General features: G+C 30.0%; 16 protein-coding genes across 21 annotated transcripts; 6 read left to right on the top strand and 10 right to left on the bottom strand.

The window, feature by feature from the left end:
- Positions 1 to 17,402: 17,402 nt before the first annotated feature.
- On the bottom strand, positions 17,403 to 91,073 carry LOC135953707 (uncharacterized). Its single transcript, XM_065503684.1, has 7 exons — positions 90,894 to 91,073; positions 41,083 to 41,268; positions 26,599 to 27,041; positions 21,412 to 22,386; positions 20,900 to 21,287; positions 17,963 to 18,165; positions 17,403 to 17,874 (listed from the first exon to the last, which is right to left on the bottom strand). Exons 2-7 carry the CDS (start codon positions 41,140 to 41,142, stop codon positions 17,406 to 17,408), a joined length of 2,538 nt encoding a protein of 845 aa, XP_065359756.1. The 5' UTR covers positions 41,143 to 41,268; positions 90,894 to 91,073; the 3' UTR covers positions 17,403 to 17,405.
- LOC135954157 (putative nuclease HARBI1) lies at positions 45,965 to 47,460 on the top strand. Its single transcript, XM_065504231.1, has 4 exons — positions 45,965 to 46,121; positions 46,198 to 46,636; positions 46,829 to 46,973; positions 47,038 to 47,460. Exons 1-4 carry the CDS (start codon positions 46,009 to 46,011, stop codon positions 47,430 to 47,432), a joined length of 1,092 nt encoding a protein of 363 aa, XP_065360303.1. The 5' UTR covers positions 45,965 to 46,008; the 3' UTR covers positions 47,433 to 47,460.
- On the bottom strand, positions 47,627 to 48,460 carry LOC135955356 (uncharacterized). Its single transcript, XM_065505709.1, has one exon. It carries the CDS (start codon positions 48,458 to 48,460, stop codon positions 47,627 to 47,629), a length of 834 nt encoding a protein of 277 aa, XP_065361781.1.
- Positions 91,074 to 98,407: 7,334 nt separating the features above from the next.
- LOC135953730 (uncharacterized) lies at positions 98,408 to 130,621 on the bottom strand. Of its 4 annotated transcripts, none has more exons than XM_065503711.1 (7): positions 130,495 to 130,621; positions 102,684 to 103,029; positions 102,479 to 102,582; positions 101,054 to 101,183; positions 100,747 to 100,963; positions 100,541 to 100,677; positions 98,408 to 99,287 (listed from the first exon to the last, which is right to left on the bottom strand). In XM_065503711.1, exons 2-7 carry the CDS (start codon positions 102,924 to 102,926, stop codon positions 98,640 to 98,642), a joined length of 1,479 nt encoding a protein of 492 aa, XP_065359783.1. In that variant the 5' UTR covers positions 102,927 to 103,029; positions 130,495 to 130,621; the 3' UTR covers positions 98,408 to 98,639. The 4 variants fall into 4 exon arrangements, with proteins under 4 accessions (XP_065359783.1, XP_065359780.1, XP_065359784.1 ...); XM_065503708.1 differs by lacking the exon at positions 130,495 to 130,621 and adding an exon at positions 125,066 to 125,338; XM_065503712.1 differs by lacking the exon at positions 130,495 to 130,621 and adding an exon at positions 125,066 to 125,338 and having other exon boundaries at positions 98,408 to 99,284.
- A 4,241-nt stretch (positions 130,622 to 134,862) lies between these two features.
- On the bottom strand, positions 134,863 to 141,685 carry LOC135955355 (uncharacterized). The gene is made up of 11 exons (XM_065505708.1): positions 141,592 to 141,685; positions 141,241 to 141,536; positions 140,857 to 141,168; positions 139,113 to 139,500; positions 138,266 to 139,039; positions 138,009 to 138,197; positions 137,547 to 137,708; positions 137,179 to 137,487; positions 135,464 to 136,259; positions 135,252 to 135,403; positions 134,863 to 135,171 (listed from the first exon to the last, which is right to left on the bottom strand). Exons 1-11 carry the CDS (start codon positions 141,683 to 141,685, stop codon positions 134,939 to 134,941), a joined length of 3,705 nt encoding a protein of 1,234 aa, XP_065361780.1. The 3' UTR covers positions 134,863 to 134,938.
- Positions 141,686 to 145,508: 3,823 nt separating this feature from the next.
- Positions 145,509 to 168,143, bottom strand: LOC135954837 (clavesin-1). Its single transcript, XM_065505077.1, has 3 exons — positions 167,794 to 168,143; positions 146,508 to 147,247; positions 145,509 to 146,402 (listed from the first exon to the last, which is right to left on the bottom strand). Coding segments are annotated over exons 1-3 (996 nt in total). The 5' UTR covers positions 167,795 to 168,143; the 3' UTR covers positions 145,509 to 146,147.
- Positions 168,144 to 180,614: 12,471 nt separating this feature from the next.
- Positions 180,615 to 189,967, bottom strand: LOC135954292 (aldo-keto reductase family 1 member B1-like). 2 transcript variants are annotated; one of them, XM_065504398.1, is made up of 6 exons: positions 189,743 to 189,967; positions 189,419 to 189,636; positions 181,764 to 181,931; positions 181,532 to 181,704; positions 181,120 to 181,462; positions 180,615 to 181,042 (listed from the first exon to the last, which is right to left on the bottom strand). In XM_065504398.1, exons 1-6 carry the CDS (start codon positions 189,933 to 189,935, stop codon positions 180,845 to 180,847), a joined length of 1,293 nt encoding a protein of 430 aa, XP_065360470.1. In that variant the 5' UTR covers positions 189,936 to 189,967; the 3' UTR covers positions 180,615 to 180,844. The 2 variants fall into 2 exon arrangements, with proteins under 2 accessions (XP_065360470.1, XP_065360472.1); XM_065504400.1 differs by lacking the exons at positions 180,615 to 181,042; positions 181,120 to 181,462; positions 181,532 to 181,704; positions 181,764 to 181,931 and adding exons at positions 182,210 to 182,457; positions 182,528 to 182,870; positions 182,934 to 183,271.
- Positions 189,968 to 192,695: 2,728 nt separating this feature from the next.
- LOC135954805 (1,5-anhydro-D-fructose reductase-like) lies at positions 192,696 to 198,666 on the bottom strand. Its single transcript, XM_065505038.1, has 6 exons — positions 198,553 to 198,666; positions 198,297 to 198,401; positions 193,799 to 193,966; positions 193,485 to 193,657; positions 193,084 to 193,426; positions 192,696 to 193,022 (listed from the first exon to the last, which is right to left on the bottom strand). The coding sequence occupies exons 2-6, from the start codon at positions 198,381 to 198,383 to the stop codon at positions 192,831 to 192,833; spliced, it is 963 nt and encodes a 320-aa protein (XP_065361110.1). The 5' UTR covers positions 198,384 to 198,401; positions 198,553 to 198,666; the 3' UTR covers positions 192,696 to 192,830.
- Positions 198,667 to 233,838: 35,172 nt separating this feature from the next.
- Positions 233,839 to 401,514, top strand: Pxn (Peroxidasin). Its single transcript, XM_065506165.1, has 9 exons — positions 233,839 to 234,631; positions 339,108 to 339,323; positions 339,686 to 339,757; positions 343,043 to 343,284; positions 355,644 to 356,447; positions 372,679 to 372,882; positions 373,201 to 373,376; positions 373,568 to 373,749; positions 398,528 to 401,514. Exons 1-9 carry the CDS (start codon positions 234,456 to 234,458, stop codon positions 401,145 to 401,147), a joined length of 4,692 nt encoding a protein of 1,563 aa, XP_065362237.1. The 5' UTR covers positions 233,839 to 234,455; the 3' UTR covers positions 401,148 to 401,514.
- Positions 401,230 to 404,421, bottom strand: LOC135955800 (acyl-coenzyme A thioesterase 13). Its single transcript, XM_065506166.1, has 2 exons — positions 404,269 to 404,421; positions 401,230 to 401,910 (listed from the first exon to the last, which is right to left on the bottom strand). The coding sequence occupies exons 1-2, from the start codon at positions 404,356 to 404,358 to the stop codon at positions 401,569 to 401,571; spliced, it is 432 nt and encodes a 143-aa protein (XP_065362238.1). The 5' UTR covers positions 404,359 to 404,421; the 3' UTR covers positions 401,230 to 401,568.
- A 1,210-nt stretch (positions 404,422 to 405,631) lies between these two features.
- Positions 405,632 to 410,652, top strand: pav (pavarotti). The gene is made up of 6 exons (XM_065505020.1): positions 405,632 to 405,791; positions 405,857 to 406,615; positions 406,675 to 407,212; positions 407,267 to 407,588; positions 407,647 to 408,200; positions 409,564 to 410,652. The coding sequence occupies exons 1-6, from the start codon at positions 405,781 to 405,783 to the stop codon at positions 410,047 to 410,049; spliced, it is 2,670 nt and encodes an 889-aa protein (XP_065361092.1). The 5' UTR covers positions 405,632 to 405,780; the 3' UTR covers positions 410,050 to 410,652.
- A 2,748-nt stretch (positions 410,653 to 413,400) lies between these two features.
- Positions 413,401 to 439,313, bottom strand: ago (archipelago). Its single transcript, XM_065506444.1, has 7 exons — positions 439,031 to 439,313; positions 419,947 to 423,642; positions 419,701 to 419,882; positions 419,403 to 419,628; positions 419,127 to 419,337; positions 418,878 to 419,049; positions 413,401 to 418,596 (listed from the first exon to the last, which is right to left on the bottom strand). Exons 2-7 carry the CDS (start codon positions 423,508 to 423,510, stop codon positions 418,485 to 418,487), a joined length of 4,467 nt encoding a protein of 1,488 aa, XP_065362516.1. The 5' UTR covers positions 423,511 to 423,642; positions 439,031 to 439,313; the 3' UTR covers positions 413,401 to 418,484.
- A 2,083-nt stretch (positions 439,314 to 441,396) lies between these two features.
- On the top strand, positions 441,397 to 445,521 carry LOC135954232 (solute carrier family 66 member 3). Its single transcript, XM_065504312.1, has 5 exons — positions 441,397 to 441,515; positions 441,590 to 441,754; positions 442,101 to 442,360; positions 445,030 to 445,150; positions 445,229 to 445,521. The coding sequence occupies exons 2-5, from the start codon at positions 441,595 to 441,597 to the stop codon at positions 445,360 to 445,362; spliced, it is 675 nt and encodes a 224-aa protein (XP_065360384.1). The 5' UTR covers positions 441,397 to 441,515; positions 441,590 to 441,594; the 3' UTR covers positions 445,363 to 445,521.
- Positions 445,522 to 448,914: 3,393 nt separating this feature from the next.
- On the bottom strand, positions 448,915 to 467,313 carry Sqor (Sulfide quinone oxidoreductase). Its single transcript, XM_065503469.1, has 7 exons — positions 466,995 to 467,313; positions 450,493 to 450,598; positions 450,202 to 450,426; positions 449,940 to 450,140; positions 449,667 to 449,876; positions 449,416 to 449,602; positions 448,915 to 449,343 (listed from the first exon to the last, which is right to left on the bottom strand). The coding sequence occupies exons 1-7, from the start codon at positions 467,123 to 467,125 to the stop codon at positions 449,030 to 449,032; spliced, it is 1,374 nt and encodes a 457-aa protein (XP_065359541.1). The 5' UTR covers positions 467,126 to 467,313; the 3' UTR covers positions 448,915 to 449,029.
- A 24,788-nt stretch (positions 467,314 to 492,101) lies between these two features.
- ImpL2 (Ecdysone-inducible gene L2) lies at positions 492,102 to 557,930 on the top strand. 2 transcript variants are annotated; one of them, XM_065504265.1, is made up of 4 exons: positions 492,102 to 492,237; positions 554,690 to 555,007; positions 556,973 to 557,467; positions 557,545 to 557,930. In XM_065504265.1, exons 1-4 carry the CDS (start codon positions 492,229 to 492,231, stop codon positions 557,557 to 557,559), a joined length of 837 nt encoding a protein of 278 aa, XP_065360337.1. In that variant the 5' UTR covers positions 492,102 to 492,228; the 3' UTR covers positions 557,560 to 557,930. The 2 variants fall into 2 exon arrangements, with proteins under 2 accessions (XP_065360337.1, XP_065360338.1); XM_065504266.1 differs by lacking the exon at positions 492,102 to 492,237 and adding an exon at positions 549,331 to 549,582.
- On the top strand, positions 548,626 to 549,182 carry LOC135954189 (uncharacterized). Its single transcript, XM_065504267.1, has one exon. The coding sequence runs from the start codon at positions 548,907 to 548,909 to the stop codon at positions 549,003 to 549,005; it is 99 nt and encodes a 32-aa protein (XP_065360339.1). The 5' UTR covers positions 548,626 to 548,906; the 3' UTR covers positions 549,006 to 549,182.
- Positions 557,931 to 569,093: the final 11,163 nt, after the last annotated feature.

Raw genomic sequence — 569,093 nt, 5'->3', positions numbered from 1 at the left:
AATAAAGTGTAACACAGGAAAAAGAAATTCATAATTGGAATGAATTTTTTAATAAATATTATTAATCGAACATGAATTTTTTCCAAACTTTTTTCATTCAGAATAAGAACATGTTCATAAATATTATTAATTTGTACATGAAGGAAATTTTTAATTTTTTACACAAATTTGTTGCTATTTTATAATAAATTGCATTATGTAGTTCAAATATTTTTGTATAATATCCCAATATTGGCCAATATTTCTAAATGTATAGAAAAGTCTGAAACGTATACATATTTTCTCATTGTATAGCTGAAAATCATAAAAAAATTAAATATTTTCCAAGAAAAATTTCAAACATTTTTGAATAACATTAAAATATACTAGAAAATTTAAATAATTTTGTTCAAGCCTTCTAGATTTTATTTGAAAACAAAAAATAGGGAAAAAAATTCTGTGAAGTTACGCAATAAATGCCCTACACTTTTTCTTCAAATCGTTGGGCAGTTGCTTTTGTTCCATTGGATCATTTTCGTAGATTTTTGTAGCAATTATGCCGCGAACGATTCAGAGACACTTCATTAAATTTAAACATTAAATATATTATAAACTTCACCGTTAAGGATTTATACATTAATTTAATTTTCTTTAATTAAACACCGTCTAATAGGCCAATTGGCTTTGTTCATGAAGTTTTATTTTATTTAGCAATGTAATTATTAAATGTCCCGTTAATAATATTCGAGCGGTTGTACCTATGTGAAACACATTACATTTTTAATTCCATGAAAATTATTGGCATTTTATGGCTTATATTCCACGTATTCCTTTTAAAGTAATAATATAACAGGTAATATTACTAAATGTTGTAAAATTTTCCAAAACAACATTGAAAAACCCATTGGTGTACTTTCGTATTTTTATTTTGACCTACTATATAATATAAATATAAATTTCAGTTGTATTTTTATAGTCAACTAGCTTGACTCGGTGCGCTTCGCTAGCCCTGTCGTAGTAAAAAAATATATAGCCTATTGACGCTTCCCAGTAAGGATCTATCTACGTTCCAACTTTCAATAAAATCGGTTCAGCCGTTTAGGCGTGATGCTCAAACAAATAAACAAACCAACAAACTTACAAAGACATTTATATATTAATATAGATTTTTTCTTATTGCACACAATAAATACTACAAGTGAATTGAAATCATCTCATACAAAAAAGGCATCATACATGATTTAAATGACTTGAAATTATTTTCCATGTCATCCATGCATCTGTTAATTTTTTTAATGTTGTGTGTGTTATGATGTTGTTAAAATGATGCTGCGTTTGTTTTTTGTTTTGATATACATTGCCTTTGCGTGTTGCTGTTAAGTAGGTAAAAGAACATAACATGACATGACAAAAGCATCATGTGGCAATTGTCTTCGTGTTAAACAATGCAGCTTGTGCAGGTCTTTAACAGACATTGATAGCAGACTACCGCGTGACTTGAGGAGAAAATGAAAAAAAGTGAATTTCTTGTGATCATTAGCTTTATTTTTTGCAGAAAAACTAAGGCTAAGCTTGATAAATATTATGGGAACTCTGCATCATCAATTTCAATGGTAAAAAAGTGGTATACTGAATTTAGTTGTGGCCTTAGAAGCCAAACGATCTGGACGCTCAGTTGAAGTCTTTATAGCCGAAACAATTGAACAAAAAATTCACGATATGGTGTTGGCCGATCGGAAATTGAAAGTGCGAGAGATTATGAGAAAGCTTTCCGCAAGATGGGTGCCGCGTTTGTTCACAATCGGGTGCACACATGTGCAGTTTCCATGACAAAAATCCATGAATTAGGTTACGAATTGCTCCCTCATCCGCCCTATTCTCCGGATTTAGCATCGAATGAATATTTCTTGTTTTCAAACTTGAAGAAATGGCTCGGCGGAAAGAATCATCTCACAAACAATACCTATTTCGATGACCTCAACAAATCATATTTTTTGGAAGGGATAACAAACTTGGAGATACGTCGTACAAAGTCTATAGAGCTCAAAGGAGACTATGTTGAAAAATAAAAATTTTTTTATCCAAAAACCTGGGGCCAATTCGTGATCGAATGAGCTATTGTAAATTTCTTGCTCGATATCGAATGCCATAAGAAAATTACGATCAATTTTACTCGATATCGAATGCGGTAATTCGGACCCTGAGAATAATTCATAAAGTCACGGACTTATTTACACAATCTCGTACTTTTAATAAGGCCATTCATGGGACAATTGCATTGCATCGTAATGGCTTTAGAAACGGTAACAGTTAAAGTTGGTGTAGCAATCGGATAAATCGTGCAAGCCTGTGTAGTTGCCTCTAACTTTCCGAAATCAAAGGAATTCAGTGATCGCCATTTCAATATCTGAGTATTCACTAAGGACAATCGGTCGACTTTGGGTGGGATGACATCCTGGATATCCTTGCGATAACATTAGAGATTCGTCTGGATGTGTCGAGGAAGCAGATCATGCACAAGAATTTGGAACTGTCAAGTCATCAACACAACGTAGCAGTTAAGGTTGGTGTAGCAACCGGGTGAATCGAGCATGCCTGTGTAGTTGAATCTAACTTTCCGAAATCAAAGGAATTCAGTGATCGCCATTTCAATATCTGAGTATTCACTAAGGACAATCGGTCGACTTTGGGTGGGATGACATCCTGGATATCCTTGCGATAACATTAGAGATTCGTCTGGATGTGTCGAGGAAGCAGATCCTGCACAAGAATTTGGAACTGTCAAGTCATCAACACCACGTAGCAGTTAAGGTTGGTGTTACAACCGGGTGAATCGAGCATGGATATCCTTGCGATTACATTGGAGATTCGTCTGGATGTGTCGGAGAAGCAGATCCTGCTTCAGAATTTGGAACTGTGGAGTAATCAACACCACGTTGCAGTTAAGGTTGGTGTAGCAATCGGGTGAATCGTGCATGCCTGTGTAGTTGCATCTAACTTTCCGAAATCAAAGGACTTTCAATATCTGAGTATTCACTAAGGACAATCGGTCGTCTTCGGGTGGGATGGCGTCCTGGATATCCTTGTGATAGCATTGGAGATTCGTTTGGATGTATGGGGGAAGCAGATCCTGCACAAGAATTTGGAACTGTCGAGTCATCAACACCACGTATGCAAATCATTTTGACACAACCGGTTGAGAAACGTTAGGAGACTTATCCATTAGATGTCGCTGAAATTGAACGACCGAAAGCCTTGAATTACGCTACAATCGTCTCTGTAGGCTGTTGATGTTCTAGATTGACGGTAATTGGTTTTCTACGTTTTATATTGTTAATAAAGCTGACACAGAGTGTTGTTCCGGATTCTAGAACCATGGAGTAAGTTATTTTGACAGCATTTTTTTGCCGTGAATTTGGATAGTTTTCTGTGTATTAAGTAATATAAACTGTTAGGAGTCCTAGACAATTTATAGCGTATACATATATAATCAGTAGGATTACATTATTGACCGTGTTAATTCATAGTTTTAGAGATAATTAAATAAATTGAAAGGGTAAAATTTCCGTCATTTACATGACAAAACTAAAAGTTGTAAATTGTACCAAATTACTCTTCCTTTTACAGTTTCTCCTTTTTTTTTAAAAAAAATAAACTTTTCATTTTCATAACACTACTATTTTCTTTTTATAGCAAAAGCATTATATTAAAAACACTTAGAGAACTCAACGAAAAAATTTTAAAATTTAAAGATGCTCGTTTCTAAAATTATAACCCACAAGTGTTTAATTGCTTTTGGCTTTCTTCATCGCTATGTTGCTGTCTATGTTCCAGCCATTGCCCCTCTTTAACTCTAGGGAATCATAAATATAAAGGCATTAAAGTAGTATGTACAAGTAAAATAAAAATAAAGGCAAAGAGGTAATTGTTTTTAACATCTGAAACATAAACTGTGACCCCATCATCAGCGTCATTATGAGTTTTTTTAATTAAATTATGTGTTTTGGGGTATTTTGCGCTATTTTCAGTGTATTCTTAGATCTTGGCGTCAAATTGTTGGACGACACAAAATAACACAACTCTATAAATTATGAAACAAGAAAAACTCTTCAACAGCAAAGAGTTCTGCCCGTGATGGGAGCTATAAGTAGTAAAATGAAAATATTGAGAAAAATGTACAACAAAAATTAAATCATTTTTATATGTTTCAAAAAAGTCAGACAGAATTGGGGGAAAATACCCCTTTTTTGTGTGTTTGATCAAGATTCGAGAGTGTGTGGAAAGCAGGTGTGCTTTTCATATGAGTTATATTTTCTTACTTTAACACACGTTCTTATGCTGTGTTTTTAGGTGATCATTTGAAAATGAAAGTAAAACAAAATTGAAAACATTTTTTTTATATTTTTTTTTCTGTTTCCACTCAATTCTTAATAGTTTCCTGATGCTGTTAAGTGTTTAATGATCTTGAAAATATAAATAAAACTGAAAAGGAAACAACTAGCAGAAAAAGTGTTATAAATATAAATTATATTCATTCCATTTGTGTTTGACGTTGTTGTTGTTTTTGGTCTGTTCATTCTGTGCTCATTCATTGTTTTGATTTATGAAATATTCATAATTCTTCGAAACTTTAATAATTCTTTCAATTTATGTTTTTCCTCTCACCCTCACTATAAACGTCTAGTGTTTTGATAAATAAGTTTTCATAATATTATGATTTTTACTAAATATTTGTTTTTAGTCATATTTTTATTTTTAAGCGGGCTGTCTGCCCTATTCTAGAGGTGTTAGTACTTTAGGTTAGATATGAAATATGTCTTTAATAAGGACACATAGTCTCCCAACGTTTCACCAACTTGTTATCCTTTCCAAAAAATAAGATTTGCCGAGGTCATCAAAATAGTTATTTTTTGTGAGATAATTTCTTCGTTGGAGTCAAATCTCTTTCCGGCGAGTGATTTTTTCAGGTTTCGAACAAATTACCAAGCAAGAACACCAACAGCCTGCAGAGACGATTGTAGCGACATACAAGACATTCGGTCGTTGAATTTCAGCGACACCTAATGGCGAAGTCTCCTAACGTTTTGCAACAGGTTGTTGCGAACATACGTGGTGTTGATGATTAGACAGTTCCAAATTATAATGCAGGATCTCCTTCCCCGACACATACAGACGGATCTCCGAAGCTAGCGCAAGAACATCCAGGACGCCAATCCACCCGAAGTCGAACGATTGTCCGTAGCGAATACTCAGAAATTGAAATGGCGATCACTGAAGCCCTTTGATTTCGGAAAGTTAGAAACAACAGCACATGTATGCACAATTCATCCTTGTCTAGTTGAGATCCGGCTGCTATAGCAACCTTAACTGCTACCGTTTCCAAAGCCATCACGATACAATGCAATTGTCCCATCCAACAAAAGAGCAATTGACGAGCATAAATAGCACGAATGGTCCTATTAAAAGTACGAGGTCGGTTCAATAAGTCCGGTTTTTGGATAAAAAATCATTTTATTTTGCAACATAGTCTCCTTTAAGCTCTATACACTTTGATCAACGTGTCTCCAATTTTTTGTTATTTTTTGCGAGATGATTTCATCATTGGAGTTAAATCTCTTTCCACAGAGACATTTCTTCAGGTTTGGAAAAAAGACATAAACTCGGTGCTAAATCCGCAGAATAGGGCGGATGAAAGAGCATTTCGCAGCCAAATTCATGGATTTTTTCCATGGAAACTGCACATGTGTGCAGCCTTTTGTGCAACCGATTGTGAGCAAATGCTGCAGCCATCTTGAGGAAAGCTTTCTCATAACCAAGTGATCATTCAAAATTGAAACCACTGGCCAATCTCCGATCGGCCAACACAATATCGTGATTCTTTTCAATTGCTTGTACGGCCACAACGGTATTCAGTAAACCACTTTTTTACCATTGAAATTGATGGTGCAGACTTCCCAAAGTATTTATAAAGCTTAGCATTTATATGAGTGTTGTTTTTCAGCAAAAATTATGCTTAATGATCAGACATAATTCACGTTTTTCCAATTTCTCCTCAAGTCAAACTAAATGACGCAGCTTGTTCAGATAGGAGTCAACAGAAAGATGGCTGTTGACAGGAGCAGTGTTACCCTTTTAGTTAAGGGCCGGGAAATTCAAAAATTCGTGGACTTATTGAACCATCTGGACCTTTTTCACCAGGATGCAAGGCTGCACACATGTGCAGTTTCCAATGGTAAAAACCCTATTCCCCGGATTTATCCCCAAGTGACCATTTCTTGTTTACAAACCTGAAGAAATGGCTCGATGGAAAGATAATTGACTCCAACGATAAAATCATTTCATAAAAAAAATACCTATTTTAATGACCTTCAAAAATCTTATTTTTGGAAGAGTTAAAAAAAAAATTGGAGAAACTTTGAACAATTCTGTGCAGTTTCTTCAAAGGTCTGCTTCCTTTGAAATCTTCTTTAACACAGAGCTGTCATGTTTCTTTGGGATATGTTTGTTAATGTTCGAAGCTTCTAATAGTGGATTCAACGAGATAAACGCAACGGATGCAATCCAAGGAGATGAATTCGTTGGCTCTATAAGTTAGGACTAGCTACAGAGTATAATCCGATGAGATAAATGCTTCGGAACTCGTCGGCTATGGACTAATAGTGGGTAATGGATGCAATCCGAGGAGATAAATTATTCAGCTCTCATCGGCTAACTAAAACTTTTTTACTAATACTAGCAAACGAGTATAATCCGACGAAATAAATACTTCGGCTCTCGTCGGCTATACTATAACTTATTGACCATGACTAGTTAATGAGTACAATCCGACGAGATAAATGCTTCGACTCTCGGTCGAAAGTACGACCGAGAGTCGATTTCGAAAGTACGAAATAAGAATTATGGCCTCGTCTAATTATGCTTTGTTACCCGGGAGCAAAGTATAAGTAGATCGCGACATCAATTCTTGCTTTTTTTCACGTTGATGGATTGACTTTTGTAACTGCACGTTACACACAGAGAAAAAATATAATTGGGCATGGTTACTGTAACCATTTAAATAGTGTTACAAGATTTTTAACTATATTATAGTCACAGTAACTATTTACATGATTGTGGTAACCATAATATGGTTAATTTATGATTCACATTATTGTATCATCCATATATATGGTTACAGTAAACAAATATATGTTTGTGGCAACCATATTTATGATGAATAATTTTATCATAATATGTTGTTCTCAGATTATGATAAGCCTTAAGCCGAGAGCAATATAATATGATAAGTTCTTCATCATATGAATGGTTGTCACAAAAATATATATGTTTACTGTAACCATATATATGGTTGATACAATCATGTTAATCGTAAATTAATCATATTATGGTTACCACAATCATGTAAATGGTTACTGTGACTATAATATTGTTAAAAAAAACTTGTAACAATATTGAAATGGTTACAGTAACCATGCCCAACTATAATTTTTCTCTGCGTGTACATTTTCAAACTTTAAAAATATTTCAGTATTTTTGTAGAAAATTCTTATTCTTATAATTGTCCTATGGTATTCGATAATCTACATGCATAGTATAGGGTACTTAGCTAGATTCTATAAGTAAATAAATGTCTTAAAATGTTCACTAAATATATATTCTAAAAATATAATTTGTCTTTAGGAATTTCCCTTAAAAACAAAATATAAAAATCAATACGAAAAATATTTTCAAAATTTCTTAAGAATTTGATGACTGTTGTCTTTTTTTCTACGAGGCTTTTAATAAGTTCTCTAGTTTTTTTACTAAAAAAAAGAGGGGGAAATTCCAAGCGATTATTTAAATAAACTAAATTTGTTTGGATTTTTTAACAAAAATAAAATATACAGTTTTTTACCTTGTGTCTAGTTTTAGTTTTTTTTTAATAAAAGAAACTTAAAAAAGTTTGTGTTTTTTTATTTGCTAATTTATGTTTGGTTTCATATAATTTTATTGTTATTTTAATGCCTGTTTTACATTATTTTTTCAAATTGTTTAAATAAAATATTAAGATTTATTTGAATTTTTTATATAATTTATGTTTATTTACACACTTTGTTTTAAATTAAAAATATAATAAAATAAAATAGGAAAACAAAAAATAAGTTTTAACTTAAAATTAAAAACAGTAATTTACAGTAGAATTTACAAGAGATTTTAGTAACATTTAATATACGTTTTATGGGAGCAGGGGATTAGTTCCAGTTAATTCGATTATAAATAATTAAGTTTTAATTTTTAATACTAATTAGTTTAATAGAAATATTTAAGAATTTGTTTGTTATTTTAAATAAAGTTCAGTTTTTGTATTAGTAGTTATAGTTAATAGCTGTTAGTTTAACTGTACCAGTTTAACAGTTAGGTTAAAAGTGAGTTTAACTAACTTTCTGTTGATCTCAAAATTGGTTTAGCAAGTTTTCTAGTAAATTTTATTTAAATTTCTGAATAAAATTAAAAATAAGTTCTCATTATGTTCAAAACTCTATAGATTTCATTAAACTCAATTATTAAAATTAATTTTAATAATTGATTTATTGATTTAAATTTTTTAAAAATATAAATTTTAAAGATTTAAATTTTATTTATAGAATATCGGTAACGTTTAGAGGTAAGGGTATTTACGAGTATATCGGTAGCGGTAATTGCAGTTATTTCTTTAACGGTAGTTAAAATGAAAGGGTATTTTAGGGATAACGATATGAAGGCAACCTTGTGAATTTTATTCCAAAATGCTTTTGAATTTTGAAAATTTTCCGTGAAAAGAAATATTTTAAAATAATTACTTTTTATTCTCAATAAATTAAATACAATTGATAATTGTTTTTATTAACAATCTTTCCAGTATGTTTGCTATTACCAGTAAAAATTCATATTTGCATTAATATTTTTCTAATTACTCTTTCTACTTTCAGATGCATGTAATTTTCCAAAAAGAAAAAAGGTAATTGTTGCAATATTTTATTATATTTTAAAAATTTTAAGTAAAAACAAGTAAGAAAGTATGGTCGGTCAAGCCCGACCATATAATACCCTACACTAAGTAAAAGAGCAAAAACATTTTTCTTTTAAAATTTCAATAATTTATATTTTTGAGTGATTTTCGGAAGTGGGCCTTATATGGGGGCTATGACCAATTATGGACCGATCACCATGAAATTAGGTCGTGTTATTTATGTGTATATTAAAGTTAACTATATTGAATTTTGTGTGTTTACCAACATTTTTAAGCGATTTATGCACGTTAAAGTGATTTTCGGAAGCAGGTCTATATGGGAGCTATGACTAATTATGGACCGATCGTAACAAAATTTGGTGACATGAATTTTGTGTATATAAAACTTATTTGGAGCGGAATTTGTGGAGATACTTATATAAATTAAACATTTATGACCGATAAAGTCCAATTTCGGGAGGACATTTGTATGGGGGCTAGGTGAAATAATGGACAGATTTCAGCCAGTTTCAATAAGCTTCGTCCTTGGGCCGATAAAATAATATGTATCAAATTTCATCGCAATATCTTCAAAATTGCGACCTGTACTCTGCGCACAAGGTTTACATGGACAGCCAGCCAGCCGACCAGACGGACGGACGGACGGACGGACGGACTCAGAAGGTATAACAATATAACCACAGATGGTTAAATTTAACACACTGAAAAACCACCGCCTTTTAAACTTGACATCTTAGTGAAGAACGTTTTGAAAGCTTAACTTCTCTATTGCAGTTTTTGAAATGTTATACAAAGGCTAAGACAAAAGAAAAATAATAGTTTAAGTTTAAATTAGGTTTAACCAACCAACAATGCTTTAATTTGTTAGCTTGATATATCCAACCTTTTTTTGTTGATTGCATTGACATATTTTTTGAGGAGTTTAGTTTAGTTTGGAAGGGAGACCATAAAGTCCATTATGATTCCCTTCAAGACTCAAATAAAATGAAAAAGTTGCCATTTCTGAAAAAGAAAAGAAAGAAAAAATCCAAATCTGCATAAAGAGTGAAAAGTGGTTACAGATTTGAATTCACTGTAGAATATCCTTTAAATAGTCAACCTATTCCCCTGATAAAACCTAGTATGTTAGAGTAAGTTCAGGTAATGTGGTATACCTATTTTTTATTTGACTATAATTTTTAGAATCTTAATTCGATTGGAACAGTTTTCAGCTGGTGTTTTACTACAAGTGTTAGGTTTACATCCATGAAAGTAAAAAAGTCTTTTAAGTTCAAGTTTCAGAGAAATTTGGGAAAAAGAGAAAACACCCATAAACAAGCCATTGAAAAAATTGGCGGGTAATGTGGTACAACATGTTCTTTTAATATTGTATACCAAACCGAGTTGCGTTTTATTTAAATCATCTTTAATGGATGCGGTTAAAGTTGGCGGTTGACCAAGCTTACCAGAAGCTCCTCAATACATTATTCGCTTCGTAGGAGACATTGAATGACTGATGCGAAACAAATTTTCATTTGTTGTTTCTAATAGCTCATTTTCATACTTCACATTTCGTTGGCATATTATTTGCTTGAAATTCTTTAGCTATACCACATTAGCCGACCACGTGGTTTATTGAAATTATTATAAAATTAAACATATACACTAAATTGTTACATATGTTCTTCAATAGCAAAATATTCCCATTTGACTTTAAAATTAAATTAATGAAGTTTAAAACACGAAAAAAATTTATTTTTAACAGACCACAAAAAAAAGTCTACCATAAGATAATGCTGATTTTTTACAATTGACTATTAACATGACCTGCAAAAATGAAGTACACTCACCCAATGTGAATTTTCTGAGATCATAAAACTCTTCAGCTTGGTACCGCTACTCCTATGCTCTTTGTTTTAGAGAAAAGCAGCTATACCACATTACCCGCCTATACCACATTACCCGAACTTACTCTACTCAATTTTCAGCCAGCAACACTGGCTAGTTCATCTAGAAATCTGTTACCTAGACATTTAAATCTATGACTCTCGGGCAGTTTGCACATAATGTGCTCTACAAAAATCCCATATGCTATTATCCCATTTACCTATATAGGCCCAATTGAGTAGAGACCGGTTATCACTCCTACTAGAATTTTGAGACTTCACCTATCCAAGCCAATTCTTGTTTTGGTTTCCTTTGCATCCAGTTTTGGCCAAAAGGCCTTGAACACTTGACAATCCGTCCTACTATTCCAGGAGTGGTGGTGGAGTCTCGGAATCTTTCAAATATTGGCCTGTAGTAGTGAAAAATAGGAAGTTTTATGGTACCATGGTCTAGATCCGAACCATGTCTGGCCAGTTCATCTGCTACCTCATTACCCAGTATGTTCCAGTGCCCTATTACCCAACACAATCTGATTGAGTAGACTGGTACACTACCCATAACTCTTCAAGAGCTCTCCTGCAGTCTTCCACTATCGTTGTCGACCCCCTGTACCAGAGTCCATCTTGGATCCATCAGTGAAAACTGCACCCTCTTCGAACTGCTGATCGGATCCAATCCATTCATTCCTACTGGGGAACTCTACTGTGGGAGAGACACCGAAGTTAAATGTCGCGGCCATATGATCAGAGATTCCCGTGGGAATAATGTCCTGACCTATAAGACCTTCCTGATACTATATCCTAGTGTGACCTACTCGCAATGGTTTCACTAACGAAAACTCAAATTGCCCAACTAATTTGAAGACTTTGATAGTTTAGGAAATGTTAAGGCTCTAGGTCAGTGGTCGGCAAAACCAAAACATGCAACGTTGTATTACAGAGTGGCATAAAATTTACTTCCTGATCTCGTTTTTGATTCACATTTGATTATTTTAACTTCTCTAGATACATTCTGTTATAGTCGACTTCAAATTGGTTTTGAGTTCTTTTACTTCAGCGACATAATGCCAAATCTGGTTCGAAAAATTTTGGGACTTTGTTCTGTCTTAAGAAGAGCAGTATGTATTTCCTTTTGAAGACGCCCTTTAATATAATTATTCGAGTTTATTAAGCTCGATGTTAGATATTATTGTCTTCTATCGTCGAAGCTACAAATAGCTTTCAAAACTAGAAACTTTTGGGGAAAATTTCGATCAAGACTACTGACTAACTAGTACCTAAAAATACTGAAGCAACGAAACGTCTATTAAAACGTAAGATTTGTAGTATTTGATATTTTTATTTGGAACTTGTTGGGAACTTGAAATATTTTTTTGTTGCCCGGTATCGGTTAGAACCCTTTCACATTTTTAGTTGCGCAAGTCTCTTGTGTTTGTAGATGTTAGAGGTAATGTCGTGTTAACGAGAAGAAAATTTTGCATGCTGTTTTGTTGTTGGGCAAGAGACTTGCGCAACTAAATTGCCTAGTATGAAAGTGGTCTAAGCGGCATATAATAAAATTTACATAGAAACGTTATTGAGAGACAAAAAAAACTAAGTCTGTTGTCAAAAACTTAAGTTTTCTAACAAAAACATACATGCAAATAAATGTATTTCGTTGTTGTGTCAGCCATAAAATTTGGGAGAGAGTATTTCTACTCTCAGCTTACTCTCAGTTGCGCCTCTAGTTCTACCCTATGGCCTCTAGTTATTTCGCGAACGAATAAAATTGAGCGTTTAAGCTAGATTTGTACTGTCTTTAAAATGTCGGTTAGTTTTACAGAACAAGCATTAAACCCCTACTGAAACTTGGTTTTTATACCCTACACCACCATAGTGGGGAGGGTATTATGCGTTTGTGCAGATGTTTGTAACGCCCAAAAATATTAGTCTAACACCCACCTTAAAGTATACCGATCGACTTAGAATCACTTTCTGAGTCGATTAAGCGATGTCCGTCCGTCCGTCCGTCCGTCTGGTTGGCTGGCTGGCTGGCTGGCTGTCCATGTAAACCTTGTGCGCAGAGTACAGGTCGCAATTTTGAAGATATTTCGATCAAATTTGGTACACATTATTTTTTCGGCTCAAGGACCAAGCCTATTGAAACTGGCTAAAATCGGTCCACTATTTCACCTAGCCCCCATACGAATGTCCTCCCGAAATTGGACTTTATCGGTCATAAATGTTTAATTTATATATGTATCTCCACAAATTCCACTCCAAATAAGTTTTATATTCACAAAATTCATGTCACCAAATTTTGTTACGATCGGTCCATAATTAGTCATAGCTCCCATATAGACCCGCTTCCGAAAATCACTTTAACGTGCATAAATCGCTTAAAAATGTTGGTAAACACACAAAATTCTACATAGTTAACTTTAATATAGAAATAAATCACATGACCTAATTTCATGATGATCGGTCCATAATTGGTCATATCCCCCATATAACCCCACTTCCGAAAATCAGTCAGAAATATAAATTATTGAAATTTTAAAAGAAAAATTTTTTTGCTCTTTTACTTAGTGTAGGGTATTATATGGTCGGGCTTGGCCGACCATACTTTCTTACTTGTTATACTAAAGAGAAGTTTACAAACTTACCAGTATTAAAACCAGTGGTTTATGCTTTAGTGCTTAAATCAGTTACAAGTTTAAATTTTCAAAACAATTGCATCCATAGCTAATGTTTTGATAAGTTTATTTCAAAATTTAATTATTTTTTAATGGTTTTAACCAAACAACTACAAAAACAACCACATAATAACATCATAGTTAGCTAAACCCAAGAAATCTATAGTTAACTAAACATATTGTAGCTCAGTTTAAACCTAAATAATAACTGCGATAATTATTATTCGCAACGATCATTTTTATTGATTAATTATTGTATTTATTTATTATTTTAATTTTTAATTCCTTGAATTATTAAAAAAAAAGAAAAATTATAAAGAAAATATTCACAGCCTCTTCAGCATTATTATTAAAATTACGATTATTGTTATTATTAAATATTAAAAATATATTGCAAAAATTCTTATATTTATGTTAAAATCTTACAAAAACATTTTGATAAATTACATATAGTATTTGCGTTAATAAACGATAAAAGTTATTACTTAAATTACGAAATTGCCTTAAAAGGCCAATAAACTTATAACAAAAAAAATCTGAATATTTACGTGCAAAATTCAAATCAAACATTTTAACAAACAAAAAATCGCTCAATGTTAAACTAAATTATCATATAAAATATTAAAAAATATTACATTATTACTTTTTTTTTTTATAAAAACTACAACAACAGAAAAACAACTTTAAATGACTTATGATTAAATGCATACAAAGTAATTTATCAAATTGGAACGATCGACGACATTAATGGCAAAAATTAACAAAAAAGAAAAAAAAATACTATAAAACTAAATTTAATTTTAAATTAAACTCAAATAGTGGCAATAGTTGCAGTTATAAAAGTACTTGATAAATTATTTTTATGTAGACTAAAGGTACATTCAGATTAGGGAAATATTTGAAGAAATAAGGTTTATTTGTTAGATCTTTTTCACTTTAGATCTTTTTTACAAATACATATTTCTTTGTACGTTTATTTTGTCTTATATTTGAACAATCTGAACGTACCTTAACAGCAGTGTGAAAGGAATATAATAATGCATAAATTATTGCTTCATCATTTGACAATAATTTGGAAGTTTTGAATGGATTCGATAAGCTGCAGATGTAAATTAATTTGTAGAAGTTTTTATAGACAAATTTGCCCAATTCACAATAAGAGTCGTAGCGTTGTATCGTTGTATGTCGTAATTTTTTTTTATTAATAATTTGTTGTGAAAAATTTAGTTTGAAAAATATTTTTGACAAACAACATACAACGAACCGACACCGATTGTGAATAGGACAATTTATTTCAAAATTAACAGAATAATATGACTTAAATCTTTTGAACGAGGCTTTTGTTTTTAATAATTTATATGTTATTTTGAAGAGTCGACATCTGTCATTTATTCTCACTTAGTTATTGAACATGATAGTGTAAACAACAAAGCTTTTTTGGCTTTCAAAATGTCGAATTTTGTGCCACCAATGCGTCATATGCGGGAAGTTTTTCTTTACTTCTTTAATTGGAAAAAAGTGCCCGATTGCTCACCGAAACTTATGATGAATGTGTTTCATCGGTTTCAGCGTGCGAGAGATGGTTTGTGCAGTTCAGAAGTGGAGATTTTTACACGGAAGACAAAGATCGCTCTGGCCAGCCAAAATAGTTTGAAGACGAAGGAGGAATTGGAGACATTACTCTATGCAGATTGTTGTTAAACTCAACAAGAGCTTGCAAAATCATTGGGAGCTACTCAAGCAGCAATTTCAAAACGTTTGCGACCATCAGGATTCATCCAAAACAAGTAAAATTGGGTATCATACGAATTGAAGCCGAGAGACCTTGAAAGACGATTTTACATGTCCGAAATGATGCTTGAACGCTCATTACTTGCTATGAAAACTATATCCATTACGATAAACTGAAGTGTTAGATATCGTATGTGAAGCCCGGCCAACCAGCCTAATCGATACCAAAGCCAAATATCCATGGCGCTATTTGGTGGGAGCAAATTGTCCTACATATTATGAGCTGCAAAAATTTTACCAGACCTTCACAGGGAACCTGTACCGAACGCAACCGATTTGTTTGAAGCGAGCTTTGGCCGAAAAACTCCCAGAATATGCGGCCAGACATGAAACCGTAATATTCTATCATAACAACTTTAGGCCACATGTTGCAATACCTGTTAAAAAGAATTTAGTATGAAGTGGTTGGGAAGTTTTGCCTAATCCGCCATATAGTCCAGGCATTCTCCGTACGAATACCATTTCGATCGATGTAGAACACTATCTCTGGGATAAGCTTCATTTTGGAATAGACTATCCGAAATTGGCTTGATTTGTTCTTGGCCTCAGAAGATGAGCAGTTCTTTTGGCTCGAAATCCATATGTTGCCAGAAAGATGGGAAAATGTCATAGCTAACAATAGCCAATACTTTGAATAAATTTACATGAGGAGCCGCAGAACAAAAGGTACTTTTTCGAATTTTATTACAAATTGATTTTTTGGTACTTTTATAATATTTGGGTTGAAATCTTCTAGAAAAAATCAATTTACCAAAATTTTTAAAATTTCAATAACAAAAAATTCACTTCACAAATGTTTCAAAATAAAAGCTATAAATTTAAAAGAATATCGCATTTTTATACCCTTCACCTTCGTGAGAAGGGAATATATAAGTTTGTAATTTCTACATTTTTCATTTCCGACCCTATAAATTATATATATTCTAGATACTTATAGATAGCGAAGTCGATTAAGCTATGTCCGTATGTCTGCCTGTCCGTCCGTCTGTCTGTTGAAATCAATTTTCTGAAGACCCCTGATATCTTCGGGATCCAAATCTTCAATAATTATGTCGACATGCTTTCGAGAAGTTTGCTATTTAAAATCAGCAAAATCGGTCCACAAATGGCTGAGATATAAGCAAAAAAAACCAGGACAACCTCGATTTTTGGCCTATATCTGGATTACTAAGTCATAATATAGACAATATGGATATCTAATGATAGATATTTTAAAGACCTTTGCAACGATGTGTATAAGACCATAGTAAGTTGGACCTACAATGGGTCAAAATCGGAAAAAAAAAATTTTAACATGAATTTTTTTTCACCAAAAAAAAAAAAATTTTAAATTTAAAAAAAAAATTTTAATTTTAAAATTTAAAAACAATTCGAAAAGTTTTTTTTTCAAAAAATTAATTTCACCTAAAAAAAAAAAATTTGTTCACCTAAAAATATTTAAATTTTTTATTTTGAAGTATAATTTGGTGAAGGGTATATAAGATTCGGCACAGCCGAATATAGCTCTCCTACTTGTTAAATTTGAAAATATGTAAACTAAACAGAGAGTTCTTCTGGTTAAGTTCATAATTGGTGTTAATTTAGGGAGTTTAGCAGTTTATTTTATTAAAAAACTAAGCCCTATTTTATAAATATCTGATTATAGTTTTTTGTTGTCTGTCAAAACAACTTCTGTATAAAAAAACTGTCTGACTCTGTTACGCTAAACATAACCAGAAATTGTAAAAATGGGGTAATAATGTCATTTATAAAATTCCCTTTTATCTACAAAAAACCCCATTAATAATAATCTCCTCAAATTCACTTTCTTATACAATTCGTTTGTGGTTTGCCGCTTAACGCCCTCATTGCAATTTATATACACATCATTTTTCATTCACTCACTGCTAAAACATATTTCTCAGTTTTTCTTTTATAACATTTTCTACCATAAAAAAAGGACAAAAAAGAAACAAAAACTACTAAAAATAATAATAAATCATCTAAATACTACTTACTACACTTACACAAAACGTACTACTACGAATTTGACTACGAGTATTGTTAGTTAATGATTTATTTCCCACATTTTGTTGGTTTACGTTGTCGTTTTTTTTTTTTTACTTCTTAGGTCGAACGTTGATGCATTTTACAATTGCCATTGCAATTAATGACCGACCATACCCAGTCAACATAGTTGGGTACTTTGGCATAAATACCAAATTTATTACGTTTCGCACAGCCATCACCGAACGATGTTATGCCAAATATGGTCCAGGGATGATTGGGTTTTGTGGTGTCGCGACATAGTAGAGGACCTCCTGAATCACCGGCACATGTGTCGATGCGTCCTCGTTTGTGGCCCGCACAAAACATATTCTTCGTTATTGTGTAATCATGATACACCGAACGACAATTGTCCATGGGTATGATGGGCACCTCGGCCTGATGCAGCACACTAGTGCCTGCTATATCACGATTGCGCCGTTTACCCCAACCTATGACCGTGCAATCCATATTCTTGGGCAAAGGTTGATAGGGCCGTGGCAGGCAAGAGAAACCTATCCATGTAGTACCGTTAATGGGTTTGGGAAGTCTGGAATGATAATAAGTGTAAAATAGATTTTTTAGTTAAAGTAGTTTAAACTCAGTTCAAAAGTTTGTTTGGTTGGTTCTTTACTTACTTTAATAGGGCCACATCACTGTCCACCGTTTTCTTGTCAAAATTGGGATGTTTGAAACTTTTCAGCACTTTTACTTGCATCTCAGTGCCATCTTCATAGTCTAAATTATGTTCTCCTATGCGCACATACAATACTTTGCGCACACAATGAGCTGCCGTCAACACCCATTGGGGTGCTATTAAAGTACCGCCACAAAAGGCTTCCTGTAGATAGAAAATATAATTTTTGGTAAAATATTTTCCATCCAATAAAAGAGTTTCATTGAGGAACTGAATTGTTGTCATGTTGTCATTGGGTATATGACTTAAAAATGAGGTATTTACAATATATGAAAGATTTCCAACTCTTCAGCTCAGAAAATGGCTAGATTTTGAATTAAAAATGGCTAAATCCCAAAAATAACTGAATACAAATTCATAAATACTTTTCTTGCCCCCATTACCACGAAGTCTGGTTATGTTACTGACAGTTTTCAAAAATAACTTTTACCGACTTCGTGTTAATGGGGTTTAGCAGATTAACCCCCATTTTCTCAATCTCCGGTTATCGTTTTTCGTAACGATATACTTCCAATTAATAGAATTTTTGTATGAGAACTGTCAGTATATCGTCACTATAAAAAGTAAACAGAGATTGAGAAAATGGGGATAAAGATTGTAATATCAATATTTTTTTTTCCTTTTTGATAAATTAAACAAATTTCTGGTCACTTACAATCAAAATCGGATCCATTGAAGAAATGCAAAATTGATTTTTGAATATGCCTGATGTGTTTGCTTTGGAAACAATTTCGAAGCCTGTTTTCATAAAACCAATAATATTCTCATCAAATTATCAACAGACGAATTTGTTTAAAAAGACTGTTTCTTTGTCATTTTATAAAAAAATACTGTTTTATTTTTAAAAAATTTCAAAAATGTTCAAGAAAAGTATTAAATAAAAAGGCTAGGACAAAATAAAATGGCTAGATCTTCCGGCTAGATTAAAACTAGCTATTTTTTATGGCTAAATGAAAATAAAATCGCTAGATCTAGCCGGAAAATGGCTAAATTGGCAACCTTGAATATATGGCGTATCTTTTGAACGCGGCTTTTGTTTTTAATATCTTATATGTCATTTTGAAGGGTACATATCTGACATTTCTTCTCACTTAGTTATAGACCATTATAGTGTAAACAACAATGTTTTTTTCTGCTTCGAAAAGGTCGAATTTTGTGCGGTTTTGCTTTACTTCTTTAATTTGAAAAAGAGCCGCTGAAGCACTCCGATTATTCACCAAAGATATTATGGTGAATGTGTTCCATCGGCTTCAACGTGCGAGAGATGGTTTGTGCGGTTTAGAAGTGGTGATTTTGTCACGGAAGACAAAGATCGCTCAGGCCAGCCAAAAAAGTTTGAAGATCAAGAATTGGAGGCATTATTCCATGAAAATTATTGTAAAACTCAATAAGAGTGCAAAATCATAGGGAGCTACTCAAGCAGCAGCAGGATTCATCCAAACGCATGAAAATCGTTATCGAAATATGAGTTAAAGCCGAGAGACATTCGATTTTGCATGTCCGAAATTCTGCTTGAACGTTATAATAGACAATAATTTTTGCACCGATTCATTACTTGCGATGAAAAATGGATCCATTACGAAGCGTAAGATATCGTATATGAAGCCGAATCGACACCAAGGCCAAATATCCATAACGCTAAGGTAATGATCTGTATTTGATGGGACCAAAGGGGTCATATCCGCTGAAATCAGGGAACCTGTACCGAACGCAACTGATTCGTTTGAAACGAACATTAGCAGAAAAACTCCCGGAATAAGTGGCCAGACATGAAACCGTAATATTCAATCATGAAATTGTTCGGCCACATTTAGCAATACCTGTTAGAAAGAAGTGGTTGGGAGGTTTTGCCTCACCTGATTTATAGTCCATACCTTGCCCCATTCGACTACTGTTTGTTTCAATAGATGCAGAAAGCTCTCTCTGGAATATACTTCACTTCAGAACAGAGTAGCCGAAATTGGCATGATTCGTTCTTGGTCTCAAAAGATGAGCAGAATGATGGGAAAAGGTCATAGTTAACAATGGCCAATACTTTGAATAAATTTATATTGTACAAATGTTTCAAAATAAAAGAAAAAAATTTTAAAAAATTTCGCTTTATTAAGTTATACACCCAATACATGATTGAGGATGCTCTTCAATTGTGCGATAAATCTAATGATATATATCACGCACAATAGATCACGCAGAGTGGGTATCACAACACTCAACCTTGTTCTGGAGCGAAAGACGACCACGATTGAAATAAAAAACTAGGGAAATACAATAATGATTCATAGACTTGGGTAGTTCTAGAAGGAACTAGTTCAATTGAACGATTCCCTTGATTGAGCTAAATGAACTATGAAATGATTCATCCTCAATAGTATCGAATTGATCAGTAAAAATCGTAAAGATTCCCAAAGAAATCATCGAGCGTAATACGAATTTAATCGTATTCGTGCCTTAAAGATTAGTTCGGTCACAACAATTTTGTACGAGTATTCACGAAATTCATAATAGAGTAAAAGAGGACGACGGTTGATTTCGGAAAACTAGCGAAACATGGTATCCTAAATGTAGATCTCGCAATATCTGCTGCCGCTCACAATTAATGTTCTCTGGCACAACAATTTTGTAAACCTATCGAAACATAATAGCTCGGCTTAGTGATTTATCATCGAAGCTTGATCGACACACTGTTGTTGGGTTCATCCAAATCGAAAATTACAATAAAAATATTTACACAAACATTTAAAAACAACATAACTCAAAACCAGGGACCGAAAATAACAAGTCCATAAATCCAAATCTTAGAAATCCATTGTTATTTTTCGTTGTAAACAATAAATCACTATTGTTTGGTTTCTCCCATATTTATTTCAAGAAAACTCACCTTATATCGATTAAATATCGCCACTTGCCACGGCCATTCACCCTTGCGTGCCGCCTTGCCACCAATAATTTTCAGCATATTATACATGTTACGTTTATTGCTACGTATCGGTGCAATGCCACATTTCAATTTCATCGGTGTGTATTCAGGTCCACGATAACCCTTGCCATTCATAATAAAATCACTAAGGGTACCGCCTATAGAATTGGAGAGAGTGCCACCATCATCGCTTATGTCACGGCGACGTGTGGCCACCGGTCTCATGTCGTAGGACGGAGACTTTTGTACCTGTGCCTGCAGCCATTGTTGGCAAAAGCTTCCTTCGGTATAGCAGTAGGCAATTTCACGTAAAACCTCGCGGCCACACTGCTCGCGAACGCGACATTTTCTGGGGAGATGGAAAGAACAAAGAGGCAAAAGGTTATTTTCTGTATTTAGTATCAAGGAAAGAATGCTTATTTAGGTTGTTTTAGCCAAACATTGTGATTTAGTTTAGAAACTCTAATACTCACTTATATCTTCTCGTTGTACACTTCGGCGAACATTTCGTCCATCTGCTCCATTTGGAATATATGCGTCTATGTTTTGGTATTAAATGCTCTGGTGTTGCTCGCTCTTTTGAGGGTGTTAAATTCGAAGAATTTCCCGCATCCTCATCCACCGGATCCTCATACGAGACATCACCATATTGATGTTCGGCACGACTTATATCGATATCGAAATCTTCATATTGAAATACATCACCCTCAATGGCACCATCATCGTATACGCCCACAGCACCCTTCAAATTTCGTCTTGAATTATGCCTGCCCTGACGATGACCTCTAGATCTCTTCTTTTCCCTCTGTCTCATGGAACGTAGCTGATTGGCTGAAGTAGAAGGTAGAAATTTCTGATTTTGAATTGATCTCACTTCACTACTAGAGGGATCTAAGAGCTCGGTTGATGTGGCCAAACCCAAATCTCTGAGATCATCTTGTTGCTGTTCTTTAGATGTCAGGCCACCAGCTACTTCACCATACTCCAAATAATCCTCAAATTCATTCAATTGAGGCTTCCGTTTATGGTGATGTTTTCTTTTTCTCTTAGTCTTTACAATATAAAAGTCTGTCTCGTCATTGTCTTCATCATCGTAATCATCACTGGTGTCATCTTTGAAATGCGATGTTGCATGATGATCTTCGTCGTCTTCATCTAAATCGTGTGGATGAATTGTAACAGGATGATGTATGTTGTTCAACTCAGTGGGTAGTACAATTTCTGGTGTGGGATGTTGTTGTTGATCATGATGATGGTGAGATTCTGGCTGTGTGATTGCACTTGTTGCTGAAACTGGTGCAGTGGCGGCTGCTGCAGCCGCATTGATAACAATTGTTGGTGTTCCACTGTTGACTTGTTGTGATTGTTGTTGCTGCTGCTGCTGTTGTTGCTGTTGGACTGCATGTGGCGGTAGACTGCTTGACGTTGCTGGCCAAGCGGGATGACATCTACAAATGTAAAAGGATTACAATGTTGAGACAAATTTACTACATATTTCGAGATTTATAGATGTTGCAAACGAATGAATGTTTGCATTTCCAAACATTAAAAATTGTGGGTGGTAAGCTATGCTGTAGTTTAGCATTAATTTGGGTCACATTTGTATTAATATCATTTTTATTTCTTCTCTGTTTCTTGTCCACATTCTATGACATTTAAATTATGATTTTATTATTTGACTCGAGTGTGAACTTTAATAAAGTGGACAAAATCACAGCCAATTGCTGCCGTGACAAGTGGTCGTGGTCTTGTTATAGCAATACCACCACCACACATCTAATCAGCCATAAATTATAATTTATTGCTGCATTCTAGAGATAAATTGTTTGTTGCACAAAGACGATAAGACAAATGTGTTTGTTTTCTTTCTCTAAAATTAGAGGAGATCATCATGCAGCCGACTAATTGTTGGGAGATTAATGTGTCTCCTTAGATCGTGCGGAATGTGTGTCTTGTGAAATGCGATTTACTGACCTTTTTAATAAAATTAGTTTAGGGTAATAAGAGAAATTTGTTTAGGATTGGGATTAGGAGTATTAAACATTTAAATTGAGGAGATATTAATAATCTTGCGACATTTTTTGTGAAAATCAAACACTGAATACACTAGATATACATAATTATTTGCAAGTTACAGTAATGGCTATGTGACTAGTTATTTTATCATATTCATGTCCTAGTCAGAAGTCAACAGGTTAAATATAGTAAAACTCCGGATTACAAAAGGACACTTAGTGACAATTCACTCTCAATTGTCAATTCAATGACTATATGTTAAAGTGAAGTACATAAAATGACAATTGGATTCATGCTAGATTACCTGGGATCTATTTGCACTACAATCCAAAAATATATAAATTAGAGTAGTAGTAGTCAATGATCGACTCGGTTGGATCAATAGAATTTGAAAAAAGTCAATTACAGTCCTTCGAAAGACATCAGAAGAGCGAGACTAATCATGGATTTATTGCTATATATTGCGTGTATGACTTAAAAATCCAGCATTTTTTCAAATTTTTCGCTTTTATTTTGAAAGATTTGTACAATATAAACTAATTCAAATTATTGGTCATTGTTAGCTATGACCTTTTCCCATCTTTCTGGCAACATATAGAATTCGAGCCAATAGAACTGCTCAACTTTTGAGTCCAAGAACGAATCATGCCAATATCGGATACTCTGTTCCAAAGTGAAGCGTATCCCAAAGAGAATGTTTTGCATCGATCGACACAAATAGCAAGGTCTGGACTATTACGGTTTCATATTCTTCATATTGTGGGCGTTTTTCGCCCAATGCTCGCTTCAAACGAATCAGTTGCGTTCGGTATAGGTTCCCTGTGATGGTCTGGTCATATTTCAGTAGCTCATAACATATAGGACACTTTTGGTCCCACCAAATACAGAGCATTTCCTTAGCGCCATGGATATTTGGTTTTGGTGTCGATTCGGCTAGCATTCAAGCATCATTTCGGACATGCAAAATCGCCTTTCAACGTCTCTCGGCTTCAATTCGTTTGGTACCCAATTTTGCTGCTTTTGGATGAACCTGCTACTTGCAAACGTTTTGAAATTACTGATTGAGTTGTTCCCAATGATTTTGCAAGTTCTTGTTGAGTTTGAGAACAATATTCATGGAGTAATGCCTCCAAAACTTGGTTAAACTTGTTATATCAGCGGATAGCGGTCGAATGGGGAATTTCACAAAAATCTTTCAATATCAGTTGTCTTGTCTGGGACATTATGGAACATTATTGTTAGAAAGGTCTCATGTACTGCTACACAAAGTCCTTGGCCGTCATTTACTCAAAGACAAATTTCATAAAGGTCTTCCAAAATCTATTGACGTGACTGAAAACATTGATCCAGTATAAAAATTCGCATTTCAAGATCATCGTGGGACACTATAATTATTAGAAATCCCCATGAAGCGCTATTCAAAGTCCTGGTACGAAAGCAATTGTCTTGCTCAGTTAAGAGATAAAAAACATTGTCCGGAGCTCTTAAGAACTTTCCGAAATACTTGGCACTGCAAGACTGCAATTAAACTGAATCACACGCGGCAAACTCAGCACTGTTTTTACTGAATCCACAATATGCAGTAAACAGTACTGTACACTTCCAAAATCGCTGTTATCTGGGACATTCAGCGACAGAGTCTGCTGGTGCCCAAATAAATCCCCCCATTGGCCAACCATTTTCGGTTCTGCCCAAAAACAAATCCTTTTTCTAGCAAATACTATCAGAATTCCGAAGACGTGCTAAATTTACTGGCAAATAACTGTCTTGTTTTTGTACAATCTATTGAGTGCATGACTTAAGTATTAGGGATTTTTTAAAATTTTTAGCTTTTATTTTGAAACATTTGTACAATAGAAATTTATTCAAAGTATTGACCATTGTTAGCTTTGACCTTTTCCCATCTTTCTGGCAACATATAGATTCCGAGCCAAAAGAACTGCTCATCTGCTGAGGCCAAGAACAAATCAAGCCAATTTCGGATACTCTCTTCCAAAATGAAGCTTATCCCAGAGAGAGTGTTCTACATCGATCGAAATAAATATTAGTTGGACGAGGAACGTCTGGACTATATGGCGGGTGAGGCAAAACTTCCCAACCACGTCATACTAAATACTTTTTAACAGGTATTGCAACATGTGGCCCAGCGTTGTTATGATAGAATATTACGGTTTCATGTCTGTCCTCATATTCTGGTCGTTTTTCGGACAATGCTCGTTTCAAACGAATCAGTTGCGTGTTCGGTACAGGTTCCATGTGATGGTTTGCCTTGATTTCAGAAATTTTTGGTCTCAACAAATACAGAGCATTACCTTAGCGCCATGGATATTTGGTTTTGGTGTCGATTCGGCAGGTTGGCCGGGCTTCACATACGATCTCTTACGCTTCGGGTTATCGTAATGGATCCATTTACATCCATTTCATCGCATGTAATGATTCGGTGCAAAAATGATTTTCTTTTGTAGAGTTCAAAAAACATTTCGGTCATGCAAAATCGTCTTCCGAGGTCTCTTGGCTTCCATTCGTTTGGTACCCAATTTCTCTGCTTCTAGATGAATTCTGTAAACGTTTTGAAATTGCTGCTTGAATAGCTCCCAACCATTTTGCAAGCTCTGGTTGAGTTTGACAAAAATCTTCATGGAGTAATGACTCCAATTCTAGGTCGTCAACATTTTTTGGCTAGCCAGGGCAATCTTTGTCTTCAGTATCAAAATAACCGCTTCTGAACCGAACAAACCATCTCTCGCACGTTGAAACCAACTGAACACATTCACCATAAGTTTTGGTGAGCAATCGGTGTGCTTCAGAGGCACTTCCCGCCCATTACGCTTTATTGGCACAAAATTCGACATTTTCGAAGCAAAAAAACTTTGTTGTTTAGACTATAAAGTTCAATAGCAAAGTGAGAAGATATGTACCCTTCAAAATGACATATAAGTTGTTAAAAACAAAAACCTTGTTCAAAAGATACGCCATCTATTTTTAAGTCATAAACCCAATATATTGTACAAGGTATTTTATTATCAATTATTTTATTCTCAGTTGAGAGTTTTTAAAGTAAATTCTTATTTCAAATTTCCAACTTTCCCTTTCTAATAGCTAAAGTTAATTAAAAATTCTGGTGGTCATTGTTCCATTTCATTAATTTTGTTTAAACTAAATTTTACACTTCACTGATGTATGACACAATTTTCAAACTTTATGTGGCACATTTAATTAATGCAATGCCAATGCCCTTCTTTTGTAATGCCCTACACCAAGAGAAGTCATATGTTAAGTTTGTTTGATTTTCAAATGGAAATGAGTTTAAAAAAGTTAATAATTTTCCGTCGTCATATACGACTCGTTTAACATAACATGTCATGTCTTTCAAAAGATTAAATGCTAAAGGTCACGTCATTGTTCGGTATCTACTCTGGTATTTAATTTCAAGAAAATCTAGATAAAATAATTTCAGATATAAACTGGTTTTTAAAGGCTTCAAAAATCGTTAGAGGAGAGAGAACTAAGTCTTTTTCCACATTTTAAGCGGGAAATATGTATCATACCTTTAAAAATTTAGGGTACTAACCCTGTCGACCTTTAATCGCTTAATGTGCAGTAACATTTGTATTAATTATCAACACAATCGAAAATTTACTTACCGCCAACATTTGCGTTCCTCTATATGTTTAATATGACCGCATTTCCGTTTCGTTTTGCAATAACGTTCTCTGCGTTGTAAACACTCCGGCGAACAGGGTGACCAAGCTGTCCAAGGGGTATACTGGGCATGCGAATGGTGATGATGGTGATGACGACGCGGCACCCATCTATTATGTGGACGATGATGATGCAGACGATAGTGACGACGTTCAGCTCTTTGGCCATTTCTCTGCCAATGCTGATGATATTGACGCTGTTGTGATGGCGGTAGAGGCGGGCCAAACTGTTGACTGTGTCTTTTATGTAGATGATGGTGATAAAAAGGGTGTGCACTTGAAGAACTTACGGCTGCTAATGGTGGCGGTGACGGTGATGGTAAATGACCTATTGAAGCATTAACTTCCGTTTGTAAATGCTGTTTAGCCAATTGTACATGACTATTCTGTAAGAGAGAAAAAAGAGAAATGTTTTTTATTTTTTTAAATTTAAAATTTACTTAGTTTTTTTTTAACATGATTTATGAATCACGTTTCTTTTATTTTGCTTTCCGTCTATCAAACATATTTGTTTTGATATGATACGATTTGGAATAAGTTACAATAATATGTTTCCTATAAGTGGTTTTATTGTGAACTTTATGTAGGTACCATGTTGTTGTTTTGGTTCACCATCCCATTCCTTTCAGTGTGTCTTGGGTTGCTGTGTTTTTCTTCTTGTTTATTTATTTGTTTGTTTTGTTTTTCTCTTTTTGCCATTTCATTGTCTTGTGGTTTTTTGGCGGTGTCGTAAAGATGTCAATGTTATTTTTAACATGTTAAATGTATATTTTTTCTAGTTTTTTTTTCTGTTTTTGTATTTATATATTGTATATTTTTTTATTTCTTGTGTGTGATTTGTTTATATCAAGTCATGTCGTACCAGAGTGATATGATACCTTTAGTCTATGAATTTAATGGATGAATTCCCTGTTATTCTGCACAGTGTTATGGTTTGTGGTAAACATTTGTTGTACTGCTTCAAAATTAGAACAAGGAAATTAGAGCAATGATATTAAACTATTATAAGTATCGGTATCAATTTCAATATTTCGTAAAATATACTTTATATTTTAGGTTCTCATAGAAGCTTAGGCTTGTTGAGGCTTGTAGACCTAGGGCTTAGGTTCGTTCATTATTTGAAATTCTCATCGAATCATATAGAATATTCTGTGTTATAAATATATCGAATCGTTGATTCATTGGAATTCTCATGGAATCATAATATTCTCTTTAAAATACAAGTCGAATATTTTTTTTTTGGGAATATTTCGTGGAAGTTTGGACTAAACGACAGGGAACAATTATTGTTCCCTCCCGTAATCCGGCTATCCAGGAAATCTTTAATAAGCGAGACGACATGAGTTCGAAATATTTGGAATTCTCATCGAATTATTGAGAGCATGATTAGAAATTGCGGGATTTATTATGGATGGTGTGTCTTTTGAACTCGGGTTTTATTTCTAATAACTCATACGTCATTTTGAAGGGTAAATATCAGTCATTTATTCTCACTTAGTTATTGAACAGTATAGTGTAAACAACAAAGTTTTTTTTGCTTAGAAAATTTCGAATTTTATACCAACAAACCGTCATATGCGGGAAGTTTTGCTTTATTTCTTTAATTTTAAAAACAGTGTCGCTGAAGCCACACCGTTGTTAGCCAAAGCTTATGGTGAATGTATTTCATTGATTTCAACGTGCGAGAGATGGTTTGTGCGATTCAAAAGATTTTAACATAGAAGACAAAGATCGCCCATGCCAGCCAAAAAATTTTGACAACCAAGAATTGTAGGTAATTTCAAAACGTTTGCGATCAGCAGAATTCATTCAAAAACAGGGAATTTGGATACCATATATGCCAGAATATGTGGCCAGACATGAAACCCTAATATGCCATCATGATAACGCTCGGCAACATGTTGCAATACCTGTTAAAAAGTATTTAGAATGAAGTGGTTGGGAAGTTTTGCCTCAACCGATTTATAGTCCAGACCGTTTGACACGGAAAACAAAGATCGCCCAGGCCAGCCAAAGTTTGAAGACCCAGAATTGGAGGCATTAATCCATGAAGATTGTTGTTAAACTCAATAAGAGCTTTGGAAAATCTTTGTTGAACAGCAGTATTCATCCAAAAGCAGGGAAATTGGGTACCATACGTATTGAAGTCGAGAGACCTTGAAAGACGATTTTGCATGTCCGAAATTATACTTTAGCGCTATAAAATAAAAACATTTTTGCACCGAATCATTACTTGCGATGCATTACGATAACCCGAAGCGTAAGAGATCGTATGTGAAGCCCGGCCAACTAGCCGAATCGATACCAAAGCCAAATATCCATGGCGCTAAGGTAATGCTCCATATTTGGTGGGAACAAAAGGCTTCTATCTATTATGATCTGCTGAAATTTGACCAGACCATCACAGGGAACTTTTACCGAATGCAACTGATTCGTTTGAAGTAAATATTTGCCGGAAAAACCCCAGAATATTCGACCAGCCATGAAACCGTAATATTTCATCATGACAACGCTCGGCCACATGTTGCAATAACTGTTAAAAACTATTTAGAATGAAGTGGTGGGGAAGTTTTGCCAGACCTTTCTCTGTCCTACTATTATTTGTTTCGACAACAGAGAAAGAAAGTTCATAAAATGTTATTATAATCCATATTTCACTGCTTTACAATACTCTTAGTGTAATTTTTAGTTTATAATATTCTCACTTAAATTTTAAGGATCCATCCCAGCTAGGGTTTTTAATTTCCGAACCTTTTTTGATTTCCGGGAATCGGTAAAATTTTTCTCTACATTCCCGGGTACTGTAAACTATAAAATTCATATACAAACTTAGTGTTATAATCATTATATATAGAACTTCGTAGTAATTAATTCAATTTGAGCTTAATTCACTAAAATCTTAATCCGTAATTAAAAAATGTCAACCTTTCATTCATTCCCAATATCTAATTCTTTAGCTTCCTTCAAAAGTTTCATTTAAATTGAATTAATTTTGAAGTTAATTGATAACAGAATTTATTCAAACTTTGAATGATTAAATTTTTGTTGATTCAAATCTACTACAAATTGAGTTAAAATGTTTTTTCTTCATTCAGTTTTATTTAACTTTTAATTATTTTCAAAATGAATTGAAAAAAAAATCTTAATCCTTTTAGTAAAATGAATGAATTCAATACATTTAACTGAATAGTTAAGAGATAAAATTTATGTTGATCTCAAAAATTTCCAAATTATTGGATTCGAAAGTGAATTTTTATAATACAACATCTGCAAAACGCACTCATTATAAAGCTGACTTTGTTACCAAGGACCATTGATGGACTTCCTTTCAAGGCCAAAATCAATTCTATACTTGAAAATACCAAATGGTGTGCCGCGATCAAAAGTAGGGGCCTTTGTTCTACTATTGATTTCTGGAATAATTCGCACCTGTCAATCTTGGCATTGAAGATTATTCAACTTTATTTCTAGATCGTGCAGTTTTCCATATGCTTTTTTAAATGTTCATTCGAAAAACCCCAAAAAAATAATAAGTGGTCTATTATTGTCGAGATATAAACGAAAAATTGTAAAAAAAAACTTTTCACTTTTTTTAAAAAAAAAATAGAGTTCTATCTTGTTTTCTTTGCAATTTCGTCAGTTTTTAATTCCCGGGAATCCCGACTAAAAATCCCGGGAATCGGGTAGTGAAAAAAAAACCCTACTCCCAGCAGTTCACTTGACTAACTCGAATTGATATATATTGGGTCATTTGATGTGTTATTTTTAGAGCAGAGGGAAGTCAATTGATTACCAGGTAATCTAGCGTGAACACAATTGTCACTTAAGTGTCTCTAAGTAATCTAGAGTGTAGTCACTTTAAACATTTATTTTGTACTGCACTTTTTCGTGAGTAATTAATTTGAAGAAATTGTGTTTATATCATTCTCATATGGTTTATTTTCTTTTTGCTTATGTTTACTGACATCCCATGTAACATAGTGGCAATTGTCACTTTAGTGCCTCTTAGTAACCTAGAGAGTAGTCACTTCAAACATTTATTTTGTACTGCACTTTAGAAAGTATTTCTTTTACTCACCTATTGAAGAGTTGTTTGTTTACAAGTAATCAGTTATTGGACTATTTATAATACATATGTCTGTTTTAAACTAACTAGTTATATAGCTGAAAAAGTAACCAGTTAGGTAGCTAGTGAGATAATGGACGCTATGTAGCCAGTATGTGAATTCAATGCGTTGACTATTTTGGAACAGCTATCAGACGGTGAAAAACAGTTAATTGACTCCATGCTTAGGACATGCTCGTCTTAAAATAACTAGTCACGTAGCTAGTTATGTAAAGAGTTCGTGAGAGTTTTCTTGAACTGCTTGGAACTTTTTGGATGACTCTGGTTTAGAAGTTTCTTAAGTCAATTGTTTTTTATTCGTGGATGTTGATGGCATTGCTTTGCTGGGCATGTTTGAAGAGCATTGCATGTCTTGACATGTTTTTATGTGACACTTGTCGCCGTGATAAACAATTCATCATTTCCAATCCTTTTTTTATTAAATTTCTTACATATTTTTGAATTTGGGGTCGAATGAATATACATACCTACATATGTATGTATGTTTTTCTCTAATAGAAATTGTTTCCTCCGCAAATTATTACAAAAACTTCTCAAATCGTTACACTGTGCTTTACTTAAATTATACTCATATTGTGTTGTCTTGTTAAAGTTTTTATCTTGAAAAACATAAATCTTTATATGGACTCTGGTTGCTGTAGCAGCTCTTCAAGTGCTAATGAACTTTTCCACTTTAAAGATGAACCTCTATACATTTCACCGTTTATTTTTTATTTGTTCTTCATCTCCTGCTTTCATGATTATGCCCAGTTTGTGTTAGACTTTTACATTGTGTCAAACGACAAATGATCTTTAAATTTGTCAAAGTTTAGACAAAACGAAGAAATTGCCATTAAACTATTGATCTTCTTGGGAAATTAGTATTACAAAACGAAACTAAAGAAAAATTATTTTTATTACAAAATCGTATTCTTTTTTATTTTCGTGAAATACTCAAATGCATTAATTTTCTTACAAAAAAAAAAAATTAAAGGAAAGTCTGTTTGAGGAAAGAAAAAGTGGGTCTTAGTTTATTTTTGTTATGATTTCTTATGAGTTTTTCTAGTTTTTGCAGTGAGGCAAGGCAGACAGTTTAATTTGGTGTGATGCTTTTTTAAGATCTTTAAAAAAAATTTTTAGTAGTTTATGTTTTGTATTTAGCCAAGTTAATTTTTTAATTCCAATAAAAATAGTTTATATTAAAACAGCTGGAAATTGTACTTCTTCCCTTTAAAGTAGATATGCCTATTTGATTGTCAAAACTATTATTTTTTGCCGGGAATATTACCTGTCAAACCTTTCAATAATCGAAAATATCCTCTGTAGTTTCCATGAACTTAATCAAGAATATTTGATTTTTTCCATTTGATTGCGACCAAATTGGAAACAAAAATCACAATAAATAGATGGTCAGATGACAACAGAAAGAGAAAGTGCGTAACATGTTATTCTAATCCATATTCCATGCTCCCGTTATGCCAATCACTGGTGTCACAAACGCCAACAAAACTCTCAACAAAAAGAATAAGATGAAATTATTCTCGCGAATAAGATGGAAATTCGGAATTATATTTTAGTATTCCTTTTAACGTATGGAAACCCTTTAATTTAGTATAAAATAAAATAGGGTACCTTGTCAAAATTCAATTTTTTTTTTCTTATTCATTTCTTTCACTGATGTTTCTTCCATCTGTTTATAATTTTAGTTCAAATCATAACAAAACTGTCTATTTACAAAATCTATTTTTATTTTTTCATTTGCAAAACAAACATGCCTGTCTTGGAACTGTTTCCCCATTTTGGCATTACACTCTAGTTTAGTTTGGTTTTGTTTTTTTGCCCATATTTATTATTTTTAAACTCTTGCAACAATGAAGCAGTAGCGCAACACTCTATGGGATTTTCAAGTAATTGGTTCCTCATTTCTTATCTATGGGCATTTAGAAAATGTTTACATTAATTAGCTGGGTGTCAAGTGGAATTTTTGGCAAAAGACTACGAATCTGAAGCTAATAGACTTTGTGGTTGAACCTAATAAACACTGTAGACAAGACATTTGATTATGTTAAGTGTTTTTTTTTTTTTTGTTGGTTGAAGTTTTTGTGCTGTCTGTCATTTTTGAAAATTCAACTTGAAATTGATGTATAAAGACTGGTTAGCGAGGGACGGTTTTTTGAAAAATTAATATGAAATTTAAAAAGTCAAGAAAGAATTTGGAGGCTTTTGACAATATGATTTAAAACAAATCAGTAGAGCGTCGAATACTTCAGTTAAAAATGCTGTATAAAAGCTTATTGTTCGAAGTCACTGAAATAAATCTTAAATCGTGTAAAGTTCTGAAAGTTCCAAGTCGCAAGGCCATAAAGTCGATCAAGCTAAAATAATATCAAATGAAATTTAAGTTAAATATGATTATGGCAATGGAACCTATATTATTGGTCAATTTACAAGGTCTCTTATCATGTCATATTGTCATAATGTCCTAATATTTCACAATGTTTTTTATTGTTTTTCAAGTAAAAAATGTCCTAAAATAATATATGTGATATCGTAACCAACCAGTAGAGAGAGACCTTCGCCGAATGAATAAGTGTCGGTTAAGCCGAGCTGCCGTGTCGAGATATATTAAGACATTATGGCGATATGACTGATAAGAGACCTTGTGAATTGACCATATATATAAAAGTATATATATTCAGGATTGTTATATAGAGCGGAGTTGATATAGTCATGTCCGTCTGTCTGTCTTATCCTGACATAGAATTTCTATAGTCCCCAAATAACTGACACACATGATTCATACATCAACATATCCGCTTTAGAACCGGTTCGGTTGTTATTTAAAATCGGCACACAAATGGCTGAGATATAAGGAAAAAACCAGGACAACCTCGATTTTTGACCCATTTCTGATCTATATCTGGATTACCACGTGATTAATGTAGACAATATGGATATATAATAATAGATATTTCAATATCTTTGCAGCTACGTATATTACGCCATAGTAAGTCGGACCTTTAATGGGTCAAAATCAGGAAAAATATTTTTAACCCAGAGTTTTTTTCACTCAAACATTTTTTTTGTTATAAAATTCTTTTCACTTATAAATTTAAAACAAAAATAAGAAACTAAAAAAAATGTCAAAATTTTATAATTTTATAATTTTGTTCACCTAAAAATATTTAAAATTTGTATTTTAAAGTAAAAATTAGTGAAAGGCATATACGATTAGGTACAGGCGAATATAGCTCTCGTACTTGTTTATTACTGCTTCAAAGCAACGATGCATTAAACAAATTAAAGAGTCATCGTCTCCTTTGATATATTTTGCCATTCCTTTATAACAGCATCGATAAAACTTCCTTCGTTATATAATTTTGAGTCCGTATTTTACGATCTACAATTTCACATAGGTTTTCTATGGACTTGACATCTGGAGATTGAGCAGATCACTTAAATACATATTCGTCATTAGATTGTAACCATTCGGTTAAAAACCTAGAGGTGTGTTTTGGGGTAATTTTGCTCAGCGTATGGCTACATAAAATCGTTTGAAATTGATCTGTATACGATTTCAGTCATAGTATCGTTTCCCAGCAGTTCTAGGAGACTGTCCCGAACTAGTGATGTTACCTATCATTTATGGTGACAACGAGTTATATAACTAGCTACCTGTCTAGTCATTTTAAAACGTGCATGTTCTAAGCATAGACTGTCCGATTGCTGGTCCAAAGTAGTCAACGCTTTGGATTCACATACCAGTTTCATAGAGTCGGTTACCTAGCTACTAGCTACCTAACTGGTTATTTGATCATTTACTGGTACTAATCGAACTCAAATAGTCCGTTAAAAAGACATCTTGCAGAGAGTTCAATAACCAATTGCTTGTGAACAAACTACTTTCTAAAGCGTACAAAATAAAAGCTTAAAGTGGCTATACTCTAGACACTTAAGTGACAAATGTCTTCACACTAGATTACCTGTATAAAATGTATAAAATAACCAATTGACTTTTATATGCTCTACAAAGACCACATATGTACTAGGGTTCGAACAATCGAACAATCGACTATTTCCTGAAAAAAGTCGAAAAGTCGAAATCGACTTTTTGGTCGGAAAAAAAGTCGAATAGTCGATAAAAAATCGAATAATCGATAAAAGTCGACTTTTTAGGTTGTAAAAAGAATATTTAATTTCAACATTATACTAAAACTATTGCAATTTTATTTTATTTTTATTGCTAAACTTTACAAAAAGCGCATCAATAAATGTAGAAACTATGTAGTTTTTGCAAGAAATGGTAAAAAGTTGAAAAAAGTCGAAAATAGTTGGAAAGTCGAAAAGTCGATTTACTAAAAAGTCGAAAGTTCGAAAAGTCGACTTTTTAAAAAACGAAAAAGTCGAAAGTTCGAAAAGTCGACTTTTTAAAAAACGGAAAAAGTCGAAAGGTCTAGATACAAAAATTAGAGTCAAGTCAAGTGATCAGACATTAGTGACAATTGCTGTCTCTATATATGAATTGGACTCATATCCTGCCCCACATTATAATATTGCCTGCGCCTAACTTATTTGTGTACTTGTGGTTCAGTATTCTCTTCGGCCATTGTACAAAGGTTCTCCCAAGACTGCCTCTTAAATCATCCGTAGAGAGAACATACTAAGAAATAAGAGTACTTTTGTATCGACCACTTTGAATGTTGGTTCAAACTGTTATTCAAATAAATATATTCATATGAATTCCAAGCCAAAATGTGATGATCTGGCCAGATTTCAGCATCTCATAATAGATAGGAACCTTTTGCTCCCACCAAATACAGAGCATTACCATAGCGCAATGGATATTTGGCTTTGATCTCCATTCGGCTGGTTGGCTGGGCTTCACATCTGATCTCTTACGCTTTGGGTTATCGTAATGGATCCATTTTGCATCGCTAGTAATGATTCGGTGCAAAAATAATTTTCTTTTATAGCGTTCAAGCAGCATTTCAGACATGCAAAATCGTCTTTCGAGGTCTTCAATTCGTATGGTATCCAACTTCCATGCGTTTGGATGAATTCAGCTGCTCGTAAACGCTTTGAAAATGCTTGAGTAGGCCCCAATGATTTTGCAAGCATTTGTTATGTTTGACAACAATCTTTGTGAAGTAATGGCTCCAATTCTTGGTTTTCATACTTTTTTGGCTGGCCTGGGCGATCTTTGCCTTCAGTTTCAAATTCACAACTTCTGAACCGAACAAATCATCTCTCTCACATTGAAATCAATGGAACACATTCACATAACATTCACAAGCTTTGGTGAGCAATCGGTGTACTTCAGCTACACTTTTTTTTAAATTTAAGAAGTAAAGCAAAACTTCCCGCATTGACGCTTTGTTGGTACAAAATTCGACATTTAAGAAGCAAAATAATATGTTGTTTTTGTACTATAATGTTCAATAACTAAGAGAGCATAAATGACAGATATGTGCCCTTCAAAATTACATATAAGTTATTAAAAACCGCGTTCAAAACATACGCCTCTATTGTAAATATCGCATTTTTAAGGCATACACCCAATAAATATGATTATGTTGTATCATAATATTATTAATTTGGTTCATGATTGCTTTGAATCATAATATAATTACTTTAGAACACATTATGATCATGTATGACAATGATATTACGACTATATTTGATCATACTATAACATTTTTTGATACTGATCAAGATCATAATATGTTTGGACTACAATTATAAATTTTATCACATGTTGCTCTTAGACTATGTTTAGCTCAACCATGTTTTTTCTCTGCGTGTAGAGGACGTTGTGAAGGGCACTTATTAGGAATTATAAGAATCTGAAATATTAGTAGGATAGAAGGGGGATCATTCGCCATAGGTGCACATCTGCCAACACTGAATAACTTAAAAACAAAGTAATCGATTTTATTACATCTGCCCCACCCCTTTGGCGTATTTATCCCATGGGTTTGGTGGTCTCGCCGTTTTTGGTCAGTCTAGAAATTTTAAAAAAAATATGTATATTAAGATGAGATAGGCAAGATTGAAATGATCAAAACTAAAGCCAACATATCTAAGTATCCGAAACGAAAACAAAAATTAAGAATATGTGTTGTGGTTTTAATTTGAGATCGCCTCAAAAAAAAAAGTGGCGTATGGTTCCCCTTCTACCCTAATTTGTGGACATCAAATTAGAATATTGCTGTCAGATCAAGCACATGCTGCATGCATAGCACATTTTGTTTGGATCAATATTTGCTTTAAACTAGAATCTCCCTAAAATGACTAATTTCAATCTAATTTTATAATGGAACTAAACAATTATACCAATCAATTATAAAACGGAACAAACGAAAAAAAAACAACTCTTTACTTGAGAGTGAGATTTTTCCTAAAAATAAAATTTCAATACAAAATGACGTAGTAATTTAGTGGTGGCTGACTGACTGACTAATTGAAAAGTTATTTGACTTCAATTATTGTCACATTCTATTTAATTACAATAGTTTTAAATAAAGTTTAAATCATACTATCATCATCATCCAATCAGCAGCAAGCCACTAACCTTCAAATTGAAGGCAATTATTTCCGCATGATTTCATGAGAATTTCAAATATTTCAAGTTCAATTACAAACAAAAATTCAGAAAAAAGCAATAGTTTTTTTTTCACTAAATAAAGCTTAAAATTAAACAAATATTTAGTTTAAATAAAGTTAAATTGAACAAATATCCCATCGTATTTATTTACATGTGTACAATACAAGTTTTTATAATGTAAATATTTTTGACAGATTTTAGTTTTTGAATGATGACAGGCAGTGTGACACTTTTTTTTTTTTTTTTTTTTGGAAGTTTTCATGCAAAATATGTTGTTGGTTGTGTTTTTGTTGCCGTATGGGCTACATTTAAATATTGTAATTTTTGTTGTTGAGACATGTGTCAAAAATTTAAATGATGTTGTTGTGAGACTTTTTCCATTTTGGTTAAAACAGAACACAGCACTCTCTGGACTGGACCACAGACGTACATATGAATTTTTAAATGCAACTGCATGCAATAAACAGGAGTTTATACAAATAGGTTTCTAGTAATTGCTTAGTTTAAGTTATTCGATTACTTAAGTAACCAGAAAATAGCGCAAAAATTAAGTTTATCTTCTTAATTGAAATTTGTAATTTCTTTAAAACAAGTTTTCACTAAATGTTAAAATAAAATTGAACCAACCATTTTTTGGCTAATTTAAATATAATTTATGATTTAAGTAGGATAGTTAGTATCTCTACATCTTATGGTATTAAATAGATTTTTAATATTAGGAGTATGACTTAAAAATGCCGGATTTACTATAAATGGCGTATCTTTTGGACGCGGTTTTTTGTTATTTTGAAGGGTACACATCTGTTTGTGTAAAGAAAACCCTTTTATTTTTGTTTCGAAAATTTCGAATTTTGTGCCAACAAAGCGTCACACGCGGGAAGTTTTGATTTACTTCTTTAATTTGAAAAAAAAGTGCCTCTGAAGCACACCGATTGCTCACCAAAGCTTATGGTGAATGTGTTTCATCGGTATCAACGTGCGAGAGATGGTTTGTGCGGTTCAGAGCTGCTGATTTTGACACGGAAGACAAAGATCGCCCAAACCCGCCAAAAAAGTTTGAAGACCAATAATTGTAGGCATTATTCCATGAAGATTGTTGTCAAACTAAATAAGAGCTGGCAAAATCATTTAGAGCTACTCAAGCAGCAATTTCAAAACGATTGTGAGCAGCAGGATTCATCCAAAAGCAGGGAAATTGAGAATGTTTGAATACTATAAGAGAAAAGCATTTTTGCAACGAATCATTACTTGCGATGCAAAATAGATCCACTACGATAACCCGAAGTGTAAGAGATCGTATTTGAAGCCCGGCCAACCAGCCGAATCCACACCAAAACCAAATATACGTGGCGCTAAGGTAATGCTCTGTATTTGGTGGGAGCAAAAGGGTCATATCTATTACTTGTACCGAACTCAACTGATTCGTTTAAAGCGATCATTAGCCGAAAAACGCCCAGAATATGTGGCCTGACATGAAACAGTAAAATTCCATCATGACTACGATCGGCCACATGTGCAATATCTGTTAAAAATTCTTTAGAAAGTGGTTGGGAAGGTTGCTTCGAGGGGCGAGTCCAGAACTCGCCCCTCCGACTACTAGTTGTTTCGATCAATGTAGAACGCTCTCTCTGGTATACGCTTCACTTTGGAACAGAGTATCTGATATGGGTTGATATGATTCGTTCTTGGCCTTAAAAGATGAACAGTTCATTTTTGCAACGAAATATTACTTGCGATGAAAAATAGATCCATTACGATAATCCGAAGCGTAAGAGATCGTATGTGAAGCCCAGCCAACCAGCCGAATCTAAACCAAAGTCAAATATCCATGGCTCTAAGTTAATTTTCTGTATTTGGTGGAGGAAAAAGGGTCATATCTATTATTAGCTGCTGAAATCTGGCCAGACCATAACAGGGAACTTGAACCGAACACAATTGATTCGTTTTAAGCGAGCATTTCCCGAAAAACGCCCAGAATATGCGGCCCAGTAATATTCCATCATAACTACGCCCGGCCACATGTTGCAATATCTGTTGAAAACTATTTAGAAATAAAGTGGTAGGGAAGTTTTGCTTCACCCGCCTTCCCTAGCTTTCCCCCTCCGACTACGATTTGTTTCGATCGATATAGAACGCTCTCTCTGGCATACGCTTCACTCCAGAACTGAGCATCCGAAATTGTCTTGATTCGTTCTTGGCCTCAAAAGATGAGCAGTTCTTTTGGCTCAGAATCCATATGTTGAATGAAAGATGGAAAAAGGTCATAGCTAAAAATACTTTGAATAAATTTATATAGTAAAAATGTTTCAAAATAAATGCTAAAAATTTTAAAGAAATTCCGCATTTTTAAGTCATACACCCAATAGGAAATGTTTACTAAAACCATTTTACTGAATTTTTTTAATTTAGTTAATGTTTCGATTATTATTTATTCATTAAATTAACGAAACAGCATCGTTGAGTTCCTTTCAAATTGTATTAGTGAAATATTTCGTTAATAAAATCTTCTTTTTGTGTCATTGAAGATTCATTATAACGCTGATATAATGAAGTTAAATTGAAACAAAATAAATGAAAATCATACATTATCTTCTTATCTAAAGAATGATGAACTAAATCAATTAAATAATTTTATCGCTTTATATTAGGGATTAAAAAATATGCCTGAAACTAAATGCAAAATTATTCATTAATTTAATGAATATTTACATTGTTAGCTAACTCTTGAAGAATATTCTCATAAAAAATTAGTAAATTTGTGACATTATTTATTCGATTACTAGAAAAACCAAAATTCAAGCACTGTTTCAATTTGTTGTCATTTAGTTTTCTTTATTTTAAAAAGATTTGTTAAAAGAAAAATGTTGTACAGACAGTTGAAATCTTTATCCAATAAATTGTTCAAAAGATTAGCAAAATTATACTTCAAATATTGTCTTCAAATATGTTCGTTCGCATAAGTAAAAGAACACACATTTTTACTTTGGACGATTTTAGCAAAATTAATGTCTAGATGCAACAGATGATGTTGACGACAAAGATGAGACAGACATACGGTACAAGGAAAAAGTTCATTAGTTAAAGAACAACATCAAGCAGCAGACAGTAGAAGTTTAAAACGATTTAATGCATCATGTATTAAAGTGTTTATTCTTTTTTTAGGTTTTAAAGTGAAATACAAATGTTTTTTCTTTTTTTTTTTGGGAAGATTTTGAAACAATAATGATGTGTTTTCTAGTGGCGGGTAAAGTTTTTGGTGTCTGTTTTGGCGGGGATTGGTATTATGTATTGACAGTATTACGAAGACTTTTAAGTCTTAAATACTTAGTAAATGGTGTTTAAATAATTGTGAAATTAGACAATATTGTTTAACGTGTCTGGTCATTTCATAACTGAGTTGTTATAATGCTTCTTCTTCCTGCAACCGCCATTCACTTGAAACTGCAATTCACTGGAAACTGACATTCACTTAAAACTAATACTCTTGCTACGTAACAACAACATTATTGTAAGATCATACGATATTAACACTTAACAGCGACTTTGAATTGAACTATTGTTTCCTTAATAGATCTTTTTTTTGCTTAAATCATTTTTCTAAGAAATGCAATTAACTACCTTGAACTTATAATTCATTTAAAGAAACTTTAGCAATTGAATAATAATAATATTTGATTTATGATTTAATTAGATTAAAAAAAGAATTATTTCGACTTACCTCAGATAATTTGAATATTTGCATTAAAGCCAATAACTTCAATAAAAACTGCCAGTTCATGTTATAATACTGTTTGACTGACGCCAATCAATCAAGTTTAAACAATTAACTTTTTATAACACTTTTTTTTATTAAAACCAACCAGTCAAAAGCCATAACCAAAATCGAAGTAATTAAGATGCAGATCTATAAAGGAATTGAGAAATAAATTAATAAAAATTGCTTTAATATATAAATTAAACAGAATTTTTAACTTAATTAAAGGATATTTAAAATAATACAAAACTAAACAAATCATTAGTGAATATTAAAACATCTTCTCTGTTACTTTTTATATATGGGGCATTTCATGTCAAGTGAACCAACTTTTGAAATCGATGTCTTCCGATCGGGATGAAATTTGCACCAAGGTTAGCTCTATTGGATAGTAACTCAGACACAATTTCACAAAGTCAACAAAGTTTTTGATTTTGCAAAAAAAGTCAAACATTTTATGTTTTGAGTTACAAAATATTTATTTTGATAGATATCCCACTCGCATCCCACTAAGCGACCAAGTAGGTGTTCAAGGAAAATATCTAAACTTTATTTTAAGAAAAAAAAAAAAAAAAAAAATCAAAAAAGTTTTTGATTTCGGAAAAAAAATATTAAAAATTTTTTATTTTTTTTTTTAAATATTTTTTTTTCGAAAGATCGAAGAAATAGCTATCTATACTATTTGGGACACATTTTGCTAAGAACAATAGGTAATAAGTTACATGGATAAGAAAAAACCCCTGTTTGACCAAATTGTCAAAATTTTACCCCCTATAACTCAGAGAGTTCTCGACCGATGTTGTTGAAAAATTGTGTCTGAGTTACTATCCAATAGAGCTAACCTTGGTGCAAATTTCATCCCGATCGGAAGACATCAATTTCAAAAGTTGGTTCACTTGACATGAAATGCCCCATATTTATATTGAATTATACAAATTTAGTACTCTACAAGCTAAATGATATTGAAATTAAGTTGTCCTTTATTTCTTGTTATTTTTTAAATTGAAATTCAATTCGTTTTATTTTTTTCTTTTGGTATCAAACAAAAAACCACCCAACTCTTTAGCTTTAATAATTAAACTGAACTGAATTACACTTTTTTTGTATGATCCCACAAAAAAACGCACTTTTTTTCAACAAACAAAAAATGATCATTTAATCAAATTTGTGTATTTTGAAATACAAAAAAAAGTATTAAATGCAGATTTCAATTTCATTCAAATTGTTTCATTCTTTTGATGTTGATAATTAGTAAAACAAAAAAGAAACGCACACAGTATTCATTCATTAATTAAAATTATATTTAAGTATTTAGATACAAGAAAAAAAATCATTTTAATAATTGTTTGAAATAAACATGTTTAAGAAGTAAGTGATCACTGATCATGATGATCATGATGTTTGAGCACAAAAATTGTTGTATGACTGATGATGAAGTGATCTCTCAGCATCTGTATTTAATAATATCAAACATTAATGCAATACACCCACTGTAAACGTACTTATACCTAAAACTTACACATGTTTTAAATAAATTTATGCAATATTTTTTTATTTTACCTAAAATAATTACACTAAAACTTATTTTAAAGTTATATTAAAGTGCCAAACATATTTAAATCAATTTTTTGCTTTGGCACAAATTCGCTTATTACGAAACTATTCTTTTGTTTTGAAGTAAAATTAGTGTGGGAAATGCCATTCATTATAATTAGAATGATATTAAACAGATCAGTTTCAACATACGCTAAAATAAATTTAAAATTATGTTTTGTTTTTCATTAATAAACATTTTGTTTATATAGTTTAGTTTTCAACTCAAATATGTACTTCCAGTTTTCATATTTCAATTAAATTACAAACATTTTCATTTAAATTTCTTTCTTAAATTGAATTAAACATTTAAGGGTGAACGATGAACAATAAATTTAACATCTTAGCCGCCCAATCCGATTCAGTAATCTTCATCTTTAGCTATAATTGAATCGTTTATTTCAAAAACCTGTTAAGCAACAAATTAATGATTTTGAGTAAGTCAAAGAAAACTTCTTAGCAACCTAAAAAATGTTTTTTTAAAATTGATATTATTGCTATGAAACCAAAAACTTTTTTTTATCTATATTAACATTTAAGCAATAATATAAAGTTTGGACCTGACTGATTTCTGAAACAAGCAACCATCACTATTATAAATTTCATACGAAATATTCTAATTTTATTAGGAACTTCAAAAGTAATATGACAAATGAACTTTTTAAAGAGTTTAACATCATTTTCATCATAACATATTCTACCTTAGCTCTACCTTAGCGCCATGGATATTTGGCGTCGATTCAGCTGGTTGGCCGGGCTTCACATACGATCTCTTACGCTTCGAGTTATCGTAATAGACCCACTTTTCATCGCATATAATGATTCGTTGCAAAAATGATTTTCTTTTATAGCAGTCAAACGGCATTTCAGGCATACACGTCTTCCAAGTTCTCTCAGTTTCAATTCGTACACACACGCAGAGAAAAAATATAATTGGGCATGGTTACTGTAACCATTTAAATAGTGTTACAAGATTTTTAACTATATTATAGTCACAGTAACCATTTACATGATTGTGGTAACCATACTATGGTTATTTATGATTCACATGATTGTATCAACCATATATATGGTTACAGTAAACAAATATATGTTTGTGGCAACCATATATATGATGAATAATTTTATCATAATATGTTGTTCTCAGATTATGATAAGCCTTAAGCCGAGAGCAACATAATATGATAAGTCCTTCATCATATGAATGGTTGTCACAAACATATATTTGTTTACTGTAACCATATATATGGTTGCTACAATCATGTGAATCGTAAATTAACCATATTATGGTTACCACACTCATGTAAATGGTTACTGTGACCATAATATAGTTAAAAAACATATAACAATATTGAAATGGTTACAGTAACCATGCCCAACCATATTTTTTCTCTGCGTGCAGAGAAAACAGATTCGTAATAGCAACCGAATTTGTTGCCAAACGAATGATTCTGCCGTAGTGAACGAATTTTACGGTTGTGGCTAAAAAATTTGGGAAATGATAACAAAAGTTTGGTGGCTTCAACCGAAATTCTTCTTTATCAACTGACTTTCTGTTGATACCTCCGAAAAATTCTATGTGTGCAACCGAATCATTCGATTGGCAACAAATTCGGTTGCTACTACGAATCTGTTTTCTCTGTATATCGTAAACAACTTCATTGCTTTTGAATGAATCCAGCTGCTTGCAAACGTTTTAAAATTGCTGATAGAGTAGCTACCTATGATTTTGCAAGCTCTTGTTGAATTTGACAACAATCTTCATAGAATAATGCCTTCAATACTGGTCTTCAAACTTTTTTGGCTGGCCTGTGCGATCTTTGACTTCCGTGTCGAAATCACCACTTCTGAAGTGCACAAACCATCTGTCGCATGTTGAATCCGTGCCGAGTGAGCAATCGGCATTTTTTATACCCTTCACCTTCGTGAGAAGGGTATATATAAGTTTGTCATTCCGTTTGTAATTTCTACATTTTTCATTTCCGACCCTATAAAGTATATATATTCTGGATCCTTATAGATAGCGGAGTCGATTAAGCCATGTCCGTCTGTCTGTTGAAATCAATTTTCTGAAGACCCCAGATATCTTCGGGATCCAAATCTTCAATAATTCTGTCAGACATGCTTTCGAGAATTTTGCTATTTAAAATCAGCAAAATCGGTCCACAAATGGCTGAGATATGAGGAAAAAACCAAGACAACCTCGATTTTTGACCTATTTCTGACCTATATCTGGATTACTAAGACATTAATATAGACAATATGGATATCTAATGATAGATATCCATATTCAAAGACATTTGCAACGACGTATATAAGACCATAGTAAGTTGGACCTACAATGGGTCAAAATCGGAAACAAAAATTTTTAACCCGAATTTTTGTTTTCACAAAAAAAAAAATGGAAAAACAAAAAAATTTTAAAATTTAAATTTAAAAAAAAAAAATTTTAAATAACAATCGAAAATAATTTTTTTCCAAAAAATGAAAAAAACAACTGGAAAAAAAATTAAATTTTGTTTACCTAAAAATATTTAAAATTTTGAAGTATAATTTGGTGAAGGGTATATAAGATTCGGCACAGCCGAATATAGCACTCTTACTTGTTTTTAATTAAAGAAGTAAAGCAAAACTTCCCGCATAAAGCAAAACTTCCCGTTGGCACAAACTTCGACATTTTCGAAGCAAAAAAAAAACTTTGTCAAGAGTTATACGGGAATTTGTTGTTTACACTAATATGTTCAATGACTATGTGAGAATAAATGACAATAAAAAATGATATATAAGTTATTAAAAACAAAAAATATGTGTTCATCTATTGTAAATCCCGAATTTTTAAGTCGTACACCCAATACTATGGATAGCAAATTTTGTCGATAATTTTCTATGGATAGCAAATGGTGTTGAAAATTTAGTATGACAAAGGAATTTTCTGGAAAATTTAATAAAAATAGCAAATTTGCAAATTTCTTGACAACTTAGTGCTGGGGGGTTACTGTGTAATTCGATTCGAAAATGAAAATCTTTCGAATGGCATATTCGATACGAAAATTAAATTGTACTGTCTAACACTTTCGAATACCTTGCAGCGAAGTATTAATATGTATGCGGGTAAAAGTAACAAATATTTGGGAGCACTTGATCTTAAATGTCAAAATTAACCAAGATAAAACTTGACAGCACTTTTTACGTGACAAATTTAAAAAAAATATTCTGTAGTAAAAACGTTTAAATAAATTAAAACTTTTTATTTTGTATTAAAAACGTATAAATAGAAGGGTTTAAATATACCATAAAATGGATTGTGTTTATCTGTGGATGGATGACAGTGACGACGATGCTCTACCAGAAAGAGTCCAACGGAAATTGATAAGAGACAATTGCAACATATTGGCTCTTAATGAAAAAAAGTAAGTAAATATTATGCACATATTCTAAGAAATTATAAGAATTACATAAATTCATATATATATGTATATATCTTAGCTTTATTAAAAATTTTAGACTCAACAAAGATGCCTTTCTGTATGTCTTTAATTCCATTGAGGACCACTTAAGTTCTCCTCAAAGGTCCACAGCGATTCCACCTTTGCTGAAATTAGCCGCTACACTAAAATTTTTAGGCCAAGGTGGATACCAACATCAAATTGGCCAAGATCGTCTCCTAGGAATATCACAACAGTCAATTTCTAGTTGTATTGCAGAAGTGTGTCAAGCGATAGAAGATATTCTCTGTCCAAAACACATCATTTTTGAAATGACAGATGAAAGAAAACGGGATGCCAAATTACATTTCTATAATAAGTGTGGAATACCAGGCGTTATAGGTGCAGTTGATGGTACTCACATACAAATTATTAAACCAACTATTGATGAACATTTGTATTTAGGAAGAAAATTAAAGCACAGCATTAATGCAATGGTTGTAAGTTATAATGTACATAAATATATATTATTAATATATATTATTTGCTATATAAACATAATTTATATATTATAAATGTTAAACATACATATCGTTAGGTTCTATGGAAAACCATGCTCCTGTAAAATTAAAAAACTTTATACATGGGTTTTCATTAATGGTAATAATATATGTATATGTAAATTATTTTAGGTTTGTGATCATCAAATGTATATAAGGGCTGTTAATGGACGTTTTGGTGGTGCAAATCATGATTCCCATATTTGGAGTTTATGCAATGAGAGGCAATTTTTAATAGAAAAGTATCAAAATGGTGATACAGAAACAAGAATTCTTGGTAAGATAAAAGTTTTGATTATTTGTGGTGTAAGTTTTAACAACTCAAGCATTTCACAACACAGGCGATTCAGGATATCCACTTGAGCCATGGATTTTAACACCATACAGAAATGTTTCTGAAAATTCAACAGAGTCGGTATTTAACGAACAACATTCGAAAGGGAGATCTATCATTGAAAGGACTTTCGGAATTTTAAAAGGAAGATTTCGTTGTTTATTGGCAGCAAGAGAATTACATTATACACCAGGGAAGGCTGTTCAAATTCTTAATGTATGTTGCGCTTTGCATAACATATGTTTGGATTTTAAAGTGGACACTCCAAGTATTGAAAGGGATTATGAAAATGAAAGTGCTCAACCAAGCAATATAAGTCATAATGAAGACAATCTAAATTATTCCAATTTAGCTAAAAGTATTAGAAATACAATAAGAAACAATTTGCAACGAAACCAATAAAAACAAGATTTACGTATATACATTCATATTTACAGTTGTATTTTATTTAAAAAAAAAACTAAAAAATTCATTAAGGTAAGTTAAAACTAAAATTCATGTTGTAAAGGAAATTAACTTCAATTCAAAATAAAAATAAAATAAAAAAGAAAAATTAAAAATAGATTTACATATGTACATAATTAGATAAAAAAAACTTATTTAGACATTTTATTATATTTTGCAGATTCTAAATCAAACATTTGTTTTTTTAATTCAAGGTGAACTATTTTCCTCTTGGTTTTTTCCAATTCAATTTTCTTTTTGAATTCAAACTTTTCTTTTGCAAGCTTCAGCTTGCGTTCTTCTATGTCACATTTTCTCTTTGAATATCTTTTAATGTCAGCTATATCCAGTCTGATTTCTTCTAGAAATTTATTATTATTTTGTTGGTTGATATCAATATCCTTTAAAACTTTCAACGAATTTTCTTGGAAAGCTATTTGATTTTCAACTTGTTTTTTTATCAAGCTTTCTTTGCTGCTTAAACGTTCATTTCTTCTAGGTCTATGGGAAGTATTAACATTTAAATTTTCGACGTTATGCTCCTCCGTCTCAATTGAATCATCCATTACATGAACATTTTCTTCCACATTATCATTTTCAGCAATAATTTCGGCTAGGCTTGTTGATGGCCCAGTGTTTGTTGGTGTTGACGCACCAAAATCTTTTCTTCCATTCATACCATGGACGGATACATTTATAGCAAGGAGATCACAAACTTCCTGTTCTTGTGGTGTAAGTGCGCAGTAACTACTAGGTCCTCCGCCGGTTCCAGAAATGCCGATTTTGTTACGCTTGCACTTGACCTTTATATGGTTTTTGTAGTCTGCCCACACTTTTTTCCATCCATTTGTATCGCGTGTAGGAAAACATGCAGAATTCAGTGCTTGCGTTAATCTTTCCCATAAATGCCGTGATTTGCTTCTTGCTTCTGGGGAGTTAATGTGTCCTTTAGCCAGTTCGGGATGTTCCACCATAAACTCAACCATTAACTCAAATTGTTTGGATTTTGTATGCGACTTTGTTTTTTGAGCATTCCTTGGAAGTAATACAAGTAAAATAAAATTTAATAACATTTTTGATGATTTTTATAAAAAAAAATACTTACATTTTTTATTTTTGTACACTTTCACTAACAAAATGTCTTTCGAATGAAATACGAACAGTTGTAACGTTTTTGGCATTCGTATTCGTATTACACAGTTGCATTTCCGAAAGGGATATTCACGAATACGAAAAGGGAAAAAAAATGTACGAACGTTCGGAAATAAATTTGCGATAATCGTATTACACAGTTTGTTTTGTTCGAATTCGTACAATTTTTGTTTCGAATCGAATTACACAGTAACCCCCCTGGTTCACACACGTCAAGTTTACTTGAACAAGTCTTGAGTTAATAGAACAGAGAGGAGGAAAATCTTTTCAATGAAGTGTGTGAACCAGCACTTACTATATATATCAAATTTTTTGAACATTTACTACCCCATCAGCATTTTTACTGGAATTCAGCCTTGAATTATAGTCAAGCAATTGAATTACAGTTGTACTACACTTTATTTCAATAGCATTTTCCAGTAAAAAGGAAACATAAATTCAAGCCATATGTTTTTAATTTTTTCAAATATTTTTTGCATTCAAGTCAAATTCCAACAAAATACTCAAGTGCTTGAATTTGTGGGGCTTTGGTGCTTATTGGGTTTAGATAGCAAATTTCTAGATAATTTACTATAAATAGAAAATTCCTCGAAAATGTACTTATTTTTTTTGAAAATTTACTATAGTTAGAAGGCAAATTTATTATAAATAACATATTCAATTATAAGATTATGAGAATCTGGTGGTACACCCTGTTCTATTTAGTAAGTTAAGACGCTATATTTTATATAAAACATAATAAACTATTTTCAAATGAATTTATTATTATTTTTTTTATTTTACGTACTTGCAGCATTGAATAGTTGTAGTCTTTAGATAAAATTAAAATGTTTTATTCGTATTATTTATCTTGAAATTAATGAATGAAAAAATACAAATATTGTATATAAATTGAAAGTAATTGAAAACGCACAATTGCGTCAAATTAAATGAATAATTTTTCAAAAAATTTTAAATAAATCATAAACAAATTTGTTTTCCCCCTAAGAATTCATATTTTCAATATTTTAAGGAGAGACCTGCAACAAGCAAACCATTTAATGTAGCTGAGGTATAATAGTTGTATATTAAAATGTCTAGCAAATATTATTCAAGTAGTTTTTCAGCTTCCTAAATTTGTTGGTAGAATTTCTATTTTTTGTGTATTTTCTAACTAAATATAAATATGTATTCTGTGTTGGCTACAAGTGAATATGAAGCCTATGCTGATTTCAACAACAAACATGCTGTAATAATTTCTTTGAAAAACTAAATTTTAAATACGAAAATAATTATCGCATTTTTTTGTATGTTTTTTATTTTATTTTTTTTGCTGTATGTAGCAAGAATAAAGTACTATTGGGTACATGATGTACTCTCATGTCTAGGTGGGTGCAATTGCTTCTTGTATTTGAGTTTCTATTTTTTTTTTGTTCTTTTCGAAAATTCTAATTTTAACCCAAAATAATTTATTTGTATTTATGCTGAAGTTTTTAGTTCATCTTAAGTTCTTTTTTCATTTTTATTGTAATTGTAGCTTGTGCCTCAAATTGTTGCAATAATACGAAACAAATTACTCGAGCAGCTGTAATAATTGATATATAATTTCCTCGTTACAATCAATTAATTTTCTGTAGTTTCCCCCTTGATTTATTAGAGTTTTTTAATGAATTTTTATTTACAATTTCGTGTTTTTTATTTAGGTTGATATTATTTTCAAGATTTCAAAATTTATAATTAAAATATATGCTTTAAAACAACTAAATGGTTAAGAGCAATATTGTTTTTCAGTTGTGCTTACACAATTTTCGTTAAGTTAACTAAAAACTTGGCGTTCAAGCTACTAAGCGATTTTTAAACTAAAATTGATATGATTGAAACTTGTTAAAAGTATTCCACCACTTCTTAAGTTATTTAACAATACTTCAAAAGATTTGATTTATAAATGATCTCTGCATACCCACTATATTTTTAAACAATAGGTTTATTATCATAAAATCACGCCAAATAAAATGTCGTTGTTGGCTTAAATTGTAAATTATTGTTATTTAATATTTGTTTGTGTGAAAACAAACAAATGTTAGAAAATTTTTATTGCTTGTACTCCCCACCAGACGGAAGTTGATTATTAATTGTAGCCAAATTCAATACAAATATCAAAATATGTATTCCAAATTAGCATATTACACGATATTTGTTGGTCAAATAATACTCATGTATAACTAGCTATGGAAAATGAACTCTATTAACATTAATTATATACATACTAGTACAAAAAACAACAATATTTTCAAACTTGTCTCATTAACTATTATTTGATTTAACCATATTTGTTGTATGTTCGTTCGAATAAATGTAAATTTTTTCAAACAATTTACTACCAACGATTTAGACAAGATCTCTGTTAAATGATAAATTCAATATACAATAATTTTCTAACAAAAACCTACAATAATTTTTCTTAATTTGTTTATTGTAGTCGTACGAATATATTTAAACATTTACTATGATTTTTATCTCTAGTTACTACTCCTCTACAGCAGTTGACAGTTGTTGTTTGTTGGCCGGATGGTTGGTGGTGGTGCTGGGCTATTAATTTAAATTGATAAATTTAAAAATCGTTAAATGCTTGTTTTAAATTGAGCTTCTCTCAATGTATACGAGCAGTAATTATGCAAATTTATTTACACTTTAAAGGTGTTATTATCAATGGATTAATGAATTAACTTTGTATGAAATGGATTTTTAATGAAATACGAATATTTCATTAGTATTTCTCGGAGCTTGATAAACGATTTGATTTGAAAATCATTTATGTGTGAGCGTGTCGTAGTTGTGTTTAATTTGAATATATTTTCAATTTTGTTTTATCAATTACAAAATTAATGACAATATTAAAATGCTAAATAATTAGTACAAAGCCAATGATTTTGGTCGAATTGAAGAATTTTTAAATTTTCTGGAAAATAGCTATTTTGGAAATTTTTCTAGTCAATTTTGGAAAAATTTGCTATTTCTAGTCGATTTTCGAGAAATTTCCTATTTTTTAGTAAATTTCCGAGAACTTTGCTATTTCCTTTTTCTATTTCTAGTAAATTTTCGTGAACTTAGCTATTTTTGAGAAATTAGCTATTTTTAGTAAATTTTTGAGAACATTGCTATTTCTAGTCGATTTTCGAGAACTTTGCAATTTCTATTAAATTTTCAAGAGCTTTGCTATTTTTGAGAAATTTGCTATTTCTAGTAAATAGTTTCTTGAAATATTTCCCGTAAAATGTCAAGAAATCTGTTGTCGATTTTCGAGAAATTTCCTATTTTTTAGTAAATTTTCAAGAACTTTGCTATTTCCATTTTCTAGTAAATTTTCGTGAACTTTAATATTTTTGAGAAATTAGCCATTTTTAGTAAATTTTTAAGAAGTTTGCTATTTTTAGTAAATTTTTGAGAAATTTGTTATTTCTATTAAATTTTCGAAAACTTAGCTATTTTTGAGAAATTTGCTATTTCTAGTAAATGTTTGAGAACATTGCTATTTCTAGTAAATTTTTGAGAACTTTGCTATTTCTATTACGTTTTACTTGATTTTCATATAAAAAATCGATTTTTGGTTGATAATTTAAGTGATCACAGATGATCGTCCTTTTTCTATTTGGACCGCTATTTACAGACTTATAGCCATTTTTATGTTTACTTGATTTTCAAAATATAAGTGATCACAGATGATCGTCCTTTTTCTATTTGGACCACTATTCACCGACTTATAGCCATTTTTATGCTTACTTGATTTTCATATAAAAATTCGATTTATGGTTGAAAATATAAGTGATCGCAGATGATCATCGTTTTTCTGTTTGAACCACTATTTACAGACTTATAGCCACTTTTATGTTTTACTTGATTTTCATATAAAAAATCGATTTTTGGTTGCAAATATAAGTGATCACAGATGATCTTCCTTTTTCCATTTGGACCTCTATTTACCGACTTATAGCCATTTTTATGTTTTACTTGATTTTCATATAAAAAATCGATTTATGGTTGAAAATGTAGGTGATCACAGATGATCGTCCGTTTTCCATTTGTACCACTATTTGCCAACTTATAGCCAATTTTATGTTTTACTTGATTTTCATATAAAAAACGAATTTTAGTTGAAAATATAAGTGATCACAGATGATCGTCCTTTTTCTATTTGGACCACTATTTACAGACTTATAGCCACTTTTATGCTTTACTTGATTCTCATATAAAAAATCGATTTTTGGTTGAAAATATAAGTGATCACAGATGATCGTCCTTTTTCCATTTGGACCTCTATTTACTGACTTATAGCCATTTTTATGCTTTACTTGATTTTCATATAAAAAATCGATTTTCGGTTGAAAATTTAAGTGATCACAGATGATCGTCCTTTTTCCATTTGGACCTCTATTTACTGACTTATAGCCATTTTTATGCTTTACTTGATTTTCATATAAAAAATCGATTTTTGGTTGAAAATATAAGTGATCGCAGATGATCATAGCTTTTCTGTTTGAACCACTATTTACCGACTTATAGCCACTTTTATGTTTTACTTGATTTTCATATAAAAATCGATTTTTGGTTGAAAATATAAGTGATCACAGATGATCGTCCTTTTTCTATTTGGACCACTATTTACCGACTTATAGCCATTTTTATGTTTTACTTGATTTTCATATAAAAAATCGATTTTTGGTTGAAAATTTAAGTGATCACAGATGATCGTCTTTTTTCCATTTGGACCACTATTTACCGACATATAGCCATTTTTATGTTTTATTGGATTTTCATATAAAATATAGATTTTTGGTTGAAAATATAAGTGATCACAGATGACCTTCCTTTTTCCATTTGGACCTCTATCTACTGACTTATTTTTATGTTTACTTGATTTTCATATAAAAAATCGATTTTCGGTTGAAAATTTAAGTGATCACAGATGATCGTCCTTTTTCTATTTGGACCACTATTTACAGACTTATAGCCACTTTTATGTTTTACTTGATTTTCATATAAAAAATCGATTTTTGGTTGAAAATATAAGTGATCGCAGATGATCATCGTTTTTCTGTTTGAACCACTATTTACAGACTTATAGCCACTTTTATGTTTTACTTGTTTTCATATAAAAAATCGATTTTTGGTTGAAAATTTAAGTGATCACAGATGATCTTCCTTTTGCCATTTGGACCTATATTTACTGACTTATAGCCATTTTTATGTTTTACTTGATTTTCATATAAAAAAATCGATTTTTGGTTGGAAATGTAAGTCACATATGATCGTCCTTTTTCCATTTGGACCTCTATTTACTAACTTATAGCCATTTTTGTTTTACTTGATTTTCATATAAAAAATGGATTTTTGGTTGAAAATATAAGTGATCACAGATGATCGTCCTTTTTCTATTTGGACCACTATTTACCGACTTATAGCCATTTTTATGTTTTACTTGATTTTCATATAAAAAATCGATTTTTGGTTGAAAATATAAGTGATCACAGATGATCTTCCTTTTTCCATTTGGACCTCTATTTACTAACTTATAACCATTTTTATGTTTACTTGATTTTCAATAAAAAATCGATTTTTGGTTGAAAATATAAGTGATCACAGATGATCTTCCTTTTTCCATTTGGACCTCTATTTACTGACTTATAGCCATTTTTATGTTTTACTTGATTTTCATATAAAAAATCGATTTTTGGTTTAAAATATAAGTGATCACAGATGATCGTCCTTTTTCTATTTGGACCACTATTTACCGACTTATAGCCATTTTTATGTTTTACTTGATTTTCATATAAAAAATCGATTTTTGGTTGAAAATTTAAGTGATCACAGATGATCGTCTTTTTTCCATTTGGACCACTATTTACCGACTTATAGCCATTTTTATGTTTTATTGGATTTTCATATTAAATATAGATTTTTCAATTTTAAAGAGCTTTGCTATTTTTGAGAAATTAGCTGTTTCTAGTATATCTTGCGATATTTCCCGTAAAATTTCAGGAAATCTGTTGTCGAAATTTTCGAGAACTTTGCTATTTTTGACAAATTTGCTATTTCTAGTAAATTTTGGAGAACTTTTCTATTTCTAGTAAATTTTGGAGAAATTAGCTATTTCTTGAAATATTTCCCGTAAAATGTCAAGAAATATGATATTTCTAGCAAATTTTTGAGAAATTTGCTAGTTCTAGTAAATTTTCGAGAACTTTGCTATTTTTAGTAAATTTTTGAGAAAATTGCTATTTCTAGTCGATTATCGAGAAATTTGCTATTTTTATTAAATTTCGAAATTTTTCCAGTAAATTTTCGCGAACTTTGATAAATTTGCTATTTGATAAATTTGCTATTTAGAAATGTTCATGAACTTTGCTATTTCTAGAAAATTTTCGAGAACTAGTTTTGAGAAATTTGTTATTTTTGAGAACTTTGCTACTTTTGAGAAATTTGCTATTTCTAGTAAATTTTCTATTTTCAGAAAAAAATTCAATAAAACAGTTATTTCTAGTAAAATTTCCTATTTTTATTTGTTATTTTTAGTAAATTTTCTCGATTTTTGCTATTTATATTTATAGTACTTATTATCGTTAGTTGCTATTTAAAATAAATTGTGTTGTTGTTATTTATAATATATTTTCTAGATTTATCTTTGCACAATGATGAATAATCCAAATTACTTGTCCAACAAATCTATAACAAATCATTTGCCAAAGCCCTGAAAATCTCAACAATTTATAGTAAATATTTGTCACTTTGTTAACATAGTTTAAAAGAAATCAAATTTCAACATTAAAATTTATTAACCACATGATTTCATGGCGATTTTTAGAGAAACTTTTTTGTATAAACTACTGTATTTGCCAAAAAAAAAGAAAGAAAAATCCCAATATTGAACATAAATTATATTTATTATATTTTATACAAATTTTAAATTTACGAGAAATTTACTATTTCAAGCATGTTGCTATTTGTAGTAAATATACCATAAATTAGCTATTTCTAGTAAATTTGTTTGTTATTTGCTATTTCCAGTAAAATTTCAAGAAATCAGCAATTTCTAGTAAATTTCAGAAAAATCTGCTATTTCTAGCTTATTTTTTACAAATTTGCTATTTGCTTTATATCAAGTTGCTATTTGTAGTAAATTTTCGAGAAATTTTAATAATATTTCGTAGCTGGAGACAAACAAATCACAAATCTGTATGATTCAAATGTTTGTAAAATTATCTCTAAAACCTTTTATTATGAGAATAGTAATATTTCATAAACTTCCTTCTATTTTTTTTTTTGGTATTAAAGTCCATTAACTAAATTTATTATTTCATTTGAAAATGATTTAAAAATAAATGTGTTTTTATGAAAGTGAAAAAAGAAATATTGCGTCAATAGCTAATATTTCATTATGAATGAGTAAGGGGTCAACATAATTTCTTTCTATGAATCTGCAAGATATTTTTGATTTTCCCCAAAAAAAAAAACTCAAAAAAAATACAATTTATAAACAATTCATTAATTTAATTTTTATGAGTTTTTGTTTTTCATCTGCCAACTAAGTCAGTCAGCACAGTCAATTTAGCATAAAAACTATTATAATAAAATAAAAAAACGCTTGCAATAAAACAAACAAGCGTTTGAATGAAATATAAATCTACATGAATTTCTAATAAAATAAAATTAGGATTATTAAAATACATATGAAAAGAAAAAAAAAACACCTACCCAAAGCAAAAAAACTACAACTATTTCTCTTGATGATCAGCAGAATTTCTATCATTCAGATGTCTTATGGCCTGTTAGTGTATAATGAACCCTCGCATTAAACTGAATAACCACCCACCACAGAAAGATGCCAAAAATCATATGGAATAGACAATGATTTTTTTTGTTTCGTTTGTTTTCCTCAAAAATACAATAACAATTTTTATTAAAATTATATTTTTTTGTTTAATATGTTTGTATGAACGAAATATAGAAAACATGATAAATTGGTATTTAAACACATCGTTAGGGATTTTCACAGTCAACGAAACATATGTAACAATGATGTTTGGATATATATTAAGACTTTGTGATGAGCTACGAGTTGAGATGATTCGGCAACTGATCATAGCGAATACAATTCGTGATCTGATCTCGCCAGCATAGTTCATTAAATAGTGATTGAAAAAACTACGTAAGAGATTTTGTTCGTCCACAGCCGAACATTTGTTTAAATTTAAAAAAGGTTTATTGTTCTATAATATAATATTTTGCAAACCCTTGATATAATTAGCGAATCTATGATAACGAAGATGTTATTGTCACAAACTCAGCAAAGCACATTCGCGATCCATTCTCGATAATTTTCTTTCTTTGTTGACTTGCTTCGTGAAAGCCGAACATTGTTTGTCGAAATTAACACATATAAGTATATTTAAATCTATAAACCTTGACCTAATGTAGGGTATTTAAATTATATTCATTAAATTTAATGTAAATTTAAAATTTGTTTTATTAAAATGGAGTCTGGTTCCGTTCCGGTGGTAGGTGTTTCAAATATTTGTACACACATTTCTTTTATATTCTTATAATTTATGATGATTACAAAATCTGTATAAAATATAAATATAATTTATATTCAATTTTGGGATTTGTTTTTGGACATTGATGGATCAATATTTAATTTTTCTATTTTTTTTTTTTGGCAAATACAGTAGTTTATATACAAATGTTTCTCTAAAAATTGCCATGAAATTGTGGGGATAATAAATTTAAATGTTGAAATTTGATTTCTTTTAAACTATGTTAACAAAGTGACCAAAAATATTTACTATAAATTGTTCAGATTTTCAGGGCTTTAGCAAATGATTTGTTAAAGATTTGTTGGACAAGTAATTTGGCAGATTTAAAGGGGTTAATGAGGTTTTATGTATTATTCATCATTGTGCAAAGATGAAATTTAGAAAATATATTATAAATAGCAGCTAGCTAGAATATTTACTATAATTTCCTATAAAAAGCTAATATCTAGAAAATTTACTATAAATAGCAAATTTCTAGAAAATTCACCATAAATAGCAAATTTCTAGAAAATTCAATCTAAATAGCAAATTCCTCAATAATTTACTATAAATAGAAAATTTTACTAAAAAAGAAAATTCACCAAAATTAACTACAAATAGCAAATTTCTCAAAAATTCACCATAAATAGCAAATTTCTCGAAAATTTTCTATAAATACCAAATTTCTCGATAATTCACTATAAATAGCAAATTTCTCAAAAATTCACTAAATAGAAATTTTCTCGAAAATTCACTGTAAATTACAATATCTCGAAAATGTACTATAAATAGTAAATTACTCAAAAATTCACTCTAAATAGCAAATTTCTGAAAAATTCACCATAATTAGCAAATTTCTCGAAAATTTTCTATAAATAGCAAATTTCTCAAAAATCCACTATAAATAGAAAATTTCTCAAAAATTCACTAAATAGAAATTTTCTCAAAAATTCACTATAAATAGCAATATCTAGAAAATTTACTATAAATAGTAAATTTGCTATTTATAGTGATAAATAGCAAATTTGTCGATAATTCTCTATAAATAGCAAATTTCTCCAAAATTTACTATAAATATCAAATTTCCCAAAAATTCACTAGATAGCTATTTTCTCGAAACTTAACTATAAATAGCATATTTCTCAAAAATGCTCACTATAAATAGCAAATTTCTCAATAATTCACAATAAACAGCAATTTTCTCGAAAATTTACTTTAAATAGCAATTTTCTCAAAAATTTACTATAAATAGCAAGTTTTAAAAATTTACTATAAATAGGAAATTTTTCGAAAATTCACTATAAATAGCAAATTTCTCGAAAATTTTCTATAAATAGCTAATTTTTTCAAAAATCCACTATAAATAGAAAATTTCTCAAAAATTCACTAAATAGAAATTTTCTCAAAAATTCACTATAAATAGCAATATCTATAGCAATTACTATAAATAGTAAATTTGCTATTTATAGTGATAAATAGCAAATTTGTCGATAATTCTCTATAAATAGCAAATTTCCAAAAAATTCACTAGATAGCTATTTTCTCAAAACTTTACTATAAATAGCATATTTCTCAAAAATGCTCACTATAAATAGCAAATTTCTCAATAATTTACTATAAATAGCAATTTTCTCGAAAATTTACTATAAATAGCAATTTTCTCGAAAATTTACTATAAATAGCAAAAATCTCGAAAATTTACTATAAATAGCAAATTTCTCCAAAATTTACTATAAATATCAAGTTTCTAAAAAATTCACTATATAGCAAATTTCTCAAAAATTCACTATAAATAGCAAAATTTTTCAAAACTTCACTATAAATAAAAAATTTCTCGAAAATTCACTAAATAGCTATTTTCTCGAAAATTTACTATAAATAGCAACCTGCTGAATTAATGTAAATAGCAACTTGCTCGAGAATTTTCTATAAATAAAAACGTAACTATAAATAGCAAATTTCTCAAAATTACTATAAATAGGTACTTTCTTGAAAATTTATTATAAATAGCTGATTTCTCGAAAATTCACATTAATATTAAATTCCTCGAAAATTTACTATAAATAGCAACTTGCTGTTTATTTAGCAAGTTTTACTGTAAATAGCAATTTATTTAAAAATTTATTATAAATAGCAACGTGGACGAATATTTATTATAGATTCAAAATTTACTTTAAATAGAAACCTGCTCAATTAATGAAAATAGCAACTTGGTCTAGTATTTACTATTAATAAAAACTTTCTCGAATATATTCTCTAAATTTCTCTAATTTACTATATAGCAAACCTAGCAATTTTCTACATATAGCAAACTTGTGAAACATTTATCATAAATAGCAATTGCGTTGCAAATATTCTATAAATAGCATATTTCTAGAAAGTTTTGTATAAATATCAAATTTCTTAAAAAATTCTAAACAACAATTTTATTTATAGTTCTGTATTATTTAATTCTAATCTTAGTCAATAGCACAATTTTAAATTCAAATTTCAACTCATTGTCACAGAAGCTTATTTAGTAAAATAAAAAAAAACACTCCAAAAAACTAAATGACTTCTTATCAGAGATTTAACCATAAACCGATACAACAGAACAACTTAATAAAGCTTTTTGTTTTTGTATCACATTTAACTTTAAGTCTCAATTATTGTTGTTTCAAATTCATGTTGTAGTTGTTTTGGCTATCGAATTTGTTTGATCAGCGAGAAAACACTTGAATGAGAATTACAACCATGACATGATCACTGCATGTTTAGCTGACTGACTTAATGACTAAGTGACACACACAGTAGTTGTACGAAATTCTAACAATCGATCGATCAATTGATCGTTTTGGTTAAATTGTTTTGGTTTTTTTTTTTCTATTAAATGGTTGTATAAATAGCAAAATAAAATAGGTGTGTTATAGATAGATATGTGTTTGCTTCTCATAAACAAAGTCGAGAGAGTTTCCTTAAACTCTTAAATGGCAACAGTTCTACTAGTATCACAAATGTGAAGGGAAACAGATCGGGTATGAGTTTTGGGTTGCCTGTTTAGTATGTTTATAATGTGTGTTAATGACATTGCACTTTATTCGCTGTGGAATTTTGTTAAAGTTTAAGAGAGTATATAAACAATCACATCGGTATTTATTTTATTGTTAAAATTAGTGTTTTTTTAACAGCTTTTCGTATTATCGTATTAGCGTTCTATTCAATTGCTTAAATTTTAAGTGGGTGTTGGGTGTAGTTTTTATTGTATTTTAGCTTAAAGTGATTGCCTGAATTCGAAATGATAATGTGACAAAATTTATAAAATAATGTTGGTTAAAACCGAAATCTATAAAACATAAAATTGTTTTTAATTTAGAAATCTATTCAGAGAATCGAACAATGGAATTTATGCCTTTGTTATCAACATGACCCGACCAACTTTGGAGCTGTGCCCAATAGACCCCATTCCCCATACGAAAAAATGCAAAATCAAATCAGAAACACCTCAGCTCTCGCTGTGTAAAATTTCACAAAGACATCTTCATCTATCTACCGAATAATTTACAAAATAGGTCTTATTTGTACCAACTAAAGCTTAAATCGTGTATCGTTGTATAGAGTAACTAAAGCTTCAACCGTAGGTCATTCTGTAGACTAACTAATGCTTTACTCGTAGGTCACTATGTAGACTAACTGAAGCTTCAATCGTAGGTCATTATGTAGATCAACTAAAGCTTCAATCGTAGGTCATTATGTATACCAAATAAAGCTTCAATCGAAGGTCATTATGTAGACTAATTAAAGCTTTAATCGTAGGACATTTGTAGAATAAATAAAGCTTCAGTCGTAGGTCACGATGTAGACCAACTAAAGCTTCAATCGTAGGTCATTATGTAGACCAACTAAAGCTTCAATCGTAGGTCATTATGTATGCTAAATAAAGCTTCAATCGAAGGTTATTATGTAGACTAATTAAAGCTTTAATCGTAGGACATTTTGTAGAATAAATAAAGCTTCAGTCGTAGGTCACGATGTAGACCAACTAAAGCTTCAGTCGTAGGTCATTATGTAGACCAACTAAAGCTTCAATCGTAGGTCACGATGTAGACCAACTAAAGCTTCAATCGTAGGTCATTATGTAGATCGACTAAAACTTCAATCTTAGGTCGCGATATAGACCAACTAAAGCTTCAATCGTAGGTCGTTATGTAGACCAACTAAAGCTTCAATCGTAGGTCATTATTTAGATCAACTATAGCTTCAATCGTAGGTCACGATGTAGACCAACTAAAGCTTCAATCGTAGGTCATTATGTAGATCAACTAAAGCTTCAATCGTAGACCATTATGTAGATCATCTAAAGCTTCAATCGTAGGTCATTATGTAGACTAACTAAATCTAAATGGTCTTAAACTGTATGGTATCGCCATGAGCCAGTATTTCCGAAGAAAAAGGCAATATTTTCAAGCGTTTTAAGAACCCAAACTGATATTTTTTGTTTCCCAAAATGATTAATTCTATCAGTCCCTTCCCAATAATGTTAAACCTTTTTCTTCATGTAATATTTACAAAATTAAGACAACAACCACTAACAATGTCAACTAAAACCCCCAATGTAATTGTTAAAACCATAAAAATTAACACCAAAAACAAAAAACGAAAACAAAAACATTTAAGAAGTTCTGGTAATCGCATCAGTCTTTACAGATCTCACATTACACCAGAGGCCTCGTGATAAATGTGATGGCTGTGATGAGCCATGATGTGATGACGATGATGATTGTGGTGGGAAATTTAATAGTTGTTCAATGTTGTTGTAGTTATAACATACGTTTTGTTTTTATTGTTTAATGTTTTGACAAAAAGCTGTTTACAAAAAAAAATGAGAAATTTAAACAAAACTTGTGATTAAAATAAAAACAATAAAACAGAAACTAAAACCACAAAATTCCTAATAAAACTGATATTAATCTGTTGTAATATGTTTATTAAAAAAACAAACAAACAAAACAAAAGTCGTTAAATTTTCAAAACCATAAAATAAACAAGAGTTCAAAACTACAACATTAATAATATTTATAACATTAACTACGTTGACAATAATCCCTTTAAATAATAATACAAATTAATAAATTAAATGCATTTAACCTTGAGATGTTCAATTTAACAAATTAATCGATTACAGCTGTCATATTCGAATAATTGAATTGAATAACTGCTCAAATGTTTAAAGTTACAACTACAAAAAGGCAACATCTGAGTCTAAATGAAGCTGTAATTTTGAGCACAACACAAGACTCACAGCATCATCAGTCATGTCATTAAAAATATTAAAAGATTTGTCATGTTTATGGGAAAAAATTTACAACAACTACTAAAAATTTCTAGAGTTTTTCTATAAAAAAGCGCCGATTGCATGAACAATCAAATGTTCGATCTATTGCTGGCTGTTGGTTGGTTGGTTGTTTGGTTTCGACCTGCTCGTCTCTCTTTCTCGCTCTTTCTTACACCATCTGTTGGTAATTTATAGAATTTATCTGTAAATTTCAATGACACATGTGTCACAGATCGCACTGATCACATTTGTCTATGCTCCAGCTACTGTTTAGGTTAAATGCTGTTGTATTTTAAGATTTCAATGATGCATCACATCGATTTCATTTCATTATGGTTTCAGCACATACTACATATATTCGACAATGTGGCAGGCTTTTTAGGCAGCAGTTGCGACAATTGTTGTATGTGTGTAAGAGGAGTCTATAAATTGTTTGTTTTCTTAAAATAAATGTTATAGTTTGGTACAAATTTATTATTCAGAGTAATAAAATATCCATACATAAAGAAAACTTTGAAAGAAATTTCATTATTTTGCTGATAAATATAATGAAATCCACATTTTAACATATATAAGATAAAAATTTAAAAAAAATTGTTGGTAAAAAATTTCGAGTTAAACTTTTCTGATTTTGACCTATTGTCGATCCAAATTTCTCTGACGTTATATAAGTCCTTTGAATGGTATTTGAAATGATTTTCATTTAATATCCATATTGTCTATGTAAAATAGTAACATGATTAGGTCATTATATAGACTAACAAAAGCTTCAATCGTATGACATTATGTAGTCTATCTAAAGCATGAATCGTAGGTCATTATGTAAGCTTCAATCGAAGGTCATTATGTATACTAATTAAAGCTTCAATCGTAGGACATTATATAGACTAATTAATGCTTCAATCGTAGGTCACAATGTAGACCAACTGAAGCTTTAATCGTAGGTCATTATGTAGACCAACTAAAGCTTCAATCGTAGGCCATTATATAGACTAATTAAAGCTTCAATCGTAGGTAACGATGTAGACCAACTGAAGCTTTAATCGTAGGTCATTATGTAGACCAACTAAAGCTTCAATCGTAGGCCTTTATGTAGACTAATTAAAGCTTCAATCTTAGGTCACGATGTAGACCAACTGAAGCTTTAATCGTAGGTCATTATATAGATCAACTAAAGCTTCAATCGTAGGTCATAATGTAGATCAAATAAAGACTCAATCGTAGGTCATTATGTAGATCAACTAAAGTTTCAATATTAAGTCATTATGTAGATCATCTAAAGCTTTAATCGTAGGTAACGATGTAGACCAACTAAAGACTCAATCGTTGGTATTTATGTAGACTAACTAAATCTTCAATCGTTGGTCATTATAAAGCATGAATCGTAGGTCATTATGTAGATCAACTAAAGCTTCAATCGTAGGTGATTATCTAGACCAACTAAAGCTTCAATCGTAGGTCGTTATGTATATCAACTAAAGTTCAATATATATGAACTTTGTTGCTCAATAAAACTGAATATAAAAATTGAAATTTTTAAAAACAAATGCATATTTTGCCCTTAAGAGAATATTTTTACTTTTAGAGCATATTCGGGCCTTGCAGAGCATAATTTCTTTAAAAATGCGGGATGTTTTCAAATTTTTAGCTTTTATTTTGAAACATTTGTACAATATAAATTTATTCAAAGTATTGGCCTTTGTTAGCTATGACTTTTTCCCATTTTTCTGGCCACATATGGATTCCGAGCCAAAAGAAGTGTTCATCTGTTGAAGCCAAGAAAGAATATCGGATACTCTGTTCCAAAGTGAAGCATATCCCACAGAGAGCGTTTCGCATCAATCGAAACAATAGTCCAAAACGGGCGGGGCACGGTCTGGACTATAAAGCGGGTGAGCCAATACTTCCCAACTTCATTCTAAATACTTTTTAACAGGTATTTCAATATGTGGACGAGTGTTGATAGGCAACACTCGTCCCTGGGCATTTTTGGCCAATTGTCGCTTCAAACGAATCAGTTACGTTCGGTACAGGTTCCCTGTGATGGTCTGGTCAGATTTCAGTAGCACATAATAGATAGGACCCTTTAGCTCCCACCAAATACATATAATTACCTTAGCGCCATGGATATTTGTGTCCATTCGGCTGATTGGCCGGGCTTCACGTACAATCTCTTACGCTTCGGGTTATCGTAATGGATCCATTCTTCATCGCAAGTAATGATTCGTCCCAAAAATTATTATCTTCTATAGCGTTCAAACATAATTTCCGACATGCAAAATCGTCCTTCCAGGTTTATCGGCTTCAATTTCCCTGCTTTTGGATGAATCCTGCTGCTTGCAAACGTTTTGAAATTGCTGATTGAGTAGCTCCCAATGATTTTGCAAGCTCTTGTTGAGTTTTACAACAATCTTCATGGAATAATGACTCCAATTCTTGGTCTTCAAACTTTTTTGGTTGGCCTGGGCGATCTTTGTCTTCCGTGTCAGAATCACCACCAAACCATCTCTCGCACATTAAAACCGATGGAAGCAATCGATGTGCTTCAGCGGTAATTTTTTTCAAATTCTAGAAGCAAAACAAAACTTCCAGAATATGCCACAAAAAGTTGCCACAAAATTCGGCATTTTCAAAGCAAAAAAAAACCGTTGCTGTTTAAACTATAATGTTCAATAACTAAGTGAGAATAAATTACAGATAAGAACACTTCAAAATGACATAAGTTATTAAAAATAAAAACCGCGTTCAAAAGATATGCCAACTATTCTAAATCCAGCATTTTTAAGTCATACACCCATAGTAATTTGAGAATACAAATATAAACTTATTTACAAATATCCCCTGTAAAAAGAACTCGTCTCAGTTTAATTTTTCCAACAGTCATAGAGTCATTTGTTTACATAGAAATATTATTTGTTTTATCGACAAGTGTAATTAAGGATTTTATAAAATTATTTCCTGAATTATAAACCTTCTACAGTTTTGTTCTGTCAACAATCAGCTGTCACATAAAAATTCATATTTAAACAGTTTGCACAAATGTTAATGATAGAGCAATAACAAAAACACAAAGAATAAATAAACCTTGTTGTTTATTTTTTTTTTTATTATTTATTTTTAACTAATAAACTACGCTACTGTTATATAAATACATGATAGTCGTTTGATCATTGCAGTTGCGAAAATTAAAAAAAAAAAAAAATAAGCTTTTAAGCTGGTCACACTTTTTTCGAGCAGCAGTATATAGAGCAGTGGTCGGCTCTTATAATCACCAGGGGATGTACATGATTGATTATTTATTTGTAAACAATGTCAATGAAGTTCCAAAATAATATTACATAAATAAAAAAAACAATCACAATAATTAGCAGGTCAGATTACAACATAGGAATAATCCATACGATCTTTATGCCGACTACTGATATAGGGTAATACAATTAATGGTTCATATAAATAAAATAGATTTCTAGGATATGATAAAATAGATTGAAATATATAGAGGCTGATACATAGCTGACTAATCAAGTCTTAAGAAGGGTATATGAAATATCTAAAAACCTATTTTCAATTATTTGTTCTTCAATATAAAACTAAACTACAGAACAACTTAATGTGACTCATGTGTATAAATATTTCAGACAGTAAATAATACCTGTTTCATTTTACGATCATCTCTTATTTATTTTTATTTTTTTTTTTGTAAAAATTTTCTACAGTAGCACTGTGTCTGTATGCCAATAACACCTTTAATTTGCTACCGAAGTAATTTTGAATTTAAGTTTTTAACAGCATCCTATAAAAATGCGATTAAAATCATAACTTCATCTACAAAAAAAGCAAAATATAATAATAATAAAAACGAAAAAGCAAAAACTGAACAAACAATTACAATAAACCATAAAATTAAATGTTGAAAACGTAGATTTTTGTTGTATGATAATTTTAACAAACAATAACAGCCACAATAATAAACCACAACACAACAATCTTGAACAAAAAAAAGTCTGCTGTCTAGAGTCTAGACTGCGACTGTTTGGACCGATCGTTACCCTTGTATGGTGTGGCAGTGCACGTTGTTGCATGCACTGCCTGTGCTACACATCCTTGCCATACACAGTACAACATTTTTCAGTTCATTGCTTTGGGACTCAATTCTGACAATTGTACGTGAAAGTAGACCCAAAAATAAGAACTTCTGCATCATTAGTTTTGTCAAGTTGGCTGCCGTATTAATTTAATGGCCATACGATTTTTTTTCCTCAAGGTGGATTTTTATCACTTTTTCTATATTTTAGCACGGTTATATCTCGTATACCGTACGGAATATCTCTTTTGTGGCTGAAGCAAAGTTGTAGATATTGAATAGTAGAACATAGCTACCCGAAAAAGATGCATCCAGTGCCTTATAAATCGCAAAAATGCTTATTTTTTAACCATTTTTTCACCTTTTTTGCTCAATAACTGGATTACAAATCCAATTATGGATTGATCACCATGCAATTAGGTCGTGTGATTTGTGTCTATATAAAAGTTATTTATCATGAATTTTGTATGTATACCATAATTTTTTACAGATTTATGCACTTTAAAGTGATTTTCGGAAGCGTGTCTTATATGAGAGCTATGACTAATTATGGACCGATCATAAACAAATTCGGTACATATAATTTGTTCGGCCCAAGGACGAAAACAGTTGAAATTGGCTGAAATCGGTTCATTATTTCACCTAGCCCCCATACAAATGTCCTCCCGAAATTGGACTTTATCGGTCATAAATGTTTAATTTATATATGTATATACACAAATTTCGCTCCAAATAAGTTTTATATATACAAAATTCATGTCAAAAAATTTTATTATGATCGGTCCATAATTATTCATAGCTCCCATATAAGACCAGTTTCCAAAAATCACTTTAAAGTGAATAAATCTGTTAAAAATTATGGTATACATACAAAATTCATGATAAATAACTTTTATATAGACACAAATCACACGACCTAATTTCATTGTGATCAGTCCATAATTGGATTTGTAATCCAGCTATTGAGCCAAAAAAGTTGAAAAATTGGTAAAAAATTTAAAAAATGGGCATTTTTGAGATTTTTAAGGCACTGGATGCACCTTTTTCGGGTAGGTATGTTCCATATTTTTTTTACTATTAAATATCTACAACTTTGCTTCAGCCACAAAAGAGATATTCCGTACGGTATACGAGATATAACCGTGCTAAAATATAGAAAAAGTGATAAAAATCCACCTTGAGGAAAAAAAATCGTATGGCCATTAAATTAATACGGCAGCCAACTTGACAAAACTAATGATGCAGAAGTTCTTATTTTTGGGGCTACTTTCACGTGCAATTGTCAGAATTGAGTCCCAAAATCATGTGTTGTACTGTGATATTAAGAATAAAACGCGAGCTACAATTTCATAAATAAATAAATTGTTTGTTTTTCTTATGTTGTTGTCTTGGTTGTCCTAAAAGACTAAATAAAAATGTAAACAATTTAAGGCTGCAAGCTAAGAGCTCAATTACAATTGAAGCTGCAGGCGAACTGAATTTTGAGAGTTTTTTTTAGAAATAATTAAATTTTGATAATTTTTTTTACAATAATAAGACATTTTTAATTTTATCTAACATAAAATAATTATACAAATTACAGTGGGACTAATTAAAACAAGTAAGAGAGATATATTCGGCTGTGCCGAATCTTATATACTTAAAAATATATTTTTTTTAAATATTTTTATTTAAACAAAATCAAAAATTTTTTAAAATTTTTTTTTCCAAATTGTTTTTTATTTTTTTTAAAAAAAAGTTTTTTAAAATTTTTTTTTTTAAATTTCTTATTATTTTTTGGAAAAAGAATTTATGACAAAAAAAAAATTTTTGATGAAAAAAAAATTCGAGTTAAAAAATATTTTTTTCCGATTTACTATGGTCTTATATACGTCGTTGCAAAGGTCTTTGAAATATCTATCATTAGATATCCATATTGTCTATATTAATGACTTAGTAATCCAGATATAGGTCAAAAATCGAGGTTGTCCTAGTTTTTTCCTTATATCTCAGCCATTTGTAGACCGATTTTCTCGATTTTAAATAGCGACCGAGCCGGAAGAATTTCGGAGATATTGATGTATGAATCGTGTATGTAAGTTATTTGGGGGCTTCGGAAAGTTGATTTCAACACACAGACGGGCATGGCTATATCGATTCCGCTATCTATAACGATCCAGAATATACATATATACTTTATGGGATCGCAAATGAAAAATGTGGAAATTACAAACGGAATGACAAACTTATATATACCCTCGCCACTCATGGTGAAAGGTATAAAAAAATTACAAGTTGGGCGACAAAGTATAAGCCAAGTCAAAGACAAAGTTGTCGACGATACAGTCCTATAAAAATGTTAAACTGTATTAAGATCGGTTGACGATTGAAATGTCGATCTTGAATTGTCGCTTATTGCAGACATAGTCGCCATTATAATAATTGAAATACAAACAATATGTGTTCTATTAACTCTTTTGGCGACAAGATTGTCGCTCATCCTGTCGCCAAGTCAAAGACAATGAATTTAACTCATTAGTTGGCAAGCTAACCAATTTAGGACTATATAAATGTTGAACTATATATTAAACTTTGTTGACGATGACATAAATTTTCGCTCATACGATCATTGGGAATGAAATTAACGATATTGTCGCCCAAGCAATTACATGATATTATCGACCAAACAATCGTTGATAATATTGGGTTGCAATGAGGGATTTACAATAACTTATATGTAATTTTGAAGGGTACATATCTGTCATTTATTCTCACTTAGTTATTGAATATTATAGTGTAAACAATAAAGTTTTTTTTTTGCTTCGAAAATGTCGAATTTTGTACCACCAAAGCGTTATATGCGGGAAGTTTTGCTTTACTTCTTTAATTTGAAAAAAGTGCCCCTGAAGCACACCGATTGGTCAGCAAAGATTATGGTGATTGTGTTTTATCGGTTTCAACGTGCGGGAGATGGTTTGTTCGCTTCTGAAGTGGTTATTTTGATATGGAAAACAAAGATTGCCCAGGCCAGCCAAAAAAGTTTGAAGACCAAAAATTGGAGGCACTACTCCATGAAGATTGTTGCAAAATCATTGGGAGCTACTCAATCAGCAATTTAAAAACGTTTGCGAACAGCAGGATTTATCCAAAAGCAGAGAAATTGGGTAGCTACCATATGGATTGAAGCCGAGAGACCTTGAAAGAGACCTTGTTCGAAATGATGCTTGACCGCTATAAAAGAAAATCATTGTTGCAACGAATCATGACTTGCGATGAAAAATTGACCCGTTACGATAACCCGAAGCGTAAGAGATCGTATGTGAAGCCCGACCTAAGTCAAATATTAATGGCGCTAAGGTAGTGCTCTGTGTTTGGTGGGAGCAAAAGGCTCCTATCCATTATGAACTGCTGAAATCTGGCCAGACCATCACAGGGAATGAATCGAGCATTGACCGGAAAACGGCTAGACATGAAACCGTAATATTTCATCATGACAACGCTGGGCCACATGTTGCAATACCTGTTAAAAACTATTTAGGAAGAAGTGGTTGGGATGTTTTGTCTCTCCCGCCAGACCTTACCCCATCAGACTACTTTTTGTTTTGATCGATGCAGAACGCTTTCTGTGGGAGACGCTTCACCTTGGAACAGAGTATCCGATATTGGCTGGATTCGTTCTTGGCCTTAAAAGATGAGCAACAAAGTCAAAGACAAAGTTGTCTTCATTTGTTGACAAGTTAAGCGACATCGTCCGCAAACCTCCATTCATTCTCCTACTCTATTCCTTATGTTTTCAAAACGACCTTCTACGCCAAACTTCCAACATTATCAATTCTTTTGCAGCTGACAACATTTGCCATTCATATTCATTCAGTTATAGACCAAGCCAGACGGAGACTGGGGCAATGCGGCAAAACATGAATAATTCCCATAATCGGGACCTCTGAATGGGGTCGTGAAAATAGGTTCACTTTCAACGCTCGCAAGACTCAATATTGCATGTTGACACAAAAACGAACGACAGATCATGTCTATTCATCTATAAATATTGTGGAATAAGACTCTCTTCATGTTCTGAGCAAGAGAATACAATGTGATGTCCGCTGGTATAAACTCATTTTTCAAGTGGCGAAAGAAGCATTCAAGTGTCTCGGTTTTCTGAAACGGTGTCGGAATTACTTCCTTACTTACTTACTACTGATCTCCTCACTATTTACACCACCAAATGAAATACAACTCCCATGAATGGGCTTCTCGACCGCGTACAGGAGAGAGCGAAGGTGATTATTATTGGGAAACTTGTTCCTGATACCCGCACATTTTTACGTAAAACACGTTTTCCATCAAGAACACATCACTTTCTATTCGATTGGCCAGTGGACCACACAACAAACTACATGGAAAATTCGTTCTGTAGCCGTACTGTCCGTATGTGGAACAATCTTCCCGCTGAAGTCTAATTTTCAATCTTGGAAAGTTCCAATCGAATGTTCTCTTTCCTCACTCCCATAATCTATTTTCCTAGTTCATCCCCGGAGTGCTGGTTTTAGATAAATATTGATCTGTATTAAAATCTGTTGACGACTAGCGTTGTGGATCTTGTATTTTCGCTAACACAATTGTTGTGAACGAGGAAAAATCAGGAAGAGCCTCAAAAGTGAGTAAACACCAGTGAATTTTTTGATTTTTTTAAGATCATGAAAATCATTTTTGTCCAACTTAAATATTTTTTTCAGAAACGAATCCTTTATTCAGCCCAATCTCCAAGAAACCGATTGGATTTTGTCGCTCAAATAATCGTTGACTATATCACGAGGAGAATAATGTTTACGACGAATATAAATACATATAAAGGAACTGGTAATTTTTACAATAATAACGACATGTTGAGCGTTATTCTTGCTCTTGCTATCTTGCGCTAATTTCTCAATACTTGTTCAAAAACTTCGTAAACGATTTTCTCCCGTTTTTCCTATTTATATCTTTCTCCTATCTACATGATTTATATTTGGTCAATTCACAAGGTCTCTTATCAGTCATATTGTCATAATGTCTTAATATATATCGACTCGGCAGCTCGGCTTAACCCACACTTAGGCATTCGGCGAAGGTCTCTACTGGTTGGTTACGACAACACAATAAACATAGCATACAGAGTATTATTATTTTATGACACTTTTTACTTGAAAAACAATAAAAACCATTGTGAAATATTAGGACAATATGACATGATAAGAGACCTTGTGAATTGACTTATTGTCTTTTTTTATGAAATACGAATATGGGGAACTGAGAATCCCTGTATCAATATTATATGACATCGGGACTTATTTTTTTTTTTGAAGACGTCGTTGTTAACACTGTTACTGTTACGAGTTTTTATTGGGACTGGAGATAGACTTGTGAAACCAACTGCATGGTGAATCTGCCTACGCAGCTCTCGCGACTTTTAACGCATTTCCAGGTCTTGCTCAGACAATTTGCAGTGGCCGATTTGACCGCTTCATACTTCTTTCATTGGAGCTTTTTGAAGTCATGGCTCTATGTAAACAATTCATAGATGAAACCATAAAACCTCTCTTCTTAAAAACACAGTCTATAAATATGATAGTGAGTCATGGCTTATATGAGTATCATTATTTAAAAGCTTTTCAAATACTACCACTTTTCCGCACTACGCTTAGCGCTTTCATTGTAATTTTGTTTAAAAAAAAACTTTTTTTTAAACAAGAGGAACTTTAATAAAGTTTTGCAAGAAAATAAAGTTTTGAAACAAAAACTACATCAAATAGCCGGAGTTAGTTGGCTGACTGGTTCATTGACTACTTGGACAACTGCAACAAATACTTGTGTACTACTTAAAAATTAACTTAATTTAATGATGCAAAAAATGCTCTTTTGTTTTTTTTTTCTCCAGTTTTCTGCTCCTTATGTCCAACTGGACAACGCACTTTATAAAGACAATAATAATGTAAGAAAAAGAACACACAAATAACAAAAGTTTTAATGAGGCTTTAACAATATTGTTTTTTTTTTTTTTTTGAGTCTCATTCATAATGAATGTTTTATTACAAACTTTAAAACAAAGGGCATAAAACAGGGAATTGAGTGCCAGCAGTTGAGCTGTGAATTCTTTTTTCTTCTTCTTTGATATCAAAACTGTTGCAGAAGTTTTGTTTATGTTTATGGTTAATTTTTTGTTGATGATGATATTTCCATGAAATTTCATAAGCAGATGAATTTTATATACAGACCAGTTTTTATGGCTTATATTTGTTTGGTTGCTGTCTGTCTACTGCGTGACTAATTTTTAACAAACAATCATCTTTTTGCATCCATCAAAGAAATTGATTCTATCGAAATGTGTTCTTTATGAAAACAGAAGGACCTGATTTGCAGGGAGGTTGGAAATATTAAGGTTTATTTTAATGGCCTATTCCAAAAACTGGTTTAGATTCGCATGATTTTTTTCTATTTTTATACCATTCACCATGAGTGGCAAAGTATATATAAGTTTGTCATTCCGTTTGTAATTTCTACATTTTTCATTTGCGACCCCACAAATATATATATATTCTGGATCGTTATAGCCATGTCCGTCAGACGTCTGTATGTTGAAATCAACTTTTCGTAGCCCCCAAATAACTTGCATACATGATTCATACATCAAAATATCCGCTATAGACCCGGCTCGGTTTATATTGAAAATCGGCCCACAATTGGCTGAGATATAAGGAAAAAACCCGGATAACCTTGATTTTTTATCTACTTTTGATCTATATAAATGTAGAGTCACACATGGCAAATATTTGCTCAAAAAAGCGTAACCACTTTTTTCAGGACAAATTTGTTTGACGTGTTTACTCTTACAAGAGTTTTGTGAGCTCAAACAGCATCAAATAAAATAAAACAAATTTTTTTGTTTTGAATCATCCTAAGTAAAATACGTTTTTGAAATAAATAAAACAATTCAAATGTATTTTATTTAATAGTTACGTATTTTTCGTCAAATATTTGTCATGTGAGGCCCTACCATAAATCATTAATATAGACAAAATTTATATTCATTATTTTTCCAAGACCTTTGCATCGGCGTATATAAGTCCATAGTAATTCGGACCAACAATGGGTCAAAATCGGAAAAAATATTTTTTAACCCGAATTTTTTTTTTCACCAAATATGCTACTGGACATTTTTAAATATTAAAATTTTTAGCTTTTATTTTCCTTTCTGGCAACATATGGATTCTGCAGCAAAATAACTGCTCATCTTTTGAGGCCAAGATCGAGAGAGCGATCTGCATCGATCGAAACAAATAATAGTTGGACGGGGCAAAGTCTGGACTAAAAGGCGGGTGAGGCAAAACTTAACAACCACTTCTTTCGAAATAGTTTTTAACAGGTATTGCAACATGTGGCCTAGCGTTGTCAATGCTCGCTTCAAATGAATCTGTTGCGTTCGGTAGAGGTTTCCTGTGATCGTCTTGCCAGATTTCAACAGCTCGTAACAGATATGACCCTTTTGGTGCCACCAAATACAGAGCATTACCATAGCGCCATGCATCTTTTGCTTTGTTGTCGATTCGGCTGGTTAGCCGGTCTTCACATACGATCTCTTACACTTCGGGTTATCGTAATGGCAGCATTTCAGACATACAATATCGTGTTTCAAGTTGTCTCAATTCGTTGTTGTTACTATTTTTTACTAAAACTGTTTTTCCTTTTTCCGTTTTTTAAATAAAAATTCTTTATATAAAACCTTTTTTATACTGAAAACCATTTTTTATACTTTTTTATCGCTTTATTTATTTAATGAATCTGACTTTTATAGACCTTACAATAAGTATTTAAATCTTATAACTAAAATTAAAACTATTTGCTCTTCAACAAGAGAGCCTTCATGGTTAACTGACACTCATCTTAGCGGGGTGGTAGATAGTTGTCTTGCAAGCGTATGGTTTTGCAGCTTTACAATATATTTCTCACGGGCTTTCTTAAACTCTTCCTTTACCAATGTCACTTCTAAGTCCCTGTGGATGTTTTCCTTTCTTATATACCATGGTGCTACCGTCATGGTCCTAAGAATTTTAGAATGGGCCCTCTGTATAAGATCAATACTGGTGTTGCTAGCCATTCCCCATAATTGAATTCCATATGTCCAAATTGGTTTTAAAACGGTCTTATACAGGATGACTTTATATTCAAGGCTTAATTTTGATTGGTCACTGATTAACCAATGAAAGGTAGATGCTTTTAACTTCATGTGAAGTCTCTTGGTTTCTATGTGACGGTTCCAAATAAGCCGTCTATCTAGATGAATACCAAGGTAGGTGACATAATCAGACTGCGGTATATTAACGTTGTTGAGTGTGACAGGTGGGCAATTTCATATCCTTAGAGCGAACGTAACATGTTTACTAAAAACCGATTTGTATAATAAAACGCATTTTCTAGACCAAAATTGGTTTTTATTCTAAATCCCTTTTCTAGACTAAAAACAGTTTTCTGGATTAAACAGTTTTTATACAAAAATCAGTTTTCTGGACTAAAAACCGTGTACGAGAATGAAAACCGTTTTCTATACTCAAAATTCGTTTTTATACCGAAGACCAGCTTTTTATTTAAACACCATTTTGTATACATCAATTCTAAAAAACGTTCGAAAAATATTTTTTTTACTAAAGAAAATGTTTTTTTTTAGTTTTTTTTTAAACTAAAGATATTCGACTCAGCCGATAATAGAATTTAATTATAAATTTTCACAATGCACAAATCATAGGAAAGTTCCTTAATAAGTGCTTCGCAAAATAACCCTTTTTTTGTACCCAAAATACCCCTGACTTTGTACAGCATTGACACATTTCATTACATTAATGCAATAAAATACTCCAATAATACATTCCATTTCAAATTGAATTCTTTTTTATTTTCATTCCTTTTGTTGCTGCGGTTGATGTGTTTTGTTGCATCCATTAAAGATCTTTCTTCTTCTTTTCTTGCATTTATTTGAGACATTTATGGTAATAACAGCATTTTATATTTGAGGTTAAAGATATGTTTTCTTTTTCCCGTTCTTTTGTCATCACCATCATCAGTCGGTGACATTTTTGTTGCTTATGGTCTCAGAAAACATGACAAGATTTTGTTTAAATTGATTTTTCTCCAGAGAAATGAGTGATATGGCATTTAAAAGCAGTTGTATACATAATAGTCCAATGAAATAAGCTATTTACTGTGGTATTAAAGTTAGTGAATTGAATATTGGCTTAGGACTAGGGTTTGATTTTTTAATTAGAGTTCACATTATTATTGGAAATCAAATATTGAAATATTGGAGGTCAAAGGTCAGAAACATTAGTTTATTGCATAAATATAGCTAATAACCTCCTGCTTATTCAGAAGTCACTACAAAATGTGCCGAGCACGATCTAATACACATCGGTTGAAGCACGGATCTCTTACTATAGAGGCAATCTAAACTTTAGATTCTAAACTTTAGGAAGTTTTTGAATTTTTTTTTTTTTAATTTCTATCCATTACTGGTATTATAAGTGAGTAAACTTACTAATGTTTGCCTTACTTTAGAATCTAAAGTAAGGCAAACATTAGTTTGTTTACTCACTTGCAATTTATCTATGGAAACACCTATACCAGTAATGGATAGAAATTTAGAGAAAAAAAAAACTAAAAACTTCCTGTGCTAGTGGTTCGTCAACTATTTAAGCCCACTTTAAATAAACTAAGCAAAATAAACAAAAATTACAACAACACAAATTATGAATAGTCAAATTAGATAAATAAAGCAACCTACTGCCACTTATAATACGACTGACTCCAACTGCCAACTACCAATTTTCGGAATTAACTTTAAACCGTTTTAAAACAGTTATAATGCAATAATTTTAGGCTGATCTTTTTTTTTGTTATATTGAGAATTAACGATTTTTATGTTATTGTTTTTATTTCTGTTGTTGTATTCTGACAACAACAAATTTGTTATTGGAGATGAAAAACACAAACAAAATTTACATTTTAACATTAAAACTGAACGGAGTGTGAACGTTTAAGAAGAATCGAATGAAATAAAATACTGTAACGTCAACGACAGCGACAACGTCGAAGTCGACACCTACACTTACTTTGGTTTAAATCCAAAAAATACTCGAAACCTCAACCACGCGAATGTTAAGGTGCATCTTTGTTTTTGTTTTTTCATCTGTATTTGGTTACAAACATTTAACTCTAACGTTGACAAAAAAATTGAAAATGGAAACGTAACGATATAAGAAACTAGTTGAATCTAAAACCCACTTGAAAACTAAAATAAACCAACATGAAAAAAACGCAAAATTTTTGCCAGACAGTCTGGTGACCACTAACTTAGTTTTTTTTCTGTTAGCTTTTTTTTGCAGATTACACTCGAAAGTAAAAGTTGATTGAAAGAGAATAAGTTGGAATAATAAATCATGATAACTTAAATAAGATATTTATATCCTAAACATTCTTGGCAAACTTGCTATTGTGGAACAAATTTCGTGTAGGGATATGAGATTTTCTTTGTCATATCGAGCCCTTAGCGCCAAATTATCGTAAGCGACAAAACACAAATTTTACAGGAGAAGGTTTTTTCGTTTATTTTGAAATTTATACATAGAATTAAAAATGTTATGATGCGATATAATATAATTTCGTTCAAACTACTTGTCTATTTTTAAAAAATATTTATAACCTTTGACAATTAAAAATTCATGGAATGAATACTTTATTGAAAAATATGACAAAAAATGTTTTTTATTGAATTTTCGCATAGATAAAAATTTTTCGAATTGAAATGAAATTGTTATTTATGAATAGTTTTTAATGAAATTTCACAGTTATGTAAAATTTTCTATTCAAAATGGAAAAATAAAAACGAATTTTAAAATTTATTATCAGCAATCCCGCAATTCCCAAAAAAGTGTTGAAAAATTCCAAAAATGGAAATTTTTTGTTTTTTGGCTATAATATCCATAACAGGGTCGGAGTTATCGGAATCCTTTACAAAATAATTAAAAGCATATTGGGCCATCCAAAATCGTTTATTATATTTTGATATCGAATATCGAATTTTTGCCCTAAAGTTTAATTTTAAATAAAAAATAGGTGTTTTTTTAATGGACCTGGTCCCTTCGGTAACAAAAATTTTTAATTTTTTTTTCATTTAAAATATTTTATGAAAACTTAGCTTTCAGAAAGTATAAATTCCTTATACATCCTCTTAGAAATTTTTTGTGCTAACTTAAAAAGAAAAACAATTCTTTTTTCCCAAAAAATTTGCGAAAAATTGGCTTTTTAAAATTTTTTAAATTCAAATGCATATAACTTTGGACTTAGTCATTATTTTTAAACAGTTCTTTTTCTGTTTGACACATACATATGTTGTATGTTCTTCATTGTTAGTCCAATGAAGAAAAACTGGAGAAAATCGTAAAATATTTGGATACGCTGTTATCAAAAAACTGGAGTAGATTGGGTAAAAATATTGAACATTTAATTTTCAAATGCGAATATCTCCTAAGCTATAAGAGGTAATTGATAGCTACGACTAGGCCTAGCGCTCGATGAAAAGATTTTATATATGTAATTTTTTTGAAATCGGAACACAAACGAAGAAATAGGATTGTTTTAAAAATGTAACATACCCGAGGTGTCCTACTTTGAGGACCATTGGTCGCGCCCCTGGTGGGCCCATGAGGTCCACATTCAGAACTTAAACTCTACGGCACTTCTTCTTTGCGCATGTGAAATTTCATTCAAACCAATCTAACCGTTTAGAAGTTACAGATTTATTTCCTTATTTTTTTTTTCTATACCACTATGTGTCGCTTACGATAAAATTCGTTTACTGTAAAATATAAACATTGACTTACAATAAAATCTTACCCCCTATAATTTTGAAGTTATTAACAAATTTTGATATTCTGAGAACGCTAAAACATCAGTCGGTCCATAAAATTTTAATTTTTGCAATAAAAAAAAAATTTTGAAAATGTGGCTAAGGGCTCGAATTTTAAAATATTTCAGAAATTTTATGGAAATAGAAGATTTATAATAACTTAAATTTTATTATAGATAATGTGGGCTAAAGTCATGTATTTAAAGAAACAAAAATCGTGGTTTAATAGGATGGTAATATTGAATCACTACTGGTGAAAATCTCTGCATTAGTATTATCTTTGTACTAAAGTTCTTTCTTAGTATTTTAACTGGAATTCACTCAAACCCAGATAAAAATCTTGGTTCAATCAGCCGTTGATATTGATTCAATACTAGTGAGTTGAGATCTTCTTGTGCCAAGATTTTAAAAATATCTGTACGAGCAGTTTCTTCGTATTAAAGTTTCTCCTTCTTCCCGAAACAGTAAAAGTTTTAAACATAAAGAAAATATACATAGAGTAGAAACTAGAAAAAAATCCAAACAAAAAAATTACTCAAAATAAGGACTGAGACCGAAAAATTTTTAACATACATATATGTTAATAAAAATGAAACCAGTTTTAAATCTTTTTTTATTTGATTGAAATTATTTTTACAATTTAAAAACAATTTTTATAGATCTAATCACTAATGATGAAATTTTGAACCTTTTTCGAACACCCTTCCATTATGGTTTTTGTAGTACTTTATGTCACTTTGTTCGAACAGGTTGTCCATCTCCGTTTAAGATCTATCACACTTTTGGACACCTTTTTTATACCCTTCACCTTCGTGATAAGGGTATATATAAGTTTGTCATTCCGTTTGTAATTTCTACATTTTTCATTTCCGACCCTATAAAGTATATATATTCTGTATCCTTATAGATAGCGGATTCGATTAAGCCATGTCCGCCTGTCTGTTGAAATCAATTTTCTGAAGACCCCAGATATCTTCGGGATCCAAATCTTCAATAATTCTGTCAGACATGCTTTCGAGAATTTTGCTATTTAACATCAGCAAAATCGGTCCACAAATGGCTGAGATATGAGGAAAAAACCAAGACAACCTCGATTTTTGACCTATATCTGGATTACTAAGACAATATATAGACAATATGGATATCTAATGATAGATATTTCAAAGAAATTTGCAACGACGTATATACGACCATAGTAAGATGGACCTACAATGGGTCAAAATCGGGAAAAAAATTTTAACCCGAATTTTTTTTTTCACAAAAAAAAATTGAAAAAACGAAAAAAAAAAATTTTTAAATTTAAAAAAAAAATTTTAAATTAAAAAAAAAAAAATTTTAAAATTTAAAATAATCGAAAAAATTTTTTTTACAAAAAATGGAAAAAAAAAATTAAATTTTGTTTACCTAAAAATATTTAAAATTTTGAAGTATAATTTGGTGAAGGGTATATAAGATTCGGCACAGCCGAATATAGCACTCTTACTTGTTGTGCTCTTCAATTTCCTTTTAAAAAGATCCCATATCTCTCCACTGGCCTCAGCTCCAGGCAGTTTGGAGGAATTGCCTCTCTTGGTACAAATACCACATTATTGTGGTATTTGTCTTTTCCATACGTACATTTCGCCATCCATTATGCAGCAGGTATATTTTTTGTATAAAATTTGACTTCAATTTCCGTGCTCTGCCTTTGGCCTCAAAATTTTTTGGGTTTTGTTGAAAATATTTAATAATTTTAGTACGTACTCTTTTCTGGCCACTCATTTTAATCAGATTAACAACAAATGAACATAATTGACATTAAAAATAATAACTGACATGCTTTACATCAAAAAAAAAAAAAATCAAAGAATACTTGGGTTAAAAGTTTTAATGAAAAACGTGTGTTAAGAATTTTACGATCTCAGTCCTTAAACACGCATACGAGTGTTGTTTTAGTTTTTACATAGTTTTTTACTAATACATTCTCATCACTTAGGGTTTTAAACTGAGTTGGGTCTAGAGTGTCCAAAAAAAGGAAAATTTAAGAAACCGGTTTCCGGTTTAACCGAAAAAGTATGTTTTCGAAAAAACCGGTTTTGATTATTGTCTTTAAAAAAAATGGTGAACCGGTTTCGGTTTTTGTCTTCAACCGGTTTATAATAAATTTTTATTTAATATGAAAAAGGAATACCTAAATTTTTATTTTTGGACGCTAATAAAAAATGTGTTAAGAATTGTGTACTAAATCTTCTGAAATTTTGTATTTATGAATTCTTAAGGATCTATCTTTATGCAATTGCTATAATTTTCTATAAAATAAATCAATATTTTTAATAATGTTATCAAAGTCTTTCATAAATATTTTTGAATGAGCATTCATTAAAACCGGTTAACCGGTTTTCCAAAAAACCGAAAACTTAAAAATACCGAAACCGATGGAGTTTACAAAGATGAAAAAACCGGTTTTCGGTTTTGGATACTCTAATTGGGTCTTTGGCAGGAGAGTTTCCGACCTATGTTTTCAGACCAATCGTTAAGAATATAGAAGCTAATATTTTGTATTCAATTTCGAAAGTTTTAAGAAAATACCGACTATCAGGTGCGCGTAGCACAGTTGGGTCGATTGAAAAATAATGTATGAACGATTTGTAGAGGACCGCTGAATAACGAAACTTAAATAATGCAAAATATATTGGGTGTATGACTTAAGAATGCGGGATTTACAGTAGATGGCGTATTATTTAACAAGGAAAACAAATATCGTCCACGTCAGCGAAAAAAAGTTCGAAGACCAAGAATTGGAGGCATTACTCCATGAAGATTGTTATAAAACTCAACAAGAGCTTGCAAAATTATGCCTGAAGGCTATAAAATAAATTACATGCGATAAAAAATGGATCCATTACGATAACCCGAAGATCAAGTAATCTTATGTGAAGACCGACCAACCTGTCGAATCGATACCAAAGCCAAATATCCATAGTACTAAGGTAATGTTCTGTATTTGGTGGGAGCAAGAGGGTCCTATCTATTATGATATGCTGAAATCTGCGATTGACAAATTGGCTTGAATCGTTCTTAACCTCAAAAGATGAGCAGTTCTTTTGGCTCGGTCTAACATCTAACAATAACCAATACTTTGAGTAAATTTATATTGTAAAAATACTTCAAAATAAAAGCTAATAAAAACATTTAAAAAATTACGCATTTTGCCAATAGTTTATGAAATTTTGAAGGAGAAAAATGTTTAGAATTTCAAACTCAAATCAAAGAAAAGAAACCTGTTTGGCCAAAATGTCAAATTTTGAAATTTTGTCAAAAATTGAATTACTATCCAGTAGGACTAATCTTGGTGCATTCATCGCGATCGGAAGACATCGATTTCACTTGACATGAAATCCCCCATATAGTATATTATTATACTATTTAAGAGATCCGACTAAGTTAAATCTGAAATGCAAACTTTTTCAAATCAGATCGTAATTGGTCTGTGTCAACTGATTTTCTGATTATATTATCGAAAAAATCGAATCATTCGATTGACAACAAATCATAACGAATCTGTTCAGAATAGTTATTACTGTAACTTTAAGAAGAAAACTTATAAAAAATTCCCTGTGGTGAAAAAGTAGCTTAAATGTTTAGTTCTAAGGATTTTTTTTAATAGTCTTTATTTACAATCTATCCTATTATTAAGGATAATAAGCAAATTTGATACAATAATATTTAAAAAGTAATTGTTGATCTCTAGTGAGAACAACAACATTTATACAATACATTTTATTTTTCTCATTTATTTTGAAAGTTCTAAGGAGTTTTAAATTATAGGAGCAAGATTTCATTTCTTGAAAATCTTCAAAAATATCTTTCTACCAACTCATTTTCTTTGAGTGTGTTTCAAAATAAATTCGCTAACAAGCATAAATAATGACTAAAAAACCCCAATATTATATATTTTTTTTGTATTATTATTGATTTCTTACTTAAGAACGGAAGTTTTATGACTTCAAGCGTTGGTTTGAATGACAACAAAATCTTAAAACTACAAAAAAGTAGTTTTAAAATAGAGTTTTTTTACGACTCTAGTATGAATGAGTAGTAAAACTAAAAAGCTAAATAGTTGTTACACATAAATGTCAAATGAATTTTATGAATGAATTTCTGAATTGCTGTTTTCTAACATTTCATTCATAAGTAACAAAATAAAAACAAAAAATAATGAATGAAAATTTTTTTTTTTTTAATTTTTGATAGTTTCAGCAATTTTTTATGGTGGCTTATAAAATCGTATAAAGGCGGCTTTTTTTTGGTGTATATAAGTATTTGAACTAAAGCTAATGTGTTTTTAAACATTTGAATTAAATTATTATTTGTTTGCCGTAACTAATTGTTTTAAGGCTGGGAGTTTATTTGATGATCAGTTTTATTTTTAAACTAAAGTGTTTATTGTTTAATTGTTTAGTTTTTTTTCTTTGTTTTTGTTAAGTAAAAAATAATTGTTTTAAAAGCAAAATTATGTAAAATTGAAATTAAAAAAAAAAAATTACTGAAATGTTTAAAACATATGTGTGGGTTTGTTTTATTTTCTAATTTGAAATTATTTTTATTTTGTTTGTTTTCTTAGTTGTTATATGATGTCATCATTAATTGGAGAGTGATTAACTTACAAATGTGATCTGCCGTCGTCTGTCCAGTTTACATGACAAGCATGTAAAGTTGTAAAGTTGTAAATAGTTAAACTGACGTAGTTATGAAAAATGTTGAAAATTGTGGATTTACAGGCTGTTAAATTAGACTTATTTAATTAAGCATTTGTTGTTTAGAAATTCATTTAAATTTTAGTAGGAGACATAGGTTTGTGTAATTATTTTAATTTTATGTTGACATCTTATTAAAAAGTCGTTAAAATTTGTTTTAAAAAAAGTAAACATTTAAGTTTATGTTGGAATTTGTAAGGCAGAGTTGCAATCTATTTGATTTGAAATTAAGTAGGCGTGGTTGTTTGTTACTTTTCATTTCATAAAATCTTTGAGAGCAACATTCTAAAAAATGGGAGTAGAGTTTTTCATCAGTGTGTATAAGTTTTGGCGATTTCTGTCTCCAAAACAGGGACATTTCTTGGGTAATCTACCAAATAATTCCATCCATGAAGAATGCTTGTGATCAGAAGCGACTTTACAATACAAGAGAATGACGCTACTAAGTGTCATTGCTTATGTTCAAGAGAAGGATATAACTAATATAAATAATCGTTAAAATTTATATTAAAAGTATGCACGTTTTAAGGTTTTATTGGGTGTATGACTTAAAAATGCGGAATTTACAATGGATGGAGTATCTTTTGAAACCGGGTTTTTGGTTTTAATAACATATATGTCTTTTTGAAGGGTAGATATCTGTCATTTATTCTCACTTAATTATTGAACATTATAGTGTAAAAAAAAATGTTTTTTTGCTTCGAAAATTTCTAATTTTGTACCAACAACACGCCACTGAAGCACACCGATTGGTCACCGAAGTTTATGGTGAATGTGTTTCGCCGGTTTCATAGTGCGAGAGAAGTCTTGGAGTTGGCGATCTTGACACGGAAGACAAAGATCGAACAGGTCAGCCAAAAAAGTTTGAAGAATCGGAGGCATTACTTCATGAAGATTGTTGTCAAACTCAACAAGAGCTTGCAAAATCATTGGGAGCTACTGGAGCAGTAATTTCCAAACGTTTGAAACTGAGGGACCTTGAAAGACGATTTTGCATATTCGAAATGATGCTTGAAGGCTATAAACGAAAATAATTTTTCCACCAAATCATTAGTTATGATGAAAAATGTGTCCATATGATAACCCGAATCGTAAGAGATCGTATGTGAAGCCTGGCCAACCAGCCGAATCAACGCCAAAGCCAAATACCCATGGCAGATCGACGCAGAACGCTCTCTCTGGGATACGCTTCACTTTGGAACACAGTATCCGATATTGGCTTGATTCGTTTTTGGCCTCAAAAGATGAGCAGTTCTTTTGGCTCGTAATCCATATGCTGCCAGGAAGATAGGAAAACATCATAGCTAACAATGGCCAATACTTTGAATAAATTTACATTGTACAAATGTTTCAAAACAAACGCTAAAAATTTTAAAAAATTCCGCATTGATAAAATGTATATCTCTGATCCAGCAATACTGATGTAAAGATACAAATAAATTGATAATTTTAGCCGTATTCCTCTTGTGCGCATCACTGACTGCACTCTAGGTCAGAATACGAACACAAAGGAAATAATTTTGTGAAGAGAAACATCAACGATTATTTTTTAAACAAGTAAGAAAGTATGGTCGGTCAAGCCCGACCATATAATACCCTACACTAAGTAAAAGAGCAAAACAAATTTTTCTTTTAAAATTTCAATAATTTATATTTTTGAGTGATTTTCGGAAGTGGGCCTTATATGGGACCGATCACCATAAAATTAGGTCGTGTGATTTATGTCTCTATGAAAGTTTACTATGTTGAATTTTGTGTGTTTACCAACATTTTTAAGCGATTTATGCACGTTAAAGTGATTTTCGGAAGCGGGTCTATATGGGAGCTATTACTAATTATGGACCGATCGTAACAAAATTTGTTGACATGAATTTTGTGTATATAAAACTTATTTGGAGCGGAATTTGTGGAGATACATATATAAATTAAACATTTATGACCGATAAAGTCCAATTTCGGGAGGACATTTGTATGGGGGCTAGGTGAAATAATGGACCGATATCAGCCAGTTTCAATAGGCAATAGGCCTTGAGCCGAAAAAATAATATGTATCAAATTTCATCGAAATATCTTCAAAATTGCGACCTGTACTCTGCGCACAAGGTTTACATGGACAGCCAGCCAGCCAACCAGATGGACGGACGGACATCGCTTAATCGACTCAGAAAGTGATTCTAAGTCGATCGGTATACTTTAAGGTGGGTGTTAGGCTAATATTTTTGGGCGTTACAAACATCTGCACAAACGCATAATACCCTCCCCACTATGGTGGTGTAGGGTATAAAAAGGAAGTTCTTAAATGTTCAAGTACTTCTAAAATGAAAAGATAACCCAATGTTCTTAAATTTAAATGAATTTAAAGTTTTTTGACTTTAAATTCGTTTTATATGTTATTTTGTTTAACGTTAGCATTTTCTATTTTATTACATTTTTTTCCGCATACTTTATAACAGAAGATTTTAAAATTTTAGTTTTTGAGAGCCTCTGATTGCTAGCCTCACAATTTTACTATTTACTACTTTTATTTTGAAAATGGGTTTCACTTATTTGTATTTATGACTTTGATCTTTAAAAATGTGGAATGTTGACTTTGACCTCTCCCCATTAATAAACGGTAAATCACAAAAAAAAACAATATTTCAAATCATAGATGTCTAGATTTCAAAACCTCTGGTTTTGCTGGGGTTATTTTTGAGGGTAGAAACAATCTTAAAGAAAACATTTTTATAATTTTTTATTTTTTTTCTAATTTTGAATTTATTTATTTCTTTTTCAGTTGGATCAAAATCAAGTTAAGGGCGAAATATGGTATAATAGAAAAGTAAGTACAAAATTTAAATAAATTTTAAAACTTCCTTTATTATTAAAACAAAATTTTATACAAATTTAAAAACAAAATTTTTATTTATTTAACAACAATTTAAACTATTAAAATCACCCATATTTCATTATTACTTCTCCTCATGCAAACACCCATATTTTATATTATCTTCAGCTACTTGTCTAAATTTATGAAGATGTATTTTATTTTCCTTATCCATTTTTTTCTCCAAAAATAAAATAAAAAAGCTTAATTTAAATTAATTTCTAAAATACCTACATATCAATTTCGAAAATGGTATTAAAAAGATAAATCTCGATTTTAGTTAATTAAAAATTCATTCATTTAGTTTATATTTGATATTTTTTTTCCACCAACCAACCAACAACCTACTAAAGTTTTGTATCTTTTTTTGTCACATTTAACAAATAACGTTGAATGTGTGGAAGATGTACAGTGAAATTTTCCTGATGCAAAACACACGTTGAATCTTGTGTTGCCACAATGTATTTTTAAGTCAATAAGAAAATGTATATTCAACATTTTTAATGGCACAAGTAGTTGTGTTAAAAAGTTAAAAAAAAAATCAAATAAGATTTATAATTTACTCCTTCATATGAGTGTTAAACAACGCCAGTAAATACAACACAAAAAAAAATAATAATAAAAAACAAATAAGAAGAAGTACCAGTAAATAAATATTTACACAGCTACTGTTTGTACATTTATTACATGTTATAATAATAAATAAATCTAAATACAAAAAAAAATATGGGTTTGGCAAAGTTGTTTCTGGTAATTCCCTACACTAATTTGTGGTTTTTATTAAAATTTCGTGTGGTATATTATATTTAGAATTAATTAATTTTAAAGATTAAAAAAATACTTGTTTTGGGAAATTTAAAGGTTCTGTTTACTTATTTCCATATGCAGCCCATCAACGTTAACCCTTTAAACAAAGGGGTCAAAGTCAAATTTTTGCATATAACAAGGGACCAAATTAATACGTATTTATTAACGGCTTTTGATGAAATTTTAGAAAAATCATTTCACATAGGATTACAAATTATATAGGAAACTAAAATTATGAAAATGAACCCTTTTAATTTGGACGAGTTTGCAATTCATGTGGCTCCCGTAAGAACCATCCTTTGATCCAGATAAATTTGATTATAAACATCAGCGACAATTCCCTCAGACAATTCAGATCATGACATCTTAGTCTGCCAAACTATAAGAGTCTGTGCTTCTACACATTCCGGGGCAATTACATAGAAGATGTTGACCTATTCTTTCTCCTCTTTATCCAAACAAGTTCTCTAGTAGTTATTACGTGGGTAAGCCAATCATACAGAGTTCAGAAAGTATTCTTATAACAAGTATTATCATATCTAGAGTGTCAAAAAACCGGCAAATTTAAACACCCGGTTTAACCGAAAAGGTGTGCTTTTGAAAAAACCGGTTTTGATTTTTATCTTTTAAAAAAACGGATTATCCGGTTTCGGTTTTTGTCTTCAATAAAACCGATTAATTTTTAATCAATATGAAAAATACTCTAATTTAAAATTTTTGAATTCTTAGGGCAATTATTTTATATATTTTATTGTCAAATGCTACAATTTTCTATAAAATAAATCAATATTTTTAAAAATTGTATCAAAATTTTCCAAAAATATGTTTAAATGAGCTTTTGAAAATATATTTCATTAAAACCGATTAACCGTCTTACAAAAACCGGTTTTTCAAAAAACCGTAATGGTGAAGAAAAGCGAAACCGGTCGAGTTTACAAATATGAAAAAACCGGTTGGCCGGTTTCGTTTTTGGATACTCTAATTATGTCCCTACTAAGAGCCATTGATTGTTGTTGTAACAGGTCTACTATCTTCTAAAGTTCTTTACTAGAGAAAAAACTACCGGTTTCGCTGAGTTTACTATCCTTGGCCGAATGAGAGGACGTTTTTGTGCAAATATCCAATTGTTGTGAGAACAAACAAAAGAGTCTTTGTACTTTCCCTTGCCAGAAATGTTTAGAGCATTCTGGATATTCGAATGTCGTTCACAACACTGATTCTTTCAAGGAGAAGCCGTTTATTGCACATTCGTCAGCATTTTCATTCCCCCTGATGCGTTCATGTCACACGGCACATCATATCTCGTTTTGAAATCCAGTAAATATTTCGACATCACCACGATGGAACTTAGATCCTTGATTACGGCAAGATTGTCTTGGTAGATTTCAACGACGACTCTTGATTGAATTTCTGTAAATTTTTACAGTCGAAGGTAAATTTCAGCGCGGAAAATGGTTTAAATATGGGGCAGTCAGAGAGATACTTTATGCTCAATTTCATCAGAGAATATTCCTAATCAAGTTTCCGTCATTCAGCGATCATTTTAGATTGAGAGTGCATAATCCCGAAGGACAGATTTTGTAGTTCAGTGTTTTCTAGTGCATTCTGTCAATTATTATTTAATTCCCACCCCCATATTGGCTTGCCCAAGGTCCGTAAGATGGTGAAGTGTCCAGTACAGTTATGCTAGAGCCAACTTAGCGGAAGTGTTTCTGGTGAAAATATCAAGCTGTAGTATATTCATAATTTGCTCCAGATTGGACCTTATGGAATATTTCTTAGAATTTTTATCAAAATTCGCCATGAGAGTTCATTTTTTATTCTACCTAAGTGTATGAATTAAAAATCTGGGATTTCTCTGTTCCAAAGTGAAGCGTATCCCAGAGATAGCGTTCCGCATCGATTGAAACAAATAGTAGTCGGACGGTGCACAGTCTGGACTATAAAGCGGTTGAGGCAAAACTTCGCAACTACTCATTCTAAATAGTTTTTAGCAGGTATTGCAACATGTGGCCGAGCGTTGTCATGATGGAATATTACAGTTTCATGTCCTGGCGTTTTTCGACCAATATGCTCGCTTGAAACGAATCAGTTGCGTTGGATACAGGTTCCATATTATGGTCTGGTGAGATTTCAGCAGCTCATAATATATAGGACCCTTTTGCTTCCACCAAAAACTAGAAAATTACCTTAGCGCCATAGATATTTGGCTTTGGTGTCGAATTGCTGCTTGAGTAGTTCCAAATGATTTTGCACACTCTTATTGAGTTAGACAACAATCTTCATAGAGTAATGCCTCCAATTCTTCGCCTTCTTTCGCTTCCCTGGGCGATATTTGTCTACCGTGTCAAAATCACCACTTCTGAACCGCACAAATCATCTCTCGCACGTTGAAACCGATGATACACATTTACCACAAGCTTTGGTGAGCAATCGGTATGCTTCAGCGGCACTTTTTTTTCAAAATTAAAGAAGTAAAGCAAAACTTCCCGCATATGACGCTTTGTTCGCACAAAATTCCACATTTTCGAAGCAAAAAAAAACTTTGTTGTTTACACTATAATGTTCAATAACTAAGTGAGAATAAATGACAGATATGTAACCTTCAAAATGACGTATAAGTTATTAGAAACAAAAACCGCATTCAAAAGATAAACCATCTACCGGGAATTGCACAACAAATATCGGGAATTAAACAACAAATGTTCAATTCCCGGGAACGATATAAAAATTCATAAGAGTTTTGATTGCTACAAGACTGTCCACGTAGATATCAATGGTCGACGACTCTATATTGAATTCCTGCTTAGAAAACGTTGCTGATATTGGGTAGATGATCAATTTTATCACAGAAAATTCCTAAATTGTCTTTGAACCATCAATATGGATTGTGATCGCATAATCCCGAAGAACAGAATTTTCTTGTCAGTCTTCTCTGATCGGTATTTTCATCAATATTCGGTATGTGCAAACATTATCCAATTTCCGTTTCAGTCCTCCTGACTCTTTGAGTCTTACAAACGAATTAACTGAATTATTTCTAATGATATAGATCTAATCGCCCCAGTGAGAAGGTGTGTTTTAGTCTCATCCAAGTACACCATAGGTAAGGATAGGTCTAAAAACCTCTGAGTATATCCATATACGGTTTGAGACCATAATATTTTCTCAAAGGACTTCCTATAAGTGTGAAAAGGCCTTTCGGCTAAGCTTCTCAGTATTTACACGAGAGCTTTGAGCATAAATCTAAAACAACATATTTCGGTTCTTTTGAGAATTCCAAAGTAATGGTATCCAACTGAGGAGGCCCGCTAGAATTTTGTATTTTCTGTTAGTACCACATCAAAGGCTTAATTTTAACTAAAATTAAATCTTAAAGTTTAATCAAAATTCGCTATGAATGGTTATGGCAATTTACATCTAATGTCTAATCTCTTTATAATGCAAAGAGAAGTCAATGAGTTACTTTATACATCAGAAGTAAAGTGCAACTAGATCATATACATTTGTAATGCAAAGAGATGTCAATTGGTTACTTTATAGATCCCTGGTAAACTAGCGTGTAGTTATTTTAACCTTTATACTGGAGTGAACTTTACAAAGTAATTATTTTACGCACCAGAAGTAAGCTATTGGAGAATTTAGACTTTGTAAACTATGTAGGTTCAATTGGCTCCTGCCTATGATACATTAGGCACTTATTCATTTTTAAAATTATACGTTGAAATAAATAACCAATTTTTATATTCTTAGACCCATTTTCTCAATCAATGTTTATCGTTTTTCGTTACGATATTCTTCCAATTATATTGTCACAATAAAAAAAAATCATAGATTTAAAAAATGGTACTTTAAAATATTAACAAATTTCGAATATTATTTATTACCTTATTCCTAACAAAGATTGTTTAATCATTTGTAGGGTATCTTTAAAATTATTTAATACTAAAAATAAATAATAAATAAAATAAAGTGAACTGAACTGAACTGAAATACGCACCCACTTTTTATTTGCTATAAATACATAATACTCGACGCATTTACTCTGCATTAATATTTTGATTTACTTTTATGTACGTGGAACATTTAAAACGTGTGGCATATACATGCAATTCTTTTATTTTTAATTTTATAAATAAGAATTATGTAGAGAAGACAACAATAAACTTGTCATTCATCAATCAACACTTTAACCGTAAAATGGATTTTTTTTATTTATTTTATGTTCTCTTTAGTGAAAAACTAAAGGTAATTGATGAATTGAAAGATAAAAGAAATTTTGATTTTCAATAAATTTTTGAAAACATTTTTTTTAAAAAAATTCAATATTTTTTTGCTTTGAATTTGTTTCCAGTTTTGTATTGTTTTATTTACTGTATTTTAAAATTTTGTTATTACTTTTTGGTTATTGTACTGTAATATTTAAATTTTAATATCCAATTTCTAATATTTTCTTGAAATGTTGTTATATTTAACATAAATTATCTAAGTTTGTAAAAAGTTTAAAACTATGCAACGATTTTTTAAAACCTCTTTTTTAAAACACTTTTTAAATTTGATTATTTTTGATTAAAAAAAATTAATATTCTTACTTTGTATTTAATATTTTGCAATTCTGGAATTTGACAAAATAAGTTTTACATTCCAAAAAAGTTTTTTTTTTTTCAATTTCTACCAAAATGGTTTTAAATGTAAATGTAAATGCAATTTACAAAATTGTAAATTGCAGTATTTTGATTAATTAAATTTCACAATTAAATAAATTTTGAATACGTTCTTTTCTTTAAATTTATTGGTTTTCAATATCGACTTATCTAAATTAAACTTTTCCACTTTTAGTTCAATATTTTTTATTTTCAATTAATTTTCTTTTAATTAATTTCTTTTTTCACTTTTAACTTCTCATTTTTTAAATTTATAATTTAAATGCCATCATTTGAATTTCAAATTCCAAACTAACACCTTTAATTAAAATGTTACGGTTTTCTTATTTGTTTATTATATTAAACGCACTTTGCACATCAGTCGTCACTTCGTTTAGCATATAATTTATGATTTAATATTTATTTTTTTAATTTATTTCAATATTTTTGTGGTTTGATTTAATATTTTGATAAATAAATTTCATATATTAACGCAGTCATTTGAAATCGTATTTAGTCTAGTCGTATTTATACGCGTGTTTATTTCATCGAGGCGATGACCGTTCGTTCACAAAACACAACCGTTTACGTCCACTGTGTCTAAAGAACTGGTGTGTGAGCGTGAATGATGGCGTTTTGTTGTGCTCATGCAACTGATTTTCATTTCATTCAACGATCAACAACCGCAATCGATGTGGCCAATGTAGTGGTTTTGGTGTTTTAAATTAAGGTGTATTCCAATTGGAAAATATGTTAAGTTTTTATTAAAAATTTTCGAGTTCTTTAGAGAAAGTGATATATTTGAATAATATCTTATAAGTGTATGTATATGTTGTTGATTTGCACACATAATCAGGTTTATGTGGCTCCTTGTTCTAATCCCTGGCCTATGTTTCTACATAATATACTCAAATAGGTTGTTATGAACTCTAATTCGAGCATTCATATTACTTAAGACATCATTTCGATAAATAATCGTTCAGGTTCAATGTAATTTTCCTTTATTGGTTGTCCAATATTGGTTGTATGACTGAAAAAGACGGTATTTACAATAAATGACGTATCTTTCGATCGCGGTTTTTGTTTTTAAAAACCTATATGTAATTTTGAAAGGTACATATCTTTTATTAATTCTCACTTAGTGAAAACTACAGAGTTTTTTTGCTTCGAAAATGTAAAATTTTGTGCCAAAGCGTTATATGCGGGAAGTTTTGCTTTACTTCTTTAATTTAAACAAGTAAGACAGCTATATACGTACCGAATCTGTACCGAATCTTATATACCCTTCACCAAATTATACTTCAAAATAAAAATTTTAAATATTTTTAGGTAAACAAACATTTTTTTTGCAGTTTTTTAATTTTTTGGAAATTTTTTTTTTTTAATTTTTTAAATTTAAAATTTTTTTTTTTTTAAATTTAAACATTTTTTTTTAATATTTAGCGAAAAAAACTTTTGGTGAAAAAAAAATCGGGTTAAAAAATATTTTTCCGATTTTGACCTATTGTAGGTCCAACCTACTATGGTTTTAGGGTCTTTGAAATATCTATTATTAGATATCCATATTGTCTATATTAATGACTTAGTAATCCAGATATAGGTCAAATATTGAGGTTGTCCTGGTTTTTTCCTCAATCATGTCTGACAGAATTATTGAAGATTTGGATCCTGAAGATATCTGGGGTCTTCAGAAAATTGGTTTCAACAGTCAGACAGACAGACAGACAGACAGACATAAGTATCCAGAATATATATAATTTATAGGGTCGGAAATGAAAAATGTAGAAATTACAAACGAAATGACAAACTTATATATACCCTTCTCACGAAGGTGAAGGGTATAAAAACAGTGCCGCTGAAGCACACCGATTGCTCATCAAAGCTTATGGTGAATGTGTTTTATCGGTTTCAACGTGCGAGATATGTTTTTTGCGGTTCAGAAGTGGTGATTTTGATACGGAAGTCAAAGATCGCTCAGGCCAGCCAAAAAAGTTCGAAGTCCAAGAATTGGAGTCATTACTTCATGAAGATTGTTATCAAACTCAACAAGAGCTTGCAAAATTATTGGAAGCTACTCAAGCAGTAATTTCAAAACATTTGAGAGCAGCAGGATTTATCCAAAAGCAAGGTAATTGAGTACCAATCGAATTGAAGCTGAAAGACCTTGAAAGACGATTTTGCATGTCGAAAACAATTTTTGCTCCGAATCATTACTTGCTCTGAAAACTGTATCCATTATGATAACCCGAACCATAAGAGATCGTATATGAAGCCTAGACACACAAGCAGAATCGACACCAAAGCCAAATATCCATGGCGCAAAAGTAATCCTCTGTTTTTGGTGGGAGCTAAAGGGTCCTATCTATTATGAGCTATTTCAATACCTATTAAAAAGTATTTAGAATAAACAGGTTGGAAAGTTTTACTTCACCTGATTTATAGTCCAGATTATTCCCCGTCCATTCCCAGACCATTGGCCTCAGAAGATGAGCAGTTCTTTTGGCTTGGAATCCATACGTTGGCAGAAAGATGATAAAAGGTCATAGCTAACAAAGGCCAATACTTTGAATAAATTTATATTTTACAAATGTTTCAAATTAAAGGCTCAACATTTAAAAAAAAATCCCGCATTTGTAAGCCATACACCCAATAATAAGTATAAAACCGGCCTCGACAATATGGAGTCTACAATTAATGTGACTCCCATGAAACCCATCCAGTGCCCTTGACGAATCTGATTAGATCAATTAGTGGCATATGTCTGAGACAATATAGATAATTACATTTTAGTCTGCCAAGATTTTTGGTAGAGTAGTTCGCCGTAGTAACTTCTGTGTTCTAATTTTTCCTTCTCTTTATTTAAACAATGTCTGCAGTGTAGTTATGTAAATATACCTACTACAAGTCTAATAAACTAAATACTCAGTGTCTTACTTATTTCCCTTGTCAGGGATAGTCAGCGCATTTAGGATAATCTATAAGTGACAGTAGTAGGCCACCGGTGCATCGACTCTTCAATCTTGTTCAATATCGCAACCAAAGGGATGAGAATATCTCTTCGCGACACAGATTCGTCCAAGGGGGTGACCCATTTTAGCTCGACATAGTGGTGTCTAAGCTGGTTTATGGATTCCAGACAGTCCAATAGATATTTCTACTTTAGCACTTTGAAACGAAGAGTCTTGATTTCTGCTAGACTGCCCACGCATATACCAAAGTTCTAGGACTGAATTCCTGTAAAATGTTCGCAAAAATTTCCGCTTGGAAAACGGTACAAATATTGAGCAGTTTGGGAGATCCCGTTTCCGCTTTTGAACCATCAATGTAGACTAAGATCGCATAGGATAGATTCTTAAAAGTTCTGTTAAAATTCGGCGTTAGTCCTCCCATCTCTTTGAGTCGACTTAGCAGAAGTGTATAAACTTAGCAGAAGAGATTATAAACTAAAGTACCCCAAGATTTTATGTCCGAATTGCCAATTTTTGTATTTTATATCTCGTTAGAACGATAATTGACATTACGACTCTTTTAAATTAAAATGTAAAAGTAATTATTTAATGGCAACATTTCTGCATAAACTGAAAAATAATACATTACAAATGGAAAAAATAATTTTGTCTTCTACCTGCAACATGTCATATCATGTCAGGGAAATACTGGAAAAACTGAATTTTCTACTTTTATTTCTAAAGAAAACACACTTCTAATTTAATTTACATTTGACAACACTTCCAGAAATCCAAAACAAACAAACAACAACAAGATTTACCCCCATGATCACAGTGATACTCAATGTTTGTTCATCGTAATCCATACATTTCAATACTTACATCCAGACAAACAAATAAAACCACAAACAACAAAACAAATAAATACATCACTCACTCTTTGGTTGCCTACAATTTGTTTTGTTTACAATTCTCTCAGAGCTGCACGCACATCCTAACAAATTCAAATGTGTCTCCTCACACCCATGGGAGCCAAAAAAGAACCCCACATTTATTGCACTCTCACACACAGAGAGCTCTAGTAACATTTTGTTGGGGTATTACAATGTATTAGTTGTTGTTGTTGGTTTAATGAAGGTGCAAAAACAAATGAGTATTGGGCATGTAAACAATGTAAACTCAGCAAAGCAACATGTTGCTAAACATTTTGTGTTTCAGTTTTTAAGGAAATTTTAGGTGTTTATTAAAATAAATTGAATGAAAATGATTTCAATAATTTTATAAGTTTTTGAATTCTATTTGTATTTAATTATATTTAAATAGTGTAATTTCCATTAATTATTATTATTATAATTATTTAAAAGGTTTCGATTACAAAGTTTATATAATTTTCTTGAAATTAACACTTTGTTGTTTTGCATTATCACTATTATTTTAATGGTTATTTTTCCATGTTGTCTTTTTAAGTTTATGTACAATACAATTGCTAATTGCTGGTGTCTGGCAATTTTTTTTAACATTGAAAAAACTGCATTTAATTAAAAATATTGTTGCATTTCAATTCAAATCGATTTGATTGTTTATTTACATATATTCAAATACTCACAGTGTCTGCTGGGTAAATTGCTGTACACACGTATGTAAGTGATGTAAACAACACAAATGGGAGTACTAAATTACTAATTAAGTCATATCTATGAAGTGCTATTTGTTAAATGTATCTTAATCTGAAAAGATGTTTGCTATAACAAAAAATTTGCTATCTTTTTCAACAAATTTTTGGATCTTTAGTATCACAATTTATTGTTTCATTCCTAAAATATTTTAAAAGTCCCCTCCCTGTTGCCTGGAAGTGCATAAGAAATTAATTTATCAATACAGAATAAAAAAAAGCAAATAAATAATTTCGTTAACTTACAATTTACTAGCTATTGACATTTATTGTGCTTAATGAATAGAATCATTTCAATTCAATTTCCATTTCAAACTCATGCACTTGTCGTACTAAAAAAAGACGTCGTCTACTTGAGTTTTGCAAAAGCAAAATAAGAAAAGAAAAAAATACATCTTTATCAAGATCATTTTATTGTTTTAGGTCTTGATGTGGCGTCAAGTATTACACTGAAAACCTATTTAGTAATATATATATTCATATAGATTGTGTATTTGCTTGCATACAAAACGTATAAACGTACATTTTAATAGTGTAAATTGATAAGTCAAGGGTAGATGATGATGAAGTCTATAATTGAAAAAGTTACAGATACAAATTGATAGTAATTAAGCATAAATATTTAAAGAAATTAATAAACTTACTTCATTTATAAAGATATTATTGATGGATTTATAACTAAAGCTTTACCAATGATTATAAACATTTAACTGCAACATGTTGCTAAAGATTTTTGTTAAAGGGTTTTTGTCTACGCTTTAAATTAATTGTGGTTCTCTTAACATACAGTCCCTGCTTAAAAGCAATCGTGGTTCTATTTTTAAACAGTCTCTGCTTTAAATCAGTCGTGGATCTTTTACGAACCACGACTCTAAACGTGGCTCCATTTAGTACAGAAATCGAACTATTCATGAGGTTCCTTTTAGTACTGAAATCGATCCATGACCGTGACTCAATTCAGCACAGAAATGGTTCCGTTTAATACTGAAATCGAACTACAATCATGGCTCTTTTAGTACAGAAATCTAATTATAATCGTGGCTCTATTTAGTACTGAAATCGGAATACAATCGAAGCTCTATTCAGTACAGAAATCAAACTATAATAGTGGTTCCATTTAGTTCAGAAATCAAACTTCAATCGTGGCTCTATTTAGTACAGAAATCGAACTTCAATCGTGGCTCTATTTAGTACAGAAATCGAACTATAATCGTGACTTAATTCAGCACAGGAATCTAAATATAAACATGGTTCCGTTTAGTACTGAAATTGAACTACAATCGTGGCTCTTTTAGTACAGAATTCTAATTATAATCTTGGCTCTATTTAGTGCTGAAATCGGACTGCAATCGAAGCTCCATTAGTACAGCTCTATTTAGTACAGAAATCAAACTATAATCGAGGTTCTATTTAGTACAGAAATGGAACAGAATTCGAACTATAATCCTGGTTCTATTTAGTTCAGAAATCGAACTTCAATCGTTGCTCTATTTAGTACGGGAATCGAACTATAATCTGGTTCTATTTAGTACAGAAATCGAACTTCAATCATGGTTCCATTTAGTACAGAAATCGTACTTCAATCGTTGTACAGAAATCGAACTATAATCTTGGTTCCACTTAGTTCATAAATCGAACTTCAATCGTGGTTCCATTAAGTACAGAAATCATACTTAAATCGTTGTTCATTTAGTACAGATATCGAACTATAATCGTGGTTCCATTTAGTTCATAAATCGAACTTCAATCGTGGTTCCATTTAGTACAGAAATCGTACATCAATCGTTGTTCCATTTAGTACAAAAATCGTAATTAAATCGTTGTTCCATTTAGTACAGAAGTCGAACTATAATCGTGGTTCCATTTAGTTCATAAATCGAACTTCAATCGTGGTTCCATTTAGTACAGAAATCGTACTTCAATCGTTGTTCCATTTAGTACAGAAGTCGTGGTTCCATTTAGTACCGAAATCGAACTTCAATCATGGCTCTATTTAGTACGAGAATCGGACTATAATCGTGGTTCCATTTAGTTCAGAAATTGAACTATAATCGTGGTTTAAGAAGGGGAACTTCAATCGTGGCTCTATTTAGTACAAAAATCGAATTTCAGTCATTGCAGAAATTGTCTCTTTTATTATACAATCCATAATTTAAAGCAATCGTGGCTCTTTTATTATACAATCCCCGGTTATGCAATCCCCGATTTTGTTTCATAATTTATTATTAATATATATAAAAGAAAACAAATATTTTTGGTTCACTGATTTAGATTTATTTAAAATAAATTAAATTTAATATAAATTTCTTACCAAACAAATGGTTTTACTAATAAAATACTTTTCATTGCTTTTCTTTTTTCTTCGAATTCGAATTCGTTAACAATTAAAATTAAACAAAAATATATTAAAATAAAGAAGATACATACATATGTTTATAAATAATGAAAACAATAAAAATTTTACAAAATTAAATGACATTTCCCTATTGATAAGAATGCCACATGGCAACACGCTCATTTAAAGCTGTCTCTCTGAGCGTTGCCATATGCTCAGCACCAGTGTCAGAAATGGATGAACCAGCACACGGTCCACCCACTACAACTGTGCCTAATACTAGTTTCTTTGCCATTTTTGTCTTAGTGGCCAGGGTGGTTTTTATTAAAATATTATCTAAATGATCTAAACTCTGTAGCGGTATCGTAATGGTGGGCTCAACACTGCCCACCTCCCATTTGGTGGAGAGTGAGGGGTAAAAATTGCTAGATTTCCAGGAATCTATATAAATGCCATGTTCAAATACAGTGGTCTTAACATAAACACTGCCTGCGGTGGCCTCTAGCTCGTCCTTGACCTTATTCGAGCACCTCATGCGCGCTGTGGTGATTTTAAGCGCCAATCCATGTGAGGTCTTGGTGTTGACATTTCGTATGCCCATTTTACGTTTCATTTCGGAAGTCATACGATTCCAGGATTGCGCTGATTTGCCCTCTTTGCCATTTGAAAGACTGAGTGTGGAAGACTCCATATTTAAAGTGCTGCCATTTTCTTGATGGGTGGGATCGATGGGTTCACTGCAATCTTGTATTTGCAGTATAAGTTCAACAACACCTTTCGTAGAGTTGGCCAACTGCTGAGAAGAAAAAGAAAAAGTTGTGAATATTAAATAGTTTTAAGGTTTTGTGAAAACTATTGTAAAAAATTGTTTTTAAAACGCTTGGTTTAACAATTTAATTTAGTTTTATTTCATACTTTAACAGTTAAATAAACACAGAGCATAATTATGAAAATACACATTTTATCTAGCTTGACCTTTAGTAATTGAATCTTTAGGTTTGTTTACATTTTTATTGTTTATGTAATAAGAAACTTTCACTAAATAATGTTTTTGTTGCTGCTTTAACAACTTTACAGGTGAATGGGTTGATTTCTTTAATTTATGAAAATATTATAAAGAAAACATTTCATATTAGCACTCTATTTTGCTGAGAAATCGAACTGCAATCGTGGCTCTATTTAGTACAGAAATCGAATTGCAATCGGGTCTATATTAAGCACTGAACTCAACTGAGATCATGGCTCTATTTAGTGCAAAAATCGAACTTAAATCGTGGCTCTATTTAGTACAGAAATCGAACCATAATCTTGGCTCTATCTAGTACAGAAATCGAACTTCAATCGTGGCTCTATTTATTACATAAATTGAACCATAATCTTTCCTCTATTTAGTACAGAAATCGAACTTCAATCGTGGCTTTATTTAGTACAGAAATCGAACCATAATTTTGGCACTATTTAGTACAGAAATCGAACTTCAATCGTGACTCTATTTAGTACATAAATTGAACCATAACTTGGCTCTATTTAGTACAGAAATGGAACTTAAATCGTGGCTCTATTTAGTACAGAAATCGAACCTTAATCTTGGCTCTATTTAGTAAAGAAATCGAAATTCAATCGTGGCTCTATTTAGTACAGAAATCGAGCCATAATATTGGCTCTATTTAGTACAGAAATCGAACTTCAATCGTGACTCTATTTAGTACAGAAATCGAACTTCAATCGCGGCTCTATTTAGTACAGAAATAGAACTTCAATCGTGGCTCTGTTTAGTATAGAAATCGAACCATAATCTTGGCTCTATTTAGTACAGAAATCGAACTTCAATCGTGGCTCTATTTAGTACAAAAATCGAACCATAATCTTTGCTCTATTTAGTACAGAAATCGAACTTCAATAGTGGCTCTATTTAATACACAAATCGAACCATAATCTTGGCTCTATTTAGTACAGAAATCGAACTTCAATCGCGGCTCTATTTAGTACAGAAAACTCAAGGATGAGGTTTCAGATAAGATCTGCATAACTTTCAAATAAGTTACTTACATTATTATTGCTGTCATTAGATGGCTTCTTCACCGTAGTGTTTATATCCTTTATAGGCATCCAAAGTTCTTCTGTGGCAAACATGCCACGCGAGTTTGGTTTAAAAAGTTTCGGCTGCAAATAACAAGTCACAGAACCTAAAACAAACAATTTTAAATCATGTTATTAAAAGCTATTCAAAATGCTCTCCGAAATTCACTACTTACCTAAATTTCTTCTCGATTCACTAATTGTCAGTGGCGGTATGGAATCTCTAGGATTAGCATCTTGAGATTTACGTTTAGTTTTCTTATCCTGCTCTTTGGTTTTATTCTCCTTGTCATCGTTGTTGGGTTTTTCGGGAGTAGTTTCAAACATATTTTGCATTATATTTGAACTTTTATCTTTTAGGGAACGATACGTTTTGCTAAAACGATTAAATGACTGAAATTGCAAGTGATTGTTTTAGAAAATATGTATATAATTTGCAAATGTTTTTTAAGTTTGTTTTATTTGTTTTTTATTGTAACCTACCGTTGGCGGTAATTCCAATAATGCATAAACTGTAAAAACCACAAATTGTCCAGCAAATAGTTCTTCAGGCGTAAATTCGTTAACTGCTGCAGATTTGCTGCCACGACGTGATGAATGTTTCAATGAGGGTCTATATGTTGCATGAACAAAAAAATGAAATTGATTGTTAGTTAATAAAAACAAACTGTTGACTGATTTGATTATTTAATAAATATTTTGTGAGATTAAGTTGTTGATAAGTTGTTGATTAAGTTGAGATAAAATGTTGTAATTCAAATTTGAAAATATTTTAACTTTCGTACTGTATTGCGACTTTATTTAGTACAGAAATTAATATGGCATTTAACTGCAATCACGACTTTTTTAGCACAGAATTCGAACTGGCCGTATTTAGTACTGAAGCAGAACTTCATTTAAAAGAGAAACCGGAATGCAATTGGGGACTTATTTAGTACTGAAGCAGAACTACAATCGAGACTGTATTCATCAGAGAAATCGAATTGAAGCGGGCCTTATTTGGTACAGAATCAGGACTACTGAATTCGAACTGCAATCTTGATTCTATTTATTATAGAATTCGAACTGTAATCGTGGTATTACTTAGTACAGAATTCGATCTGCAATCGTGGCTCTACTTAGTACAACAATCATAGTTCTATTCAGTACAGAATTAGTACTGCGATCATGACTCTACTTAGTACAACAATCATAGTTCTATTTAGTACAGAATTAGTACTGCGATCATGGTTCTACTTAGTACAACAATCATAGTTCTATTTAGTACAGAATTAGTACTTCTACTTGCAACCGAAATCGAACTGAAATTGAGTCTCTATTTAGTACAGAAAGCGTACAGCAGTTGTGCACTTTCAGTACAGAAATCCAACTCAATCATCATGACTCTATTTAGTACAAAAATCGAACTGCAATCGTGGCTATATTTAGCACAGAAATCGAACTGAAATCATATAGTACAGATTTTTAACTGCAATCGCGTCTTATTTAGTACAGAAATAGAAGTATAATCGGTAAGTGGTTGAATTAGAGCTCCAGTTATAGTCTCAAATATTAATTAATCGCAGGTCTTTTTGGAGGCCCTCTTCATAATCGTAGTTATGCATCAACTACATCTATTTTTATAGATCTTCCTGTTTCAAACTATGCATCCATTATGTTTATATTTGAAGTTTCAATTGATCAACAATCGAGCATATATTTGAAGTTATAATTGAACAATATAATTTTTAGTTTCAACGTTAATTCACATTTAACATCAAACGTATTTCAATTGTTGGTTGCAATTAATCATTAGTTTCAGTGGAGAAAACAGGTGAACTGTTTGGTATCAATTCTTCTCATGTTGAAAAATCGTTTCGTATTTATTATTTTGTATTATTTATCCTGAAATTATTAACAACCACTTACTTGATAGCTGGTGCCAATGGGAATTTAAATGTTTCATTAAATTTTGGCCATGAATTTGTTTGAATGCTGCTGTCCAAACGTTTATGGCCAGGGAAAAGCTTTACCTGCAAATGAAATCAAAAAGCATAACATAACATCAATAAGGTGTTTGTCTTAGCTAAAAGCTAAAAGCTTTATTTTGTAAATAAACAGCTATGCCACCTACCTTGATCAAATAACCCTGGACAATTTTGAAACCAAATAAAGCCGGCAGATGGCGGGCTGCTATTAAATTTACATGTAGCTCGGGTATAACGGTTTTGGCACCATTATGTTCACTGGCATTGGTCTCTATAGAGATTTGAAAGCCAATTTCTGGCTCTAAATTTTCCGATTGACGTTTCGAGCCTGCAGAACCATTTTGAGATCCAGGTAAAATGGATTTCAATTTATTCATAGAAAATGACATAATGCATAGAGATGTGTGTATAATGAGCGGTGTGGGTGGAGGTGATGCTAGTCAAATATGTTTATTAGAAAAAGAAAAGTCACGTACAACTACATTTATGGAGCTGAAAAAAAAAATTAAATGAAATAATTCTCATTAATTAACATATTTGTTCCAAAGTTCTTTTGTTTTATGGCATGCATGTGCTTGTCATCATCTACAATGTCAATTTAATTAATAATTTTGTTATTATTTAATTAGCAACATTAAGTAAAATGTTTTTTTTTATAAAAGTTATAATTATTTAAATGTTTGTGTGAATAAAGATTTGTTTCTATTTAAAGTGGGGGTTTTCTCTGAATTTGTTATTTCTTAATCTCAAGTATAAATACATACATAGTTTGTGTATAACGTTGACATTTGTTTGGTTGTTTGTGTATTTAATTATTCTATATATTAATACATACATATGTACATACAATTTTTCAAATTTTAAATGCAAATATTAACGCTTACTGGAATTTGTATTAAGAAAAAGCACAACAATTAATGTATGAGAGATGCCAGATCAAGTATTTCGCGGATACAGGGGATGACAAAATGGCCATTTCCCCCCAAAACCGAAAAGTTTTAATATAAACAAGTAAGAGAGCTATATTCGGCTGTGCCGAATCTTATACACCCTTCACCAAATTATACTTCAAAATACAAATTTTAAATATTTTTAGGTAAACAACAAAATTATTTTTTTTTCCAACGTTGTTTTTTTAATTTTTAGGAAAAAAAAATTTTCGAATTTTTATTTTAAATTTTTTTTAATTTAAAATTTTTTTTTTTAAATTTAAAAAAAAAAAAATTTTTTTTGGTAAAAAAAATCGGTGTAAAAAATATTTCTTCCGATTTTGACCCATTGTAGGTCTAACTTACTTATATACGTCGTTGCAAAGGTCTTTCAAATATCTATCATTAGATATCCATATTGTCTATATTAATGACTTAGTAATCCAGATATAGGTCAAAAATAGTTAAAAAATCGAGGTTGTCCTGGTTTTTTCATCATATCTTTAAATAGGAAACTTCTCGAAAGCATGTCTAGCTGAATTATTGAAGATCTTCAGAAAATTTATTTCAACAGACAGACAGACGGACATGGCTTAATCGACTCCGCTATCTATAAGGATCCAGAATATATATACTTTATAGGGTCGGAAAATTATATTGTGGAAATTACAAACGGGATGACAAACTGATAACTACAGTGGTTGACAAAACAATGGAAACTTTTCCAAATATTCCATATGTAGCCCAAAGTTTAAAATATTTTTTTTTAGTATTTTACTTGTATAGTTTTATTTATATAAATTAACTGAAAAACAAACAACATAATTAATTATATTCTGAAAATAGGGAACAAAATTAAAAATATTCACTATTTCGCTACTGACAAAACAATGGAAACTTTTAAACATCTGCAAGAAAGAATTGTAAAACGAAAATAATATTTAAAACAAGTAAGAGTGCTATATTCGGCTGTGCCGAATCTTATATACCCTTCACCAAATTATACTTCAAAATTTTAAATATTTTTAGGTAAACAAAATTTAATTTTTATCAGTTGTTTTTTTAATTTTTTGGAAAAAAAAATTTTTCGATTGTTATTTTAAATTTTTTTTTTTTAAATTTTAAAATTTTTTTTTTTTAAATTTAAAATTTTTTTTTTTTTAAATTTAAAATTTTTTTTTTTTTGTTTTTTCAATTTTTTTTTTTGAAAAAAAAATTCGGGTTAAAATTTTTTTTCTCCCGATTTTGACCCATTGTAGGCCCAACTTACTATGGTCTTATATACGTCGTTGCAAATGTCTTTGAAATATCTATCATTAGATATCCATATTGTCTATATTAATGTCTTAGTAATCCAGATATAGGTAAAAAATAGGTCAAAAATCGAGGTTGTCTTGGTTTTTTCCTCATATCTCAGCCATTTGTGGACCGATTTTGCTGATTTTAAATAGCAAAATTCTCGAAAGCATGTCTGACAGAATTATTGAAGATTTGGATCCCGAAGATATCTGGGGTCTTCAGAAAACTGATTTCAACAGACAGACAGACGGACAGACAGACAGACAGACGGACATGGCTTAATCGACTCCGCTATCTATAAGGATCCAGAATATATATACTTTATAGGGTCGGAAATGAAAAATGTAGAAATTACAAACGGAATGACAAACTTATATATACCCTTCTCACGAAGGTGAAGGGTATAAAAACGATGTAAAAAGCATCCTGTTTACAGTTATTTTATTTTTAAATTCTGGTAATTTTTCACAATTTCTTTTTCTAAGTTTTTCGCATAATTGCTTTTTTTCAAAGTTAACGAAAATGGCTAAAGTTAAGATTTGTGAAGACTTAAAAAATAAAATAATTAACGATTTAAAAGCTGGTTTAAAACAAAAAAGTATCTGTGACAAATATTCAATAAATAAATCAGCAGTTTCAAAAATTATAAAGAAATTCCGTGAGACCGGTTATGTAAAAACTCAACATTTAGGTGGAAGACAAGATAATTTAATAGCGAGAGAGTTCAAGAAATTCCCAAAAATAACTCCTCGAGAGGTTGTTAATAGCCTAAAATTAGAAATAAGTACCCGTCATGTGAAAAAACCACTCATTTCTAAAAAGATCCGTTCTGCTTGTCTACAATTTGCCAGGGATCATTTGAACTGGTCGATACAGAAATGGAATACTGTCCTCTTTACCGACGAATCCAAATACAATTTAAGAGGCAGTGATGGGAGAACATTTGTAAGACAACCAAAGGGAAAATGATTAGATCCAAAGTACACAAATAAGACTATAAAGTTTGGCGGTGGCAATATTTTGGTATGGGGATGTTTTTCAGGGCAAGGTATGGGCCCAATTCATATTATAAAAGATACCATGACAGGTATAGGATACAAAACCATATTAAACGATGTTATGTATCCATACGCTGAGGAAAATATGCCCCTAGTTTGGAGATTCCAACACGACAACGACCCGAAACACACCTCTAGGGTTGTAACCGAGTGGTTACAATCCAACGAGGTACGTGTTTTGAAGTGGCCTGCCCAATCGCCAGATCTCAATCCGATAGAAAATCTATGGGAAATTGTAGATCGTAAAATAAGGACCAAAAATTACACCATGAAGGAAGATTTATCGGAGGCGGTTATAAGGGAATGGTAAAATATTTCAAAGGAGACCATTGACTCTTTAATTGGTTCAATGCATCGTCGATGTGTAGCAGTTATAAAAAAATAAGGGATACCCAACAAAATATTGAGTTATTGCAAAGTTTAGACCATATTTGTTAAAATAATACCTAAGTTTCAATTGTTTTGTCAATGCCGTAACAAAGAAATCTTTTAATTTTGTTTTCTCATTTTTAGAATTTAATTAATTATGTTGTTTGTTTTTCAGTTAATTTATATAAATAAAACTATACAAGTAAAATACTAAAAAAAAAATATTTTAAACTAAGCTAAAATTATTGCGATTTGTAAGCCGAGTAAACCTAAGCACAATCCTAGTAGTTATAGACCTATAAGTTTATTAAGTAACTTAGGAAAATTATACGAAAAGGTTATTCAAAATCGTATCTGGAGTTTTATTGAAAATACGTCAATAATAGCTAAACAGCAATTTGGGTTCAAAAAACAACACAGTGCAGTACACCAAGTTAATCGCATTACAAACATAATAAAGTCTAATAAACGAAAGAAACAATCTACAGGTCTGATAATTTTAGACATAGAAAAAGCATTTGATACTGTTTGGCACAACGGATTAATATATAAATTGCTCCAGGCTAATATTCCTAAATATTTGTGCATGATTATAGCTGATTTTCTTACGGAAAGAACATTTGTAGTTGCTGTGAATAGTACATTATCCTCCCCCAAATTAATCACAGCAGGCTTATCACAAGGTTCAATATTATCTCCTATATTGTACTCAATTTATACTTCAGATTTTTCTCCACCCTCGTACTTGAATGTTGCATACTATGCAGATGATACCGCCCTCATAACGTCTAGCAAACTCACGAAGGCACTACTAACTAAAATGGAAAAAGGATTTGATGCTTTTAGAAAATATTTTTATAAGTGGAAAATAAAAATAAATCCTAATAAAACACAGGCAATTATATTTCCCTACAACAATTCTCCCAAAAGACTACCAAACCGTCAGTTACGATTTCAAAATGAGAGCCTTATTATTCAAAATGATGTTAAATATCTTGGCATGTGCCTCGACAAGAAACTTAATTTTGTAAAACACATCGAAGAAATTTGCAAAAAATCTCTTAAAACTATCAGAGCTTTGTTGCCAATACTAAGTAACCGCTCAACACTTAACGCAAAAAACAAAAATTTAATATTTAAAAGTGTGATTAGACCAACCTTGACATATGCAAGTCCCATTTGGTATAAAGCTGCAAAAACTCATCTCAGAAAACTTCAGATAATTCAAAACAAATGTCTAAAGATCATAAATAACAAACATTGGAGATACTCTACGCAACTTCTTCACATCGAAACGGGTTATGAACTAATTGTTGATTTCATAAAAAGACTAAACAGTAAATATTATACAAACATAGCAAATTCTTCTTATCAACTGATAAGGGAATGTAGAGAATCGGCTTGAGTGCACCTTAAAACATAATTCACCAAATCGAAAATGATATGTATATAATTTATTATCTTATGATAATTCTATTGTATACATATATATTTTCTAAATATATTTGTAATTTTTTATCATATAAAGGTTTTCCTATTTTTCCTTTAAGTAATGTTATAAAGTAGAAAATAACTGTTAAGATCAACCAAAAATATAATTCGTTGTAGTATATAAATAAAATCTCGAAAATTGTAAATATATATATAAATAAAACTGTAAATAAAGATGATGATTTAAAAAAAAAAATTATGTCCTTTGTTTTTTGTTAAATTAATAAAAATACTACATAAATGTTAAAATTTTTTAAAAAATTATTTCAGATTTTAGGCCACTAATGAAATATTTGGAAAAGTTTTCATTGTTTTGTCAACCACTGTATATACCCTTCTCACGAAGGTAAAGGGTATAAAAAAAGAAAAAAGGATCAGCGCCTGAGTAGGGCTGATCTATGAATTGATCTTAAACTATTGAATTTTTTAAAACAAACAAAATGTAATATATTCTAGGTCTTCACTACTTTATTAAATTATTTATTTCTTACTAGATTCGAAATGAATTTTCATTAATCTGGCCACAATAACGACATTTAAGTTTAATTATCACTCTCCCTTTAGCTCGTTATCGCACAACAAGCTCTCTGTCTCTTATCAATTTATTTACATTACTCGATAATTTGTTGATTAAAGTTCATGTAAAGTATATAAAAAAAACTCACATAATAAGCTGTTAATATATTCCCTTTACTCTGTTTGCTCTCTCCCTGAAACTATTTAAATACTCATTGTTAATTTCATGATTAAAGTTCATGTGTCTCGAGATCTGTTAATGAATAATACAAAAAGAAAAAAAAAACTTAAAATGAACTAAATTTTATTTAGCTGTTAAATTAACACCTCGATCCTCTCTCTTTTTCCCTTTCCAAAACCTAAACTCGCTAACAAAAGTTTTTCTCATTGATTAAGTAAATTTTTTGTGCAGGTTTCTTAAAAACAAAAAAAATACTTCATTATTTGACCTTAATAGTTGTTGTACAATGAACTATATTCAATAGATTTCAGTTGTTTTAAAAGTGGATGGATGCTGTCTTTTTGCAACACTAAAGTGCATATTGCATTTTTGTAGCGTTATTTGTCTTCTTGCATGTACGTCAGTCTGTCCCGCGCACGCTTTGTAGTGTCTCATGTTTTAAGGTGTGCTCTGTTGGATGACGGAGATGGTGATGATGAGGATGATGATTGTGTTGCTGTTGATTTGTTATGATCATTTGTTACGTCTTCTCTAAGTTATTTTGTTGTTGCTTTTTATTATTTTCTACTTCATACATACATACATACATACATACATACATATTTCTTATTGAGGTTCATTGCACATGTCATGAGAGAACAATTAGATACAGGGTATAGAAAGAACACAATGATAGCCACAAGCAGCAGTAAAAGTAGAAAACCGAAAAGTTTTCATATAAAAAAGAAGAAAATGTAGACCAAATGTTGATTAAAGAACATTTTTGAACTGGATCTGCACCTGATTGGGTGTATGACTTAAAAATGCGAGATTTTTTTTTAAATTTTTAGCTATTATTTTGAAGAATTTTTTGTACAGCATAAATTTATTCAAAGTATTGGCCATTGTTAGCTATGACCTTTTCCCATCTTTTTTGCAACATATGGATTCCGAGCCAAATGAACTGCTCATCTTTTGAGGACAAGAACGAATCAAGCAAATCGGATACTCTGTACAGAAGTGAAGAGTATACCAGAGAGAGCGTGCTGCATCGATCAAAACTAACAGTATTCGAGTTTAAGTTATTAAAATGGGCCATACAAATGTTCCAGGGGCGATATGGGGGCTTAAAGTAGGGTACCTTCGACATGTAAAATTTTTAAACACGTGCCATTTTTTGTTTCCCATCCGATTTAAAAGATTTTAATATTTTTGAAAACTTGCTTGCGTGTGCTATTTATCTCTTCTAATTTTCGAGTTATAGGCATTTAAAAATCTAAATTTTAAAATTTGGCCATACCTTGGCTCGCTCTATTAAAAATATAGGGCGTAATTTTGGACCGAATGGACTCGATTTTATGTATGTTAGACAACTAAATTAGTAATAATATACAAAAGATTTGATTTGAATATCTAATATAGATCCAAAAATAAACGATTTTCAATTTAAATATTAAAAAAATAGTAGATTTTTGCTGTTTTTTGGGAGAAAAGGTGACTTAACTCTTTTTTTATTAAAAAAAAAAATACTTTCTTTAAGAACATAAAACAGTTTAATGTTTTTCTGTAAGGTATCTTTACAGAGAACATTTTGATATAAAAATCATGTCCTATTCTTCGAATATTTCGCCCCTACGCCCTTTGGAATTTGACCTATTTTTTTATCAAATTGTAATTTGTACCAACATTTTAATAGGATTGCAACTATAAGGAACAATTTGATCCACATTTATTCCGAATTAATTTTTATACCCTACACCACCATAGTGGGAAGGGTATTATGCGTTTGTAGATGTTTGTAACGCCCAAAAACATTAGTCTAACACCCACCTTAAAATATACCGATCGACTTGTAATCACTTTCTGAGTCGATTAAACGATGTCCGTCCGTCTGGCTGGTTGTCTGTCCATGTAAACCTTATGCGCAAAGTACAGGTCGCAATTTTGAAGATATTTTGATCAAATTTGGTACATATTATTTTTTCGGCACAATGACCAAGCCTATTGAAACTGGCTGAAATCGGTCCATTATTTCACCTAACCCCCATACAAATGTCCTTCCGAAATTGGACTTTATCGGTCATAAATGTTTAATTTATATATGTATCTACACAAATTTCGCTCCAAATAAGTTTCATATATACAAAATTCATGTCACCAAATTTTGTTACGATCGGTCCATAATTAGTTATAGCTCTCATATAGACCCGCTTCAAAAAATAACTTTAACGTGCATAAATCTCTTAAAAATTTTGGTATACACACAAAAGTCAACATAATTTCATGGTGATCGGAGCATAATTGGTCATAATTCCCATATAAGGCCCACTTCCGAAAATCACTCAAAAATATAAATTATTGATATTTTAAAAGAAAAATGTTTTTGCTCTTTTACTTAGTGTAGGGTATTATATGGTCGGGCTTGACCGACCATACTTTCTTACTTGTTTTTTGTTTAGATAAATTAATGTTTGGTCTCACAAAAAAAAATTCATGTCAATATCTCAATTAGATTCAAAAATGTAAGTCCCCGTCTTTCAAAAATATTACACTTTTTCATATATTAATGTGACATACAGGTATGTTCTGCAAATCACATTTTATAAAAGTGGTTTGAAATCACATAAAAGGTGTTCTGAGCACATAATTTTGTGATTTTAAAACGTTCAACAAAGTCACTAATGTTTTCAAGTCACTTGGTTATTTCTGCGGCTATTGCATGGAAAATATTAAAATAAATTATTTAAATAAATTAAACAATATGTTCTTTATTAATTTTCTTATAGAATTAATTATTTTATTAAAAAAACACTTAAAATTTAATAAAAATCTAGAGACACCTTTTCTGCTGTAAAAAGTTTATTTGCTTTTGTGATTTCTTTTGTGGTTTCAGGTTTGTTTTCAGTTGTCAGCTGTTTATGATTTTCGAAAATACATGGAAGCTGGCCAGACTAAAATTTTTTAATGTTTGTCTAAAATATGTTCAATATCTTTAAATTAATTATAGAATTCGTCATAAAATTTGTAATATTTGTTAGATTATATTATAAGTTATCAATATGCGCCATAGTTTATGCAAAATTTTTATAAAATGTAATTCCATTCTTTTTAATTCCATTAAAGATATAACAGAAGCTCCAGGCTTTTTTTATTTTCACTTTAATATTTCTACAAAATTATTTGCAAAACAAAACATTTAAAATAAACGAATCAGCTGTTTTCTTGTGCTTTCGAAAATTTAAAATCACACCGAAAAATACAATAACAGTGTGATTTACAGAACTGGCACAAATCACACGTGTGATTTTAAAACGGTATGTGATTTGAAATCACGTGGATTACAGAACATACCTGATAACCAGGGAAACCGCAAATATGCTCTAAAAAAAGCGCTTTAAATATGCAGTAAAAACTTCAAAATATGCTCTTAAAATTTAAAAAATATGCTCTTAAAAAACAAACTTTTACATAATTTTTAACCAAAAAATATACTTTTATTTAAAAAAATCAATACAATTAATTTCTAAAAAGGTAAGGTAACATAAAATAAACAAAAATAACATGAACTAAAACAAGTATAACAAAAAATAAATACAACATAAAAACTATAGGAACTTAAGCTATGATGATATTTATATATGATGATATTTTATATAAATATAAAGTCACTTCTTCAATTAAGGTTATTATTGCAATAAATTACAAAATATTTACTTAAATTTTCAAATAAAAATCGTTGTCTATTGGATCTGAAAACATTTTTATACATAGAAAATGTTCTTTCGACATCAACTGATGTTTTAGGAGCAAATTTAAAAGACAATATTTCTTTAACACTGAGAACGGTAAAGTTTGAATTAGAACTAAATTTTGATATTTAGATGGCGCTATTATTAAAATAGTGCTTATTTTATATTAAAACAAGTAAGAGAGCTATATTCGGCTGTGCTGAATCTTATATACCCTTCACCAAATTATACTTCAAAATAAAAAATTTTAATATTTTTAGGTGAACAAAAATTTTTTTTTTCAGTTGTTTAATTTTTTGGAAAAAATTTTTCGAATTGTTTTTTTAAAAGTGTTTTTTTTTACTTTTTTTAAATTTAATTTTTTTTTAAATTTTAATAACAAAATTTTTTGGTGAAAACCTATTTATTTTTCAATTTTGAATTTTAAACAAAGGAAGTAAAAAGCTGTACACAATGGCGAAAAATAAGTAAGACAAAATTTGTTTTTGATAAAGTCAAAATATGCTATTAAACAGTAAAATATGCTCTAAAAACGCAAAAATATGACATAAATATGCTTTTAAAACAAATATATGCAAAAATATGCATTTAAGGATAAAATATGCAAAAATATGCACTAACAAATCGATGCCAAAATTCTTAAATAGTTCTGAAACGTGTAAATATCTTATCCATGTGCTCATTAGACTCATCAGAAAAAACATGCATTTGCATATTTTGGTTTCCCTGCTGATAACTAATATCTTTAACTCTAGTGTAAATCAAATACTGTTTTTTCTACTTTAAAGTTTTTTAGGATAAATTTTACTAACCATGACTAATAGCAGCTTTATATTCATGATTCAATAATTCTTACTTAATCACTGATTAATTATCTTTCAGTATACACTTATCCATTTATCAATTCAAGGGATGCTAAGTACTAACTTATAGTGAACTTTGAGAAATTCTTAGGGAGAAGGGGGAACCAATACAAAATTTGTCTCTTTATTGCTTGCTCAGGTTTAGGAATCGGTTCTAGCTCTAACATTTCATACCAAGTTGTCCAGCGATGTTCTAGGAGGGGCTAAATTTTCTCTCATTTAGCATTCAGAGTCAAGTCACAGAGCTCTTGTTCTGTTTAGGATATTATAATTTTTTTCACAACTTTGATTAAAATTATATTTGTACCAGATTTGTTTAAAATTCATTAAAACATGGACAACATTGGACCGGTGAAGTGATAAATTTATTCTCTTTTCACATGCCACGAGACTAGTGAAATAAATTTCCCGATGTAATGTTACAGTTCACGAATCGCATCACAGTGAAGATTCATTTGTCGTTCAAATGTTGGACCTTCATCTCTAGGTTCAGTTAGTTTATTTTGAATACAGTTTGTGTTATAATTAGAAAAACTAATGAACCAGTATTTTAAATTCAATATTTTTTACTTGTCGCCCAACGTTCCCATTGTGTTTTCCAACCCACTCATGCTGTGTGTTTTCATTTTATGATTTCGATGCTATTTCAAACGTCATACATAAATTATTTCAATAATTTTTATCTTCCTCTTCTACTCTAGCCAATTATTTATTAAACAAAGATGAGTTATTTTTGTTTTTCCTACATACCACAACTACTGTCGTGGGTATAACAAATATTTTTACTCATTTTTGGATTTAACTATGTGACGATTGTGTTTCAGGCGGATTATTGTTTGAAAGAAACTAATTCATGATGACATACATACGCGAGAACAAAGTTTCAATTACATCAATAAAATAAAAAAAAACTATAATTTCATAGACTCAATTCTGTCAGAATAGATCTCTGGTTTATTATATATACGAGTATAGTTTAATTATAAAATTCCATTTGGAAACTGAAATAAAAATTTTAGCTTTCTGGCTAATTGGCGCTATGTATGTGCAACATGCATGTAATTTATTTTATAATCATAAATATTTTATAATCATAAATATATTTTTGTTTTAAAAGTAGAAGATATTGATCTATTATAAATGTTCTTACACAAACTACAGCAGTTTGGGAGTCTATTCAGTTTATCATACCGTTTGTGACAGCTTCAATAAATATTGGTGCATTATTAACAGGAAGTAATTTTCCGCACGCAAGTTTGTGTAATTTCAACAAATTTTATTTGAGTCAATTTAGGAAATCCGTCAGTCCGTGATTCGATTGAAATAGGGCTTTCGAAGCCCCCAGATATTCTGTGGACCTGTGTGTCGAGATGGTATTGAAAATCACCTAAATCAGTCCATAAAGGCGGAGAAGTAACTTTGGAAATGTTTTTGGATCAAACAATTTTATGGAAAATATATTTTACAGCTATTTTATTACTCGATTAACCGAGTAATAAAAACCGGTTAACTCAAAATCAACATTGTAAATTAAACAGTTCACAAAAACCGACATTGTGTCAGACAATTTATATAAAATTTGTTCATTGAACACGTCCAAACTGTTAAGCCATGATTCACCTATGATGGTGTTTTCTTATAAATGATCCTCCCCGCACCATTACCTGCTGTAGGGCACTCATTATTATTTAACTCGTGATTTATTATTTTTATGTGTTTCCACCTTAGAATACTTTATAAACTTTAAAGTAACAAAAAAAAAAAACGTTTAACTGAGTTTTTTCAATTAGCACTTGATTTATTTATACATATGTATGTACATTTATTTATGTAGATACAAAACTACTTAAAAATTTTGTAATTGTAATCAAATAACAATAAACTACTTTAACTCGGTGAGTAAATAAATTTTGTTTGAAACTAATAATTTATAGTTGTTTTGAAGGAGAGCTAAAAAAGAAAGAGAGGCCTTACAGTCAGAGTATAATGTAATATTGGAATTATACAAAACTAAGCTTCAATTGTTAATGTTTTTATTGATTACACTTTAAAAGGTATTGACCAATTAGCTGTTTTTGGTAGAATTTTGAACTTTTGTTATGGCTTGTTTTTTGTTTAATATAAATAGCCGATGATTCATTAATATTATTAAATATTTATGACTTGAAAATGTTTTACAATAATTTTACTAATTTTAATCACTCAGTTTCCATTGAAAAATTTAAAATGTAAAACAAGTTTGTATGACAATTTGGCACGATTGACATTTTTATTTATTCATTTATTTTTTTTTTATATTGTTTCCAAAAAAAAATGGTTTCCGTTTTCAAGATTATATACGTTGCAACATTTCAGACCAGGTTAGAAAATTTAGCTCACCAGACGTTTGCCCATAAAAAATTCGATGGATAACCCTCTGCATATACATAACAAATAATTACACTATGTTCGAATTAAAAACTTTTTTGAAACTAAATTTATTTCAACAAAAGTTTTTCGCGATGCGACTTTGTTGCTCTGCGCTTTTGTACATTTTATCGGCCACTTACAATTTGACCCAGCCTAATATACATATATCGATTAAGAATCAATAAATACTAGAAAAATGTTAGTTGTTTTGGCTTTTAACTATAAAGTTCCGTCATAATTATTTTTTAAACAACTTAGGTTAGCACCACTGGATTCAGTGTACTTGGCTTTTATCATGACAATATGGTAAATACTATTTAACACTTTTATTCTGTCACTTTCAAAATCTCAACAATATAACTTACTTTATCATTTCGATCTTAGGAATTTCGAATACCATTAAGTTTATCATTCCTACAAAGTGAAAGATTTTAGAAAATACTAAAATGTATCCCTTTTCTTTGTTAGTGCACATTGAGAATCTCCTCATTGAAAAACCTCATTTCATTAATTTATACAAATCAAAAAAAACCAATTCCAATTTCGTTGTGAAGCGCACACCAGAGAGAGGATTCTGCATCAATCGATACACATAGTAGTCGGATGGGACATGGTCTGGACTATAAAGCGGCTGAGGCAAAACTTCCCAATCACTTCATTCCCAATACTTTCTAACAGGTATTGCAAAATGTGTCCGAGCGTTGTCATGATGAAATATTACGGTTTCATGTTTGACCGTTTTTCGGCCAATGCTCGCTTCAAACGAATCAGTTGCGTTCGGTACAGGTTCTGTGTGATGGTCTGGTCAGATTTCAGCAGATTATAATAAATTTATGACACTTTTGCTCCCAACTATACCTTAGCTCCATGGATACGGCTGGTTGGCCAGGCTTCATGTACGATCTCTAAAGCTTCGGGTTATCGTAATGGATCCATTTCTCATCGCAAGTAATGTCGGTGCAAAAATAGTTTACTTTTATATCATTTCGGACATGTAAAATCGTCATTCAAGGTCTATCGACTTCAATTCGTATGGTACCCAATTTCCCTGCTTTTGGATAAAGCCTGCTGCTTGCAAACGTTTTGAAATTTCAGCTAGAGTAGCTCCCAATGATAAACTTAAAATTGCCTTATATGGTGTGAGACCCTGCAGACTCCATTACATCCAGGAAAATGCACCGTTTGGTGTGGTTTACACACTGTTGGCATCATCGCACCTAATTTCTTCACAAATGAAGCCGGAGCTCGCGTCACGGTCAATGGAGAATGTTATCGCACCATGATAAATATTTTGTTTGTTTTAAAATATGGATGACATTGATTTAGAAGAGATGTGGTTTCAACAGGAAGGCATAGCGTGTCATACGTCGACCGTAACCATCGATTTATTGAAATCAAAATTTGGCAATGATTTGATTTCGAAAATTGAAACTGCCAATTGTCCTCCAAGGTCGTGCGATTTGACACCTCTCGATTATTTCCTGTGTGGCCACTTGAAGTCACTGGTATATGCAGATAAACCAGCAACAATTGGAGGGCAACATTGTTCGTGTTATTCGGACATACAAGAACAGCCTTGTATTGATCTTTCGAAGAATTATTTTTTTTTATTAAAATTTACTTATTTTTATATTTTATAATTTCAAGTTCTGGTAAATTTTATTTTGTTTGGAAACTGCAATTATGGAATATAGTTTTCAGCAAAAGTTTCCATTGTACAAATACTTTGGTCTCGAGTACTTTATGAAGTTGCTTCACTTATGGTGAATGGTATAAAAAGTACCATCAAAAGAAAGAAATGTACCATTATATGACCCTTTTATGTAGGTTCATTGATTAATTTGGATTAATCTAAAGTTACCATTAAGTTTTATAGAGGTAGTAGTCGAAATTTCACGTGTATAACTTTAATCAGTCTTTAATAATATTTTTTAATATAAATACTATTTTAAATCCATATTAGTAACGTCTGGCTTAGTGTTATCAATTTCGAATCAGTCTTGACATATTTCAAAAGCTGTTAACAAGAAAAACGTACAAAATATAATTGCAACTTGACATCACTCCTTATAAAAACAATTCAATTCAACTCTCTCTCTCCCCTCATAATAGAACAATCAAAAGTAATATTTAGGAATGCTTTTTGTATCTTCAAAATACACTTGTAAAACAATCTATAAAATAATAAACAAAAAAATGTAGGTTGTAGTATTTATAATTATTTCTTTTGTTGTGGTCGTCGCATATATTAAATACTCGGCAGTTCATGGAACTAGTTCCGCATTAAAAATCAAATTGAGATATGTTGATGCCTTAATAGAGATAATTCATACACAGAAAAAACTTTTCTAAAACAGTTTCAATTCAAATATTTATCACAATTTTCATTATTGGTTGAACTTTAATAAAAAAAAGTTATTGAAAATACCTTTTTTGGAACTAAAAACACAAAACTTCAATAAAATGTGTTTTTAATTACGATAAATGTATTTTCAAATACTTTTTTTACTTAAAGTTCAACCAATAACGAAAATTGTATATTCAATTATCAAAATTATCAAATTCAAAATTAATTTTTTTCTGTGTATTAGAAATTTGTATTTTTAAAAATTGTTTTTTAAAAATATTTGTTCGATTTTCTAGTGATACATGTTGAATTTTGATGTGCCAGTAATAATGCCCAATGAAACTTTGTTAATAGCCATACACTACCTTATAACATACCAGTGGACACAAAAGTAACTAGTGTTTTGTATTGATAGAATTGCAACTTGTGCAAAATTAAAACTTTGAAAACTGCAGGGTAATTTTAAAAATATTTAAACTAAATTCAAAACAAACAAGTAAGAGTGCTATATTCGGCTATGCCGAATCTTATATACCCTTCACCTTTGTTGTGGATGCATTATTATTTTTTATAATTAGTATATATGTATGTACATTGCCCACTTTCAGCGTACAGCATCCTAAATTTATCAAGAACACAAAAAACAACAACAACGCCAAACGAAACAAAACACCAAAAGAAAAAACAAAATACGCAAGCCAATGAAACCAACACACATCCAAACATACGTTTAATTGTATAAAAAACAACAACAACGCCAAAAGAAACAAAACACAAAAAAAAAACAAAATACGCAAAGCCTGCACATCCAAGCCTACGTTTTGTTGCTTTTTTGTAAAAAAAAACCAACACACAACCAAACAACCGTTTAGTTGTATAAAAAACAACAACAACGCCAAAAGAAACAAAACACAAAAAAAAACAAAATACACAAAACTTGCACATCCAAACATACGTTTTGTTGTTTTTTTGTCAAAGCATGCAATACATTGTGTTTTTTGATGAAATTTTCAGAGGTTGTCTCGGATTTTTGCTCATATCTCCGTTATTTATGGACGGATTTTGCTGATTTTAAATAGCAAAATTCTCGAAAGTATGTCTGACAGAATTGTTGAAGATTTGGATCCCGGAGATATCTGGGGCCTTCAGAAAATTGATTTCAACAGACAGACAGACGGACAGACAGACAGACAGACGGACATGGCTTAATCGACTCCGCTATCTATAAGGATCCAGAATATATATACTTTATAGGGTCGGAAATGAAAAATGTAGAAATTACAAACGGAATGACAAACTTATATATACCCTTCTCACGAAGCTGAAGGGTATAAAAAGGGAAAATCACTTGCGGTTCTACATTAAAAATAAAATTACAACAAACCTACATAAATATTCATATAATTACTCTACAAATAAACAAAGTAAACTCAAAAACTATCAGCAATGAAAGCAATTTCTCAGTGCAAGCTTAAAATTTCTATAACTTAATAGTAATAAAAGCAACTAAACAAAAAACTAAGACTTAAACTAAATACTACTTCTGTACTAGTCATAAAATAAGCACAGTGGGTTAACTACAGTACTTGCAATTAAAAAGATATATTCTAAAACAGAAACAAGTTTCATTTTCATTTTTAAACAAATTTTAAATAGTTATTTTTTATGATTACTTTCAAGAATTTCACAGCTTTGCCTTCACAAGAGGAAAAGCAGATATTATATGGTAATGATTTTGCTTTTACATATTTAGAAATGCTCAGTTTGTTGTTTTTATTATTTTTTATTAAAGACTGTAAATGACAAATTTATTACTTAAAACACTTGGGGAAATGTTGACCTTAATTTGCGGCATTAAGTTGTAAAACAAAACGAAAAATAAAAGTGAAAATGATAAGAATATTGTGTAAAGTACCCTACAATTAAATTTAATGACATAAAGTTTTAAATAATTTAGGTTTGGCTTGAAAAAGCTTAATTTATTGTTTAAGAAAAGTTTTAAGTCATGTTTAATAAAAGTTTGAGAAATGCAAAGGCTTTGGGTACAAATATGATAAGTCACATAATTTTGAATTAATGAAAACTTCAATGATACAATAAGGAGTTAATTCTCAAAGGAATGTACTAAATTTGAAGTATTCAATTAAATGGTTAAGTGATTAAATTCAATTTTAAGTCATGTTTAATAAAAGTTTAAGAAATGGAAAGGCTTAATGCACAAATATGATAAGCCACATGTTTTCAAAAACTTTAGAATTATTTTAGCTCCTTTCAAATTATATTTTTATTTAAAACATTCCAAAATTTGAATTTGTTTTTTTTTCAAATTTTAATTTTATGACTTATCATGTTTTTTACTTTAATTTCTTGAATTACTATTAAAATTATACAATTTTATCGCTCATTTTTATTTAGCTGTGTATATTCTTTTCAATTTAAAACAATTAAATGTAAATATAAATGCACAATTGTGTACATTTCAATTTTAATTTATTTCAATAATTCTTGTTATTGAAAAATTTCATTTACATTGCAATTGCACCTGATCAAAAACTCATTGGTCCGACTAAATTCCTTTAAACCAATTGTATGTATATATAAGTGCTAAAATAACATTTAAATTATAATTTTAAATTCGATATCACAATGTGAACGACCCAGGCGATTTTATACAAAATTTAAAAATGCAATTGAAAAGTGAGACACATAAACTGTATTAAGTATAAATGTTCATTTCAAACAATTTTTATTTGTGTTAGTTAATATACAATTAGCCTAACTACAAAAGCTGATAATTCATAGATTTAAATAATAATACATTTAAAATTCGTATCATAAAACAAATTTGAAACAGAATTTAAAATTTGAAAATAAAATAAAACATCCTTAAAATTTAAAAAAAAGCTAAAATTTAATTTTAATTTCGCTCTAAAATTTGTTTTATGGTACGAAATTTAAAAAAATAGTTAGTCGCCTTTAATGATTTAAACTCGACTTTTGTAGTTAGGCTGCTTAACTTTAAAACTTCTTTTGTGGTTAGGCTTAAGGTGCCAGAAACCGAAAATACTAAATAATTTATTAATTACGAAAGTCTGACATTTCAAATAAAATCTTTAACGATAAATTGAAGTGTTTACACACCTTAACACAATTGTTTAAGATTGTTTTATTTAATACTAATTAATATGACGCATTCGTTTTAAAATACAGATTTTTTTTGCTTTGTCGGCTACAAATTTACAGTATATAGCACTAAAGCTGTTTAAAACCCATCTGAAATACAGATTGAAGTCATCTTAGTGCCTTAATTTACCTTATTGACATTCGCTGTGCATATGAGATGTACAATTATTCTATAGTTGAAATTAATAGTCGACTATTCGACTTACTTAGATTTTTAAATAGTCGACCTTTAGACTTTTATAATTTGTTTTATCGTCGACTTTTCCGCATATAATTAGGATTATATTGTTGAAATAAATAGTATTCTTTTCGATTTTTGAATAGTCCTTTCGACCTATTGGACTTTTAGGCTTTTTATAGTTTACTTTTTATAATTTTTTGAAAAGTCGACTTTTGTAAATTTATGAAAAGCCGACTTTTCTTCTTTCGACTTTTTTTTAGATTTTTTAATAGTCGACTTTTGCTAATTTATGAAAAGTCGACTATTAGTCTATTTTAATATTGTCAGATTTATTAATAAACCATTTTTTTAATTTATGTCTGATAACTTAATCGTTTCAACGACTGTTTTCAGAAAAAAGTTGACTGTTCGATTTATAGTTGAAAGTTGAAATTTGTTTTTTCTATTTCTGAATAGTCCTTTCGACTTTAATACATTTTTGAACAACCGACTTTTTGACTTTTGCTAATTTCTAAAAAATTGACTCATGGACTTTTTTCGACAAAAATACCGATTTCCAATTTTTTCAGCAAAAAGTCGATTCTTTGATTTATAGAAATTAAATCGAATTTTCGACAAATCTACTTCTTTCAGTCTTTACAGCTTTTGTTAAATTATAAAAAATCTACTTTCTAAATTTTTAATAGTTTTTTTTTAATTTTTGAATAGTTAATTTTGTAATTCATTTTTATAAATAAGTTTTTAAATTTTTCGACTTTTGCTAATTTATCCTATTCTAATGTAGAAATATATGTTGCCATTTTATTAATGAGAAAAAAATTGTACAGCAAAAATAAAAATCGAGTTCTTTTAGTAAGTCGTCTCTTCGACTTTTGTTAAATTAAAAAAAATCGAAGTTTTCACTTTTTGGACTTTATGAATTTTTTAGATATTCGATAGCTTTTTTCGATTTTTCGTTTTTTTGGTATAATCGTAATCGATTCTTAGAGTTTTTTCCAAAAAAAGTCAATTGTAAGATTTATAGAAAACAAAATTCGACTTCTCGACTTTTTCTGTTAGTAGATTTTTCGTAAAAAAATAGCTTTCAGTATAAACCAAGGTTGGCTACTTGTTTTCAGCAAATTTGGTGATTAAATTTTAAGAAGTTAAAATGTAATAATTAAAGTCAGACCAAAACCAACGTTACCGAAATAATACAAATTGTGGAATCTGTAGCCAACCTTGATAAAAACAATTATGAAAAACAAAAATTACATTTTTATAATTTTAAATTAGAATAACGGCAACGGTAAACAATTAACCCTCTAACAAAGCGTCATATGCGCGAAGTTTTGCTTTACTTTTTTAATTAAAAAAAAGTGCCGCCGAAGCACACCGATTGCTCACCAAAGTGTTCCATCGGTTTCAACGTGCGAGTTGTTCATAAATGGTGATTCTGACACAGAAGACAAAGATCGCTCAGGCCAGCCAAAAAGGTTTGAAGACCAAAAATTGGAGGCATTACTCCATGAAGATTTTTGTCAAACTCAACAAGCAGCAATTTCAAAACCTTTGCGAGCTGCAGAATTTATCCAAAAGCATGGAAATTGGATACCATACGAAAGAAAATCATTTTTGCACCGAATCATTACTTGCGATGAAAAATTCTTTCATTTGTGAAGAGATCATATGTGAAGCCCGGCCAAACAGCCGAACCGACACCAAATCCAAATATCTATGGCGCTACGGTAATTCTCTGCAATTGATGGGAGCAAAAGGGTACTGCTGAAATCTGACTAGACCATCACAGAGAACCTGTACCGGCTAAAAAAGTCCAGAATATGCGGCCAGACATGAAACCATGAATTCCTTCATGACAACGCTCGGCCACTTGTTGCAATACCTTTTAAAATCTATTTAGAACTAGTTGATCGCCCGGTAGCATTTACTAATATTAGTTCAAGTTTCTCCAACCCATCGCACACCAACCCAACGCACACCAGCCTGTTCTTATTTATTTGCAACTAAAATATCTAAATTTGTACTGCATACTTTAGGGAGCTTTTTTATTACAGTTGGCTGGACTCATAAAAAAAAGAATTTCCGAGTTTTACCCAGAATTTGAAAAAATTCCTAATTTTTAAGTCATAAACCCAATAAGATTTCAGCGAATTAATCTTACATTTAATTAATTAATTCGAAGCTCTGGCTGGTAATTATTTTTTTACAGATTATAGGGAAATTTCAAACTCGTGATTTCAAGTTAATTATAAATGAAGAATACCTGGCATTGAATTCTCTATAAAATTTCTGATTTAGCATAAATTTACTTAATTTCAGCAGTTACTTATGGGGAATTCTTTGACTTTTCTATATTTCTTATATTTAAGAAGGCTTCAGCTAGACTCTAAAGATTTTTTCCAACTTATATTAAAAACACTCAATGCACAACTTTATAGGATACCGGTGGCCTTATATGTAACTAGTGTTTTGTATAACTAGATTATGGCAAGTGCTAAATTGATACTTTAAAATTTGTTAACTGATTTTAAAAATATGTAAAATAAATTCGAAACAAATAAGGCAAAATCACTTGCGGCTATACAAAACAATTTTAGTTTAGCTGGAAATTAATTTTATTACAAATTAAAATTACAAACATTTCAAAGCTGTGATATAAGACTAGAAATCTCTGATTTGCATACTCTATACAATTTCTGATTTAGCATCTCTTTTTCCCCATCTTGCTAAAGTCACAATAATTAAAATTTGTTTTGAAATTTCTTTAATTTATGCAATTAATTGTTGGTTGCAAATAAATAAATTTAAATACATTTGTTATTTTCAAGATTATTTCAAGTACTAAACATGGCTGTATATAATTATTTAAAAATAAAATAAAAAAAAATATGTCTGTACTATTAAATCATGGAATTTATTAATCACACTTGAATTGTTTATAAGATTTATTTAATTAATGTTTGTTTTTTATTCATTAATACACTTTTTTTTATACATTTGTTGTCATTCATTTTTAGAAATCTTATTAAATATTGTTATTGTTGTTTTTTGTTTGTTTTTTAATATTCAATATTAAAATTTTTTATTTACGATTAATCATTCACTGATGATTCAGATTCAATACTTAAGAAATCATTAATTTTTTAAGTTAAAAAAAAATCTTTTAAAATAATAAATTAAGCAATTTTATGGTGTCTTCAAAATGTTTAAAAAAGAAATCCCATTAAATCTTTTTCACATCTGCTTAAACTCAACGACATTATGTCAAGTGTCCATTGAAACACAAAAGAGGATGAAATGAAAAGAAATAATTTACTGTAGACACAAAAGAAATCTGTAGTTAAAGAATTAACTGCACTATTTAAGACGGAATATTGATTGTTGCAACGTGAGTGCGTCTTGCGATTAATGCTGCAATTGATGCACATGCACTTTAATATGACACGCATTAAGAATGCCCCACAAATCACACAATCAACCAACCAACCAACAGCAACTTTATGCGTATTACTTGCTGCAAGTAGTAGTATGTAGTAGTAGATCGATCCCATAAATGGAGAAAAACACCAGCCGTATCTCTACTATTTGTCTGGTTATCTCTCTGGGCTCAAATGAAATAAATAATAGCTGATTGTTTTTATTTATTTAATTTTTTTTTTGTTAATTTGTTGTTGCTTTTATTAGTATTAAACTTTATTTATTGTGAGATTATCAAACACTTTTCTTATATTGTATATTTATTTATATACTTAGTACATAATCACTTGTGGGATCTTGTTTTTCTATTAAAATTTAAAACTAACAAGATTACGAATTAAAAACCGCAAAAATATTTGCTTTCATATTTAAACAAATGTATGTAAATATTAAAAAATATTCATAATAATTTAAAACGGAAGTTTTCTTTTTTTTTAATTAACAAATTTGTTTTTTTTTAAATTTTCACAATTATGTTTTTCATATTTATTTCTTACATTTTTTATTTTTTCCTTTTAAATACAAGTATTTCTTTTACTACTACACTCTGTGTTTACACTGTTTGCATATTAAAATTACGTTTTTCGGTTACTTTTCTTTCGTTTCCTATTAGCGCGTAAGAATGGCACACGCTTCTTGTCAGTTCTATGAGTAAACGTATGGATCCTCGATTTTATTTACGAGTGAGCAGGTTGTTTTTCGAAAGCTTTGCGTAACGTTGTGCGGTGGTGATCAGTAAAGCGTCAAACCGTAACTAAGAATCTTAAGTAACAACCGCAGAAACTTAAAGTAAAATGAAAAAAAAACAACAAATTAAAGCTCTTCGTTTGTGAGTGAGAGTAATATAACATTTATCAGTACAGTGGGTCGAAGAAAACGGAGAATGATAAGAAAAAATTCTTAGTTTCGTAATAGAATTTATATTTGCTCAATCAACAAATGGAAAACTAAGCAAATAGTTGGGCATGGTTGTCCAGATAATAACCTACATACAATTACACTACTAAGGCTGTCAAACAATTCGTTCGGAATGATATCGGATATAGACCCGGCTCGGTTGCTATTTAAAATCGGCTGAGATATGTATAAGGAAACCGGACAACCTCAATTTCTTATCTATATCTGGATTACTAAGTCAATTTCAGCAGCTCATAATAAATAGGACCCTTTAGGAACTTAGCGCCATGGATATTTAGCTTTGGTGTCGATCAGGCTGGTTGGCCGGGCTTCACATACGATATCATATGCTTCGGGTTATCCAATGTTCATCGCAAGTAATGATTCGCTGCAAAAGTGAATTTCTTTTATAGCATTCAAACACCATTTCAGACATACAAAATCGTGTTTCAAGGTCTCCGAGCTTTCAATTCGTATAGTACACAATTTCCCTGCTTTTGGATGAATCCTACTGCTTGAAAACATTTTGAAATTACTGATTGAATAGCTCCCAATTATTTTGCATGCTCTTGTTGAGTTTGACAACAATCTTTGTGGAGTAATGCCTCCAATTCTTTGTCGTCAAACCTTTTTTGGCTGGCCTGGGCCATCTTTGTCTTCCGCGTCAAAATCACCACCTCTGAACCGAACAAACCATCTCTCGCACATTGAAATCGGTGGAATACTTTCACCATATGCTGATTTTCAGCTGATCATAATAGATAGGACTCTTTTGGTTCTACCAAATACACAGCATTACTTTAACGCCATAGATATTTGGCTTCAGGCTTCACATACGATATCTTTCTCTTCGGGTTATCGTATAGATCCATTTTTCATCGCAAGTAATGATTCGGTGCAAAACTGATTTTCTTTTATAGTGTTCAAGCAGCATTTCAAATATACAAAATCGTTTTTTAAGGTCGATCAGCTTCAATTCGTATGGTATCCAATTTCTGTTTTTGGATGAATCCTGCCTCTCATAAACCTTTTGCAATTGCTGCTTGAGTAGCTCCCAAGGAGTTTGACATTTTTAAGTCATATACCCAATAAATTATACACTCAGGGAAAAACTGCAACTTAAAAACAAGAACGCGTCATTATTCATTATAATAGAAAAACCATATTGAAATACGATAAATCAATAATTTTCAACTTTAAATTAATGTTGTTCCATATTGAAATAAAAATATTCAACATTACATTAAGACTTTCATTAATGTTTCTTATTGATTCAATATGTTTGTTATTGATGTTAAGTTGTTTTTTCTCTGGGTGTACAGAATCGGTACAATATTAGAATAGCTCCAATGGAAATTAACCTTCGTCCAACAAATTATAATTGTTTTAATCAAGTTAGCTTTTAAAAATATGTCAGATATTATCTTTTCTAAATCATCAAATCGGTCAAAATGGTCACAGAAAAAAATTACGTGAAAAATATTTAAAAATTTTTAAATTTTTTTCAAAAAAATAGCAAAAGTCACACTGTTACCAAAGCCATTAAATATGCAACTCTTTCGAAGAATCTTTGGTGCTCAGAAAGTTGCAGATCGCAATGAAGCAAAAGAAATTTTTTTTTGTTCACTCTTTATATTTATTATGATACATATTAAAACAATAAAATTTTAATTATATTTAAAATTTATATTTAGTCCCACTGTGACGAACATTTAAATTTGTTGATTTGCACTCACGACCGGCTCTCTTCTATATTCTACACAAAATTGTAGTACAATTTTCAATTTACGTAGACTGGAAGTGTTTGTTGTGAGTATTGAAAATTAACAACAAAATAATGCTAAAGAACAGCTACAGCAACAACAACCATACGATACGATAAAGAAGACATGCACATTTATTATTTCAATCGACCAGATGATTGACTGACTAACTCACTCACTCTACTCTTGAACAAACAAACTGACAAACATATAAACATATAAATCTGTATATATTTACGAATATGTTTTTTTCATATCGCTTAAATTGAGTTAATCGAAGAAAACTGACTGATTTATAAGAACACACATTACAGCAATAGCAACAACAACAACAATAGTAGAAGCTTTATTTTGTTCACACTTGAACTAACTCTCCAAAACAAATGCAAACTGCAATTACACACACCACAGCACATACATTTCTATCTGTACATTTATTACAACAACACTTTTTTTTTATAAACATCATTATTAATACATAATAATGTATTGTTGCTATTGTTGTTATTGTTAGATGTGGTGTTGTTGTAACACTAATCATTATTACACTATATGCCGTTATTGGACGATGTTGAAACATCAAAGACTTGCTGTTGTTTTAGGGTGAAGAGGCGGCGGGCAGTGCGGACTGGACTGACTGCTGTAATGTAAAGTTTGTATTAAATTTTTGGCGATTTGTATGAGTATAATGATTGAATTTTGTTAAAGAGAATTTAATGATTGTTTTTGAGAGTTTATAACAATTTAATGGCTGAATTTTAATTTAAGAAGTTTTTTTCTTCAAGAACGAATTTTATTAAAACTTCGTGACTGTTTTGTTTAAAACAATCACTTTCAGAAAATTAATATAAACTACGGAAAGAAGTGTATAAGTGTAAATACCCTTTGCAGAAATCTATTATTTGACATTAAATTTTTCATTAACATTAAACAAGCAAGAGTTTCGTCGAAAACTTTATTCATCAAAAAATTTTCTATAAAATCTAAAATTGCAGAAAGTTTTAGAAATGTGTTTGATAATACGAGGGCGGATAGACTAGGCGATAGTGTGCTGAAGTACCAATCTGGGGGTTGCGGGTTCAATTCCCGCCGGAAACTCTGGGTGTATCTGCAGACAAGCAAAACCCTTCGCAGCTTGTTTTTTTTTAAAAAAAAATAATCCTTGACTTTTGGAATGAATCACAGGTTTTTGTATAACAAATCATTTTAATTTGCAACACAGTTTCCTTTTAGCTCTTTACTGTTTGACCAACATTTCTCCAATTTTTTTATGCCTATCAAGAAATAAGATTAATCAAAATAGGCATATGATGACCGATTTACCCCGAGAAACCTTTTTGACTTTGGCCTCTGGTGTATTGTGGTAAATCCACGTTTTGTCCACAGTTACGAAACGCGACACCCAGCTTTCGCATTCCCAGCTGATCATTCAAAATTGAAACCACTGTGCCATATGAGATGACTATGGCTTCCACAATCTCTCGCACTTTCAATCACCATATCGTGATTTGTTTCAATAGTTTCGGGTGTAGATACCTCAACTGGGCGTCCAGGACGTTCGAAATTCACTAAACCACGTTTTTACCATCGAAATTGATGGTGCCTTTATTTGAGTGAAGTATTTTTTTTTCCGCAAAACAACTTTTATTTAGAAACTGTTGTACAATGAGGGTATTCATTTCAAAACAATGGAAAATTACACTTTGATTTTTTTACACTTTTACACAACAAATACAAGAACAAAAAATTCAAAAAATTTATTTTTTTTGTGGAATTTAGTTCATGCTTTTGTTGTGTAAACGTGTAAAAAAATCAGAGTGTAATTTTTCCTTTTTGGAAATGAATACCCTTAATATAAATTCAAAGTATTGGGAAAAAATCATACCATCTTTCTGGCAACATATGAATACCGAGCCAAAAGAAGTGCTTATCTTATGAGGCCAAGAACGAATCAAGCTAATTTCGGATGCTCTGTTCTGAAGTGAAGCGTATCCCAGAGAAAGCGTTTTGCATCGATCGAAACAAATAGTAGTCGGTCGGGGCAAGGTCTGGACTATAAAGCGGATGGGGCTAAACTTCCAAACCAATTCTTTCTAAATAGTTTTTAACAGGTAGTGCAACGCCTAGCGTTGCCATGATGGAATATTTCGATTTCATGTCTGATAGCATATTCTGGACGTTTTTTGGCCAATGCTCGCTTCAAACGAATCAGTTGCGTTCGGTACAGGTTCCCTGTGATGGCCAGATTTTAGCAGCCCATAATAAATAGGACCGACCCACTTAATACAGTGCTTTACCTTAGCGCCATGGATAATTGGATCGATTCGGCTTATGAACCTCACAAACCATCTTGCGCACATTGAAACCGATGGAACACATTCACCATAAGCTTTGGTAAGCAATCGGCGTGCTTCAGCGAGACTTTTTTTCAAATTAAAGAAGTAAAGCAAAACTTCCCGCATGTGACGATTTGTAGGCAAAAAATTCAACATTTTCGAAGCAAAAATACAACCAATATTAGTTCCTTACGAAGGAAGCAAGGAATAATAGCGATTTGTCAGGCAAAAAAAAAAAACAAATTGAACATTTTCTCAATTTTGAAATTTAAAATTGCTACAAGATTTTGCTTTGAAAATAGTTTCATATGAATTGTATAAGATACTGTGAAAAATAGGTCCATTATATGGTGAAAATTTTAATGCGTTTAACTCTCTAACTATAAGCGAAAAGTAGCTCACACATGCATGTTTTTGTAGGCCTAATCGTGGGCTTTAAGAATATGTTAAAATCTTTATTAAACAAACCACAATAATTCTGAAACATTTAAAAATGTTGAATGTCAGCGCCATTCCTTAGAGGTGGGCTCCGTCTTTAAAATGTAATCTCGAATATGCCTCTGCTACGGCTATACGAAATTTCATGTTTCATAAGTTAAGCTAGTTAGAAATGACAAATTTTTTTTTCCAAAATATTTTGTTTCAAACCCACTGTGCACTGGATAAAACGAATTTATTACAAAATCGCAGACAAACAAATTACCGAAAAACTTTATTTCTACTTTATTTAATCAAAAAGCAACAGAAAGACAAAAAGTGAATTGTCAGTCAAAAAAAAAAAAAAAATTATTAATTTAAAAAACCAAAAAATAAAAAAAATCACTAAATTACTGATTGCGTTTGCTAAAGCCACCACAAATCGCTTAAATTATTGCTAGTTTTTTTTTTATAATTTTTGTTAATTTTAGTTTTTTTTATAAACATACTTACATATTAAGAAATATTTGCAATATTGTTTATACTGTTAATTACTTTAATTGTAGAAATAATTAACAATTTACATGCTTTATAAAAAAGTTATTATTAAAAGTTAAAGACGTTGTTTTTATACTAATTTGCTCTGATTTTACGTTTGTTACTTCTCACTTCTAAACGTTTCACTTTAAAACTGTTTGAAAAACAAATTATAAATTAATGTTTAACTTGAAATTATTGTTATTATTTTATTTTTAAATTACTCGCAATAAATGTACATAGGTACTTCAGAATATACTCACTCTTATTACAATTCACTGCTCTGTGTGTTTTTAACGGGTTTGTTTGTTTTACCTCGCCTTTGCCACCCATTAGATCAGTGGTCGGCTTTCGTAGCCACCAGGGGCCGAACGCTTCAACAGATGTAAATGTGAATGTAAAATTATTAAATATGAAACAAAATCTAGGTTGTGCATCTAAAATATTATCGGACATTTTGTTTTAGACAACTTTACGATACAAAATTCTAATTTGGCATGTTCACTTTGTGCCTACCACTGCATTAGACAGACGTTCAGTTTTGTTTTGTTTTTGGAATTGCAATTAACTTGAGGTTCTTTCTTATCTTTGGAAAAATTGTTTAAAAAAATAAATATTTTTTTTTAAAAACTGATAAGATAAAGTTTGAAATTCTGGTAATGTACTTTTCGTATGTAATATAGAGTGTAGTTTGTTTGTAGTCTGCATAAAGGTTTAGTCATTGTTTTGGAATTATTTTTAAATTCTGGTTAAATTTACACATACTTTCTTATGTAATTGTATATTATCCACTATGATTGATGGTGGTAGACATGTAACGATCATATCATTCGTAACATCTAGAATTTTTTGTCTAAATACTTACAAAAATAGTTATATGGGAAATTGGTTATTCGATCCCTACACAACTTAATGAGAAAGTCAAGTCTTTATCAGTTTTATATGAAACGGTCTCCTAAGATTTCCATTTGGCTTAATGAAGTGTATAACAAAGGCGGCTAAAACCTAAATTTATTAATATAGTTTCATTTCTAAATTTGTACTAAACTAACCACTACTCACCTGTGGTCTGCGGTCTATAAATGTATCTACATACATAGTAAGCATGTATTTTATTTCTATATACAATTATGTTCATGTACGTACTGCAGTACATGAACGTCAGTAACCCATTTTTAAAAAAAATTAATTGTTATTTTTGTTTATTTCTTCTTCACACTTATAAACAAATTAGAATTGATAAATATATTTAGTTGGATTTGATTGTAGTTTTTTTTTGTTTTAAAGTTATGACTACATAGTCAGTTACTAGGGTATTCAATCGATTAACCGTTAATCGGTTAACCGATTAATTTTTGACGGTTAACTGTTCGAATAATTTAAAATTGCCGATTTTCGAATAACAAATAAAACGATTAATTTGTGTCGATTAACCGATTAACCGAAATTGCTTTTTTTGCACTTTAACATATTTTTTTGTATTTATTTTTCCGTATCAATGAAGAAACAAATTTCAATTAATTAATTTACATGTATTTGAAACTTTGATTGTATTTACATGTATATACGAAATTTTTTTGGAAAAGAGTATTTTATCAGAACTTTGCGAAACTATTAAATGTATTCAATATCTAACACAATCCAAAAAGGATTCCAATGGTATAACTAAAAAAAGAACTGATATATTGGATATTCTTTATCATGATTTCGATTTCTTCAACAATACATCAGCGAGAGAATTTTTTCCAAGTCAAGTTTTATTAAATCTAAAGAAAAAATAGTTTTAAAGGAAATCATTTAAATTATATTGTTTTTTTAAATGATTATTTCTGAAGTTTTCAATAAAACCCTAAAAAAACTCACATGTGTATACAAAAAGGATCTCAAATACCATATTTGCTATTTTTTGGATGAATTGTTTTGTTTTGTTTTTTATGTATTTGTACACAAAATTCGTTGTTGTATTTTCAATTTAAAATTAAAATAAAAATTATTCGGTTAATCGAATAATTTTAAATTAACCGATTATTAACCGAATAAATCTAAACCCCGATTAATTGTTTGCTCGATTAACCGATTAAACCAGAAACCCGATTAATTGAATACCCTATCAGTTACTCAATAGAAAAGTAAAACGATCAATGGAAATGCGATCAGTTGAAAGGGTGAATAAGTGTATTTGTGTAGTTATAACACAGAATTAGGGTGGTTCTCTAAAATCTCTGACCAAATGTTGGTTTATAGCAGGGAAATTCAATAAAAAAAAGTTAGACGTTAATAACTTTGTAAATAAACTCTAACTTGTGAAAACGTTCTCAACTTGTGATCACAAATACTTGTCAAATATTTATATGTAGTTGGGTGTACGACTTAAAAATTCGGGATTTACAATAGATGGCGTATCTTTTTATACCCTTCCTTCACCTTCGTGAGTTTGTCATTCCGTTTTTAATTTCCACAATATAATTTTCCGACCCTATAAAGAATATATATTCTGGATCCTTATAGATAGCGGAGTAGATTAAGCCATGTCCATCTGTCTGTTGAAATCAATTTTCTGAAGACCCCAGATTCTTCGGGATCCAAATCTTCAATAATTTTGGCAGATATGGTTTCGAGAAGTTTCCTATTTAAAATCAGCAAAATCGGTCACAAATGTCTCGATTTGTTACCTATATTTGGATTACTAAGTCATTAATAAGACAATATGGATATCTAATGATAGATATTTGCATCGACGTATATAAGACCATAGTAAGTAGGACCTACAATGGTTAACATTTTAAATAACAATTCGAAAACATTTTTTTCCAAAAAATCAAAAAAAAAAAAAAATTAATTTTGTTTATCTAAAAATATTTAAAATTTGTATTTTGAAGTATTATTTGGTGAAGGGTATATAAGATTCGGCACAGCCGAATATAGCTCTCTTACTTAATGCAGTTTTTTTTAATAACTTTAATGTCATTTTGAAGGCTACATATCTGCCATTTATTCTCACTTGGTTATAGAACATTATAGTGTAAACAACAAAGTTTTTTTGCTTCGAAAATGTCGAATTTTGTACCAACAAAGCGTCATATGCGGGAAGTTTTGCTTTACTTCTTTAATAAAAAAAGTGCCGATTGTACCGATGTGTTTCATCGGTGATTGTTTGTGCTGATTTTAACACGGAAGACAAAGATCGCCCAGGCCTTCCTAAAAAGTTTGAAGACCAAGATTGTTGTAAAACTACTAAAGCTGCAATTTCAAAACGTTTTGCCATGTAAAATGGAACCATTACGATAACCCTAAGCATAAGAGATCGTATGTGAAATCCGGTCAACCAACCGAATCGACAACAAAGCCAAATATCCGTTGCGCTTAGGTAATGCTCTATATTTGGTGGGAGCAAAAGCATCCTATCTATTTGACCAGACCATCTCAGGGAACCTGTACCGAACGCAACTGATTCGTTAGAAGGTAACATTGGCCGAAAAACGACCAGAATATGCGTGCAGTCATGAAACCGTAATATTCCATCATGACAACGCTCGGCCACATGTTGCAATACCTGCTAAAAAGTATTTAGAATGAAGTGGTTGGGAAGTTTTGACACACCCGTTTTATAGTCCAAACCGTGATCTATCCGACTACTATATGTTTTGATCGATGCTGTACGATCTCTCCTCACATTGGAACAGAGTGATTAATTTTTGGCCTCAATACTTTGAATAAATTTATATTGTACAAAAGTTTAAAAAATTGTATGTCTTGAGTTACAAAACATTTATTTTTATTTATATCACACTCAAATTCCAAAAAGCTCTTAAAGGAAGAGACCTAAGCTTTCTTTTGAGCAAAAACTGGGCACATTTTGAAAAAAAAATTTTGATTTTGGAAAAAAAATTTAAAAAATTTTTTCGAAAGTTTGAACTATTTGGGACACATTTTGCTAAGGTCAATAGATAATAATAGGTAATAAATTTTGACCCCCTCTAACTCAGAGAGTTCTTGACCAATCTGTGTTTGAATTGCTATAAAATAGGACTTGACAAATATTCATCATAACAATAAATGACATTTGTTGTCATGACAAAGTTGTCTAAGCAAAAGCACTAATAATTTTATCATAACGAAGCAATAATACAAATAAATGGAGACTATACCTGATAATTTATAATTTAGACAACCATTTTGAAGTATATCATGATAAAAATTTAGAAAATCAGTTTAAAAAAACATTTATTTAATTCTAGGCTTTCATATGAAATCACTGTCTATTAAAATTCTCACTTGTTTTTTATTTATTAATTTTTTTGATTTATTATAAACATTATTATATTCATAAACATTAAAAAAGAATTTCCAATTTAAAAACACTTAATTTTTATTTAATTACACTTTCTCTCTATCTCACTTATTCTACTATTTATTATCATCATTTTGATTGAGATTCTTCAACAATGACATTTTCAACAAGATCACTGAACTTGACATGATGATTCTCCTCATTATGATTATTACACTCCATACAATCTACAGCATTATCAAATCCATGAGAACATTCTGCAGAGATTTGTTGTTGACCATTTCCATTAGAGCTGGATGAAGTCTTTGTATCAGATTTAGTATTCAGTGTGGGTTTGTAACAAAAGTGCCAGACAATAAAGACTAATAAAAGAAATTAAATATTTTGGGCGAACAATTAGGATCATAAAGAAAGAAAGAAAAGAATAAATACTAATACTTACTTAGGGAAGCTGCACTAATCAGTGAGAGTAGAATTGTGACAATTAAATAACCCAGATTAGAGTTGTCATGTTTTGTTTTGGAATGCAAAGCTGCCTGTTCATAAGATTCCATATTTACTATATTAACCTCGGGATTTTTTACCAGGATTTGTCTGAAATGTTTAAAATTTTGGTGTTAAAAGGGAATTAGTTTATTTGAAATATTAATTTACTCTTGCAGATCTTTGTAAGGCACCAGCTGATGCCTGTGGTAGCCATAAATCCAGGCTTTACAGCTTATACTTTGATTAGTAAACGATCTCTGTTTTGTTACTTGAGGCACATAGGACATTTTGATAACATTTATCTTGAAACCAGTTTGTTGACTTAATTCATGTTCCAATTCTTTTTTTGTTTTAGTAGAATTCTCTTTCAGTGTTACCAAACTATAAAAGTCTGGACTCAAAGCTTTTACCACTACCACCGTACCGGACATTAAACCTTCACCATACTGATCAGTAGCCAATACAATTAATTCCGTTTGTTGATCTTTGCTTAGAACTTTATCCTTGGGATATATTTTACCCGTTTTTGGTTCAATGTCAAAATAAGCATTATATCTCATGCTAAATTTGATTTTAGCATTAAAATCCAAATCTTTATCAAAAACCTGTATTTTGGTTAAATATTCGGGATAAATATCCAAAGCAGCATTACCCGATGGGTAACCCAAATAAAGTGGTAATCCTATGAATTCTGGAGGATTATCGTTAATATCATCGATTTTTATATAAAGCCACATTATGTCGGGGGAATAGGGTATGTCGTCGGTTAATGTTATTTGTGTAGCACGATTTTCCATGGGTTTTGGTATATCTATTGTAAGGTTTCCTTGTTCAATTTCTGTGTCACATTTTAATCTTAGTTTAACCATAACTTGTGGTTCGGTCATATTTTGGAAAATCTCATCTTCTCTATCGATTGCAATGGCATCTAACATATTGAAAATGTAGTTGACATGAACATATTCTGCAAGAAGGGAGAAAAGTAAATACACCATATAAACCCAAACATTTACCATAGAGCAGTGGTCGACTTTCATAGCCGACCGCGATCAACTTTTCAAATATTCACAACACGTTAAAATTATAACACTAAGAGAGCCATATTCGGCTGTGTCGAGTCTTATATACCCTTTACCAAATTATACTTTAAAATAATTTTTTTTTTCATTTTTTTTAAAAAAGTTTTTTCAAATTTCTTTTTAATTTAAAAAAAAAAATTTGGAAAAAAAATTCGGGTTAAAAATATTTTCCCGATTTTGACCCATTGTAGGTCCAACTTACTATAGCCTTATATATCGTTGCAATGGACTTTGAAATATCTATCATTAGATATCCATATTGTCTATATTAATGACTTAGATCAAAAATAGGCCAAAAATCGAGGTTGTCCCGGTTTTTTCCTTATATATCAGCCATTTGTGGGCCGATTTTGTCGATTTTAAATAGCAACCGAGCCGGTTGCCATTAATACATCAATATATATATTGATACATCAATATATCGGAAACACTCCTGCTCGGTTGCTATTTAAAATCGAAAATTACTGAGATATAAAGAAAAAACGAGACAACCTCGATTTTTGGACTATTTTTGATCTATATCTATATATCTAATGATAGATATTTCAAATTCCATTGCAACGATGTATATAAAGCTATAGTAAGTTGGTCCTACAAAGGGTCAAAATCGGGAAAAATATTTTTTTCACTTATAAATTTAAAAAAAAAATTTTAAAAAATAATTTTGAAAACCTATTTTTTTTCAAATTTTTAAAAACAAATTTTTTTTAAAAATTTTTAAAAACAATTTTGAAATTATTTTTTTAAGTTTTTTTAAAGTATAATTTGGTGAAGAGTATACTTGTTTTATTATTGCTTACTCACCCTTATCATTTGGCCACATATCCACAATATGAAAGCTGCAATTCTCATTAAATTTCAGATCCATAAGACCATGAAAAGGCTTCTCTTCATCCACATGACGTATCATTAAAGTTTTCTCCACCACAACTCCTTCAAACAACTTACACTCTTCTTTTGGTTGCACCTTTAAAAGAGCTTTGACGACTGCTCGCTCACGAGTCTCCATATTTTCGGCCGTTATATTAAAGAGATAATTTCCTTCTTCAATGATGCCATACAGACCTATCTCTCCCGTAAAGGGATTTATAGAAAGTCTTTGGGCCAATAGATCTACAATAATTTAAATAATTTATTTTTAAAGTCATGGGAAGGAATAAAATGAAACTTACCATTTTGTACGTTTAAAACGTAATGGAAAGTGACGTTTCTATCGTTACTATAGGCATTTACTATTCCCAAAATACCGGTTTGATTGGTGTAGGCGGTAAATACATAGTTGCTGCTAGAAAACTGTGGTGGATCGGGTAGAGGTGTAACGGGTGTGGGACATACTAGAATTAAATATGAAATATTATTAAAACAATTGAAAAGTGTGTCCAAATCAGAGGTCGGTATTCATAACAACTAGGGGCGGAACATTATCGGTTATTTACAAGTAATTTCATAAGGAAACAAAAATCACAATAAATAACTTGTCATTACAACAGTGAGAGAAAGTGAATTACATGGTATGATAATATATATTCTCTTTATGCTGAACACTGATCCAAAAATGTTACCCTGTAATAGGGCAAATTTTTCAAATCAAAAAAGCAAACACCATAAATAAACTTCCTATTGTTAAACCTTACCTTTTATTGGCAGTTCAATGAAAACCATTAAAGTATCATTGAATCCATCTGGTGCCGTTAACAAAGCTTGTAAAGACAAATTAAGATATTGTTTGGACTCCAAAATATTAGCAGATAAAGGAGTTTTAAGCTTAATATCTATGGAATGATTTGTCAAATTTTCCATAACATCAAAATGCAAAGAATGATCTAAAAAATAAACCATAAGTTTGTTAAATAAATTCTTAAAAATAAATAATTCAGAAGATTTAAAATACCTCCTCTTAAACGAAATTTTAAATCATTAAATTTTTCCCAAAACTCAGTAGCCACAAAAATAGTTTCCATAGAAAGATTTTGCGTAGAATTATTAATTAAAATTCTGCCCTTTACTAAAGGAGTTAAGAATATCTTACTATTTCCCTGCTTAATAAGCTGAGGCACATTTATCACCAAACTGGCAAAAGTTTCGCGATCATTATGCGTCGCCTGCAAGATCAATAAATACGATTTATTCAATTGAACTTCTTGTGGCGGTAAAAGATTCAAAATCGTTTTAATTTGTAAATTCGTTTCATTTTGCATTATATAAAACCAATGGCTGTCATTGCCACTCAAATTGTACTCAATTTCTTGGGTATTTTTGACATCTGTTTGTAAAACTATTGTTTCCAAATCCAATTCATATGTTTCATTTAGTTGACCCACATATAGAGGCTTTTCAAATTGAAACATCTGTTGTGGCGTTTCGTTTTTTATTTGCGGCAATTTTATGACGATATGCGTCATGGCAGATAAATTTTCCCATGACGCCTGTAATGTCAGCTTTAAATAGCCCAAGTCATCAATGCCTTGCCAAGTAAAATTGTTATTTAATTGCAGTTGTATGCTAAAGTTTTGTATAGACATGTGGAAAAAATCGTGTAAAGTTTGAAGGTTAAATTGCATATCTGGTTGGTATGTATAGGGATTGAAAATTATGGGTGTTATATGTAATTCACCCAATTCATCTATGTCACCTTCGTAGTAGGAGCTAACGAAATGGAAAAAGTCTGTAAAATAGAAAGAGGTGAATTAATATTTATTATATAGACTACAAAGTATTAATATCAAACTTAAACTTACTTTTAAAATCCGCCAATTCCACCATTACATTCGCCTTTTCCACTTCTGCTAGATTTTTGTGCTCAGCTTTCAATTCTATTTCCCAAGTTCTGTGCTTTAGTATGTCACTTCTATTTAAATTGTTTGGATTCCATGTGATCTCTATTAAACCAGTTTTATTATCACTTAAATTAAAACCCTGAATATTAATTCCCTGCAGGGAAAATTCAACCTCTGGTGTATAGGTACCATTAGCAAGTTGTATTAGAATGGGTTCCATGGTAAAGTCAAGGTTTATTAAACCTTTATAGAGCTTTTGAGCAAATTTAGGTTTAGGTGGCAAACTACGATTGGGATCAGAACGTATTATTACGGATGCCTTGGAACTTTTAGGAGGATCTCCATTGTCCTAAGGAAAGAAAAAAAATATTTGTCAAATACCTGTCATTATTGTTATACCTTCTTAGGAGACTTTAAACTATGGTTGGGGATTGTTGATATTTTTATACCATCCATTTCGTTTGTATTTTTTTTTTTTAAATTTGAAACTTGAAATTTTCAACTTTTAACCATAATAAGTTTTGCCTCGTGTGGACAGTTGCGTAACATTGACAATGGGTGTCTAAACGAGACAATTTTATGTGCGAACAAGAAATTGTTCGCTGAGAGATCAAATTGATGGCTTGACAATTCGAGGGGTTAACGCTAACAGTTTTAGCAAACATACAAACAAATATTTCAAAAATATTTTTATTGAAATTGACCAAAATTTCGGATTTACCTCATATGTTAAATAACAATATAACACCACTATGTGATAGCAGACCAAAAAACGACCCGTGTCTCCCAGTTTTGCACAAAGTTATGCAGTTTTGGGTCCTCGGTGTCATTTTTGCAAAAAAGTGATCATTTTCTCAGGCTCATATCTTACAAACAGTTCAGAATTTTGATTTACTCTCTGAGGAAAAATTGTAGCCCTTGTCATAAAGAACAAAAGTTGTGAACATATAAAATCAAAAAAACTTTATCTTCAAAATAAAAATCGCAAAAAACTTTAAAAAATTTAATTTTTTTACCTTTTTTCCCCTGTTCAGGTTCATAGGTAGCAAACCGTTCAAAATTCAAGGAAACAATCAACTACAAAAATATACTTAAGATCTCAATAAACAACTTTCTAGAACATATGAACTTCCTACAAATAATTCTTATCAACGTTTTGGTAGGTCAGTATAAGTTAGTAAGAAAAAACTAAAGGAATTAAGTATTTTGGGCCATAAACTATTAAATTATTATAAACTAAAGCATACTTTTAGGCAGCTTTAAAAAAATGTTTTTCTAAATTTATTTTAAATTTTTTTAAGTTTTTTTGCGATTTTGATCTTGAAGATGAAGTTTTTTTTATTTAATATGTTCACAATTTTTGTTCTTTATGACAAGGGCTTCAACTTTGCCTCAGAGAGTAAATTAAAATTCCGAACTGTTTGCAAGATATGAGCCTTAGAAAATTATCACTTTATTGCAAAAATGACACCGAGGCCGCAAATCTGCCGCAAAGTGCATGACTTTGGGCAAAACTGGGAGACACGGATCTTTTTTTTGTTTTGGTCTTTTATCACGTAGTGGGGTCCGTATATGGTTATATTTTTTCGTGTTGCACTGTGTAATTGTATTTTGAAAACAAAACACCTATTTTGAATAATTAAAATTGGTTTCCACTTGTTTTTTTTTAACAAAAATATACAATATCCTGGAATATTTCACTCACCGTTGCAACAATTTCAAACTGCAATGCTTGCGGCAATTCCAACAAAATCTTTTCCAAAGTTAAATTAGCAAAATAGGTCTTCTTATCAGCACTCGTTACATTCTTAGTGCCAACTCTAATGTGATGCTGTGATGAATCATTCGATGTAAATGCAATTTGATTGTGTGTCAGATCATCATCTTTGGCTGTTATCTCTAGAAAAGCGGTCAAATCAAAACCAGCAAATATGGGTGTGGGTATAATCAATTCATAAGTTGCCTTAGAAAACAAGGGACTAAAATAGTTGCCCTCTTTAAGAGGTTGAAAGAAAATCTAATTTGTAAATAGAGAATAGAGAAAACATGTTATCAAGAAAGATGATGCAATTTTTTTCAAACAACTTACCACAACTCTCTCTTTGCCCATGCCACAACCTAAATTAATTTTCAAAGAAATTCTATTAGCCGTTTGTTCTTTGGCATAATTTTCGAAATTTTCGGTGGTGAAAAGTATTAAATTTTTGGTACCATACGTATTGTTCGTCTCCAAACGGGCATCAATGTAATTAAGCTCAAATTCATTATTGGTGGTTGATAGAATCTCATTAATTGTAACATTTTCATAAGTTTTTATTATGCCAGGCATAGTTAAATCTATGGGTTCATTAAATATAGAGGTTACCAATTCCTCATTTGTGCAATCTATTTAAAATACATGATTAAAATTAAGCAGATTTTAATATTATTTCGAATTTACCTATTATTTCAGTGTTTTGCCCTAAACACTTTAAAATTATAGTGGCTCCATATAAAAACCACAAAATTAGTTTAATAATTTTATTGCTTTTCATTTTGGAAAAATTTATATTTTTTTGTTCTTTGATTTAAAAACTTCTTTTCCTTAATATATTCGAACTTTGAATGATTTTTTCTTTAGTGGAGGTAAATAATTTTTCTTATTTTTTCTTTTAATTGAGATAAAATACCAGATAATTGATATTTTTATCTTAAAATTAGAAAACATTATTGATAACATTTTGTTTTTTTTGATACAATTAATTATTATCAAGTTTATATATTTATTTTGTAAATACCAATATATGTATTTCGAATATTTAGTTCATGTTTTAAATTAGAAAGCTACTAATTGTTGTTTAAAATTTTAAAATTATTAATCATTGGAACGGAGAGGAAAATTTCGGCCATAAAATTAATTTTTGAACCTTTTGTTTTCTGAATTCAATACTAATTTCACGCATAAACCGAAGCAACTTCCATCCTCCTCATTCGAACCAACATCAATTAATACTTACCTACATCAGTGGTCAAAATCCTACACAAACTCTTCTCAATACAAAGTTATGTTTACAATGATTAAGAATGAACTTAGGTATTATAATTTCCAGTTTACTGATGGGTCAAAAACCGATATATCAACAATATACCTCTGTATTATCACAGAAAACAAAATAATTAAAATTTTAAATCTTCCTACTCATAGTTCAATATATTCTGCCGAACTTATAGCCATTCATGAAGCAATTTCATATGTTAAAGGAAAAACTGGGAAGTTAGCAATCTGTTCAGATTCCCTCTCTTCATTAAGGTCAATACGGAACATATCAACCAATGAACACTACATTTCGAATATAAGGAATTTCCGTAAAGACTTTTATTCAGTAGTGAACTAGAAATACTCAACTTCATCGTGGTCTAGAACTATTAATCCTGAACAGAAAACAATTTACGACTTCCTAAACTATAACATGTAATTTATTGATTTAGTGATGTCCAATTTCATGTGAGACCATTTGAAAGACCGGGTAAAGAAGCCACAAACAACTGATGTGAAAGATGCTTTGCAAAATGTGGTTCAAAATATTGTGGAAACAGCGAACGTCTGCCCAACATCATAATCACCCCTAACGGCAATAACATGTGAAATTTTGTTCCCATGAAATATTCATTTCCCTCGAAGGGAAAATTGCTATCGGGAATATCACGATGAACTTTACATTCACAATAGTTGATTTTGTTCGTAACAGCTGTTTATTGTTTACAAAATTCCATCTAAAAATTTCACAACAAGGGGAATTTTTTCACGTGAACAAAGTTGATGATCGAAAAAAGGAAAACGGAAAATATTTCATGTGAAATATTGATTCGCGATAGGGGTGATTATATTATTAATTTCCATATTTCTGCATTACATTGGTATTAATAAAACTCAATTTGTCAATAATAAGAGTATTTTTAAGCCAATATAATTTATAACCTCAAATTTGGCACCCTTTTGTGTAGATTTTTTAATAAATTAATGAATTTATCAAACATTTATAAATTTAAATTCCTAAAAAGTCTATCGTGGTTGCCATAGAATCCAATCGTTGTCGGAATCGGTTTTGAAAACGACACAAAAAGTACATTGGATCTAGAATTAAATTCTTTATCGATTAAACAAAAATTACTTTGGATTTCATAAGTAAAATGTACCTTTTTTGTCGTTTTCAAAACCGATTTCGACAATGATTGGATTCTATGACAACACCGTTTAACTTTATTAAACCAAATCTATATATGTATCTCTTTTAAACTGTTATAGACGCACATATTTGGGAAATTGAGCCATTTTTTTTTTTTTTGGTTAAAAATCGTTTAACCAGTCTTGATGAACAGCTCTTCAGTCATTGTGAACCTTTGATGATCATAAATCTAGCTGATAATAAAATCAAAGCATTTCCATTAAATCTCCAGCGGAAACATATTATTTTGCAGGAGCTGGACATGTCGCGCAAAGAAATACAAATGTTGAAAACGTGCAGTGTTTTGAAATTGTATAAATTGATTGTTTTGGATTTTTCATCGAATGCGTCTGAAAATTTTTTTACGCTTTGTAAAATTCAGTTTTGGTTTTGAACTGTAATTTGTTAAAAACTGTTGCAGAAATGTCTAAATAAATTAAATATGGAATTACCTTTCGATCGGAATAAAAAACTGTGACCCTTAAATTAATTTCTTTTATATTATTGTTGAAATATCAGTATTATTGGCATCTAATGGCTTCCAAGTATTTTAACTTAGAGCGCAAAGTTCGCTAAGTCCGTTTTAAAAAAAATTGCAGGACAGACCAAAATCTTTCAAGAATCATTTGTTTTAAATATTTGTTTCAATTTGTCAATAAAGCAGTTTCCCTTTTTGATACACAGTTTTAACGAAACAAGTCCCTTTTTAGAACTATTATAAACCTAATTTTTTTCAATTCCTTTTTATTTTTCTTATTTTCTTTTAAATCTAGATTCACAACAGAGCCTTTGGTGGGTTGATAAATTTGAAGAAGAAATTATACGGCTAACATGTTTTTATTCGTTTAAAAGGCCTGTCGACGCCATTATGTAAGGAATATAACATCTTTCAAAAGTCAACCGCGGATTCGCTGAAAGACGCGCATACGAAATATATAATTTTCCTTACCTCTGGCGCATAATTCAGGCTGGATTTGACAGATGGCATGGGTTATGTTGACTTTGATGGCTGCTGTGGTTTCACACGATCTCACCAGGCCACGTTCACATCATCTGTACGAGAGATGACCATGCCCTCAAATCGATATTGCAGAATGTCCAATGTATTCGTTGATGATCCAGAAATGTAGCTTCAAAAGTATGGACGCTATCAAATTTCGGAAGTTCCTATTGGAAGACCATTTATAAGTAAACTGAAAAAAACTAATGAAAAAAAAAACAATTTTTGTTTGGATTTTGAGCTATTAATTGAATGTTCGAGCTGCATGCAGATAAGTATCAGATGAATAAAAAATTATTATCCCAATTAAAAATTTGTCATTTTATTTATTCAGCATTAGTTGTATATTTTCAGTAAATCTGTAGAGAAATTACAATGTAAGTACTAAAGACATTTATATAGAATGCAAGACATTTGAAAACTCGTTTTATGTACAAAAACCCATATCAAAATTTTTGAAATAAATTAATAATCAAAAATTTTTAGTTCAACTCGTAACAAAAATTTTCATTAAAACCTCTAAATTATGAATTTCCCAAAAAATCACTAAAAATTAAACAACCACTCATTATTTTTATTATTGTAGTTTTCTACAGAAAACCCACTTAAATACCCTTAAAGTTAGTGAGTTACATGCAACAATTATTTAGATGTTTGGTGATAAACATCTAAATATTTGCAATAGGCAACACTAAATAATTTACCACTTGGTCATCTTAATTGCACAAATTCTTAAAAATCCTCTAAAGTACCAGGTTAGCAGAATTGTGTAGCAAGTTGGTGTAATTTTAAAATATTTTTAGTTAAGCCCCAAAGTATGCTGCAAAATTTCGTTATTTATAGTTCAACAACCGGGTGACTACATAAATGTTTAAAAGTGATTTCAACTAAGCCTTAAAGTATGCTTTAGTTTTCCGGAACGAATTATAGAAATATGAAAAATCGTACTTGCTGCTTAATACTGGAAGCCGGGTATTTCAGTGAATTTTGAAATTTTGTGCATTTTGTTAAGGTGACCAGGTGGAAATTGTTTGTAATTTAGAAAACAAGGGAATTTAATGGAATTAAATGAAATTCCTTGGATTTATATATACTTTAGTGGAAAAAAATCAGATTGTTAATCATTTTAACCAATTTAAACAAATTTAAAAGTTTTTTTTAATTATATATTACATTTATTTGTGGGTTTTTGTATATTTTTTTTTAAAAAAAGTCAAATTTAATAACTAAACTACACATTCACAAGTAGACAAAAAAATTACATGACAATATAATAAAACATATATGTAAATAGTTTATATATAATGTATATAAAAAAAGAATAATAATGATAATAATAAATACAACAGCAGTTTAAGTTAGAATTTCTTTGTCCGCTCTACATGTTGTTGAAAAGAATAATGTAGAATATTATACATGGATATGCATTTTTAAAAATGTGTGTTTTGTATCATAAAATGTTTGTATATGCAGTAAATAAATAGTAAGTATGTAATACCGTTGGGAATTTAACCTACCTAGTTTTTTACAAATACATTTTAATCATCAAAATGATGAAGATGATGAACAGCATCATCATCATCATCGTAATCAGTATACAATTTCAAATACATAACGTTTCATATACATATTTTTCATTAATAATAGACATTTAAAAAAAACTTAAAAATACCAAAAATTAAAAAAAAATAAACAATAGTTAAACTAAATACTAAACATTAAAAAGTAAAAGAACATGAGAAGATTTTCTTTAAGGATTTGTTGTCGCATATTGCTGGGGAAGCCATTCATTTAATCTACTTCTAGTTTTCTAAAACTACCCACTACGCCGGCATCAATGTCACCAATATCATTGCCTGCAAAGTTGGCGGCATCTTTTGTCACTTCAATTTGCATGTCATCTAGAGCCAAGATGGCAGCACGTTTCTGTTGCAATTTCACTTTGAATTCTTTAATCATATCGGCCAAGGGTACAGTGCCACCATATTCTTTGGGTAAAATGGCAGGATCGATTTTGGTCTTAAGGGCTTCAACATTTTTGTGGACCTGGAAGTGGAAGAATGAATTAAGATTAGTTGTTGTAGACATAAATAGTAAATATTTGAAATGAATTTAACGCACAATATCTTATTCATTCACTTGTATACTTACAATAATACGCTTCTTCAATTTATCGCTCAACATGGAAACGGCCAACTCAATAATTCTGTTGGCATAGTGGGGAATATTAATGAAATGGGTTTCCTTGTGTCTCATTGGTGTCGAATTCTGTATACACTTAATGATACTCCTCAAATCTGTCAACGACCACAAACTCACAAAACCCATATTCATGCCACTCTCATCATTCACATACACATAGCCGGCCACCTGTGATTCCTCATCGTCCAGCAAAGCTTCACAGATCAACGAATGTATGCGGGCCATTTGTACTGAGGTGAATTTGTAAGGATCAAATTTAGCGGCCACAGAGAATATCACTTGACGTCCATGTTCATCACGTTGGGGCAAAGGTACCAAATAGCCGTTTTCGAAAATTTCATTTATAGCTGGATCTTCAATATCGAGTTTCTTGAACCATTGTGGAAAGAGTTGTCGTATGGTCAAGTAACGTTCCAACATTTCACAGGCGGCTGGTACGGAGAATTTCTTGGTGCGCAAAAATCTCAACAGGAAAATGGTGTCTGTACGACATTTCTTAATGTGTGGATGTTTGCCGATCCATTCGCGAAATTGTGCCAATGCCTGTTTGCGTATGTTTTCATCTTCGTGCAGCTCTTCTTTGGCTACCTTTTTGAGGTCGGCTGGCAGGGAGCAGACATAAGGATCGTAATCATCAGCATTGCTGGGACCGTTTAATTTTGGCTGTTGCATCATTTCAGTTTCCAACACTAGAAGTAGAAGAGAAAATGGAAACAAAAAATATTAATGAATTTATGATTTTTTTTTTTAACTGGAAGGACTTTCGAATAAAAAATTCGAACATCTTCATGTTTAAATTAGGAAGTTAGAAAAATTTTAAATTCGTTTGTGATATCGAAAGCATTTCGCACTCGTTCAACAATACTGTATTAACTCAAAATTTAAAAAATTTCAGTAGAGGGAAAAAACTGTTTGTGGTTACATTTTAAGAGAATTTGAAAATCCGAGTACATCATAGTAAGCAAATTGCATTTGAAAATATATTTACATTGTTTTTCTTTAAAATTTTGGCAATTATTGCAAAATAAATAGATTTTTTGAGTTAATATCATTTTTCTGAAACTTCTCGATATATTTTTGTATTATTTTATCAACAAAACAGTGTTAACTCAAAATACAACCAAATTTATATTAAACAATTTGATTATTTTTAACTTGAATAAAGGCTCAATTCAAAATAATATTTTTTTATGAAAATATACGATGTTTTTCTATTTAATACCTTTTTGTTGATACAAAGGTAGTCACTAATTATCAAGAAAATGGTCTCAAATTTGGTTTTCGAGATGAAAGAGTAATCGGAATACGTTGAAATTTTTACAGTAGATAGATATTGATGTTGTTAGTTGATTACTTGCAAAAAGTGAAATTTTAAAAATTTTGAGTTAATGCACTATTGTTGAACGAGTGCGATTTGAAAAATTAGTTATTTAATAATATATGTTTACTAATGCATATTTTCTGTATGGATTTGACTCATTTTCAAATATTTCGAAATATTTTTAAACCAAAAAAACCCTAAACGCCCACTTTTGTTAATCGAAAATACTTTAAAACTTATTTTAAAATCGTTTATTGTATTTCCAACAATCAATACAGGTCAAATGATAATTTTCAGCACACAATACAATCAAATAAAACATGTTTGTGCTAATTTAGTTTTATATCTTTTATTCATAGATTTAAAATTTTTTATTGAAATTTGGTTTTTGTAATGGGGTCAAATTTATGTGGTTTTGATGGAAATTACAAACTGCTAATTATGTATATAGAAATTTTGTGAAATCTAACAAATATGGAAGGTGAGTTATATTTTTTTTACTAAGAGTGATTTCTTGGAACCATATTTTATGAATTAGTCAAAAAATGGTTCATAATTTTTTGCCCGAATAGAGCTGAATAGCTGACAAGAGAACAAAATAACAACTTTTAAAGTTGTCAATGCTATTAAATATCCAATTTTTTACACGTTCAGCGTATGTACTCAAACTCCATAGTTCATTAGCCGCTCAATTAAACTGGATTTTTTATTTGTGTTCAACTAAAGCTTCTTCATTTTTATTTTTGTCCCAAGATTAAATGATAAACAAACTAAAAAACCCCACCATCAAAGCACAGCACTTGCATTCAAATGTAAATCAAATGGTCAATAAACTTTATTATCACATCAGTTGATGGTGGGATTTTTTCATCGATACAATTCAATTATAATAATTTCATTCATATAAATTCAATGATTACAAGTTCAATGTCAGGGTGAAGTGAAGATGTTCGAACAAATTTGGTTATGAATGATTACAGCTACATGGTTAGAGCAAAAATAGAAGAAATAGAGGGCAAATTAAGGCATTCTATAACACAGGTCAACAGCAAAAAAGGCTTGAATAGCCACTATATAGATTTGATGCACCATGTCTATAGAGATTTTCTTTTCCCGCACTTTTTCATTTCCCGGGAAATCGGGATTCATTTTGAATTTTCTCGGGATCCCGGGAATTTCCGCCTAGAACAAATTATTTAATTTTAAGAATGTAGACTTTGTTAAAAATCTAAACAATGTGATTCGTTTTAAAATGTAATTGGATACAAATAAAAAATACAACAAAAATTTAATAGAAAGAGGTAAACTGACACGATTTCTAATTTTGGTTATATACAAACTTGTCACAAAATTCAATTCCACGGAAGGTGGTTAATAACCACTGGTTATATTCCAAAAATTTTAGTTTTATTCTTTATGAAAAAGCCAAATACTAAAAGAACTACACTTTCGATCGGATTGAGTTCCGTGACAGCGATGAACATTCATGAGTTTTTGGAATATTTTGAATAATGAACTTGTTATTGATCTATTTGGGTTGAATCTTGTATGAATCTTCTGCATTTGTTTTGAAGCTTTAAGCTTCTTTTAGAGAAAATCAAGTTCAATAAAATCACATAAAACTAAGGAAAATAATAAAAAAACCTCTCCATAGAATAGAAAAATTTTACCATTTTTGTACTTAGACATGTTTTTCAAAATTTTCAATCCCGAAATCCCGGGAAATCGTGCGAAAATTCCCGGGATTTCGGGATTGAAAATTTTGAAAAACATGGCTAAGTACAAAAATGGTAAAATTTTTCTATTCTATGGAGATGTTTTTTTAAAAAAAAATGTTTAAGTAAAATTATAAATTTGTTTGGACATTTCTCCACATAATTAATGATAACTCCAAAAAGGGTTCTTCTGATGATATTAAAATAAATGTAGAAAAATTGTAATTTACATAACCTTTAAACAGTTTATATATTGCATTTTAATCGGCTCAGTAGTTTCGGAGTTATAGTAACAAATTGAAGTTTAAAATATATTTTTTATGTGAAAATAGCTAATTTTTTTGTTTTAAAAAAATCATGAAAAATCGTAAACTTCAAAAAATTTTAAAATTTATTGTTTTATCGCAAAGCCACATGTAATAGGAACAAAATGAGATATTGATCATACAAATTAGTGGATTCTTTTCAAATTTATTCACAATTAAGTGAATTCGCTCATTTTCACAAAATTTTAGTTTTTAGTTTGTTATACATAAAATTGAGTAGTTAATGTTTTTCTTTTGAATGATTGAATTTCGAAAACATTTTCCCCATGCTATGGACAAATTTTAACATATATATTATGTTTCAATTGGCTCAGTAGTTTCGAAGTTATAATAACAAATTGAAGCAAAAAATATATTTTTTACGTGAAAATAGCAAATTTTTTGGTTTTAAAAAAATCATGAAAAATCGAAAAAGGCAGAAATTGTTCAGATTTATTGGTTTATTGCAAAGCCACATGTAATAGGAACAAAATGAGATATTGATCATTAAAATTAATGAATTATTTTCAAACTTATTCACAATAAGGTGAATTCGCTCATTTTCACAAAATTTTAGTTTATTGTTTGACATACATAAAATTGAGTAGTTAATTCTTCTTTCGATTGATTGAATTTTGAAAACATTTTCCCCATGCTATGTACAAATTTTCACATATATATTGCATTTCAATCGGCTCAGTAGTTTAGGAGTTATAATAACAAATTTAAGCAAAAAATATATTTTTTATGTGCAAATAGCAAATTTTTTGATTTTAAAAAAATCACGAAAAATCGAAATCGTCAAAAATTTTTCAAATTTATTGCTTTATCACAAAGCCACATGTAATAGGAATAAAATGAAATATTGATCATAAAAATGTATGAATTATTTTCGAATTTATTCACAATTAAGTGAATTCGCTCATTTTCAAAAAATTTTAGTTTTTTGTTTTATATACATAAAATTGAGTGGTTAATGTTCTTCTTTCGATTAATTGAATTTTTAAAACATTTTTCAAATGCTATGTACAAGTTTTTACATATATATTGCATTTCAATAGGCTCAGTAGTTTCGGAGTTATAATAACAAATTGAAGTAAAAAATTAATTTTTTTACTTCAATTTGGTTTTAATCATGAAAAGTCGAAAACGGCAAAAATTTTTCAGATTTATTACTTTATCGCAAAGCCACATATAAAGCAACAAAATGAGATATCGATCATAAAAATCGATTGATTCTTTTCGAATTTATTTACAATTAAGTGAATTCGCTCATTTTCACAAAATTTTAGTTTTTTCTTTGTTATACATAAAATTGAGTAGTTAATGTTCTTCTTTCGATTGATTGAATTTTTAAAACATTTTCCACAGGGAACCTTTGATCTAGTGGGATAAAATTTTCTCCAAATATTCAGACTTACTCATGTCAGTTGGTCCAACCAAAAAATAGTTACTGCCAATAGCTAACTTATGTGATTAAAAATGAATAAAAATATATGAAGAACTTTGTTGGGACATTTACATGGTTATAAATTCAATAATAACATATTTAAGATGTAAAAGTTTAAAAACATCATCCAACTCGAAAAGAATCATACGAAAAAAGAGAAATCTCTTTCAAAGAATATCCACAAATTAAATTTTTTTATTTAAAAAAACATCTTAAAATTTTACAGAATTTTAATTTGACCTTTATATCTTTGCCATCACAATGATAATATCATTAATTAACATATTTTATTTAAACAAACTCTGTAACACAAAGATATAGAAAAATCAAGGTTAAGTAATGTAAAAAAAAATAAACCAAACCCATTTAACTTAATAAAAAACTAACACTCTTTCACATACAAACAACACATCATTAAATTTAGCATTTATTTTGGAATAAATTTATGTTAAACAACTACCAACAAAAAACCTAAATAAACCAAAACGATCGTGATCGAGTGAGTGATATCAAATAATGAAAAAGGAAAAAATGATATGAAATGCATGAGACAGCAGACGAGACGAAAGTAAATGTTTATATATTTAATATTCTGTAATTTCCTGACCTTCACACAATTTTTTTTCGATCATTTTTGGTTTTGGATTGGTTAAATTTTTTTGGTGGTTTTTACTTATTTAGGCTAAAACACTCGGTATAGATGTATGTATTTTGCTGTTATTTTTGAAATCTTCCACCATAAACGCAAAAAAAACACATGTTGTTAAGTTGGTTATTGTATTTTCAAGCCAATTTAAGTTGAACAATACAATAAGAGAAATAAAAAATAGTAGTAGTAGCAACACATGTTACATCATTTTCAGGTCTTAACAACAAGCTTAAGACACCAAGTCGTAGTATGAGTATTTGAGTGATCGTGCTATGAGTCTGAGTTTTAAATTATTGTTTAATATATTGTATAAAGAAGAAGATGAAGAAAAAAAAAACTCCATTAAAAATGAACGCATAATATTGTGTATGTTTTTTTTTTGCGATTATAGTGTTTACAATTATTCGGTTTATGATGTAAACGAAAATACTTATAAAATATATACCAATTACAACATTTTGTATTTTTACAATTACATTAATGAAATAATAATGGTTTATGTTTAAATTTAATGCAAAGCTAGGAAATTAAATGAAGTTTTATTTAAAAAAACTAAAGATAATTAATTTAAACTTGCCGTACTTCACTTAAAAGTTCCATCATATAACATCATTAACTAGTTCAAATGTATTCGGGGCAACATGTTTATATATTTTGCACAATTTTCACGATGTCTGGTTATTTGTTAATCTAAAGTTAAAATAATTTTTGTAAGAAAACTAGGCATTATGAAATGGATTTATGGATTTATACAAATTTGAAGGAAAGTATTCCAAATATTTAATAGAAGTTACAAAGCTAACAAACTTTTATTGGTTAAAAATTTGAGCTTTATGAATCATCTCTCATATCTCGAACTTTTACGGATTTACTTTACATGTAAAAGCGGATAAAACGAGTTTTATGTTTCTCAAAATATCTCTTGATTTCTCAGGTATCAGGTATTTCTCATACGCATTCAGTATATTTTTTCTTCACTGGTTTAGATGCTCTGGCTGTCAAAGTCACTAGTATTTATTACTACAATAGGTGTGTTCGCGTACTTTCCAGTAAAAAATATCCAGTAACTTTATTTTAGAGAGTAAAAATAAATTATTCTCAATCTGAAAAATTGCAACAAAAAAAGTACGCGAACAACAATTTGTAAAAATAAGTTGTATTTTATTATAAATCAATTCAAAACGTTTGTTTTGTGTTATTTTACATCTTTTCTTTGCAAACTTGTAAATTGTATTAATTTTCAACATTTTAGTTTTGATTATAATTGCAACCATATGTTTTAAACGTATTTTTATGATGATATTTTTTACTGGACAAAAAACTTTTACACTCTCTTGCTCTCTCGTTACAAGTTTTTAAAAGTAAACGAACGGAATCCCGTAACTTCCAGTGATAATATGTACAAATTATTACAAATTATCAAGTACGCGAACACTACTAATACAACAAGCTTTAAAGCTAGAAAAAGCTCATTCAGACTTTGACGGCTCCAGCCAACATAAACAAAAAAATTGCATATGGTAGAATCGCTCTCACCGAACTGTTACTGTTACAGGAGTTTCTTAAGGCCCCCTTTTTTTCTACTGCTCCATTTTTAATTTATTTTTATGTATTTATTCCAGCCAATGGAACACAATTTAAATGTATCTTTTGATATAGAAAAATCTAGTTTCAAACTATTATTTATCTTATTAAAAGTACTTAAAGCATGTAAAATTGGATAATTTTCCTTAAACTTCTAACTTATTCTTTGTTTTGTAGATCAAAGCAATATTTATAGCAAAGAGCCAAACATCTCTGAAGGGTTGGTTTCAATTCTCTCAATACTCAATGTTGTATATGAAGACACAAACAAGAGACGTAAGATATTGCTTCATCTGTACTTATGGTAAATATTAAGGCATCAGAAGCTCTTGATGTTCTGGACCTGATAGTTCAGTGATAGAAGCATTAAAGTTCCTAGGTTTTTTAAACGGTGTAAGAGATAATTCAATGCATCTGATCTGCTTACATCTGATCAGAAGGTTTTTATTAATTTGTTTTCGGGACCTATCAACTGGCCGCCTAGATCGTGTAATATCACACCCCTATATTTGTTTGGGGTTATATGAAGTCGAAAGTCTTCATCAATAGACCAGAAAGAGTGATCGAAATCCCACATATCCGACCGAAAACGCTAAACAATTCTCATAGTATATTTTGGACATGAGATTAAATAATTCACTGAAGGATCAACGTAATTGTTATTATTTCCCACAGTTCATTCGTTAATATGGAATGGAATGTGTTACCCACATATTTCTACGTAATATTGCAATAACTCATCCATTTCAGACCGATTGGATTGTAGAGCTCGGGGAAAATACGTTCTCCTGAAGTCTTTGTTTCAATATAATTGAAATCAAAGGTCCACCGACACTACTTTCTATATTCTTCTTTCCATAACCTATTTTCCTAGTTCCAGCGCAATATACTGCATTAGTAGGAGTTTTCCGCTGAGTGCTGGTTCAAGAAAAGTTTTAATTACTTTCATATTTATTTTGGAAATTAAGTCACAAGTTTATGGTCAGTTTAAATCTATATATATAAAAATGAAATGGTCCATGTATGTAATGGCATCACGTGAGATTCGAAATTTTCCGGAGATGGTTTGTAAAGAAAAAAAATTCAAAAATTCCGGGTAAAACTCGGAAATTTTGTTTTGAGTCCAGTCAACAGTAATAAAAAAGCTCCCTAAAGTATGTAGTACAAATTTATATATTTTATTTGCAAATAAATAAGAACAGGTATGTGGGTTGGAGAAGCTTGAAGAACTAACATTAGTAAATGCTACCGGGCGAAGCCGGGGCAGTCAACTAGTTAGGATTATAAAAATCGATTCCAATGCAGTAATACCAAGAAATGTTTCAATATTACAAAGGTTAAATTGGAATAAATTGGTTAAATTTACACTGAAGTAACAACTGTCGAAATTTGTATTTTTTTTAAAACTAAAGACCTTTCTAAATAGCAAAGTTGTGAGTTATTGGAGTATTTTGTTTCTTTAGTGTATAAAAGCATAAATATGTAATGGTTCATTCTCATAATTTTGGACGAAATAGCAACAATGCGCCGATCAATCCGATATGACTTTCGGTTTTGTTTCATGGAATCTGAAATCCCGGCATTCAGCAATTGTTCATAGAACGGTCCATCCGGAAAGTTTTTAAAATTGTTCGTTGTACGAATGAAACATTGCCCTCAAAATAACAAATTGATGAAAAAATCCTGGTTCCGAATTACTGGAATCGTGATCGAATGAGCATTCCTATTGAAAACATTAAAATTAATATTAAACGTCGATACAGAATCTCAAAAAAGGAAATTACGATCAGTTCTACTCGATCACGAATGTGGTAATTCGGACACAGGGCCATTCAATCACACAAAATTTCACTTTTCAACATCTCAAGAAACGTTTGACATTTATAACGTGTGTTTTGGTAGTACATAATTTGCATTGCTATACAAAGAAAATACTTATTGATCCTTTATCATATCAGTGACTCTTCCGATCCCTACCGAGTCAGCAGCTATCACTTTTTGTATTGAATTTTATAAGGCAGAAAACCGAATGTTCCGAAAAATATTGCCTAATCATTCAATTATATATACTTGTTTTAAGTTTTGTTTCTAAATATATTTGTAATGTCATCATTTTGTTTGAGGTACCGATAAATATAGTTTGAAGTAAAGAAGCAATAAAACGAAAGTACGTAAGAAATCGAATAAGTTCTGTCGCATATTGTAGTTAATACAATAGTTAAACATTTATCTTGAAAATTCAATTAAAAATTTAATAATCATTTATTCGAATAAATACCAACACTTATTTTTCAGTAAACGCAATTAAATAATCATGTCTCTGGATTTTCTTAAAAAGTTACACACCACAATAAATAATATCACTAGGCGGTACCAGTCTTAAATCATAAATAAATTCAAAACTAGTTATGAATATTTATTTATTTATTTGTTATTTGTTTAAATCATGAGAGTTTGAGTCTGTGCGCGTCTCGAGTAAATAATTAAAAGTCGTGTATATTAATATTTATTTTAGAAATATTTAACAAAAATATTCATTTAATTTGAGATTTTTACTAGCTTAAAGAATTTTTTCATGTCAAGATTTATAACTGCGAGGGACTCTTTTAAGTAATGAAAAATGTATGACCCAGTAAACAATGATTTCAAAAATAGGCTGAAAAATATGGTTAAAATTATCAGTGTTTAAAAAGCTACGATAACTAACAAATTTTTAACTGTTGCTACAACTACTGCTTCAAAAAAGTGTATGTACTGCTACCTTCAAAATATAAAACTCTTAACAGAGCAGTAGTAATAAAACATGAATTGTAAATGGAGTAGTAGCATAAAAATACAAATCATTGCTACTGCTCTATATCGAGTTTTAATTTTTAAGGTAGCAGTAAAGTAGCAGTTGATGCAGCAGTTAAGGTAGCAATAAAAGTAGTCAAAAAAGAAAATCTTCAGTCATAACACCAAAATTGACAGAATTAAACACTGTGTGTTGTTTTTGTTTTGAGAGAGTTTGAAAGAATTATTCGTTTTTATTCGTCTCAGATGTTCGTGTTGCTAACAGAAAGATCGTGTTTTCTGTGTGTATAACAAAACTTTTGTTTACAACACGACCAACTTACACAAATATAAATTCACAACAACAACACATAATATACTTATTTGGCTGAAGATTTTTATTTTTGACTTATTTTATTGCTACCTCAACTGTTACTTAGCTGCTACTTAACTGCTACTTCTTCTACTAAATCAACTGCTACTTCTATTACTACTAAATTTTAAAAGTAGCAGAATTAGTAAAAAACTAATGACTGCTACATCAAAACTTTTTCTTTTTTAAGGTAGCAATAGAAAATAAATTACTCTGCTACTTTTAATTATTGCTTTTATTAGTACTACTACAACTAATGCTACCAAAATGTGAAGGTAGCAGTAGTAATTATTGACTCCGAGTTTTTATTAATTTTTTAACTAGACTACTTGTGTTTTTTCGTTGCTACTGCTACTTGTAGTCTAGTTTTTTAAACACTGAAAATTATCACAAAATGTCCTGCGATATTGACTTGTTTAGATTTGATCGTAATGGTACTCAACAGTTTCTGATTAGGAGGAAATTTTTACTGGTAAAATCTATAATATCTCAAATTTCACGTATCTGTGAACTTTTGGCAAAACAACTTAAGTGGAATTTTGGAATTTTGCAGGAGATCGTAAAAACTGATCGATTATTATTTTATTATTTATCCTTAAAGAATTTCGAAGGCTTTGTATAATTCGTTGAGAGCTTTCAAAATTCTTTAAGGACAAATAATAAAATAATTATCGATCAATTCAACAGTATATACGATCTCCTACAAATTTTTAAAAATTCCACTTAAGTTATTTTGTCAAAAGTCCACAGATATGATTTTAAACTTTTATGAAATTGTGTTTTCTCAAACCTTAATTTCACAGAGAAAATTATGTTTTCTCAATTTGATAATAATCTCATTCTCAAATCTAAAGACTAGTCTGACTGAATCAATTATACAAAAAACACAAAGTTAAATGTTGAAAAATATTAGGTTTCTCAAACCTAAACCGAGGGTTAAATATTTCCGTAATGATCCTTAGTAGTTACTGATTAAGAGCAAATTTGTACTGGAAAAAGCAATATTAACTGGCCCTCGTATTTTATATTTCTTATAAATAAAACCAATTTATTTATTATTATAAACAAATCCATTTGTAACGCATGAGTTATTTTTTTTTATCAAGTTAAATAAAAAAGTAATTGCAACAATTAATTGCATTAAATGGATGGAACTTTAAACTCCAAACATAATGGATATTTAATAATGAAGAATTAATACAAAGTCTATTTAAATAGTCACGATTAAAAAAAAGACTCATTTGAAGTGTTTAATTGCACTGTGACCTGCTTAAATGTGGGTTAACAAAATAATTAACACATATTTACTCACAATAGAAATTTAGTTATTTTATATTTTTTTTTACAACATTCCAAAGATTTGTTAATTAATTATAAGGTTCGTGAGAATGGTATGCAAAAACCATTCATAAAAATATAATAAATTTTGCAACAAGAAAACGCAATATTTGAAGGGCTGTATTAAACAGATATTTCATAATAATTTAAGCAATCATTTCAAATAGGTAATAGGAAAAATCCATTATAATTATGTATAAATCAGATATTTAGTTTAGTTTAAGAGTACATTTTATGAACTTTCCAAGCAAACCCTTTTTATATTATAAAAAGAATAAAACATGCTTTAAAAAACGCAATATTTGAAGGTCTGATAGAAACAGACATTTAAAAATAAATTAAGTAAATATTTTAATTTTAAGTAGGAAAATTCCATTAATTGTTTTAAAGAATATTTAGCTTTATTTGCACAAATTTATATTCAAATTATTTTTAATCCAAAGCAGCAATTAGAAAGTCTTTGTGTTTAAGCTTAAATTAAATAAACTTTACTAACTGAAGTTTAAATAGCTATAACTTTAACTATAAAATTTTGTCAACTAAATTTAACGAAGTTTTGACTTTAAATTCAGTTTTAATAGCTTAACTAACTGAAAGGTTTTGTCAATTTCATATAGAATCATTTTATGTTTGATTTTTGACCAGTAACTTTGGTTTTATATAAAAGAGTTTAATCTCTATTTCATCTCTTATAGTTTAAACTATTGTATTAGCTTATGTTTAATAGCTATTTATAAATAATGTATAATAATGCTTGTATTTGGAAATTTTGTTCAAAATTTAGTTTTAACCTTAAACTTGAATTGAAAACTCATATACATAAACAAATATAATAATATACATATGTCAACAAATTCCAAATAGACATTTCAACATCTTCCGTATTACACGGATATTAATGTTCAAATTCAAAATAGCTCAAGTACATATCTACTGAAATAAAGATTGATCGAATTGAAAACTAAGGCACGTTTTTTTATACAAACAAATAAATAAATACGTAGACGCTTGAACCTTAAATGCAATAAGCCACAAAACAATACTATTTAAATACGTACAAATATTAATGTAAATCAATTATTTGTCACCATACGTATGTATGTATATAAATATATTAACTGTATTTTGTTTTTAAGGTTTAAGTTTAATCAAATAAACAAAAAATTTAGCTTTAAAATCATTCATTGTTCGTCACCAAGTCTCCCAAATGAAGAGCGTATTTTAAAAAAAAATTTCGTCTATTAGCGGTAGACTAAAGTTAAAGTGCATGATAATTGCTATATTTTGTATGCCAGCAAAACGAATTTTAAATATTGACATTTTAGTGAAAAAAAAAACAGTTTCTCAAATACGTAAATAAATCTAAAAACTCGTCACGTTCAGGGTAAAAACTGTTTATGGCAAAGAAACTTAAAAAAATTCTCAAAAAACAAAAACAATGCATTTAGAACTTATTACAAAAAATTTAAGTGCATTTTTAATAATTAATAATAAATTATAAAAGCACACAAAAATAATCAGCTCCATTCCTTTTGAGTAGTTAATAGTGCCCAGCATTCCAATAATGAGATACAATATTTCGAATATATAAACACTAAATTTAATTAAATGGACCTTTGTCACCTGCTCAATCAAATGATAGCAGAACATAATTAGAGAAGTGATTAAGAAAAATGCTATTCATGTCTCAAGCCACAACAAACACAAATTCAAACATTTGATATTTAAAGTTGATCAATCTCAATCATTCTCAAACCTAAAGATAATTCTGAATAAAACAATTCGCAAAATACACATTTCTCAAACTTTTTTGGTAAATATTTGCAATCTACCTTTGGTCTCAAATAATTCTCAAAGTTAAAATTAAACTTGAATTTAAGGAAAAACTTGTGAAAAATGTGGTTTTCTACATATTTTATTTCCAATTTGCATTTGAAAGACATTTGTGAAAACAAAAGAGATAAACTCTCCTTTTAGTTGAAAATTTTTAAATCGTTCTCAAACGTTTGAAATCAAATCATTCTCAAACGTTTGAAATCAAATCATTCTCAAACGTTTGAAATCAAATCATTCTCCAATTCATATAAAAACTGAATGTTTTGTTCGGTATCAAAATAGTACTCAAATAGTACTTTTTCACCCTGAGAGTACTAATATTTTAAATTGTTTGCATATTATTCAGTAGAAACAACTGTTATACAGGCAGTTTTTATTAGAAAATATTGTTATACAAAAACATTTTTCTGTATAACAGTTTAAATTTTCTGTAAAAAAAACTTTATACAGACAATATTCTACAGAATAACTGTTATACACAACATTTTTATAGATCAATAGAAAAACTGTTATATAGTCAATTTTACATAAACAAAAACTGTTATACATACAAATGTTTCTATAGAGAACTGTTATACACTAAATTTTTTATAGAAAAACTGTTATACACACAATTTTCTATAGAAAAAACTGTTATACATACAATTATCTATAGAAAACAATGCTTATTTGCAATGACTCTCTTCTTGCTGTTATGCAGACAATTTTTTCTATAGAAAAACTGTCATATACTAATTTATAGATAGAAAAACTGTTATACAGAATATTTTCTATAGAACAGACAAATTTTTCTATAGAAAAACTGTCATATACTAAATTATCGATAGAAAAACTGTTATACAGAATATTTTCTATAGAAAAAATAGTTATACAGACAATTTTCTTTAGAAAACCATGCCTTTTTGCAATGACTCTCTTCTTGCTGTTATGCAGACAATTGTTTCTATAGAAAAACTGTCATATACTAAATTATCGATAGAAAAACTGTTATACGGAATATTTTCAATAGAAAAAACTGTTATACATGCTATTTTCTATAGCAAAAGCAGATTCTTTGCAATGACTCTCTCTTTTCGATAGCAAAACTGTTATACAGACTAAGTTCTGTAAGAAAAACTGTAATACAGACAATTTTCTATAGAAAAAACTGTTATATATGCAATTTCTATAGAATAACCTATTTCTTTCCAATGACTCCCTTCTTGCTGTTATACAGAAAAATGTTTCTATAGAAAAACTGTTATACAAAAAATTATCGATAGAAAAACTGTTATACAGATTAATTTCTGTAGGAAAAACTGTTATACGTGCAATTTTCTATAAAATAACCTGCTTATATGCAATTACTCTCTTCTTGCTGATATCGAACAGCAAATCACGATCGTAATATTTAGGTATTTATCAAATTATTCTGAAATGTTTGACATTTGTGAAAGATTTTGGATTCAAATCATTTTCAGTTTGGTTATTTTTTTTAATTACAAGTTTATATTAAAAAATATCTAAAAATTACAACTATAAATACATGTGAAGTAATTGAAATTGTTTGTTTTTATATTTTGAGTATGAAGTAATATTTTGAAAAACTTCAGCAGTATTGGTAGAACATCAAGGAAATTTGAAGTACATTCCAAGAAGGGAAAACTACAATAACACAGAACTAGTTACGTGACTGGTTCTAAATTTATGTGAAAGATACCAGGGGCCAAATTACCGCATTCGTAATCGAGTGATCTATCGTATCGAAAAATGATTTCGATATCGAAATTATGTTGTAATATACTAAATTTCTTGCACGATATTGAATGCCATAATCTCAAATAAGAAAATTACGATAAATTTTACTCGATATCGAATGCGGTAACCGGAAATTTTCACCGTTTAGACCCCTTACAACTGAAAACTAAACTAACCCAAGCGAACTTATCATGTTTCGAACAATTAGATTTAAATTGAGACATTATTAGTCAAACAGATTAGTTAATTGGTATATCTCATTTGAACTAGTTATGGATTTATAAATCTATGATCACCTAAAAATAAAAACTACTAATTTTATTTTTTGCAATCATGGGATACTTTCCCATTTCTTTTAGAATAGCTCTGCGAATAAATAAATAATATTAATTATGTTATTTAGAAAGAAATACATTTCTCTCATTTATCATTATAATAACAAAAAAAAACTAAGAAAAAAGATTCTATTTCTAAATAGAAATAGAAAATAAAACAACAAAGAAATGTCATTATTTATTTAGACATTTTGAGAAACGTTCGCCTAAAGACATCGAACTCACTCATCTTTAACAACATACATATTTATTTGTTAGCGTTTTTTTTATAAAACCACATATTGCAAAAATATTGCTTAAATTATTATTATTTTTCATTATTGTGTTCAAATATGTTTTATAGTTGCTATTTTGTATTTTCGTATTTTAATATTTTAACCTTGATTATGGTTTTTATTGGTATTTATACCTATGAGTAGAGTATTTTTTTTTAAATGTTAATGTGTTTACATGACCAAATACTAACGCAACAAATAAAAAAACTAAAAGAAGTCAATATTAAATTAAATTTAAAAAAAAAAATACGATATTATGATTGCATCACTTTGTTTAACTTGGCATATTAATGAAGTCTTTAAAAAAAATAAATTGTACGTCTGCAGGTATTTTGATATTCAACTAAAATTCAAGTGTCTTTATTGTTGTTGTTTTTTATATAAAAGGGTTTCGAATATTTATTTAATTCATTTTGTTTTGTTTAGTAAATTTGTAAAGAATTGTTATCTATTGTTGATGATTTTTGTTAAAGAATTTTTGAAATTTATTTGACAGTCTTCAGGGTCTTGAATGAATTTATAATTTTATAAGAAATTAAAATAAAAATGTCCTCCAAAAAATATCCAAAGAAGGTTAATATTTGTTAAAATGCTGAATTTAAAAGAATTAAAACATTACAAAAGACATGATACTTTGAAAAATAGCAGAATACACTGAATTATATGGCCATTTGTTTGAAAAGAAAGCATTTATCCATTTAAATCTTATTATTGAGAAATAGAATTCGAGAATTTTTTACAGAACTTAATATTATTTCTTTTAATGTTGAATTAGTTGATAAATACATGTTTTTTCGCAGTTTTTTTTACAAACTATTTATTTTATACAAAATAAAAAAAAATTGTTGGGCTCGAGTCTAGTTATAAAATAAATATTATCATTATTATTTTCGATATTTAAATCAGTCAAAACAAAAATAATTCCATTCAACTATAATTATATTTTCGAATATTTATTTTGTATACGTTTTATCAATCGAAAACGTGTGGAAATTAAATTTAGTTATTGTTAGGTTGTAAATCGATTTTAAATTCATTTCACGTTCAAGTAATACTTAAAACTTACTTCATCCATTTCGAAATCATATTTGAAAAACTAAATTTCGAAATTTCAATTGTTAGTTTTATTATCAAGGTAAATAGATATAAAGCAAAAAGTATTTCATTAATATATGTACGTGTAATCGTATAATAAAATTAATTCGAAATTGGAGTTTTGAAGTAAGAAGAGAATGAAAAAAGTCGTGTCATTGAAAAGGGAAATTCGATTGGAATGAAAACATTTTGGAAATACAAGATATTAGTATAACATTCGAACGATTTTCTTTTCGAAACAAATTACAAAATAACTCCCCCAGAACGCTTTGATGTAAGAGGAAAATCGGAACTTTTTTAAAAATAAATAAAATTTCGAAATTAGATTTCGAAATTTTCGAAATCTAAAAATCAAATTTTCGAAATTAAAAAAATACATTTTCGAAATTTAAATTAAATACACTCACGAAATTAAAACAAAAAAATTAAATTACCCAAATTTAAAAATGGAATAATTTCGAAATTGAAAGAAATAATTATTGAAATTTGAAAAATAAATTAATTTTGAAATTAAAAATAGATTTTTCAAATTTAAAAAAATAATTTTCGAAATTAAAAAAAAAATACATTTTCGAATCTAAAAAAAAATCTTTCTAATAAAGAAATTTTAACTAAAAAAACGTTTTTAAATCTAAAAATAAAAAACACTAAATTTTTAAATTTCGAAATTAAACAATTTTAAATAACCAAATTTAAAAAATAAAAATTATTTTAAAAAATAAAATAATTTTTCAAATTTAAAAAAATAATTTTCGAAATTAAGAAATAAATTTTCTAAATTAAAAAAAAAAATACATTTTCGAATCTAAAAAAAAATGTTTCTAAATAAAGAAATTTTAAATTACCAAAATTTAAAAAAAACAAAGAATTTCAAAATTCGAAAAATAAATTAATTTTGAAAATAAAATTTAATTTAAATACATTTTCGAATCTAAAAAAATTTCGACATTTAACTTAAAAAACATACGTTTTAAAATCTAAAAATAAATTTTTTTTTTTGGAAATTTGAAAAAAATTGAAATTAAAAAACACAAAATTTTTAAATTTCGAAATTTTAAAAAATAGAAATTAATTTTCAAAATTGAAATGTATAATTTTTTGAAATTTAAAAAAAACACATTTTCGAAATTAAGAAAAAATTGAATAGATACGAAGTTTAAAAAACAAAAAAATTCGAAATTTTAAAATAGCATTTAAGTGATTTTCATGCTATTGGCACTAGGTAATTTAACTTTTAGAACACATTTATAATAAAAAATAATGTTTTAAATATCATGTTTAATGTTTATTTAATTCAAAATAGCAATGAACTTCTTTTTTCGAGACCCCGACATTCGATTGCATTGGATTCTATCTGTTATTGCAGCAAATTGCCTTCAAAGTGAAATACTAAAAAAAGAGCTTCTTGAAACAAAACAAATTTAACGATAACATTTCTAAACATCTTTAATTGATTTGAAATTCATTAACTTCTTAAAGATTTTTTCATGTTCATGCTTCGTAATTTAAAAAAAAAATTAAAATATATTTTTAAAATTTGTATTCTTAGAACAAAAATAGATTGGCAAATCAAGTTTTAAATACCATGTTCAATGTTTCAATCTTTATTTAATTAAAAACTTGCAATGACCCTAATTTTTTTCAAGACCTCGACAATCGATTGCATTGGATTCTATCAATGATTGCAGCAAACTAACTGCCTTCATATTGAACTACTAAAAAAAAGAGTTTCTTGAAACAGTGATTGCAGCAAATTGCCTTCAAAATAAAATATTAAAGAAGTGTTTCTTAAAACAAAATTAACGATAACTTTTTTTAAACATCTTAAAATGATTTAAAATTCATTAACTTGTTTAAAGGTTTTTTTCTCGTGTTTCTACATTCTAAGGCTTTTAGAAACTGGGTTAATTTAAGATTTTATATTATTTAATTAGTTATGAAAAGGTCAAAATGAAACATTGATTATAAGGAAATTATAGCTTATGGCATAAGACTTTCAAGGATTTATTAATTGAACATTTGTGTTACAAATCTAACATGTATTTTCTTATTTCTCAATCGAGAGCTTATTAACGCCCTTCTTATACTTATTTTATTACCATTTTAGTAATCAAAAAATGTTTAAACAAAATAAGAATATCTTAAAATTAATTTATTATGTAAATTAAAAAAATCTATGGGACATAAATAAATTAAGTTTTAATATATGTATTTATATGAAATATCAATAAAAATTTCACAGAATTATTCATTAAGAAGAAAGAGTTTAATAAATTCACCTAAAAAAGAATAAATCTAAAGGTAGGTTTACATTATTGAAATATTTAACGTTTAATACTATTATGTTGGCCATTGTTTGCTCTTACAAAAGCCATGTAAGATCAAACAAAACATTTACTATAAATAATATTAACGTTTATTTGGTAAAATATTTAATGAATGTAGTCAAGTTGTTTTGTGTTTTTTGTTTTCTGGGATTAACGATAAAAATGTAATGAATATTTCATAAACTGAAAGTCTCCGATTCTAAAGAAAACCTTTTCGAAATAAAATGTCTACTTTCGAAATATAATTCGAACGATTTTGTTTTTGAAACAAACTACAAAATAAGCCCTTGGATTAAAGAGGAGGATTTAAAAAAAATCGTTTTTTTTAAGTTTAAATAAATAAATTTTCGATATTTAAAAAATACATTTTTGGAATTTAAGAAAATAAATTTTAATATTATTTAAATATATCGATTTTTATTCGGTCTTTAAAATGAATATTATTAATTATTTCGATTTATTCAAAATTTGTTTGATATTAAAAATAATAAATTTTAAAAATTAAATTTTTCGAAATTAAATTTTTGACATTTAAGATTTGAGTAAAAAATCAAATTGTTTTGATTTTTGTTTGTGCAAAATGCGAAATTAAATTTTCGAAATTAAAGATTTTAAAAGTTTGAGCTGCTTTGTAGACTTGAGTAAAAATTCAAATTATTTTCATTTTTGAAATTACAAGACATTTTCGTTAAGAAAAGTGTAAAAATCATAGGAAAATAGCCTATAAAAAATCTTATTCAAAAACGATTGTGCGCATATCTGTGTATAAATTCCTAAACTTGGTTCCAAAAGTGTAGGTTAAAATTAGCGCAGTTCAATAGAAAATAGTTTAGAGTAACAATACAATAACAAAATAAACCCAACGAATTTTTATATGCACTTTTCCAACTAATGAAAAGAACAGAGCTTAAGAAGCTGCTTCTACAAATTAAACTTGTGCAAAAATTACTGGCTGCTTGTGTGTCGCACAAATAATGGCTTGATCTAACTTGTGCAAGTAATTTATATTGTCTATTTGGACTATTAAAATCAAAATTACATGTTAAAGTGACTGGCCTCTTTAAAATAAAGTGAACCAACAGACAACTGCCGACGAACCAGTCACGTAACTAGTTCGTTGTCACTTTCCTTTCTCTAGCATAACTTGCACGTTCACCTACAAAATAATGTTTATTTGATCTTATGTGATTTATTTTAGAATGATATTCAACTATGATTTATTCTAAATAAAGTCAAGCTTAATTAAAATAAATATTTTATCAAAGGAAATGAAAATATAGCAATTGTGGGAATATTTAGGAACTCTTTCATATAAGGTGTTTCAAGTTGAACCGGTCGTTTACCCCAAAGTACCAGTTAGGTAACTAGTTTATTTGATCATACATGGACTTATTTAAAAATATCTGAATAAATTAAATATTGTTTAAAATCTTGTTTCAAATAGAAATACTCATTCGTTATGTTGAATAAGTACATTCACTATTTAGCTAAATTATATAGTAATTCAAAATTATTATTACAATAACAAATTTCTATAACTTCTTTTTTTATTAATTTTCAAACGAAATCGTAAACCAATCACCTGGTCAGTACTTTCATTTCATGGCATTTAACAAGTTAAGTGTAATGGAAAAGCCATCATTAATGAATTGAAGCGGAAAATGAGTGGGAGGTATATTTGTTACCATATTGCAGCAACCACAAACAAATAGATGAAAAAATTATAAAAAAAATATCCGCCAAAGAAAGAAGGAAAGAAAAATACATATTTAAATTTTGCAATTCAGTGACTCAAAGAAAGAAGAAAAGTGGTAGACTTAAGATTTCCTGTTTATTTGGACAGAAAAAAAGCAACACAATTGCAAAATAAAAAAACTCCACACAACAGACACAAGAAAATTCATAAAAGTGAAAGTAAATTTAAGATGAAAAGCGCCAACTTTAAACTAAAAAAAAAAAAACATTTTGCACTATTTCGAGCTAAAAAATACTCAACACACAATTGTTCTTCATTTTATAGCATACAAAAGAAATTTAATTTAAATATCTTTTATTATGTTACTACATATATTTTGTAATTTCTATATTTTTTTTGTTTAAATATTGTTAACACCAAAACTCACTTTTATATATTTTATGTAACTTTTATTATATTTTTTTTGTGCTATTATTACTTCAACACTGAATGTGTTAATTGTATTACGTTTGTTTCTTTTTTTTATATATATATATTGTTATTATTTGGCTAAGTAACTCTTATTTAAAACTTGAGTTACTTTTTTTTTGTTTTTCTTTATTTTTTAAAATATATTTTTTTATTACTTTTTCTCCACTTTTATTTAAAGCTTGTTAATTTGTTGAAGTTTCTAGCCAAACTAAATGATTTTAGGTAAATGAATAAATATTTAAAAAAAAAAATCTACTTCAACTCAGCCATCCCATCAGCAGCACTCTTTAACAACAGCGCCACACTGAAATACAGGCTTAAATAATAAAAAAAAATATATAAAAATAAAAAAAACACACTGTTAACAACACTCATGTATTTTTACAGTGTATAGAAAAACTACACTTCAAAAAACACTCAACTATCAGGTATATATATAAAAATGTGTACGTGAGTATATGTGAGAATGAGTGTTAACTTAAATCTTAACAAAAAGAGCATTTGTATTTTAATGTTAACAAAGAGTGCTTGTATTTATGAGTGACTAAAACAAATACTGGAGTTTTTAATACAAACATTAATAATTATTTTTTTAATTTCTTAAAATAAAAATCCTAAAGGAATTAAAATTATAAACCACGTAGTAGCTTTATATTTTCAGATCTCTACTAACGACAATATTTGTTCTAAATAAGTTAAGGGTGCACAGTGCCACGAATTATATGATAAAGTAGAAAGTACAACATAAAATATAAAGATTTCTTTAACATTTGTTTGCTTTTTAATATTGCTGGATTTACAATAGATGGCGAATCTTCTGAACGCAGTTTTTGTATTTAATAACTTATATATCATTTTGAAGAGTACATATTTGTCATTTATTCTCACTTGTTGTTAAACATTATAATATAAACAACAAAGTTTTTTTTGCTTCGAAAATATCGAATTTTGTATCAATGAATCGTCATATGCGGGAAGTTTTGCTTTACTTCTTTAATTTTAAAAATTAGCTTATGATGAATGTGTTCTATCGGTTTCAACGATGTTTGAGAGATGTTTTGTGCGGTTCAGAAGTAGTGATTTTGAAACGAAAGACAAAGATCGCTCAGACCAGACAAAAAAGTTTGAAGGCCAAGAATTGGAGGCATTACGCAAATTATTGGGAGCTATTCAAGCAGCAATTTCAAAAAGATTGCGAGCAGCAGGATTCATCCATATGCAGGGAAATTGGGTACCATACGGATTGAAGCAAAGGGACCTTTTGAATGTCCGAAATAATGCTTAAAGACTATAAAAAATGAATCATTACTTGCGATGAAAATTGGATGCATTACGATAACACGAAGCATTAGAGATCGTATGTGTTTAAGGTAATTCTCTATTTATTTGGAGGGGGCAAAAGGGTCCTATCTATTATGAGCTGTTGAAGTCTGACCATACCATCACAGGGAACCTATACCGAACGCAATAGATTCCTTTGAAGCGAGCTTTGGCCTAAAAATGCCCAGAATATGCGCCCAGACATGAAACCGTAATAACGCTCGGAAACGTGTTGCAATACCTGTTAAAAAGTATTTATAATGAAGCGCTTTATAATTCAGACCGTACCCCGTCCGACTACTATCAGCCCAATCATGAATAAAAAATCCGCGAAGTTTTTTCCATTTTCCCATTTTTAACACTGAATTTGAATAAGAAAAGTGGGAAAAGGGAAAAAACTCCCGCGGATTTTTTATTCATGATTGGGCTGTATTTGTTTCGATCGAAGTAGAACGCTCTCTGCGATACGTTCACCTTTGGCCTCAAAAGATGAGCAGTTCTTTTGGTTTAGAATCCATATGTTGCCAGAAAGATGGGAAAAGTTCATAGCTAACATTGACCAATAATTTGAATAAATTTATATTGTTAAAATGTTTCAAAATAAAGGCTAAACATTTCAGAAAAATCCCGCAATTTTAAGTCATACACCCAATAAATAGATGAAATATCATCTTAAATGTTTACAAAATCATGTTACAGGGTGTTTTTATAGAGGCGAAAACTTTAAATTGAAATAAAACAGAGAAAAACCTTGTTAATATCCAACCAGTTGGTTTCATTAATTAGATCATTTTGTGGTTATAATGTTTAAATATGATTTAGGGCCTACACTCTTCCCTGTAAATCAGGCTGTATTCTGACAATAACTCGATATTAATCAAGAGAAATTATTACTCTAGGTAATAGTAGTAAATTTATTAAATACTTTGGAAATATCTGGAGTGACCACTTTACTTACGCCAAAATGATGATGGGAATGACTATCGTCTCAGTGGACAAAATATTGTCTACTTAGCGACAACTGTATTAACCAGAAGTTTTTTCTTCAGGAAAAATGTATCAGTGGAACAGCACTCCTGCGAAATACATCTGGTCGCTTTTAAACTGTTAGATTCCAGTTATTTAACAAGTTGCTAGTTTACCATAGATAGATATATAGATTTGAAGGGGTGTGTACTATAAAAATAACACTTCCACTCGGAGACCCAAAAAATCCATTGGAAAGAAAAAAAGAAAGAAGTCAGGCGATATAAGTCCCCGCCCATACTATGAAACATTTGAAATGAAAAAGGTACTTCAGATGTTTCGTGTACATACATGCAGTTTTTGTTGAGTATCTCATCCTCATTTATTCGTTCTTTACAGAAATGTCAAAAACTGAAAAACAAAAATCTCACGAACAGAGAATTTGTAAATGTTTTTAAGCAAATATTTCACAGTGTGGAACGGGACTAAAGAGAAATAAAGTGAAAACCCCAATCCAAAGAAAACGACAGGAAATAAGTACAGACTGGGATTCTCACAGTCCCGTTACCTGATAAAGCATAATAGATTTTCTAGGTCTTTATTACACTCATCTACAACATAAGCTCTTGCTCCAGTGGCAGATTCTATTTTGGACCCATCAGTGAAAACTGCAGCGACTTAAAACAGCTGTTCAGATGCAACCCACTCTCCCTACTTGGAAACACAATTGCCGGTGAAATACCGAAGTCTAAAGTCGATAGAATATGGTACGAAATCTGAGTATGGACACTAGCCCGACCAATGCGAATGGAAGCACATCTCTGAACTTTACTGAGTATCTTCCTATAACTATTTTCTCAATGCCTTTCATCAAACCGTTACTCTCCAAAACTTAGGAAAGTGACGAACAATTCCAACAACCATTTTGATGAGGAAATAGGTCCGTACTGGTGAAATATGCCATATAAGTTTGTAGAACCAACATAAAGTTACGTTTAAGATTACAAAGTTCGGAGAACGAAACGAGGTGAAAATGGTACAATGATCCAAATTGCCGAGATATCCAAAAATATTAACTTCATTGTATGTTGTATAAACGAGTATATGTTGAAATATCATTCGAATGAATAATTGTTCATCTTAACATAATCCAAATCCAATATTTTACTGCCAATGAAAGTTTAAAATTTAGCAGACAAAATCTACTTAAGTAATAGCAAAAAAGTCTGCGAGCGTAGTATTTTTTAATAGTTTATTAAACTTTTATTATTATTTTTTTATTGCACCTGCAATAATTTATTGTCACTCAATCTATCAGTAGCAAAATGTATAACATTTTAATACACTTTGAGGTTTTTATGTGTGAGTGTAAGTAAGTCCACGACTTTCAGGTCAACTACTACCGTGTGTCTAACACGTAACTTCCCTACAACGTCATTTTTATTTTCTTTTCTTGTAGTTTTCTCTTGTATGTTTTGGCCCCTTCAAATGCTGACTCTGTGTAAAAAAAAATAGTTTAGACTACATCAGAAATAGAAACAACAAAACTTAGTCATACAGGCCAATTTGGAATGAATATGTTTATGTTGAAGAAATTGTTGTTGCTGTTATAGAGCAGAGTATTATTAGCCTTTGGGAATTACAACATTTGGTTTGGTTGGCTTGACTTGACTTGGTTCAGTTAAAAATGTTGTTGTCTTTAATTTAAATTTTTGTTGGTTTGTAATTATTTTATGCTTTTTAAAAATAGTAAATGTGAGAGTAATTTTGTTTTTCCTCCATTGACATGAAATGTTTAAAAATACCTATACCAACCATATTTATGTTAATGATTGGTAGTAGATAGAGGTAGTGGTAGATAGGTGGAATTATTAACTATTTTTAAATATATTTGTATATTGTAAATGAATTAGTGGAGGTGGGGAGTTTTTATTGCAATTACCAGTATATTTCATTTGATTTCTTTTTTTTTATAAATATTTTTGGGGGAATTTAATTTTTTTTTATTTTTCAGATGGGGAAATTGATAACAGTTTTAATAATTTATAAACATTTGAGTTTAAAAATCCATTTAAGTTTTATAATTTATTACGACTTAAATGTTTAATTTCATTTTAGTATTTAAAATGTAATTATTCTTGGATTTCATAAATAAGTATAATATAATCAATATTTAAATGGTTTAATTTATTTATTTGTAAATAATTATAATTATTATACAGTTCAGTGATTAGCAGTGTTTTCTAGTTATACACGGGAATCTATATCAAAAATATGAATAAAGAATCACGCCATAAAAGCTTAAATACAGGGATGGCAAATTTGAGCGTTATGAACTGTGTTTGCTATCAAATGATGAAATGTCAAGAATTGAGTTGCCACCCACTCCTAAACTATCATATACTCCTGAACTGCAATTTTTACTACCAAAATGGTAAAAATCACTTCGTAAAATTCGAATAGTTTTTTGAAAGACCGGGTTTATGTGAACAAACCACAAACTACTGATACATACTATGAAAAGTGAAATTCAGCGCTGAGTTGACGAATGATTAACGAAGTGGGTTGTCAACATAGTGGACGGATGTCTGCCGATATGCTAGAGGTGGACAGAGGTGAATTTGCCAAAAAAATTTTGCTTTTAAGCCAAATTTCACAATATTTACAAAGATTACTACTTATGTTTTAGTAAAAATCTAAATATTTATGATAGAAAATGGCTGTAGTGTTTTTAATAGTCTACTTTAAATAATTCTTTTTAAATAATTTTTTCCACATCGAGGAAAATAACTCCAAAACGCAAGCCTCAAACGCTTCTTGAGTCCTAGAAACACGTGAACTGTCAAATTTGCTTTGATGAGGAGGGATATAAGGAAGACATTTGATTTTGCCAAATCAGGGATATGAAGCAGATGACCCATCCGGGTTTGAGTATTTTTAGCCTTTGGAGCAAATCAGGGATATATTATTTCCTACAAATCGTCGATCGCTGTTTCTGTTCGAATCACATTTAGAAGATACAATTTTTTAGCAAAAGTAAAATTGTGGACTTAATTCAAATTTCCAAGCATTATTAAATGCCTGAATTTCTCTATATGTTCCAAGATGTTTTCTGTAACAACAAACTATTTCGGACGATTTACACGAAATTCATTATCAAACATTACGAAAACCATGAAAGGGATCAGATTGAAAATTACCGGTGTTTGCAAATACAGTGAGACCTCGATTATCCGTAATGGTCGGGACCGGGAGCATTCTGGATAATCAATTTTCCCGGTTAATTGAGTACCAGTTTTAAGTAGTTTTTTAATACATATAGTTTTTCGATAATGACATTTACGGCTCTATATTGCACCCTGATCCATCAGTTGGATCAATATCGTCCAATTTGGTGGACAAACTTTCACAATAACGTTTTCAGCATTAAGGCAAACTGCTCTCAGGTAAACAATTTCAAAAATTGTTTGTTTAATTTCCATTATCTCATTGGTGAGTTTTTTCATTGATATGAATTCATTTAATTTTTCCACGAAAATTGTAGCAGCTATATAATCAGCTGCATATTTTTCTCCTGCTGCATTAAGTTTGTGAATACAATGTCGCTTTTTTATTTAATTTTGAGTGAAATATTTTAGCCTTTTCTTCGCTGTTAATCCAGAAATTGGAGTTCCTTTAAATCTTTCCTTCCGGAACCATTCATAAACAGCAAAATCTACTTTTTTATATGCTACCGAATGATCGTATGCAATAGAGGGAATTCCCTTTTTTCGTTTTATTCACATTGTTCAAATTGATTGTTCAAAAATAATCGAAAAAAATTGTGCTTATAATCCCGGATAATAGAGGTAATTACGGTTAATCGATGCAAAAAAAATTAAATCGATACAAAAATATTTAAATTTTCTTTCCCGGTTAATTGATGTTGCCGGTTAATCGAATCACGGATAATCGAGGCCTCACTGTATCGTAATATTGTTTCGAATAAGACTGTCTAGCCCTGGAAATTGACGAGGTAACTGGTTAGCGGATGAATTGACCAGACAGTGAACGACGATTAGATGATAGACCACTCTCTGTGATATCCTGTGGTTCCTAAAAGCTACAAAAGTCCACAACGAATACTCTCCATTCGGTCGTTTTTGTGTTTAATTTCTCTCCATATTAGGCCTCTTTGATTTGTTTCAAATTCCAGTTGGGTATTACCAAAGGGGGTTCCAATCTATTGCGGCATTTGTTGTGTCGTGGTATGTGTGACCAATCCAAAGCCATTTATGATTAAGAATCTCGATGTGGATTGGGAGTTATAGATCGGTATTGGAAATTGTGTTAGTTTATGAATAGCTTAGAATCCTACGCAGGCAACGGATGATGAATACATGGATTCCTAGTTCCTAGATTCACAGGCATAAAAGAGAACTGGTTTCACGCAGGAATTGAAAATACTGTTCTTTAAACAGTCGAGTTCAGGTCGTAAGAAACCAAATGCCTGGTTATATTTTGATATTCGGTTTTGATACATTACTGCTGCCTCCACTTTTTGTTAGAATGCTGCCGAGGTAACAGAATATACTAACTTCCTTCCAGCTCAACGTTTTGTATTTTAAATTCAGTGATGTTAGAAGCGTTGCAGTGAACAACATTTATGTTTGTCCTTAAGCAGACTTTTAAAGATTTGATCTAAATGGTCTTAGGACATTTCCTCTTGTTCAGCAAGAACTGTATGATGTTATCAGAGCAATATACAAGACACTGGCAGGATGAATCTACTTATTTAATTCAGTCGCAAACAGATAAGGTTAATAGTTTCAACTATTACAGAATATTCCATCATTAGAGCACATGCTATGAGACTGGTTAAACGATTATTGTAGAATTTGTCATAACAAGGAAGAGGAGAAGACTGTGTCACACTTATTCTATTATTGCTCTTTCTTGGTCAATATGAGAAAGCGTACACTTGGCGCCCCCTTGCGCTCGTGCTAAGAGAATCTGTCGAGAATGATTCTTAGAAACATCTACTTATTCATCAGATAAACAGCTTGGAAGACTGTGTCACACTTATTTTGTAATTGTCCGGTCTTGGTCAATATGAGGGAGCGTATACTTGGCGTTCCTTTTACTCGTGTTTACAGGAGCTGTCGAGGATGAATCTTAGATACATCTACTTCTTCATCAGAGAATCTGTTTTGTCCACTATGTAAACAACGAATGTCGACTGAGAAACTCTTTAGGTATCACAGTGGGATCAGTTTTTTTTTGTTGGACTCAATTGAACTGATTGAAAAGTGGCTGCCCACGATACCTAACCTAAGTGATGAGCCATACTCACATTGGCCAACATGAGAGTGCGAATACTAGGAGCCCTCTATCGGCCCAATTATGAATACAAAATTCGGCGGGAGTTTTTTCCCATTGAATTTGAATAGGTAAAATGGGAAAAAATTCGCGGGGAATTTTTATTCATAATTGGGCTTTATATATAATGTTTGGAAATCTTAATTCATCCAACTTCATTTAGTTGGCAAGGCAATTAATCAACACTGTTATGGACTTAATTAAATCATAGTCCAGTTAAATTGTTTTTCAAACATGAAAATTTCATTCATATTTGACATGTTCACTATTGGACATAACCTAGAAATCAATATATATCAACTCCGTCCGTTTGAGTCACGATATGACCTAAACAAGACGACTTAGGGGGTTGTAAAAATAGGACCTTAACCCTAAAATAAAACACAGAGGTATTACTGTCGTAAATTTTATGTAATTTTTAGAAATCTATAGCCAAAAATGAACAATATCGGATGAAAAAAAATAATGTTTTACCGCTTTTAAAATGCAACTTGTAAGTCATTATAAATAATCCATTCTTTTATAAAGAGCCCACCTTATGTTTTAAAATTTGTATCATTTAGAGGTTAAAAGAAAACACAAACAAAGAAGTCATCTTAATGACCTTACAGCAACCAATTAATAAGTTGTTATAGAATTTTTAAAACTACAGTATAACAAGTTTTTACAACAAATTTATAAATAAACAAAATACTTGTAAAATAAACAAAACAACAATAAATAAATAAACCAAAAAATATTTAAAAAAAACCCAACTAACCAGTCTGTAATATATTTAGTTACAGTTAAGTTTAAATTTAAGTTCAAAATTCTTTGAACGAAAATGCACACCATAACTCAGCTTTATTAATAATTTTACAGATCAAGAGAAAAATAAAACAAAAAAAAATTAACTCAAACAAGCGCCAATTAAAAAGTCAACACAAAAAACCTTTATGTTAACACTCATACATTTACACAAACTTAAAATTGAATGAAATAAAAAATAAAAAACCAACGATCATGGCCTTCAAAAGTTTGTAAAAAAGCCATAGACTGGAGTGTTGGTTTTGGTTTCACTAAGAAACCTAAAATATAAAAAAATCAAAGAAGAAAACAAAAATTGTGCAAGTGCACATGCGCATGCGTACAAACACGCCACTGTTTTGAGTCATAAAATTCATACAAAGTACACTCATCCAACAAAAACAACAGCAACATATTGCAAGCTTAAAACTATAGACTTACAGACGGATGGATGAACGGACGGACAGGCGGACGGGCAAAATAACAACGTGGGTTTATTTAGCGACGAATTGATTTTTATTTCAAATTTATTTACAACTTCCAAAATAAAAACAATTTTCAAAACAGCAACTGAAACTTTTTAAATGACCTCCTGAGCGGTCACTAGTCTTTTTTTTTCTAGTACATATTTAAAATTATTGATGTATGATACGATACGGGCAGTCGTTATTACTATGAAAGTACGGGTTTAAATTCGTTTAGTAACAATTTATTTTATGGAAAACAACAAAAAAAATAATGTTGATTTTTTTTGTTGCTATTTTTTAAACTGTTGCAATATTACGTTGTTATTATTTTTTGTAAATTTGTAATAAAAACTATTTGTTGTATGATATAAACATAATTACAGTTGCTTGTAATTTACAACAAAAAAAAAACAAATTAAAATGTTCGAGATAGAACAAGAAGTAAGTTTTTATAAAATCGCTTAATATTTAATAACTTCTAAAAATGTCTCAATCTATATTCTAGAAATGTATTAAATAAAAGATTTTATCACTCTAGAATCGCCAGTTTATTACATTATAGTGCAAAGGCGCTAAGTCCATTTTTAATGAACAAAAATATATTTTGAATTCTTCTAAATCTCACAAATAGAACTATCAAAGGTTCGAAAGAATTAATTCTTTATTAAAATTTTATTTGATCTCTCAGGCAGTGAAGTGAAACTAAACCGTATGCAAAATAAGTCTATTTAAAAACAAGTAAGAGGATCTATATTCGGCTGTGCCGAATCTTATATACCCTTCACCAACTTATACTTCAAAATAAAAATTTTAAATATTTTTAGGTTTTTTATTTTTTTTGCAGTTTTTTAATTTTTTGGAAAACAAATTTTTTTTGAAATTTTTAAAATTAAAATTTTTTTTTTTAAATTTTAAAATTTTTTTTTTGTTTTATCAATTTTTTTTAATATTTAGCGAAAAAAACTTTTGGTGAAAAAAAAAATCGGGTAAAAAAATGTTTCCGATTTTGACCCATTGTAGGTCCAACTTATTATGGTCTTATACGTCCTTTCAAAGGTCTTTGAAATATCTATCATTAGATATCCATATTGTCTATATTGAAGAATTTTTTTTTTACCAAAAAAAAAATTTAAAAAACAAAAAATTTTTTTTTAAAATTTAAAAAAAAAAAATTAAATAACAATTCGAAAAAAAAAATGTTCCAAACAAAATTTTTTTGTTTACCTAAAAATATTTAAAATTTGTATTTTGATGTATAATTTGTTGAAGATTCGGCACAGCCGAATATAGCTCTGTTACTTGTTTTTTTTTAAGAAAGTATTATTGAAATGATGGTGAATGTAATATTGAAAATGTTTTCGACAGTGACATTGATGAAATAGACTAAAAACATGATCTTAAAATGGATATACGTGATATTATCAAAAGTGGCTTTTATTAAAAAAAAAAATGTAATTATTCGAATAATAGGATTAATTTGAAACATGCTAACGAATTATTCGAACAGATTGAATTCTATCATTCGATTTTTTTCTTTGTTCGAATAAATCGATTAAGAGAATTCAATTTGTTCGAATAATTCGATTACAAATTTTAAAAGCCACTGTGTATCATCTGAATGCCCTAGGAAATTGTCATATATGCAGTGAACACATTCGACATTTATCAATCATCGTCGATTTTGTTTTCTATGTATGAGATACCGCGGTTTCGGTTGAAATTGTTGTGTGAAATATTAATAAAAAAGGAACGCAAAAACGATCCAATATTCTTAAAACGATAATGACGTGCGAATTGTTTTTCAATTCTGTTCTATTTTGCGACTTTACAATTTAAATTCATTTAAACAATACTGAGCCGCATGTCATACGCAATAAGAAACCAATCAATTACAGCATGAGTTACTGGTCGTGTAAATTCTCATTTTGATGGTTATAATTGGCCGCTTTGAAATAATCCTTCAGAAATATTCCACAAACATACACTCACTATATATTGGTAGATATTGTTCAAAGATAATCGGTTTCTTAAATTAGTTTATTTTGTTAAGATTTTTGTATAAAGATTACAATCAATATTTTATATTTTAAATAATTTATTATGAATTTCATGAAAAGTGAGTGCCATTCATTGTGTTAAAAGTAGAGCCATAATAAAAGACGTTCATCGCACAATAAAGTTAATAAAGTGCATACCAATAAACAAAACAATTGATTTTTTATGTTCTTACGGAAGTTTTGCACATTTTATGGAATATTTTTTTCTTCTTTTAAAGTATTGCATGAAAATTACGTGAAGAATATAAAAGTGATAAATGTGTGGCAATATTTAAAAAAAAAATTAAAATGCCCTTCAATATTACAAAGTATGGGTGACGCACAGTGGTATGAAATAAATCTGTAACTTCTAAACCCTTAGTCCAATTTAAACGAAATTTCACATGCGCAAATTCATGGAATACTTTTTTGAAAAATATGACAAAAAATATTTTTTAATGAGTTTTGAAACAGATACAAATTTTTCAATTTTTCAATTTGAATTAAAATTTTTATTTATGAATATTTTGTAATGAAATTTTACACTTATATAGATTTTTTTATTGAAAATGGAAAAATGAAAACAAATTCCGAAAATGGGATTTTTTCGTTTTTTGGCTATAATATCCATACTAGGGGAATGTAACCCTTTACAAAATAATTAAGAACATATTGGGTCATCTAAAATAAATTATTATAATTTGATATCGACTATGCGATTTGAGAATTTTTGCTCTAAAGTTGAATTTTACATAAAAAATAGGCATTTTTTGAATGGACCTGGTCCCCTCGGTATCAAAAATTATAATATTTTTTTTCATTTAAAATATTTGATGTAAAGTTAGCTTTTCAAAACGTACAAATTATACATCCTCTTAGAAATTTAAACTTAAACTTAAAAAGAATAAAAGTACTTTTTTCCCCAAAAAGTAGCGAAAAATCGCTTTTTTATTTTTTTAAATTCAAATGCATGTAACTTTGGGCTCAGTCATGATTTTTAACTAATTCTTTCTTTATTTGATATATACATCTGTTGTTAATCCTATAAAAAAAAGTGGAGAAAATCGGGAAATATTTGGAAATCGGGAAATATTATGGTGGGTAAAAATGTTGAAAATTTAATTTTCAAATGCGAATATCTCATAAGCTATAAAAGATAATTGATAGCTACGATGAGATTTTATGTAGTGCTCGATGAGAAGATTCTATATATGTATGTTTTTTAAAATCGGAACGAAGAAATAGGATAATTTTTAAAATTGAACATACCCGAGGTGTCCTACTTTAGGGACCGCTGGTCCCGCTCGTGCTGGGGTCATGAGGTTCAAATTCAAAACTTAAACTCGACAACACTTCCTCTTTGCGCATTCATTCAAATTGGACTAAGGGTTTAGAAGTTACAGATTTATTTCCATCTTTTTTTTTCTCATACCACTGTGTGGCGTTTAATTTCACTACTTTACAAGGTTATTCTTGATGATGCGAAACATATTTGGGTTTGTTATTTTAAAACGCCTAACTTCGAAGAAAAAATCAAACACGTCCAACTTTTGATATTTCTATTAAGAAAATACTAAAAACTACATTAGAATTAGAACAATTAAAAATAAACCGTGTCTTCTAAATAGTGATATGATGGTCCCAAAAACTTTGATAATTTCGGACAAATGCGCCAATCGTCTCTTCTAAACTACTGGTCAGACAGCAAAATTATGTACAAAAATTATGTGCTTTCAGAAAATTATATTTGTGACCACCCTACAGGACTGAAAGTTTACCTCCTCTAGTTTGAAAAACTTTGTGGAGTTAGTAACTTGTGCAAATACAAAGAGATATTAAATGAATTTTCGTTATACTTTAGAAGATATTTAAGTTGAAATTTTTATTGATTTTCGCAAATATCTTTTGTAATAGTTGTTCATTAATGTTTCTAAAAACATATTCTTATTTCTAATATACTCCAAATTAATAATAACAAATTAAACTTTTATTAACTAGACATATAACGTATGTCAAATACGTTTTATTTTGCAAATTTTATTTACAAATTCAAATAATCTCCATAAAGTTTGCTTTAAAATTCAATGTTAAAGGGAAAATATTTATGATTTTGGGCTTTAACTAAATTGAAAGGCACCAAACGTTCACCGGTATGGAAGGTATCCATAACGGCAATATCTTCGGCAGACAATTTGAAATCAAAAATATTGAAATTCTCGGCAATACGCTGGGGATTGGAGGACTTGGGAATTGGTATGACGCCAATATCGACCTGATAACAATACAAAAAAAAAGAAAGAAAGACAATTACAGAAATTATAAAGAAATCTAAAACCACAATGTACTAACCAAATAACGCAAAACAATTTGAGCTGGGGTCTTTTTATATTTCTCAGCCAAGGCCTTAGTTTTTGCAGAGAAATAGAATTCTGGTTTATTGTCCGCTGGTTTAGGACGTCCCAGGGGCGAGTAAGCGGTCAAAGTAATATCACGTTCTTTACAGAACTGAGTCAATTTACGTTGATTCAAAGCAGGCGAACATTCAACTTGGTTGGTAACTGGTTTTATTTCACAATTATCCAAAATACGTTGCAATTGTTGGCTATTGAAATTGGAAACACCAATGCTACGCACTAGACCCAATTTAACCAATTTTTCCATGGCCTTGTAGGTATCCAAATAATCAACATCGCTGCAATGGGGGAATTCAAACAGTTGATAAAAAAAAAACAGTAAGAATCAAAGAAGGGTCTTTGCCTACCTCAATTGTAAAGTGCCAGCCTCATCTTTGGGCAATAAAGATTCTTCGTTAACGAATTTATAGCCTACCGGCAGATGCATTAAATACAGATCTATATAATCCAAACCCAATAATTGCAATTGTTTGCGACAGGCCCCCTCCACACGTTCGGGTTCGTGGTGTATATTCCATAACTGGAATTTTCATGGCCATAATTTAGGTTAGGTTAATAAATATTTAAATATTGACTTACCTTGGTGACTAAAAAGATTTCCTCTCTTTTAACTACACCCTCAGCTATTTTATCCTTAATAGCTTTGCCAATTTCAGCTTCATTTTGATAGAAATAGGCCGTATCTATATGACGATAACCCACATCTATGGCATGCTTAACAGCAATTTCACCTTCGTTGTTTTTGGACTGGAAATATATAAAAGAAAATATAAAAATTATTATTCGGTAATTGTGCGTACGATAAACATCGAAGTCGTAAAGCTTTCTTCTTTTATCACCTTACAAGGGATGGGGTATGCTCGCATGTTAACTGTTTGGGATTTTGATGCTAGCTAATACAATATTAGCTAAATATCCCACTAAATTTAGCAATAGCTGAGAATTCGTACAAAATTCAGTTGATTTCGTAATAAATCATAATCACTTGTAATAAATAATTTTTCTTTTAAATTGTTTTGTTAATTTTTAGCAAAATTTATTTACAAAAATTCCACTTAAAACTACACAGTCTCTTGATAACAAATCAGTCTTCATTAAAAGGCCAATATTGATGAAATTTTGCCATTTCATTGCGCCATAAACGTAGGCCTGTATCAAAACTATTCATGATAGCAATTTCTGCTGATGAAAGATGAAAATCAAAAATATTTATATTTTCTAAAAGTCTTTCTGGGCGTGAAGATTTTGGTATGGGAACCGTGCCAATATCAATCTGTAAAAAAAAAAACAAATTATTAGTAACTATTTAAAATTATCATTTAAACTTAATTTGTGTAACCCACCAAATATCTTAAAACAATTTGAGCTTTAGTTTTTCCATATTTTTCAGCAATTTTCTTTAGATCTTCTGATTCATAAAACAAGGGTAAAGGTTTAGAGGGCTTTGGCCGTGCCAAGGGAGAATAGGCGGTAACATAAATATCATGCTGTTTACAAAATGTTCTCATATTGTGTTGATTTAAAGCTGGATGCAATTCCACTTGATTTGTTACGGGTTTAATTTGGCAATTATCTAGAATCCTTTGCATTTGTTGAGTATTAAAATTGGATAAACCCAAACTACGCACCCAACCCAAAGCAACTAATTCCTCCATGGCTTTATAAGTGTCCACATAATCAATATCACTTATGGTTAAACAAGAATTAAATTGTTAATACATTTCAGGATTTAATCTAAATTTAACTTACTTGGTTTGTAATTTATCCTCTTTATGAGGCATTAGTGCCTCATCATCTTCATATTTATAGCCTATGGGTGAATGCATCAAATATAAATCGATATATTGTACGTTTAAAGCTTCCATTTGTTTTTTACAGGCATATTTTACCATCTTTGATTCATGGTAAGTACACCATAATTTTGTTACCAAGAATAACTCTTCACGTTTTATAGTATTTTCTTCAAATGTTTCCTTTAGTATTTTACCGATTAACATTTCATTACGATACAAATAGGCGGTATCAATGTGACGATAACCGATTTTAAGAGCCTCTCTTATGGCATTTTCACATTTTTGTTTTTTAAGCTTAAATATATAGAGGGGATTAATATAATGATGTAGAAAAATGAAATAAAATTGGACCCGATAGTAAAATAAACAACAAAACGTTAAGGATCATATTATTAAAGGACTAGCAAAGCCAAGAAAAATTTAATTTTTCAATAAAAATATCAATATTTACCCACGGAAGTTGTTTACATTAAAAATTAAGCAAATCAAAAACAATTATCTTATATGCCCTTCACCAAAGTATACTTTAAAATAAACATTAATAATAATTTTTGGTGATAAAAAATTTCGATAAAAATTGAGGTTGTCCCGGTTTTTTCCATATATCTCAGCCATTTTTGGGCCGATTTTATGGCCCAAACTTATATATACCCTTGCCTCATAGCGAAGGGTATAAACATATGTTCTTAAAAAATCTTATTCATCTTTGGAAAGGTCTTTGAAATGTCTATTATTAGATATACACATTGTTAATGTTAATGATATCCAGAATCCAGATATGGATCGAAAACTTCCGAATTCAAATAGCAAATGAACCAATATATTTGGCCAAAAAATCAGTATTTGGCATAGTCAAACCGCAGCAATCCCAAAATTTTCAAATGTCTATTAATTTCCTAAATATAATTAGTTTAGTTTTAGGCTCCACAATCTTTTTTTTTTTATCTTGAACGTGACTGATGTCAGAAATGATTGGCTTCTTTTGCCACACAAGAAACGTCTTGGGGAATTTTGTTTGTTGTTCTTGTCCATCAGCCACATAAAAATCTTGACCCGGGAGTTGTGAAAAGTCTGCCAGTACATACGATTTATCATCCATCACAAAACAAGTGTATTTTTTTTATAAAATTTTACATAAATTTTTCGCTCGTTCTTTTGTAAAATGTTTCTCAATACAATATTTTATTAAAACGAATAGTAGTATTTTTATTGAAATTAAATTCTTGAATGAGGAAAATATTGAAAAGTAATTGACAAAACAAATTTATAAATTTCAGTGAATATATGATTTTATACAAATTATTTAAATAAATTAAAAAAACATATCATTTCCTCCTCGTCTATTTAAAACATGGTAACTAAGGAGAATAACGATCAGGTTTCTTTTTAGTTCGACTCGATCTGCGTGGTTGTGGTTCTGCTATTGCTAATGGAGTTTCAGGATTTGATATTGCTAATGGCTGTTCATTCATTGAGACTCTAGGACAATTAACTGATTCACTTGTAGTTTGGCTATTTCCATTGATTGGTTGTAAACTGTCAAGCGTTTGCGAATTTAGTTGTGAGGGTTGATCTGATTCTAATAAAGACAGAGCTAATTGAGATACATTTTTAAAATTAGAGTTGTTTAGTGATTTATTATTCCTAATTTGATTAATATGACGTTTCCAAATTTTGTTGCCAATTTGAATTAGAAACATCATACTTCCAAGAGATTTTATTATTTTTCCAGGTACCCATTTATCCCCTTCCGAAAAGTTTCGACATAAGACATTATCATTAATTTGAATATGAGGTTTTATTTTATTCGAGCATGGGTTGTGAGTATTAGTAGGGCTTAAGAGAGAGAGTAACGTTCGATGTTGTCGACCATGTAAAAGTTCTGCGGGAGATTTCCCACATGAGTTTGGACTAGTTCTATATGTTGTTAAATAAGCAAGCACTGATGCTTGTAAGCTAGAACCATCTGTTAATTGTTTTTTAATAGAAGTTTTAAATGTACGTACAAACCTTTCTGCATTACCATTCGAAGAAGGATGAAAATGTGCTGTTGTAAGATGTTGAATACCATGTATTTCACAGAACACTTTAAAATCATTTGACGTAAATTGAGTTCCGTTATCAGTAACAATTGTCTCTGGTAATCCTTCAATTGAAAATACGTTTTGTAATGCTTTGATGGTAGATATTGTAGTACTGTTCTCCATTTTTATAACATATGGGAATTGAGAAAAAGAATCCACTATTATTAGCCACATGTATTTTTCAAATGGACCTGCATAGTCCAAATGCACACGTTGCCATGGTGATGTAGCTTTTGGCCACGGAGAAAACTGCTTTGGTGGATTTGTTGAGTGTGAATAGCAAGCTTGGCATGATGAAACAATTTCAGCTATATCATCATCAATTTTTGGCCACCAACAATAACGTCGTGCAATTTGTTTCATTCTAACTATTCCCCAATGACCTTGATGTAAAAGTTGCAATATACGTTTTCTTAAACGTTTAGGAATCACAACACGATTAAAATTGTTTTGTAGTATTATAACATCGCCATTAAATGTCAAACTATGGCGGTGACGGTGGAATGGTATCAATTCTTCGGAAACCGACTTATCTTTGTCTGGCCAACCATTTTTAATAAAATTTAACACTTTTGATAGGTTATTGTCTTCTTTTGAAAATTTTGCAATTGTTTTAAAATTAATAGGAAAGTTGTTAAATTGTTCATCAATGTTAATTTCATTAACTTCTATACATTTGTCAAACTCAACATCTTCTTTATGTGGTAATCTGGACAATGCGTCAGCATTTCCATGACATCTTGTGTTTTTATACTTTATAGTATATACGTAACCAGACAATATTAATGCCCAACGTTGTAGTCTGTTGACAGATGTTACCGAAATTCCCTTTTCTGGATTAAAAATCGAAACCAAAGGTTTGTGATCGGTAAACAATGTAAACTTCCGTCCATATAAGTAATCGTGGAACTTCTTTACACCAAAAATAATAGACAACGCTTCCTTCTCTATTTGACTATAGTTTCTCTGACTATCATTTAACGTTTTTGATGCAAATGCAATTGGACGTTCTGATCCATCTGGATATATATGAGATATAACAGCGCCAACGCCGTATGAAGAAGCATCAGTCGCCAGAACTATGGGTAGTGCTTCATCAAAGTGAGCTAACTGAGTCATTTCAATCAACTGACGTTTAAGCTCTTGAAAAGAATTCTCTTGTTCTTCTCCCCAGAAAAAACTTTGATTTTTCTTTCTTAATAGATTTAGTGGACCGCAAATTGTCGAAAAGTTTTTAATAAATGAACTGTAATAGTTCACTTTGCCTAAAAATGACTGTAGCTCTGCAAGGTTTCTTGGTTGAGGCAAATTTCTAATGGCTTCTGTTCTATTTTCGGATTGTTGAATTCCCGAAGAGCTAATTATGTGACCAAGATATTCTATTTTGGGTTGCATGAATGAGCATTTGTTAAAATTGCATCGAAAACCAGATTCATACAAACGAGTTAAAAGAAGTTTAAGATTATTAATATGTTCTTCGTCATTTGACCCGGTACATATTATATCGTCTAAATAATTAACACAGCCTGGAATGCCGGAAATAGTTTGTTCAATTAATCTCTGAAAAATGGCTGGTGCACTGGCTACTCCAAATGGTAACCGTTGGTACTGGTATAAACCCAATGGAGTATTTACTACTAGTAGGTGCTTAGATTCTTCATCAACTTCAATTTGCAAATACGCATCAGAAAGATCAATCTTTGAAAATAACTTTCCATTCTTTAGTTTATGAAATAAGTCTCGAATTCTTGGAATAGGATATTGCTCAACATCCATTTGAGGATTTATCGTCACTTTGAAATCAGCGCAAATACGGATCTTGTTATTTGGCTTGGGAACTATTACAAGAGGAGAAGCCCACTGACTAAACTTTACTGGTTTCCAAATACCTAATTTGGTTAATCTTTCAGCCTCTTCTTTGAAAATATCAGATATAGCATATGGAATAGGTCTAGGTTTGAAAAACTTTGGTCTAACATCTGATTTCATATAAATATGAGCTTGCATTACATTACAACGACCCAATTCGTTGGAAAATAAGTCTTTAAATTCATCACAAATTTCTTTAATTTTGTAATTTTCTTCAATTCGAAAAATTTGTACCGATTTAAATTCGTCATACCAATTCAAACCAAATATATTGTTGCAATGTTCGGAATTAGCAACAATAACATCTAAAACCTTCGTTTCATCACGAATTTTCACGTATAATTTACATGACCCTAATACTGGGATCTCTGATTTACCGTAAGCGTATAATTTAATAGTGGATGGAGTTAAATGTACATTTTTCAATAATTTATACGTATTTAAACCAATAATGGAACGACCAGCTCCTGTATCAAATTGAAATTGTACTAACTGATTATTTAACTCAATATCGATTAACATCTTATTACCACATCTTTTTATAATATCATATATTACATTACAATTTGTTACCTCAGAATCAACAGTTTCATCAATTATAACATTCGTATTACTATTTGGAATGGACTTACATACTGATGCAATGTGTCCTTTACGTTTGCATTTGAAACATTGTGCCTTGAGGAATTTACAGTCATTCTTCTCATGTGTAATGAAACATTTGCTGCATGCTGGCAGTGGTTTCTTTTGATTTTTCTCTTGATTGTTTTGTTGAGTTTTATGATGCTGACTTAATGATGGCTTAACTGCATAAATTTCGTTATCCAAATGATTTTTATTTTGCAATTTGTAGCACCTCTTGAAGTGAAGGATCATCCTTGTGTAATGCGGCAGTGCGTACAGGTTCATCCGGAGTATATAAAATAACAATATCTCTTATTAATTGATCCACATATTCACAATTACAATTGTTGTTTTTACAAATAAAGTTGCACTCTCTTGCCTTACCTCTTAATTCCATAACCCACTGGTTGTACGTTTCACCCTCACGCTTTTCTCTTTTATAAAACTCATACCTACTTTTAATGATATGAATCTTGCTTTTGTAATGATCGTCTAAATTAGAGATTAAATCAGTATATGATGCATTTTGAAGAATATGTTTTCCAATCAATTTTTGAAGTAGATGAAATGTCTTATCACCGACCCACGAAAGGAAAAATGAGCGCTTCTTATCGTTGTCTTCTACGCCGTATGCTTTAAAATGCTCTTCAAGTTGTCTTTTATACGTATCAAAATCATTTTTTTCATCATCAAAATTGTGAAATTTTGCGACTGCCATAGAACCCGATGCTAAACTGGAAACTGGACTATCAGTACGATTCAAGAATCTCTCAAAAAATTGGTGTTGTTCAGCTATCATTCGTTGAGCCCATTGCTGTTGCATTGTAAGGACTTCTGAAAGTATGCTCTCCATATTTTAGCAATAAAAATCCTCGTCGCCAATAAAATGTTTCTCAATATGATGATGAAAAAAATGATTGACTTGAATGCAAATGTAATTATGTTTTAAACTTGAAAAATTAAATTTTTTTCAAACAAAAATAATATGTCTTGAATTTATGTTTAAAAAAAGCGTAATATAACTGTAATTCAAGGCTTGAATTGCATTTGCTTTCAACTTGAATTCCAGTAAAAATTGCTTATTGGGAAAATATAGATTTTTATAAAAAAGATCTTAACTTATTAAAGTTTAATAAAAAGTTCAAATGAAATACAATAACTATCTATAAATTTACGAAATTAAAAAAAAAATTAAAATTTTACAAAAAATCTAAAATTTAAAAAAAATTAAAAATTTTGCTACAATACAACAATTTTAGCAAAATTTAACAATTTATTATATTTCAATTCTTAACTTAACTTTGATAAATCTCTACTTCTAATACAGTTGAAATTGTTTGTCTCTCAACAAATCTTTAAAAAACAACAAAAACTAATAACCAAATAATGTAAACAAGATGATTTTAAAATAAAGTGATTTATTTTGTATAACAAAATAATATAAATCACATTATGGATATTTTGATTGTCCTGAGATGCTAGCTAACAATTTCCCCATTTACATTAAAATTTTCGTGGATGTAGCAACTCTTTTCCCAGCAGTAATTTCCAAACTACATAAAAAAGCTTTATGTTAAATTTACACAAACAGTGCCGCAATAACACAACTGTTAACTTAACATTTTAAATGCCGGCATTTATTTTACACGCATTATGTTTTCATCTCATATTCTTTTGATAAACATGTTTATTTTTTACTACTTTTTTTTAGATATGATACACAAAACTATCTAGAACTATAAAAAGCAAACAATAAATGTTTTCTTTTGCTTATCTAACACTTCTAATATGTACAATACATAAGTATATAATCCTTTTATTAATTTTTAACAAGATATAAAATATACTTGAAAAGAAAACTTACCTCGTAAGTACCCAAACCAAAAATGGGCATTTCGTAGCCATTATTTAATTTCACAGTGGGTGCTAAAATAGGAGCCATTTTATTGCTGAATTTTCGACAATTCCTCTTAATTAAATCACTGAAAAATCTAGGCACTTCAAAATTATCTCCACTTGATTTATTAAAATTTATAGAATAATCACGAAACTGTCGACAGCCGTTGTCTAGCAAATGAACATCTACAATGAAAGACAATTAACAGAATACTAAAAAAAGCTCTTTTAGTTTGACAAATAAAAAACAAACAAAAAACTACAACAACAATAAACAATTACGGAAACTTACCAAATGTGCAATTTGTTTGTGTAACTTGTTCTTTTTTGAACAACGATGACAGTGGGATTGAATTGTTGCTGGAATTTGTTGATTTTAATAAACAACTAAATTGTTTAATATTCTGTTGAAATTCCACAATTTGTTGTGGTTTGTGTGGCAGACACAGACGATGATTGCAGTTTTTAAGGAGGATGGAGTGCATTCCGTAACAATTGTTATAATTGACTACTAACAATTGCAATGAAAAACTCACAGCTGTTTTAATGCAATGTTTAGTTTGTTTTTGTTTCAAACAATGAGAGCTTTTTTATTTTAAGCTCTCTACAGTAGGTGTGTTTAGTTTAAGACTATTTTAAGCACATTTTTGAATGCCCTTCAGGTCAAAAAAGTTATGGTATTGAAAACAAGTAAGAAAGTTATATTCGGCTGTGACAAATTTTATATAAACTTTACCAAAGTTCAATTTAAGATAAAGATCTATTTTGAAAAAAAATGTTTGATGAAAAATAATTTTTAATGAATTTTTTTATTAAATACAAATATTTTTCTCGATTTGAAACCATTGTCTTCCCGAATTTTTATGACGTTATATAAATTGTTGAAAAAGGGTCTTTGATATCCATATTCTCTATGTATGTATATGATTTAATAATCGAGATATAAGTGGAAAAAATACAGACGGACATGGCTATATCGACTCCGATATCTTTTTTCAGTTTTTAAGGACGTATCCTTATGAGTGCTAACATGGTTTTAGGATGTTAATTGGTACTGTTGCTTAGTAATTTTTATAGTTTTAGACTCTTTTCAAGCTATTTTTATTAAATTTTAGCAATTTACGTTTTTTTGAAAAAAGCACGATTTGTGCCAGAAGTCGGTACCCTTTCTCCTAAGATCGACATTTTATGATCCAATTGCCGGCATTGCATTATTTATTAAGAATAGAATAAAATCTTAAGTTATTTTGTATTTAAAATCTCAGTCATTTAAATACTAATAAAAAACAAAAATTAGTGCATTTGAGGTGAAATCACTGTGACAAATATCATATGATATATATTACACCCTACATTTTTCAGACCATTATCCTCAGTGTCTTGTAAATCTTCTTTACAAGTCCACAAACTTGTTTTATCTTCCTTTTTATACCCTTCACTTTCGTGAGAAGGGTATATACATATAAGTTTGTCATTCCGTTTGTAATTTTTACAATATAATTTTCCGACCTATAAAGTATAAATATTCTTCTGACAGCGCCATGTCCGTCTATCTGTCTGTCTGTTGAAATCAATTTTCTGAATACCCCAGATATCTTCGGGATCCGAATCTTAAATTATTCTGTCAGACAAGCTTTCGAGAAGTTTCCTATTTAAAATCAGCAAAATCGGTCCACAAATGGCTGAGATATGAAGAAAAAACCAGAACAACCTCGATTTTTTACCTATATCTGGATTACTAAGTCATTAATATAGACAATATGGATATCTAATGATAGTTATTTCAAAGACCTTTGCAACGACGTATATAAGACCATAATAAGTTGGACCTACAATGGGTCAAAATCGGAAAAAATATTTTTTAAGCCGATTTTTTTTTTCACAAAAAAAAAAATTAAAAAAACCAAAATTTTGTTTTAAAATTTTAAAAAAATTTTTTTCCAAAAAATGAAAAAAACAACTTTGGGAAAAAAATTAATTTTGTTTACCTAAAAATATTTAAAATTTGTATTTTGAAATGTTTTCCAAATGTAGGTGAAATGGAGTCGGTTTTCATTACCGAAGCGCCTAAGAAATTTTTAACTAATCGTGTTGTGCTTGGAGTATGACAGAACCCCTCCTCAATAACTGTGAACGTGCCTGATTATGGTGACATCGCTCAAAATTGAAATAGTTTGCTAATTTCTTTTTAAGTTCCTGATCTCTTCAATAAATTAGGAGCTATTCGGTTAATTATTTCAATGGGTAGATCCAAATCAGTTTCTTTAAGTATCTCATTTTCAGCCTGATCACTAATAACTCCAATTTGATTTTTGACACATTTAGTGTAATCAACGTTGTCAGTAATAAAACGGCTTTCGAAACTAATTTTTAATGGTATCTTCCTTGTTTATTTTGAGAAAACCGTTTCAAAAATGATCACCCCTATCGGCAATAACATGTGAAATTTAGTTCCCATGAAATATCCATTTCCCTCGAAGGGAAAATTGCTATCGTGAAATTCCCCATGAACTTTTCATTCACAATAGTTGATTTTGTTCGTAACAGCTGTTTATTGTTTACAAAATTCCATCTAAAAATTCCACAACATGGGGAATTTTTTCACGTGAACAAAGTCGATGAACGAAAAAAGGAAAAGGGAACACATTTCATGTGAAATATTGATTCGCGATAGGGGTGGATATCTTTTCTTTCCGGGTCAACCATTTAAAAATTATGTCCTCACTTTTTAACCTCACCATTATCTTAGGAACTTCAGGAATACGGTTGTTTAATCTGTCCTGTATGGTTGTACGCGGAACACCATATTTTATACTGGCACCTAATACCGAAATCGTCCCTTCTCTTATTTCGCAAAGAATTTTTTCTTTAGGATATTGGTTCATGGTTTGTCCATGGCGTGTCCATATTTGGAATTCTAAAATATTAGGAAAAATAATCCCTACTGAATCTCAAAATATTACTCAGTTTTACGATCTCCAGCTGCCGAATTCAGGATAAATTATCTAAGGATAACTTATCGGTAACAGTAATCAAGCTGTAAGGCTAGTTTAGGGGTATCGGTAACTTAGCGGTAACGGTAGCATAACTTTAAATATATTTAAGCTTTTATAGACAATTTCTAATCAATTACTAGGTACTTATCTAAATTGTACAAATTAAATTGACTTAAGTATTTATAGACAATTTCTAATCAGATACTAGGTACATACTTATCAAAATTGTACATAGTATTAAAAAAAAAGTTTAGCAAATAATGTTTTTATTTTAAAGCACATTTAAAGCTGTATAACAATTGAATTTTAAAATTACATATTTTTAATATAAAATATATGGCTATATAGTACTATACATCTCATTAATTTTGTAAGCCTTCCAAATTAATATTCAATATTAAATGGATAATGAATGCTCTTTTTGGCATGATCCATGGGTATCAAACGATCACCGGTATTGTAAGTATCCATGATCTTATGATCTTCAGGAGATAATTTGAAATCAAAAACATTGAAATTTTCAATTAAACGTTTCTTATTAACAGATTTGGGAATGGGGACGGCACCATTTTCAATCTGAAATTTAAAATTGTAAAATTAATATTTTACTACGTAATACTTTTATTTAAGAACTTACCAAATATCTTAAAACCACCTGGGCTGCAGATTTCTTATATTTATTACCAATTGCCTTAACTTGGTCATCAAACAGATAAACGGGTATTTTTTTAGCCGGCTCAGGTCTACCCAAAGGACAGTAGGCGGTCACCACAATATCATGCTTTTTGCACAAAGCTATCAAACGTTTTTGATTCAAACCAGGATGACATTCAATTTGATTGTGTATGGGCTTAATTTTACAATTGGCCAACAGACGGGCCAATTGTTCTGAATTGAAGTTGGAAACACCAATACTTTTAATTAAACCCTTTTCCACCAAAGCCTCCATAGCCTTCCAAGTGTCCAAATAATCAACATCACTTTAAACAACAGACAATTTCAGCTAAAATTAAACAAAATATAAAAGTATAATTATACCTTAATTCAACTTCTCCTTTGGCATTGGTGGGCATCATAACATCATCGCCTCTATGGACATACGAGTAGGGCCAGTGCATTAAATAACAGTCAATGTAGTCGAGACCAAAGTTGGCTAAACTTTTGCGACAGGCGTATTCAACACGTTCGGGTTCATGAAAATGACACCACAACTGCAAATTAATTACAAATACATATATTTTAACTTAAATTTTTATTTCGTTTTTATTTTTTCGTGCTGCAGTAACTAAAAAAAAACTTTTTATTTTTTTGTTTAGTTGCTGCTGAAAGTTTTCCTTTTCAATGATTATTACCTTAGAAACGATAAAAACATCCTCGCGTTTTATAACACCCTCAGCTATTTTATCTCTTACAGCTTTGCCCACCTCATGTTCGTTTTCATAGAAGTACGCTGTATCTATGTGACGATATCCTGCATCAATGGCATCGCCCACAGCACGTTCACAATCGCCACCCAGTGACTTTAAGGTTTCAAAGGATGCAGTCACACACAAGCACGCACATTCAGTTAACACGGTAATTGTTGGCAAAAATTATTTAGAAATTTTGTTTTGAAAACAAAACAAAAATAATGGTGAATGGGATAGAAAAGAAAAATGTACAAAAAAGTTTGAGTGAAATAAATGTTTAAATAAACTTTTCAAATAAAATGCAAGTGTGAGTGAGCATTTATAATGTAGTTGTTGTTGTTTAAAAATGTCTTAAATATTTCATGCAAAATAATTATGTAAAAGTCAAAATTATGTAAAATTAAAATTTTTTCCGAATCGAAATTAAGTTCTCAATTCAAATCCATAGAACAAATATACATAGAGCGGAAAGTAGAAAAAATCTCAAACAAAAAAATTACTCAAAAAAGTTACATATAAGAGTGTTGTTTTTGTTTTCACATAGTTTTTTTTACTAATACATTCTCACCACTTAGGTTTTTGACAACTGAGTTAGGTCTTTGACAGCAGTGTTTCCGCTCTATGTGTTCTCTATGTTCAAATCCTTTACAAAATAACGTAATTAAATTTTTTGAGTGATTACATTTTTGTACCCTTCATTCCGTTTGTAATTTCTACATTTTTCATTAGCGACCACACAGAGTATATGTATATGTATATTCTGGATCGGTATAACAATAACCTCTAAATAACTTACATACATACATGATTAATATGTAGATGTAGAATACAGACCTACATATGTATTTACTTTCAAGATTTTATGATTTGAAATTGTTAATAATTTTCACATTTTTTATTTGCGGACCCTTAAAGTAATGGCCCTTAAAATAATGCCGATTCTTAAAAATAAAATTAAAAAAAAAACTTAAATTTTTTTTTATTTTTTTGTGAGTAAATTTTATTTTAATTTTTTTTTAAATTTTTAGTGATAAAAATTTTATGAAAAAAAAAATTTGGTGAAAAAAATTTCGGGTTAAAAAATATTTTTCCCGATTTTGACTCATTGTAGGTTCGGTTGCTATTCAAAATCGACCCAGAAATGGCCGGAAAAAACCAGTACAATCTAGATTTTAACCTATTTTTGATCTATATCTGGATTACTAAGGCATTAAAATAGACAATACGGAGATATAATGATAGATATTTCAAAGACCATTCAACAACATACATATATAACGCCATAGTAAAACGAACCTACAATGAGTCAAAATCGGGAAAAATATTTTTTTACCCGAACTTTTTTTCTCCAATTTTTTTTTTCACTAAAAATTAAAATAAAATTTATTCACAAAAAATAAAAACAAAATTTAAGTTTTTTTTTAATTTTGTTTTTAAGAATCGGCATTGCCATTACTTTAAGGGCCCGCAAATGAAAAATGTGAAAATTATTAACAATTTCAAATCATAAAATCTTGAAAGTAAATACATAGGTCTGTATTCTCAATCTATATCTAGGGCCAACATTTTGATTTAACTGAAAGGGTATTACATTATCATACCCTTCATTTGAAAATTTTCAATTAATGATAGCTACATAGCTTATTTATTTGCCGGCTTTTTGTTTGTAAATGTTAATAAAAATGACAATTGAAACACGAAACATCTGATAATTAATTATTGTTGTATAATTGTAAATAAGTACACATCAAATCAAATGAAACTATAACAGAGATATAACCTGGGGGAAGTACTTAGACAATATTTTTTTGTACGTACGTATTTCTATGAAAAAGTACACTTTATTAAATAGTACTATTAATCAGAGCTTCGAATAAATTCAATTTAAGAATTAAGTACGAGTCAAGGCGAATTTATACAAGGTGGAGTCAGTCAAACAGCTGATATTTTTTTTTCGCTTTTCGGTTCTAACAACAGTCAAAGCTTGTTTTTATATTTAAATATCTACATATTCTAAACTTATTAACAAAATATTTATTGCTTACATAAATAAGTAAAGCCCACACTATTGAATTATCTACACTATATTAAGTTTAAATACTTATTTGTTTAATTTTTCATTTTGGTTTTTACATTTGTTAAGACCAATCGTTGTTTTTGTAGAACTGACACCACCTTGTATGAATTCGCCTTGGTACGAGTGCTATTTTCGGTTGTGGCAAATCTTCACTTCAAATCAACACTTCATCCTTTTAGGTGACAAAAAATGTTTGGTAAAATTGTTGATAAAAAATGTTGGTGAAAAATCGATGCGAATTTTAAATAGCGAAGTTGGACTGCAGCTGATTTATTGATGTTTCAATCATGTTTGTAAGTTATTTGAGGGCTTCGGAAAGTTGATTTCAACATACAGACGGACGTGGCTATATCTTTTCTGCTATCTACAACAATCCAGAATATATATATTTTATGCGATAGCAAATAAAAAACGTGGAAATTTCAAACTGAATGAAAAATTAAATTTTTTTTTTTTTTAAATTTTGAAAAAGATTTTTTTTTTAAATTTATTTTAAAGTATAATTTTGTGAAGGTTATATAATATTCGGTACAGCCGAATATAGCTATCTTAATTGTTTTTTTATACCTTTCACCTTCGTGAGAAGGGTATATATAAGTTTGTCATTCGGTTTTTAATTTCCACAATATAATTTTTGTCTGACTGTCCGTCTGTCTGTTGAAATCAACTTTCCGAAGTCCCCAATTAACTTACATACACGATTCATACATCAATATCTTCGAAATTCTTCCAGCTCGGTTGCTATTGAAAATCGGAAAAAACCAGGACAACCTCAATTTTTGACCTATATCTGGATTACTAAGTCATACAATATAGACAATATGTATATCTAATGATAGATATTTCAAAGACCTTTGCACCGACGTATATAAGACCATAGTAAGTTGGACCTGCATTGGGTCAAATTTGAAAAAAATATTTTTTAACCCGAATTTTTTTTTTCACCAAGTTTTCTTTTAAAAAAATATTTAAAAAAAAAGTTTTCCAAAAAATTAAAAAAACGTTGAAAAAAAAAGTTTTCCAAAAAATTCAAAAACTTTGAAAAAAAAAGTTTTGTTTGCCTAAAAATATTTAAAATTTTTATTTTGAAGTATAATTTAGTTTTTTGCATTAATTTAGATTAAGTTCGATTTTTAGTACTAGCTTTATTAGTTCCGGAGATATAGAGATGCCAATTTTACCCGGTTTAACCCATTTTTAACCCCTTAAAATTCATATTTCCAAAAATCCCTTCTTAATGGATCTACACATCGTGTGAGGTACCTACATATAAAATTTCAAGACATACAAATTTTCAAAAGTTCAAATTTGGGAAAAATGTTTGTGTGGACAAATTCGAAAATCGGCTTACGAATGTACTGAATGGCCCTAATGTAGTATTTTAGGTGTCTAAAACCATCTTCAAAAAATTTCCGTTCAATGAAACCGGTTTGGAGCTAATCGGTTTGATGGTTTCAGGGTCTATATCAGACATAGGTAGAAACATTTTTTGTATTTTTCACCCCTTTTGGGGAAACAAATGTTTGGGAAAAAAACAATTTTCGTGGAAAAATTAAATGAATTCATATCAATGGAAAAAACTCACCAATGAGATAATGGAGATTAAACAGACATTTTTTGAAATTGTTTACCTGAGAGCAGTTTGCCTTATTGCTGAAAATGGTATTGTGAAAGTTTGTCCACCAAATTGGACGATATTGATCCAACTGATGGATCAGGGTGCAATATACCCTGCCGTAAATGTCATTATCGAAAAACAATATGTATTAAAAACCACTTAAATTGGTACTCAATTAACCGGGAAAATTGATTATCCAGAATGCTCCCGGTCCCGACCATTACGGATAATCGAGGTCTCCCTGTATTGACATAATGATAATGTTTGTAAGTTATTTGAGGTCCTCGGAAATCATTCATTGTTGAATTGATTCACAATGGAATTACTTCATAATAAATTTAATTCAACCATTGAAAGATACATTTTTTTAATTTAAATCCAAATTGAATGTAAATATTTTTTCTTCATTCAATTTCTTGTTATCTTTAATCATTAACAAATTAATGGTACATTAAACGCACCAAAAAGTACTTTTAAATATTGTTTAGTATACAATCAAATTTCAATTGACCATCTTTGCCTTAAAACAACAACAACAACCACATAATCTTAACAACACACTGTTGTTGTACATACTAGTAATCTTCTCAAGGAGATAAGACGGGAGGAAAAAGCCATCACATTGACAATAAAATGTATGGTAATGATATCAAGTTGTGAATATTAAATTACAAATGTATTCTAAATTGAAAACTAAACTAAATTTCATAAAATAAGTAACAATGTGTACTTATAATTCAACTTACCGTGTAGGTGCCCAACCCAATTGCTTGCATTTTAGTGCCATTATTGTGTGTCACGTAGGGAACTTTAACAGATGAAGAGGAGCTCATGTTTTAAACAAGATTAAACTGTCGGAATAAATTGTTAAAGTTTTATTAGTTCGTTGTTTGCTTATAATTCCGCTGCCACCACTCCGAGCCCTTAAACAATTGTAACAATAAATTTGTTTTCCCCGTTTTGCAACAGACAATTAAAGTTCAAACTATTTTATTCATTCACCTTTAGTTTGTGTAACTTTTCTATTCCTTTGCGCCACAAAACTTGTTTGAAATTTAAGCAATAAACGGCGATAGAGATGATGATTCGTTTCCAAACAACTGTTGATTACTGTAGTCAATTCCTAAAGTTCTATTCTATTTTGTTCTTTCTTCCTACTATTCATCTCGATATTTTCTTTTGTTGTTTTAGTCGTATAAAAAAAGCTTTATTTAGTTATTGCTACATGGAAAGCTTTTAGTTTCATTAAATTAATAGAAGATTAAAAAGTTAGGGTTTATAACGATTCATTAAACACTCTACCATATTAGTGGTTCAAAATATATAATTCGAAGAGTAATAATATAAAGATTAATGTACATATAATCATAAGTGATAATATTAAGCACCTGATTCAGTAAATTTCTATGTCTTTGATCAAATAATACAACTTCCAGAATCTTTGCAAACAATTTATCAATAGACATATAGATAAGATTTGTAGTACTTTCCATTCAATCTATATAAATAAAAATCAAATGTCGTTCGTTGGTAATTGCATCAGTAGAGAACGGCTGGACCGATTTAGACAATTTTTTTTTTTTAAATGTTGGTCATAGCCCAACTTAGGTTTTTACGGAATGATAAATTGACCACACCCACTTTTTTCGATTTATCTTTTTTTTTATTTTTTTATTTATCGTAAAACGGCTACCAGTACCCCTGGACCGATTTAACTAATTTTTTTAATGTTCGCAATACATAGTCCGCAAAAGTTTTTACATAAATAAAAATTGTCCCCGTCCACTAATACGCCCACTTATTAAATACATCGGTCTGTGATCAATCATTCGATTACTTATATAAAAACTCACAATAGCTTAAATCGATAATAACCTGGCCAATAAGCGTTTAATCAAGAAAAGGAGATCGATCTGTGATCACTCATATTTCATACGAAAAATCGATTTTTTATATAAAAACTCAAAATATCTAAATTCGCTAATAAGTTGGCCAATAAGCGTTTAATCAAGAAAAAGATCTCGATCTGTGATCACTTATATTTCTGACCAAAATTCGATTTTTTATATAAAAATTGAAAATATCTAAATTCGCTAATAACTTGGCCAATAAGCGTTTAATCAAGAAAAGGACCTCGATCTGTGATCACTTACAAAAATCGATTTTTATATAAAAACTCAAAATATCTAAATTTGCTAATAACTTGGCCAATAAGCGCTTAATCAAGAAAAGGAGCTCGATCTGTGATCACTCATATTTCTGACCAAAAATTGATTTTTTATATAAAAACTCACAATATCTAAATTGGCTAATAAATTGGCCAATAAGCGTTTAATGAAGAAAAGGAGCTCGATCTGTGATCACTCATTTTTCCGACCAAAATTAGATTTCTTATATAAAAACTGAAAATATGTAAATTCGCTAATAACTTGGCCAATAAGCGTTTAATGAAGAAAAGGAGCTCGATCTGTGATCACTCATTTTTCCGACCAAAATTCAATTACTTATATAAAAACTCAAAATATGTACATTGATTTACATGTATTCTGTTTTTTTTTCGAAATAGCGCAGGTGTTTTAATTCATCCTCGTCTGCCTGGTTATTGTATTGTCAACTAAGCTAAGGAAAACGCTAACCTTTTGGCGAAAATGTGTTCATCAAATTCCTTTATTCCGGACTGTAATTAATCGGTGCCTATGAGGACTCGGGCAGTCAAGAATTTTTTATACGGACTCAAGGTTCGTATTGTAATTCTGTATTTGTTCTAAAAAAAAATGTTCCTCGTCGCGGACTGGAACATTTTCTACCTTTCATAACAGTCTGGAATAATTATCGTCCAATCGAAATTTGTGATGCGCTCTCGAAGCATATGGAGAACATGCTGAACTATAGTATGTCAATTATTTAGAATCGAATACACATTTGGCTTCCGCAGTGGTCGTTCTACTGGAAACCTAATGACTTTTCTTTCAGAACAGTGGTGTCGACCAATATACCGCGGTGAACCACATATGAGAGAACAAGGTAGTCCCACTTTACATTTGAAAATTATTTGGCAGGGTGTGAAATTATGGACTAGTTTCGAAACTGATCTCGTTTTATTTCAAGTTTCCTTCATCGTCTTACTATAGCGATGGAGTTTCTTCCCAGATCTTTATATTGAGCTCGGACAACCCCAGGAATCTGTTTTTTCTCCTTCCCTATTTTACAACTAAAAAATGCATGATTTTTTTTTAAATGTTTAGCATTTATTTTTAAAACATTTGTACAATATAAATTTATTCAAAGTATTGTCCATTATTATCAATGAACTTTTGCCATCTTTCTGGCAACATATGGATTCCGAGCCAAAAGAACTGCTGATCTTTTGAGGCCAAGAACAAATCAAGCCAATTTCAGATACTCTGTTCCAAAGTTAAGCGTATACCGGAGAGAGCGTTCTGCATCGATCGAAACAAATAGTAGTTGGTCGGGGTAAGGTCAGGACTATAAAGCGGGTGAGGCGAAACTTCCCAACCACTTCATTATAAATAGTTTTAAACAGGTATTGCAACATGTATCCTCGTGTTGTCATGATGGAATATTACGGTTTTAAGGCTGGTATATATTTCAGCAAATGCTCCCTTCAAACGAATCAGTTGCGTTCGGTAACTGGTTCCATGTCTGCCCAGATTTCAGCAGCTCATAATAGATAGGTCACCTTTGCTCTCATCAAATACACAGCATTACCTTTGCGTCATTGGTATTTGGCTTTGGTGTCAATTCGGCTGGATGAGGGGCTTCTCCTACGATCTTTTCATTGCAAGTAATAATTCGGTGCAAATATTATTTTCTTTTATAGCGTTCAAGCATCATTTTGAAAATGCAAAATAGTCTTTCAAGGTCTCTAGGCTTCAATTCCACTGCTTTTGGATGAATCCTGCTGCTCTCAATCGTTTTGAAATTGCTGCTTGAGTAGCTCCCAATGATTTTGCTAAGCTCTTGTTGAGTTTGAAAATAATCTTCATGAAGTAATGCCGTCAATTCTTAGCATTCAAACTTTTTTGGCTGGCCTGGGGGGTATTTGTCACGACTTCTGAACCGCACAAACCATCTCTCGCACGTTGAAACCGATGGAACAGCTTCGGACCAAATGTGAAGGAATTTTTTTAATATTTTTTTAAAGTTTACCCCAGAACCCCAATTAAAGCTATATTTTTGATCCAACCTCCCACAGCATAATTTTTCAATATTTTTAAATTTCACAGTAATATACATTTAATTACCTTTCCCTTTTCATTATTAAGGCTAATAATGACTGCGGAATTTTATAAGAACTTAATTATCTGCAACTGGTTAGAAAGACAATTCAGTGTATTTTGCGATTCCGTTGAAATTGATTCGGAAATTGATTATTTAATAATAAAATGCTTAAGAAACTGTATTGTATATCTATAACTCCTGTAAATGTTCCCTTGTTAAATTCATTCTATAAATTCCTGCCACAAATTGTTTCACTTTGAATTATTTATTTGATCCATAAAGTTAAGAAAACGGAAATGTGTTTTAAATTAATATGCACGTTTAAAAAACATACTACTATTCGTACATCCATATAAAAAGAAAACTATGTATAAAGCTGTCATAGACTTGTAACAAAGTGTTAAAAAGGCAACAAAATGCTTTAGATCATTGCTGATATGCGCTCTTTCTGTCTATAATTTATTTATACATGTTTATTGTTGCACTTTTAGCAATTTTTCTTAGAAAAAAAAAAACCAACACCCGCCTCAAAGTATGCAACACTTTTATGTTGTATAAATGTATGTTGTACACGCATAGACACACACACACACATATCGACATTTCTTTTCGATTAACACAAACGTGTCGTTCCGATTTTATTTTCTTTTTTTACAATAACAAAAACATTAATTTCCGTTATGTTTACGCTATAAATCATGCCAACTACTTTGTGTCTGTGAGTAAGTAAGTGTGTGTGCAGTTTTTTTCGTATTTTTTTTTTGTTTGCCTGCAACACAACAATTGATTTCCGTTATAGAGTCAGTAAGTACACTTGCATACATATTGAAAAATCCTTTAACAGTTGTACACAAACACTTACATACACTAACTCATAGATACACCTACGCACACACATAAAATATTCATACGCAATCAACACATTGCAATAGTGTTTGGATGTGTGTCGGTATTTTTTTATTTTTTTTTTTATAGCGACAGTAATTTCAATTCAAAAAAGGATATAAAAAGAGCTTCTATGTGGATAAAGAAAAATGTGAAAAAATAATAGAGGGAGTGAGACAGAGTACAAACAAATGCAAAAAAAGTGCGCCAACAAAATAAACCAACACGTATGCGTTTATTACAATAAACGCTTAAAGTAATAGATGCATGTGTTTGTATGCAACATCATACGAGTACAAAAGAATGGCCCACTAAAAAAAAATAGCGACTCAACAATAGAAACTTGTGTGGATGTAAGTCTTCAACAATATAACAAAGTGTTGATATTCATATGAATATGTATGTATTTATATATTTGACTGTTTGCGTGGGGGTACATACATACATACATACGTGTGAAAAAGTGTTTGCATAAGTCTGCATGTTTGTATATAAGTGTTGAAATGTTTCTAAATATCCAACTACACATTCTTGTTTGATGGCATTTGAACTATTGCTCTAACATTTTGCTTCAAAATTTTGATAAATTTCTAAAGAACAATATTTGAACTTTAGGTCTGGCGAATTCATATTTATCATGAAAATTTGGGATTTTTTCAAATGTTTAGCTTTTATTTTGCAATATTTTTTTTATTCAAATATAAATTTATTCAAAGTATTGGCCATTGTTAACTATGAACTTTTCCCATCTTTCAGGCAACATATGAATTCCGAGCCAAAAGAACTGCTCATTTCTGAGGCCAATAATGAATCAAGCCAATATCTGATACTCTGTTCCAAAGTGAAGCGTATCACAGAGAGAGCGTTCTGCATCGATCGAAACAAATAAGAGCTGGACGGCGAACAGTCTGGACTATAAAACGGGTGAGGAGCAACTTCCCAACAACTTCATTCTAAATACTTTTTAACAGGTATTACTTTTAGCATGTGGCCTAGCTTTGTCATGATTGAATATTTCGATTTCATTCCTGGCCGCATATTCTGGGCGTTTTTCGACCAATGCACAGTGGTTCCGCCCATAGGCCAAAAATAAATAAAACGGTCACAAAATATTTAGACAAAATCCAAAAAAATTGTCTCTTAAATATCCAATCCTTTTAATGGCAAACCGGGTTTTACTGTAAATCTAACGGGACTTTTTAAAAATAAAATTGAAAGCATGAGCAAATATTCATTTGCAAAGCGCAGCTGAACGCTGGAAGAATAATTCATAGCAAAAGTGCACTTCAAAACGGTCTTGCAATTGCTGTAGTCTACAAAATTAAATTATTTTCAAAGGATTTTGAAGCTAAAGGTATTTATTTTATCTTTAGAAAATAATAAAAACTAACTTGTGTTGTAATTCTTGTGAAATAAATGTTTTAGTTAACCTATATGTTTGTTACTTTTTTGTAAAACTTCATGATGTTTACTTAAAGTTTTAGTTGTGTTCCCCCAAGATTCCCCCATAGGTTTCTTTTTCATTGTATTAATCTGATTCTTAAGATAAAGAAATTGCTCAAGTTAGTTGCGGAAATTTGCGGATGGGCGTGTAATCTGTAATATACTAACCCGCCACACAGAGGGATGGCTTCATACATTTGTTTGCAAAAATTATAAGGAGTGGTTGTAGAGCGCTGAAATTTGGCACAGATAATTATATGGACCAAACTAAGAAACAAATAAAATTTTATCAAAATCGACCACGCCCAACGCCCACTGCCCATACAATCCAAATAGATTTGTTCGCATAAAATTTTTCCTATTCAAGTAAAAGTCTAGAAATTTGGTACATATATTTTCTGAAACAAAAGATGAACGTATGCTAAGTTTTATTAAAATCGGCCATGCCCACCGCATACCGCCCATGCAATCCAAGCAAAAATTATAAGGGGTGGTCTAGAGCATTGAAATTTGGCACCGAGAATTATATGGACTAAATTAAAAAAAAATTAAATTTTATCAAAAAAATCCACTCCCACTACCCATATAATCCAAATTGATTTTTTCGCATAAAATTGTTTATATCCCAGCAAAAGTCTAGAAATTTGGTACATAAGAATTTTTTGGATATTTCGTTTATTATTCGACAAAAAATGTTAAGTTTTCATCCTGTTCCGAAAACTATTCTTTTTTTTTAATCGAAACAAGACACTCCCATCTTTCATTTTATTAAAAAAAGAGCTTGGGGAAAGTGGGGCTACATTTTTTTCTCCATGGAAAATCAAAAATACAATAATAATTAGAGTCTTATAGATTTGGGCATATCTTCTTAACGGTTTATGGTTTCCCCATATTTTTTTTTTATTGATGTTGAAATGTTATATTTTTCAAATATGTTAAAGGTAAATGGTATTATTAGGAAAATTATACCACTGAATTGCGTGAAAATTTAAGTAAATTTTTGCTTAACACCCTTGCATGGACTTTAGTTCAATTTTCTAAAAATAAAATAAATTTTTTCTTAAAACTATAAGTGTACATTTCATCTATAAACATTTCTCTACATAATTGAATCATTTGATTGTTGAAATTAAGTGTTTGAAAAATTTACTTTTTGACACCAAAATCCCTCTGTGCACCGTCTTATTTTTGCATCGGTACATAAAAATCTGATCCATGGAGCTGAGGTAAGCAAGCATGTAGTAGTGTGAATTATCGGAGGAAGCAGCTGAAGCGAAAAATAAGCATATAAAACAGTTTAGATTGAAACATACCCTAAAAATTTCGTGCAATGATATAAATACAGAACTTTTAAATAGCCTGTTTTAAGTTCAGATCCATTTATTTCTGGAGGACAAACTTACCAACAAAGAAAACAAGTAGTTTAAGTCAAGGAGTTTTAAATTTGATTAATATTTGATATATGTATATTAATGTCTTATTTTACCTTACTACCTTATATTACTTAGTAATACCTCATATTGCATTATATAACTTTGTATAACTTTTTAATTTAGTTTTTTTTTCAGTGTATAATTCAAATGAATTAAAATGGAATAAAAATTTACTTAAATTGTTTAAAACAAACGAATTTTCATACTGAAATATTTTATTTCAAAAATTCATAAAACAAATCTAAAAGCCAATTAACCCTTGAAAGATCAAAGGGCTACTGTGGTTACAGTTGTTAATATTTTTTCTTAAAAATTTGCAAACTTTAAGTTCTTCGGGCATGCTATGAGGTGACAAATTTTGAAGATCCTAACTTTTTTAGTTTTGGAGATATTGATTATTGACCGCTTGTTCATATAAGGGAAACCACTGTGCAATGCTCGCTTCAAGAGATTTCAGCACAGTGGAAATAAATCTGGCATTTCTATGCGGCTGGTCCGATCAGAATAAAATTTTACGTGGGCGTAGCCAAGGAGAATTCCAGTTCATGTTATTAAAATGGAACCTACAAACGCTCCAGGGGTGACGCTATGGGGGCTCAAAGTAGGGTACCTTTGACATGTACAATTTTTCAACACGTCGCATTTTTTCTTCCCATCCGATTTCAAAGATTTTTGGAAATCGCTCGGCTAGGCCTTGTAAAAACATGCTTACTTGTGCTATTTATCTCTTATAACACTAGTTTACAAGGTTTTTGCTCATGAATTGAAACATATGGGGATTTGTGTATTTAGGTATTCTAAATTCGGAAAAAATGTTAAAAAAAATCCTGGACGTCAAACTTTTGAGATATTTATTAAAAATGAAACATATAAAAATTTACATTAAATTAGTACAAAAAAATTAAAAGTGAAGTGTTTTAGTCCTCTTTTTATAATTGTTTTCATTTGTCTTCCTCACGATACTCCAACAGTAGTCTCCTAGCATATTCTGATCCCAAAAACCTTGATAATTCCTCTCGAAAAACTTCAAATCTTTTTGGAAACGCTCTCCATGTTCGTCACTCATGTGTCAGGGGTTTTCCGGGAAAAATCCAAATGAGAATGTTAAAGTGAATTTTGAGCGATATATTTACACCCATCAGTTCAAAATTATGTAATAAATTCGCAACAATATCTCTGTAATTTTGACTTTTCTTATTCCCCAAAAATTCTTAAACAAAAAGTTTAAAAGAATTCCATGCTGCATTTTCAACATCGATTAATAGACACTCAAATTTGGTATCAACCTAAATTTTTCATATTTGAGGACCCGCAAATATCCCTTCTTTTAGTTTAGCCTCAGAAAGACTCGGGAACACGCTGTATAAATATTGAAATGTTGGTTTTGTCTTATCTAAAGCTTTTACGAAATTTTTTAATATAAATAAGCATTTTGCAGTGTTTATGTCATAGGAAAACCTCGATTTGACTGAATAATTTTTCCGCAAATAAAACAAAAATGGTCTGGGTTTATTTTACAGTTTCTAGAAGACATTTTAAAATAGTTTTTACTTTAGGGTTTTGTATTTAATAGCGATTTATTAAAGTTTATCTACAGGAACGATGTACTTTTATACAGTATTTATTTTTTCCGCGTTCATTTTTTTTGGAATGTGTCAAAAGAATACAACACTGAAAGTATCTAGTAGCTTCGCCAGAGTATTGAGTACCCAAAAACTATATAAATATTTAATTACTACAATTCGGTACACTACAGTATGCATTAGTAGTACTCAGGGCAGGTGAAAAATAAAAACCCATATATCTCAAAATGTTGACGTATAGGTGGGAAACAAAAAATGGTCAATTAACTAGCGTTCCTAGCTCTTCTCAAAAATACAAGTTTCATTCCACGAGCAAACAAAAATGTTTGATTTGTAAACTAGTGTAATTATAGGCATTTCAAAATTTAAAATTTTGCCATAACTTGGCCCTCTTTTTTAAAAATATAGGGCGTACTTTTGGACCGAATGAAGTCGAATTTTTTTGTTAGTTAGACAACTAAATTAGCAATAATATACAAAAGATTTCAGAGCAATATCAATTATGAATCCAAAAATATATGATTTTCAATTTAATATTCAAAAAATAGTAAATTTTTTGGGCGAAAAGGTGACATAACTCTTTTTTATACGCTACACCACCATACTGGGGAGGGTAAAATGTGTGTAAAATATTAGCCTAACACCTACCTTAAAGTATACCGATCGATTTAGAATCACTTTTTCAGTCGATTAAACGATGTCCGTCCATCTAGCTGTCTGGTCGGCTGGCTGGCTGTCCGTGTAAAATTGTGCGCAGAGCGCAGGACGCAATTTTGAAGATATTTGGATAAAATTTGGAACACATAATTTTTTCGGCCCAAGGACCAAGCCTATTGAAACTGGCTGAAATCGGTCCATTATTTCACCTAGCCCCCATACAAATTTACTCCCTAAATTGGACTTTATCGGTCATAAATGTTTAATTTATACATGTATCTACACAAAATTCGCTCCAAATAAATTTTATATATACACAATTTATGTCGCCAAATTTTGTTATGATGAATTACTCATAGCTCGCATATAGACCCGCTTCCGAAAACCACTTTAACATGCATAGATCTCTTAAAAATGTTGGTATGCACACAAAATTCCACATAAATGACTTTCATATGGACATAAATCACACGACCTAATTTCATTGTGATCGTTCCATAACTGGTCATAGCTCCCATATAAGACCCACTTTCGAAATTCACTCACGAATTTAAAAGAAAAATGTTTTTGGTCATTTACTTAGAAACCATTATGTGTTCCCTATTTATCCCCAAAGAATTTTCCCAGCCCAGAAGGAAATGTGGACCCCATGGACAAAATTGTAACAAAATACCATTTTTGGAATTAAAGGATTCCCTTTGACCTTTTGACAAGTTTTTTAACACTTTGTTATTTAGAATAACAAATTTAAATAACGTTTAAAAAAATTTCATTGAGTTTTGTTAATCAATAAAGATTTTATTACATATTAAATATTTATTGAGATTCTAAAACTAAAATTTCTATCAAAATTTTAATAGGAATGCAAATATTAGGAACAATTTGATTCACATTTATTTGAAACTATTTTTTTTTTGTTTAGATAAATTAGTTTCAAAAATATGATACTTTAAAACATCGACCTTCAAAAATATTGCACTTCATACCATATTTCGTAACAATATTCAAATATAACGATTTTAAGGGCTGATTTAAAAGTAGCATAATGCTTTCAAATAACAGTGCTGTAATAGCAAACTGTAACATATCTGTACTACATTATTAAATAAAAGCTTTCAGTTGACCATTGATCGTAAGTTGGCAACGATGTTTGAATTCGAATATTCAGTTAAAGAACATTGTAGAAAGTACACCACAGATGGCGTATGATCTAGAATATTCGAACTTTGACAGTTCAAGAGCAATCTAGAGTGCAGATGTCAGTGTTATAAATAGTGGCAGAGGTTGCAGTCGTTAGTGAGTTTTATCAGAGACGCTATTTGAATAAACATCAACTGAGTGCCTTAAAGTGTGCTGTATTTTTCAAGTGAATTCATATACATTATAAAGTGTCTGTATTTCTGAGAATTTATAAACGTGTATAAAAAAAAACATTGAGTGACTATTTTACAGAGACCAAAAATAACTGTTATTTAATTTTTTGAGACTGAAAAAGTTAGGCATACATCAATAAATAATTTTTACGTTTTCAAATAAGAGTTATTCATAATAAATATTTTTTTTCGTTGCTCATAACTTTTATTTTTGATTTATATTTTTTTACGTTGCATAATAAGTGTTATTCATAATATATATTTTTGACGTTATTCATAACTTTTATTTTCGATTTATATTTTTTTTCGTAGCTCATAACTTTTATTTTCGATTTGAATGTTTTTAAGTTACCTAATAAGAGTTATTCTAAAGAATATATTTTTTTCGTTGCTCATAACTCAAAAGAAGTTTCTTTCGTCACCTTGCTTGTATTTTATCAGTACATACATTGTATTTAGCCTTTAAATAAGCTTGGTATGAGGTGGATTGTTTTTACTGTGTGTTTTTTAATTATGAAGAATATTGTTTCACAATCAATGTTTTAGCAAACGCATTGTCCGCCAAGTTGCACCTTTTCTCAGTCAACAAAATACGCAAAGCAGAAGCAGCTCTTTCAACAGAAAGCCGTTTAGCCGGCAGTGCATAGACAATATGAACCTATTTATTTAAAAATTACAAAAGTATACTTTTTCTCTTCCCAATATTGCAACAAATCGGCTTCTACGTCCAGTCTCACAGGTTTAAAGCTCTCTATTTCAGCTATAGCTGCTAATAACTCTCCCGATTTATTGCCTTTGTCATCTTCTGAAGATAAATTCACTTCAAGTTCTCTAATTTATGTTCCGAATAACGAAGACGTATTTAGATTCGTCGATTCGTCAATCAGAAAATCTGATATTGGTTGAAGTGGAGATACTTCAGGTGAAGTTATATCGAAAATAAAAGTTTTGAGTAACGAAAAAAAATATTTATTATGAATAACTCTTATTACACAGAAAGAATTGAATTTCTGATTCAATCAAGAAATTCACCCAATCAGACAAAATATTGTTTGAATTAGGACCTATCATCAAATTTGTAAATTCAAACACAAAATTTTGCAAAAATTTAATTGAAAAAAAACTATATTTTTTCAATTAAAAAAATATGCTATTGAATAAAAATGTTGTTTGAATTTACACACAATTTCAAACAAATATTTGTTTAAATCAGACAAAAATTTCACTGATTCTGGTTTTCTGGAATTTCTTAATTTTACTGATTCAGTGAAAAGTTTGTCTGTTTCAAATAAAATTTTAAACAAAATTGGTATATTTACTTGCTTGTGTAGTTGTTTTATCCGAAGTGTTGTATTAAAATAAAAACCAAACAAAAACATTAATAGAATCTATAAAAATATTAATAGAAAATAAAATTAGTTTCAGACAGGCGATTGTTTGAAAATATTTTAGCAATAATTCTTTCTGTGTAGGCAACGTAAAAAAATATAAATCGAAAATAAAAGTTATGAGTAACGTAAAAAAATATTTATTATGAATAACTCTTATAAGGCAACGTAAAAACATAAAAATCAAAAATAAAAGTTATGAGCAACGAAAAAAAATATTTATTATGAATAACACTTATTGAAAAGCAAAACTTATTTTCATTGAGAATAACTATTATTTAAAGAAACAAAAATTTATTTCTACAATATAACAGTTATGGCTAAATTTTTTTAGATATTTCTTATAACAGTTATGTCTCTGCTATTTAATTCTGTTGTTGTATATTTTAAATAAATAAAGAGTTGTTACAATTTTCAAACTACTAAACGGCTTTTATTTGCAATCAAAAGTATCCGGTTTATTTAAAGGAAATAAACCAAACGTTTTAAAAAGGTTAAAACGTAACAATATAAATTTTCTTAATATTTTATTCTACAACAAGACATTGGTTGTGACTTAGTCACATTAAGAAAATTTATAAAAAAATTTTTGGTATGAAAAAGTGCAATATTTCTGAAGGACGGGGTTTTAAAGTGGCATATTTTTGAATCTTATTGAGATGTATTTTTTTTGTAAGACCAACAATTAACTGATCTAAACAAAAAAAATATAATTATTTGAATTTGTTAGAACTTTAGAAATATAAATCTATCTCAAAACTAAAGTTATATGGAATTTAAGTAAATGCAATGAACTCAGTTCAAAAACCACAACATTTTGAGTTATGCCTGTCTTCGCTGCAATGATAGATTTATATTTTATGTTCCCTATTATAACTAAGTAATATTTATATTGAAAAGAAATATGTATGTAATTTTTATTGCACTTTTTCATGTTGTGTTTCTTTTTTTTCATCTGTTAATATCATATTGATAGTTTTTAAATTTGATTCCGTTTTTCTTATCATCATGTAGCAATTTACAAACATTTTTGGTAAGTCGTTATGCAACACACACACACTCATGCATGGCCACCATCACTCACACGTACACACACACACAGTGTCTCTCTTTAAGTGAAGACCAATTTTATGAACCATATACTATGTATACATACGACTTCTTTTTTTTTAACAAAAACCTTTCTTCACACCACACAATATTTATAAAATAGAATAGACAATTTTTACCAAAAAATATTTTTTGTATGTTATAAAATTCCGGCAGTTTTAAAGGTTAACTTGCCACAAATTATATATCGCTCGTTAGACATCGCCGATCTTACTACAACGTTAATTTTTGCAGTTTATGCTAATTGGTATCCTTGGCATTAGCTTTCGCCAACAAAATCCCCAGTGACAACTAAATCAAAAAGTCTTTCTTGTACATCAAATGAGGCTATCAGTGCATAAGTGGTGTAACCCCAAACCATTTATTACACTATTTTTGCTACATTACTTTGTTATATTATGCTCTGTGCAAACACGATTTTTTGCAGCTCCATCTGTTTTGAATACCAAGAGATAGCTTACCCTTCTTTTGTATTGATATTGGTAATATAAGAACTGTATGTTAATGTAAGGACCAGAACAGCAAACAAAAAAAATTGTGGGTTACACCACTTTTGCGCTGATGGCCTCATATATATAAACAAGTAAATCTGTTCCCATCAAAATCATACAAAGGTTTTCGACATAAAAAATATTTTATCAGTTGCTTAGGGGAGCAGAGTCTTGAGGACTTAAATTCGCACGTTAGAAGCCTTCTAGTAGAATGATGGGTAAATAATGTCGGTTTTATGTAGTTAACAAATTCCTCAACACGGAACTAGTTCCATGGATAGCAGGGATCTAATTCTTTAGCAAAGTGTATGAGAATGTGTGCAAGTATTTGTACCATGAACAGTTTTGTTGTTATTTCCGCATGTCTGTAAGAGTAAGTATGTGTGTCTCTATGTGTAAGCTTTGAAATTCAAGTTCGATAAATGTGAGAGCCCGTACATATATTTAAAGTATAAGCAATTTTTTTTAGAATCATGCATTAAAAATGAACACATATTGGTTGGGTGTAAAACAATTTTCCCCATTGTTGATATATTTTCTTAATTTCTTTCAGACAAGAAAGATCAAAGGCTGCAAATTCGAAATGAAAATTGATCGATTTTACTAGGATCGGTATTAAGAAAACATGGAATATGGATTATAATAACATGTTATTAGCTTTCTTGCTCTGCTGATCAGCTCTTAATTGAGATTTGTTTTTCTTATTTGAAGATGTTTATGAACTTTGTTTGCCGACCACTGATTTAAATATATCGTCACCTAAAATGCAAAACAACGTATTATCAAAAAATTCATATACGATTCACTGCATCATATTACATATTTGTGCAAAATTTTTAACTTTTAATATCAAAAATAACCAAGTTGTAACCAAAATTCAAAATAAAGTATCACCAAGTACATGATTTTGTGAAACAAAATAACGTAACTTTGAGTAATTAATTAATTTTTATTTAAAACTAGTTGACCGCCCGGCTTCGCCCTGTAGCATTTACTAATATTAGTTCTTCAAGTTTCTCCAACCTGCATACGCCTGTTCTTATTTATTTGCAAATAAAATTTATAAATTTGTACTGCATACTTTAGGGAGATGTTTTATTACAGTTGACTGGACACAAAAAGAAAATTCCGAGTTTTACCCGGAATTTTTGAATTTTTTTTCTTTACAAACCATCTCTTGAAAATTTCGAAACGAATAAAAAAAAAATCAGCCAAATCGATTTAGCCGTTCTCACGTGATGTCATTATATACATGGACCATTTCATTTTTATATATATAGATAAAAAAAACATATTTTTATTTAAGTTTTTAATTTTTCATACAAATTTATATTGATGATACTTTTTTTTAACGAAAAAACTATTTTTTTTTTATAAAATTTAATTCTAGTTATTTCAAGTAGTTTTCATTTTATACCGTTTTTTCTCCTATAAACTTATTAATAATGATGTTACGTTATTTTGCATTTTAGATGACGATATATATTTTTTCAGATTTACAAAGATTAACTCAATAACAGACTATTAATTAACTAAATTGTATACCCTTCACCGTAAGTGGTAAGTATATATCGTTCGTCTCATGTTAACGAATAAAAGTTATTCTAAATTATTAGATAAAAATTTGTTACTCATTCGATTAAAATTTACATATTATTTTTTTTTAAAAGGCTTATAGAGATATAATTGATATAATTTTATTACATAAATTCTTAGAAAAAATTTTAACGAATAAAATTTATTCGAATAATTTTAGCCGATTATTCGTCCCATAGTGCTAAAATCAAAATTTAAAATTCAATGAGAATAAAAAATTATTCGAAAAAATGTGTCGCTTATTCGATTACAAAAGTGCGGGATTTTTTGGAATGTTTAGCTTTTATTTTGAAACATTTGTACAATATAAATTTATTCAAAGTATTGGCCATTGTTAGCTATGACCTTTTCCAATCTTTCTGTCAACATATGGATTCCGAGCCAAAAGAACTGCCCTTCTTTTAAGGCCAATAACGAATCAAACCAAGGAATCGAACAATTTCTGTTTGTCTATTAATTTCACAATTGTAAAATGTATAGGCAAGTTCAAAAGAGAATGAGAAAAATGTCTGCCTTTCAATTTCTGCATTGTGAAAGGGGGCTAATGGATCCAGTTTTCATCGCAAATAATGATTCGGTGCAAAACTAATTTTCATTTATAGCGTTCAAACATCATTTCGAAAATGCAAAATCTATTTCAAGGTCTCTCTGCTTCAATTCGTATGGTACCCAACTTCCCTGATTTTGAATGAATCCTGCTGCGTGCAAACGTTATGAAGTTGCTGCTTGAGTAGCTCCCAATAATTTTGCAAGCTCTTGCTGAGTTTGACTACAATATTCATGGAGTAATGCCTCCAATTCTTAGTCTTCAAACTTTTTTTCTTTGTTTTCCGTGTCAAAATCACCACTTCTGAACCGAACAATCCATCTCTCGCACATTGAAACCGATGGAACACATTCAAAATAAGCTTTGGTGAGCAATCGGTGTGCTTCAGCGGCACTTTTATTTTTCAAATTAAAGAACTAAAGCAAAACTTCCTGCAGATGATGCTTTGCTGATACAAATAGCTAAGTTAGAATAAGTGACATTTAAGTTATTAAAAACATATATCGCGTTAAAAATATACGTCATCTATTTTAAATCCCGTATTTTTAAGTTATGCACACAATATGTTTTTAACTTCTCCTGTAAATTTTAAATTATTTGAGTTAGGGTATTTCTACAGGAAACCAACGATATATAAGTTTGTATATTTTGGTCTTCTAAAAATGTCTGCATAAATCTTGTTAAGTTTGGTCGTATATTTTGGATGTTGTGACCCGATAGACTAGACGATAATGTGCTGGGCTATCAATCTGAGGATTGCGGGTTCGATTCCCGCTACAGACTCTGGGTGTATCTGAAGACAAGCAAAAAGCTTCACAGTTTGTGTTTTACACAGACTCTGTAAGTTCCCAAAGAGAATATCCGACAAGAGGGTGAATAACTGTCGTCCAAATAGACTTCAATAATGGTGGTACCCACTTGACCACTATTATCTTCAAAAAGTTATGTAAAACATTTTAACAAATTATGTCATTTCATTTTAAAAATAACTTCCTTTTGCCCCCAACTAACGAAAGTATACAAATTTATCTTTATTTCCTCAATGTGAAAGCAATGAAAATTCTTGTGTTTTTCCGTATCCCATACATGTTTTACGACTGTATTGGAGATGGAAGCTGGAACAGGCGAATACAAATATATTCGTTTGCTGTGTTTTTTTTTAACGTAAATATTGTTGAAGTTTTTCTATTACAATATTTCGAACATCAGCAGTAATATTTTACAATTCAAAGTTGCATTTCTTTTTCTTTCTACTTTCCAATATATGCACATTTTATTAACCCAATAAGAGCAGAATGATATTTAAATTTTTGAAAGAATAAGAATAATCAAGTTTAAGTTTAGTGTTAAAGAAATTGTAAACTAGATCAAGGGATAACAAGATTTTTGCTTTCAAAATTGTTGTCACATTTATCTCAAAGGAACTTTATTTATCAAATTTTGATATCTTATGAAAGATCTTTTAATATGGAGATCAAAAAATGCACCAGTAAGTTCAATCATATACGATTTTAAAAGAATATTTAATGCCAAAAAACCACACCTCCAATGTTTCTAACAACATTTTAAGATCTCAATGGGTTAATGTTTCAAGTTTATTTGGAGTATTTTCTTTGGGAATACATTTTGCTGTACAACAATTACATTTGTGGCAAACAGAAGAGTAAAATGTAATAATTTTAAGGTAAAAATACAAGAATATTTTCCAAAAAGTAGAGATACAAACTAAAAAAGAATCCGTTTAAAGTTATTTTAAACTTATTCAGGTTTTTTTTTTCTTTTAGTATGAAATACTTATTTATATACATTCCTAAGTACAAAACTACATATGTAATCGCACAGGTATGTATGTTAGTCTATATATATCGGTAACAAGTTAAGAATACTAATGTTTTCATTTGAGAATAACCCTGCAGCTTTTTTCCATTAACGAACCATTGCACATAGGTCTCCAAGACCCATTTTTTTGACCAAAACTCAAAACTTTTTTTCCTATATTTATTGTTGGAATATTGTAGCAAACAGTTCAGAAAAACAAAAAAAATAATTTGCTTTTGCAAACTTCAATTAACCGTTATTCTATGAAGTGAGAAAGTTCAATGTTTTAAGTGCAGTGGTAAACTGAAACACATGGTGTAATTTTTTGTTTTCTTTGAGTCACATGTTACACGAAATTAAAAACTTTTTAAATCAGTTAGTTATGGATATTAATGACGATGGTAAGTATTTAAATTTTTAATAGTGAAATGTTCAATAAAAATTATGGTAATAAGAAATTACATAAAAAACTTTCATAACCTAAAAATCAGTGATTTTAACTTTTTATAAAAAAAATAGTATATAACTTACATAATTTCAACCGATTTCAACGAACCGAAAACGCACAAAATTACAGTAATATTTTCTGCTTACGAATCATCAATAACTTTCTGCTGGTTTTTGCTTAATTTGAAGAAATCAATTTTTGTTTCAGGAAACTTTTGCTTCAAAAATTATGATTTACTCAGAGTTTAGCAGAGTGGAAGTCAAAAACAAGAAAAAAAATAAATTATTAAAAATTTAATAAAATTTATGTTTTTTTTTTGTTATTAATTGTATCTTTTATTTGAATTCCTGTATATAAGTGAATATTTTAGTTTTGGCCAAAAACAATGGTTCGCCAGACCTATGTGCATTGTTTAACCACTAAACTACTTGCTAGGAGTTTAGCTGGCGAATTTAACACGCGCATGTCGTTGCATGAAAGTGCATGATCTGGGCATAATAATCGACATATAGGCAAAAATTGATTTCCTATATTGTATTTGACCTTCAATATCTCGAGCACATGCATAACGGTGACGTCTGCTCCTTATTTAAAATATAAAGACGAATGGATGCTTATTTGACTGAAGTAATACTTCAGTTATTCGATTAAGTGTCGAATATTGTATATCATCAGATTGCATCTATAAGTTGTTATCCACAATTAGGCATGGCCAATTTAATATTTTGAATTCAAAACAAAGGGGTACTTTTTATACCCTCCACCATGAGCGGCAAGGGTATAAGTTTGTCATTCCTTTTGTAATTTCAACATTTTTAATTTGCGACCCCACAAAGTATATATATTCTGGATCCTTATAGATAGCGAAGTCGATAATAGCCATCGACAAAATCGATATATAAATGGCTGAGATATAACCGGGATAACCTCGATTTTTGGCCTATTTTTGATCTATATGTGGATTACTAAGTCATTAATATAGACAATATGGATATCCAATGATAGATATTTGAAAGTCAATTGCAATTTGCAACGATGTATATAAGGCTATAGTAATATAGAATTTTTTTCACGAACAAATTTTTTTTGTCATAATTTTTTTTTTCAATAAATTTAAAAAAAAAAAAATTGGAAAAATGTTTTTTCCAAAAAATATCAGAAATAAAAAAAAAATTAATTTTTGTTTACATAAAAATATTTAAAAAATTCATTTTAATAATTTGGTGATAGCTTTGATATAGAAAAAGCATAAAATTCATTAATAGGGGTTTCCGTATGACATTCCGAATTTAAACATTATTGATTTGAAACTTTGAATTTCTGCTAAGGGTTCCAAACATAGAGAAAACACATAGAGCGGAAACTCTCCTGTCAAAGACCTAACTCAGTTGTCAAAAACCTAAGTGGTGATAATGTATTAGTAAAAAAACCTATGTAAAAACAAAAACAACACTCGTATGTGTAACTTTTTTGAGTAATTTTTTTGTTTGAGTTTTTTTCGAGTTTCCGCTCTATGTTCTCTAGGGTTCCAAAATCCAACAAAAATTTCCAAAGGATCTCGGACAACATGAATGTACAATAGGGTGATCGATTCTTCGACATTTTTTAGAAACCGGTTTTCGGTTTCTTCGAAAAATTGCAATTTAATATAAACCGGTTTCGGTTTTTTAATAATAAACAGGTTTTTTGACAAAATATTAAAACGCCTAAAAATAAGAAGAATAAAAGTTTTATTTATGAAAATAATAGTTATTAAAAACAGTTCATGAAAAAACATAACAGAACAAAAAAGAGATCATATAATTATGATAAAGAATATACATGTATTTTAATAACAAAAAATAAGCCGTTTTAAAACGCTTAAATACTTTTTAATTCTAATTTTGATTACTTCTTTTAACGTTGACAAGGCCTTCGAGTCAAATTTGACCCATTTTGAAATTAAAATTGAATTTTTTCTAAAAGTTAATCTCTTAGGAATAATACACAGTTTAAATGCTTTGGAGTATATGGATTTTTTTCTTTTGGGTTTATAAAGCTAAACAAATGAGCTTTCACTCAGTCTACTTGCAGGACATTGCAAAGCATTGAGTAAGTTTTCAAGTTTTCTAGATCGCTTGTGACATTTGTCTAAATATATAAAGTCTTATCAAATAGTTGGAGTATTTGTTTTAAAAAAGTTTTATGGATTTTTAATATTTTTTAAAGTTAAAGTTAAAGCCGGTTTCTTCGATATTCGAAATGTGAGCTTTTCCAAAAAACCGAAACCGACTTAACCAAAAAAACCGGTTATTAAAAACCGTGCCGATCACCCTAATGTACAAGCATATACTTTGAGTGTACATTTTACGTGTGTTTTGTTTTTGTTACAATGACAAAACACATATAAAATTTACACGCTTTTAAGCACAAATTCGAAAATAATCCATAGATTTTTATGGTCGATATCTCATTTTGTTGCTATTATATGTGGGTTTGCGATAAAGCAATAAATCTGAACAATTTCTGCCGTTTTGGATTTTTCATGATTTTTTTAAAACAAAAAAATTTGCTATTTTCACGTAAAAAATATATTTTTTGCTTTTCAAAAAAGTTTCTATTGTATTTTCACTAAATGAATTTTATTACATATTGTAATTATTCCTGTAACACATTTGAATTAGATCTATATAAGTTGGGATAAAAGTTGACCAATTGTTTGTTTTAAAAATGCAGGGAAATTTTCATTTACACAAATACACCTGGTACAAATAGGAGTCCATTTGGAATGTGTGTTAAGTTTTAGATTAAATTAACAACATAAAGTTAAAAGTTATGATATATTAGGTCTGATTAAAGTAGAATATATAAATACTGTACAAACGTGTTAAAATTGACTTGGAAAGAAATTTTAATTTAATAAAAATTCAGCAAATTGGTTATATACATTATTTTTAAAAAGTTCTCTTTCGAAACGAATAACGACTTTTTTTCTATATTTAACTTAGAATTAACATTGGAACATTGAATACACCGGAATTCCCGGGAATAAACAGATTTTTATATACATTTTTCATTTGCGACCCCACAAAGTATATATATTCGGGATCGTTATAGATAGCGAAGTTGATATAGCCATGTGCGTCTGTCCGTCTGTCTGTCCGTCTGTATGTTGAAATAAACTTTTCGTAGCCCCCAAATAACTTCATACATGATTCATACATCAATATATCGGGAATTCTTCCGGCTCGGTTGCTATTTAAAAGCGTCAAAATTAGTCCATTAATGGCTGAGATATAAGGAAAAATCCAGGATAACCTCGATTTTTGGCCTATTTTTGATCAGTATCTGGATTACTAAGTCATTAATATAGACAATATGGATATCCAATGATAGATAGAGAAGTTGGACCTACAATGGATCAAAATCGGGAAAAATTGTTTTTTACCCGTATTTTTTTTCACCAAAAAAATATTTGTCATAATTTTTTTTTCAATAAATTTAAAAAATTTTTAAAAATTAAAAAAAATTTGGAACAAACTTTTTTAAAATAAATTAAAAAAAAAATTTCGAAAATAAAAAAAAAATTTTAATAAATTTAAAAAAAAAATGGAAATAACTTTTTTAAAATAAATTAAGAAAAATATTAATTTAGTTTATATGCGACACAGCCGAATATAGTTTTACTTGTTTAATAATGAAATGAAAAAAGTCAGTGCCCATTTTTGGCCAATATTTTCATCTTTAAACATGGATTGGATTAAATCGTAAATAATAATAATTTTCAGTTTGTGCTGAATATATTACTAGAGCTATCTTAACAATATATGAATTTTGATCTCAGTTGAATAACTGAGAAGCGTTCAGAAATAATATATATTAATTAGCATATTCAGAAAAGCTTCTGATATTAAACAAGTTTAGTTTAACTTTAAATTAGAAAATTTCTAACAAACAATAAAATTTATACAACAATTACATTTTAACACCAGCCATAATAATATTGCAAATTCATTCAAGGTTATTTGCTATTTTGTGCTATTTCTATTCAAATTCAAGAATTACTTGAAAGAAATTGCGGTTTAGTTTAAAGCGTTTTTAGTTTATTTCACATCCTTTTTGAGGTTGCAAGCAGTGATATAAACTCATAATAACCATAGAGTTAAATCTAAATGTCAGAAACACTTAGAATGAAATGTACATACATATGTAAATATTTATGTATATATGAATTAAAAGAATTAATTCTTAATTGAAATTTGATATTTTAACAATTTCAATAAAGCATTAAATACTTCAAACTTATTGAATTCATTTCTTTAAGAACTCAATATTTATAGAATTAATTCCTTATTGAATCTTTTAAATTGTCTTTAATTCAAATACTTTACAATTTTTAATCATTAATTTTTTCTGAAATTCAAATCTATTACAAATTTGCTTAAGAAAATATGATTTAAGTAAATTTTGAAAATGTTTGCAAACAAAACAAAATTGTATGAAAAAATATTTTCCTACAATTTCGATTGGATTTGAATTAACAAAAATTTAATGATTCAATGCTTGAATAAATAAACATATGAAGATTGGAAACTCTACTGTCAAAGACCTAACTCAATTGTCAAAAACCTAACTGCTGAGAATGTATTGGTAAAAAAAACTATGTGAAAATAAAAACAACACTTGTATGTGCGATTATTTTGAGAAATTTTTTTGTTTGATTGTTTTTTTCCGCTCTATGTGTAATTCTCTATGAATGAATATTATGAATTAGTTCAACATAAAGAATAAAAGAATTCTATTAAAATAAAAACATTCGAATGAAGCTAAAGAATTATAGTTTATTGGTAATGGAATGAATTGTAGACATTTGTAATTCTGAATTAAGTTTTAGTGAATGAATTAATTAATTCGTAGCTCTGTTATGAATATATACAAATATGGAAAATATCTTATAAAAACTTTGTGTGTGAATGTGTATGACATAATACTATTGTACAATACAATAGTCGTACAATCTTTCTACATTATAAAATAAAGACCCACAATTATCGCAACCCAATTGTTTTAAGAAGCATACAAAAACCAAAAATATTAAATATGTGTTTCCAAAAAAAAATTAAAAAAAAAAATACGGAATAAATATATTTCTTATGAAATTTATGTGCATGTTGGCACAGTGTTGCGATTTCATAGAGTTTATTTTAGATTTTTAATTCTGTAAATATGAATCTGCCTAAATGGATTTGTGAGCTTTGTTGATCAAAATATTGGTGACAAATTAATATAAAATTTGTCATATATCAAAAAGAAATTTGTTCAAATCGCTCCATGATTTAATTTAGTCCCGTTACTTACTTCAATTTATATAATTGTACAGCTCATATATATCATAAATATTCTTGAAAAGTTTTATTAAAATCGAACTAACCGTTTAGAAATTGTTCATTTATTTCTGTTTTTAAATTCAACCACTGTGAACAGTAGGACAGAATCAAAATATTGGAAATACATTTGCCAGTTTCACTGTACAACACAAAAAAATGTGTTCAGCAAATTTATGTAAAATGTTACGGAGAATATTTTTGTAGAATATGTTAACCCGCTCAAGACATGGGTCTTTTTTGTCCTTCTTTTAAAAAAGAGCAAAAACAATATTAAAACAGGGATTTAAGGGGTTAAAATGTTCCGCAGAAATATTATCCCTGAATACACCAAAACGGAAAATTCAATCAGAAATAAGACACAACAAAAGAGAGGTTAAACTCTCTTTTGTTGGGTCTTATTTCCGATTGAATTTCCGTTTGGGTGTTTCGCATTTATTAAGAATTTTATTTGAAAAATTTAGTATCAAACAAAAAATAGTTCAAATTTAACTACACGTCACTAATATCTCTATTATTTTACTTGTAGGTTTATTTTTGTAAAACCAAAAATTACCTTATCTAAACAAAATCAGATAAGAATAAATGTGGATCAAATTGTTCCTACTATTTGCAGTACATATCAAAATTATGATAAAAATTTTAGTTTTGGAAACCTTTATTTATAAACAAAACTCAATGAAATTTTCAACGTTTTAAAAATTTGTCATTCGAAATAACAAAGTGTAAAAAATCTTGCCAAAAGGAATCCCGCAATTCCTAAAAACTGGAGATAAAATCCAAAAATTGTATTTTTTACAATTTTGTCCCTAGGCTTGGAAAATACTTTGGGGATAAGTAGGGAACACATCAAGGTTTCTAAGCTGACTTCAGCTTTGGGATTCTAATCACATTTTGCCCAAAGTTAAAATATTGTTTAAAAAAAATGGATCAAATTCTGAAGGGTGTAGGGGCGACATTTGCTAAAAATAGGACATTTTTTTATACCAAAATCTTCTTCGTAAAGATGGCTTACAGAAAAACATAAAGTAGTTATATGTTCTTAAAGGAAGTTTTGTTTTAATAAAAAATGACGTTTTTGCCCAAAAAACAGCATAAATCTACTATGTTTTGAATTTTTATATTGAAAGTCGTTTATTTTTAGATCCATAATTGATATTGATTAGAGGGTGCTGTGGCTTAATTGGTTAGCGCGTTTGATCATTAAGCATGATATGGTATTTGTGGCCTGGGTTCGATTCCCAGCCGCTGCCAATCAACAACATCAGTTTATAATAATTATTAGTTTACTAATAACTAATATTTATCACAGCGCACTCCTTCGGTGGTATAACACTAAAACGCCACCGAAGTAAAATAATTAAATAAAGGTTGTTGGCTTGACCAATGCGCCATCTCACCACCACAGGCGCTGCAACCTGCACTAATAATAAACATAACGCGCAATTGCAGAGTTGTCAATTAAAAAGCTTTTCTTCTCCTTTCACCACCTTTTCTTCTACGCTCTATCCCCTTTCCAAAGAAAGTAACACAATTATATATAGGCATATTAATTGCCTGAGTGTTACTTCTCTTTTTTAAAAAAAAAAAAATCCATAATTGATATTACTCTGAAATCTTTCGTATATTAATACTAATTTAGATGTCTTACTATCAAAAAAAAATTCAAGTCAATTAGGTCCATAAGTACGCCTTATATTTTTAAAAAGGCGAGCCAAGGTATGGCAAAATTTTTAAATTTCAAATAGCTATTACTCGGAAATTATAAGAGATAAATAGCTCACGCAAGCATGTTTTTTCAAGACCTAAAAATCTTTGAAATCGGAAACAAAAAATGGCACCTGTATAAAAGTGTTACATGTTGAAGGTACCCTACTATGAGCCCCCATAGCACAGCCCCTGGTGCTTTTGTAGAGCCCATTTTTATAACTTAAACTCGAATACTCCTTGGCTACGCTAGCGTCAAACTTTATACCGATCGGACCAGCTGTTTAGAAATACCAGATTTATTTCCAAAAAATTTTGATTCTACACCACTGTGCAGCACCTCCGAGCGAAAGTTCTTAACGCTCCCGGGCAGAAAAAGCTTTTAGTCATTCGTTAAAAGAATAAAGGATAATGCTAGTTTGTCATTTCTTACTCTTTTAAGGGATGGCCAATCATTCACTGAACCGGTTGATGAAGCGAAAGTGGTGGCTCTAGATATTTCTAAGGCGTTTGATAGGGTGTGACATGGTGAGCTTCTATCAAAATTTATTGCTTTTCGCACTTGTTGAAGATGGAATCTCATCAAACGATTTGAAGATCAATTTAGGGGTACAGCAAGGCTCCGTCCTTTCTCCTACAACGTCAAACATCCAACCCTATCTATTCTTTTTCAGATGACAGCAACATTTGCCATTCAGATTCATTCAATTATAGACCAAGCCTTTCGAAGATTGGGGCAATGAGGCAAAACATGAATGTTAAGCTTAACCAATGTCTGACAATCTCTTAATGGGGTGGTGCTAATAGAGATGACTTTAATATACGTAAGACTGAATATTGTATGTTAACACACGACAGATCATATAACCGACCTAAAATGGAATACAACTCTCATGTATAGGCCTGTGCTTCGATGTCTGTTTTGGAGTTACTTATCTGTGACAGTAAGGTATCCAGCTCTATTGACTCACTGGAACATTGTCGCAACTGTTCTACCGATACTACATTAGAACGTACTCTGCAAAAATCAGGTAACTTGTTCCCAAAACCCGTAGTTTTTTACGCAATACATGTTCTTCGACAAAGGCTCATCCATTTATAGTCGACTGCACAGTGGATCGCACAACGCATTGCAGAGAAAATTCGTTATTTAACCGTATAGTCCATATGTTGAATAATCTTCTGCTGAATGGAAAAAAATAGCTTCGAAATAGTATGTTCTACTTCGCTAATATTTCCTGTCGAGTTCTATATTTTGTCACGTTCTGCATCCCATGTTTATTGCTAAAATGTACATTGAAAACAACAAAACCAGCCTTTTGCACTAAACATAGCGCTACTAAAAAGCTAACAAAAAATGGAAACATGAAAAACATTTGTTTTTTTTCATTTCAAAAGAATGTGAATGTCGCGTTCTGGATCATGAAAATGCCCATATCAATGTATAGGAAATTGCACCCTCTCTCCAAAAATATATTAACAAATTTAACAAGATTTGTTTTCAATAGATAAAAATACAGGCGAAGCACTGTGCTCCATAAGATATCCACAATAGTCGCAAGCTACTTTCAGTTCTTATATCGTTCTTGTTACTATTGCTGTAGTCGTCGTTGTTGTTGTTGTCGTTTTTATTTTCGTATCAAGGAAAATAAATAAAAATTATAAAAAAAAACTGTTGCTGATATAAAAATCTACAAACATACTTACTTACTTACATCCATAGAGAGAATGAAGAAATAAAAATTCTACTTCTAGTCATTCGTTTGGTTCTGGAGTAGTAAGTATTTGTGGGCATATTGTGTTGCTGTTATCAAACATTTGCATCCGGTTGTTCGATAGCAAGCATGTTGCATGCAACACTAGCAAATGGCCAGCCAACAATATAAAAAAAACAACATCATTATGATGTTTGGCTGCTACTTTAGTTATGAGGGGGCTGATGGCTTCGATAATAATGAGTGTCACGATAATGAAGATGTTGATGTGTGCGATTACAAACAAAACGACTGCAGACGAAGATGCAATCTGTGGACTGTAGTACAACTGAAAACCCCCTCAAACACACACCGACATCTGTGTGCAACGCGTTGAACAACTACGAAAAGAAGAAGAAACAAAAACATTTTTATGGAAATTTCGCATGCATGTCAGATTTATATAGTTGGTCGTCGAGAACGGTTTGAAAACAACGGTGTGTGTTCATAAAAAAAAATATTAAATAAAATTAATTTTAAAATAAAAATAAAAATGATTTCAATACAAACAGATTTAAAAATTTTTTAAAACACATGCCCAATATTTGCCAAAAATATAATTTTTTGCGATAAAAAAAAAAAATAAATCCTACAAAATAAACAAAAATTTTTGTATATACATAATTTAGAAATTTAAAAAAAACAACGCCAAATTTTTGTTTATATTTTGTAGTTTGGATAATAATGTGCATTTTGATACCCTGCCTAGTAACATAAATAAATCGCTTTTATTAAAGTTGATGTCTAAAACTTTGTTTTTATCGTGGTATAAGAAAACATTAATAACAAAAAAAAAAAACAAAAAACAAGAGCAGAAAAAATAACAACAACCAAAAAATTATAAATTTAATATTCACAACTTTAAAGGAATGAAATCTTTTAAAAATAATTTAAAACGATGATAAAAACTAAAATATTGGTTTTATCTTCAGCATAATAAAACATAAATGAATAATAAAGAGCAGTTCTGAATAAATTACATTAATTGAAAATGCTAAAAACGCTCAAAATCAAAGTTATGACTATATCTGACGCTTAACGAATCCTAGCGCAATCATTGCATAGCCGATTTAAAAATTTTTAAAAATGTGTATCAAAAGTAAAACAAAAGGGGTTTAAAATTTATCTTTTTAATCATAGATACAAATTTGTTTTACATTTTTTTAAATAAAATATTTAACTTTGTGACAATTAATTTCAATATTCTGAAATCCTGATTTATAACGAATAAAAAAATCATCAATATTTCAATAAAATTTATTGTAAAAAGTCAATGTTGTGTTATCTTATGTGATAAATTGAATTGATGTCTAAAATAATCTGTTAAATGAAGTTCATTGAAGTTCAATATGCAACCCTTTAGTGCATATTGTTGCCAATTGTCAACATTCCAGTTCCACTTAATTTTATACGAATATAAGCTTGATACTAATTCAGATTCTAATTCAGAAAAATCAAATGGAGTACGAAAAGTTTCAGCTAACGAAATTCTAAATCAAACTTAAGCTAAAGGAAATATAATAAATAAAAATCAATTAAATATTTCATACATTATAGAAAAATAAAAGTAAAAATCATGCATTTAAGGGTTAAAAGTATTTGTTTAGGACATACCCAAGGATGGCTAGCGTTACCCCTAAAACACCCATTCAGCTCAATTGCTGTTATCAAAATAACTTCAATTACCGTTAACGATATAATCGTAAATACCGTTACCTCTAAATACCGTTACAGATAATCTATAAATAGTTTAAATTATAAAACAACTAATTTTGTTTAAATAATTAAGTTTATTAAAATCTTTTAAATTGAAAATATCTACAGCATTTCCAATTGTATTTCAGAAATTTCCAATTAAATTTCAGAATTTTCCATTTGTTAATAGAACTTTCTAATTGTATTTCAGAATTTTCCAATTGTATTTCAGAAAATTCTAAATACAAATAGAAAATTCTGAAATACAAATAGGAATTTCTGAAGTACAATTGGAAAATTCTGAGAAACAATTAGAAAATTCTGAAATACAATTAGAAAGTTCTGAAATATAATTGGAAATTTCGGAAATATAATTGGAAACTTCTGAAATACAGATGGAAATGGTGTAGTACTAACTACCTTTGTCAACTAATTTTTAGTTTTTGTAAATTTTAATAGTTTAATTCTGGATGAAATTATCGTTACCGAAAAATCAAATCAGCGTTTCCATTACCTTTTTACCGTTTCAAAGCGGTCGCCAACCTTGGGAACACTGTTGCCAGATAGTTTTGGTATAAAATCGTCAAAATTGAACTAAAAAATTGTCAAAATCGGCAAAATATTTTTGAAATTGTTAAAAAATCGGAAAATATTAAAATACGTACTTTTTTCTTGCGAAATTTTAGAAAAAACTAACAATCCAATAAAGAATTCACATATTAAAAGAATTAATAAATAAATATTATATAAAATAGGTGTTATATAATAAGAATTATTTAATATTTGTATAAAAAAATTAAAAACTTGCACACTCATCACCATGAGTGGTAAGGGTATATATAAGTTATTATTTTCCACATTTTTTATTTACGATCCTTATAAATAGAGTAGTCGATATTTCGATGTTCGTCTGTCTGTCTGTTGAAATAAACTTCCCGAAGGCTCTCAATAACTTACAAACATGAATGGTACATAGCTAATTATAATCTGGAAGATCGGCTTACAAAAGGCTGAAAGATTTGCAAAAAGCTACGACTTACATATATCGCGAGTACAAAAACAGTTTAGAAACGTTTAGGACGTATACGAAATTCGGACCAACAATGTTTCAATTTCGGGAAAATCAAGTATCAGACTTAATTAACTTTAATAATTCTTTAGTATAGGTTTATAGAAATCTTTCAAGTAGCTGTTATACACATTGGCGGACGACTAAAATTAAAAACGACTAAAAACTAATTTTTTCAAAAATCTTAACAAACATTTTACATTTTGATTAATTAAATTATTAAAATCAAGTAATTTAAGCTCTTTAAATTTGGATTCTGTTTTTATATATAATCTTCATTCTTACAAAAACAATTACGGTTCAATTTGTATTCATTCTAGTTGTTAATTAAAATATTTGGGGTATTCACACGATCTAATATTTGGTCATATTGTCATAATGTCCTAATATATTATGATAGTTTAAACAAATTTTTGTTGTGTTTCAAACAAAATAGTTCTAAACTAATAACACTATTTGAACTATGTCAAAAAATAATACTTTTTTTGTTTAAAACACTACAACAACTATTATAATATATTAGGACATTATGACAGTCATATTGCAGACCATGTGAATAGCAGACCAAGTGAATACCCCAATTATATGAAAACCTTGATGTAAATATAAACTTTTCATAAAATCGTCATTTTGAGTACTAAAATCGGCAAATCGCACTTTGCCAATTTTCCGATAAATCGGCAAATCTTGCAACAGTGCTTGGGAATAATATTATAAACTATTAATCTTATTTCTTTGGGATATTATCTCCAAGTTTTTGTTTATTTATATAAACAATTTTATTTTAATTTAAACTTGAAAATAAATTTATTAGAGTACATATTCGAATAATCAACAATTACTTTCAATATAAATTGAAAAATTTTATTCATTCGAATAAAAAAAATTGTTTTCCTCGATTACATAGGTCAACAGCAAAAAAGGCTTGACTAACAGATTTGATGGCTACCTAAGTACAAAACTGTTCAAATTTTTCAATTCTATGAGTAGATTTTTATTAAAAAAATTTTAAGTAAAATTATAAATTTTGTTAGAAGTTTCTCCACATAATTAATAATAACTCAAGAATGGTTAGTCCAATGTTATTAAAATAAACTTAGAAAAGTTGAGATTTACATAACCTTTAATTCGTTTATATATTGCGTTTCAATCGGCTCAGTATTTTCGGACTAATAATAACAAATTGAATCAAAAAATATATTTTTTATGTGAAAATAGCTATTTTTTGGGTTAAAAAAACTCACGTAAAATCGAAAACGGCAGAAATTGTTCAGGTTTATTACTTTGTTGCAAAGCCGCATATAATAAAAACAAAATGAGATATCGAAGATAAAAATCGATTGATTCTTTTCGAATTTATTCACAATTAAGTGAATTCGCTCATTTTCACAAAATTTTAGTTTTTTTGTTTGATATACATAAAATTGAGTAGTTAATGTTCTTCTTTCGATTGTTTAAATTTTGAAAACATTTTCCCCAAGTAATGCACAAATTTTCACATATATATTGCGTTTCAATCGGCTCAGTAGTTTTGGAGTTATAATAACAAATTGAAGCAAAAAATAAATTTTTTACGTGAAAATTCAAATTTTCGTTTTAAAAAAATCATAAAAAAATCGAAAACTGCAGAAATTGTTTATATTTCTTGCTTTATCGCAAAGCCACGTGTAATAGGAACAAAATGAGATATCGATCATAAAAATCGATGGATTATTTTTGAATTTATTCACAATTAAGTGAATTCACTCATTTTCAGAAAATTATAGTATGTGCTTACAAGCGTGTACTTTGAGTGTAAATTTTACATGTGTTTTGTTTTTGTTAAAATAACAAAAATTGTAATTTCTTTAAAGATTCTGAATTATTATGAAGTCTATATAGCCTATGTCCATTTGTATGTTGAAATCAACATTCCGTAGCCCCCAAATAAATGATTCTTACATCAATATATACACTATAGACCCGGTGCGGTTGCCATTTAAAATCGGCTCACAAATATCTCAGATATAAGTAAAAAACCAGGACAACCTCGATTACTAACTCATTAATATAGACAATATGGATATCTATTGATAGATATTTTAAAGGCCTTTAGTACGACGTATACAACGCCATAGTAAGTCGAACCTAAATTGGGTCAAAATCGGGAAAAATATTTTTTGACCCGATTTTTTTCAATTCTGTTGTTTATTATTCTGGCAGTGATGGCAAGCAAAGATCGTGCAATTAGAAATTTTCTTGAGAGTTTTTCTGAAGTCGCACCTTCCCAGATATAGCCGAATTTGTAATTTATGTTATTTGTAATCTGATTACACCGATCCGCTTTTATTGGAAAACCATTTTGCACTGCTTATACATACAGATTAGTTTGTTATACCCTGCATCACAATAGTGAGGAGGATATATTGCATTAATGCTGATGTTTGTAACGCCCAAAATATTACATCAACACCCACCATAAAGTATCGACTAAGATTTCGGTAAAATTTGGCACAGCCGTTTTCGAAACTGGTTGAAAATCCTCTCGAAATAGGAAGTTTTTGACATAAATGTCTGATTTATATAGGTATACAAATTCCTCCACAAATAAGTTTTATATATCGTCAACTAAAATGCCAAATAACGTAACATAACTTTTCATAATATTATAGGTGAAGCATAAAACGATATAAAATGAAAAGTACTTGAGGTATTGAAACAAAATTTTCAGATCCGAATTGCTATGAAACGAAAAATAAAATTTATAAAAAAAACAAGTAAGAGTGCTATATTCGGCTGTGCCGAATCTTATATACGCTTCACCAAGTTATACTTCACAATTTTAAAATTTTTAAATAAACACAATTTAATTTTTTTTCCAGTTGTTTTTTTAATTTTTTGGAAAAATTTTTTTTTCGATTGTTATTTTAAATTTTAAAATTTTTTTTGTTTTTTAAATTTTTTTTGTGAAAAAAAAAATTCGGGTTAAACATTTTTTTTTCCGATTTTGATCCATTGTAGGTCCAACTTACTATGGTCTTATATACGTCGTTGCAAATGTCTTTGAAATATCTATCATTAGATATCCATATTGTCTATATTAATGTCTTAGTAATCCAGATATAGGTCAAAAATCGAGGTTGTCTTGGTTTTTTCCTCATATCTCAGCCATTTGTGGACCGATTTTGCTGATTTTAAATAGCAAAATTCTCGAAAGCATGTCTGACAGAATTATTGAAGATTTGGGGTCTTCAGAAAATTGATTTCAACAGACAGACGGACAGACAGACGGACATGGCTTAATCGACTCCGCTATCTATAAGGATCCAGAATATATATACTTTATGGGGTCGGAAATGAAAAATGTAGAAATTACAAACGGAATGACAAACTTATATACACTCAGGTCTCGTTTTATGCGATAGATGCGTTCCAAAAAAAATCGCATAAATTGAATTCGCATAAAACGATACTATAGCTTCATATAAAAACAAATGATTCGTTCCAAAATTCTGAAAAACCGCATAAATTCAAATTTTAATTAAAAAACCAAAGCAAAATCGCATAAAAAAATCAACAAAAATATAATTATTTCATTTATTTAAACAGTAAAAACAAAAACCCTTTAAAAAAAATAAACAAAAATATAATATTAATTCATTAATTATAGAAAAAACAGAAAATGATCCAAGAATTAAGCAAAAACATTTTTATGCAAATTCTGTAAATATGTATGATCAATCTGAATGACTGAATAATTGTCGGCATCGCTTAGGAATTGGTTCAACGTCACTTTCATCACTAGATGATATAATCATATTGTCATCATATTGTAAAATATCATTTTCATCAGTAGAACTTAAAAAAAAACATCTAAAATTTTAAAATCTATTAAAATTCCAAAAAAATCGTTAATTTAAAAACCGCATAAATTTGAATCCGCATAAAAAAAATCCGCACAAAACGAGACCTGAGTGTATACCCTTCTCACGAAGGTGAAGGGTATAATTATTGCAGATATTGAAACAACATTTTCAAATCCGAATTGCAATGTAACGAAAAATAATATTTATAAAAAAATAACACTTTGTGCTATGTACCTTACGTTATTTTGAATTGTTGTTTTCTAAAACCAAAATAACGTATCAAGCAGTTATTGACATTTTTTAATTTCTTAAGTTTTTTATTTTAATTATTATCAACTACTTATTTAAACTAAAACAAAAACATCATTAAATTTTCATGAACCCTGCAAAAAACAACAACCTAAAATAACATAAAATACAATTTATTTATTAACTACTCAAAACGTATACGTTATTTTGTTTAAGAAAATCATTCACTTGATAATACGTTTTTTGAAATTTTGTACACTTATGTAATATGATGTAGTGAATCGTAATCAATAATATAATCTAAATCGAATTTTTTTGAGATATGTTGTTTTGCATTTTAGGTGACGATATCTATAAATGGCCATAGCTCCTATACAACGACCACATCCGAAAATTAAACATGAAAAAAATATGGAAATTTTAAAAGAAAAGTAATTTGCTCATATACTCAGTGTAGGTTATTGCTTTCTTACTTGTTTTAAGGTAATGGAAGTGAAAATATTCGTACTGATGTTTTTAACGCAGAAACAAAATGGGCAATATCTTGGAATACCACTTGACTTAGAATCACTTTCGGTATTCCGATATCCGTCTGCTCAATCTAAACTTTATAATCAAAAATCCTTCAGTTTTTTCTTTTGAACTTAGGTCAAAATCTATGCACAGAGAAAACCGAATTTGTTGACAATCAAATGATTCTGCCTTAGTGAGCGAATTTCACAGTTAAGGCTACACAAAGAAAGGGTGACAAACGTTTGGTAGCTTCAACCGAAATTATTCATTATCAACTGACTTTCTGTTCATAGAACTGAAAAATGCTATGGGTGCAACCGATTCAATTGGAAACAAATTTAGTTGCAACTACGTATCTGTTTTCTCTATGTAGAAATGGCTCACAATCGGTCTTATGATTTCATCTAACATAGTCATGCAAATATATTCCCGGAATTTGATATCATGTCTAAATTAAATTATATAATTTACAGAAGTTATTCTTTTATGCGATAAACCGATCCTCATAGAATTTGATTGTTATTCGAAATAAAACTTATTCGTGTAAAATTGTGAGAAATTAAAGTGGTTTTTTCAAGTAGGACTCATGTAGGAACTATGTGCTGGTTCACACACGTCAAGTTTACTTGAGTTTATAGCAGAGAGAAGAAGAAAAATCTTTCCAATCTCCTCTCCTCTCTCATCTACAAACTCAGGTCTTCCTCAAGTAAACTTGACGTGTGTCAACCAGCGCTATGGTTGAGTATAATTTCTGTTTATTAAGAACTTTTTTTGGTATTTAAGAGATTTATGAACATTTTTCGTGGGAAACATCATTTACTTATAAAGTTGGTCGATCGTTAAACCGAAGGTCTGTTGTCGAGTGTCAAGCTTTAAGGCCGCCATGAGACCATACTATTAATGCATTAAGAATTCATTCCTTTAAAGTTCTTTGTATGTTGATATCAAAATATTCTACACACAAAAACTGAGTTGTGGTTTATTTTTTGTAAAAGTATTCAAATTTCAAAAATATTAAAAAAGTTTAATGGTTTTTATGTTCTAAAATTAAAATTTAGTTGTGGTGCGTAAGTCATACAATACGGGTTGCAAGTCGCGGAATAAATAAAACCAACTTTTAAAAAATATAAAAAAACCTTAAGGAAAACAAACAAACATCAAGAACAATCAACAACAATATGTGTGATGAGATGATAAATAAATGCATCACAGTGGCGACATTAATTAAAAGTGATTTAATTTAAAACGGCAGAAAAACAACAGCGAGTAAACTCTTCAAAAACATAGTTGCTGTTTTTTTTTTGTATAATAAATATTTAAAATACTTAAAATAAAGTGCAAAAAATACTACTTATATTCTACTGACTGACTGTCTGTCTGAGCATTATTTTCAATTAAGAAGAAAAGTGCATAAAGTTCAAAGCGCACACAGTATAAAATAAAAGCAGAAATTTCTTTTTTGCAAAAGTTTCTCTTTAATATTTTGGCAAAAACTATATAAAAAAAATAAAGTAAAAAACAACTACGTATACGTGTCCATTAGAGTTTTTCCGCGAGTGCAAGTTTTTCATCTGGCCCGTTATAGTATGTGCTAAAAGTTAGTCAACACCTTTTTGGCGAAAAACTAAAATAAAAAAAAAAAAACACAAGAAATTTTGTTGTTTAAAAACAGGCGCTGCTGCACAACAGAAGAAAAATGTCTCGCAACATTATCGTGCAATTGTTTGCCAGCTTGTGGTTGTTGTCTGTGTTGACAGCTCCCTCGTTGGCTGTTTATTGCCCCACAGGTTGCAACTGTTTTCAACGTACTGTTCGCTGTTTGCGTACACATTTAACTGCCATACCAAAAGTACCACAAGATACCACAGTTCTGTAAGTATTTCTTTTCCGCCTTTTTTTCTTTTTGTTTCATTCACTTCACATTCATTCAGATTTGCCTTTTTTTTTGTTTGTTGTTTTGTGCATTTTTTTCCCACCCCAAAACATTCATTCATTCTACTAGATAGAATTTTTGTTTGTAAACTTTTTGTTTTTATCTATTACTCTGAAAATATTTTAAGTTTTTTGTTTTTTTTTCATCCAGGTTCTTTTATTTTCGCTAAGGTTCATCTCATGTTCATGTTTTTAAGTTTTTTGTTTTTATTTTCAAATGTGGTTTAAAGTTTTATTTTTTTTTGTGCAACAAAAATTCACATTCTCTCAGAAAATCTTCCATTAACATTTTATTATTTAAGAATTGTTTGTGTAGAAATTGTCACTTTAACATCTGTTGTTAATAGTTTATAGTTTTATAAAACAGTTTATAAAAATTCCAGTAAATATGTATGTGAAAAATGTTGTTTTAAATTGAAGAAAAAAACTTTTTGATTTTAAGTTTTATTGAAGAAAGTGTGTAAAGAGTGTTTTTATTTAGAAACTTTAAATTGGCAGCACTGCTTTTTGTGACAGCTGATTTGAGAGTAATCGCTTGTTTTTTTGAGGTTAGTTTGGTTTGGCAATTAATCATGAATAGACTCATGCCTGAGCAACATTAGAACTAATTATTAACGCATAATCAACATATTTTCGACTGCTCAAACAGAATTCCGGCGGGACATTTGTATGAGCGTCCGATATTGCCCAATTTCAATACCAAAGAAACCTTATCAACAGAGTATTTCAGCTAGCTAGCTCCTTTCGTTAGGGCCATATTGTGTTTTCAACAGACTGACGGACGGACATATTTAGATCGCCATAGAATCTTATGAGGACCCAGGCTATACATATATACTTTTTGGATGTACGACCAATATTTCAATATGTTACAAACGAAATGACAAAAACAAAAATATACCCTCCATCTTTTTTGATGGTGGTTACAAAAATGTGTCCAAATTTTGAATAGAGTCCTTCGCCGGTCCTTCCAAATTTAAATCATTTTATGGGTAATCCCTAATTTTATATGCCCTAATATGTTTTGAATATGTCATGTAAGGCTTTAATCAGTTTCTCCACATAATTTATAATATCTCAAAAAGGGTTAGTCCGATAATGGTTCACGTCAAGTGAACCAACTTTTAAAATCGATGTCTTCCGATCGGGATTTACACCAAGGTTAGACCTATTGGATAGTAATTCAGACACGATTTTCAACAAGATCGGTCCAGAACTCTTTGACATTTTGGCCAAACATGTGATTTTTCTCATCCATGTAACTTATTACCTATTGTTCTTAGCAAAATGTGTTCGAAAAAAATATTTTAAAAAAAATAAAAAATTTTTAATATTTTTTTCCGAAATCAAAAACTTTTTTAACTTTTTTCTCAAAATGGGCCCTTTTTTTCTTAAAATAAAGCTTAGATATTTTCCTTGAAGACCTATTTGGTCGCTTAGTGGGATGCGAGTTTGATATCTATCAAAAAAAAGTTTTGTAACTCAAAACATGCAATTTTTGACTTTTTTTGCAAAATCAAAAACTTTGTTGACTTTTTTTATCTTTCAAAATAAATGTTTTGTAACTCAAAACATGCTATTTTTCAGTTTTTTTTTTCAAAATCGAACTTTTTTTCCAAAATGTGCCCTTTTTTAAAATTTTTTTGCTCAAAAGTAAGCTTGGGTCTAGTCCTTTAAGATCTATTTGGTCGCTTAGTGGGATGCGAGTGGGATATATAGCAAAATAAATGTTCTAACACAAAAATTGTATGTCTTGACTTACAAAATAATTATTTTGATAGATATTCCACTCGCATCCTACTAAGCGACCAAATAGATCTTAAAGGACTAGACCCAAGCTTACTTTTGAGCAAAAAAAAATTTAAAAGGGCCCCTTTTGAAAAAAAGTTCTATTTTACACTTATATAGATTTTTTTATTGAAAATGGAAAAAAAAACAAATTTTGAAATTTGTAATTTGTAATCAGGAATCCCGCAATTCCCAAAAAAGTATTGAAAAATTCCAAAAATGGTATTTTCTCTTTTTTTGGTTATAATATCCATACTAGGGGCGGGGTTATCGGAACCCTTTACAAAATAATTAAGAACATATTGGGCCATCTAAAATAGATTATTATAATTTGATATCGACTATAAGAATATTTGCTCTAAAGTTGAATTTTACATAAAAAATAGGCATTTTTTGAATGGACCTGGTCGCCTCGGTATCAAAAATTATAATTTTTTTTTATTTAAAATATTTGACATAAAGCTAGCTTTTCAAGAAGTAGAAATTCATTATACATCCTTTTAGAAATATTTTAGATAACTTAATAAGAATAAAAGTACTTTTTTCCCTAAAAAATATCGAAAATCGCCTTTTTTATTTTTTTAAATTCAAATGCATGTAACTCTGGACTCAGCCGTGATTTTTAACCAATTCTTTCTTTATTTGATATATACATCTGTTGTTAATCCTATAAAAGAAAAGTGGAGAAAATCAGGAAATATTTGGAACAGCGGTCATCAAAAAACTGGAGTAGGGTGGGTAAAAATGTTGAAAATTTAATTTTCAAATGCGAATATCTCCTAAGCTATAAAAGATAATTGATAGCTACGACGAGGTTTTATGTAGTGCTCGATGAGAAGATTCTATTCAGAATCAGAATCGAAATATTTTGGAAATAAATCTGCCATTTCTAACTGACTGATTTTTGACGATTTATCGTCACTAAAAATACAATATAAAAATCATGTAGATTTTTTATCAAAATTATTTGAGCATTTTGCTTATGTGTAACTGTTTGGAAAACCAAATCACTTGATTTCGTTAAACTCAAGCAATATATTCGTTCATATGTGAATAAACTTAAAGTCTATAATTTAAACTTATCATGCTTAATCCTTATGTACTTTCACCTACAAGTGTGTACATTAGGGCTATAACTTTTTTTTACATTTTACATCCACAAAACGCGGTGAAGTTTGGAGATAATAATAAGAGGGTATAATGCGTTTGTGCAGATGTTTGTAACGCCTAAAAATATTGATGTAACACCCACCTTAAAGTATACCGATCGGCTTAGAATCACTTTCTGGGTCACTTTTCCAGCCGTCCGTCTGGTTGGCTGTCCATGTAAACCTTGTGCGCAAAGTACAGGTCGCAATCTTGAAGATATTTCAATCAAATTTGTTAAATACAATTTTTTCTGACAAAGGACCAAGCCTATTGAAACAGGCTGAAATCGGTCCATTATTTCACCTAACCCCCATACAAATGTCCTCCCGAAATTGGACTTTATTGGTCATAAATGTTTAATTTATATATGTATCTCCACAAATTTCGGTCCAAATAGGTTTTTTATATAAAAAATTCATGTCACCAAATTTTGCTATGATCAGTCCATAATTAGTCATAGCTCCCATATAGACCCGCTTCCAAAAATCACTTTAACATGCATAAATCTCTTAAAAATGTTGGTATACACACAATATTCACCATAAATAGCTTTCATATAGACATAAATCACACGACCTAATTTAATGGTGATCCGTTCATAATTGGTTATAGCTCCCATATAAGGCCCACTTCCGAAAATCACTCACGAATAAAATTATTGAAATTTTAAAAGAAAAATGTTGTTGCTCATGTATCAAGCCCGACCATACTTTCTTACTTGTTTATTTTTTTTTATACAAAAAATGCAAATAGTTTTTGTTTTGTATATATATCAAAAATTTGTGGTAACGGGAAAGAATCCGCTGTTTTACTATAAAAAAATAAAGAAAAGTAATAAAAATTTGAGAAAATTTTTACTTTAAAAAATCATTTTTGTGGGTGAGGTTTTTATTCCAATATGACCCGAAAAAAATGTTATTGTAAATAACACAACATTTGCCATCGCATGGTGCTAGGGCCAAAATTTGGTTATAGCCCTAATGTACATTCATATACATATTTAAATACTATACATTAATACGTAACTACAGGTATTAATATTAAATATGTACACTTATAGGTTAAGTTAATATTTGATTTATGTTATTTTGTAAACTTATTAACACATTTCATAAGCTTGTTTAAGGAATAATATTTCGTAAATGTTTCAGTAATTATTATAAATTATGTTTAAATGTTATCTTGTTGAATTTTAGATAAAATGTATGACAAAGTCTGTTCACAAAAAGTAGGCCAAACCAGACTCAATTAAATCTATATACATACATATATAAAAATGAAATGGTCCATGTATGTAATGCCATCACGTGATAACGGCTGGAGCGATTTGGCTGATTTTTTTATTCGATTCGAAATTTTCAGGAGATGGTTTGTAATGAAAAAAATTCCGGGTAAAACTCGGAAATTTTTTTTGAGTCCTGTCAACTTTACTAAAAAAAGCCCCCTAAAGTATGCAGTACAAATTTAGATATTTTATTTGAAAATAAATAAGAACAGGCAGGTGTATGTGGGTTGGAGAACTTGAAGAACTAACATTAGTAAATAGGTACCGGGCGAAGCCGGGTCGGTCAACTAGTTTTTTTATAAAAATCTTTTCATTTTTCTAAATCAAAGTTTTAAACAGAAAAAGAAAATGTTCTATTGATCAGATTGAAATAATTATTTATATATAGTTTTTCTTTAAATTGCAATTACCTTAAGCTACGTATACACGATTGTCAGATTGTCAGATAAATGCTCAGAAAATGGTTAACACAACCATGAGAACTTATGATGAAACATATGGGTGTTAACCATTTATTGAACATTTTCTGACAACTTTGTAAGAATATGACAACCGTGTATTAGAGACCTTAGTTTTAACACGGTTATCGTAATAAAATATAAGAAATTGCTGCTGGCTCTATTTATGTATGTTTAATTTGCTTTTAATCACTACATATATTAAGTATGAATACAATATATTTAAGTAGTGAAATATGTAGTTAATTTTATTCATTGTCTTTTATGTGTATCCGACTGTGTATATGAGTGAATAATTTAAAGTAACTTTAATACAAATATCAGTATTTGGGTCAATAAACAATAAAAGTTTTTAAAATGATATAATACATATTTATTATTCTGATGTATTGCACATGCATATATGTATACTTTATACACTAATGGATATTTACTACTTAAATACCGATACAAACATATATGTGTATATATAATATATACAATATATTAATCGTTAAATAATTTATTAACAAACCATATAATTATTAACGTGCGTTGCTTGATAAATCGTTTAAAATTTAAAAAATAATATCGATCTGAATGTTTTTAAGGATATTCAAAATAAGCATTTATACTGGAATTCCAGCTAAAAGCAAGTGTAATTCAAGCCTTGAATTATAATCAAGCAATTGAATTACAGTTGTATTACACTTTATTTCAATAGCATTCTCCAGTAAAAAGGAAACATAAGTTAAAGCCATGTGTTATTTCTTTGACAAATATTTAATTTAAATGCGAATATCTCCTAAGCTATAAAAGATAATTGATAGCTACGACGAGGTTTTATTTAGTGCTCGATGAGAAGATTGTATATTTGTAAGTTTTTTGAAATCGGAACACAAACGAAGAAATATAATCATTTTTAAAATTGAACATAGCCGAGGTGTCCTACTTTAGGGACCCCTGGTCCCGCTCGTGGTGGGGTCATGAGGTCCGAGTTCAAAACTTAAACTCGACAACACTTCCTCTTTGCGCATGTGAAATTTCGTTTTAATTGGACTAAGGGTTTAGAAGTTACAGATTTATTTCCCTCTTTTTTTTTCTCATACCACTGTGGCGCCATTTTATTATTCAAGACATTTAGCTAAGACACAATGAGGAACCTAGCAGAGACACAGTATAGTATTATATTCCAATAATAATTTTACATTCTTAACAATATGACCACGTTAATATACATTAAGCTTTAACTTCTTGACGTTAATGAAAATACAATGGTGTATATATTATATCCTTTTATTGTTTATACAATTTATAGTTATGGCACAACATTGTCGGAATTGCTATTGTTCAATTTTAATACAAAGTTAATAATAGTTTTAAATTAGCACATGGGGAAAGTTTTAAATTAAGTCAAATAAAGAAACTTAAATATGAATTTTAACTATAATAATATCTACATTTAATTTGAAACATATATAAATATTTAATAGAAATGTATGTTAATAAAGACCTCATAGGGATGATCCATAACAAAGAGGAAAGCAGTGGGATTTGTGATATGGAAATTTACCACAGTTAATATGTATTGTAAGACTTAATAAAATCATATGGTAATAATCAAAGTGGATATCAATTTTAGTTTTGAAGTTATGAACCAATATGTGTTAAGAGTATTTTGGTACAAAACTCCCAAACTAGCACTAGAGGAAGTAAGATAATTGTCTCCTAAATTGAAAAAAATAGAATGTGTACTATTCAATAAAAGATTTGTTCGTTAACATATCACAATAAAATTTGTTGCGTCAGTGAACTTTTTGTTAGCAAATGCAATGGTGAAAACATATTATTACGTTTTTACCTTTTAAAAACGGTGGTTTATTTCCTTTAAATAATCTTCTATATATATAGCAAGTAAGAAAGTATGGTCGGTCAAGCCCGACCATATAATACCCTACACCAAGTAAATGAGTAAAAATATTTTTCTTTTAAAATATAAATAATTTATATTCGTGAGTGATTTTCGGAAGTGGGCCTTATATGGGAGCTATGACCAATTATGGACCGATCACCATAAAATAAGGTCGTATGTTTTATGTCTATATGAAAGTTATTTATGTTGAATTTTGTGTATATACCAACATTTTTAAGTGATTTAAGCACGTTAAAGTGATTTTCGGAATGGGAGCTATGACTAATTATGGACCGATCGAATGGACCAATTTCAGCCAGTTTCAATAGGCTTCGTCCTTGGGCCGAAAAAATTGTATGTACCAAATTATATCGAAATATCTTCAAAATTGCGACCTGTACTCTGCTCACAAGGTTTACATGGACAGCCAGCCCACCAGCCAGACGGACGGACATCATTTAATCGACTCAGAAAGTGATTCTAAGTCGATCGGTATACTTTAAGGTGGGTGTTAGACCAATACTTTTGGGCGTTACACACATCTGCACAAACGCATAATACCCTCCCCACTATGATGGTGTAGGGTATAAAAACGAAATGGTGCATGTATGTAATGGCATCACGTGAGAACGCCTGGAGCGATTTGGCTGATTTTTTTTAATACGATTCTAAATTTTCAGGAGATGGTTTGTGAAGAAAAAAATTCAAAAAATCAGGGTAAAACTCGGAAATGTTTTTTTGAGTCCAGTCAACTGTAATAAAAAAAGCTCCCTAAAGTATGCAGTACAAATTTAGATATTTTATTTGCAAATAAATAATAACAGGCAGGAGTATGCGGGTTGGAGAAACTTAAAGAACTAACATTAGTAAATGCTACCGGGCGAAGACGGGACGGTAAACTAGTTTAATATAAAAGTAGTTTAGTAGTTTAAAATTGTAACAACTCTTTATTCATATTTACACAACAACACTTTAAATATTCGCTATTGATCAATTAACAAGGTCTCTTATCATGTCATATTGTCATAATGTCCTAATATTTCACAATGGTTTTTCTTGTTTTTCAAGCAAAAATTACCTAAAATAATACTACTCTGTATGCTATGATTATTGTGTTATCGTAACCAACCAGCAGAGACCTGCGCCGAATGCCTAAGAGTCGTTTAAGCCGAGCTGACGAGTCGTGATATATTAGGACATTATGACAATATGACTGATAAGAGACCTTGTGAATTGACCATATGTGTTATTATATAAATACACGTTTATAATTCAAAACTTATATAGCACACTGTTAGGCATTTAATTTATCTTTACTTAATGATGCTTCAAATTAGACTGAGTGGTTGATGTTCTCACGGCCAACTTATATACAATGCATCAACGTCTAGAACTTTCCAGCTCCATCTATCGATGCTTCTTGAAAGCTCTAGTTCATTGTTAACCAAACTCTCACAACAATAGATTTGCTTCGTATTCTAGTGTTACGATGTGTGTACTCTGAACCAAATTTCTTATGAAAATATCCTTCACTGGCAACACTTGTAAATAACTCATGTTCGTTTTTTAATTTCGGTTTCACATATAAGAAACTCACACATAGACGGTGCCCGCGGGTGTACTGTTGGAGACCAATGCTCTAGTTCTACAATGATCAACTCAAAGCTTTTATTCTATGTTGTATGTTCCACAGCTATTAACAGGTCCACAGTTATATTAAGCGCTGTTAATTGTCCACAATTAGAAGTTTCCAGAAAAAGGTTAAGAAACATGATGCAACTTTAAAGCAGCCTTTAAAATCGTTCTAGTTTCGATTGCTGCCAATGATTCTGGTCTGTTTCTCTACAACTGGATAGATCGTTCATTATTTCGCAAAGTTGTTTTGACAAATAATATATATTTGTTAATTAAAAATACTTTTTTTCTCATCCAATAAAACACTTGATGCTATGATGATATTATAATGTCTACGTAAATAAGTACATATGTTTAATTATGATTTCAATGCAAATAAAAGATAAATTTTCATCAACGCCATTCATTGAATGATAAAAAATCTTAAACAAATAATTAATATATTGTATTTTGTGTGTTACATTATAATTAAAATTTATATGAAATAATATGATGCAACAATTAAACTGTGCTTTAAAATTAAAATAAAAATGCAAAGAACTAGCCAACAGACTTAGGGCCATTATTACAACTTGTCTATAAGTTGGAAATAGTAAAAGTTAACTTTAGGTAATAGAAAAAGGTACCCTTAACCCTCCGACGGTTGAGTAGTTTTTGCTCTTATACGAAGTACAAGGTCCACAGCATTTTTTAAACATTTTTTTTCTTTTGATTTATTATTATTTACTAATTATACATGTATAATGAATGTTAGAAAAAAAATCTCCTTTTATATATAACATTATTCATTTTTTATGAGTTTTATATGAAAAAAGCCTAAAAAACTATTGTTGAAATTTCAGTACAAGGTCCCTTTTCACACGTTCCCGTACTAAACACATTTAAATCTCAATAGAAACCTAACTATTGGTCGGATTTAAACGATTCTAGATACAATTTCCTTGGAATACATGGTACGGGTATACTTCCCATGGACCATCAAGGAGTAATTTCAGTTTGAAAATGAAAAAGGTCCCCAGTAACCTTTTCATCTTTTCTGATTTAAATCTCAATAGAAACTAAACTATTGGTCGGATCGCTTTGATTTTTTTTAAACGATTCTAGATAAATTTTCCTTGGAATACATGTGGATATACTGGACCATCAAGGAGTTAACTTTAACCAACCCGCCGGAGGGTTAAAGTTAACTTTTACTATTTCGAACTTATAGGCAAGTTGTAATAATGGCCCTTAGTGTATGAACTAGTTCGATTGAGAAATTACAGCGTTATAAACTGTTAAGTAAACTAAAATAGCTTCAACTTCTTTAAAATTTCAAGAACAAAGTTATAAAGGACTCAGCCTAATCTCATTTAAATCATTGGTGGTTAGTAATCTAACCACCATATTACTTACGTTATTTATCAAAGAGTATAGTGTAAAATAAAACTTTGTTACACAAGCCAATCAAACAAACACCAAATAACAAAGTAACACCGAATTTAATGAACAATAAACACTCTGACTTTTTTTATTGAATGCGGGAAAACCCCTTAGAAAAACTGCGGTTTACAATATTTTCAAATTAATATATTAATCTAACCAGAGCAACCTGACGGCAAAGTTTTGCAAAAAAAAACTTAAACGATGACTTAAAAAAAATGTAATTGTTTAGCAAAATGCCAATAGATGTTAATACAAATTTTTTTAAAGACTCTAGAAAAGGTGGTTAGAAAAGTGACCACTAAACATGAATGAGTTAAATGGCTTACTGTTGTAACTTGATAAGTCACCCATATTAGAAAACTGATTTGATTTACTTTTGATTTTATGTTAATTTTATTACTATATGCCTTGGCCACATCCACCACAAATATAATTTGAATTTTCGTTTTTTTTAATATTTAGATTCGAGTTACTGCGGTAAGCCCTTTAGCTGTAGTACCTACCCTGTCTTTAAACAATTTACAAATTATTAGTTATATTTTTATTTATAATAATAATTACACAAACTATGTATTTAAAATGTTTCATTTAAATATAATCCCGGGTAATAAATTTCAATAATAATTAAATAAATTAATTTGCCCATTGTCCTGGCAATTATTATTGTGATTATTACTTTATATTTATAATTAATTAAAATATGTTTAAAAATTCAAGTGCGTAATGGTAAAAGTGGGAAATAGTTAATAATGTTAAGGATGTCCCTTGTATGAATTTCAGAGATTTATTGTAATAAAAAAAGGAATTTTTATTTTATAGGAGAAATAGAAATAGCTAATAAAATTTGTCATTCATATTTCATCTCATTAAATGTGCTGAGCAACAGGAGCAGGTATTAATGAGAAGTTCTTGAAAACTATTTCACTACAAAATGTGAGTTAAATTGATAATGTTTACGGTTATACACTCTGCAGTCCAGAAGAATGCTTCAGGCGGTTCATAGCGAGCCATAAAATGTATTTTTCTTTATCTTTTAATTTCCAGACCTTTTTTCTAATTTGTGTTCTTTTCAGACATAAGATTGGCATAACTGTTAAAGGATAAGATAGAAACTTTTTCAGAATGTACATTTGTTAACAAAAAATTTGCCCTTTGCCCTATTTTTGCCATTTTTTTGTTGTTATTTTCTGGAAAAAATTTGTCATTTAACAATTTAATAGTTTTTTTCTGAACAATTTCATTTGTTGATAAAAATGTTGACATTTTACTGCACTGTGCGCTATTTTGTGGAAAAAATTAGTCATTTAACAATTTAATGTCTCAGATAATACATTTTTTTTTAAAAAAGTGTTCATTTGTTGAAAAAAAAAATTGCACTTTTTCTGCCCTTTGCCATTTTTTGAGTTCTGTTGACAAAAAAAATTGCACTTTCTCTGCCCTTAGCCATTTTTTGAGTTCTTGTCTGGAGAAAAATATTCATTTAACAATTTAATGTCTCAGATAATACATTTTTTTTAAAAAAAATTTTCATTTGTTGAAAAAAAAAAATTACACTTTTTCTGCCCTTTGCCATTTTTTGAGTTCTTGTCTGGAAAAAATTAACCACTTAACAATTTAATGTCAAGGATAATATGTTTTTTTTTAATAAAAATGTTCAATTGTAGACAAAAAAGTTGACATTTTCTGCCCTCTGCCATATTTTGTGTTATTTTCTGGAAAATCTTAGTCATTTAACAATTTAATGTCACGGATAATAAGTTTTTTTCTAAAATTGTTTATTTATTGACAAAAATATTGCCATTTGTCATTTAACAATTTAATGTCAAGGAGAATGCTTTTTTTAAAAATGCTCATTTGGTTATAAAAATGTTGCTCTTTTTCTGCCCTATTTTGTGTTTTTTTTTTCTGTAAAAAAGAAGTCATTTAAAAATTTATTGTACAAGAAACACTCTCTGAGTTCCGAGAAATCTGTATCGGGTATTTTGGAAAATTAGGAAAATTAGGAACCCAACCACATAACGTTTTCTTCTGGCAAAATGTTGCCCTTTTTTAACAATTTAATGTGCAAGAAACATAAATTGTCAGCTCATTTGAACTATCTATTAAAAAATAAACTTACAGCATACCCTTTTTCATATGCATCAGGCACAAAAAATTTAATTGCACTTTACAATTATCATCATTCCATTACAGCAGCCAATTCATTTGAAATAAAATTTTTTAAAACTATTTAAATACCAAATTAAAGCCTGAAAAATGGCGAAATAAATTTAATGAATTCATTTGAATGAAATGATTTAAAAGCTGTTGTTGTAAAATGTTTCAGTGAAAAGGGATTTTCATGGAATTAAAAACGAAATAAAAGGGGGGAGCTATAAATAAGTGAGAAGCCATTAATGATAAAAAGCATACTTATAAAATATAGTAGCTGGGTAGCAGTTGGGGTTCTAGAAATTGGCTTTTTGCTAATATAAAACGAATAATCGATTACGTTATGCCAAAAAAGTCGTAAGGTCGACTAAATGAATAGAGTTATAAAATAATCGGTAAAAAATAAGCAATATATGTACCTACTAAAAAAAGTCATAAAGTCCACTTTTTTATTGTAAACATTTTAAAAACTACATTGTTCTCATCAATAAATTTGACAATAGAATAAAAACTGTTAAGAAAAACATTGCCAACAGTCGACTATTAAAAAAATGAAAAAAGTCGAAAAGTCGACTTTTTATTTTAACTAAAACTCTAATAAGAAGCAAATAGAAATAGTGTTGAATTTACTTTAAATTCATTAGTTTATTTTCTTAAATTATAACTTCAATTTAGTATTTCCATCAAGTTAAAAATTCAACCTTAACACCTTTACCACACTTTGCACCACATTTGTATCAGTGTGATGATGATTTTGATTTTTTGTGTGTTTTTTTTTTTTGATATTTTGGACAAGTTTAACTTTAACATTATTTCATACATGTTTCATATTTACTTTTAATTAGTAAATTGTTATATTTAACTTTTAATTAACAAATTGGTAAATTTTTCTGTTTATTTTGCCTTGTACTATTAAGTGGACGAAGAGGAGTGTATGTATTCATGTGTGTGTTTTTAACTGAAAAGTTCAAATAATTTGCTGTGAATTCCTGGAAAAACTAACAATTTAATCAGATTATACTTATGTAGGTTTTTACTCAAAAAATAAATATGGAATTGAAAATTTTGTTTAAAAAGTTAACAACATCATTTAATATTGCTGGTAAAAATGTTATATAAAAAGTTATTATATTTACTTAAAATAAGCTAAAGTTTTTACATTAGTGTTTAATAATTTAAGTATTATGTTTAAATAACAAGCTAAATGAAATATTAGAATTATATAATACTTAAGTTTTAAACAATACACACTGGGGCTTATAAAAGGAAATTCTACTGTGTTAATACCAAATACTATATTTGGAATATAAGGAGAGGGGTTAAGATTTCAAAATACTTATTTTAAAAAGTGGCTTAAAAACACACAACTATCTCTATTTTGCTTCACATTGTTGTATTTGGTAATGCCGTGTCGGTAATGCAGTGACGGCAAAATTCAGCATATTTCCTATATATTGTTTGTTTTGAATTTGAATAGTGGAAAAGGAAAGATAAACACATTATATATCAAATTGTAGGAAATTGTGTTTTCTTTTTAAAACTTTATAAAAAAAACAAGTAAGAGAGCTATATTCGGCTGTGCCGAATCATATAAACCCTTCACCAAATTATACTTACAAATATTTTTTTTAATTATTTTTATTTAAACAAAATTAATTTTTTTTTTAAAAATTGTTTTTAAATTTTTTTTTTAAATTGTTTTAAAAATGTTTTTTTTAATTGTTTTTCCAAATTATTTTTCCAAATATATTTTTTTAATTTTTAAAAGTTTTTTTGGAAAAAAGAATTTATGAAAAAAATAATTTATGAAAAAAAAAATCGTGTTAAAAAATATTTTTCCCGATTTTGACCCATTATAGGTCCAACTTACTATAGCTTTATATGCATCGTTGCAATGGACTTTGAAATATCTATCATTAGATATCCATACTGTCTATATTAATGACTTAGTAATCCAGATATAGATCAAAAATAGGGCAAAAATCAAGGTCCCGGTTTTTTCTTTATATCTCAGCCATTTGTGGGCTGATTTTGTCGGCAACCGAGCAGGAAGAATTCCCGACATATTGATGTATGAATCATGTATGTAAGTTATTTGGGGGCTACGGAAAGTTGATTTCAATATACAGACGGACATGGCTATATCGACTTTGCTATCTGTAACGATCCAGAATATATATACTTTGTGGGGTCGCAAATTAAAAATGTGGAAATTACAAATGGATTAACAAACTTATATATACCCTTGCCACTCATGGTGAAGGGTATAATTAGCATTTTTTATTATGTGAAAAATAGTTCAAAATTTTATACTGGAGAAAATGTTATTTGTTATTGAAAATCCTATAATTCCCAAAAACTTTTCAGAAATCCCAATTGTTTTTAATGACTTACTAGCATAACCCGGTGCACTTCGCTACCCCTACCCTAGTAAAATTAAAAAAAATATGAATGGAAATGCGAAAATAACACATACAAAATTTGAGAATCTCTGAATTACAAGTGAACTGAACTGATAGTCGAAAATAACTAACTAATTTTGTATGGGAGATACCAAACTCGTTTTTAGCTAACCTCCTTAGAATGGTAATAAATTGATTGATACAGAGTTTAAATTCTTTTAGAATTATAGTTCTCCAGATGTTCAAAATTAATTATTTACTTTGCGCCATAACCACTAATGCAATCCCGACAATTTTCAGCCAATCTGTGTCAAATGGTAAGAGAGCAAAAATTATACAAAGTGGGAGGTGACTCACATCCTTTTCCGACCTCTCCCATTTTGGGTGATATGCCCTCTAATCTAATTCCGTCTATATTCAGCTAAACCCCGCACAGTAATAAGAAATTAATTCGCTAAAAGTTTAAACACTTTTACAATTATAGTTCTACAGATATTCGAAATTAATTATATACTTTGTATAGGTTGTGCCACGCCCACTATTCCAATCCCGAACAATTTCAGCGAAACTATGAAAATTTATAAAAGAGCCATTTAGACTAAGTTTGAAGAATCTTGCAATTATATTTCCAAAAAAATATTTAGAAATATCTATTTACTTTGTATGGGAGGCGACTCAACATTTTTTCCGACCCGTCCCATTTTTCATTAAACTTCATGCAGTGATAAACCGTTGAAAATCGTCACAATTATAAAATAACTATTTACTTATCTACAATTACATATTTACCCCCATAAAACAAATTTTGTTTTATAAACCTTTGATAAATTTAAAAATTGTTTATGCATATGGGAGTTAGAAAATAAAAAAACACCTTCAAAATATATTTATTAACCTTCGCTTTACCAATACCCACCCGGGTGACCACATCGATTTTATTGGTTTAATATTTTTTTTAATTTTGTTTCGATTTAAATGAAATTTGTACTCACTGAACAAATTCTAGAGTTCTATAGAATTTAATAGAACCATTTTAAACTTTTTATAAAGTTTTTTCAATTTTTTAAAATTTTGTTCGTCGCATATATTTATAGAAGGGTAGTGTCACCCGGGTGGGTATTGGTAAACCATGTACATAAAAAACCTTTGGTAAAGCGAAGGTTAAAGCGAATTTAAATTACTAAATTCTTCTTCTTCTTTGTTTTCTATAACAACTCTCACTTAAAACTGAGCGAATTCAATACTGTTTAATTGCTTCTCCTATTTATTTACAACAACAAATTGAACAAACATGCATTGCTTTGTTTACATTTTAGCTTAAGGTTCACATGTACACGTTTTTGCATATGTGTTAGTAACATCTTTAAACGCTTATAACTCCTTAAAAACTGAACAGATTTCAATAAAATATATAGTCTGCACTTCTGTGAATAAATCCCTTTAAAATGGTATATTTCTTGCCCAAATTAAATGTATAATGTGAGAGTAAAAGGGGTCTAAAGAAATCGACTTGCCTATTAATATTATGATGATGAATATGTCATTTTGAAGGGTACATATCTGTCATTTATTCTCACTTAGTTACTGAAAATGATGGGTTTTTTTTTGCGTCGAAAATGTCGAATTTTGAGCCAACAAAGCGTTATATGCGGGAAGTTTTGCTTTACTTCTTTAATCTTAAAAAAATGTGCCTTTGAAGCACACCGATTGCTCACCAAGCCTTATGGTGAAACTGTTTCAACGTGCAAGAGATGGTTTGTGCCTTTCAGAAGTGGAGATTTTGACACGGAAGATGAAAATCAAGTCAGTCAAAAAAGTTTGAAGATTAAGAATTAGATGCATTACTCCATGAAGATTGTTGTAAAACTCAACAAGAGTTAGCAAAGTCATTGATAGCAGCAATTTCAAAACTCTGCAAGGCTTCATCCAAAAGCAGAAAAATTGGATGCCATACAAATTGAAGTCAAGAGACCTTGAAAGCCGATTTTACATGTCCGAAATTATGCTTGAACGCTATAAAAGAAAATCATTTTTGCACCGAATCATTACTTGCGATGAAAAATGAATCCATTACGATAAAGCGAAGCGTAAGAGATCGTATGTGAAGCCCAGCCAAACAGCCGAATCGATACCAAAGCCAAATATCCATGTCACTAGGTAATTCTCTGTATTTGGTGGGAGCAAAAGCATCCAATATATACATGGAACCTGTACCGAACGCAACTGATTCGTTTAAAGCGAGCATTGGCCAAAAAACGACAGAATATGCGGCCTGAAACCGTAACAATACTTGTTAAAAACTCAGCCGCCTTATAGTCCGGACCCTTCCCCGTCCGAAATACTATTTCTTTCGATCAGAAACTCAGAACGCTCTCTCTGGGATACTCTTCACTTCAATACAGAGTAGCAGAAATTGGCTTGATTCGTTATTGGGTTCAAAAGATGAGCAGTTCTTTTGGCTCGGATTCCATATGTTACCAGAAGTCAATAATTTAAATAGATTTATATTGTTATAAATATATTGTTGCTAACAATTTGAAAGAAGCCCTCATTTTTATTCGCCATGAGTGGCAAGGGTATATATAAGTTTGTCATTCCGTTTGTACTACATTTTTCATTTGCGACCCCACAAAGTATACATATATATTCTGGATCGTTATAGATAGCGAAGTCGATATAGCCATGTCCGTCTGTCCGTCTGTATTTTGAAATCAACTTTCCGTAGCCCCTAAATAACTTACATACATGATACATTAATATGTCGGGAATTCTTCCGGTTCGGTTGATATTTAAAATCTGCCTACAAATGGCTGAGATATAAGGAAAAAACCGGGAAAAGCTCGATTTTTGGACTATTTTTGATCTATATCTGGATTGCTAAGTCATTAATATAGACAATATGGATATCTAATGATAGATATTTTAAAGTCCATTGCAACGATGTATATAAAGCTATTATAGTAAGTTGGACCTACAATGGATTAAATTTAACCAGAATTTTTTTTCTTCAAAAATTTTTTTGTCATAAATTATTTTTCCAAAAAAAAAAAAATTTAGAAAAAACTTTTCTAAAAAAGATTTAAAAACAATTTCGAAAAAAAAAATTTCCAAAAAAAAATTTTAATTTTGTTAACATAAAAATATTAAAAAAAAAAAAAAATTAATTATAATTTGGTGAAGGGTATTCGGCACAGCCGAATGAGTATAGCTCTCTTACTTATTATAAATGTTTTTGTCTGAAACTTTGCGGACATGAAGAATTTATTGTTCAAAATGTTATATTGAAAAAATATTTGTTAAAATAGTGTACCGAAGTTAAATTACAAGAAAGAGACGGTCAAGAAGTTACATGACCGGAAAGTTTCATAATTGAAAATTGTCCTCATCACTTAAGATGATTTTGTTGAAAAATTAGTTTTTTTCGTTCAGTTTTTCAAAAAGTCAATTCTCTCTCAAACGATCCCTGTGTCCAAAGAATTCTATGCTACAAATTTTCCATGTGTATACAAAATAAATGTCAGAGGATAACAGCTCAATTCTTTACATTTCCTCAACATTTATACTCCCTTAACTACTATAATATTATAATTAATTAATATTTTAATAAACTTAAGTACTTAATATTGATATAATCATAAAAAAGATTTGTTTATTATAAATCAATTAAAGTAATTAACATAAAAAAGAGTAATAAAATAATATAATTGTGAAAAAATTGTTATGATTAAAAAAAATGTATTTATGTTTTTTTATAGCCTAACAAATCATAGTTTTAAATATAAAAAAAAACATTTAATTTAATATAATTTAGTTGTATTGTTTTAATATTTCATTATAATTTGAAACAAAAAACAAGTATGAGAGCTATATTCGGCTGTGCCGAATCTTATATACCTTTCCAAATTTTTTTGAATGACAAACTTATTATACCCTTCTCACGAAGGTGAAAAGTATAATAACAAGTCAGGATGTAGTATTCGACTGTACCGAATTTTATGTACTTTCACTACACCATTTTCAATTGTATTTCAGAAATTGACAATTGAATTTCAGAAATTTCTAATTATATTTCAGAAAATTCCAATTGAAATACAATTAGAAATTTCTGAAATTCAATTGGAAAATTCTGAAATACAATTAGAAATTTCTGAAATATAAATGGAAAATTCTGAAATAAAATTGGAATATTCTGAAATTCAATTAGAAAATTCTGAAATATAATTGGAAATTTCTGAAATATAAATGGAAAATATTGAAATTCAATTGGAATTTTCTGAAATATAATTAGAAATTTCTGAAATAAAATTGGAAATGGTGTAGTATCAGTCAATCATTCAAAAATTATGGAAAATCTGGAAAATCGCTTATAACTCCGTCATTTGTGAATGGATTCTGTTGATATATTTTTATACCCACCATCTAAGACGTTCTTGCTATGTCAGTCCGTCGATCTATCTTTTAAAAACACGATAGAACCCAAACGCAATGAACTAGTTTGCTGAAATGTTCTATAAATACTCTATCTTGGTATTTGAAATGGGCAATATCAGTCCATGATATCTTTTATAATCCAAAAATCGACCACGATTGGCATCCTGAATATTATAGTTAGGGATGCTTAAATCTGGAAAATTGCATTTTTCCAACCGGTCTGCACAACAATATTCCTGCACCTTTAAACAATAAAATTCTAACACAATAAACCTAATTAAACAGTTATGAAACTAAACATCATAAATAAAGTTTTCAACATTTTCCACAACTTAAATTTCCTTACATTTTTTCTTCTCTCTTATATGTATTTAGACTAGTATTAATCTTTAAATTGGCCTTTTTTTATTTGGGAGGGGGGATGTTTAAATTTCAACATTTATTGCATTTGCTGTACAAACATGCTCGTGCATAGCAGAAATACATAAATATGCTTTTAAATAATCTATGATTGTTTGGGGAATAGTTGAGTTTACCAAAAATAGAAAAAAATGGAAAGTTATAATAGAAAAAAAAAGAAGGAATTTATTGTAGTTTTACTTTATTTGAAATATATATGTATGTATGTATATTTTACTACACTTTTTAATCTAAAACATAAAAAAAAAAAATTTATATATTTCACTGACATCAGTTTATGCTGAGCACCATAAATAACTTTATTATCTAGTTCTTTTTTTCATTATTGCTTTTTTTCGATTTATTTGCATTACAATTTGGTAGTTTTGTATTTGTAGTTGTTTTTTTTTTATTTAAACTTTACAAACATTTTTCAAATACCCATTAAATATTAATATCTTATGAACTTTATTTAAACGAGCGATTCATTAAAAACCAAAATACTTAATAATTCAAAGCATTTTAACAAAGGAATGAAAGGTTTAAAAACATGCATATTTCAATTTAAAAAATCATTCAAACTTAATAGGTTTTATAAAAAAGCATTTGATTAAATGTATTTTTGGGAGATTAAGGAAGATTATGTTGGAAATTTTTAAATATTTAAAAAGGTTTTTTTTTTGAGATTATTCTGCCCGGTAGGAAATTTTACTTTTTTCTATAAAAATTCTAATAAAAATTGAGTTTCATTTCACATCACTTAAGGAAAAAACTGTTATTGTGCACTTCGTAAAATGCGCTTCTTGGATGTCATAATGTAATGGAATAAATGGTGAATTTTAAGCCAGAAAAATAACGATGATTTAAACAAATCAAACATAAAATTTGCATAAAATTGGGAACTTTCCATACAAAAATTAAATGTATGTATTTTAAAAGATAACAATCCATATTCTATAATGTTAAAATCATTTTCTTCATGTACTTTTCCCTGTCGACACGAGAGGGCGTTAAACTCAAGTTAGAACCAGGAACCGTAAATAACGATTATCCAAAATATTTTAAATGAAAAAAATCTCTATGTTAGAGTCAACGAAGACCTCTTTCAGAATCTATGGTGATATTAAACAAATGATCTCAACTCTACAGTTAACTGTTGTTTTTCAATGTAAAAATAAAAGTTCGCATGAAACTCTTAAAAAAAGAGTTTTAAATAGCCGTCATCAAAAGAACTCATTTGAGGAGTTTTATTTCCCGTTAGAAAAAAAACTCATTTGAGGAGTTTTATTTTTCCCGTAAGAATATAAGTTTTAGTTTTCTGGAGTTTTATTTTTTCCATCATAAAATAAAAGTCATTTGAGGAGTTTTATTTCCCGTTAGAAAAAAAACTCATTTGAGGAGTTTTATTTTTCCCGTTAGAAAATAAGTTTTAGTTTTCCGGAGTTTTATTTTTTCCGTCATAAAATAAAAGTCATTTGAGGAGTTTTATTTTTCTCATCAGAAAATAAAACTCTTTTCGTTTATTTTCTACTATTTTTCAGTATCTTTCATTATTGATATAATGTTTGTAGTAATTTATTTGTTTAAGAAACAACAATTTGATAATAGGAATCAAACAATAATAAATTAAAATCCCACTTGATTTTATTTTAATGACAATTTATTCCAATGCAATGCAAGGTGCTTTACAAATTTTAAAGATCTGACCAGCGGCAGGTGTCAATTTCATAAAACGTCTATTTAAAGTTCTTTTTTTAAGAGTTTCATGCCTTTATTCAACTTTTATTTTGAATAAAACTCCTTAAATGAGTTTTTTTTTTCTGACGGAAAAAATAAAACTCCTCAAATGAGTTTTTTTTATGACGTCTATTTAAAACACTTTCTTTAAGAGTTTCATGCTTATTTCATGCACTTTTATTTTTCTGACGGAAAAAATAAAACTCCTAAATGAGTTTTTTTCTGACGGAAAAAATAAAACTCCTCAAATGAGTTTTTTTTATGACGTCTATTTAAAACACTTTCTTTAAGAGTTTCATGCGAAGTTTTATTTTTATGACGGAAAAAATAAAACTCCTCAAATGAGTTTTTTCTTCTAACAGGAAAAATAAAACTCCTCAAATGAGTTTTTTTATGACGAACTTTTATTTTTACATTGATAATAACTGCTTCAGATGGATTTTTATTTTTAAAGGCACAAAATATCTGTTATAAATTAACTTTTTTGATATCACCTATAACTGTTACGGTCCCTAGTTAGAACAAATGTTCGCACAACGTTTTTCGAACAAGAACATGACAGCGACAACTCTTGTCCACACAAGACAAATTCATGTGAGGACAAGAAACTGTTCGCTAAGTGAACAAATTGATGGTTCGTCATTTGAAACCCTGCGTCTTGACAAGCCATCAATTTGTGTACTTATCGGACAATTTCTTGTCCAGACATGAATTAGGCTAGTGTGCACAGGAACATAGCATTGAGAAAAGGTGTCCGAACAAGACAGATTTATGACCGCACACAAAATTGTTCTCTGAATGAACAAATTGATGGCTAGTCAAGGGAAGGGAGTGGAGCTTTAGAACAAATGCTGGTGATAATAATCTTTAAAGATTCCATAACCATAAATTATTCTTTAACTTCATACAGCTTTATTATCGTTTAGATAAAAATATTTGTTTTTTCAAATTTAATTTTCAGCATTTTCTTAAATGCTTTTAATTTAAGCAATTTTTATCTTTCACGCAACATCTTTGCATTCTTATTTAAACGCATTACACATTTATTTATTTTTAAAACATTACATATTTTGAAATTTATACTCATATTGCCATGATTTATTTAAATTGAAAAGTATTTTGTTTATTTATTTTATTATTTTTTGTTTATTTGTAGTTTTTAAACATTATTCAAGCTAAATTTCATTAAATGTATTTTGTACACAATTTCTTTAGAAATGCAAACATGTATGCATAAGCATTAGGGTGCCGCTAAAACTCTTAACTAAAACTAAATTTTAATTTAATCAAAATAATGAGTTAATCTTTGGTGTGCAGCAAAAAAAAAAATCTTAAAAAAAATATTGATATCAGAAATTTGAAATCATCTTATTCAATACATTAATGTTATCCTTTGTTTTCAAACAAATTTTATCTTAGTTCTGGGTTCTATTTCTAAAAGGTGCCATCCTATTGTGCAAATGCTAAGACAAATTATATTATTTTTTCTAAATACATAGACAGAAAGAAAGATATTAGCAGTTTATTTTAAAATAAAATTTTGTGATTTTCACTGCGTTTAAATTTGATAATATGAAATTATAGAAGCACACACATGGGAATCAAATGTGCAAAATAAAGTTTTCTTTTTTTTTTGGAAGACACATGTTGAAAGTTTTTGATTAAATTAGAGATGATGTCATAGAAATATATTTGTTTTTATTTTTAGTTTTACACTTGAGAAGATTTTTTCAAATGATTATTATATCGTTGTTTGCTAAAAAAAAGGCCTTTGTGTCAAAAGAAGTTAAAAATTTATATTCAGATATTTCAATATATTCCCAAATATATCTACCGATTTTGAAGCCAACACAAATAATCGCTCTATGGTGTTCATAATTTGTTAAAAACATTTAGAACTTTTTGCAGGCCCAAGTGTTTTTAACATATTTCATTTCAATTTAATTAAAATTTCATATCATGCATATCATTTACTGATATGTTAAAAGTGACATAATTATTTAAATACATAAACTGATATTGAATGACCTTTTTCTATTTTTTAATCTATCTATCTATATATATATATATATAAAAATGAAATGGTCCATGTATGTAATGACATCACGTGATAACGGCTGGAGCGATTTAGCTGATTTTTTTTTATTCGATTCAAAATTTTCAGGAGATTAAAAAATGACGGCTAAAACCGGCTTTTTTGAGTCCAGTCAACTGTAATAAAAAAGCCCCTAAAGTATGCAGTACACATTTAGATATTTTATTTGCAAATAAATAAGAACAGGCAGGGTTGGAGAAACTTGACGAACTAACATTAGTATATGCTACCGGGCGAAACCGGGGGCGGTCAACTAGAAGTTTATAAAACTCGACCTTTCGCCTTTCATAAATTTTTGAATAATAGATTTTTAACCTATCGCCTTTTTTGCATTTATTTTGAAACATTGTACAATTTAAATCTATTCAAAATAATGGTCATTTGCTATGACATTTTTCCCATCTTTCTGGCAACATATAGAGACATATCTAGACTCTGTTCCAAAGTGAAGCTTATATCATAGAGAGCGTTATGCAACAATCGAAACCAATATTAGTCAGACGGGGCAAGGTATGGACTATAAAGCAAGTGAGGCAACTTCCCAACCACTTCATCTATATATATAAAAATGAAATGGTCCATGTATGTAATGGCATAACGTGAGAACGGCTGGAGCGATTTGGCTGATTTTTTTTTATTCGATTCGAAATTTTCAGGAGATGGTTTGTAAAGCAAAAAAAATAAAAACATTCCGGGTAAAACTCGGAATTTTTTTTCAGTCCAGTCAACTGTAATAAAAAATACCCCCTAAAGTATGCAGTACAAATTTATATATTTTATTTGCAAATAAATTAGAACCGGCAGGTGTATGTGTGTTTGAGAAACTTGAAGAACTAACATTAGTAAATAGCTACCGGGCGAACTAGTTATAAATACTTTTTTACAGATATTGCAACATGTGGCTGTGCGTTGTCGTTATGGAATATTACGATTTCATGTCAGACCACATATTCTGGGCGTTTTTCGGCCAATGATCACTTCAAACGAATAAGTTTTGTTGGGTACAGGTTTCCTGTGATGCACAGTGGGGCAGAATCAAAATATTTTGGAAACAAATCTGGCATTTCTAAGCGGCTGGTCCGATCGGGAAAAAATTTGACGTGGGCGTAGACAAGGAGTATTCGAGTTTAAGTTATTAAAATGCAACCTACAAATGATCCAGGGGCGGCGCTATGTAGGCTCAAAGTAGGGTACCTTCGACAAATTCTTAAACACGTGCAATTTTTTTGTTTCCCATTCGATCAAAGATTTTTATATTTTTGGAAAGCGCTCGGCTAGGTCTTGACAAAAATGCTTGCGTGTGTTATTTATCACAAACTTGCCATAACTTGGTCCGCTTTTTTAAAAATATAGGGCGTACTTTTGGACCGAATGAACTTGAATTTTTTTCTTAGTTAGGCAAATAAATTATCAATAATAAACAAACGATTACAGAACAATATCAATTATGCATGTAAAAATAGATGTTTTCAATTTAAAAATTAAAAAAATAGAAAATTTTTGATGTTTTTTGGCCGAAAACTCTTGACTTAACTCTTTTTTTATTAAAAAAAACTTTCTTTAAGAACATATAACAATTTTATGTTTTTCTGTAAGGTATCTTTACGAAGAACATTTTGGTATAAAAGATATGTCCTATTTTTCGAATTCGCCCTTCAGAATTTGACCTATTTTTTATCAAAATTTCAACTTTCTAAAATCCCAAAGCTGGGATAAGAAAACGGAAAACAGAAAACAGTATTTCCCAGGCCCAAAGGAAATATGGATCCTATGGGCCAAAATTATAAAAAATACTATTTTTGGGATTTTCGTTTCATTTTCCTTTACGAATTGTGGTGTTCCCTTTGATTTTTTGACAAGTGTTTTTACACTTTGTTATTTAGAAATACAAATATAAAAAACGTTGAAAACATCATTGAGTTTTGTTAATAAATGAAGATTTAAAACTAAAATTTGTATCAAAATTTTAATAGGATTACAAATCTTAGGAACAATTTGATCCACATTTATTCCGAACTATTTTTTTTTATTTAGATAATTTAATGTTTGGTCTTACAAATAAAATTTCAAGTCAATATCTCAGTTAGATTCAAAAATATTCCACTATAAAACTCCGTCCTTCAAAAATATTGCAAGGAATAAACGGATGGGAAACAAAAAAATGGCACGTGTTTAAAAATTGTACATGTCGAAGGCACCCTACTTTGAGCCAGCATAGCATAGCATAGGACCCATTTTAATAATTTAATCTCGTATACTCCATGGCTATGCCCACGTCAAATTTTATCTCGAATTTTATCCAGCCGTTTAGAAATGCCAGATTTATTTCCAAAAAATTTTGATTCTGCCCCAATATGTGATGATCTGTCAGATTTCAGCTTCAATTCGTTTGGTATCCTATTTCCCTGCTTTTGGATGAATAATTCTGCTCGCAAAGGTTTTGAAGCTGCTGCTTCTGTAGCTCCCAATGATTTGGAAAAATTTATAACAAAAAATTCTTTTTTTTTTTAAAAAAATTGGACTAGAAATATTTTGCTCGATTTAGATCCATTGTAGGTCTAACTTACTTTCTATTATTGGATATCCTATTGTCTATATTAATGACTTAGTAATCCAGATATAGATCCAAAATAGGTAAAAAAAATCGAGGTAGTCCTGGTTTTTCCTCATATCTCAGCGATTTGTGGGCCGATTGTCTCGAGCCGGGAGAATTTCTGATATACTGATGTATGAATCATGTATGTAAGTTATTTGGGGGCTACAGAAAGTTGATTTTAACATACAGACAGGCAGCCGGACATGGCTATATCGACTCCGATCCAGAATATATATACTTTGTGGGGTCGCTTATGAAAAATTTATGTATTACATGGTGAAGGGTATAAAAACAGCATTAAACGAGTTTAAAATATTGAAAATAAATTTGTTTTGACTCCTGTAACATTTCTGAAAATGGATTTAGCTAGTTTGCACACCAAGCTAACGATTTGTAATAATTCAAAAAATACATTGAAAAAGTAATTTATACACTTAACAGACTGGAATGCTTTCCCTGTATTTCATTTATTTTCATGTTTCCTTTTTTAACATATTTCCCCCCCATTTTAAAATCTTTCTTTGACGTCATCTTATTTTTATGCATCTGGCGAACTTGAAAATGAAGAAAAAAAACATTTAAAATTGCATTTTATATGAATTGTTAAATTACATTGAAATCATGTTAACAAGATTTATCTCTCATTTATCAAACAAAACTGAGAGTGAGCGATGAGTGAATGGGGGCGTTGCAAAAATATTCCCCTTCCTTCCTCCTACCCTATTCTCAGCATTTATTTAAGTGTAAAGTAAATTTTGCATGCACAAGCTCAGGCATCAAAAAATGTGGTTTTTCAGCTTCATTATGATCATAATTATTTCAACCGCCAACAGCTTCCCATTCTTAATTCTCCATCACTAGCAATTGTTACACGCTGTCCAGGTTCAGTTATATACATTCATACTATAATTTTAGTTGTAGTAAATTTTGGTGTTGATACGTTTTTACAGTAGATGTGTCAGTGTCAGTTATGTATTTTACATTCACTTAAATACACTTACTCTCTTATACAAAAATGTGAAATATTTTAGTTTTGTTTTTTTTTTTCGTTTAATTTAAATGAAATTATTTGTATCCAGGAAAAGCATTTTTGGCATGCCTTCAACTATATTAACTTTAAACACTACTCGTAGATACTAGTAATACTTAGTAGAGTACTTGTGTTTTATGGGGCATTCCATATTGAAAATGCAATTTAAGGTTTCGATTTCAAAATATTTGTGCAATAATGTATCAGTAAACTGGGGGTTGCTGGTTTATTATAGAAAATAGTTGGATAGGAGCGGTACGGTTCAGCATGTTAACAGTATTTTTGATATGGAATACCCCACAACATTTTATGTACAATCTATCTTGAGATGCTCCCAAAGTGGAGCACCTCAGGTATATACAAAATTTAAAACGATTCCAATATATATTTTTTTAATCCTCATTCGAAAGATTGAAACTAATAGTAAATGTCTATCTTATATTTACCGAGATTTTTGCATTTGAAAAATATTCCAGGATATTTACTAATTTGTACAAATTTGTATACCCTATACCAGGGTATTATGCCTGTAACGCCCAAAAATAAATAAATCTAGCACCCAGGTTATAGTATCTATACCAATCGACTAAGAATCACTTTCTGAGTCAACGACCATAAATCTCTTAATAATGTTGGCATGCAAAGAAAATTTAACATATAGAAATAAATTATACGACATTGATGACGATCGGTACATAATTGGTCATAGCAACCATATAAGACGCACTTCCGAAAATCAAGTTATAAGTTTTTTTTTTGAGAATGAGTGCCATGACTGGCAAGGGTATATATAAGTTTGCCATTCTGTTTGTAATTTCAACATTTTTCATTTCCGACCCCACAAAGTATATATATTCAGGATCGTTATAAATAGCGGAGTCGATAGAGCCATGTCCGTCCTTCCGCCTGTATGTTGAAATCAACTTTCCGTAACGCCCAAATAACTTATATACACGGTTCATACATCAGTATATTCGCTATAGACCCGGTTCGGTTGATATTTAAAAACGAGAAAATTGGCTCACAAATGGCTGAGATATAACTACCAGGATAACCGATTTTTGATCTATATCTGGATTACTAAGTTATTAATATAGACAATATGGATATCTAATGATAGACATTTGAAAGTCCTTTGCAAAGACGAATATAACGCCAGTAAGCTGGATATACAATGGATTAAAATCGGGAAAAATTTTAACCGAAATTTTTTTTCACCCAAAAATTTTTTTTCACTAATAAATAAAAAAAAAAAATATAAAAACAAATTAAAAAACAAAATTTGGAAAAAAGATCCAATGACTGAAATATCATATTAATTTTTGTTTAATAATTTTTTTATTGAATAAAAGACGAAATGCGCAAGATAGGATTGGATTTTAGACCTATGGTTTCTTGCTATACGATTTTTTTACTTTCAAATCGTCCATACAAATCGACCGGGCCAAATATACATACCACTCGCATCCCACTAAGCGACCAAAATCGTCTTAAGAAAAAGAAATAAAAAAGGGCCCATTTTTAAATAAAGTTCGATTTTGCAAAAAAAAAATGTCTTGAGTTACAAAATATTTATTCGGTCAAGCCCGACCATATAATACCCTACACTAAGTAAAAGAGCAAAAACATTTTTCTTTTAAAATTTCAATAATTTATATTTTTGAGTGATTTTCGGAAGTGGGCCTTATATGGGGGCTATGACCAATTATGGACCGATCACCATGAAATTAGGTCGTGTGATTTATGTCTACATGAAAGTTGAATTTTGTGAGTATACCAAAATTTTTTAGCGATTTATGCACGTTAAAGTGATTTTCGGAAGCGGGTCTATATGGGAGCTATGACTAATTATGGATCGATCGTAACAAAATTTGGTGACATGAATTTTGTGTATATAAAACTTATTTGAAGCGGAATTTGTGGAGATACATATATAAATTAAATATTTATGACCGATAAAGTCCAATTTCGGGAGGACATTTGTATGGGGGCTAGGCGAAATAATGGACCGATTTCAGCCATTTTCAATAAGCTTGGTCCTTGAGCCGAAAAAATAATATGTACCAAATCTCATCGAAATATCTTCAAAATTGCGACTTGTACTCTGCGCACAAGGTTTACATGGACAGCCAGCCAGCCAACCAGACGGACGGACGGGCATCGTTTAATCGTCTCAGAAAGTGATTCTAAGTCGATCGGTATACTTTAAGGTGGGTGTTAGACTAATATTTTTGGGCGTTACAAACATCTGCACAAACGCATTATACCCTCCCCACTATGGTGCTGTAGGATATAAAGAGTTAAGTCACCTTTTCGCCCAAAAAACAGCAAAAATCTACTATTTTTTGAATTTTTAAATTGGCTAATTTATTTGTCTAACTGACAAAAACCATTCAAGTCCATTAGGTCCAAAAGTACGCCCTATATTTTAAAAATTTATGGCAAAATTTTATAATTTCAAATTTGAAATGCCTATAACTCGGAAACTATAAGAGATAAATATCATATTTTTTCAAGACCTAGACGAGCGCTTTCCAAAAATAAATCGGATGGGAAACAAACAAATAGCACATGTTTAAAAATTTTACATGTCAAAGGTACCCTACTTTGAGCCACCATAGCGCTGCCCGTGGTGCATTTGTAGGACCCATTTTAATAACTTAAACACAAATACTCCTTGGCTACGTTCACGTCAAACATAGACGCTCCGCAAAATCGTTTCAATTTAAATTGTAAGCAAACGCATCACCCATTTTGCGGAAAGCTTTAACAAAACCATTAAAAATTTTAACTACTGAGCCATGTGAGATGCCTATGGCTTCCACAAGCTCTCGCATTTTCAATCTCCTGTCGCCCAACACCAAATCATTTTCAATTGTTTCGGGTGTAGAGACCTTAACTGGGCATCTTGTGATTGTACGTACACAACGAAATTCAGGAAATCACGTTTTTTACCATTGAAATTGATTATGCAGAGTTATCATAGTATTTATAAAGCGAAATTCACTTTTTTCCATTTTCTACTCAAGTTACGTGGTAGTCTGTTACCAATGGCTGTCAAACACAAACTAACTGACACTGCTTGTTCAAATTTTGACAGTAGTCAACTGACAGATGCTTGTTGACATTAGCTGTGTTGCTATTTCAGTTAAGAGGCGGGAAATTCAAAAAGTCACAGATTTAGTAACCCACCCTCGTATTTAGTTGAGTTTAGAAAAAACAAGCCATATAATTTGGGTAATTTGATGTCCATTTTAAACTCGTATCATTTTGTCTAATGCTGCCACTTTTGTGGCAGCATACTTAGTATGTAAAGTATAGCAAAATCCCTATAGTATGTCAGTAGCACAATTTCATTATCAAATACTCCCTCTTTCATGTAATTGCTGCAGAAACTTACAGAATTTTATTTACTCTTATACAAAAAAAAATAAAAAATAAAAAAAGTTTTAAAAAACATTTCAATATTTTTGTCTACTGTCTGTTAAATATGCGCCAACCATGAAATGTGTTCCAAATTGTAAATGTACACACAAGTGAAAAGAATTTTAGTACTCGTAGTTACTATAGCTAGTTGTATGTAGAATTTTGCTGCAATTACTTGCAAACATTGTAATGTTTCATAATGAAATGTTTCTTTTATGGCATTTTATATAAATTGGAATTTGCTTTAATTTTTATTTTTTGTATTTTTTTATTTTTCTGCTTTACATTGCGTTGGCTTGTGTATGTAATTAAATATGTTTTTTTTTCTTTCTTTAAATATTCAAATTTCATTTAATTACAGCTGCAATCATATGGAAAATTTTTCCTGGAAACTGTTGTATTTACAGCAAAATATTCTTGTGAATTTATTTTAAAAAAAAACTTGATGTTACGAAATTTGAAAAAAAAAATAATAAGAATTAATGAATAAACTATGTATGTATAATTAAATTAATTATAATTGAGAAATGTTGGTTAATTATGAAAAGGATACTTTAATTATTTAAAACATTACTGTATATATCATTCCTTTTTAAACAGCCAATACATTGATAATAAAGTAATACAAAAGTGTCAATTCAGACGTGTAAATCGTTATATAAAATGAAAAATACCGCACAGTGGGGTCGATCGAAACAAGAATGGTAATAAAACTTGAATGGTAACAAGAATGGTAACAAAATTTTAATTAAAATTATAAATTTTGTTAGACGTTTCTTTACATAATTAAGGATAACTCAAAAAGTTTTAGTCCGATGTTATTAAAATAAACTTAGAAAAGTTGAGATTTACATAACCTTAATCTGTTTATAAATTTCGTTTCAATCGGCTCTGCAGTTTCGAAGTTATAATAACAAATTAAAGAAAAAAATATAATTTTTACGTGAAAATTAATTTTTTTTTTTTTTTAAAAAAATCATGAAAAATCGAAAACGGCAGAAATTGTTCAGATTTATTTCTTTATCGCAAAGCCATATGTAATAGGAACAAAGTGAGATATCGATCATAAAAATCGATTGATTCTTTTCGAATTTATTCCCAATTAAGTGAATTCGCTTATTTTCACAAAATTTAACTTTTTTGTTTGATATACATAAAATTGAGTAGTTAAGTTTATCTTTCGATTGATTGAATTTTGAAAACATTTTCCCCAATGCTATGTTCAAATTTTCACACATATATTGCGTTTCAATCGGCTCAGTAGTTTCGGAGTTATAATAACAAATTTAAGCAAAAAATATAATTTTTAAGTGAAAATAAAAATTTTTTGTTTTAAAAAAAAATCATGAAAAATCGAAAACGGCAGAAATTGTTTAGATTTATTGCTTTATCGCAAAGCCACATGTAATAGGAATAAAATAAGATATCGATCATAAAAATCTATGGATTCTTTTCGAATTTATTCACAATTAAGTGAATTCGCTCATTTTCACATTCTTAAAATCTGTATATATTTCTGAAAAGAAGACACAATTTGCTACACGTTGATTTATAATATGTATATCTTATCTTTTATACTACTCAAATTTATGGATTCAAAATCAATAACAAAAAGAAAATATGTAGAATCTTGCCGTCACTGCATTGCCGACTACTGCATTACCAAACATCAGAGAAAACTACAAGATATAGCTAATTCCTGCGAGTTATATATTTTAAAGCCATGGGGCCTTGAGACTCCAACCTCCTCCCTTGCTGTTTATAGTTCAATTTAAAATTCAACTATACGAAACAGAAAACAGTTTTTTCATCTTTGTAAATTCGACCAATTTCGGTTTTCTTTATCTTTTCGGTTTTTTGACAAACCGGTTTTCGTAAGACGGTTAACAGGTTATAATGAAATAAATTCTCTAAAGCTTTTAACATATTTATGAAAAACTTTGATACAATTTTTAAAAATATTGGTGTATTTTATAGAAATTTTCAGCATTTGACAATATTTTGTAAAAGATATAAAATAATTGCATAATGATACAGACTTTAGAATTCATAAATGTAAAATTTCCGAGGATTTAATACACAATTCTTAATATTGTTACGATTTTACATTTTAAAAACGATGGTTTATTTCCTTTAAATAAACCGGATACTTTTAATTACAAATAAAAGCAGTTTAGTAGTTTAAAATTTGTAACAACTGTTTATTTATACAAATGTACACAACAACAGTTTAAATAGTGTGTGAATTATAAACCTACATACGTTTATAATTCACACACTTAAATTACACTTTATAATGTACAAGATTGCAGTTGATGTTAACTCTAACAGCGCCTATGATAAACAGACAGACGACTACAACCTCTGCCACTATTTATACAGCGCTATCTTCTTTCGAGTAGCCTCATGAATGATCTTAGAGGACAAAACTAGAATGTTCGAATTCTAGAGATTTTTAATGTAAATACCCAGCAGTTTGAAAAGTGCCAATTGGAAACCTTTCACTAGCTATATTACTACTTGTACAACTAACTAGTTCGATGTGGCTGCTAAAGTGGTAGTTAAATGGTTATCATTTGCACTACATTTCACCAGCATATTCAGTAATAAACAATAGTCAGATATTAGTCCTTAGTTTTTGAAAATAAATTCAAGAAAAATAAAATCTTCTAAAATGTACCACTTCGATGGCCACATGTAATGCTGAATGTGGCCGTTTGTGTTTTCATTCTCAGTGATGATGTAGAAAATGCAAAAATAGAGAGTAGACTCACATGTTATTCTTAATAACAATTAGAGAGCAGTACAAATAAGAGCTCAGTGGTTTAGTGGTTAGAGCATTTGACTAGAAAACGAGAGGTTATGTGCAGGGCTGCCAGATGAATTTGGGAAAAAATCGTCAATATCTCGATAAAAAAGAAAAAAGTCGTCATTTCGAAATCGTCAAAAAATCGGAAAATTAAAAAGGTCAAGATTTCTAACAGGAATTTTAAATTTCTATTTCTATGAACGAAAACATCACATTTATCAAAAAGCATTTCTTAAAATTGAAGTTTATAAATAAGGGATCACTAAAATAAAAAAGTAAAGCTCAATTTTATTATAATATAAGGTTTCATTCCGAAGTCTTTTTTTAATTTTAAATAAAACACATAAAATATAATTTAATGTCTAAATCTTTATTATGACCCGAAAGAACTTTTTAAAGATATTTTCATTAAAATATGGCACCACCCTATAGGTGGTCCATTCGGAAGGTAATAATGCCTGAGATTAAAGCATAAATTCAATAAATTTTGTCAAAATAGAAAAAGTTGCTTAGAATTATTCCTTTTTATTTCAGTAATTTATTTACAAAAATTGATTTAAAATCTAAAAATTTTAATTGACCAACAAAATGAGAAAATTCTTTAACTATTTCATAAAATAGTACCATATTTTCATAATGCAGAAAATCGTCATTTTCAAGAAAGAAATCGTCAAATCGTCAAATCGTCAAATTGCTATTTTTGAAACAAAAAATCGTCAAAATGACGATAAATCGTCAAATCTGGCAGCTATGGTTATGTGTTCAACCCCGCTATCAGAAAAATTTATTTTTTCTTTTTTTCTCAAATGCTGGAGTATTTTCACTATTGAATTTAATAGTGAAGTGTTATGCAGAGTGTGCCAATCGGCCACCTGCAATGACATCCCCGAGTTAAATTCACCAGTCAATAACATTGCGAGTTGCGAGTGGGTTGAAAATTCACTAGTAGTAGTTCTTAGTGGCCAACGAATTCGATTAGCGGAACTAGTGCAATGAACTGCAGGGTATTAGCAGCTTAAACACTTAGTATGCAGGTGGTCGATTTTGACACAATGTATCTCACTTTGTACATTTACATTTTCTTAGCTTCCTCTACAATTTGTTCGTATATAATTTTGCAATCGGGCAGGTAGTTTACAAGATACAGATACCAATATTTTTTTCATTCAAATTCACTCTCCTTTGAATTTGAAAAAAACCAGAGACCAAAAGTGACTCGTACATTTATTTAAATTACCAAAAAATAAATCACTCAAAATAAAAGATTTTTGTGATTTTTTGTAAAATTATCTATTTTATATGATAAATAATCGCTGAAATTAAAGTGGACCCCTTATTCTATGTCTGAATGTTTCATTTAACTAGAAACTAGTTTTCTGCTCAAATTTACCAACTAAAAGCATATAAATATTTTATGACTTGTTAGTTTTACTCGGTTGACAAAATATTTAATACCTGTATATTTAGAGGCTCCCGTGGTTAATAACTTTTCAATTAAAACAATGAAATTTTATGCTCTATATTGGAAATATCATGGTCATACACACGTTTTGTACCACATGTGTTATGGATGGCTATTTGTGTGTAAATATAAAATAACCAATTTAACGATTACTTTCCACACACAGTGAAATCCATTTGTGTTATGCATGCTAAAACATGCATGAGCAGTAGGGGGCATCCAGTTTAAAATGCAAATCAAGTTAGAATTATGATGCCGCTTCAATTGTAAAGCATTTTGTATGAATTAAATCTAATAACTGCAAATAAATCACAAAAAAATCTAAAATATTTTTGAAAAATCTTTAAAATTAAAATTGTTTGGAAATTTTATTTATTTGAATTACTGAGAATTTAAATGTTATTTGCAAGCTAAACTTTAGTTTTATTAAGCAAAATCAACACCTTCTTTGCATCCACCCTAATGCATTTATGTCTATAGAGAGAAGAGACAAATGTCAGCATAAAACATGTTGGTTTAATGGACTTTTGACACAATTGTTACTCTCATTGACAATAACAGCAGAAGCAATAGCCAATCACTGTCAGAAATCATTAAATTATATTATGACAAACATAAAACAAATTTTGAAAGATGATCCCAGCATGTGTGTTTAGAATACATGAAATATGTAAAATATAAAAATTAAATTAACATATAACAAAAACAAGGTAGATTTTTGGAAGTTTGACAAAATTTCCAAAAAAAATTAAAAAAAAATCTGAAAATGTTACATTATTGCCAGCAAAAACTTACATTGTCCAGTAAAGAGTTAAAATTCTCAATTCTGGCAATTCATACATTCACAACTACATTTTAAATCACTACTTTATCACAATGCTTATAAATAAGGCATTACTTTAATATCATTAAAAGCAGTTACAGGTAATGACTTAAATAACAAATTGATAATACTGTGTCATGGAAATATAACCAAAAGACCCAGTTTTGCCCAAAGTCATGCACTTTTAATTAATTTAGGCAGCTTTAAAAAAATTTATTTCTAAATTTATTTCGAATTTTTTAAAGGTTTTCTTTACGATTTTGATATTGAACATGAAGTTTTTATGATTTTATATGTTCACATTTTTTGTTCTTTATGACAAGGATTGCAATTTTGCCTCAGAGAGTAAATCCAAATACCGAACTGTTTGCAAGATATGAGCCTGAGAAAATGATAATTTTTTGCAAAAATTACACCGAGGGCCCAAATCTTTGGGGGCCCATAAAAAAGGTGCATGACTTTGGGCAAAACTGGCAGACAAGGGTCTTTTGTTTTTGGTCGTTATCAGTAAAATTATAATGTGCTCATACAAATGACTAAAAAGCAAGCAGTTATATAACAGATAATAAATAAGTCATTATACGACTACTTCTAAGCATTTGCTATTGGGTGTATGACTTACAAATGCGGTATTTACATTAGATGGCGTATCTTTTGAATGCGGTCTTTGTTTTTAATAGCTTATTTGTCATTTTGAAGGGTACATATCTATCATTTATTCTCACTTAGTTATTGAACATTATAGTGTAAACAACAAAGTTTTATTTGCTTCGAAAATGTTGAATTTTGTACCAACAAAGCTTTGAACAAGTAAGAGAGCTATTCGGCTGTTCCGAATCTTATATATCCTTCACCAAATTTGAAATATTTTTAGGTGAAAAAAATTAAAAAAAAACGTATTAGTGAGATACAAGTAAGAGAGCTATATTCGGCTGTGCCGAATCTTATATACCCTTCAACAAATTATACTTCAAAATAAATATATTAAATATTTTTAGGTAAACAAAATTTATTTTTTAATTTTTAGGAAAAAAAAAATTTCGAATTGAAAATTTTTTTTTTTTAAATATTTAGCGAAAAAAAACTTTTGGTGCAAAAAAAATCGGGTTAAAAATATTTCCGATTTTGACCCATTGTAGGTCCAACTTACTATGGTCTTATATACGTCATTGCAAAGGTCTTTGAAATATCTATCATTAGATATCCATATTGTCTGTATTAATGACTTAGTAATCCAGATATAGGTCAAAAATAGGACAAAAATCGAGGTTGTCCTGGATTTTTCCTCATATCTCAGCCATTTGTGGACCGATTTTGCTGATTTTAAATAGCAAACTTCTCGAAAGCATGTCTGACAGAATTATTGACGCTTTGGATCCCGAAGATATCTGGGGTCTTCAGAAAATTGATTTCAACAGACAGACGAACAGATAGACAGTCGGACATGGATTAATCGACTCCGTTATCTATAAGGATTCAGAATATATATACTTTATAGGGTCGGAAATGAAAAATGTAGAAATTACAAACGGAATGACAAACTTATGTATACCCTTCTCACGAAGGTGAAGGTTATAAAAATATATGGCTACAATATTCTTCAAATTTTTTTTTTAATTTTAAAAAAAAAAAATATTTTTGGAATTTTATTAGTGAAACAAATTTTATGACAAAAAGTTTTTATTCGTGAAAAAAAAAATCGGATTAAAAAAATATGTCTCCCGATTTTGACCCATTGTAGATCCGACTTACTATGGCCGTATATACGTCGTTGCAAAGGTCTTTGAAATATCTCTCATTAAATATCCATATGGAATATATTATTGACTTAGAAATCCAGATATAGATCAAGAATAGTTGACAAATTCTGGTTGTCCTGGTCTCAGCCATTTGTGGGTCGATTTTCTCGATTTTAAATGATGTATGAATCATGTATGTTAGATATTTGGGGTCTAAGGAAAGTTGAAAATGTAGAAATTACAAACTTATAAATACCCTTGCCACTCATGTGGAAGAGTATATAGAAAAAGTGCCGCTGAATCACAGCAATTGCTCTCCAAAGTTAATGGTGAATATGTTCCATCGGTTTCAACATGCTAGAGATTGTTTGTGTTGTTCAGAAGAGGTGATTTTGACACGCAAGGCAAAGATCTCTCATTCTAGGAAAAAAAGTTTAAGAACCAAGAATTTCCAATTATTCCATGAAGATTGATGTAAAACCCAACCAGACTTTGTAAAATCACCCAAAGCAGGAAAATTGAAAAAGGATTTTACATGTCCGAAATGATGCTTGAACGCTAAAAAAGAAAATCATTTTTACATCGAATCATTACTTGCGATGAAAAATGGATCCATTACAATAACCCGAAGCATAAGATATTGTATGTGAAACTCGGTAAACCAGCCGAATCGACACCAAAGCCAAATATCCATGGTGCTAAGGTAATGCTTTGTATTTGGCGAGACCAAAAGGGACCTATCTGAACAGACCATCGCATATTCGTACCAAAAACACACGAATATGCGGCCGGATATGAAACCGTAATATTCCATCATTAAAACGATCGGTCACATGTTGTAATACTTGTTAAAAAGTATTTACAATGAAGTGGTTGGGAAGTTTTGCCTCATCCGCTTTATAATCCAGACGGTGCCTATTTGACATCTATTTGTTTCGATCGAAGCAGAACGCTTCTCTCTGGGATACGCTTCACTTTGGAAAAGAGTATCCGATATTGGCTTGATTCGTTCTTGGCCTCAAAAGTTGAGCAGTTCTTTTGGCGCGCAATCCATATGTTGCCAGAAAGATGGGAAAAGGTTATAGCTAACTATGGCCAATACTTTGAATAAATTTATATTGTACAAATGTTTCAAATGAAAGGTACAAATTTTAAAAAATCTCACATTTTTAAGTCATACACCCAAAAGTTATTGAGTAATTTCAATTAATTACCAAGTTTTAGCTGGGTTCAAATAATATAAGGAGTACTACTAGCTTTCAAACAACTTTCCTAGCCCAAGTGATCATATCAGATGACTACTAAAGGATATTATATTGAATTATTAAAATTTTCTTCTAAATTCAACTTGTTCTCTGTACAATTAGCATACAGCCCTTAACTATAAGTGGTTGTTTCCCTGTTGTTACGCACTATAATGCTACTCGTTATTATAATCGAGTTATTGTAAATAAATCTATACTTTTTTTTCCATATTTTTTTGTTACTATTATTGTAATATTGCAGAGAATATTACTAGTCTACATGAAAATCCTTGTAAGTAAACCTCAAATAAGAAAATCTTATTATTATCATAAAAAAAAAGTTTTTTTCATTCACTCTTATGCAAGTATAAAAACCTTTTGTTAAGTTAAAAAAACAATTTGTATCTTTTACTTTTTTTTAGTTTAAAAGTAATAATATAACAAAATAATAATGGTAGAGCAAAAATAAAGTAAAACAAACCAAAGAATATGATTGAAATAAAATTTATCTTGTGCATATCATCATCATCATAAGAACTACTTTTCATGTACTCTCAATATGCACATTAAAATAAGAATACAAAAATAATTGTAAATGCAGGAGTTGTAGGAGAACAAAGAATATTCAATCAATTGTTGGATGAGGGATGAGTAATTTCGTAGGAGGATTATGGACAGTCATTTTTAAACAAACACAAACTGCAAATACACCCAGATTCTTTGGCGGGAAATGAACCCGCAACCCTCAGATTGATATTCCAGTAGATTATTGTCTAGACTATCGCTGCTTCCAATGAACCCAAATATGTTGAACACATCTTCTGTGAATTCACTCACGAATTGTATTTATCAACATTGGTGAGTTAAATAGTTGATGTTTGCCATTGATCTTGGACACTAAGATTGCTGATGCACAGTGGGATCGATCAGTTAACCCCACTGTGTAACAGAAAAATTATTATTATTCAAATTTTCGAAATCCATTTGAAGTCCTTCAAATAACTTCAGTAAGGTGCCGGTGATATCTATCTCCTTGACAGACGCCATTTTATTATCTAAGACATTTAGCTAAGACACAATACACAAGTAAGCGAAGACACTATACAGTGTTGCTTAAAGTTCTTAAAGACACATTACAAAATAAACTCAACAGTTTCGATTATTCATTGATTTCAGAACGTTTGAAATTACCATTTATTGCCCTACACCAATAATAATACAGCAAACTCTCTATTGCAAGTTAAAAAGAAACATTATAACAACAGCAGCAAAACAACAACAACAACAACAAGAAACCTACACATCATTGTGTTTTAATCATCAACAAAATAAAAAGTTCAAGTGTAAAACAAAAGTGGAAAATGAAAAGATTACAGAAAATTGTTGCAATAAAAACAACAGCAACATATTGTTATAAAAAAGGAAATTATTACGAATATAAGGGCAACTTATGTTGAACATATCGAAGCTCAGATATTAACAAATAGTCAAACATAGAAGATGTGGGTTTTTTCTTCATACTATCACACTTGTAAATATAGTATTTTTACAAAACTTGCCTACTTTTAACATAAATTCATGCAGATGTAAACAAATGCTGAAAAAGACAATAGAAACAAGCTACTTTTGTTGCATAGACAACTCATATTTATATTAGGAAGGACTTAAAAAAAAACTTGTCAATACAAAACTACGAAAAAATATGACTTGCAATTACCTTTTATACGATACTGCCCATGCTGTAATCTAATCCAATTTATTTCAAAAATATTTATGCCTCCTGGCCAATATCTTAAGCGGAGTCTTCAGATATCCAACTCAATACCCATTTTCCTGGCTACATGAACGTGACTGATGGTGAATTGTTCTACAGTGAACCACATTTCAAAATCAATTGATTATGTTTCCATTAATTCTAAGGACAGAATTTCATAGACTATTAAGAAAGGTTTTCCTTATAAATCACAGGGACCTGATGGCATTCTACTGCAGACTGCATTACCTACTTCCATAGAATAAATAAACTCAGCCTCTCTCTCAACATTATTCCGTTTAGTTGTAGAAGAGTAAAGGTTTTTTTCTTCCAGTTAATGACAAAAGAAATCTGGAGAATGCGAAATATTTCTTCTTAAAACCTAGGAAAGCATAGGGTTCTTCGCAACTCGCGAGTTGTCAACATGCTTATCTAAGAGGTCCATCAACGAAGACTGTTTTTTGGGGATTTCACTTGAATTTAAATTCAAGTGTCTCTCTTACAAGCTCAAGCTAACAATCACGATCAAAGGCGTCTGCTTAGCTTGAGGTTGTAAGGAGTGATCATTTAAATTTAAACAATATACGATGACATCTGCCCTAGATATATAACGAGCCTTCACTCTATCTGATCTCCTCACTATTTACACCACCTATATCCGACCGAAAATGGAATACAACTCCCATGTATGAGCCGTAGCTTCAAAGTCTATTTTGTAGCTGCTCGACCGCGTACAGGAGAGGGCGAAAGTGAGTATTGGTGATATGGGTAGGGTATCCAACTCTATTGTATACCCTACTGAAACCCTACTGAAACGAACAGTGAAACCCAGCCCGCTGTAGCGTTCTATCGGTACTACAATGGAATGTGTTCTGATGAAATTAGGAAACTGTTCCTGATACCCACAGATTTTTACGTAATACACGTTTTTCATCAAGAACACATACCATTGTGGTCGATTGGCCAGTGGACCGCACAACACACTACAGGGAAAATTCGTTATTTAGCCGTACTGTACGTATGAGGAACAAACTTCCCGCTGAAGTATTTCAATATAGGAAAGATCAAATCGAATGTCCCCAAACACTACTCCCTCTTTGTTCCCTCCCATAACCTATTTTCTTAGTTCCAAAACAATGCTTTGCATGAGTGCTGGTCCGTGAACCTATTTTCCTAGTTCCAACACAATGCTTTGCATGAATAGGGGTCATACCCTGAGCGCTGGTCCCAGAAGAAGAAAAAAAAGATAACAACTATCGCAATTCAAAGAAGATTTATACCAGCAGCTGGATAGTGACAATAGTGTTGAAAACGAGAGTTATCAAGTCTTAGTAATAGTAAGCAAATCAATCCTTGTTGATTTGGACAATAAGCTAATGAAGACTAACTATAACTTATGTGGACGATGTATTATTAGTACAAGTTCTGTTAACCACAAATACCAAGATACCAAACCGTTGCCGGACTACGATGTTTTGCTATCAGACAGTTCGAAATATCTAAGTCTTATTCTGGACTCAAAATAATCATACAACACAAGGAGAACCATAAACTCAAACAATAATACGTCTAATATTGACTTATTGATCTCTAATTGGATAGAACCCAACAGCAAACAAATATATTTTGAAATAAATGTACAGAAATGTACAGATTTGCATGCATCAGAATCATTCAGAGCCTTAGTCCTTCAGTGGCTCTGAACACTATGAGCATCTTTTCTGTGAATTTCAGGTTCTACCTTTGTTAAGACATAAACTTCTGAGCGAACATATGCTGAACGACCTTTCTGAGGTATCGATAACAAGACTGAGTGATGTTATTGGATACCTGAATATGGCACATTTTACTAGAGTCTAGTCTTAATATAGTTCATAGATCGCATTGAGCAGAGAGGTCTTATTAAAACCGAGTTATATCGATTCTACTTGGTTACTACCATGTAAACCAACCAATACCCAAATATTTAAGTACATTGATTTCTTACACATCAATTCGTAACTTTTTACTTTTGATTCCTTCATCATAGAATATTAATAGTTTTTCTTCAATACAAATATGAGAAAAATTAGAACAGAGCTATTTCGTTATTAGCCTTTGTTATTTACTATATTATTTTTTTTAAGGAGCCATCCTTATGTACATATTTATAGGTATAGAGTAGTAGATAGAGTCTTACAGAGACTACAAATGTAAATAAATATTGTACAATATGATTATGTTTCTATGTATGTACAGAATGTACTTAAAAGTACATACGTCTATACAATTGTATTAAGAATTAACCCTTGATATGGGTTTTACCATTCTTGCGACTTAAAATTACTCAAAGCAAATTGATGATATCTAAGAGCATAAAGTCCCGTAAATAGTCCCATAAATATCCAGGACAGCATAGTAAACATTTTCGCCTGACTGAGCCCAGATAAATCAGCGCATTGGCGAATGAATTCCGATTCAAGAATTAATCCATCCTATAGCGTACACTCGCGAACTGCAAAGGTCCTATGAAGTCGCGCAATGCCCCTCTGTTATTCATGGGTTACACTGAGTTAGTTTAGACATGTAATGCTTATTATGACGACGCTCGACCTTATCTCATAAGAAAGTAATGCTCTAAGCGCATCCTAGATATCTGACATCACAAATCTCCTTAAACCCTTTAATCTCTTCCTCAAAAACCTCAACAACACAAATGAGAAACAGCTTTGTGAAAATTTAAACTATAAATACCGCCACTTGTATTACCCTTTAACCAAACCTAAGCAATATTTTCATCCCTTAAAACCTGCTCCAAACACTGATTTATTTCAGGTATCAGGTAGAATTGCGTCTAAAATTGTTTGAAAATACCGATGTTCTCCGAGAACTATGTGATTTTGTTTTTGATAAAAACCTGGTTATTATCAAGTCTAAATTTCGAAATATTGCTCATATTATGAATTCTACAAAACAGCACAGAAAAAAACACAAGTTTCTTACCTTGGATCTTTTTGAACAAACACCATTGGACATTTCCATTTTTTTTTTTTTTTTAAATTTGGAAAAACTCGCGATTTTATTCACGAGTTTTTCGAAATTAGTATTAGAATTAAAACGGAATTGTCCAAATGAATCAAAAGAGTTTGTGTATACCGAATATGATTAAAATCAGAAGATGCAAGACCAATTTGTTTGTGATGGCTGAGCCAATTTCTAATATAATAAAAGAACTTTAAATCAGTCGGGAATTGCAGTGTCAACTATAGATGAGTTAGAACTAATAATAAGTTATCAGGAAGCTTATGATTGTGGCAGATTGTACTTTCGTTGACAATCTTTGGCCGAATATGATTCGGCTCGTTCCGGAACGGAGATCCAATTGTCATGGGAAGGTTGATGGTAAAGGACATAGGTTAAATTAAGTACCAGAATCAGTATCTACTTTAAAGTTACTATTTCCACATGACTTGAACCAATCAACAGGCAATGTGAAATTTCTGCACAACTATAATAGAAATATAAAAGTTATGTAGAGAATGAAGTGGGTTAAAATATACCCGCATAACCAAAGACAACCGATAAAATACATGTGTTTTTAATGTAAATAAAAATGTAACCTGATGTAACATGTTTGCAAACAGGCACAAACTTGCTCAAACTCAATACTACACAGCCCAGCAGTTAAACAAGTAGTCCATGTATTCCTTCTCTTGGCAGACTCCACTTTATATATTTTGGGTCATTGTAGTACAGAAAGAAGACAATTAGTTACTTTATACATCCCATGTAATCTAGCGTGAAGACAATCGCCACTTAAGTGTCTCTAAGTATTATAGAGTGTAGTCACTTTAAACGTTTCTTTTGTAGTGGACTTTTTTTCATACTACAAATTTTCTTAACATTTTTTTAAACAAAAAGTCAACGCATTGCAATGGTTCTGACTCAGTCACATTAAAATATGAAAAAGAGCAATATTTTTGAAGGACGGAGATTTAAAGTGACATATTTTTGAATCTAATTGAGATATTGACTTTAAAATTTTTTTTAAGACCAAAAATTAACTTATCTAAACAAAAAAAAATAATTCGGAATAAATCAAATTTGTCCTAATATTTGTAATCCTATGACAATTTTTATAAAATTTTAGTTTTAGAAACTCAATAAATAGGTAATATGTAATAAAATCTTTATTTATTAACAAAACTCAATGAAATTTTCAAAATTTTTTAACTTTCTTATTCTAAATAACAACGTTTAAAAAAAACTTGTAAAAAGCTCAAAGATAATCCCGCAATTCCTAAAAATTTAAGCAAAAATCCCAAAAATGTAATTTTTTAAAATTTTGCACATTTCCTTTGGGCCTGGGAAAATACTTTGGTGATAAATAGGAAACACATCAGGGTTTCCAAAGCTGATATCTATTTTCTAATCCCAGCTTTGGGATTTTAGAAGATGTGGTCCAAAGTTGAAATGTTGATAAAAAAAAAAATTGGTCAAATTCCGAAGGGCGTAGGGGCGACATATTTGAAAAATAAGACATGTTTTTTATACCAAAATGTTCTCCATAAAGATAACTTACAGAAAAACATAAAATTGTTATGTGTTCTTAAAGAAATTTTTTTTTTAATAAAAAAAGAGTTAAGTCACCTTTTCGACCAAAAAACAGCAAAAATCTACTATTTTTTAATTTTTAAATTGAAAAACGTTTATTTTTGGATTCATAATTGATATTGCTCTGAAATCTTTTGCATATTATTGGAAATTTAGTTGTCTAACTAACAAAAAAAAATCGAGTCCATTCAGTCCAAAAGTACGGGCTATATTTTAAAAAAAGCGGATCAAGGTATGGCAAAATTTTAAAATTTAAATTTTGAAATGCCTATATCTCGGAAATTATAAGAGATAAATAGCACAAATATAAAAATCTTTGAAATCGGATGGGAAACCAAAAAATGGCACATGTTTAAAAATTTTACATGACGAAGGTAGCCTACTTTGGGCTCCCATAGCGCCGCCCCTGGAGTATTTGTAATAACAAAAACTCGAATACTCCTTGTCTACTCCCACGTCAGATTTTATCCCGATCGGACCAGCCGTTTAGAAATGACAGATTTATTTCCAAAAAAAATTTGATTCTGTCACACTGTGGCCTGGTCTAAGAGATGTCTCTTTAACTGACTATTTTTGAGGTCAATTGATGTTAAAATAACTACTTATGTAGCTAATCAAATAAGCAGCTAGGTAGCTAGTAATGTAACTAACTCTATGTAACCGGTATGGGAATATAATGCGTTGACTACATTGGACTAGCTACCAGGCAGTCTCATTGTAATCAGAAAGGGGACATGCACGTGTTAAAATAATTAGTCACGTAGCTAGTTATACAAGGTGGTGCGAAAGTAATGCTCCTATCAGAAAATGCTATAAATTTTGCGATTGGCCCGTAATGTCAGTTCTGTTTTGACATTTGTGTAGTAAACACAAGCGAAATACACATTAATAAACAATGTTACGCTACACTGCTCCACAACGCGGAATATTGCTGACTATTTATTTGGCCAATAATCGGTCGGTGACTTTGGCAAAATATAATCATGAGTGATGAGGCTCATTTCCATCTTAGCGGGTACGTAAATAAGTTAAATTTACGCTTCTGGGGCACTGAAAATCCGCGTGTAACCCACGAAGAGCCTTACACCTGCTCAAAGTCACTGTATGGTGTGCTGTTTTCGCTGGAGTAGTCATCGGACATTTTTTCTTCGAAGACGTCGCGGGCCAAACGGTTACTGTGAATGGTGAGCGCTACAGAGCAATGATCAACGAGTTCTTTTTGCCGCAACTTGATGAATTGGGATTGGTAAACATGTGGTTCCAACAGGACGGTGCAACGGCACACACTGCACGTGCCACAACCGATATGCTGAAGGATGCATTTCCCGGGCGCCTAATCTCCCGTTTTGGCGATTTGAACTGGCCAGCAAGATCGCCTGATTTGACCGCTCCAGACTTCTTTTTGTGGGGCTTTTTGAAGTCGCGGGTTTATGTCAACAAGCCTTAGACTCTTGCAGCTCTTAAAGACAATATCCGTCAAGAATGTGAGGATCTATCGCCGGAAGTTTTGGCCAAAGTGATGGAAAATGCCATAATAAGAGCTCAAATGACAATCAACTGTGGCGGCGGCCATTTACATGACATCATATTCTCGACTTGATGTAAAAAAAATTAAAAGACCAAATAAAAATAATCCACAAGAAGAATCAAAGTTTTTCAATTTTTTTTTTAATTCCAGCCAAAAAACATCGGAAGTTTACTTTTGCGCCACCTTGTATAATTAGCTCGAGACAGTCTCCTGGAACTGCTGGGAAATGTTTGTTTGTGAATGTGTGAATTCAATAAAAATTCTCTCTCTCTCTTTACACACCCACATACACACAAGCACACCCGAAATAAAATTTGAAATTATGAATTTTTGTACATCAAAGCGTATGAGTTTTAAGTAAAAAATAAAATTCAAAGGAAAAATAAAAATACCAAAAGAAGTAGAATACATATTTATCATACGCATCGATGGTTCGGTTCAATTCGATTTTATATGAAATTTCCAAAAAAAACAAAAACAACAAAAATGATTTCTTTTGTTTTCTATTGTAATTGTTGTTAGCAGTAGTTTGTAACTGAAAGAAAAATTGTATGTGCCATAACTGTATTTTATTACTGACATTTGTGCCCTGCAAATGTTTATTTATGCTACAGAAAATAATTTTCAACAATATTTTTAATGAAATGAAATTTTTCACATACATTTCAGTTTGGAAATTTCATATAGTTGGTTGCTTTTTCCCAAAATTAATACATATTGCAAGAAGGAAAAAGAAAAGTTATAGAAAATCTATAATTTTATTAAACGTATGCACACATGTACTTGAAATTTATTGCATTTCAATTTAAAATAGAAATTTCATTTAAACATTTTTGGTAATTTATTATTGGGTATTTGTTTTACAACAATTTTTATAAGAAAACATTTCTAAATTTTGAAAAATATAGAACAAATTAATAAAACTCATATTCACTTGCCTTAAATTAATAACTCTTTTTCGTTCATGTTGCAACCAAAACAAAATTTCCTTATATTTTACTCAGTTTTGCAAAGTTTCAATTTAGAAAATTCATATTTAGAATTTTCCTCTTTTTTTAACCCTCTTTGGTTGCCATAAGCTTTTAAATCTATTTTCCGTTTGTTACACAAACTCACACTGAATAGTTTTTCGTGCATTTAGGTCATCATTGTTTGTATGAACCGTTTTTTTAAACCCCTTTTTTTCAACCGGCAACATTCAAAAATAGAAAGAAAACTAGTTTTTTATTTGAGTGCATGCACATGCATGTAAATATCGGTGCGGGCATGTGAGCGTAAAACAATATTTGTGTAAAGCCCAATCAAAAACCACTTAAAACAATGGGAATATTTAAATTTATGTAAAAAAAGAGGTGAAAAGAGTTAGAACAAATCAAAAATACACTATGAGAGAGTTTACTAAGACCTATTGTTTCTAATTTAAAAGATAAAATTATTTCAAATTTGCTCTTCGTGATGGTTTCTTGTAGAAATAGCACTTGACTGTGAGTATTTATATCATGCTTGCTCACTAGGGTGGCCTTAGTTTGGATATGCCATGCTCCCAAGATTTAAAATTATTTTTCATCATATAAGATTTTGTTCATGTTCTAATGTCGCGTTCATGTACTAAAATTAGCTTTCTAATCAAGGGCTGACAATTTTAATTCAAATCAAGATTTAGTGGCTTAAACTAAAAACTAGTTACTGCATATTATAATCACACCAAATATTTTAATTAGTTTTTCAAAGTGTATCGCTATCGTAATCTTTTAAAATTCAGTCTTTCAAAAATATTGCACAATTTCAGATTTTTTTATACCCTTCACCTTTGTGAGAAGGGTATATGTATATAAGTTTGTCATTCTACATTTCTACATTTTTCATTTCCGACCCTATAAAGTATATATATTCTGGATCCTTATAGATAGCGGAGTCGATTAAGCCATGTCCGTCTGTCTGTCCGTCTGTCTGTTGAAATCTATTTTCTGAAGACCCCAGATATCTTCGGGATCCAAATTTTCAATAATTCTGTCAGACATGCTTTCGAGAAGTTTGCTATTTAAAATCAGCAAAATCGGTCCACAAATAGCTGAGATACGGGGAAAAAACCAGGACAACCTCGATTTTTGAAATATTTTTTACCTATATCTGGATTACTAAGACATTAACATAGACAATATGGATATCTAATGATAGATATTTCGAAGACATTTGCAACGACGTATATAAGACCATAGTAAGTTGGACCTACAAGGACCTACAAAATTTTAAACCCGAATTTTTTTTTTTTCACCAAAACAAAAAAATTTAAAATAACAATTAGAAAATTTTTTTCAAAAAAATTAAAAAAACAACTTTGGAAAAAAAATAAATTTTTTTTACTTAAAAATATTTAAAATTTTTATTTTGTAGTATAACTTGGTGAAGGGTATATAAGATTCGGCACGGCCGAATATAGCACTCTTACTTGTTTTTTTTATAAATTTTCTTAATATTTTATTCAAAAACAATTCACTGGTTCTGACTTAGTCACATTTTATACTAAAATATGAAAAAGTGAAATTTTTTTGGAGGACTAAGTTTTAAAAGTGGCATATTTTTGAAACTAATTGAGATATTGACTTGAAATTTTTTTATAAGACCAAAAATTAACTTAACAAAACAAAATTTAGTTCGAAATAAATGTGGATCAAATTGGTCCTAATATTTGCTATCATATTAAAATTTTCATAAAAATTTTAGTTTTAGAAACTCAATAAATATGTAATATGTAATAAAACCTTTATTTATTAACAAAACTCAATGAAATTTTCCACGTTTTTTAACTTTGTTATTCTAAATAACAACGTTTAAAAACAACTTGTCAAAAGGTCAAAGATAATCCCGGAAATTCCTAAAAATTGGAGCGAAAATCCCAAAAATGGTATTTTTTACAATTTTGCCCATAGGGTCCACATTTCCTAAGGGGCTGGGAAAATACTTTGGGGATAACTAGGGAACACATCAAGGTTTCCAAAGCTGCTTTCTGTTTTCCGATCCCAACTTTGGGATTTTAGAACATGTGGCCCAAATTTAAAATTTTGATAAAAAATAGGTCAATTTTCAAAGGGCGTAAGGACGACATATTCGAAAAATGGAACGTATTTTTTATACCAAACTGTTCTCCTTAAAGATACCTTACAGAAAAACATAAAATTGTTATATATTCTTAAAGAAAGTTTTTTTTTAATAAAAAAGAGAGTTAAGTCACCTTTTCGACCAAAAAAAAAGCAAAAATCTACTATTTTTTTAATTTTGAAATTGAAAATCGTTTATTTTTGGATTCATAATTGATATTGCTATGAAATCTTTTGTATATTATTGGTTATTTAGTTGTCTAACTAACAAACAAATTCGACTCCATTCGGTCTAAAAGTACGGGCTATATTTTTAAAAAAGCGGACCAAGATATGGCCAAATTTTAAAATTTAAATTTTGAAATGCCTATAACTCGGAAATTATAAGAGATAAATAGCACAAATATAAAAATCTTTGCAATCGGATGGGAAACAAAAAAATGGAAGATGTTTAAAATTTTACATGTCGAAGGTACCCTAATTTGAGCTCCCCTGGAGCATTTTAAAAACTTAAACACGAATACTCCTTGGCCACGTCAAATTTTATTCTGATCGGACCCGCTGTGCAAGCCGATATTGGATGGGTTATAGGGCATGCTGAGTACATTACAAATTGTGTCAAAAAATTTCAGAAACACCCTCAAATTCAGAAGTTATTCTGAAACAAATTTTCAGTGATGTTCGTCATCTTATCGATCTGTAACTCAGTCAGTTTTTGTCCGACTTTAAATTTATTAACGGGTTTGGAAAGAAAACTGATTATGTTTTAAAATGACGTGCATTTTTTTACACATTTGTAAGTTATAAGTATTGTTTTTGTTAAGAATATCTAAAAGCAAAACAAAATTTATCAACTTTTTTGAGTTTAGTCGCTTTTCGAAGCTTATACAAATTTATACCAATGTATAACGGAAATTTAGTTCTTTATTATTCAAATCGGATAAAAATTGTAAAAGTTATCCAATTATTATTAAATCCTTTTTTCGTATTTTCTCCCCCAGCCCATATGAATAAAAAAAAAACAAAAAACTATACAAAAAAAATATTTGTAAAATTTTTAATTTACAAGGTAAATTTTGTCGAACTTTTTTCGAAAAAGTTTAATAACTTTTGCAAATATAAACCGATTTTAACAAATAATGTCTCGTTTTTGTCTACATAAAATTGTCTTTAAAATTCTGTGCAAAAAGAAATATGGTTTCATAGAAAAAAATGAGACAGCAATTGTTGAATTTGAAAAATTACGAAAAAAAAAATAAGAATGCAATCGAAACTTTTTTATAAAAACATACACAATTTCTTGTAATACAGATTTTATGCATACATTTTATGAAAGCATAATTCTTTACCTATCCATAGTTGTTTAAAATTTTTAAATCGGTCTAAAAATGTGTGAGTTAAAGGTACTACAGTCCTACGACCTACCCTAAAACAGTTTTTTCAAAATAACTCAAAATTTTGAAAACGGTTTAAGTATGTCCTCACCTAGGCCTACAACCTCCATTAGGTCGCTTTTCAAGTTCTGACAAAAAGTGTCATTTTGTACAATAACTAAGTGAGAATAAATGATAGATATGTAACCTTCAAAATGACATATGAGCAATTCCATGTCATCGTACGTGACATTTGTACGCCTATAGAGTGGAATAGATTTTGCAAAAATAAGAGTATCTGAAAAATAATTTGATCGTTATGTTCCATTTAAAAATAAATAATAAGTTCTTTCGAAACATTGCTGTCAGAAATATCGAGCGAAATAAGGGTATATCGTACGTGACATAAAACGTAAGTAATTTTGAGGTACATGTAGAAATATGCGAAAATTTGAGAATCGTGATATTTTTCCTTTACAATCAATCATATTTAAATAAAAACAATCTTTGAATGAATTAATAATAAATAAAAATTAATATCGTACGTGACATACCGTATGTTTTCTATTAATTTCTTACACTAAACCAAATATTTTTCCTTTACAATCTGTCATATCTAAATAAAAACAATAATTGGATGATTTTATAATAAATAAAATTTAATATCGTACGTGATATACCGTACGTGACAGATTTTTCTCTTATAATAAAACAATATATATTCTGTAAATATATGTATACAAAAAGAAAAAAAACAAGTAAGAGAGCTATATTCGGCTGTGCCGAATCTTATATACTCTTCACCAAATTATTCTTTAAAATAAATTTGTTTAAATATTTTTAGGAAAACAAAATTTATTTTTTTTTTTAATTGTTTTTCAAATTTTTTTTTCCAAATTTTTATAAAATTATTTTTTTTTTTTTTTTGAAAAAAAAATTTATGACAAAAAAATTTTTTGATAAAAAAAAAATTCGGGTTAAAAAATATTTTTCCCGATTTTGACCCATTGTACGTCCAACTTACTATAGCCTTATCTACATCGTTGCAATGGACTTTGAAATATCTATCATTAGATATCCATATTGTCTATATTAATGACTTAGTAATCCAGATATAGATCAAAAATAGGTCAAAAATCGAGGTTGTCCCGGTTTTTTTGCTCATATCTCCGTTATTTATGGACCGATTTTGCTGATTTTAAATAGCAAACTTCTCGAAAGCATGTCTGACAGAATTATTGAAGATTTGGATCCCGAAGATATCTGGGATCTTCAGAAAATTGATTTCAACAGACAGACGGACATGGCTTAATCGACTCCGCTATCTATAAGGATCCAGAATATATATACTTTATAGGATCGGAAATGAAAAATGTAGAAATTACAAACGGAATGACAAACTTATATAAACCCTTCTCACGAAGGTGAAGGGTATAATAATATAAAATATATATTCGGTTTCAATAAACAATTTGATAATAGGAAAAAACCAATCAGAGTCAAATTCATTTCATACCAAATGCTAATTGGGAGCTTAGTTTTCGCCGCAATCTTAGCCTAAAACATTCCAATTAAATTAAATATAGTCAGCTTAAAGTATTGCTTTTGCCCTTAAAAGGTTGTAATAAGCTCTAATACCTTCACATAGCAAAATTTTGGAGTTTTCTCCTATTCATCTTCAAAAAAAGTTTCAAGGGTTTTTGTGTTTTCAGTCGTGGTTCTCATTCTCGTGGAATTGCCCATATAAATTATTAAAAATAAAAACCGTGTTCAACAGATACGTCATCTATTGTAAATCCCACATTTTTATGTCATTTAACAAATTGACTGCCAAGGCACTTTCACCAAATAAAATGCTGGGGGCCACAGCATTTTCTTTGCGTAATCTCTTCGAAAACGTCAATATTGGAATTTAGGCTACTGTCAGTAATATTTACTGCTAAGAAACCGATTTTTTTATAAATAAGAGGGTCTTACGAAATGGCGAAAAGGATTTTTTTATGGGATACTGAGTTAGAAAAAATACTCAGTACAAGTTCAGAAAGTGATGTAGAATGTGAAGATTACAGTTTTGATGAGGAACTTCCAGACAACATCGAAAAAATTCTTAAAATCCAGCACTATTGTCTGAGAGAGCACTGGCTAGAGAGAATAAAAGTCGTGTCAGACATATGTGTCCGACGTGGCGTAAACCGCATAGTGCAGTGTCACACATATGTGTCCGACGTGGCAGTCAATGTGTTAAAAAAGATCCCTATGAAAAATTATGCAGTCGAAATCGAGTTCTATTTTTTGTAGCATTCTTGATCCTTACATTTTGCTACTAAAATGATTTAAAAAATGCCAACAAAAACTTAAATGATTAAGATTTCTTTATGGTTTGCACTTCAAAAATAAAATTTCGCGTTCGTGACAGTGGAAATGTTCATATATTTTGGAGACCAACAGCATAATCCAAAGCTTAATTTTGACTAAATGGCTTTTTAATAAGTCAAGTAAACCTTTCTGGACTTGATGATTGAGTCCATGTGGTATGGAATTCGTAGTGTAGTTGTGATTGGACCAGATTTGCTTGATGAAAATTAATGTCATGTTAAATTTTTTTTTGGCCAGAATTGCTTATTCAGTTTTTTGTTTAAATACCACATTGTTATGTCCCTGCTGGAAAATCCTATATTATTTACCTTAATGTAATTTAAAAGTTGTTTGCCTAGTGAAAATCCCCAGTACATAGTGTGAAACATAATAAACATAAAGTGTTAAACAAATTATTTTCTCTGCACTGCTATTGACATGATGTTCGAATTGGCTGCCAAATTTTAATTTGCAAAATATTTAAACAATTTTCAAACAGGGATTATTGGCAGATCTTAACACCTGTTTTTAACGAAATTTGTTAAATTCATTTCAGGCAGTTTGCTGTTGCAAATACAAATCATACATGTGCAGTTAAATAGCTATATAAAATGTTTGTTTTTACTTTAACTAACCAACTAACGTGGCATGCCACTACCGCCACCACCACCACTTACTGAGTGACTGACTGCCTAGTTGCTGCTGATATTGTATGTCTTGTTCTGTTGTATAATAAATGTTTCTTTGTTGAAACATGTTGGCGCTTAAGGATTTCATGCATCAATGGAGTGGTGAGTGAGTGAGTGAGTGAGTGAGTGCATGGCTGGCTGACTCTATACTTATGTATATGAGTTTGGTGAAATATGAATGTTTTAGTGTGCACTTAGGAAATTGTATACAATCAGTGCTTAAAAACATTATGAACTGTGTTGTAGGTACATAGTTAGTTGTAGGTACAATAGTGTTGTAACCCAGCAAACTTTGCATTTGGGTGCAAATATTTTAAAATATTAAAAATAAGCATATAAAGGCTATCTGTATAGTTTAATACACATTTTATGAATCAAGCTTAAAGTTTTTTTTATAAATTTTTATTTTTGTAAACTTTTGTGTTTGCTGGGTTATATGCGTATAAGAGAAAGTTAATATGGTGTGCGTGTATACTCAACATTTCCTATTACGGTTTATGCAAACATAAACTAGGATTTGTAGTAGGATGGCCCCTGAAAGTTAAGTTTAACAGGTACCTTTTGGCCACCGAATTGTTTCCAATCGAGTGATGGAAAATTAAATGATTATGGCAGCAATATTTCAGAAGGGATAATAGCAATTTTGTTGCTAGAACGGAAACCTCTTTAAATACAATCGATTCTTTTTTACACTAGATCAATATTGCCTAGGATTCAGGGATGAAAACTTAAATTTGTGTTCGGCATCAAATATAATATTCAAACAGTCGTAGTACTTTTATCAATCTTAGAGTACTGAAATTGTAGATTTTGCCTGTTATACTGAAGATGTTCTAAAGAAAATACTATTATTTACAAGATTTTCTATAGAAAATACTTTGTTTTGTATTTTCAGACCATCATACCGAATCTAAAATACTTAAAATTATTTGCAAATATTAAATGAGTCTTAAGAGTGCTACGGTACTTTACAATATGAAATAGTACCCAAAAAAGTACGGATCCCTGCTGGGACTGTAATCTTAGCTTAAGCCTAACTTTCATATTAGTGGGATTTTAGTGGTAATGGTGCCATCCTAATATTTACATGTAACTATATATTTATGTGTGTTGTAGTGTAGTGTTGTTGCCATGGTTGAGTGTAAATGTAAGAAAACACAGAGTAAGAGAAATTCTACACTTGCATGAATATCCCGAATAAAATTTATTTACATATGAACCATGTAAAATTCATACATACAAACTATAGGGTGGCTCTTATTTTGGAACTTTTAGGTCTAAAATTTCTATTCGTTAATTTGAAATCGAATAACCTTTAGAGGTTTCACATTTTATTTGAAGTTGAAAAAACAAGGAAGTGGACTATATTCGACTGTGCCGTAACTAATATAATTAGGGTTGCCAGCTGGGCTGGACTTGGCTGGATTGTCCAGCTTTTTTGATGCCTGTCCAGTTTCAAGCTAAAATTTTATTTGTCCAGCAAAATAGAAATTTTCGATAATAATATCCATAAATGAAAATTTACTTACTTTAATTAGTACACAGTAATAACTTATGCAAACAAGTGCATGTATTTTTTTAAGAAGGGACAAAATAAATGACAAACAGTTTTATGGGAACACGTGTCATATGGAATTTCTGATTATGATGTCAATGAAGAAGTAAACGTGAAGGATTATCAGAAGCATATTTATATTTTATGCAAAACATAATGCTGGTGTCTACAGCTCTTGAGAATGACACTTGTACAGTTTTAGAGTTGCACGATATAATGACCGTACTTAAATGTAGAATACATAACACATTTTTTGGCAACAAAGTTAACACCATTTTGAAAAAAAAAAATCGCCTAACTTTTAAAACGGAACTTTTTAATGACTCCTCTTTTTTAAAAAATAACATTTTTAAATTTATAAAATGTCCTAGTTTCTTGGGAAGATTTACAAAAGCCTGAAATATCTGAAGAAATATATAACGATGAACTATGTATCGATTAGTACTGCCTTCGTCAAGCTTATAAACAAATACCAAGAGATTTGTGAAATGATATGGTTATATTTTGTTTACCAAAGGTGAAAGGAATGAATTAGAGAATTTTAGAAATGTGAATGAGTTTTTCCTGTTTTAAACAATCTCTATACTAAAGAAAAAAACCGTTTGTCATTTTACCTGATTAGAGCCAGAATATTTAAATAAATAAAATTACCTTAAATATAAAAAAATCAGCCGAATTTTTCTATTATCCACAAAAAAAACAATAAACTGGAAAAGCGACCAAGTGGGGTTTTCAAAGATTTTTAAACACCCTCAAAATTTTGAGTTATTTTGAAACAATTCACACATTCAGTTACGGAAAAGCAAAGAATTAACCTTTCGTAAATATATGCATAAAATTTATAACTTACAAATTTATCAAAAAATGCGTGATAAAAGTTCTTTCTAAACCCAGTTAAACAATTCAAATCGGACAAAAAGTGACTGAAAACTGACTGACTCACTAAAAATGTTTTTATACCCTTCACCTTCGTGAGGAGGGTATATATAAGTTTGTCATTCCGTTTGTAATTGCTACATTTTTCATTTCCGACCCTATGAAGTATATATATTCTGGATCCTTATAGATAGCGGAGTCGATTAAGCCATGTCCGCCTGTCTGTCTGTTGAAATCAATTTTCTGAAGACCCTAGATATCATCGGGATCCAAATCTTCAATAATTCTGTCAGACATGCTTTCGAGAAGTTTGCTATTTAAAATCAGCAAAATCGGTCCATAAATAACGGAGATATGAGCAAAAAACCGGCACAACGTCGATTTTTGACCTATTTTTGATCTATATCTGGATTACTAAGTCATTATGGATTACTAAGTCATATTAGACAATATGGATATCTAATGATAGACATTTCAAAGTCCATTGCAACGATGTTGATAAGGCTATAGTAAGTTGGACCTACAATGGGTCAAAATCGGGAAAAATATTTTTTAACCCGAATTTTTTTTCATAAAAAATTTTTTTTGAATTTTGAAAAACCATTAAAAAAAAATAAATTTTGTTTACCTAAAAATATTTAAAAAAATTAATTTTAAAGTATAATTTGGTGAAGGCTATATAAGATTCGGCACAGCCGAATATAGCTCTCTTACTTGTTTTAGAATAACTTTTGAATTTGAGAGTGTTTCTGAAATTCGTTTACACAATTTTTATGTACTCAACAAGACCTACAGTGAGCCTCAAAAGTGAGTAAACAGCAGCGAATTTTTTGATTTTTTAAGATCATGAAAATCATTATAATCCGACTTAAATCTATATTTTTCACAACCAAAGATATTATTCAAGCCAATCTCTATCAAACCGAAACTTTAAAATTTTAATCATGGATAAATTTTATCATTATCTTAAAAAATATCCAATAATTTTTGGTGTATACTCACTTTTGCGGCTCACTGTATATCCACACTAGGTCGTTTTACAAGTTTTTTTTTACTGTAGCACCGTGTACAATGGATATAAATATATTTAAAAAAATATTTACACAAAAACCAATATTTTCTCAGTCATATTTTTAATGTCCAGTTATTTTGATTTGTCCAGCTTTTTAAAACACAATGTCCAGCTTTTTGCGAATCTAAATCTGTCATCCCTAAATATAACCCTCACGAAAGTATACTTCAAGATAAAGATTGAAAACAATTAACAAAAAAAATCGTTAAAAAAATGTTGGTAAACAAATTGGGTTAACAAATATTTTTCCCGATATTGGCCCTTTGTCGGTATAAATGTAAATCCTTAGATATCCATATTGTATATTTTAATGACTTAGTTATCTTGATATAAATCAAAAAATTAAAATATCGAGGCAGTTATATCTCAGCCATTTGTAGGCCAATTTCCTCGAATTTGAAGAGCAACTTACGCGGGAATATAGAGGACATATTGATGAATCAATCATGTATGGAAGTTATTTGGGTGCTTCGGAAAGATGATTTCAACATATAGGCGGACAGACGGACGGACATGGCTATATCGACTCTGCTATCTATAAAGATCCAGAATATATAAATTGGTGGTATTATAAACGATTTTGCAGCATAAGCGTGTTTCACCGTCTTCACGGTAAAAGTTAAGTCTACGGTTTTGTCTCACATACATTTTTCCATCAGATTGAAACAAGATTCATCGCTCTATAAAGATCCAGAATATATAAATTGGTGGCCTTATAATTATAAACGATTTTGCAGCATATGCGTGTTTCACCGTCTTCACAGTGAAAGTTAAGTCTACGGTTTTGTCTCACATACGTTTTTCCACCAGATTGAAACAAGATTCCTCGCTCTAGAGAACTCTATTCCAGTACCGCTTTTTAATATTTTTTGAGACACGGAGTACCGACTCTTGGGAGAGCCGTCTCATTTTCCCTGTGGATATTTCTTCGTATATTTGCAAATAATATACGCGTATATTGCAGTTTGAAAACAAGAATTGGAGGCAATACTCAATGAAGATTGTTTTCAAACTCAACAAGATCTTACAAACTCATTGGGAGCTGCTCAATCAGCAATTTCAAAACGTTTGCAAGCAGCAGGATTCACCCAAAAGCATTTAAATTGTGTACCACACGAATTGAATCTGAGAGACCTATAAAATAAAATCATTTTTGCACCGAATCATTACGAGCTGTTGAAATCTGGCCGAACGCAACTGGTTCGTTGAAGCAAGACTTCGGCGAAAATCGCCTAGAATATGCGGCCAGACATGATCCGTCCGTCTGACTACTATTTGTTTAGACCGATGCAAAGTGTCATATTTTTCCATTTAGAGGGACTATTAAAGGTAAAGCTACGAATTTTTGAACTAGTTATTATCATAAAAATACGCATTGTTTTTGAAAAAATTTTCGAAATCGGACAACTGCAACAATCACGCATTTACAAGGGGAAAAAAATGCAATTTTTTCAGTTTTTGTAAAAATTTTGCCATTAAGTAATTACTTTTGCAATTTAGTTTAAAGGAATTGAAATGTGTACATAATTGTTGATCTAATAAGATATAATAGACAAAAATCGGTTAAAAAATTTTAAAGTTTTTAAAAAATCCCCAGGCCATTAACTTGTCTCAAGAACAAGAAATGTAGAAACAAAATACATATTTTGAGAAATATTAAAATAATAGCTTATTTTTACTTATAATATATCCATTTTTACTTGTATAAGAGTTTTTGTCTTCGTAGGATATCGTTAACCTATTCACAGGTATGATCATAAAGGGAATTATTGATAATATAATGAGGAACAAAACTATAAAAAAATATGCCAATACCTCCTAAAATTTTTTCGTACCAGCGCGCTGGCGATTGCTGCAGCGATTTAAAATTTTGCGATTTTCAGGAAAAACTAATTTGATGACATATTTTGGCAAATGATACGAATATCGTTACTGTTATGAATTTTAAGTAAAATAAGGTCCACCTTAATACACATGTATTGTTGTTATTTATAGTGTTGTTGTTGCTGTTGTTGTTGTTAATATTACTTGATGCATTCTATACATTTGTATATGAAAATGTTGGTATAAACAATATGTAGGATAACAAGAGTTTATGTTTATCCTTGTTTCAACTCTTTGTAAATTACCTGGCTTTTTGCTACCGAAAACCTCCATCCAATTAGAGTTTATTCTATATATTGTAGTATGTTGTTATTGCTGTTGTTTTTTTCATTTCATTTTATTTTGTTATGTTTTTTTTGTTTTTTTTATTGTTTATGGCTTTGTTTACACTTAGTTAACTGAAACAAATGAAATATTTTTTTTCTTCTTCTTAATAATACAGTGTAAACAATATGTCTGGCTGTCCTGTGCCTGACATTTTTTGCAAAACACATATGTAAAATATTTAATGGGTCTTGGTGACAATGCAAAGGGAATTTTTAAAGAATATAAAATTTTAGTTTTAGTTTTGATGAGAGTGGTCAAGAGGACATAAAATAGATTGAAACGAGGTGCAGCAATTTGAAAATTTTGAGTGTGAATTCTGTATTTTTGGAAATTTTATATAGAAAAACTTAAGCAGCAGTATTGCGATTCTACCGATTTTTTAAGTTGTCAGCGGTGTTCGTTTAATGAAAATTTTTAAATATTTTTAGGTGAAAAGAAATAAAAAAAATCAATTTAAATAAAAAAACAAGTAAAAGAGCTATATTCGGCTGTGCCGAATCTTATATAACCTTCACCAAATTATACTTTAAAATAAATTTGTTTAATTTTTTTAAGAAAAAAACTTTAATTTTTTTTAAATTGTTTTTCAAATTTTTTTTTTTAAAAAAATTTTTTACAAATTTTTTTAATTTTTTTTTTTTTGAAAAAAAAATTTATGACAAAAAAAAATTTTTCATGAAAAAAAAATTCGAGTTAAAAAATATTTTTCCCGATTTTGACCCATTGTAAGTCCAACTTACTATAGCCTTATATACATCGTTGCAATGGACTTTGAAATAAATATCTATCATGAGATATCCATATTTTCTATATTAATGACTTAGTAATCCAGATATAGATCAAAAATAGGTCAAAAATCGAGGTTGTCCCAGTTTTTTGCTCATATCTCCGTTATTTATGGACCGATTTTGCTGATTTTAAATAGCAAACTTCTCGAAAGCATGTCTAACAGAATTATTGAAGATTTGGATCCCGAAGATATCTGGGGTCTTCAGAAAATTGATTTCAACAGACGGACAGACAGACGGACATGGCTTAATCGACTCCGCTGTCTATAAGGATCCAGAATATATATACTTTATAGGGTCGGAAATGAAAAATTTAGAAATTACAAAAGGAATGACAAACTTATATATAACCTTCTCACGAAGATGAAGGGTATAACAAATAAGAGAGCAATATTCGGCTGTGCCGAATCTTATACCAAATTATACTTTAAAATAAAATTTTTAAATATTTTCAGGTAAACAAAATTTTAAAAAGTTTTTTTTTCAACATTTTTTTTTCGAATTTAATTTGGATTTTTTTTTAATTTTTTCAAAATTTTTTTTATTTTATTGTTAAAAAAAATTCGGGTTAAAAAATAATTTTCCCGATTTTGACCCATTGTATGTCCAACTTACTATAGCCTTATCAACATCGTTGCAATGGAATTTGAAATATCTATCATTAGATATCCATATTGTCTATATTAATGACTTAGTAATCCAGATATGGATACAAAATAAGTCAAAAATCTAGGTTGTCCTGGTTTTCCCTTATATCTCAGCCATTTGTGGGACGATTTTCTCGATTTTAAATAGCAATCGAACCAGGTCTGTAGAGTCTACATACAGACGAACAGATGGAAATGGCTATATCGACTCCGCTATACTTTGTGGGGTCGCAACTGAAAAATGTAGAAATTACAAATGGAATGACAAACTTATATATACCCTTGCCACTCATTGTGAAGGGTAACAAAATATGATATTTTGAAAAACAAAAAATATTTGTTTTGTTTTTATTTCGACCTAGAACTGGTTTATTTATTTTCTTATAGACAATCTGTCAAAATTCCCAGCTGCCCTGTCAATCAATTTCTGATTGACAGTCATACGAAGAATATTTTTGTATTGCAAACGCGAAATACACAGCATTTAAATGCAAATATTTGGTTGTGTAAAATGAAAAGAATTTATATTTTCTGTTTTCGAGTGCAAAAATAATATTTTAAGATAGAAAATAAGTGTAACAAACATATTATAATTAAGAAAAAAATGTCATTAAGCTTATGATATAAATGTCTTTAAGCTGTATCCATAATTAGTTTTTAAATTTATTACAGTTTTATAAAACAAATTCTTTATGGACAATTTGGTTTATAAAATTAAAAATTGATTATGAATAAGGGGGTGTATCAGTATCTATAAATCAATTTATAAGATCCCTGGACATTTTGATAAATTATTTTAAATGTACTAAGGACAATTTACCCCTCTTACCACCAGTAACACGAAGTCTGGTTATGTTTTAACTAATAGTTATACTGACAGTTTTCATACAAAAATATTTTTAACCGACTGTATAACTATTAGTTAAGGCCTAACCAGACTTCGTGTTAATGGGGGTTAGACTAACAAATATATTGTTACGAAATTGCTCTATCAATTTGAATTTAATGCCGGATTTCAACATCCACCATCTTTTGTATATATTGTCATAAGTGGAGACCTCTACTTATCAGTACAGTGCTACCATCATTAACATTAAAGCTGCTAAATGCTTTAGAAATAGAACATTCTAGTTTTGTCCATTAGATAATTTATGAAACTACTAGAAGATGACATTGTGTTTATAATTAGTAACAGCAAGTTGCCGTGAGGGAGTATATTGAAGACGCTGTTAGACTTAACATCAACTGCATTACCAGTGTATTCTTGTAAATTATATAGTGTGTGAATCCGGTTTATTTCAAGGAAATAAACAAACGTTTTTAAAAGGTAAATACCTAACAATATATAGTGAAATAAACGCAACAGTATTTGTCACATTTGGATCATTTGACACACATGTGTCAAATTGGTTACTTTATACATTCCAGGTAATCTAGTATTGACTCAATTGCCACTCTAGTGTCTCTAAGTAATCTAGGATGTAGTCACTTTAAAACTTTTTTGGTATTGTACTTTAGAAAGTGGTTAATTTACCCAGCAAAAGTAATCAATTGGAGAGCCAATTTTAAGTGTCCCTTTGTAATCTACATACAGACTCTAGCTTTTGAAACACTAACATCTACTGCCATTTTTTCCTTTTTAAAGTATTACAAATTTAATTTTATTTAAAATATTTGTATAATTCCTATTATTTCTCCACCCTAATATTCATAACTGCATATCTGCTTGTAAAAATATATAAATAATTTTTTTTTTATATGGCGTAAACATGAATTGTTTTAAATAACATGAATGAATAAGTAATTTCAAAATTATTCACATGTAAATATTCATATGTTTTTTATGTTATGTTGTTTTTATTTTTATTTAAATTTTAATAAAGAATATCAAAATGCATACTGCTAATCACCCTGGATCACATGACATTCATGTATAGAATAGAGTAGACTTAAGCTTAGCAATTTAATTCCATTTAGTAAAGTTTTTATTTAAAAATTTTTTTTTAATAAAAAATTACAATAATCCTTTTAGCAGGAAATGTTATTTAAAAAGTTTTACGGTTGTTAACATAAATATAAGTATTTTTAGTTGTGGGGAACGAATATTAAATAAAATATAGTAAATATATATAGTAGATATATAATGTAATAATATAATACTTGTCTGATGTAAAAGTATGATGAAGAATTCATTATAATATGTTGCTCTTAGATTATGATATGATAATTTAATAAAATAACCTTAATTTGAAAGAAACATAATGTACAGTTATGATGTAATTCTTCATTATGAATATAATTGCAAAAATTATATAATTGATTGCTATAAACATATATATGATTTCTGTAGCATACTATGGTTAAGGCAATCATATAAATGATTACAGTGGCCATAATATTGTTGAATAACTTTAAATCATGTATGAAAAATACCTGTGATCATATCACAATCTAGTTTTTTCTGTGGGTGCTCAGTAAAACTGGAACGTCTAAACATCAGTAGTAATTTTTGAACCGATTTCTTAATAATTTTATCTCTAAAATTATAGAGTGTCTGTATCCGTCAGCAGCTCTGCATTGACTACAGAAGTCCATGTACCCTTTTAGACAGTAATTTTCACTAATGTCTAATTATATGGCTGTATGTTCTCTTTGTAATGCAAAGATATGTCAACTGTTTACCTTAAACATCCCAGGTAATCTAGCATGAAGTCAATCCACACTTTAGTGTCTCTAAGTAATCTAGAGTGTAGTCATTTAAACTTTTTTTATTGCTCTTTAGAAAGAAGGTAATCTAATACATTCCAGATTATCTAGCCTAAAGTCAATCGTCACTTTAGTGCCTCTAAGTTATCTAGAGAGTAGTCACTATAAACTTTTTATATTGCCCTTTAGAAAGTAGTTAATTTATCCACCAGAAGTATTCTGTTGAAGAGTCAATAGTCACTAAGTATGAATTTTGTAATGCAGAAAGCAATTTTATGCTCTTTATACATTCCAGGTAATATATCGTGAAGTCATTTGTCACTTTAGTGTCTCTAAGTAATATAGAGAGTAGTCAATATAAACTTTTAATATTGCTCTTTAGAAAGCAGTTAATTTTCCCACCAGAACTATTCTATTGCCGAGTCAATAGTCACTAAGTAAGCTTTTTGTAATGCAGAGAGCAATTGACTGCTTTTTATACATCCCAGGTAATCCAGCGTGAAGTCAATCGCCACTTTAGTGTATCTAAGTAATCTAGAGTATAGTAACTTTACAATTTTGTTATTCCTCATTAGAAAGTTGTTAATATATCCACCAGAAGTATTGTATTGAGTCAATAGTCACTATGTATGCTTTTTGTAATGGAGGGAGCAGTTCACTGCTCCTTATACATCCCAGGTAATCTAGCGTGAAGTCAATCGTCACTTAAGTGTCTCTAAGTAATCTAGAGAGTAGTCTGTTTAAACCCATTATATTGCTCTTTAGAAAGTAGTTAATTTACTCACCAGAACTATTTCATTGTAGAGTCACAAAGTGTGAATTTTGTAATGCAGAGAGTAATTTTTTAAGTAAAAAAAAAAAGTATGTTCTTTATACATCCCAGGTAATCTAGCGTGAAGTCAATTGTCACTTTAGTGTCTCTAAGTAATCTAGAGAGTAATCACATTAAACATTTTATATTGCTCTTTAGAAAGCAGTTAATTTTCCCACCAGAACTATTCCGTTGAAGAGTCAATCGTCACTTTATTGTCTCTAAGTAATCTAAAGTGTAGTCACTTTCAACTTTTTTTATTTCTCATTAGAAAGTAGTTAATTTATCCACCAGAAGTATTATATTTAAGAGTCAATAGTCAATAAGAGTGATTTTTGTAATCAAGAGAGCATTTGGCTACTCTTTTGTCATCCTAAGTAATCTAGCGTAAAGTCATTGCCACTTTAGTGTCTCTAAGTAATCTATAGAGTAGTCAGTTTAAACTTTTTTATATTGATCTTTAGAAAGTAGATAATATCCCCACAAGCAGTAGTCTATTGAGAAATTAACTGCAATTTATACATCCCAGGTAATCTAGCGTGAAGTCAATCGCCAGTTTAGTGTCTCTAAGTAATCTAGAGATTAATCACATTAAACTTTTTTGTATTGCTCTTTAAAAAGTAGTTAATTTTTCCACCAGAAGTATTCTATTGAAGAGTCAATAGTCACTAAGAGTGCTTTTTGTAATGCAGAGACCTTTTGACATCCTAAGTAATCTAGCGTGAAGTTATTCGCCACTTTAGTGTCTCAAAGTAATCTAGAACGTAGTCACTTCAAAATTTTTTATATTGCTCTTTAGAAAGTAGATAATTTCCCCACCAGCATTAGTCTATTGAGTCAATTGTCACTAAAGTTGCCTTTTGTAATGCTAGTGTTGGCCCATAGCTAATTCGGTAACTAGTTGTGACCCCAATGCTAGATAAATTCAATAGTATGGGATTTGCCAGAACTTATTTGGTACTTGTTACACTTTGGTTTTATATATTACTCATTTCTTTTTTACTTTAAAATTCTTTACTAAAATAGCTTCTTGTGAGTTTGCAAATATTTGGTTGTTTTTTTTAATATTCCATATTTCTACTGCCGCCCCCCTACAATTGAACTACATAACTAAAAGTGACTTTTCCTTAAGGCTCACAAGTAAATGCTTAAATCAACAGAAAAACTTTCGACAATTTTCGGTCATTTTCACCAAATACCCCAAAATGTAGAGCACATTTTTCATACTCAGAAATGAAATTCTGTTTTCTGCAATTTTTTGCGGCTGTGAGATGCTGAATTTTTTTTTTTTTTTTTTGTGTTGCTGGAAAAGTTAGCATGTCTTTGATTTTTGTTGTTCTTTCTGTCTTTATGGCCATAATGGTCTTAAAGGAATTAAAATAATTGTATAGAGTTTCAAAAAAATAAAAATAAAGCAATTTACATAATCTTAAAATAAAATAACAAAGGATAAAGTAAATGACCGAAAATATAATATTTTGGGTGGGGGCGACAAAAAGAGATTTTTATTTTAGGAAATGTTGTAATTGTCCATTTAGTTTTACTAATTACAAATTTCTTTTGTTAATTTCTTCAACAATTACTTAGCAGTTTCATCAGGCTGCGAAAGATTAATATTTGAAATATAAATTTAAGGCGGAGAAGTAATATCTTCTCAAAACATTTTGCTAAGACACAGTAACGGAAAGTTCACTGAACCCTGCCTACAAATAAGCTAGCTTTATGCTGACCAAATAGCACTTTATTTGTATTGTAATATTTATATAGCTGCAGCTTATAATAACAAATATACTGCAGATTTAGTTTATAAACGTTTCGTTTTATATACTTTTCTAGTTCATCTTAAAATGACACATTTTAGTTGATTTCTATTTTCTGTAGACAAAATTTCAATTTTCTTATTTCAAGTGGATTTTATTTCATATTCGTTTTGTTTGTTTCTTTTTCTCTGGACTGTCTATTTGTACGAGTATTTATGTAGATTTCCGGTTGAGCGAAAATATTTTGACAATTTTACCAACATGTTTTAGTGTATAGAAGTAAGAGTACACTGACTTATATTAAAAAATCTACATACAAATACATATAACCAGCATATTTACAAGTAGTAACCCAGCAGTTCTACATTGACTACCCTTTTAGACAGTAATTTTTACTGATTATTACTTGGCTGTCATGAAAATACTCTTTGTAATGCAAAGAGAAGTTGATTGATTACTTTAAACATCCCTGGTAATCTAGCGTGAAGTCAATTGCCTCTTTAGTATCTCAAAGTAATCTAAAGTGTAGTCATTTGTATAAAAAGTTAATATATCCATTTGAGACAATAATTTTCACTTGGCTTATTCCAATTTTTATATTTTAGCATAATTTTTTTTTCTTCATGGACCAGTACTCAAGGGATGACCCCTACTCAAGCAAAGCATTGTGTTGGAACTATGAAAATAGGTTATGGAAAGGAGGAAAGAGAGAGTAGTGTTTGTGGACATTCGATTTGAACTTTCCTACATTGAAAACGACAGGAAGGTCTTCAGCGGAAAGTTTGTTCCACATACGGACAGTATGGCTAAAAAACGAATACTCCGCGTAATGTGTGGTGCGGTCCACAGAGGGATGGCTTCATATTTTTGTGCAAATATTATAAGGAGTGGTCGTAGAGCATTAAAATTTGGCACTGAAATTTTATCAACATCGACCATACCCAACGCCCAGTGCCCATACAATCCAAATCGATTTTTTCGCATAAAATTTTTCCTATCCAAGTAAAACTCTATAAATTTGGTACATACATTTTCTAAAACAAAAGAAGAACGCATGTCGAGTTCCAATAAAATTGGCCAAGCCCACCGCCCATGATACCCATACATCGATAAGAATTTTTTTGATATTTCGTTTATTATTCGGCAAAAAATTTTAAGTTTTCATCCTGTTCCGAAAACTTCCGAGAACTAATTTTTTTTTAATCAATACAAGACACTCCCACCTTTCCTGTTATTAAAACAACAGCTTGGGGGAAAGTGGGGCTATATTAATTCTTCCATGGAGTTGGATACCCAACTGTCGCCACTAATCACCTTCGCCCTCTCCTGTATGCAGTCGAGATGCTCCAAAATTGACTTTGAATCACCGGCCCATACATGGGAGTTGTATTCCATTTTCAGTCGGATATAGGTAGTGTAAATAGTGAGGAGATCAGATGGAGTGAAGTAATTCCTACACCGTTTCTGAATACCGAGACACTTGAATGCTTTTTTCGACACTTGAAAAATGTGCCGACATCACATTGTATTCTCATGCCCAGAACATCAAGATGAAGCCACATGGTCTGTGTCTTGTGAACGTTGAAAGCGGCCCTATTCGCACGACCCCATTCAGAGATTGTCACAAGATCCCGATTAAGGGAATCGTTAAGGTTTTGAATGAATATGAATGGCAATTGTTGCTGTCATCTGCAAAATAATAGATAGTGTTGGAAGTTCGACGTAGAATAGAGGAGAATGAAGTCGTTTAATAAGATCCCATCTATAACAACTCGTATAGTGCGATCTCTGAGAAAGCTCGATATAAATCGAGTGAAGTTAATACCGACTCCAAAAGCCACACTCTAACGAATGGCTTGGAAATATCTAGAGCCACCACTTTACTTTCCCTAAAACGGTGAATGGAACGACACGATTTTCCGATATGAAGGCTAGCCAGTCTCCCGGTAGAGCATCCTCTATGAAAGCTAGAGTATCCAAAACCGAAACCGAAAACTGGTCAACCGGTTTTTTCATCTTTGTAAACTCCATCGGTTTCGGTTATTTTAACTTTTCGGTTTTTTGACAAACCGGTTTTTGTAAGACGGTTATCCGGTTTTCATTCAAACATATTTATGAAAAACTTTGATACCATTTGACAATATTTCGTAAAAGATATAAATAATTGTATAAAGATAGAGCCTCAATAATTCAAAAATGCAAAATTTCCGAAGATTTAGTACACAATTCTTAACACATTTCCAATTAGCGTCCACAAATATAAATAAATTTAAGGAGACTTTTTCATATTAAATTAAATTTTAACATAAACCGGTTAACCGGTTTTTTTGAAGACAAACCGTTTAACCGGTTTTTTAAAAGACAATAATCAAAACCGGTTTTCTCAAAAACACACTTTTGCGGTTAAACCGGAAACCGGGTTTTCAAATTTGCCGGTTTTTTGGACACTTTAATGAAAGCCATACTGGCGATCGTTAAGTAAATTATTGGACTTGAAATATTTAACCAGATGGTAGTTTACCATACTCTCTGTAACTTTGGGAAGTGCAAAACAAATTCCCACTGGCTACTGGTCATTTTTAGGGTTATTAGCATATACCTTTTTAGGAATTGGCATTACATTAGCAACCATCCAATATACAGAAAGCAATTGAGCAGACCTGGTGTGATTTTTGTTTTTTAACTACGTATTTTACAGTATGATGAATCCAATAGTAGGCGAGGCCCATGAATTTTTTCATATCGCTACCCGATTTTGCTAGTGTTTCAGTAAAATAATAATCTGTTATTACTTAGCTGCAATATTGGTTGCTGGCTTTCTGAATAAGTAAAGTTTTTGCTGTGAGTTCTCTGAAAATGAGTCAACTGCTAAGAATATACAATTGTCTCATTGTAGCTGATATTTTGTTATTTGAGTACTAGGAACTTTGGTTATTCTAGTAGAGTCTAATTGAAATTTCTGTAGAGTCAATTGACAGAACTTCTGCATTGGGTACTAAAGATGTCTGTGAAATCCCTTTATACTGTATTTTCACTAATGTCTAATTAATTGGCTGACTTCAATTTATATAATTTTGGGCAATCTAACACGTATGTTCTGTTTGTAATGCAAACAGAAGCCAATTGGTTACTTTATATATCCCAGGTAATCTAGCATGAAGTCAATTATCGCTTTAGTGTCTCTAAGTAATCAAGACTGTAATGACTTTAATTATTTTTTGTATTTTGTACTTTAGCAGCAGTAATCTATTGAAGAGACAATTGTCACTAAGTTTAATTTTTTAATACGGCGTTTAGTCTTCAAATAACTACTCAAATTACAAATTCTTTAAACAGAGGTGATCCTAATGCTAGATAAAGTCACTAGTTCGTAAGAGTTACCCAGTATTGTTGGGTATATACAAAAAACACACATAAAACTGAGCAAAACAGCCTAATAAAATGCTAAGCTCTGACATTTGTTGTCAGTGTGGTGGTACAGTGGAGCGTAAGGCAAAATAAATGGTAATAAATTTATACACAAGGTCAGGGTTTTAGGACTCTCAAATGATGTTAAAATGTGATAATTCATATCTAAGTCATTTGAAGAAAAAAAATATTGTTCTGCGCTCTTCATCGACGTTTCGCAAGCCTTCGACCAAGTATGGCACGAAGGATTATCGATTAATATAAAACAATATTTACCAGTGAACACACACAAGCTTCTAGAAAGTTATTTAAGTCATCGAAAGTTCGTTCTTAAAGAGGGAGACTTCATAAGTTCACCACAGCCTATTGAAGCAGGCGTACCCCAAGTAAGTATACTGGTTCCCTTCCTATATTTGCTATATACTTGTGATATGCCTACAAACAGTCGAACCCACATATCAACTTTTGCTGATGACACAGCTATACTAGCCATTCATGAAAACCCCCAAGAAGCATCTGTACTTTTACAAAACCATATACTCGACATAGAAAGGTGGTTAAAACAATGGAGAATAAAAGTAAACGAGCAAAAATGTATACATCTCACTTTCACATTGCGTAGAGAATCGTGACCTCCAATCCTAATAAATAATCATATAATACCTCAACAAACTTAAGTTAAATATCTAGTTCTGCATCTAGACCGACGTCTTACCTGAAAAAAGCATATAGATACGAAATTGACTCAAATGAAGTTAAAATTACTACAAATTTACTGGCTAATTGGTACAAACTCGAGATTGAGTTTAGATTGCAAACTTTTGCTGTACAGCTCAATAATAAAACCCATATGGTGCTATGGAATTCAATTATGGGGCACGGCCTCAGCTTTTAATATTGAAAAAATTCAAAGATTCCAAAATAAAATATTAAGAATGATAACAGCAGCGCCTTGGTATGTGAGAAATATTAACATTCATAAGGACCTAGGTGTCTTCCTGGTGAAAAATTAAATAAAAAAACAAACGGAGTCATATTTGAAAAAAGTTAGAAGTTCACCCTAACCCACTTGCACTAACATTAATGACTACATCCGACTAAGAAGAAGGAATCCAACAGACCTGCGCTGATGATAGGATCTATAAATTAAACATAATTTTTCGTCCAACTGTGGTGGGACGTAAATAAAAATTAATATTTAGATTTAAGATTTGAACAAATTGTTGATAGTTCACATTATTTTGTGAAGATACAATAAATAAAATATGAAAAAAAAGGAAGAAAAAGGTCAAGGTTTTAGGACTCTCAAATGATGTTAAAATGTGATAATTTTGAAGATAGATTTTGAAACTCTATTATTTATAACAATTTTAAAAAATCATTTTCTTATAAAACAATGACTTACCTTTAATATGTTCCGAAGATGCAATTCATTTAATCTGAAATTAAATAGAAAATAAAGAAATTATTAAAAATTATGTTAAAATTTTCTCTTAAAAAGCAAAGCTAAAAATTCTAATAAATTTTCTTTATTATTCCCACAATCTGACCACACTGTTTTCAATATATTTCACCAAAGTTAACAAAAAATCACTTCAAACCTGATATTTTCAGTTTTGTTTGAATTTATTGCTCTGGCACAGCGGGCAAATACCATGAAATTTAAGCTTTTTATGCCAACAACAAATCATCCACCGCCACCACTACTGCTTATTTAGTAAAGACAGCCACAGACACACCTACATACAGAGCAATGAAAAATTCCTAGTTAATATATTTTATTTTTTATATTTTCTCACCCTGCATACTTCATATTGTATTTTTATTGTTATATTATTTCGCAGCAATATATAGAGACTCCAACTGTTTTCAATGAATTGAAATTTCTTTGGAAAATGTGGATTTAAATTAAAAGACAAAAAAATTGTTGTTGTTTTAAACTTAAAAACAAACAAAAAAAAATTCCAGCAGAATCGAAAGCATCCAAAATACAGAAAAAAAGGAAATTCAACTGTGAAATAAAAATAAGAACCGTCCAATATGAATAAAAGTCCTGGTTTTTGTTGTCGAATACTAAAAATATAGTATATGTGAGGGTACACACTCAAAGTGCATTAAATAGTAGGGGAATGTTTAGGAAACTTGAGAACTTTTTTTTGTAAAACTAATGAGGGAAATCGAAAATGTTGGAGAATCCTTGAAATTGAATTATTTTGTGTTTCGAAATTAAAAATATCGTCTTCGAATCTTTGAGGATCCAATGAAGTCGGAGCAGTCCATTTATTAGTATTACACAGAGAAAACAGATTCGTAATAGCAACCGAATTTGTTGCCAATCGAATGATTCGGATGCACACATAGAATTTTTCGGTTTTAACAACAGAAAGTTTGTTGATAAAGAAGAATTTAGGTTTAAGCAACCGAAAAAACAAACACAAACTGCGAAGCGTTTTGCTTGTCTGCAGATACACCCAGAGTCTCTGGCGGGAATAGAACCCGCAACCCTCAGATTAATAGTTCAGCACACTATCGACTGGTCTATCGAGGCACACAATACCCCTTCTAAAATTTTGTAGCCACATCTGTAAAATTCGGTTACTACGGTAGAATCATTCGATTGGCAACAAATTCGGTTGCTATCACGAATCAGTTTTCTCTGTGTATTATTAATAATTCCTTTAGTTCCTATAAGGAGCATAGGGCCTCAACAAAAGATTTCCAATCGTTTCAGTTTAATGCTGGGTTCTTAATTTCATTCCAGCTTTTTCCTGCTCGCGAAGCCTCTTCTTATTGCGGGATACATCTCCGGTTGGTCTTCGTAATGCGTGGCCAATCCATCGCCATTTTCGTCTCAAACTTCGGAATGTTTTTGACTTTGATGTGTGGCTGTCCACAGGTGTGTGTTCGTTTTCCTATAACAGCTATAACAAACGAATTGAAAATTGATTGCCACACTGTGGTTAGTTGACCGAAAGCTTGTCGAGCTCTCATTCTGCGATTTGTAACATCATCAGAAGTGCATCCAGTTGATGTTATGATGCTACTCAAGTAGCAAAAGTGGTACACGTTCTGTAGTTGGATGTTTAGGATAGAGAATGGCCGGTTGAATATTGCATTTACTCGCATTACCTTTGTCTTATTTATTCTATGTCCTGCCTTCATTCGTCTCCATCATTTGAAGGCTGTACCACTGCTGTTGCCCGTTGCATTTCTCAAGACAATGTCCAGTACTACCAAGGCACTTTCAGCAAATAAGGTGCTGGGGGCCACATTATTTTCTTTGCGTAATCTCTTCGAAAACGTCAATATTGGAATTTAGGTTACTGTCAGTAATATTTACTGCTTAGAAACAGATTTTTTTTTTATAAATAAGAGGGTCTTACGAAATGGCGAAAAGGAATTTTTTATGGGATACTGAGTTAGAAAAAATACTCAGTACAAGTTCAGAAAGTGATGAAGAATGTGAAGATTACAGTTTTGATGAGGAACTTCCAGACAACATCGAAAAAATTCTTAAAATACAGCACTATTGTGTGACATGGCTAGAGAGAATAAAAGTCGTGTCGACATATGAGTCCGACGTGGCGTAAAGCGCATAGTGCAGTGTCACACATATGTGTCCGACGTGGCAGTCAATGTGTTAAAGAGTAACGGCGACTAGATGCAGCCTTTTCGTACTCCAACATTAACAGAAACCTTATCGCTAATTGAGTTGCGGTGAAGTATACGACAATTTGAGTTACTGTATAGCTCTTGGATAATCCCGATTATTTTCCTGGGTACGCTTTTACATGCGAGTGCTTTCCAAATGGTAGTGTGGACAAGTCTGTTGAACTCCTTTTTAAAGTCGATGAAGACCAGGTAAAGGGGGATCTCCATTCCAATGATTGCTCAATTATTATACGGATTCTGTTTATGTGGTCTACACAGGATTTTTGAGCTCTGAATCCAGGCTGTTCGCAACGAAACTCCTTTCGAGGAAGTTAGCAAGTTTCATGTTGATAATGTTTGCGATTAGCTTATTTATCATGCTTAGGAGAGTGATCCCCCTCCAGTTTTTGGACTCCGTGAGATCACCCTTCTTAGGAATGTTGATGATCAGTTCGTCGGAAAGTTCATTATCATCCCAGAGTCCTTGCACCACATTCTGAAGCAGGAATGCACTTGTTTGGGGGTCTGATTTAGCAGCTTTGGGTTGATGTTGTCAGGTCCTGGAGCCTTGTTGTGTCTAAGGGCGCAAATAGCGTTTGCTATTTCGGTTATAGTTGGCGGGGGGGATTGTAGTTATGACATCCCTTTCCATGTGCCGAGAGCAGTTACATAATGGTTGGGGTATGTGCAAGTCCATTAACAACATGTTGGAGTAGTGGTGAACCCAGGCTGCTTTCCGTGGTGATGAGATGTCCATTGTTGTTTCGTAACGGTTCTGAGGAATTGAAGTTTTTATTAGTGAGCTAAGTCGCGGGTTCTTCCTGATTCGTCTCCCGTTTGTGCTTCTGTTGCCAGGTCTTTCGTCCATTTCCGCTTGTCTCTGCGATCGCTGCGCTTCACTTCTTTATCGACAGAAGTTTAGTTGTCCTGAAGCCTGGATTTCTCCATACTTGTTCTGGCAACGTTTAGTTGGGTCTTTATCTTCTTTCTCGTTGTTATGAGATTCCACGTATCATCGGATGTCCACTGTTTTCATTCATGAATTTTGTATCCAATATGGTTTGCTACTGCATCACATATGACCTCCCTAACATTCTCAAATTCAGCTAAGAAAGTTTGATTGGTTTTAGCTGAATTGTTCAAGGCATGTGTATAAGCGGTTTTGATACGTATAAGCGGTTTGGCCTCAACTCTTAATTTAATGGTTCCCCGGCGCCACCCGGAAACCCTCTAAACTCTCCACTCGGAACCGCTGATTGTTCGCGACTGCCATGGCAGCTGCTCCTCATATATACGGAACTTTCCACTATCAACAACCTGTGGACGCGCCCGATAGCCTTCGGCTATGCTTCTTTAGGTCGTGGAATGAGCTCACTTAAAAAGACCATACATCTCATTTTCGTGCATTGGTAAATCCATTCCCGACGGCGGAAAGTCCATTTTAAGGAGCTAATTAATATCCAACTAGACACTTACATATTAACATTACTTGTTATATAGCCTGCCAAGTAATCAGTTAGGTAGTTAGTAAAGAAAATGGTTATGTTTTATTTCTGGGGATCAAGTCCATGCCATTATTCCCTTCCCTATTTGTTTTATACATATGTACATATGTACTATACTAAATGTATATATATATGTACGAGAGTATATAATTGAGTCAGTATAGTGAATAAATGGAAATAAGTCTACATTACAAATGGTTGGATTTTTTATGAGCTTAATTCATTGTATGCCATTTGACCATATGATTCTGTTTTATTTTTTTTTTACCCTTTCCACATCTCCTTGCGCCACTCTACTCTACTATTTATTCTGTTGTTATTTCGAATTGCAAATAAACAAAAAAGTTTCAAGGGTAAAAATACATACTATGTATACAACACTCGGGTAAAGTATATTAATACGTTGTATACTCGAAATGTTGTGTATAGTACACATATGTATGTATACACAATTGTAGTTAGTAGTTAACGTTGTTGTGTTGCATTTGTCTTTTTTTTTTTGTTTTGTTTTGTCCTTTTTGTTGACATTTATACAACATCACTTTGATTTTTCGTTTTTTTTTCCAAATATTGGTTGGTGAAACAAGTAATTGGGATAATTGCTGAGTGTGAGAAATTAACTGCAATTATTTACTCGTTGTAAAAGAGATTTTACTTGGTAACAAATGTAATGGCACTTAATTTACTAATTTAAAGTTATTTTTGCAATTAGTAGAACTTTTTCTGGTTTCCAATAGCTTTCCAATACGTGTAGTTTTATATTGCTTTAGTATTAAGGCTTTCTATTTCTCCAATTTAATTTTCTATAGATAAGGCAGTTCATAAAGGACTGTCAATTCCATAAATATTATTAATTTCCTTGTCATTTCTATAATTTTGGCATTGGAGGTATACAATTCTCTACAACTTATCTCTGTTCCTTTTCTCCAAGAGTAATTATTGTACACTGTCAAGTTATCACAGACACCATCGTAGTCATCGAAAGTAGGTTACCTACTTATATCGTCGTATGTTCAGATTTGATCACAGTAATCTGACTAAGCTTCACACATTCCTGGTGAACCATTTCGTACTCGATAACACGAAGTCAGTAAGGTAGTGTCAACTATGAAAAGCCATATCACACTGACAATTATTCCCCTACTTCCTGAGACCCAAACGATACTTTGGTTAAACTAAGATGTTTTCTCTTGAACGTACATTTTAGTACGGGGCTTCGACCATTCACGACAATAGTAGAGACGACATTCAATACCACCCAGTTCGCAACTTCCATAAACGCCAGAATTTTAGATCCCAATACCAACTTGGTTAATGTCACTCCTTCTACCAGGATTACTATTTCGACAATCATACTAGACGTAGAATATAGGAGTTCATGAATCACTAAAAGCTAAATAGGATTTACCTTCCATTCGAAACCTTCAGTACCAAAAGTCTGGCAAATTTCACCTAATTCTGAATTGACCTCAGTTTTCTGGATAACATGACCTATTTCGTACTTACCAACTCTTCAGTCCTACGCCGAAACCTAAGTTTCCAAGAAAATAGTTGATCACGTAAGTTGGTGGTCAGTATGAAAAGCTGTTCCCCCTGACATTCATTATGCTTAGCCCCATGATCCATAGTGATCTTTATGTTTAACTGTCTCTTTCCTCGTTGATAGATGAATTGGATTCATGGGCTATTTTCGTGATGTAACGGCATTTCGTTCATTCACGTCAAAAGTATGACGACACTCAACCTCAGTCAGTTTGCTACTTCCATAATCGATGGAATATCTGTCTTCTTGAGATTGAAATTCCTGCAAACCATACGATCGTTCAAATTGGATCCATCATTGTAAATGTTAGTCAGAACAAATTTCAACACACCTAGATGTGATATAGCAAGTATTCAATGCACTCCAAATTCTCTTATATTTCCACTTCCTCGTCTTAATGGTGTAGATTTGTCATATCCGATAACGCAAACTAGCTGGGAGTTATCCTGGATTCAAAGCTATCCTAGCATCATAACAGGCGTAATTGTATAAAGCCACTGCGGTCATTTATTCTCGTATGAGGGCTATAGGAAGAGTCTGGAGTATCACAAAAGCCTTTTGGACATGGTGAGCTTGACCTCATACCAATGTATGATACCCTTGTCTGGTGTATGACTCTTGACAAATTCACGGTGAGCTTGACTTCAATACTAATGTATGGTGCCCCTGTCTGGTGTATGGCTCTTGGCAAATTCACTCACCGTAGATCATTTAAAAGGATTATAAGTGCCTTCCTCGGCTTTTGAAAATGTTGAGCTTGACTAATGTATATTGTCCTTGTCTGGTGTATGGCTCTTGGCAAATTCACTCACCTTAGATCATTTGAAAGGATTATAAATACCTCGACACTGATGATAACAGGAACAATTCGCGCCACACCATATAAGGCACTGTTTGTCATGCTAAATTGGAACTTCGGTCATGCAACCATATTGGGCCGTCTGGAATTACTCCCGGACAACATTGATTACTAGAACTCCAAGACCCTTCTTCGTCAGGGTGTTGATCACGGATGGAAGGTTCGAGATCTTCAGTAAGGTCTCGAAATCTGATTGTGAATATTCGGATTTATACTGACAGTCAGTTCGTACTGAATTCTATTGCAGGTGTCTACACGACATCTGGTGCTAAAATTCCGGGTATCTCTGAACGAAATGGAGGTTTCATAGGCCAAGAGTCTCACTCTTAGGCAATAATGTTGATCGATTGGTTGGTATACCGCTCTCTTCGGACGAACCTTGGGTCAAGACAATTGCGCGAAACAAAATGGAGGATTCTTAGGCCAAGATAGGAGCCTCACTCTTAGAGGATGAGGTTGATCGTACCGATCTTATCGTGACAACGATGAGTCAAGATAATTGCGCGCGAAACAGATGGTCGCTTGAGAACACATATGCGACGACAAGCTCCTTATTGACCAAATATGACTATCGCCGAACCACAACACTGATAAACATTCAATGTGATTGACTACGGAATGTCGTTACAGTACACTGCCAGACCGGTGTACATGCTAGGAGATTGAATCTTCCATATTATGACTTCTGTAGGAGTTTCCATGATCAAGGAGAGGATGAGATTGTGAAGCATCTCCTCTGCCACTGCTCTGATTGACAGAAGATTGGAATGTCTCGGCTTCTGACGGACGTTAAAAGGTTGGATGTCTTCATGCAACAAAATGATTTGGTTAAAAACTCAAACTGATCAGTTATGGGGAACTATTTTCCTTCATACCCAAATTTTACAGGAGAAGGTTTTTTCGATTATTTTGAAATTTATCCATAGAATTTCGTAATTTCGTTCAAGCTATTTGTCTATTTTTCAAAAATATTTATAACTTCTGACAATTTAAAATTAATGGAATACTTTATTGAAAAATATGACAAAAAATATTTTTTATTGAATTTTTGCATAGATAAAAATTTTTCGAATTGAAATAAAATTGTTATTTATGAATAGTTTTTAATGAAATTTCACAGTTATGTAAAATTTAAAATGGAAAAATAAATACGAATTTTGAAATTTATTATCAGCAATCCCGCAATTCCCAAAAAAGTGTTGAAAAACCCCAAAAATGGAAATTTTTAGTTTTTTGGCTATAATATCCATACCAGGGTCGGAGTTATCGGAATACTTTACAAAATAATTAAAAGCATATTGGGCCATCTAAAATCGGAATTTTTGCCCTAAAGTTTAATTTTACATACAAAAATAGGTGTTTTTTTGAATGGACCTGGTCCCCTCGGTAACAAAAATTTTTAATTTTTTTTTCATTTAAAATATTTTATGAAAACTTAGCTTTCAGAAAGTATAAATTCCTTATACATCCTCTTACAAATTTTTTGCGATAACTTAAAAAGAAAAAAAGTTTTTTTTCCCCAAAAAATTAGCGAAAAATCGGCTTTTCAAAAATTTTTAAATTCAAATGCATATAAGGAGTGAGATCGAAAAATTCTTAACATACATATATGTTTATAAAAAAGAAACCACTAAACTTACAGCTTTAATTTTTTTTTATTTGATTGAAATTATTATTACAATTTACAAAAAAAATTATTTTTATAGTTTTAATCACTAGTGATGAAATTTTGAACCTTTTTCGGAAACCCTTCCATTAACGTTTTTATAGTGCTTTCTGTCACTTTGCTCGAACATGTAGTCCATCTCCGTTTAAAATCTACCACACTTTTGGACACCTTTTTTGTACTCTTCAATTCTCTTTTAACAAGAGCCCAATATCTCTCCACTGGCCTTAGCTCCGGGCAGTTTGGAGGATTTGCCTCTCTTGGTACAAATACCACATTATTGTTCTTGTACCACTCAAGGGCTTGTTTGCCATAGTGACAGGATGCCAAGTCAGGCCAAAAATAAGTGGACACATTATGAAGTCTTATGAATGGAAGCAGCCTTTTTTGTAAACATTCCTTGATGTAAATTTCGGTATTTATAGAGCCCGTTGTAACAAATGAGTGGCTTCTTTTGCCGCAACTGCATATTGCTTGCCATACCAAGAACTTTCTGGGAAATTTTGTCTGCTTTTGGGTCCTAAACTTTTCTTCAACATTCCCTCGAGCATCAGCAACATAAAATTTTTGACCTGGAAGTTGCGAAAAATCTGCCAGAACATACGTTTCGTCATCCATTATGCAGCAAGAATATTTTTTTATAAAACTTGACTTCAATTTCCGTGCTCTGTTTTTGGCCTCTAAATTTTTAGTAGCGTTCCTGTCAGGAACTTTTTGAGCCTTGTATGTTTTTAAACCTGCATTAGCTTTAACTTTTCGTACCAAATAGTCCGAGCACTGAGCTAACCGGGCTGCTTTCCTACCGGATGTGTTGGGAGCTCTTTTGAAAATGCGTTCTATTTTTTTGGCTTTAGAAACATCATGTGGACCATTCCTTCTACCTGAACCAGGTTTTCTATCAACTGACAAGTTCTCCCGGTACTGTTTAATAACATTGGAAACAGTTTGACGGCAGACCTTTGTATGCTTGGCCAACTTTTTGTAAGACCAAGTTGGGTTTTGTTGAAAATATTTAATAATTTCAGTACGCACTTTTTTCTGGTCACTCATTTTAATCAGATTAACAAAAAAATTAATATAATTGACATTACACATAATAACTGACATGTTTTTCAAAGGTAACTTGATCAAAAAAAAATTCAAATAATACTTGGGTTAAAAAATGTAATGAAAAACGTGTGTTAAGAATTTTTCGATCTCACTCCTTAACTTTGGACTTAGGCATTATTTTTAAACAGTTCTTTTCTTATTTGACACATACGTATGTTGTTAGTCCAATGAAGGAAAACTGGAGAAAATCGGAAAATATTTGGATACGCTGTTATCAAAAAACTGGAGTAGGTTGGGTAAAAATGTTGAAAATTTAATTTTCAAATGCGAATATCTCATAAGCTATAATAGACAATTGATAGCTACGACTAGGTCTTTTGTAGCACTCGATGAAAAGATTTTATGTGTGTAATTTTTTTGAAATCGGAACACAAACGAAGAAATAGGATCATTTTAAAATGTAATATAACCGAGGTGTCCTACTTTGAGGACCCTTGGTGGGCCCATGAGGTCCAAATTCAGAAATTAAACTCAAGAACACTTCTTCTTTGCGAATGTGAAATTTCATTGAAACCAATTTAACCATTTAGAAGTTACAGATTTATTTCCCTCTTTTTTTTCAATACCACTATGTGTCGCTTACGATAAAATCTTACCCCCTATAATTTCGAAGTTATTAACAATTTTGATATTCTGAGAACGCTAAAACATCAGTCGGTCCATAAAATTTAAATTTTTGCAATAAAAATTTTTTTTGAAAATGTCGCTTACGATAATTTGGCGCTAAGGGCTCGATATAATCTACCTTCCATTCTAAAACTTCATAACAAGATGACTGGCGAATTTCTTCTAGTTCTGAACTATTCTCCAGTTGGCGCTGCTATTCCTATCCTGAATGGGACATACACTTTATATTAATTTAAGACTGAATATGGTTCGATTGTGGTTGCTACAATTGTAGAGCGAAGAACACTATTTACACACATCATCGCCATGCTTTTTGTAGAATTTCCAGATAAGTCCGAAGTCAATTTATTTTACTTCATCATGAAAAGAACGAGTTCTATATTGTTGAAATTAGTAACAAGCTGATACTGATCCACAATCCTTCCTGGAATTTTAAGATGATAGACTTATATGTTTAAAAAGGGAAAACGATGTAGAATGTTAGTTAAAGGAATAACGAAATAAATAACAGCAGGAAGGCTGAAGGACCTATCTGAAAATGAGATACCAAAAGGAAGTCTTAATAATAACTGATTTCAGGACAGCCTTCACATCGATACAAAACATGATGAGTTATTAGTTATTCAAAGTGAAGTATTTTTCACTGTTACACTCCTAAACCTTAAACATAAATAATATTTATAAAAATTTGATAAATTGAAAATAATTTATTATTAAAGCTGTAAATCTTTAACCAACATATTTTTTAATTATTATTACGAAAAAAAAACACCACAAAATATTTCTAAAAATATCCACAACTATTTTCCAATAAAAACTCATTAAAATTTGAAGGGATTTGTAAAGTTTTATTTCTATTTTCCAAAGCTAAAACATATTTAGTTTAGTTTATTTTTTGAGCGCGGTCTGTGTCATCGTTGCAGCATGTTGGTTAAAATGTGTCATGTGTTGTTTTTTTATAAATAACCAAGTTTTTGAGACAACATTGTATGCATCATGTTGTTAATATTGTTGCCACCGTTAGTGGCAAATAATGATGCCATTGTTGGTGTTTTGTTTTCATACACTTTTCTTTTCATTTTTTTTTTTTTGTTTTGTTTAACAACTGCCACTACGGCAACAGGAATACAGCAACTGCAGAAGAGACTCTGGATGATGGCAAGAATGATGATAATGTTAGAGTTGCAACTACTCACAAGTGTCTGTAGTAGCTGTATGTGTGGCACTATACTGTATATTCTTGTTGTTGCATAATAAAAGTGCCACACAAAAAATAACCCACTCCAAAAAGAAACTAAAAATAGGACTCGCATATATTTTAATAGTTCAGTTGCAAACAGCTATTAATGCAACGAACACTTTCACATTGACACAATGTTTTCATATTCATATTGGTCATACTCATGGATGCATGTTGCAACTATGTATGTCTGTTGAGTCTAGGTATGTGTTTAAAAAAAAAAAGACAAAAAGAAACACCAGCAGCAAAATATTGTATGATTGTGTGGTTTTGTATCTCTATGTCAGACTATTGTTGATGGTGTTACTGATTTTGATGTTAATGTTGGCTGTTCTGTTCTTGTTGTGGCATGATTGTAACATGATGTAAGGAATGTTTTCATTAATAGGAATTTCTATTTAATTTTCAGCATATTTAAAATGTGTTTATTTTTGGCATAACAGAAATTCAAACTGTTAAAACATATGTGCTTAATTAGAAAAACTTTTAATGAATTTAATATTATTTTGCAGTAACATAAAAAAATTGTCAAGAGGAAAATGAGATTTATTTTGGCATACACAAATTTATTCGAATAATTTGTTGAACTTTATTTATCCTATAAAGTTGAAAACTACTTTAATTTGTGTAACTAGCTAAAAATATCACATTTTATTTAAAATTCAAAGCGAATAAAAAATTATTCGAATAAAATTAAAACAATATTAATTTATTACTTAATAAATTGAATTTGGAAAAAATTGTTAACGAATAAAATTTATTCGAATAAATTCTGTCGATTAATCAGGCTATATTTATTATTATTAGTGGGCAAAAAAAATATGACATCATATGGAAAATTCATAACGAATAAAAAATTATTCGAATAAAATTTGTAACTTATTCGTTTAAAAAAAATTTTTTTTTGTAATTCCCAAAACGATATGATTGATACATTTTACATACAAATGAATTTTAAATAAAAAAGGTAACGAATAAAATTTATTCGAATAATGTTTGGCGATTAATCACACCATAATGCTAAAATAAAACTATGTTTATTTGAAATATAAATTCATAGTAAAAAAAATAATTATTCGAATAAAATTTATTAATTATCCGTTTAAAAAATATGATTGGTTGACATAATTTACTTTGTCGCAGAGTCGCGATAAGAATCAAGACCTAAAAAAGAAATAAAAATAGACAAATATTGATCAGTTATAAAGAAGGCGATGTCAGTAGTAGAAAAATTCAGAAGAAAGTGGAATTTGGAAACAAGATTTCATAAAAAAATTGCTCAAGCTTTTAATAAATTTCTTTGAATTTTTAAAAGCTATTTTGTATATTTTTTTCTTTAACAAAAACCAATGTTAACCGACTTTTCTTATTTCAATCTTGAAAAGTATATGACATTTTGTGAATTAAAAGTTTCTCGGAGCGTATGATTACTATTTCGACTCAATAACACTTATACGCCTAGAGTTCTACATATTAAATTGTATTTATTTGTAGCTGATTAAAATGTTTTATTTAAATCTTTTTTAATTAATATTTAATTTTCTTTCTTGTGTTTTTTATTTTAATTAAAGAGACACAGAAACACACAGGTTACAACAAGGAGTAATACATCTTACATCTTATGGAAAATTCAAATCGAATAAAAAATTATTCGAATAAAATTTTTAACTTATTCGTTTAAAAAATAACAAGTAGTAATACATCTTACATATTATAGATAATTCAAATCGAATAAAAAATTATTCGAATAAAATTTTTAATTATTCGTTAAAAAAATAATTTTTTTTGTAATTCATAAATATTCTTAAATTGATACAATATTTGTTAATACATAATAATTGAATTTTTTAGGTAACGAATAAAATTTATTCGAATAATTTCGGTCAATTAATCATCCCATATTTATTATTATTTATTTGATTTGTGGGAAAAGATTAAAAATATTAAGTTTTGTGGAAAATTCAAATCGAATAAAAAGTTATTCGAATAAAATTTGTTCATTATTCCTTTAAAAAATACTTTTTTTTAAAGCGATATGTTTGATACAATTATTTTTTTACATACTAATTGAATTTTAAATAAAGTAGGCGAAATTTTGGCGATTACACAAACCATAATGCTAAGACTACTTTTATTTGTGAAAATAACTGAAAATATCAAGTTTCATATTAAATTCATAGTGAAAAAAAGTATTCGAATAAAATTTTTTACTTATTCGTTTAAAAAATACAATTTCTTGTAATTGTTTAAGCGAAATGATTGATAAAATATTTTTTATACATAGTAATTGAATTTGTAATAAAGTAGGCAACGAATAAAATTTATTCGAATAATTTTTGGAGCTTACTCTCTCCATAATGATAAAATTACTTTTTTTCTTGTGAAAATAACTGAAAATATAAAGTTTTATTCATATTCATAGTAAAAAAAATAATTATTCGAATAAAATTTGCTAATTAATCGTTTAAAAAATACTTGTATTTAAAAATCTTAAAGCAATATGATTGATACAATTAATTTTATTACATTATAATTTGGATTTCAAAAAAAAACTTTAAACGAATAAAATGTATTCCAATAATTTCTAACGATTAATCATCTCATATTTACTATTATTTATTTGATTTGTGGGAAAAGACTAAAAGTATTAAATCTTATGGAAAATTCAAATCGAATAAAAAATTATTCGAATAAAATTTGTTAATTATTCGTTTAAAAATACTTGTTTTTAATAATCTTAATGCGATATGTTTGATACAGTTAATTTTATTACATTATAAATTGGTTTTATAAAGAAAACTTTTAACGAATACAATTTATTCGAATAATTTCTGTAAATTAATCATACCATATTTATTATTATTTATTTGATTTGATTTGGGAGAAAAGACTAAAAATATTAAATCTCATGGAAAATTCAAATCGAATAAAATTTGTTAATTATTCGAATAAAATTTGTTAATTATTCGAATAAAATTTGTTAATTATTCGTTTAAAAATACTTGTTTTTAATAATCTTAATGCGATATGTTTGATACAGTTAATTTTATTACATTATAAATTGATTTTATAAAGAAAACTTTTAACGAATAAAATTTATACGAATTATTTTTGGCGATTAATCATTCCGTATTTATTGCTATTTATTTTATTTGTGGGAAAAAACCAAAAATATTACAACTTATCAAAATTCAACTCGAATAAAAAATTATTCGAATAAAATTTGTTAATTATTGGTTTAAAAATACTTGTTTTTAATAATCTTAATGCGATATGTTTGATACAGTTAATTTTATTACATTAGAAATTGGTTTTATAATGAAAACTTTTAACGAATACAATTTATTCGAATAATTTCTAACGATTAATCATCCCATATTTACTATTATTTATTTGATTTGTGGGAAAAGACTAAAAATATTCGAATAAAATGTGTTAAATATTAGATTAAATCTTAAAGCGATATGGTTGATACAATTAATTCTATTACTATTATAATTGGAATTTAAAAAAACTGCTAACGAATAAAATTTATTCGAATAATTTTTGGCGATTATTTGTCACATAATTCTAAAAACTTGAAGTTCAAAGCGAATAAAAAATTCTTCGAATAAAATTTGTTAATTATTCGTTTAAACAATAAGATTTTTTATAATTCTTAAAGCCATATTTTATACTAAAAATATCTAACGAATAAAAATTATTCGAATAAAATTTGTTAATTATTCGTTTAAATTTTTTTTTGTAATTCTTAAATCCAATTTATTTTACATACTAATTGAATTTTAAATAATGTAGGTAACGGATAAAATTTATTCGAATATTTTTTGGCGATTATTCACACCATAATACTAAAACTACTTTTATTTGTGAAAAGAACTGAAAATATCAAGTTATATTTAAAATTCATATTGAAAAAAAAAATTATTCGAATAAAATTTGTTAATTATTCGTTTAAAAAATACATTTTTGTATAAATCTTAAAGCGATATTTTTGATACAATTAATTTTATTACACTATAAATTTGATTTATAAAGAAAACTTTTAACGAATAAAATTTATTCGAATTATTTTTGGCGATTATTTGTCACATGATTCTAAAAACTACTTTTATTTGTGAAAAAATCTAAAAATATCTCATTTTATTTAAAATTCAAAGCGAATAAAAAATTATTCGAATAACATTTTTTATTTATTCGTTTAAAAAATAAATTTTTTTGTAATTCTTAAATATTCTTAAATTGATACAATATTTGTTAATACATAATAATTGAATTTTTTAGGTTACGAATAAAATTTATTCGAATAATTTCGGTCAATTAATCATCCCATATTTATTATTATTTATTTGATTTGTGGGAAAAGATTAAAAATATTAAGTTTTGTGGAAAATTCAAATCGAATAAAAAGTTATTCGAATAAAAAATACTTTTTAATAAATCTTAAAGCGATATGTTTGATACAATTCATTTTGTTACATACTAATTGAATTTAAAATAAAGCAGGCGAAATTTTGGCGATTACACAAACCATAATGCTAAAACTACTTTTATTTGTGAAAATAACTGAAAATATCAAGTTTCATATTAAATTCATAGTGAATAAAAATATTCGAATAAAATTGTTTACTTATTCGTTTAAAAAATACAATTTCTCCTAATTGTTAAAGCGATATGATTGATAAAATATTTTTTATACATAGTAATTGAATTTGTAATAAAGTAGGTAACGAATAAAATTTATTCGAATAATTTTTGGCGCTTACTCTCTCCATAATGCTAAAATTACTTTTATTTATGAAAATAACTGAAAATATAAAGTTTTATTCATATTCATAGTAAAAAAAAAATAATTATTCGAATAAAATTTGTTAATTAATCGTTTAAAAAATACTTGTATTTAAAAATCTTAAAGCAATATAATTGATACAATTAATTTTATTACATTATAAATTGGATTTCAAAAAAAAACTTTAAACGAATAAAATTTATTCCAATAATTTCTAACGATTAATCCCATATTTTATTTGATTTGTGGGAAAAGACTAAAAATATTAAATCTTATGGAAAATTCAAATCGAATAAAAAATTATTCGAATAAAATTTGTTAATTATTCGTTTAAAAATACTTGTTTTTAATAATCTTAATGCGATATGTTTGATACAGTTAATTTTATTACATTATAAATTGGTTTTATAAATAATACTTTTAACGAATAAAATTTATTCGAATAATTTCTAACGATTAATCATCCCATATTTACTATCATTTATTTGATTTGTGGGAAAAGACTAAAAATATGAAGTCTCATGGAAAATTCAAATCGAATAAAAAATTATTCGATTAAAATGTGTTAAATATTAGTTTAAAAAATATTTTTTTTATAAATCTTAAAGCGATATGGTGGATGCAAATAATTTTATTTCATTATAAATAGGATTTAAAAAAAACTGTTGACAAATAAAATTTATTCGAATTATTTTTGGCGATTAATCATTCCGTATTTATTGCTATTTATTTTATTTGTGGGAAAAAACCAAAAATATTACAACTTATGCAAAATTCAACTCGAATAAAAAATTATTCGAATAAAATTTGTTAATTATTCGTTTAAAAATACTTGTTTTTAATAATCTTAATGCGATATGTTTGATACAGTCAATTTTATTATATTATAAATTGGTTTTATAAAGAAAACTTTTAACGAATACAATTTATTCGAATAAATCGAATCCCATATTTATTATTATTTATTTGATTTGTGGGAAAATACTAAAAATAAAGTCTCATGGAAAATTCAAATCGAATAAAAATTATTCGAATAAAATGTGTTAAATATTAGATTAAATCTTAAAGCGATATGATTCATACAATTAATTTAATTACTATTATAACTGGGATTTAAAAAAACTGCTAACGAATAAAATTTATTCGAATAATTTTTAACGATTTTTTGTCACATAATTCTAAAAACCACTTTTTTGTGGAAAGAACTAAATAGATCTCATTTTACTTGAAGTTCAAAGGGAATAAAAAATTCTTCGAATAAAATTTGTTAATTATTCGTTTAAATAATAAGATTTTTTATAATTCTTAAAGCCATATTTTATACTAAAAATATCTAACGAATAAAAATTATTCGAATAAAATTTGTTAATTATTCGTTTAAATATTTTTTTGTAATTCTTAAAGCGCTATGATTGATACAATTTATTTTACAAACTAATTGAATTTTAAATAATGTAGGTAACGAATAAAATTTATTCGAATATTTTTTGGCGATTATTCACACCATAATGCTAAAACTACTTTTATTTGTGTAAAGAACTGAAAATATCAAGTTATATTTAAAATTCATATTGAAAAAAAAAATTATTCGAATAAAATTTGTTAATTATTCGTTTAAAAAATACATTTTTTTATAAATCTTAAAGCGATATTTTTGATACAATTAATTTTATTACATTATAAATTTGATTTATAAAGAAAACTTTTAACGAATAAAATTTATTCGAATTATTTTTGGCGATTATTTGTCACATGATTCTAAAAACTACTTTTATTTGTGAAAAAATCAAAAAATATCTCATTTTATTTAAAATTCAAAGCGAATAAAAAATTATTCGAATAAAATTTTTTATTTATTCGATTAAACAATAACATTTTTTAGAATTTTTAAAGCAATATGATTTATTTTATTATATTTTAAAATTTTTTAAAATGGATTTAATAAAATATTTAACGAATAAATTTTATTCGAATAATCTTTTGTTAAACTATTAAAATGACTTTAAATGAAGCCAATTTTTTATTTGAATAATAAATTAACTCTTTAAAACTTCTGCTTTACAAAGACTATACACATGTGTATCTATAACCATGAATGTATCTGTGTGTGTTTGTATAATGTTGTTGTGTGTCTTGTGGATAAAATAATGTGCAACTGAATGGTTTTGTATGGCATAAATCACTAGATACTGGCTGGCTGGCTTGCTGTTGTTTTTAGTGGCTTACATACATTGTTGTTGTGTTTGTAGCTATTACTGCTGTTGCAATTATTTTTGTTGTTATCCTTGTTGTAGTTGTTCATATTCCTTGCTGGTTTGTTTGTTACAATATTTTTATTTTCACTTTATTTTTTTTTTGTTCTTCGTCTTTCCAGTATTAAAGTTGATGTTAAAATTGTGGCTTATGTTTCATGTTGGCTTCTTGTAAAATGATTTCTTTTCTTTTTTGTTTTTGCGGAGCTTGTGTTGCAAAACTTTTCTGTACTTTGTCTTTAACTTTTCATGACCTGTACATCCATCCATTTGTACATGCAGCCACTTGACTTAAAGCTTAAGATGCATAAAAGATGCTACAGCATGTATTCATTCTACTACTTAAATGTATGTATTTATGTAGGAAGAAAAGATTATGAAGATTCAGCAAGACAACACATTTAAACAATTTTAAATATGTATAAGAATTTACGACAGCTAGGAAGGGGGTTTTTGCATACAAAAAACTCCATTTAGTTTTCCAAAAATATTAAAATTTATAAATCATTCTTTTTATGTATCTATGAAATAAATGAGGCTTCTAAAATAATACTACTAGCTATTAATAATTCCACTAAATTGTATATTATCCCAAGTAATTATGAAAAAAACCTTTTCCCCTAACCGTATGTATATTTTGAGTAAACAGCCACTCTGAGTGGCCAGTTTATTCTGTTGTGTTGTTTCGCTGGAAAAAAAGGTCCTTTTTGCAAGTGTAGTGTTTGTTTGTTTGTTTCCTGTTTGTTTCTAGTGTTTCCTTTGCTTTTCTTACACTTGAAATTTTAATACTTGCTATTTTTTTTATATACTGCTTTTTCTCTTGTTTTTTAATTCTTTTTTTTAAGACTCTAAGTTTCTCGTTTGCAGTTAAAGGAAAATGTTGTTGTGCCAAAGGATTATAAAATATTCCGTCTTTATAATGAAACGAAATGTAGGTATAATTTCTATTTAAAAATAAAAAACAACAAGAGAGAAAAAAATCTACATAATATTTGCATAATGCAAGGATTTTGTAGAATTCATTGTTGTAAACTATGTGTTTCTGTGTCTCTTTAATTAAAATAACAAACACAAGAAAGAAAATTAAATATTAATTAAAAAAGATTTAAATAAAACATTTTAATCAGCTACAAATAAATACAGTTTAATATGTATGGATTCAAGGCGTATAAGTATAAGTTATTGAGTCGAAATAGTAATCATACGCTCCGAGAAACTTTTAATTCACAATATGTCAAATACTTTTAATGAAAATCATTATTTTTTGATAAAAAAAAGTATACAAAATAGCTTTTAAAAATGCTAAGAAATTAATTAAAAGCTATAGCACTTTTTTACGAAATCTGGATTACAAATTCCACTTTCTTATGAATTCTTCTATAGTTGACATCGCCTTCTTTAAAGTTCCATTTATAACTGATCAATACCTATTTTGCTATTACTATTTCTTTTCTAGTTTTTGATCATTTTCGCGATGCACCACAAAATAAATTGTGTCAACCAATCATAAAAAATCGTATTTTTGAGCGTATAAGTAACACATTTTAATCGAATAATATTTTATTCGCTTTCAATATAATGTGATTTTCTTTTGAAATGTAATATTTAGCATAATCGCCAGAAATTATTCGTATACATTTTATTCGTTAAGTAAGAAACAAAAAAAAATTATTCGAATAATTTTTTATTCGCTTTAAAGTTTAAAGTAAATGAGATATTTTTAGTTCTTGCCACAAATAAATGATGTTTTTAACATTATGAGATGAATAATCGTTAAAAATTATTCGAATACATTTTATTCGTTAACAATTTTTTTTTTTAAATAAATTAATCGTGTAGTAAAATAAATTATATCAACCATATCGCAATATAATGTGATTTTCTTTTTAAATGTAGTATTTAGCATAATCGCCAGAAATTATTCGTATACATTTTATTCGTTAAATATATTTTTTTTACTTATTGCAAAAAACTTGGCCTCAAATGTTACAAAACTCCTTTTTATGTAGAAATAAATAAAAATATGACATTTCCTTAAAAATTAAAGACGAATAAAAAAAAATTATTCCAATAAAATTTATTAATTTTTCGTTTAATAAACACAATATTTAAAAATTTACGTTAATTTGTAAAAATAAGTAAGAATATCACATTATACTTAAAATTCAAAGCGAATAAAAAATTATTCGAATAATTTTTTTTTACTTATTTCACAAATTTCACAAACAAAAACTACTTTTTTTAGAAATAAGTAAAAATACGGCATTTCCTTAAAAATTAAAAACGAATAAAAAATGATTCGAATAAATTTTATCAATTATTCGTTTAAAGGGATTTGACATTTATAAATTGTATTAATCAAATCCCTTTAAGAATTTGAAAAATATTTTGTTTATTAAACGAATAATTAATAAATTTTATTCGAATAATTTTTTATTCGTTTTTAATTTTTAAGGAAATGCCGTATTTTTACTTATTTCTAAAAAAAGTAGTTTTTGTTTGTGAAATTTGTGAAATAAGTAAAAAAAAAATTATTCGAATAATTTTTTATTCGCCTTGAATTTTAAGTATAATGTGCTATTGTTACTTATTTTTACAAATTAAAGTAATTTTTAAATAATGTGTTTGTTACACGAATAATTAATAATTTTTATTCGAATAATTAATAAATTTTATTCGAATAATTTTTTTAAAAAAGGAGTTTTGTAACACATTTGTGGCCAAGATTTTTGCAATAAGTAAAAAAATATATTTAACGAATAAAATGTATACGAATAATTTCTGGCGATTATTCATCTCATAATGTTAAAAACTTCATTTATTTGGAAATGTAGTATTTTTACTTATTTCTACAAAAAAAAGTATTTTTTACCAATTGTGTAAAAAAATTGATTCAAATAATTTTTTATTCGCTTTGAATTTTAAGTATAATGTGATATTCTTACTTATTTTTACAAACAAAAGTCAGTTTTAGCATTATGGAATGGAAATCGTCAGAAATTATTCGAATAAATTTTATTCGTTAACAATTTTTTTTAATTCATTTTATCACTTTAAGAATTTAAAAAAAAAATATTTTTTAAACGAATAATTAATAAATTTTATTCGAATAATTTTTTTATTCGTTTTTAAATTTTAAGGAAATGTCGTATTTATAATTTCTCTTTTCACTTAAAAGTAATTTTTAGCATTATGGAATGGATAATCGGCAGAAAATTATTCGTATAACTTTTATTCGTTAACTGTTTTTTTTAATTCTAATTATCATGTAATATAATAAATTTTATCAATTAAATCGTTTTATGAATTTAGAAAAACATTGAGTTTATTAAACGAATAATTAATAAATTTTATTCGAATAATTATGTATTCGTTTTAAATGTTTAAATTTCTACAAAGAAGTAGTTTTTGTGGACAAATAATAACCAAAAATTATATATTTTAAACCAATAAGTAAAAAAAATTATTCGAATAATTTTTTATTCGCTTTGAATTTTAAGTATGAATATGTAATACGATATTCTTACTTATTTCAACAAAATAATGTAATTCTTAACATTATGGAATGAACAATCGCCAGAAATTATTGGTATAAATTAAACGAATAATTCAAAAATTTGATTCGAATAATTTTTTATTCGTTTAAAATTTTTGATGAAATGTTATTTCTATAAAAAAAGTAGTTTTTGTACCATTTATGGACATATAGTAACCAAAAAATTTTATATTTTAAACGAATAAGTAAAACAAAAATATTCGAGTAAATTTTTATTCGCTTTGTATTTTAAATATAATATGATATTTTTTCTTATTTGCGCAAATAAAGGTATTTTAATCAATATTATCTTTAAGAATTATTAAAAATTTTATGTTTTAAACAAATAAGTAACAAATTTTATTCGAATAATATTTTATTCGTTTTTATTTTTAAATGTTGTATATTTACTTATTTTTTACAACTTTGTTATGTAATAACATAATATTATATGAATCATATTACTTTAAAATTAAAAAAATCGTTTGCCTTAAACGAATAAGTAACAAATTTTATTCGAATAATTTTTTATTCGTTTTGAATTTAAAAAAAAAAATATTTTTACTTCACTCAAGAAATTACTTATTACTTCTTTCAACAAAGAAAATTAATTTCTAGCTTAATAAAATGAATAATCGTCGAAAATTATTCGAAAAAATTTTATTCGTTCAGAACTTTTCGTAAAATTTACTTTGTTGTGTAATTAGATAATATTATATGAATCATAGCACTTTAAGAATTTAAAAAAATCATATTTTTTAAACGAATAATTAACAAATTTTATTCGAATAATTTTGTATTCGTTTTCAACTCTAAAGAACGTGCAATATTATTACTTTTTTCAAAAAAGAAAATAAATTTCTAGCATAATAACACGAATAATAGTTGAAAATTATTCGAATAAATTTTATTCGTTCAGAATTTTTCGAAAAATTTACTTTGTTATGTAATAAGATAATATAATATGAATCATATCACTTTAAACATTTTAAAAATTCATATTTTTTAAACGAATAAGTAACAACTTTTATTCGAATAATTTTATATTCGCTTTGAATTTCAAAAAAAAAATATACATATATTTTTACTTCATTCAAGAAATTACTTGTTACTTATTTCAAAAAAGAAATTTTTACTTATTTTTTACAACTTTTGCGTTACAGCTTACCAGAACTTTCAAACTTTCTTTCAATAGACAAACCTTTATTAATGTTTTTGAATAGGTTCTGAAAATACATATTTAAGATTAAATTAGAACTTTTCTAAATTCAACCTTTTATACTTCCACTTATAATTGACACAAAATGACATAAAAATCTAATTTATGAATATGAAGTTGCTTTGTAAAATGTGTTATTTTCACTAAATTTGGTTCATACAAAACCATTTTCATAATTAAAACTAATTTGAATGTTTATCTAAAGTTTTACCTTTTATTAAATAAAAATACTAAACTTTTATTTTATTAAAAAAATAATATGTGTTAAATAAACACGTAATTTAAAAAAAACGCACATAGTAGAAGCAATTAACATGAATATGAATTTAATTAAAGACACATTAGAAAAAAAAATAATATTATTCTATTCTAACAACTCATTTGGAAAGCAAGTCGGTACGGTAGTATTTATTTTATTATAAAAAAACCTAAATTGAAATATAAACAGGGTATTTATTTAATCAATAACATAATGATTTAAATGTCAAAATTTCTGCTGTCATACTATGGCGATGAAATTGTATACATTCAAAATTTAAAACAAAACATTTTTTAACATTAATAGAAATTTAATAAAAAAATAACGATTATCAAAAAATAACGATATCAATAATATTCTAAACAAGAATTCTAAAAAAAAAATTATTCGAATAATTTTTTATTCGTTTTGAATTTTAAAGTAAATGCGATATATTTATTACTTTTACAGAGAAAAGTAATTTACAGTATTATGGGACGAATAATCGCTAAAAATTATTCGAATAAATTTTATTCGTTAAACATTTTTCAATTTATCATGTAATAAAATAAATTTTATCAATCAAATCGTATTAAAAAATATAAAAAAACGAAAATAGTTTGTAAACGAATAAGTATGATTAAATTACAATTCTAAGTTGCAACACCCTGTACTCTATTAGATATTTGTGTTGCATACAATTTAATTTTCCATTTTGTGGTAATTATTATGTATGTAGCATTTAAATTTTATTTTTTTCCGTTTTCTCTCTCGATTCCATTTGTTTTCCACTCACACTAGTATCATTTGATGGCACTATCAGTGCATGTGACTCAAAATGTTGCATGAGGGTTTATTCATGTGTGGTTTGAGAGAACAACCAAAAAAAAAACGAGAATTAAAAACAAAATACCATTATTTCATTGATATTGTTGCTGTTGCTGTGAATCTAATTTGTACAAATGTTTGTTTAAAAACCGCAAATCATTTGTTTTCGTACAACACACAAATCCACAACAATTTATACCAAAAAAAAAAAGACAAATAAGCACACAGACATACAGGTGTGGGTGCAGGTAATGAATTTAAATAGAATTTTAAGGATTTTGTTTGTCTCTTTTTGCGACATTTTCAAACAAATAAAAGTATTGCCTACTTTTTTTGGCATAAAAGTGTTAAAAAAGCTATGGTTAACTTAAAAATGTAAAAAAAACAAGACAACAACTTCATGTGGTTTACGAATAAGTAACCAATTTTATACGAATGAATTTTTATTCGCTTTGAATTTTAATATTTTTGCTTCTGTAAAGAAAGAAATGTAATTTATGATATTATAGGATGAATAATCATTATAAATTATTCGAATAAACATTAGAAATTATTCGAATAAATTATTCGTTCAAAATTTTTAGAAAAAATTACTTTGTCATATAATAAAATTATATTGATTCAATCATAAAAGAAAATCATGTTTCTTAAACGAATAAGTCACTTATTTTATTCGAATAATTTTTCATTCGTTTTGAATTGTAAACAAAGTGCAATATTTTTACTTTTTTTAACAAAGAAAATTAATTTCTAGATCAATAAGATGTATAATAGCCGAAAATTATTCGAATAAATTTTATTCGTTCAGAATTTTTCGAAAAATTTACTTTGTTATGTAAAAAGATAATATTATATGAATCATATCACTTTAAGAATTTAAAAAATTATATTATTTAAACGAATACGTAACAAATTTTATTCGAATAATTTCTTATTCGTTTTTAATTCTAAAGAAAATAAAATATTTTTACTACTTTCAACAAAGAAAATTAATTTCTAGCATAATAATACGAATAATCGCCGAAAATTATTCGAATAAATTTTATTCGTTCAGAATTTTTCGAAAAATTTACTTTTTTATGTTAAAAGATAATATTCTATGAATCATATCACTTTCAAATTAAAAAAAATTGTATTTCTTAATCGAATAGTAACACATTTTATAGTAACACATTTTATTCGAATAATTTTTGATTCGTTTTGAATTTCAAAAGAAAATAGTTTTACTTCATTCAAGAAATTACTTTTTACTTCTTCCAAAAAAGAAAATTAATTTCTAGCTTAATAAAACGAATAATCGTCGAAAATTATTCGAATAAATTATATTCGTTCAGAATTTTTCGAAAAATTTACTTTTTTATGTAATAAGATAATTATAATATTATCACTTTAAGAATTAAAAAAATCGTATTTCTTAAACGAATAAGTAACACATTTTATTCGTTTTGAATTTCCAAAAAAATATTTTTACTTCATTCAAGAAATTAATTATTACTTCTTCCAACAACGAAAATTAATTTCTAGATATATAGTATATATAGATAATCGCCGAAAATTATTCGAATAAATTTTATTCGTTCAGAATTTTTCGAAAAATTTACTTTGTTATGTAAATAATTTAAAAAAATCGTATTTTTTAAACAAATAACTAACACATTTTATTCGAATAATTTTTTATTCGTTTTCAATTCTAAAGAAAGTGCAATATTATAACTTTTTTCAAAAAAGAAAATAAGTTTGTAGCAAAATAACACGAATAATCATCGAAAATTATTCGAATAAATTTTATTCGTTCAGAATTTTTCGAAAAATTTGCTTTGTTATGTAATAAAATAATGTTACATGAATCCTATCACTTTAAGAATTTAAGAAAATCATATTTTTTGAACGATTAAATGACAAATTCTATTGGAATAATTTTTTATTCGTTTTGAATTTCAAAAAATAAATATTTTTACTTCATTCAAGAAATTACTTATTACTACTTTCAACAAAGAATATAAATTTCTGGCTTAATAATACGAATAATCGTTCAAAATTATTTGAATAAATTTTATTCGTTTCGAGTTTTTCGAAAAATTTACTTTTATATGCAATAAGATAATATTATATGAATCATATCACTTAAAGAATTAAAAAAACACCTATTTTTAAGCGAATGAGTAACAAATTTTATTCGAATAATTTTTTATTCGTTTTGAATTTCAAAAAATAATATTTTTACTTCATTTAACAAATTACTTATTACTTATTTCAACAAAGAAAATTAATTTCTATCTTAATAACACGAATATTCGTGGAAAATTATTCGAATAATTTTATTCGTTCAGAATTTTGCGAAAAATTTACTTTTTTATGTAATAACATAATATTATGTGAATCATATCTCTTTATTAATTAAAAAAAATCATATTTTTCAAGCGAATAATTAACAAATTTTATTCGAATAATTTTTTATCCACTTTAAATTTTTACTTCATTCAAGAAATTACTTCTTTCAACAAAGAAAATTAATTTCTAGCTTAATAAGACGAATAATCGACGCAAATTATTCGAATAAATTTTATTCGTTCAAAATTTTTCACAAAAAATACTTAGTCATATAATAAAATTACATTGTATTGAATCATGTCGTTTAAACAAGTAAAAAAATCATGTTTCTTTAACGAATAAGTCACTTATTTTATTCGAATAATTTTTTATTCGTTATGAATTCTAAAGAAAATTCCATATTTTTACTTCTTTCAACAAAGAAAATTTAAATTCTATTATAATAATTCGAATAATCGCCAAAAATTATTCGAATAAATTATATTCGTTCAGAAGTTTTCGAAAAATTTACTTTTTTATGTTAAAAAATAATATTATATGAATCATATCACTTTAAAATTAAAAAAAATCGTATTTCTTAAACGAATAAGTTTTAAATTTTATTCGAATAATTTTGTATTCGTTTTGAATTTAAAAAAAAATATATATTTTTACCTAATTCAAGAAATTATTCTTTCAACAAAGAATATTAACTTCAAGAACCAATAAGACGATTAATCGCCGAAAATTATTCGACTAAATTGTATTCGTTTAGTGCTGTTTGGACTCATCTGAGAATCTTCCATAGATTCTGAGATGACTCTGGTTATTAAATGACTCTAAGAAATCCAATAAGACGATTAATCGCCGTAATTATTCGAATAAATTGTATTCGTTTAGTGCTGTTTGGACTCATCTGAGATTCTTCCATAGATTCTGAGATGACTCTAGTTATTAAATGACTCTAAGAAATATAGGCCCCTATTACCGTTTACAACAGTTGTATTTTAGAGTTGTATTTTTTAAAATGCGACCATGATTTACATTTGCATTTTAAAAAATACAACACTAAAATACAACTGTTGCAAACGGTAATCGGGGCCATAATGAATTTTTCTAAAATAGTTTTATTTTAAAAGTTTTTTTCAGATTTTAACAAAACTACAAAAACGATCCTCGCTCTTAAAGTTTAATTTTCACTCTCCGCATTTGCATATTTTCGAAAGCACATACAAGCACTTAGTCGATGTCTCAACCACAAGAGCCCTTCTCTTGGAAAACACTTTTAAAAAATTGTACACACTTGTTACGATCCATATTGCATTTATCCACATAACTTTACACACACACATACTCCAATAAACTAACATTCTAAATGTGGCAAGTGTTTATCTGTTTAACGTGCAACCAAATATGCACTCGTATACTCGTGTATACAGAAAAAAAAAGGTAAATTTAAGCTTGCGTCACATAAAACGTGTTTCAAATGTCGACAACGTGGATAATGTTTTGCTGCTTGAAATGTGTGCAAAAGAAAAATAAAAAAAATAGGCAAGGATGGATGTAATCAGAGGTAGTGCTGAGGTGGTGGTAATGATGATGGCAGCTGCTGTACATATTTAGGTATAAAGGCAAGTTTGCCTATAAGCTTTTAGCCTGGCTAAAAGAAATGTTCTTCTTACGTGGCTGTGTTTAAATGTGTGTGCATTACTCACACCGCCGCCACCACACCACCACCAGCAGCATCAACATTACCACTAGTGATACCACAATGCAGAAATAATAACCTGTGGCAAAGACGGGTTTCTCTTTGCATCCTTTACTCTTTCTCTTTGTTTTTGTGTGTGTTATATATTTCTATGTACCTCTTTAAGTTTTAGGGGTGTGTAAGTGTTCCCAGCAGTTTTACAAGAAGTCAATGAATTCCTCCCTAGTAAGTAATTTTCCCTAATGTCTGATCACTTGGCTGACACCAGTTTTTGGGTCATTTGACAGGTATGAACTTCTTGTAGAGCACAATAAGTGAATTACTTTATATTTTCCAGGTAATCTGGCATGAAGTCAATTGTCACTTTAGTGTCTCTAAGTAATCTAGAGTGTAGTCACTTAAAACTTTTTATTGTACTACACTTTAGATAGTTGTTATTTTACTCACCAGAAGAAATCTATTGAAGAGTCAATTGCCACTTAGTGTCTCTTTGTAATCTGAAGTGTAGTGTGTTTAAATTTTTGGTTTTCATATCACTTGAGAGATAAGCCAATTTAGCATTTAAAGTATTATCATTGTACTGTCCCTAGTTAGACCTATTTGTAGTCATTTCAAAATCTTATTCGGGACAGTCACCCAGATCTGTTGGGTTTATGTTTATGCTGGTCTAGGTGTGTTAGTTTTCATGGATGTGTGTAAAATACACATGCATACTCACTCTATTTAGTTTATTAATATGTGTTGTTTAGCTGTTGGTGTTTTAAAGCTGTTTTTTACGAGTAATTGATGTTAGTGGCTGCGTGCCTGCCTGCCTGTTTGCCCGCCAGGCTGAAGGTTTTCTTTGGCGCTTCTCTTTGAAACCAACCATGCATTGAGTAACACACAAAAAGTAAAATTAAAAAATAGTTATGCATATAAACTACTCTTACCTTACCACACGGAAGTATTTTGCTGCATATATGTACCTGTATTTCTTTGCAATATTATTTATTTTAAATTTATTAGCTGAAAGTAGGTTAGATGCCCTTTTTTACATCTTTTGAAAAGCATTTCAATCATTGTGCATGTATTTCTGCGGCTGTTCAATACAGAGAATTTTGTATTTCAATGATTGTTAAAGAAAACGAAATCGATATGAAGTAAAAACATTTCATCATTGAGTAAGAGGTTTAGTAAACATAAGTTAAAAGGAAAGGTATTTATAAAAACGAAACTTAAGTCGTTATTTAATGGAATTGCATTAAATTTACAGGTTTAAATGTCCTGCAATAAACTTGTAAAAGTTTAAAAAGAATACAATTTGATCGAATAATTTCTATCGATGTAAAAATACTACATATTCTTAAAATTTCCAAGCGAATCAAAATTCATTCGGATAAAATTTGTTACAGTTTTGAAAAAAAAAAGTATTCTAAAACGTCATATGGTAAATTTTCATACAAAATTTTAACGAATAAAGTTTATTCGAATATTTTTGTGAGATTATTAGTCCCATAATACCATAAAATACTTTTATTTGCTGAATGAAGTAACACTATGAAATCTTCTTTAAAACTTAAAACGAATAAAAAATTGTTCGAATAAAATTTATTACTTATTTATTTAAAATGAATATTTTTGGGCGATTTTTAGTCCCATAATACCATAAAATACATTACTTTGCTGAAAGAAGTGAAACTAAAAAAATTTCTTTAAAACCCAAAACGAATAAAAAATTATTCGAATAAAATTTATTACTTATTTATTAAAAATTATAATTTTTTAATTCTTAAAGCGATATAAATATTTTATTATATTAAATACTTTTTTTATAGTAAATTTAAAAAAAAAAAAATTAAACGAATAAAATTTATTCGAATAATTTCTAGCCCTAATTCAAATTATTGTGCTAAACTATTTTTATTGGTTGCAGAAGAACAAATATTAAAATTCTTTGAATCTGCAAAACGAATAAAAAATTATTCGAATAAAATTTGTTAATTTTTCGTTTAAGAAATAGGATTTTTAAAAATTATTTAATTTCATTACCCGATAAAGTAAATTAAAAAAAAAATTTTGAACGAATAAAAAATTATTCGAATAAAATTTATTACTTATTTATTTAAAATTGTGATTTTTTTAATTCTTAAAGCGATATAAATATTTTATTATATTAAATACTTTTTTTATAGTAAATTTTTAGAAAAAAAATTAAACGAATAAAATTTATTCGAATAATTTCTAGCCCTAATTCAAATTATTGAGCTATAAACTATATTTATTGGTTGAAAGAAGAACAAATATTAAAATTCTTTGAATCTGCAAAACGAATAAATAAATTATTCGAATAAAATTTGTCAATTATTCGTTTAAGAAATAGGTTTTTTAAAAATTATTTATTTTCATTACCCGATAAAGTAAATTAAAAAAAAAATGTTGAACGAATAAAAAATTATTCGAATATGTTGAACGAATAAAAAATTATTCGAATAAAATTTATTACTTATTTATTTAAAATTAAGATTTTTTAAATTCTTAAAGCGATAAAAATATGTTATTATATTAAATTCTTTATTTTAGTAAATTTTTAGAAAAAAATTAAACGAATAAAATTTATTCGAATAATTTCTAGCCCTAATTCAAATTATTGTGCTATAAACTATTTTATTGGTAGCAAGAAGAACAATTTTTATCGATTATTTATCCACTAATGCTTATAGTAATTGTGTTTGTTGAATGAAGTGAAAATAAAAAATGTTCATTAAAGTTAAAAACGAATAAAAAATTATTCGAATAAAATTTTTTACTTATACTTATTAGTTTAGTGATAGAATTTTACTTAGTTATATGCCAAAGTAGATTTTTTGGAAAATTTTTGAACGAATAAACTTTATTCGAATAATTTTTGTGCGATTAAATTTCCTATTATGCTAGAAACTGCTTGTCTTTGTTGAAAAAAATACAAACATTACTTTTCTTATAAACTTTAAAAACGAATAAAAAATTATTCGAATAAAATTTGTTACTTATTCGTTTAAGAAATAGTTTTTTAATAAATTTTTTTATTCATAAAGCTGTATGATTGATACAATTTAATTTTATTACATGATAAATACTTTTTTAATTTTTTTAAAATTTTAACGAATACAAATTATTCGAATAAATTGTATCGATTATTTCTGCACTAATGCTATAAACTAATTGTCTTTGTTGAATGAAGTGAAAATAAAAAAAAATCTTTAAAGTTAAAAACGAATAAAAAAATTATTCGAATAAAATTTGTTTTTTTTATATTTATTAGTTAGAAACGTAAGATTTTTTATATACTTAATATAGCTTCAGTGATAGAATATTATTTAGTTTATGCCAAAGTAAATTTTTGGAAAATTTTTAACGAATAAAATTTATTCGAATAATTTTTGTGCGATTAAATTTCTTATTAAGCTAGAAACTACTTGTCTTTGTTGAAAGAAATACTAACATTACGTTTCTTATAAACTTTAAAAACGAATAAAAAATTATTCGAATAAAATTTTTTACTTATTCGTTTAAGAATTAGTTTTTTAATACATTTTTTTATTCATAAAGCTGTATGATTGATACAATTTAATTTTATTACATGATAAATTATTTTTTTAATTTTTTAAAATTTTAACGAATACAAATTATTCGAATAAATTTTATCGATTATGTGTTCAACAATGCTATAAACTGATAGTCTTTGTTGAATGAAGTGAAAATAAAAAAAAATTTAAATTTAAATTCAAATTTAAAAACGAATAAAAAAATTATTCGAATAAAATTTGTTTTTTATATTTATTAGTTTGAAACGTAAGATTTTTTTTAAATACTTAATATAGCTTTAGTGATAGAATATTATTTAGTATATGCCAAAGTAAATTTTTGGGAAATTTTTAACGAATAAAATTTATTCGAATAATTTTTGTGCGATTAAATTTCGTATTATGCTAGAAACTACTTGTTTTTGTTGAAAGAAATCCTAACATTACGTTTCTTATAAACTTTAAAAACGAATAAAAAATTATTCGAATAAAATTTGTTACACAATTTTATTTAAAAAAAAAATTAAATTTAAAAAAAATATTGAACGAATACAAACTATGCGAATAAATTTTATCGATTATTTGTCCATTAATGCTATAAACTAACTGTATTTGTTGAATGAAGTGAAAATAATAAATTTTCTTACTCGAATACATTTTTAACGAATAAAATTTGTTCGAATAATTTTCGTGCAACTAAACTTCTTATCATGCTAGAAACTATTTGCATTTGTTGAAAGAGTAAAAAAATGGATTTTCTTTAGAATTCAAAACGAATAAAAAGTTATTCGAATAAAATGTGTGACTTATTCGTTTAAGAAATGTGATTTTTTATATTTTTTTTAAACGATATGATTCATACAATGTAATTTTATTGTATGACAAAGTAATTTTTTGTAATAATTCTGAACGATTAAATATAACCGAATAATTTCTGTTTATTCGAATAATTTTTTCCAAAACTGGAAATCTATTAGATGTATGACTTGAAAATGCTGAATTTTTTGAAATTTTTAGCTTTTATTTTGAAGCATTTGTACAATATAAATTTATTCAAAGAATTGGCCATCTTTCTGGAAAATAATTTCTGGCGAGCCAAAAGAACTGCTCATCTTTTGAGTCCAAAAACTAATCAAGCCAATATCGGATGGTTTACGTGGTAGTTCACTACGTGCGAACAATCAAGTAGAGTCGAAGCGACCCCGTTTTGATGCAATATCGGATAGTCTGTTTCAAAGTGAAGCGTATCCCAGAGAGAACGTTCTGCATCGATCGAAACAAATAGTAGTTGGACGGGGCACAGTCTGGACTATAAGGCGGTTGAGGCAAAACTTTTTAACCACTTCATTCTAAATAGATTTTAACAGGTATTGCAATATGTGGCCCAGCGTTTTCATGGTGGAATATTACGGTTTCATGTCTGACCGCATATTCTGGGCATTTTTAGGCCAATACTCGCTTCAATCGAATCAGTTGCATTCGGTACAAGTTCCCTGTGATGGTCTGGTCAGATTTTAGCAGCTCATAACAGATAGGAACCTTTTGCTCCCACCAAATACAGAGCATTACCTTAGCGCCATGGATATTTGGTTTTTGTGTCGATTCGGCTGATTGGCCGGATTTCACATTAGATATCTAACGATTCGTTTTATCGTAATGAGTATATGATCCGTAGCAAAAATTTTTTAGCGTTCAAGCATCATTTCGGATATTCAAAATCGTCTTTCAAGGTCTCTCATATTCAATTCGTATGTTACCCAACTTATCTGTTTTTGTATGAATCCTGCTGCTCGCAGGATAGCTGCTTGAGTAGCTCTAAATGATTTCGCAAGCTGCTGTTGAGTTTTACAACAATCTTCATGGAGTAATGCCTCCAAATACGTTTTTGGCTGGCCTGAGCGATCTTTGTCTTCCATGTCAAAATCACCACTTCTGAACCGCACAAACTATCTCTTGCACATTGAAAGCGATGGAGCACATTCACCATATGCTTTGGTGAGCAATCGGTGTGCTTCAGCGGCACTGTTATTCAAATTAAAAAAGTAAAGTAAAACTTCCCGCATATGACGCTTCGTTGACACAAAATTCAACATTTTCGAAGAAAAAGAAACTCTGTTGTTTACACTATAATGTTCAATATCTAAGTGACAGATTTATACCCTTCAAAATGACATATAAATTATTAAAAACAAAAAAAAGATACGCCATCTATTGTAAATCTCGAATTTCAAATTCTTAAATATTAAATAAATACTTAAACAGGGTATATACGCTTCGACTTGGCAGCAAAATTAATACTCTTCTGTACCTTTCAAAACCACAGCAACTTTTTTTTTCTTTTCCATCAAACCCAGGAAATAGAACAGTTTCATTTTAAAAGCATCTTTATTGCATTAGTCTTACAACACCCTTCCTCCTCCCATCAACTAATTTCCATCTATAACCAAAGCAACATACTTGGTGTCTGTTCTGCACTTGATTTTATCATTAGTATCAACAGTTACTTATTTGCATTAACAATTTTCTATCTCTCTAACATTCTTTTTATCTGCAATTTTTTTTTTACTCACTTTTTTTTCTATCTCTCTATTTCTAGTGATTTTCGTTTCAATCATTTTGAGGAAATACCAACAAATGCATTTGAAGGATTAACACAGGTGACTACGTTGTTTCTGAATGAGAATGAGATTTCCTACATACAAGAGGGAGCTTTTGATGGTTTGGTCTCATTGCGGTTCTTGTATTTGAACTATAATCGCATTAGTAAGTTGCCAAAGAGTATCTTTCAAAAGTTGCAGCAGCTGGAGGGAATGTAAGTAATGAAACGTAATGTTAATCATAACAACTTAATTAAAGCAAACTAAAAACAAACTGACACTTACTAATTTCCAAAGGTATGTGAAACTTAAAAAAATTCACTAGTTTTTTGGAAATGGAAATGGTGTAATTTGTAGTTTGGTATTGTCTTGTCTAATTGCTCGACCAAAAAAGAGATTGAAAAGTGAAATGCAAATACATTGTGATTGAAAATTCACAACTTCTAATAAAAGCACGTTTTCATTTCAATGATTTTTCATTATTATTGTTGTATGTATGTGGATATATTCCTTTTCATTTAATTTCTTACTCTGTTTTTCTATTCCATCTATCCCCCCAAAAAAAATACTATTACAGATACCTGGAAAACAATGATATTTGGCAAATTGATGCAGATACCTTCGCCAGTCTACCACGTTTAAATCGAATGTAAGTATCGTATTACATACAAGGCAAATGTACATAAAGAAGTATAGACTTACTGAAATCATATCGAGTACATACGAGTATTACTATATTCAAACATCCTTAGCAATATCATACCTGAAAGTGTATTAAAGTTTTTAAAGCAGAAATTTAGTTTATTTAAGAAATTCATTTTAACATTCTAGGCAACAGCTTTAAAAAAATTCAATTTGTAAAGTGCAAAATCTTTGAAAAATAATGTTATCTTCAATTATTTATATACAATAGGTGTATTTTTAGGTAATTTAGGAAGCTCTATTATGCTAATATGATCATTGATTATTTATAACAAGGTCATTTGTTAAGTTTTACCTTCGGCATAGATTTTATTTTATTTTAAAATTTTTAGTAAAAACAAACAAAATTATTAAAACTAATTTTTTAGTTTAAAAATGGCTCAGTTTTTTTTCACTGCCTTACAGTAAGTAATAAAGAAATTTTGAGATTTAAAACACAATTAAATAATAAATAACATAGTCAAAAATAGAACTTCTTCTGGAAGCTCTTAAGACAAAATTTATTCATTTTCCCATCTTTCGGACAACAAATGGATTTCAAGCCAAAATAACTGCTCATCTTTTGAGGCCAATATCGGATTCTCTGTTCCAAAGTGAAGCGTATCCCAGAGAGAACGTTCTGATTCTGATAGGACCCTTTTTATTCCACCAAATACAGAGCATTACCTTAGCGCCATGGATATTTGGCTTTGGTGTCGATTTGGCTGGTTGTCCCGGCTTTACGTACGATCTATTTTTCATCGCAAGTAATGATTCGGTGCAAAAATTATTTTCTTTTATAGTGTTAAAGCATAATTTTGGACATGTAAAACCGTCTTTTAAGGTCTCTCAGCTTCAATTCGTTTGGTAGCCAATTTCCTTGCTTTTAGATGAATCCTGCTTGAGTAGCTCCCAATGATTTTGCAAACTCTTGTTGAGTTATACAACAATCTTCATGGAGTAATGCCAACAATTCTTGGTCTTCAAACCTTTTTAGCTAGCCTGGGTGATCTTTGTCTTCCGTGTCAAGATCTCTAGCACGTAGAAACCGAAGAAACACATTCACTATAAGCTTTGGTGAGCAATCGTTGTGCTTCAGCAGGACAGCATTAAAGCAAAACTTCACGCATATGACGCAAAAAAAAATCCTTAAAAAATCCTTAAGCAGATATCTACCCTTCAAAATGACATATAAAAAGATACGCAATCTATTGTAAATGTCGCATTTTTAAGTCATACACCCAATATTTACATTTCTCTGATAGATAACTTTATAGGAAATATTGAAAATAAAAAATAATCAAAAATTATTTATTACTGCGAGGACAAGAGCCCTCCAAATCAGACCCATTTTTGATGTAAATTTAAAATTTAAGCCAAATTTTTAGTCATAGTGGTTCAAATGGAAAATGCCGATCATCTGTGATCACCTACATTTTCAACCGAAAAACGATTTTTTATATGAAAATCAAGTAAAACATAAAAACGGCTATAAGTCGGTAAATAGTGGTCCAAATGAAAAAAGGACGATCATCTGTGATCACCTATATTTTCAACCAAAAATCGATTTTTTTATAAGAAAATCAAGTAAAACATAATAATGGCTATAAGTCGGTAAATAGTGGTCCAAATAGAAAAAGGACGATCATCTGTGATCACTTATATTTTCAACCACAAATCAATTTTTTATATGAAAATCAAGTAAAGCATAAAAATGGCTATAAGAGGTAAATAGTGGTCCAAATGGAAAATGGACGATCATCTGTGATCACTTATATTTTCAACCGAAAAATTATTTTTTATATGAAAATCCAATAAAACATAAAAATGGCTATAAGTCAGTAAATAGAGGTCCAAATGGAAAAAGGACGATAATCTGTGATCACTTATATTTTCAAGCAAAAATCGAATTTTTATATTACAATCTAGTAAAACATAAAAATGGCTATAAGTCGGTAAATAGTGGTCCAAATGGTAAACGGACGATCATCTGTGATCACCTATATTTTCAACCAAAAATCGATTTTTTATATGAAAATCAAGTAAAACATAAAAGTGGCTATAAATCGGTAAATTGTGGTCCAAATGGAAAAAGAACGATCATCTGAGATCACTTATAATTTCAACCAAAAATAGATTTTTTATATGAAAATTAAATAAAACATAAAAATGGCTATAAGTCGGTCAATAGAGCTCCAAACGGAAAAAGGATGATCATCTGTGATCACTTATATTTTCAACCAAAAATCGATTTTTTATATGAAAATCAAGTAAAACATAAAAGTGGCTATAAGTCGGTAAATAGTGGTCCAAATGAAAAAAGGACGATCATCTGTGACAACTTATATTTTCAACCGAAAAACGATTTTTTATATGAAAATCAAGTAAAACATAAAAATGGCTATAAGTCAGTAAATAGAGGTCCAAATGGAAAATGGACGATCATCTGTGATCACTTACATTTCGAACCAAAAATCGATTTTTTATATAAAAATCAAGTAAAACATAAAAATGGCTATAAGTCGGTAAATAGAGGTCCAAATGGAAAAAAGACGATCATCTGTGATCACTTAAATATAAAATTTAATCCAAATTTTCCCTAGTTACATAGCTGGAATCAAAAAATTACAAAATATGTTTTGAATTATAATTTTTAAATTTTATTCATATAATGAATATATTTTTGGGAAACGCTTTACAATCAAGAGGTGTATTGAAGTTGATCCACGATTTACCCTGGCTTCCATATAAATGTCCTGCCAGAGTAGAGTTTTAATTGTTAGAAATATAAATATCGTAAATACATTGACAACCATATAAATTCAATAGTACATAATTGTCTCTAAATTCCAAAAGCCTATGCCGAAAAAATAAAGTAGATATGTTAATATAATCCAATTAACAAATGCTGTGAGGATCAGTTCTTAATTGGCCTAGGACCCATATAAAAAAACACTATTCTAAAATTTCTTTAAAGCTTATAATCATATTATAGTCAGCCCTATTATCTCGGTTACTGGTTTATCACTGCCATAATAAATAAAGGCATCGTAAAATTCGTCTTGTATCTAGTCTAGTATTACTCGTAACAACATAAAACTCAGTACTAATTGCATTTTCTCAGTATGTCCTACATATATTTTCAGTATGTCATTTTGTTTTCTAATTCTTGTCTTTTTTTCTCTCTATTTTTTTTTTCACTTTTTTTTATGTTGAAACAAATGCTTGTGCCTCCTTCTTCTGCACCATTTAGTTTTCTTTTCAATAATAAACTCACTAATCTGCCACCAGATGCATTTACACGTTTGCCAAGCTTGAAACGCCTACGACTGGATGGCAATCCCATCGATTGTAATTGTGGTATTTACTCATTGTGGCGCCACTATCAACAGCATCCCCAACGAAAACTCATCACCATTGCCCTGACTTGTGAGACGCCAGCAACATTGTATCGTCATGGATTTGCGAGTCTACAGGAATATCATTTTCATTGCAGTAAGTGATAGTATTAAAACTAGATATATCTCTGTGTGTTTGTGTAAAAGTATCTATGATACAAACTACTACTACTACTACTTTAAGCCATTTTGTATGTGTATGTATGTATGTATGTATGTAAGGATATGTATTGTATTTCGAGCGTAAACAGTTGAAAATCCAATTTAAACTGTGGGAAATTACTGAGCAATGACTAAATGCATAACTATCTATCTAGCTTGAATAACTGAAATATAGTTATTGTTTCCTTATTTTTTTTTATTTTCTACTTTTTGTTTATTTGTTACTTTCATTTTTTTTCATTGCTATTTTTATTATTAACAAAAAAAACTACAAGAAAATCATACACTAAAATTATATAGGGGAAGAGAAAAGCAAAAAAAAAATAAATAAATTGTGGAAGGAAATTGTTTTGTTGGATAAAGTTTCATAAAGTGGGATACTTTAATTTTTGATATGATATACTTATGTATATGTCAATAGTTTAATGAATTTCAAAGCTGTACTAAGCTAACTAAAAAAAACATTAGAGAAAAAAAATATAACCAGCAAAATAAGAACTTAAAAAAAAGTAAAGGAAAACACAAAATTGGCTATAAGTCGGTAAATAGTGGTCCAAATAAAATAGGACGATCATCTGTGAAAATCAACTAAAACATAAAAGTGGATATAATAAGTCTGTAAATAGAGGTCCAAATGGAAAAAGGATGATCATCTGTGATCACTTATATTTTCAATCAAAAATCGATATTTTATATGAAAATCCAATAAAAAATAAAAATGGCTATAAGTCAGTAAATAGAGGTCCAAATGGAAAAAGGACGATCATCTGTAATCACTTAAATTTTCAACCAAAAATCGATTTTTTATATGAAAATCAAGTAAAACATAAAAATGGCTATTAGTCGGTAAATAGTGGTCCAAATGGAAAAAGGACGATCATCTGTGATCACTTATATTTTCAACCAAAAATCGATTTTTTATATGAGTCAGTAAATAGAGGTCCAAATGGAAAAAGGACGATCATCTGTGATCATTTATATTTTCAACCAAAAATCGATTTTTTTTATATGAAAATCAAGTAGAACAAATAGAAATAGGACGATCATCTGTGATCACTTAAATTTTCAACCGAAAATCGATTTTTTATATGAAAATCAAGTAAAACATAAAAATGGTTATAAGTCGGTAAATAATGGTCCAAATGGAAAAAGGACGATCATCTGTAATCATTTAAATTTTCAACCAAAAATCGATTTTTTATATGAAAATTAAGTAAAACATAAAAATGGCTATAAGTCAGTAAATAGAGGTCCAAATGGAAAAAGGACGATCATCTGTGATCATTTATATTTTCAACCAAAAATCGATTTTTTATATGAAAATCAAGTAAAACATAAAAATGGCTATAAGTCGGTAAATAATGGTCCAAATGGAAAAAGGACGATCATCTGTGATCACTTAAATTTTAAACCAAAAATCGATTTTTTATATGAAAATCCAATAAAACATAAAAATGGCTATAAGTCAGTAAATAGAGGTCCAAATGGAAAAAGGACGATCATTTGTGATCATTTATATTTTCAACCAAAAATCGATTTTTTATATGAAAATCAAGTAAAACATAAAAATGGCTATAAGTCAGTAAATAGAGGTCCAAATGGAAAAAGGACGATCATCTGTGATCACTTATATTTTCAACCAAAAATCGATTTTTTATATGAAAATCCAAGTAAAACATAAAAATGGCTATAAGTCAGTAAATAGAGGTCCAAATGGAAAAAGGACGACCATCTGTGATCACTTATATTTTCAACCAAAAATGGATTTTTTATATGAAAATCCAATAAAACATAAAAATGGCTATAAGTCAGTAAATAGAGATCCAAATGGAAAAAGGACGATCATCTGTGATCACTTATATTTTCTACCAAAAATCGATTTTATATATGAAAATCAAGTAAAACATAAAAATGGCTATAAGTCGGTAAATAATGGTCCAAATGGAAAAAGGACGATCATCTGTGATCACTTAAATTTTCAACCAAACATCGATTTTTTATATGAAAATCAAGTAAAATTTAAAAATGGCTATAAGTCGGTAAATAGAGGTCCAAATGGAAAAAGGATGATCATCTGTGATTACTTATATTTTCAATCAAAAATCGATATTTTATATGAAAATCCAATAAAACATAAAAATGGCTATAAGTCAGTAAATAGAGGTCCAAATGGAAAAAGGACGATCATCTGTAATCACTTAAATTTTCAACCAAAAATCGATTTTTTATATGAAAATCAAGTAAAACATAAAAATGGCTATAAGTCGGTAAATAGTGGTCCAAATGGAAAAAGGACGATCATCTTGTGATCACTTATATTTTCAACCAAAAATCGATTTTTTTTATATGAAAATCAAGTAGAACAAATAGAAATAGGACGATCATCTGTGATCACTTAAATTTTCAACCGAAAATCGATTTTTTATATGAAAATCAAGTAAAACATAAAAATGGCTATAAGTCGGTAAATAATGGTCCAAATGGAAAAAGGACGATCACCTGTGATCACTTAAATTTTCAACCAAACATCGATTTTTTATATGAAAATCAAGTAAAACATAAAAATGGCTATAAGTCGGTAAATAATGGTCCAAATGGAAAAAGGACGATCATCTGTGATCACTTAAATTTTCAACCAAACATCGATTTTTTATATGAAAATCAAGTAAAATTTAAAAATGGCTATAAGTCGGTAAATAGAGGTCCAAATGGAAAAAGGACGATCACCTGTGATCACTTAAATTTTCAACCAAACATCGATTTTTTATATGAAAATCAAGTAAAACATAAAAATGGCTATAAGTCGGTAAATAGAGGTCCAAATGGAAAAAGGACGATCATCTGTGATCACTTAAATTTTCAACCAAACATCGATTTTTTATATGAAAATCAACTAAAAAAAAAAATGTCTATAAGTCGGTAAATAGTGGTCCAAATGGAAAAAGAACGATCATCTGTGATCATTTAAATTTTCAATCAAAAATCGATATTTTATATGAAAATCCAATAAAACATAAAAATGGCTATAAGTCAGTAAATAGAGGTCCAAATGGAAAAAGGACGATCATCTGTGATCACTTATATTTTCAACCAAAAATCGATTTTTTATATGAAAATCCAGTAAAACATAAAAGTGTGTAAGCGCAAAAGTCTGCAACACTGGTCAAATATGCAAATTATAGAAAAAGGAAAAGAAGTAAAAGAAAAGAATCAAAAAGGGACAGTTGATGCTGAGCAAATAACTTAGATAGACGTGCGGTCTTAATAAAATGAACTATTAAACAACTAAATGATCTAATAAATTAAATAAGTGAATTATATTGAACAAATGAAATAAATAAAATAATTAAATAAAATGAATTAAAATAAATCGTAGTATCGTAAATTTATTCTTTTGCTTATAGTTCAGAAGTGGGATAAACGCTCGCCAAATGCGTGTTTAAAAAAACAAGTGCCAAATATAAAAAAAATATGTGTATAAAAAAAAATAATACCGTTTGAAACAAATTCTAGCTTACATGCGTTTGTAACTGCAGTCGAGATTAATGATCATTATTAGTATTGATGATGAAGTTTGCGTGTGCGTGACGGTGAAAACGAAACTAATGATCATTGAAAGCGCAGAAGTGTTTGTTGTTCTCGACATTCTTGAAAAAGTCTCTTAAGTAGGAACGTAACGAAAACTACACAAGTACTTACATGTAAAGAGAAATCGAAATAAAACACCAAAGATAAAAGTTTAGTGAGAACGGAGTGTGATACAAAATGTAAATCGAGTAAAGAAGAGAATCGGAGTATGTGAATAAAATCAAACAAACAAAAAAACAAGAGTATAACTAAAAACAATTTTGAATAACATTTAACGAAAAACGATAATCAAAACAAAGGCTAATGTAAGTAGAACAGTGTCATCAAACAACGTAAATGCGAACGAAATAAATAACGATTTAAATATTAATTGAACGTGTAATAATTAATATTTCTCTCACGTTAACGTATTGAGTGTTGATTAAACGGTTAATAATAGTTCGAATTAAAAAAACTGTCTAACGCAATTAATCGTCAACACATCTGTAGATATGCCACTAATATCAGACTTAAAGGTTATTGATCTTAGAGATCTTCTGCGAGAACGAGATTTGTCAACGAATGGTAGCAAAGCCGAATTAATAGAACGCCTTATAGCAGCTGAAGGTACCGAAGAAATTGAGTTAGATGAGTCACGGTCAGACGAAAGTATGCGAGCACAAATCGACGATTTACGCAGTATGATAGAAAACGTAATGACTATCGTACAACGACAAACAAATCAGAACGCTCAACCCTCGACCTCATCGGAAACACGGAACGAGGTCCATGAACATCAATCGAGATCACCAGTATTAAATCGAGAGTCTCGTCAACGAAATGTATACAGCGTAAAGGAAATATCCGATACCCTCCCAGAATACGACCCAACAAAGGATTCAATATTTAGTGTTGAACAATTCATTGATAGAGTTGAGAAGTCTATGCGCGCGTATGATTGGGATGAACGATGTTTGATGCTGGCGATATACAGTAAGTTGAAAGGTCCCGCTAGGTTATGGCTGGACGCATCGGCAGACCTCTTTGTAACATGGCCTGATTTTGCAACCGCATTAAAACAGGAGTTTAGTACTGTCCCAGATGAGGCTGACATACACTTTAAGATGTCGAACGCTACGCGGAAAAATGAAGAGTCCATAAACGAATACTGTTTCAGAATGAGCGCCTTAGGAAGACGACATGGTTTGAGTGAGTCTGCTATCATCAAGTACACTCGAGAGGGGCTGAAGCATCGTGAGTTGCAGGTAGCGATTGCTACAGTTCGGTTCAAATCAATGAAAGAAATGCGCGAAGCCTTAGATGAATATTTTACGAACATAGCAGGTTCATCCAGCAGTAGAACAATGACGGCACCAAAACGCATGGATAACAACAATAAAAACGTGAACAAAACACCAGACAGCGGAGCCAAGCCAAAAACCGAACGCAAATCAATCGTGTGTTTTAATTGTTCAGAGCCAGGCCATATATCCAGTGCATGCCCTAAACCACAGCGACGTAAAAGATGTAAAGATTGCCAGAGAGTTCATCCGAGGGGTTCCCCCGAAAATTGTGGCAAGTCCGACGTGCGAAATACGAATAGCGTGAGGAAATATTGTGCTGATAAAAAGTGAGAGTCAACGGAGTAGAAATGTGTGCATTAATCGACACTGGCAGTGAATGCAGTATGATTCAAAAATCGAGAGCTGCTAAAATCGATAACGATAGAAAAACGTGTAGTGTACGCATTAATGGAGTAGGTGGCGGTACTCGTGTTCTTAATGAAATGATAAACGTTGAAATTACTGTTGATGAAGTAGAACTTTCGGTTGATTTGTACGTTGCGGATGACGACACATTTTCAACAGACGTAATAATCGGTAATGACATTTTCGCAAACAATAGTGTACGCCTCATTTGTAAAGAAAACGGTCAGCGCTTTGAATATTTAAGTGTAGATAATACTGAAATGAATGAGTTACCGTGTAACAAAATAACGGAGATTAAATACGGTGAAATCGATAAAACAACACAATCCCGTTTATTCAAACTGATTGACGAATATCGTGATGTTTTTGGCAAAGAACTAAGTGAAATCGGGTTAACGAGTGCCGTGCGAATGAAAATTAAATTATTAACAAATGAGCCAATTGTAACGAAACCGTATCGACTTCCTGAGATGAAAAAAGAATCGGTAAGACAATTAATAAATGAACTTTTAACGAACGATATTATCATAAAATCAACGTCGGAATACGCAAGTCCCATCGTACTCGTAAAAAAGAAAAACGGTGACGATCGTTTATGCATTGACTATCGACGTTTAAACCAAATTACGGTTAATGAGATTTTCCCCACTCCAAACATCGAGGAGCGTTTACAGGAAGTGATGAAATTTACCTACTTCTCGGTCTTGGATTTGAACAGCGGATACTATCAAATACCGATAGAAGAAAGCAGCCAGAAGTTTACCGCCTTTGTGACGCCCGACGGAATGTATGAGTTTAAACGGATGCCGTTTGGACTCAAAAACGCGCCAGCGGTTTTTCAACGATTGATGGCATTGATAAGGGAGAGAACTCAAGAGGGCGACATCATTCACTATATGGATGACATTGTTGTCGGTAGCAACGAAATTAACGAAATGTTCGAGAAATTACGACGTGTCTTCAATATATTACGTGAACTAAACATAACGGTCAACGTCAGAAAATGCGAGTTTTTAAAACAAACCATTGAGTTCTTGGGACATAAAATTCATAGTGGTAGTATGAACCCGGGTACAGCGAAGACAAACGCAATCTTAGAATTCCCGACACCATCAAATGTGCGAGAAGTACGACAATTCTTAGGGTTGAGCGGGTATTTCCGAAAATTCGTACCAGGCTACGCTTTGATATCCGAACCGTTACGAAATTTATTAAAAAAGGATATACAGTTCCAGTGGAAGGACGAGCAAAATGAGGCTTTTCAAACACTAAAAACCAGGCTTACTACAAGTCCAGTAATAGTGGGTTATAGAAACACTGCGGAGCACCAAATACATACGGACGCAAGTTCAATAGGCCTAGCCGGCGCACTTTTACAAAGTGAGAATGATGGATGGAAACCTGTAGCCTTTTTCAGTAGATCAACCACTGACGATGAACGCAACTATCACAGCTATGAGTTGGAAGCTTTGGCGGTTGTCGAAACTCTTGAGCGCTTTCGATACTACGTGTACGGGAAAAAGATAACTGTCATCACCGATTGTAACGCTCTTAAAACGGCTATGCAGAAAAAGGAACTAATTCCTAGGATAGCAAGGTGGTGGTTGCGAATTCAGGACTTTGACCTTAATATTGAGCACCGATCTGGCTTACGAATGCAGCATGTCGACGCTCTAAGTCGAGCACCATGCGAAGAATCACGCAATTTAGAACCGGCATCGTTACGGATTGCAAAAACGACTGTTAATGAAGGCGATTTTTTATTTTCAATGCAACTGCAAGATGAGCAAATCCGTCAAATTATCGAAAAGATGAAGTCTGGTAATAAAGAAATGTGTAAGGACTACTTAATCAAAAACGGTAGATTATTCCGCAAAGTCAATGATAATTGCCTTTGGGTGGTCCCAAAAGCTCTACGATGGCGCGTAATTCAAGGACAGCACGACAACGCAGGTCACCTAGGAATGGATAAAACATTAACTGGTCTTCAAAAACATTTTTGGTTCCCTCGAATGCGAAACGCTGTAAAATCACACATCAAAGCGTGCGTAGAATGTGCATATAATAAATACCCGGGTGGAAAGAACGAAGGCGAATACCACTACGAGAAAATAACCCCCGTTCCATTTCATACCGTGCATATGGACCACCTAGGACCGTTCCCAAAAACATCTAGACGTAACGAACACATACTGGTCATTGTGGATGCATTCACAAAATTCACCCTAATAAAAGCAGTAAAAAGTACAGCAAGCAAACACGTTATTAGCATCCTCAACGAAATCAGCGAATACTTCGGTGTTCCAACACGAATCATTACCGACCGTGGAACGGCATTTACGTCGCATGACTTTGAACGATACTGCCAAAACAATGATATAAAACATGTACTAAATGCCGTCCGAACACCACGAGCCAACGGACATGCTGAACGAACCAACCGTACGATTTTAGGAATGCTTCGACCGTCTGCAAAAGAAGACAAACGTTGGGATGAACAATTACGACGAATACAGTGGTCACTTAACACCATGGTTAATAAGACGACAGGTAAAACACCCCAAGAACTCTTATTCGGTTTCGAGCCAAGAGACATTCTTCAAAATAAACTTGTTCTTGCCCTGCACAACAGTGAAGTAATAGACGACAAAACGTTGCAAGAATTGCGTGCCGAAACAGCTGACAAGATTGACATCCAACGCGAAGTAGCCAAGCAACGTTATGACCTACAACACGCTCGACCCAAACAATTCAACGTTGGTGATTTGGTGCTAGCGGAAAATGAGGCAACAGCGACGGGTACATCAAGGAAGTTGGAGCCTGTCTACAAGGGCCCATTCATTGTAACAAAGGTTCTCGATAAGGACCGATACGTCATCGAAGATTTACCCGGTTCTAGCCGTACACAGCGCCATTACACGTCGATATATGCTTCTGACAAAATCAAGCCATGGTGCACTCTACCACCATTCGGAGACGAGTCGTCGAGTGATGAAGCCGAGAAGGAAGACACTGACGAGAGCAGACCAGCTAACAATCGAGGTCGATTGTATTGAGAGGATGGCCGACTGTAAGCGCAAAAGTCTGCAACACTGGTCAAATATGCAAATTATAGAAAAAGGAAAAGAAGTAAAAGAAAAGAATCAAAAAGGGACAGTTGATGCTGAGCAAATAACTTAGATAGACGTGCGGTCTTAATAAAATGAACTATTAAACAACTAAATGATCTAATAAATTAAATAAGTGAATTATATTGAACAAATGAAATAAATAAAATAATTAAATAAAATGAATTAAAATAAATCGTAGTATCGTAAATTTATTCTTTTGCTTATAAGTGGATAAGTCCGTAAATAGAGGTCCAAATGGAAAAAGGACGATCATCTGTGATCACTTAAATTTTCAACCAAAAATCGATTTTTTATATGAAAATCAAGTAAAACAAAAAAATGGCTATAAGTCGGTAAATAGTGGTTCAAATAGAAAAACAATGATCATCTGTGATCACTTAAATTTTCAATAAAAAAATCGATATTTTATATGAAAATCCAATAAAACATAAAAATGCCTATAAGTCAGTAAATAGAGGTCCAAATGGAAAAAGGACAATCATCTGTGATCACTTATATTTCCAACCAAAAATCGATGTTTTATAAGTCGGTAAAAGTAGTCCAAATGGAAAAAGGACGATCATCTGTGATCACTTAAATTTTAAACCAAAAATCTATTTTTTATATGAAATAGTGGTCAAAATAGAAAAAGGACGATCATCTGTGATCATTTAAATTTTCAACCAAAAATCGATATTTTATATGAGAATCCAATAAAACATAAAAATGGCTATAAGTCAGTAAATAGAGGTCCAAATGGAAAAAGGACGATCATCTGTGATCACTTAAATTTCAACCAAAAATCGATTTTTTATATGAAAATCAAGTAAAACATAAAAATGGCTATAAGTCGGTAAATAGAGGTCCAAATGTAAAAAGGACGATCATCTGTGATCACTTATATTTTCAACCAAAAATCGATTTTTTATATGAAAATCCAATAAAACATAAAAATGGCTATAAGTCGGTAAATAGAGGTCCAAACGGAAAAAGGACGATCATCTGTGATCACTTAAATTTTAAACCAAAAATCAATTTTTTATATGAAAATCAAGTAAAACATAAAAATGGCTATATGTCAGTAAACAGAGGTCCAAATGGAAAAAGGACGATCATCTGTGATCACTTATATTTTCAACCAAAAATCGATTTTTTATATGAAAATCAAATAAAACATAAAATGGCTATAAGTCAGTAAATAGAGGTCCAAATGGAAAATGGACGATCATCTGTGATCACTTATATTTTCAACCAAAAATCGATTTTTTATATGAAAATCAAGTAAAACATAAAAATGGCTATAAGTCGGTAAAAGTAGTCCAAATGAAAAAAGGACGATCATCTGTGATCAATTAAATTTTCAACCAAAAATCGCTTTTTTATATGAAAATCCAATAAAACATAAAAATGGCTATAAGTCAGTAAATAGAGGTCCAAATGGAAAAAGGACGATCATCTGTGATCACTTAAATTTTCAACCACAAATCGATTTTTATATGAAAATCAAGTAAAACATAAAAATGGCTATAAGTCAGTAAATATAGGTCCAAATGGAAAAAGGACGATCATCTGTGATCACTTAAATTTTCAATCAAAAATCGATATTTTATATGAAAATCCAATAAAACATAAAAATGGCTATAAGTCAGTAAATATAGGTCCAAATGGAAAAAGGACGATCATCTGTGATCACTTTTATTTTCAACCAAAAATCGATTTTTTATATGAAAATCAAGTAAAACATAAAAATGGCTATAAGTCGGTAAAAGTAGTCAAAATGGAAAAAGGACGATCATCTGTGATCACTTATATTTACAACCAAAAATCTATTTTTTATATGAAAATCAAGTAAAACATAAAAATGGCTATAAGTCAGTAAATATAGGTCCAAATGGAAAAAGGACGATCATCTGTGATCACTTAAATTTTCAATCAAAAATCGATATTTTATATGAAAATCCAATAAAACATAAAAATGGCTATAAGTCAGTAAATATAGGTCCAAATGGAAAAAGGACGATCATCTGTGATCACTTAAATTTTCAACCAAAAATCCATATTTTATATGAAAATCAAGTAAAACATAAAAATGGCTATAAGTCAGTAAATAGAGGTCCAAATGGAAAAAGGACGATCATCTGTGATCACTTATATTTTCAACTAAAAATCGATTTTTATATGAAAATCAAGTAAAACATAAAAATGGCTATAAGTCGGTAAATATTGGTTAAAATAGAAAAAGGACGATCATCTGTGATCACATATATTCCCAACCAAAAATCAATTTTTTTATGAAAATCAAGTAAAACATAAAAGTGGCTATAAGTCAGTAAATAGTGGTCCAAATGGAAAAAGGACGATCATCTGTGATCACATAAATTTTTAACCAAAAATCTATCAATTAACATCAAAATGGCTATAAGTCAGTAAATAGAGGTCCAAATGGAAAAAGGACGATCATCTGTGATCACTTAAATTTTCAACCAAAAATCCATATTTTATATGAAAATCAAGTAAAACATAAAAATGGCTATAAGTCAGTAAATAGAGGTCCAAATGGAAAAAGGACGATCATCTGTGATCACTTATATTTTCAACTAAAAATCGATTTTTATATGAAAATCAAGTAAAACATAAAAATGGCTATAAGTCGGTAAATAGTGGTCCAAATGGAAAAAGGACGATCATCTGTGATCACTTAAATTTTCAACCAAAAATCGATTTTTTATATGAAAATCAAGTAAAACTTAAAAATGGCTATAAGTCGGTAAATAGTGGTCCAAATGGAAAAAGGACGATCATCCGTGATCACTTAAATTTTCAACCAAAAATCGATATTTTATTGAAAAATCAAGTAAAACGTAAAAGTGGCTATATGTCGGTAAATAGCGGTCCAAATGGAAAAAGGACGATCATCTGTGATCACTTAAATTTTCAACCAAAAATCGATTTTTTATATGAAAATCCAGTAAATCATAAAAGTGGCTATAAGTCAGTAAATAGTGGTCCAAATAGAAAAGGACGATCATTTGTGTTCACTTATACTTTCAACCAAAAATCGATTTTTTATGTCGGTAAATAGTCCTTAAAATGGAAGAATCACTCAGTAACGTTACTCATTTATATACTTATATAGAATCCTGCGGTTTGCAACTCCTTCCAAATGTCATCCAAAATCATTTGCAACATTAAATATTATTCATTTCAATCGAATTTTATGCAACATAACCTCAAAGGTTTAATATCAAAATACGTATTCTTTCTATTGTTTGTCACAACTTTTTTGTTCCACCAAAAAAAGTCAATTAAAAACGAACAATATGCTTGCACTTGCAGCAGCATATTGTTTAGATAACATTTTTAATAAATTCTTTTGTGCGAAACAATCGCATAAACAAATCAAAAAAACATTCAAGCGAAATACAAATAAATGCAAATGCTTCACGTTACAGTTAATAAAACATGAGTTTTACAGACGAATGTAAACATTTTGTTTTATGTCCTTTATCTAATGAAACGAATCATTGATTATTTTTTTTGGTGAGAAAGTAATAACCAAGCGAAAATTTGAAATATTCGAAAACGATTATTAAAAATCATCAGAGGTTTACAACAGGAATTTTGTGTATACAAAGTTGGGATATGGGGATAATACATCACTTAGTAAGGAGAGGTCATTACCGACAAGACTATAACTAACTTGTATCAATTATAGCTTTTACTAAACCAGACTTCTCTATGTTAATTCAATTACAACTATTTTAATTTCAAAAGAAAAAAATTTCTTCAATATACAACACATACATGAGCATATAAAAATTCCCTAAAACTTTTATCATACTTTTAATTTGAGTTTATGAATACCTACCTACACTAACACATTTTATTTGTTTGCATCGATATTACAGCAAAACCTGAAATAGTGGAGGCACCACATGACATGCATTTAACAACAGGTGAAACAGTTGAGTTGCCCTGTCGCATGGTGGGTGATCCGGAGCCTGAAATAATTTGGATGCAAAACACAAATGAAGTTTCAACAGACTATTCACCTAAAATGCAAATATTGTCCTCAGGCACGCTCAAAATAAATGCGGTAGACTCAAATGATATTGGTATTTATGAGTGCATTGGACGCAATGAAGTTGGTGAGACACGTACACAGCCCATACGGATGATGGTCGAACAAAGCACCAGCCCAAACACATATCCAAACAATAACAATCGTTATGCTACAACACATGGGGAGTATAATGGTAACAATGATAATAATCAACTGTGGAATGTTCATCTAAACCAAAATAACAGACAGAATACCGAATTAATTCGTAACATTGACAACAGAAACAGCATTCACAGTAATAGACAAGTGCCTGCTGCATCTGCACCGGCCCCATACACAGCCTCACCATTGCATCCTGGAAATAGTCTGCTGCAGCCACCCACTTTTGTGTACACACCCTCAGATCGTATTGTGGCCCTGAATGGTGATGCTGTACGTTTGGATTGTATGGCAACGGGCAACCCAACACCTGACATCCAATGGTATTTCAACGGTCGCTTGGTTGCACAATCCACTGATGCACTACGCATTCAAACAAATGGCAGTTTAGTTATTGTCCAGCCTACATTATTGCTGGCAGGTGTATATCGTTGTGAGGCCACAAATCATTTAGGTACCGTGCAGTCTAGCGCCAATATCGAAGTAAAAGGTAAGTGAAACAAGGCTAAATAAATAGTCCAGGGATGGCTGGCAGCCAGGCAGGCAGTATTACGAAAGAGTGCTGTGTAATGTAATATGTATTCAAAGGATATTTTAAAGAATTTTTAACATAATTTTGTGGTTTTGAAAATTTTATTTAAATGAGTAAAATACGTATTTAATTAGCTCTAAGGGAAATAAACAAAATGGACCTATTTTTATATCAACTATCTTCCTTTAACCTTGTCTAATTAAAATAAAATTCACTATTTAAGTAGGCTATTTATTATTTATTTTGCACGACCAACACTCAAGCTTTATTATAACCTGAAAGAGCAATATATTGACATTTACTCTTTAAAGGCAATTTCAATTTAAATGTCAGCCGCAACCAATCGGAAGGACAAAATTTCTATAAAAACATTTCTCACAGAACATTGATTTTCCTATTATACAATCCCGAATGACAACCCCTCGTTCCCACGAAGTTGTAGACTATCAATAGTCCTCTATAAAACAGCTCGTGACTAGAATTTGCAGCTCCGGCCCACATACGGGAATTATATTCTATTTTTGATCGAATGAAGGGTTCAAAAGAAGTATGTCTCACAATACCTCAGGAAAACCAAGCATCTAAATGTTTATTTCGCAAAATCAAACATGTGACATTTCCAACGAACTTCACACTGTATACCAAGTTTTGACTTTAAAACCATCTGGATACTGTCGTCTCAATTTAGCAAGTCCTCCATATTTTTTCTTGAGAGTCTATAATTTGAAGTGATTGTTAATAAATCGCTCATGAAGATTAATATAAAAAAGGAAGGGCTTGGAAACTTCAGAACTCAATATAAAGTCGACGAAGGAAACTTGAAATAAAACGATAAAATTCAATGACACCAAACGAAATCATCCAAACTTTAGGCATGTCCAGTACGACTCTTCCTCATGCGAAAAGAGAAGCCATTAGGTATCCAGTAAAGCGACCACTGCGAAATATATATTATCTATCATTGACAGGAATATAGTTCAACATGCTCTCCATAATTACTAAAAAAAATAGCAATTGAGCGGTAATTATCCGGATAGATGAGGTCGCCTTTTTGGGAACCTAGCAACAATGAGCTAATCTGCCAGATCGATATAAAAGGTAGACAAGTTTTCTAAATGGAATGCCAACGAATACTTTTGTTCCAAAAAGTTCATAATGTCATCCGAACCACTCCAAACTGCTCGAGTTCTGAAGACTATTTTAAGCTTAATACAAGAAACATTAGGTATTGCGGGCACTGATTAATTGCTCTCGAGAATATAGAAATGTCATGAACAAATGTCCGCCAAAAGGTTTGCTCCTTTGACAATACAATATTCCCTCAGAAGCGGAGAAACTGCAGTACCGGTACTGTTTCGAAGCCTCTTGATAAAGCGATTTTCCGAGAGGAATGTCAGTTATAATGTCCCTCCAGAAAACCGTTTTTTTGGTTAACGAAATCGCTTTTGTGCCGAAAGATAACATTGCAGCTAATTGTCCAAATGCGTTCAATATTGGCCAATTATAAAAATATACTTTAAAGAAGACAGGAGTTACAGTATCAACTTTAGTGTAACCTTAATCTACTTATAAATTACTTAAATCCGCGAATTTATTCAGCAATTCAATGATATTAAACGATGAAACGGTGAAGCTCAGTCATCCGTTTCAATGATGTGGGTAGTGCTAGTGAAACGGTTGAAACGATGAATCCCTAGTATGATGGAGAATACATTTGAACCTACACGCAGAGAAAAAATATAGTTGGACATGGTTACTGTAACCATTTCAATATTGTTACAAGTTTTTTAACTATATTATAGTAACAGTAACCATTTACATGATTGTGGTAACCATAATATGATTAATTTATGATTCACATGATTGTATCAACCATATATATGGTTACAGTAAACAAATATATGTTTGTGACAACCATTCATATGATGAAGGACTTATCATATTATGTAGCTCTCGGCTTAAGGCTTATCATAATCTGAGAACAACATATTATGATAAAATTATTCATCATAAATATGGTTGTCACAAACATATACTTGTTTACTGTAACCATATATATGGTTGATACAATCATGTGAATCATAAATTAACCATATTATGGTTACCACAATCATATAAATGGTTACTGTGACTATAGTATTGTTAAAAAACTTGTAACACTATTTAAATGGTTACAGTAACCATGTCCAACTATATTTTTTCTCTGCGTGTAGGCTTAGTTAGCAAAGAAAGAGAAAAAAAATCTAGCAAGATATTTGTTTGCTTGGTTCAATATCCATATACTTCCAACTACAAGAGGAGGTCCTGCTAGAGGAGTGTCTACTTATTTTACGAGAATATACTCTGTATTTAGGTTACGAATAACTCTATTTAATAAAAGTTTTTACAATTGCAATAAAATAATTAATTCTTAAAGAAATCATGAGGAATGAATATTTTCGTGACTTCCACTACTGTTAGTTTGAGTGTGAAAGGATCGTTAGTTCTTACAAGTCAAAAATTCTGGCAATTTTAGTTCGTTTGATTCAATATCCGACTACTCTAGCTACAAACAAATACAAGAGAAGGTTTTGCACTCAGAGTATTTGCTCGTTGTAAGATCTCTACAACCATAATAACGATTCGGGAGCTCTTGAATTCGGTTGGGATTTAGGAATGTTCTTACAATTGGAAAAACAAAAATAATTCTCGACGAAATCAAGAAGAATTCGTATGTTCGTGATTTTGTCTACGATTAATTACTGTATCGGTAGTTCTTACAAGTCAAAAATTCTGTTAGGATACCTAGGAAAAGTGCGTTTGGTTCAGTATCTAACTACTTCTAGTTACGAACAAATGCAAGAGGAGGTTTTTCCACACAGAGTATCTAGTCGTTGTATGATCTCACAACCATAATAAAGATTCGGGAGCTCTTGAATTCGGTTACGATTTAGGAAGTCGGAAGTGCTTACAATCGGAAAAATAATTCTCAACGAAATCAAGAAGAATTCGTATGTTCGTGATTTCCGCTATAACTAACTACTGAGATAATAGAAAGTGCTTACAAGTCAAAAAGTCTGGTATGATATATGATAAATTGTTAGGTTGGTTCAATATACGACTGGCCAAAGAGAATCTACTAATTTAAAGATCTCTACAACCACAAGGATTCGAGAGCTCTTGAATTCGACTTCGAATAAATGTGGTTACTGCAATTATAAGAAGAATTAGGAAGTTCTTACAAATGGAAAAACAAAACATAATTTTCAACAAAATCAAGAAGAATTCGTAAGTTCGTGATTTCGAACACGACCAACTACTGTTAGTAAGAATGTAAGAGAATCGTGAGTTCTTAATTAGAGTTAAGAAGAATCCGTATGCTCTTAAACTGAGCAACGATGAATGTAAAAAACCTCGGAAGTTCTTACACTTAGCTAATCTACAATAGTTCTATGCTATGGTCTACATTTAGTATTAGCTGCGATACTTGTTCAATTAATGAGCTGGTAATGGGTTAAATTGGGTTTTAACCCATTACCTACGGCTATACCAGCTCTCGAATATCACAAAACTGTGACTACTCCTCCTATAACATAAAAATTAACCAAACGAGTACTATATGGCAACAATATTCATTATTTATAACGTCTATGCCAATTTTTGCGTTCCTATATTTTCACATTTAAATTTTTTCCCCTAAATTTTTAAAAATATAAAAAAAAACTTTGTCTCCCCTGTTTAAAGTAAATAATATCTCGTGATTCTTTGTAAATTTAAGAATTAAATCAACACAAATTAAATCTTTTCATCATCGTTGCGACAAAGATTACAACTCCAAGGTTATTTCATAGCTTCAAATAGTATTTCTAAATAACAATTTATTTTATCAAACAAATAAGAATAGAATAGATAAAAGTACTTTCAAAGCTCTGCCATAGGCATTTTAACAAAAAAATAAAAACTAAATTCACAGACAGACATAGATACAAAAAAGACACCTAAAGTGTAGAAGATTGAAGGCATTAAAAAAATATATTTATGCATTTGCGACTGACTGCATGTGTTGTGCAGTTTATGTTTGACATTCTGTCAAAAACACAAACACAATAAATAAATGATGAATGTATACAGTACAATAAGGTGGCATCTGCAATAGAAATTTAAGGGATCTTTACTAGGCTTTGAAATTTGAGTTTTAGAGCTAAATAGAGGTTTTCGAATAATATTTCCCAGCTTTATTTATGATAAACATGGATTGAGTTGGTCTTAAACATGATTACCGGAAATAAAATTCAATTTTTAAAAAAATGTTTTCCTTTAGGCTTTTTTCAATTTGAAAATAGCTGCCATCCTATTAAGCAGACATAACAGATCTATTTTTTTTTAATGCAAAATACAAATATTCGTACAATCAATGTGATGTGATGGATGGATATGTTATGAATATAAATTTCATAATAAATTAAAACATATGCTAAAACTACGATGCCATATACATACAATTTCATTTAAATCCCTTCAAAAATAATAATCCAAGAGGCAACAGCAAATGCTCCAGAGGGAGACCGATAGAGTAACACATACTCAGACAAATTTCCATTTGCATAAATTTATTTTAATGAAACAGACATGTTCAAATCAGTGACAGTATGTTCGATTAGAAATGCAGTTGAATATTGAGGAGATTAAAAAAAAAAGTAAACTAAATAACAGTTAATACAATACTAAGAGTAACAATTGGCTGAAAATGTGGTCATTTGAAATATATATTATTAAAGATTAATTAAAAAAGTTAAAATGTTATCAATAATAATAACTAAATTTGGCTGGATGTACCACACAGATTAAGGTGCAACCACATACAATATTTTCGCATCAACTCCGACTATATCAATGTTGGATGACAGTGAAATGATTGAATGCTGGACCTTCTTCTTTTCTAGTTACTGAAAGAGAATCCCAACCAACCCAAAAAATATAGTTGTGCATGTTTACTGTAACCATTTCAATATTGTTACAATTTTTTTAACAATATTTTAGTCACAGTAACTATTTTCATAATTTACGATTAACATGATTGTATCAACCATATATATGGTTACAGTAAACTATTATATGTTTGTGACAACCATTTATATGATGAATCATTATATCATAATATGTTGTTCTCAGATTATGATATCCATTAGCCGAAAGCAACATAATATGGTAAGTCCTTCATCATATAAATGGTGCACCTGGTCATTCCTACGGAGATTGGTCCGCCCCTTTTCTGCGTTGCCCATCGTTGGGTTCCTCATTGCATGAATTAAGAGCTGGAGAGTCATTCTCCATTCGCCAAACGTGTCTGAGCCAACGAATTCGTTGGATTTTAATGCGCTTCACTACATCTAGTCGGCGTAAAGCTCGTGCAGCTCTTTGTTCGTTCTAATTCTGAATCCAACATCAACGCGGATAGGGCCGCAAATCTTACGGAGAATTTTCTGATATTCTCTGATTGATATTTTCATACTCCATGTTTCAGCACCACAGAGCAGGACAGGTAAAATGAGCGATTTGTACTGTTGCCTACTAAGCCCAAAGTGACATCTATTGGCAAGAGTTATTCTCCGCTTGATTTCTAGGCCGAGTTGGATGTTATTAGTAACACTGGCACCTAAATAAACGAAGTCTTTAACAACCTCAAAGTTGTAGTCTCCCAAAGATTTGCATTGTTCGATACGCTACGACGTTTTACTACTCGAAATAAAGTACATACTTCGTTTTATTTTCGTTCAGTTTTAGACCCATATTATTTGACAGATTTTCGAGTTCTGCAAAGTCTCTGTTTACTGCTCGTGTGTGGCGACCAATGATGTCGATGCAGCATGATATTTTTATTGTAGATAATATCAGTGGTTTTAATTTTTGTTTCTTAAAATATCTTTTCCATTACGGTTTTAAAGGGGTCGCAGAGGTTTGCTCCTACTTTGACGGCAGGAATGCCAAGCTCAGCCATGGCTATCGAACGCAGCTTTATAGTCGACGAATAGGTGGTGGGCGGGGGTGTCTATTTGTTTTTCTTTGGTCTTTTCCAAGGTTGGCGTAGTGTGAATATCTTGTCTATGGTGGACTTATCAGGTCTAAAACCACACTGATACTTTCCTATCAGGTTGTTAGTGTATGGCTTCAATAGCTCACATATTACGCTAGAAAGCATCTTTTATGCAATGAAGAGGAGACTTATATCTCGGTAGTTGGTGCAAAGGGTAGGGTCCTTTTTTGTGAATAGGGCAGAGTACATTGAGTTTCCATTCATCTGGCATGCATTCTTGATACAATATTTTGCACAAGAGTTGGTGCATACGGCTTTGCAGGTAAGCCATCGGCTTTATTATTCTTCAACCGGACTATAGCTGTTTGTACCTTAATATAATCGGGAGGTGTAATTTACAACTGGGTCGCAGCATTCATTTCGATTTGCGTAGCAGCTGGCTAGAGGGTTGCTCGGTATGCAGAATTTTTCTCTGCTGTGGCATCGCGACACTCCTGGTCGTACCACTGGTTCCTTCGAGGTCGATCGTACCCGAGTCTTCCATCTATCACAACGTGATCAATTTGGTTTCTCGTGTTCTGATCTGGGAATATCGAAGTAGCCTTGTGGATATTAAAATTCTGAAATATAGTACTACTTAACACTATGTTACGAGCCGCTGCGAAGTCAATTAATCGCATTCCGTTGTCGGAGGTGTTATCATAGAGACTAAACTTACCGACTGTAGGTCCAAAGACGTTCTCCTTCCCAATTTTGGCATTGAAATCGCCAAGGGCAATTTTAATGTCATTTTTCGGACAGTGATCGTAGAGTTCTTCAAGACGATCATAAAAACTGTATTTAACCCCTTCGTCTTTTGCACAAATGTTTACTAATCATCCATAAATTTTATAGTTACCAAAAGTATTAAGGGGGCATTCGCTAAGATTCCTAATTATTTAAAATGCCTTTGGATGCTGCGATCAGTCGTTTATTTGTTCAGTAACACATAAAATGGAGTTTGAACAAAATTATGTGTTGATGGAAATATGTACATAAGTTTTTTGGTCAAACAACCAAACATGAGAATTTAGCAATGCATGTTTCCAAAAGAACAAAACATTCTTTTTTCACTAAAGTAACATTATTAGTTTGAATTATTAATATAAGGATATTGGCCAACTAGATGAAAAACTGTTTCCTTATCGACAGCTGCAACAATATACTTCCTTTCAACAATCTATGCTCACAAATCTGAACCCTGCAGGTGTATATTTTATGTCATCTGGTAGCAGGCTGCATCTTTTGATAGGACCACAGCACACAATGATATTGAGATACCGGATCAAGTTTAAATGTTAGTGAGCTGAGCACTATATCTAACCACTCACATTGAGGTATTTCATAAAGTTACATGGACTGGATCTCGATACCTCATATAGATCGTTTAGTATATGATCGTCTAGAAATCGATGTATTATCATATTGAGTGCAGCACATTCTCAGAGAAGATATTTCCTTCTTTCTATGGTCCTAATAAATGTTGAAAGTAAGTTCAAGTTTGATCCGCTAAGCCTTCCGATAACATCAAAATGTTCTTCCGTTTTCTCTTAAAGAGTTGTTTTATGTTTTCTCATAGTATTCGAGCCACATTTTCCAGACAACCTAATATCTGCATCAATTATTGTTAATCCTCTGAAAATAGTGTCTAAAATAATTAAAGCATATACTGTTCTGTCGGTTCATCTACACAGAGAAAACTGTTTTGGTTGTGATAACCGAATTTGTAGCTAGTCGAATCATTCAGTCTTAATAACCGAATTTTTATGTTGTGGCTAACAAATTTTAGTTCGAGGGACACAAATTTCGAATATTTCAATCGTAGTTCTTATTTCTCAACTGACTTTCTTTTGCTAGAACCGAAAAAAATCTGTGAATATAATCGAATCATTCGATTGGCTGCAAATTTTGTCATCACAACGAAAATCAGGGACTCCAACTACGATGATGTAGGATAGAAGAACATCTCATCTTTATACTGGCTGACTAGGATAGGTGTAGTACAGGGTTTGAGTGATACAAGAGCTGCCTGACTATCGACAACAATGCCAGTGTTTCCACGAATAATCCTGTCATATACACAGAGAAAACGGATAAGTATTAGCAACCGAATTTGTTGCCAATCCAATGATTCTACCTAAGTAACCGAATTTTACAGTTGTAGCTACAATATTTTAGAAGCGGTAACAAAATGTTGGTTGCTTCAACCGAAATTCTTCTTTATCAACTGACTTTCTGTTGATGGAACCGAATAATTCTATGTCTGCAACCGAATCATTCGATTGGCAACAAATTCGGTTGCTATCACGAATCTGTTTTCTCTGTGTAGTAATTAACATGACTCCATAATGTCTGGGAGACTAAGAAATTATACCAAATTCCTAATAGTCCAGAGTTTAGATCAGTATATTCCTTACACAGAGAAATTTGTTGCCAATCGAATGATTCTGCCTTAGTGTCCGAATTTCACAGTTGTGGCTACACAATTTTAGAAGTGGTAACAAAAGTTTGGTTGGTTCAAGAACGAGGTGAGCAATCATAAGGGTCTAGACGGGATAGGAATTATTGATCAAGTTATTGGTTATTTTTTTACAAGACTTTCCACAGCCGAAGTCCTTTACAGTTGAGTGGATTTGCCTCACGTGGTACAAAATTGACATTATTGTTTGAAGGGCCTTTTTCCCATAGCGGAACTTCAACCCAGCATTAGCTTTGGCTCTTTGGCGCACAAAAGAATCAGAGCATTTAATTTTACGAGCTGCTTTTTTGATAGAAGTGTTCGGTGCTCTTAGAAAGTATTTGTTCAACTTCTTTTTCCTTACCAATATCTGTTAGACCTTTTTTTTCTTCCTTATCCAGGTTTCCTTTCATTGTTCAAGTCTTCCTTATACTGTTTAATGGCTTTGGAAGCAGTGTGACGATGAATTTTCAGATCTTTTGCTATTTTTTTGAAAGTCCATATTGGATTTTTTGAAATGATTTAAAAATTTATCACGTATTGGCAACTGAGGACAGATGCCCATTTCAGAACGAACGAGGTCAGCAATCTTAAATATCCTTTTCTGTCCATATGTCATTGATCTCTAGCATCCAGATGAAGCTAGTCTCGCCAAACTGTAGCTATTAAATTGGGATTGAGTATAGAAAGGCACCTGTAATCCTTAAATTAATATCTCTAATCAAGTTAATAGCTAAAAACTATACAATTTCTTCATTAACGTTGTAAGTGTCTTTATCATAACCCCATTATTTCTAACTTAACTTTCCTGCGGCTCTGTTAAAACATTAAACAAATTAAAAACAAAAAAAAAACTTTAAATAATGCGTAAATTATGCATCATTTAATTGACTTGTAACAATGTTGCGGTTTTGTTGGTTTTATTGAAATTTCGAAAATTCAATTTGCAATAAGGTTTTTTTTTTCTCTCCACTGACCATCAAATAAATTAATGCACTCACGTTTAGAATGTTTTTCATTTAAATTTATCATGATCTGAATTTAATTATAAATATTTTGACAGATTGTGTGAATTGTATGTATAATCTAATTCCACTTGTGTATTAAGAGTAGGAGTTTGTTTTTAATTGGTAACGAAGGATAAAAGTAAAAAGGTTTGAATAGTTAGTCTAGCAAAAGAGGTGATTAAGTTGTTACAAAAATAATATAACGATGGTCACATGCTGGCATTTTGAAACTGACAATTATTTTCCATGATAATGATGCCATAGTAGTTCTGCATTATAAAGATATTGTTTGGCTTTATTATTTCGCATTCCTGGTGATTCCCTATTTCCAGCTCACAATTATGATAATTTTAGCATGAATAATGTTACTTAAGTGACAATAGAAAGTTTTGTTCCTCTAGAAACATGGATTGCTGGTTTATCTTGTTAAGATATCAGAGTCCATTTCCAAAAAAACATTTCAAATCATTAGGCATGAATGGAATCTTCACGAATATTCCACCAAGACTTTTGGTAACTATGACATTCACAGACAGATTGGTAAACATGCAGATAGACAGGGAGTATTTCAGTACATAGGAAATAAGTGAATTAAATAGTAATTCTTAGTCACAAATTTAAAAGTTTCCCTCAAAGCTAGTTTAAACCAATTGTGTTGTCCCTTATAATTATTTCGCCTATTGTAATTTTTTTACAATTTGCTTTCAATTATTTTTATTAAATTCCAATAATTTGAGTGCCTTAACAAGTGTCCATTAAATAGAAAAAAAAACACTGTTCAGCTGTCTATTAAAGTGTCCGAAATTGAAAAGGTTCTATCGAGTTTACTGCTCATTTCCATTTGAATTTACGTATTTGGATGGCGTGAGTGCCTGTTTAGGCGGATGTTAATTCTAACAAAGAATGTGAATGGCTGATGTTTGTCTTTAACAAACAGATTATTTCGCACAGACACTCACTGATTCAGTTATACCACTGAATTCACTTAAATACAAACATTACTTTCATATAAACACGTTGTGTATATTTTGCATAAGTACGTGCTGTCAATTAAGAGATTTGAAAGAAGGTTTTCATTGTGTTGGATTAAATTAGTTTATATGGGAGCCAACCCCCTGGTTAATGTACCAGCTAAAGAGATATTCCCAATAAGTAAATAACTACGGAATGCTCCCTTTCATTGGAAGTTAAATGGTGGCTATAGGTATTACTAAAGCGTTTGAAAGAATCTGGTATGATATGCTTTTATTAAAACTTATTGATTTTGCTCTAGCCATACAATTTCTTATTTTTACTACTTTAATAAGCTTTTTCACAAAAATAAAAAAAAAAAATATTTTACTGCCTCGCGATCAAATTAGAGCGTGAAGAAAATGAAAATGTTTTGAAAAAAGTGCGAACGACCGTGACACAGTCATTTTCCAACTGATTTTCAAAAAGTCTCTTCTGTTTGAAAGGTAAAACATACATATATTGGGTGAATGACTTAAAAATTTGGGATTTCCAATAGATGGCGTATCTTTTGAACGCTGTTTTAGTTTTTAATAACTTATTTGTAATTTATTCTCACTTAGTTATCGAACATTATAGTGTAAACAATTAAGTCTTTTTTTGATTCGAAAATGTCGAATTTTGTACCAACAAAGCTTCATATGCGGGAAGTTTTTCTTTACTTCTTAAAATTTAAAAAAAAGTGCCGCTGAAGCACACCGATTGCCCACCAAAATGAATGTGTTTCATCGGTTTCATCGTACGGGAGATGGTTTGTTGGCTTCAGAAGTGGTGATTTTGACACGTAAGACAAATATCGCCCAGGCAAGCCAAAAAAGTTTGAAGACCAAGAATTGGAGGTATTATTCCATGAAGATTGTTGTAAAACTCAAAAGAGCTTGAAAAATCATTGGGAGCTACTCAATCAGCAAATGCAAAACGCAGCAGGATTCATCCAAAATCAGGGAAACTGAAGCTGAGAGACCTTGAAAGACGATGTTAAATGTCCGCAATGATGCTTGATGAGAAATGGATCCATTACGATAATCCGAAGAGTAAGATATCGTTCCAGCCGAATCGACACCAAAGCCAAATATTCGTGGCGCTAAGGTAATACTCTGTATTTGGTGGGAGCAAAAGGGTCCTATCTATTAAGATGCTGATTAAATCTGACCAGACCATTACCTGTACCGAACGCAACTGATTCATTTGAAGCGAGAATTCACCGAAAAATGCCCAGAATATGCGGTCAGATATGAAACCGTAATATTCAATCATGACAGCACACGGCTACATGTTGCAATACCTGTTAAAAACTATTTAGAATGCAGTGGTTGAGAAGTTTTGCCCCATCCGCTTTATAGTCCAGACCTTGTCCCGTCCGACTACTATTTGTTGCGATTGAAGAAGAACACTCTATCTGGGAAACTCTTCACTTCAAAAAAGAGTATCCGAAGGTGGATTTGTTCTTGGCCTCAAGATGAGCAGTTTTTTACAATAGGAAGAACAAGTAATAACAAATAATTCTTTGCGAAACATATGATTTCTGCTATGTTAGTATGAGTATGAGAGCATCGGTAGTTCATACAAGTCAAAAATTCTAGTAAGGTATATAAGGAATAGTTCGTTTAGTACAAAATCCGACTACTTCTAGCTACGAGAGGAGGTTTTGCACACGGAGAATCTACTCGTTGTATGATCTTACAAACACAATATCAATTTGGGAGCTCTTGAATTCGGTTACGGTTTAGGATTTCGGAAGTTCGAATTCAAAAATAATTCGTTAGTACGAGTACGAGTGTGAGAGAATCGAAAGTTCAAAAACAGAGACTATTTGTGAAAAAATTCAGTCAGCTACCACCTTTAGCTTGTGCCCTATCGTCTTTTCAACAGACAGACGGACGGATATAGATCGTTTTAGAATTTTATGAGGACCCAGAATACTTTTTGGTTCAACGACCAATGTTTCAATATGTTATGGTGGATATAAAAAGAACCTAACAAAATGATCAATAAAAACCATAAGTATTTCCGAACTCTACGGAACCCAATAAAATAGAATTAATTAATTTTTGGTGTAAAACAGTGTAACCATTGTTAAATTATTAATCTCAACTCAACAGAAATATTACAAAAAATAAACTATTGTACAAACTTTCCATAAACTAGAAATAATTAAACCTTCATATTTCATTCACTAAAGAATTTATTTTATTCTTATCCTTTGAAATCTTTATAAACTTTTTTTTATTCAGTTTTCCTTTTAACTTTTCAAAAAAAGAAAAATTAAATGTTATCATTTGTACAAAAGTTTTTTTTTTACTTAAACTGCTATAAAATATGCAAAATTGTTTGTTATCTTTGAAAATTATTAGCTAATGGACTTCCATTAGTTAATTGAAATCTAAACAGTTTTAAAATATTATAATATACATTTTAAGGTCTGTTGTCAACTCATTAAAACTGGCAATTGGTTGCACACTTCCACGCATTCAGATACATTTACATAGTATCTACGTATACGCAGAAAAGTGCACGTCATTTTCATTTGTCAATTTAACGCCATTAAATAAATACTTAACCTCACAATTACTATAGACGTAAGAAATACGAGGACAATCTAGAAGTATTTCCCAGAACCTTAGATGACGTAGTTTGCAAGTTTTTCTAGTTAAATTTTATATTTAGAAAATACATAAAATGTGCTATTACGCTAAAAAGTATGTGCCTTAATATCGTACATAAAAAATATTTTTATGTTGTAGTATTTCACTTCTTTTCGAAATTTGTAGTTTTTTTACTACTTTATAAAATAGTAGTGTTTTTACTACTGTTAAAAAAAGTAGTATTTCTACTGTTTTTACTTTTTTTAAATAAAAGTAGTATTTCTACTCTTTTTAAAAAAAAAGTAGTATTTCTACTCCTTTTTTAGAAAAATTAGTACTTTGACTACTTTTTTTAAAAAAGTAGTATTTTTACTCCTTTTTTAAAAAAGTGGTATATTTCAACTCTTTTTTTAAAAAAAGTAATATTTCTACTCCTTATTTCAAAAAGTAGTATATTTCTACTGCTTTTTTTTAAAAAAAAGTAGTATTTCTACTCCTTTTTTGAAAAAGTAGTATTTCTACTCATTTTTTAAAAAAGTAGTATTTCTGCTCCTTTTTTTAAAAAAAAGTAGTATTTCTACTCTTTTTTAAAAAAGTAGTATTTCTACTGTTTTTACTTTTTTTTAAATAAAAGTAATATTTCTACTCTTTTTTAAAAAAAGTAGTATTTCTACTCCTTTTTTAAAAAAGTAGTATTTCGACTACTTTTTTTAAAAAAGTAATACTTTTACTCCTTTTTTTAAAAAAAGTAGTATTTCTACTCCTTTTTTTAAAAAAAAGTACTATATTTCTACTCTTTTTTAAAAAAGTAGTATTTCTACTCCTTTTTTAAAAAAAAGTAATATTTCCACTCCTTATTTCAAAAAGTAGTATATTTCTACTGCTTTTTTAAAAAAAAAAAGTATTTCTACTCCTTTTTTTTAAAAAGTAGTATTTCTACTCCTTTTTTAAAAAAAGTAGTCTTTCTACGCCTTTTTTCCAAAAAATATTATTTTAAAAAAGTTGTATTTCTACTCCTTTTTTCAAAAAAAATATTATTTCTACTCCTTTTTTTAAAGTAGTATTTCTACTCCTTTTTTTAAAGTAGTATTTCTAATCCTTTTTTTTAAGTAGTATTTCTACGCCTTTTTTAAAGTAGTATTTCTACTCCTTATTTTTAAAGAAGTATTTCACTCCTTTTTTAAAGTAGCATTTCTACTCCTTTTTTTAAAAAAAATATTATTTCTACTCATTTTTTTTAAGTAGTATTTCTACTCCTTTTTTTAAAAAAGTAGTCTTTCTACTCCTTTTTTCAAAAAAAATATTATTTCTACTCCTTTTTTCAAAAAAAATATTATTTCTACTCATTTTTTTTAAAGTAGTATTTCTACTCCTTTTTTTAAGAAGTATTTCTACTCCTTTTTTAAAGTAGTATTTCTACTACTTTTTTAAAAAAAGTAGTCTTTCTACTCCTTATTTTTAAAGTAGCATTTCTACTCCTTTTTTTAAAAAAGTAGTCTTTCTACTATTTTTTTCAAAAAAAATATTATTTCTACTCCTTTTTTTAAAGTAGTATTTCTACTCCTTTTTTTTAAAGAAGTATTTCTACTCCTTTTTTAAAGTAGTATTTCTACTACTTTTTTAAAAAAGTAGTCTTTCTACTCCTTATTTTTAAAGTAGCATTTCTACTCCTTTTTTTAAAAAAGTAGTCTTTCTACTATTTTTTTCAAAAAAAATATTATTTCTACTCCTTTTTTTAAGTAGTATTTCTAGTCCTTTTTTTTAAAAAAAGTAGTATTTTTAAAAATTGCAGATATATGTACTATTTTTTAAAAAAGCATTTCACTACTTTTTTGCCCACTTATTTTTTGGAAAAATTCAGATTATGTTGGATTTTTTGTGCTAGCTGTATTAGTTCCGGAGATGTAGAGGATCTAATGTAGTGTTTTAGGTGTCTAAAACTATCTCCACAAAATTTTCTTTCCAATGAAGCCGGTTTGGAGCTAATCGGTTGGATGGTTTCAGAGTCTATAACGGACATAGGTAGAAACATTTTTTGTGTTTTATATACATATATACATAGATTATTCACAGAAAATGATGCTGTAAAAATGAAAGATACTCGCAGTTTTATTTACGGGGAATGGTATGCTGTTATTTCGGTAACAGTATTTTAATGATAACAGTAATTTCCATGTGTCCTCAATTATTCAAATTGAAAATAGAATAATGGTAACGATAATTTAGAGGTAACGAGAGCATAGCGGTTACGGTATCCAACCTTGATTTTGAGCATTGTGGGATGGTGTCAGAAACGGATTAAGAAATTAGACTATTTGAAGCGGTATTTGAACTATATATGTATATAATGTTACGAAATTGAACTATTAATTTGAATTTAGCGGTTTTAAAACGGGTTTCCACATCCACCAGCTTTCTATGTATTGTTATAAGTTGATAGTTGTCAGCACATTGGTGCCAACGTTAACTGTTAAAGCTGCTATTATTAAGTCTGATGAAACCTCTAGAAGTAGAAAATTCTAGTTTTGTCCGTTAGATAACTCATGAAACTTCTAGAAGATGGCACTGTGTAAATAAATAGGTACAGCAAGTTGCAGTCAGTCAGTTTATCATAGGCGCTTTTAAAATTATTATATATTCTTGGACATTATAAAGTGTGTAATACAAGTGTGTTTATTACTGTTGTGTAGATTTAAATAAATAAAGAATTGTTACAATTTTAAACTACTAAAAATATTTCATTTGCATCAAATGGAAATGAACTACCATTTTTAAAAGGTAAAAACGTGACAATATGTATATTGCAACGATTCTTTGAAATAACTTTTCAATCCGGCCTTTATATAAACATTGACAATGGACGATATACATACAAGTTCATGTAGGCGAACGTGCAACATGGATATGTAAATGAAAATGAAATATTTAACAATACACCCATAATTGTTTACAGACGCAATTACTTTGTTTTAATGAATCTGAAAGTTTTTATTTTTTTTTGCTTGTACTCTGCCTGACAGCCGCTCATATCATCTCACACCTATGAATAATATTTTTTTGTATTGTCATTTTACAGAATTACCTGAAATACTGATGGCGCCACAAAATCAAACAATTAAAGTTGGTAAAAGCTTTGTATTGGAATGTGATGCGGACGGTAATCCGATACCAACCATAACGTGGCAATTTAATGGTGAAGCAATTGCGGCCAACGAGCATCTGGTATTGGAAAATGAAAACACGGAATTGATAGTAAATAAAGCTCAGGAATCTGATACAGGTAAAAATAACTAAAATGAAATGTAACGAAATCAAAATCAAACAAACCAGTCAGTGAGCCAGCCAGGCTGGTTGGCTAGCTGGCAGCCATTCATTCATTCACCCAGTGGCATACAGCATATTTAATAAGGAAACCAACCAGCAGAAATAAAATCGAAATTGAATGAGAATATTAAATGAATAAATATTGCCCGTGAAAAAACGTTTGCTTAAAAAAAATAAAAACGAGTACAAAAAATAAATGTATAAACTAAAATTTCTTTTCATTAAAAATTTCCTCTTTTTTACTCTTTTGATTTCATCTTGTTTTACTTTATAGGCATCTACACCTGCATTGCAGAAAATGAAAATGGTCATGCCATAGCCGCAGCCACCATTACAGTGGAAAGAACACGCAGTGCACCACATTTGATTATAGAGCCCTACGATCTGGAGGCTTTCACCGGCACATCCATCGAGTTGCCCTGTAAGGCAGACGAAACCGAGGACATACAGGTGAGTGATTGACAGGTTTTAAATGTTTATTAAAAAGGGGCAAAGTATAAAAGAAATATGTAGAATGTAATCTTGATTTAATTTATTTTGTCTTTCTTTAATGTAATAAGTAATATGTATATGGGAAATGTGAGATGACATTAAAACTGATGTGTTTACATGTATTTTGTGTCTTTAATTTCATGTCAAAGATAACTTGGCGCAAGGATGGTCGTGTTATTGATCCAAAGGTTTTGCACACAGATAAATATGAAGTTATAGCCACTGGCAGTTTGTTTATTAAGAATGTTACTATATTGGATAATGGTCGTTACGAGTGTTCGATTAAAAATGAATTTGGACGTGCTACTGCCTCAGCGTTGATAACGATAAGGTAAGAAAGAATGTTTTGATTTTTGTAATAAAGTTCAACATTTTAACAATCAACAACAACTAGTTACAAAATTCCATTACGATCGAAAGTGAAAGGTCATTGGTTATCTGAGGTCTTCGGAATGTTGATTACAATCGATAGAGGGACATCTTTAAATCCACTTACCACCTCCCCTCCTTTATAGGGATTTAGTATTTGAGTTTGACCTATAGAGGCAACATATCGTACATTGCCGTTTTTAATTTAAACAAGTAAGAGAGCTATATTCGTCTGTGCCGAATCTTATATACCCTTCACCAAATTATACTTCAAAATAAAAATTTTAAATATTTTTAGGTAAACAAAATTTAAATTTTTTTCCAGTTGTTTTTTCGAAATTGTTTTTTTTAAATTTTAAATTTTATAATTTTTTTTTTAATTTAAAAAAAAATTTTTTTTTAATATTTAGTGAAAAAAAATTTTGGTGAAAAAAAAAATTCGGGTTAAAAAATATTTTTTCCGATTTTGACCCATTGTAGGTCCAACTTACTATGGTCTTATATACGTCGTTGCACAGGTCTTTGAAATATCTATCATTTGATATCCATATTGACTATAATAATGATTTAGTAATCCAGATATGGGTCAAAAATAGGTCAAAAATCGAGGTTGTTCTGGTTTTTTCCTTATATCTCAGCCATTTGTGGACCGATTTTCTCGATAACAACCGAGCCGGAAGAATTTCGGAGATATTAATGTATCATTCGTGTGTGTAAGTTATTTGGGTCTTCAGAAAGTTGACTTCAACTCACAGACGGACAGACGGACATGGCTATATCGACTCCGCTATCTATAACGATTCAGAATATATATACTTTATGGGGTCGCAAATGAAAAATGTAGAAATTACAAACGGAATGACAAACTTATATATACCCTTGCCACTCATGGTGAAGGGTATAAAAAGCTAAGAGTGCAATATTTGGCTGAACCGATTCTTATATTACCTTCAAATGAGAATAATTTAACCCTTTCACGACCACGGGGTCAACGGTGTCCCAACACAAAAATATTGAATAACTAAATGACGAAAAAAAACAATGGTTTCCTTTTTAATTTTAATTAGTTCGTAAACATGTCTCTTATTAATGTGTTCAGATTAAAACAAGTTCGGTTACAGCATTTATTCTTTACTGTCTTTGAAAATTTACAGTTTTATCGGCACTGTGTTCAAGAAATGTTAAAAAATTAGGCTTATGGTCGTGAAATTGTTAAAAGAAAGCTATGTAAGGTTAAGTTGAGCAAATGTTCGGTTAAATGGTCCCTACCCGTTTCAGGACATTGGTACAGCTAATGTTCCAGCGTTTCGTCCACCTCTTTGCACGTTCTACAAATCGTATCGTTGAATATACCAATACGAGCCAGATGAGACTTCAACTCTGTATATCCTGCCTAGTGTTAGTCTATTTATGTTCAGAATCTGCCTTGTATTCACTTGGTTTGGATTTCCCTATTGAATGTCGGTCGTTCTGCCGACTGAGGAGTTCCGGTAGCTTCTGACATGTTCCTTCTAAGGTGGGAAAGGTTTGATATTTTCCAGGGTAATGGCATCCACACATGATTCCCGATGGCCTTAATATATTCGCAAGAACCTTGGAGTAAATTCATTTAATGTACTTTAAAAGAGAGATATTTGCTTGAGTTCTCTTGGTTTGGGTTTCCACGGTCGATCATTTTGCCGGCTGTAGAGTTCTGCCAGTTTCTGACATGTTCATTTATTGTCCACTAATGTTGTCGTAACCAACCAGCAGAGACCTGCGCCGAACGCCTAAGAGTCGGTTAAGCCGAGCCGATGAGTCGTGAAATATTAGGACATTATGACAATATGACATGTGAATTTACCAATTGTATTGTGTTTTTTTTATAGAAGCTGTCAACTTAAAATGTAATTAAAACAGAGAAAATCATTTTTATTGGGTATAGATATAACTTAAAAATGCCATTGTTAGCTTTTTTCCCTTTTGTAACCTTTTCCCATCTTTCTTGCCACATATGAATTCCGCGCCAAAAAAACTGCTCATCTGTTGAGGCCAATAACGAATCAAGCAATTTCGGATACTCTGTTCTGAAGTGAAGTGTATCACAGAGAAAGCGTTCTGCATTGATCAAAACAAGGTCTAGACTATAAAGCGGGTCAGCCAAACCTTCGCAACCACTTCTTTCTAAATAGTTTTTAACAGGTATTGTAACATTTGGCCGAGCGTTGTTATGATGGAATATTACGGTTTCAAGTGTGGCCGTATATTCTTTGCGATTTTCGGCAAACGCTCGCTTCAAACAAATCAATTGCATTCGGTACAGCTGATGGTCTGGCCAGCTTTCAGTAGCTTATAATACATAGGACTTTTTTGGTCTCACCAAATAGTGAGAATTACCTTATCTCCATGGATATTTGGATGATGTCGATTCTGCTGGTTATCTGGGCTTCAAATACGATCTCCTTCGCTTGAGATTATTGTAATAGATCCTGTTTTCATCACAAGTAATGATTCGGTGCCTACATTATTTTCTTTTATAGCGCTCAAGCAAATATTTCGGACATATAAAAATGGTTTTGGCTCTCGGCTTCACTTCGTATGAAGGATTCATTTCCCAGCTTTTGGATGAATCCTGCTGCTCGTAAGCGTTTTTATATTGCTGCTTGAGTTGCTCCCATTCATTTTTCAAGCTCTTGTTGAGTTTCACAATAATCTTCATGGAGTAATGCCCCCAATTCTTGGTCTTCATACTTTTTTGGCTGGCCTGGGGGATATTTGTCTTCCGTGTCAAAATCAACACTTCTGAACGGCACAAACCGTGTTTCGCACATTGAAACTGATTGAGCAGAAATTAGGTTTCTATAGTTGAAAAAAAGTCGACTTTTAAATAAAGTCGCACTTTCGATTTTTTTCAATATTCGACTTTTCGTCCTATTTTAATGGACGAGAAAATATTTAAAATTTTTAAAAATAAAATAAATCGATTTTTATAGATTATTCCACTTATTATATTTAGTCGTCTTTTCGACTTTTTTTGGATAATATAATCGATCGTTCGACTTTTTGTCATACCGTTTGTAATTTCCACATTTTTCATTTCCGACCCTATAAAGTATATATATTCTGGATCCTTATAGATAGCGGAGTCGATTAAGCCATGTCCGTCTATCTGTTGAAATCAATTTTCTGAAGACCCCAGATATCTTCGGGATCCAAATCTTCAATGTCAGACATGCTTTCGAGAAGTTTGCTATTTAAAATCAGCACAATCGGTCCATAAATAACGGAGATATTAGCAAAAAACCGGGACAACCTCGATTTTTGACCTATTTTTGATCTATATCTGGATTACTAAGTCATTAATATAGACAATATGGATATCTAATGATAGATATTTCAAAGTCCATTGCAACGATGTAGATAAGGCTATAGTAAGTTGGACCTACAATGGGTCAAACTCGGGAAAAATATTTTTTATCCCGAATTTTTTTTCATCAAAAATTTTTTTTTCTTACATTTTTTTTTACTAAAAAAAAATTTAAAAAAATTTGGAAAAAACTTTTTTTTAAAAAAAATTAAAAAAAAATTTGAAAAACAATTAAAAAAATTAAATTTTGTTTCCTAAAAATATTTAAAAAAATTTATTTTAAAGTATAATTTGGTGAAGGGTATATAAGATTCGGCACAGCCGAATATAGCTCTCTTACTTGTTATTATTAAAATAGGGAGAAAACAGAATAATTTCGCGATCAAATTTGTTACGTCACACAGTGGCGCCATTTGAATTTTTTTGTTCCAAAAATCGTAACTTTTGAACCAAATGAGAAAATCAAAAAATTTAAAAGGCAGATGATAAATAATTGATCGGTCTATGAAATTAGTATTTAAAAATGGTTCTACACCTTTCAGGTGCCTACTTATGGGTCAGCAAAGTTGAAATTTGTGAAAAAATCTATTTTATGGGAAGTAAAATAAAATATTTTTTAAAAGTTTTGATTTTTTGTGTTTCTTTTCCAGAAAAGATTACAATTTTTTTTTCGAAAACTGTTTTTTTAAAGGAATAATCAAAGAACTTATTTTGAAAATTTGTCAAATATAGAAATTGATAGTTTTTTTTTATTTTCCATCAAAGTTGAGAAATATTGAAAAAATTATAGTTGGTAAATATGGTCTGGAACCATGTCTTTTTTAAAAATTTTACCTCTAGCAAAAAATGGAGCAGAGACGGGCAGCTGGAAAAATGGCAAATATAGAATTTGATAGTTTTTTTTATTTTTCATCAAAGTTGAGAAATATTGAAAAAATGGATAGTTGGTAAATATCGATTTACCTGGACAAATACAAAGCAAACAGTACAATTCTTTTTTATTCTTTTCTTAATAAATAGATCTATCAATAGAATCAAAAATAATGACGATCCGTTACATAGTTTTCGACATATTGTATCTGAAAGCGGACTAAATTGGTCTGTTTTTTGAAAACTGAAAATCAGTCAACTTTGAAGGGCTATATCTTCTGAACCATAAATCTGATTGTAATAAGATTACAATTTACTGTAAAATAGGTTTATTCAATATTTTTTAGGAGCACATGAAATTTTTGATTTTTGCAACCTCACTTGTTCTACGGTCGCACAAAGAAGTTGTCGCTTTTTATACCCTACACCACCATAGTGGGGAGGGTATAATGCGTTTGTGCAGATGTTTGTAACGCCCAAAAATATTGGCCTACCGATCGACTTAGAATCACTTTCTGAGTCGATTAAACGATGTCCGTCCGTCTGGTTGGCTGGCTGGCTGGCTGGTTGGTTGGTTGGTTGGTTGGCTGTCCATGTAAACCTTGTGCGCAAAGTACAGGTCGCAGTACATACCAGTTTTTCGGCCCAAGGACCAAGCCTATTGAAACTGGCTGAAATCGGTCCATTATTTCACCTAGCCCCCATACAAATGTCCTCCCGAAATTGGACTTTATCGGTCATAAATGATTAATTTATATATGTATCTCCACAAATTTCGCTCCAAATAAGTTTTATATATACGAAATTCATGTCACAAAATTTTGTTACAATCGGTCCATAATTAGTCATAGCTCCCATATATCTCCAAAAATCACTTTAACGTACATAAATCTCTTAAAATAACATTCATATAGACACAAATCACACGACCTAATTTTATGGTGATCGGTCCATAATTGGTCATTGGTCCCATATAAGGCCCACTTCCGAAAATCACTCACGAATATAAATTATTGATATTTTAAAAGAAAAAAGTTTATGCTCATTTACTTGGTGTAGGGTATTATATGGTCGTACTTTTTTATGTTTATTATTGCTTTAAACACAAGTTTTAAAATTTAAATTCCATTTCCTTATATCTACTAATTGTTGTTTTTGCAGTAATTATAATGCACTTAAAATCCATGTAAACATTTATTTACATGGATTTTAATATATGTATGTCTCGTGAAGACACGTGTCTGTTTTAAAATGCTAACTATGTTTTCCTTTACTTAACTGTACAAGTTCCAACAATTTAAATTTGATTGCTGTTTATTTTTGATTTAACCTTCAACCCACATTCATTAGTTTTCATTAAATTTCTTACCAACATTTCGTTACTATATAAACTTTCTTATTGAAAACAAATATTAATTGTACATTTAAAAAAAAAGAAAGAAAAACTGAAGAGCATCCAATTAAAAATGGAATAGAACATCATTAAAGTGCATACCTGTAAAGAGAGAAAAAAACCTAATTAAAAATGAAGTTCAATATTAAGAAATACTATAATAATTTGCACAAAAATATGCCTATTATAAAATATCAACAAAATGACAGCAGCTTATAGACTTAGAAATAAAACAAATCTTAATATCCTTAATATCCTTTAAGGATTTGTACGCAAAAAAAAAGTTAGATAACGAATGAGACCATAATTCTTGCACTGGTTGTACACAAACTTTCTTAATTAATTGTGTAAATAGTTTTGTGTAAAACTATAACAGTTTGCATATTAAATGTAATTTAAATACACAAACAACTAGACCAAGAAACGACCCCAAGACAACTAATAATTTCTTGCCTTCAGCCATCCTCTTTTATTTGGGCAATTGCTTAAAGGCTACAAAAGCCACAGCAACACAGCAGACAAGTTAACAAAATACAAAAAGTGATAACTTTTTTTGCTCAACTCACTGCTACGATGACATTCGAACTAGTAGAAGAAAAAAACAGAGCACAACACAAAAAACACCACTAAACTAAGAAAAACTGCAGATTTTCCCATTTGTGGAAAATTGCAAACTAAAGAGGTTTTTTTCTTCTTTCTTCCTCCTTTTTTTTTGAATTCTGTGCATTAACAAAAGAAACATGAACACAGTCGTATAGAACAAAAAAAATTTAAATTTTCCGTTTGAACAACAACAGAGAAATTATAAAAAGCATGATTATGCGGTAAAAGCCCCTATAAAAATGCAAGTGTCGGTTTTGCGCACATGAGATTTAACGCAGACTGTGTGTGGACTGTTAAACATGTAAAACACAAAAAGATTTTCATTTTAAATGAGAAGAGGATATTCCTAATGCTAATGTCCTTGTTTCTACCATAGTAATGCAATAGGTTTTTTATTTCTGTAATAATGTAGTAAACATCAGAATATGGCATTCTATACTTAATTAATCAAAGCATTTAAATAAGTAATAATTTAATTCAATACAAGAAAACATTTCAACAGTTTACCCACTGATTTAAACGTTCAATTACCAATCCAAATGTATACTGGAGCGTATAAGTAATTCATTTGAATTACAAATTAATCATACGCACAGGTCATACCCACAAATTTCTGTGTTTTTCAGTCTTATAGATGTAAAGACTAACCCCCATATGCATAAACAGTTTATAAATTTATCAAAGGTTTATCAAACAATATTTCCATACAAAATTTATTTTATAAACCTTTGATAAATTTATAAACTGTTTGTGCATATCGAGCCCTTAGCGCCAAATTATCGTAAGCGACATTTTTAAAATTTTTGTTTTATTGCAGAAATTAAAATTTTATGGACCGACTGATGTTTTAGCGTTCTCAGAATATCAAAATTGTTAATAACATCAAAAATATAGGGGGTAAGATTTTATCGTAAGTCAATGTTTATATTTTACAGTAAACAAATTTTATCGTAAGCGACACACAGTGGTATAGAAAACAAGTAAGAGTGCTATATTCGGCTGTGACGAATCTTATATACCCTTCACGAAATTATACTTCAAAATTTTAAATATTTTTAGGTAAAAAATTTAATTTTTTTTCCAGTTGTTTTTTTCATTTTTTCGGAAAAAAATGTTTCGATTGTTATTAAAAATTTTTTTTTTTAAATTTTAAAAATTTTTTTTTTGTTTTTTTTCAATTTTTTTTTTTGAAAAAAAAATCGGGTTAAAATTTTTTTTTCCGATTTTGACCCATTGTAGGTCCAACTTACTATGGTCTTATATACGTCGTTGCAAATGTCTTTGAAATATCTAACATTAGATATCCATATTGTCTATATTAATGTCTTAGTAATCCAGATATAGGTCAAAAATAGTTCAAAAATCGAGGTTGTCTTGGTTTTTTCCTCATATCTCAGCCATTTGTGGACCGATTTTGCTGATTTTAAATAGCAAAATTCTCGAAAGCATTTCTGAAAGAATTATTGAAGATTTGGATCCCGAAGATATCTGGGGTCTTCAGAAAATTGATTTCAACAGACAGACAGGCGGACATGGCTTAATCGACTCCGCTATCTATAAGGATCCAGAATATATATACTTTATAGGGTCGGAAATGAAAAATGTAGAAATTACAAACGGAATGACAAACTTATATATACCCTTCTCACGAAGGTGAAGGGTATAAAAAGAGGGAAATAAATCTGTAACTTCTAAATGGTTAGATTGGTTTGAATGAAATTTCACGTGCGCAAAGAAGAAGTGTTGTCGAGTTTAAGATACCTCGGGTATGTTACATTTTTCAAACGATATTATTTCTTGGTTTGAGTTCCGATTTCAAAAACATTATACATGTTGAATTTTCTCATCGAGCACTACAAAAAACCTTGTCGTTTTGAATAGCGCATTTGAAAATTAAATGTTCAACATTTTTACCCACCCTACTCCAGTTTTTTGATAACAGCGTATCCAAATATTTCCCGATTTTCTCCAGAATTGTTTAAGAATAATGACTAAGTCCAAAGTTATATGCATTTAAATTTAAAAAATTTAAAAAAAGCAATTTTTCGCTATTTTTTGGGAAAAATAACTTTTTTTCTTTTAAAGTTATCGCAAAAAATTTCTAAGAGGATGTATAAGGAATTTCTACTTTCTGAAAGCTTAGTTTTTATAAAATATTTTAAAGGAAAACCAATTTCAAAATTGTTGTTACCGAGGGGACCAGGTCCTTTCAAAAAACACCTATTTTTTATGTAAAATAAAAATTTAGAGAAAAAATTCTCAAATCGCGTATCCGATATCAAAATATAGTATCCGATTATAGGTGGCTCAATATGTTTCTAATTATTTTGTAAAGGGTCCCGATAACCCCGACCCTGGTATGAATATTATAGCCAAAAAACTAAAAAATACCATTTTTGGAATTTTTCAACACTTTTTTGGGAATTACAGGATTTCTGATAATAAATTTCAAAATTCGTTTTTATTTTTCCATTTTAAATAGAAAAATCTACATAATTGTGAAATTTCATTAAAAACTATTTATAAATAAAAATTTAATTTCAATACGAAAAATTTTTATCTATTCAAAAATTCAATAAGAAAAATTTTTTTGTCATATTTTTCTATAAAGTATTCCATGAATTTTTAATTGTCAAATGTTATAAATATTTGTGAAAAATAGACAAATAGCTTGAACGAAATTATATTATATCGCATCATAACATTTTTAATTCTATGTATAAAATTTGTGTTTTGTCGCTTACGATAATTTGGCGCTAAGGGCTCGATATGGGGGTAATAAAACAAGTAAGAGAGCTATATTCTGCTGTGCCGAAAAATACAAATTTTAAATATTTTTAGGTAAACAAAATTTATTTTTTTTCCAAAGTTGTTTTCATTTCTTTTAAATTTTAAAAAAAAAAATTTTGTTTGGTGAAAAAAAATTCGGGTTAAAAAATTACATAGTAAGTATTATATACGTCCTTGCAAAGGTCTTTGAAATATCTATCATTATATATCCATATTGTCTATATTAATGACTTGGTAATCCAGATATAGCTCAAAAATAGGTCAAAAATCGAGGTTGTCCTGGTTTTTTCCTCATATCTCAGCCATTTGTGGACCGATTTTGCTGATTTTAAATAGGAAACTTCTCGAAAGCATGTCTGACAGAATTTTTGAATATTTGGATCACGAAGATATCTGGGGTCTTCAGAAAATTGATTTCAACAGAAAGACGGACTTTATAGGGTCGGAAAATTATATTGTGGAAATTACAAATACCTTTTTATACCTTCTCACGAAGGAAGTCTTTTGATCTGATATATGACTGGACACAGATCGACATACTTTTCTCAATTGAACGTTTATTTACAAAGTTATATTTATATTGTTACGTTTTTACCTTTTAAAAACGGTGTTTTATTTCCTTTAAATTAACAGGAAACTTTTGATTGCAAATAAAAGCATTTTTGTAGTTTTAAATTTTAACAACTCTTTAATTGTTCAAATTTACGCAACAACAGTTTAAATAGTAACTATAGCGGAGTTCACTATTAAGTGGGAATGGTCTAGCATCATTACAAATGCAAAATTTTACCGTTATCCAATAACAAAATACACAACAAAACCTTTACAATTTTGCATTTGCAATAATGCAAGACCATTCGCACGTAATAGTGAACTCCGCTTATGTGTTTTTAAACAAATACACGTTTCTAATTCACTATACAAGACAGTTGATGTTGACTCTAAAAGCGCCTATGATAAACTAACTACCGACTGCAAACGCTTCCACTATTTATACAGCGCCATCTTCCTTCTAGTAGCTTCATGAATTTTAGAACTTTTAGCAGCTTCTATGTTAATGTTAGCAGCTTAATTGATAATAACTTCTTGCTATCAACATTATTGATAAGTAATAGATTCTTGTTTATAAACATGATGAATATTGCAGCCAATCATTACAGACAGTTAAATTCGCTAATGTAAATTTGTAACAATATTTTTTGAGTTCACCATATAAAAATAAATTTTTGGTCCGAAATTATCGAAATAAATGTAATACGAAATCGACTGATCGATCGAAAGATTTTTTTTTAGTATTTCATATAACAAATCATTAAATACTTTCTCCATATAAAAAATTTATTTCTGGTGTGAAATTTAATTGTTTTTTTTTCATGTAAAGAATCGATTTTAAATCAAAAATAGGAATTAAACATTTTTTAATTTTATTTTTTGTTAATTTTTCATATACAAATTTTTGGTAAGAAATTTAAGTGATCAAAGATCGATCGAAAGTTATGGTGTGTATGATTTAAAAATGCGGGATTTACATTAAACGCTTATTTATTAAAGACAATTTATAATTTTCTTATAAAAAAAATCGATTTTTTGGTCAGAAATTTTAGTGATCACTAATCGGACTCCTTTTGACATTTTACAAAGTTATTGATTATTTAAGATTTTCATATAAAAAATCGATTTTTGGTTTGTGATCGAGCTCCTTTTCTCAATTTAGAAAATTATTAAGGTTTTAATATTTTTTAATTTTTTCATAAAAAAAAAGATTTTTGATTAGAAATTTGAGAGATTGCAAATCGTGCTGCTTTAATCAGTTAAAGGCTTATTTAGAAAACTATTGACGATTTAAGGTTTTTTGAGATTTTCGTGTCAATCGATGTTTTGGTCTCAGATCGGGATCCTGTTCTCCATCCTTTCTCCTCTCCTCAATTAAATGCTTATTTAAAAAGTTATTGAGAACCTAAGATTTTTTGTGTTTTTTCATATAAAAATTTGATTTTTGCTCAGAAATTTGAGTGAACACAGAACGAGCTAATTTTAGTCGATGATCACAGATCGAGCAAATTTTCTCGATTAAAAGTTAAAAAAAATTAAAAATTAAAATATTTTTCATATAAAAATTGGGTCAGTAATCACAAATCAAGTTTCTTTTCTCGATTTATTTTTGAAATTGATCATAGATCGAGCTCCTTTGCTTTAGAAAAATATTGACGATTTATGGTTTTTTAATTGTTCATATAAAACATAAAATTTTAGTCAGAAATTAAAATGAATGTAGATCGAGCTCCTTGTCTCAATAAAATACTTATTCAAACAAATATTGACGAGATCAGTTATTGAAGATTTACGATTTTTTGAGTTTTTCAAACAAAAATTTTGATTTTTGGACAGAAATTCAAATGATCACAAATCGAGCTCCTTTTATCAATTAAACGCTTTATTTTTGAAGATTTCTTATAAAAAAATCGAATTTTTGGTGAGAAATTTGAGTGATCATAAATCGGTATCCGTTTCTCATTTTACTAATTTATTGACGATTTAAGATTTTCCTAGTTTTTCATATAAAAATTCGATTTTAGATTTGTGATCACAGATTGAGCTCCTTTTCTCGATTTATTTTTGAATTTTTTATGCAAAAATTTCCTTTGTTTAGATGTATGACTGATCACAGATCGAGCTCCTTGCTCATTTTATTAATTTGTTAACGATTTAAGATTTTCTGAGTTTTTCATATAAAAAATCGATTTTAGGTTTGTGATCACAGATCGAGCTCCTTTTCTCGATTTATTTTCGAATTTTTTATACAAAAATTTTCTTTTGGTCAGATGTATGACTGATCACAGATCGAGCTCCTGCTAGAAATAAATATTGATGATTTATGTTTTTTTTTAATTGTTCATATAACATAGAATTTTATTCAGAAATTTAAATGAATGCAGATTGAGCTCCTTGTCTTAATTAAATGCTGACTCCAATAAATATTGACGATTTAAAATCTTAAATCTATCAAAAATCGATTTTTTGGTCAGTGATCATAGAAAACAAGAAAACGATCACTAATCGATCACTTAAATTTCTGACCAAAAAAATGTTTGATTAGTGATCATTTTTGTCTATAAAACGCTTATGTACAAAGCTATTGACAAATTTTCATAATTTGTCACTTAATTTGCCACTTGAAAACCAATACCTTGTGTAATAAACCACATTATCTTGCTGTAAAGACAAAATTAAAGTAAAAAAAAAATATTTTTAAACTGTTTTTGTATGCATACGATTTTAAAGCAGCTTTTTGTAAATGTAGAATAAAAGGAAATATTAATGAATAAAGGAAAAACAATAAAACCTTGTTCGGAAAAAAGTTGTGAAAAACAAAAGATAAAAATTTAATTAACCGCACACGGCAAAAAGTGTTAAAATGTGGAATTGTAGGTTTTGCTGCTGCTATTTTTATGGCGGTAATGCATAACCACAGTCAAGGAATTGCACAAAAAAATCACATAACTATAAAAACATTACCACAAGCTCATATTATATAAACATACATACTTATACAATACAGCAATCCAAAGACCAGGAACAACTTTTTTCCTGAAAGTGAACGTTAAGCACACTATCAAAAAAAAAACATCGAAAAAACTGGTAAATGCGGCTAAAATCTCTTCTAATATTGTGCGACTTACAAACAGTCATATTAATGCTTCACATGCATTAAAGTTCTTTTTTGTTGGTTTCCTTTTTGTCTTTGGTTTTTTTTTTTTTTTGAAATTTTGCCATAATTTAAAAATACATTATGGGTTCTATTGCTCTAACAAAAAAAAAAAAAAAGAAATGGCAACTTTTCTCATTACGATCGTTTGTAATGCGTTGCATGGTTATTGAGCGTACCTTTAGGTTACTGCATAATGCACAATTATTGTATGTTGCACGAATATGTTAAAGTACTTGGATATGTGCACAAGTATGGTGGCATCCTGCATACCACCACCTTCGTTATAATCGTCTCTGTTTGGGAAAGTACTATGTGGCTGCTGGTATTGTTTTGGGATTTGAGTGTATTGTATATTTAGTTTTTTAGTTTTTCATTTATGCTGTTGCAACTGTTGTTATTATGCTAAAATTATGTGTATCCTTTATTTAAGTACTATACAAGTTGCAACAAAAAGTCAACGACAACGATTTATAATTTATATTGAAAGTTTTTCATTAGCAGGTGTGTAGGTACTTGAAATTTATATTTAGAAGGGGTTTTATTTTGATTAATTAGAGCACATTAATTTAGGCTTTTTCTTTAATGTCAAGAAGCATCATAGAAATGTCTACAATTACGTAAAAAGACTTATTAACAAGTTAAGATTTTTTGATTTTTTCAGAAAGACTAGGCTCACACAGATCAAGTTCACTTGTACAAGTCTTGAATATATAGAAGGGAGTGCAGAGGAGAATGAAAATATCTTCCTCTCCCTTCTACAAACTCAAAACATGCGCAATTAAAAAATGTAAAAAAACATTTTTTTTTGGAAATATGAGTGATCAGAGATTCAAAGTATTTGGAAAGTTATTGAAAATTTAATTTTTTTTATATAAAAAATCGATTTTTGATACGAAATTTGAGTGATCACTGATCGAGCTCCTTTTCTCGATTTAAGATATTTTGAGTATTTCATGTCAAAACTCTACTGTCAGGAATTTAAGTGATCACAAATAAATCTAAATTTTTAATGATTGCCGATTCAAGATTATTTATTTTTTATCTCTAAATTCTATTTTTAGTCAAAGTTAAAAACCAACTTCCGATAATAAATATGAGTGATCACAGATGGAAAGTATTGTTACGAAATTGTACTTGAATTCAAATATAACGATTTTAAGGGCTGATTTAAAAGTAGCATAATGCTTTCAAATAACAGTGCTGTAATAGCAAACTGTAACATATCTGTGGGCATTATTAAATAAAAGCTTTCAGTTGACCATTGATCGTAAGTTGGCAACGCTGTATTCGAATTCGAATATTCAGTTAAAGAACATTGTAGAAAGTACACCACAGATGGCGTATGTAATAGTAAGATCTAGAATATTCGAATTTTGACAGTTAAAGAACAATCTAGAGTGCAGATGACAGTGTTATAAATAGTGGCAGAGGTTGCAGTCGTGAGTTGAGTTTATCAGAGACGCATTTCGAATAAACATCAACTGAGTGCCTTAAAGTGTGTTGTGTTTTTCAAATAAATTCGTGTACATTATAAATTGTGACTGTATTTCTGCGAATTTACAAACGCGTATAAAAAACATTGAGTCACTATTTTATTCTGTTGTTGTACATTTGAATAAATAAAGAGTTGTTACCATTTTCAAACTAATAAACGGCTTTTATTTGCAATCAAAAGTATCCGGTTTATTTAAATGAAATAAAACAGCGTTTTGAAAAGGTTAAAACGTAACAGTATTTAGAAAGTTTTTCTTTATAAAATAGATTTTTGATCAGAAATTTGAATGATTTAGGATTTTTGAATTTTTCATATCGAATGTTCATTTTCCCAATTACACATTTATTTACAAAGTTATTCATGATTTAAGATTTTTTAATTTTTTCAATCAATGGATTATTGCTCAGTGATCCCAGATCTAGCTCTTTTTTTCTTGTTAAACGCTTATTTACAAATTTATTAACGATTTAAAATGTTTGGTCAGACAACTAAGTGATCAAAATTCATGCTCCTTTTCTCGACATTAGAAAGTTATTGATGATTTATTTTTTTAAGTTTTTCGATTTCGATTTTTGTCAGAAGATTGAGAAGTTTCTCCCTATACAAAGTTAATAACAATTACAATTTTATGTTTGTTCAGAAATTCAAGTGATTACAGATCAAGCTCCTTTTCTCGATTAAAAACTTTTTTACAAATTTATTGACGATTTAAGATTTTTTTTATTTTCATATTTGTTAGTTCGCAAAGGTACAAAAGAAATGCCAATATATTCAAAATTATCCGAATTGAGGTGTGATTAGGAAATTTGGATGTTAAACTTCATGACTGTTTGAACCTTATGATTGAAAACAAACCTGGGATCGATAAAACAAAAGGGATATACTCGAAGACAAAAAGTAAGTTGATGTTGAGAAGTAAACCACACTTTGCTGGACATACAGCGAATGTTGTGATTATAACTTTCAAAGTTCAAACAATTCGCAGTTATGAATACTACGTAGAAGATAAGATTAAAACAGATATGGTCCTCAAAAAACATATTGAGTGTATGTCTTAAAAATGCGGGATTTACAATAGATGGCGTATCTTTTGAAGCCCACCGATTGCTCACAAAAGCTTATGGCGAATGTGTTTCATCTGTTCAACGTGCGAGAGATGGTTTGTGCGTTTCAGAAGTGGTGATTTTGACACGGAAGTCAAATATCGGCCAGGCCAGCCAAAAAAGTTTCTAGACCAAGAATTGGAGGCATTACTCCATGAAGATGGTTGTTAAACTCAACTAGAGCTTGCAAAATCATTGGGAGCTACTCAATCAGCAATTTTAAAACGTTTGCGACCAGCAGGATTCATCAAAAAGTAGAGAAATTGGGTATCATACGAATTGAAGCAGAGAGACCTTGAAAGACAATTGAGCATGTCCTAAATGTAATTTTCGCACCGAATCTTTACCCGAAGATTAAAGATCGTACGTGCAGCCCGCCTAACCAGCCGAATCAACACCAGAGCCAAATATCTATGGCGCTAAGGTAATTCTCTGTATTTGGTGGAAGCAAAAGGGTCCTATCTATTATGAGCTGCTGTAATCTGAACAGAGGAAACCTGTAACGAATGCAACTGATTCGTTTCAGTTCGAAAAAAAGCCCAGAATATGCGGCCAGACATAAAACCGTAATGTTAACGTTTGGCCACATTTTTCAATATCTGTTAAAAAGTATTTAGAATGAAGTGGTTTGGAAGTTTTGCCTCACCCGCTTTATAGTCCAGACCTTGCCCCGTCCGAATAACATTTGTTTCGATCAATGAAGAACGCTTTCTCTCTCTGGGATACGCTTCACTTTGGAACAGAGTATCCGAAATTGGATTGATTCGTTCTTGGTTTCAAAAGCTGAGCAGTTCTTTTGGCTTGCCAAAGGTCATAGCTAACAATGGCCAATACTTTGAATAAATTAGTATTGTACAAATGTTTAAAGTCATACACACAATAAAAAACCCACTTTTGATCAGAAATATGATTTTTCACAAACATTTTTTTCACACAAATTTTTGTTTCAAAATTTTATACTTTGGTGAATGTATATAAAATCCGTTATTTGTTTTTAACAAACATTTTTCATTTAAAAATATTTCACCAAAATTTTGGTTTCTACAGATTTGGCAGAGCTGAATAAATATATAATTCTTATGTCTAAATTTGAATATGGTCCAGATCATATTTAGTATTTAATTATTTGGCACGTATAATATATCTTTATATTAGAAATTCCAAATATTGAAAAATTTGACATTTAACCTTCACGATTTAAGTTTTAACTTTTTCCAATTTCTAGTAAAACTTTCAGAGTATATTTAGAATTATCTGGAATACAATATTCTGAATAGGTTTTACTTAAAATTCATAACAGTAAGGAAATAGATGATTGGTTTTTCTCGAAAATTTCAAAATTTAATTCGCAGGTAGGACAAAACTATAAGAGATATTTTCATAATTTGTTTCACATTTTTATTCCCTATTTATTCTTAATAAATCCCAATGAGATGATCAAAAAATACAGAAATTTGCTTAACAACATTTTTAAAAATAAACTGCCGTTAAAAAAAATTTATTTTTTTGGTCATACCTGCAAATAGGTTAACGGTATCCTACGAAGACAAAAACTCATATACAAACTTCCGATGTTTTTTGGCTGTAATTAAAAAAAAATTAAAAACTTTGATTTTTCTTGTGGATTATTTTTATTTGGTCTTATAATTTTTTTTACATCAAGTCGAGAATATGATGTCATGTAAATGGCAGTTGATTGTCATTTGAGCCCTTTTTATGGCATTTTCCATCACTTTGGCCAAAACTTCCGGCAATAGGCCGAAGGCTTGTTGACATAAACCCGCGACTTCAAAAAGCCCCACAAAAATAAGTCTAGAGCGGTCAAATCAGGCGATCTTGCTGGCCAGTGCAAATCGCCAAAACGGGAGATTAGGCGCCCGGGAAATGCATCCTTCAGCATATCGGTTGTGGCACGTGCAGTGTGTGCCGTTGCACCGTCCTGTTGGAACCACATGTTTTCCAATCCCAATTCATCAAGTTGCGGCAAAAAGAACTCGTTGATCATTGCTCTGTAGCGCTCACCATTCACAGTAACCATTTGGCCCGCGACGTCTTCGAAGAAAAAAGGTCCGATGACTCCTCCAGCGAAAACAGCACACCATACAGTGACTTTGAGCGGGTGTAATGGCTCTTCGTGGGTAACACGCGGATTTTCAGTGCCCCAGAAGCGTAAATTTTGCTTATTTACGTACGCATTGGACGGCCAGGAAATCTACGACGAAATTCACGTTGTGCCAAAGTCACCGACCGATTACACTATACAACAAAATCCAATTTTTTCCAAAATTACAAGGTCCGACCAATAAATTTTGATAGAGGAGACAAAAAAAAAGATACGTGTATCGGCGTTTTGAAAGTTTACATCTGAATTTCATTTGAGGTCGGGTTAAAGTTTCCCAACTCTGGCACATTCTTAATGTTAATCTTCATAAGAAACCATATGATTCTTACATTTTAGGTATAAAATGTGTTCAGCAAAGTTATGTAAAATGTTACGGAGAATATATTTGTAGAATATGTTAACCCTTTAAATCCTCAAGGCATTGGTCTTTTTTATCCTTCTTTTTAAAAAGTGCAAAAACCACAATTAAAACAGGGATTTAAAGGGTTAAACTGCTCTGCAAAAAAATTATACGTGAAATATTACTATAAGTCCCTGAATCCATATGTGGATCTAAACAGGACAACCATCCAATAACTACTTTCAAAAGTGCAGTACAAAATAAAAGTTTAAAGTGACTACACTTTGGGTTACTTAGAGACACTAAAGTGACAATTGTCTTCACGCTGGTTAAATGGGATGCCAATAGCTTAAGCAAAAAGAAAATTAAAAGAATTGTATCAACACAATTTATATAAAACCAGTTTGTAGTGCAAGTGCAGTACAAAATAAACATTTAAAGTGACTTCACAATTGATTACTTGGAGACAATTAAGTGTAGATTGACTTCCCACTAAATAACATGGGATGTATAAAGTTACCAATATGTAATCAAGTATCGGTACCTGGGCTGAGTAAGAGTTTGTTTGCCCCTGTGAGGAGACATTCAGTAATATAACAATAAATTCTTCTCCTATTAATCAGACCTTAATCTGACCTTAATCAGAATTTAATAACAATAACGCGCTACTGTCTATAAGTTTAATTTGCAGTTTATCCTCTTAAAAAAAGATGTTAGTTTATTACACAATAACTACTCACTCGTACATATAAATTATTTTAGCTGAGTGCAAGTGTAAGTTATGAAAATATTTATGTACGAATATCACATTTTTGCGGTGTCTGTCAATATTGTCATAATCATAAAATACTTGTAGCAGCAGCAACAGCAACATTTACCACAAACAATATCTGTTCATATGCTCGTTTATTATAATAATAATAATAATGCAGGGCGTCTTTTGTCTCTGAAATCTTACATCCGTTTCCTTTTTCATAATTTTTTGCAGTTTTTCCTTGTTTTTACCTCCTCTTCAAACGACAAAGAAAAGTCAAGGGGGGTTATTTCTTTCCTTATTGTGGCTTGTTGTATAAGCACAGTTGGGATTTTCCGTATCCTAAAGTGTGTACACACAGCATTAGAACAATTTTATAAGGACATTAATTACATAACAGTATTTATATAACCATAAATTAAACAATGAAGTAAAAAAGTTTTTAAACAAAAATATACTATATGATTTTTCATAATCTTTTTTAATTAAAAAACCAAAAAAATATTAAAAAAAATGCAATATTCATTGGCAACATTTTAATGGCCACCATCTGTGTGCTGTTGCCTGATAATTTTATTTCTTTCAATTTCAGCAGACAAATACACTCGTATAAACGTAGTTTCATTTATATTTATTTCAGTTTATACTTCAGAGATTTATACATACAAATTGTTGTAAATGTCAAACTCTGATTTATAGTGATAATGACAGGATAAAGTATTGTACAACAAGAAATATAAAACTTAAAATATGTACGTACATATATAAACAGTTTTCAGTTTTAAACAAGATTCTTAAACCAATATCTATCTGATTTTATTCAAATTGTATACTTTAATTGCAGACTTTATTTGGCTTTAACTATAGGTGGTAGGTTTCTTGTGTAGCTGATGTCTCGTCTAATATGAATATGTGTTTATGAAATTGAACTAAAGGTCACAAACAATTGCCACAAACTTTGTGAAAGAACAATCTAATGGGCTAGGCACTCATATTTAATTGTAATTTGAGCTTATACAATTTCAAGGGAAGCCTACACTTTGAGAAAGAAGAAATCAAAGAAAAAAAAATTAACCATTTTGTTAAATATTGATTGCTAAACATTTATTTCAGTGAAAAAGCCAACAATAACTCATCGTATGCGCACTGCTATACGTTCAATATATATTGTGATATTTGGATCGGGATCTGGATTTCAGAATATTATGCTGTTCTGTGTTCCATCAATACTGCAAACAGAGGGATTAAAATTTATTAAATATTTTCACGCAATTCAGTGATTTATATATCTATAATTATACCCTACACCACCCAGTGGGGAGGGTATTATGCGTTTGTACAGATGTTTGTAACGCCCAAAAATATTAGTCTAGCACCCACCTTAAAGTATACCGATCGACTTAGAATCACTTTCTGAGTCGATTAAACGATGTCCGTCCATCCGTCTGGTTGGCTGGCTGGCTGGCTGGCTGGCTGTCCATGTAAACCTTGTGCGCAGAGTACAGTTCGCAATTTTGATGAAATTTGGTACATTTTATTTTTTCGGCCCAATGACCAAGTCTATTGAAAATGGCTGAAATCGGTCCATTATTTCACCTAGCCCACATACAAATTTCCTTCCGAAATTGGACTTTATCGGTCATAAATGTTTAATTTATAAATGTATCTCCACAAATTTCGCTCCAAATAAGTTTTATATATACAAAATTCATGTCACCAAATTTTGTTATGATCGGTCCATAATTAGTCATAGCTCCCATATAGACCCGCTTCCGAAAATCACTTTAACGTGCATGTTGGTATACTCACAACATTCAACATAGTAAACTTTCATAGAGACGTAAATCATATGACCTAATTTCATGGTGATCGGTCCATAATTGGTGATAGCCCCCATATAAGGCCCACTTCCGAAAATCACTCAAAAATATAAATTATTGAAATTTTAATAGAAAAATGTTTTTGCTCTTTTACTTAGTGTAGGGTATTATTATGTTATATGTAAATATAATATCATTTACCTTTAACATATTTGAAAAATATAACATTTCTCCATAAATAAAAAAAAATTATGGGGATATCATAAACCGTTAAGAAGATATGCCCAAATCTATAAGTCTCTAAAAATTATTTTATTTTTGATTTTCCATGGAAAAAAAATGTAGCCCTACTTTCCCCCAAGCTGTTTTTTTAATAAAATGAAAGTTGGGAGTGTCTGGTTTCGATTAAAAATAAAAATAGTTTTCGGAACAGGATGAAAATTTTTTGTCGAATAATAAACGAAATATCAAACAAATTCTTATCTATGTATGGGTTTCGTGGGCGTTGGGCGTGACCGATTTTATTGAAACTCGGCATGCGTTCTTCTTTTGTGGTCGATTTTGATAAAATTTAATTTTTTTCTTAATTTAGTCCATATAATTCTCGGTGACAAATTTCAATGCTCTACGACCATTCCTTATAATTGTATTGCATTTGGATTGCATGGGTGGTATGCGGTGGGCATGGCCGATTTTATTGAAAATCGGCATACGTTCTTCTTTTGTTTCAGAAAATATATGAACCAAATTTCTAGACTTTTACTTGGATAGGAAAAATTTTATTATAGTTGGGTCCATATAATTCTCAGTGCCAAATTTCAGCGCTCTACGACCACTCCTTATAATTTTTGACAAAAAATGTACGAAGCCATCCTTCTGTGCTGCATGCTACACGTTCAATAAATATCGCGATTCTGGATCCCGGCCAATATATTTTGAACGTTTAGCAGTGTCATGATGTTGTCATGTCATGTCATGGAATATTAAAGTTTCATGTCTGGCCGCATATTCTGGGCATTTTTCGGTCAATGCTCGTTTCAAACGAATCAGTTGTGTGATGGTAACTTCAGCAACCCATTTGGTCCCAACAACTACATAGCATTACCTTAGCGCCATGGGTATTTGGTTTTAGTATAGATTCGGCTGGTTGGCAGGGCTTCACGTACGATCTCTTACGTTTCGAGTTATCGTAATGGATCCATTTTTCATCGCATGTAGTGACTTAGAGCAAAAATGATTTTCTTTTATAGCGTCTTTCAAAGTCTCTCGGCTTCGATTCGTACCAAATTTTCCTGCTTTTGAATGAATTCTACAGCTCGTAAACGTTTTGAAATTGCTACTTGAGTAGCTCCCAATGGTTTTGCAAGCTCTTGTTGAGTTTGACAACAATCTTTATGGAGTACTGCTTCCAATTCGTGGTCTTCAAACTTTTTTGGCTGGCCTCTTTTGACTTCCGTGTCAAAATCACCACTTCTGAACCTAACAAACCATCACTCGCACGTTGAAACCGATGGAACACATTCATCATAAGTTGGTGAGCAATCGGTTTGCTTCAGCGGCACTTTTTTCAAATTAAAGAAGTAAAGTAAACTTCCCACATATGACGTTTTGTTGGCACATAATTAGACTTTTTCGAAGCAAAAAAACATTGTTGTTCACACTATAACGTTCAATAACAATGTAAGTGAGAATAATTGACAGATATGTATCCTTCAAAATTATACATAAGTTATTAATAACAAAAACCGCCGTTCAAAATATACGACATGAATTTTAAATCCCGCATTTTCAAGTCATACACCCAATAGTTTTCAATTTCAATTTAGTAGTAAAATATTACAGTAGTCTTCACTGATCTGACTCATAGTTGCAAATGCAGTTCGCTATTTAAAAAAAATACAGACGGAAGGACCACTTTTATAACTCGTGACTTTTTTTGATTTGTTGGGGGGTTTTTCACTTATGGTTACGCCGCCTATCTTGTTATGTGACTGAAGATGAAACCGACCAAAACTATCGATGTGCCAATTACAGGACAAAGATATCTGAGACTTATCAAGTCTACTTTGAATGGCTCGAGGATGACTCTGAGGATGTTAAATACCTTCAGATTATTCTGTACAAAACCGAAAACTAGAATAGTCATACGTCCTGTAACATAATGGCCATTAAGACCTTCTTTATATATGGGGTCTTAAGCCTTGAATGATTATACATTCCACATTTGCATATTTTAATAAAGGATAATGCAAATTTCTTTATATTATTCTGAACCCTTTTCTGTACATTCCACCTTTGCATATTTTGATACAGGATAATACAAATTTCTTAGGTGGATATCTAGTTTTAAAGTTGAAGACTTTGCAAGTCACATGCGTGTTCTCCAAATATTTGTGCGCATGACAGTAGGCTCTCTATTTTGGTATTGCACAGGTGTTTTGATCTCCTAATACCGAATAAGAACCGGTAGTAGTTGGAGTCCCGAAGTGGCTAATCAAATACTGTTCACAAAACGTGTCCAAACAGGTAAAGTGTTGAACTTAGAAGATATTTGTTAACCAAATTTTCTAAGAGCAATTTTTAGGGGAAAATATTCTTCACTCTCCTTTCTGATGGGAATTTACCTCATTTGCATTTGCGGTAGAGAGTGATGTAGAATAGAGTTAAGAGGTATAAGTATTCTTGGAATGTCGCATAGCCGGGCTTCAATCACGTCGTATAAGATAAGGTCAGAATTTGACATTGGCTGTATTACTTCTCAACTATAGGGCCACTCTGATAATAAATGGGCGGCGTACTGTGCTGGGATCGAAACTCTTCTTTGATATCCCTAATCTATATGTCAGAGAAAACACCGGATCCTCGGTTAGTCGGAGTTTGTTGTCCATATATGGACTCAGACAAGTCCAACGATTAATCTCGCTGTTCAGGAGTAAATTCGAGAATCTACTATTGTTCGATAATAGCAACATTAATAACGATATTAACGGGATTGTTTACTGGACATTGTGATCTTAAATAACATCAGCAAGCTCTGGGTAATGCTAATACAGATTCAGTGGGTAGCTGGACGAAACCTCAGTACTTTCGTCTGTCCTCTGCTGGAGTCATGTAGAACCAATTTGTTTGCCGGTATATAGACTTGTTTTAAATATCGATATAGAAAATTGTGGTAATCATTCTGAGGAGTTTGCATTTCTTTTTTCATTCCTTTCGAATTTAGTTAAGACATATCAAAATATAGACCTCTTTTAGGCAGTAAAAAATGGATTTTTTGATTGTATTTTTGGTTGATATTGTTCTTAACCCTTTCCTCGACTATTCGCTATATAAAACTACCATCCATGGCGTAATGATTATAAGGTGTATGCGTTAAGGCAACAAATACAACAATACAAAAACAAATAACTTCTATAGTGTCAAAAACAGCTGCTTAAAGTATACAAAATACAGGAAAAAAAATGTTGACAAGATGAAATTTGTAAACAAACTCGAGCAAAAAATAATCAGCTGTTTGATTAATGTCACCTTGTATATCATTACACCATGCTACCATCCAAAAACTATGCAAAGTTTAGAATAATCAAGTGGTGTAGCTTACTATACAATATTGAAAATATTCAAAAACTATTATTGTTATTTTGAGGATCCCTGTCCCTTCTTAACCTCAACGTTCTTCCTAGAGTTCAATTCTGGAACTTGTTGATCATTGAACATTAAAAGTATAAATTTGGCTTTGTTTGTTGTGACACTGTTCCGACAGGTTTAGCCAATACATGAATAAATATGAGTTAATGGTTATTTAAGGTAACATGGCTACTCCTATACACCAGAGTTCTATCTCCGAGTGGCTGCCAATGTAACTTTAAATTTATACATATCGAAATCAGTCCAATCAGTTGGAAATAAAATCCTTAAAGATTTTTATACATTAGTTCAATTTACAGAATTTCTCATTGACCATTAACATAATAATATTTTCATAGGCAACTTTAATTTTGCAAAAGCCAACGTATGTTTGTCTATTGTGGCATCTGCAACAGATGTTCTGTGTGAAGAGTATTTAAATAACATAGACATTGTTATTGTTTAATTAAGTTTAAATTAAAGTGTGGCAACTAAACTCTATCTATGTTTATGAACAACAACGAGCATTGTAAAAACAATCAAGTTAACTTAAGCCCTTTTTGCTGTGGACCAACAAACACAATGGCTTTTTCCAACAATATTATTTAACGAGATTGTGGATGCAAACAATAGAATATTACGACAATATTTAAATATTAACATACATATACACTATTTATAAATTTCTATTGTTAACATTTCCATTCTTCTTTAAAACATAATGAGATTTCTTTAATAAATATTTAAAATTTTCATTTTATTTTGCAGAAATAATGAAAATCTCGCTCCAGGAGATCGTTATGTACGCATTGCTTTCGAAGAGGCCGCCAAGGAAATTGATTTGGCCATTAACAACACCGTAGACATGCTGTTTACAAATCGCAATCGTACTAAGCCCAATGGCGAAAGAGCACCACCCAACTATGGAGATCTGTTGAGAGTATTCCGTTTCCCCACGGGAGAGGCCAGACAACTGGCCAGAGCCGCCGAAATTTATGAAAGAACTTTGGTCAATATTAGGAAGCATGTATTGAAAGGCGATAATTTAACCATTAAAAGTGACCAATACAAGTTTAAGGATCTTTTGTCCAGAGAACATTTGCATTTAGTGGCTGAGTTATCGGGTTGCATGGAACATCGTGAAATGCCCAATTGTACTGACATGTGTTTCCATTCCAAATTCCGCACTCTTGATGGTACTTGTAATAATCTGTTACATCCCACCTGGGGTGCTTCCCTGACCTCCTTCAGGCGTATAGAGAAACCAATATACGAAAATGGTTTCAGCATGCCCATAGGTTGGACTAAGAATAAACTATATGCAGGCTTTCCCAAACCTAGTTCCAGATTGGTTTCTACTTCTATTGTAGCCACTAAAGACATAACTCCAGATGATACCATTACCCACATGGTTATGCAATGGGGTCAGTTTTTGGATCATGATCTCGATCATGCTATACCCTCGGTAAGTTCCGAGAGTTGGGATGGTATTGATTGTAAGAAAACTTGTGAATTTGCTCCGCCCTGTTATCCCATTGAAGTACCACCAAATGATCCTCGCATTAAAAACAGACGTTGCATTGATGTAGTACGTTCCAGTTCCATTTGTGGTTCTGGCATGACTTCGGTATTCTTTGACAGTGTTCAGCATAGAGAACAGATTAACCAATTGACTTCCTATATTGATGCCTCACAAGTCTACGGCTTTAGTGAGCAATTTGCCAATGAATTGAGAAATCTTACTACCGATGATGGTCTTCTACGTGTTGGTGTCCACTTCCCCAATCAACGTGAAATGTTGCCGTTTGCTGCTCCTCAAGATGGTATGGATTGTCGCCGTAATTTGGATGAAAATCAAATGAGCTGTTTTGTGGCGGGAGATATTAGAGTTAACGAACAAGTTGGTCTACTGGCCATGCACACCATTTGGATGCGAGAGCATAATCGCATTGCTGCCGAATTCCGTCATGTAAATCCTCATTGGGATGGCGATACCATTTACTATGAGGCCCGCAAAATAGTGGGAGCTGAAATGCAACACATCACCTACAAACACTGGCTGCCCTTGATTGTGGGAGAGAGTGGCATGGCTATGCTGGGAGAATACAAGGGTTACGATTCCTCCATAAACCCCAGCATTGCTAATGAGTTTGCTACAGCTGCTTTAAGATTTGGTCATACCATTATTAATCCCATATTGCATAGATTAAATTCTTCATTTGAACCCATACCTCAAGGCCATTTGCCTCTGCACAAGGCCTTCTTTGCTCCCTGGAGATTGGCCTATGAAGGTGGTGTAGATGCCTTAATGCGAGGCTTTTTCGCCATACCTGCCAAATTGAAGACGCCCGAACAAAATCTCAATACCGAATTGACGGAAAAGCTTTTCCAAACTGCCCATGCTGTGGCCTTGGATTTGGCGGCTATAAATATACAAAGAGGTCGTGATCATGGTATTCCCGGCTATAATGTCTACCGTAAATTCTGTAATCTTACGGTAGCTAAAACTTTCGACGATTTGGCCTCAGAAATCATCAGCAAAGATGTAAGAGATAAAATGAAAGAACTTTATGGTCATCCTGACAATATTGATATTTGGTTGGGAGGTATTTTGGAAGAGCAAGTAGAAGGTGGCAAAGTGGGTCCTCTTTTCCAATGCTTGTTGGTAGAGCAGTTCAGGCGTTTACGTGATGGTGATAGATTCTATTACGAAAATCCCACTGTATTCTTGCCACAGCAATTGCAGCAAATTAAAGAGGCCAATTTGGGACGTGTATTGTGTGACAATGGAGATAAGCTGGAGGAAGTTACAGACAATGTTTTCATTTTGCCCAATCGCCAGGGAGGCTATAAGAAGTGTGAAGATATACCCGGTATAAATCTATATTTCTGGCAAGATTGTGGCAGTTGCAGCAGTTTACCTCCCCTCTTCGATACCTATGTGCCACAAACCTATACACACAGTCGAAATAAGCGGTCTGTTAACACTGAAGAACCCGAACACTTGACCGAATCTAACAATCACTTAGAAGACCTTTGGGATATTAACGAGGAAAGAGTTGGAGGTCTAGAGGAGGTTGTGAGTAGCTTCCAGAAAGAATTGAAAAAGCTGCACAAGAAAATCCATAAACTAGAGGAATCTTGCGATAGCACCAACAGCAATATCAAGCCAACCAAACGAAATCATTGTGTTGATGAAAATGGCACCACACGCTTAAACAACGAAGTATGGACACCCGACTATTGCAGCAAATGTGAATGTAGACGGGCTCAGGTTACCTGCACAAAAGAGAAATGTGGTGAAGTCCACTGTCTGCCGGGCGTAGATCCAATTACACCACCTATGGCTTGCTGTCCCCACTGTCCACCAACTTTTAATAAAAACTAAGCAATAAATCCCATGGTTTTTTATTGACAACAAAAAGAGATTAAACCTTTTAAACAAATAAGATGTATAACATTTTTTAAACTCTGATTCACAACAAATTTCTGAGATTTATTAATTTTATGCACAATAAATTAGTTCAAACCAATTAAACAAAAAACAAAAAAAAAAACTAACATTAATTTTAAGATTCTTTAACTCTTCTAAGAAAAACACAATTAAAAAACCAGACACAATGAATGGCCAAACTTAAACCAACAAAACAAAACAAATTATAACGTACTATATATACAATTATAGAAAACTAATGTAATGATTAAAAAAAAATTAAAATAAAATAAAAAAAAATATATAAGATTACAAAAGTGTATTTCGTTAACAGCAGTTTTATTTATTTCTCATTTTTGGTAATTAGCTATAGAAACTATTTGAAATCAACATATTTTGTGTGACTACCTTTGGCAATTATAGAATTATCCTTCTTATGTTTTAATATACACTCCAGAAATGCTAGTTTTTTACCCGCCTTCAGGAGATTCGCATCAATTAGCACATCATCACCTTCTTTGGCTGCCTTAAGATAATCGACACTTATACTAACCGACACCCCTGGATGACAGGGTTTCGACATGAGAGCATACGTGGTAACCATGTCGACAAGAGTTGCGGTGAAACCACCATGCAAACCACCCATACGGTTGAGATGTTCACGGCTCACTGTGAACTCAGCCGTACATTTTCCCTCACCACCACTGGTAATTATGACCTGTGCGTAAAGGAATCAAAAGTTAAGATGCGAACGTTTAATATTTAGTTGAAAAGAAGTTTTGAGGCAGAATGATGACAGGCGAAGCGACGTGAATAATGATCTCGTTTATTTAAATGTAGATGAAATCATAACAAAATGTTAATTAGGTATTAATGATATTAATGACTGAATTAAAATGTTAATTCAGTCACATAGATTTCGAAATAAAAATATTCATGCAATTAACAGAAAAATGTACATATAAAGATTTAGATAAAAAGTCCAAAACAAAAAAGTTCCTGATATAGAGATATAAGCAACGAAATTAATAAAAGTTATTGAGATACAAGTGTCAGTTTTATAGCTTTAATTAAATACCTAATAAATGACATTATCTAAGAGGTAAATTAACATTTGTTTCTAATCGGTATCTACGGATTAATATGTATATATCTACGGCTCTCGATATTTCCGTCTGTCAACAGACTTTCGACATTCCGAAGCCCCCAAATAACGTACAAATGCGATTAATGCATCAATATGTACATTTATATAGGGTGTTTTTTAAAATTTAAAATTTCTTTTTATTCAAATTTTAAAAAAAATTATTTTGTTTTTTAAATTTTTTTTTTGGTGAAAAAAAAAATATAGATATATAAAATTTGTCGAAATTAACATTTGAAATTGATTTCAATGTTTGTCTCCAAGACGTCAATTATTGCTGGTTTATCAACATAAACAAGTGACCTCACGAGGCCTCACAGGAAATAAGCATGTAATCATCACCAAACGGTGCATGGATTGATCTCACACCATATGCGGATATTTTGTTTATTAAGCCGAAAATAAGCCACATCGCTGAACACAATTTTGCAATAAAACAGTCGTCTATAAGTAGCGCGAATCAATGACTGATTTTCAAAGTAAATTTTGATAATTTGGTAGCGTTGTTCAAGCGTCAATCTATTCATGATGATTTGCCTGAGTATATAGATCTTAAATGTCAAAAAGTGAGCGTTTGACAGCTAACCCTTTCGTAAGTTCTATCGGACATAAAAACATATTTTATATAGGTAGAGGTCCTGGTTCAGCAGCTATCGGGAAAATCGGTCCACAAATGGCGGAGATATATGCAAAAAACCACAATTACCCCGATTTTGTTACCTATATCTCAATTACTAAGTAATGGATATAAAAAATAATAAAATCAAAGGCATTTCAATGACGTATATAACGCTATATAATTTCGAGACAGCCGATTATAGCACTGTTACTTTTTATGAGATAAAAGGTTAGTTTTTAAGCCGCAAGATATAGTGTAGCATGTTGGACATTACAATCTTTAGTCCGAATGAATGATAGGCTTAATCTGAACTTTGTCGGAATATAGTTTTATAAAAAAGTTTCCATTGCATTGTCAGATAAAGAATGATACAAAAGCTCTTAATTTTTTATGGACACGATAAGTCAATGATAAGCTCATTTTAGAAAAGTCGTCCATCGATCTCTTTATGTTTTCCAAAATCCAATATAACTCTCATGTATATACCATTGCTTCCAAGAATATATTGGAGCTTCTCAACCAAGTTTTCACAAGTTTTTTGACCAATTTTTCATTTAAAATTTAGCACAAATATCATTTTATAAAACTAATAATCATAAATTTTCATTTTTTAAAATGAAATCCCAATACACGAAATAAAAACTAATTTTGTTAAATATTTGACCCAATGAATAAAAACAAATACATATGTATATCCACCATTTATAATTGTATTCCAAAAATTTCCAATGGAATTTCAGAAATTTCGAATTGTATTTCAGAATTTTTCATTTGTATTTCCGAAATTTTATTAAAAATTTAAATTTCTGAAATACAAATAGAAAAATTCTGATTTACAATTAGAAATTTCTAAATTTATTCCCATGATTTATTCCATAATTGGAATTTTGTGAAATGCAATTCGAAAATTCTTAAACATACATAATTGGAAATTTCTGAAATTCAATTTGAAATTTCTGAAATATAATTAGAAAATTCTGAAATACAATTACTAACCTCTCAAATACAATTGGAAAATGTTTAGTTGGTATAAATACATAGATTTAAGCAATAAAAAGTTTAAATTTTAGTAAATTAAAACTAATATTAAAATAAACCTTCACTAAACATAAAATTCAAACATAACCGTTATGTATTGCAAAACACTCAAATATATTTAATAATTTCCCAAACATTTGAATCACCCTGTCCATGAACTAATAAAAACAGCTGTTTCATAACGTGAAACTCAATGTCAGCTGGACATTTTTTTTTGTCATTTGTTTTGATGAGAGAATGATTATGCGAAAGAAATTTTATGCAATTTAACTCACCTTTTCTAAATGTTTTTCAAATCCCGTTGAGTTTTTAATAATCTCAGTTATATGTTTAATAAATTCTGCACCTTTTTTACGCGTACCCATAACTAATTATTTCACTATTTTATTATAATCTATTTAACTTATTTAAAATCACTTTTTCTTTAACACTGTATTACGAAAGCAACCGCACTGAGAGAGAAACTAAATGATAAACCAGTGTTGCCACTTCAAGTTTAATTACACAAATTGTGTGTAATTTGATGTTATATGTGTAGCCCATGTGTAATAGGTTGAATGTGTAACTTTTGTGTAATATCTGATTACCTCTACTTAAATAGAAAATCCTGGTATCAGATTAATAAAAATATGAACTGATGTGTTAATATCTTTAGATTTAATTTTTTTTAAACCATTTTTATATAACTGTTTAGTATGGAGATGTATTAAGTTCACTTAATACATATAACGGCTTCATATCAGGGAACTACTAAACTCAAAATTTGTACATTAGTTTCATATAGTGATATTGAAAAACCTTTTTTAGTTTTTATGTATTTAATTACGATGACGTAATACTTGCCCATGAAATGTCAGAATATTATCACAAAAATCAAAATTTCAAAATACTTTTGATTATAATTTAAGTTATGTGAAATTTACAATTCTAAATTAAATGCTTTAATGTTAAAGGATGTTTATTTCTAACCCTTTCAGTTGAGATAGAAAACTGAAAATTTCAGTGTAAGCTAATTTGAGGCTGCTAATTTAGAATATGAAGTCAAATTACAAGTAATAAATAAACTTAAAAAATTGTATGTAATCAATTGCTACTTACACGTTTTTTAGAGTTTAAAATAATGTAATTATCATTTTAAACTAGGACTGAATATTACTAAGAGTCATAGATACACACTTATAGAACGCTAACGAAGTTATAAAAATAACTTAATTTAACAAAAACCAATGAAAAATGTAAATCACATATATACAATATAGTAAACACTCTTTTGACAACGCTATTAACTGTAAAAATCTATCCAGTTGCGTCAACGCTACATGACTTTAAAAGGAAAAACCCTAATGTCCAATATATTGCACAAAATGTCTGAAATGGTTAATGTGTAACGAAAATCCCGTAGTCCCGGGATTTACATTTCAAACCCTATATTATTTGGCCACCCTAATAGCAATAATTTGTAATAATTATAACATGAGGATAATGCAGTGCTGATACTACAGTGCTATACTTATATACAAAAGCAACTGACTATGAAATATCATTGAATAATACAACTCTGATTTCTTTGTTCTATACAGCAGCTGGTTCTTATAAAAACCAAATTGTTCGCCATTTTACCGCGTCTCTTATTTCTCAAACATGTTTGTTTAAAAATAACTGATCAAAAATACAAGAACTTTTTGGAAAAAACTAAACAAAAACTATAAATTTTAAGAGCATAATCATATTTTTGTGAAAATAAAAAACAATAATTGATAAAGGAATAAAATAACCAAATAAAAATCATGAAAGCCACGTAAGTAAAAGCTTAAAACTCATTAAAAAGGAAGAAAATTATTTTCCAAAAATATATTTTTACAGAGCCAGGACTCCCATGAGGGCTATGAGACCACCGCTGCAACAGAAAGACGCTCGTTTACGTACACAGCTATCGCAAGAAAACATTGAAAATTGTGCACGACAAAAAGATCCGGTACATGTATTCTGTCGTGTGAGACCATTACCCTCCGATGGTGATTTATCCTGTGTAAGAGTAAAAAATTCCACTAGCATTGTCCTAACTTCACCCGAACAGGCATTGGGCTCTAAACAGGGTGCTTCAAAAGAAACTCAATATATATTTAAGCATGTCTTTGAAGCGAATGCCACTCAACAGGATGTTTTCGCTGGAGTTGCTCAACCCTTGGTGGAGAATTTAATACGAGGTCGTAATAGTCTATTATTTACCTATGGTGTCACTGGCAGTGGTAAAACATATACAATGACGGGCGATACAAGACACCGAGGCATTATGCCCAGATGTTTGGATGTTTTGTTTCGTACCATATCGGATTATCAAACTAAAAAATACATTTTCAAACCAGATCGTTTGAATGGTTTTGAAATTTTATCTGAAACAGATGCTCTATTGGAACGACAACAAGAAATGAATCAACGTTTTGCGGGTAGAGGTGTCTTAAGACGTAAAGATTCAGATCCCGAAATAGCTTCACAGGCCTCGTGTGATATGGCTCCTTTACAGGGCATTGAAGAAGATAATATGTATGCGGTTTTCATAACTTATGTTGAAGTATACAATAATAGTGTATATGATTTACTGGAAGAAGGTGGCATTCAGAAGTATGTAAAGAACATTTAAATAATAAAAACTAGCATTTTATTTATTTTATTTTCTTCAGAACTTTGCAAAGCAAAATTATTCGCGAAGATGCCAATCACAACATGTTTGTACATGGTGTTACCGAAATTGAAATCAAATCCGTCGAAGAGGCCATAGAAGCCTTTCAAACTGGCCAAAAACGTAAACGTATGGGTCATACGGTACTAAATGCCGAATCTAGTCGTAGCCATTCCGTCTTCAATATACGTTTGGTACAAGCGCCCACAGATTGCCAAGGTGAAAATGTTGTACAAGATAAACGTACCATAACCGTGAGTCAATTGTCTCTGGTAGATTTGGCTGGCAGTGAAAGATCATCACGTACTAAGAACACAGGAATGCGTTTGAGAGAAGCGGGTAATATCAACAATTCTCTAATGACTTTACGTACTTGCTTGGAATATTTACGAGAAAATCAACAAACTGCTGCCTCGAAAAAGGTGCCCTACCGCGATTCGAAAATTACACATTTATTTAAAAATTATTTCGATGGCGAAGGTCAGGTGTCGATGATAGTGTGTATAAACCCGCGGGCGGAAGACTACGATGAAAATACGGTAACTTGTTAATAATTTTTTAATACATTGACAATAATTGTTTAAAATTTTTAGCAAGTTATGAAATTTTCCGAAATGACCCAAGAAGTGCAAATAGCACGCGCTGCTCCCATCAAAACAGATTTAGGTTTAACGCCTGGTCGTCGCAAGGCTAATAAACTTTTCAAGATTGCTGTAAATAATCTCAATGATTTGGGCTATAGTGAGGCGAAAACTTTAGATGTGGATGTTGGTTTGGTTTATACCTTGGGTCCCAACTTTCCGGAATATAAATTGGATGGCCCAGAAGCTGATTCCACCATCAAAGATTTGATGCAGTATTTGTTGCAGCGTATAGAAAAAAGAAAATTACTTAGTAGTGACTTGGAAACAAGATGTAAGTTGGATACTTTTTTTTTATAAACAAAACTAATGCTATTATGTTATTTTCTTAGTCGATAATTTCCGCTTACATTTGATGCAAATGGAAAGAGAAAATCTCTCCTTACGCACCGAATTAGCCTCCCTTAAGGCAGTCTATAAACAAGAACGTGATCGTTCTTATGCTCTGGAAAATAAAATACGTGTTCATGAAAGCTCTATTGATGTGCTTAACAATAAGTTGGGTAATCGTGAGCGGCAGATCGATGAGTTGACGCGTAAACTTAGAGATCATCAAAGTATGCTCAGTCGAAAGGAACAAGAGAAAGAAAATCAAAAGAAGAAATTTAATTCAAAACTAGCTGTTGAAGTGGAAAAACTTGATCGTTTACATGATCTGAAACATGCTAAATTACAGTGTAAAATTCGTAGTAAAGATGAAAAGCTAAAATTATTGTCGAATATAATACAATCGGATGAAATGACCGTTAGAATGCCAAGATCGAGAAGTTCCGATAATTTGTCGGTGGATAAGGAAATGCCACAGCCTGCAGAATCAGTGCGAACCGTACCAACGGCCACAGCTACACCTAGAACAGATTTGTATAGCACACCTAGAGTGCCAAGGGTAAGTTTAAAAGGAAAATGTGTTTGACATTATAAACATTGTATAGAAAATTTCCTACACCATTGTGTTAGAAACGTTCTATGGGAAATTTCCTACACAATTTTTACCTGCAGTTAGTTTAGGAAAAATCCTAACAATTAAATATGTTTCATTGTGCTATTGTTTAATATTCACTTTAAAATTGTAAAAAAAGAAAGATGTTTCTTCTAAACCAAAGATAATAATGATACACTACATATGATCATGAATGTGATTAAATATTTTTCCTGAGTTAAGATTTGTTTGTGAACAAAAGGAAGCATCTGGTACTGTATAATATTGTCCCTAAATTAAGAATTGTTTAATAAGAAAAATTTAAGTCCTGGGGGGTTACTGCGTAATTCAATTCGAAAACGGAAATGTTCGAAATTGTGTGCTAATTGTAATTCGAAACAATTTCCTTTTGAATAGAATTAGGGAGTAATGCTCCTGGTCTCTGAGTGATAAAAAAAGTGCTAATAATAGACACTGCAATTAAAGATAGATTTCATAAAGTTTGTCCATAGAAAATACTAGAATGGCTGACTTCATAAACGCAGTAATGCAAAGCAATTATAAGGCAAAGCTTACTTTGTAACATTCATGAACGCATAAATGTTTTGTAAAGAATCATAAATAAAAACAGTTCACAAATTTGAGTGATGTTGAGCATTGAAAAGCATTGCCATATAATAATGAACTTGCAAAATTTGCGAAAACAAAATCTATTGCGTTTATGAACACTATACATGGCAGTGTTGCTTTGCAAAATGCGTTTATGAAGTCTGCCAATGTTTCAATATTTTAAGTTTTCAATGGAAAATTTTCAATAAAAATGGAAAATGTCGTAACTTTTTTAGAGAACAATTTAAATATCTTAAAATTTCTAGAGAAAATTTAAGATATCGTAAAATTTTTAGAGAAAATTTAATTTATCGAAAGATTTAAAATATCTACAGAAAACATTTCAATATTTTTTAATTTCTATTGAAAATTTTTAAAATTTGCTAATTTGTGTAGAAAATTTTCAACATTTTTTTTTGATTTCTATAGAATATTTTCAATATTTTTGGTTTTCTATAGAAAATGTTCAATATATTTTTTGTTTTCTGTAGAATATTTTCAATATTTTTGTTTTTTAATTTCAATAGAAAATGTTCAATATTTATTTTAGGTTTTCTATAGAATTTTAATTTTTTTTTTTTTTTTAAAAAAAAAGTTTTCAATATTTTTTTTAAGAAAATTGGTTTTCTATAGAAAATTTTGAAAATTCCAATTTTAGTTTCCATTTATTCATAGAAAATTTATGATATTAACATTTTTTAATTAAATTATTTCTTTCTAGGGCATGGCCGCTGCTAACAAACGTCATCGTCGTTCTCGATCAGCCGGTGAAAAATGGATTGAACATCGTGCGCCAAATCCCGTGCCACTCGGCACTATTTTACAACCCTATCTTAAGAATCGCAAATCAATAACCAAACTGCAAGATATGAAAGATTTAACGGGACACAAAGCCAACAAATACATACTCGTGTCCCAAGATGCCGATACAGATGGTGATGTCGAAACTAAACTTTTCAAAGGCAATATTATACCGACATGTGGCGGTGGAGCCCAAGTTGTTTTCGATGATGTGGAGTGCCTAAAACAAAAATCACCAGTACCTTCGCCCAATCGCAAAAGGCCCAGTAATGGTGGTGTACTCAGCAATATTGGCACTACAGTTTCAGCTCTCTCAGCTATAACCAGCATAAATTCAGCCAATGAAATTGCCTCCAGATGTAATGTTGGCATTGAGGGACATACCGTTAAACGCACCAAAGTGTAAAGTGTTGCTATTTTTTTTTTTGACTAATATCTCTTAATATTTCTGTCCATTTGACTTGAAACTATCTCATTATAATTATTATTTACTAGATTATTATTATTATTATTTCAAACGAACGTATGTATTTTTTATTAGTATTTTACTTTTAATATTGTTATGGAATTATATAATTCAGATTTATAAAAATATATTTTTATTTTTTTCTCTCACACCCAGTGTTCTTGAAACGGGTTTCGTACTTATTCAGTTTTGAATTTAAAAACAAATTTTTTTATAATGAAGTATTTTTTTTCTTTCTTTTATTTTAAATATTGCTACTGTTTGTAGTATTTTTTTCTTCCTTTAACTTTTATTAATATATAGATGTGAATATAAAACGCTATATATTTATAAGATATCGCAAGATTCACTCTTATTTTATAATGGTTATAAAACTAAAAAAAAAAATAAACATCATCGTATTAAACCAATTGATTTGATTGTAAAAGTATTAACTAAATATATACATATATTTTAGTACATTTGTTTTTAGTTCGGGATCAGGTTTAAATTTAGCAAATAGTTAAAAGAAACTAAAATAAATTTTTGATATGATACTGCAAATGTGCAATTGTGTTTTTTTTAATAACTAGCTGGGTTTGGGTAACGTTGCTTGTCGTAAGTAAATATTTCTCATTCCACTTAATTAGCTCATTCATTTAAAGGAAGCTCTCCTTTTAGCATTTAGTGTTACATAGAATAAAATGTTAAAAAAAAATTTAATACACCTTGTTATGTAAACCATTCGGTTTACATAACGGTTACTGCGTAACTCAATCCGAAAACGAAAATGTGTGCTAAATACATTCATCGCAATTATGAAAAAAGTAATTCCCCGGAAGTTTTTTCTCTTTTCTTTTTTTAACATAGAATTTGAATAGGAAAAATGAGAAAAGGGAAAAAACTGCCGGGGAATTTTTTTTTCATAATTGGGCTGATTGTAATTCGAAAAGATTTCCTTTCGAATCGATTTAGGGAGTAACCCCCCTGGTCCCTTTGTGATACCATAAAGAATCATGTTCAGCTTATCAAAAGGTCCCTCACATGTCGGAAACTTCACTGCCGAACCAATTCGACGCACGAATCCATCTTCCTAACATCCACTCTCGATAGATCCGCTAAGCCATGCATAAAAGGACTACCCATTGTCGTTGTTCTGGGGAGTTACTCCCTAATCCTATTCGAAAGGAAATCGTTTCGAATTACAATGTATATACGTTATACTTTGGTATATACACTCCAAACCATTTAAAATGTGTTTAATTCCTAAGAGATTATTTTAGTCTTCATAAGGGATTAAAATATACTGACGTTAACGATCTTCGGGTCAAATTGACATTTCAAATTAAATAAAAGTCATAAAATATCAACCACTCACTTCTAGAAAAAATTAAATTTTAATTTAAAAATGGGTCAAATTGGGCCCGAAGACCTTGTGAAGGTTAAAAAGTAATCAAAATTAGAATTTTATTTTTTGTTATTAGAATATCTGTTTATTCTTTATCATAATTATATGATCTCTTTTTGATTTTGTTATGTGTTTCCATGAACTGTTTTTGTTTTAATAACTATTATTTTAATAAATAAAACTTTTTTTCTTATGCGTTTTAATATTTTGCCAAAAAAAAACCGGTTAACCGGTTATTATTAAAAAAACGGAAACCGAAACCGGTTTATATTAAATTGCAATTTTTCGAAGAAACCGAAAATCGGTTTCAAAAAAATGTCGAAGAATCGATCACCCTACTTGATACCGAACAATTTGTCAAACTAGATATGTGAGCTGAGCAGTCAACAATAAATTTGCTCTGTATACGTGATTTACAACAAGACCGACCGACTAAATGATCGATCTCGTCGACTTGCAGACGTGAGCCTGCTTTGGCCAGTTCATCCGCGATAGTATTGCCGAGTACATCAGAGTGACCCGGCACCCATTATAACTGCAGATTAGAATCTCTCGCCATCTCGTTAAGAGTAATCCGGCATTATGTTCCAATCTCTAAGTCGAATAGGCACCAGAGAGGGATTTAATAGCAGGATTACTGTCAGTAAAAATTTAGATATTTACACCAAATAACCTTTTAATGGCTGTAATTTCTGCTTCAATTACACTACATTCAGGCCTGTCACAGAATTCCATTCCGATCGAAAGTGGAATTAATTCCGTATTTTGCTTCTTCAGAAAAAGTAAAACGAAAATTTCTTTCGGAATGAAACCACTTTCAGTTGTCAAAGTGGAATTGATATTTCTTTTTGTAATTATTTTTATAAAATTTCAATTTCTGTACAAAAAACTTTACTTTTGTTTTAATCAGACCTGTCACACATTTTCTTCGGAATGGTTTCAATTCCGTAGTTTTTATTCCGATCGATTTCGTTTTAGGTTCTTCAGATTCCGACTAATTTATTAATTCATTCCGAAAGAAATTTTCGTTTTACTTTTTCTGAAGAAGCGAAATACGGAATTAATTCCACTTTCGATCGGAATGAAATTCTGTGACAGGCCTGAATATTAAAAAACGGTGTCAAATTAAAATCACAAATACAGAATTATTAAACATTTTTGGAATTAATAAATTACACGGAATCTAAAGAACCTAAAACGAAATCGATCGGAATGAAAACTATGGAATTGAATCCATTCCGAACAAATTGTGTGACAGGCCTGATTGATCTTGTAGCCTGAAACATACCCCTTTCCTGAATATCCAATCAAGGCTTCAATTTAGAAGTCATCGGTTATCACTCCTACTAAAGATCTGAGACTTTTCCTATCCAATCCGGGTAAGGATATTCTATTACAGTATATAAGTTCAGTTCGGTGGTATTTCTTATCTATTTTTTTCCAAATGCCCCAAAAAAACTACTCTACAAATGAAATTTATTTACAATTTTTAAGTTTTTTAAAACAATGGGTAGCCGAATTCCGATTTTTTCTTACAATCACTTGTTAATAAATCTGACTTTTAATAAACAAAAAGAAAACGCTTTTATTATTTTTTACAATTCCTGCAATTTTTATTTTATTATTTATTTGTTGTTTCTTAATATGTTGCTGTTGTTCATTAATAACTATAATTGTTTGTTTTTTTATTATTTTATCATGTATAATTAATATGTTTTTTTGTAAATAATAACATAATAAATTTTAATGAAGAAATTGGGGGAGAAGATGGTAAGATTGTTTTTTTTTATAACCCCCTTTAATGAAAATTTTTTTAAAAAAAATTATAAATATTTTATAAATTGAAAAGAAATTAATTTGGAATAAAAAAAATTGGAAAAGAAAAAAAATTAAAGCTAAATAGATAAGTTTTGTTTTAGGTTTTATTATGTATGTATGTATTTATTAATTATTATTATTATTATAATTATATTTTGTATTATTAAAATATATATAGATTAGTTACTAATAAATCAGTCTATAATTAAAAATGTGTTTGTTATATATAATATATATTGTTTATTTTATAGTATGGTTGGTTTGCTTTTTTTCTGGTTTTCTTCTTTATATTATTAAACTTAATTTATAATTAAATGTATTTTTATTTATTTATTTATTTTGTATTTGTGTTTAATTAATGTTTATTTTTTTGTATTTTTACTGAGCTGCAATTTCTATTTATTTGGGAGGGGATGAGTGAGGGTGGTATGTTAAGGTTTTAAGGAGTTAGAGGAGAATATTATGTTACGGCATTTTAGAGCAGTTTTGTTTATAACCTGGTTTTAAAAAGTTTTCTTGTTTTTTTTTTAAACTTTCTTTTACAAATTGCAGATTCGGCTTTAGTAGAAGTTTGTTTAATATGTTTGTCTTATTTTAGTTTATTTATACTTCTATATTTGTGTACGCTTGTACTTTATTTTATTATATTAATTAATATTTGTTTTGTTTAAATGAAAGCTATATTTATAAATGGTTTGTGGTCACTTGTTAATTGTTCTCCTTAATAGAAACCGAAAACAATCTATTTTAGTGTATATGTGTCCGCTTTTTTTGTTTGTATGCTTAGATATTCAAGTTTTATTTTGTTTAGCAAAATTTTAATACATTTTTAACTCTTATAAAACAAAAACTCTATACAAAATTTGCAAATTTTGGTAAAATAAAAGTAGAATTAGAGCAATTCAATGGAACTTGCGGTTATGTTCAAAGATATTCAGGCCTGTCACAGAATTCCATTCCGATCGAAAGTGGAATTAATTTCGTATTTCGCTTCTTTGGAAAAAGTAAAACGACAAATTCTATCGGAATGAAACCACTTTCAGTTTTCAAAGTGAAATTGAGTCTTTGTAATTATTTGTTTTTATAACGATTTTAATGAATTTCTGTACCAAAAATTTCACTGTGGTTTTAATAGTTATAAAAAATGCTGTCAAATTAAAATCAGAAATACAGAATAATTAAATAGTTTTGGAATTAATAAATTACACGGAATCTGAAGAACCCAAAATGAAATCGATCGAATTGAAAACTAAGGAAATGAAACCATTCAGAACAAAATGTGTGTCAGACCTGAGGGGCTAAATCACCGCATTCGTGATCGAGCTATAGCATCGAAAAATAATTTCGATATCGAAATTACTATAAAATGTACTAAATTTCTTGCTCGATATCGAATGCCATAACCTCAAATAACAAAATTACGATTCATTTTACTCGATATTGAATGCGGTAGGTAGTTTGGCCTCTGAACTCCACTATTCATAAAAGCAAACAGTCTAGCAACATTACGAATGTTTATATCTGGAATATATATTGACATTTTCGAAATTTTGCATTATCTAACAGGAAATCATTGTTTTTCTAGTTTGTTATTCTCTGTCATGAGAATAATAAATCGAGTGGATTCAAAATTAGTTATTTTCAAAAACGAAAAATTGTCAAATTAATGTTCTAGAAATCGCAAGACTTTTGTACATTGAAAACTTTACTCGCAATCGGTTTAGAGATGAACTAAAATTTCAAGCATTTTTTTTATCTTTTAAATTTGAAAGATATTTGATGAAATTACATTTTTTCACACAAAAAAAAAAGTGGCTTGAATTTGTATTTCCTTTTTACTGGATAATGCTACTGAAATAAAATGTAGTTCAACTGCAACTTGACACTAGACTGGAATTACAGTTTTTAACATGAATTGCAGCAAAAATGCTTATTGACTTTCATCCCGAAAGTCTAGAAATCTGTAAAAAAAAAAATATACTGAAACGATTACAAATAGAGGCGAGTAATTTTCAAATTCTCCATATTATAAGTTGTTTTATTGAATTATAGAACATTCTGGAATAGCTAAAGCGTAATTCAATTTTGTAAATCGATTGATTTCAAAAACGAGCGATTTTCGAAAATGAATAGTCGAAAAATTTATTGAAATCACTCGATTTACAAAACATAGGGGTTAGTCAAAAATGGATTTCCGGATTTTCGATTAAAATAAAAGCGCCTATGATAATCGGAGTTGTCATAGGATCCAATCATTCACCCTATCGCGAATCAATATTTCACATGAAATATTTTCCCTTTTCCTTTTTTCGTTCATCAACTTTGTTCACGTGAAAAAATTCCCAAAAAACAATAAACAGCTGTTTAACTATTGTGAATGAAAAGTTCAGGGGAATATCACGATAGCAATTTTTCCTTCGAGGGAAATGGATATTTCACGGGAACAAAATTTCATATGTTATTGCCTATAGGGGTGACAGGAATGAGTATCATAGTCTTCGATACTCATAATAAAGTGGAATGATTTTTTAATAAAAGGAATCCAACTAAAGTTACCAGTGGTTTTAGACGATTTGTCTATGTGATTAGAAAAAATGTGAGTAGTTTGTCTCAATGTCAAATGGTTTCATTACATTTAGATTATTTGTTCTCTTCTAAATAAAATTTTCACTAATCTGACTTGTGTGACAATGTAAAATGGCCTCTATCCTCTTTAGAATATCACATTTCAAGACACACTTTTTTTTATCAATAAATTAAGCTTTTATATTCATATTTATTTATTTTATGTAATACAAAGCCTAAAAAGGACAAAATAATTATATTACATTGCTTTAACATAAAAGGAGAGCTCTCTTTACAAGCGAATTCGATTTTATGTTTGTTAGTGCTAAAAAAGTATGTAGTAATATGCGATCATTTAAATGGACTTTAAGATAAGTTTAGACCTTATAAACAAGTTTTAAAATAGCTTGTTAGCTTTCATACAGTCTACTTTTTTAAGAAAGTGACAAGCTATTAGTTTAAAACAAGTAAGAGAGCTAAATTCTACAAGATTAAGATTGAAAAAAATTTGGTAAAAAAAATTCGAATTAAAAAATATTTTTTTAATTATGTACATACGATTCGCCTTTGAAATGTGTATCAATAGTAACCGAACCAGGACTATATCCGATATATTGTAGTATCAGTAATGTTTGTAAGTTATTTAGGGGTTTCGGAAAGTCGATTTCTACTGACAGACGCCGCTATCTATAACGACCCACAATATATATATTTTTTAAGGTCGCAAATGAAAAATGTAGAAATTTCAAACGAAATGACAAACCCTTACCACACATGGTGAAGGATATACAAATTAATGTAAATTTGATCGAAACTTAAAATCAATTTGTTCTTTCTCAAAAATTTACAATTTGAAGTTGAGATTTTTCTAAATATAATTAATGGATCTGATCGTAAATGCATCACCGCAGTGAATCTGAGGTGCAACATGTTCCAAAAAGGCTTCTGCAGAAAACTGATAAATGATAAAATCGTAATTGATTTTTTTTTTCAATTTTTCAACAATAATAAGTAGTTTCGTTCGTTAAATTACCAATAATGAAATAATCAAAAAAAAAAGTATTTCAAATTTATTAAAAAAGAATTTCTAATTTTGTGCAAAATTGTTTGCGTACAAAGCGTCAAAATAAAGTCTTATAAGAAAATGTATTAATCTAAATCTAGAAAACGGACACAGTGTTTTTTCGGTGGCTCTTGATTTTACACATTCTTTGTTGGTTTTTGTTGTTGTAATTAATTAATATTATTATTATTATTGTTTGTATGTAATTATGTATAATAACATATACTATATATATTTATATGTATGTATATATTTGTTTTAGCTTGTTGTTAAGAATGGAATTATTTGTATTTTTCATAACTTAAATTTAAAAAATATGATTATTTTTTTCTTCTTTGTTTTAACTTCTATATATATTTATATGTGTACAATATTGTTTACTGGCAATATTTGGGGCAGATTTTTATTTATTTTTTCTAAATATATACCTTATAAATTGAGGAGGACGCCTTCTTGTTTGAGAGGTGTGTATGTAAGTTTTTCTGTTAGATTAAAGGGAGTTAGTTGTATGGTAGATGTTGGGAGGTTGCTGATTTTTTTTTTCAAGAAATTTAAAGGAAGATCTTAAAATACTTAGAGTAGAATTGTTGGGGGTAATAATTTTAACTAATAGAGATTTTTAAAACAAATTATGATTTAAAATAACAAAAAAACAAATTCTTCTATATTAAAAAAACGTTAACTGTGTTTGTTTTGGACATTTGGAAGCGTTAATTGATTTAATTAAATGATTAAACAAAACATATATAGGGAAAACAAACAAAATTTCATTGTTTTAAAAAAAAACGACAATAGAAATTATTATTTTTGTAACAGAAAAAATTAAGATTGCAAAGGGGCGTCTAAAACAAAGTGTATTTGTTGTTACTTAGCAATTATTATTATTTTAATTTAATTTTGTTAATAAGGATTAAATTAAATTAATTAATTAATTATATAAAAAAAAAAACATAAACATAAAGCTAAAATTTGCCGGTTTGTATTATATGTAATAACAAACAAAATTGTAATAAATTTTGTTGTCTACGAACAAAATTATCAATATCAGTTCTGTTTTCAAATCATCATAACAAAAGCAATGGCGTTTTAATCGAAATAAAAACGGTATAATGAACAGTTGTAGCTGCTGGGTTGGGGGTGGGGTAGTTTAGAAAATTAAACTAAAACAGAAAAGACAAATACATAGACATAAAGAAATTGAAATTCTTCTGATCTAGGTATTTGGGAGTTTTTTTTTTGTTTTTTTGTTTTGTAAAGTTGGAAAACTTAATGCGCATTATTAAATTTGTTTGTTAGCCTTTGAGTTATGATTTTATGAAGCTTATAAAGCCTTTTGTTTCCTTCTTTGCATTCATCTGCTACTAACTACAACTTTTTCACAGCAAAAAAAGTTGAATATGGTTATAATTACTTTTTGTTTTAGGCATAGATTAAAACTTGGCGTCTTTTGAAGAAATATTTATAAACATAATAACGAACTAAAATCAATTTGGAGATAAGAATTTCCTTGATTATTGTTACTAAATAATTTGTTTTTATTTCCTATGAACATTTAACACAAGCGCCTTCAACATCAAAATCTAGTACCATTAGTTTGGTTTCTTCGGTACCGTTGCGTGATCCAACTGCGCATATTAATTTCGTATCGTTGGCTCTGTAAAATATAGAAAAAAGTAAAGGGGATTAGTAAAATATAATTTAGAAAAGCTACTAAAGCAAGTAATTGCCATTAATATTTTGTTATGAACCATTTATCACTAAATATAACCCAGAAAAAGTTCCAAAACGTATCTGTGTAGTTGCCAAATAATTAAAAAACAGCTATTTTAAGGCAAATATTTATGAAATCAAGTGATCTTACATTATTTTTGTATAACTGTCAAAAACGAAAACACGCATTTCCAATAAAGCTCATTATTTCAATTAAAAACTTACCTTATACGCCAAACAACACCGCCAGAACCACCCGAATCTAATGAAACTAAATTGCGTATGAATTCACCAGTCTTAACATCCCATAATTTAACCGTTCCATCATCCGAACTGGTAACAACAAAGCGGGAATTGAATTGCAAACATGTAACAGCCGATTGATGCTTATTGGAGCCTAAACATTAAAGGAAAAACATAAAATTAATAAAAAACAATTCACATCAAAATAAGAAAATAAAACCATCATCTTACCGGACAAGGTTTGTAAACATTGACCAGTGGTAATATCCCAAACTTTAACCGTCGAATCGGCATTACCAGACACTAAAATATTTTCACGTAATTCCATACCAGAAGTTAAACTTTGATGGCCCATTAAGGTGTGTTTACAATTGCCTGTTTCAACGTCCCAGACTCTAATAGAGGTGTCCAAAGAACCACTTACAACATGAATACCATCAAACTGTGAAAATAATAAATAAAAATTAATAAACAAAAACCTTATAATAAAAATAATTTCGTATGTACCTGCAATGAGTAAACTCGATTGGTATGACCTTGTAGAGTGTGTAGACATTCTGGTCTCTCTGGATGCCAAATTTTTACCATATAATCATAAGCTCCTGATACAATTAATTTACCATCGTATTGCACACAACGTACGGCCGCTAAATGGCCAACTAAAACCCTTAAACAAGAACCCTGTTCAATGTCCCAAACACGCAAAGTAGCATCACGAGAACCACTAACAACTCTGCAAAGTAAGGAGGAAATAATTTATTAATAATTTTATATTAAACTCAAATAGACAAACAAACAAACTTACTTGTTGCCATGAAGATGCATGCAGCGTACGGTGGAGGTGTGACCCAAAAGTGTGTGTACACATTGGCCCGTTTCCATGTCCCATACTTTAAGAGTACGATCCGTACTACCTGAGATTATGATATTGCCTGACATTTGCGATGACCAAACACCGCCAGTATGGCCCACCAATGTGCGTAAACACTAAAATATTAAAAGTAAAGCTATAAATCTTGACAAACGTAGTACGAATAAATGAAAAACTCACCCTTCCTGTGACAGCTGACCAAACTTTCAATGTATTGTCATCCGAACCAGACACAATGCGATTTCCGGAAAATTGCAAACATGTTATGACATGCTCATCGTGTCCTTTCAGTACTTTCGGCTGACGTATGGGTCGTGAACGCCAATTCATTTCGATTATGTGTTGACGCATGTATGCCGCCTTCCATGGCGATGCGATCGGTGGCATGTTACCAGCTCTACCGCGTTTTGGACGATCAGTCCGCGGTTCAGTCAATATTTGAGCTTGGCGACATTTCTCCTTCCACAACAGGTTGTCATCGCACAAGAAACGCCAACTGCGACAGGTTTGGGCAGCTCGCAACAGATCCTTAGGATCCAAATAGGAAAGTACTTGCAATGCCAACTCTCGAGGTAGTAAAGAAATAAAGTCTCGTTGAAATTGTGGTTCAATCACTTTCATCATGTGACGCACTTGTGTTGGTTCACAGTGGTCGATCAAACGATCGACGGCCAACAGACGTTGAGCATGTGACCAGCGTTGGAATTGTAACAGCCATTGCTGTAACTCTGGTGGCGGATTATCTCGTGTGGGTATCAGCGAACGTGGTGTGCGCCTTCCCAATGGAGAACCGGTAGAGGTGGTGGCCAACAGCTGTGATGGTGTGGTGATATGAACTAATGCGCCGACATTTATATGTGAAGAACGCGGGGTTGAAGTGAAATCGTAAGCAACACGCTTACGACTATTGCTTTCTAAGCTCGTTGCAGTGCCACCGCTACCCGTTATCGTGGCCGAGTTATAATCATGTTCCATCAGTCGTGTATCTGTGTATTTGCGCTTTCGGGTTGCTACACAATCGGGCGAGGCTGCTGCATCTTCTGATATGGAAAGATTATGCATTATATTGTAGGAAAGATCGGCGCCACCATCTTTGCCATACACATGTCCGCTGTCCAATTCATCGACGTCATTCAAATCACTAATACTTCCGCCATGGCTGCTGCCATCACTCATGGAACCCTGATGACACGTACAAATCTCTTCAACGTCTGAATTATTTTCCTCACAGTCAATCCACGAAGTGTTTTGGTGGTTGAAGTTGAAAGTGTTGTCCAATTGATCGTTGAGCATTCTAAAGCCATCCAATAGGTTCTGGGAGATCTCGGAGCGGCGATGATTGGCGCTGCCACTACGACTGGGTAGAGCGGCCGCAGACAAGCAAACATCATTTCCGCCATTTGCGGAAACTGATGCTGCAGCATTGGCATTTGAACGGGACAAATACCGTTCATTAGTTTGAGCGCTTGCATTCACTTGCCTTTGAGTTCTGGGTGGTGGGGCGTATTGACATCTGGCCGAAGAAGTGGAGGGTTGAACATCATCGTCGTTTGCTTCATTCGATGAGGATGAATTACTATTATGATTAGAATTATTGACAATTGGTTGTATAGCACTGGTGCGACTACAGCCATTTTCGAGTACACAAACTGCCACAGAAGCTGGAGCAGCGGTGGATGAAGAGGATGTGGACGAGCTGGAGGAAGATGAGTTTGCTGCTGACAATGAAGTTGATGATGTGGCGGCTGTTGAAAGTTTGTAAACTTTCTGTTCTTGTGTTAATACTTCTGGACGTTTGTTTAACGTCGAACTAGTTGATGATGGTCGTGATGTAAGACTATCGTTTGAATTGGAATTTGAATAAATTTCGGAATTTTGTGTCGATGCTGCTTCCACAATAACGGATGTAGAATTCGTTGTTATGGCTGATGCTGATGTTGATGTTGATGCTGGTGTTAGTGATGAAGAGGAGGTGGAGGCGCATGATGATGACGACGACAATGATGAGTTGGCGGAGAGGTTTAAAGATTTTGGTATTTGTTCAGTACTGCTGCGTTGTGATGTTTTTGTAGTAAGTTCCTGCGGTTGCTGTTGCTGTTGTGGTTGATTATGACTTAGAGTGTTGCACAAATTCATTTTGGCAGTTGATTTGGTTAGACGTCCGATTAGCTTACGACTACTTGTGGGCGTTGCTGACAAATCTTTATAGGTACACTTGCTATCAGAAGAAAATCCTCTGGAATGGCTACTAGACGGTTGCTCCTCTCCACTATTTGCATTATTATTGTTTTTCTGCTGTTGCTGCTGCTGTTGAGATTTAACCAAACCCAAGTCAAGCACATTTTTCTTAACCAGCGAACTTGATTTCAATATAATACCTCCCGTAAGACGCTGTTCATTTTCAAAATCACGGCGTTCAATTAAATCCATTGACTCTATGTCCGATAGAGTGGGCATTAAAATAGATGATTTCGAACCACTTGCAGAGGAGGAAGTAGGTAAATCCTGAGAATTTATATTGTTATTTGTGTTGTTGTGATTCAAATTCATCTTTTTCAAACGTGATGACATGCGCTCGTGAGCCTGTGTTTCGGGACATGGTTGAGATTCGGTTAAATCGTAAATCATATCATTGGATTCTTGCAAAATTTTACTACATGCCGCCGTAGAAGATGTGGGAGTTTCGTTGGCGTTGGCTGAATTTTTAGAAAATTCATCACTTAAACGTTTGGGTTTCACATTGTTGTCGTTCACGAAATCATTGTGCGACGACGTACCCTTTGAGGAGTTTGCAATTTGAGCATGATGAAGATGGTGGTGATGATGTTGTTGTTCTTCTACCACGGGTGTTTCCAAGAATATCATGGTGCCATTTGTACTCATGATAACACCATTATTTTGGGGCTGTGTACTAGAAGTGTCCTGTGTTGAGGTGGTATTTTGTGTTGTACATTTGGAAGATTGATTTGTAGTATTCATGTCACACTCTTCCTCTTCGTCCTCGGGTTCATCATCATCCTCCTCGTCTTCATCTTCCTCGATGTGTAGATTGTCGTCTATATTTATCAAATTGCCTTCAACAACCTCTTCAATATCGTCATCATCCTCAGCTTCATTAATCACTTCGCCATCAACACATTCGTCATCATTGTCCTCTTCAACATCTTCGTCATCCTCGTCATCATCATCATCATTGATGACATAAATCTCAGATGAATTGAAAAATCCATTATTACTTGCTGCCGATTCGGTTGAAGCATCGGAAACCTTTATTATTTGTATGGCATCTGTGGACGAACTATCATCCACTACGGCCACTGGCTCTAATGTGACATCATCATTTGTTGTTGGCAATAGGTTCGATGAACTTATCTCATATGCTTCCAAAACTCCAGATGTGGTCGTCTCATCATCTTCGTCCAAGACTTCGGCAAAATCATGTTGTGAATTTGTCTCAAACTCTTCTTGTAGTAGCGACATGGAACTACGACTTGTGGTGGCCTTATCAAAATCTTCTTTATCTGCCGACGAGTTTAAAGAGATTTGATCTGCACTATTATTGCCGCTCGACGTTGACGATAATGATGAGGACGTTGAAGACAATGACGACGAGGATGTTAAAAAAAATGGCGCTTTTGTGGAACAGCTATTACTTGATGTTATAGTTGTAGTTATTGTTGATGAAGAAGATTTGGTGAGATTTAATGCAACTGTTTCAAATTGATCGATACATTTTTCTTCCATAATACACCTTAAGAAATTAAGGTTTGATACTCCTCTTTTTGCGTATTTATTTGAGTTATCGCGATTTTGTTTTTGTAACTAAGGATTACGGTATTAGATAATGTAATAATTATGTTCTTGTGGCTTGAAGTTCTGAAAAAAAAAGAGAAATATTGAAAAAAAAATTAAGATTTATGCATAGATTTATACTTTAGATTGTAAAGATAATGAGGAATATTATTATGAGAACCGTTCACTATGGGTAAGAAAATACAAAAATGTCTTATATAAAATACCATCAAATTTACAAATTCTTACTCTCTTCACTCACAAGTGACATTATTAAGTATTGGAAAAATCTACAAAATCATAAAACTTTCAAAGACAAACAAAACAGCCAGCTGTCATCTAAAATATTTAGAGCTGCGGCTGATCGTACTATGTTGGGTTGGTGATGGATTCTTTATTCTAATTCTTCTTTAGGGTACCTATCTTTTGAATTGCTCTTCAGACGGAAGTTACTGCCGTAAAACGTGCATCCAACTGGCTTAGTTATTATCAAATATCTGGGGATGTGATTGAACCCATTTCTGATATTTCCTTTTCAAATTGCAAGCAGAAACTGTATGAGACTGCACAGAACAGATGGACCAATCCACTTGTGTTATTGCGAGATTGTCTCGGACCGTATATGATTACGGCAGGATGAATCTGCTTATAGGATTCCGTCGTGAACAGATAGGGATAATGGGTGTGTTCGTAAATGCAGTAAATTTGTGCATCACTGATGCCACGACCTGCAAACTTTTGCAACATATAACTTAATGATGCATTGCTTGCACAAATTTGCGGCATCACTGCCAACAATTTGAATTAAAAAACGTTTGACGTAAAGCAATAATCGCAAATATGCTTTTTCGAACGCTAAACTTTTAATTTGCTGCAGTGATGCAATCATACTGAATTTACGAACACACCCAATTATTAAACGATTTAACGATTACTGGAAGTACTAAAAAATAGAATCATTATAGCTGCGCATTTATAATGCAAGATTTTTGTTCGATAAAACAATAAATTTTGCATCCAAAATTAAAATCGCAAGAGTCTCCCTTATATTACAGCTACTTTTCTGCATTTCTGTAAGATTTTACAACGATTAGCTATAATAGAAGCATTGAATCGTTTCCGTACGTTTCTATTGCATCCGAATTATAATAATTTGTGGCTGAGGCTGGCATTTCCCGGCTCTTGCCAACATCAGGAAGCTTACACTTGCAATCCCTTTCCGCTCGTGTTTAGAAGAGTTATCGAGGATGAATCTGAAAAACATTCAATCCTTCATCAAAGAATCTTATTGGTACAATATGGAAACAACGAGTGTCGAATGGAAGACCTGCTGTTTACTTCTTGGGTATCACAACGGGATCAGCTTTTTGAATGTACCCAAGTGAGCAGCTACGAATTCCTTGTGGAATCCTTGTGATATCGTCAACAGGATTTCGCAGAGCATGCCTTACAGATTTCGGGGTGTATGGGAATTTGGAAAGTTTGGACCATTGGATATTACCAATTTCAAATTCTCATAGAAGAAAACGGCGCTGGTTAGGGCATCCACTTAACAGATTGCTCAATTATAATATGACTTAAACTGTTGACGAAATCCAGCCTGCTCATGAGAAGCGGTTCGAATAACTTTTGTTGATAACTTGAGAGATTATCTTGACGTTGATTAGGGTTTTGCCACGTCAATTTCTGCATTGTGTCGTCTCCTTTTTTTGGTATATTAACAACATGTAAGTCATTACTTTAAATCATCGCACAGTGAATTTTGTTATCTAAATTTTTTTATAACTTGGAGATACTTTTAATATTTCAGAATATAAATTATCCGATCCATTTTTCCAAAATATAAATTTTACTCTTTTTAAAAGCATTTCTAAGCTTCAGAGCCCTTGCGGAGACCGGTTGACTTTATCCGATTTGACTAAAATGTTCAATGAAGCAGATGTGTAGTGTCAAGTTGTCGGATCCGGTTTTATATCCTCGTTAACGTAATAGCACTTAAGTTTGAACGTCACTTTATATTAAAATCATATTATTCATACATATGTTTTTTTTAAGATTTGAGCTGCAATAATTTCTGAGTTATATTGAGAACTAATGATACATCCAATCTTTGATCTTAAAAAATAGCAAAACATTTAAAAATAATTAAATTTCACATTTTCTGCGCTATATAATAAGAAAAATCCAAAACTTCAATTCGGTATTGAACAAATAGATATAAAAAACATTTTATTACATGTAATGCTGTAAAAATCTTCAAAAACAATGTAAGCCAGCCAACTCAGATATATTTAAAGCACGACACTAATGTTACAAACAATTTTCACAAGTAAACATTTTATAAATTCCAATCCATATTGGGTTTTTTTTGTCGGTTCAGCAATGCACTATACTAGTAGACGTCATAATGCAATAGCAACCAAAGGTTAAATGGCCAATTTGCAGAATGAAAATCGAAACAAAAAAGACAAAAAAACACCTGTTTCTTTTATTTAGTTCGATACACTTCTTTTTTTATTATATTATTTTCATTTTCAGTTCTTTTTTTTTTAGCTTGAAACACATGTATTAACTTCACTTTAGTATAATTACACTCTAGTTCTGGCGTATATACAATATTAAATATACTCAAAGTGAAAAAACTAAATGATTCGTAATTACCGCAAATTAATCAACATTCAATTAAAGTAATATTAATTTATCATAATTACAAATTTAAACTTAGCAAAAAAGAAAAGAAATAATAAAAAAAATGGCAAAAATAATCCTTCTCTTCGTTTAAAAACAGAACGCAACTAAAACATGATTACACTACTCATCATCATCCATCCCCAGTACAACACTCTACCTACTCTTCGTAGTACAAATCCACAACACAAACTGCCAACATTCCGCAATGAATTAATACTGAGAGAGAACACAAAAAGTGTATAAACCGAACGGACAAAAAATGGCTAAATTCCCATAGTGGTGGAGTATTTTGTATACAAAAATCATCATATAAAAAAAATAAAATTAAAACAGACAACAAACAGCAACAACAAAACTAAAACGAAATGGAAACAAATGGAAGAAGATGTTGATAATAATGATGATGCTATTACAACAACAATATTAACTAATACTACTACAACAACAAATGTCAGAATAAAACACAAAAGTATCGGAGATGTATGGATGCATTGTTTAATATTTTGAGTACTTTTCTTTGATAAAACAATACAATATATAGTACCATAATGAATAGAATGACTTCTACCGAGTTCATTAAGTATTTCAATCTATACTTTTGAAAGATTGCACTCATTTATTGCTAATAATGAGTAAATGAGTGCAAATCCATGTGTATACCAAAATATTAGAAGTTTAATCATTGTTCGTAGAAATTGAGAACATCTGCTATTGATGTTGTTGTAACAGGTCTGCTGTCGTTGGAAGTTCTTCCCTGGGAAAAAACTTCTATCGTATGCGGGAAAAATTGCAAGAAATATGTTGACGCTGGCAAAAGAAAAATATATTTTTGTAATTTACAAATTTGGAATTTTTTGGAATTTGTTTTGACCATCAATTCTAATTAATATAAAATTTGGTCAACTATAATCCACGATGTTAATTGTGAGTCACACCTTAACGTCAAGAATTTTGCCCAACTTAATTTGGCATTTCTTTCTTTCATTGCTTGACAAATTCAGCCTGAAGCCTTTTACGAAAATGGGCGTTCAAATCAAAATGTACTTCGGGATTTTTTTTGGTCAGCATAATCGATTAAATGTGTTCACAATCGGTATAATTGTGCGCAAATTTCAGCAAACAGGATCTGTAGGATCTGTGCATGCTCGCCCAGTTCGTTTTGCGGAAAACATTTGCTGTTGTTCACTATAGTGTGGCAGAAGAGCCGTCAGCATCTCTCGAACATCACACGAACATTGTCCGCCACGATCATGAGATTTGACACCGTTGGACTTCAATCTTTGGGGATATTTAAAAGAAAAAGTGTACTTCAATAAGCCAAAAACAATTCAATAACTAAATGATGAGATAATTCGGCACATTAACGACATTTAACCTCAATTATGGCTCAGAGTCATTGAAAATATGCGCCATTGGATAGAGGTATTCCACCGAAGCATTGGCATACATAATTGAAAAAGATCTTCTATCATAATAAAAAATATTAAGATAATTGTCTGAAAACTTTTAGTTTTAATTACAATTAACATCGTGCATTTTGGTTGGACCACCCTTAATAAGAAATCTGAACACAAAATAAATAATTTCATGAAAAGAAACATCAAAGATTATTTTTTAAAAAATAAAGTTCTTATACCCGTAAGATCAACAAATAGATATCTATCAGTGCTTAGTTTCTTAAGGAGTAAAAATTGGTAATTTTTTTTAATCTAATGTCAGATACTTTTTGGTTAAATTTATCTGCTGAGTATTTTACACCACAGATATCTATTTCTTGAAATTACTGGAATTAATTGTTCGATCATCGATCTATCACGCCCACACGATTTTGATGTTTTTCAAGACCCTTCAAAATATATGAATTTACCAATGCTTTTAAATTAAAACGAATTTAGGGTTTTTGGAAATTAGATTAATCTAAAATAAATTCATGATCCATTTTTTGCTTACATTAAATTAATGCAATGTAGTTGATACAGCTGTCTTTAAGTTAATAATTGCCTGAGGTAGAATCGGCTAGTTCTGGAGCGAAGATTTAATTGTTATGGGAACGAGATCTGTTATATATTTCTGATGGCTATAAACTGCAACTGACAACACTTGCAAAAGGCTGTCACACCACGAAATGTATCCCCCCAAAATAGTACAAAAAACATAACATTTTAGTACCACATCCAGAAAATTCGCATATCTCCTTTATGAGAAAACAAACAAAAAAAAAAACAATACACAGATTTTGTTGCTCTTCCACGATACAACAAAGTAGTAAACTAAGATCACAGTCACAAGGCGGCAGTTGTTATTCTCACGTAGAAGTGGCAGTAAAATAAAAAACAGAAATAATAAAAACAAAATAAATAAGCAAATAAAACGATGGGAAAATACACACACATCTAAACACCAGCTGAACTGAACACATTGAACAGAGGAGAAGATGGTGAAAAACAACAAAAAAAAAAAAACAAAAAACAGCAGCAACTACAATAACAACAGACAACAGTGTGTAAAAACAACAATATTTTGTAGGTCCTAGTTGCTGAGAGTTATTAAGAAAACAACCCGCTAGGCTGGCTGACAAATCGAAAGACCGACCCAACAACCAGCCATCAATGAAAGAAATATCTTACAAATGCAAAAAAGCTAAAAACAACAACTACACGAACAACAAAATTCACAAGTGAAGCAAGCAAAGCAGCAGCTAAAAAGTAAAGAAGATTTTTGTTTAGCAGAAAGCAGATTTTAAAATAAACAAAATTTTTTGTTCATCAAAAGAATATTATTTTTTTTTTGTATTAGAGGTCAATGAAAGAGGAGGAGGTAGAGATTTGTATTTCCTTTTTTTTTGTAGAAAACCTTGCAAAATATTTTTGGAGTCAAATAGTAGGATGTTGAAATGTTTGTACGATTATATAAAAGGCACTTTATATACAGGTAGAAGTAGAGTAAAAGTAGAGGAGATTTGCAAATATTTAAAGGGGCTACTAATTTTGTAAAGAAGTGTATGTATGTATAGAGGAAGTGCAACAAAAAAAATACATAAATCATAAAAAAATTTGTTTTAATAATTTTACAGGAAATGCCACAAATGTGTTGAAATAAAAAGTGTTTAGCTCTTCATCATGGTTTTGTAATTTCTACAATATTCATACGAATATTGTAGAAATATAACGTATACATATGTATATTTTGGATCCTTAAAATCGATTTAACGATATTCGACTTTCCGCTCATCTGTCTCTGGATTTAAATCAAATTTCCAAAGACTCCAAATATGGAACTTACAAACATAATACATCAATATATCGGGTAGTATCGTAAAAACAGCGTACGATCGGATTAGCTACCGATTCAAAATGGTTATAAGCAGGGCAAGGATTTCTATGCAAATGCATGTTTGTAGTCAGTAACTCAAAATCACTTTTGACAATTTATCTTTCCGAATCGAAGAATTTGCAACAAAATGGCATCGATTTGTTGTTGCATATTTTGTTATAAATGCATATTTTGCATATTTCTCTTTTAAATGCATATATTAAGCATATTTTTCCATTTTATTGCATATTTAGTTTTCTTTTGGATATAATTTTATATCAGTGTACACTGTACATTAGACCGTATCTCAAAAAAAATCCCCGTACACCCCCTAATATAATGTATTTCTGCAAGACAGTTACGAAAATTTTTTTTTGCCGAACGTAGGGGTCGCCTTTTTACATTTTTCGTTATATATTTGCAATTTACAGTCGGATCTTAAAATATGATATATCAATATTTTTGTCTCGGGAAGACCAATGTTTTGCTCTAAGGGCCATATACCTCAAGTATTCCGTTCTAGTATTTATCCACCAGACTGTACCACCCTAATGTCAGAAAATTAATGCTTGCAAGAAATCATTAAACTTTTGCTAACGAAGTAATTCGATAAAACCTGCAGAACCGTCGGCATTTACGGTCGGATGTATATATATGATGTAATGAAATCGTGTCTTTTTGTCAAAGATAATTCGACAAAATTTGGTACAATCTTTTTTATTGCTCCAAGGACGAAATCTATTGAATTTGGTTAGAATCGGTCCATTATTTCTCCTAGCCCTCATATAATTTATTTACGATTAGGGAAATTTATATTTTTCGTTTATTACTAAATATATTTCTAATAAAAAACTTGTTTTTATTGCATATTTTTTTAATTTTTAGTGCATATTTTCTCTCTTTATAGTGCATATTATAAGCGCATATTTTTAATTTTTTAGTGCATGAAAATCCTTGCCTTGGTTTTAAGTTAACGGAAATGATAAATTTCAATATTTCGGTAACGGTAAATTCATTCTGAATTAAATTATTAGTAAAATTTACAAAAAATTTAAAATATGTTGGTATATTTTAACATATCTAGAAACAATTATTGAATAACATATCTAGAAACAATTATTCATTTTTTGGAGAAAAAAATTTTTCCAATTGTTTTTTTAAATTTTAAATTTTTTTTAAATATTTAGCAAAAAAAAAAATGTTGGTGAAAAAAAAAATTTCGGGTTAAAAAATATTTTTTTCCGATTTTGACCCATTGCAGGTCCAACTTACTATGTATGGTATTATATACGTCGTTGCAAAGATCTTTGAAATATCTATCATTAGATATCCATATTGTCTATATTAATAACTAAGTAATCCAGATATAGGTCAAAAATCGTGGTTGTCCTGGTTGACCGAGCCGGAAGAATTCCGGAGATATTGATGTATGAATCGTGTATGTAACTTATTTGGGGGCTTCGGAAAGTTGATTTCAACAGACAGACGGACATGGCTTAATCGCTTAATGGCTAATTTTCCAATTCTATTTTAAAGTATTAAAGTCAGCATTGTTACCCTTGCAAATATGCATAATCTTTTTAGAAAATTGACAGAGCAGTATTTGTAATTTTGTTTGTTAGTATAGCATATTTACATTACATTTAAGACATATTTAACAAAAAAAACTAATAATAACGAAAATAAAAAGGGAAAATGCAGAAATATTTGCAAAACCTATTAAAATTTCAAAACTATTTCAATTTACAGCAAAAACAAGAAAACAACCTATAAATTTCAAAACAAAGTTGCAACAGTGACGAATCGTTGTAAATTTATTTATTATTGCTAATAATTTCCTTCAATTGTTAAAACAACAATAAAAAAAACTACGAGAATATTTGTACACAAAAAAAAAACATTGTTCTAAAGCATAACAAATTGGCAATCAATGAAAGAAAATCTTTAATTCAAAACTATACCTTTATATAAATTATAAATGAAATGAAGATGTGTGTATTCCTGTTTAGAGGAGTAACATGAGAAAACAAAATTCCCATAGTACAATTTATATAACTGGATGGATGGATGATGATGATGATGATGCATACTGCAACAACATCACACAATCTCTTTACACTCTTCAGCTACAATAAAAATGTAAGTAAGTATTCTATGGTGTGTGATTTAGGTAAAACGAACGCATCGCATCTTGTTGTATCTTCTTCACTTTCATTTATTATCACTCATTTATAGTGTTTATGCTCTGTTGTTGTTATTGCTGCTGGATAAATTCTCATCAGCTCATTCAGCTTTGATTGAAAAATTCAACAACAACAACAACTACTATGAAAAATAAGAAGAATATCGTGATGATGAAAATTGTCGATGTTTTTTTTTGTCACCAGAATTTTTAAGGAATTGTATCTTGAAATGTTTTTTATTTGTTTTGCTTAAAATTCACATTTGAAAAATAATTCGAGCCTTTTTAAACTTTATTAAAAATGTAAACAGCTGACAAACTACCCTATTGTCAGACTGGTTTTAAAGCAAGTGGCTATTTCTTATATTTTTTGTGTTTTTTTTCAATAAGGGAAGGTCCACTTTATGTATTTTATTTAAATTTCTTAAGACTTCATTTTCATGGTTTTTAATAATAATAATACCCTAGAGATAAGGATTTTAGCTACCCTGCAAATAAATTGGGAAGTAGTTCAAAGTGAATGTCATTTTCACGAGTTGCAAAGACAACTTTCACATTAGGCAACTTAGTTGCACAAATCTCTTGCCCAACTAATACAACATGCTAACAAATTATAAAGGATTCCAATTGCCAAAAGCTTACAGCTTTATTGCAATACAAATAAACCATATATGCTACTCTTGCAAATATACTACAATACGAATATTGATTTTCGCATATACATATATTGGACGTGATCATTTTGTATGACTCTCAAGGAAATCATAAGCGGAGTTCACTATTAAGTGCGAATGGTCTTGCACCATTGCAAATGCAAAATTTTACAATAATCCAATAACAAAATCCTATACAATTTTGCATTTGCAATGATGCAAGACCAAATATTTTGTTGTTGTGGCCTTGCAAACTGTAGTAATTTTGCTAAATTGCAAAGGTAGTTTACTAATGCGCTTAGGAGCAAATGGCCTTGCAAAATTGCTGATGCGAAATATCAAATCAAAACAACATTCAAAAGCCTACAAAGTTATTGCAACGCCTTAGAGTATATTTGCTACTCTTGCAAATATACTACGAAGAGTGATTTTCGCATATATTCTATGTGTGAGAAACAATTTAAAATGAATAAAATCAAGATAATTTTGGTTGAAAAATTTATCTTAATTTTTTTTATTGTTGTCTAGCAAATTGTAGCAATTTTGTTAGACTTGCTATGGTTGCAAGAGTTATTTACTTTGATGAGTGAATTTTTCTAATGCGCTTGGTGTCGCAAAATTGCAATAGAAAACTATTGAACTTCTCTCAACAACAAAATTCAGCATTCGATATTTTTCTTATTTGAGATTATGGCATTCGATATCGAGCAAAAAAATCATTTTATCAAAATTTTATAAAAAAATTCTCCAGTGAATAACTTTAAAAAAAAAGTGGAACATTTGTTATATATGGCCCATTGGGCTCAGTTATAATTGTATAATAATAATAAATAAATAATTAGAAGGCAAATATTCACAAGGTGCCACCTTTGAACACTACACAGATATGAATCAGCTGGTTTCAGTAATATGGCAATAGAAAACAAACAAAATAAAATGTCAGAATGGTTGTGGTTTGGAAAGAGTTACAATTATATATCACACTTGTTGTCTATCTGCAAACCACAACCATTTATCTAAGAATTCACTATACAGTTATTCCTCGATATAGCAAGTTCAAAAAATGTGTACGAAAATCACTTAGAGCTAGTTTCTTGGATAAAGATAATATACATTATTCATTTAAACCTAGATTAAACTAAAAATTGTGTTTCTCACATATTGTTTATTTAGTATATAATCTAGGTTTAACTGCGCATCATTGGTGAGTGAGGAATGCACATGTGATTTGACTGAAAAGTATGGAAAATTGACAGGCGGTCTTCCATTAGTGAGAAACACAATCATTCGGTTAAATACCTGCAAAATTTGTTTCATGTTTAACATAACAGCGTGTTAAGCTACGTTTAACTGACAAATAAGATACTAGCAGCTCCAAGTTCTTAAAATTTGTCTAAAATGAGGAAGAAGCAATAAAAGAAAGTAGAGAATTTTATATTTAATGAGATCATTGTTCAAAATTGTAGATTGTTCTTGACATTTAATAAATTCGTGAATAGAATGACATGTCTTGATGTTTGATTGATGATCATTTTAATTTTTAGTCTCATATTGACAGCATTTCTTCCACAATATCATTCCAGTGATGAGAAGGTTATACGCGAGTGGATAATGCTTTATTAATGTCTTATATCTGGTATTGTATTGTGGTACGAGGGGTGTCGAATTTGCCATATTGTCAACAGGGTTGTGAGATTAATTTTTGGTGTCGGAATTCACGTAACTCCGTATGTGCAAAGATTTCATGACTGATTTTTTAAGGTTTTCGAGTTTAAGTTAAATTTCATGTGATCTTGGTGTGTTAATCCAGAAAATGTAATTTTTTCGAAAAAAAACTTATATTTTTTTCCTCGAATTTTCGAATAATTTATATTCGAATTACAACCCTAATGATAACTAAATTAATTAATAATTTGTTCGTACTAACCATAAATTGTATTTTTTTTTATTAAAATTTAAGAATGTCGTAAATAAATTAAAAATATCAGACCTGTCACACATTTTGTTCGGAATAGTTTCAATTCTGTAGTTTTTCTTCCGATCGATTTCGATTTAGGTTCTTCAGATTCTGTGTAATTTGTTAATTTCAAAAATATTTATTTTTTTCTGAAGAAGCGAAATGCGGCATTAATTCCATTTTCAATCAGAATGGAATTCTGTGTTCGAAAACCTAGAATTTAACAGATTTTTTGAAACAGGCTCTAAAATTAATTTATATTGTTTAAATACATTTTTTTAGTTCATGCCGAATATTAGGCTTTTGTGGGTTTCGCTCTGAAAATCCAGGTTTTGGCCGAATTATTAATTATTTATAAAATAAAACAAAAATTCCAAATACAGTTGGTTCTTTGTGCCTGAATGAATGTGAGTCTTTCATTAATTTTCTCGACTTTATAGAAAAATGAACTCTATTCACCAAAATTATTTCTTATACAAGTAAAATTAAAAGAACATTTTGTTACATTCTTTTATATTCTGCATGTAATGCAAAAAAAATATATAAAAAAAACAAAGTACATATTGTTTCTCAATGCCATTACTCAGCCAATTCACAGTAAACGAACAATGTCGTAAAATTTAATTCATTTTATAGCTCCTCTCTTATACTTAGTGTTTCGGTATTTTCTTCTCTTTATCTCATTCGTTTCAATTCGATTCGATTTTTTGTTTTGTTCATATATATTTTTTGCAATATATAGAGTAGGATATTTATTTTTCTTTCTTGTCATTTACTTTTGTTATTTTACTTTTTACATTGCAAACGTTTCTATACTTAATATAAAGAATATGCAGACAAAAAAGTAAACGTATAAGAAGAAAAAAAAACATAAGGTAATACCCTGCTGTTTCTCTTATTTCCTGTGAGGTTTCACAAGCCCAAGATCAGTCACTGAACTAAGAAGGGGCAGCAGCAGTTACACAAAAAGAAAAAAAAAACAAAACACAGTTGAGCTAGCAGCAGCAGCTCATCTTTAACACATCAAACCATCATTCGTATCGTCATTGTGAGCTCTTGATCTACCTGTAAATCTTCTATATATATATTTTTTTCCCAGACAAATCTTCAACTTTTTCTTATTTTCTTTTCTCTTTTCTTGTATGTGTTTCACATTTTATTGCATTTTATATGAATTTTTTAAAGGATGTGTTCTGCGTTTGCAGAAGAAGCCCTTTAAAGACGTTTAATATTGGTGACACTAAAATATTCATAACCAAAGTGGCTGGGAAATGGTAGTTTGCAGCAATATGCACAAAATTTTTAATGTAATTTACAAAGTTATTGGCGGTAAAAGTAAATATTTACCATACTTATGTTCGTTCTTATGCATACATGTGTATTTTAGATGACAAAGGGTCGGTTGTTAAACATGCGTGGGAAATGGGATAAAGGCACTAATTGTGTTAAATATCAAGCTCGATCATTTATTATTTATAATGGGTGGTCTGATCTGTAATCAAGAGCATGAACACAAATCGATTTTAGTTTTTGCAAACCTATTACCGAATATTTATTTTATCGAAATTAATTAAAAACAAGAAAGAGAGCTAGCTATATTCGGCTCTATATACTCTTCACCGAAGAATAGTTTAAGATAAAGATTGAAATAAAAAAATTATGAACAAAATTTAAAGAAAAATAAAAAAAAAAATTGGGGAAACAGAATTTGTTGGTGAAAAATAAAATCGGGTTAAAAGTTTTGTTCCCGATTTGACCCATTTTCGGTCCGAATATTTATGGCGTTATATACGTGAAAAGGTCTTTGAATATTGTGTATGTTAATGACTTATTAATCCAGAAATAGGTCAACAATCGAGGTAGTTCTGGTTTTTTTTTATATCTCAGCCATTAGTGGGACAATTTTACCAAATTCAAATAGCAACCGAACCAGAACTTTATCGGATTAGTTCTTCGGAAAGTTGATTTCAACATACAACGAACATGGCTATATCGATTCCGATATCTATAAAGATCCAGAATATATATTACATATATTGTACACCCTTACCAATCATCTGTAAGGATCCATAGTTGTTATAATTTATATTTCTAGCAACATAAACATCGGTTGGACTTAAAGGACTTAAAAATTTTGATTTTGGGAATAATTTTTGGGTAATAATCGGATTTCAATAGCCCAGTTCTCGAAATTAATTCCCACAGCTCTCAGATTTCGTCTAAAAGTTAATTTCAACTGTCAAAGTTAAATCGAATCCTCTAACTATAGGAATTTCCATGGTGATGGTAAACAATTTTTTAAGATATTTATGTTGTTGTAGCTTCAATGCTTGCTTAGTTGACAGTCATTGGCAAGTAAACTCGGGTCATTCCGGTACCTAAAGCCGCCTGTCGTGGGACTGTTAAGATATTTATATTTGGTATGGAAATTTTGTTTTATAAACCTTTTATAAAATTAAAAATTAATTATGAATATGGGGGTAAATATGTTATTAATTATACCTAAAGAGAATTAATTCTCAAAATAATAAATTCAATACGTTTAAGGAATTATGAATAGGAATTCATTTGTAATGAATTCTTTAATGTAATGGTTAAGAGATCAAATTTATTTTGACTTTTGAAATTGAATTAAGAATTAAGTTTTTGAACCTATGATTATTTGAAAAAAATCTAAAATTTTTTTTCATAATTTATTCACGGTTTTGACTATACTATACAGTTTAAACTAGAAACCAAAAACATCAAAGTGGATTAACGTTAGATTAGTGGGTCTATTAAATAATAGATACTGAACTAAAGATGCGTTGTCAGGTTCCAAAATGGTATTATAGATGACAACTGGCAGCTATTTCTGTTGCCAAATTGGCAAGCAGAAATTTGTTTGAAAAAAAGTTTGGTTGCCATTTATAATCGACCCATAGATTACTAATCTAGATTAACTAATCTGATTATTAATTTGTATTTATTCGTCAAGTCAATAAACTCGCCTAACCTTTTAAGTCTAGTTTAAGGTGTTGTTAGATTCAACATGAATCATATTTTGACAAGTTAAAACTAAACCAACGAGGGTTTTTCGTAGCGATAAATTAAAATCTGTAAACTCGACAAGGCGACATTTAAATTTTAAGCTACGTTTAACCAAATATATTTGATTAGATCCATATCAGCAATACGCAATAACAATATTTTCAAAATAATATACATATATCTAAATGAATTTATTTTTTTGAGTTTAACCGAGAATATGAGTTAAACTTGGTCATTTATGCATCCTACCAAATATAAACTAGCAATTAAAGTGTATGTTAACTTTTACTTAAACACTGTAAAAAGGGCCGCTAAGTTGTTCATACATGTTAATATATAAATTTAAATTTGTTTATAAATGGCTAATAGTAAAGTACAGAAATAAAATTAAAAAGTTTTTTAAATAAAAAACTAAATTAACAACTTAAATTGCAACACATATTTATAAACAAAAACAATAGTGAAAACAAAAATGTTTACACATAAATCGATAAAACAGTTTTTGAATCAAGGCTAATGAAAAACAACAACAAACATCACATTTTGACAATTAGAAGACATTCAACTACGCAATAGCCAACTATTAATCTTTGAACAGTTTAACACCACACACAATTAATGTAAATATTGGAAAAAAAAGAGGAAAATCTCACACTTTATTTTATTGTAAATTTTTGCATCCATTAACTGTGTATTGTGATGATAGTCCATAACCTTATATTTATCAAAATCACACTACACGATGACACCTGCAATGCAACACTGCATTCTCTGGGGTGTACCCAACACCGGCATCGCTAAAGACATTTATCAAAATTTGTATGACAGTACATATAAATTCAGTGTTAATATGTATATTATACATCATATGAAAGGTATTTCAAGCACTATTCAATAATACCCATATTCAGATTATTTATACTTATAATTAAGAGCTTTTAACACACAAACAAAAGATGTTGTCACGATCTTGATTTACGCCGAATTTTTTACAACTTATGTTGAAATGAAATGTCCTCCTAAACTATGGGAGGATGTTGTCGCTACACTCACATTTCTGTACAAAATTGCTCGAATTTGGCTACTAAAAAATACATCTGAACAGATTTTCCATGCCTGTTCGCTTTTATTTCTTGGAATTTTAGATTTTACCATTTAAACAAATGATTATCTTCTTAATGGTGAGCAGATTCGTTGTTAAACAATTTTGTGGCCACTATTAATTGTTGATCCTCCAGCAAATTTCCATGACCACTTTTTGTTGGTGTCTTAACAAATGTCTGATGGTGTTTTGCTCATGTGAGCTGCTCAGTTGGGCATGACTCTGCATTATCGACTAAACAAAAAGCAGCGCGGTTACTGAAGAAACCGCAGCAGTAGCTACTGTTCGCATAACACAACCACACATATTTCAAACGTCACGACACCCAGAAAATTTTTTTTATTATAAGAATTTTTATTTTCTATTCAGCATTTTTTAAGCTTTTCATTTGGGGATTTGGAAATTACTTTAGATTTTTATTACAACATTTTTGTAAAGTTTATAGTTTTTGCAATTGTTTGTTCTCACTTTTATTTGTCGAAATTTTATGCAAAACTTTTTATTTTTTCTTGACAAAAAGAAAAGCCAACCACTTCTTTTCTTACCTCGACCAATTAAGTATTTTTGCTGCTGCCTTTTTCTCGGTGAACTTCTTAGGTTTGTTGGTTTCTTTTCTTAAGAAAATCACGTTTTTTGAGTATATTTTCTAGTTTTTTTGTTTATTGTTATATTTTATTTAATAATTTGTTTTGTATTTATAATTTTATTCTTTTTTTATAAACGAATCTAGCTGAAAATTGGCCAGCTTATTTTAATTAAAAAAATATTGCTACTTCTTCGACAGATTTCGTTTCTTTCACACAGTGCTGCCAAACGGTTCAGTTAAATAAATCGTCGAATTGCAATGGAAAAACGTCAAAGTCGACATTTTGAAGAGTGCTGCCAAATTGCAACGAAAAGGGTGCCAAAAATGTCGATTCTTTCACAAAAAAAATTAATAAGCGTTGTATCTTGAAAAAAATATGAACTAAGCGATTTTTATAATAGGGGAATTCACGAATAGTGAGCTAGGCATATTTAACAAAGTGGCGAATTGAAATGAATACAGTCGAATTCACGTATTTTATATATATGTATGGAGTTTGACTTTTCTTGTACTTTTATTGTTGTTGTAGCAGCAAAGATTGCTGATTTGACAGCCGAGTGAACTCGGGTCATTCCGGTGCGTAGATCCGGCTGTCGTGGGAATACTTTTATTGTACTTTTACGTGCTGAAGCTAATCGTATACATTTTTTCCTATTCTCTTTTTGATGAAAGTTTGGCCAAAACCGGCCAAAAAACTATTATGAAAAATCGCTTTTCTATATATCCTGAACATTTAGGCAGTTTTTTTCATAATCGTGTAAAAAATTAAAATATATCAATCCTAGTTAATCTCAAGCCCTTTTAATGATATCATAATATTTGATATCGATTAATTTTTTTTAGCAGATATTTAAGATTTTAGTGATTTAAAAAATAAATGAGTTCCTTTATGAGTTTATTGACGCAGCTGTTTTAATGCACCAAATGTTAAAAGTTAAAATAAATTTTCAGCTTAGTAAATATGTAATTAAAAATTTTAAACAAAATTTCATAAAGGTAAAACAGTGCCAAAGGTACGGCAGTTAACATAGTCAAATGTCTGGTAACATACTGCTTTTGTTTTTAATACACAATTATACAACTGCGCATAGAATTTCTCTCACTCTGTGGCAGTGTTGATAACGCTTTTCAATATTTTTTATTTTTATATGAAATTTTGTCCATAAATCGCAAAATGCTTTTTTATTTTATGATGACAAATGAGTCAAAAATCTAAAAACAAATAAAGTACAAAAATTATCCGATGACAATTTATTTAAATAGACTGCTTTAAAATTAAAAGTTCATTAGACCCGTTTCACATGAGAGATTTCTTTCTTCATAACCCGACCTTACCTCTGACATCCACAAAAACAAAAAATGGTAATTGTTTAGTAGATGAATTGAACGAAAATTGGACAGCAGAAACTATATGAGATTACACAGAACAGGTGGACTAATGAATTCCGTCGTGAGCAAATATGGCTAATTATATATTTTATTACAGGACACAATGAGCCTGCGGTTTAACGATTACTACCTATTGTGTCAATATCCAACTCTGACAAATTTGAGGGAGCATATTCTTGGAACGCCCTTCCTCACGAGGCTCATCCATTCCTTCATCAGAGAATATGGTTGGTTCACCTTGGAAACAACGGATGTAGTATAAATATTCTGCTGTTTACTTCATGGGTATCACAATGGGATCAGTTTTGCATGAACCCAAGTGAGCTGCTTGATGATTAGCTGCCCTTGGAACCTAACCTAATGACATATTAATCTGAAAATATTCATCGAGCAGAAATTGCTAAAATTCCCATTAAACACTTGTCCAAGCCAAACTGGTTTCAAAAATCGCTTGAGCTAAAGCAAAAACTCTAAATTACCAGCACTGTTCATACCAAGGCGAATTCATACAAGGTGGTGGCAGTTCTACAAAAACAACAATTGCTCATACTAAATGTCAAAAAACAGAAATGAAAAATTAATAAAAATTTATGTTAAACCTTAAAATAGTGTGGATGATTGATTAGAGGTGGTTTAACTTATCTATGATAAAAAGAAATATTTTGTTAATAAGCTTAGAATACGTAGATATTGAAATATAAAAACAAGCTTTGACAGATGCAATAACCAAACAAGGGAAAGACAAGTAATCAGCTATCCACCTTGTATAAAATCGCCTTGGTTCATATCAATTTAGTGATTAGTAGTAAACGGTATGTGATTTAATTATTAAAACAACATATTTTGTAATTCCGTATATACATTTGTATGTAATATATGGATTCGCATTATAAATATTTGACCTGGTCATTTATATAAAAACATATAAATTAATTAAATTTCATTTCATTTAAAGACAAAGCATCTGTGTTTGTTACCTAAACATCAGTGCTGCTATAGTAATTAGAGGCTGTTGATTGTTTTCATTTTTGCATAGGCTTTTGCGAAAAAAAGAGGTAATATTTTGTTTGTTTTTATTGTATTTCTTTGGATAAATAACGTATTTTATTAATTCAAATTTGATTTTCAGTTAAAATGGATTCTTTCGATGATTTGGAAGATGCCGTGGTCGAATACATGGACCGTGGTATAGTGTTGATAATAGCCGATATTTTAAGTTTGATCACAGTCTCCTCATGTTTATTTATAAAAATTCCCCAAATTAATACGATAAGACAGAATAAATCATCACAAGGTATGTGTGTATATATGTATATAGGAATATAAATATAGCAGGTGGTATATTATTTTATATACCTATAAAATATTTCTAAATTAATATAAATAGGGATTTTTTTAAAAGACTTTACAATTTTTAATTTTTCTATAAAATCGTTTGACAGTGTGGAATTTCTATTACATAAAGTTGATTTTTTTTCCAATTTATTTTGCAATTAGAAATCATTGTTTATAAAAATCTAATAAGAATCTGATTTTGTATAACTGAGTCCTGGCTGAAGACATTTTCTTACACATACTGATATAAATTTTTAATATATTGAGCTAAAAATTATTTTTTTTCTTATATTTCTTGCCTGTAGGCATTAGTGTTTTTGGCTTGTGTCTGGAATTGTTCAGTTACACTGTCATGATGTCCTATAACTATACAAATGGCTATGATTTTCTGTCATACATGGAATATCCCATCTTACTCATGCAGGAGTATGTTCTAATTTATTTTGTCTTTAAATATCAAAATCTATTGGGTGTTAAGACCCAAATTGTGTCTGTCTTCTATGTCATCATTGCAACACTGATCTATATGAAATTATTCCCTGTCATCATATTACAATTTTTAGTGGTAAGTTTTACTTTTTATTCCATATCATATCTACTATTTTAACCATCTTCTTTGAAACTCATTAATCATGTTCTTGTCTTTTTTGCTTTTGCCTTAATATTCTGTTTGATAACAAATTTTATATAAAATATTGCTTTGATTTTATGTTGACAAATGTTTGTGGTCTATTTTTGTTATTTTTTGAGATAACAAAAGTTGTTTGTTTGCCTGTTAGTCATTTTTTTTTAATACGGAAATAAAAATCTAATATTGCAGCAAAAGAAGTATTAAATTTTAATGTTTGTTTTTAGTTTAACATTTAACATTTTAACTTAAACCTGTTAATTTGTGAAACAGAATTATTGTTTTGTTTATATCAGTTGCCACTCTTAACGCTTAGATGCACCTGGAAACAAAATTAAATTGAATATTTAAAAGCTCTTATTTCTGTTAATTTGTTTATTTGTATGTTAGTTTAGGTCAAAATTTATATCTTAGTTTTGAACCATTTCTTTTGTCCCAAAATTTCCTTTGTTCGAAAATTCGAAATCAAATCCGAATTTATGTTCGAAAATTTTTAAAACTGTTAAAATAATCTCTAGATCATGCATAAACCTAGTGACAATGCAATATAATGTTCAAAAATTCGAACTTATGTTCGAAAATGTTTCAAAGCTGTTAAAATAATCTCAAAGTCATTAGAATTCATAAAAAATACATTTCGTTTTATTTGAGGCCAATTTCTTACATTTTTAGATTTCGAACTTAAAAATGTTGAAATAAAATATTCGAAATATACTTTTTTTCGAAAATATTTATATAAATAAAACATAGATTTTCAAGGAGCATTAAAAAGAAAATGAACTTAAAAAACAATTTTTATTCGAACTTATGTTCGAAAATGTTTCAAAGCTGTTAAAAAAATACTTTTAGTTTTTTTTGAGGCCAATTTCATAGATTTTTTAATTTCGAACTTTAAAATGTTGAAATAAAATATTCGAAATACATATTCATATTTTCGAAAATTTTTATTTCATTTTTATTCAAGGAACACTATAAAGAAAAAAAGTAAATAAACTTAAAAAACAACGAAAATGTTGTTAAAATAATCTCAAAATCATAAGGATTCTTAAAAAAATACTTTTAGCTTTATTTGAGGCCAATTCATACATTTTTAGATTTCGAACTTTAAAATGTTGAAATAAAATATTTTCAATATTTTAGAAAATTTTTATATAAATTCGAGATAGATATTCAAGGAACACTAAAAAGAAAAAAGGAAATATGTAATCATAAAAACAACTTTTATTCGAACTTATGTTCGAAAATGTTTCAAAGCTATTAAAATAATCTCAAAGTCATTAGGATTCATAAAAAAATACATTTCGTTTTATTTGAAGCCAATTTCATAGATTTGTTAATTTCAAACTTTAAAATTTTGATAAAAAACAATTCTAAATGTTATGTATTTTAAAGTATTTTTAATATTTTCGAAAATTTTTATTTAAATTAGTCATACATATTCAAGCAACACTATAAAGAAAAAAAGTAAATAAACTTAAAAAACAACTTTTATTCGAACTTATGTTCGAAAATATTGTTAATATAATTCCAAAATCATTAGGATTCTTAAAAAAATACTTTTAGTTTTATTTGAGGTCTAATTCATATATTTTTTAATTTCGAACTTAAAAATTTTGAAATAAAATATACAAAATATATAATTCATGTATTTTAAAGTACATATTTTCAAAATTTCCGAAAATTTTTATTTAAATTAGTCATACATATTCAAGGAACACTATAAAGAAAAAAAGTAAATAAACTTTAAAAACAACTTTTATTCGAACTTATGTTCGAAAATGTTTAGGATTCTTAAAAAATACTTTTAGTTTTATTTGAGGCCAATTTCATAGCTTTTTTAATTTCGAAATTAAAAATTTTGAAATAAAATATACAAAATATTCATGTATTTTAAAGTATTTTCAATATTTTCGAAAATGTTTATTTAAATTAGACAAACACATTCAAGGAACATTAAAAATAAAAAAGTAAATAAATTTAAAAATAACTTTTATTTGAACTTATGTTCGCAAATGTTTCAAAGCTGTTAAAATAATCTCAAAATCATTAGGATTCTTAAAAAAATACGTTTAGTTTTATTTGAGGGCAATTTTATAGATTTTTTAATTTCGAACTTTAAAATATTGATTAAAAAATTCTAAATATTCATGAATTTTAAAGTATTTTCAATTTTTTATTTTCTTCTTTTGAGAGTATAAAAGTTTTTTTAATTTATTTATTTTAACAAATTCAAAATTAATTATTCACAATTTTAACTTTTGCAAATCGAATTACAAAAAATAATTACATATATAAAAGATAGTTTAACAAATATCTACTAATAATTTAAAAATATATTTATTTCGTGTTTTGGGTTTTTTTGTGCTTATAATTGTGTGTGCTTCTTTCAGTTTATTGTTCAAATATTAATATTTCACTAAATTTAATTCGTAAACTGCATGTTAATTCATCTAAAACATAAACAAATTATTATTTACAATATAAAATTAACCATTTTCATGTCCATGTAAGTACGGCATAAAAACATGAATTTTATTAAACACTAATGTAATAAATTATGTAAAACTAAAGAATCAAAATATTAATTAAAATATTACTTATTCTAGCCCTTTTGTACACCTATTGGTGCCACAAGTAAGGTCTTACAATTAGTAGCTATTTTAAGAAGCAAAGATGCCAGTTCTGTCAGTCGCACCACTTGGGCTTTATCCGCATTTACCAATTTTAGTGAGTATTTTTAATTGCATTAGATCTTGAGCAAAGAATTTTTGTCATTATAATTTTTCTTTTTCTTTTTTATCCTAGCTCGCATCTATACTGTTTATGTACAATCCCACGATTTAATGTTGCTATCCAATTTCATGATTTCGACTTTCTTAAGTTCTTCTGTGTTTGTGGCAGCTTGTGTTTATAAGACAAAGAAGACAAAGAATGAATAGAATTAAGTTATTTTAAATTATATATTCTGACTCAAAGTTTTTTTTTTTTAGTTTTGCTTTTATTTTTTAACTTATATTAAATTTATTAATATTTTTAATTTCTTTATTTTAATAACAAAGACTAAATAAATCACAATCATGACACGTTTTAACAATTAATTGATGAAATTATTATTATTGTTTTATACTTATAGTATTTTTCGAAAACCGTTTTGGTCTTTTTTAAAATCTATTAAAATTTACATTTATTCAATTTGTGATCAATCGTATTAAATGAAATAAACACTTGTCCTATTCACAATCGGTGTCGTAGCGTTGTATCGTTGTAAGTCGTAAATTTGTATTGATGTTTTGTTTTTGTTTCTAAAAATTCAGTTTGAAATATATTTGTGAGATACAACGATACGCTACGACAGCGAATGAAACTGTGGATGGCATAAAACGCCAATGCCTTACACGATTAGGTTGATTGAATATGTACTTCTTTTTATGCTTGCTTGTTGATTTCCGTTCAAATTACATTTTATTGAATACTAGCAAACTAGGTTCGATTCGCTACACCAATCATTTTTGATACTAAATATCAGAGATCCAAAAAACCCAAATTGTGATTTATATTTTTGTGATAAAAATAAATCACTGAAAATAACAATTATAAAATGATTTTTATTTAAATGGTTTGGTATGACCTTTATTCGTTTTTGTTGTTTTTTAATGGCTTGATGTGAGATCAAGCCATTAAATCAATTCAATTGTTCTTGTTGTTAATAACTGTTATTTTCTCTTTTATTTACATACAATAACATATTATTAGTAATTTTTAACAAATTATGAAAATAATATGATAAGTATGAAGTAATGAAGTCTGAGAAACAGAAATGAGATTTTTTTTGTAAATTGTTATTAATCTTTTGATTAATTTTATATATTTAAGCGTTGATTTGTATCAAATCCATTTTTGCCATTTATTTTTCATGTTCGCAATTACAAAGTCACAAGCTGACCTTTACGAAAAAAATAAATTATAAATCACTCATCCAGATTATTTGTGTTTGTTTCTTTTCTGTTTCTCTCAACCCCAAACCTAAAATTTTCTCGAATAAATCACTCTCTCAGTGATATGTCACAAAAAATAATTTTTAAATGGCTGCGATTGAGAATTTGCCATTGAAATGAAAGTGAACCATTTATTTTCGGTCTCTGCTAAATATGAACGAGCTCCTTTTCTCGATTATAGGCTTATTTGCAAAGTTAATAAGGATTATAGATTTTTTATATGAAATATGAGTGATCACAGATCGAGCTCCTTTTCTCGATTAAACGCTTATTTACAAAGTTATGAAGGATTTTAGATTTTTGAGTTTTTTCATATGAAAAATCGATTATTGGTCAGAAATATGAGTGATCACAGATCGATCTCCTTTTCTCGATTGAACGCTTATTTACAAAGTTATGAAGGATTTTAGATTTTTGAAGTTTTTCATATTTAAATTCGATTTTTGGTTAGAAATATGAATGATCACAGATCGAGCTCCTTTTCTCGATTAAACGCTTGTTCATATGAAAAATCGATTTTTTGTACGAAATATGAGTGATCAAGTGATCTTATTTTCTCGATTAACCGATTATATACGAAGTTAATAAGGATTTTAGATTTTTGAGATTTTTCATATGAAAAATTGAATTTTTATCCGATCGTGATCCTTTTCTCGATTAAACGCTTATTTGCAAATTTATTAAGGATTTTAGATTTTCGAAGTTTTTCATATGAAAAATCGGTTTTTTATCCGAAATATGAGTAATCACAGATGGAGCTCCTTGTTTCGATTAAACACTTATTTGCAAAGTTATTAAGGATTTAACATTTTTTAAGTTTTTCATATGAAAAGTCGATTTTTGGTCAGAAATATGAGTGATCAAGCTCGCTACAAAGTTAATAAGGATTTTAGATTTTTGAAGTTTTTCATATGAAAAATCGATTTTTGGTCAAAAATATGAGTGATCACAAATCGAGCTCCTTTTCTCGATTAAACGCTTGTTAACAAAGTTATTAAAGATTTTAGATTTTTGCAGATTTTTTTAAGAAATAAGAGTGATCACAGATCGAGCTGCATTTTTCGATTAAACGCTTATTTACAAAGTTAATAAGGAAATTAGATTTTTGGGTTTTTTCCTATAAAAAATCTATTTTTGGTCAGAAATATGAGTGACCACATATCGAGGTCCTTTTCTCTTTTCAACGCTTAATTACAAAGTTAATAAGGAATTTAGATTTTTGAAGTTTTTCATACGAAAAATCGATTTTTGGTCCAAAATATGAGTGATCACAGATCGAGCTCCTTTTCTCGATTAAAAGCTTATTTACAAAGTTATTAGATTTTAGATTTTTGAAATCATATGTAAAATCGATTTTAGGTTTGAAATATGAGTGATCTGATCATATTTTTGATCAGAAATATGAGTGATCACAGATCGAGCTCCTTTTCTCGATTAAAGGCTTATTTACAAAGTTATTAAGGAATTTAGATTTTGCAAATTTTTCGTACGAGCAATTTTTTCAATTAAACGCTTAATTAACAAGTTATCAAGGATTTTAGATTTTTAAAATTTTTCATGCTAAAAATCGATTTTTAGAATAAAGTATTAGTCATCTCAGATTGAGCTTATTATACCCTTCACCTTCGTGAGAAGGGTATATATAAGTTTGTCATTCCGTTTGTAATTTCTACATTTTTCATTTCCGACCCTATAAAGTATATATATTCTGGATCCTTATAGATAGCCGAGTCGATTAAGCCATGTCCGTCTGTCTGTCTGTCTGTCTGTTGAAATCAATTTTCTGAAGACCCCAGATATCTTCGGGATCCAAATCTTCAATAATTCTGTCAGACATGGTATCGAGAAGTTTGCTATTTAAAATCAGCAAAATCGGTCCATAAATAACGGAGATATGAGCAGAAAACCGGGACAACCTCGATTTTTGACCTATTTTTGATCTATATCTGGATTACTAAGTCATTAATATAGACAATATGGATATCTAATGATAGATATTTCAAAGTCCATTGCAACGATGTAGATAAGGCTATAGTAAGTTGGACCTACAATGGGTCAAAATCGGGAAAAATATTTTTTATCCCGAATTTTTTTTTCATCAAAAAATTTTTTTTGTCATAAAAATATTTAAAAAAAAATTTTTAAAGTGTAATTTGGTGAAGGGTATATAAGATTCGGCACAGCCGAATATAGCTCTCTAGTCGTGGATTTTCAGCCATTTATGGGCCGATTTTGATCAATTATTATAGCGAAATTCTCTACATTATACGGGTGGATATTTAGGGGATTGCAACCAGTTTCATATTCACAGTTTTAAATAGAAAACTAAATAAACTACATAAATAATAAAAATTTAATTCAAACCCCAAAAAACTGACCCCATAATAAATAATTATATTTCTTTCGTTTTTTCATTTTTACTTTTAAATTACATACTTATAATAAAACTTTATTTTTACTTACATCGACAATGGAAAAATACAAAAAAAAAACTAATTATTTATTCAATATAATGCATTTTGAACTTATTCTCTTTTAATTAATTACACAACCTTAACATCTTATTGCACGTCTCGTATCCTCGCCAGTCTTTCACTTCATCAAATTTAATTTACTTTTTGCCAAATTTAAACAGAGACATAGCATTACGCATCAAAGCAGGTCCATTCCAATAACCCTTCAACATCATGTACCAGTATAGGGGAGGCATGAAATCTTTCTTCATAATGAACATGGAATAACGTTCCTTATTCTGGGCGACAGGGAAGGTTTCCAGGGGTTGTAAATTGTAGTCGAATTCAGCCAAAATACAAGTGTGATAGCCGGTGACCAAAGGACATGAGGCATAACCATCGTAGGCATCCTTAAAGGGTTTTCCCTTCATGACAGCCAACATATTGCGATAGACTACAGGGGATTGGGCAGCTGAAAAAAATAAATTTTTAATAAAATGATTAGTATTGGTTTCAATTATTTTTAAGTAATTATAAAATTTACCAGCAGCAGCGGCTGTTTTGGAATTAGGAGAAGCTGAACAATCACCAATGGCGAATACATTGTTATATCTAATATGTTGCATGGTGGATTGATCGACTTCTACAAAACCGGCTTCATTAACTAAATCACGGCATTTGGCCAATTCGACGGGAGTGCCCATATGTGGCACTACATGCAAAAGGGAATACTAAGGAAAATAAAAAAAAAATCATTGAAAAGTTTAATTTGCTGTTAAAGAACTAAAAACCAACCTGTTCTTCAAATTTCTCTTCGGGCTTATCGAGATTCTCAAACACAGCTATATCCTTGTCGGCTTTAACCTCGATCAAGTTACGTCTGGTGTTAACCTGAATATTACGCTTCTTGACAATGGGCCACAAAGCATCGGCGTAATGCTTAACACCAAATATCACAGGCAAGGCGGTATTATAGATAACATTGACATTATTACGTTTATTTGTCTAGAGAGAGAAGGAAGTTATAAAAATTGGAGTCCTTTTTTTATTATTATTTCTAAAATTTACCTTTCTCAAATAATGCTCTGCAATGTAAACAATTTTTTGTGGTGCTCCGGGACATTTAACGGGTGAACTGGGGAAAGTGAAGATGGCATTGCCTTTTTCAAGATTACGCAAAGCATCATAAGTACGATCAACATATTTGGGTGAATAGATCGAGCAAACTTTGCCATTGGGAATGGAAAGACCTTCTTCCAAACCGGGAATCTAGAAAATGGTTTATTGTAGTAGATATTTTAATATTTTTCAAGGATCTTTATTGCCTTACCTTGTTGTAATTTAATTCCAAACCAGTAGCAATCAAAAGCATATCGTATTTAATATCATTGCCACCCGATGTCGAGACGGTATTATTGTTGGGGTCAAAATGAACAGCCTTCTCCTTGATCCATTTAATATTTTTGGGCAAAACATCTGCCATCATTTTGTAGGATTGTTCCAAACGTTTCATGCCACCACCAATCAAAGTGAACATGGGTTGATAGTAATGTTTCTAAAATAATCAAAATAAATTAATAAATATCTAAATGATATCGTAGAAATTTCAATATAAACTTACCTCCGCGGGATCTACAACAATTACTTTGCCCTTGCCCAATTTGGAGGATAATTTGGCTGCCAAGGCACAACCACCGGAGCCACCGCCCACAATAAGAACTTTACATCTGTAAAGAGAAAAAAAAACATGTTATTAGGTCTTTATAGCAAAAATACATTTAAATTGCTTATTACTCCATTTAAAAAATAAGCTGACATGTGTTTCGTACTTTTTGAAATGCGAACCTTTTAGGGGAGAAAACGGGTAAAAACTGAATTTTCGTACTTTTTTTGGCACCCTATGTATATTTTAAACCAATAAACATAGAAACAAATTTTAAATCGTAATTTTTACTTATCAAAAAATTAAAAATATAAGTTTGGTACTTTTTGGATATTCGAACCCTTAAGGGATAAAAATTTTGTTTATTTTTGGTACTTTTTCATAAAATATGTTTTTCTATAATTTGACATAGACATATAAATATTTTATTATGAGCTCCCACCACCATACAGAAATTAATTTGAAAATTAAATTAAAATTTTACCACCGCAATGAGGATAAAAATAGTACCAAAAAGGGGATAAAAACGGGAAAATAAATTTTATTTGAAATTTTAAGCCAATTTTGATAATTTTTTTTAACATTGGTTCCTGGGTTCATACAAAAATTAACTAACAGGGTGTTTTTTGGAACTTGGGCCAAATCCGGGTAAACATTTTGGTACTTTTTTTAAAACATATATTTTCTTGGGCACATTAACACAGATTTTAATCTTTTGAGACATGTCTGTAGCATAAACAATTTTGACAAAACGGAATACATATTTTTAAATTTCATACTTGAAGGGTGTTCAAGGTGGAAAGGGGTACTTTTCTCCTAATGGTATTTTTTTAATATTTTATATTATTTCACTTATCGACATTAAAGTTAGCTGATATGTATCTGAGTGAAGTTACTGTTAGGAATATTTAGGTACCAAAATGTGAGAACTGAACTATAGGTACTTTTTTAATGCTTCTAATGGTACTTTTTGAATTTTCTATAATAATGAACATAGAGACATGAAATTAAGCATATATGGTCCTAAGTGAGTGAAAATTTCAGGGGGATATTTCATGGTACTTTATAAAGGTTTAATACAAAATAAAGGTTTAAAGTGACTACACTCTAGATTACTTGGAGACACTTAAGTGCCGATTGACCTCACGCTAGATTACATGGGATGTTTAAAGTAACCAATTGACTTCTATCTTCACTACAAAGGATCCAAAATATATAAAATGGATTCTGCCAAGCGATCAGACATTAGTGACAATTACTATCTATAAGGGATACATTGACTCTTTGCTAAAATGCTGGGTAGTTTAGCTTATTACGAATTCCTATAACAAAACATTATCTAACTTCAGTAATTACCTTTTTACAAGTATTACACACAGTTCTGAGTTCTATAACCCCAGCTGATTGATTCGCTATCAACGGTAATGCATTTAATATTTACATTTCGAAAATAAATAATGAAAAAACTACCTACTTATCGCTTTGCGACAATTTATAAACAAAAAAAATATATAATTAAATACCCAGACACACTCAATAATTTGTTTAGTTTATTTCTTATTAATTAAAAGTTTTAAATAAATGTGTAGACGTGTTAATAGCATGACGAGTTGTCTATTTAATAATTGCTATTACATTACACTAGGGAACAATTTCTCACTATTTGCAGATACAAAAAAGAAGTCACTGGGTGGGGCTAGTTTTTATTTTATTACATGTCTGAGTGTTGGCTAGCTGGATTATGGTGTTCCAATTGTCCCTGAAGGGGAATGAGTTTTTTTGTTGTTTGTCTATCATTTCATGGAATATTTTACGAGTGAAAGGGATTTACATAAAATTTACAAAAAATAAAATAACAAAATTAGGAGTGTTAAAGTTCTGCCTCATATAGTTTAGTGAAGTTGAATCAAATGGCTGTTAGTTTAGAGGAGTAACTAGAAACAATTACGCAAAAAAATGAAGCTAATGTTTTTTTTAATTATGCTCGAAAAGCGAAAGTAAGTGAAATTGCTGTCATAAGAAATATCGTCAGAACACGTTCTTTATATGTATATCCCTTAAGAGCTTGGATATGGAAAAGCTTTCATTTAGAACATGCGGGATTTACGATAGATGGCGTAACTTTTGAACGCGGTTTTTGTTTTTAAAAACGTATATGTCATTTTGAATACTACACATTTGTCATTTATTCTCACTTAGTTATTAAACATTAGAGTGTTCGAAAATGTCGAATTGTATCAACAAATCGTCATATACTGGAAGTTTTGCTTTACTTCTTTAATTTGAAAAAGTGCCGCTGAAGCACACCGATTGCTCACCAAGGATTATGGTGAATGTGTTCAATCTGTTTCAATTGTTTGTTCAGTTCAGAAGTGGTGATTTTGACACGAAAGACAAAGATCGCGCAGTTTGAAGGCCAAGAATTGGAAGCATTACTCCATGAAGATTGTTGCAGAACTCAACAACAGCTTGCAAAATCATTGGGAGCAACTCAAGCAGCAATTTCAAAACGTTTGCAAGCAGGAGGATTCATCCAAAAGCAATGAAATTTTGTATCATACAAATAGAAGCGGAGAGACTCAAGGTCTTTACGATTTTGCATGTCCGAAATGCTGCTTGAACGCTATAAAAGAAAATAATTTTTGCACCGAATCATTACTTGCGATGAAAATGGATCCGTTACTATATTCCGAAGCGTAAGAAATCACATGTGAAGCCCGGTCAAAAAATTGAATCGACACCAAAGCCAAACATCCGTGGAGCTAAGGTAATGCCCTGTATATGGTGGGAGCAAATGGTTCCTATCTATTATGAGCTGCTGAAATCTGATCAGACCATCACAGGGAACCTGTACCGACAGTAACTGATTCGTTTAAAGCGAGCATTGGCCGCGAAACGCCCAAAATATGCCTCCAAACATGAAACCGTAATATTCCATCTTGACAATGCTCCGCAACATGTTGCAATACCTGTTAAAAAGTATTTAGAATGAAGTGGTTGGGAAGTATAAAGCCTCACTGGCTTTATAGTCCAGATCCTGCTCCGTCCTACTACTATTTATTTCGATCGATGCAGAATGCTCTCTATGGGATACGCTTCATATCCTAGCAAGTCTTTTGGATCGTAATCCATATGTTGCCAGTAAGATGGGAAAAGTTCATAGCCTACTTTGAATAAATATTGTTACGTTTTAACCTTTTCAAAACGCTGGTTTATTTCCTTTAAATAAACCGGATACTTTTGATTGCAAATAAAAGCCGTTTAGTAGTTTAAAAATTGTAACAACTCTTTATTTATTCAAAATGTACAACAACCACAGAATTAAATAGCCACTCAATGTTTTTTATATACGTTTATAAATTCTCAGAAATACAGACACAATTTATAATGTACACGAATTTACTTGAAAAACACAACACACTTTAAGGCACTCAGTTGATGTTTATTCGAAAAGCTTCTCGGATAAAACTGACTCACGACTGCAACCTCTGCCACTATTTATAACACTGCCATCTGCACTCTAGATTGCTCTTTAACTGTCAAAGTTCGAATATTCTATATCATACGCCATCTGTGGTGTACTTTCTACAATGTTCTTTAACTGAATATTCGAATTCAAACAGCGTTGCCAACTTACACTCAATCGTCAACTGAAAGCTCTTATTTAATAATGCCCACAGATATGTTACAGTTTGCTATTACAGCACTGTTATTTGAAAGCATTATGCTACATTTAAATCAGCCCTTAAAATCGTTATATTTGAATTCAAGTACAATTTCGTAACAATATCATATTTCAGATCATCGATTGTTTTGTTTGTTCTCTTAAGCTCGGTCTTTCAAATGATTATGCATTAAATCACAAGAGCGATGCGCCCAATTGACATCGACAAATCGGGAAATGGCTAAAATCTAATTTGAAGACCTCAAAATGGATTCAAAACAATCGAGAAGCAATCTTTTTGGCGGTAAATGTAAGTCATCCAACTATATTTCTGTAATAGAATCAATGAAACTATGGAAGTTTCTCAAAACTAATAATTCCGAGTGTCACAATTTGAAACAAGAAACACTGATGGAAGAACTACACCATTTCCAATTGTATTTCAGAAGTTTCTAATTGTATTTCAGAAATTTCCAATTGAATTTCAGAAATTTCCATTTATATTTCAGAAATTTTCATTTATATTTCAGAAATTTCCAATTATATTTCAGACATTTCTAATTATATTTCAGAATTTTCTAATTATATTTCAGAATTTTCCATTTATATTTCAGAATTTTCCAATTGTATTTCAGAAATTTCCATTTGTATTTCAGAATTTTTATTTTATACTTAAAAAGTTTCCAATTGTATTTCAGAATTTTCCAATTGTATTTCAGAAATATCCATTTGTATTTCAGAAAATTCTAATAGCAAAACCAATGGATATTTCTGAAATACAAATAGAAAATTCTGAAATACAATTGGAAAATTCTGAAATACAATTAGAAACATTTTAAATATAAATTAAAAATTCTGAAATACAATTAGAAAGTTCTGAAATATAATTGGAATATTCTGAAATATAATTAGAAATTTCTGAAATATAATTGGAAATTTCTGAAATATAAATGGAAATTTCTGAAATTGAATTGGAATTTTCTGAAATACAATTAGAAACTTCTGAAATACAATTGGAAATGGTGTAGTTCTACAAACGTTTTAAAGCAGGCGTATTTCTTAGTTAATGCATCCCTAGATCTTGATCCGCAGTTGAAATTTTCAAACATAAATCATTGCTTAACTATAACAAATACTGGCTATATGCAGGCATTCTAGAACTAGTTGTGTAACTACACCATTTCCAATTGTATTTCAGAATTTTCTTATTTAATTTCAGAATATTTCAATTATATTTCAGAATTTTCCAATTGTATTTCAGAAAATTCTAATAGCAATACAACAAATGACAATTTCTAAAATACAAATAGAAATTTCTGAAAAACAATTGGAAAATTCTGAAATACAATATGAAATTTCTGAAATTCAACTGAAAATTTCTCAAATACAATTAAAAACTTCTGAATTATAATTGGAAATGGTTAAGTACAGTATTTTCTTGGAATTATCTATAATTAAAATTCGAAATTTCTGAAATATAAATGGAAACTTCTCAAATATAATTGGTATATTCTGAAATACAATTAGAAAATTCTGAAATATAAATAATTGGAAATTTCTGAAATTCAATTGGAAATTTCTCAAATACAATTAGAAACTTCTGAATTAGAATTGGAAATGGTGAAGTACAGTATTTTCTGGGAATTATCTATAATTACAAAAAAGAAACATAATTTTTCAAAATCATTTAGTCGCCCAACTATATTTTCTGAATAATTTGTATGTTGATTTGAAATGTTTACAGCTTCCGATAGTTTATTTATGTCCATACACTGTCCAAGGTCAAAATCTTTGAAAATATTTTAAATAATATTGACATACAAAACACAAAAATTGCTAAAATTATTTGCCTACTGACAAAAAATTTAATGCGAAATTGTTTATTTAAAGAAAAACAAAAAAATTAATAAAAAAAACTCACACGCTTTTCTAAGAACACAACAAATACCCTACGTTAGTTGTATGTGTTATAGATATAACGTTACTGCGACAACTTCGTTAATTCATTGGACTATATCGTGATAATAAGGAAAGTAAATAAATGGGATATAATGACAAAAATTTGATGAGGAAACCAAAACAAGTTGAGTTTGAAAGTCGATTCGAAGTAGCAGTTGAAAATCGAATGCATTTATATGTATATACCTGTGAAAAAACCTTATAATGGATCTAGAAAAGATATGAATTAATTTGAGATTTTTCCCCGTCTTTCAAGTCATCAATTTTAATTATGAGAAATGTGTGACTTTTCAGATTCTATAGATTTTTTCTTTTGTTTTAGACATTTCAAAATATCAATTTATTTTAAAAACAAGCTATATTCGGCTGTGCCGAATTTTATATACCCTTCACCAAAATATACTCCAGTTGTTTTTTCGAAATTGTTTTTTAAATTTTTTTATTTTTATCATTCATGTATGTAAGTTATTTGGGGGCTTCAGAAAGTTGATTTCAACACACAGACGGACATGGCTATATCGACTCCGCTATCTATAACGATTCAGAATATATATACTTTGTGGGGTCGCAAATGAAAAATGTAGAAATTACAAACGGAATGACAAACTTATATATACCCTTGCCACTCATGGTGAAGGGTATAAAAATTTGAACAATCATCATCTATTTCATCATATTTTTTTATTAATGATGGAAAACATTCAAATAAAACAAATATTTTCGCAATAAATATACAACCCAGTAGCGATGCAGCTCGAATATAAATTGTTTACAATGTTGCTGCTAATTGTTATTGTTGTTCGTTTTAGAAATTCATGCTCATCTATTTTGTTTTACTAAATTAGTATGCCAAGATGGGATTGCTGAATTAGCAAATAAAACAGCAATTCAATATAGTACAACAAATACAAGACTAGAAGATACATGTTTAGTTCTCAATTGATGTCGTCAAAATGTGAATGACCAAGCAAAAAAAACTAAAACTACTCGTCATTCATACCTAAATAATACACCTATTAGATGGATGTTCTTCGTTCTACTTAAAAACACCAAAAAAAAATCATAATAATAATAAAAAACCAAACAAAAAATAAAAAAATATATAAAAAAAAACATTATAACGACACGTGTGTGTTACTGTATGTGTGTCTAATATCAACATATAAACATAAACACATACCAACACGCATGTAATACGAGGGTCTTAGTAGGTGTTATTTAAGATGTTTATGGCAAATTCGGATTCATGTTCATTTAGAGCAAAAACTATCATTAACCAACTTAACTGAGTTGTCCTCTGAGTATGTCAACTAATTTGCGCTTACGCAGTTCACAACCTGAATACAAAAAAAGTTTCTCTGATATAGAGTGAAGACAATACAAATAATTTTAATGGATTTTAAAACTTTTGGATTTTTTAAACTATTCTTAACATTATAATCATATACAGCCCAATTATGAATAAAAATTCCCCGGGAGTTTTTTCCCTTTTCCTATTTTTCCTATTCAAATTCAATGGGAAAAAACTCAAGGGGAACAAACTCCCGCGAAATTTTTTATTCATAATTTGGCTGATAGTGTAAGAAATACTTGTTCAGAACTCATTTTCCAGCCTTCATTTTCCAGTCCGGATGGGAGTTTCTGTTCCACAATTTTTTCTGTACAACCTAAGGAGGGTAATTTTCTGCGATTTTAACTGTCTTGCCTTCAGAAGACAGACCGATTTACGGATGAATTTATAGTAGTTTGATCATATACATAGGAATTCCATAAGGATCTAGAATACTTATTTTCATATTTTACATAAGAGTAAAGGTACCAAATTTTGTATTCAAACAAAGTCATAATAATTTTATAAGCACCCAGGGTTATTGGAATGATTTTCATTTCTATTCGAGTTACACAATCACCCCTCAGAATACACATTCCGTTTTTTCAAAAGGATTTGGTTTTGTCCACTCTGAAATCGTAACCAAAAACAAGGGTTTTTCATTGTTGTAATCTCGACCGATTTCGGTTTTCATTAACTTATCGGGTTTTTAGAATTGGCCGTCCAAAAAAATCAAGTATTAAGAAGATAAACAATTGGAATATACAAGTTATTGGTATAGTTGAACGAAAAATTAAAAACAAATCCAGAAGATCATAGTCACTATTTCGAAATTTCACAACTTCTGTTAAGAATTGAACCCATTAACGTCTTCAAATTTGTCTCTCCTGATACCTAGGCTGAAAATATTTCTCATCATGTTTTGAAGAACTTTAAAAAAATCGAATAAAATTTATCATTTACTTTCATACTTTCATTAGCCGTATAAATTGGGGCCGATTGGTTCAGGGATTTCGGAGATACTTGACTGAAATGGCCTTAACGCCCACATTAAGTGGGCGTTCTTTACCAAGGTAGGTTAATAGCAGAGGAGGTATTGTACCGACTCCTTATTGACTGTACTGATTGAAAGAGAGATTCTATATATCACCATGAGCAATTAAAAGAAAATATGGTGGTAGTCGATGTGTTACCACTTCAGTTAGCTCACAGCTGATCGTTGTGAAATTTGGTTGGGGAAGGACTTTGGTGCAGACCTAACATATTTTATTATACCACCAATTTACACCATGGTGAATTGATCACTCGAGGAGATAATACCCAAACTTGTCCGTGACAGAATTATTCATATGCGGGACCCGGAAGAGATCCAAATGTCTCGCCATCAGCGCGAGACATCTGATGGCAGCCTGATTGTCAGTACAAATTCGAATATCACTAATGTATATTAGTATAATATTCAATTAGTCGCCCCTCCAAAAGAAGCAATTTTAGCCGGAATATCGATGCATTGATTATCGGTGTAGTGAATCGGGGGCCGTTCTACTTCCATTCTACTTTTTTCTTGATGATCGATATGCTGAATGAACGAACGGAATAGGTAGGGATCCCAATCCCGTAATCTATATCAAGTGATTTTTTTTCATTCAGAATTCGGAGATTTTGAACAAATTTTTTGTATAAATCCCAGGAAGTTCCGGGAATTTTTCTTATTTTTGAATATTTCTGGAGCTCTCCATTTTTATTTAAATACTATTGGGTGCATGACTTAAAAATGCAGGATCTTTTGAAGTGCAGTTGAAACACACCGATTGCTCACCAAAGCTTATGGTGAATATCTTCCATCGGTTTCAACGTGCGAGAGTTGGTTTGTTCGGTTCAGAAGTAATGATTTTGACATGGTAGACAAAGATCGCGCAGGCCAGCCAAACAAGTTTGGAGACCAAGACTTGGAGGCATTACTCCATGGAGATTGTTGTCAAACTCAACAAGAGCTTGCAAAATCATTGGGAGCTACTCAATCAGCAATTTCAAAACGTTTGCAAGCTGGATTCATCCAAAAGCAGAGAAAAAGGGTACCAAAAGAATTGATGCCGAGATAACTTGAAATACGATTTTGCATATCTGAAATGCTGCTTGCACGCTATAAAAGAAAATAATTTTTGCACCGAATCATTTCCTACGAAGAAAAATGGATCCATTACGATAACCCGAAGCGTAAGAGATCGTATGTGAAGCCCGACCAACCAGCCGAATCAACATCAAAGCCAAATATCCAAGCGGCTAAGATAATGCTCTGTATTTGAGCTGCTAAAATCTTGCCTGACCATACCTGTACCGAATGCAACTGATTCGTTTGAAGCGAGCATTGGCCGAAAAGCGCCCAGAATATGCGGCCAGATATGAAACCGTGATATTCCATCATGATACCTGTTAAAAACTATTAAGAAAGGAGTGATTGGGAAGTTATGCCTCTCCCGCCGTATAGTCCAGACCTTGCCCCGTCCGACTACTTATTTGTTTCGATCGATGCAGAACGCTCTCTCTAGGATATGCTTCACTTCAAAACAGAGTATGGAAAATTGGCATGATTCGTTCTTGGCCTCAAACTCGAAATCCATATGTTGCCAGAAACATGGAAAAAGGTCATAGCTAACAATGGCCAATACTTTGAATACATTTCTATTGTACAAATGTTTCAAATATGCTATAAATATACAATATACTATTATGAATAAAAATTCTCCGGGAGTTCTTTCCCTTTTTCTCTTTTCCCATTTTTCCTATTCAAATCCAATGTTAAAAATAAGAAAAGCGAAAAAACTCTCGGGGAATTTTTATTCATAATTGTCATTGTTAAATTTAATGGCCCATAATCATAGTCAAACACTAAAGTCGGTTCTTTTTAAAAACAACTTTAAAATAAAAACCATCTGTTTATTAATTTGCAACGTATGTTTTAGTATGTTTTAAATTGAACCGACTTTAACTGGGTGCCACCGCAAATGTAGAAAATGTTTTCATACAATATACAACAAAAAACAGACAAGTGGCAACGCTGAACAGCTGACATACAAAATTAAAAAAAATCCAAAAAACGTAAACAATAAAAGTAACCGGGACATCTAAAGAAAGTTGTTTGTTGTGGAAAAGTGGAAAAGATAAGATTAATATCATAATTACGATATTTTGGTACTAATTTTATTGATAACTGTTCAATAATTGCAAAATCTCTACCAATATCTTGTAACTTAAACATTTTTTACTTTGTGACGAACTTTTTTACTCGGCGAAGAACAGCTGATGCTGTTGTTAAACGAGTTAAAAACAACTTCAGCTAGTTTTATATTTAGAGTCGACTTCAGCGTCAGAAGTATACTTTAACTTGTCTATGATAGACCTAAAGTCCACTCTTAAGTAAAGTCGAGTTTAATTCTCTTAAAATGTACTTTATTTTTGACTATGATTATGGGCCAATATTTCTTTAACACTTAGAACAGTTAAGTGTGAATTAGAACTAAAATTTTATATTTAGATGGCGCTATTTTAAAATAGTGCTTATTTTATATTAATAAAAGCCATATATTTTTCAATTTTGAATTTTAAACAAATGAAGTAAGACAAAATTTGTTTTTGATAAAGTCAAAATATGCTATTAAACAGTAAAATAAGCTCTAAAACGCAAAAATATGACATAAATATGCTCTTAAAACAAATATATGCAAAATATGCATTTAAGGGTAAAATATGCAAAAATATGCACTAACAAATCTATGCCAAAATTCTTAAATAGTTCTGAAACATGTAAATATCTTATCAATGTGCCCATTAGACTCACCAGAAAAAACATACATTTGCATATTTTGGTTTCCCTGATTATGACAATACGACCTAATAGGAGACAGTTTGAATCCCCCAAATATATTTATGAAATTAATTATTTTCATTGTTAAATTTGATGTTTTTTAATGTGAAATATAAATCATGAAATTTAAAAAATCTCGTATCCCTAATTGTCGGTTATGGCAAAAATTATGCTACAGGCCAAGGGTTAAAGAAATTAACCCTCTAACCTTTCTCGTGCTAAAATTATGACTTCACTCACAGCTAATAGAACAAAAACTTAAAGCCAGAAAGCATTTCGACCTTTGAGAGAAATGTTAACAAATCTGTAACTTAAAATTTAAATAAAAAAAATTATAATTACTTTTTGAGATAATTGGTGTTTTGTAATGCATGCCTTGAGACACTCTTGCGGGTTAGAGGGTTAAACAACATTCGGGATAGTACAAGTATGTTAAGTTAATAGAAAATGATGTCGAAAATGAAAAACGATTAAAACTAAACTATTATTTTAAACAATTTTCAAACCGACTTCATAACAACATACTGTGAAAATATAAGTGTGTTAATTGATATGAAGCGACGAGTACGATTATTTAATTTTGTTTTTTAATCTCCAGAGGGGATTCTGGCCAAACACGAGTATAGATCTTAATTAATTAGTATGTATACAAAAAAACAAAAACTAAAAGAATATTTGTTGTGTATAATGTAAATAGAAAAACGCAATGGTTTATAAATTGTTTTGTTATTAATAGATAAATGATAAATGAAATAAAAACTTTGTATGTAATTATGTGAATATTGTATATGTATTTATTAATATTTCAAAAGATTTGGAATGGCCAAGTACTTGAAATAATGAGTTAATTTATAGCAAATAAAATTCTTAAGAATTTAATTAATTTTTTTTCAAAAACTTTTCCACTTTGAAATAATACATAATTTACGTGCAAGTGAACCCATAGATTAAGGGAAATATTATGAAACACAATACTAAATGATTCAGCAAATTTTTGGGGAAGAACTTAATAAACCAACAAAATATTATTAAGTAATAATGATATAAATAAATATAAAATCATTATTTTTTCTAAATATAAATTGCTTTGATTAAAAATCAATTATATATTTTCAAATACTTAAGTATCTACCTACCAAATACAATCTTTAATTTTGAAATTTCTATTACACAGTGCCATCTATTATTAATTACACTCCTTTTAAAAACTTTTTAATTTTCAATTTCCTGCTTTATCAGCAATTCCGAATTTCCTAAATAACAGATCGCTATTGGTACACGTTTAAAATATTGATTAGATATTAGTTTATATTTGTTATTTCTTATCTTATTTGATTTATAAAAAGTTTGTATGATTAGAATGAAACTTTGTTTCAATTATTTTCATTCATGTATTGTTAGGGAAATTATTTTTACTAGAGATAGACAAATATTTGTAGTTTTATAATTAATTAAAAACTAATTAAAATTATGTTATATAATAGTATTTTTATAATTTTATCAAGATTACTTTTTGTCGTTTCTGCTTATAACCAGATATAGTCCATATCTGTTAATCTTAACAACTTATATTTAGTTGCTCATGATATAAATTTTAATTTTAAACACTAATCAACAAATGTTAGAAATTTATGATCTAATACATTTTGAAATCAAATCTGGTAAAAAAAATATTTTTATTCAAGATGAATTTGAACTTTGTTCTGAAGTTCAAAACTGAATAAAATCTGTGTTCGCTTGGGCCTTAACTGTTACATTTTGCTAACTATATTTTTATTTTTTTAATCAAACATTCGAATTATAAAACTATTGTATCAAACATTGCAAATTCGCCTAAAATTTATAAAATATTCAAAATATAATTCGAAATTTTACTGAAATACTCATTAGCAACACTATAAGGTACATATATTCTGAATTTTTATTGAGTATATGGCTTAAAAATGCGGGATTTTCAATAGATGGCGTATCTTTAGAACTTGGTTTTTGTATTCATTCAAAAGCAAGGAAATTGGATACCATATGAATTGAAGCAGAGAGAGAGACATTGAAAGACTATTTTGCATGTCCGAAATGATGCTCGGAATGATTTTTGCATTGAATAATTACTTGCGATGAAAAATGGATGATCCATTACGATAACCCGAAGCTTAAGAGATCATATGTGAAGCCAGGCCAACCAGCCGAATCGACACCAAAGCCAAATATCCATGGCGTTAAGGTAATTCTCTGTATTTGGTGGGAGCAAAAGGGTCCTATCTGTTATAAGCTGCTGAAATCTGTCCAAGCCATCACAGAGACTCTGTACCGAACGCAACTGATTAGTTTGAAGCGAGCATTGGCCGAAAAATGCCCAGAATATGCGGCGAGACATGAAATCGTAATATGTCATCATGACAACTCTAGGCTACATGTTGCAATACCTGCTAAAAACTATTTAGAATAAAGTGGTTGGGATGTTTTGCTTCACCCGCTTTATAGTCCAGGCCGTGACTCGTTCGACTACTATTTAAATATTTTTAGGTAAACAAAATTTATTTTTTTAATTTTTTGTAAAAAATTTTTTTTCGAATTGTTATTTTAATTAATTTTTTTTAATTTAAAAAAAAATTTTTGGTTTTTTAATTTTTTTAGTTGAAAAAAAATTTTTGGTTTTTTAAATTTTTTTTGTTGAAAAAAAATTTTTGGTTTTTTAAATTTTTTTTTGTTGAAAAAAAAAATCGGGTTAAAAAATATTTTTTCCGATTTTGACTCATTGTAGGTCCAACTTTATGTTCTTATATACATATGTCGTTGCAAAGGTCTTTGAAATCTTTGAAAAATCTATCATTAATCCATATTGTCTATATTAATGACTTAGTATTCCAGATATAGCCCAGCAGTTAAGCAAGTAGTTAATGTATCCCTTAAAGACAGCAATTGTCACAAATGTCTTATCACTTGGCTAACTCCAATTTATATATTTTGGTCATTTGACACGTGTGTGCACTTTGTAGTGCAGAGAGAAGACAATTGGTTACTTTATACATCCCAAGTAATCTAGCGTGAAGACAATTGACACTTAAGTGTCTCTAAGTAATCTGGAGTGTAGTCACTTTAAACGTTTTGTGAGTAATTCGTACAAACTGGTTTTATACAAATTGTGTTGATATAATTCTCATATAGTTTATTTTTATTTTTGCTTAAGTATCTGGTATCCCATGTAACATAGCATGAAGTCAATAGTCACTTTAGTGTCTCTTAGTAACCTATGGAGAAGTCACTTCATACTTTTTTTTTGTACTGCACTTTATTTTACCCACCAGAAGCGTTGACTTTCGATCAGCTATCAGATAGTCACATTGTATCAAAAGAGTCAATTGAATCCCTGCTTAGAACATGTACGTGTTAAAATAACTAGTCAAGTAGCTGATCAAGTAACCAGTTACAAAGCTAGTAAGGTAAATGACGCTATGTAACCAGTATGTGAATCTAATGCGTTGCCTACTTTGAACCAGCTATTAGACAGTCCCATTGTAATCAAAAAGAGACAATTGACCCCCTGCCTAGGACATGCCCGTGTTAAAATGACTAGTCACGTGGCTATCGAAGTAACTAGCTCCCACCCTAAATGATGGGTAAAATCACTAGTTCGGTACTGTCTCCTCGAACTGCTGGGAGGTCACAAATCGATGTTGTCCTGGTTTTTTTTCCTCATATTGCTGATTTTAAATAGGAAAATTCTCGAAAGCTAGTCTGACAGAATTATTGAAGATTTGGATCCCGAAGATATCTGGGGACTTCAGAAAATTGATTTCAACAGACAGACGGACATGACTTAATCGACTCCGCAATCTATAAGGATCCAGAATATATATACTTTTATAGGGTCGGAAAATTATATTGTGGAAATTACAAACGGAATGACAAACTTATATTTACCCTTCTCACGAAGGTGAATGGTATAAAAAATACTCAAAATAATCACACATACGGGTGTTGTTTTTGTTTTCACATAGTTTATTCTACTAATACATTCTCACCATTTAGGTTTCTGACAACTGAGTTAGATCTTTGACAGGAGAGTTTCCACTCTATGTCTATTCTCTATGTCCAATAATTTTAAAACAGAAACATGTTCATAAGGACCTCAAATTGTGATATAGACGATGATACAGTGGGTGAATTCCAAAACGTCTATATGCAATGCAGTCATATCTTTATCAAGACAAAGCTAACAAACGCTTAGTTAAAATTAAAAAAAAAACTTAGCATACTGCCTGTTTTTACTTTTTCATATATTTTGCGATATGAAACATATCAAAGTTTACACGGTTGCGTTAAGAATCGCTCGACTTTTTAAGGTTGCATTGCATACAGACGTGTTGGAATTCACCCAGTGTTACAATATTATTTTGATTGTGATATGCGAGCAAATGCTCAAAACTGGTTCAGCAGTTTTGAAAGTTTATAATTGAAATTTTTCATTAAATATTTAACAAAATTAAAAAAAAACAAGTAAGAGGTCTATATTCGGCTGTGCCGAATCTTATATACCCTTCACCAAATTATACTTTAAAATAATTTTTTTTAAATATTTTTGATAAACAAAATTTATTTTTGTTTTAATTGTTTTTAAAAATTTTTTTTTCAAAATTTTTCAAAAAAATTTTTAAATTTTTTTTTTAGTTTTTAAATTTTTTTTTGTGACAAAAAAATTTATGACAAAAAAAATTTTTTGATGAAAAAAAAATTCGGGTTAAAAAATATTTTTCCCGATTTTGACCCATTGTGGGTCCAACTTACTATAGCCTTATCTACATCGTTGCAATGGACTTTGAAATATCTATCATTAGATATCCGTATTGTCTATATTAATGACTAGTAATCCATATATAGATCAAAAATAGGTCAAAAATCGAGGTTGTCCCGGTTTTTTGCTCATATCTCCGTTATTTATGGACCGATTTTGCTGATTTTATATAGATGGATCCCGAAGATATCTGGGGTCTTCAGAAAATTGATTTCAACATACAGACGGACAGACAGACGGACATGGCTTAATCGACTCCGCTATCTATAAGGATCCTGAATATACATATAAACTTTATAGGGTCGGAAATGAAAAATGTAGAAATTACAAACGGAATGAGAAACTTATATATACCCTTCTCACGAAGGTGAAGTGTATAATAATTTTTGGAATTCTAAAAATATTGGAAAAATTAATAAGCAAAACGCTGACCCAGACCACAAAATTAATCATAACGTAAAGGTCCCAGTTATTAATCGTAAGGAGTTCAGTATTTCTTAGGTACAGCCTCATTTATGTAAGACACAAATAATTCATTCTTTTACATTTTAACGCACTACTATTTTGTTGAATGTAGTAACATTTTCAAAAACTATTTTCTTTTATTCATTTCAAATTTACGACTTAAAAATTGCGTATAATTTTTCGGCAATATTTATATATAAAAGACAATTAAAAATTCCAAATCGCACACGCAAATCCATCACTCATTCAAAAAGTATGTATATAAAAAGGCAACATTATTTTATTACTTCTTTCACTACAAACTTATTTCAGATTTTTACAATTTTATTAAAAAAACAGAGAATAAACCAAAAAAATAACAAAACAAAAAAAGTCAATTACTTACTCATGTTTTTCAGATAACGATGGCGACGCTGAGAAACTTCTTAAGGCCGTCAAACCGAGATTTGTATTTAATGCGGAACCACATTTAGTTAAAGTTAAAGCTTTATTCGAAAATCCGTACAAAACACTCATTGTGGAGCTATTACTTTAATACAAAAGTTATTAATTATTTCGTTTTGTTTGTATAAATTTTATATGACTTTTAACATATGTTTATGTGGCTGTTGCTTTATTATTAGATAATTGTTAGAAGCTTTTATTATATTATATGGTATTGCTTTTTATTTTTTAGTTGGTTTCCTACGTGATTCCCTCTCTACGGTCACTAGCTAACTAAAATCTATGTAGACAAGTATACAAGTCGACAAGTCCACAAGTGTGTCGTTTGTTTGGGGGTAAAGTAGCCTTGAATTATGCCGGCTGTTTATTTTCTGCTCTTTTATTGCACACACGTTTTGTATTCTCTATTCGTAGTTGGAGAATGGGCAGAAGAAAAGAAACATCAAGAAAAAATAAATAAATAAACATTTAACATGTTGCTCCCCACTTATTAAAAGCGTTGCCGTTTGTGTGTGAATTGTTTCCCCACTTAAATCGGATTTATAAAAAATCCCTTCGTGAGAATTTCAACATTTTTCATTCCTTATAGATAGCGGAGTCGATTAAGCCATGTCTGTCTGTTGAAATAAATTTTCTGAAGACCCCAGATATCTTCGGGATCCAAATCTTCAATAATTCTGTCAGACATGCTTTCGAGAAGTTTGCTATTTAAAATCAGCAAAATCGGTCCACAAATGGCTGAGATATGAGGACAACCTCGATTTTTGACCTATATCTAGATTACTAAGTCATTAATATAGACAATATGGATATCTAATGATAGATATTCCAAAGACCTTTGCAACGACGTATATAAGGCCATAGTAAGTTGGCCATTTGTATTTTGAAGTATAATTTGGTGAAGGGTATATATTCGGCACAGCCTCTTACTTGTTAATCTTAAATTTGTTATTAAAATTTAGCTATTTTTGGTATCTTAAACTTTTAGTTTGTATCAAATAAGAATAATTTGAAACCAAACAAATGTCAATCAATGACATCGACTTGCTTAACATTTGAGAATAATAGAATTCTCAACAAAAAGGAGAGTTGTTCTCCATTTCTGTACTTATTAAAATATGTGGAAACTAATATTTTTAAAATTTGAATAATTAAATTACATGCATTAGTGGATTTTTCGCCTTTTAGAGTTTCGATTAGTGCAGTTCTGAAATTTGGAACATTTTCCTAACAAAATCAAAATCAAATCCTAACCTTTTACTTCAAATAACCCCATAAAAATAAAAAGATGGTGTCAAATCACACGATCAAGGGGGCGAATTTTGATCACCGAAAGAAGAGAGTACACGAATAGGAAATGTCTCATGCTGTAATTGAATTCTTTCACGGGTGGTAACGGTAGTCGAGTTGAAAGGCTGTTTTGAGCTTCAATTTTGAGAGGCCCTTTAGAATAATTTTTTCAAAAAAGTGATCGGTGGGAAAAATCTTGAGTTATCATTATTTCATTTTTATTCGTTTTGGAAAATTTTATATAGAAGGATAATAAACAACTTTCTAAGATTAATAAATGTTCCGATATGAATTTTTTTATAACTAGAAAAATATTTACCCAAAATCAAAAAAAAAAAATTTGTTTTCTTCAATTTCAAATTTTGTCGACTTAACAATGTCCTAGGCTGTCTGTCCATGTTAAGTAGAGGTCGCAATTTCAAAGATATTTCAATAAAATTTAGCACATGTATTATTTTCGTCCGAATATTCCTATTGAAACCGATAAAAATTGGTCTCCATACAAATGTTCTCCTGAAACACACATTTTTCCACAAATATGTTTTATATTCCGAATTTGAGCGGATGATTCATAATTAATCATAGCTCTCATATAAGCCGCAATTCCAAAAATCACCAAACAAAGTTCAGACTTACCACCTTGGACGGACTTTTTTGGTTGGTGCGATATTAAACATATCTGATCAAGAGTGAAATTTCAATCTCTAGGTCCTATATACTTATGGGACTATAACCAATATTTTCGATCTGTTTTTCAAACGTATTAAAAAATTCAATTATCCCCATCTTTTTGGTGTATATAATAATGGGAATCTGTAATTTTGTTAAAGATGGCAATATTGTTGAATGTATTTGTTCAAGAGCTTTTTAAAGTTTTTCTATACTATTTTGTTGTTTTTTTTGTAAATTTTTAGTTTCATATGATTGTGTTTAAAAGCTCACCAACAGTTTTATGCTATTATACAATAGATGGCGTATTATTATTAACATTTAAGAATATTTATTCTTTCAAATACGTAATTGAATAAATCTAAACAAAATTTAAGAATTTTGTATATTTTAGTACTTTTGAAAATAGAAAACAAATTATTGGATGTATGACTTAAAAATGTGGGATTTTTTTCTTTAAATTTTTAGATTTTATTTAGAAACATTTGTACAATATAAATTTATTCAAGGTATTGGTCATTGTTAGCTATGTCATGTTCCCATTAGGGTTCTATAGCTGAAAGAAAAAGTCGACTTTTCGAACTTTCGACTTTTTAGTTAATCGACTTTTTTCGACTATTTTCGACTTTCCTACTATTTTCGTATTTTTTCAACTTTTTACAATTTCTTGTAAAAAATACATGGTTTATTTATTGATGCGCCTTTTTTAATGTTTAGCAATAAAAATTAAATTTATCAAGGCGATAATAGTTAGAAGAATGTTGTAAGAATTTTGTGTAGAATAAGCTTTATTTTATAAACATTTATTTATTATTTACATATATTAGCATACTATTGCAATATGTACCAAATTGCAATAGTTTAAACATAATGTTGCAATTAAATATTTTTTTTTAACAATCTAAATAGTCGACTTTTTTCGACTTTTATCGACTATTCGACTTTTGAGATAACATAATCGATTGTTCGACTTTTTTCCGACCTAAAAGTCGATTTCGACTTTTCGACTTTTTTCAGGAAAAAGTCGATTGTTCGAACAATCAACTTATAGAATTCTAGTTTCCATCTTTCTGACAACATATGGATTCGGAACCAAAAGAACTGCACATCTTTTGAGGTCAAGAACGAATCAAGTCAATATCGGATACTCTGTTCCCAAGTGAGGCGTATTCCAGAGAGAGAACGTTTTGCTTCGAGCGAAACAAATAGTACACCCGACTACTATTTGTTTCACTCGAAGCAAAGGTCGGGCAAGGTCTTTACTATAAAGCGGTTAAGCCAAAAATTCCCAAAAACTTCAATCTAAATATTTTTTAACAGGTATTGCAACATGTGGCCGAGCCTTGTCATTATGGAATATGACAGTTTCATGTCTGGCCTCGTATTCTTGGCGTTTTTCAGCAGCACTTTTGGTCCCACCAAATACAGAGCATTAAATTAGCGCCATGGTGTCGATTCGTCTGGTTGGGCGGGCATCGGGTTATTATAATGGATTAATTTTTCATCGCAAGTAATGACTCGGTGTAAAATTGATTTTCTTTTATAGTTTTCAAACTTCATTTCAGACATGCAAAATCGTCTTTTAAGGTCTCTCAACTTTAATTCGTATGCTACCCAATTTCCCTGCTTTTGGATTAATCCTGGTGCTTGCTTCGGTGAGCGATCAGTGTGCTTCAGTGTCACTTGTTTTTTCTAATTAAACAAGTAAAGCAAAACTTCCCGCATATAACGTTTTGTTGGCACGAAATTCGACATTTTCGAAGGAAAGAAAAGCTCTGTTATTTACACTAGAATGTTCAATAACTAAGTTAGAATAAATGACAGAAATGTACCCTTTAAAATGGCATATAAGTTACATTAGAAAAAAACGCCATCTGCTGTAAATCTCGCATTTTTAAATCATTTTTCCTAAAATCAAAATCATGAATAATATCGCAAGTGTTTCGAAATTAAACAAATAAGAAAACTATATTCGGTTGTGCCGAATCTTATATACCCTTCACCAAATTATACTTCAAAATACAAATTTTAAATATTTTTAGGTAAACAAAATTAATTTTTTTTCCAAAGTTGTTTTTTTGGAAAAAAATCTTTCGAATTGTTATTTAATTTTTTTTTTAAATTTCCAAATTTTTTTTTTTAAATTTAAAAAAACAGTTTTTGTTTTTAAATTTTTTTTTGGTGAAAAAAATTCGGGTTAGAAAAATATTTTTTCCGATTTTGACTCATTGTAGGTCCAACTTACTATGGCTTTATATATGTACGTCGCTGCAAAGGCCTTTGAAATATCTATCATTAGATATCCATATTGTCTATATTAATGACTTAGTAATCCAGATATAGGTCAAAAATAGGTAAAAAATCGAGGTTGTCCTGGTTTTTTCCTCATATCTCAGCCATTTGTGTGATTTGGATCCCGAAGATATCTGGGGTCTTCAGAAAATTTATTTCAACAGACAGACAGGCATGCAGATATACGGACATGGCTTAATCGACTCCGCTATCTATAAGGATCCAGAATATATGTACTTTATAGGGTCGGAAAATTATAGTGCGGAAATTACAAACGGAATGACAAACTTATATATACCCTTCTCACGAAGGTGAAGGGTATAAAAATAAATAACAGTGTTATATTGGGCTGTGATGAATCTTATATAGCCTTCACCAAAGTATATTTTAAGTTAAATATTAAAATTATTTATAAAAAAATTTTAGTCAAAAAATATATTTGGTTTAAAAAATATATTTTACCACTCATCACTCAATTTGTTTGTGCAGTATTATGGAATTCATGATAAATTACAATAATTGGAATATATTTCGAGCAACCAAAATTATTGAATTTCGACTTCCATTGTTATATAAATAAATGAAAAAAAATGTATTTATACCCTACACCACCAAGTGGGGAGGGTATTATGCGTTTGTGCAGATGTTTGTAACGCCCAAAAATATTAGTCTAACACCCAACTTAAAGTATAGCGATCGACTTAGAATCGATTAAGCGATGTCCGTCCGTCCGTCCTTCCGTCTGGTTGGCTGGCTGTCCATGTAAACCTTGTGCGCAGAGTACAGGTCGCAATTTTGAAGATATTTCGATGAAATTTGATACATATTATTTTTTCGGCTCAAGGACCAAGCCTATTGAAACTGGCTGAAATCGGTCCATTATTTCACCTAGCCCCCATACAAATGTCCTCCCGAAATTGCACTTTATCGGTCATAAATGTTTAATTTATATATGTATCTCCACAAATTCCGCTCCAAATAAGTTCTATATACACAAAATTCATGTCACCAAATTTTGTTACGATCGGTCCATAATTAGTCATAGCTCCCATATATACCCGCTTCCGAAAATCACTTTAACGTGCATAAATCGCTTAAAAATGTTGGTAAACACACAAAATTCAACATAGTTAACTTTAATATACACATAAATCACAGGACCTAATTTCATGGTGATCGGTCCATAATTGGTCATAGCCCCCATATAAGGCCCACTTCCGAAAATCACTCAAAAATATAAATTATTTAAATTTTAAAAGAAATTTTTTTTTTGCTCTTTTACTTAGTGTAGGGTATTATATGGTCGGGCTTGACCGACCATACTTTCTTACTTGTTTTTAATTGGGCAATTGCATTTTAATCAAGTAATGAATTTTTTTTTTATAGTTTCAACACATAATGTGAATAATTTTGAACATTTATACCAACTTTGAAAGATCTCATAAAAAATAAATATAGAGTTTCCCTGCGGGAAATTTGTGTCAATTGTTCTAAAAGCACTTGTCCTGTGACCAGTGAATACAAAATTATTACAAAAAGGAACGAATTATGATAGGTGAAAACAAGACATATCACTTAACTAGTGTTAAAGTGTTTGAAGTGTAGTTACTACTGAGGAAATGTAACTGACACAAAATTAGTCCTGTGACTGGGTTTTGTGGGTGTTATGTTCAATCACTTTATATGGCATGATGTTGGTCTAGAAAGTGGTGAAATCACATCTTTTCGGCTCATTGTGACAGGTCACATAATGAACGCAAATGAACCGGTTCAGTTTATTATTACCAAATAGGATTCAAATAGTTTGAACTTTTTTTTACCAAATATTATTAAAATACCTTAAACCGAAATTGAATAAGTGCGCTTAGGTTAGTTCAGCAACTTATTCACTTGGAACAATATATGAGACAGGTCTTGTATTAACCGAAATTGAATACGTCCATTTAGGTAAGTTCAGAGACCTGTCACAAAGTATCAAAAAGGTGTCAATTAACCCCTTCCTAGGACATCCCCATGTTAAAGTGACAGGTCCCCTTCATATAAAGTGTTAGAACTGGAACCGGTCCCTACCACTTTGGAACTGTCACGTGATAAGTTTGGTGTTAGTTCCTTTTCTCCTAGGGAAACAATTGTTTCACTTTCATTTCATGTTGGATTTATTGAGACTAAAGAAAAATCTATTTAAACTAATTGTTGAAATGCTATTATCAATAATGTTTCTTAAAATAAATTTATTTAAACTATTTCTTATTTATATAATATGTGTTCTACACCATTTCCAATTGAATTTCAGAAATTTCCAATTATGTGTCAGAATTTTCCAATTATATTTCAGAATTTTCCAATTATATTTCAAAAATTTTTAATTATATTTCAGAATTTTCTAATTGAATTTCAGAATATTCCAATTATATTTCAGAATTTTCCATTTATATTTCAGAAATTTCTAATTGTATTTTAGAAATTTCCAATTGTATTTCAGAATTTTGTAATTGAATTTCAGAATATTCCAATCATGTTTCAGAAATTTCCAATTATATTTCAGAATTTTTCAATTGTATTTCAGAAATTTCCATTTGTATTTCAGAAATTTTCTTTGATATTGCTATTAGAATTTTCTGAAATACAAATGTAAATTTCTGAAATACAATTGGAAAATTCTTAAATACAATTGGAAACTTTTTAAGTATAAATTAAAAATTCTGAAATACAAATGGAAATTTCTGAAATATAAATGGAAAATTCTGAAATACAAATGGAAATTTCTAAAATACAATTAGAAATTTCTGAAATTAAATTAGAACTTTCTGAAATATAATTGGAAATTTCTGAAATTCAATTGGAATTTTCTGAAACATAATTAGAATATTCTGAAATACAATTGGAAATGGTGTAGTAATTTTCTCTTTCTTTTATATTTAGCCAATATTTCTTCATTGCAGATTTCTTCAAGTATTCTAAATTCCTTTTGGCATCTACTACTAAAACGTAGGGGTAAGTAAGTAATGTATTTTTTATTAATATTTCTTACTGTTCAAATAATAAAATCAATTACATATTTATATCAGTGGCCAGAATAAACTGATTGATTCTGTTTTGTTTTTTTTTGTATCAAATTGAAAGCGAAAAAAAGGCACGTCCACTACAAGACGATATAGACCTCGTGCCGTCAACTTAATTAAAAAGTGAAATAAATGTACATATTATTGACAGGGACATGAATGGGTAATGGGCATTAACAGACAGAGGCATATCTTAAAATATATATACATACATACATTCCGTACCGAGACATTTATATGTATAGATATGAACTACATTCATACATATTATGTCGCTCTCTGGTGTATACGATCATAAACGATCTAATTTTACCCTAGATTGCTTTTTTTAAACACTGAAAAATTAGAAATATTTCGTTGGATTTTTCATGCCTATGAAATTTTGTCCTCCTAGGCAAACTGATTTCAAAAACATTTAGTTATTTTATTTATACAATGATTTTTATAAAAGTCCCAAACTCTACTTCCTAGTCAATAATACCCTGCAAGGCAGACTATAACAGCTTTCAACAAAGTGTATGAATTTGTACATGCACAAAAGTGCAATTGCAACAAAATGACATCTTCATGATTTTTATTTGTAGTCATCGTACTGCATTGATTTTGCATAAATTTCAATGAAAAAATGCTCAAGATGTGATGGTGATGGTCTTTTGTATATTTGATTTTATCATACATAACTATTCAGCGGGGAAAAGAATATAAAAGGGCCTCTCAAAAGGCCTTATTGTTTGGACAACAAGAAGTCATGCAAGCCATATTCCAAGTTAATTTTTTGACAAAAAGTTTTTCACACTTACTTCTAAATTTGAGAAAAACCAAAAGTATTTGATTTTTTTTTAGTACAGTTTGCCTAAGAAGAAGTTTATCAGCCTAACCACAAAAGAAATTTTAAAACTAATTTTTGTTAAAGTCGTCTTTATTTTAAAATAGAACTTTTGTTTATTTCCTTACCATTAGAAAATTAAACAAGTAAGAGTGTTATATTCGGCTGTGCCGAATCTTATATACCCTTCACCAAATTATACTTTAAAATAAAAATTTTAAATATTTTTAGATAAACAAAATTTATTTTTTTTTGCAGTTTTTTCATTTTTTCAATTTTAAAATTTTTTTTTTAATATTCAGCGAAAAAAACTTCTGGTAAAAAAAAAATCGGGTTAAAAAATTACTATGGTTTTATATACGTCATTGTAAAGGTCTTTGAAATATCTAGCATTAGATATCTATATTGTCTATATTAATGACTTAATAATCCAGATATAGGTCAAAAATATGTCAAAAATCGAGGTTGTCCTGGTTTTTTCATCATTTTTGGACCGATTTTGCTGATTTTAAATAGCAAACTTCTCGAAAGCATGTCTGACAGAATTATTGAAGACATGGATCCTGAAGATATCTGGGGTCTTCAGAAAATTGATTTCAACAGACGGACAGACAGACGTGGCTTCTCACGAAGGTCAAGGGTATAAAAAAACCTTTCAAAACATCAAAACTTAAAATATTTTTCATTAATAAAAAAACATAAATTTAAAAAAATCGTTGTCATGAAGGAATATTATGGTTTCATTTCTGACCGCATATTCAGGCCGTTTTCAGTTGCGTTCGGTACAGGTTCCATGTGATGGTCTGGCCAGATTTCAGCAGCTAATAATAGATAGGACCCTTCTGCTCCCACCAAATACAGATCATTACCTTATCGCCATGGTTATTTGGCTTCGGTATCGATTCGGCTGGTTGGCCGGGCTTCACGTACGATCTCTTTCGCAATGGATCCATTAATGTTACAGTGCAAAAATTATTTTATTTTATAGCAGCATTTCGGATATTTAAAATCGTCTTTCAAGGTCTCTCGGCTTCAATTCGTATCGTACCCAATTTTCCTGCTTTTGGATGAATCCTGCTGCTCGAAAATGTTTTGAAATTGCTGCTTTAGTAGTTCAGAAATACATATGGAAACTTCTGAAATTGAATTGGAAATTTCAGAAATACAATTACTATATTTTGAAATTGCAGTTGTTGCACTCGTTCTAGAACTAATTATTTTAGATTAAAAAGGAACAATTAATTTATATTTGACAATTGGGTATAAAAGTATGGAAAACAAAGGAGGACTACCCAGTGAAGGCCTTCAATTTGTTTTACCTCGCTGGTTATTATATTAGCACAGATACAACTACACTTTATCACATCACACAGTTATAAATATAGCGAATATTTTGATTAAACAAAAGAAGCCGATAAAATGCAGCGATTTTTTTTTGTATGTTTCGTGACGCAAAATGATACAATTATTAAGAATTAAAATGCTTGTTCTGTTTTTTGTACATATGTATCATTTTTGTTCTTGTTTAACTATTAACTTTTACAATATGGGTATGGGTGTATGTTTGGACTTGACTTAGAACCACAACCACCAGAAGAATTTAAGGATTTGCTTTGTTATTAAAGGTGACATGTAAAAATAATTGAATAAAACAGATGACTGGGGTAAGTGAAAAGTAGTTAAATTATACTATTCACCATTTCTATATCTGGATTACTAATTCATTAACATTAGCAATATGGATATCTAATGATAGATACTTCAGATACCTTTCTAATGTCGTATATATATAACGCCACTGAAATTCGGAAACTTGTTGCAGCTGAATCAATTTTGAACAAAAAAGCATTGATGGAAGAACTATTTCTAGAGCAGTTTTTTTTATAAGGGATGTTAGTTATTTAGGGCTTCCATAGAATTAGTTCCGAGGGTGAAAAATTCAAGCAAAAGCCACTGATTATAGAACTGCATTGTAACGCTTCCGGAGAACTTGTTATGAATTAGACAACTTGAAAAAAATCATTGGTCGCAACGCCACATTACTTAAAACCAGTACTGGCTATAATTATTCGTTTTGGATTGGGTGTATGGCTTAAACTGCGCGATTTTTTAAATTTTTTAGCTTTTATTTTGAAACATTTGTACACTATAAATTTATTCAAAGTATTGTCCATCTTTCTAGCAACATATGGATTGAAGCCAAGAACGAATAAATGCAATATCGGATACTCTGTTCCAAAGTGAAGGGTATCCCAAAGAGATCGTTCTGCATCATTCGAAAATAGTAGTAGGACGGGGCAGGATCTGGACTATAAAACGAGTGAGGCAAAACTTCCCAAGGTCTTCATTATAAATATTTTTTAACAGGTATTGCAACATGTAGCCGATCGTTGTTTTGTTGGGATATTACGGTTACAAGTCAGGCCGCATATTCTGGGTGATTTTCGGTCAATGCTCGCTTCAAACGAATCAGTTGCATTCAGTACAGGTTCCCTATGATGGTTTGGCCGGATTTCAGCAGCTCCCACCAAATACATAGAATTACCTAAGCGCCATGGATATTTGGCTTTGGTGTCGATTTGGCTGGTTGGTCGTGCTTCATATACGATCTCTTACGCTTCGGGTTATCGTATTGGGTCCATTTTTCATCGCAAGTAATGATTCGGTGCAAAAATTATTTTCTTTTATAGCGTCAAAGCAGTATTTCGGACATGCAAAATCCGCTTCAATTTCCCTGCTTTTGATGAATTCTGCTACACGCAAACGTTTTGATTGAATTACTGCTTGAGTAGCTTCCAATGATTTTGTAAGCTCTTGTTAAGTTTTTCAACAATCTTCATGGAGTAATGCCTCCAATTCTTGGTCTCCAAACTTTTTTGGCTGGGCCTCTTTGTCTTCCATTGAAAAATCACTACTTCCTAAACGCACAAACCATCACTCGTACATTGAAACCATTGAAACAAATTCACCATAAGCTTCGGTGAGCAATCGGTGTGTTTCAGCGGCACTTTCTTTCACATTGAAGAAGTAAAGAAGCTAAAAAAGAATTGTTGTTTACACTATATGGTTCAATAACTAAGTGAGAATATATGACAGATATGTACCCTTCAAAGTGACCTATAAGTTATTAAAAAAAAACCGGGTTCAGAAGATACGCCATCTATTGTAAATTGCGCATTTTTAAGTCATACACCCATAGTTGTGGAATTACTACAGTTTTTTCCTGAGAACTAGCTCCAAACAATTACTAATAATACATTTTTAAATCGATGTTTTTTGAAAAAAAAAAAAGAAAATTCTTTGATATTTGTCCATATTTCTACAAGTTACGAGCTCTACAAACAGGGTGATCATGAATTGCATTTTCTGAAAGCCTACGTTATCCTGTTCGTACATCATTTGGCAATTGCAGCAGTGGTTTAGAAGATACAGATTTATTACCACTATTTTTGCGATTGGCTCCACTGTGCGCAGTTTAATTTCAAAATTGGTGGATTTAGGTATTTTTTACTTATTCAATATTGCTATCATCGAGTAGTTTTAAAATGAATCGTTATGGGCCGATGCTTAATCGGTTCAAAATATCGTTGAACCTGTATGGATTTATTTTTATTATATTTTTCCTTAAGCACTATTCTCAATACATCTCCATTAATTGTGCTAGTAGCAACGAAATTAAGATCTTTTTGCAACACTGACAAGATCGATATAAATTATATATTAACTAAGTATAATCGGACTATTGTAGTTGGCAATGTGTTTGCAGTACTGTACAAATATATCCAGTATTCTGTATTACAATAGTAATAAATCCCACCCAGAACTGATGATCAATCTGTCAATTTTGAGTTTAATTTAATAGTTTCATGCTTGCCACTTAATACTCTTCAATTGAGCAATGAAAATGATATGCACGGCCAATAATCATCGTCATTGGTAATTGAGCGTTAAATTTGCGACAGCCAGTAAATACTTCTAGTTGACACTCAATGTTGATATTACCATTTGCTTACAAATTTAGGATTCTTATTTGTGCTGTTGTCAATTGATAAGATAAATATGATTTGTTTTTTTTCGTTTTTGGTTTTGGTAAAGAAACTATAAAAAAACTGAAATAAAGTTAAATACAAGTACATACAAACATGGACTTACATATGAATAACAAAACCTTAATAAGGATTCTTATGTATATTTATATTTGACAACATGACATTAATTGAAGCAATTGTTATGATACGAAATAAAAATATATGCATGCTTACGAATAACTGAGTGTACATTAGACTAGCTCCGGAAAAATACAATAGTTACTTCAGTTTGATATCTATTAAAAATTCAGATTTACACGGAGTTCCAAGTATAACTTAATACAACCTTAAAAAAACTGTATTATTTTCACAACTACACCATGTCCAATTGTATTTCAGAATTTTCCATTTCTATTGCTATTATAATTTTCTGGAATACAAATGATCACTTGAAAAATATGTCCGTATTATCCACTTTTAAGAGAAGTTTAAAAGAATATTTACTATAAAATGTTGAATTATTTCTTGCTAATTGAATTTAAAAAATGTATTACTGCAATATTTATATATTTGTTAATAAATTTTAAATAAATTAAGTTACCTATTTGCATCTATAAAGCCTTTTTTGGCGCTGAGGCGATATTTTTTTACTATTGAATTAAAAATTTGAAATAAAAATTAATAAAATTTAAAAAAAAATATGAAAATTTTTGGTTTAAAAATGCGGGATTTACAATATATGGCGTATTTTTTGAACGCGGCTTTTGTTTTTAATAACTTATTTGTCATTTTGAAGACTACATATCTGTCATTTATTCTCACTTAGTTATTGAACATTACAGTGTAAACAACAACGTTTTTTTTTTGCTTCGAAAATGTCGAATTTTGTATTTGAAAATAAGTATAATTTTTAAATTGAAAATAAGTGTAACCGATTGCTCACCAAAGCTTATGGTGAATGTGTTCGATTGGTTTGTGCGGTTCAGAAGTGGTTATTTTGACACGGAAGACAAATATCGCAGAAAGCCAGCCAAAACATTTTGAAGACCTAGAATTGGAGGCATTACTCAATGAAGATTTTTGTAAAACTCAACAAGATCATGCAAAATCATTGGGAGCTATTCAAGCAGCAATTTAAAAATGTTTGCGAGAAGCAGGATTCAGAAAATCATTTTAGCACAGAATTATTACTTGTGATGAAAAATGGATCCACTACGATAACCCGAAGCGTAAAAGATCGTATGTGAAGCCTGGTCAACCAGCCGAATCGACACCAAAGCTTAATATCGATGGAGCTAAGGTAATTATCTGTATTTGGTGGGATCAAAAGGGTCCTATCTATTATGCTGAAATCTGACCAGACCATCACAGGGAACCTGTACTGAACGCAACTGAATCGTTTGAAGCTAACATTTGCCGAAAAACGCCCAGAATATGCGGCCAAACATGAAGCCATAATATTCCATCATGACAACGCTCGGCCACATGTTGTAATACCTGCTAAAAATTTAAAATGAAGTGGTTGGGAAGTTTTGTCTCACTCGCCTCATAGTCCAGGCCTTGCCCAGTTCGACTACTATTTGTTTTGATTGATGCAGAACGCTCTCTCTAGGATACACTTCACTTTGGAAAAAAGTATTCGAAATGTGGCTTGATTCGTTCTTGGCCTCCGATGATGAGCAGTTATTTTGGATTGGAATTAATATGTAGCTTGAAAGATGGGAAAAGGTCATAGCTAACAAGGGCCAATACGTTGTATAATAAACTCGATTATTAAAATCATAATTCTTCTATATGAAGCGATTTTCTATAGCTACTATCGAAAAAATATAGGCATATAATCGAATCATTCGATTGGGAACAAATTACAACAACCCAGTTTTATCTGTACGGAAATAATAATTAAACTTCAATAAGAAAACTTATAAAGTTTTTCCCGAAATTCCCGAGAATATTTTTTTAGAAAATTCCCGGGAATTCCGGGGAAATCTTTTCCGATTAGGAACACTAATTCAAATACTAAGGAGTGAGATCGAAAAACCTTAACTAAGGTTTTCCTTAAAACTTTTAACCCAAGTATTATTTGATTTTTGATCATGTTACCTTTAAAAAGTATGTCAGTTATTATGTTTAATGTCAATTATGTTCATTTTTGACGAGAAAAAAAGTTGGTCAAACAATCAAAGGTCTGCCGTCAAAATGTTTCCAATGTTATTAAACAGTATCGGGAGAACTACTACGTTGATGGAAAACCTGGTTCAGATAGAAGGAATGGTCCATATGATGGTTCTAAAGCCAATAAATAGTAAGCATTTTCAAAAGACCTCACAACACATTCGGTAGGAAAGCAGCTCGGTTAGCTCAGTACTCGGACTATTTGGTACGAAAAGTAAAAGACAAAGCATGTTTAAAAACATACAAGGCTTAAAAAGTTCCTGACAGGAACTCTGCTAATTATTTAGAGGCCAAAGACAGAGAACGAAAATTGAAGTCAAGTTTTATTCTTATAGATAGCGGAGTCGATTAAGCCTTGTCCGTCTGTTGAAATCAACTTCCCGAAGCCCCCAAATAACTTACATACACGATTCATACATCAATATTTCCGGTTCGGTTGCTATTGAAAATCAAGAAAATCAGTCCACAAATGGCTGAGATATAAGGCAGGACAATCTCGATTTTTTACCAATTTTTGACCCAAATTTTTTTTCACCAAAAGTTTTTTTCGCTAAATATTAAAAAAAAAAATTTTAAATTTAAAAAAAAAAATTTTAAATTAAAAAATTTAAGAAAACAATTCGATAAAAAGAACTTTGGAAAAAAAAAAATAATTTTGTTTACCTAAAAATATTTAAAATATTTGTTTTGAAGTCGAATATAGCTCTCTACTTGTTATAGCCTTCACCTTCGTGAGATGGGTATATAAAGTTTGTCATTCCGTTTGTAATTTCCACAATATAATTTTCTGACCCTGTAAAGTATATATATTCTGGATCCTTATAGATAGCAGAGTCGATTAAGTCACGTCCGTCTGTTGAAATCAATTTTCTGAAGACCCCAGATATCTTCGGGATCCAAATCTTCAATAATTCTGTCAGACATGCTTTCGAGAAGTTTGCTTTTTAAAATCAGCAAAATCGGTCCATAAATAACGGAGATATGAGCAAAAAACCGGGACAACCTCGATTTTTGACCTATTTTTGATCTATATCTGGATTACTAAGTCATTAATATAGACAATATGGATATCTAATGATAGATATTTCAAAGTCCATTGCAACGATGTAGATAAGGCTATAGTAAGTTGGACCTACAATGGGTCAAAATCCGGAAAAATATTTTTTAACCCGAATTTTTTTTTTCATCAAAAAATTTTTTTTCATAAATTTTTTTTCAAAAAAATGAAAAAAAAATTTGGAAAAAACTTTTTTTTAAAAAAATTAAAAAAAAAAAATTTGAAAAACAATTAAAAAAATTAAATTTTGTTTACCTAAAAATATTTAAACAAATTTATTTTAAAGTATAATTTGGTGAAGGGTATATAAGATTCGGCACAGCCGAATATAGCTCTCTTACTTGTTTTTTACTAAAACATTTTGTCAGGTTTATGACAACTGAGTTAGGTCTTTGACAAGAGAGTTTCCAATCTATTACTACGTTTATACGCAAGGCTTATTCGCAAATAAAAATATTGTAATTAGAAAAATTTGCCGTATAAACTGTGTATTATTTTTTTATTTGCAAATAGCTAAACAAATAAGATTTTAAACATTGCCATATTTTTTAACGTTTTTAGTTTTTCTTTCGTTTTTTAAATATATCATTGCGTTTTTGCATTAATTGAATTGTAAGACAAACAAAAATTTTTAATTCTTTCATTTTTGCATTTAAAAAAATAAGAATTTTCCGTAACCAAAGTGACATATAAACAGAGAGTTAGATAATTGCAAAAAATTTTTATTTGCGAATAGGCTACGTATAAACGTAGTATATGATATCTAAAATCCGTTAAAGTACTTATAGGAAAAAGGTTACATTTTAAATTTTTGTAAGGAAACATTTTTGGGGACTATCCTAATGAACATTGAATTTGTATTTAGCTGCTGGGTAGTCTCCCTGGTCACAAGAATGTCATTGATGATTTAACAAAATAAAATAAATAATAATTGACATCTTTTCTCATTTCCATTCATACATTTACTCACTCACTCATCGCTAACCCATTATCATTGAATTGTCTAGTTAAACTAAATAGTTACTAAATTTTGTGGTTACATGCTGTGATAATTACACAACTAATATCATTTGTATGTCATTCATACGCGTTTACAAAATGTACTATAACGAATAATGAGCGTTTGTTTAGATGTAACGACATGATACCAATGCAGGAACCAAATAAACTAGCAGTTGAATTCATGCGACCCTCGTTCCCACATACATATGTTAGCCACGAATCTATCTATCTACTAGGATATGTGTCGCCTGTCAATTTGTATTATTTTATTTAATAATTATAATTGCTGTGATCAAATCTACTCCCATTTTATTGAGTTGCTATGACAGACAATTCACTCAATTGCCAATTGTCAAATTATATGTTATTTATCTTGGAATTTGAGTTTAATTGGCCTCATTTATTAACCAATTAAATCCTTTTGCTTATAATCACCCAAAACATAATGGGTGGTAAATTGTGTTTAATTTGGGGTGTTAAATTGATATACATACATATAACTTCAGTTTTCTAAGATGTCTTCCATAGTGGTTAACATTTAAATGCTATTTAATATAATTTTTTTTAGATTTTTATTAAACATTTTCATTATGGATGAAACCATATAAAAAATGGGAGAAGTATTTTCCATTTTCCCAAACAAGGGAACGAAAGAATTAGTTGATAATTTAATTATAGGGTGTATGACTTACATTTTTTTTTTTAATTTTTAGCTTTTATTTTGAAACATTTGTACAAAATGAATTTATTCAAAGCATTGCCCATCTTTCCACCAACTTATAGATTCCGAGCCAAAGAACTGCTCATTTGTTGAGGCCAAAAACGAATAAAGTCAATATCGGACAGGTTCCATGTGTTGGTCAGGCCAGATTTCAGCAGCTTATAATAGATAGAACCCTTTTGCTCCCACCAAATACAGAGCATTACCTTAGCACCATGGATATTTGGCTTTGGTGTCGATTTGGCTGGTTGGCCGGCCTTCACATACGATCTCTTACGCTTCGGGTTATCATAATGTATCAATTTTTCATCGCAAGTAATGATTCGGTGCTAAAATGATTTTCTTTTCGTATCAAGGTCTCTCGGCTTCAATTTGTATGGTACCCAATGTCATTGCTTGTGGATGAATCCTATTGCAAAGTTTTTTTTTGCTTCGAAAATATTGAATTGTGTTCAAACAAAGCGTCATATGCGGGAAGTTTTTCTTTACATCTTTAATTTTTTGATGTGCCCTTGAAACACACCGATTGCTCACCAAAGCTTATGGTGGATTTATTCCATCGGTTTCAATGTGTGAGAGATGGTTTGTGCGGTTCAGAAGTTCAAATTTTGACACGGAAGACACAGGTCGCCCAGACAATCCAAAAAAGTTTCAAGACCAAGAATTGGAGTTGTTGTCAAACTCAACAAGAGCTTGCAAAATCATTTAGAGCTACTCAATCAGCAATTTCAAAACATTTGCAAGCAGCACGATTCAACCGAAAGCAGGGAAATTGGGTACCATACGAATTGAAGCCGAGAGACCTTGAAAGATGATTTTGCATGTGAGAAATGATGATAAAAACTAACATTTTTGCACCTAATCATTACTTTCGATGAAAAGTAATGATAACCCGAAGCGTAAGATATCGTATGTGAAGCCCTGCCAAACAAACAAATCGACACCAAAGCCAAATTTCCATTTCCGCTAAGGTAATTCTCTGTATTTGGTGGGAGCAAAAGGGTCTTATCTATTATGAGCTGCTGAAATCGGGCCAGACCATCACTGGGAACCCGTAGCGAATGCAACGTCCAGAATATGAGACATGAAACCGTAATATTCCATATTTATAGTCCAGATCTTGCCCCGTCCGTCTACTATTTGTTTCGATCGATGCAGAACGCTTTCTCTGGGATACGCTACATTTCAGAACAGAGCATCCGAAATTTTCTTGATTCGTTCGTGGATTCAAAAGATGAGCAGTTCGTTTGAATCAGAATCAATATGTAGCTTGAAAGTTGGGAAAAGATCATTTATATTGTACAAATGTTTCAAAATAAAAGTCATACACCCAATAAAATAATTGAATTTGAGCTTAATTCACTAAAATTTTAATTCGGAATAAAAAAAGCCAGTGAAGCATTCTGTAAATCCATTCCCAACATTTAATTCTTTAGCTTCATTCATCGTTAAATTAATTCATAACAGAATTTATTCAACCTTCGAATGATAATATTTTTGTTAATTCAAATCTAATACAAATTGATTTAAAATTTTTATTCTTCATTCAGTTTTGTTTATGTTTTGCTTTTAATCATTTACAAAATGGCTTTTTGTAATAGATTTGAATTGAAGAAAAATTTAATCATTTAATACATTTTTAAAGCTATTTTGTAAGGGCTTTGAATTCAAGAAAATTTTAATGATTCAATAAGGAATTAATTCTATAAAGAATGAATTCACAAAGGAATGAATTCAATAAATTTTAAGTACACAGAAAAAACTATTTCTTAAACCGTTTCAATTCAAATATGTATCAAATATTGAACTGGTTTCAATTATTTTATAATTGAATCAAGTATTCATGTGCTCAAAAACAAAATTTTCTGATATTTTGTATTGAATTTGATAATTTTGACAATTGAATATACAATTTTCGTTATTGGTTGAACTTTAAATACAAAAATGATTGAATAGATAATTTTCGTAATTGAAAACACATTTTTGTTATTTTTTGTGTTTTCAATTACGAAAATTATCTATTCAATAATTTTTGTATTTAAATTTCAACCAATAACGAAAATTGTATTCAATTGTCAAAATTATCAAATTCAAAACTCAAAATTCAATAGAAAATATCAGAAAATTTTGTTTTTGAGCACATGAATACTTGATTCAATTATAAAATAATTGAAACCAGTTCAATATGTGATAAATGTTTGAATTGAAATATAATTTTTTCTGTGTACAAAGGAATTAAGCCTATGAATTAGTTCATAATGAATTCATTAACGGAATGCTTAATATATAGAATTGTTTATGATTATGAAAATGGAATTAAGAAGTAATTCTTTCGAACCATTGATCAAGTTTCAAAAAGATCGGTTTAGTTTTTTTTTAATTAGAAGTTCTATCTATATCAATTGGTACTTACGAACTTCTGATGAGCCATAAAATTGCTGTAAGTTTTGTGTAGTTTTTCGAAAAAATAGTTTTAAATTGAGTTTGATCGTTTTAAAAGATCCAATATCACTAAAAAAACACATTTACGATCATCAGTTCATTGATAGTGGATCTATTGATTATTTTACTGGCATATTTATACATATTGGTCATTATTTTATTTCCAATAATTACCAACATTTTTAATATATGTAGTTGTCATATAAAAAATAACATTTTAATCTCTTGCGTTTTCATATCATGAGTAACTCATGGAATTTTTTAAGAGATAGCTTTCACTTAAAGTGTTTGAACACCTGATGTATTAATTGTCTAATTGTTGGCTATCAGTATTTTGCGTTCATGAGATTATATCTTGAACGTGAGTTATGTATTTTATGAACGTGTACATAACAAAATCAACGATTTTTAGTTATGTTTGAATTATTAATTACTAACGAGACCTAGAAGCACGTGGTTAATTTTTTTTATTTATATCTACTTCAAAGGATAAACATTTTTCTTAAGTCCCAGCTATTGGAAGTACGTCACTATGTAAATTTGCTAATGTTTCTGTTTAACTAACCTTTGTATTTTACATACAATAAATGCATTTGCAATTCAACTTGCAATCTGATCTATTAACTTAAAATTCAACTCATTTAAATATGTTTATATGTACATTTGAACGGTTATGCATACATAGAGAAAAATGTTTAATTTTTATTAAGAGTTTTAGAATTTTTTTTTAAATTTTGAAAACACTATATTGTAACTTACTATAGAATAATGACAGATCGCATTTAATAAGAAACAAAAATCTCAGATTTTCATATTTCTAAAATTCTTTTGATGTTGCCTAGCATATCGCACGAATACAATTTCTTAGTAAGAAACACTTCCGGTCAAATTTGAGGAAATTGTATGCAACTTTTTTAGGAAATTTAATACATTTTCACAACATTTTTATATTAAAATTTGTATGTGTCTATGTTTATGACATGAAAACTTCGTATAGTTTCTACAGGGAATTGTCGTTATAGATTCAGTTTATGTTAGCTTTAATGATTTCAACACAAAATGAAAGTAGATTCCTACAAAGTTGGTTCGAATTTAGTTTTTATGGGCTCTAGAAGTTGGTATATGGGGGATTTCACGTCAAGGGAACCAACTTTTAAAATCGTTGTCTTCCGATAGGGATGAAATTTGCACCAAGGTTAGACCTATTGGATAGTAATTCAGACACAATTTTTCAACAAGATCGGTCAAGAAGAGTTAGAGGGGGTCAAAATTTGACATTTTGGCCAAACATGTGGTTTTTCTCATCCATGTAAATTATTACCTATTGTTCTTAGCAAAATGTGACCCAAATAGTTTAGATAGCTATTTCTTTAATCTTTCGAAAAAAATATTAAACAAATTTTTAATATTTTTTTTTCGAAATCAAAAACTTTTTTAATTTTTTTTTCAAAATGGGCCATTTTTTTTCCTTAAAATAAAGCTTAGATATTTTTCTTGACAACCTATTTGGTCGCTTAGTGGGATGCGAGTTCGATATCTACCAAAAAAAATGTTTTGTAATTCAAAACATGCAATTTTTGACTTTTTTTGCAAAAACAAAAACTTTGTTAACTTTTTTTAGTTTTTTTTTTGCTCAACAGAAAGCTCAGATATTTTCCTTGAAGACTTATTTAGTCGCTTAGTGGGATGCGAGTGGGATATTCATTGATTGATGTTTTAATTTATTTCTACAATTGAATTGTTACGAAATAATTTACAATGATTGAAACTTAATATATCCCAGATATCGTCATCAATTTCAATGGTAAAAAAGTGGTTAACTAAACTTCGTTGTGGTACCGCCACGGAAGATGTCGTTGTGGCATCTCACATGGTTGAGTGGTTTCAATTTTGAATGATCACTTGGGTATGAGAAAGCTTTCTGCAAGATGGCTGCCTCGTTTGCTCACAATTTGCATGGCAAAAATCCGTGAATTAGGCTACGAAATCATCCCTCTTCCGCCGTATTCTCTGGATTTAGTCCCGAGTGTCTACTTCTTGTTTCCAAACCTGAAGAAATGTCTCGGCGGAAAGAGATTTGACTACAACGATGAAATCATCACTACAACTATGTTGAAAAATAAAAAAACTTTTTATCCAAAAACGTGTATTTCATTCAAAAATGAATATGATTCCGACGTAAATTTCATAAATTTTGATTTATGAATATTTTTTAATGAAATTTTACACTTATATAGATTTTTTTATTGAAAATGGAAAAATAAAAACAAATTTTTAAATTTATAATCAGGAATCCCGCAATTCCCAAAAAAGTATTGAAAAATTCCAAAAAGGTATTTTTTCGGTTTTTGGCTATAATATCCATACCACAGGCGGGGTTATCGGAACTCTTTACAAAATGATTAAGAACATATTGGGCCATCTAAAATAGGTTACTATATTTTGATATCGAGTATGCGATTTGAGAATTTTTACCCTAAAGTTGAATTTTACATAAAATATAGACATTTTTTGAATGGACCTGGTCCCCTAGATATCAAAAAGTATACATTTTTTTTCATTTAAAATATTTGACGTAAAGTTAGCTTTTCAAAAAATACAAATTCATTATACATTCTCTTAGAAATTTTTTAGATAACTTAAAAAGAATAAAAGTACTTTTTCCTCAAAAAATTGCGAAAAATCGCCTTTTTTAATTTTTTTAAATTCAAATGAATGTAACTTTGGACTCAGTCATGATTTTTAAACACTTCTTTCTTTATCTGATATATAGTACATCTATTGTAAAAGAAAAATGGATAAAATCGGGGAATATTTGGAACCGGTAAAAATTTTGAAAATTAAATTTTCAAATGCGAATAACTCCTAAGCTATAAGAGATAATTGATAGCTACGACGGTTTTATGTAGTGCTCGACGAGGAGATTCTATATGTGTAATTTTTTTAAAATCGGAACACAGACGAAGAAATAGGATTATTTTAAAAATTGAACATACCCGGGGTGTCCTACTTTGGGAACCCCTGGTCCCGCTCATGGTGGGCTCATGAGGTCCAAATTCAAAACTTAAACTCGACTACACTTCCTCTTTGCGCATATGAAATTTCATTCAAATCGGAGTAAGGGTTAAGAAGTTACAGATTTATTTCCCTCTTTTTTTATTCTCATACCACTGTGCATCTGTTGAAGTTGTCTTAATGAGGGCGAGGGGAAGACGGTAGAGCTCTGCTCTATAGAGGATAAGGACTGTGACATTGGGCAGTACATTACCAATAATATTGTTTATTTGTGTGGGTTTGATTGGTTTATAAATCCAAGTTTGTAACCTAACCATCCCAAGTATGGATGAAAAACATAAATTTCCAAGTTCTGCAATATTTTTGGATGATTGTATAAAGCTTATCCGTACGGCATCTTCTCTAAAGTTTGGAGATAAAAGAAAAAAAAATGATTTTACAACATTTTATTAAATTTTTTGTACAGGTTAGAAGCTTATCTTATCAGAATTTCTACGATGCATCGCGATGGGGGACACTTCCATGGGGGACAAAATCTAAAATTCGGAAACAAAAATGTCAGCAAATCATTTCATAAAACCATTCATTACAAATTAAATTCTTTAGTTTCATTCAAAGGATTTATTTGAATAGAATTCATTAATTTTTGAACTAATTCATAATTAAATTCATTCACACTTTGAAATTTAATGAAATTATATTATACAAAACTGAAATGAAAAAGAATTGCCTAAGCCCCTTTCTTATAGATTTGAGTTGATGAAAAATTTAAGAATTAAAATAAGTTATATTAAGATAATTTGAAAACAATTTTAATTAAAGAAAATTTTAGTGATTCATGGGGGGACGATGGGGGACACTTACATGGGGTACAAAATCTAAAATTCGGAAACAAAAATGTCAGCAATTCATTTCATAAAACCATTTCCTACAAATCAAATTCTTAAGTTTCATTCAAAGAATTTATTTGAATGGAATTCATTCATTTTTGAACTAATTAATAATTAAATTAATTCACTCTTAATGAAAATATATTTTCTTCTTTCAGTTTTGTTTATGTTTTGTTTTTAATCATTGAAATAAGAATTGCCTAAGCGCATTTCTAATAGATTTGAGTTGATTAAAAATTTAAGCATTAAAAGAAGTTATATTAAGATATTTTGAAAAGGATTTTAATTAAAGAAAATTTAGTGATTCAATAAGGAATTAATTCTCAAAGTAATGAATGCAATTCATTTGAAGTACTAAGGAATTAACTCGTAAAGAGGAAACAATTTTATTTTATTTTGAAAACTGAATTAAGAATTAATTCTTTCTATCCTTTGAACTGATGTAATTGTACCAAAAAAATATTGTGACTGATCTGTAAATTGCCCTAAGTATAAATTCTCAAACTTTTGTCAAGATATTTCGAAAAGTTTTTTTAGAGGCTGTTAACAAATTGCTTCACCAGGTCAATTTCTCTGTGTATATGTAAATATTCTCTCACCTATTGTCGAATGTGAACATGTTTAATTGTGGTTGCAGTGATTTTACGTCAATCGTTTAATGATTTCCAATGTATTTGGGTCAAATCGAGAGTTCTTTAGCAAATGCAGTGATACGACTACGTAAACTGTTAGAGCAAATTTTGAATGCATTTATACGGTTATAATGATGATGATGCTGTTACATGAAGAGAGCTAGAAATAAGCTTAAAAATAATTAAGTTAAATAAATATAAACTTTAATATTTTATTAATTCAAAACACTTTAAAGTGTTACTAAATAATTTTCCACTATTCCTTAATAAACCAGTGTGTGGCAAGTTGTTGTTTCCAAATGAAAGAAACTAAAATACCAAAAATTCATTGATGATTTTTGTGATATAAAAACTTTTGCGCATGTTTAACAGTGTACTTGAGAAAACTGTTGCTATTTCTCAGCACAAAACCCAGCACAGCCACAACTCAATACAATACAATACAATACAATAATAAATAATTAGTTTGATTTCGTTTTGTTGTTGTTGTTTTTTTTATTACATTTTATTTTTTATTCTCTTCTCCTTTTATCATTTAACATTTGATACAATTGACAGCCTGCTGTTTGTTCTACTGTGTTTCCTACGGCCTGTATGACAGACTGCCGTCCGACTAAGTACGACTACCGATTGAATGATGATATATAAATGAGTGATTCAACTGTTATTTGAACATTCCATACAATTCCTTCAAAGAAGTATCAATACAGAGTTCCATTTCTCCAAGACTCTACTACTACTACTACTCAGTGTATATTTTGGGGTATTTGTTTATACAAATATATAAAAAAAATTAAAAAAAAAAACATTTATATCCTAAAAGAAAGAAACGAGCAAGAATATCAACACAAAATATTCTTAATATTTGCCAAAGAAACCCAAAAAAAAAAACAGTTTAAATAAAATAAACAAAAGTGTAATATTTCGCGGCAATTTGTAAATAAAAAGCAGTGTTTTCAAATCATTGTTGCTAATTGATAAAGACAATTTTGTGAAAATATAAAAAAGAAACAAGACTTTGTTACACAAATTTGAACATTATAAAAAAGAAAATATTAAATAATTTCAACTAAAATGGCACAGGTATGCATTTATTTTAAATTAATTTATATTCTAGTTTCTTTGTTTTAAAATTTAGTAAAAAATATAGTTTCAAACGATTCATATTCTCGAGATTTTGTAGATGCTTTTGCATTTCCGCTTCATTAGAAACGGTTTAATTTCAAACTCCCTAAAGTATGCAACAGGTTATTGTGAAGTAGGCAAGTGTTAGCAGCAATACAGTGGTACAGGTTTATAAAATGTTTAAAATGTAGATAAAATTAAATAGTCAGGTGATTAAACTGAGTTGTTTAAAAATATACCTATATATGTCAGTTAATTTAAAAATTTAGAAGATTTTTAAGAAGTTCGTGATGTTTAAAGTTGAAATTAAAAAAAAATCTTAAATTAAATACATTTTCATAATTTTAATTAAAATTAAACCAATAGCATTCGTTAATAGCAAATATTGCTGGTTTAAAAATTTAAAATCTTTTCGGATATTATAAGAAATTATCCATAATATTTTGCAGATCAATTTTAATAACTATTAGAGTTTATTCGAGTTTTATTTTAATCGTGTATAATTTCATAATTTTTATATTATTCAAGTAGTGATCGATTATTTCCTAAAATTTCGAATGAAAAAATTTCGAATTATTCAAATTATTATTTTAATCGAACAAAATTTCATAATTTTTATATTATACAATTGAACGATTCGAATATTTATTTTAATCCAATAAAATTTCATAATTTTTTATATTATTGAAGTGATCGATTAATAAATTTTATATTATTCAAGTGATTGATTAATTTTTAAAATTTCGAATGAATGAAAATATTGTTCCAGTTTTATTTTAATCGAATAAAATTTCTTAATTTTTTATATTATTCAAGTGATCGATTAATTCTTTTAAATTTCCTCGATTATTCGAATGAATAATGAACAAAAAATATTATTCGAATAATTATTTTAGTCGAATAAAAGTTTATAATTTTTACATTATTCAAGTGATCGATTAATTTTTAAAATTTCCTCGATTATTCTAATCAATAACTAGAAAACAATAGTATTCGAATACATAATTATTCTAATCCAATAAAATTTCATAATTTTTTATATTATTCAAGTATTCGAATAATATTTTAATCGAATAAAATTTCATAATCACTTGATTGATTAATTTTTAAAACTTCGAATGAATGAAAATATTATTCGAGTTTTATTTTAATCGAATAAAATTTCATAATGTTTTCAAGTGATCGAAATTTCCTCGATTATTCGAATGAATATCGAGTTGAAAATATTATTCGAATAATTATTTTAATCGAATAAAATTTCATAATTTTTATGTTATACATTAATTTTTACGATTAATTTTTAAAATTTCCTTGATTATTCGAATAATGAGCAAAAAATATTTTTCGAATAAAAGTTCATAATTTTTTACATTATTCAAGTGATTGATTCATTTTTAAAATTTCTAATGAATGAAAATATTATTCGAGTTTTATTTTAATCGAATAAAATTTCTTAATTTTTTATATTATTCAAGTGATCGATTAATTCTTTTAAATTTCCTCGATTATTCGAATGAATAATGAACAAAAAATATTGTTCGAATAATTATTTTAGTCGAATAAAAGTTCATAATTTTTACATTATTCAAGTGATCGATTAATTTTTAAAATTTCCTCGATTATTCTAAAGAATAACTAGAAAAAAATAGTATTCGAATACATAATTATTCTAATCCAATAAAATTTCATAATTTTTTATATTATTCAAGTATTCGATTAATTATTCGAATAATTATTTTAATCGAATAAAATTTCATAATCACTTGATTGATTAATTTTTAAAATTTCTATTGAATGAAAATATTATTCGAGTTTTATTTTAATCGAATAGAATTTCATAATTTTTTCAAGTGATCGAAATTTCCTCGATTATTCGAATGAATAACGAGTTAAAAATATTATTCGAATAATTATTTTAGTCGAATAAAATTTCATAATTTTTTCAAGTGATCGAAATTTCCGATTATTCGAATGAATATCGAGTTAAAAATATTATTCGAATAATATTTTAATCGAATATAATTTCAAAATTTTTTATATTATTCAAGTGATCGATTCATTTTTAAAATTTCTTCGATTATTCGAATGAATAACGGGCAAAAAATATTATTCGAATAATTTTTTAATCGAATAAAATTTCTTAATTTTTTATATTATTGAAGTGATCGATTAATTTTTTAAATTTCCTCGATTATTCGAATGAATAATGTACAAAAAATATTATCCGAATAATTATTTTAGTCGAATAAAATCATAATTTTTACATTATTCAAGTGATCGATTAATTTTTAAAATTTCCTCGATTATTCTAATGAATAACTAGAAAAAAAATAGTATTCGTATACATAATTATTCTAATCCAATAAAATTTCATAATTTTTTATATTATTCAAGTATTCGATTAATTATTCGAATAATTATTTTAATCGAATAAAATTTTATAATCACTTGATTGATTAATTTTTTAAATTTCGAATGAATGAAAATATTATTCGAGTTTTATTGAATCGAATAAAATTTCATAATTTTTTCAAGTGATCGAAATTTCTCGATTATTCGAATGAATAACGAGTTAAAAATATTATTCGAATAATATTTTAATCGAAAAAAATTTCATAATTTTTTCAAGTGATCGAAATTTCCTCGATTATTCGAATGAATATCGAGTTAAAAATATTATTCGAATAATTATTTTAATCGAATAAAATTTCATAATTTTTATTTTATACACTTGAACGATTAATTTTTAAAATTTCCTCGATTATTCGAATAATGAGCAAAAAATATTTTTCGAATATAATTTCATAATTTTTTATATTATTCAAGTGATCATTTCATTTTTAAAATTTCTTCGATTATTCGAACGATTAACGTGCAAAAAATATTAATCGAATAATTTTTTAATCGAATAAAATTTCATAATTTTTTATATTATTCAAGCGATAGATTAATTTTTAAATGTCCTCGATTATTCGAATGAATAACGAGCAAAAAATATTATTCGAATAATTATTTTAATCGAATTAATTTGAATTTTTCGCTGTTTAAAAATTCAAGTTACATTTTCTTAAGTTTTAATAAAAATCGACCGAAAAAATTACAATATTTAAGTATGTTCATGACACAAATTTAACCTTTGACCTTCATGAATTAAGAGTTAACGTTGCCAGATTTTAGTACAACTTACAGAACGTATTTTCCATTCAAAAATACGTATTATATGGATTATAATATGATGACAAAAATGTATTCAAAACCCATAAACGTAATAAAATTTTTAGCTTTCTAACAAAATATTGCCAAAAATAAGTTTTTCCCGAAATCCACAAAACTCAAATCCTTGGTACGGTAAAACTATTAGAGATATTGACCCAATTTCTATATTTGTATTATCTTAAATATCCCCAATAAATCCTAAATTAGTTAAAGAAACTTTTAAAAACATTGAAATTTGTGTTAAAAATGAACGTTTGGTGGCCATACAATTCAAAGGCGAATAAGTTAATGGAGTAACTACGAATTGATTCCATAAAACCATTCCCAAACAAAACAAATTTTTTAGCTTCATTAAAATGCGTTTATTTGAATAGATTTCATTCATTTTTGAATAAATTCATAATAAAATTAATTTAACCTTTTAATATTTACATCTTTCCTCATTCGAATCTATTCCAAATTAAATGAAATATTTTTTCTTCATTTAGTTTTGTTTTGCTTTAATCATTTTTTAAGAATAGAAAAAAAATTTTCTTTTTATATGAATTGAAGAAAAATAAACAAATAAAGAATATATTGCATTTCATTTTGCCCTCGACCTTTAAAGTACTAAAATAAAAAAAAAATATTTCATTTTCATAATTAAATTAGCTTATTTTCAATCAATGAATGCACACCTTTACTTAAATGTCTGTATAACAGTTCAACATGTGAACCGCACAACAAGAAACTACAAAATTAATTATGAAAGCATATTTTAAGGAGCGCATTTATGGTGGACAATAAATTCTTTTATATCCTCTCTTTTTGTACACACACTCACACATAAAAAGTGTACTGTAAGAAAAAACACAATGACAACAATAAAAAAATATATTCATCAAAAAGGCTTCTTTCTCAGGGTCAATAATAATAATAATATTGAAATTGAAATGTATTAAAAAAACATAATTTTATTTATGTTTCATTTACAATTACATTTATTTGCAAGGCTAAACTAAAGTAAAGAAACTTTTACTTAAACACAAAAAAACTACGTAAATTTTGTTATAGATTTTAAATAAATTTTAAATATAAAATAAAACGTTTTGTTTTGTTTTCTTTATTTGACGTAAGAAACATGTGCAGTTCTTTGACTGTAACTGATTATAAATTCAATACGCAATAGAGTTATAATAATAAAAAAGGGGCTCGTTATCGCCAGCTCATGATGAAGCAGTTATAAAAATTCTTTAGTGTCTACGTATGTTTATAAAATGTATTTATTTGATATTTTGTTAATCAAGAAGTACAGTTTGAGACAAAATTTGTTTTTTTTAATGAAATCTGCCTAAATCTATAAAATATTTTTTTATTTCAAATCTAAAATTCTTGCAACGACCTTTAGTTCAAGGTCGTTTAATGTCTTTAATATAAAATTTGTCTATATTTTTATTTCTTTCATTTAAAATCAATTAAAATTTTAATTTGTTTTAAACGTTACCTCTACTTTAATTATGTAGTTCTAATCAAGTTGTAAATTTGTATTTATTTTTTTCTCATTTTTGTCTGCTTGTATTCTGCGTACTACAATTTTATTCAAGAAATCAAGAAAAAAATCTTATAAAATCATTTTTTTCTGTTGTTTTTGTTAAACGTGTAGATGTGTTACATACGTCAGCAAATTAATATTTTTTTTTTCGGCTGGGTTTTTTTTTTGGCTCGATCGCTGAATTGTCAAGCAGCAAACAACATTGAGCAATACAGTCATCAATGAAATAAAGTTTTTAATTTACGATTCTGATATGTAGGTTTATACTATGTAGAATAATAAATAAGAGATATAGACAGATAGTTGAGAGTATGAAATCATTGCTGGAGATGTGAAAGGTTTTAGTTTATAGTGGATTTTTATATAAATGTTTTTTTAGCAACATAAATATTCATTTGAGCTTCCAGCTTCATTCAATTCGCAACAAATTTAGTTGCTCAACTAACACTTTTACCCCCATTTTCTCAATATCTGGTTATCGTTAACATTTTTTTTGTATGAGAACTGTCAGTTTATCGTCACAATAAAAAAATAACCAGAGTTTGAGAAAATGGGGGTTAATATTTTTTAAGCAAAGGTTCGAAAGAAGTAATTTTTAATTCAATTTTCAAATTCAAAATACAATTTATCTCTTAACCATTTCATTAATGAATTCATTATGAATTAATTCATAGACTTAATTATTTAGTACTTCAAATGTATTGAATTCATTACTTTGAAAATGTATACTTTATGGAATTAATTCCTTATTGAATCGTTCATGTATTATTTAATTCAAATACTTTAAAAAAAATAATTTAATAAAATTTATTGAATGATTAAATTTTTCATCAAATTCAAATCTAAGAAGTGAGATCGCAAAAATCTTAACATACATAAATGTTAATAAAAAAGAAACCACTAAAGCTGCAGTTTTGATTTTTGATTGAAGTTATACATAACAACTTTCAAAAAATTTCTCTCCATTGGCCTTAGCTCCAGGCAGTTTGGAGGATTTGCCACTCTTGGTACAAATTCCACATTATTGTTTTTGTACCCCTCAACACCTTGTTTACCATAGTGACAGGATGCCAAATCAGTCCAAAAATAATGGACACATTAAGAAGTCTTATGAATGGAAGCATCCTATTTTGTAAACATTCCTCGATTTCGGTATTTATTGAGCCCTTTGTAACAAATGTTTGGCTTCATTTGCCGCAACTGCATATTCCTTGCCATACCAAGAACTTTTTCGGATAATTTTCTGCTTTTGGTTACTAAACTTTTCTACAACATTCCCTTGAGCATCAGCAACATAAAAATATTGTCCCGGAAGCTGCGGAAATTTTTCCAGAACATACTTTTCGTCATCCATTATGCAGCAAGTATATTTTTATACCCTTCACCTTCGTGAGAAGGGTATACATAAGTTTGTCATTCCGTTTGTAATTTCTACATTTTTCATTTCCGACCCTATAAAGTATATATATTCTGGATCCTTATAGATAGCGGAGTCGATTAAGCCATGTCCGTCTGTCTGTTGAAATCAGATATCTTCGGGATCCAAATCTTCAATAATTCTGTCAGACATGCTTTCGAGAAGTCTGCTATTTAAAATCAGCAAAATCGGTCCATAAATTACGGAGATATGAGCAAAAAACCGGGACAACCTCGATTTTTGACCTATTTTTGATCTATATATGGATTACTAAGTCATTAATATAGACAATATGGATATCTAATGATAGATATTTCAAAGTCCATTGCAACTATGTAGATAACGCTATAGTAAGTTGGACCTACAATGGGTTAAAATCGGGAAAAATATTTTTTAACACGATTTTTTTTTCATAAAAAAATTTGTTTGTCATAATCAGGGAAACCAAAATATGCAAATGCATGTTTTTTCTGGTGAGTCTAATGAGCACATGGATAAGATATTTACACGTTTCAGAACTATTTAAGAATTTTGGCATCGATTTGTTAGTGCATATTTTTGCATATTTTACCCTTAAATACATATTTTTGCATATATTTGTTTTAAGAGCATATTTATGTCATATTTTGCGTTTTTAGAGCATATTTTACTGTTTAATAGCATATTTTGAGTTTATCAAAAACAAATTTTGTCTTACTATTGTGTTACAGGTTTTTGTTTAAAATTCAAAATTGAAAAATAGATGGCTTTTCACCAAAAAAAAATTTAAAAAAACAGAATTTTTTTTTTTAAATTTAAAATAACAATTCGAAAAATTTTTTTATCCAAAAAATGAAAAAACTGAAAAAAAAATTTTGTTCACCTAAAAATATTTAAATTTTTTATTTTGAAGTATAATTAGGTGAAGGGTATATAAGATTCGGCATAGCCGAATATAGCTCTCTTACTTGTTTTAATATAAAATAAGCACTAGTTTAATAATAGCTGCATCTAAATATCAAATTTTAGTTCTAATTCAAACTTAACCGTTCTAAGTGTTAAAGAAATATTGTCTTTTAAATTTGCTCCTGTAACATCAGTTGATGTCGAAAGAACATTTTCTATGTATAAAAATGTTTTCAGATCCAATAGACAACCATTTTTATTTGAAAATTTGAGTAAATTTTTTTTGGTTAAAAATTATGTAAAAGTTTGTTTTTTTAAGAGCATATTTTTTAAATTTTAAGAGCATATTTTAAAGTTTTTACTGCATATTTAAAGCGTCTAAAACGCCTTTTTTAGAGCATATTTCCGGTTTCCCTGGTCATAATTTTTTTTTTTTTTTTAAAAATTTAAAATTTTTTTTTAACAAAATTTGGAAAAAACTTTTTTTTTAAAAAAAATTAAAAAACAATTTCGAAAAAGAAAATTTTTAAAAACAATTAAAAAAAAATAAAATTTTGTTTACCTAAAAATATTTAAAAAAATTTATTTTAAAGTATAATTTGGTGAAGGGTGAGATTCGGCACAGCCGAGTATAGATCTCTTACTTGTTTTTTTATAAAATTTTACTTCAATTTCCAAGCCCTAACTTTTCGTATCAAATAGTCCATGTACTGAGCTAACCGGACTGCGTTCCTACCGGATGTGAGCTCTTTTAAAAATACTTTCTATTTATTGGTTTTAGAAACATCATGTGGACCATTCCTTCTACCTGAAGCAGGTTTTCTATTAACGGGCAAGTTCGCTACTGTTCGATACTGTTTAATAACATTGGAATCAGTTTGACGGCAGAACTTTGATTGTTTGGCCAAATTTTTGTAGGACCAAGTTGGATTTTGTTGAAAATATTTAATAATTTTAGTACGCACTTTTTTCTGGTCACTCATTTTAATCAGACTAACAAATGAACATAATTCACATTAAACATAATAACTGACATACTTTTCAAAGGTAACTGATCAAAAAAAATAAAAAATTTAATAATTCTTGGGTTTAAAGTTTTACGGAAAATCCGGTGTTAAGGTTTTTTCAAACTCACTCCTTTCAAACAATTTATTAGAAATGTTTGCAATTTAAAAAGTTGTATATTTTCTATTAAAAGTTAGTAATTTTTAAAGGCAAATAAGCTTAAAATTTACTACTTTTAAAGCTCTGCAAATATTATACAATATTTTGTTTGTACGAATATGTTCGTGATTTTTGTTGCTGTTTTTTCTCGTTCATTTAATGTTTTTCTTTCAATTGTATTGTTTTTGTTTTTCATATTTGAGGGCTCGTCTCTTGTTTACTTCGTTTATGCGAGTGAATCAAATGCAAACATATACACAAGCACACACACCCATGAGCAACATACTCACTCGTCCATAGAAAAATAAAAACAAAACAAATCAAACCAAAAAGAGAACGTGATCATCTCATATGATGATGAGTATTTAGCTGTGGTTGTTGTTGTTAGTGATAACAGTGTGATACATATGATTTATAACAGTTTTTAATTGTATTTTATATTATTTTTGGTGTCTGCATATACGTATGAATAATATTATTCTACTATTACCAGCATAATTTTTTACTACTAACACACATTTATTTATTTGATTTAGATTCTGTGTTTTTTTATTTTTTGTTTTGTTTCAATTTAAATTAAATTATAAGAAAAAAAATAACAACAATAATAAATTTGTTGACGTAGTAGAAGTTTGATTTTAGATTTTCATATGAATTGATGCGATATGTGCGCGCCCCTTTTTTTCACTCGCAATTTGTTGAAATTAAACGAAAACAAGAAAAAAAAGGTCAATAATTTATAAATATAAAATGTATGTATGTATAATGTAGTTGGTGTAGTGTTCTTGTTTTGGTTGATTGTTATAAAGAAAATTTGCATTTTTTTTCTGCGTTTTGCTAGTAATTAAGCTCAATTATTAATTGTTATTTCCTTTGGTATATTTTTTAAGTGTTTTTGGTTTAGGTCAAACGGAAAAGTATTTGTTGAAATCATGTGAAACACGAGATAATTGATTTTTATCATTCAACATAGGCAATTTGATATTAGTTTTAAACAAATGCTTCAAATTTTTCGGTATCTCTGACCCCTAAAAACCTGTAATGTTTATACTCGTATTCATTACCATTCCGTTAGCAAAATTATAGAAATTATAGAGCCAAAAAGTGTAAATCTGTGGTTGTATGGTAAAACTAGGTAACTCCATTTTTTTTTTTGGAAAACATGAGAAAAACACATTTAAAGTTTTAAACATATTTCACTAAATATTTAATAAACAAAACATTATTTTAAATAATGTTAAAGAAAATCGAAAATTAATATCAGTTACCTTGTTTTTCGAAAAATTGAGTTACCTAGTTTTTCCAAAAAAAAAAATGTTTCAATTTATTTCTATATTTTACGGAATTAAGGCAACATCACCATTCCGTTTGCAAAATTATAGAAATGTTGATCGTAGAGCCAAAAAGTGTAAATCTGTGGTTGTATGGTAAAACTAGGTAACTCCATTTTTTTTTAAACATGAGAAAAACACATTTAAAGTTTTAAACATATTTCTCTAAATATTTAATAAACAAAACATTATTTTAAATAATGTTAAAGAAAATCGAAAATTTATGTCAGTTACCTTGTTTTTACGAAAAATTGAGTTACCTAGTTTTTCCAATAACATTTTTTTTTAATTTATTTCTATATTTTAAGGAATTAAGGCAACTTTAGTAATCATTTGTGGTAAAACATTGACTAATTGACTCATCACGTCAATTTAACCGTTTTTTTTAACGAAAAAATAGAGTTATCCAGTTTTTTCCAAAAATATTTTTTCATATCAAAAATATGCCGAGTTTTTTCTTTGAACCCAAAGAGCTTGTGACCCAAATTTGTTTTATTTCTCTCTTTCTCTCTTAGTTTTCGAAACAGCGTCGTTTTAAACTTCTAATTTTACCCTTTTTAAGAAACTATGGAGTTACCTTGTTTTTCCAAAAAAGCATGGAGTTAGCAAGTTTTTACATAAAATGAGAAACTATATCAAAATTTCGATCTGACAGAGTGATATGAAATGAAAGGTACTTTCTATTTTTGGTGTTATCTCAATTTGCGCAAAAAATTGAGTTACCTAGTTTTTCCATATGAACACAGAAATATACTGGGTCCTGGAAAAATTCTCCGCCAGTCGAAGGCACGATAGGACCTCGAAGGAAGGACCTATTGAGATAACCTTTTTTTCCAAATATTCTTTGTTGATCAGAACAGTTTGGTATTGAAAATGGGCAAAATTGGTCAAATTGGCTTCAGCATAGCCGAATATAACACTCTTAATTGTTAGTGATGATTTTATCTTTGTTTATTCCATTTGTTTTGACATTCAAACTCAATTCTCAAATTAACCTCGTATATAATAATTTAAAAAAAAAGTGTGTGGTCTCTTTCTTATTGTTGTCTTTTTATGCTGATTTATAATTAGTTTAACTTGTCATAATTAAGTTGACACATAATTCTCACAACGACAATGTGGGAAAACTTTATGGTCGGCCACCAAAAACATAAATTGAATTATTAAGCTTTTAGTGGAATGTTTTTTTTTTCCAAAGAATAGCACTTAATAAAGATTTCCTTGAAATCTTTAAATACTCGCACTTCTAAGAACACTCTTGCATCCTTCAATAAGTTTTTTAAACCCTTATTTGCATTCTTAAAATACTGTATCAATAATATTTAATTAAAATGGAAATCATCACGCCATGATTGTATACTGTATCTGTTCTCTTCTCTTCAATTATATGGGGTGTGTTCGAAAATTAAAAAAATATGTCTATAAATATCATTTTGAAACGTTAGAAAATGCACGTAACCCGTGTAAAATTGCCTTCAAACATTTTACATTTTCTATGGAAATGATTGCGTGCATGTGTGCATATTTCAAAATCAGTTTAAAATATCATTGTGCAGTTGCGTTGCTTTGAATTGTTTGAATTGTTTTGAATGTAAGTCATTTACCCTATAATGTCGTCATTCAGAGATTTTAGTTTGTTATAACGAGATTTCAAGGATGTTTTCTTAGTATCATTTAATTATTGAATAAATATAAAATTATTAATAATTGAAAAGTAATTGTTGATTAGAAATTGTTCGGCATTCTATGCAGTTTGGAGATTTCTAGGTATTTCTACAGTGATGCATATAATCACATAAAGTGGTTGACAATACCAATTTCAGTCACACATTAAGGTCAGAAAGGAGTTTCATATAAGCCATATCAAAATTACCGAACAGAGCTATGTAACGTACCTTAGTATCCATCTCGACGTCTGTCCATCACATTAAATCAAATGCAGTGGTCTGCTCTCATAGCCACCATAGAACATGATCGGTTATTTACTTGTAAACAACACGAATCAAAAACAAGTAAGAAAGTATGGTCGGTCAAGCCCGAGCATATAATACCCTACACTAAGTAAAAGAGCAAAAACATTTTTCTTTTAAAATTTCAATAATTTATATTTTTGAGTGATTTTCGGAAATGGGCCTTATATGGGGGCTATGTCCGATCACTATGAAATTAGGTCGTGTGATTTATGTCTACATGAAAGTTTACTATCTTGAATTTTGTGAATATACCGACATTTTTAAGCGATTTATGCACGTTAAAGTGATTTTTGGAAGCTGGTCTATATGGGAGCTATGACTAATTATGGACCGAACGTAACAAAATTTTGTGACATGAATTTTGTGTATATAAAACTTATTTGGAGCGGAATTTGTGGAGATACATATATAAATTAAACATTTATGACCGATAAAGTCCAATTTCGGGAGGACATTTGTATGGGGGCTAGGTGAAATAATGGACCGATTTCAGCCAGTTTCAATAGGCTTGGTCCTTGAGCCAAAAAAATAATATGTACCAAATTTCATCGAAATATCTTCAAAATTGCGACCTGTACTCTGCGCACAAGGTTTACATGGACAGCCGACCAGACGGACGGTATACTTTAAGGTGGGTGTAAGACTAATATTTTTGGGCGTTACAAACATCTGCACAAACGCATTATATCCTCCCCACTATGGTGGTGTAGGGTATAGTAAATTTCATATCAACTCAGAAACAAACACCACATTCAATAACTGGTCAGATTACAACAAATAAAGAAAATCCATAACATGTTAATATAATCCATGTTCTATTTATGCCAACCACTGATCTTAAGTGGCACAAATACAATTAAAGTCTGCTTAAATGCGCTGGCTAATTGGCACACGATCAGTTCTAGACATGGAAAACAAGGTTCCCATATATAACTTATGTATTTGGGGCATTTCATGTCAAGTGAACCAACTTTTGAAATCGATGTCTTCCGATTGGGATGAAATTTGCACCAAGGTTAGTTCTATTGGATAGTAACTCAGACAAAATTTTTCAACAAGATCGGTCGAGAACTCTCTGAGTTATTTTGACATTTTGGTCAAACAGGGGTTTTTTCTTATCCATGTAACTTATTACCAATTGTTCTTAGCAAAGTGTGTCCGAAATAGTTTAGATAGCTCTTTCTTCAATCTTTCGAAAAAAAATATTTAAAAAAAAAAAAAAAAAATTTTAATATTTTTTTCCGAAACCAAAAACTTTTTTGACTTTTTTTTAAAATGGGTCCTTTTTTTAAAATTTTTTTTTAGCTCAAACAAAAGCTTAGATATTATCCTTGAAGACCCTTTTGGTCGCTTAGTGGGATGTGAGTGGGATATCTATCAAAATAAATATTTTATAACTCTAGAAATACAATTTTTGACTTTTTTTTTTTTTGCAAAATCGATTTTTTCTCCAATATGGGCCCTTTTTTAAAATTTTTTTTTTTGCTATTCAGTAGAACTAACCTTGGTGCAAATTTCATCCCGATCGGAAGACATCGATTTCAAAAGTTGGTTCACTTGACATGAAATGCCCCATATGTATAACATTATATTAGATCTATCTATGTAGAATATCATTTTAATCTCAGATCGAAAGGAAGAAGACAGTAAAAACTCTTAACCCTCCAACCAGCAAGAGTGCCTCAAGGCATGCATTACAAAAAACCAATCATCTCAAAAAGTAATTACAATTTTTCTTTTTAATTTAACTGTGACTTTAGGTACAGATTTGTTAACATTTCCCTCCAAGGCCGAAATCCGTTCTGACTTTTAGTTTGAATGTAATATTATTACATGATTTACCCTATCAAGGTAATCCTTTTTATCAGGCAATTCATTAAGAATAGGGTTTTCATGTTTTTTTCTTTATACTAATTTTTTATTTCAAAAGTTGGTTCACTGTTTTGTGACTGATGTCATAATTTTAGCACGTGAAATTTTGTGTGTAATTTTTTTTTTAATTTTTATTTAATTTAATTTAACTTTAAGTCTTTAGTTCTTTTAAGTTATTAGTTCTTTTTAATTAGTTTTTCAATAAAATCGTATCATAATTATTGTTTTTTATAACTAAACCGGCAACAATGCCCTGAGGCACTCTTCACCTTTTTGCAGCTGGTTCCTAAACTTAATTTGCAAGTTTCCCTAAAAATTACCCTAAAAAAAATTATTCGACAACTTTTTTTTAGCTTTTTAAAGTTTGCGGGTTAGAGGATTAAGGAAAATTACAAGTGCTCTTTGGTATTTAAAAGATTTGTCCTCCAAAACATTGCATATAACTTTCGATATATTCGATGGCCGATTTATATTGTATATATAATATGATATTTGGATGGATTACAAAGAATTTGTAATAGAAGTTATATACATTTTGAAACTTAGCTTAATGCACAACCTTTTTCTTAAATGTTATTAAACTCGTCTTTTGCTGAATTTTCTGATATTTCAAAATTTGTTTTTTAATTTCCCAGTTTCACAGTTAAACTACAAACACTTTTATTATTTTCATTTTTTATTTAATTCCAAGTTGAAAGAACTTTAAACAAATTCACCCTAAAACCTCGAAACGACGCCATGTTGCAAGTGTCAATGGCGGCTTGAAATGGCTGATGTAATTTCTGTGGAATATTGTGGCATACAAGCATGAAACCAAACACTTTATAAAACACTTACATTATAAAGCAGGTAGCATACAAGCGACTCCAAAAAAAATACAAAATCATATTCAGTTTTTTTTAAAGTATTTTCAACGCACAATACAAACTGTATGTATAATATTGAGAATTTGAAAATGTAATGTCACCACTCTAAAGATTCTAAGAAATTATTTAAAAACTGATTTTGTTAAACGTGAAAGTACAGTCAGTAGTTTTTTGAAATTACATTTAACCTCATTGTTTTATTGTTTCAAGCCAAACAAAACTAAGTTTTCTAATTTATTCAAAGTATTGGCCATTGTTAGCTATGGCCTTTTCTCATCTTTCTGGCCATACATGGATTCCCAGCCAAAAGAACTGCTCATCTTTGAGGCCAATAACGAATCAAGTCAATATCAGATACTCTGTTACAAAGTGAAACGTATCCCAGAGAGAGCGGTCTGCAACGATCGAAATAAATAGTAGTCGGGCGGGGCACGGTCTGGACTATAAAGCAGTTGAGGCAGAACTTCCCAACCACTTTATTTTAAATATTTTTTAACAGGTATTGCAACATGTGGACGAGCGTTGTCAAGATGGAGAAATATTACGATTTCATGCCTGGCCGCATCTTTCGGCTAATGATCGCTACAAACGAATCAGTTGCGTTCGGTATAGGTTTCCTGTGATGGTCTGGTCAGATTTCCGCAGCTCATTATAGATATAACTCTTTTGCTAATCCAAATATAGAGAATTACCTTAGCGCCATGGATATTTTGTTTTGGTGTCGATTCGGCTGATTGCCCGGCCTTCACATACTATTTCTTACGCTTCGGATTATCGTAATGGGTCCATTTTTCATCGCAAGTAATGATTCGCTAAAAATGATTATCTTTTATAGCCTTCAAGAATCATTTCGGTCATGCAAAATCATCTTTCAAGGTCTCCCGGCTTCAATGCTAGCTCTTGTTGAGTTTTCAACAATCTTCATGGAGTAATGCCTAAAGTTTTGTGGCTGCCCTGGGTGGTCTTTGTCTTCGGTGTCGAAATCACCACTTCTGAATCGCATAAACCATCTCTTGCACATTGAAACAGATGAAACACATTCACCATAAGCTTTGGTGAACAATCGAAGCAAAAAAAACTTAAATTTTTTCATTATAATGTTCAATAATTATGTGTGAATAAATTACAAATATGTAGCCTTCAAAATGACATATAAATTATTAAAGACAAAAACCGCGTTTGTAAATCCCGCATTATTAAGTCATACAATACTTTCCAGAATTTTCCTTTTCAAAATCAGCTAAATTGCATCAAAAAATGCGAAGATATTAGCGAAAAAACAACAATAATGAACTTATTGTTAGACTACTGACGTAACTTTATGCTGAACTACAAATTAATTAATTTAATTTGAGCTTAATTCAGAATTAAAAAGTCTAGCAATTCATTCTTCAAATCCATTATAGTTTCATTCATAACGGAATTATTTCATAAAAGAATTCATTCCACATTCGAATGATTAATTCAAACCCAATAGGCACCACAGCCTTTAAAATTCAAGCACTTGAGCATTTTGTTGGAATTTGACTTGAATTAAGTTTTAAACTTGAAAAATTAAATATTTTTCAAACAAAAAAACATGGCTTGAATTTGTGTTTCCGTTTGACTGGAGAATGCTATTGAAATAAAGTGTAATACAACTGTAATTCAATTGCTTGACTATAATTCAAGGCTTGAATTACACTTGCTTTCACCATGAATTCCAGTAAAAATGCTTATTGGGAATCTAATAGAAATTTAATTAAAATATTCTTTCTTCATTCAGTTTTGTTTTTGTTTTGTTTTTAATCATTTACCAAATAAATTGACACAAAATTGACTTAAGCCTATTTGTTTTTGATTTGAAACATTCAATAAATTTTATTTATTATTTTGTAATGGATTTGAATTAAAGAATACATGAATGATTCAATAAGGAATTAGTTCTATAAATAATGAATTCTCAAAGGAATGCATGCAATACTTTTGAAGTACTAAGGAATTGAGACACTGAATTAATTAGTGCTGAATGCTTTAACTTATTTAATTTAAGTTGATTGAATTAGAAATCAAGTATTTAGAACCTTCAACATATTAAGAAGCTCTGATATATTTAAAAAGCTTATTCGGTATTGTAAATTCCATTTCTTTCGCTTGATGGGAGTTCAGTTTTTTTCAGATTAACCCCCAGTAACACGAAGTCTGGTTATGTTTTAACTAATAGTTATACTGACAGTTTTCATACAAAAATAATTTTAACCGACTGTATAACTATTAGTTAAGGCATAACCAGACTTCGTGTTAATGGGGGTAAGTAGACATATACCAGACTACTTAATCAGATATAAACTGAGGAAATGTGAACCTTATGAAGAATTCATTTTGATTATTTTTCTTGTAAAGGTTCTTCAATTAAAGTCATGTGGTTTTTACATACAAATGTGGCTGAAGTCAGCCGTTCTAAATATATTTACCTAGAAAAACTGTGATGACCTCAAACCATGTGTAAGTGACATTAACATCAAGAGCTATTACCAAATGGCTGATGTAATTTTAGAAGAAAATTGAAGCATTTGTAAAACAAAAAGACATAAGTATTAAATAACTCTTCAAAAGAGTTAAAAGGTCAATGAGAAATTAAAAAGCCATGCATTACTCATATTATGGTTAAATAGAATACGTTTTTTTAGAAGAGTTTCATAATAATTTTGATGGTTAAACCTCTATAATGCTTAGATTATTATAAGATCCCTTTAAGTTTCCTTAAAAAAAATTCGTATCAATCTTAAAGACACTTAAATTCATTTCTACCCTTAGCTAAGCAGTTTAATGTATTTCAAAATGCATTTAGTATGTATTTCAAATTGAATGAAACATTTTGTTTTAAACTCTTTATGCTCAATTAACTCAATATATTTTAAAAATTTAAAATTTATCAAAATTACTACTCAAATCTCTTTTCTTCACTCTCTTTTTGGACTATAAGTGCTCAGTCTCTTTTGAAACATTTGAAACAACACGTTGTCTTACTATTCTCTTTTGTTATTTTTCGAAATAAAATTTAAAACATTAATTTAGATTTCTTGCATTTATTGGATTGGTGGTTGTCACTCGTTGGTTTTTTGTTGTTGCTATGTTTCGGATATTATCTTTTTTGTTCAATGAGAAACTATTTAGGGTCATGTTTCTATAAATATTAAAAAAACACAACATCAGCAACACAATAAATAAATACAACAAAAGAAACACCAACAAAACCAAAGATTGGCTGATGTAACTTTGTGGAAAATTGTGGCATACGCATACTTTACCACTTAATATGCCGAAAATAATGACAGTCGGACAGACAGATAGACAGACCCATAGGCTGAATGTCAGACGTAAAGTCAATACAAAAATATTCCATAAAATGTGTATTAAATACATAGAGAAACAAATTTTGTGATAAATCATTAAAAAACAAGAAATATACCTAATGAATTTTTTTTAGAAAAACGAGGGTTGTTTCAAAAGTAGTTTAAAATAAATTTTGGGTTTCGTTTTACTTTGCATAATATGAAGGCTTTAATTTAGAATAATCCAGACTTCTAGAGAAATGCTCCTTATTTGTGGATAATCAACAATATATAGCCAGATCTGCATTGTTTCGATTGATCTTTAATCGTTGCTATAAAGTGGTGGTTAGATTTATGTAAAACTTCTTCAAAATTCTCAAATGCTTGCGGTCAATTCATAACAATTTTTTTTTGGCCATCCAAATTGGACTTTCTGATAATTGTGCATGATTGATCATGTTTATATGCCAGTGAAGATCGTTATTTTTGGCTGAGAACAACAAATGTGAATATTGTCCCAATCATTTGTAAAATGATCACCAAATATCAAACAAAATTGCATTTCCTGTTCTCCCTCGTATATACTTCAACATTTGTATGAGTGTGTGGCGATATTTGAGAGGGTGCTTGTGTTTTTTTTTGTATGCCGAGCACAAGATCACACGCAGTGCGGAAATTAAAAGAAATAAATGCCGGTTAATATAATAGTCTTTAACAATAGAGGTGTTAAACTAAATTCCAAGAATACTTGCTACACACATGATGAAATACCAAACAAAAAAAACTTGAAAGAAACCAAAGAAGATAAAAGAAGTCAAAAACCGTAAATGAACTGTGGAGGAATACAAAGAAGATGAAGTAGAAACAAGTTAGATAGATGATCAAACGATCACGCATTCACAAATGCACAAAAAAGAAACCAAAACGTGCATAAAGTGTCATCGCTGCCAACGAGGTAATGGATAATATCGGCGTTAAGCGACAAGCTTTTGGATAGCGATGGATTGTTTTGCATTCAGATAATTATTAATTTAAATGATAATCAAATTATTAACATTACGAACAGAAACAGTATATTTTGGAAACTTGGCATAAAAATAACTTCCAAAGAAGCGAAATAGAAGTAGAATTAACTATTCGGAATAGCGGAAAAGTAGCAACTGAATCAATAAATCTAACATAGAGTTGTCAGTTAGCTTTTCAAAAAGTACAAATTCATTACATCCTGTTAGAAATTTTTTAGATAACTTAAAAAGAATAAAAGTACTTTTTTCCCAAAAAAATTGCGAAAAATCGCCTTTTTTAATTTTTTTAAATTCAAATGAATATAACTTTGGACTCAGCCATGATTTCTTTCTTTATTTGATATATAGATCTATTGTTAATCCTATAAAAGAAAAATGGATAAAATCGGGGAATATTTGGAACCGCGGTCACCAAAAAACTGGAGTAGGGTGGGTAAAAATGTTTAAAATTAAATTTTCAAATGCGAATATCTCCTAAGCTATAAGAGATAATTGATAGCTACGAGGAGGTTTTATGTAGTGCTCGACGAGGAGATTCTATACGTGTAATTTTAAATCGTAACACAAACGAAGAAATAGGATCATCATTTTAAAAATTGAACATACCCGAGGTGTCCTACTTTGGGAACTCCTGGTCCCGCTCCTGGTGGGCTCATGAGATCCAAATTCAAAACTTAAACTCGACAACACTTTCTCTTTGCGCATGTGAAATTTCATTCAAATCGGCGTAAGGGTTTAGAAGTTACAGATTTATTTCCCTCTTTTTTTATTCTCATACCACTGTGCGTCGTTTTCCAAAAAATATGCACCGATGATGCTGCCAGCTCAAAAACCACACAGGACGTTCTTGGATCTCATGTGAATTGGTATTGTCTCAAATTCGACAATTTAGTTGTTTAACGTACCTATACTCCACAAATGGACCACACCGTAAAATGGAACTATTCCATTAAAGAATTTATTACGAAAAAATTCATTGGCTTAATTCCTTAATATTTGAAAGGTTTTGAATTCATTCCTTTGAGAATTCATTCTTTATATAATTAATTCCTTAATGAATCATTCTTTAATTCAAATCCATTACAAAATGGTTTAATAAAATTAAATGATAAAATTTGTATTAAATTCAAATCTTTATAAAAGCTTTTGTAATTTAGAAACAAAACAAATTGAATGAAGAAGAAATATGTTCATTCAATTTGGATCAGATTTGAATTAACAAAGGTTGAATGAATTTTATGATGAATTTATTTTATTCTAACAAAATACTTTCGATGAAGCTAAAAAGTAATGGTTTTGAGGAATGAATTGTTGAAATTTTTTATTACTAAATTTAGATTTTTGTGAATTAAGCTTCAATTTTATTGCTCGATCAGCAAAGATGTAAAGCTATATAATTATTCCTTAATTATACTATGAATGAAGACATTTACACTTCCAATTCCGAAAGATCAAATTAAAGCCTAGTGTCACAAATCGTAGGACCCCCTATGCTGATCAGCAAATGAGAAGGTGTTGTACCGTCTTCTCCCCTCCCAACACGCAACAATATCTGCAAACTTTGCTACATTTAAACTCGTAGTGGGCATTTCCTACAAGCTGTGATCACCGGTAACAAATACCGAAGTCACATTATTTTAAAACGATCACCATTCAAGATCGTTTGTCGTTCAAAAGCCTATTTTTTATTTTCCATTAATTTATACTAATTTATAAAGTTTAAAAATAAAAATCTCCTATAAATAAATGGACAAATTAAGCTACACTAACTAAATCACTGTCATAACATAAATGATCAGCAGAGAAACCGTTTTATTAGTTTTTTTTTTTGTCCAAAGAATAAAAACTTTTGAATTTTAACTATCACACCACTATTAATTTAACGGCTGATGCTCTTTTAAGGAAAACTAAAAAAAAGAAAGAAAGAAAAAAAACTAAACACTAATATACAAGTCACGTGTTCGTTCGTTCATAAAGGCCGGTCGTTTGAATCACTAACATAGAAACACACTTGTGAACATACTACCATGAAAGAAGATAGCAGCAGCAACAGTTGTACTACGAGTAAATCCACACATCAGCAACACTTAATGTTTAGCATATTAATGAGGCAAAAACAATCACTGACCGACCGATCGATGGATCAGTGAATGAGTGAGTGGATCACCCACCACTATGTTAAAAAAAAACATGTCAGCGTCACCAACAAGCAACATGTTCCGAATGTTTTATTTAAAGTTAAACTTTTTTTTCGTATTTTATTGCGTGACTTTTTTAAGGGCTTTTTTTTAAACCATTTTTATTGATATTGTTAAAAGTATCGATGATATGGCCTTGGTGCTGACGTTGATTGTCGTCATAAATGTTTGATTATTGAGTCTATTAAATCCCAGCCTTAGGCACCTATACATTCTGCTACACATACGTGCAAAGTTAAATTATGAATGGAATTTTTTGTGTTTTTTTTTTTTAAAGAGAATTTCATATTCTACGAATTTTTGAAATTGTAATAAAATAAACTATTTCCAATAACTTCATTAAGTGTTGGTGAGGGGCAAAAGAGATTTTTATATTCAAAATGGGATTTTAGGAGGTTGCAATTTCGCTTAAAACTTCCATGATTTACAAGAAATCTCCAAAATTTTATATTTTTAAATTTAACTAAAAAGAAACTCAATGTATTGATTACAATTTCATTATACACTTTAATGAATTGTATAAGGAATGCTCAAACTTTCATACTTTCAAATTCAACTTCAAAAATGTTGTCCTGTAAGTGATGTTCGTCCGTAAAAGAAGTATTAGAACTAGAATCAATCAGTCTCTTAAGTAAGCTATCACTTGACTGGTTTTGAGTCAGTCCCCATTCTATTAGGGTTAATATGTCATTTAGGAATTAAGGAGACTGGCACTGAGCTAGTAAAGTCATTGCCTCCACAGAGGATTGGTTCAACACAAAGTAAAAAGATTCGTTGTGGCAATCGACCAAAATTTGTTCACATCGCACAGTGGTATGAGAAAAAAAAGAGGGAAATAAATATGTAACTTCTAAACGCTTAGTCCGATTTGAATGAAATTTCACATGCGCAAAGAGGAAATGTTGTCGAGTTTAAGTTTTGAATTTGGACCTCATGTGACCACCAGGAGCGCGGCCAGGGGTCCCAAAGTAGGACACCTCGGGTATGTTCAATTTTAAAAATGATCCTATTTCTTCGTTTGTGTTCCGATTTCAAAAAATTACGTATATGGAATCTACTCATTGAGCTATACATAAAACCTCGTAGATATCAATTATCTCTTTTAGCTTAGGAGATATTCGCATTAGAAAAATAAATGTTCAACATTTTTACCCACCCTACTCCAGTTTTTTGATGACAGCGGTTCCGATTGTCTCCATTTTTCTTTTATAGGTTCAATAACAAATGTATATATCAAATAAAGAAAGAATTGTTTAAAAATCATGACTGGGTCCAAAGTTACATGCATTTGAATTTAAAAAATTTAAAAAAGGCGATTTGCCTTTTGCTATTTTTTTTGGGAAAAAAAAAATTTCTAAGAGGATGTATAATTAATTTCTACTTTTTGAAAAACTAACTTTACAACAAATATTTTAAATGAAAAAAAAATTGCTAATTTTTGATAACGAGGGGACCAGGTCCATTCAAAAAACGCCTATTTTTTATGTAAAATTCAACTTTAGGGCAAAAATTCTCAAATCGCATAGTCGATATCAAAATATAGAAACCTATTTTAGATGGCCCAATATGTTCTTAATTATTTTGTAAAGGGTTCCGATAACCCCGCCCCTGGTATGGATATTATAACCAAAAAACGAAAAAATCCCATTTTTGGGATTTTTCAATACTTTTTTGGGAATTGCCGGATTCCTGATTATAGATTTCAAAATTTGTTTTTATTTTTCCATTTTCAATAAAAAAACTCTATATAAAGGTAAAATTTCATTAAAAAATATTCATAAATAAAAATTTTATTTCAATTTGAAAAATTTGTATCTAGCAAACAACTATTCCATGAATTTTTTAGTTGTAAAAAGTTTTATACATTTTTGTAAAGTAGATAAAATCCTCTATCCATTGATATATAACACATCTACCTTATGTTTTTTACGTGGGGTCATGAGGTCCAAATTCAAAATTTAAACTCGACTACACTTCCTCTTTGCGCATGTGAAATTTCATTCAAATCGGCGTAAGGGTTTAGAAGTTACAGATTTATTTCCATCTTTTTTTATTCTCATACCACTGTGCGCCATCCAAAATTTGTAGGCACAATTGAAAAATTCGATCAAAAATACTGTAGCTTTCGATTGGAAATAAATTCGGTTGACACAACGAAACAGTTTTCCCTGTCTATGTTAAACTGGGTTTTGCAGATATAGGTCTTCTAAACTACATTACAACATTTCAGATAAGGGAACGGACAATAATTAGCCCAATGGTTGTTTCCTCAGGAGATTGATTCGACTTCGAACACTTCATTATACCCTTCACCTTCATGAGAAGGGTATATATAAGTTTGTCATTCCGTTTGTAATTTCCACAACATAGATTTCCGACTCTATTCTGGATCCTTATAGATAGCGGAGTCGATTAAGCTATGTCCGTCTGTCGGTCTGTCTGTTGAAATCAACTTTCTGAAGCCCCCAAATAACTTACATACACGATTCATACATCAATATCTCCGAAATTCTTCCGGCTCGGTTGCTATTTAAAATCGAAATTTAAAATCGGTCTACAAATGGCAAATCTACAAATCTACTGAAAAAAACCAGGACAACCTCGATTTTTGACCTATTTTTGACCTATATCTGGATTACTAAGTCATTAATATAGACAATATGGATATCTAATGATAGATATTTCGTATACCTTTGCATCGACGTATATAAGACCATAGTAAGTTGGACCTACAATGGATCAAAATGGGAAAAAATATTTTTTAACCCGAATTTTTTTTTATCAAAAAAATTTTAAAATTTTAAAATTTAAAAAAACAATTGGAAAACTAATTTTTTACAAAAAATTAAAAAAAAATTTTTATTTTGAAGTATAATTTGGTGCAGGGTATATAAGATTCGGCACAACCGAATATAGCTCTCTTACTTGCTTTTAAATGGATAGCGATATTGAATACTTTTCGAAACTCTAAGACAGATCCTTAAACTTGTTTCTTAACGATAAGATGTTGTTCAAAAATATGCCACTTAACTTTAACAAGTAAGAGAGCTATATTCGGCTGTGCCGAATCTTATATACCCTTCTCCAAATTATACTTCAAAATATTTTTATTTAAACAAAATCAAAATTTTTTTTTTCAAATTGTTATTTAATTTTTTTTTAAAAAAGTTTTTTTTAAATTTCTTTAATTAATTTTTTTGGAAAAAGAATTTATGACAAAAAAAATGTTTGATGGAAAAATATCTATCATTAGATATCCATATTGTCTATATTAATGACTTAGTAATCCATATATAGGTCAAAAATAGGTCAAAAATCGAGGTTGTCCTAGTTTTATATCTTATATCTCAGCCATTTGTGGACCGATTTTCTCGATTTTAAATAGCGACCCAGCCGGAAGAATTTCGGAGATATTGATGTATGAATCGTGTATGTAAGTTATTTGGGGGCTTCGGAAAGTTGATTACAACACACAGACGGACAGACGGACATGGCTATATCGATTCCGCTATCTATAACGATCCATGTGGAAATTACAAACGGAATGACAAACTTATATATACCCTTGCCACTCATGGTGAAGGGTATAAAAATGGTCGATCCGCCAAGGATGAAAAGTGTTCAAAGTGAACTGAAGGGTGTACCGCCGTCTTCTACTCTTCTTTATTATGATAACATTAATGTTCGTTAGATCCATCTACCAATGATATGCCACTTGTCAAACAAATTTTGAGAGGACCATCTGTTTTATCATTTTGAAAGTTAGGATATAGGACTCCGAACAATCAGTGAATAGTAATCTTTGCAACCAAAGATTAGCATGCGATCGATAGATTTGTTAAGAAGAGAGCGGCACAATGATCAATTCGAGAAAAATCTGCCTTTTGATCAGTAAATCCACAATTAATTTGCCGGGAACATTTTTCCTTTTAAAGCACATTTGTGATATGTCCTTCATTTATGCAAAAATAAACCACCTAACCTTTAAAATCTTCGGTGAGACAGGACTGGTGAGTGGCGGAATTAGAACTGGCAGTTGTCGTGCCGTCTTCTCCTTTTCCTCATCATGACAACTTTAATTTTCATTAGATCCGGCCTCCAATGAGCACCATTTTGTTTATTATTTCAGCTCCTAGCAAAGGAGTTCACGAGTCCTACTCCGAATAAGCAATGACTAATGATCTTTGCTACCAAAAGCCAAAGTTTAGCATGCGATCGATCGACATGCTGTCATTTTGGTTCTTAAGATGCTGAACAATCGTAGAGTATCTTTTTAACATCAAGTTTGCAAGATGAGAGCGACTCAATGATCAATCAGTCGAAATTCGAAGAAAAATACTGTTTTGCCCCGTAAATCCGCAATGCAATTTCTGGGAACACTTAAATTATCAGCACGGAAGTTACTGATTAAACTATTTAAAAAAAAACTACCAAAAATTCTAAACCCTTTCCTTATCCTCAACCAATAATTATATTTTTCATTATTCAATTAATATAAGTGCGATTTTTTTTTTGATTATTCCAATGAATTTTATTTATGTTTTTTTACAATTAAAATGATATTGCACTCTTGCATTCTTCGGTTAGCAAGGGACTAGAACTAAATAATCAGATTAGAATCCATATTGACACCTATGTTTGAAACAATTGAGTCAAAATTTTGTGCACTACAAGTTATAGATTTCACAAAAAAGTACCATTTAATAAAACTCTTTCCTTACCCTCCACCAATATTATATTGTCCATTGATTGAATCGATATGAGTGTGATCTTTTTGTTATATTTTTTTTCAAAGAATTATAGTTTTTTGTTTGTTTATTTTTACAATGAAAATGATATTGCTAAAATAAAACATTGATGAATGATGAAATTAAACATATTATAGAGAGAAGATAATTTAAATTTCCGGTGACGTGATATTTTAAATGTTTCTAACGACAACAATCACCGCTAATCATATACAAACACATACATTTGCATAAACATTGATCGTTCAATACAACTATCGATCATTGTTAATTAGTGTTTGACATGTTTAATTAACACATCAAAGTAGACAAGTTTAATCGCAACAAATTGTTAGTTTTAATTTAATAGGAATAAATGTTTAAAATTATTTTAGAAAACAAAAATCACACATACAATCTATAAACTATTTAACACATGTATTGTATTAATAAATTTACGCTCTTGGCTTAAATAAATTAATGGGCTATTAAGCGGTTGTTAGACTTTGATCGTAAACGATAAATCTTATGATTGGAAACAATAATTTAACACTAGGAATAACGATATTTAGGGCATGTAAAGTAAAAGTGACTCATAGCCATCAGGGGCCGATCATAATAGATTATTCAAGAATTTTATTAAAATTTATCAAATATAGAGCAAAAATCCCAATCTATAACTGATCAGATTACAACATAGAAAGAAGTACCTAATTATTATAATTCTAGTTTTATGTTCTCTTTATGCCGACCATTGATTTAGAGTGGTGGTTCGTACTATTGCTCGTACTATTGCTAGGCGAAAACCTTTTTTAATACCGTACAATTTATTCTGTTTCTTTAGTGTTAATATTGCTATGCAATTTACTCAATTAATCAATAACCCTTAGGGAATTGAACTCAAAAAAAAAAATCCCAACTTTAAATTCAATTTCATTCATCATTCACAGTAACTGTGTGCATGTATCCGATGCTGTTTGTCTTAACTACATATTTGAATTTTTCTTAGAAACAATTTTCTATTTTGTATTATTATTGCTGCTGTAATTTTTTCTTAGAAAAATAATTTAAAATCAATATTAAAAAAACAAAAAGAAAGAGTTGCTGTCATGGAAAAGTACCCAAAATTAAAAGAAACAATATTTGTATTTTTTTTTTATGAATTTCGCTTAATCATAATGACTTTTGAATGTGATCTTTTTTTTTGAATAATTCAGTGATTCACAAACCGGGGGGAATTACTTATAATGTTTCTTTAACAATATTTTTGGATTAAAGGACCAGATTTGAAGGTTTTAAGAGTATTGAACGATGTTTGAATTAAATTTTTAACTTCTAGGAGTAACAAAGTATCGTAAATGATGTTTTTTTTCTACAGTTTAAAAACTAGAAGGCATTAATTCTTATTTAATTTGGAAATTGATTTAATTGACTTTTTGGATATTATTTAAATAAGTTTCTAAAAAAACATTTCGATTTACTTTTGAAGTGATGAAAATGTCATTTGCTTAGAAGTACTTTAATTGTTGTTGTAAAGTTACTTTACTGTTTATTCAGCTGTCATTGAGTTGACTATCTTTTGCCGAGTGAGATTTGTGTCGTTCCAGATCGAAGATTTTTTCAACTTTTTAGCTTTTATTTACAATATAAATCCAATATCGGATACTCTGTTCCAAAGAGAAGCGTATCCCAGAGAGAGAGTTCTGCATCGATCGAAACAAATAGTAAGCAAGGTCTGGACTATAAGGCGGGTGAGGCAAAACTTTCCAACTACTTAATGAAGCTGTATATTCTGGGCGTTTTTCGACCAATGCTCGCTTCAAAAGAATCAGTTGCGTTCGGTACAGGTTCCTTGTGATGGTCTGGCCAGATTTCAGAAGCTTATAATAGATAGGACCCTTTTGCTCAGACCGAATACAGAGCATTGCCTTAGCGCCATGGATATTTGGCTTTGGTGTCGATTCGGCTGGTTGACCATGCTTCACATACGAGCTCTTACGCTTCGTGTTATCGTAATGGATCCATTTTTCATCACAAGTAGTATTCGGTACAGGTTGATTTTCATCATCATTTCGGGCATTCTAAATCATTCATGGTCTCTTGGCTTCAATTAGTATGATACCCAATTTCCCAGCTTTTTGATGAATGCTGCTGCTTGTAAACGTTTGAAAATTACTGCTCCCAATGATTTTGCAAACTCTTGTTTAGTTTTACAACAATCTTCATGGAGTGATGCCTCCAATTCTTGGTCTTCAAACTTTTTTGGCTGGCCTAGGCGATCTTTGTCTTTCGTGTCAAAATCACCATTTCTAAACCGAATTCATTTCTTTTTTCAAATTAAAGAAGTAAAGCTGAACTTCCCCCAAATGACGCTTTGTTGGTACAAAATTTCACATTTTCGAAGCAAAAAAAACATTGTTGTTTACACTATAATGTTCAATAGCTAAGTGCGAATAGATGACAGATATGTACCCTTCAAAATGACATATAAGTTATTAACCCTCTAACCGGCCAATTTTATTTTGAGATGAAAGAATATACCAGGTTATTGTTTGAATAAAAAGAAAAGACGTGAGAATAAAAAGACAAGTGCATATTCATATTTATCACAATAAGTAAATTGTTTGCCTCTTTACACATATTTACCGTTATAACGGGAGAAATATGCAAATAAAGCAGTATTACATACATTTAACATACCCCGCCTAAAGGCAGCCTTGCCGGTTAGAGGGTTAAAAACAAAAACCGCGATCAAAAGATACGTCATCTATTGTAAATACACCCAATACAAATTTTCTCTAGATGAAAAAATATTCCAAACTTTCTTGGGAATAATGTTATTGAAATGAAAATTTAGGTTACGGTACAAAAAGTTTGGGAATCCCTAGTCTAACTCATCATCAGGTGCATAAATTAATGTATGCAACGAATGACGTATGTTGTATGCTGTATATTGGTATTGTTCATCTTAAGTACTCATAGATTTCAAAATACACATTGAAAAACTAACGAAGAGGTACTGATATATTATATGTGCACTTATATATAACCAATCGTTTCTTTTCTTAAATGATTTTTCAGTGTTATGGATTTTAAAAAAAATTTTATTTGATTTTATTTTCACGAAAAACTTATTATTTATATCTTGATGGTGAATTGTCATTATCTACAATGTCAAAATGTCATTGCATGATACAACTCATCATGGACTATATGAGACCTTCAAATTTGTCATAATGTATTTTTACACTTTGAACTCAGAACAATATCTGATAAGGTTTTCAGGTCTTTGATCAAATCAAACAATAGCTCTTATGTACAAGGTTAAATTTCGAAGTCTAAGAGCATTTAAAATCATGATAGAACCATGGAAAAGTTTAAAATGAAAAAATCACTAAATTAATTAAAAAAAAATTGCCACGCCCACTTTCAGTGTAATACAATAATAATAAGTTGTTTCAAATTGCTTCGCCCACTGTCATTCCTTTCTTCCAGAGAGACAATATTTTTGCTGAAGAAAATATCAAAGGATCATAGTTAACGATCAAAGTTTAGAATTAATTATAAATGTTTTTGCCACGCCCCTTTTGTATGTTTGTATATTATTCTATTTTTTTCTATTTTTTTTTGTGATTTCCATCTCCAATTTTTTTTGTCATAAACGTCAGGAAAGTCGTAATTTAACGTATTATATTATGTTTATTCTAACTTAGTTAAATATAAAATAATCACAATCATGTGGCTTCACACAACATGTGAGAATATTCTCTGAATCACTTGATAAGCATTTGATGCTTATTTATTAATATTCTTTATTTGTTTTATTTGTTAATACATACAGTAAAACAAGATTATGAATCTTATTAAAAAAAAAAAAATTAATTATTAAGTTACAGAATTCGGGACTTATTCGTTATCTACTTATGGTGATTAATAATGTTAATGTAGCTGTAGCTGATATATTTTTGTTAAAACATTTGTTTAATTCTTTAACCAAAATCAAGGCTCTGAGGTGCATGACAACATTTTTTTTGACTTTTTTTTGCAAATAAATTGGTAGATGTTGCCTTTTTATACAACTAAAGAAAAAAGTTTTCGCTCCATAATAAAAATATAGAGGAACATAAAAATTAAGGAAAACTAATTTTAGATCTATATTATTAAAAAAAGATTATATCGCACTCCTCTAAAGAGTGTCAACTCAAAATTTTAAAATGTTCAGTAGAAGCAAAAAACTATTTTTATATTCAATACATTACAATGAAACAACTGTGCGGATACAACTGAAAATGATAGCAGATTTTTACAGTGGTTAGATATGACCACTGCACATCGATTTCTTGTAAAAAGTGAAAATTGAAAAGTTTTGAGTTGACGCTCTTTAGAGGAACCAGTGCGATATGTATTTACAAGCACACAAAGAAGGCAATGAACAGAAAAAGGGCAACATTTTTGCCAGAACAGCAAACATTCATAGAGCAAATTTTCAAGTGTATTTTTGAAAACAATGTTCACCCTTTTCTCAATAAATTGAATTCACTTCAACATATTTTTAAGTTAAATACATTTATTCTTATTTGCATTTCTATTTAGCAATATATGAAATTTAAATAAATATTTATATATGTAAATAATGCTAATGAAAATAATATATATCATCAATTACATGAAGAGAAAATATTGGGAAAAGTGTTACAGGGTCAAATGCAATAAATTCCAAATTTCACATTCAAAATGAAATTCAAATCTTTTATTGCCGGTTTCAATCAGTCAGTCTGACAGTAACGTCAGTCCCGGTCGTCATGTCAGTGGAATATTACAGTCCTGTATGCAACGTCTTACACCGTTAATATTCAAACATAAATTTGAACAAACAATCAAACTAATTTACATTAGGATGGCCCCCCCAAAAAAAGTTGTGGTTGTAAATATCCAAAATATTTTTTGTCTTGGATTCAAAATTTGGTGAGCTGGATCAAAGGATTACAATATTTACTTTTATTTTGAAACATTTGTACAATATAAATTTATTCAAAGTATTGGCCACTGTTAGCTATGAATTTTTCACATCTTTCTGGCTTCCGAGAACAAATCAAGCCAATATCGGATACTCTGATCCAAAGTGAAGCGTATCACAGAGAGAGAGAGTGTTCTGCATCTATCGAAACAAATAGCAGTCGGATTGGGCAAAGTTTGGACTATAAGGCGGGTGAGCCAAAACTTCACAACCACTTCATTTTAAATAGTTTTTATAAGGTATTGCAAAATATGGTCGAGCGTTGTCATGATGGAATATTACGGTTTCATGTATGGTGTTTTTCGGCCAATGCTCGCTTCAAACGATTCAGTTGCATTCGGTTCAGGTTCCCTGTGATAATCTATTTAGATTTCAGCAGCTGCTAGGGCCACCGATATTTTTCTTTGTTGTAAATTCGGCTGGTTGGCCGGGTTTCACATACGAACTCTTAAGCTTCGGGTTATCATAATGGATCCAATTTTAATCGTTTCAATTAGTATGATACCCAATTTTACTGCTTTTGGATGAATCCTGATGCTCGCAAACGTTTTGAAATTGCAGCTTGAGTTGCTTCCAATGATTTTGCAAGCTCTTGTTGAGTTTTACAATAATCTTCATGGAGTAATGCCTCCAATTTTTGGTCTTGAAACTTTTTTGGCTGGCCTGGGTGATCTGTCAAAAGCACAACTCCTGAACCGCACAAGCCATATTTCGTACGTTGAACATAAGCTTTGGTGAGCAATCGGTGTTCTTCAGCGGCACTTTTTGTTAAAATTAAAGAAATAAAGCAAAACTTCCCGTTGTTTACATTAGAATGTTCAATAACTAAGTGAGACAGATATGTAAGTTATTAAAAACAAAAACCGCGTTCAAAAGATACGCCATTTATTGTATATACCGGATTTTTAAGTCATACATCCAATAATTTCACCGAAACGGAATGTTCCATTTTATGGGCCATCCTAATAAACATACATGTGTAGTTTACTTACATAGATTTGTAAGCGAGTGTTCAAATGAATGAATGAATGTTTTTATATTAATTTATCTGATATTAAATATTACTCGTATTTTATCGTCTTTACTTGACAACAAACATTTATCTTTTTAGTTTTATTGTTGAAACGAATTGTATGCACACAATCGTAATGTACAATACATACATACAGTGTCGGGCAAAACACACCGAAAAAAATTTTTTGTTTAAATTATTTTGGGCTATAATTTCAAGTAAATGAAATTAATATTGAGAAAATACAAATTGAAATTAAGATTTTCGAATTAATATTGAGCAAATATAAACTATAATTTAGAAGAGGAAGTTAAAAAACAAATTGAAATTCAAAAATCCAAATTAATATTGAGAAAAAAATATTTGAATGTATATATAAGTTTGTCATTCCGTTAGTAATTTCTACATTTTTCATTTCCGACCCTATAAAGTATATAGTATATTCTGGATCCTTAATTGAAGGCTGCTATGAATGGTTGGACGAGATATTAACTGTTTCATAAGAATTTATGATAGAATTTTATTATACCCTTCACCTTCGTGGGAAGGGTATATATAAGTTTGTCATTCCGTTTGTAATTTCTACATTTTTCATTTCCGACCCTATAAAGTATATATATTCTGGATCCTTATAGATAGCGGAGTCGATTAAGCCATGTCCGTCTGTATGTCTGTCTGTCTGTCCGTCTGTTGAAATCAATTTTCTGAAGACCCCAGATATCTTCTGGATCCAAGTCTTCAATAATTCTGTCAGACATGCTTTCGAGAATTTTGCTATTTAAAATCAGCAAAATCGGTCCACAAATGGCTGAGATATGAGGAAAAAACCAAGACAACTTCGATTTTTGACCTATATCTGGATTACTAAGACATTAATATAGACAATATCTAATGATAGATATTTCAAAGACATTTGCAACGACGTATATAAGACCATAGTAAGTTGGACCTACAATGGGTCAAAATCGGAAAAATATTGTTTAACAAATGGTTGAGATATGTGAAAAAAACCAGGACAACCTCGATTTTTGACCTACATATATCTGGATTTTTGAGTCATTAATATAGACAATATGGATATCTAATGATAGATATTTCAAAGACCTTTGCGATGACGGATATAAAACCGTAGTAAGTTGGACCTACAATGGGTCAAAATCGGAAAAATATTGTTTAACCCAATTTTTTTTTCACCAAAAGTTTTTTTTCCCTAAATATTAAAAAAAACATGAAAAAACAAAAAAAAATTTAAAATATGAAAAAAAAAAATTTTTAAATTCGAATTCGAAAATTTTTTTTTACAAAAAATTAAAAAACTGCAAAAAAAAATAAATTTTGTTTACCTAAAAATATTTAAAATTTTTATTTTGAAGTAGGTATAATTTGGGCTATATTCGGCACATCCGAATATAGCTCTCTTACTTGTTCTTGTTCGGTTCGGATATTCAACCCATTCAACATTAAGAAGTTGTGAGAGTTTGAAGATCGAAAAGGTCCCCAGAAGAGTTAATAATACTGAGTAGTTAATTTTATTGTAAAGTGCATTTGTTGCTTTTTAAAATCTTTACTTTTAGAATATGTTAAAATATATATTATTTTATCGCAAATATTCTGATCGATACTGTAGATACATACGTACAATAATTGTCCGAGAAGTTGTATAAATTTTCACTTAGCAACAAGTCAAACAAATTGTTGTTACTGACTGACATTTTCGCTTAAAAACTCACAAACACACTCTCAATCGCACCAATAGCAACAACGGCAGCAACATCAACAGCTTATGAACACTTTTTTATGTTGGCAACAGGGGGCATGTTCACTCCTCTTACAGTCAGCAGTCATGTCTACATAAAAAGACAACAATAAAAAAAAAAACTAATTATACTCGCATGATCATAAAATAAACTAAAATACAATAAACTCGTACAATACAATACAATAACGACAACTACAACAAAAAAAACCCGAAGAAAAAGAAAAAAAGCATTTTCACTTAGCAACATCTTTCCATATTACAAACATACGAGGGCTTACCGAAAAGTCCTTTCAATTCCAATCCAAATTTATTTTATTATATATACATAAACAAGAGTTTATCTGTACTTACAAAAATACTTTTCAGCCTGACCTCGTATTTGGAATTGTACAACGACTAGCTGAGAGAGTTTCCATGCATACTTACTTATATATGTGTGTGTAAGTGTTGTAAAAAGTCTTGGTTTGAACGGTTAGAAAATAGTCATTGAATTGTTTGTTCAAACATACAAACAAAACGGATGGGACTGACTGACTGACGATCAGACAGACAGGCAAACATAGTTACTAAAATACCTAAATACATAAATGTAAAACAATTTTTGTAACTTTACTTCTCGGCGATTTTACGTGTCTTTTATCACGTAATCATCCCGACAACAACAACACGTGAATCCATATTATGCACCACACGGTACTACAATCCATTTCATGTCAGAATTAATTTAAAAATGCGTTAAAAATGACATTCGTATTTAAATCCATATCACAAACATACACAAACTTATTCATTCTAATACACACACTCAAAATTAAAACTCAAATTTATTATATTTGTTTGTATCTGTGTTAATACGACATGCATTTAGTTAAATTCAACCTGACCAATCGCAGGTAAGCTTAAGTTGTTGCTGTTGTTGTAACTTTATTGGATACCGATTAAGTATTTGGTTAGAGGATAACTGAGAGATGGGATTAATCGTTACAAATTTCCTTAACAATTGTCAACGGTAAGGGAGTAATCAAAACGACTCTTGGCTTACTAAAAACTCTTAAAATTTTGCTTTCTTTTCCCAACAACTCTAGATTGACTACTTAGACCCTTTAGACCCTATTATACCCTTCACCATGAGTGGCAAGGGTATATACTATAAGTTTGTCATTCCGTTTGTAATTTCTACATTTTTCATTTGCGACCCCACAAAGTATATATATTCTGAATCGTTATAGATAGCGGAGACGATATAGCCATGTCCGTCAGTCCGTCTTTGTGTTGAAATCAACTTTCTGAAGCCCCCAAATAACTTACATACACGAATGATACAGCAATATCTCCGACTCGGTTGCTATTTAAAATCGAGAAAATCGGTCCATAAATGGCTGAGATATAAGGAAAAAACCAGGGCAACCTCGATTTTTGACCCATATCTGGATTACTAAATCATTAATAAAGACAATATGGATATCTAATGATAGATATTTCAAAGACCTGTGCAACGACATGTCGTTTTGACCCATTGTCGCGACAATCGGAAAAAATATTTTTTAACCCGAATTTTTTTTTTCACCAAAATTTTTTTTCACTAAATATTAAAAAAAATTAAAAACTAAAAAAAAAAATTTTTAAAATTAAAAAAAAAATTATTAAACTTAAAAAAAAATTTTAAAATTTAAAAAAAAATATAATTTGAAAGTAAATTTTTTTTAAAAAACAATTTCGAAAAAACAACTGGAAAAAAAAATTAAATTTTGTTTACCTAAAAATATTTAAAATTTTTATTTTAAAGTATATTTTGGTGAAGCCGAATATAGCTCTCTTACTTGTTTTTCTCTAATGTTTAATTACTTGGTTGACTACAATTCATATATCTTTGGGTCATTTAATACGTCTGTGTTCCGGTCACTGCTCAGTTGGAGCCTTCATTGGTAAATGGGAAATTGACTAATTGGATTTTTGTAAGAATTCTCTGTAACTGTCCTAGATTACTGGGTCTCAGGCACAACTGGCTAGGGGAAAGATAACATGATGAATTGGGTGATATAGCTAGATATGATCTGGGTAATCTATTAGGCTTTATCAGAGGAATATGCTGGCTAACAAGACTCTGGGAAACCCAGTCTATACTTACTTCTAGACTTTTTTTGTAACTTTTGGTTTTTACTTTATTTATCTTTTTTACTAGGATAAGATATTTTTAAGGACTTATAAATAATATTGGGTCCATTCAAGTGCTAAATAAAGATTTAATTTGGATTATGTCTAGTTACCAGTTCTATATTCTGTTCTTATTAAACCAATTATATCTTATTATACGCCATCGAATTAAATGTAAGTGAATACTTACAAAATTTGTTTTTAAAATATACAGGAAATTTATAACGAGGGCCTATATTCAAAACCCTCCATCTTAAAAAACACAACCATTCAGGACACCCAAAAACTGTTTTTTTCGCGTATTACTTTAGTTATTAAATTTCGATATTCTCCAATATTTTTAAAAGCAAATAATACTGAATCTTTGGAATTTTGGAAAAACGTTAAAGAAATGTTTTAATTTAAAAAGGCTAGAACAAAATATAATGGCTGGTTCTTTCGACTAGAGGAAATTTATTAATTTTTAATGGCTAAATGGAAATTGCTAAATTGCCAACATTGACCAGCTGTAATCTATTGGAGGCAATTGTCACAAAGTCTTCTTTTTTAATCTGGAGTTTAGTCTTTGTAAATTATTGATTTTCAATTATTTTTCTTACAAAATAGTCACTAAAATAGTTTCACAAATCCAAAAATGAATAGTTAAACTGTTTTAAAAAAGTCCATTTCGGCATCAAGAAGTCCTGAACATCGACCGAAAACATGCATCGGCATGATACATACATCGTTCTAACAGATATCGAATGAGCATCTCATCTAAAAGAGCACTGACCATTTCTCTCAGAATAGTAAGTTTCATTACATTAAATACATATATGTATTGTGATTTAAAAACATTTTAAATAAATATTTTGTTAAAAACAACAAACATGTAATCTAACAGAGGTTATGTCACATGTAATTACATATGTACGTTTGAACGTGGAAATTATGAATCGTATGAATAACGTGAATTTTGACATACACATGGAATTCCATATATATCGAATACATGTCCCAATACACAAGCAATACATGTCGTCTGACCCGCCTATAAAGACGAATTTCAGTTGAGGTAACCAAACTTTAGTTGCCCCTTCCAAAATATTGTAGACACAACTGTAAAATTCGGTCACTAAGGCAGAATCATTCGATTGGAAACAAATTCAGTTGCTAACACGAATCTGTTCTCTCTGTGTATATCAAAACAATAATGGGTTGATGTTTGGTTTAAATCGAAAATTTCTAATCATTGGTATAGTCTTCATTCTTGACCTGGATCTATTATGGTACATGAAAGGGCTCTACAAGAGATAGAGTGCATGAAGCCTTTCCAATTTAATTCCTGCATATTTTAAATATAATTCAGCATCCTACCACTATGATTGATAGACTCTTGAAGTCATCCCAGGACCTTAAGCGTAAGCCACAGAAAGAAAACGCAAACAACGTCAAAATCATTAATCGTTGGTATCCGGAAAACATAAATCAATTCATAACAATCAACTAATGAGTTTATACACAAAAAAAAAGACTAGAAAATTTGATTTTGATTCAAATAGAATTTAAGGAGTGAGATCGAAAAATTCTTAACACACGTTTTTCATTACATTTTTTAACCCAAGTATTATTTGAATTTTTTTTTGATCAAGTTACCTTTGAAAAACATGTCAGTTATTATGTGTAATGTCAATTATATTAATTTTTTTGTTAATCTGATTAAAATGAGTGACCAGAAAAAAGTGCGTACTGAAATTATTAAATATTTTCAACAAAACCCAACTTGGTCTTACAAAAAGTTGGCCAAGCATACAAAGGTCTGCCGTCAAACTGTTTCCAATGTTATTAAACAGTACCGGGAGAACTTGTCAGTTGATAGAAAACCTGGTTCAGGTAGAAGGAATGGTCCACATGATGTTTCTAAAGCCAAAAAAATAGAACGCATTTTCAAAAGAGCTCCCAACACATCCGGTAGGAAAGCAGCCCGGTTAGCTCAGTGCTCGGACTATTTGGTACGAAAAGTTAAAGCTAATGCAGGTTTAAAAACATACAAGGCTCAAAAAGTTCCTGACAGGAACGCTACTAAAAATTTAGAGGCCAAAAACAGAGCACGGAAATTGAAGTCAAGTTTTATAAAAAAATATTCTTGCTGCATAATGGATGACGAAACGTATGTTCTGGCAGATTTTTCGCAACTTCCAGGTCAAAAATTTTATGTTGCTGATGCTCGAGGGAATGTTGAAGAAAAGTTTAGGACCCAAAAGCAGACAAAAGTTTGCAGAAAGTTCTTGGTATGGCAAGCAATATGCAGTTGCGGCAAAAGAAGCCACTCATTTGTTACAACGGGCTCTATAAATACTGAAATTTACATCAAGGAATGTTTACAAAAAAGGCTGCTTCCATTCATAAGACTTCATAATGTGTCCACTTATTTTTGGTCTGACTTGGCATCCTGTCACTATGGCAAACAAGCCCTTGAGTGGTACAAGAACAATAATGTGGTATTTGTACCAAGAGAGGCAAATCCTCCAAACTGCCCGGAGCTAAGGCCAGTGGAGAGATATTGGGCTCTTGTTAAAAGAGAATTGAAGAGTACAAAAAAGGTGTCCAAAAGTGTGGTAGATTTTAAACGGAGATGGACTACATGTTCGAGCAAAGTGACAGAAAGCACTATAAAAACGTTAATGGAAGGGTTTCCGAAAAAGGTTCAAAATTTCATCACTAGTGATTAAAACTATAAAAATAATTTTTTTTGTAAATTGTAATAATAATTTCAATCAAATAAAAAAAAAATTAAAGCTGTAAGTTTAGTGGTTTCTTTTTTATAAACATATATGTATGTTAAGAATTTTTCGATCTCACTCCTTACATTCATTTATTGAGTCTACGCCCAGAGAAAAACTGACCACATCCGAGTATGATATGACGACATTCGTTGTAAATTGGAACTAGTGATGTCGCTATTAGTTATAGAAACCGTTCTGCGGAACCCTATTGTGATTCTAAAGCATTTCTGTAGGAATTTTAAGGAACCCCTTCATTGGCACCAGTTATGTATTCGCTCTAATTGACTAATTGTATAGAATAGTTTCGAATCGCTTTAAAAACATTTAAATTAATGTCATTGGCACTGGGAATGTTGTAAACAATACAAGAATGTATTTTGCTGCACTATTTGGGAAACGAATATTTTGCCAAAACCTTAACAGAAATGTCTATTATAAATGTTTAGCATCTAGGATTGAAATCAGCTTTTCAAAGCCCTCGATAAACAAGGGATCTGAATGTTGTATATATGTGCGATACATTCGAGAAATCTGCAAAATATTTTTATAAATGATTGAGACATGACCAAAACTTCACTTTTAATTTTAAAATTTATTATTGAAACTTTTCGGCCCCAGATGAGTCAAGCACCTGTTTGCTGTTAGATATATTTTCTATATTATCACTCTTCAAAATCAAGCAAATTGGTGTAGGAATAGTTCTTATGTATATCCGAACCATTAAAAGAACGCTAATTTCTCAAATAATCGATAATTTCCAAAAAATGTAATTATTTCACTAAAAAAAATTTATATTTATTTACTAAAACTCAGTTTTTCCATGGACATTTTTTGATATATTAAAAATTAAAAAAAAAAAAATTCTAGGACTTTTTTGATTTTTTTTAAACCTTATGTTAATTAATATTATTCGTTTTCCTTTTTACATAAATAACCACATCAATTTAAAACACCACAAGCATTTGGTTCCACATATGTATTTTTTTTTTGTTGCTGCTCATGTTCATTCATTCATTTTACAGATCGCTGGCATTTAAACTTGTTCATGCATGCATTTCAGATCGTATCAACTGTTAAAATAAAATTAAGTTTTAATAAATTTGTCATTGACGGTTTGGTTTGGCCGGTTTTGCAGTTGTTTTTTTTTGTATCTCGCATTTTTTGTTTCTGGTTAAGAATTTATTTTACACGATTTTATGAAGCGGTACAATTCAATTTAGGATGCTAAGTTAAATTACACTCAAAGAAAAAAACTCATCTGTGTAAATAAATGGCTGGGAACAGGAAAAGATTCAGGTGTATAATATTTTATAAAATTTGTAGCCATATTTTAAATCAGTGATTTTTTACACTATTTCCTTGTATTATTTGCACAAATGATGATAATTCAACTTTTTTTTTTTTAGATGGCGATTATTTTTTTAGTAAATAATTATTCAGGAAGCTGTGAGTAAATAAATGATAGGTAGTAGTACTTAGTATTTATTTGATTATTTTTTTTTTGTGTGTGAAGTGTTTGAGATTGAGTTTTTTTTTATATAAATATTTTATTTTATATTCTTTTAAATGAATTTTGTCTCATATAGATTTCATTTAATTTAATGTCTTTATTTGATTTATTTAGAATAACTCAATTAATGTTGAATAGAAGCGGAACAATATGTGAAATATTTATGATATAAAATCTAATTCATATAATTCATTCAGTCCGCCAGCCAATCAGTCATTCATAACTTCCTGATATCTAGAATTACGACACACGTTTTTAGTTAGTCTTGCATGAAATTAAGACATTTAAATTTAAATGTTGAACAAAAAAAAAAAAAAAATATTTGAAATTCTTATACAAAAGCCTTCACCCAATTTAATTCTTGGATTCATTTTGCACATTTCAATAAAAATTCACGTTCAATTTCAATTTACATTCGCTTAAAGTCTCTTCTTCAATTCCGTCTGCATTGTCATGTTGTTTTTTTGTTCGCTGTTGAGTTCTATTTGAGTTTTGAAAGATGATGCAATTTAAAAGTAAAATATTATAATGACAAACTATAACAATTTCAATTTATGCAAAAAGTACAATAATTTTATTGTTAATATTGTTATAAAGCACAAATTGTTAAACCAAACAAATAAAGCTTTAAAATAACTAAACACTTGAGTCTACACATTTAATAGTGGCGCGTCGCAATATTATTATTTATTTTATTTTAGTATTTTTTTTTTGCATTATAATTTCCAATGTATTCTTCGTATTTACCAACCAACCAACTACAAGTGCTGTCATTATAAAGTCTTTACTTTGGTGGTCACGGCAGTTGTGTATGATATAAACTACAATCAATGAGACATCATCTAATTTAAAATTCCACTTTAATTAGCACCTCAAAAATTTCGTTGGTGTAAATTAAATATTGTGTATAATAATATTAGTATTTTATTAAAATTAATCTATAGATTAAACTTTATTTTTAAAATATTTTAATAGCAGTTTATATGTGCATTTTTATAAAAAAGCTTAGCAGATTGAATACACCATTTCCAGTTCAAAATAAAGATCACAAAATTGCAGAGCATATAGAAATTAGTGACGTGTCTGATTCCCGGTTCTATTTAAAAAAATATATGAAGATAACCTGTCATTTAAATACATATTCTTTGACAGGTCTCAGATATTCTATTAACCAACTTCTGCAGTTCTACTAGCCCAGGAACTTTTTCCAACTTTCCGATAAATTGTCTATTTTTTAAACTTTTAAATCAGTTACGTGATTTTATTCTCTTCGCTTTCCGCCAAATCAAGGGACGAGATGTGAAGAGTTGAAATGAAATTGGAGAGAAAAGAAAGAAGTCAGCTGATATAAAGAGAAATGAAGGGAAAAATACAGTCCAAAGAAAATGAAAAGAAATAAGTATAGACTGGGATTCTCAGAGTCCTGTTACCTAAAATAGCCAGCCTATTCTCCTGATAAAGCTTAATAGATTACCTAGATCATATCTATCTATATCCCCAGTTCATCATGGAATCTTTCCCCTTGCATGAGACTCTGTAATCTAGGACAGTTGCACAGAATATGATCCACTGTTTATAGATTCTCCATATCCTCGCACAACCTACAGAAATTCTGAGTGCCCATATCCCATTTACCAAAGAAGGCTCCAATTGAGTAGTGTTCGTTTATCTCACACCTACTAAAAATTTGAGACTTTTCCTAGCCAACCAAATTAGTATTCTGGTTGTCTTTGCATTCAACTTTGGCCAAATAGCCCTGGACAACCTGCAAACCATTCTTCTACACCAGGATTGGTTCGAAATTGAATCGAAGATCATATAGGAGGTTTAACCTAACAGTCCCTATTAATATAGTCCAGATCTGAACCCTGTCTGGCCAGTTCATCTGCACATTTCCCCATTTCCCCATTTCTATAGTTCAACACTATGCTCGACTATACCATATGACATTTCAAAGCCCTCAGTGCTGCCTGAGGGCTACAGACCCCTCTGAGACATGTTCCATTATAAAATCCATGGCTTTCCAGATCGCTAGGATGTGTGCCAGGTAGACGCTGCTTCCGTCTGAGAGTCTGTATGGCTCTTTGATGTCCTCATCTACTACATAATCCAGTACCAGATTCCATCTTGGACCCACCAGTGAAACAAGACCCACTTGATAATATGTAGGAATTTTTGAAGAATATTCTTTTACCATATCTGTTTAAAATTCATTGACAAATTGTTAATTTTCTGCCACAGTTGGACATTGATATGTTCTTTTTTTCACATATCAAGGAGTTAATGATTGATTGACATTGATTAGCATGCAATCATTCAAATTCATTCAATATTACTTCCTTTTGAAAAATATTGCCATTGTACCATTGTTAAGCTTACAAGAAAACCATTCAGCAATTATAGTTGCAGCTTCCTGGACCGTGGAGAGAAATAAAATAATTTTACTTCAAATGCCCTACTTTTTTCGTATTTCCTTCCGGTTTTTCTATTCAAGAGTTGTGTAGTTTCTATCTTATTGTATTCGATCCACATTTTAGATAGATATAATAACATGAACATCTCTTCATCACTGGCTGACTAGGTTAAATAAGTTGGGTATGATTTGAATGACAATGGAGCAATATTCTCATTATTTTTTTTGAGCTATAGCCCCTGTCACAGAATTCCATTCCTGTCGAAGTGGAATTATTTCCGTATCAGCAAAAGTCAACAACTTTTTTTTCGGAATTAACCCACTTTATTTTTTGTTTGCAATTATATGTTTTAAATTTCATTACCAAAAATTAACTTTTGTTTAAATATACAAAACGTCGTCAAATGGAAACAGAAAGAAAATCAATCGGAATAATACCTAAGAAATTAAAACCATTCCGAACGAAATGTGCGACAGGCCTGATATTGCTATATATGCCTTTCTGATCGCCAACATCTTAGGCTGAAATACACTAATTTAATTTGAAAGACGTTATGAAGACTTTATTCCCACTTCCTTATAAAATACCAGAGCCTAAACATCACTACATTATTGGATTTCCCCCCAGTACATATCCGTCATGAAGGGTTAGTTTCATAATATTTTTGAATCTGGTGCTATACCTACTTATATACTAACTATTTTGGTGTTCTACTTAAATACTTCCGGAGTTTGCCTTTTCAAAACGAAGAATATAGTTTTACAGGATGGGTAGTTAGAAGGATTTGCCTCCTTCTTATTTGTACACTCCTCTAGGATCTTTTAGTCATAGTGGTTTACAAATATGTGTATGCTCTCCATTTTCAGTCTTAAGTCGTCTTAACATAGACAGTAAGTAGTTTCAGAAGACATTATTTCCTGTAGTTTTAAAAATTACTCTCTTAGAGAGTGTGGTTGTGTTCACCAGAGTTTCTGAGGCCATATCCACTCTTTGTCATCTTATGAAAGACAGTAGTTGCAGAAGTCATTCTTTCTTGCAGTTTTAAAAATTGTATTCTTTAAACTTCCAACAATTTTGGATTAGAATGCATTCAGATATTGCAAGAGAAGATGATATTTGTTATAAAATGTAATTACTCACATTATATGATAAATGTCACTTTTAAAATTTATTTTACATAAAATGATCATTTTTATAAATAAATAAATGAAAGACACCTGCAATCACGAAAAAATTGGCTAAATTATAGGAAAAATAAAAAAGCTGATCATGATCAAAAAGAAAAAAAGTCTGCATCCCGTAGTACAATTAATTCTAAACGTCAAGACATATAAAAGAGTATGCCGTGCTGGGTACAAGGTTTTTCCGTTGACACTCACATAAGTTTGCACATATATGTAGATGTACAATTAATGTTATATACAAATTTACCTACATATGTTATTAATTGCACTACATATATACATGATTACAAATATATATGTATATAAATAAATAAATAAACCCAACAATCATTATTATAATTGAACTTAATAGCCAAAAATTGGTAATGTCTTGCAATTCATGAATGACACTATATAGGAAAAACTAAAATACAATTCTATGAAAATGTTGAATAATGACTTACTTCATATCTGTTAAATTACTGCCTATTTTCTATTAATTTGCATGAGCACCTCTTATTAGATTTAGTGATATTAATATAATGACTTACTTATAACCGGTTTGGTAAGTACTTGCCTCAAACTAAAGTATATGCAAAGCCATTGACTTTAAACTAGCCATGCGACTGGATCTTCGGGAGTAGGCACCGATTTGTAACTTTAATATAACTTTCCTCTAAAAGTGGTAAATATACAACTTTAAGTTAATCATTGAAAGGTCACTGAACTAACCTAAGTGATCTTGTTGTGAAATTTCAAATTGATTTTTATTGATATTAGACTGTTGGCAAAATTGTAACACAAGTCTGAATGAATCTTACTATTTGTTAAATGTTTAGTGGGTTAAAATTACGTTACAATCGAATGCCAGTGTGTCTGCCACGATCGTTTTAATTTATCTCATGTGATTTCTCTGTTAATTAAAAAGAGACAAAGAGACGGGATGGGATGGGATATAGAAACAAAAAAAAAAAAAAAATCGCAATACACGTAACATATGTATATATATCATTTGTTGCTATATAATTGTACGAGTATAGAAAATGATCAGAAAAATAAGAAGATGAAACAAACTTAATACTCGTGTACAATTGTCGTAACATTTTAGAATTGCTTGGATACGAGTACTTCTGAATGCACAAATATATGTATCTCAATATGTATGTATCTTTTTAAGCAAAAAAAAAGACAATATCATGTACTCGTACATTCACAACTCGTACAAAACCACCAACAACCACTCAAACATCTATATTGCCGATATTAATCATCATAACAAAAAGTGCCGACTACACCGATACATATGTACATTAGAGTGACAATCAGTTGTATGGAAAAAAATTTTTGTTAAAATTTTGAAGAGTGCCGGGTGGAATATTGTGACACTAGGCCTAAATGTTAAGTGCTAAAAATTTGAGCCAAATCGGGCAACGATTTCTGGACGCGCATCGAGGTCAAAGTTCAGATATATGCAAAATTTTACTGTTAATATGGAATAAATAGGTGAAACTCGTTAACTTTCTGCATTGTTTTCTAGAAATGTGTAGATTTATTTATATTAATGAATATTACATTAAAAAAAAAATTTTGGAAATTAACCCTGTATCTCCTTTGGTTCAAAATGACCCAAAAACTGTATTATCGCCAAAATTAGAGAAAAATGCAAATTTTTCAGTTTTTGAAAAAATTTTGCTACTAAATAAATACTTTTGCAATTGAATGCAAAATAATCGAAATATGTACGTAATTATCGTTGTAATGAGATATAAATGACAAAATTTGATTAAAAAATTTTAAAGTTATTACAAATTCGCCAGCCCATTAACGTGTTTCAGGCCACTTGAACAAAAAATTTAGGAAAAAAATTAAGATATTTCGAGAAAAATTAAAATAAAAGCTCTTTTTTACTTAAAATATGTCCATATTTACTTGTATATGAGTTTTTGTCTTCGTAGGATACCGTTAACCTATTCGAAGGTATGACCAAAAAAAATAATTTTGTTTAACGGCTGTTTCAAAACTCCATTTTCAAATTTTTAAAAATTTTGTTAAACAAATTTCAGATTTTTTCGATCATCACATTGGGGTTTATTTAGATCAAAATAGGGAATAAAAATATGAAAAAATTATGTCAATACCTCTTACAGTTTTTCCGTACCTGCGATTTAAATTTTGCGTTTTTCAAGAAAAACTAATTTTTTGTCCATATTTAGGCGAATGAGTCCAATTTCCTTAATGTTATAAATTTTAAGTAAAACTTATTCACAATATTATAGTCCTTGTAATTTTAAATACGATCTGAAAGTTTTACTAAAATCGGAAAACGATTACCTTTGAATCGTGAAGGTCAAAGGTCAAATTTTTCAATATTTGGAATTTCTAATGAAAATATACTGAAATGTTATATACTTTTGGGCCGATTTTCATGAAACTTAAGGAAAATATAACATAAAGTCCAGAATTTAAAATAACAGCACAAAAATGGAAATTAACCCTTAGCAGCACTTGGGGTCCAAATTACCCTCAACTTTTAAAATCACGAAAAACACAACCATTTTGACCCCAAGTCTTCTTAAAGGTTAAAATCCATTTTTGCACTGTTGTTGTAAATGTTAGATACCAATATATATTTTCCTCAAGTTTCATGAAAATCGGCCCAAAAATATATAACATTTCAGTATATTTTCATTAGAAATTCCAAATATTGAAAAATTTGACCTTTGACCTTCACGATTCAAAGGTTATCGTTTTCCGATTTTAGTAAAACTTTCAGAACATATTTAAAATTACAAGGACTATAATATTGTGAATAGGTTTTACTTAAAAATTATAACATTAAGGAAATTGGACTCATTCGCCTAAATATGGATAAAAAATTAGTTTTTCTTGAAAAACGCAAAATTTAAATCACAGGTACGAAAAAACTGTAAGAGGTATTGACATAATTTTTTCATATTTTTATTCCCTATTTTGATCTCAATAAACCCCAATGTGATGATCGAAAAAATCTGAAATTTGTTTAACAAAATTTTTAAAAATTTGAAAATGGAGTTTTGAAACAGCCGTTAAAAAAAAATATTTTTTTTGGCCATACCTTCGAATAGGTTAACGGTATCCTACGAAGACAAAAACTCATATACAAGTAAATATGGACATATTTTAAGTAAAAAAGAGCTTTTATTTTAATTTTTCTCGAAATATCTTAATTTTTTTCCTAAATTTTTTGTTCAAGTGGCCTGAAACACGTTAATGGGCTGGCGAATTTGTAATAACTTTAAAATTTTTTAATCAAATTTTGTCATTTATATCTCATTACAACGATAATTACGTACATATTTCGATTCTTTTGCATTCAATTGCAAAAGTATTTATTTAGTAGCAAAATTTTTTCAAAAACTGAAAAATTTGCATTTTTCTCTAATTTTGGCGATAATACAGTTTTTGGGTCATTTTGAACCAAAGGAGATACAGGGTTAATTTCCAAAATTTTTTTTTTAATGTAATATTCATTAATATAAATAAATCTACACATTTCTAGAAAACAATGCAGAAAGTTAACGAGTTTCACCTATTTATTCCATATTAACAGTAAAATTTTGCATATATCTGAACTTTGACCTCGATGCGCGTCCAGAAATCGTTGCCCGATTTGGCTCAAATTTTCAGCACTTAACATTTAGGCCTAGTGTCACAATATTCCACCCGGCACTCTTTGAAATCTAAAAAAAAAAAATCGGCTGTCACTCTAATGTACATACATATCTACATACAAAACGAACTAACAAATACTTTGACTATGAGGCTGGTTGGCTGGCCGCCTGACTGCCTGCCTGCCTGCAACTACTCACTCTAGCTTAGCTCATTCACGAGAAATAAAACGATCTACTTGAATCTCGTATATACGAACCAAAAGCAAAAAAAAAAAACATATATAAAAGTAGATATATGGCAGACACACTGGCAACTTTTAATAAATTTTTAAATGAGACTAATTTAGAAAAAAAGTGAATTAAATACTATACTATACAGTGAGTCACAGAAATGGGGACTTCCCTAAGCTAGTGCAAAAATAAAATTGCTACTGATACTATATAAGTTTTGGTTAATGGGCCGGCCTTAGAGTAACTATTTATTAACAAATTATAATAAAAACATTAATATTGGAGAGAAAACTTTGATCAGAAGACTGTATGAATGATAAAATCGTGTCCCCGAACACACTCACCCTAAGTTTTTTTCATTCCCCCCTCTTCTGTATACTGGTGTTCTGTAAATCGAATTTCCAATAGATGGCGTATCTTTTGAAGGCAGGCTTTGTCTTTAATATTTATTTATTCTCACTTAGTTATTGAACATTATAGTGTAAACAATGCGAGAAGTTTTGATTTTTTAATTTGAAAGCATACCGATTGCTCACCAAAGCTTATGCTGAATGTCTTTCATCGGTTTCAACGTACAAGAGATAGTTTGTGTGGTTCAGAAGTGGTAATTTTGACATGGAAGACAAAGATTACCCAGGCCAGCCAAAAAGTTTGAAGACCAAGAATTGGAGACATTACTCCATGAAGATTGTTGTCAAACTCAACAAGAGCTTGCAAAATCATTGGAAGCTACTTAAGCAGCAATTTCAAAAAGTTTGCGAGCAGAAGGCTTCTTTTAAAATTTAAAAGCATGGAAATTGGGTACCATACGAATTGAACACGAGATACCTTGAAAGAGATCGTATGTGAAGCCCGATTAACCAGCCGAATCAACACCAAAGCCAAATATCCGGGGCGCTAAGGTAATTCTCTGCATTTGGTGGTAACAAATGACTCCTATCTATTGTGAATTATTTATTTATGAATTATTAGTTTCTGAAAATCGGTCAGTTTTGAAATCACTTGTTTAAATGCTGATTAGAACATTTATGTTTATTGTTTCATGTTTTTCATTATTAACGGTCAAGAGGGCGCCCGAATTTTTGAGGACCAATTGAGCTCTTTTTAACTCATTTTAAATTGTTCTTGTGCGAATTTCGAACAATTGTGAACTTCCAGAGTATGTTGCTTGTTCACAATGAATTCTAAAAACTAAATAGAAAAAAGTCTGGAACGATAAAATCGGGCGCCTTGCCAGTCACTGAAGATCTGCATAAAATGGAATTCATAATTTTGTGTTAATAAAACTTGTTGATCATGGTTGATGATGTTCTCAAGCTATAGAGTTGAAATAAGTCTGTACCGGTAAAATCGGGTGATCTTGGCGGTCACGGTAAATCTCCAAAACGGGATAATAGGCATAAAAGCTGCGTGCTAATAGAAACTGGTTAATCTTGGTTGAGCATGTTCTCAACTATGAGGCCTTCCAATACCTCTTCTGTCAACTATTGTTACATTATTTTTGAGAGCGATTAAAATCATTATTGTGGACTAAACTTTTTTATCCCACTATTGGGATCATGTGTTTAAGACACTTAAAACATACCTGTGCACATACCATACAACTGCAAGCTAACAGTGGCAAACAAAACTTTATGGTACATTTGGTTAACTTACTTTGTTTAAGTCCCACATTTACAATTTCAAGATATTCATTAAAATACTACTTATTCATGTCCAATTCGTTCTTAAATCAATAAATATGCAATTCATTTTCATGAATTAGTTTTTTTTAACAACATACTTAGGTTTTTGACTCTCAGTTATCTATCTAGTTGTCGTCTACACGCAGAGAAAAAACATGGTTGTGGTAAACATAATGTAAGTGCAACATATTATGATAAGATTTATTATTGTTGTCCAAAACATTATTATTATCATAAAATATAATAATATGTTCTGAAATAATCATATAATGATACAAATCAATCATAATATGTTCTGAAATAAACATATGATATAAATCAAACATAATATGACCCAAAGTAATCATATTATTATTAAAATTTATTTTTGAAAATGCAAAATTTTAAGGTACTAAATTCCCAATTAAAATATTATTAATAAATTCACTGAAATTTATTTTTAATCGCTCTAGGAAGTTAAAGATAATATACAAATAAAACTATAGAGCGAATGAGAATTGCAGACACTCAAAATTTACTTGTAAACATATTATAGTTTAGACAAACACCAACACTCACAAAGGGTGGTGAAAAAGACTATTAAAAGTAAACATAATTTGTTTGCATCAAACATATTATGACTACGCGTATAGAAACTTAACATTTAATGGTTGTACATAATAATAATATGTTTACCTATTTATCATTATTTAGTTGTTCGAACCATCACCGAATGGTGCTGTTGTACATGCATATATAAACGTTTACAGTAACTAAAATATAGTTGAAATTAAATTAAAACAACAATTATATGTTTACTACAACAATATATTGTTACAACGAACATAGTATAGTTGTCTTAACCATGTCGAACCATGTTTTTTCTCTGCGTGTATGCTCTTTATTTTATATTTGTGGCAAATCGAAAGATTTCGACTGTGACCGAATTTCAATTTTAACCGCAATGTATCTTTATCAATTGATTTTCTGATGAAATAACTGTGTAACGATTCGATTCCCAACAAATTGGCTCCTTTTAGACTTCCATATACTTATAGAGTAATATTCGGAATCCATGGAAGTGTTCAGAGTCAAAATAATTTAAATTTATTCTGGGGGCGTTCAATTATCCTTATATGAACTTTATATAGCGCTTTCAGACATAAGAGGGATTCAAATTGGAAAGAAATTTGAGCAATTGAATATAACCTAAAAATCTAAATTAAAATGTTAATTAAAGTTTTTTCCAGAAATATTGTTAAAAGAAATCATCTTTTTTTATTCTGCAAAATGTTTAATAATTTGATTGTAATTATTTTCGTTTGACACTGCATTAGGCTCATACAATAAAAATAAAGCGACTGACTGAATGAATGTCTGACTGACTGACTGGCATGACGGGAATATCTGCCATTTAAAAATTAATACATATTTATACCATATAATACAGATTTAGACTTAATAAATATTATATGTTCGTTCATACATGCCTTACCTAAATACATACTTACATACATACATATATACATATGTATGTAGGTATATACAAACACATGTATATAATATAATCTAGTATTATATATCAATTGATTTTAGCAAAAAAAAAATGAAAAATATATAAAAAAACGTCAGAATGAAAAAAAGTATTTATTTGAAGAAACAAGTATCATTGTTTCATATAAGTTGCCGGTTGTTGGTGGTTTAAGAAGATTCAAACGAACTGCAAACAAACAACAACAAAAATTAAGATCAACTGATCTTGATTCCTTCTTGAAATTATTATTGATTTTGGTGATGTTGGCAAATAACACCACCACCACCACCACCACCAACATTAAGATAATCGTTATTCAGGTATTTTTTTTATATTTTATATTCTTTTATTATTTATTTTGAATTTTGCAACAATGTTTCAAAATATCGATTTATATAATTTAATGGGAGTGCATTTTGTGTTTAAATAAATGTATTTTTTTTTTTATTTAATAAAATGATATCTGCGGTGTTTGCTTTAAAACAGTTGAAACCCATAATCTGAACACAGAAGAAAAATGTGATTTAATTAATTTAAAATTCGTGCAGCAGCATTAGTGTGTTTGGTTAGTGTGGTGCGGTTCAGTGCAATGCAGTGATAATCTGAGTATCCTTGAAATTTAAAATTGTTGTATGATTCTAGAAATTTTTAATAAAAATGAAATCGATTAATTTTGTAAAACCATTCTAAAAACTAAAGAAACTGCATAAAGAAAAATACTATGTATTAAATATGAAATTAAATTTTGTTTGAATGTAAAGTTCTAATATTATGATTTATAAAGAATGACAAAATAATGAATAGTTTTTTAATTGAAACTTGTATTAAATATTTAAATATGTACTACAACAGCATTATATTAATAAATTCTTAATTTGTGTGGTTAAATTGTTAAATATGCTTTTATATGAGAGTGATATATGCTGTGATAGAGAGCCACATATAAAACAATTTACTTAAAAATTTATAGTTACCCTATCAAAATTTAACAAAATTATACTTTCTTACATTTAAAAATTTAAAATATTGAACATTTTTGTTTCCCATAATGACTTCTCAGCATTTCACTACTTATCAGGAGAGCAAGGAAATTACAAAACCGAAAAGTTTTAATATAAAAAAGAAAAAATTTAAAATAAATTTTACTTTATAAAACCACCTCCCCCAAAATGGTTGACCTGGAACCGTTCCTGATTCATCACCATAGAGAAATGTTTTGTAACATCCAGAATGTTTTGTAACATTCAGAAATATTGGTCCAAAATTTTCTATATAATCAAAGTACAGTTAGAGATTTTGAAAATAATTGTATACAGTTTTCAAATTTTATTGGAAATTCGTCATGATCGAATCATTATTTTGCCTAGGCCTCATAGAAAAATCTTCCCAGAACTCTAATAAATGTCTTAAATATGTTGTTATTCATGTAAAATTTGGCATAATTAAGGTTTTTATAATCCAAATTTCGTGAAGATCGCTACATAATTGACAGAAGTTCGAGATACAATTTTAGCAGAAAATAAACAAATCTTGGTAGTATTATGGAATTCAGTAAAAATAAGTAACTAATTTATATAACTTTTACTAGAAAATATTATGATGTTCGGTGAATAATTGGCAACCCCATTACAATCGAAGAGACTGAACATTTTTCTTTGTTAATGATCTAAATCTGTGATCTTCATAAAGAGAATATGTATTATAATAACATGTTATGCAGTTTCTGATCAGTTATTTATTGTGATTTTTGTTTTTTATTTGATAATTTTGATGAACATTGTTGATATTCATGTCGATTTACCCGTAAGCAAAAGATCATCTAGGGCACCTGTTGCCCATGTGGTCGGACAACTGACCTAAATTATCGAAATCAGTGGAATATCATTGGAACGCTCATAAAATTGAGATTTATGTAGCAACCGTAATGACATTTAGAACAAACTTTTTTATGTGCAAAATTTGATGAATAAAATAAAAAAAAACGGCGGCGAATATTTCTCAGCGGCATCGGCTGTTGAATGTCTTCGGCGGCTCAGCTCAGCCGGCTTGCACCCAAAACGACGCAGGTCTCTGATGAGTGGTCGCCATAAAAAGAACATTTCACATATGAAAAAGTATTCCTCTGAAAAAAAATTCCATTGATTTTTTCGATGTCCCCAAACAAAATTAAAAATATCCCAAAATATAGATGTTACCTGAATAAATTAAATTTTTCAGTAACAATGATTTAACACATTAAATCCGACAATTTGAAAAATTCAATTATAAAATTTAATTTTCATACCCTACACCACCATAGTGGGGAGGGTATATTGGGTTAGCGCTGATGTTTGTAACGTGCAAAAATAACACCCACCAATATGCTCAGGATCACTTTCTGAGTCGATTAAGCGATGTCCGTCCGTCTGTCCGTCCATATAAACCTTGCCATCAAACTACAGGTCGAAATTTTAAAGATATTTCGATGAAATTTGGTACAAGCTCTTCTATTGTCCCAAACACAAAGGCCATTGAATTTGTTTAGAATCGATTCATTATCTCCTAGGTCCCATACGATTGCCATATCTGAAAATATGTAGTTAAGCTCTCAAAAATATCTTGGTTATATAGATATCGTAAGTTCTATATAAGACGAACTCGCACCACAAAATTTTGTGACGATCGGTCCATAATTAGTCATAGCTCCCATATAAGGCCCACATCCGATAATCACTTTAACTAGCATAAATCCCTTAAAAGTTTTGATATTCTAAATAAATTCAAAAAAAATATAATATATATACAAAAGTCATGTCATTCAATTCTGTAATGATCTGTACATAATTAGTCATAGCTCACATATAAGGTCCTCTTCCGAAAATCATTTCAACGATTTCTTAAAAATGTTGGTATTCAAATAAAATTCAACACAAAGAAATTTCATATATACAGAAGACATGCTACCTAATTTTATGGTTCATAATTAGTCATATATTCTGGATAGTTATAGATAAAGGAGTTGATATAGCCTTGTCCGTCTGTCTGTTGAAATCAACATTCTGAAGTCCCAAAATAACTTACAAATATGATTGATACATCATTATAACGGGTATTGTACTGGTTCAGTTGATATTTAAAATTTAGAAAATCGGATTACACTTGGCTGAGATGTAAGCAAAAAAACTCGGCTACCTCGATTTTTGTTTACCTATTTTTGACCTATGTATATCTCGATTCTTAAATCATGTACATAGACATTATTGATATCAAATGAAACTCATTTCAAAGACCTTTCCAACTACGATTATAACGCCATAGAAATTAGGGCCGACAATGGGTTAAAATCGGAAAAATATGAAAAAAATTAATTTTCTTCCAAAAATTTGTTTCACCAAAATTTTTGTTGGTGAAACAAACGTGTTCTTTATTCAGTGTTACTTAACTGGTGGCTATGAGAGCCGACATATGATGCTAATTGCGAAAAATATATTTTATTAAAACTTTTTTTAGTTTTATGAAATACAGTTTTTGCTTTTGCTTGGATAAGACAGTAAGTACTCCTTCTAACTACATATTACAATACCAGGGATATTAAATCAGCTAAGGTTATGAAAAGTCCTTCTAGATATGGTGGTAATTTCAGTAAACAATTTTTTAAAGTTTGAATTCATCAATTAGTAAAAAATTGATTTCATATTTGGAAAAGATGGGACAACTAATGCGTTTATAAATTCAAAATTTCTATAATCATAAGTACAGGCGCGGATCCATTTTTCGTTTTTTGACGAAAAAAATTGCTATTTCATCCCCTCTGGATTCACGCCTACATAAGTAACACAAAGTGAGGTCATACAATGTAACGTTATTTCCCATTTGATATCCTTTAACCCCTTGTGGACCAAGGTTTTAAATCGTTGAAAAAGTTTTATTTTTTTTATGAAATAATGAAAATAAGGACTTCAGGAAGTTATTTACAAAATTTTAATTTTGTGGAGGACCTGCAAGGAACCGATATGGACCTGGTACCGTTGGGCCAGCATAAGCCAAAAGATAAAAAACTGATATATTTTTGTTTAAATTTTATTAATGTATTGATTAGTTTTGTATTACAAGTCTATTTTATGGTATTTTACGAAACAGAATTTTTTTCATTACAACATAAATAAACACCACAATGAGAACATGAATTAATTAACCGTTATTCTGTGTAAGAGACCTTGACAAAAGGCAAAAAAGATATATTCCAAAGATGATAGTGTACTTCAAAGTACATTTGGGCAAAAAGGGTAAAATTATGTTTAGTTGTCAGTTTATAAGCTTATTATTGTTATGGTACTTATATGAACCGTCGGTCGACAAAGGGTTAACCGTGTTTTTTTTCCAGCGAAATCAATATATGTATGTAAGTCAAAGCCTTATAGTAAGGTCTAAATGTATATCAACTAAGCTGAAATGTCAAACTTCTTATATAGTTTAATTATGATAATAAAATTTACTTTATTTATATGGATGTGTCAGAAACCAAAAGGCCAACTCCACAAAATAAAAATTAGAGTAAATTAGTGATATTTGAAAAATTGATTTCCAAAATTTATGAAAATGATAAAACGGAACAAATGGTTGTAGTCACAACTTATAAATTAAAACAAATTAAATAAAAGAAGAACAAAATAATTTTCAAATAGTTGACAACTAATAGGATAATAATATAACAAATAGAGAAATTTTCTAAAAGTTAGCTTTTGACAAAATACTTATAAAATATTATATATTTTTTATACATACGTATTTAACAAGTTGTTAGCTCCCAAAAAAAACCATTTAAAGCGCTTGACTACTAGTTACTTACTAACTACAGACATTGGCTAATTATCAAACAAATTCGGTAGTAATCGGAGCAACCAATAAACACAGGGCGTAAACACTTCGTTTAGAATAACGATTCTGAAACGAATTAAAGATTTATTACGAGTTACAAAATAAAAAAAAACATTTTATTGAAATTGCTTTGCTTTGCAAGAAAATTTTAATTTTTTTTTGAAAAATTTTTAAACTTCTTAAAAATCCAACTGTTACCCAACAAAACTGTAAAGAATAGAGAAAACAATAAATTACAACATTACCTAGAAGTTGTATGTTTACATAGAACATTCATAGATCTAATGATAAAAACAAAACAACAATACAGTGTATAAATGTGCTGTGGTGCATGTGTAATTTTACATTTGAAGGGTCTGAATGACTGACTGACTGACTTTTTGTTGCTGTGACATGCCGAAATTCAAAAAACTTAAGAAACAAGAGATAATTGAGCGTAATGAGTAAAATAATCACTTGAACACACACTCAAACTTACCACAGATATTGAGTGCAGTGAGCATTTTAATGCTCACTCAAAATTTGTTCAATCTCTTTTAAAACCATATGCCAGAGAGCGTTAAAGATCGTCAACAGTCTATAAAATGCTTGAATTAAACGAATTGTGATCAGTTCTGTTTCAGTCCCGACTGGCAAAACATCTCTGAAATTTAAGCGTTTACTACAGCCTTAGCTCTTGCTTGCTCGCCTTTGCTTCATACCTCGTATTCCAAAGCCAAAAAAAAAAAATACAAATAACAACAATTATAAATGAAAATTTTGCGTTTAAAACGTGCATGATAAAATCTAGATCGATTAAAAAAAAAATAACAAAAAAGTTGATGAATAAAACAAAGAGAAAGAACAACAATTAAAAGAAGAAAAATCTCCACTACTGTATTTTTTTATACAGAAAAATTGTTAATAAATAACTTTAACTGTAATGTCTATTAACTGGTTTAAAGAACCCAATTTGTGTCAAAGTGAAATAAATTTAAAAAAATTATCACAACTTTTAAACAAAAATAAACTTAAAATGTTTTAAATCCAGTTGCAACAAACAAACTTTCAATTTAGTAAATATTTTGAAAAATTACTAAAAAAAACTGAAAATATTTCAAAAAAAAAAACAATTATAAAATCAAAAAATTCAAATATTTTAAAGCTACAATACAAAAAGTTTTAAAAAACAAACAAAACTTGATTTAGAAAAAAAAAAAAAATTTGAATTAAACAAAAATTTTTAAAACTTTAACGGAAATTTATTGTGTCTTAACAATAGTACAGTGACATTAAAACAAATCATTGATATTTTGCGAAGCTGTTTGAAATAAAATCTTTCAAAATTCCGCCCTCATTGAAAAGAAACTTTTCCAAAACGGAGACCTTTAGAGGACCTATGTCAGTGCTAAACTATTTATTATTGATCTTTAATCAAAATAACGCGCCCACGAGGACTCATCATAATCTAGAATTACTGAACTCTTTTATAACGTAACCCTTAGTGAAAGTTTTACAACTTACAAAACTACAAACAACTGCAACAACGATTTTTTTTTTTATAAATTAAATATTAAATAACAACAACTCCTTCAAGCTGCTGCTGCTGCTGAGAATTCCCCTGCTGCTTCTTAAAATTTACACCAGAAATTCTAAACAACTAAAAATTATCCAACGAAGACGAAAGAAAAGAAAGAAAGAAAATCCTTTTCATGAAAAAGCCTAAAAAATCCTAAAAAAAGGAATTTATTTAAAAAGCAAACGTAACGAAAAGTTATTACTGTTTCATATTTTTCATTTTTCTTTTGAAACATTTTCGAGTGATCGAACAAACGTCAGACGATAAGCTGCTCAAAAACAACAGAAAATATTAGACAGCTAAGATATATAGAGAATTACAAAATAGTTGTGCTTTGACAAAGACACGAAAGAAGTCTAAAAATAATAATTAAAAGATTTTTAATAGGGCTTAAGCCAAGACAAAGAAAGAAAAAAAATATTTTTTAAACAAAGTTTTAAAATAATTTACAACCATTCATAATCTACGAAGAAAACGCCGAAGAAAGAAAATTAAAGTAAGTTTTAATATTATTTTAAAAATATTTAAATTTTTAAAAGTCCTTTTTAATTAATTCCCAAGCCGGCTCTTTAAATATATGCATTCTTTGGTAAATGCTTTGTTCTGTTAACGGCTTTCATGTATTCAACTTATTATTATATTGTATATAATACTAATAATACATAGTTTTCTTGTTGCTTTTATTTCACAATATCTTGAAATTTCTATTTCTATTTTATTTAAATTTTATATTTGATAATAAATTATAGCACGTGAGCTGCTATTGCCCATTAAACACACAAACTTTCCATTAAAAATGATGCTATTTTCATGTTCAGAAAATTTATTTTTAAATGTGAGAAATGTTTAGACAAATTTGTTGCTACAATATTTTGTTATTTGAGTTTTATACAAATTAGAAGAGTAAATATTTTGAAAAAATACTAAAGACTAAATAAAAGTGTAATATTTGTGAAAATTTGATTTAAATTGGGTTTAATTTTTAAAATATTTTTAATTGAATTAAAGATTTTGTTTGACAGTTAATTATTATGTGTCTTTTTTGGTTTGCTAAACACCGTTTTCTTGAGGCCATTTTTTAATGTTTAAAGATTTTGTTTTAAATGGCTGTTTGTTAAGAAATTTAATTAGCAATTTTCAGGAATTTAAATTGGGACAAAACTAATTTCTAGTTAATCTGTCTAGACTTATAATTATGAAATTTATTGTTTAAGATACTTGTTATTATTTAAAAAAAAAATATAAAATGGAACAAATTATGCATTTTACTTTTAAGTGTTAGAAATTTATCATGCCAAGTGAACATAATATAAAATTAACAATTTTTTTTCATTAACTCTTTTGCCACCCAAAGTATTTTTAATTATCGCCATCTGGCACCTTATAATAATTTTGTCTAGGGATTTCCCCGGGAATATTTATTTCGAAATTTCTGTATTTCTAATATTATATCAGCACAGATTCATTGTGATTTGTAGCCAATCGAATGATTCATAGATTTTTTTTAGTTGTGGTAACCGAATTTATTGTTAATCAAATGATCGAAGCATACGATTGACAAAAAATCAATCTCGTAAATACAGAAATTTCTAAAGAAATATTCCCGGGAATTCTTCAGAAACTTTACCCGATTAGAAACCTTAGGTTTGCTTTATAGATGCTTCGGTTTGCTGATAAATAATCACAATGAATCCGTGCAAACAAGTTTTTGTTTGCTAATAAATAATTGATATATCTTAAAGATTGATATTTTTAATTTTTGTAATCTATGACTTTATTTATCACAATTTTCGATTATTAAAGAACATTAATCAAAATAGAACAACATCTATTCTATGACAACTTTATGTTCAACACATTGCTATTTTTTACAATTTTCAAATAGAAAATTCTATAAGTTTTCAATTGTTGGAGAATCGATTTTAGGCTACCTTTACACTATTTGAGTTCTCATATGACTTCGCCTTTAAATGCCAAGATCAAATTATCAACATCACATTTAAAGGCACACAGAGTGTGAGAATTTTGACAACTCAATCCGCTTTTTAAAGTTTTATAATACGAAATTTTGCATATCTAAGTAAAAGCTGAAATAAGTATCAAATCTATTCCCTGAAATATTTAAACAAGTTAAGGAACAGGGTCCTGAATCAGTTGAGTATCAGCTCATTTTAACTTATAATTTGGTGTAGGGTGAAACATGTTTGCCCTTTTTCTGCCCTCTTTTTTTAACAAAAGGGTCAAATGTAAAGTAATGGACATTAAACATGAAAGTCAATTAAATAAAAGGTATTTTCAAGATCTGTAACAATTGTTTTATTGTAGTAACAAACATAAAAAGGGACATAAAAAGGTCAAACTTTGTTCCAAGCTAAAACAGCATACAGACATTATCATTTTCTTTTATGATTAAAATGTTGCCCTATAACTGCACTTTGCACTTTATTGAGTTAATTTTTGATAGACAAATCTGTGAAAGGGTAACATATTGATAACATATTAATGTCAAATAGTTTCACTCATTTGTATTACGTGTTGCCTTTTTATACAACTGTGTAGTTTTGCAATCAGTGCTGAAACTTAAACTTTTGCCCTTTTTCTGCCCTCTTGTTTTAACAAAAGTGTCAAATATTAAGTAATGGACATTGAACTTGGACGTCAATTAAATAAAAGGTATTTTCAATATCATTAGGAACTTTTTTATCTATTTGTTACTACAATATATCTATTATAGTAACAAACAAAAGGCCAAACTTTGTTCCAGACAAAAACAGCATACCCACTTATTGCGTTTTCTTTTATGATAAAAATGTTGCCCTATATCTGCACTTTTTCAGCTCATTTTTGATAGACAAATCTGTGAAAGGGTAACATATTGATTATTAAAGGACAATTAATGTAAAATAGATTCTCTCATTTGTATGACGTGTTGAAAATGTTGCCTTTTTGTACAACTGTTTAGTTTTGCAATCAGTGCTATAACTTAAACGTTTGCCCTTTTTCTGCCCTCTTGTTTTAACAAAAGTGTCAAATGTAAAGTAATGGACAATGAACCTAGACGTCAATTAAATAAAATGTTTTTTGCAATATCATTAGGAACTGTTTTATCTATTAGTTACTACAATATATCTATTATAAGTAGTCACAAAAAGAGGCCAAACTGTGTTCCAGGCAAAAACTACAAACAGACACTTTTAGCATTTTTTTATGTTAAAAATATTGCCCTATATCTGCACTTTGCAATTTCTTGGGTTCTTTTTTGATAGACAAATCTGTGAAAGTGTAACATATTCATTTGCAAAAGGCGTAAATTTGTTTGCTTTCATTAGGACCTTTTTTATCTATTAGTTACTATAATATATCTATTATAGTCACAAAAAGAGGCCAAACTGTGTTCCAAGCAAAAACTTCAAACAGACACTTTAAGCATTTTTTTATGATAAAAATATTGCTCTATATCTGCACTTTGTACTTTTTTGAGTTCTTTATGATAGAAAAATCTGTAAAATGGTAATATATTCATTTCCAAAAGGCAATTAATGAAAATTTGTTTGCTCCCATTTGTATTACATGTTGAAAATGTTAAATTTTTAAACAATAAGTCGCTTAAACAACTTAAAATAATAATGAAAAACTGTAAAAAAGATCATGAATTTAGTTATATTGTGATCATGAAAATAGCGCTATTGTGGGAGGTAACTATTTAAGGAGGCTTCAATCTATATTTGAGAGGCTTCTCTGAATGATAAAGATGAATAAATTAATACAATTCCCAAACTAATCTCAAATGTTTAACTCCTCCGGTATATCTGGATTTGTCTGCTGTCACTGAAAGTTAACTTTTGTGAAAATCATATTTGACAATTCATAACTTAACACCATTTGACGTTTAACTGCAACTAATGAAGTGTCTACACCTGACATGTCTGAATGATTCATAACAGTTTGCCACACATTTCTAATGGTAAAAGAGAACCTGCTGTTAATATGTCATTTACAAAGTTAAGCCATTACGGAAACCACCATTAGTTTTTTTTTGGTCTAATGACAAACTATCACCAAGTGATAAATATAATGGCAAATTTCATTTAATTGGCTGTGCAACAAAGTGTCTACTTAACGCATTTCTCTGAGTGCGTATGCCAACATATAAACGCACGTTACATGAATTTTATTTTAAAATCAGACAGTATTTTATACATATTATGTTGTTCTAAATATAGAAAACCAGACGTGTGATTTTCTATACGTTTAGTTTTTTTTATTTGTCTGTTCTTGTAGCTTATTTGACGACATATTTAGGTGTTGTCTGTCTGTCGGTTCAATTTTCTGAATGACTAAGTATATCGCAGTCTCTGTCAAGGGAATTAAAGTAAACGTAGAGCGTCAAAGACAGAGAATGACTAAAAAGAAAAAAAAAAAAAGTATTGTATGAATGTTTAAGATTAGATACATATGTTTGTATGTACAGATACGTTAAAGAATTTCATGAATGAATGAAAGCATGTTTCCTTTATTTGATAGTAAAAAAAATACGAATAACGAAATAGAAATGATAATATTTAATAAGTGGGTCCCCCTCAGGCCAAAGGTGTATGAGTATTTGCTTGAATATTAGTGAGTCGGTCTATTTCCAAATTTATGTTGATTAATTTCAGCTACCCAACAGAATACTACTCTTTGGCGGTACAATTATTAACTCGTAGCTGTCTCTGATGGTCTGAGATTATAGGTATTAGTGGGTTTTTTCTTTTGCTTAGAGAGTCTGTGTGTGCGCTATGATCTCTAGGAAACGTACTATCTCGGTTGCTGTGTTGTTAATTTATGATCTTGTTAAGTTGTCAACTCACTCAATATTAATGACACTCACTTGTTTTTTATACTTTTCTTAGGACAAGTGTTTCTAAGGAAATTGCGACGAACATTAAAGTAGATTTAGTTAGAAATCAAAACAAAAAAAACTTAAATTATTTAAAGACTTAATGATTTATTCCCTAAAATTTAAATACAATTTCCTTTTTTTTTTTGGTTCTTCTTCTGAAATAAATGTTGTATAATTTTGTTGCCAAGAACCCAACAAACGTTGTCGTATCTATCGAATTTAAGCACCCAATGGGAAACTTTTTTATATTTTTTTTTTTTTTTTCAATTTTCTCTTTGAAATTTTCTGTGTTTGTTTGTTTGTTTTTGGTTTGCAAATTAATTTGTGTTGTGTTTAGCAAAAAGAAATATATAATTTGAAATTCATTTTGCCAGCAGAGTTTGTTAAAATAGGAATGTCACGTAGTCGATTTGATAAGTTTCTAGGAGGTATGTACCCAGCACACTAAAAAGCCATAAGCTATCAAATAAAATAAATAAATTATAATAATTGTTCAAAAAAGCAAGAAAATCTTATTAAACATTAATAATGCTTATCATTAAAAATTAATGAATGAATACATAAATGCGTGTCATTTAAATTGTGTTATCAACATCCTAGAAATTAATTAAAAACTCGTAGTAATTACTCGGTTCAATGACCTTAAATTTCTAGAACATTTTTCATTTTAAACACCTTAATTAATTGTTTTATTTTCTATTTCTTTTTTTTCAACTTTTAGAAAATGAACTTACATCTTTTAATACTGGCCCTGCTGGTGTTCGCCTGTAATTATGGTTCTGAGGCCAGAGCCATTGACGATGTCGACAATTCCATAGAGGCGGGCGGCAGTGATTCATCCCAATCATCTGCAGCCGCCTCATCATCATCTTCCCTGCATCCTCGTACCCGTTTTGGCCAGGATTGGATTAAATTTACCAAAACTCCTCCCGCAAAGATTTTACAAAGTTTGGGTTCACCCGTTGAGATTGCCTGCGAGGTGATGGGCTCTCAAATCCCCACCATACAATGGGTTGTGGGTCATGTTCCCTTGTCAGAGGTAAGTTGAGAGAAAGGAAGCATAATTTTGAATGAATCTTTAAAAGATTTTTATAAAAAATCCGGAACTGTATAGAAAACCTTGATGTGGTGAACAATTTTACTAGAAAATTTTTATCTCGTGAAAGATTTTCATAGAAACTCTTGATATGGCTAAAGATTCTTGATCTGATGATAGATTTTCATAGATATTATTTATCTATTAAAAGATCTTTATACAAAATCTCGATTTGGTAAAAGATTTTCTTAAACAATCTTATGAAAACAATCCGGTGAAAATTTTTCAAAAACTCTTGATCTGCTGAAGGATTTTCATTGATAATCTTGATTTGGTGAGAGATTTTCATAGAACATTTTGATATGTTGAAAGATTTTCATAGACAATCTTGAGATTTAATAGAAATCTTGAGATGGCGATAGATTTTGATTGAAAATCTTGAGCTGACAATTGATTTTCATATAAAAACTTGGCAACAGATTTTGATAGAGATTTATCTTTATTGGAAAATCTTGGCAATAGATTTTGATAGAAAATTGTGAGCATTAATAAAAAATCTTGAGTTGGCAATAGATTTTGATAGAAAATCTTGACCTGGCAATAGATTTTGATAGAAAATCTTGAGCTTTAATAGATAATCTTGCTTAGGCAATAGCTTTTGATAGAAAATCTTGAGCTTTAATAGAAAATCTTAAGCTTTAATATAAATATCTTGAGTTAGCAATAGATTTTGTTAGAAAATCTTGATCTCTAATAGAAATTCTGGAGCTTTGTTGGAGCTTGAGTTGGCAATAGATTTTGATAGAAAATGATGAGCTTTAATAGAAAAGCTTGAGTTGGCAATATATTTTAATAGAGAATCTTGAGTTGGCAATAGAGTTTGATTGAAAATCTGGAGCTATAATAGAAAATATTGAGTTGGCAATAGATTTTGATATAAATTCTGGAGATTTAATAGAAATTCTGGAGCTTTAATAGAAAATCTTGAGTTGGTAATAAATTCTGATAGAAAATCTTGAGCTTTAATAGATATTATAGAGCTTTAATAGAAAATCGTGGGGCTTTAATATAAAATCTTGAGCTTTTATAGAAATTCTGGAGCTTTAATAGAAAATCTTGAGCTTTAATAGAAAATCTTGAGTTGTCAATAGATTTTGATAGAAAATCTTGATCTTTAAGAGATATTTTAAAGTTTTAATAGAAAATCTTGAGCTTTAATAGAAATTCTGGAGCTTTAATATAAAATCTTGAGTTGCTAATAGATTTTGATAGAAAATCTTGAGCTTTAATAGAAAATCTTGAGCTTTAATAGTAAATTCTGGAGCTTTAATGTAAAATCTTGAGTTGGTAATAAATTCTGATAGAAAATCTTGAGCTTTAATAGATATTATAGAGCTTTAATAGAAAATCGTGGGGCTTTAATAGAAAATCTTGAGCTTTAATAGAAATTCTGGAGCTTTAATAGAAAATCTTGAGCTTTAATAGAAAATCTTGAGTTGTCAATAGATTTTGATAGAAAATCTTGATATTTAAGAGATATTTTGGAGTTTTAATAGAAAATCTTGAGCTTTAATAGAAATTCTGGAGCTTTAATATAAAATCTTGAGTTGCTAATAGATTTTGATAGAAAATCTTGAGCTTTAATAGAAAATCTTGGGCTGGCAATAGATTTTGATAGAAAATCTTGGGCTGGCAATAGATTTTGATAGAAAATCTTGAGCTTTAATAGAAATTCTGTAGCTTTAATAGAAAATCTTGAGTTTGCAATAAAATTTGATAGAAAATCTTGAACTTTAACAGAAAATCTTCATCTGACATTATTTTTTTTTAAATTTTTAATCAAAACTTGAAATTGGTGACAAATTAATCCGGAAATTTACAGCTTGTTTTCTATTTGTTTAACAAATTATGCTATAAGAACAAAAACACAAATACTAAACCATTTCCCTTCCCCTCTTCTAATTGCAGATCGAAACCATTGAATCCAATGTAATCTCTGAATCGAGTGCCAGTGCCATTGTTAAAGTACGCTCTGTGCATGTCATCGATCATATGTTGAGTGAAGCACGCACCTACACTTGTGTAGGACGCACTGGATCCAAAACCGTTTACGCCTCCACCATCGTCTATCCTCAGTCAGATCTTAAGGATCTCGTGCAAGTACGTGAAAAGCCCTTCATGGGTCATGTTAAGCCACGCATTGTCTACAGCGAAAGAATGCATTTAGATTTGGTCGGTTCCAATGTTGTGTTGCCCTGCAAAGTTCATGCCCGTCCCAGAGCCGAAGTATTCTGGATGAACGATGAAGGTAATTTGATTGAACAAAATCAGCGTTTCAAATTGTTGCCCTCCGGAGATTTGTTGATATCGGATTTGAAATGGGAAGATATGGGTGCCTATAAATGTATAGCCCGCAATGCTTTGGGCAAAGATACAGCCGATGCATTTATTTATCCAGTACAGGTAAGATCTTTATTAAAATGTTGTGTTTTTTACAACAAAAACTAATTTAATATTTTTTATGTTTTTTCTAATTTTAGAAAGAAGACAAATAAATAATTTAAATTGGACCTTATAAACCTTAACAGATTGGACCCCCCCTACAACGGAAATTGGACACAAACAAATATTTGCCCGGAAATTGGAAAAGAAACACAACACTAAACTAAATAAATGAAAAATAATTAGAAAAAAAATAGTTCCTGTTTATTAACTAACTAACTAAAGAATCTTTTTGAAAAATAAAAAAATACACTACGCAGTACTACCCTTAACATACCTACATATATAAATACACTACATTTTAAACAACAAATTACTTCTAGACAGATGCCGGCAATCTCCTAGAATGCCAACTACCAAACAAACTATCGAATAATTTATATCTTAAATCCCTTAGATATACAAACAAACAAACTAACTAAAATTCATTATTATAACAACTTTACTTCTTGTCTTCTCAATACAAAACCATATTCATTCATTTTATACAAATCATTCATTATTAGCCACTTAATTTATAACAAAATATGTACCACAAAAATTATCTTTTTAGCTAAAGAAAGTCTAATCAGTTTAAACATTTCTATATTTATAGTACATATATGTTTTATTCCCACTTTCTTAGATAATTTCATTTCATTTTTAAATTTAAATTTACGATTATATATATTAGGCCGTTACTTAAAAACAAAACAAAACAAAACGAAAAGAGGAAAATCAAACAAAACATTTGTTTTCTTATAATTTAATTTATTTATGATGTACTTAATTAAGTCTATAAAATATTTTAAGTATTTAATTATAAAAAATAATCAGGTTTTTGTTTTTATTTTTATTTTTTTTTAAATAACCATAATAATTTTAAAATAATATTTTTGCATTTTATTTGTGAATTTTACCACCTCATTATTTTTTATAATTTCAAACACAATTTGTACGCTACTAAATAATTGTGTGTTTTATTAAGTATTTTAGTATTTTTTTTTCCTCTAATTATGTAATTGATTATAGTTTTATTTTATTATTTTATAGTTTCTTTATGAAATTTTTTTAACAAATTTTTCTAAAGTACTGTGCATGACAGTATTTTATTTTTTTGTGTTTTATTTTATTTTACACTGAACTGATTTGTCTTATATTCTTTTTTAAATGTTTATTTTTATGATTTTATTATAATAACTTTTTTTATTTGAATTTGTATTTTTTAATAACTTATAATTAGCTACAAATAAATAAATTTAGTCGTAATAAATTCATGTTGGATAAATTCAAACAAAACATACAAAAAAAATAAATAAATAAATATATATCTAAAAAAAACAAAAAAAAAAAAATATATAATAAAAATTTACAATTGGGTAACAAATATTTATATAAAATAAGTTAAAGAAATTTGTTTCATTTCATAGATTTCGTTACCGATTTGCTAGAAGATGATCGAGATTTGTTTGCAAGAGATACAAGAAGATCTTCAAAAGAAGATATGGCTAGCCTTGAACTAAAGTGGATAGTTTTAAAGAAAATAGTTTAAAAATAAATCACCAACTGCTCGATTCACTTGTTTCAACAAAAAATTTTTGAAAATGTTTCCAAAATCTCAAAAAAACATGTAGTTTTAAGTTTTTACCAAATTTACCACACTTAACTTACATATTGGTTTTTTAAATATGAAAAAAAATTTTTGCCACGACCACTTCGAGAAGAGCCATTAAATAAATAATTCCTAGTGGAACCAAAAATATAGAAATAATTATGCATTGATTCAAAAGCCCTATTCCTACAGCTTTATATGACATCAATTTTATGAAAATATCTCAATTCATTTAAAAACTATAGACGTTTAAAGAAAATAGTTACTAAAAATTCACCAAGCGCCTTTGAATTTTAACTGCCAGACTAAAATCTCTATATATTTGTCATTTATAAAGAGATGAGTTTCAAATTAAACACACAACTAAATAAAATGTTGTGCTTTCAGAATGTGAATCATTTTATGAGACAAGCCCTCTGTGAGTCGAGATATTAGGTTAGATATAACATTTCAATATATTTTTCTATGTGGGCGTGGTAGTCGGCTAATAATTGTATACGTTTTAAAAAATACAATTTCCCCTCTTTCATTTGCCACTAGCTTCATGGAAATATCTGAATTAGTTTGGAAGTTATACGACTTTAAAGAAAATATTTTCAAAACCATTCTCCTACTACTCGATTATGTTCTCCTGGTGCATGACCAAATTTTTACAGAACGTAAAAAAATCTCAAAAATATTTGAAAATTTTAATTATTTACAAAAATTGCTGTATCTTCTTTATTTGTAAAGCTAAGATATTCAAATTTAGTATACAGGTCAAGAAATTGTTGGTCTTTGTAAATATTTGAACAATTTTGTGCCACGCCCCTACGAGAAAAGATATTAGGGCGTAAATTATATTTAAGCAAATTGCCCTAACAAACGATTTTGCACCATATCGAAAGTTAAGTTTCCGCTCTTCTATACGATACCAATTTAATGAAAATATCTCAATTCTTTTGGAAGTTATAAGGATTCAAAGAAAATAGTTACGAATCCAAATCCACCAAACACCTTTGAATTTCAACATTCATAGACTAATCTTTATAAATTAATTGTTTATAAAAATATAACTTTAAAATTTAACATAATACTAAACAAAATGTTGTATATTCAGAATGTGAAACATTTTTTGAGGTAAGTCCTCTGTGAGTCAAAATATTAGGTTAGATATAACATTTCATTAAATTTATCTATGAGGGCGTGGCAGTGGGCAAATAATTTTAAGTTTATCAAAAAATACAATTTCCCTTCTTTCATTTGTCATTCGTTTCATGTAAATATCTCAATTCGTTTGGAAGTTATACGTGTTTATAGAAAATATTTTCAAAACCATTCTCCTACTACTAGATCATGTTCACCTGGTACATGACCAAATTTTTACAGAATGTAAAAAAAAATCTAGAAAATTTGTTTGACATTTTTAATTATTTACAAAAGTCGCTGTATGTTCCTTATTTATAAAGCTAAGGTTTTCAAATTTCACATACAGATCAAGAAGTGATTGCTGTTTTTAATTATTAAGAAAATTTTGTGCCACGCCCACTTCGACAAAAGATATTAGGGCGTAAATTATATTTAAGCAAATTGCCCTAAATTGATATGGCTGTGAACAAACGATTTGGCACCATATCGAAAGTTAAGTTTCCGCTCTTCTATACGATACCAATTTAATGAAAATATCTCAATTCCTTTGGAAGTTATAAGGATTCAAAGAAAATAGTTACGAATCCAAATCCACCAAACACCTTTGAATTTTAACATTCGTACACTAATCTTTATAAATTAATTGTTTATAAAGATATAATTTTCAAATTTAACATACAACTAAACAAACTACTGTACATTCAGAATGTGAAACATTTTTTGAGGAAAGTCCTCTGTCAGTCAAGATATTGGTTAATTTGATGATGCACATTTTACTCCGCAATATCTCCTTCATCAGTAGGCGTGGCAACATTTTTTTTTCCAGATTTGGAAAGTGCAATATTTTATTGGCTTATGTACCAAATTTTAAAAACATAGCTTTAAAAATAAAGCAGATATAAAGATTTTAACAAAAACATAAAAATATCATCATGCATTTTGGAGATTTTTTACATTTGTTTGAAAAATTTGGTCATGTACCAGGTGAACATAATCGAGTAGTAGGCGAATGGTTTTGAAAATATTTTCTATAAACACGTATAACTTCCAAACTAATTGAGATATTTTCTTGAAACTAGTGGCAAATGAAATAGGGGAAATTGTAGTTTTTAAAACGTATAAAATTATTTGCCCACTGCCACGCCCACATATAACAATTTATAGAAATGTAATATCCAATCTAATATCTTGACTCACAGAGGGCGTATCTTAAAAGTTGTTTCACATTCTGAATGTACAACATCTTGTTTAGTTGTATGTTAAATTTCAAAGTTATATCTTTATAAACAATAAATTTATAAAGATTAGTCTATGAATGTTAAAATTTAAAGATGTTTGGTGGATTTGGATTCGTAACTACTTTCTTTAAATCTTTATAACTTCCAAAGTAATTGAGATAACTTCATTAAATTGGTGTGGTACAAAAGGGCGGAAACAGAACTTTCGATATGGAGTAAAATCATTTATTCAGAGCCATATCTATTTAGGGCAATTTGCTAATATATAATTTACGCCCTAATATATTTTCTCGTAGTGGGCGTGGCACAAAAGTTTCTAAACAATTAAAAAGAGCAATAATTTCTTGATCTGTATGTGAAATTTGAAAAACTTAGATTTACAAATAAAGAAAATATAGCGATTTTTGTAAATAATTAAAAATTTTAAATATTTCGGAAAATTTTTACATTTTGTTGAAAAATTTGGTCATGTACCAGGTGAACATAATCGAGTAGTAGGAGAATGGCTTTGAAAATATTTTCTATAAACATGTATAACTTCCAAACTAATTGAGATATTTTCATGAAACTAGTGGCAAATGAAAGAGGGGAAATTGTATTTTTTAAAACGTATTAAATAATTTGCCCACTGCCACGCCTACATATAGCAATTTATAGAAATGTTATATCTAATCTAATATCTTGACTTACAGAAGGCGTGTCTCAAAAGTTGTTTCACATTCTGAATTTACAACATTTTGTTTAGTTGTATGTCAAATTTGAAAGTTATATCTTGATAAACAATTAAATTATTAAGATTAGTCTATGTATGTTAAAATGAAAAGTTGTTTGGTGGATTTGGATTCGTAACTATTTTCTTTAAATCCTTATAACTTCCAAACTAATTGAGAAATTTGCATTAAATTGGTATCGTACAAAAGGACGGAAGCTGAACTTTCGATATGAAGTAAAATCGTTGGTTCACAACCAAATCAATTTAGGGCAATTTGCTAAAATATAATTTACACCCTAATATCTTTTGTCATAGTGGGCGTGGCACACAACTTTACAAATAATTAAAAAGAGCAACAATTTCTTGCCTTGTATGCTGAATTTGAAAACCTTAGCTTTACAAATAATGAATATACAGCGATTTTTGTAAATAATACAAAATTTCAAATATTTTAGATTTTTTTACATTCTGTAAAAATTTGTCATGTACTAGGTGAACATAATCGAGTAGTAGGTGAATGGTTTTGAAAATATTTTCTTTAAACACGTATAACTTCCAAACTAATTGAGAAATTTTCATGAAACTAGTGGCAAATGAAAGAGGGGAAATTGTATATTTTGATAGACGTAGCTTTTTTTGCCCATTGCCACGCCCACATATAGCAATTTATAGAAATGTTATATCTAACCTAATATCTTGACTTACAGAAGGCGTGTCTCAAAAGTTGTTTCACATTCTGAATGTACAACATTTTGTTTAGTTGTATGTCAAATTTGAAAGTTATATCTTGATAAACAATTAAATTATTAATATTAGTCTATGTATGTTAAAATGAAAAGTTGTTTGGTGGATTTGGATTCGTAACTATTTTCTTTAAATCTTTATAATTTCCAAACGAATTGAGATATTTTCATTAAATTGGTATCGTACAAAAGGGCGGAAGCAGAACTTTCGATATAGAGTAAAATCTTTGGTTCACAACCACTTCAATTTAGGGAAATTTTTTAAAATATAATTTACGCCCTAATATCTTTTATCGTAGTAGGCGTGGCATAAAATTTAACAAATATTTAAAAAGTCAAATAATTTCTTGATATGTATGTTAAATTTGAAGACCTTAGCTTTAAAAATAAAGAAAATACAACGATTTATGTAAATAATTAAAAATTTTAAATATTTTGGAAATTTTTTACATTTTGTTGAAAAATTTGGTCATGTACCAGGTGAACATAATCGAGTAGTAGGTGATTTGTTTTGAAAATATTTTCTTTAAAGTCGTATAACTTCCAAACGAATTGAGATATTTACATGAAACTAGTGGCAAATGAAAGAGGGATAATAGTATTTTTTGATAGACGTAGAATTATTTGCCCCTGCCACGCCCACATATAACAATTTATGGATATGTTATATCTAACCTAATATCTTGACTCACAGAAGGCGTGTCTCAAAAGTTGTTTCACATTCTGAAAGCACAACATTTTATTTAGTTGTGTATTAAATTTGAAAATCATATCTTTATAAATGACAAATATATAGAGATTTTAGTCTGGCAGTTAAAATTCAAAGTAGCTTGGTGGATTTTTGGTGACTGTTTTCTTTAAACGTCTATAATTTTTAAACGAATTGAGATATTTTCATAAAATTAATGGTATATAAAGAAGTAGGAATAGGGATATTGAATCATAGCATAATTATTTCAATATGTTCGCTTTCTGAGTCGACTAAACAGTGTCCGTCCGTATGGTTGGCTGTTCATATAAACCTTGTGCGCTAAGTATCATTTCACCTAGCCCTAGCGGTCATAAATATTTTATTTATTTCGCTGAAAACATTTAGATATACTTACCAGAACTTATTTGAAATCAAAATAATTTACATACATTCTTATATTACGTTTTTTTTTGCCAAAAAATATTAACAACTTTTATTAATTTATATATTACGTTTTTGTTTTTGCATCAATCTTTACATGATAATTGCATATAATAGTAATAGTAAGAATAATAATAATAATATTAAATACATGTTAATGACTACATTTAATAAAAATAAAAACTATTCTATGTTTGCATTGTATGTAAGTAAATATGTATGTATATGAATGTAAAATATACGTATTTGAAAAGTAAAAACTATAAAAATTGTATGTATTAAAATACTTAATGTATGAATGCAAACATTTAACAAATTGCTATGATTTTTTATTTTATATCATGCTGTTCTTTTATAGAAAATATATATATGGTTTGTTTAAAAATCTACATATAAATACTACACTTACATTTATTAATTTATTAAACAATCAAGATCATAAAAATAAAAAAAAATCAAACAAAACATTAATAAAAATTCTAGCTAAAATAGTTTAAAAGAAAAAACATACAATAATAAAAGTAGTTATAGAAAACTTATTCATAAAAATTTCCCAAGGAATGACTAAATTTGATAATGACTTGTGGAATGTTTTGTTTTTTTTTTGCTAATTTCTTTTGAAAAAGATAAATACTTTTATTATTAATTAATTATTATCATTTTAATGCGAACAGTTAATTGTTTAAACAATAACGAATGTAGGTACATACGTTTCACTTTACTATGACGGAGGACGGGTAATAATTATTGTTTTTTTTCTATTTAACAAATGTTTAATGTGTTTTTTTTAAGTAGAACCAAATACTGCATTGTAATATATAAAAATTTAGTCATTCTTTTCATTTATAATTATTTTTCTTTAATAATTATATATATTCCTTTTAAAAATTCCATTATTTTCATTTTAAATGTCAAACAAACATTATCAAACATATTGGATGACTCGTTAATGAAATATGGGGGGAATTTTTGAATAAAAAATAAATAATAATTATTGGCAAAGTGAAAATGTCAAATATACTATGAGATAATTATTTCATTTCTCTTTTGTAAGCAGAACTTTAAAAGAATTTATTAATTTATTAGTTAATTAAATAGGACATGCTATTAACTTAACAACTTAGGAAAATGTTTTAAAATTTAAAATAATCTCATTCACGATTTACGATTCATGGAATCAGTGACAAATGAACTATTTTGGTAACCGCTTCTCTGGTTGAAAGTAGTGATTCTAAAATATTTCTATAGTTTTTCAGTTCTAGACTAATTCTAGCTAGATATTTAATTATAGATCATAAAACAGTTTCGGAACTATCAGGAAACCAGTAAGAAATCTTGTATTTCTGTAATAAAATCTTTTCTAGAAACTAGTTGAATGAATGAGTCTGAATAGACAAGAAGGTTGCCCTCGTGCCTAAAAGGTAACATTTTCATAGGGGCAATAGAGCAAAAACATGACATTTTTTTAAAAAAATATTCAAGCATCGATATTTTTAGAAGTTTTAGGAGTCTATTTTTACATGTAATTCCGCCATTTATAAAAATAGCAGTCATTGCGAAACAAAAATTCTTTCTCTTTTTGAAAATAATTTGTTTGAGTTGTGTTGTAGAAGAAGGAAATATTTTTACGGTGCTAAGAAAAGGAAAGCAATAATATTAATTGTTTTTTAGAAAAATACTAGTTAACCGCTAACAGTTTTGTCTTTTATTTCAGAAAAAAGGGAAAAGGTCAGAAAAAGGGAAATTGTATAAAATTGCCGGGTATAGGGGAAGTAAAAGATGGGCAAAAATTTTGAATTTTAGAAGCTGACATTTCTGGCAAAGAACAGATTAACCGTTCACAGTTTTGATATTTTTTTTTATATAATAACATAAAAAGGGTAAAAGGCAGAAAAAGGGCAACATTGTTGAAAGATAATGTTTGCATTAATTCTACTCTCAATATCAAAAGAGCAAATTAATCTCTCTTTGCATTTTTATAATGGCATTTAGAGAAAAGAACAAGTTAACCGTTCACAGTTTTGTAATTACTCAGAAAATACTACAAAAAGGGTAAAAGGGCAATATTTTTGAAAGAGAACACCAACATTAATGTGCTTGCAACTCTCAATGACAAGGAATGGCAACGATTTTACACTCATTGCATTTTTATGCTGGCATTTCTAAAAAAGAATAATTCAACCGTTAACAGTTTTGTTTTTATTCAGAATATAATTCCCAAAAAGGGCAACTTTTTTTTTAAAGAGAATACCTCTATTAATGTTTACAAGTTGCTAGTCTCAATACAAATGAGGGAAGTTAAAAGAAGGGCATGCAATATTGCATGCAATGCAAAAAGTCAGAAAAAGGGCAACATTGTTGAGAGAGAACGCCACCGTTAATTCGCAAAGGGCAGAGAAAGTGCAATTTTTTGAAAGATAAAACTTGCTAATGTAAATAACAAGAAGGGAAATCAAAAGAAGATAAAGTTAACAGCTTTGTCAGTTTTGGGCAGAAAAACTGCACATGTTTTGAAATAAGACACTTAATTTAATGTTTAAGGTTGCTACTCTCAATGCCAAGGAGAGAAGGCAAAAATGTAGCACTGATGGCCCTTTTTATGATGATATTTTGTAGATAAGAACAAGTTAGCTGTCCAGTTTTGTATTTTATTCAGAAAATCACAAAAAAGGGAAAAATTAATAAAATTTTTGAAATAGCTTGCTGCTCTTAGTATTTTTTGTTAGTATTTGGAAAAGCTTTATCTAATGTTTAGTAATGAACTAAATCTGTGTAAAAATATTCCTCAAATTATGAAGGCTTAGCCCCAGTTTTCAGATTCCAAACGAAAAATTTTTTTTTTATCAAAATTATGTTAAAAACTTAGTGTTTTTCATACACAAGTTTTCAAATGATTTCTTCGTTTGGAATACCTAAACAGTACCTCGTTTCTGTGGAGGATGTGAGAAATGTTTAAGGGCCTAATTCAGAAATACAACTGTTAAAATAATTTTACATTTTTTTTAATGAATAACAATCAAAAATTATTTGAAGACAGAGTTTTGTTCATACAAAAATTGGAAAATTGTTTAACGGTCGTGTTTCTAAATCAGCCCCTAATTCGAAATATTTGTAAGATCATCCTATGGCCGAATTATCATATTCGATATGGAGTAAAATTGATCGTAATTTTCTTATCGAAATATTCGGTTCCTTACTTTTGTATTTTTTGTTTAGTTTTTATATCGACGATTATTTTTTTCATTTTATTCGATTCGAAAACTTTTCACAAGTTATAGCAGAAACGAATTACAGGGCTTTTACAACTTTTTTCTTCTTCAAAAAAAAAAAAAATTTTTTATATATGCTGGCTATTAATAATTATTTTAAATTTAAAACAAATCCAAACAGCCTTATCAATGTCTACGTCAAAATTCACCCCAAAGATCAATTACAACGGAATCAGTATTGGAATTTTGTAAAACCAACAAAAAATTAATAAAAAATACTCACTATCATTGTCATTGAATAAGTGAATGAAATAGCAGAAAATAGAAATTATTTTAGTTCGAATCAAACTAAATAATGACGGAAATTTTACAATTTTGAAAAAAAATCTTTGGGTGGATTTCAAATGGAACTAAGATGTTTGTAATTTTCAGTTGTAGGGATTTAAATGTTTATACTTGTTCTTCGTATTCGTATAAACATTCCGGAAACATTGTTTAGTCAAATTAAGAACATTGTAATCAGTTTTAGTTTTAATCTGTGTAATAATGATGATTTATTACGAACTACAAATAAAATATTCTTAGTGGCTTACGTGACTTTTGAATTTGTTCCAATTAATACGTTTGATTAATTGTTTTTTGTTTTAACTATATTTAAGTTTTTATTATAATTTTTATTAAATCGTTTTATAATCCTTATTTAGGATGAATTTTTAAGGAAATAGTTTTTGAAATTGGAAATATATGTAGGTGAACATGGCAATATTGAACAGAATGTAATATAAACATGGACCATTTTATGAACTATATTGCTAGAGGAAACATAACGATTACAGAACTAGTTACAGGACTGGTGCCTTAGGAATAGAGATCGGCTGTAGTTCTAACATATATATATTTATATATTATGAAACGTTTGTCATTGGCTTTGGAAGAAATTCACACCTTAAAGACTCAAACAAGAGTAAACGTATTCCGTTTCCTTTCGGTTATTATAATAATGGTCACAAGTTTTAATTAATTGAAAATGTTTTTTACGAAATTATAATGAAATTTAGCTAAATTGTCAGTCAAGTTATTTTTTTAATTTCAACTTATATTGATATTATTTCTACAAAAACAAATAGAATAACTTTAGGTTACAAAATAACAAGTCATTGTAGAAATGAGGCCTACAGAAAAATATAGTTGAATTTGGTTACTGTAATTATTTAAAATTTTTTATAAATTTTTTAACAATATTATGTTTACTGCAACTATTTATATGATTACGGCAACCATAATATGTTTAAATTTACCATTCACATGATTGTTGCAATCATATATAAATTGTGGTAAAAAAATATATGTTTATGGCAATCATATTCATGATGAGAACAACATAATATGCTAAATCCTCCTTCATAAAAATGGTTGTCACAAACATATGCTTATTTACTACAATCATATATATGATTGCAACAATCATGTGAATCGTAACTTTAACATATTATGGTTATCGCAATCATATAAATAATTACAGTTGCCATAATATTGTTAGAAAACTTGTAAATATGTTGAAATGGTTACAGTAAACATGTACAACTATATTATTTTCTCAGCGTGTAATAGTCCTTTTTGAACTAGTTATGGGATTAGTATGCAGGGATTCGTTAAAATAAATCATTTTGAATACCTCATGAAAACTAAGTTTAATCCAAAGATACTTTATAAATTATTGATATAAAAAAGGTAAATAAAGGTTTTTAGGTGGTGCATTTAATATGGCGTTAATATCGGTTGAAAACGATTACAGTAGTGATGTAGTGGAAGCTATAGTGTAATCAATACTCAA

The sequence above is a fragment of the Calliphora vicina genome, chromosome 3, assembly GCF_958450345.1.
Source record: "Calliphora vicina chromosome 3, idCalVici1.1, whole genome shotgun sequence".
NCBI lineage: Eukaryota > Metazoa > Arthropoda > Insecta > Diptera > Calliphoridae > Calliphora > Calliphora vicina.
This window is presented reverse-complemented; position numbering and strand designations above follow the sequence as displayed.

Bases quoted from the DNA above. Each gene is read 5' to 3' on its own strand.
- LOC135953707 (XM_065503684.1), bottom strand. From the start codon at position 41,142: ATGAACTGGCAGTTTTTATTGAAGTTATTGGCTTTAATGCAAATATTC. The intron at 22,387-26,598 runs GTAAGTAAATTT...TTACATTTGTAG, and splicing joins GAGGAACGCAAATGTTGGCG to ATGTCATCCCGCTTGGCCAG. The intron at 21,288-21,411 runs GTGAGTATTAGA...CCATCTCCCCAG, and splicing joins TGTACAACGAGAAGATATAA to AAAATGTCGCGTTCGCGAGC.
- LOC135954157 (XM_065504231.1), top strand. From the start codon at position 46,009: ATGGATTGTGTTTATCTGTGGATGGATGACAGTGACGACGATGCTCTA. The intron at 46,122-46,197 runs GTAAGTAAATAT...TATATATCTTAG, and splicing joins TTGGCTCTTAATGAAAAAAA to CTTTATTAAAAATTTTAGAC. The intron at 46,974-47,037 runs GTAAGATAAAAG...TTCACAACACAG, and splicing joins TACAGAAACAAGAATTCTTG to GCGATTCAGGATATCCACTT.
- LOC135955356 (XM_065505709.1), bottom strand. From the start codon at position 48,460: ATGGTTGAGTTTATGGTGGAACATCCCGAACTGGCTAAAGGACACATT.
- LOC135953730 (XM_065503711.1), bottom strand. From the start codon at position 102,926: ATGTCATTTTCTATGAATAAATTGAAATCCATTTTACCTGGATCTCAA. The intron at 100,964-101,053 runs GTAGGTTACAAT...TTGCAATTTCAG, and splicing joins TATTGGAATTACCGCCAACG to TCATTTAATCGTTTTAGCAA. The intron at 99,288-100,540 runs GTAAGTAACTTA...TTTTCTTCTCAG, and splicing joins CTAATGACAGCAATAATAAT to CAGTTGGCCAACTCTACGAA.
- LOC135955355 (XM_065505708.1), bottom strand. From the start codon at position 141,685: ATGAAAAGCAATAAAATTATTAAACTAATTTTGTGGTTTTTATATGGA. The intron at 136,260-137,178 runs GTGAGTAAGCAA...CCCTTCTTGCAG, and splicing joins TATGTGGCCAAATGATAAGG to AATATGTTCATGTCAACTAC. The intron at 135,404-135,463 runs GTAAATTAATAT...TAAACATTTCAG, and splicing joins CCTTACAAAGATCTGCAAGA to ACAAATCCTGGTAAAAAATC.
- LOC135954837 (XM_065505077.1), bottom strand. The intron at 146,403-146,507 runs GTAAGTATACAA...TTCCACTTCCAG, and splicing joins AATTGAAGAAGCGTATTATT to GTCCACAAAAATGTTGAAGC.
- LOC135954292 (XM_065504398.1), bottom strand. From the start codon at position 189,935: ATGCACTCCATCCTCCTTAAAAACTGCAATCATCGTCTGTGTCTGCCA. The intron at 189,637-189,742 runs GTAAGTTTCCGT...CTTTCATTGTAG, and splicing joins ACAAACAAATTGCACATTTG to ATGTTCATTTGCTAGACAAC. The intron at 181,463-181,531 runs GTAGGCAAAGAC...CCCCCATTGCAG, and splicing joins GCTGGCACTTTACAATTGAG to CGATGTTGATTATTTGGATA.
- LOC135954805 (XM_065505038.1), bottom strand. From the start codon at position 198,383: ATGAGCTCCTCTTCATCTGTTAAAGTTCCCTACGTGACACACAATAAT. The intron at 193,427-193,484 runs GTATAATTATAC...TGTTGTTTAAAG, and splicing joins AAAGGAGAAGTTGAATTAAG to TGATGTTGATTATTTGGACA. The intron at 193,023-193,083 runs GTAAGTTCTTAA...TTTAAATTTCAG, and splicing joins AGGTGGTTTTAAGATATTTG to ATTGAAAATGGTGCCGTCCC.
- Pxn (XM_065506165.1), top strand. From the start codon at position 234,456: ATGTCTCGCAACATTATCGTGCAATTGTTTGCCAGCTTGTGGTTGTTG. The intron at 343,285-355,643 runs GTAAGTGATAGT...TCGATATTACAG, and splicing joins GGAATATCATTTTCATTGCA to CAAAACCTGAAATAGTGGAG. The intron at 373,377-373,567 runs GTGAGTGATTGA...TTCATGTCAAAG, and splicing joins ACGAAACCGAGGACATACAG to ATAACTTGGCGCAAGGATGG.
- LOC135955800 (XM_065506166.1), bottom strand. From the start codon at position 404,358: ATGGGTACGCGTAAAAAAGGTGCAGAATTTATTAAACATATAACTGAG. The intron at 401,911-404,268 runs GTGAGTTAAATT...CTTTACGCACAG, and splicing joins TTGAAAAACATTTAGAAAAG to GTCATAATTACCAGTGGTGG.
- pav (XM_065505020.1), top strand. The intron at 406,616-406,674 runs GTATGTAAAGAA...TATTTTCTTCAG, and splicing joins GAAGAAGGTGGCATTCAGAA to AACTTTGCAAAGCAAAATTA. The intron at 407,589-407,646 runs GTAAGTTGGATA...TTATTTTCTTAG, and splicing joins TAGTGACTTGGAAACAAGAT to TCGATAATTTCCGCTTACAT.
- ago (XM_065506444.1), bottom strand. From the start codon at position 423,510: ATGGAAGAAAAATGTATCGATCAATTTGAAACAGTTGCATTAAATCTC. The intron at 419,883-419,946 runs GTGAGTTTTTCA...TTAATATTTTAG, and splicing joins GGTCAGCTGTCACAGGAAGG to TGTTTACGCACATTGGTGGG. The intron at 419,629-419,700 runs GTAAGTTTGTTT...CTTACTTTGCAG, and splicing joins ATGCATCTTCATGGCAACAA to AGTTGTTAGTGGTTCTCGTG.
- LOC135954232 (XM_065504312.1), top strand. From the start codon at position 441,595: ATGGATTCTTTCGATGATTTGGAAGATGCCGTGGTCGAATACATGGAC. The intron at 441,755-442,100 runs GTATGTGTGTAT...TCTTGCCTGTAG, and splicing joins ACAGAATAAATCATCACAAG to GCATTAGTGTTTTTGGCTTG. The intron at 442,361-445,029 runs GTAAGTTTTACT...TACTTATTCTAG, and splicing joins TCATATTACAATTTTTAGTG to CCCTTTTGTACACCTATTGG.
- Sqor (XM_065503469.1), bottom strand. From the start codon at position 467,125: ATGAGTGTTTTGTACGGATTTTCGAATAAAGCTTTAACTTTAACTAAA. The intron at 450,141-450,201 runs GTAAGGCAATAA...ACCATTTTCTAG, and splicing joins TGGAATTAAATTACAACAAG to ATTCCCGGTTTGGAAGAAGG. The intron at 449,603-449,666 runs GTTGGTTTTTAG...TATTTTCCTTAG, and splicing joins AAGAGAAATTTGAAGAACAG to TATTCCCTTTTGCATGTAGT.
- ImpL2 (XM_065504265.1), top strand. The intron at 555,008-556,972 runs GTAAGTTGAGAG...TTCTAATTGCAG, and splicing joins GTCATGTTCCCTTGTCAGAG to ATCGAAACCATTGAATCCAA.
- LOC135954189 (XM_065504267.1), top strand. From the start codon at position 548,907: ATGTCAGTGCTAAACTATTTATTATTGATCTTTAATCAAAATAACGCG.